The sequence below is a fragment of the Sorex fumeus genome, unplaced genomic scaffold (genome assembly GCF_029834395.1).
Source record: "Sorex fumeus unplaced genomic scaffold, SorFum_2.1 ptg000098l, whole genome shotgun sequence".
Classification (NCBI taxonomy): Eukaryota; Metazoa; Chordata; class Mammalia; order Eulipotyphla; family Soricidae; genus Sorex; species Sorex fumeus.
The window spans coordinates 44,820,189-45,365,906 of record NW_026606155.1 but is presented as its reverse complement, the minus strand read 5'-3'; the positions used below and the strand labels follow the sequence as shown (position 1 = coordinate 45,365,906).

General features: G+C 40.9%; 7 protein-coding genes, 2 non-coding genes and 1 pseudogene across 11 annotated transcripts; 3 read left to right on the top strand and 7 right to left on the bottom strand.

Annotated features, from left to right (window-relative positions):
• Nucleotides 1-3,441: 3,441 nt before the first annotated feature.
• On the bottom strand, nucleotides 3,442-67,073 carry CDKL1 (cyclin dependent kinase like 1). Its single transcript, XM_056134297.1, has 10 exons — nucleotides 66,809-67,073; nucleotides 65,918-66,210; nucleotides 31,110-31,231; nucleotides 18,714-18,786; nucleotides 13,379-13,469; nucleotides 12,395-12,595; nucleotides 11,644-11,726; nucleotides 8,566-8,622; nucleotides 5,754-5,909; nucleotides 3,442-3,571 (listed from the first exon to the last, which is right to left on the bottom strand). Exons 2-10 carry the CDS (start codon nucleotides 66,083-66,085, stop codon nucleotides 3,464-3,466), a joined length of 1,059 nt encoding a protein of 352 aa, XP_055990272.1. The 5' UTR covers nucleotides 66,086-66,210; nucleotides 66,809-67,073; the 3' UTR covers nucleotides 3,442-3,463.
• On the bottom strand, nucleotides 11,380-11,488 carry LOC130042155 (U6 spliceosomal RNA). The gene has a single exon (XR_008795129.1). It is a non-coding gene; the product is annotated as a U6 spliceosomal RNA (small nuclear RNA).
• A 22,825-nt stretch (nucleotides 67,074-89,898) lies between the features above and the next one.
• Nucleotides 89,899-195,982, bottom strand: MAP4K5 (mitogen-activated protein kinase kinase kinase kinase 5). Of its 2 annotated transcripts, none has more exons than XM_056133595.1 (32): nucleotides 195,663-195,982; nucleotides 195,188-195,409; nucleotides 161,928-161,985; nucleotides 153,341-153,431; nucleotides 152,848-152,912; nucleotides 151,373-151,428; nucleotides 148,233-148,280; nucleotides 148,105-148,147; nucleotides 146,603-146,675; nucleotides 141,683-141,814; nucleotides 139,948-140,010; nucleotides 134,135-134,216; nucleotides 131,568-131,684; nucleotides 128,080-128,158; nucleotides 124,515-124,573; nucleotides 123,194-123,261; nucleotides 121,731-121,773; nucleotides 120,894-121,104; nucleotides 120,027-120,124; nucleotides 119,819-119,860; nucleotides 117,599-117,683; nucleotides 113,959-114,038; nucleotides 112,942-113,002; nucleotides 110,985-111,099; nucleotides 110,557-110,615; nucleotides 107,242-107,345; nucleotides 106,044-106,221; nucleotides 102,076-102,144; nucleotides 100,930-101,022; nucleotides 96,775-96,845; nucleotides 94,463-94,518; nucleotides 89,899-91,571 (listed from the first exon to the last, which is right to left on the bottom strand). In XM_056133595.1, exons 2-32 carry the CDS (start codon nucleotides 195,293-195,295, stop codon nucleotides 91,484-91,486), a joined length of 2,595 nt encoding a protein of 864 aa, XP_055989570.1. In that variant the 5' UTR covers nucleotides 195,296-195,409; nucleotides 195,663-195,982; the 3' UTR covers nucleotides 89,899-91,483. The 2 variants fall into 2 exon arrangements, with proteins under 2 accessions (XP_055989570.1, XP_055989571.1); XM_056133596.1 differs by having other exon boundaries at nucleotides 120,951-121,104.
• Nucleotides 195,983-196,095: 113 nt separating this feature from the next.
• On the top strand, nucleotides 196,096-269,754 carry ATL1 (atlastin GTPase 1). Of its 2 annotated transcripts, none has more exons than XM_056133864.1 (15): nucleotides 196,096-196,166; nucleotides 209,400-209,572; nucleotides 230,337-230,584; nucleotides 233,011-233,145; nucleotides 233,997-234,101; nucleotides 234,867-234,917; nucleotides 238,135-238,191; nucleotides 247,899-247,991; nucleotides 251,961-252,099; nucleotides 258,130-258,257; nucleotides 261,780-261,836; nucleotides 262,675-262,746; nucleotides 265,290-265,721; nucleotides 267,291-267,305; nucleotides 268,936-269,754. In XM_056133864.1, exons 2-15 carry the CDS (start codon nucleotides 209,539-209,541, stop codon nucleotides 269,044-269,046), a joined length of 1,677 nt encoding a protein of 558 aa, XP_055989839.1. In that variant the 5' UTR covers nucleotides 196,096-196,166; nucleotides 209,400-209,538; the 3' UTR covers nucleotides 269,047-269,754. The 2 variants fall into 2 exon arrangements, with proteins under 2 accessions (XP_055989839.1, XP_055989840.1); XM_056133865.1 differs by lacking the exon at nucleotides 196,096-196,166 and adding an exon at nucleotides 209,248-209,293.
• On the top strand, nucleotides 223,276-223,730 carry LOC130041597 (40S ribosomal protein S24-like; annotated as a pseudogene).
• Nucleotides 269,755-271,286: 1,532 nt separating the features above from the next.
• SAV1 (salvador family WW domain containing protein 1) lies at nucleotides 271,287-285,953 on the bottom strand. The gene is made up of 5 exons (XM_056133181.1): nucleotides 285,503-285,953; nucleotides 282,453-282,896; nucleotides 275,727-275,997; nucleotides 273,741-273,884; nucleotides 271,287-272,066 (listed from the first exon to the last, which is right to left on the bottom strand). Exons 1-5 carry the CDS (start codon nucleotides 285,594-285,596, stop codon nucleotides 271,865-271,867), a joined length of 1,155 nt encoding a protein of 384 aa, XP_055989156.1. The 5' UTR covers nucleotides 285,597-285,953; the 3' UTR covers nucleotides 271,287-271,864.
• A 16,922-nt stretch (nucleotides 285,954-302,875) lies between these two features.
• Nucleotides 302,876-414,021, bottom strand: NIN (ninein). Its single transcript, XM_056133180.1, has 31 exons — nucleotides 413,885-414,021; nucleotides 413,373-413,423; nucleotides 405,570-405,773; nucleotides 390,911-390,992; nucleotides 376,311-376,480; nucleotides 360,456-360,495; nucleotides 357,471-357,661; nucleotides 351,348-351,494; nucleotides 350,710-350,877; nucleotides 349,771-349,907; nucleotides 348,521-348,661; nucleotides 348,124-348,298; nucleotides 345,237-345,347; nucleotides 344,444-344,533; nucleotides 342,059-342,197; nucleotides 338,633-338,754; nucleotides 337,179-337,684; nucleotides 333,690-335,822; nucleotides 332,308-332,433; nucleotides 332,140-332,209; nucleotides 330,190-330,402; nucleotides 329,418-329,531; nucleotides 327,095-327,217; nucleotides 325,885-325,998; nucleotides 324,602-324,748; nucleotides 321,949-322,128; nucleotides 320,753-320,899; nucleotides 316,703-316,804; nucleotides 311,526-311,726; nucleotides 307,074-307,187; nucleotides 302,876-303,176 (listed from the first exon to the last, which is right to left on the bottom strand). The coding sequence occupies exons 3-31, from the start codon at nucleotides 405,750-405,752 to the stop codon at nucleotides 302,967-302,969; spliced, it is 6,396 nt and encodes a 2,131-aa protein (XP_055989155.1). The 5' UTR covers nucleotides 405,753-405,773; nucleotides 413,373-413,423; nucleotides 413,885-414,021; the 3' UTR covers nucleotides 302,876-302,966.
• On the bottom strand, nucleotides 382,944-383,050 carry LOC130042139 (U6 spliceosomal RNA). Its single transcript, XR_008795114.1, has one exon. It is a non-coding gene; the product is annotated as a U6 spliceosomal RNA (small nuclear RNA).
• Nucleotides 414,022-454,253: 40,232 nt separating the features above from the next.
• Nucleotides 454,254-484,302, top strand: ABHD12B (abhydrolase domain containing 12B). Its single transcript, XM_056133182.1, has 13 exons — nucleotides 454,254-454,339; nucleotides 462,491-462,618; nucleotides 463,610-463,712; nucleotides 465,940-466,059; nucleotides 468,378-468,408; nucleotides 473,198-473,243; nucleotides 473,345-473,474; nucleotides 473,879-473,916; nucleotides 475,579-475,658; nucleotides 481,294-481,376; nucleotides 483,155-483,233; nucleotides 483,945-484,063; nucleotides 484,184-484,302. Exons 1-13 carry the CDS (start codon nucleotides 454,278-454,280, stop codon nucleotides 484,209-484,211), a joined length of 1,047 nt encoding a protein of 348 aa, XP_055989157.1. The 5' UTR covers nucleotides 454,254-454,277; the 3' UTR covers nucleotides 484,212-484,302.
• Nucleotides 484,303-485,788: 1,486 nt separating this feature from the next.
• PYGL (glycogen phosphorylase L) lies at nucleotides 485,789-523,455 on the bottom strand. Its single transcript, XM_056134192.1, has 20 exons — nucleotides 523,054-523,455; nucleotides 517,055-517,156; nucleotides 515,008-515,086; nucleotides 510,615-510,718; nucleotides 505,531-505,662; nucleotides 500,941-501,052; nucleotides 500,052-500,134; nucleotides 499,206-499,349; nucleotides 498,849-498,941; nucleotides 498,024-498,170; nucleotides 497,472-497,635; nucleotides 496,550-496,664; nucleotides 495,694-495,795; nucleotides 495,440-495,587; nucleotides 495,279-495,337; nucleotides 495,035-495,176; nucleotides 492,296-492,503; nucleotides 490,644-490,778; nucleotides 490,133-490,199; nucleotides 485,789-486,136 (listed from the first exon to the last, which is right to left on the bottom strand). Exons 1-20 carry the CDS (start codon nucleotides 523,294-523,296, stop codon nucleotides 485,972-485,974), a joined length of 2,544 nt encoding a protein of 847 aa, XP_055990167.1. The 5' UTR covers nucleotides 523,297-523,455; the 3' UTR covers nucleotides 485,789-485,971.
• Nucleotides 523,456-545,718: the final 22,263 nt, after the last annotated feature.

Sequence of the window (545,718 nt, the reverse complement as noted above, 5' to 3'; positions counted from 1 at the left end):
CCCTATACTCTCTTTCCAGCCTTCTATTGTAATTTAAAAATTATCTATAACACTTTAGTTATTGAAACATGTTACTGTAAATGAGAAATTCATGAAAAATTGAAAGCTCAATCTCAAATTCACTAGTAGAGTTAAAATAGTCAGTGGTAGTTGAGACATCCCAGGATTTGCATGCATTACTCATAATCCTAAATTCCTACATTCTATAACATATTTCCTTTCTCAGAATACTTTCTAATTTATTTTATACACTTAGTCTAGTATTCTGGCTAAATTTTAATTGCTTTATTGATTGTAATAGAATAGAACAATCGTAAAGACCTACACAGCTATACTTTTTTTTTTTTTGCTTAAATTGTAAAAGGTAAAGGTAAAGGCCCTCCCATTGATCGTCGATTTGCTCGAGCGGGCCCAGTAACGTCTCCATTGGAGACTTTGTTGTTACTGTGTCTGGCATATCGAATACTCTCGGTAGCTTGCTGGGCTCTCCGAGAGAAGCAGAGGAATCGAACTCGGGTCGGCCAGGTTGGCCGCGTGTAAGGCGAACTGGTAAGGCGAATGCCCTACCCGAATTGTAAAATGTATATAAAAATTTACAAGTCAATTAGAAATTTATTTTGACTATCAAGTATCTTGGGTACTACTTCCTTTGAGTCAAGAAATGTAAAAAAGAAGTATAAACACAAGATTCAATTTAAATCTCAAGAGCAGTGATAAAGAATAACATACACAAAACAATTTTTTTATTTTTCACTTGCTTGAAATGGCTTTAATTCTGTTATAAGATAATATATCAACTTGGTCAATTTCTGTACATATGATTTATACATTAAACAGTTGAATATAACTTTGTCTGGAAATAATCTTAAATTTTTATGGTGATTTAACATTCAGGTAGAAAAAATGTGTTAGTAATTAAGAAAACAAATAATACATACTGCTTACCAAAATAATTCCCAACATCATTTTAAAAAGTCAGAAAATAGTAAAAATTTAAAAAGACAGTGGTTTAGTACACTGGTGAAACAGTGAAGATTCCATGCTGAAGAAAAGATACAACGAGGGTAAAATTAAGCATAAACATTTACTTACTAGAATTAGAAAAAAATGAGTCCTTCTGTCTTAGGATTGTTTGGCTACTGTGTGATGAGAAAATGGATTCACCAAAATTAGTCTGGAACTACTTTTCTATTCAGAATGGCTTTCTACAAGACTACTGGATGAGGTTGGCAGTTTTAATCATCTGCCTCAATCAGGTGCATTGTTCAGGGTTGAAAAAAAAACCACACAGAATGTAAATTATTCACAGAATCTAGATGTCTTGTCATTTAAATCAATCAATATTGGGGCTACTGTACTTTAACCCTCTGTCAGTTCACTGCATGATTCTACATCAGGAAGCCTGAAGATGGCTGGGATAGCCAAAGTTATTGAATAGAGGCAGTCATTTGGCGAATTACTTTACAGTAAAGGAATGAGGACGGAACGACCATCTCCGAATGTAACAGCTATGTGTACCTAGGTCGAGAGGTCAACATGACAAATGACCTGGCACCCGAGCTGCGCAGGAGGAAGAGAGCGGCTTGGAACGCCTTCAAGAACGTCGAAGAAATAGCTAAGAGGACGAAGAAGAACCTCCGGCTCCGGGCACATCTCTTATTCCACTGTTCTTCCTGCATTAGCATATGCCTCAGAGACCTGGGCCCTACGCAAACAAGATGAGAATGCTATTCAGGTCTCCCAAAGAAGAATAGAAAGAGCTATGCTTGGAATATCACGTTTCACTTAAATGAGAGAACGAATCCGGAGTTCTGACATCTGTCGACGATCAAGAATCAGGGACGCTGTCTCATTTGCCAAGGTGTCGAAAATCAGATGGGCTGGTCACGTAATGAGATTTAAAGACGACCGCTGGACTAGAGCTGTTACTGATTGGATTCCACGGGATGTCAAGAGACCGCGTGGCCGCCCACCTACCAGATGGTCAGACTTCTTCCTCAAGATCATGAACGATCGGTTTGAGGCCCTTCATGTTCCTGGAGCGAACAGATGCCATTGGGCTACACTAGCACGCGACAGGGACAAATGGAGACGTTACTGGCGCCCGCTCAAGCAAATCGACGACTAATGGGAAGTTAAGTGATTAAGTGATTAAAGGAATGAGGTCAGATATTCTCACAAAAGAAAATTAACAGCGATAAAGAGTGCAGAAGCAATCTTCTAAAAGATATAGTAAAATAAGAAAATGAGAAAAGCTAGGAAGCAGCAGCACATTTAAAGAAAAATGGTCTATAAAAAACTGACATGGACATGCAGTTTCCCTGTGTCTGGGAGACAAGGATAAAAAAGTCTGAATAGAAGCTACTACAGACCAATTGGATGCTTCATCTGTATCACTATACAAAGTTAGCAATCCTCAATATCATTTGGACTGCTTTGTTTTTAGTTGTTATATGTTGTTATGATAGCATATATGTATGTATACTTAAACACATAAAGACATGCCTTTCAGGGTGGAAAAAAAGTTTATGGCCTAATCACTTTTACAACCCAAATAATAGTTCACAGGCTGTTTCTTCCAAAACCCAGATCACTGATCACTATGTATAGTCCTGCCTATATGACACGTCTAAGGCTGAGCTGGAGAGAATGAAGCACTAATTATCTTGCAAGCTTTTCAAAAGCAAAGGCTCAGTTCCTGTGATGTCTGTAGGCCTTGTTCCATCCCTTGACACCCCCTGGTCAGTCACCAGGCTTCATGCCATTATTTACAAGGGAGAATTGGATGAACAAGTGTACATGCATGACAATAATGACTGCCTGCTAAAATGTCTTATGACAGTCCATTACTAAAATTAAATACAGAAATACATGTTAAGAAGTACCTATACAGCATTTAATACAGAAGTATATAAATGCTAGTGTTTTATAAGGACCTACATTACTTTAAATATTTGAACTCCTTAATATTCTTGGAATGTTTTAAAATATAAAAATCAAAACAGAAAGTAAGAAGTGGAATTTCAAACATTTGGATTTCAAGAATAAGAATTTTCCCTATGATACTGAGACAATCTATAAAGGGAGAAGATAGGATTAAGAAAACAGACCCAAGGAAATACCTGTCGGCATTTTGTTATTCCTTTTCATATGTTACATATAGTACAACTGGAGCATAAATTTTGCCAGCACAAAATCCACTTGTATTCTACCCATAGATTCAGTTATTTACAACAAAGAATATAAGTGAAAACCTAAGTTTCTCCTTTCTGTTCTAGTTACCCACATCAAATATGAAGACTACATCTGGAATTTCCCACCATATCTTGCCAAGTAGCCTCCTGGTTAGTTGCTTAAGTTCTCTCAATGTTTTTTCAACATTGTGATTGTTTTTAGTCAAACGTATGTTTAATTTTCTTCAAGTTTTTGATCGTCCTTTTTTTCTTATCAGTCTCCAAGCTCCTTAAATGTTTGGAAAGCGATAGTTAAGTTTCTTGGTATTATAGTAGTATTTCTTAGTATCCAAAGCTGGAAGGATACTGCTGTTAGTCAGCTGAGGTAGGTGTTGCAACTGAAAATATAAAACACAGAATTAGGGTCAGAAAATAGTACAGGGTTTTTCCTTACTTTTGGCTGACCCTGGTTCACCCCTGAGTACCACCTATCCCCTGTATACCACCAGGAGTGATCCATGAGCACAGAGCCAGGAATAACTCCTCAAAGTGTGAACCAAAATAAATAAACAAAAAATCACAGACTTATTCATTGCCATAGACTTTTTTCATTATTGATAAAACATCACAAAAGAAATACAGAAGGTTTTGTTTTGTTTTTAGCATAGAAACACCTTTTCTGCTAGGTGTCCAAAATCTGAAAAGAGAACACAATATTTAAGTCTAGTCTTTGCTTTCCTTCAAAAGATTTAACATTAAAAACAAAATGCATATGTTAAAGAAAATATGAAGGCCAGGGGGAAATGAAGATGGAAACAGAGGTTACATAGGACAACGGTGGGGGATTATGGGTACTTTAGTGCGGGTGGGGTGCTGTAACTTTGTATATCAAAATCATAAACATTAATACTCTTGTAATATATAATCTGAACTAAGACAACTTTTAAGTAAAACACTTTTAAAATCTACATGTTAATATTTTTTTGGGGGGAAAAAAAGCATAGCTTCCCAGGAGTTGGCCTGCCGTGGCCTTAGGGATCATTTAAGCTAGTGCCTTGCCTTAGAGCAAAGAATGCTGATCCTTGGGACCAAAGAGATAGTAAGGGGAGGGAGTGAGACATGTACCTTGCATGGAGCTGACCCTGGTATGGTTATATATGGTCCCCAGAGCACAGAGCCAAGAGTAAGTCCTGAGCACTGCTGGGTGTGGCCCAAAGGAGGTAGGGGGAAAGAATACTGATATCCAGGGTACTTAAGTAATTTGTCCACTAAATATGTACATAGCTTGTTCTTTTGATCAGGAAATATTTCCCTCAAAAGCATTTATCTTTTATTTAAAGTAAGATCAAGCTAAGGAAAGAGTATCTTTCCAGTCTGTTTTTCTATGTAGGTCATCTGACAGAATAAAATAGTTATTCTTCCTCCTCCCCCTTTCCTCTCTACATGTTAATATTCCCCTCCTCCTCTTCCTCCTTTTTCTCCTCTCCCTCCTTCTCCTCTTCCCTCCTCCTCCTCCTTTTCCACCTTCTCCTCTCCTCCCCCTTTCCCTCCTCCTCTTTCTCCTCTTCTCCTGTTTTGGGATCATACTTGGCGGTGCCCCAGGGCAATTCCCAGTGCTATGCTAGAGGTTATTCCCCTGTGGAATTCAGAGGACCACGTAGTACTGAGGCTAAAACCTGGGCCTCCCACATGCAAAGTCTGTGCTCCAGCTCTTTGAGCTATCTCCCCAGCCAAAATAAAGCCATTCTTAATTTCACGGTTCTGGTCTATCTTATAGGCCCAGAATTCATGCAGAACTTATTCCTGATAAGCTGTTACCTAAAGGAGGATATTCACTCCTCTAAGTCTCAAATACTCCTAGCTATCATTCATGTTCTGGGCAGTGGAGACTTAAAAGAAGAGAGGAAGGTTAGATAATTTATAGCTTAAGAGGTACTTAGGCAGATCCTGAAGTAACCCAGGAGCAGCTAGCTCATCTTAGCTGAGGTTACAACTTCAGCCCACTTATTACAGCTTTTGATTTATAACATAACATGGAAGACCATCTGGGTACTTTACACCAGCTGTGATTCTTTACAGGTCCCCAGTGTGCATTTTAGACACTTTTTTTTTTTAATTAACTAGGTGTTCTGCAGCTCTCACCAAACACACTCACCACCCTGTTTGCTCTCAATGACTCTGATGATCCCTTTTCTAGATAAACCTGGAATATAAATCAACTGAAGGCAAGAGTGATGACAGTGTAACATGGGATAAATCTGACATGTTTTTCCAAAGCCTAACTATATGCTGCTGGACCCACCCTAGAGTGCCTGGCTGAGAATCTGAGTTCAGACAGGCCCAGATAGCTAAAGCCTCTAGCAGCAGGAAATGACAAAGCAAAGATGACTTTGGGATTCAGGAAGAAGAAGGCAGCGCTCTACGAATGTTCCTGGGGAAACCATCCATATACCATCTAGGGCTGGAATGAGTGTGCTGGAGCTATCGGCACAACTGCCACCTTGAGTATAGATAGAAACTGCATTAGGGTAGGATGAGATTTGACATTACAACTTTAGATGCATCAGTAAGCATTTTTACCCCCGGCAGATGCTTTCGACTTGGTCTCAGTGTCTTTCTCACTGGTTTATCAGGTCCTTTGGCCGAATCTGCTATTGCTCGGATGCTGTCAAAATACGGGTGCAGCAACAACTGTTCACAGGTCAGCCTCTCTGCAGGATTCATATGGAGACAGCCCTGCAAAAACACAATTTCCTCTTCTTATTTCTTTAACGTAGTACTAACTTGCAAGTGTCTTTCCTTTACCCTCTTTGAAAGACTGAGTTGTAGTTGAAAATAGGAAGCAAGGGAATCAGGAAAAACACACCAGTAATGATTTCAGATTCTTTCACAAACATTCCTCAATGGGAAGTCACATAAGGAATCATTTTCAGAAATAGCAAAAAAAAAAAAAAAATGTTTTCTCCACCTTTTTCTTGGCAGTTGGTGTTCTACCCTGAGGGAATCAATAATCAAATCCTACATACTCAAAAATCACAGAAATTATCTATTTTATGAGTTTTGGCCTTGCAGATTAGGTTTTGGGGGTTAGAAAGAAATAGTACAGGGGTTAAAGCACATAGCTTGTAAGCAGTCTACACCAGCTCAATCTCTGGCATGACTTGGACCCCCAAGCATTGTTGGGTACAGCTCTGGAGGCTCCTTGAGCACTGCTGGGTGTGGTAATGGATACCTTGAGCATCAATGCGATAGCCTGGTAATACCAGGCACCACAGGGCCCTTACATCAACCCCTCAGTCTGTTTGTCTGAGAATTTCCAGGAAGAGCCCTTGAGCCTTCTGAGTACCACTTGGGAGATGTCCATCAAAAGTAACAAATACATTTAAAAATTAAAAATAGTTTTTTTTTAAAACTTAGTAATACTACCTACTCATGGTAAAGGTAAAATTCATACAGCAGCAATCTCTTCTAATTTTCATTCTCCCTTCTACGACCAATTAGTCCTTTTTTTTTCTTTTTGGGTCACACCCAGCAATGCACAGGGGTTACTCCTGGCTCTGCACTCAGGAATTACTCCTGGTGGTGCTCAGGAGACCATATGGGATTCTGGGAATCGAACCAGGGTCGAGCTGCATGCAAGGTAGATGCCCTACCCACTGTGCTATCACTCCAGCCCCGGACCAATTAGTCTTTTAAAGGTAAAGGTAAAGGTAAAGGCCCTCCCGTTGATCGTCGATTTGCTCGAGCGGGCCCAGTAACGTCTCCATTGGAGACTTTGTTGTTACTGTGTCTGGCATATCGAATACTCTCGGTAGCTTGCCGGGCTCTCCGAGAGGGGCGGAGGAATCGAACTCGGGTCGGCCATGTTGGCCGCGTGTAAGGCGAATGCCCTACCGCTGTGCTATCGCTCCAGCCCTTTTAAAAATACATATAATCTTCCAGAAAGGATCTATAAATTGAAAGCATATGTGTATGCATGATGGAAGGAAAAGTATAATATTGATGCTTATACATAATTCTTAACTATTTGCCTTGCCATTAAGTGGGCCATAAGATTCTGACTTAGATGCATCATCTTGAACAAATACGTACTCCAAGGAACTGTCTGAGTATTATTACTATATGCACATGAAGTAAGTGAATTATATGCTTTTTGAAATTACTGGAACATTGGCTATAACTTGGAAAAATATATTTTGGGAGGTTTGGGGACCATACTAACAGTGCTCAGAAGTTACACTCAGCAGTGCTCCTGGGATTATAGGTGGTGCCAGTGACCAAACTAGGGTGAGCCATATACAAGGTCAGTATCTTACCCCCTGTAGTATCTAGTCCCTCATGAAAATATTTAAATTAGTATCTAATTTTATATAAAGACTATATGTTAATAAGAATGCACAATAAATCAAGTTTTAAAATTGAAGCCAACTTCAAATGTATTAGGAAATTAGCTATTTTAAAGAATTCTTTCAAAAACAAACAATTTAAAGGATTCTATATCATACAGTCTGGTAATTGCACTCCTCAGCATTTATCCAATTGATATTAAAACAAAATTTTCACAATTTGAGAAGATAATCAGAGCAGTGATATTCACAATAGCCCAAACATGGGATTAACCTAAAGGCCCATTAAAGATGAGTAGATAAAGAAGTGTGGCTTATATATAGAATGAAATGTGATTCTGCCATTTAAAAAGCTGGAATTGGGCCAGGGAGATGGTGCAAGGACCAGAGTATATGCTCTGCTGCAGGAACCCCACCTTTAATCCCCAGCACTTCCTGATCTCCTGAGCACTAGATGTAACCAATTTCCATGGAAATATGAAATTGTACTATTTGGGATGAAATGAATGAAACCTGGAGTGATTATGGCAAGTGAAATAAGAAAGGAAGTGAAAGACAATTACCGGATGCTTTCACTCATCTGTAGAATATAAATAACTACAGCAAATAAGCTGGCAGAAAACAACAAAACTAACTCTAAGATTCAGTGAAAACTATGGCACTGGAACCTTGGTGAAGTGTCCGAAGATTCCTACAAACGCAGAAAGGTACAATGCTAGCACTTACAAGTTCTCTAACGTTGCAAACTAACAAGAAATCAATACAAAAGAAGAGGTCTTCTAACTAAAACTTTTCCTTTAAAAGAATTCTTTTGTAAAACAATCCTCTGAAAATTCTATTTTGAGGAAATTTAGATTTTGAATACAATGTCGTGTTTCTTTAACATGTGTTTTCACTGTACTGAATTATGACCCACTTTAGAGACTGAAAATATGTGAGCTTTTCAAAGAAGAATGCTAAAAGGAATCCTTTTCTGTTTATGGGTTGATACAACACATTCCTATTCTGTTGTGAGCTTCTCGGTCTAAAAGAAACCACAATTTTACCTTTAGAAGTCCCATGGCTGGATAAGAAATACTTGGAAATTTTAATTCAAGTGGTTCCTGTTTTTTTTATTTAAAAAAAAGCGGGGGAAGGGGAGAAAAAGAGAAAGGAGTGTTATTGGCAGCACGTATTTAAGTACAAGAATATGTTTCCTTTGCATGAAAAACGCATCTTTCTGTCATCTTTCTTGCCCTGAACTCTCTGCCCACCCCACCTCCAAATGAACTAAAACAACCTCCCAAAGGTCTGTTTCACAAGCACCCTGTCTCCACCCACAAACTTTATAAAAAATTTTCTTCAAAGTTATTCTTTTTATTTACTCCAGAACTAATGCATGAAACAAGTGACTGAGAAACCAACTTCATCAACCTTTCCTTTTTTTTCCTCTTTTTCCTGCCTCAATATATACAACTTGCTATTCGTCAGAATGATTTTTGGCATTTACATAAAAGGAGCCTCAATTATTGCATTTATTGAAAATCATGTAAAAGAGAGGCTTTAAGAAGATTTTTCCCTTCACCCAGGTGGACAGATGCTTCTTGGCTTTCTGGAGTAAATACTGCTGTCTACTCCCTCAAGAGCTTGCTGTTTCCTGGATAATGGGACTGTTGAAAGAGTCTCCCCAGAAGACATTCATCAATCACCCTGTGGCCAAATAAGGCCATTTTGCTCTAGCCACATGCTGGAGACAATCAGGAATAACAGCCCCCATGAAGTAGGAATGATGCCCAGTGCCTGCCAGACACCCAGGCCCATGAAAGAAATACTGACTTGGAGGCTGACCTAAGCGGGGAGCTGGACTGTGCCTGCCACACGGAGTGACACAGATGAGTGCATTATGTGTGGAAAGATAACAGCGGGTGAGTGGGGGCAGAAGTGACTGGCCAGGTTTATTTCATGAAGCACAGCCCCAAGTGCTCTGGTCATGTTTAGAGCTCTTTGTTCCTTTGAATAGGGAACCAGTCTGCCAAAAGACAAATTCCCAGGAGTACACTTAACTAATCACTGATAAGAGGCCTCCATCTGGGATTTCCCTGGGATCAACAGGGGAAGAAAGGTCCCAACGTGGGTTTGCATTAGCATGTGAGCGTAACCTTCTCATTCCCTGGTTCTCTGTGTTGGGTCACTGACGCAGCATTGTAGACTTGAAGCTCTGCTATCTCAGCAAGGAGCCTGGGCTGAAGCCAGCGGGTTGGCTTGTGACACACAGGACCCATCCTGCCGGCTTAGCCAGTTTCCCAGTCCCAGAAGCCAGTAGGCCTCTCCTCAACAGGGTGACTGACCGGCAGAGGGACAAGGACGCAGATGTTCACCAGTTCAGCCCCCACACTGCTTTTTCCTGTGTTTCTGTCAACAGGAAATCCCCCGCAGGACAACCTCTGGGAAGCCATGGGAAGCTGTCTGCGTTTATGAACTCTGGGTTGTTTCTGAGGCGGCAAGGCAGGCCAGTGAGCAGGAAATCGCGAAGGGATATTTAGTGTGGAGCTGGGAATGTCCAGGTCACAAGGGAGCCTGCTGGGTCACCTCCCATATGTCAGGTGTCATTCCTGCCTCTGTGTCCCAGCACGCTCCCAGCATGACCCACTTTTCCTACTGCTAATACTGGGGGCTGGGACTTCTCTGTGAAGCAGGCCAAGTGGTGGTGGGAACAGACTAGTTAGTTGCCCTTTCTCCGCTGGAAATGGCTGCATCTTCAATCTGGGTGCTAAGTGGCCAGAGGATTCTTTTCCATTTTAAAACACTTTCCTTGGACAGTGGAACTTGCCTTGCTTAATGTGCTCATACTTGGAATTGTCTCTGAGGATAATATTGGCATTCAAGAATATTGCTTTAAAAACATAAAAAAAGCAAACCAATCACCATCACACCCGGCCCCCACCTCCAGTAAGAGAAAGCCACCGTGAATATCTGGGAATATATCCTTGCAGCCTCTTATTTTTCACAGAAGAGCTTTGCATGATTTTTAAGTGGCTGTCATATTGTTTTGTATTAATATATAAAAGTATATGTATTTATTATATATTGAATAGTTGTTATATCACATTATAGTGTCTGTTTTACAACCCTCTTTTTCACTTAGCAATAATGTATAAAATTTTGTGTGTGTGAATTTAATTATTTTTACTGGTCATCTGGTATTTCTAATGTGGGGGTTGGTCATAAATTAATTAGGGGCCAGATAGATAGTACACTTAGTATGGCACTTGCCTTGCATGTGGCTGACCAGGGTCCAATCCCCACATGGTCCCCTTAGGAGTTGCCCTGAGCATAGAGCTGGGAGTAAGTTCTGAGTACTGCTGGCTGGGACCTCCCCCCAGATTATTTTATTAACTCCTTACTAATGGAAGTGGTTTCTCTTAAAGAATGCTAATGAATTCTGATTTACTAATGAATGGTTTCACTGGGGTGGAATCTTGGAAGGGTATTGCACATTCAAAAATTTTCAGTTTTTAAAGAATGAGTATTTCCCACTCTGGCCACAGACAACAAACACCAGAGTGAGGCTTGCCAAGCAAACAGATTACTGTTTTCTCCAGGGACCTGGGGAGTGAGAGCACAGTAGAATAGGGGATTTGGACAAGGCTGGATTTTCCTGGATGAGTCATTATCTAAAAGCTGACTGCTTTTCTCTGTTGAAAACGATGAGGGGCAGGCAAGGCGAAGACAGGCAGCTCTGCATTCCTGACCAATATGCTGGCTAACTCAGCCGTCAGCAGTCTCTGAATTATCCCTGAAGGCAAAGGTCTTGCCAATTCCTTGGCTCTAATTCTCTCTCCCATTGTTTTTTTTATTGCACTTTTTAAAAAAATTATTGAAAAAATACAGAACTCTTCACAAATTTGCGTGTCATCCTTGCGCAGGGGCCATGCTAATCTTCTCTGTATCGTTTTCCAACTTTAGTATATGTGCTGCCAAAGCGAGCACCTCTCCCACTCTTAGGCTGGCTTTTGGTGCAGGGAGGCAATAGAGAGCTAAGGCAGGCAGTGACTACAAAAACCACATCTGCTTGCAACTCACTTAAATGCCCTAAATGCCCTAGAATCTGCCATAAAGTGCCCTTTCCAAAACAGATCACTTACCATATCTTCAGGGTCTGGAATTTTCACCCCACTGAAGTACTGATTCATACTAAATACTTGCTGGTGCCTAGGAATGAGATCTCCTTTGAACAAGAAGAGGGTAGTAAAGTGAGACCAGTTAGCAAGCAAGGATGGTATCTGCACCCACACCTACACAGTTGATGATTTTCTCTTCCAATAAGATGGAGAGGCATGCAGATAAATATCAACAGCATGTGTTGAGATTTATTATAAATAGAACACTGTATAAAGCACAGAAACCGAAAAATGACACGAACCCCAAAGTTCCAGGTAAGAGTGTACTGGCCTAGCCCTTAACTAGCCTACCCAGTAAGCTTCCTATCAGTGGAATCCAAACTTGCTGGGCTGGGTCAACTCAAGAGTATACAAAGAATGAATGATACCAACATTATCAATAAAACAAAACACAAGAGCATTCTTTTCATTGCCAGGTCTTCCTAAAAATGACTGTTAGACTGTTGCATTGATCATTATTCAGAGTTTAACTTGATCCAAACTATGCCTGATGAAAGAATTATATGGGTTTTCTTTCAAGACACACTCTTCATTCTTTTATGAAAAAGTGGATGCAGTTTATGGAATCATTTGAATCAAGGTTTGAGAGCTTCTCTTTTCTGTAACTGTAAAGGATATTGACTGAGACTAGAAATTTGGCTCTGCCCTGCACTAACCATTTTGACATAGAAAAAATGAGCTAGTTTCCCAAAAGCAGGACAAAGATGCCACTTACCCAAGGTTTTCCTAATCAGGTAGAGCTGATCCACATCTGATTTTCCTGGCCACAGAGGCAGACCTGATAGGAGCTCAGCAAATACACAGCCAATTGCCCAAACATCTACAGGAGGGCCATACTGTGTGTCCCCCACCAACAACTCTGGGGAGCGGTACCACCTGGTAGCCACATAATCTGTATAGTAGTCACTTGGTCCGGCTGGCCAATCATGGGACATGAAAGACAAAGAGAGCAGTAACAGGTTGCCATCAACACGAGGTGGGTGGAAACTTAAGAAATTAAACATGAGGGGATGGAGAGATAGTACAGTGGGTAGGGTGCTTGCCTTGCACATGTCCAACCCGGGTTTGATCCCTAGCATCCCATATGGTTCCCCAAACACTGCCAGGAGTAATTTCTGAGTGCAGAGTCAGGAGTAACCACTGAGCATTAATGAGCATAGCCTCAAAACAAAACAAAACAAAAATCAAGCATAGGCTCCATTTGTGGCCCTTATAAAGCAATGGTTCTCAGTCCTGGTTGCCCATTGCAATCATTTAGAATATAGCATTTTCAAAATTATTGAAGCTTTGGTCCCAATATGGTCCCCAAGCCCCCAGAAACCCTGATTGCGAGTCTGGGAGATATCAGTAGGGTTTTTGTAGTTAGAGTTTACAATTTTCCAGATGGTTTTAATCTGTGGCCAAAGTAGAAAAACCACTCTTCTAAAATACTTTTGTGAAGTACTATTTTAGCCAAAAATGACAGAAACCAGGAGTGTAACATTTTTAAATAACTACTTTATGGTGGCATTATTTTTATATAATAAACATTTTGAGCTATTATATATGTCTATATCTTCCAGAGAATAGAGTATTGGGATTCACATTGGAAATCATAAGCTCTAAATATGTATGAACTAGCTTCCTATAGCATCTACAGCCTTCTTCCTATAAAGAATCTTTCCATGTTTTACACTTTACTAAACATGTGAATACTCACTCAAAAGCCGAGCAAATCCAAAGTCACAAAGTTTGATCACTGAATGCTTTGTGATGAGGATATTTTCTGGCTTCACATCTCTGTGTATGCACTAGTCACAAAAAAATCAAAATAAACTTTGTTTATTAAGGAGAGACTCTAATATATGAGATAAATAAAAGACATGACTAGTTAGCAAACCCTTGAGAAACAATTTGAGCACCTCCAGTTAGAACAGAGAAGGGATCACTATGACCATGACAGAAATGATCAAATGATCACTCTGGACAAAAACTGAATACTGAAAGGATGTAAAGGCATATGAATGATAACCTTTCAGCACCTGTATTGTAAACCATAATTCACAAAATGAAATATCTGCCATAGAGGTATGTTGGGGAGGGGTGGCAGAAAGGAAACAAGGGACATTAGAGGTGGAAAATGTGTACTGGTGAAGGGACAGGTGTTGGAACATTGTAGAACTAAAATCCAATCATGAACAACTTGATAAATGTGCTAAATCTCATCAGTTTAGTGAGATTTAAACACAGTTAAATCTCATGGTGATTCAATTAAAAAATAAAATTAAAAAACAAAACAAAACAAAAAAAAACAAATTGAACCCCTCACAGACAATAGGCTGCAGAAGAGCCGACTAAAATAAATCTATCAAACATATCATTGCCTGAATCATCTGAACTTTTAAGGGTGCCTTCCCCAAAGCATCAGTTTTTTAAAAATTTTTATTTATTTATTTATTTTAATTTTTATTAGTGAGACATCATGAGGTACAGCTGTAGACTTACAAATTTTCGTGCTTGGGTTTCAATTATACAATGATCAAATACCCATCCCTCCACCAGTGCCCATTTGTCACCACCATGGATCCCAGTATCCCACCCACCCGCCATCTCCTCCCATCCCACCCTGTCTCTGTGGCAGGACATTCCCTTTTTTCTCTCTCTCTTATTGGGTGTTGTGGTTTGCAAAAGAGGCAGTGGGTGACAAAGCATCAGGTTTTTAAAAGAGAAAATGAAAGTTGGAAAGTTGGGCAGCTAGGTTAAGCAAATAAAAACATAGTCCACACAGTTATATTTGGATTCCAGTAAAGTAAAAGTAAAGGCCCTCCCGTCGATCATCGATTTGCTCGAGTGGGCCCAGTAACGTCTCCATTGGAGACTTTGTTGTTACTGTGTTTGGAATATCGAATACGTCATGGGGAGCTTGCCAGGCTCTGCCATGCGGGCGAGATACTCTCGGTAGCTTGCCGGGCTCTCCGAGAGGGGCGGAGGAATCGAACTCAGGTCGGCCATGTTGGCTGCGTGCAAGGCAAACGCCCTACCGCTGTGCTATCGCTCCAGCCCTTGGATTCCAGATAAATACTTTTTTTTAAGTGCAAGTATGCTATCTAACTAAGTATTATTTATCTGAAATTTTTATTTAAGTAGTACTCCAGAATTTATTATTTAACTAGTACTTTGGAATCCTGGTGAAAGGAAATGCTAAACGCTCTGGATGAGGCCGACAAGTTGTAGAAACTGCAAGTTAGTGCGTAAAACAAACTCAAAAGTCGTTATTGAATGAGAACAGAACACAGTGGGCTGGTAAACAGGACAGGCCCTGGGCCTGCTGAGATAAGCTGGGAAGAGAAGGGCAGTACCTCAAGCTTGCCAAGAGCCTCCCTTCCAGCTCTGACATATGTCCTGACAAGATAAACACCAGTCTGCAGGGCTCACCCTCTGGAATTTGTCGCTAGGTGTCAGCTCCATCTCACACACATCAAGGATTCTGAGCACTGCACCCACCTCATCCTGTACTGGGGACTCAGATCACCTCTGCTTCCAGAACCACTTCTGATTTTGGTTAACAGAGTAATGTCACCAGGAAGAACATTTTAAACACATGGCAGCCCAAATGATAGAACAGAAGGTAAGGCACTTGCCTATGGTCCCCTGCGCCCACCAGAAGACACCTCTGAGGACACAGCCAAGAGTAACCCCTTGAGCACCACGGGAGCGACCCAACCCTGTCCCTGACCCTCCCCCACCCCCAACCCTGCCACAACCAAAGTCTTCTTATGACTGTCTCATTAAATAGCACTGTAGCACTGTCCTCCCGTTGTTCATCGATTTGCTTGAGTGGGCACCAGTAATGTCTCCATTGTGAGACTGTAGTGACAGCACAGTAGGTAGGGCATTCACCTTGCACGTGGCCGACCCGAGTTCGATTTCTCGGTTCCTCTCGGAGAGCCTGACAAGATACCAAGAGTATCCTGCCTACAAGGCAGAGCCTGGCAAGCTCCCCGTGGCGTATTCGATATTCCAAAAACAGTATTAAATTGCAAATTAATAATTTCAAAAAAACCTCTGGTTGATTCAAAATACTGCTCAGTGATCCTAATCATCTTTCCTCACCACCCAAGCGCTTCCTCTGGAGAGGAATTTTGGGTCCACCCAATCTGAATAATGCTCTTTTGGCTAGCAGTCAAAACCTGGTTAGAGGGGGGGTGTCTTGACTTTCTAGAATTTGGAGAGAAGACAAATTAGAATTTGAGAAGGATTCTCCTTGAGCATTGTGACCTTAGTTATTCTCCCCAGAGGACTCTTTCAGAGTGAAAGTGCAGTGTCACTGTTCCCGTGGGTATTTTCCTGAAAAAACAATTTCTGAAATTAAAAAAAAATTACAATCTATTTCTTTCCCAGCAAGATGGTGCTGAGATCTCAATTCTTTTATTTAAAAAAAAAAAGAAGGGGGGCTATACTCAGTGGAACTCTAGGAAGACTCGGGGCCACCCCTGCAATAAAGACCTGATGGTTCTTAAGAGTCTTGGCAATACTGGGGGAGGAATGGCTGGCGTGTGGTCCTGGGCTCTGAGCTTCCAGCCTCCTTATCCATCCTTGGCATGTACTCTATGACTTGCATTGTATCTGTAGCCCAGGGCACACCACTCTTTTAAAAATTAATTCATTTATGTTTGTATATACCATAAATCACTGTATTATATTTTTATATCACAATCAATCAATCACAACCATTCTGTTATTCGTCGATTGCCTCGAGCAGGCCCCAGTAATGTCTCCTTCGTCCTAGCCCTGAGATTTTTTTTAAAAAAGTGCCATATTCAAGGCTCTTTCAGAGTTAGGAGAATGAGACACTTCATTGTTACTGGTATTTGGCATATTGGGTACGCCACGGGGAGTTTGCCAGACTCTGCCGTGTGGGCAGGTAACATTCGGCAGCCTGCCAGTTTGTCCAAAGTAGGAATGAGATGATAAGATGTCACGCGGGACAACATTTTTATATGTTGACCTTATTTAAACACCATGGTTTACAAAGTTGTTCATCATACAGTTGTTTTGGGCATTCAGCGTTTCAACCCCAATCCCATCACCAGTGTGATTTTCCCTTCACCATTATCCCCAGTTTCCCACCTTCCCCTAAGTCTGCTCCCCAGCAGGTACAAAATAATTTATTTTATATTGCTTGTTATAACAAAACGGTAAACAAAATGATCAAAAAACTTGTCCACTGAAGGAAAATTTGTGAAAATGTTTCTGTCACACAGTGGTGTGCTGCACTCTTCGCCAACAGACTTTTAGAATTACATACATGGGCTCCCTGTACTGAGCTGGCAGATGGGCAGAAGTGCTTGAAGCAAAAATGTGCCTCTCTTCTGTCCTGGGAATTCTTTGCGAGTTCCAGCACTCCCTCCTCCCTCCCACCCCTGCGCAGTGATGAGGCCAAATAGTGCTTCTGAGGCTCTCCAGGGAAGTATGGTTTGCAGGAATGCTCTCAGCTCTTCAGCACCTCCATCTTCCCCTCAGGGCCTTAGTTCTGCCTTTCTACTGCCTGGTCCCCAAACCTCTTCTAAAGAAAGTACCAAGCCTTACTCACAGGAAAGACCAATATACACGCTCTATCCTGCCTGACTCAGTTTGACAGAGCGTGTAGCGTTCAGCTTGATGCCGTTATGCTCATGTTCCTCCCTCTGAATACAGAATCTTTCAGAAGAGTACCAGGCAGGAACTCAGCCACATCTGCTAAAGGACCCTCTCCACCCCCTCACCACCCCCCTGCCACGAACCTGCCCCAAAGCTGGGAGGAGGACATGCTGCCCTCAGCTTTCCAATGGGGCTGGAATGAAACTGGAACACTGGCACCCCAGTGAGGGCAGTGGGGGGACGCAGTGTGGAACTGCTGGGAGCAGCAGATTCCCCAGCATGTGTGAGTTTACATCCCTGGGCAGCACCCCACCCCCAGCCCCTGCTCCTCGCCCCAGTTTGTGGCTGGGAGTGTGAGACACTCCCACTGGGCTCCTTAGTTACAGACTTGGCATGCATAGGAATCTACCTATGACACCCGGATTCTCCCCAATTTCAGGCCATAACAGACTTCGGTAAATGAAATTCTAATCTGAAGGCATTTCTATTTAGCATAAACATATGACTCTTATCTTAAAATCATAAAACTGCATCCTCTGTGTAATTTAGAAAGAATAGATTGGAGGTGTTAGAGTGATAATGCAGTGGGTAGGGTGCTTGCCTTGCATGCAGCTGACCTGGGTTCAATCTCTGGTACCCCATATGGTCCCCCAAGCTTAGCCAGGAGGGATCCCTGAGTGCAAAGACAGGAGTAATTAACCCCTGAGTATGTCGGGTGTGCCCCCAAACAAAACCAAAATAAAGTTATATACGAATAGATTGGCATTAAAATTTTTAAACTAGAAGCTGAAGTGATAGTATAGTGTTTGCCTTGTATGCGGCCTACCTGGGTTTGGTCCCTGGCAACCCATATGGTCCCCCTACCATCACTAGGAGTGATTCCGAGTACAGGGGCAGGGTGTGGCTGGGTGTGGCTCAGATACCAAAAAAAAAAAACCCTTTTAAAATTATTGTTACTTTTTTGTAGGTTGGCATTTTTAGTCTCTATTCACCACCCCCACAACCTCCCATCGCACCCCCCAAACACATGCACCACACAAACCAGGCTTAAGAAGATGATTTGGATGTGTGTGTATGTGTGTGTGTATGGGGAGGGGGGCGTTGTTTGTTTGTATTTGGAAGTACTGCTATTCTTTGGCAGGGGACATAACCAGCCCTGTTCCAGGCTTTCTCCTGGCTCTGTATTCGGGAATCACTCCTGGAAGTGCTTGGGGACCATATGGGATGCTGGGGATTGAACCCATGTCATTGGTGTGCAAGGCAAGTGCCTTACCTGCTATGCTATTACTCCAGCCCCAAAAAGATGATTTGGGTGGAAAATTATACCTGCAAAAGTAGGATATAAACTTTGAACACAAGCCCCACCTCAGCTTATGGGAATCTTCTAATTTTTCAAGGGAGATAATAAGACTTACATTGTGTTTATGGCAAAAATTTACAGCTTGCAGTGTCTGCCAAATTATGCTCTTCACGAGATGTTCTGGCACCCTGAGGAAAATAAAGCAACACAAACACATCTTTTAGTGTAACCAACTGATTGCGCTCCAAAAAAGAGGGAAAAGGAAACCAAGACAGACTTAAGCAGTGCAAAGCCTTGGGTAACAGGGTTATCTATCTAGTTCCTCATTCCAGAGCTTTGGGAGTGCAGAGACAATGTGATCCTCACATTGCTGGATTCCAGGGACTGCGAGCCAACAATAGTGCTGACAGCTGACATGTATACATGTACATCTACAGGGAGCGGCCATGAAAACCCACAGGAATTTCCACCAGAATTCATGGTTTCCTACTTCAAGCTCCTGTGACACCACTGGGCCACTTCCTGGTAAAGTTAGTAAATATACTGCACAAAAAGATGCTGTTTATTTCTTCCAGGGTACCCTAAACCAATGGTCTGGAAGCAGACTCAACCTCCCATGTCTGGGCACCTGGTTTCTCAAACTCCTAAGCACCTTTCCTTTTAAGATAATGAAGATTTTACCAAAGAGGTTTACATTGCACACCATGTAACAAAAGTTAATAACCATTAAAAATCTACCAACTGCATCTTGGTTCTTTCCCCCTCTGCTCTACTCTTCTCTGATAACTAGTTGCATCTGCTGACAATTTTTTTCCCTGTTCTCTGAGTCTCTAAACATGAAGATGTTGCTGGGCTTCACACTTCTTTCCTGGCTCTAAACTTACACAGCTGGGGCAACTGGACACCCCCTCCCCCCAGCCCTAGCATGTCCTTTGTGCAAATTAGAAAAAGACTCTTCCTTTCAGACATTAAAAAAATTGAGGGGGGCTGGATCGATAGCACAGCGGGTATGGCGTTTGCCTTGCACACAGCCGACCCGGGTTCAATTCCCAGCACCCCATATGGTTCCCCAGCACTGCCAGGAGTAATACCTGAGTGCAGGGCCAGGAGTAACCCCTGTGCATTGCCAGGTGTGACCCAAAAAGCAAAAAAAATGAGGGAATGCATGAAACAGAAAGACTATATTCAGCTTCAGAGAGTTCACTCACTGGCTGGACTTAAACACTTGCTGTTGTTTTTGTGGGTGTCAGGGAGCAATGCACTTACTGGGTTTTATAATCAAAGGTTCCACAGTGTGGAGATTGTAAGTTGGAACAAGTAAACAAAGGAGAACACTTTTGAGTAGTTATGTTTAATGAAGCCCCCACAAAAGTCACGTTCAGACAGAGTGGGGTTCTCAGGCCACTATTGTCACAGGCCAGATGTTCAGGAAATCCTCTACAGCAGATGGGAGGAGGCCTGAACAGTGGGACAGCGGGCAGGAAATGCGGAGGCCACTTCCCGGAAGAGGAGCTGGGACATTTCTGGACAAGATCTATGACCCTGGGCTTAAAGTAGTTCCTCTGCAAAGTCTTCTCCTTACTCTCCTGGCGTATAGCTATTGAGGCTAGAAAAACTCATGAAGGCTAGAAAGAAGAGCCAGAAAAACACAATCAAGGAGACATTTCAGAGGAAAGAATACATTTCAATAGCACTGTACACTGTAGCACTGTCTTCTCATTGTTCAGCAATTTGCTCTAGCGAACACTAGTAACGTCTCCATTGTGAGACTTGTTGTTACTGTTTTTGGCATATCAAATACACCAAGGGGAGCTTGCCAGGCTCTGCCATGCAGGTGGGATACTCTCGGTAGCTTGCTGGGCTCTCTGAGAGGGACAGAGGAATCGAACCCGGGTCTAATGCATGCAAGGCAAATGCCCTACCCACTGTGTTATCCCTCCAACCCAATATTTTAATAGTTAATAAAATTAATATTTGATTAGCTATTGAATTAATAATATTAATTTTAAATATTAAAAGTAATAATATTAAAATTATTGTTGTTATTATTAATATTATTAGGAGGTTATCTGTGCCAGACAACTTAAATCTCTAAGAATATTTGCCAAAACAAATTGTGCAAAAGAATAATTTTATTAGTTTATGAGAAGGGGGTGGTTCTGGGGTTTGCCCTGCTGTGCTCAGGGCTTACTCCTGACTCTGTGCTCAGGGATGACTCCTCAGAGTGCACAGTATATGGGGTCACCATGGATGGATCTAACCCTGGTTGGTTGTGTGCTCAACAAGATCTTAAACCCCTCTACTATCTATCTCTCAGACCCCCAAAGAAATATTTTATTTTGTTTGGTTTTGGGGGTGCACCTGGCTGTGCTCAGCTCTTACTGCTGACTCTGTGCTCAGGGATCACTCACTCTTTGGCAGATCGACCACATGGGGTACCAGGGATCAAGGCCAGGTCAGCCACTTGCAATGCAAGTAGCCTACCAACTGTACTATCATTCTGGCCCCCATTTTAAGTAAATTACAATAGCACATCATTAAAAAGGCTCTCTCAGGCAGAACACATAGCTATACAATTCCCAAATGTAAAAAACTTAGTATAAACTCCTTAGTTTTGTATTGTCTTGGCTGGAAACTCACTTTACTTCTTTATTATTATATTTCATTTCTGGAATGACTGGGCCTCAGGTACCCTCCTTTTCTTCCTCCCTCCTTCCCCCTCTCTCTCTTTCTCTCTCTCCTTCTCTCTCTTTCTTTCTTTCTCTCTCATTTTTTAAAGCTCATTATTGGTGACAGGTTTTACACTGTTGAAAGGGGAATTAACAAATACAGAAAGGATGAAAAAAGAATCTATTCTGTGGTGTTGCATTGGAATTAGAATTAGATGGGCATGAAGCAGAGAGAGCTCAGTGCTGGAAGGGGTGCTGTTTCACACAGAATGGTCCACAAAGATTCTTTGGCTTCACCAAAAGTTGAAATTAGGGGTCAGGGTGGTGAGAAGAAGCTAGATCTGGACTGTATTCTATAGAGAGCCTTCAGGCCTTTTGAAAAGAGCAGATTCAGATAAGGAAGGAATGACATCAGAGTTTCAGCTTGAGGATCTGGTTCATGGTGGTGCCTTTTACTAAGCAGCATACTGAGAGGTATTTGGGAAAGGAAGAATGAGATAGGATTCCTATTGGATGTCCAGGAGAAGCACACATTTGGAGCATCAGCGTACTGATGGTATTTAGAGCCCTTGGAAGGAATGAATTAAGACGTGCAGACAGGAAGATAAGAGTAAGTCAGCATTCTGAGGTCTGTGACATGCACAGGTCAGAAGGACCAGAAGGAGACAGCAGGAGACTAGGGTTGAATATGAAGCAAACTTAACTCTTAGGGAGTCACAGAAGGAACTGAAGAAAGTGTTCCAAAGGATTCTGGGTTAAAATTGTGTGTGAACAGACCCACTGAATTTCATTCCTTCTCAAAGAAGACTAGAGTTACACAGAGTGTTTGTTTTTATACCTGCAACATCAGGGGAAAATAGTATAACTGAAGCAGGGGAGGGGAAAGTGAAGGACCAATAACACATGCCACAGAATCCTTAAAACACTCAGGAATGAGCAACCAAGATTTCTATGAAAATAGCAAAGTAAGAGGAGTGTGGAAAACCCCTGTCAAAGCTATCAATCCTCAGATTGGCTCCCTCACTGTGTTCCTATAGGAAGCATTCTTCCATGTACCTAGCAGGAAACTGGAATTTTGTTTTCTGAAGAGGATGAAATAAGGACTCTTTGGACACTTTTCCAAAAACAGGAGATTAAATGATGGCATACACACAAACTGTTGAATGCACAAGCTCTTGGTGTCTTCACTAGGAACTGTAAAAGCTGGTAGTCAGACTTCACTCTCCAAGACCAAAAAAAGGCCAATTAAGGAAGTCTGTAAGAATGGAAATGATAGAACATAAGGAGAAATTTTGGAGAACGCATTAATATTCTCAGAGAGAAAAAAAGGAAAGTTACCCCTATGACATAAGAGCCTGATGCAATAATAAAACAAAAGGATAAGTCAAAGTCCAAAATCCAACACCCAAGTAATAGAAGCTCCAGAAAAAGAAAATAGAGGAAACTGAGTATATAAAATCACTAGAAAGTCAAATTTTTTTCCTGAAAATGAGCCCACCAAGTTCCAGCATAACAAAAAAATCAAGGGGGTAAGGGGTGGAGGGTGCAACTGAGACACCGGGACAATGGTGGAGGGAAGGGGACACTTTGGTGAGGGGTATGGTGCTGGAATATTTCATTTATGACACCCTATTAGTAATAGTTTTATAAAGCAGGGTGCCTAAAATAATTGTTAAATTTAAAAGAATCAAGTTCAGGGTTGAAGAAATAATACAGCAGTTAGAGTACAATATATCGCTGACCTAGTTCAATCCTCCGTACTCCATTTGGTCCCCTAAGCTCCATCAGGAGTGATCCCTAAGCTAAGAGAAGTAAGCCCTAAGCACACTGCTGGGTTCTCTCAAAACACAAAGGGTAAAAAATGACATGGTATAGTCCCAACCATTTGCTATTTACATCCCATTTCCTGAGTGTGAGGCTAAGATACCTTCCCCTCTCCTCAAACACACACACACACACACATACACACACACACACACACAAAATCAAGGCCCATAATTTTCACAATTCAAAATAGTATAAACAACTCAACTTATTTTGGGAATCATTTTGTAAAATAGATGCATATCAAATCAGTAAATAGTACACTTAAAGCCAATATAATGCTTTATGTCAGTTACACATCAATTTAAAACACACATACAACACACACACACACACACATTCATACTTATACCCAAAGAAAGAATTAGTCAAGTGTGTGGCTGAACACATTCTTTAAACAGGCATGGACAAGGCCTTATCCATGGCTCCCCTCCCTGCTCCACTTTCTGTCACTCATAAGTTGTTTCTTTTACTTTTTTCCCCTCAGGAAGCCCCTGGAGGAAGGATATACACCACAAAAAAGGGAGTAAAATATGAAAGAAGATTTCACGAGAAAGATAACTGGAGCACTGGGAGAAGAGGGAAGCAATGCAAGCGTCTAGGAGACAGTGCAGAGATGACGATGTGATAGCCACATTCTAGGCACCTCAAGGAACCCATGGAGTTTGGAGTTTGTGACTCAGCAGCCAGGAATGCTGAAGGTTGTCATAAGCCAGCCACCTGCCTTATACTATCTTAAATAAATATGAAGATATTGAACAAACCTAAAAGCTTCCAAAGAGTCTGGGAGACCGGCCAGACAATTCAGGCTGTAATGGCTGCTGCATTTGATGGTGCTTGTTTCTGTAAGTCCTGGGTGTGGCTGAGCTCAGAGTGGGGAAGGGCTGAACAGTGAGAAAGTGGGGGAGGGACCCCACTTTATCTTTTATCACCACCAGGAAGAGACCCCTTTGCATCCAAACTGCTTCCAAGGAATCGCACCGAAGATCAGCCCTGTCTGGGCTCCCCTCCTCCATCCTGAGATCAGGTGGCTGAATGTTACACAAACCCTCACCTTAGTGAATGGTGCTGGGAAGACACAGGGTAGGATCCAGCTCAGCCAGCTTAGCAGGTCTGCAGGAATGTGTCCATTCCTGAAAATGTAAGCTCTGCAGACCTGGAGATGGGGAGCGACGCCAGGAATGGGAAAACTGAACAAGGACAAAGACAGGGTGCTCAGGAAGGCCTTCACTCTCTGGGGAACCAGGGAGTCTTCCTTGGGGTCTTCAGTTCAGTTACCTCCTTGAGAGCTACAATTGCTTCCCTGGAGTCCATGGACTCTCAGCTCAGTAGAGCATTTCTTCAAACCAGAGTAGAACCAAAGCTGCATTCTGCTTTAATTTTCCTTAAGGGCCATACCCAGTGGTGTGTAAGAATCACCAAGGCAGTGTTCAGGAAGGCCCATGTAGCACTGGAGATTGAATTCTCCAGTGGGTTTGCACAAGCTAGTCAGATGCTCTACCATTTGAGCGATAGCCATGTCTCCTGCTACTTAGAGGTGGAGGAGGGACAGACTCCTGAGTCCTCCACCATTGTGACTTCCCATCATTCTGCTGCTGCTTAAGGAACTTCATTTCATCCCCGGAATCATAACATGCTCCCAGTGATTTGACTCTAAGGAGCGGTGAGGGTGATAGCATTAGAAATGTCGGTGGGCTGGGTTTTTGGTGTAACTGTACTATGTCACTATACCATACTATGTTTTTAATCAATTGGAGATGGTTGGGCTCAATTACACATGTAATTAAAGCCAGAGAGAATACAGGAGATTCTGGAAGTAGTGAATCCAATCAGAAAGAATTATGAGGGAATATCAAAGATAAAAGCCAAGGGAAGTTCCAGGAAGACAGTGGGGAGCTAACTGTGCAACACTCACAAGGAAACAAATGGAACCACTGGAACTCACCCAACATGATGATCCCATGAAAGTATATTGAAAATACATAAAAAGAGTGAGGAAAGTTAATGAAAGGATTAAAAATCAGTCAGCAAATTTTAAGAGCAAGGCAAGGATTAATATTCGGGAAGAAAATGGAAAAAAAAACCCAAGTGAGGTAAAATGACCTGCTTTCAGTAAGATTTTCTCAAGCACAATAATGGGCACAGTGAATATCAAAGCAATAAAATTTCAGGGAGGGTGTTACCATGTCCTGTCATGTTCAGAGATCTTTTTTTGGGGGGGAGGGATTTTTGGGTCACACCCATTGATGCACGGGGGTTACTCCTGGCTCATACACTCAGGAATTACTCCTGGCGGTGCGTGGGGGACAATATGGGATTCTCGGAATCAAAACCTGGTCAGCTATGTGCAAGGCAAATGCCCTACCCACTGTGCTGTCACTCCAGCCTCCAGGGCTCTTCTTTCTATGTGCACAGGGGTCACTCCTGGTGGTGCTTGGAGATTGTACCTAGATGAGCTGTGTGCAAGGCAGGCTCTTTACTATCTCCCCAGACCCTGAATTAATAAAATTCTAATGAAATCATTTTGGTGGAGTACAAAGAGGAAAAGGAAAATGTAACATGGTGAGAGCTAAGTCTTCACCTTCACAAAAGGAAGTGTATAGATAATATCTAAAATTGATTAAGAAATAGAACATCAATCTCTTTATATTGCATCATATGGCTAAATTTGATATGCTTTGTGGTGCGCTGTGCCTATTTGTGACTCAAGTGCTTGGGGGAGTCTCCTACATGCAAAATATGAGCTTCAACCCTTTGAGCTATGTCCCTTCACTGATTTGCACATAATTTTGCCCAGGAGCCTTGTACCTAAACTTCCATTATTTTTTTTTCTTTAAATATCTTCTTGCAGTTTTAGTGTCAGGATACAGAGGCCTCAAAATAATTTGGAGCTAATGTCATCAAATTATGAAGGTCTTACTATTAGATAAAGGTATGAAGTATAGGGGGTGAAGTAACAGTACAGTGGATAGGGCAATGACCTTGCACACGGCTGACCTGAGTTTTATCCTTGGTACCCCATATTAACCCTTGAGCCTCTCAAGAGTGATCCCTGATAGCAGAGCAAGTAGTAAGCCCTGAGAACTGCTGGATGTGACCCAAAAGCAAACAAATAAACAAACATATGCAGCCTAGTGACATTTCTTTTGTTTGCTTTGCATATATCTTCCATGATGTGTTGGCTTCACAAAATATTTTGCAAAAGGCAATTTTCTATCTATCCTTTCCATGTTTGGGTGGCAAGCTTCACTATTACCTCAATGTCCTAATAAAATTTAGGTGATAAAACATAAACAATTATGAAAATAAAGAAATGGCTTTAAGCGTTTCTTCAGATACGCAAGTAATAAGAGAAATGGTGAAGAAAGAAACATGGATCTTCCCCCAGCACTCCTAATATAGAGCAGTTCTCTCCACTGTGCTCTTCCAATAACAAGAAGTCAAACAGTCAACATTCATCAAAGCTTTATTTCTATACCAAGGCTACAACAAAGATGGGGAAGGAAGGGCTGACAGGGTCCTATAAAACTATACATCCTTAAGAATTCATCCTAAGAAAATATTTACACAAGGGGTTGTTCACTGTCATTGTTAATCACAGATAAAAACTAAAAACAAAATAAATATTTTACTAGTGGATAACTGGAAAAAGAAGGGGTCTTTCTATGTCTGCACAACGGAATTCTATATAGTCATTACAAAACTATATACGCCTTAGAGAGACAGTACAGCAGGTAGAAGCTTGCCTTGCACACAGCTGACGTATGACCAATCTTTGGAACCCCATATGGTAGTCTGAACACAACTCTGAATGACTCCTGAGTGCAGAGTTAGAAGTAAACACTGAGCACTGCTAGTTGTGCCCATCAAACAACAATAACAATAACAAATATATACTTATATAACAAGATCCTTACACGATACTCTGTTTTATCATGGTAAAATATTGAAGAGAATAGCTAAGATGATGCGTTTGAAGTTTGAAAACACACTACCAAACTTTCATCTAAACAGATTGCCCCAAGATGTGCCAGTAATATCCTCTGACAGTATTAGGTTTGGGAATTTTCAAGTCAAGATACCTCTTTGTAGGGGGAGGCAGTTGTTCCATATCTGGCAATGCTCAAGGAATATTCCTGGCTCTATACCCAGGAATGATCCCTGGAACTGCTGGTGAGGGTGGTGGGTTATATGTGGTGTCAGGGATTCAACCAGGGTCAGCAGTGTACAATGCAAGCACCTTAATTCCTATATTATCTCTCTAGTCCCCAAAGTAACTTTTAAAATAAATATAAACCTTTTATGATTAATCTTATTTTGTGGGGAGGGCACACAAGGCAGTGCTTCGGGTTTACTCAAGACTGCACTCAGGGATTATTGCTGGTGGGCATGAGGGGACCATATAGGATGCCTTTAAACCCAGGCTGGCCACATGCAAGGCCACATGCAAGGCCACTAGACCTCCCCACTATGCTCTCTCTCCATCCTGATTAATCTTTTTGAAATCATATTTTAGGATCCAGGGATGTGATACAAGTAGTAAAGAATGAGTCTGATATGCATGAAGCCTGTGTTTAAAACCTTGATCTCATATCTGAAGAGCAAGAGATTGCTAGGCAAAGTAGAGGAAGTTGGGCAACACAGGCTGAGAAAACAGCAGGTCCTGAAACCCACAATGCTAATGATTCTGTGCGTCATGTTTTATGTGGCTGGCTGGCAGGCAAGGGGAGTGTGAAGAGAGAAAGATCCTGCATCCCATGTGAGGAGCTTAGCAGCAAGCTGTGTGGGCTAGAAAAGGACTTTACATAGGGGAGTGGCATGACTGACTTTGTAATTTAGAAATTTGTTTTTAGAAATAAAATGATCACAAGACATTCTTTGGGGAACAAATGCAAATGCAAGATGGACACACAACCTGATTCTGGACGGGAAATACAACACTAGCACATTTTGAATATTGCCTAATAGATCAAACCTAAAGCTAAAAGAGAATGGAGCCTTCTGACATCTAGGCAATGTAATGACAAATAAGAAATTGCAAACAAGAAACTGCATGTAATGAGAATTATGAAACTGTAATGAGATCTAAGAAAATGTAATGGGGACTGGGAACCTCTGAAACTGACCCCAAGGTTAACTGGGAAAGGAAAGAAGAATTTTCCCTTTGGATGACCCTTATCAGCATGGATAAAGACCCACCAGATGTAAGGGAGAGCACTGGGCCCACCAGATTTATGGGAGCACATGGGAGGTGACACATGAAGGCCACACCAAATGGGCTAGCGATACTGATGCAGACTTTTTGGAGAGCACCTGAAGGCTGGAAAAGATGCCTTTTTTTCCCTTTTGTAGATTATAGCTCTCTTTTAGAGAATAAAAGGAAGACCCTCTCAGCAAACGGGGCTCCAAGTCTCTTTCGACTTGGGGTCCTCAGTGCTGAGCCTCTAATAAACTCACTATCCTCTCATGAGCACTCTCTCTCTCTCTCTCTCTCTCTTGTTCATTTGCAGCTCATGCCAACACAATAGGTACTAAGTCATCAATTCATAAATATTCAGAGCTGAGTTCCCTCAAAATTTACTTGGTTCCAGCCAAACATTTTTACAGGAAAGGATACCTGTAAACAACTTAACAAAGATGGCAATAAGGATGCTTATCCACTTGCTGTGTACATCCTTACAGAATTCTATTTTATAGAGATCATACATTGGAAACAAAATTTCCTATCAACTAAAAAAAATGTGATGTACACATTTACTTCTTAATGACAACAAGCAAAATTATAAAATAGCATTTAGAATAGATAATAGAAAGCTTGGAAGATAGTTCAATGGGATAGAGTTCAAGCTAGATTCAATCTTTGGTACCACATGGACCCCTGAGCACTGCTAGAAGTACTCCCTCAGCACCAGCAGGCGTGGCAAAAAAAAAAAACAAACAAAACCAAACAAACAAAAATGGAAAATTGCTAAATATTCAGTTTAGTAAAAAGTAACCTTTATTTTTAAAACAAATAAAATTCCTTAAACTTCAAAATAATTGGTATGATCTAGCTGAAAATAAATCTTGTTGCAAATGTGTTCTTTTTTTAGTTTTCTCACATTTCTAACATTAGTTAATCTTACATTTGACAAACCATGGCACACTGTCATTTGGACTTGAGATTTTTTTTATTTAACCACATATATATCTATTGGTCTTTCCCTTCTCTAACCCACCACCATATCAAAGTATTTTTTTAATCTCCTGGAACAAAAATAAAGTTCCAGCCAGGAGAGTTAAAAAAAATAATCAGTTTTCAAAATTCTAATCCTGTTTTGTTTTTGTCCTTTTTACTTCTGCTTAAATTATAAACTAAGAAATAACTGTCTCCAAATTGCTTTCAATTCCCCATTAATTAGTGTTCCCCAACAACTCATTCTAAGGTGATTAAATGAAATCTTGCAACATCTCCCCAGTACCACATAACCACAAATAACTCATACCAATAAGTTTAATTGACGTGTCACTTGCAAGCTGTCAAAAGAGCAAACGTCAACATACTGAATCTTTTCTGCCTTGAATACATAACTTATCTGTATCAAGGGCTTACTGAAGAAAGCTGTCTATTCTCTTGGCTCTGACTATATAAATTAACAAGAAAAGCCTGTGTATGGTCACAAACCATGAGCCATTTTAATCCCATTTGCTCGGAGGTCATGGGAGATCATATACAGATACTATCACATGACAGAGCAAACCTTGTGCCCAAGACTTGAAAATATTATCGAGGGCCGCTGGAGTGTGAACATGAGTTAGGGTGGTAGGAGATGCCACTGCCACCATCCACAACACACTTTGCATACGTCCCAAAGTTGGGGTCCTAGGAACAGAGCAAAATATGCAGAGAGCAGAATGTCCTTCCTTTTCAACTTCTCTAGAATCTCTTCTTTCAATGCAATGGTCACTCTTTCAAAAAGCCTTCTTTGACCCACTTTGAATATGTTTCCCAGGGCCTTTGATCAATCTATTCTCTCCTTCGGGAAAGATGGAAAGATTGACTCCAAAGTTAGCAACATCACCAATCGCTGAGCCAAGAAGTCTTCCACTGGAATTTCTATGCAGATTCTACCCACTCTAGAACATCCTCTCTCCTAGAAAGGCTACACAGGTTAAGCAAACGGGCTTGTGCTTTCTAATTCCTATTTTCCCCTTCCAACTCCTTCCATCTCATGCTGCACACGTTCTTCAAAATCCACCTTGTAAGAGATGAATCTTCATCTCAAAGCAGAATGAAACCAACACACAGAAACGTGGGGTGGCAGAGAACAAACAGCACAGTTGAATAGATAGGAGCCAAATTCCAGCCTGATTTCTAAATACTCTAGAAAGGGACTATCTTGAGCCAGGAGAGACATCACTTTATTTTCAAACAAAGACTCTGTCAGCTGAACTTTCTTCTGAGATGCAGCAAGGTGCTACATATACTAGATAGATATGTGATAATATCCGGGGCACTTCAGAGCTTTTCCTAGTCTTCCCGGTTACACATCAACACATGCTTTTTTAACCTCTGCTGACTTCAGTTTGCATTGTTCTGTTACTTGCAGCCAAAGAAGTTCTCACTGTTATAACAAACAAACCTGGGTTGATTTAGATTGTCCTAAATCCTGTTCGTTTTCACCTTAAACTTCCCACGAGCCATTATTTTTCAACTCTTTCTTGTCAGTTACAGAATAACTAATTTTCCTTTTCCTTTTTAGAGACTGAGATGGCTTTCACGCACCTGTGCACCAGAGAAATCCCGCTGAGCCTAAGAATGTGACTGCTGGTTTCTTCATAGGAAATGATTACTCACAACTCTTCCAAAACTTCTGGTCACTGCTATACTGCTGAACCCAGTAGCACAGTTTGCTCTCCAAATACTGACAGATCTCCCCTCCACTGACAGATCCATCACTAATTTCTCCACACAAACCGTGGTGTGTTTTTGTTGTATGTTTCTGGTTTTAGTTGTTATTTAAGGATGGATTACTTACCCTCTCTGGTATCTGTCTAGCTCATGGAGAACCGTGTGGTCACAGTATTCAAACACCAGGTGAAGCTTCCGCTTCCTCCTGAAAACTTCAATAAGGTTGACAAGGTTGGGATGCTTGAGTTGCTGCAAACACAAGAGACAAGGGGATCAAATGTGAGCTGTAAAAAAACACTTTCTCAAATTTTGACCCAGTGGGAAAAAAGAAAAAAAAAGATGTTTGTTCTTTAAGAATATTCCTGTCTTGAAAGAGAGGGATAGACATAGAAAGATAGCATTCATCTGGGGGATATAAAATAATAAAATATGAGATTAATACCCAAGAATAGCTGAGAGCAACACCAGGAGAATTACTCCATAACTTAGAGGCCAGCTGGGTATTCTAGGGGAAAGGACAATTCAGATAGAAAGGGGAACACCAAGTGGAGGGTGTTTGGAGGATCCTCCCAGGAGGGGAGATGCAGGTTGAAAGTAGACTGGACTGAACATGTTCGCCACTCAATGCCTCTTTGGCTGATCACAGCGCCCAGGAGGAGAGAGAGAACAGGGGGGAATGCCCTGCCACAGTGGCAGGGGGGATGGGGGGATGGGAGGATGGGGGGGGAGGGATATTATCCTGGTGGTGGAAAATGGGCACTGGTGGAGGGATGGGTATTTGATCGTGGTATGACCGAGATCCAAGCACAAAAATTTGTAAATCTACAACTGTACCTCATGTCGTTTCACTAATAAAAATAAAATAAAATAAAATAAAAAAATTTAAAAAAAAAAAAGAATATTCCTGTCTTGGACTGCAGGAGACCATATGCAGTATTTCTTACTTTACTTTATACACTACCCGTTAGTTACTTGTAATCAAAAAATAATTATAACCCAGGTGGACCATACCTGGCAGTGCTCAGGGCTTACTCATGGCTCTTTGCTTAGGGAATAACTCTTAGTGGGGGCAGAGCATCATATCGGATGCCAGGGATTGAAGGTGGGTTGGTCATACACAGGGCAAGCTCCCTACCCATTGTACTATCACTCTGGCCAAATTTTAAACTACTAACACCAACCCATCCTTTAAAACTGATCAAGTCTCTTCCTAAGAGACATTGTCTCCTGCCACCCTCTGACTGCCACCACGTATTTCTTGATAAATATGTTTTTTATGTGTTTTATAGTCCCTCTGAAAGATTAATCATCATTGGTCAATTGTTTGTTAATTGTTTAATGCTGTCAACAGATGCAAGAGATCCACCAGACAGACCATCAGAAACATATCATCAGGGTCTGAGTTCCCTTATTTACTCAAAATTACATTAGTGGTATCCCAGTACAGAGCCACACACATGCTAGGCATTCAATAGTTGGTTGTGAAAGACTTGTCAATAAGGTTTCCAAGGCTGATGAACATTCTAAAACAGAACACTGAGTGCTGAGTGAAAAGCCGGAAGGCATGTATCTGAAAAGAGGGCCAGGAACAAAGGTTGGCTTTGGAAGATCAAAACTTGTTCTTATCTTTCTGGCCCCTCTCTCCATAATGCCCCCAGAAACACCACAGTAGTTAAACTGTTCAAGCAGCAAACATTGTTAGGCAATGGTCCAAGGGGTAAAACAGAAAAACCACAGCTTCTTAAGGCATAGTCTCAAAAGTCAGAAATGACTTCTGCTCTTTCTAGTGGTCAAAGCAAATCACAAGACCCACCTAGATCTGACCCTGCTGAAGAGGAAGAGCCAGTCATCCTTGCCAAGGTTCCCACCAACCAAGACCCCACTTCCACCCCCACCTGGATTTAGCTGACTGGGTGAAATAGTCAAGTCACAGAACTGTGGGAAGTAACTAATTTTTCTGTTTTGTTTTAAGCTACACAGATGTGGGACAATTTGTTAATTGATACAAGCAATAAATATAATAGATAATTTTGCAACAGAATCAGCAGATGAAGTGGGAAGGGGGGTAGGAATTTGAAAACTCCAGATGCCCAGGTCCCTGCCTAGAGAGCTTGAGGGGTTTCAGGCAGGTAACAGGTATCTACTTGGGTTTATTTGTTTGTTTGTTTGTAGTCAGTGCTGGGAATCAAACTCAGGCTCTCACACATGCAAGACAAATGCTTGGTCACTGTGCCATATCTCTGGCTCAAGGCATCCATTTTTGCCAATGGAACATTCTACAGAGGTTCAATATGTAGTAAGGTATTAATTGCAGGCAAGTAGAAAATTTACTGATGATAGGAGGTTCAAAGGAAAAAACTGGAAGTTCTTGAACTGCACAATGTAGTGTATTTGTATAAGGAAAATACTGATGAAGATACCACCCCCTCTTTCTCTCTCTCAAACCCTCTATCTACTCAAGTTCCTACTCCAGGCATCACACTCGATAAAACACATATCAAACAGCAATTCCTGTGTAGCCTGTGACTTTCACAGGGGCCAGAGTACAGATGACACTCTGAGACAGAAAACCTCCCAGTTATGGTTTTATACCTAGAATCTGTTAGCCTGAGCTAACATTTTCTAAAGTAGAATAGCATTGAGTCCCCTCTTAAAGAATAGCACTGGCGCAGATGTGTTTCAAGCAGAAAGCCAGCAATTGATTTCAAAGGGATGAAAGGATGGATTTATGACAGAATAAACCTCTGCGGAGGGCAGAGGTTTACTCTCAGGTATTGAAGAAAATCTCTGCCTACAAGTCCAGCATTTGAATCTTAGATGCTTTTCATTTTTCATATTCCCTCTGTTGGCCTCGCATCTCCAGCCAACTCAGCAAAAGTACAAATGAAATAATTCTACCAAACCTAGCACCATCTCTCTGTGTCAAGTCTTCCAACTCATGTCACACCCGCAGCAATTCCCCTGGGGCACTGCTGCCAAGGTAAATCCAAAAGACCTCTTGGTTTCACATCAACTGAGTGCAACCTCATCTCTTACCCATGCCCACCCAAACAGACTGAATCCTCCACTTCCTTTCATTATGGTACAAGCCCATCTGGTCTTCTCTCCTGTTTTTTTTTGGGGGGGGGGAGGGAGTATGGTGGTGAAGGCTTGGGGGCACACCCAGCAATGCTCATGGCTTACTTCTGACTCTATGCACAGGGATCACTCCTATAATTGTTCAGAGAGCTATATGCGCCATCAGGAACAGAACCTGAGTTGGCCACAGGCAAAGCCAGCATCTTTCCCTGCTGTCCTCTCTCTCTAGCTCCACCCACATTCTCTTTGAAGCATCTTCTCCCTGTTGATGTCATACTCTCGCTGGGCCTCCTCTGTCACCTCCTCCAACCTTAGCTTACTTGGCAAGAACCCAAGGAGCTGGTGAAGAGCACTGTCACAGGCACAGAGTGAATCAAGCAGGACTGAAATAAATTACACCCTTCTCTTACTCTAACTCTTTTGAAAGCCTAGAATCTATTAACAGTAGGATACTCAATTCAAATAACACATAGATTCTTTCCAACTGGCTATTACAAATCAAATTATGATAAACTAGACTAGCTGGTGAGGCTTCTCTTTGAATCACTAACATTTTTTGGCCTCAGAGTTCCCTCTGCAAGAGTAAGAAGCTCAGGGTTGCTGTCGCAGCATTTTTACACATAAAGCACAAACGAATGTGCCAGACCCCTACTCATCTCATCAGGAAGGTTAACTGCTAACATTGTGATTTGAGGTTGTGATTTGAGGTTGATTTTGGCAGGAAGATATACACTTGGCAGTACTCAGGGGCCATTCCATTCACTGATTCTCCTGGTGGTGCTCAGGGGACAAGTGGTACTGGGGACTGACCTCAGGGCTCCCACATGTCAAGCATCTTCAGCCCTTTCAGTTACCTCCCTGACCCTGATTCTATTTTTATTAAGGATGATTGTAACTGTTCACTAAATTGCTTATCTTAATGCCCCAGAAGTACTCTAATCATCCTGAGGTTGCTGTGACGAAGCACTAACTGCCCTCACCCATATAGCTCATGGAACCTAGAAGTGAAACCAAGCATTAAGCAAAGAATCAGGTAGTATTAGCATTACTAAAGAGTTAGATACAGAATGCAAGATACAGGGGCAGGGTGAGCTTTGAGTGTCTAAATAGAGATGCCTAACCTGCTTTCCAGAAGGAGAGTGAAATCTTCTGGGGATGAGAGTACTTTCTACCACGTGGAGTCCCACTTTGAGGCATGCGAAGCTTTGGTGTGTGTTGACATGTTATTTTCTGAGAATAAGTCAGCAGCAATACAGAAAGGTATCATTTTGGTTTTTCATTTGTCTTTTTTGTTGACAAAACTTTGTTTTACTTTAAATAGATACTAAAAAGTAGAAAACGAGGGCTGAAAAGATAGTACAACAGGTAGGGCAATTGCCTTGCAAGTGACTGATCAGTATTCAATCCCCAGCAACCCACAGGGTCCCCACAGCTCCACCAGGAGTGATTCCTGAGCACAGAGCTAGGAATAAGCCCTGAGCACAGTGGGGTATGGCCCAAAACAAATAAAAAAGTAGAAAACCTTGATCCGGAGAGACAGGACAACAGGAAGGGCAGTTTCCTTGCACATAGCCAACCCAGATTCAATCCCTCTTTCCAGCTGCTGAGCCCCACCAAGAGTGCTCCCAGAATGCAGAGCTCTGAATGCCACTGGATGTGGCACTCCCTCTCCCCCAAAATAGAAAATCTTAATGCTATGTAGCTTAATATCCACTTAACATTTTTGACTTGTTGAAATATTTTTGATTTTGTTACAGTACAAAATATTGAATTTTACATTTTCAAACACTATTAAGAATTGCTTTTCTCTTCACACTGCCAGTATGTTTCTAATATGTCCACATATCTTAAACAGTCTATCTCTGGCCTGTTCCCCCTGGCGGTTAGGTGATCACCATCCTCCAGAAGCTACTGGACAGTCAGGTTTGGGCCCGCAGTGACGAGACACACAGGGCCTCATTGGAGTGGAGCCGGCCCTTTCCTCCCTGCCCCAACAAGATCCCGAGTCACCACCCACGAATGGCCTCTCTGGCTCCTGATCAGGCTGCTTAACGGCCATGATCCAAGAGACTCTGAAACAAATCTCAGAACCCAACGGCTTTTGGCAGAAATGCGTCCAGTCCCCGCAGTAGATTACCAGAACCGGGTCACCCCAGGGGGAATAGGTTTCATGTCTTGGCCTGTTCCCCCTGGGGGCTCAGTGGCCGCCATCCTCCAGAGGCCACTGGACAGTAGGTTTGGGCCCACAGTGATGAGACACACGGGGCCTCACAGAATGGGAGTGGAACTGGCCCTTTCCTCCCCACCCCAAGGAGACCCCTGGTCACCACCCACGAATGGCCTCTCTGGCTCCTGATGAAGCTGCTTAATGACCGTGATCCCAGAGACTTGGAAACAAATCTCGGAACCCAGCAGTTTTTGGAAGAAATCCCTCCAGATTTAATTGTTAAAATTTTGGAATTCCAAAGGCATGCAACATCATATATTATTCATAATCAGCAATAGAAAACAAATTGTCTACAGTTGCCTTTTCGACAGATCTGAGTGTTGGGGTAAAATCCCAAACAAAAATGGTGGGTCTTATGTTGAAATATTGAATGTGATCAAAGTAGAGAGAGAGCAATATGGAAGTCATCTGCCCGATAGGTGGGGGGAGGATGTGGGATGGGGGATATACTGGGGTTTTTGGTGGTGGAAAATGGGCACTGGTGAAGGGACGGGTGTTTCATCATTGTATGAACGAAACTTAAACTTAAAGCTTTGTAACTGCTCTTACAGTGATTCAATAAATAAATTTATAAAAAGGAAAAAAAGTAAGGTGGAGTTCATGCCCAATTCAATCAGCCTAATCTGGCTGAATAAATAGCAATACTCCTACATTTATAAAAGAAAAAGTCTATCTCTAAAACATCAGGAAGTAGTCTAGTATGACTTTTCAACATAGACATTAATAAGAAAATTTCTTGGGTTTTCCACGGAGGAGGGGGTCTTCCCCAATTTTTCCAGTTTCTGTTTTATTTTATTGGATTTTTCTTTCATTTATAATCACAGGAAACTCCAGAATACTCTGGCTTGGTTTTTCTGAAATATTATTTAACTCTTGGGCAGCTCTAGTGATTGGGTGATCTAGTGATCAGTGCTCTGTCTCAGGTGCTGTTCAGGGCACTGGAGCCATAATAGTAGAGAGGACAGAGGACACAAGCATTAAAGCAAAGTCTCTCAGGTATGAAGGATCGTGCTCTCTCAGAGACACTGTCCCCGATGGTCTGACCTTGAGCAGAGTCCCAGAGCACAAGAAATATGTGAATCACAGGCTAAGAGCAGGAGAGGAGAAGAGAACAAGTGGAGAGAACTGAGACTTCTTGAGGAACTGAAGGACAGTGGCATGAGGTTCAATGCAAGGAGAGGGGTGGTGAGAAGGTAGAGACTGCCAGACCTAGACGGCCATGGGACAAGATTCACACCTTATCCTAAATATGGAGACTACTGGAAGGAATTTTAGCCTGATGTAACAGGATATCATTTGGTTGGGCTGGAGCGATAGCACAGCGGGTAGGGCGTTCGCCTTACAAGCGGCCAACATGGCCGACCCGAGTTCGATTCCTCTGCCCCTCTCGGAGAGCCCGGCAAGCTACCGAGAGTATTTGATATGCCAGACACAGTAACAATAAAGTCTCCGATGGAGACGTTACTGGGCCCGCTCGAGCAAATCGACGATCAACGGGAGGGCCTTTACCTTTACCTTTACCTTTATCATTTGGTTGTTGGTTGTTGTTGTTGTTGGTGGTGGTGGTGGTGGTGTGTGTGTGTGTGTGTTTGTGTGTGTAGAAGGTGGGGGTACACCCTGCTCAGCTCAGAGGCTATTCCTGACACTATTCTCAACAGAGACTCCTGGTGGTGCTCATCCAGTGCCAGAGATTTGAACAAGGGTCTGTCACGTGCAAGGCAAGCACCTGAACCCCTGTTCTATCTCTCCAGTCTTCAGTTGATGTTTATAAGAAAGCTTGTTATGGAGACAGGACATGGGATGGCTTGGGGGAGGCAACATGGAATTGAAAGCAGTGGAAGACCTGATCACTGAGAGGTGAAGGCTGCTCAGATCAGGGTAGGGTGGTGGGAAACAGGTGCTGTGAGGAAACAAGTTATTCAACTAGTCAGATCACAGTGATGGCTGGAGGTGAGGGATGAGGGATTGACGCCATCATTGAGAGGGTGAGCAGGGTGTTTGGGTAGGGGGGAAGTAGGGAGAGAGGGGGAGAGAGAGGAGAGAGAGGAGAGAGAGAGAGAGGAGAGAGAGAGAGAGAGAGACTGTTTTTGTTTGGGCTCGCTGAGTTGGCAGGCACTCTGAAATACCAAAGTGACATTGTCAGGTTGGCTGGCTCATGAGCTGAAGATCAAAGCTGCGCTCTACGCTGTGCAGGGGAAGTCAAGCAGGGTTCTGGGGTACAAGGGTAGGTGTGGGAATAAGCCAGAGTTAAAGGCAATTTCCCAGGAAGAGCTAGTGGGGAGGAGAGAGGCCCCAGAAAGCCAGCATCCTGGTCTGTGGTAAATAGGGAGGAAGCTGAATAGAAAGGGAAGAAGGTCCCCAAAGATAAAGGAGGAAGTGGTTAGTGGCAGAAGATGCTGAATGATCAGGCAGGAGAGATGGACCTGGTAGGGCAAGGGTGGGAAGTTGCGGGAGTGTGTAGGTAATAGGGGCTGGGGGGGGGTGGTATGGGGATGGGGGCATTCTTGGAAGCACTCAGACATTAGGACATCAGGAATGCAAGTGGCAGGACCAGGCCCCAGGTCTGTGAACTCAGCACTCAAATCGCCTGATGCCTCTCTGTACTGTCCTGCCCAATCCTGGCACACACTTGCAGACCCCTCTGCTTCTGATCCCAGTTTGCAATTGCAGCCTAGTGATTTGCAGCATGGGTCCAACACTGCAAATATTTAAGTTCATGGCTCATGGGGTTGGGATGTTTCTACTTCAATACAAAAAAAGGGGCTCTTTAGGGACACACAGAAGAATTAGATGAGAAGAACCAAGCATCAAGATGGATGGACATTCACTGGCTTCTCAGCATGCAGTCCTGAGAGAACTAAGTTACTATAGATATGACAAAGATGTGGCTTAATAATCATTTAATAGTAATTAATAGTATCTTTCTATATGTGAGGCTTCCTATATGTGTGGCTTCACAGCCATAGTCTCAGGTCTTGTCTTATTTCTCAGCACTGTGTGATTTGCACTGGCCCACTCTTGAAGATCTCAGTAAATCTTCCCAGGCCCTTATCACCGTTCTGCAGTTACACCTGCTTGCACTTAGATTCAGTTTCTTGGGTATCAAGTTTATACCATTGCCACTTCTAACTTACTTGGGACTTCTTTTTTCTTTATATGTTTTTGTTCGTCACCTGGTGATGCTCAAGGGTTTCTCCTTGTTCTGCACTCAGGAATCACTCCTGGTGGTACTTGGGAGACCACATGGGTTGCTGAGGATTGAACCCGAGTCAGTTAGTTGTGTGCAAGGCAAACACACTATCTGTTTTTCTAACACTCCAGCCCTTCTCTACATGTTTTACACACTGATGTTTCATGTGACAAAACAAAAACATCTCTTCCTTCTCACTGAACTTTACATGAGTCTGCTTGGTTCAAAGCAGAGCTGAGTTTTCCACATGCCCTTCCGGCAGCTTCCTCCAGCACTTTCTCCTCTGACCACTCCACAGGAAGTTGCCTTTATCATCACTTTGAATTTTTGTTTTTCTTTTAACATGCAATTTGTTTTACTCTTGTATTGTTAATTTTCACATTATTAGTGTTAATAGTGAGATATGTAATTCATGCTTCCATCAAACATGGAAAAATACACAAGCAATAGAAATTGCTACATATTTCAAAGTTTAAAAGTAAATTACATTTACTTATGGAAGTGATTCATTTCTCTCACACTTGCTTGGTCCCTGTAGGTATTGGGTTAGTGGACTCTACTCTCCGGGACTCTCAGTCACGTAATTCAATTGACTGGTTACAGACCACTGCATCTATGCTCTCTCTTATTGCCCCAATGTGAGGGACTCTCTGCTCTCTCTCTGTTCTCTGAGGATTAGTGGAGGAGGGATATTTACCCTTTTAAGTTTAAGAAAAAAAAAATCTCAATGAGAATATCCTGTTTTCCTTTCAAAAACATTCTTATTAACTAGAACAAATAACAAAAGAACAGAGATTAAAATTTGAAAGTGATATTTTTGAATGGACTATTGCTCACCTGGGGTCCCCCAAGGGGGGAGGGGAAATGCATGTTACAGTTTGGGTACAGAGAGGCTCCCCTCAGCACCTGGCAACACTGGAAGAGGGAACATGTCCCACTTTATATCCTTCCTAGGAAGGTGGAGGGACATCATGATCGTACTCCTGTACTGGCCACAGCTGTCTGTCATTTATATCGAGTTCACCTCCCAGAGAGTTTGGGTAAATTCAGGTCAGAGCTGCAGGTATGAAGCCTCAAGAGTCATAGAAAAGCAATTTACCAACAACTGATCTCTCCATTCAGAAACATGCAGTCTTAATGTACAGTGATGAGAAACTGTTATTTTATGATCTTTTCATTAAAAGCATGATTGAAAACTTAAAAAAAAACTTGAAAATGAAGCTACTTAGTCAGATGGATTTTTGTTTGTTTGTTTGTTTTTTGGTCACACCCAGCAGTGCTCAGGGCTTGCTCCTAGCTCTATTCTCAGGGGTCACTCTTGGCAGAGGTCAGAGGACCATATGCAATGCCAGGAATCAAACCCAGGTTGGTCACTTGCAAGGCAAGTACCCTACCCAATGTACTATCTCCCTGACCTTAAACAGACACCTTTTATGGGAGGTGGGGGCAGGAAAGTGGGCACCCTGAGGTGCTCAAAGCTTACTCGTGGCTCTATGCTCAGAGATCACTCTTGGTAATCAAGGGATCACGTGGGGTGCCAGGAATCAAACTTAGGTCGGCCGTGGCAAGGCAAATGCTATACCCTGACCCCCTTATCTATCACTCTGACCGCCCTTCCCCCCAAAAAATATCTTTGCAATAATAGCTTATCAATTAGAACAGAAAAAATTGATGATACCTAACTGCCCCTCCCCACCCTTATAATAATTGGTATAGGGTACTTTCCAAAGATTCCCATGGCAGGACTTATAATGATCTCAGGACTTGAAAACTAGCAAGGTTTAGAGCTTGCCAAAAAAACTAGCAAGGTTTAGAGCTTGCCAAACTAAGTAAGGAACAGAGAACCAAGATTCATACTTCCTCTCATCCTTCCCTTTAGTTGGAATGAATGCTCTCAGATAAATCACAGAACTCAGTGTTGGGTAATTTGGGATAATAGTACTAAGCTTAGCTTTTTGGTGCAGAGATAAAGCTCTAAATATCTTCACCTTTACACACTTATAACTTTGGAATTACAGATATGGCCCTGATTAAAAAAAAGATACTATTAAGAAATTATATAATAAAAAGTTTTATTTTCCTAAAGATAATTTATAGTGAAGTATAAAAGAATATAACATGAAACTGACACCCACGGACAGTAGACACAAGGGCCAGAGATCATTGTTTTTGAAAGGGCTCCTTAGCTGGAAGCCTGCCCCATGAGTGAAGGGGAGAAGGTAGCTGGAACAGAGAAGGGATCACTAAGAAATTGATGGTTGGAGGAATCGGTTGGGATGGGACATGGTGTGCTGAAAGTAGATAATGGACCAAACATGATGACCTCTCAGTGTCTTTATTGCAAACCATAATGCCCCAAAGTAGAGAGAAAATATGGGGAATATTGTCTATCGCGGAGGCAGGGGGAGGATAGAGAAGGGGGGGGTATACTGGGGAGATTGGTGGTGGGAATGTGTGCTGGTGGAGGGATAGGTGTTTGATCATTGTGTGATTGTAACCCAAACATGAAAGCTTGTTAACTATCTCACGGTGATTCAATAACATTTAAGAAAAAAGATAATTTGTAAATACAATGCCACCCCAATTAGAATCCAATAGAAGTTTAGAAGGTAAAATACTCTCTATGTTCACACAGAACTCTTAAAATCACAAAGGGAAAGAGCAGTGGGGGAAAGCTGGTTTAATGTATGGCAAAATTCTCAATAAAGTACTTATAATCATCCTCTCTATCCTCATCAGTAGGCTACATGGCTATTGGCACAGACAGGACCAAGCAGAATCAATATATTGCTCTGAATGAGAGCCAAGTATTTAAGGAAAATTAATATGACAAAGGTCATAATTGAATGTAATTGGAAAAATTGCTTTAGTAATAATGATTTGGGGAGTACTAGCAACCTTCAAGAAAACTCGAGTCATAATTCACTACTTAGTTTTAAAAAGTCAAATATATTAATTTTACATAAAATGTTACAAATATTTGGAAAAAGTAGGAAAACTTCATATAACCTTAGAATGAGACAAAGTATCATAAAAAAGCTATTACAACAGATCCAGAATTTTAAAAAGACAAAATAGGTTTAGCCACATAAAAACTATGCTGATCATGGGCAAGAGTGATAGTACAGTGGGTAGGGCATTTGCCTTGCACGTGACCAACCAGGGATCCTGGGCATTCCTGACCCCTGCCAGGAATGATCTCTGAGCAGCACTACTGGGTGTGGCCCACAAACAAAAAATAGCGTTCATAAAGATGACACAAGTTCTAGAAATGAATGGCTGCACAAAATGTGAATGTGCTTAATGTAATGCCACTAAACTATATACTTTGTAATGGTTAATAAGTGGGTTAGAGATAGTCCAGGGGTTAAGGCACACACTTTGCATGCTGCTGACCATGTTCAATATACTACATGGTCACCCAAGCATTTTCAGGATGCAGCCCTGGAGGCCCCCAATTACTTGTGGGCTGTGGCCTTGGATATCCCCTTAACACCACCAGGGTGGCCCAAGTCTAGCCTGAGCAGAACTACATCCTTGGGCCCTAGTGTGGAACCCTGGGCGAGTTGGCCAAGAATTGTGGGCAGGGTCAGTGGGCCACCTAAGAATGAGAATGGCTTGCTCCTTCCACTCAATGGTTAATACAGTTTTATGTGTGTAAAAATGGATAAAAATGGTTACTTGTTTTTAAAAAAAAGCTACACTGTCAAGAGACAAACAATTTGCAGGAAACTATTTGTTAAAATTGTAAAAAAAATTGTTATAGTTCTAATGGTACTAAGGAATTTAATGTGTTATGGAAAGAAATAAAGACAATCTCATAGAAAATAGGCAGAAACATATAATTTGGTAAAGTATTGACGAGGAAATTAAAATGATCTAAAAGATGCATGAGAAGATACTCTGTTTACATTAGTAGTAAGAGAAAGACAAACTTGAGCAACAATGTGGTGTGACATTTTTCTCTAACAGATAAGCAAACATTTAAAAAATTTGTAACATCCAGTGTTGCCAAGGGTACTGAGATATGCTGCATTAGAGTGCAACTGTTCCCATTTTGTTGTGGAAAGTTACTAGCAATATTATACAACACTCAAAAAACATGGCAAAAGATCTGAGGAGAAACTTCATTGAAGAAGAGATGCAAATGAAAGAGAAGCATGTGGAAAGGTGATCAAGATATTTTATCATTAAGGAATTGCAAATTACAACAGTAGAATGATACCATTACAAGCCTATTGATTGGCTCAAGCCCACTCCTCTTCCCCCAACCCACCCCCCCACCTCTGCCCCGTCCCTCTAGGAAAGCTGACAGACAACACCAAAGGCAGACGTTGACACTGAACTATTTGGCAGAGAACTTCCATTTACTGTTTCTGGGACAGCCTTATTGGAAAACTGGCCATTTCTTACAAAGCTAAACAAACTTTTACCATATAATCCAAGCAATCACACCCACAGGTGTTTGCCCAAATGATCTGATCACATGTCCACACAAGGAACCTGCACATAATATAAAACCTTTAATTTTGAATGCCTCCCAAATTGAAGCAAACGATTTTGTATTGGATAAACAATTATGCTACATCCATAGATGGAACAATATTGATAAAAATAAATTTTATTTACTTTTTAAAAATAGAGGCGGGAGGAAGGGGTGCACACCCAGCAGTGCTCAGGGCTTACTCCTGGCTCTGCACTCTGCACTCTTACTTCTTCTTCTTCTTTTTTTTTTTTTTACTAACCCTGGTGATGATCAGAAGTTATTCTGGGCTTTGCACCCAGGAATCACTCCTGGCAGGCTAGGGAGACCATATGAGATGCCAGGAACTGAACTCAGGTTGGCCGCATGCAAGGTCTTACCCACTGTACTATCTCTCTGGCCCTGATAACAACAATTTTTTTGCTTTCTGCTTTTGGGGTCACACCTGGAGATGCTCAGGAGTTACTCCTGGATCTGCATTCAGGAATCACTCTTGGTGGTGCTCGGGGGACCATATGGGATACTGGGAATTGAACCCGGGTTGACCGTGTGCAAGGCAAATGCCCTACCCACTGTGCTATTGCTCCAGCCCCCAATAAAAACAAATTTTATAAGCTGGAAAATATGAGCTCCTGGGGCCCAGGAAATTGCTCAAAGAGAGGCAGTGCATACTTTGCATGCCAGAGCCTCAAGTTCAATCCTTGGCATAGCCTGGTTCCCCTGAGCACAAATGGAAGGTTCTCAGAGAATGACCCCCCAGAAAGAGCTCTGAAGGCATGAAAAGCCAAATATACAACTTCACCGAATATTGCTCAGTGAATAAAGCCTGCCTTAAGTGATTATATACAGTATACTCTAGATATTCTGTAAGGTATTCTGGAAGGGCATATAAAGAGGTAAAAAGATCAATGGTCACTAGGGTTCAGAGAATATGTGGGAAAGTCAAATAGGTGAAACGCAAAATATTTTTTAGGACAGTGAAACTATTCTCAATGACTATACCGGGGAATTTATGGCAGTATGCATTTGTCAAAGCTCATAGAACTTTATGGCCCAAAGAACCATATGGCACAGTATTCAATATTTTATAAGAGCATTTGGAAGTTGGAAATTGTATGATAAGATGTAGAACATAGCAAAAGATTCTAGCTGTATCACACATGTATCACAAATGTATAAAATAATCTCTCTATTGAATATTTATGGTAAAGAGTGCTGACCTAATTAACTTTGGAGGAAGGAGAGTCTGTAAGACGAAAAGAAAAGGATCTACAGAGGAGCCTTATATTCTTATTGATAAACTTATTTCCCACAGTAGGGAATAACAATTCTGATCATGTTATATTGAAATTAAGTGACTGAACTGATAGTGAGAGTGAGATTTCTCCCTTGAAGAATGTGTATTGATAGATAAGCAAGGAAGAAAGACAATGCAAGCCATGAACTAGTCTATCCGTGGGTGAGAGTTAGAGATATTGGTGTGAACTCACATTTAACTTAGCACAGATACAGATGTTCCACAATTATGTGAATAATTATAGATCTGTGTATATATACAGAGTAGCAGGAGCACGTGCATACACACATACACATACACACACACACATACACACATACACTCGTTACTTTGCTGTAGCTGAGAGGTGTAGAAGCAGTCACAGCCTAGCAACAGGTACATTTAGTGTTCAAGTCAAGGTTTCTAACCCATTCACTAATAAAAAGAACCACCAGGTATCCTTTTATGATAGGGCAGGGAAAATACAAGATGAGGTTCAACTTCATTGTAGTACCAGTATATAAGAAAGTGCTACCAAAAATAAATTCCACAAAAAACTCCATTGATGTGATAATTCAAAGGAACATAAATATCCATGAGTACATACAGATAGAAATTAATGATTGGATATAAAAATAAATAGGGGGGAAATCAATATCCTATATAGAATTTTGATTTATGTAGATATTCTACATTTAAAAAGAGCCCAATTCCCCACTTCTTAAATGAGGAATGTTCTTAATGAATTTCCTTCAAGTGAGTACAGTAGTTCACTTCACTTAATCACTTAATCCCCGTTATTCATCGATTTATTCAAGCGGGTGCCAGTAACGTCTCCATTCATCCCAGTTGCGTGCTAGCGTAGCCCAATGGTATCTGTTTGTTCTAGGAACATGCAGAGCCTCAAACCGATCATTTAGGGTCTTGACGAAGAAGTCTGACCATCTTGTAGGTGGGCGTCCATGTGATCTTTTGATGTCCCATGGAATCCAATCAGTAATGGCTCTAGTCCAGCGGTTGTCTGTAAACCTCATTACATGTCCAGCCCATCTGATTTTTGATGTCTTGGCAAATGAGACAGCGTCCCTGATTCTTGAGCGTTGACGAAGATCAGAACTCCGGATTCTATCTCTCATTTGAGTGAATCGTGATATTCCAAGCATAGTTCTTTCAATTCCTCTTTGAGACACCCGAATAGCGTTCTCGTCCCATTTTCGTAGGGTCCAGGTCTCTGAGGCATATGTTAATGCAGGAAGAACAGTGGAATCAAAGAGATGTGCTCGTAGCTGGAGGTTCTTTGTCCTTTTAGTTATTTCTTCAATGCTCTTGAAGGCATTCCAAGCCGCTCTCTTCCTCCTGCGCAACTCAAGTGCCAGGTCATTCATCATGTTGATTTCTCGACCTAGGTATATATAACTTGCATTCCGAGATGGTGGTTCCGTTGAGAGTGAATGGAGCGTCAGGAACAAGGCTGTTTCTCATAAACATTCTGTTTCTCATAAACATTGTCTTCGTAAGATTCAGCTGTAGTCCGACCTTTCCACATTCACGGTCAAAGTCGTTCAGCATTTGTGCTGCTTGGCTGATGTTTGGTGTTATTAGAACGATGTCATCAGCAAAGCGGAGGTGGTGTAGTTGCCGACCATCTATCTTCACTCCCATGCTTTCCCATTCCAGTCGTCGCATGATGTTCTCAAGGGTGGCACTGAAGAGTTTTGGTAAAATGGTATCACCCTGCCGAACCCCTCTCTTGATGATATGGATGGTTACTTCTTTGTAGAATGGTGAGATCTTGGTAGTGAATCCGCAATAGAGCTCACGAAGGATCCTGATGTATTGAGTTTGTACGCCCTGATTGGCTAGGGCTTCCATGACCGCTTCCGTCTCAACAGAATCAAAGGCCTTCTTTAAATCAATGAACATTAGACAGAGCGGCATCTTGAACTCCCGAGAAACCTCAATGAGCTTAGCAATCGTGTGGATATGGTCGATGGTACTGAATCCTTTTTGGAATCCAGCTTGTTCACATGGTTGTCCTTCATCTAGTGTTCTGCTAATCCTATTCAGGATGACTCGAGTGAATAGTTTGTAGATGACAGACAATAGGCAGATTGGGCGATAGTTGCCAATGTCGTAGATGTCTCCTTTCTTGTATAGTAGTACAGTCCTGCTGGTTTTCCATTGGGATAGAACCTTGCATTCAGACAGGTAGCGTGTGAAGAGCCGAGCCAATGTATTGATGAGTACTGATGGTAAGTTCTTCAGGTGTTCAGGTCTGATCTTGTCTGGGCCAGGTGCTCTTTGTTTCTTTACCGACGAGATGGCATGTTGGTACATGTACAGTAGTTAGAGGTAGAAAAATACTAACTGTAGGAGACAAATCTGCAAACAGTATCTCTCCAGTTGATTAAGTTAGTGTGTTAGTCTGAACACTATATAAAATGTGATGTTCTCTTCTTCCCAAAATTTATAGACCCTATCTCACCAGGAGAGGAAAAAGTATGCACAAAAAAATGGCATTTTACAAAATACCTGACCAGTACTCCTCACAATGGTTATGGTCAGCAAAAACAAATACGGTCAAAAATTGTCCCAACCAATAGAAACCTAGGGACAGTAGATAAGTAAATGTAATGTGGTATCCTAAGTAGAAATCTTGACCAGAAAAGTAAGTGTGAATAAAGTATGAACTTTAGTTAGATATAATGAATATATACTGGTTCATCATTTAAGATAAAGCAAAGTTGCTAATCACAGGCAAAATGGTATAAGGCACACAGGAATTTTCCATTAAATTCTCTCATTTTTTCTGTAAATCCCAAAACTGCTCTAACAAATAAAATTTCTTTCTCTCTCTTCCTCTCTTATGCGGTACATCACTTTGGGGTAATATACTATACAAATCAGAATGCTTGCATAAAAACATGTATAACATACAAGGACATACAGAATTATTTGTGGAAAAAATAATTAGATACAACACAAATGCTCTTTTCATATGCTAAAAAAACAAGGGATGCTCAAAGCAAAAAATATTAAAAACTATGAAGCTATTAAAAAGAATTTAATAGAGGTCTACCTATTGACCTATGATTATGACATATTCTTTTTTCTTTTTTTTTTTCTTTTTTCATTTGGCCACGCCTGGCAGTGCTCAGGGCTTATTTCTGCTCCTGTACCCAGGGGTTACTCCTGGTGGATTCAGGGGACCATATGGGATGCCAGGAATTGAACCCAAGTGAACTGCTGTTGAGCACCCTTTCTGCTGTACTATTGCTCTGGTCCTATGACACATTCCTTTTTTTTTTAATTGAATCACCATAAGAGAGAGCATTACAAAATTGTTCATGATTGCATTCCAGTCATACAGTGTTCCAACATTCATCCCTCCACCAATGTAATTTCCCAGCACCAGTGTCCCCAGTTTCCCTCCTACCTCTTACAGCCACCCCGTACCCCATCATTGTCTATATTATCAATAGAGCGGCACCTCTATTCTCTCACTCTCTTTCTCTTACTCTCTCTCTTTTTAGGCATTATGGTTTGCGATACAGATGCTGAAAGGTTATCATGTATATCCTTTTTTTTTTGCATTATTCTTTTTTTACCTGCTTTCAAGACTTAGTTCTTGTCTAGAGTGATCATTTCCAACTAGTATTGTCATAATGATTCTCCTCTATCTTAACTACCCTCCATCTCCCACACTATTAACCAACCATTGACCAGTCCTCCTGGCCCATTTTCCCAGGCCTTGGGTATTAGCATCATACTGTTTTCTTATATATATTTATTTGTGGGATTGTGTGTCCACTCAAGTAATCGATGATTAATGTGATGACAGTGATGATTTGTGTGATATATATCCCACAAATAAATGCATTCATTTTATATCTGTTCCTTTCCTTCTGACTCATTTTACTCAGCATGATACTCTCCAAGTCTATCCATTTATAGGTAATTTCATGACCTCATTTTTCCTTACGGTAGTGTAGTATTCCATTGTGTAGATGTACCATAGTTCCTTTATCCATATGCCTGTTCTCGGGCATTCAGGTTTTTCCAGCTTCTGGTTCTTGTGAATAGTTCTGCAATGAACACAGAAGTGCAGATGGTGTTTCTGCTGTGTGTCTTTAGACCCTCAGGATATATTCCCAGAAGTGGTATTGCTGGGTCAAATGTGAGATAAATTTCTAGTTTTTTTTGAGGAATGTCCATATTGTTTTCCAAAAAGGTTGGACCAGTCAGCATTCCCCTCAGCAATGAATGAGGGATATGAGACATTCTTGAGTGAAGAAGGCAAGCTACTGAGTCACTGTGGGGAGGGTCACACCTCAAAGTGCTGGGGGAGATCATGTAATGCCAGGACTGAACCTGCGACTGCTGGTTTAATGTGCTCCATTCAGCCCTCAGGCAGTTCCCTGATCAACTACAGAGAAGTTTCACTACAACATAGAAAACAGGACCCTTGATGTGGCAAGTAGCAGAGTAACTGCCCTAGTTAGTTCTCAAGTCTGTCAAGACAGATTCCTTTCTCCACAGCAAAGTGTGACTCCTCCACAATACAGTATTATGTGCAGCCACCCTAAACCAGGAGTATGTACCCCAAATTTTGCAACAAGTACAATAACAAGGAAAGGGAAGAAATTAGTTAATTTAATAATTACAATACAGGGACATCAATGTTCCTGAGTATTTTTAGATATATAAAACTAAATCATTTAAATATATAAAAAAAATCACTGTCACTGTCCTCTCGTTGTTCATCGATTTGCTCCAGCGGGCCCAGTAACATCTCCATTGTGACACTTGTTACTGTGTTTGGTATATCGAATATGTCAAGGGTAGCTTGCCAGGCTTTGCCGTGCAGGCGAGATACTCTCGGTAGCTGGCTGGGTTCTCTGAGAGGGTAGGAGAAATATATTAAAAAAAACTTTATTTTCATATACTCATTGTCTAAATTATTTTTAATTTTTTTAAATTTTTGGGTCACACCCGGCAATGCTCAGGGGTTACTCCTGGCTCTGCACTCAGGAATTACCCCTGGCGGTGTTCAGGAGACCATATGGGATGCTGGGAATCGAACCCGGATCGGCCGTGTGCAAGGCAAACGCCCTACCCACTGTGCTATCACTCCATCCCCATCATTGTCTATATTATTATCAAAACAAACGGAGTCCTACTCTATAATGGTTCTAAACTTGGGATTAAATAATTAACAATGGGGCCTGAGAGATAGTTCAGTGAGTTGGGTGCTTGTCTTGTACACAGCTGTCCTGGGTTCAATCCAGATCCCTGATTGGTCCCTGAGACCTGCTAGGAGTGACCCCTGAGTAGTGATCCAGGAATAAGCCCTGAGCACCACCAGTATGGCCCAAACCTCCCCCACCTGCAATCCCATGAATACAAAACAAAAAACAAAACAGACGACATCTGCTGGGATATGAGCACAGAAGAAATAAAGTAGGTGAGGATGACGTAGGCAAGAGGCTCAATTTAACAATTTAAAACAGGATGACAGAGAAGACCAAACTGAAAAGATGACACATGTAAATAGATCTGACCAGGCTATGCAAGTGTTCAGGAGAATGTTCCAGACAGAGAGAACAATATTTTGAAGGCTCCAGGTGCTTGGTGGAACAGCGGGAAGGTCAGTTTTTGAGTCATCTCTGTATCCAGCTCCTTGTCCTTTCAACCCATTTAGTTTTTTCTTATTTATTGTTTTAGGATTACCCTGGGCTGTGCTCAGGTCTTACTCCTAGTTATGTGCTCAGGGATCACTCCTAGTGGGGTTCTGGGACCAGATATAATATAGGGGACTGAACAGGATCAACCACATTCATAAAAAGGGCCTTAACCATTGTGTTACCTTTCCGGCCCCACACCATTATTTTAATTCAATGATAGCTGCCACAATTAGCTTTGTGCAGAGGAAAGAGTCAGCAGGATCTCTTACTTTTTGGTGTGTATGTTACAACCACAGAGGCAACCAGAAGTAGTTAATGGAGCCAGATGCTCTGAGCAATAGGGGACAACAGAGGTGCCAAATGCACCTCTCCTCTGCTCCCCACTGCCTCCCCGCCCCACACTGGTTTTCCTCTTTTACCCCTTCAGTCCCCGCTCCTGCTTGCTGCCATCAGCCCCCCACCCCCACAATAAACTGCTAATGCATAATCCCTGGCATCAGATTTTCCTTTCTGAGCAAGGCCCAGGCTATGACAGCAGCTTCCTGATGTGGGGGCCTAGCTTCCATATTAGCATGAGCTCCTGCTGCCCAGAAGATGGTCACAGCCTTTGCTCCAGGGCTTGTGGGAGGAAGCCCAGGAGGTGCAGACACAGAGTTTACTAAGATTCCCGTGGAGTTCCTGAAGGAGCTGCAAGGGTGGCTGCTAAAACCACTGCAGAGGCTAATGTGGGCAGTGGAGTGATGAGGATGACACAAAGAGCTGGCTGTCGTTAGCATCTTTAAGTCACTGGAAAAGTACAGGGGACAATGACAGGTGGGTGTGAGCCATCAAATCCTTGTGGGGGGGGGGTTCAGAGGGGTTCAGAGGGCCTCTCTGACAGGGTTCAAATGGACACTGATATGTCTCCTGCAAACATAGGGGGTGAGCTCGGGTCAGCCCAGGACTTCACTTCCAGAGCAGTAAAGCCACAGGGCAGGAGAGACAGAACCAGGGTCAGGTCCTCGCTTTCCTGACTGCTGACCAGGTTCATTACCCAGCACTGTGTATCATTCCCTAACATGCCAGAGGTCATTCCTGAACACAGAGCCAGGACCAGCTCCTGAGCATCCCTGGGTGAGGTCCTTAAGCAAAACAAACTAGAATAGTAAAGCTACAAAGGCCTCTTTGTTCTCCCTATTTTTTTCAAACAGTGTGGTTTGAAATTTTCTGCTTATTTTGGGGCTACACCCAGCTGTGCTGAAGGCTGCCTCCTGGCTCTGTGCTCAGAGGACAGAGGCACTCTCAGAAGATTGGACTTTCAGTCGATAGGATGGAGATGCCAGGACTGTCCCGGCAGAGGTCTGGGAAGTCAGATACAAAGCTTAGGAATCACTCCTGGCGGGGCTTTCATTCTGCCTCATGCAAGGGAGGCACCCTCCCTACTGCACTGTCTCTCCAGCCCCACGCATTCTACTCTTAGGGCCTCAACATCCCAAAGCTAGGCATGGGGGCTCCAGAAAAGCAAAGGACCCAGAGACTCGAGGGTGGGAGCTTTAAGGGGTGATGAGTCTGACATTTTGAAATCCCTCAAGTTCTCTGAACTCTCTGGGTTGGTGAGAACATCTACCCCTTTGCCCAAGGTGAAAGGCTGCTGCACATTCAAAGAACCTGAAAAATGCCTCGAGAAGGCAGGTGCTCTGAGGATTCTGCCCTGCAACTCTCTGTTCCAGGTAGTGCCACTAGGCTGAGAGGCTGAGGTTTGCTGCAGTGCCTGAGTGGGAGTGTGAGGTTCTTGTTCCAAGAGTAAATACACTCCAAGTAATCACAAGACCAGGTGCCCAGGTACCAGCATGGATCTGGAGAGCACTGGACCAAGGCAGTCATGACACACGGGGCCAGGGTCGCACCAATAAGGGGCCACTGGTGCATGACCTGGAACTAACTCCTGACCAGGACAGCCAGATGGTCTTTCCTCTGAGGCATCACGGTCTTTCTCTGATACCACAGACTGTCTCTGGAACTCTATCCCAGAGATCTGGAAAGTAAGATGCAAATATTAATAGATTAGATGTATTATGTAGAGTTGTCCAACCCACTGTGTGAAGTCTGGAGGACACTTTTTCCTGTAGAGCATTAATAGGGATGCAAGGAAGGGGTCACGGCACCTCGGAGGAACTGTAGGGTGGCTGTTCTCTGTAGGCTGTGGGGACAGGTTTCTCCCCGAGGGATGGAGATGCCACCACAGCTCTCTGGTTCTGGTCCCAAGTACTGACTGAGGTGAGTTGCATAGAAGCACCACTATGGAAAGCAAAACCATAATTCCAGTTACCCAGAAATCAATGCTGATGCCCATACAGAAACTCCCCATGAAATCCTTACTAAAGGTAAAAGGTAAAGTAGAAGGACTCCAGAATGGCTATGAGGTGGTTAGCAGACGTTGACGTCAGCTGTCGGAATGGAAAACTGCAGCTCCCTGTTTCCTCATTTGAGTCAGCTTATAGATCAAAGTGCTACTGACTGAGTCACCTTGGTGAAGAATCCGCATGCCTGCCTCCTACAAGCATTCCCAGATCCTTTTCCAAGGAGATGTGTGGCCATTTACCAGAGTGACTTGGAAAAGGGAAATACTTTGGCCTTTCCAGGGTGGTGGCTATAATGTCTGAACCAGCACGGATGGCTGAGGTCCTCAAATGCCATCATGATCCCAGGTGAAATTAATGCGTTCCAATGAATCTATTCTTGATACAGTTCCTCTACTCCAAAAAGGAAAATCAGGGGGCTGGAGTGATAGCACAGCGGGTAGGGTGTTTGCCTTGCACGCAGCCGACCCGGGTTCGATTCCCAGCATCCCATATGGTCCCCCGAGCACCGCCAGGAGTAATTCCTGAGTGCATGAGCCAGGAATGAGCCAGGAATAACCCCTCTGCATCACCAGGTATGACCCAAAAAGCAAAAAAAAAAAAAAAAAAGGAAAATTAGGATGACTTACACTTAACAGCTAACAAATATGGGCTCCATAATTTGTGGAGTATGCACAAATATGAAAGAAAGAGCAAATAAAATCCTAAAATTATTATATACATGATCCAACACAGCTGTGAATAAAACTAGTAAATCAGAGTCAAAAACACATCTCACAAATAATTGCTAAGATCAGAAACACAGAGCCTTATAATAAATGCAGGGGTTGTGGTCTCTATTAGATCCTTATTCAGTTTACCTGGACAAATACTTTGCACTCAATCAAATTGTAGCTCCATTGACTATGTTTGGTCACATGTGATGTCTCTCCTAAAATAGGCATATTCTCCAGTGTCAGCTACTTGAAAGACAAGTGCCTTAACCCTTGTACTATTTCTCTAGTCCCCAGGAGAGATTCGTTTTAGTGGTGGTGGTGGAGGGGGGAGGAATATAGAGATTGAAGCATAAAGGGCAAGGTAGTTTTTTGTGCTTACTTTTTTCCCCTTTACATTCTTCTGTAATTGTAGGGGTTTCCCCCTCTACATAAGCATGCACAGCTATTAGGCAAAGGATTTTAAAGTGATTTATCTATATTGTAAAAGATAAGAGATTTTGAAGTCTATTTCTCAGAGCTAATTAAAATTTCAGCTTTGAGGAGAAGAGAAAAGCTATTTTATCATTTTATTTTGGAGGCTTGGAGGCCACACCCAATGGTGCTCAGGGCTTACTCCTGGCTCTGTGCTCAGGGACCAATCCTGGTGGTGCTGTGGAATCATATGCTATACAGGGGATTGAACTGGCGCTAGCTGCAAGCATCTAAACCCTGGTATTATTAATTTTTACGGCCTGCTGTTTTCATTATCAAAGGAAGCGATATAGATTATTGCCAAGTGAAGCCTAGAGAAAAATATTCTTGTGGTGGTGTTGAGGAATCATTCTTGAGCACTCTCTGGAGAACAGAAAAACTGCTTTGCTCCCACATTTTTTTATAACACCGAGAATCCTGTGGTGGTGCCCTGGCTAATGTTTTATTTGGGAAAGGACTATAGAAGAAAAGAGTGTTATGTGGGTGGGGATTCTGACAAATTTGGCATCCTTGGACTAATAACTAGAAAGGGTAGGAGCTTCCAAGTCTCAGGTTTGCTGCACTGAACACAGAAGGAGCAGAACGTGCTGGCTGGCCCTCTTGCCTGAGGCTAGATCACACTCCCTCTGGACAGCCCCAAAACCCAGCAGTGGCTAAGGATGGGCTCTGTGGATGCCTGATACTGACTAATAAAGTATTTGGAAAGCACTAGGAAAGAAGGAAGAGTGAAAAAACAAGATCAAAGTCAAAGTGAAAATGGACACAACTTACACTGAGTGTAGTGGCAGGCTAATAGTTATAAAGTCAATTATTTGTTTTGGTTTTTATGTATGGTTGATAGCATCAGTTGGTTGAGAAACTCTTACCTTTCAGAGTCTAACAAAAATACAGATGGGGTTCAAAGATTTTCTAACTGGGCAATTTTATCCAACCGTATTTTCACTGAGGTGCTTTTAAAAGTTAATAAGTAAACAAGAAGGTTAATAAGAAACAAGAAAATATGTCCTGTGAAAGCAAATTGGTATCCTAAAACATCAATCTTGCCAAATATACAGATGAATTAAACACTTACAAAAATTAAAGTGAAAGATATAACCTGGCCCATTAAAATTTTTTTTCCATTCCAGGGTTTGGAGAGATAGTAGAATGGATGGGTGCGTGCTTACCTAGTAAACGGCCCACCCAGGTTTGATCCCTGGCACCACATTTAATCCCCAAGCCCTCTACAAATGACCTTGGAGCACAGAGCTAGGAGTAAACCCTGAATACAGCTGGATGTGGTAAAAAACAATAAATAACAACCACAAACTTTTCTATTCCATATCAAAAGTACTACCTTCTACATGATTTGCCTGTTTCATAATAACCATGTAGTTATTACACATACATTTTATTTGTTGGAAATAAAGTAATTTCAGTGGCAAAAAAGCAATAATAAAACATCTTTTAAATCACTGTACATTATTAAATAAATCATTTATTCTGTCTATTCCTGCTCTGGAGTAATTTTATTTTCTAGGGTTTAAGGTGCAGTGGATACTGATGCCAATGGTATGTGCTTAATCTCCTTACAGACAGGGGTCTTTAAGAAGACAGAATGCAGCAAGCTGATTTCTGCATCTTTTGTTCTTGAAGTATTTGCCTGGCAGCTTTATTACTTAGGAGCCCACTACACAGCAGGAATATAATCTCTCTAGATAAATACATAGTTAGCTATGCCAAAAACATCTTCTGATAAACAAAACAGTCTGTTACTATTTGCAGTTAGTATGTTATCTTGTAAAAATAAAATTAACAGGTCTCCACTTGTTGAATAAACGAAGAGAGGATGATAAGGAGGATTTGTTTGGTTTCTATCCTTGTGGGCAGGGAATGCTCGGCTTTGTCTTCCCTGCTATTGACAACCAGTTTCCATAAACTCCCAACATCTATGTAGCAGTAATGAACACTGAAGGGCCTGACTAGCCAAAGTCTAGAGACTGCATGCTTATAATGAAAGCTATATGATACAAAGGTTTAAGAATAAGTAAATAGCCAGACATTGTCTGCAGACATGTTGGTTGAGCTAGAATGGTGATTCAAATTTTTTCCAAATGCTTATTTTTAGTGTCTATGCCAAATAATTTACACGCAAGACAAAATGATCACAAGCTTCATAAAATCCAAAGCAGAAGAATCTAAGTTAAATGTACAGAGGTACGTCAACTATTTCTAAAATCAAGACCAAGCATCTGCATATAAAAAATCATAATGATTAAAATTTCCTAGGTTTAATTTCCTCCCTTAAAAATGTTTAGAGTTTTATACTGAACAAAATGGATAAAAGAGATACAAATGTATTTGTGCAAATTAACTGAAACAATAGTATGGCTTAAAAGTCATCAGTTACTTCTTCAGCATCATCCTATATGAGCCCACAAGTCATTATTATGCCTTGGTGTTATTCTTCATGATTACATTTTAAAAAAATTATTCGTCAGAATTTTAAAGTCTGCTTTTACTGTCACTGAAATAATCCAGGGCTCCTTGGAAAAAGAAAAGTTTGAAAAACTGGGATAGGACGAGACAAGGTCATCTTGTTGTACCACACAATAAAGCGCTCAAGAAATGACAGACTTACATCATGAGCTGGATTCAAAGAGTCGCGAGTGGCCAAACCCATATAAGATGAGAAATATAGAGAAGAATAAAGATCCTCAGCACCCTGGTGCCTGAGTAGCATTGCTACACCTGTGCACCCACCCATCAGGTTCTGCATAGCTAGCCAAGTATTACCCTGAGGGGTCCCGAGGATCTAAAACACAACTGTGGAGGCCATCCCATTTTTTAAAAATGACTTTAATGGTTTGCAACAAGCTGAATAAAAAAATTTACAAGTTCGGGGCTGGAATGATAGCACAGAGGGTAGGGCATTTGCCTTGCATAGGGCCAACTCGGGTTCAATTCCCAGCATCCCATATGGTCTCCTGAGCACTGCCAGGGGCAATTCCTGAGTGCATGAGCCAGGAGTGTGCGTGAGCCAGGAGTAATCTCTGTGCATCACCAGGTGTGACCCAAAAACCAAAAACAAAAAAAATTTTACAAATTCGAGATAGAGAGATACTGCTGTGGGTAGGTTATTTTGTCTTGCATGTGTCCAACCCAGGTTCAATCCCTAGCATCTCCTATGGTTCCTTGAGTGCCATCAGAAGTGATCCCTGAGCTCAAAGCCAGGAGAAAATCCTGAGCACAGCTGGGCCTGGCGCAAACCCACAACCCACAAATCCAAAGAGATACTGAAAAGTGTATTGGTGAAAAATGAAGAATAATTCTAACATAACTGATATGAAGAAGGATAAGTGAGTAAAAGCTATTGGAGGGGCTGGAGCAATAGCACAGTGGGTAGGGCGTTTGCCTTGCATGCGGCCGACACGGGTTCAATTCCCAGCATTCCATGTGGTCCCCTGAGCACTGCCAGGGGTGATTCCTGAACCAGGAGTAACCCCTGTGCATCGCCAGGTATGATCCAAAAAGCAAAAAAAAAAGCTATTGGAAAAAAGGCAGTCAGTGTGTCAGTGTTTTGAAGTATCACATCACAGATTACGTATTAATCATGAAAGAGAAAGTGTTTCTTTATAGTTGGAAATGTGCTAGGTCCATTTTAACCAAGAGATTAGAACTGAGAGAACTGGGTCTGGAGTGATAGTACAATGGGTAGGACACTTGCCTTGCATGTGGCCAACCCAGGTTCAATATCCAGCATTCCATATGGTCTTCCAAGAACCTTCATGAATAATTCCTGATTGCAAAGACAGGAGTAAATTCTGTGCAGTGCAGGGTATGGCCCCCAAACAAAAAGTAAATAAATAAATACAACTGAGAGAATCAACTAAAGCTGGTATCATGTGTTGCCTGATGACAACCAATGTGATGGATCCAACATCACCCACATATCCTTGCTGAAATCATTTCCTGTGTATTAAATCCAATCACATGGAGATAGTCAGAGTATCTATTCAGCAGATAGATTCTGCACATAGTTGGCCTAGACTTCAGATTCTTGACTGTGTAAATCATACTGTAGTTATTTATAGAACTGTAGAAATGTCTTTGTAGTAGGAGATTCATGTGCAGAATTAGGAAACAATTCAGTCAAAAATAATTTTGTATGTGTACGTGTGTGTTTGTAAGACAGAGAGAGTGAGAAACAGAGAGAGAAATGATGCAGAATTTTGGAAATTGATCTATGGACCTAGTTAAGAGTATGTCAATGCAGTATTTCAAATTTCTTTTTTTGTTTTTGTTAAATTTCTATTGTTGTTTTTAGGCTGGAGTGATGGCACAGCGGGTAGGGCATTTGCCTTGCACTTGGTCGACCTGGGTTCGATTCCTCCATCCCTTTCGGGGAGCCAGGCAAGTCACTGAGAGGATCCCACCCACACGGCAGAGCCTGGCAAGTTCACATGGCATATTTGATATGCCAAAAACAGTAACAAGTCTCACAATGGAGACGTTACTGGTGCCCACTTGAGCAACTCGATGAACAATGGGATGACAGTGCTACAGTGCTACAGTTTTTGGGCCTACCTGGTGGTGCTCAGGAACCATATGAGGTGCCAGGGATTGAACCTGGGTCAGCAGAGAGCAACTCAATACCCTACTTGTACTACTGCTTTTTAAAAGAGACTTTTCAAAAAAGACTGAAAATCCAGAATCCCGGCTTGCAGTCTTGAAGCTGAGCAGCAGCCCCCACTATGTGAAAAGTGAGGTTAGCCCTGGTCTCCCCCTCTTCATCCTGCCTACTTTGAGTCTCTTTCACTCATTCATGATTCCTCTGTCATGATAATCAATGTGTGCCCAAAGACTTTGAGTTTGTGATCTGCTTAAGCCACTACAGAGCAACAAAACATAGCTAAAACAATTTGTACAAATAGGTTTCTACTACATTTCAAAAAGCCAATGAACAATTTTTGAAGAGAAGGAACTTAGAAATGATAGCAACAAGTAGCAACAGTATGACCTTTTCAGAGATATCCTAGGATTTCCCGTTGAGAATTTTATTGAGTTCGGAAATAATTTTCAACAAATATTGGAGAAATACCTCTTCAACTAAGCTTAGGAAAGCAGAAGACTTTACAGAGTATGACATTCAGTCCAGAGATACTGTACGGGGATTACGGTGATTTCCTTGCATGTGACCAACCCCAGTTCCAATTCCAAGAATCATATGGTGCCCTGAGAACTGCCAGAGATCTCTCATGAGCACAGAGCCAGGACTAAGCTCTGAGTACTGTCAGTTGTGGCCTCAATTACATACTCTCCTACCAAGTAAGTGAAACTTAAAAGTCTGAGTGCTCTAGATATGCGAGCTCAGGAGCATTTATTTTCCTAACATGCTGGTTGCAGTTAGAGGACTGGGCACCTGGCATAGAGCACAGTGGACTAAGCCGTAATGTTCTGGATAAGAGAGAGCCCCATGGACTGCAGAGATTCTCCAGCAGGCACAGAACTTGCCTTGCATGCAACCAACCAGAATTCAACCTCTGGTACCCTCAGGTGGTTTCTGGAGAACCATCAGGAGTGATCCCAATACAGAGCCAGGAGTAAGCCCTGAGCCCTTCCAGGTGAACCCCGCAGCCACACCTCCCTCAGTCCTTCATCTTTCCTAGCTGCAAATGTGCCCACAATACACTTCTGACCCATAATTCACTATACTCTCATCCCTCAACACCCAGGGATTTTTCTTTTCCTTTTTTCTATATTTTCCTTCAAAGGAGTCTTTTTCTTTTCTTTTCTTTTCTTTTTTTTTAGATTTTTATTAGTGAAACACCATGAGGTACAGTTGTAGATTTACAAATTTTTGTGCTTGGGTTTCAGTTATACAATGATCAAATACCCATCCCTCCTCAAGTGCCCATTCTCCACCACCACTGATCCCAGTATCCCTCCCACCCCCCATCACCCCCATCCCACCCTGCCTCTGTGGCAGGGCATTCCCCTCAAAGGAGTCTTAACATTGTTCCTAAATACCTCCCAGTGAAACTTTAATGTCATATATATTATATATCTGCATATGTACTATGTTTCTATCTATACTCATATAATACAATGTTAAACTTTGTGGAGAAGATATAGTACAGGAATTAGGGCACTGGTCTTGCATGTAGCCAACCCCTCTGTTTGATCCTTTGCTCCCAAGTACTGCCATAAGTGATTTCTGAGTACAGAACCAGGAGTAGCTCCTGATCACCATTGGTTATGCCCTGCCCTCCACCAAAGAAAGGGTTAGAAATTTTTACACTCCTCCCAAGAACTAATTTTTACCTTCTTGAGGGTGGTTATCACTCTCATTAGGAATTCCCATGGTTTATTGTAATGTTCCTAGTAAAATTTTAAGTGATCATTTCCTCCATGCTTGTTCTCATTATCATCACTTTTTTTACCTTCAAAATAACCTACATGATTATTAAATTGGAGTTGAAAAGAACTGCTACTTCCAAGAGAATCTGCATCCAAGTTTCCATGTAAATATGAGTCTAGCAGCTAGAGCAAGGTGAATCCTGAGGGCCAGCCCCTGGGAGTCCTCACTGTGGTGTCTGGCATAATGGATGGTTCCAAAGTGACATGTACACATAAGAATGTAGACATGGGGGAAAGAGCGCTGGGTCTTCATGTCAGCCTATAAACCATGGGAAATTATCAACTATCTGTGAAATGGGCCAATAATTTTGAGTTGTTTAGGCTGATGCCAGGCTGTTCTATACACACTTGGGAACCCATATGACATTTTACCCAAGCCTCAAGTCACTAAATTACAATATGTGATTATTTCTCCTTGGTTGTCTCATTTTACATGTCTTCTGGAGAGACAGTTGTCACAGACAAGGTCTCAGCATGGTGAAAGCCCTTATGTAGGTTTCGTCTATTCTTGGGCCTGCAGTACCATCTTCCATCCTCGTGGGGGCACTGTCCAGTTCTTCACCTCCAGCTCCTCTGGGAGCAGCTGCTCTTTCTACAATTGTCGGCTGGAATTCTTTACTTTCTCTTCCAACAATTTTACCATTTTCATCCTCTGGTCTCCTTAGATTCACTTCTCAACATATCTAAACCAGAATTTTTGATTTTCTCTGCTCAATGTTGGGCCCAGGTCCCTCTCTATAATCAATGATTTCTCTGTACTTCCAGGTACTTGGGCCAAGAACTTTTTAAGTTTCTCTGAATTCCTGCCCCAACCATCTGCTTCCTTTTTGCTCTTTCTCCAGAATCAGTCTAGAATTTGACCACCTGCACCACCACCACTAGCCAAATCTGACCATCTTACACTTGGATCACTCTGACAACCTTCTACCTGGTGTTTCTGCTCACAGAACTTAAGCAACCAGGCCAGAGAGATAGTACAGCAAGTAGCTAGTCATACCATCCCTCAAGCACCTCCAGAAGTAATTCCTGAGCTCAAAGCCAGGAGTAATCCCTGAGCATCACCAAGTGTGCACCCCCACCCCCAATAAGTAACCAGTTGCCCCAAGAATGTAAGTCATGGCAAAGCATCAAAATCCTGCTCAACATCCCAAGGGCTCTGATCTCATTCAAAGTCAATTCCATCATGTTAACTGTGGCTGAAGAGGCCTTAGTATCTGACCTCCTTTCTTCTATAATTTCATTTCACTCTCTCTTCTTCACATACAATGATCTCTTTATTCCTTTAGGACACTCCAGAACATGCCTGCTTTGGGGGCTTTGTTCTTATGATTCCTTCTGTCTGGCACGCCTTTCCATGAAGAGCTAGAGCTTCATGAATCATCCTTCACATTTCCTTCTGTTGTTTTGGTTTTTTTCACAGTAGAATGTGTGTTGAGAAATAATTGCTCTGAGCTCAGGCAATACAGTATAATTTCATTACTGTCATAAAATCATACTTAATTTGGTCCCTAGGTGGAATATGAGCTGATGGAATTGAATTGGAATATGGTTTGTTTCTGTTTTTCTTTTTAAACATAACTTCATTATATATTGAATATATATAATTCAAAGTGAAAATATTAAGAGGTTGATGTCAGTAGGTCATCAGTGAATTATATTTAGTCTGGAAACAGTTTATTAGTACAGATTCTAAATGTGCCACCTCCAATGGCACCAAAAATGCTGTTTGAAAAGCATTTTCATTTTCAGAAAAACTCTTTGCTAAAAATATTAGCAAAATAGGTTTTTTTTTTATAATTGCTGTTGTTGCATTGCAGGGGCGGGGAGAGGGCAGAGGGGATATTTGGCAGTGCTTAGGGTTGGAGCCACACCAGGAGGTGCTGTGGGATCACATCAGGTTCGGGCATGGTTGGAACCTGGGGCCTCCTACATGCCCGGCATGTGCTCAACCAACTGAGTCACATCCTGTTCCCCTCAAATGAGCTTGCTTTTTTAAAATTTATTTTTTTACTGAATCACTGTGAGATACAGTTACAAAGCTTTTGTGATCAGGTTTCAGTCATACAATGTTCCAATACCCATCCCACCACCCAGTGTGCATTTCACACCACCAATATCCTTCATATCCCTCCTGCCATCCCCCCTTCTAGCCTGACTCTATGACAGGCGCTTTTCTTCTCTCTCTCTCTCTCTCTCTCTCTCTCTCTCTCTCTCTCTCTGTGTGTGTGTGTGTGTATCTGTTTCTCTCTGTCTCTTTCTCTGTCTGTCTCTCTCTCTTTCTATCTCTCTTACCTTTTGAGCATTATGGTACAGATACTGAGAGGCCATCATATTTGGTCCTTTACCCACTTTCAGCACACATCTCCCATCCAGAGTGATTCCTTCCAACCACCATCAAATAGACTTCTTGTCATTAATCGTTATCCTCAAAAGCATTTACCAATGGATAGTTTTATCTTCACATATCATACAACTTGGCTTTCAAACCAAGAATGGGAAGCACTAACAATGTGCTTCCATGAAAATTACTATTGACCACTGGAAAATTGACTTCTCTAGTGGTATCTGTGTAGCAAGAAAATGTTAAACTTCTACAAAAACTCCAAAAGCAATGAATAGGAGCTGCTTTTGTGAATGAGGCTGGTGGCATAAACACGCAGGTGCAGACCCCAGCCCTGGTACTACTTTCTGGCCTCTTCATCCAGGCCTTCCATACCTTTTTTACTTTGTTTACCCTCATAGGAGAAGTTAGGGAGCTCCTGTCCATTCACCAGCTTTAGCCCTTATACCTTCAGCCTCAGTTCTCCCAGTTCTTCATTTCTGATCTTAGCAGGGATTCAGAAAATTCCTACTTCTGTGGTAAGTATGCAAGGAACACCCAAGAGCTGAAACCCACCAAATACCCAGAGTTGCACTTGTCCCCCATTCCACAGAACCAACTGTGTTTCACTCAGAGTTTAGTCTCCCACCTACAGCTGCAGCTCAGGGGCAGTCAATGCCCTTGACTGGACCTCACTGGGTTGCTGTTCTCAGGGAACATATTATGTGGGCTTTAAACCCCAAAGAACATCTTCTGCCAACGGCAGCTGGGTGCTCACCATTCCTCAATGCAGGAAGTTCTAAGCCTCCCTCTGTGTGGAGCCCAGTTGCCATTCCCTTTCATTGATCTGTTATCACTAAGAAGGACCTTTGGTCAAGACTAGAGGTTACCGTGTCCCTCAGTATATTTCCACTTAGGTCCCTGTTCCTAGTACAGATGCTCTCCCTGAATGTCCTTGCACTCATTCCAGGACTTCTCAAAGAGTTCAAAGTCTAGCTCAGATGTGCCTCCAAATGCTTTGTTTTCATGATTCAACAAGCATTTTAAGGGTCTTGCCAAGAAGAGAACCTCAAGGTGAATGACACAGTTATCCAGGTGTGAACACGGAGCAGAAATTCACTTTAGTTCCCTCCCAAGAGCTAAGCACCTGAAGACAAGCTGTACAATTTCAAAAATATTGAATTCGGCATATCTGGGGTTCTATAAGTATTTATTGAGTAAGCAGAGAAAACAGGACTTCATTAACATAGCCTTAATCCATGTATTCAACAAATCCTTATAAAATATCCATTATGTGGCAGTACTATTATAGAATTCTGAAAAGTTAGGCCTTGAAAGGCCAAACTATTGATGATCTAGTTCCATCACCTTAAAAAGATCAAATACAACTGTACCTCATGGTGTTTCACTAATAAAAATTTTAAAAAAATAAGTAAAAAGATCAAATCCTTCTATACTTGTACACAGGATTTGAGTAGGTATAGCTTTGAAATCAGGTGCCTATGTACACAGTTCGATCAAATGAGTACATCACTATTTTTATCCAAGAGAGAACATGACTTCTTGATTTAAGGGTAATATCTACCTTTTTTAAGAGCTGAACTACACCTGTAAGCCTGAAAGGTGATCACAGATTAATCTTCACATCGAGAAAAAGAACAGCTTCACTAGAAACAACACTTTCATCCTCTCTCTGTCTCTCTCTCTCCCTCTACTTTTTCTCTTTCTGTATAGAAACACTTTGACATAAAATGATCATTTTTTTGTGAAGGTAGAGCATTTGGAACATTAATGGCAATGCTCAGATTTTATTCCTGTGTGTGCTGGGGATCAAACTGGGTTCAGCTATGTGCAAAGCAAATGCTTTGACTTCTGTGCTATGTTTCTGACCTCAGGAATCACCTTCTTTAGAAAAAACTTGAGAAGGTGAAAAGCACCCATCAGTCCAAGAAAAATGGAGCGAGCCTGTCCCTGGGTATTAAAGGGCAGAGTTGTCCAGATAGAGGGTGCAGACAGGTCCCAGGGAAACACTTCAGGGGTGCTTTGGAAGTGTCTTCTCAGAATAGAGAATGATATGCACATAAAAATCATCCTAAATCTGGGACTGGAACAATAGTACAGTGGGTTAGGCACTTGCCTTGCACATGGCCAACCAGATTCAATTACCAGCATCCTATATGGTTCCCGAGCTCTACCAGGAGTGATCCCGGAGCACAAAGCCAGAAACAATACCTGAGCCCCAAAACAAAACAAAAATCTTACGTGAGAAGGGTTTTCTATTATCTATCCATTTTAACTCTATCCCAAACCTGCCACTTCTCACTCAGAGTCCTTCTCCAGGACAGGACATTATAATGATCAGCTGCAGATGTGAAGATAAGGTGTAGCGAAACCCAGCTTCCCAGCAACTGAAGTCACGTGAATGATTCTCTTAATGAACTGAGAACATCAAAGAAGACATCCTGCAAACGTAAAGATACTGAAGGCTAGCAAACTGGGTTGTATTAAGTTACTCAGCTACCATGGTTGATGGTTCTTAAGGAGCCAAAGGAAGCTACTGGAAGGGGGACAGTGCTACAGACAAATGCCTTTCTCTACAGTTTCTAACTCATTCAATAACGGTGCCCAGACATGCCAGTGTGTATCTCTGAGGCCCAAAGTCAGTGAGGGAAACATGTAACCACATCTCAGGGTATTCATTTAACACAAGAAAACTCCTTAAATGGGAAATTCACTTTAAAGAAGCAATTACCTTGAGCATGCGAATTTCTCGCAGGGCAATTTTCTTTATGACAGGGTCCTCTTCTGATTCCAGAAACCGCTTGATGGCCACAATCTGGCCCGTGTCCCTGTTTCTACATTTGAAAACAACTCCATAAGAGCCTTCGCCAATTTTCCCAATTTTTTCATACTTCTCCATGCCAGAGGAATAAATCTTCTCAGAAGGGATCTTCACATAATTTGAAAAACTGGCCTGGAAACACCGGATGCGACTAGACTAGCCGGCAGGAGAGGCGCCCTCCACCGCAGGGTCTTCACCAAAGTCTAGAACAGAAGGGGCTGGTTGGAGAATTAGGAATGGACCCAAGGGCAGAGCCTCGCCCCTCTGCACAGGCTATTAGGCCACCCAGGGTGACAGCCTAGAGTTGGCAGCCTCGGGGCACCCCATTTCAATAGCCTGCAGGTTAACGTGTAACCAGTCATCCTAAAATGAGCAGGTGGTAAGACAATCCATCATTTTAGTGTTAGGTTCATCCTATCCAAGACACCTGAGCCGGCCGGAGGACGGGAGAGGCTCAGGGCTTCCCCGGTTCTAATTTCGGGTCTCATTTCCGTGAGCAAGAACGCACCACCCGGCTGCCCGCGGGGGGCGGCACGCCGCAGGCGGGAGGGGAGCTCAGGACCCTGGAGGGGCGCACTCCGGCCCCCGACCCCGGTGGGGTGCGCCGCTCTTGAGTGATCTCGGGCGCACCGGCAGCACCTCGCAGCCTCCAGCGCCCACGCCGCCCCGGCCCCGAGCACTTGCGGGGCAGCGTCCAGACGCCACCGCCTCCCACTGCCCCGGGGGCTCGTCCCCGCGCCACGTGCAGGCCCGGCTATGCCCAGGGGCCCAGCCCGCGCTCTTTCCCCGCCCGGGACTCACGGCGCCGCGGGCCCAGGCCTCTGCCCGCTCCGGCCTCGCCGACTCTCGCCCGCCACCCGCTCGCGATCCCTATGGGAACCGGCCCCAGCTTCGCCGGGCCTGGGCGGGGCCGCCGCGCCCCAGCTGCCCTCCCCGACCCGCCGGCCGCGGCCAGGCTGCGGGAAAGGGCCGGGTGCACGGCTCTGCGGCCTCGGAAAAGCTGTTTGACTGCGGGCTCGGGCCCTGCGCGGCTCCCGGGCCGAGGAGGGGGCCTGCAGGGTTGCAAACTCGCGCGGATGGAGGAACACGCAGGCTCCAGAGCACGCCGGCGCGAGCAACGCCCCCCCATCCGCCAACTGGCATTCCATAGCTGGTCCATGTCGCACCTCGTAGCAACTATATAAACGATTATATATCCCTGTACTTCCTGCTATACTGTGGACACCTGCAGGACTGCATCTGTGACCTAATCAGTGCTGTAGTATGCAATGGATGGATGGATGGATGGATGGATGGATGGATGGATGGATGGACAATGGATGGACAATGGATGGATGGATGGATGGATGGATGGATGGATGGATGGATTGGATGGATGGATGGATGGATGGATGGATGGACAAACAGATGGGTAGATAGATGGGCAGATGGGTGGGTGGATGGGTGGATGGAGAGACAGATGGGTACATGGATGGACAAATGAGTGGATGGATGGGTGGATGGATGGATGGATGGATGGGCAGATCAACAATGAGATATGAGAAAGAAAAAGAAGAAAGGAGAGGTAGGACAGTTGAAATGGACAACCCTGATTTTCCTCCCGAGTGTAGGGTGGGAGAGGGCAGGCTACCTCAGCCTTGACATTCATTATAGCCCAGAACTTCTGACCTGGCAGATGCAGGCTCAGCCCACTTTCAGTTCTTTGCCATTGTTCTCATCAACTCCTAGTCACTCAAGGTCAGAGCACAGTGATGTGAAAGTGTGCCCATGGGGAAAACATGAAACAAGGTAATTTCTCCTAAGCTGACCACCTCAATGTTGTCATCTATCCCTTTCCATGGGCTCTGCACGCAGTTGGGTGCTTGCAGTGCCTGAGGAGAGGAAAAGGACACACCGCCTTTGACACTGAAGGATCCCCTACCAGCAGTTTGTCACTACATACACACCTGGAAAGGATTCAGGAAGGAGCTGAGGAAGTCAATAGTGAGAGGGAATGAATAGTGGGGATTTGGAAAAGGTAACATATGTGGCGAGAGAAATAGTACAATGCCCTGGGAGCTTTTGCTGGGTGTTAGCAAACTCAAAGTCAACCCAGGTTCAATATCCAGCACCACATAACAAATGGTCCCCAAATCCATATGGGTAAAGCCAGGAGTAAGCTCTGAACACAGCTGAATTTAGCTAAACAAGGAGAAAAATAAAAGGTACCGTATAGGTGATGTCCAGAATGGGACTTGAGATGGACCCAGCACTTCCCAGAAATTGTTTGCAAATGATAATCAAAGCGTTCTGTCTAGCTTTTCCTTTTTAAAATATCACCACAGAAATGAAATAATACCTTATGTAGGCTCTTGAGGCTAAACTTCTTTCTCTTAATAAGTGCATTTATTATTCATCCATACTGCTAATTTTATCAGTGGTTCGTTTCTTCTTTTTTTTTATTATTCAGTAGTATTCCATTGTGTGGATATACCATAGCTTATTTATTCAGCCCCTGCTGAATACCATTTGAACAGTTTTCAATTATTTTTTTGTTAATTATAAGTCAAGCCACCACAAACATAGTGTGAAGTCTTTTAACTTTTGAAGTCATGGTTTTTCTGTGACCTTCGTTTTAATTTCCCTTGGTAATATACTTGGGAAAAGTACTGCTGGATCATGTGATAAGTGTATGTTATTGAAAAGCCATGGCCAAATGTTTTCCAAAGTGATTTTATCATTTTACCTTTCTGCTAACAATATTCCAATTACTCTCCATCCTTGGCACAATTCATATGTTAATTCTTTTACTCCTAGTTATTTGACATGGTGGATAATGTTTATTTCAGTGTTTTCCTCTTTCTTCCTTCTTTTCTTTCTTTCTTTCTTTCTTTCTTTCTTTCTTTCTTTCTTTCTTTCCCTTTCTTTCTCTCTTTCTTTCTTTCTCTTTATCTCTTTCTGTCTTCCTTTCTCTCTTTCTATCTTAGGGGCTGGCACCCCCAGAGGTGCTTAGGGCTTACTCCTCACTCTGTGATCAGATATTACTCCTAGTGTACTAGGGGGAGCCATAAGTGGTGCAGAGGTTGTACCAGATTGATCACACATAAAGCAAGCACCTTATCAGCCTACTATCTTTCCAGCACATATTTCTTGCTGTTTTAATTTGCATTTCCTAATTACTTACATTGAGTAGGTTTTTGTGTTCTCATTTGTTATCTGGATTTTTCTCACTTAATAGTTCTAGGAGGCTTCTGAAATTCTTTGGTGTTTTCTTTGTGGATTGTCATACTATATTCAGTTAGAGTTCTCCTACATGGATTAATTTGAAAATGTGGAACCAACTTTGCATTCTTAGGTAGATCCAACTTGGTTATGATGTTCTATTATTTTGATTTATTTATGTGCTTGGTTAGTAATTGTTCATTGAAAATTTTTGCTTGATTCCAAGAGACATTAATGTTTATTTTCTTGTGAAACTTTTGAAACTTTGCCAAGCGTTGGTATCAGGGTAATGTTGATTTCATAAATGGATTTGGAAAGTGTTTCCTACTGTTTTAAGGAGACATTTACATTAAATTAATGAAATTTATTCCTTAAATATTTGCCAGAATTTTCCAGTAAAGCCACTTGGTTCTAGAGTTTCCTTTTTTGAAATTTTTTTAAGTTGTATATATCTGTAACAGCATATTAAAGACATTTATTTATTCTCGAGTGATCTTTGCCAACTATGCCCTTCAAAAATTTTCATAACACATCCATAAATTTGAATATCTATGCTAAAACGGTTCATACTCATATTTTTAACCTTTTAATGTTTGTAGGCTATACAGTAGTGTTCTCTGTGCCATTGTTATTTCCCCTCATTATTATCATTGCTGTCTTGGGGGCCACATCCTGTGCAGTTTAGGAGCCTTGCCATGCTGGGGATCAAAGCCTGCCTCTGCCATTGAGCCACATCCCCAGTTCCCAATATGTCATAGGTTTTGATGTTGAGAATTTGTTTCTTTTCCTTCTTTTTTTCTGGCCAGTTCAAGGATGTTTCCTTCTTTTCCCTGGCCAGTTACCAACAACTTAAAAGCAAAATATTTTTTTCTATTATTTTTCTGAGTTTTAATTTCATAATTTTTAAAAAATTTCTTTTTCCCTTCAGCTTGCTTTGCTTTTATTTGTTTTTCTTGTTTTTTTTTTTAAATTTATTTCTTTATTGAATCACCGTGGGAAAGGTTACAAAGCTTTCAGGTTTAGGTCTCAGTCATGCAAATATCAAACACATTTCCCTTTACCAATACTTACTTTTTACCATGAAGAACCCCAATAAAACCCCACCCCCCACCCCTCCCAGTCCCTGTGGGGCAGATGAATTCTACTTAACTCTATCTGCTTTGATTAGATTCATTGTTTCAATAAAAGATTCACCACTATTATTTAGAGTTTACCCCCCCCCAAATCAGACATGTTGAAAAAGCATTGTGAAGTGATTTGCTTTCTACAGCTGGGTTCAAGAATTAAATGTTGGTTTTGGATTTCTGCTATTTTACTTATTGACCCTGGAAGTATTTCTACTGAAAGTCAGATAGTTAAGAAATTGGTTTCTGTGCTCTGGAGTCGTGGCCATGCTGGAGAGCCGCTAGTGGGGGGCAACTGGTGGCCTTGGTAGGGCGTGAAGGGCAGACCGAAACGCCCCCTTCCCATGAGGTTTTAGTCGCCCCCACTCCCCCGGCTCATACCTGCTGTCCACAAGGCTCCCATGCGGCCGCCATCTTTCTTTCCAGAGAGGAGAAGGCGACTGGGGCAACACCCTTTCCCCTCCAGACAGACCTAATGGCCTGGATTAACGCACAGTCCGTTCACTTTTCTGCTCCAAGCTGCCAGGTTCTGCATTAAGTCCTTGTGCTTCTGGGGCTGTGGCCGTGCTGGAGAGCCACTCGCGGGGGGCAACTGGTGACCTCGGTAGGGCGTGAAGGACGGAGCGGAACACCCCCCTTCCCATGAGGTTTTAGTCACCCCCACACCCCCGGCTCATACCTGCTGTCCACAAGGCTCCCATGTGGCCACCATCTTTCTTTCCAGAGGGAGGAGGGCAGAAGGGACCAACACCCTTTCCCCTACGGGCAGACCTGATGGCCTGGATTAACGCATAGTCCTTTCACTTTTCTGCTCCAAGCTGCTGGGTTCTGCATTAAGTCCTTGTGCTTCTGGGGCTGTGGCCGTGCTGGAGAGCCGCTCGCGGGGGGCAACTGGTGACCTCGGTAGGGCGTGAAGGGCGGACCGAAACACCCCCTTTCCCATGAGGTTTTAGTCGCCCCCACTTCCCCGGCTCATACCTGCTGTCCACAAGGCTCCCATGTGGCCGCCATCTTTCTTTACAGAGGGGAGAGGGCAAATGGGGCAACACCCTTTCCCTTCCGGGCAGACATGATGGCCTAGATTAACGCATAGTCCGTTCACTTTTCTGCTCCAAGCTGCTGGGTTATGCATTAAGTCCTTGTGTTTCTGGGGCTGTGGCCGTGCTCCAAAGTTAACTATGATTTTCAGAGAGAAACATTGGGTGGTTTACTTCCCATGGATCACTTTGCGTATAGAGAGACGTTGCGCGGCCGCATAAGCGGCAGCGCGGTTTTGAGGAAAAGTCCTAGTTCCCACTTACTCGAGCTGTGCTTGTAGAGGCTTCTGATCACCGGGGTTCCATCTGGGGGAGGCGAGATGCGGTACCTACCCCATCTGGGACTTCCCGATGATCTCGGCTCTTTTAGGAACCTGTTTTTTTTTTTTCCTTCGTGATCTGTGGATCCCGCCCTCCATGTTGTCCTTCTCTTCCGCTTTTATTTGTTTTTAATAAACTTTTTAACTTCTTGTTTTATTGTTTTACTTTTTTATTGGCTACCTTAAGACTGGCCTGCAAGCTACCCATGACGTTTTCAATATGCCAAACACAGTAACAAGTCTCACAATGTTACTGGGCCCACTCGAGCAAATCGATGAACAACGGGAGGACAGTGATGGTGACTTTTTTTTATTGAATCTGTGAGATAGACCCTTACAAAGCTGTTCATAATTAGATTTAGTCATATAGTATTCCAAACCCCATTCCTCCACCAGTGTACAATTCCCAGCACCAGTATCCCCAGGTTCCCTCCCATCACCCCCCATCCCCAAGCCCACCCTGCCTCTATTGCAGGTACTTTTCTTCTCACTGTCTCTGTCCCTCTCTCTCTCTTAATAGACTTTTTTTTTTAAAAAAAAAGAAATTCAAACACAGACCACCAGTTTTAGATCTTTCTTCTTTCCTAAGATAAGCTTTGTTCTTTAAATATCACTCTAAATACCACTCGTAGTGGGAAGGCTGGTGGGCTGCAGAGAGATGATAGTACAGAGAGGAGGGACTTGCCTTGCATACAACCAATCTGAAATAGGTCCCTCATCCCTGGTACCCCATATAGTCCTCCCAGCTCCACCAGGAATGATCCCTGAAGGCAGAGCCAGGAGTAAGCCCTGATACCACCGACTACCAGGTGTGGTTCAATAATGAGAGAGAGAGAGAGAGAGAGAGAGAGAGAGAGAGCACTCCCAAAATCTTGATGCATTTTATATGAATTTTCATGCAGTTGAAAAATATTTTCTGGAGCTGGAGTGATAGCACAGCAGGTAGGGCATTTGTCTTGCACATGGTCGACCCAGGTTCAATTCCCAGCATCCCATCTGATCCCCTAAGCACTGCCAAGAGTAATTCCTGAGTGCAGAGACAGGAATAACCCCTGAGCAACTGCTGGTGTGACCCAAAAAGCTAAAAAAATATTTTCTAATTTTCCTATAACTTCCTTTTGGCCAGGGATTATTTTGAAGTGTGTCATGCAATTACTAACTTTCTTGGGGATATTTTCCAGATATTTTCCTGTTATAGAGTTCTAATCTAATTCCATTGTTGTCAGAGAAATGCTTTTGTATGATTTAAATGGTTGAAATGCACAGAGCTTTATTTTAGAACCTCAGATACAGTATATGTTGGTGAAAGTTTCCTTTTGACAGTTAAAAAAACCTTTTCTTTTTTTTTTAAATACAGTGAGAGAGTGCATCTGCATTTCTCCAGAATCACCTTGCCTAAAGTTCACATCAGGCCAAAGTTGGTCTGGAAGATTAACTTTATGGACTCCACGAGGTTCAGTGCCCAAGGAGACTGGAACAATGCCAAACTCAGTGGTAGGTAAAGTGGGGAGCAAATACACCAGTTATTTATGCCTAAGTAGGCAGTGAACTGGAAAGCTAGCGTGACTTGCAGCTGTGCAGGTTGTTTGGTTTGGAGGAAGCTGGAGGAAAATAGTCAAGAACTGCTTTGAAAGGCACCAACAGTTGATGTCACCATTTAGCACAAAATGGAGAAGATCCAACTATGGCCTCTCTTTTGTCAGAACTCAGGCTGTCTTTTTTGGTTGGCAGAACTAAACTTTGTTTAGTTATCAAGGAATTATAACTTATGAGAAGCTTATTATACAGATGCTAAGAAATGATATGTGGGTTTTCTTTCTCAAGTCGGTGCAAAGAATGGTGAAAGAACATCACTTGAGAATATGTAATTAGATAATACTTAAGAATCTGTATAGAATATTTGCAGTTAGAAAATATACTTTATTTCAAAAATAAATATTTAAGTTTTGAAATAGTTATTCTAGAGAATACTTCACTATATCCCTGGAATAACAATTCTGTGGCTTTTTAACCAGTTAAGGGAAAAAAAACATTCAATAGAGGAACATATGGTAAGATAAAAAAGGTAGAATTGAGTTTGAAGTTAGAAGACCAGAAATTCTACTTTTTACTGATGTTTGATCTTAGGCCAAATAATTAATATTGCCTGTTATTCCCCCACCTTCCAGTAGCTAGACAGTTACACCCACCAATTGCAATGTAAACTCATCAACGGCCAGTATCCAGAGACTATAACACCAAGCTCCAGGAAGCGCGCGGCCGTGCGACTTCTTATTCTCTAGTTCTCGCTCTCAGAGAACCCGGCAGGCTACTGAGAGTATCATACCAGCACATATGCCTGAATAGGAACACCTGTAAGGTTTATTTGTGTTTTCAGGCTATCAAAAGTATCCCACCCGCACCGCAGAGCCTGGCAAGCTATCCGTGGCGTATTCAATATGCCAAATCCAGTAAGTACAATGGGTCTCATTTCCCTGACCCTGAAGGAGTCACCAATATGGCAGCATTGAGAAGAATATGGAAGGAGAGGCTAAAAAAATCTCAAAGCCAAACTAGGCTGCCAAAACGAAGAAAGACAAAAATGACTGTCTGTACTTTCAATGCATGTATGCTAGCATCAGATGCATCCATTGAGGACCTGATGGTACAAGCGCAAAAGATCAAGTACGACATCATTGGTCTGACCAAGACCAGAAAGTGTCAATCACATCATGCAGTTTTCGACACTGGAGAAGAACTGTTCCTCGGAACATGCGACAAAAGAGGCGTTGGTGGTGTCGGTGTCCTTGTCAACACGAACTTAGCCATGAGCATTGATTCATTTGAATGCCTAACAACCCGAATCAGATTATTACACTTGAATAGATATGGCTCACTGCTGACAGTTTCTATCTTCGTTGTCTACACACTAACATCCAATTATGATGAAGGAGAAATTGAGAAGTTCTACATGGAGCTGGATAAGTTCTATAAAGAAGACCACACCTTCTACAAAATCATTGTTGGTGATTTTAATGCCAAGATAGGACCGCGAAGATCAGCCACATCAGGACCCATGGCCTAGAATAGAACGAACAGGGTGAGAGACTGTCCAAGTTCATCATATCGACCAAGACTATCCATGGTAACTCACAGTTCCAGAAGGCCGAATCTAAACGTTGGACATGGGAGTCTCCCGGTGGACGGTTCCACAACTAAATAGACCACATCATATTCAATCGACGGTTTTGCCTGACTGATGTCACTGTTGTCCCAAAATTCCAAATGGGATCGGACCACCATCTCCTTCATGCAAATTTCTACTTCACAGAGAGGGGGGAAAAGGAATGCAAAGTTTAAGAAGAGAACTCCCAGAACGACTACCAACTGGGAACTCTTTGGCTCTGTTGCGGCAACTGGGAAGATGCCGTCCTTGACAACAGTGATGAGTAATTTGATCGACTGGTTCAGCACCTCCATGATTGTGTGAGGAACGCAGAGAGAGATAACCACAAAAAAAAAAAAGCCCGTCTTAGAAAACTATTGAGCTTACTTGCCAATGTGGCTTGGTGAATGCCTCAGGCAACCACAAGCGAAAGTCTGAGCTCGCAAAGCAGTGCAGAGAAGCGATAAAGGAAGACCTCAAAGAGAGAAGAGCAGCAGTGCTGGTAGATGCGGCAGAAGCTGGGAAAAGCATTTGCAATGCCCACCTGTCCTTCACCAACTACAAGACCAAGATGAATGCCCTCTGATGTCCTGATGGATCTATCACATCTTCCAGAAAGGCAATGGAGAAGATTATTCATGACTTCTACTTAGATCTCTTTGATAGCCACGTGCCAAATTCCGCAGGATGGATATGCCTTTCCCAACGTTCTTCCTTCCAAAATCCAACACACCATCTCGTCGGTAAAGAAACAAAGAGCACCTAGCCCAGACAAGGTCAGACCTGAACACCTGAAGAACCTATCATCAGTACTGATCAATACACTGGCTCGGCTCTTCACATGCTACCTGTCTGAATGCAAGGTTCCATCCCAATGGAAAACCAGCAGGACTGTACTACTGTACAAGAAGAGAGACATCCAGGACATTGGCAACTATCGCCCAATCTGCCTATTGTCTGTCATCTACAAGCTGTTCATTCGAGTCATTCTGAATAGAATTGGCAGAACACTAGATGAAGGACAACCACGTGAGCAAGCCAGGTTCTGCAAAGGATTCATCACCATCGACCATATCCACACGATAAGCAAGCTCATCGAGGTTTCTCGGGAGTTCAAGATGCCGCCCTGTCTAACGTTCATTGATTTAAAGAAGGTCTTTGATTCTGTTGAGACAGAAGCGGTCATTGAAGCCCTAGCCAAACAGGGCATTCAAACCCAACACATCAGGATCCTCCGTGAGTTGTACTATGTATTCAATACCAGGATCTCACCATTCTACAAAGAAGTGATCATCGATGTCAAGAGAGGGGTTCGGCAGGTTGATACTATTTCACCAAAACTCTTCAGTGCCACCCTCGAGAATGTCATGTGATGACTGGAATGGGAAGGAATGGAAGTGAAGATAGATGGTCAGCAACTACACCACCTCCGCTTTGCTGATGACATCGTTCTAATAACACCAAACATTAGCCTAGCGGAACAAATGCTGACCGACTTCGACCATGAGTGTGGAAAGGTTGGATTACAGCAGAATTGAACTAGAGCCATTACCAACTGGATTCCACGTGGCTGCCCACCTATGAGATGGTCAGACTTCTTCGTCAAGACCCTGAATGATTGGTTTGAAACTCTTTGTGTTCCTAGAACGAGCAGATGCCATTGGACTAGCATGGGACATGGACAAATGGAGACATAACTGGTGCCCACTCGAGCAAATGGATAAGTAACGGGATATCAAGTGAACAAGTGATCAAGTCTGTTACAACAACAAAATGACAATAATCATCAATTCATAAGTGAGAAAGGTCCTAAGAGTATCGTTTGCTTCATTGAGTGACTTCTGGATGGAGCCCACATGAAGACTGTCACCAGAGACATGATTAGAGTTTGGATGACTCTGCTCCCTGCCACCCCGCTACAGAGAGGACAGAGGGGCTGGCAATGGAGTTGGCGACTGAACACAGGGTTCCTATATGAGGAACATCTAAAAACTTCCCATAGGACAGTCCTGAGAGCTTTCAGGCCAGAAGGTGCTGTGAGATGGGAGAGTGGGTGTCTGGATGCTCTCCTACTCACCTACACCCATGTGTTGTCCTCTGTATCTCTTCCCTCTGGGTATTCCTTTCTCAGATCCTTTTACAGCAGTTAAGCATAAGCAAATAATCCTCTGTACCCTGTGAGCTGCTTTATTTTTTTTAAAAAATCAAATTACTGTGAGATATACCCTTACAAAGCTCTTCATGATTAGGTTTCAGTCATACAGTTTTCAACACCCATTCTTCACCAGTGCACATTTCCCAGCACCAGTGTCCGCTGGTTCCCTCCCATCACCCCCCTCTCCGAAGTCTGCCTCTGTGGCAAGTCTCTCTCTCTCTCTCTCTTTCTCTCTCTCTCTCTCTCTCTCTCTCTCTCTCTCTCAGCTGCTTTTGCAAATGAATTGAATCCAAAAAAAGGCCAGAAGTCACAGCAACTTCTGACTTATCACCCCTGGACAGAAGACCAGATTGTTACCTATAACCAGAGAATCAGAAGCTTAGAGAACAATAGCTCAGGGCACTGAAAGTGTGTATGTGTTATGGGGGGCTTGGCGGACTGGCTGACTCTACTTTCCAGTAGGGCCCCAGCTGGCATTAGAGAGTTGCTCGATACCTTCCCCCCAATTGCTTCCTGTAAGGAAAAAGGGAGTTGAGTCACCTTGAGTTTAAAATGACATTCTTTGGCTATCCATATATTTGAATGAACTCTGAGAGCTTTGAGTGGACTTGGAAAGGCACTCATTTCCAGAGCATACATGGAAAATAGTTACTAGATACATTTAGAGCACTTAGATTTCACACTCAATATTCACATTCTCTCTCTCTCTCTCTCTCTCTCTCTCTCTCTGTTTCTCTATTTCTCTCTTGTGGACCACACCCAACCATGCTTAGGGGTTACTCCTAGTGGTGCTTGTGGGATCATATGGGATGTCAGGGTTCAAACCCAGATCAGCTGTGTGCAAGGCAGGCATCCTACCTGCTCTACTATCTCTCTGGGTCCCTCACATTATCTTTTATATACCAGTCTTACAGGATTAGCTACGTACTGGTTGGTCTTACCAACTATCTTATTTTCTAGAAGCAGGTACTGGGGTCCAAAGATGCTGGCCAGTGTAGTAGACAGGACACTCTGCCCTCCACTGCACTATGAAAGGTGGGTTTCAAACCCAGCTTCATCTAGCTCCAAAGTTCATACTCTGGCTTTGGTGACTGGAGTTAGACAGCAAACGATCCAAAGAGAGGCCAGGTATAAGGTAAGTTTTTGATCATGTTAAACATGACAAAACCAGGCATATAAACCACTTTCTCCCTTGTTGAGGGAGAGTAAGAACCCTGATGAATCAATGGAAATATTGGAACTCAGGGATGTCATGCTGAGGGTAGTCAGAATGGGTAGATACAGAATGATATCTCTCAAAGGTATTACTGTATCACTGTCATCCCATTGTTCTTCGATTTGCTCGAGTGGGTGCCAGTAATGTCTCTATTCATCCCAGCCCTGAGAGTTTAGCAGCCTCTCCTTACTCATATTTCCCAACATATTAGAGGTTCTTTTGGGGTCAGAGGGAATGAACCCCAATATTATTACTGTTTTTGGCATATCAAATATGTCACAGCTAGCTTGCCAGTCTCTGCCGTGTGAGCGGGATACTCTCCGTAGCTTGCCAGGCTCTCCGAGAGGTGTATAGATATATGTATATATATTCACACTTCCCTCTATGATTTGTTGCCTATTGTCTGAACCCTATCAAATATGGTGAGGTAATTATAGAAAATGGGTAGGGTGTGTCTTATCATGTGTCCAGAAATATGTTCACTCATATGTGAGGCTCGGCCAGAGCATGTGGAAAGCAGCCTGGAGTGTGATGGTGGTTGGATAGTGGAGGTTGGCTGCCGGGGCTGGGTCCCTTGGGGCGGGAAGGGCTCTCACCCGCCCGCTCTGGGGTGCCCTAAGTGAAAACAGCCTGGTGCATATAAATATAAATAATAAAAAGCATCAAAAGTACTGATTCACGCAATTGAGTTGGGGTGGGGGGTGATGACAAGTGAGCCATCCTTGGAGGAAGGGGGTGCGTTTGCTGCTGATTGGCATCATGTTAAAATTGTGTGCATGAAAACCCATCATTAACATTATTTACAAATTACAGAATCTCAATAAAAATCAGAAAAAAAAACTAATAAGATAAAAAAAAAAGAAATATCTTTGGGCCAGGGAAGTAATTCAAAAGACTCAAGCATATGTTCTGCCTGTGGATATTCTGAGTTTGATTCCCAGCACCATGGATTTCCCTGCACTGCTGGGACTGACCCCTTGAACACCAAGCTGGAAGCTGCCTCTGAACCCCATTGTTGAATGGCCCAAAAAACCAAAAAGGGAAATATCTAAAAATCTATGTGTATGACCAGATGGGGAAGGAAGAAAAAATTTGCATTGAATTTGTTCCACTTAAAGTAAGATCTCTAATTGTCTAGATTTTGTTTTAGAAACACTTTCATTTCTTAAGTGGATTAATACTATACATCCTTTCAACTTTCTTTTCTGTTACAGAAATATAATAATGTTTATTCATTAGTGTCTAAATGACTCTGTGCAAATGGAAATGACTCTGGTACTCGATACATTTTCTGTGTCAACCATTGAATTTTTGGAGTGTCTATTGATCAAAAAGATCTAAATAGTTTCATGAGACCATCTTTAAGCTGCAGTCAGGCTAAAGGTTGGATACAGATAATAGTTGTAATCACATGCAGAAATCCTATTACTGAAAATAACTTTCACAGACCCAATAAAATATTAGTAATAAACCCTTGTGAGCAATCAAAAATAAGTTCATAAGCAGGTGGATTCATTAAAAAATATGCATGCAGGGATAGATAGTACAGGGGTAAGGCATTTGCCCTGCATGTGGTTGGGAGAAAAAACAGCTGTGCTGCAAACCATTTGTGAGCACTCTAACAGGTGACTGCATCTCTGACAGGTGACTGCATCTCTGACAGGTGACTGCATCTCTGACAGGTGACTGCATCTCCTAGGTGTTATCTGCAACATTGAAATGAGCTTCTTAATGAGAACAGGATTCGGTGAGTGGTAGATCCACTTAGCTTTTCCCTTCATTAGAAAGCAATATGCCCAATATGCTATTTTCTATCCAGGTGGGAACTTCATTTGATACAAAATGTATTGCATATTCAATAGAGAACATGTGAATTTTGTGTGTTTTTGGGAAAAAGGGCTGGGTCACACCAGGGGATGCCAAGCATCATAGCCCCTATGTTATTTCTTGGATATTGGAGAATGTGTAAATTTATAGATTGACTTGAGGCCTACCAGTCAAGAAAAACACTATTGGTATTCATCACGCAGAGTGCTGCCAATGATCCTAGGGTTTCCTCTAGGGAGCCAGAGTGTGACAGAGTGTGAACTGTACCGAGGCTCCCAAGTGGGTTCTATGCTTGCAGCTGTGTGAAGTTAGGTGAAACAATTTTTATGCTGGTTCTCAGTTGGAAGACACACACACACACACACACACACACTCACACTCACACACTCACATGGTCTTTTATTTTGTTGTTGTTGTGTTTTACCTACCAGAGGTGGCTCAGGGATCACTCCTGATGGAGGTTGGAGATCATATGTGGTGTCAGGGATAGAACCTCCTTATGTGCTCCATCACCACTACCTCTATAATCTTTGTAGCTCCAAATTCTTTAGTTTAGTTTTTTTTTTGATGCTCAGGGCTTACTCCTGGCACTACACTCAGGAATTACTCCTGGTTGTACTCGGGGGACCATATGGGGAGCCAGAGAATGGACCTGGGTCTGCTGCATGCAAGGCAAATGCCCTAGAACTCTGGCCCCAACTCCTTTAGATTTTTTTCTTTTTGGGTAACACCCAGGGATGCACAGGACTTCCTCCTGGCTCTGCACTCATAAATTACCCCTGGTGGTGCTCAGGGGACCATATGGGATGCTGGGAATTGAATATGGGTCAGCAGTGTGCAAGGCAAATGCCCTACCTACTGTACTATTGCTCCAGTCCCCCAACTCCTTTAGTTTTAAGATGGCAGATACAGTTTTGGGGTCACACCTGGTAATGCTCAGCGTTTACTTCTGGCTTTGCTCTCAGGGATCACTCCTTGTTGTGCTCAAGGGACAATATGGGGTACCGGGGATCAAACCCACATGCAAGAGTCAGTTGCATGCAAGGCAAGTGCCTTATCTGCTATACTACCTCTCCAGCCCCTTAGGATGGCAGACTCTGGGTTGAAGTGATAGCACAAAGGCCTGTGTGCAGACTCCGCAAACAGTAGGCCCAAGTTTGAGCTTCAGCACTTCATGGTCCCCATAGCAGAACCAGGAGCTGGGAGTAGCCCACTGGGAGTGCCCCCCAAGCAAAAAGATTTTTGGTTCACTTGCCATTTCAAGAAACAACATAGAAATCTCCTGTAATTATTTTACCCAGATCCCCCAATAAAAAAATCTTACAACATGATAATTAAATAATCAAATGTCACAACAGGAAATTGGCTATTAATAGAGTCAAACTCAAAACAGTTGGTGTCACGAGGAGTCCCTCATGCCGGCCTTCCCTTCACCCCTGATCTGCTCATGAATAAGGTTTCTTTCTCAGTATGTGTTCATTTGGCTTGGGTAAATGCCCAGAATTCGAATGACTGGCTCCTATGTATGTTTAACCCCCTCAGATAAGGCCACATGTTTCTTCACAGTATCACCATTTTACACAGTCCCACCAGCTTGAGGAGTGCTCTAGTTGCTCCATAGCCTGTAACCATGTGTCTATCTTTTTATCTGCCTGTAAAAACTAAAAGTTAATTGGACACTTCAGTGTTCAGTACATTCTTGTTCAAACATCTTCACCATCATGAGAATACAGGCCCCCAGGTTCTAGGTACCAGCCTGAACTCTCTGAGCATCTAACTGCTTCCTGCAGCTCTTCTGTGTTACATTTAATCTGCAGGTCTCACCTTTTCTGCCTTCTAACACCTGTAGCTCTCTCTCTAGTAAAGGCCTAGTGTGGTTTCTTCTTTTTTAACCTACTGTTTTCAAAGATTCACACTGTTTTCCTCATTTTTAGGCATCTGGTAGGTATTGTAACAACTGCATTCTACAGGATTTAGACTGTAAGAGTCAACAAAAGATTTTCTTTTTTCTTTTGGCTTTGTCTCACACCCAGCTCATGCTGGGGCAGGCAGAGGTTGCTCCTGTAATGATGCTTGGGGTGGGAGTGGGGGGTGGGGAAATTCATCAGGGAGCCATGTGGAAATTCATCAGGGCTCCCACATGTGAAACATCTGCTCCAGTTCTCTGAGTCATCTCCCTAGTCCAACAAAAACTTTTCTTAGAGCTATACTTGTTATTCCATTACTGACAATGTTCATTTCTTTGTAGTTTGATGCAATGTATATTAACTGCCTGAACTGTTAGATGCTGGGGATGCAAATCTGTCATTACTCCTGGAGTGGAGACTTTGGAAAAGCTTGGCTTTAGGGCTGGGATGTGGCTTAGTGGTGGAATATTTGCATGTGTGAGACCCTGGGTTCTACTGCTAGCATGAGACAAAAATCCATGTATCCTGGAACTCAGCTTCAAGGAATTTAAGTGGACACTGGTATTTACTGTGGGTTCTGAGACACTGTACAGTATTAGATCTCTGAAAGTTCAGTACCACGTTCATAATTTGTAGGGGGGGATTTCCATGTCCATGGAAGGAGCTCAATGACCCACAAAGATCATATGTCCTTCGGTCATCACCAGATAATCACATGAAGCTACTAGCTCAGAAAACCTTTGACTTGAGAAGGTGACCAGGATGAAGTCATGTACCCACAATTAAAGGCTGTATTTAGATTGTGCTAAATCTGACTTACCAAAACAACTGAGGAAGAACTTGATTGGAGCTCATGATTTAATGAACACTTTATACACACGTGGTGAGTGGTTTACTTTCTTTTTTCTTTTCCTGTTATTTTTTTAAAGACTATCCTAGTAGTTGGTACCTATATAATACTCCATTGACTGCATTTATTTTTATTTTTTCCCTGTGATAAATATTTTTGCATATTTCCCAGTGACAACTTCATGACAGACTTCTACAATGAAATTTGCAGAGTTCATCATACAGTCAAACAGGCTGAGAAGTTTGCCTGATTCTAAGCCATGAACAAGTTTGAAGTCATTTATAAAATCATATTAGTCTATGAACAATATTATATTATTATATATTATTATTATTATATATTATACAGACAGATAATAGTTATATATATTTAATTTTTATTAGTGAAACACCATGACATACAGTTGTGGACATTACAAGTCTTTGTGCTTGGGTTTCAGTTATACAATGATCGAGTACCCATCCCTCCACCAGTGCCCATTCTCCACCACCAATGATCCATGTATCCCTTCCCCCCAGTGCCCCCTCTCCCATAATGCCTCTGTGGCAGAGCATTCCCATTTGTTCTCTCTCTCCTATTGGTTGCTGAGGTTTGCAAAAGAGGCATTGAGTGGCAATGATGTTCAGTCTATAGTCTACTTTCAGCATGCATCTCCCATCCTGGGAGGATCTTCACAACACTCTTTACTTGGTGTTCCCTTCTCTATCAGAGCTGCCCTTTCCCCTAGCATGTGTGGCTGGCCTTTAAGCCATGGACTGAACCTCCTGGTACTTATCTAGACTATTCTTAGATATTAGTCTCATATTCTGTTACTTTATATTCCCCAGATGAATGCAATCTTTCTATGTCTGTCTCTCTCTTTCTGAATCATTTCACTTAGCATGATACTTTCCATGTAGTACCATTTGTATGTAAATTTCATTACTTCATCTTTTCTAACAGCTGCATAGTACTCCATTACATAGATGTACCAAAGTTTCTTTAACCAGCATTGACTGCATTTAACAGCCCAACATCCATCTGTTCTATTAAAAACCCAACATCCCAGAGGTATGGTGCTGCCAGCAGGTCAACCTGTACCTCCAGGGTGAGTGCATCAGCAGCCTGATGGTAGCTTCAGGTTTCCAAATACCCCCAAATTGCTGCTGTGTCTTTGGCCAGACCCCCAACAACTTGGGGCCAAGTTTACCAAGAAATTAAAGGGCCAAAAATTAGGTTTGTGGGAGCCATACCCACAAAATACCTCCAGCTCAGCTATATAAGCCCATTTATTGGCCTTATTTCAGAGACCAATAAATCTCGAAAAAGATCAAAAGACGCAGTCAGGGCATGTAGTGTGGAGGTAGGCGAGAATCCGTAATTGGAATCTCCATGCCCACTTGGATTGGGACTGGGTCTCCTCCCCACAGCTCCCCAATTTTCCAGTAACCTGATAGTCACACCCACAGAATGCCCCCAGAGCCATGCAATCTCATCAATGGCCAAGAACCAGTGACTATAAACTAAAGCTCCCGGAAGAGAGCACCACAGAATCTTCTGACCCCACACCAGGCTGTCCTCACTGGGGCACCTCGGAGGGGGGCAGGTTAAGTCTCCCTCCCCACTCCAAGCAGAGCCCCGGCAGCTGAAAACCTTCAGAACTCAACTGCTACCATGTTCAAGGCCACTCTCTACAGGCTCCGACAGACCTCTCCCAAGAGGGGACAGGCCTCTTTCAAGATGGTATGAATCTCACTGGAGAGTGGACCAGTTGTTTCCCTGGTACATGGGAACCCCTGACTGAGATCTCCAAGCCCACGTGGATTGGGACTGGGCTTCCTCCCCTCAGCTCCCCAGTTTTCCAGTGGCCTGGCAGTCATATCCACAAACCTCGCCTGGCATCATGTAATCTCATCAACGGCCAAGACCCAGAGACTATAAACTAAAGCTCCTGGAAGACGATAACACAGAATTTCCTGGACATTATATTGTCCATAACAAACAATACAAAACAAATTGTGTATCATTGCCTTTTCAGCACGTTTGAGTGGTGGTGAGACTGGTGTTGAAATACCGAATGTAACCAAAGTGGAGAGAGGGTATGGGGGAAATTGTCTGCCATATAGGCAGGGGAAGGGGTGGAACAGGGGTGGGGGAGGGGGAATACTGGGGATTATGGTAGTAGAAAAGGTGCACTGGTGAAGGGATAGGTGTTTGATGATTGTATGACCAAAACTCAAACATGAAAGCTGTGTAACTGTTTCTCACAAGGAATCAAATAAAGGGGTGGGGGGACATAATAATGCAATAATAAAATAAAATTAACATTCTGCATAAAAAAAGTAATGTGGAGTTCATCCCAATTCAATCAGCTTAATTAATGGCTGAATAAATGGCAATACTGCTAGCACTAGCAATATCCTCCCGTTGTTTATGGATTTGCTCGAGCGGTCCCAGTAACGTCTCCATTGTGAGACTTGTTGTTACTGTGTTTGGCATCTCGAATACGTCACAGGTAGCTTGCCAGACTTTGCCATGTGGGTGAGATACTCTCAGTAGCTTGTCGGCTCTCTGAGAGGGGCGGAAGAATCGAACTCGGGTCGGCTAGGTCAGCCGCGTGCAAGGTAAACACCCTACCCGCTATGCTATCACTCCAGCCCAGTGCTGCTACATATAAAAAAAATAAATACCAGTACTGCTGAATAAATAGCAGTACTGCTACATATATTTAAAAAAAAAAAAAGAAAACCCAACATCCTTTCCTCCTTCTGTTGCAGGTGCCTCAGAGGGACTTAGTTCAAGGTATTTTATCCTCCCTGGTCAAGGGGTGAGCAAGCTCAGGCAAACATTCTCTTGCCCAGGAATGTCTGTCTCCTTTGGAAGGGTCTTGCACCAAAGTCTTGGGGAATGGATTCTTCTAAGTGTACAGGGACACCGTGTGGACTCCTAGGCCAGATTATTGTTTTTTAATGAGCTCTGTTCTTTCCCGTTGAAAAATGCATCACAATGAGAGGTTGAGCAAAGAATACAGGACCATTTGCCTCTCCATTTCATTCTTTGCTGATACAATTTCCTCTGCCTGAAATCTTCTTCACTCCCATCTTTCACCATTATTATTACTCTTTTAAGTAAAATTTCCATCTTATTTTCCCCTAAAGGAGTTTTTCTTCAGTTCTTAGGGCCTCTAGATGTTTTACATGAGCTGTGGTGGAGGTCTTGGGGCAGCATGGGAAGGCCTGTGTGGGCATTTGGTTCTTGTAGGTTTCATGAGAACGATTCCTTACTGCCCTGGATGGCACAACAAGCAGTGCAACTTCACTTGCAGAATAAAAGAGTCACGCTAGAAATACACCTCCCAGCAGCGGCTTCCATGATGTTTCAAATGACAAACTTCTTTGCAGTGTCCTAGGGCAAACAGCAGGTGCAGCTGGTGCTGCACATAGCCCTTATTGGCTTGCCCATTGTTCTCTTGTTCATCTTGGAAGCAGAGCTCACTCCCATCTTTTTTGGAGGCCTTCCAAGCAGTGATTGGGGGGGCTGTGGGCTACTCCCAGTGATTCTTGACTAACCATGTTGCTGGGCTGATAGGGGACCTAGGATTGTAGTGGTGCTTGGGCCCAGTGGTGCCTGTCATGTTGCAGGGGGGACGGGGGGGGGGGGGTGCGTGGCAGGCATATCCAGTTGTGTTGGGGAGGGGCATATGGTACCCCATAAAAAGCATGTGCCTTTTCTCTTCACTATTCACCCCAACCTTTGTTTTGTATTTTTCTCTTCAGATTTTGGGTCACACCGGGCAATACTCAGCTTTTACTCTGGAGAGGCTCAGGGGACTTCATGGGGTGCTGGGGACTGAATCCAGGTCTATCACATGTAAGACAAATGCCCTACCTGCTATATTCTTTCCAGCTGCTTTGTTTTCTTTAGGGATATAGTCTACTACTTTATTTTTTTAAAAAAACATTTTTGCTTTCCTGGACTCAATAACTTCTAGTTTGATTTAATCTTCGTTTTTTCTCAACAATGTAATCATTTATTGAACTATGGAACCTTGAATACATTCCATTATTTTTGATTCCTGTCAGAGGCAGTTCACTAGGGGCACAAACTCACACATACACACTTTCAGTTTCCTGCCTCTGGGCTTCTCTGACATTTAAGGTGCACTTGATACTTCAGGAGAATCCCTTGGGAGCAACTCAAACAGGAGTCTAGACAAATGTTACAATCACTTGTCTCCCAGGAGACAACTGTGTTGTGTGTGTGTGTGTGTGTGTGTGTGTGTGTGTGTGTATGTGGGGGAGGGTGATAAGTAGTATCACAAATTTCTTAGATGAGGTAGAAGCAAACTACCCCTATCTGCATGGCGAACTACCCCCATCTGCATGTACTTCCCAAGACCTTTCCTCCTATTCCATCTCAAGTTCTCTATTTTCGGGTCCCTTGCATAAATGATCATACTAATGCACTTTTCTCTGGCTGTTTCAGGAGGAACCTTTAACGTTTTGCCATTTAACCTCTATTATGTTACATTTTTAATTTTGTGAGCCATGTGCTGTGGTGCCTGGGGTGTTGAGGACCTAACCTGGGTTTCCCACAGCTTAGTCCCATGAGCAAAGTCTCTGGCCCTAAATGATTATTAAGGCCTTGACATGTATCAGGAAGTTTCCTGATCTTTCTGAAAGTGTGGTTTCTGGTATGTTCTCTGTGCTTGGTGCAGTGTTGGTTAATCCCATCAGCATCAGGGGAAATTTTCTTCAGATCTTTTTCTCCTGTACCAAATACTATTTTCTCTATCTTTTGTCTTCATTTTGATTGGTATCACTGTCACTGTCCTCCCGATGTTCATCGATTTGCTCGAGTGGGCCCAGTAACATCTCCGTTGTGAGATTTGTTGTTACTGTGTCTGGCATATTGAACACATCACGGGGAGCTTGCCAGGCTCTGCCGTGCGGGCAAGATACTCTCGGAAGCTTGCCAGGCTCTCTGAGAGGGGTGGAGGAATCGAACTCAGGTCGGCCATGTTGGCTGTGTGCAAGGCAAACACCCTACCCGCTGTGCTATCGCTCCAGCCCTTGATTGGTATATGACTGTTATTTTGATGAAATACAACCTCCCTATAGTAATTTCCTACAAAAGAAAAGGACATAGGAGGCAGTTTTTGAGATCATGTACAACAAAAAATGTCTTCATTTTGATCTTTGGTTTAACAGCTTAGATTCAAAATTTTACATTTGAAAATTCTGCCACAATTTTGAATATATTGCTTCTGTTGAAATTTAATGCTATTCAAACTTCTCGGTACTTACCCTACTCTTTTTCTTTGGATTATAGTGAGCTGCAACACAGCTCATTACTTTAGTGCCCATGAAAGTTCATAGTACAGTGGTACAGGGGTTTGCATTTTTCAACCATGTTCTTTTATCTAGAAGCTTATTCAATACTAAAAAATTTCTTGAAAACTCTATTTTATCTGTTTCTCTTTTTTAAGGAACACTTAGCGATCAGATATTAGACCTGTTTCATTTTTTCTCTGGTATTTCTATTTTTCTTTGGTTTTCTGAGATATTCAACTGTTTAAGTCCTCCATCAAATTATTCAGCCACACAACCACATTTTCTAAGAGCTTTCTGTTTTTTGAAAGTGATCTATTAAGTATCATACTCTTGATTCATACCGAATGTAGCCTGCCCACACGGCAGAGTCTGGCAAACTCCCCGTGGCGTACCCAATATGCCAAATACCAGTAACAATGATGGGTCTCATTTTCCTAAACCTGAAACAGCGTTGAATATGGCACTTTTCAAAATCTCAGGGCTAGGATGAAGGAGATGTTACTGGTGCCTGCTCAAGGCAATTGACGAACAACAGGATGATCGAGATCGTGACTCTTGATTTACAGTTGCAACATCCTTTTGAAGGTTCCCCCCCACCCCCCGCCGACCTCCTATTTTCTTCAGCCTGGTTCCATGGTGTATTTTTTTTCTCCTTGATAAAACATTTACAAATATTAGTTCATTTAAGAATAAAAATAACCTAGTTAACTTATCATTTATATTCCCATTTAATTACAACTTTTCTCTGATGCTTGTAGGCCTCTGGGTTGTTTGCTTTTGTTTTTTGGGGGGGAAGGTTATTTCGTTTTTGGGCCATACCCAAAACATGTCCAGTGCTCATGGCTTACTCCTGGCTCTGTGTTCAGAGATCACTCCTGGTGAGCTCAGGGAACCATATGGGGTACCAGGAATTGAACCTGGGTCGACCTCATGCAAGGCAAATGCCTTATCTGCCATATTCTCTCTCTAGCCCGTTGTTTGCTCATTTTTAATAAGCAGGACTAAGAGACACCAAGCTGTTTTTTGTTTTGTTTTTGAGTCACATCCGGTGGTGCTCAGGGCATACTCCTGGCCCTGTGCTCTGAATCAGTCTTGGAGGGTTTGCAGGAACCATATGGGATGTCAAGATTGAACCTGGGTTGAGCATATGCAAGGTAAAGACCCTGCACTCTGTACTAGTACTGTGACCCAAGACTGCAAGCTCAGGAATGAGGACACTAATGGGCATGGCATCTCTGCCTCTCACTGCAGTTGTGCAGCAGGGTGGCTTAGCCAGCACAACTCTGATGCCATTGTCGATGCACTGGCACCGGCCAATTACATTCCTTCAATACCACTGAGAGAGGAAGTTTTGGCTGAAAGGATAGGGAGAGGAAGAAAGGAAGATACTGGTTCTTGCGTCCGTTATGGAAATATTTCCTGCTTTGAATAGGATCTTCTGCCATCTACTGTCCCACTGTCCCTCAGTCCTCTGGCCCCCCTTAATATACCTCAAATTAACAGTCATATGCTTACAGAAGACCTGGAGCAATAGTACAGCGGGTAAGGCGTTTGCTTTGCAAGCGTCCAACATGGCCGACCTGAGTTCGATTCCTCTGCCCCTCTCGGAGAGCCTGGCAAGTTACCGAGTATCTCACCCCACGGCAAAGCATGGCAAGCTACCCGTGATGTATTCGATACATCAAACACAGTGACAATTGTCACAATGGAGAGATTACTGGGCCCGCTTGAGCAAATCGATGAACAACGGGAGGACAGTGACAGTGACAGTGATGCTTACAGAAAAATCTCTGCAGTAACAGATAAAGCATAAATATTAACACCAATATAAATCTAGTTAACCTCAATAATTATAAAAACAAAAAAAGACAAATAATTTATATTTTAATTTTATAACATTTTATTGTTTGCATAGTGAAAAGAACAGAGTCAGAAGACTCATGATCTGGCTCAACCACTAACTTGCCGTAGGAACAGGGTAAGTCTCTTGACCTTGCTATACTGCTATTTCCTCAACTGAAAAATGGAGATGACACCTTTTTCACAGACTTGCTGAAAAAATGGAATGAGACAGTTCTACTTTCTTCCTCATATGTAACTGGTCAGAATAAACCCATAATTTGCTGCTGGTAACCTTTTGTTCTTCATCTCAATTCTGTTTTCAATAAGTGTACTAAGATAACATGTACCACTTTAAATACCATCAATTGCAAAAGAGAAGCCAGCTCGAAACTGATCTTATCCTTATTACTGAAACACTGATTTTTATAATACTTATTTACTAACCCACCAGGAACTCAATTTCAGGTAAAATCCCACCCCCCCAACCCACTCAAAATGCATACCTACATATGTGAAAAATCCAAGAATAAAAGTGTAGCTGCTTAACAGTTTCCCCATTCGCATAGTATAAGTAAAATACATATCATGGGCAGTTAAATACTCCCCACCCCCCACACTAGGGATGATAATATATATGAAGATTAAGTTCTTATGCATATCCCTAATGTAAAAAAAAATCACAGGTGTATTACACTGCTTGTCAAGAATACATACATATATATATATATGGTGGTCACACCTATACACACCCTTTCTAACAATATTTCAACCATCATCAGTCTCTTGTGTATCGTGTCTCTGTGTACATCTCCTAAAACTACCTGCAGCTGAAAACACAAAACCTCTTCTCATGGCAACTCTGCATGATACAGTATTACAAAAAAATACTTGTGTTAAACAAAATTGTATGTACTGAATCTCAAAACTGCCGTTTAACCCCTCAAAGTACTATTCTTAAAAGGTAAACAATTTTTTTATACATCATAAAAAATTTAAGCTGCAAACCCTCCTCTGCCAAAAGTTAGATACATTACACCACTTCAGCAAGAGATTAATAAATAAGGATTAAATATTCTATTTTACAAAAACATACAGAATGGTCAATGTAAAAGCAAAAGGCTTATCTGATAATTTCTTTATCAAATTATGTTCATTAAGAAAAGACTAAAACATGGTATAAAATAAAAACCTGTCACTAAGTTTATCTCTTTGAAGAGAATCACACGAACTGTAATCTAAAAATATCATGGCACCCTTGTTATAAACATTATCTTTTTAAAAAGACTGTTTCCTAGAACTAGAGGACTACTTGTTTCATAGCTTTTATTAAGCAAACTTGATATAACCACCACACAGTGGCAAGAGATAGAATAGCTGTTTCCAGCTACAGAAAATATTGAATTCCACCTTAAAGTACAGATCATTCCCCTAACAATTAATGCAAATCATAGTGTATTTATATACTGAAATATCCTTAAAATATTTTTGCTTTCAATGGAGCATATTCATTTTCCTGACATTTAAGATCAGTTTCTTCTGCTCAGTAGCTATTTTCATGTCCAGCCAAGATATAAAGATTGCTGTGTGCAGTAGGGTTTTCTGTTGGCCTGCTTTCCAAAACCACCACCCTGCAATTAAACCAGAACAAAAGGTTTATTTAAGGACAAAAAAACAGATTGTATACTTCAAAAACTGGCATCAAACCAGGAAGAATATTACTGTCTGCACTCTTTACAGGTTTATCTGAATGCACAGTTATCATCATGTAAGATACAAATTCAACTTTTACATTTTTTAGCTCAGAAAACACAAAATCAAATTGAGAGATGAATATAAAACACAAGCATTTCAGAAATGTCTCACCTAATTCCAACTAAAACTACATTTGTTGTTCATAAATTTCAACAAAAGGTAGATAATAAAATTTCAGAATTAGCACTGTAGCACTATACTCCCATTGTTCATCGATTTGCTCGAGTGGGCCCAATAATGTCTCCATTGAGAGACTTGTTGCTGCTGTGTTTGGCAGATTGAATACATCACGAGTACGTAGTTTGCCAGGCTTTGCTGTGTGGGGGAGATATTCTTGGTAGCTTGCCAGGCTCTTCGAGAGGGGTGGAGGAATCGAACACGGGTCAGCCAGGTTGTCCTCGTGCAAGGCAAATGCCCTACCTGCTGTGCTACCGCTCCAGCCCAAAACTTTAGAATTTATGTTAACAATTTACATTTATGTTACAAGAAGGGTATGAAAGAAAGGTTAGGAATACAAAACAAACTTCTAAAAGACACTCATCTGGGGCTGGAGTGATAGTACAGCGGGTAGGGTATTAGCCTTGCATGCGGCCAACCTGGGTTCGATTCCCAGAATCCTATATTGTCCCCCGAGCACCACCAGGAGTAATTCCTGAGTGCAGAGCCAGGAGTAACCCCCAAGCATTACTGGGTGTGATCCAAAAAGCAAAACACACACACACACACACACACACACACAAAATAAAAGATACTCATCTGAACTACTGGAAAAGAAAAACCTTTAAGAGTATGAAAGGGGGCCCATCTTCCTTGTCCCTCAGAAAAGGCCAGACTTCAATTAAAAAACCAATGGGGAGAAAATCAATGAAGTGACATACTGGATTGAAGTAGTAAAGAAGATAGGTTTATGACAAATGAAAAAAAGTATGTCCATCAGAGAAAAAAAATCTAGGAGAAATGAAAAATTATATACATACTTTACATTTTTCTAATAGATAAAGTAAAGTAAAAGTAAAGTAAAGGCCCTCCCGTTGATCGTCGATTTGCTTGAGCGGGCCCAGTAACATCTCCATTGGAGACTTTGTTGTTACTGTGTTTGGCATATTGAATACTCTCGGTAGCTTGCCGGGCTCTCCGAGAGGGGCGGAGGAATCGAACTGGGGTCGGCCATGTTGGCCGCTTGTAAGGCGAACGCCCTACCGCTGTGCTATCGCTCCAGATATTTTCTACAATGATATATCATTACTTTGTAATAAAAAGGAAAAGAAGTCATCAAAAATATAACTTCCCATAGCCAACTATTATCAATTATGCTGACACACTTAGGTGCCAGGAACAAGCTTAAGCACTGCCCAGTGTGTCACTAAATCCATCCCCTCCCTCCCTCAAAAGGTGCTTAAATCTTAAAAAAAAAAAAAAAAAAGAAAGAAAGAAACAGTCAGTAAGAAGATAACCAGACAAGTGCCCTAAAAAAAGTATGTTTTTAGGGCAAAAATGAGAGAGAATGAATAAACAAAACAGAATGACACAAAGCATATAAAGAAACGTAGGAGAAAAACAAATGCCCAAGGGCAACAGAAACTAAGAACTGGGCTTTAGTAGGAAGCCTAGGTGATGGGGAGGGAAACCCAATGACAAAGACACTCAGGGAAAATGGTGAAGGGAAAAGGTCACTGGTGGAGGGTGCAGTGCTGGAATTTTTTTTTTCTTTTTGGGTCACACCCGGCAATGCACAGGGGTTACTCCTGGAATGTTTTATACATCAAACCCTATCATTACAGTATTCTTAAGCAGAATTCTTCACACTGTCCATGTGTGTCAGTAAAGTGCTATTTACACCAGAATCACTGGATCAATAAAGTAAATAGCAAGTGAAGAGTTATCAACATCAGGACCCCTGGATGATTCAGTTCTTCTGTTAGCCCTTCCTGGAGAGGGAGAGTCTCCTGTTCCAGAGTCCTTTACCAGGTGGTCTTCACATTCTTTCTTTTTTTTTGCAAAACTAGCTATTAAGTTGCCATGTGTTGTGGGTCTAACTTATTCACCAAGGTAGTTGTCATTTTCCAAAATACCCACCCCCTCTTTCCCATAAAATCTCTTTAAAATTGTTATAGTTGTTACTCTACTTCTACCTGTTTTCCTTAATTGTCTAATCTTTAAGCAAATTTTTGTGATTAGACTGAACTTGAAGACTGAAACTTCTTAATTTTTGCTTTAGGATAAATACATACTACTCTAGTCAATTTTCTTGCAGTAACAACCTTTGGAGGGAGAAATACATGGACACTGTACTAGCCGTAGAGATAATAAATACAAGACTTTGGAGATCAAAGGTACTCATCCCCCATCCCCCTTTTTGGGAATTATCCTTCATTTTGTTCACAAAGAAACCAAACACTAGTTCTAATTTGAATTGACCTCAGAAACTGTGGTCAGTTTTATATTTCCTGATATAAAAGCAAGTATCAGGTAGATGAAACCAAAGATCAAAATATGTCATGGTACTAGAGACACAAACACTGATTGTAACACATATTATCTGGCTAAGAATAATGCTCTAGATTCATGGTCTTTGCACTCACAAAAGATTGCTTCATTGACTATTTACAACATTATCCTCTCCCTTAATAAGTATACAGGGAAATTTCTTGATGTGGCTAAGCCCTCTAAGAATTCTGTCAGAAACATAGTAAGAGGCAGACAGCATAATTAAGAATAAAAACATTCAACTCCTTTGATAATTAAACTAAAACAACCAAACTTGTACCTGTCTGATCCTAATAAGCGGAAAACTCTTGTTTCGTCTGAAATCTCCTGGGTAACCTATAAAGAAAATACCTACCATTAACATTTCAGTCCACACATAAGATTTTAATAAAATAATTTAGATAGAGCAGTCATTTAACAGATAGAATTTTTGATAAGTTTGGTTTCTTAAATGAAATAAATTTCAGTTAAGCTGTTTTGTGACAGCCTATTGGTAAAAAATGTTTAGGGAAAGTGAGACTCCTTTCTTAGAACTATCTGGGATCTGTAGTATAACTGCCCTATTACTGAGGACAAAACTAAGACTAAACAGAGAAGCTAAATAATGCACTTATGGAAGTGTTAGGATCAAACTGGAATACAGGTTTGGGACAGCAGCATCTCCTTTCTTTTACATGATAGTGTGTAAACATTTGAGGTGGTGCGTCAAGGTCCCCCTGACTTCAGCAGAACGGTGGTGGGCACTCCAAGTGCCAATGCCCTCTCCCAGTGCAGGCTGTGGTGTTCCTCTGCACTTTTCTTCAAAGCTAAGGAAAGGTCACAGCCACTTGACTATAAGCATGATTCCCCAGTGTGGGCTGGAGGTAACCTTAACCAACAGGGACAGCGGTGGAAATATAAATGCACCAGCTTTCCACTTTCAAAGCAGCCAGTTCTGGAATGTGTTCTTACCTGAGGCGAGAACATATACCAATGTGTTCTTTATTAGATTTTTTTGGTGGTGGTGGGGGGGGGAGTCTTCCCAAACTGTGGAGGAGAGTCAGAGGTGGGTCATGGCAATATTCTGCAGGCTGCAGTGCTCAGTGCCTGGGCCTGGAGATGTGGTGCTGCTTGGGTCCAGTGGTTCTAAGGCACCTGAGCCAGCAGGTGATACCATGGTATGGCAAGGGCCAGGCAGTACTGGGGATGGAATTTTGGGACTCTGCATGCCAAGCAAGCACTCCAGCCCTCATCCCTCCTTATTTTATATTCCTCTCTCCAGCCCATGTTTTCTGGAATCTAGATAAATGGACATGTTCAAAGGTAACTAATTTATACAGTTTTCTCTTAGAAGTATTCTAATAATTCATTCATAAGAGGTAAAAACATTTGTTTATATATTAGTAAAACTGGATAAAACTAAAATAAGTTGGATAAGTCAAACAAAAATGTCAAGTTTTATGACTACACAAATTTCTGAGGCCAGGTGTATAAGAATTCATTGGATAGATATACAAGTGGGCAATGTCTCTGATTGTATTATCCCAATTATTAGTGTTTATTCTTTCAAGTGGGAGTGCAATCTCCCACATGAAATTTCTATTGATTATCTCAGAAGTGTTTGAGACCCTTCCAATCTAGGCTCTGTCACTTAATGAATTACATAATGCTGGGTAAGTTACTTAACCACTCTGTGTCTATAAAAATGGGAATATAAATGATAAGTAATTATTCTGTTATTTTGATTCTTAAATAAGCAATTATTTATCAGATACCCGAAACACAGATGTGGCATGATCTTGAGAAGTTATTTATAATTATATAGCATTATGCCTTAAGCTGTTACAATAATAGTGACAATTTTTTGTTTGATTTTGTTTTTGGTTCATACCCAGTGGTGCTCAGGACTTACTCCTAGATCTACATCAGGAATCATTCCTGGCTGGGATCAGGGGACCATACAGGATGCCAGGGATTGAACTTGGATTGGTCCTGTGCAAGCCATGCGCCCTACCCAATGTACTATTGCTCTGGTCCCACGACTGTCTTGTAAGTAATGAACAAATATTCAATGAGTTCATTACTTAGAGATTTTCCTAGGTTCTATAATCCAACACAAATTTAGAATTTTATATATTAAAATGTTACTTATTTTTAAATTACAGAAAAAGCTTATTAAGTTTAGAAAACTTAAAACATGCTTTAGGAACCATATTTACACATTTAAAAACCAAAGAAGTAAGCTTATATGAATTAATGTTTTATTTATCCATGTGGCCAGTGAATAGAGTAGGGCCAGACAGAAGGCTCTGCATAAGGAAGAACGAGGTTCAGCTGTCCACACATGGTCGCCTGAGCACCGAGCTAGGAGTCACCTCTGCCACTGCTGGATGTGGCTCAAAAGCAAACAAAAATGATACGTACAGATACATAAAATAAACACAAAACTGAGCATTATTTGAAGGGAAAATACTAGCAACTTTGCTCTACCAGATCACAGCATTAAAGGTACTGAACATAGTTTTGTGAATTCTAAGAAAATGATGCAAAAAAAGAACATTTCAATATTTGAAATTTTAGGGGACTAAATGAAAGCAATTTGAAAAAATGTACCTCATCTGATTTGAAGCTTTTACCCTGCATTCCATGTTTCCAGAAAGCCAACACACTGTCTTGAAGACATACTGAAAAAAAGAGAGAAAGAAACTAAAATAAAGCACAGAATGATTCACTATACATTTTCCTCAGTGCTTTTTAATGAATGGCAACATAAGGTTTTTCAAGAACGTAGTGCACTAGTCCACCACCTAGATCTGTGTTTTCCAACCTCCAACCTTTTTACACCTACAGACTGGCACCCTCCTCAGACCAGCAGCTGAAAGCCATACCATTAGTTCCTAACATTGCTGTGGTTTAGCCATACCTTATTTCAAATGTTTAGTCATGTCAAGTTAAAAAAATATATATATCTATATGTGAGTGTGTATGTATGTATGCATAATATATACATACAAATTTATATACTGATATATATGTATACAGTATATACACACATACATATATACTCTATGTTTTGTGTCAGGGACTAAAAATCATATATAATTTTCTGGATAAAAACATTTAAAAATTGTTATATATTTAAAAGTTGACATTAAGTAGGCATCTTTTAGTATACTTTCCTTTTTTATATTATAGAATTATGAAAAAATAAGCCTGACCAGTAAGCACATTTTTGACAATTCTTACAAGAAGGGGTTTCCAAGTTCCAGAACTCACTGCTATGGCACCACAGGTCTCCAGAGTCCTGAAGTTTTGTTTTGGCCCTGAAGTTTTGTCTTGGCCTTGTGGGCCTCACAGCCTAGACAAGAGGTCTTATCTGCACCAACTCTGCCTGCCTTCCTGAGGACTTTGGGTTCAGGACTCTAAATGTCAATGGTTTAAGGAGGTTTGCTCCATGGCTTGGAGGCCAACCACACATGCTAGGGGAAAAGGGAGCTCAGATAGAGAAGGAAGCACCAAATAAAGGATGTTGGGAGGATCCTCCCAGATGGGAGAAGCATGCTGAAAGTAGACTATAGACCAAACGTGATTGCCACTCAATGCCTCTTTTGCAAACCACAACACCCTAAAGGAGAGAGAGAACAAAAGAGAATGCCCTGCCACAGAGACAGGGTGGGATGGGGGAATGGGGGGTGGGAGGGATACTGGGATCCGTGGTGGTGGGAAATGGGCACTGGTGGAGGGATGGGTACTTGATCACTGTATAATTGAAACTCAAGCACAAAAATTTCTAAGTCTACAACTGTACCTCATGGTGTCTCACTAATAAAAATTAAAAAAAAAAACTTCTTAAAAAATTTCAATGGTTTAAATGCACCAAAAAGGGACACAGAGTGGCAAAATGGATTCAGAAACTGAACCCAACATTCTGCTGCCTACAAGAAACACATCTGAACAGTCAAAGCAAACACAGACTCAAAGTCAATAGATGGAAAACAATCCTGCAAGCAAATAACTCCTTCAAAAAAGTTGGGGTGGCCCTACTTGGTCCTATCTGACAACACTGATTCCAGGTTTAAAAAGATCAGAAGGGGCAGCGAAGGATAATGATCCTCCATTTGACCCAGCAACACCACTTCTGGGAATTTATCCTGGAGAGGCAAAAAAGTACAGCAGAAATGACATCTGCACTTGTATGTTCATTGCTGCACTGTTTACAATAGTCAAAATCTGGAAAAAACTGAGTGCCCAAGAATAGATGACTGGTTAAAGAAACTGGTACATTTATACAATGGAAGGAACACTATGCAGCTGTTAGAAAAGATGAAGTCATGAAATTTGCATATAAGTGGATCAACATGGAAAGTATCATGCTAAGTGTAATGAGTGAGAAAGAGTGGGGCAGACATAGAAAGATTGAACTCAATCACCTGTGGAATATAAAGTATCAGAATGGGAGACCAACACCCAAGAATAGTAGAGGTAAGGACCAGAAGGTTTACTCCACAGCTTGGAAGCTGGCCACAAATGCTGGGGGGAAAGGCAGCTCAGATAGAGCAAGGAACACCAAGTAGAGAATGTTTGGAGGACCCGCTCTGGTTGCGAGATGCATGCCAAATGTAGACTATAGATCAAACACAATGGCCACCCAATGCCTCTATTGCAAACTATAACACCCAAACGGAAAGAGAGAGCAAAAGGGAATGTTCTGCCACAAAGGTGGGGTGGGGAGGGGAGGGATGGAGGGGTGGTGGTGGAGGGATACTGGGATCATTAGTGCTGTAAAATAGGCACTGGTGGGCATTGGAAAATGGGCATTGGTGGTGGAAAATGGGGTGGGATCATTGTATGACTGAAACGCAAACATGAAAGTTTGTTAAATATGTAACTGTACTTCACAGTGATTCACTAATAATAAAATAAATAAAAATAAAAAATAAAAATAAAGGGCTGGATGCTGTAGGCCTCCTGTCCTCCGCCATCTCCCAGAGTCCCTGCAGTGAAGCAGTCTTGAAAGGGAGGGAAACCTCTTTAATCTCTCTCTGGTGCCAAGCATGAGTAATACCCACTGGGGTACCAAATAAGGTCACGTGGCAGTTTAAAAGAGTGGACTGTCCCCTCCCACCACCCTCGTAGTGTCAAGGGCAACAGGAATCCCGGGCTCTTCCTGGTAAGGGAGTAGAGTAGTTCAAAGAGCAGAGTGAGGGTGGGAGAAGACAGAACGAAGGTAAGAACATATCTGATCATGGCAGAATTAGCCACATCTCTACAGCAGTAAAAGAGGTATGAGAAAATGGTTGAAATGTTGTTATTATTTTTTGTGTGATGTTGGGATTGAACCCAGCCCAATATATGTGAGGCATATATCAGCCATAATCACTCACATTTATTACTAGAATATTAATTCTATAAAAAAGTTAATGGAAGAATGCTCTGGAAACACAATTTAGCTAAACAGAAATAAATTTATACTAACAAGTCATACAATTTTCACAAATAAAAAGCCCAGTTACTGGCTTTAACTTCAGGAGATGTTTTAAAGGCTCTCTTTACCCAGGAGGTTCCTTGTATTATAGTCCAATATTCAATGGCAAAAAGAGATGATAGCCCAGAAAGAACAAACTTCTGTGTAACAAGTAAAATTCCCTAAAGCACTGTCACACATGAAGACGTGTGCAGGTAACAGTGAGTTTCATTTAAAGAGTACTAAAGATTTGTGTCTGAATCTCTATTTAAATCGTATCTTAGAAATTGGCATGTGATAGTCAGCACATAAAAAAGAAAGGGGTTCCAAATTCCTTTTGTAGTGCTGTGTACAGAAAATTCAGCCTTTCTATTTCATTAAATTACATTTTCTAATCATAGGCAAGTTTTTTTCATGTAAAAGGTTACTCAGAGAAATAAACGTTGTGACAGGGCAAAACTCCAATAGAAAATTATGAAAATGTAAAACATAAACAAAAGTCTATCTAAATAATAACAATTTGTAAAAAGTGTGCATTTATAAATACATGCTTTTATGACCTAGATAAACACTGTCAACTTTGTTTCGGCTAGTTTTGATTTATGGCAGACTCATATCATAAAATTGTTTGAAGTGTTTCTAGTCACACTATATTAAAAGTCTATAACCTCTGGGAAAACACTGTCATATAATCAATGCAGATGTAAACAATAAAATGCTTCTAAAATTACAAAACCAATGAAAATTACAACATAAAACATACATTGACAAGAAAGCAAATAAAATATACTGTTTCCAAAGCTTGTGGGAAACCAGTTATTTATATATAAACGACTTAGAAGTCATAAACACCAATGTAGACAAAACAGAATTTTACATGGCAAAAACTGAGTATATCCAACACTGTTAATCATATCACACAAATATCTTATAGTTTGCAAAGAATTGGGAGAAGTCTAAATCACTTGATGCAGCAAAGAAAACAATGAACAGAAATTTTAAAAATGATTTAAGGTTTTACTTATTCAGGAAACAACAATTAAAGATTTATAAGTAACACCTGTAACTGTTCATTATGGCAATAAAGAGTTGCATATCAGTGAACTAAAATTTAAAATTAAAATTTAACACTAGTTATGTTTTAAGTATGTATCAGGCATGGCAAACGGCTATGTAATTAAGAGAATAGACAGAATATTTATTTAATTATAAAAATGTCTATGAGACAGTTCTAGTCTGGATAATCCTAAATCCTAAACAAAGTAGGTTTCCAAATACATTAAATAAAAAAAGGGAAAACTTACCTACAGATTCAATGCGAAAATCAAAACTAAGCTCAGAGGCCAGTTTCTTACTTGATTTTAGTTTTCCTTGTAGATTTACAATTTTTACAAACTCTTAAAAAAAAGAAAAAATAGAACTGGAAATGAAAATCGGAAAATAAATGTGTATCGGTATTCAAAAAATGAAAAGTAGTCGTAAATAGGAATAATGGACAATTAAAAACACTGGATTTTAGTTTAGTCATCTCTACTACATTAGTTTTATGATCCACTAAGTTAAATAACTTATATAACACTTAAATAACATTGTATTTAATAGAACAGAACAGGAAAAATTAGTAAAATGATTTTTCATTTCATTTGTTTTTAAAAGTAGTCCAGCAATAAGAATAGCTTATTTAGGGGATAATCTGAATGTTGACTCATTTTGATTACATCAGTAAGTGATATTGCAAATGCCCTATAACAGAAAAAATTTTCAATGGGCACCTATGGGCAGACCTAGTTATTAATGCACTGTGTATGATAGACCCTGGGTTCAATCCTGGCATTACACAGTTCTTAAGACCCACAAAGTTGAACTAGGGTCCACAATGTGCAAGGCAAGCACTTTTTCAGTGCTATCTCTCTGGTCCCATTCCTACCTTTCTAGTGCTTACAGCAGGACGTACTTTTACTATAACATCACAACATCTCTCTCTGCATGAAAAGAATCCCAGCTAGCAGATGAAGAAATTAAGTCTACAAGTAATTGAGAGCCTCTGCCATCTTTCTGAAAGTTCATGTTCTATGGCTATAAGTGATCGATGTAGTACAATCTTCTATTGTATCATTTTAATTACAATGAAGTTTTAAAAAATTCTCAGGATAGTTTAATCAAAATTTTGTATAGAATAGTTTTATACAAAAATTTACTACAAGGCAAATTGTAACAATATAATGTTTCCAAGAAGACCACATAAAGTAAAACATAAATTTTTCGCAGAATAAATTACTGGTGAATAGGCTCAATTAACTAAAAAATATTTATAGAAAATTTAGGATTGTCTTTAAATAGAACAGTCAAGGTGGAAAAGTGTAAAATCTTGAATTATTAAGTAAGTTCCACGAGAAAATCTGTTTGTATCAGATAGTATTACACAGGATAAAGTTTAAAATGGTACTTACTATCTAAGCACACTAGAACAGTATCTCTCTCCAATTGCGTTACATGAATGGAATCTAATTGTTGGCTGCCTTCGGGAAGAAAAAAGGTGAACATACTTTAAAACATGCTTTATTTGTTAATTTTTATTATTTTCTTTCTTTTTTATTAGTGAAACACCACGAGGTACAATTATAGACTTACAAATTTTTGTGCTTGGGTTTCAGTTATACAATGATCAAGTACCCATCCTCCACCACCACGGGTCCCAGCATCTCTCCCACCCCCCATCCCCCACATCCCACCCTGCCTCTGTCACAGGGCATTCCCTTTTGTTCTCTCTGTCTCCTTTTGGGTTCTGTGGTTTGCAAGAGAGGCATTGAGTGGCAATCATGTTTGGTCTATAGTCTACTTTCAGCATGCTTCTCCCATTCTGGGAGGATCCTCCCAACACCCTTTATTTGGTGCTCCCTTCTCTTATCTGAGCTCCCTTTTCCCCTAGCATCTGTGGCTGGCCTCCAAGTCACGGAGCAAAATTCCTGGTGCTAATCTCGATCACTCCTGGGTGTTAGTCTCCCATTATGTTACTTTATGTTCCCTAGATGAATGCAATCTTTCTAAAAGAAACATAAATTCTGGCTTCTGCTTGTTTAAAACTAGCTTTCGAAATTCAGCACAGAAGTTATATTTTGAAAATTATGTTATTAAAAATGTTACATAGATCAACATTAAAGCACAAATATAAGTCACCTGCATGATCAATAGATCTAAGAAAAAAATTCAATATTATAACCAATTAACATCTCAGCTGGCTTTAGAAAGGTGGATTACAAGATAAAATTAAGCACAAGGTAAATACAGAGGGGAGATTATGGTGTGTCTGGGGAACCTAAAACCCTACACTGTTCAAGGGTAAACTAGTTTTTATTTTGGTGTGCTGGTAGATCTCCCAAAGCCCATGCATAACGAAGACTCCAAATACACAGAACTGATAAACTGCTGGTTTTTCAGACAACACTAGAAAAAAAAATTTTGTCTCTAAAACTGGTTATGTATTTATGTAACATATATTTACTAAGTATTGATGTGCTAAGTACTACTCTTAGAGATAAAGGTACTCTAATAAAAAGTCAGACTAAGAATAAATGAACCTTGATATAGGAGTTTATTTTAATTTGCAGTAAGTGTTGCCATTTCAAGGCATAGCCTCATGGTCAACAATGAATATGTTGGATAGAAGAAATAGTACAGGAGTACTTGCCTTGCATAAAGCTGAACCCTGTTTAATCCCTGGCACCATATATGTCTGTCAAGCACTACCAGGGGCCACTTCTGACAGTGCCAGGAATAACCCCAGAGCATTGCTGGATAATACCCAACCCATCTTTACCCCAAACAAAAACAATTAACAGTGGATGGGCACTGAACCAACATTCATAAGTAAAAACGAAAGGTTAAGGGCCAGAGAGATGGTATTGCAGGTGGGGCTTTCCTTGCACAGAAATCAGTATTGATCCCTGAGTACAGAGCCAGGAGGAGTAAGTCTTAAGCATTGCCGGGTATGGTCTAAAAACAAAAGAAAAAGAGAACTCCTAATAATAAACACAACTCTTGAGGGTGATCTAAATGATTTTTCCTCAGGAAGTAATTTTGGTTTTAGCTTGATTTTGGTCCACGTACTATTACCTCCTAATATTTCATATCAAAGATAGTTGCAAACACACATTAGAAAACTGCATGGAATGACTTACTGTATACTAGATACTGGGAAGTAACCAGTAATAAAAAGTTGGTTCTATCTGCTCAAACTGATCTTCACTGGAAAATAAAGTGATTTACATACATTCTTTTTAGCAATAACTATGTAACAACAGAGCGGCTGGAGTGATAGCACAGCGGCAGGGTGTTTGCCTTGCACACAGCTGGCCCGGCTGACCCAGGTTCGATTTCTCCGCCCCTCTCGGAGAGCCCAGCAAGCTACTGAGAGTATTTTGCCCACACGGCAAAGCCTGACAAGCTACCTGTGACATATTTGATATGCCAAACACAGTAACAACAAGTCTCACAATGGAGATGTTACTGGGCCCACTGGAGCAAGGTAAAGGTAAAGGTAAAGGTAAAGTCCCTCCTGTTGATCGTCAATTTGCTCGAGCAGGCCCCGTAACGTCTCCATTGGAGACTTTGTTGTTACTGTGTTTGGCATATTGAATACTCTCGGTAGCTTGCCGGGCTCTCCGAGAGGAGCGGAGGAATCGAACTCGGGTTGGCCATGTTGGCTGCGTGCAAGGCAAACGCCCTACCGTTAAGGTCTCCATTTTCAGACTTGTTATTATTACTGTCTTTGGCATATTGAATACATCATGGGTAGCTTGCCAGGCTTTGTGCCGTGCAGGCGAGATACTCTCGGTAGTTTGCCGGGCTCTCCAAGAGGGGCGGAGGAATAGAACTCAGGTGGGCCATATTGGCTGTGTGCAAGGCAAACGCCCTACCTGCTGTGCTATCCTCATTTCAGGTTAACAAGTAATTCTTTGAGTCATTCTTTCTCTGAAAAGTGTGCAGTTAAGCAAGTTTGGAAGTCTGGTATTAATGAACAAAATTCAAAGATATTATAAACCATCATACTTATGATTTATGTAACATAATCTTCACAGGTGGTTAAGAATACAAGGGTAGTCAATAATATAAATAGCTATACTGAAGCTTGCTTTTCTTTTTACTTTATGTATAAAAGGACTTGATAAACCTGGGGTTACAAATGATCACATACAAGCACAACTGTCAGTAAACTGACAAAATAAAGACCTCTTCATTCCACTGAAGTCAATTTTCAAATGAGTTCCTGACTGATTTCTTTTTTCAGTTTTAAAGTTTGAGAATAAACCTTCCAACCATCTTGAGTTTTCACTGAGGTATACTTAATAAAAACCTAGGCTAAGAAATAATTCTCAGAAACTAGATATATTTCCCTTTAAAAGTAAAATTTCTATTCAGGTCTGAAAAGCACTTAAAATTCAATGATTCTAAGAAGTGTGATGGCAAAAACTGATTGAAATAAAAGATAAAATTTTGAGGTTGGAATGATAATTCAGCAGATAGGATGCTTTCCATGCATATGAACAATTTAGGTTCTATTCCTGGCACCCTGAGTCTCTCCAAGATCGATCCCTGAGTGTTTGGTGTGATCCCAAAACCAAAAAAAAAAAAAACAAAAAAAAAACCAAAAACAAAAACAAACCAAAAAAAAAAAACCCCAAAACAGTAAAAATTTCTTTATTTAAAGAAACTAGCGGGTAGGGCGTTTGCCTTGCACGCAGCCAACATGGCCGACCCGAGTTCGATTCCTCCGCCCCTCTCGGAGAGCCCGGCAAGCTACCGAGAGTATTGGATATGCCAGACACAGTAACAACAAAGTCTCCAATGGAGACGTTACTGGGCCCGCTCGAGCAAATCAATGATCAACGGGAGGGCCTTTACTTACTTTACTTACTTACTTAATAAAATTGAAAAGTTACACTGAAAATCTTATTTAGCAAGCCCAAAGACTGTTAATAATAAAATCTTTAAATGTCAGGGAGCTTTATAACGATTCCCTCTTACTTTCTTTTTTTTTTTTTGCTTTTTGGGTCATACCCGGCGATTCACAGGTGTTACTCCTGGCTTTGCACTCCGGAATTACTCCTCGTGGTGCTCGGGGGACCATATGGGATGCTGGGAATCGAACCTGGGTCAGCTGTGAGCAAGGCAAACGTCCTATCTGCTGTACTATTGCTCCAGCCCCCGATTTCCTTTGTTTTTTTTTTTTGGGTAAAACAACTTGGATCAACTTGCTTCAGGAAAACAGAGATCCTAAACTCTCTGTACAAGATTCTCGAGAATGCTTGAGAAACTATGTTCTGCATCTTAATCTAAAAGAGCTCCTGCACACGGAGCCTATTGCTTTCTTTTACATGCAAAAGCATCAATATTTAAACATAAGATAAAAAACACTTACCTGCACCAATTTCTGTAAACCATGAAGATGCAGAGTTCAAATTGATTGTCTCAAACTGAACTACCTGATTTGATTCAGAGCCCTTGCTAATAGCTACACAGACCATAGGGTATTCCTGTTCTGGTATTACCAGCATTTCAAAAACATTCAGAGGACTTGGCAATGGAAAATCAAAGTGCTGTAAAACATAAACAAACATAATCGTAATTTAGGAACAATTACTCCACACTGCTGGTGGATAAATATCATTGGAAAAGCTTTCATTTTCTTGACTGACTTAATTCTAAAAACTGATGACCTCCGAGAAGGTCATGATACTGTTGAGTACTGTATAAAAGTATTTTTTAGGGAACCATTTATTTAATCTTGCATCCGAAAGTTTATATAAGAGATATTTCTTTTCAGGTACTGTGATTTACAATGCTGTTTATGATGGTTTCTCATGTACATAATTTCAACATGACATCCATCACCAGTGAATCCCCCCTCCTTCCCCTCCCAAAGTCCTCAATGATCACCTTCCTTTCAACCCCATCCACCTCGCCAACTCATTTTTGTGGATCAGCTCTCCTGTTGTGCTGTCTTTGGCTCTTTGTTGCTACCTTGTTGTGCATTTTTAAGTCCCACACGAGAGAGCATTCTGTACCTTTCCTCTTCCTTCTGACTTCACTCAGCATATCCTCTACTTCTATCTATGTTGTGGCAAACTGCATGATTTTGTTCTTTCTTAAAGCTGCATAGTATTCCATTCTGTATACACACCCTGACTTCCTGATCCATTTATCTATAGTTAGGAATCTGGGTTGTTTTTTGTATTTTGGCTATAAGTGCCATGATGAACATAAGTGTGCACATATCCTTTTGAATAAAAGGGTTTTTTGGGGGGGGAATGCATGCCAAGAAGTGATTTCATTGAGTAATATGAGAATTCTATTCCTAATTTTTTGAGAGATCTCCATATTGCTTTCCATAGGGGCTGAGCCAGACAGCATTCCCACCAACAGCGGACGAGGGTTCTAAAGAGGAACTCTTAACAAAAAGACCCGAACAAAATAAATACCTATAAAGAGTCACAAAATACCGACTCTAGTAACGGGGTAATATACTTCCACTTAATTTTTAACTTAATTAACTTTACCAACTAATGTTTTCTAAAAAGAAAAAGTGTAAAATCAAAGCAGTATATGTATACATGTACCTTTATCAACATGAATTTCTGCATTGGCTCATACCACTGAAGTAAAACAATTCCAGACTGTAAAGCTCCACAGAGGTATTTATGACCTGTGTAAGGGTTTCTGACTGGAAAGAAATAAAACAGACAAACCCAAAACAATGAATACTTTTAGTAGTCAAACATCAGCTAAAAGGAACAACTGAGGACTGGAGAGAGAGTGTAGCAGGTAAGACACTTGCCTTGCATGCGGCCAAGCCTAGTTCAATTCTGATTCAATCCCCGGCATCCCACATGATCCCCCTAAGCCCCACCAGGAGTGATGCTTGTGCACTGAACCAGGAGTAAACCCTGAGCACCACCAGGCTCATCCGAAACCAAAACCAGACAGCAACAACTAAGTTAGATTCATCTTAAACATTTAGAACCTTTATAAGGGCAATGTTGATAGAAACAATGAACTGCAGTCTACTATTGATACAAAAATCTGGATAAAATAAACTACTTGAGATGAGATGATTATTTAGCTGACAAAGGAAAACTAATTGTTTCTGTTCACTAGGATGATAGGACTGAATAGAAAGTTAAAAAAAAGAATATATCTTTTTCTTTTGGTTCTTCTATTTTTTCTATTAGTCTTATTGTCATAATTTCTTTTGGGGGGATACACACCCAGCAGTACTCAGGGGTTACTCCTGACTCTGCATTCAAGAATTACTCCTGATAAGCTTGGGAAATCATATGGGATGCTGGGGATTGAATCAGGTCTGTCACGTACAAGGCAAACACCCTCCCTGCTATACTGTCATTCTGGCCCTTATTATCTCAGTTTTAAACTATACACATTCACTTCTGCATATCAAGATTCTTAAGCACAAGAAACTGTTAGAAGAGCAATTAGGAACAGATAAATAGTACAGTGGGTAGGGTATATGCCTTGCACACAACCAACCTAGATTCAATCTCCAGCACAATGAGCCCCTTAGCCCACCAGGAATGATCTCTGAATGCAGAGCTATGAGTAAATCCTGAGCACTGCCAGGTATGGCCCTAAAATCAAAGCAAAAGCAAAGAAAAGCAAAGCAAAATAAAGCAAAGCAAAGGCAAATATTTTATTTTTAAATTTTTAAACATTTTATTGTTGAATCATTGTAAGACAAACCCTTAAAAGATGTTCATGATTCGGTTTCAAACAGTAAAAAATCAACATTTTAATACCAAAGCATCTACATTAGTATGCAATCTTAAGAACTTCTATTTATACTTTCTGACAAGAAAGCATAAAAAGCAAAATAAACCAACTGCTTAATTTTGGTAATGTTATAATAGTTATCTGTTCAAGAAAAGAGGAAAATAATTACTTCATAACTTACTGAAGATGTACCTTCCTTGATACAAAAACTCATAGCGGCCTTTCTCCTCAATTGGACTCCTATTAATCTTACAATATACTGATTATAAGAATAATCATAAATGTAGTAGGCTCTAGTTTATGAGCTTGTTATCTAGATTGCAATTTTTATCTTAAGCTTCTAGACCTTTTTGAGTCACAGATCTTGGCTGGGAATCTGATAACAGACATGGATCTCAATCTTTCTAGAAAAAAGTTCAAACATTTGCTTTTAATAAGAGTATACTGTGGAAGCATGTAGCACGAAGACCAATGTTAGACTCACTGATTAAAAAAGAATTAACCGAGATCTAGGATCTGAAACTACTGACCAGGGTTGAGCCTATGTTCTGTTATGAGTCAGTAACAAGTATCTATCTTGTTCAGCTGTTTGAGGGTGAAGTGAGACAGCATAATTGTGTAGTCCTGAATTCAGCCTTGCCCCCAAAGAGGCCTGATCTTTGTCCTCTCCTCTGGGAGAAAATCTCTTGAGCCCAGGATGATAGGAGTGCCTTTGTTACCAGGTAGTCTAACATTATGATTTAGAGTGTGCTGGCAACGCTGGATAGTTTTTGGGTGGGGGTAGTCATGTTAGACAGATCAACAGTGTGACTTTAGGTAGGCTTGCACTAGCTACCCAAAAGAAGGACCATGTACTACAAACCAAGCAATCAAGACGTGATGAATTCCAGAACATGAAATTGGAGTGAGCTTCCCTGATTAGCAGTGCTCTGTGTATCCTGACATGTCACTACCTGAAAAGTCATCCTGCCTATCATGCCATGGACGAGATGATGGAAGCTCAATACTTGCTATTTTTCCTGGACTGTGCCCTATGCCCTTCTTCACTTGACTGATTTTAATATATTCTTCCTCTGTAATAAATCATACCATGAGTAGAACTGCCCTTTCCTCCCTTTTTTGGGGCCATACCCGGCACCATTGGGAGGATAATAGGGTGCCAGAGACCAAACTCAAGGTACCTACATGCAAAGCATGTGCACCAGCCCTATGAGCTAACTCCTCATCCCCTAGACTATAATTGCTTTTAAGTGGTTTAATGAATCCTTTTAGCAAAACTTTAAACCTGAGGAATTTGGGGATCCCTCATACTTGCGATTGGTATCGGAACTGACTGATCCACTCATTTAAACTGTTCCCACTAACGTCATAGCTGGCTAAAGTCCTACAATAATAATATTCATAAAGCATAAAGCAGTAGTAGATAACTAGTCCATAAATGAAAATGTTAAGTAAATGAAAGCTAGAGTATTTGTAGAGCTATAGCCTCAAGGACTATTTTTAAAAAAATCTTGGAACATTTTTACTCTAAGAAAATGAAGGTTACTAGAGCCAGAAAGATGGAAATCATGCGTTGCACGCAGGAGGCCTTGGATCTGATCCCTGACACCACATGGTGCCCTGAGTACGGCCAGGTGTGACCCTTGAGCAAAGATATTACAAAAAAGAAAAAGAAAATTAAGGCTGCTCTTTCCAAACATTTCTCTGTCAAGACCCTCTATATGCTCTACTTCGTTGGTGTCTTAACTCTTTGTATTTAAAAAACAAACAAACAAACCAAAACACCCACTTGGATTCTTTCTACCCAGTCAAACAAAGCTTTTGAGATCATTTACTTGGGGGGAGGTCTTGTAGAATTGGACAATGAATTCACAACCCTTTAAGCTATCTCCTTGGCCTCCTTCAGGTAATTTTAAAAATGCTGAAAGTTGGGGCTGGAGCAATAGCACAGCGGGTAGGGCATTTACCTTGCACGCAGCCGACCTGAGTTTGATTCCCAGCATCCCATATGGTCCCCTGAGCACCGCCAGGAGTAATTCCTGAGTACAGAGCCAGGAATAACCCCTGTGCATTGCCAAGTGTGACCCAAAAAGAAAAAAAATGCTGAAAGTTCTAACTATTTAATCTGATAAATAACAGTTACTCACCTATGCAACATTTGTGGCAGCCCTTTGTATCAGGAATCTTTGTTGTCAAAGCAAACTTTCTGAAAAGATAGGACAATAATAAATGTCCCCAACTGCAGTGATTCCCATACAGTCATCTATGAATTATCTGTACCAGAATCAGTTAAGGATTTTATAAAAATTGTTTTGGATCCTGCCCCCAAATGAGCTGATTTTGCAGGACTGAAGCAGGCCTGGGAATGTGTATTACCAAATTAGTACTGGCAATTCTCATGATCAAACAAGTTAAGGAAACTGTGATCTCTTGCACTCTTAACAAGATTATACTTTAGCAGAAAATGCCCTTTATATTAAGATAAACTATTTTAGTGGCCTAGGAATAATTATTGCTTTAAAAATATTTAGACACTAATTCCTTTCACTCACAGAAGAATAAAAATACTTTGTACCTTGGTAGTATGCGGTCTGGGAACCTATGAGTTTGAATGTGGGCAGCTAATCCTGGTTTTTTGGCTTGTTCAAACAAAGCTATAAGATTATGAGAGTAGAGCTGAAAAGTTTTCCCTGTAAACAAGAAAAATGTTACTTTTACTAGAATTCTTAATTATAGGGAATACAATTTTCAAGCAAAAGAAAACATAATTACCTTCTAAAATGAGGAATCCAGGTATGTTCAAAGAGCCAAGCAAACCAGAAAAACATACAAAAAAACACCCAGTTAATAATATTTTGAGAGATAGTGGATAGAATCATTTAAAATAGAGAACTATGTTTCCTAAAACACAAATCAGGCATATTCTATTAAATGATGTGAGCAATATATAAACCACAATGAAGTTAGCTTGGAAACCATTAAACATCCTTTTACAATGATATACTTAAAACAACGCACAAAAAAAAAAAAAGAATGACCATCACTTGAAATCACACAATCTGCTCTTTGTAAACACATTCGCCAGCTCAATATATAAATTCATGAAGAATCTCAGACCAGTGTTAGCTGGTTACCTACTTTATACACACACTGTAAATTATTAAAGTGATATTTCTTAAGCTAGACCACAAATCACAATAATCAACTGAGACAGATAGTTGATCAGCATTGAGACTTTAAAGCATAAGTAGCTTAAATGCATACTTTATACTGGAAAGCTTGAGAATACAGTAAATAAAATCCAGGTTTGGGATGGAGAGACAGTGACTAAGGTGTTTGCCTTGCAAGCAGCTGACCTGGGCTCAATTCTTAGTACCCCAAATAATCTCCCAAGCCCTGCCACCAGTACTCCCTGAGTGCCACTGGGTGTGCCCCCTCTCCCCCAAAATACAATCTAATATCTGCCCCACCCCTAAGCTAGGATATAATTTTAGCTAGGATATAATCCTCACATATCTAATAGAATACAGAACATAAAAATGCATCAAAAAAATAACTGAAAAATAATCCTGTAACAATTTAACTATCCAAAGTGGAAAAGGGGATGTTATTTTTGATAACTGATACATCAGAAATAATTAAAAGACTTGAAATGATTATCTCGTATTCTACAATCAGAATAAAAAAAACCTTGGAAGACTATGTTCTGAGAAAATGAAGGTTACTAGGGTCAGAAAGACAGAGACCTCGAGGTATCAGACTAAATCTAAACTCTATTTTAAAAAAGGGTTTGGTAGGTAATAATAAACCTATACCATTACCCATCTACTCCTTAACAACAACCAAAAAAGAAAAACACACAAAACTAAAATTAGTGTGTTTATAGACTTCAAAGCATTTGGCCAAGATGGCTAACATGTGGGCCAGAAATCTACCAGCAAACACATGTATTTCGTCTTCACAGTGTATTCAGGATATCCTCTCATTTAGTTCTCACAACAACCTTGTTAGGCTTCTTATTCAAATAATCATCCTCATTTTACGGACATGGAAACAGAGAGGGTTAAGTGACTTGCTCAAGAACACAGAGAAAGGAAGAAGCTAGTATAGCTCCTTCAAATCTTCCCCTGTTACTGTTAATTTTCAATGGAGGCAGCAATTGTAAGAAGGGTGGTGAGGAGGACTAAATGGAAAGGAGGGCTTTGGGCTGACAAGCATAGCAAGTTCTCAAGAGTTTAGTGGCTAGCGAGTACAGGGACTGACCCAGGATTTCTGAGCAGTACCTGGGAGGCTGTTCATTTTCCCCGGCCCCAAGAGTCCCCAAAGATGCTAGGTTTGGAATCAGTATCTTAACTGAAGGCAGGCTTCCTCCTGAACATTCTTTCCATTTTGTTAGTAGAAAAAAAGTCTACTAGTCTCAAGAATGTCATATTATAGATACCCAGAGTAACATTTTAAAGCAGCGCACATTAAACATTATAGTTTTGTGCTTGTCTATAACTTTTTTTATAGTATTTTCCACATATACATACCTGACAATGACATCAAAGTGTTATTGATAACATAAAGCCAAGTACATTTCCGTGGAAACAACTAGAGAAAAAAGAAGATATTTAAAAACCTCCAATTTTCATTCAAAATAACATAATATGAGACTAACACCTAAGGACAGTAGAGACAAAGGCCAGGAAGATTGCTCCACGGCTGGAAGCCTGACTCATGAGCTGCGAGAGAAGGCAGCTGGGATACAGAGGGATCACTAAGTCAACGATAGTTGGAGGTATCGTTCAGGACAGGAGATGTGTGCTGAATAGAGGACCAAACATGATGCCTTCAGTATCTGTATTGCAAACCATAATGTCCCAAAGTAGAGAGAGAGTAAGAGGGAAATTATCTGCCATAGAGGCAGGGGGAGGAGAGGGATGGGGGGTACACTGGGGGCATTGGTGGTGGAAAATGTACACTGGTATAGGGATGGGTGTTCAATCATTATATGACTGAAACTCAAACAGGAAAGCTTTGTAACTGTATCTCACGGTGATTCAATAAAAAAATAATTAATTAAAAACCTACAAGTTTTATTCTCTTACTTTGAATAAAATGGTTATAATTTTCACTCCTTTTAAACTTTTTCAAATTCCACAGTCTGAAACAGTATTGAAAAACCCCTTTCTATCACTTGGCAAATAACCAAAGCTTTTAAGAAGAAAATATTTCTTTTAACATGAACATGTAAAAAATACTATTTCATCCCTTTAAATATTTAAATAGGGGCCAGAGAGACAGTATAGCGGGTAGGGCATTTGCCTTGCATGCTGCCAACCCGAGTTTGATCCCTGGTATCCCATATGGTCCTTGAGTACCCCCTGGACTAATTCCTGAGTGCAGAGCCAGGAGTAACCCTTGAACATCACCAGGCGTGACCCAAAAAAGAAAAAAAAATCCCAAAATATTTCAATAAAAATGTTAAAACAACCAAATTTAAAATTAATATATTTCCTTTCCTCAATTTACCCGAATTAATTTCTTGAATAAAAAAATAAAATTACCTGTTCCATGGTTGCCTCATGTAGTTCATTGAGATTCAAAGTGTAAATACCATCTTCAGTTCCAAAAATAATGTACTGATCTAAAAACAGGCAAGATACACCAGAATTTATTACCATTTCCTGACATCATTTACTGAAGACTCTAAAGAGCTAAACATTGACACACTCATTTTAAAGCTATTTTATATTTTGTATTTGTGCGACACCCAGTTGTGCTCAGAGCTCCTTGGCTCTGCATTCAGGGTTTACTCTTGGCCATGCTTGGGGGATCATATCGGGTGTTGGGATCAAATCTGGGTCAGCTGCATGCAAGTCAGCATCTGACACACTGCAGCACCATCTCTCTGGCTTCAAAAAAAGTTACTTTCTAAAATCAATGTCACCATCTTTGGGGGTGTGGTGGTGAGATAGTAAGCATACCTTGGCTGTGCTCAGGTCTTAGTATTGGGGCTGTACTCAGGAGTAACTCCTGAAAGACTTGGGGGACCATATGAGGTACCAGGGATTAAATCTGGGTTACCCAAGTACAAAACAAATACCTTAGCTATCACAGATAAATTTTTTTTAATTAAACCTTCTTTACCTCTTTCCTCAAGCTCAGCAAAAAAAAAATTATGCATTTTTTGTGGGAAGATTCATAAATCACTCTGCTCAAAAACTGAGTTTAAAAGTTGTCATATTTACATCATTTATGCAAGTCACTTAACACCACAAAAAGCAATGACAGAAAGCTGTATCACAGAATGCAGTCATTTAGAGAACCACGAGTATTACGTCATCTTTTGCTTTTCTGAGCTGTAGCCCAAATTTCATCTTAAAAAACATATTGTTACTAATTCACTGTTTTGTTTTACTTACTATACAATCCTTCAACTTAATTTTCCTATTTAAATTTATTATAGCTGTACATTTTTATACAGTACATCTAATATTCTTTGAACAAGGAAACAAATTTAAATGAAGTACAAATTTAAACCATGACACACTGAAACAATACAAAATCACATTTAACATCTAGACCTTGATTTCTAAATATTATTTTCTGCTAAAAAGCACCAGGGGTTAAAAAATAAAAGCACCAGGGGTTATTGGAGAAAAAACTGATTCCATCTCTAGGAAGGAAAATATAAAGTGAGACTAGAAATCTTACTGTGTATGAAAATAAGTTAAAAAAATAATAAGGCACACATTAAACAGAAAAACACAGAAACTCCCATGATCAAAAATTCTGGGAGTACTTACTGATAAAATATAGTGGCAGTAAATAATTTTTCACTGAAGAGAAAATAAGACATGAAATTCAAACTGGTATTGAGCACATGAAGAAATGGGAATGAAACAGTGAACTGATGTCAGTGGGCTGCCAGTAGATTGTCAATGGATACAACTATCAGAGAATTGCCTATTCCCCCTGGAGGTGGCTGCCATCCTCCAGAGGCCATTGGAAAGTAGGTTTGGGTCCACAGTGACGAGACACTCGGGGCCTCACAGGATGGGGGTGGAGCTGGCTCTTTCCTCCCTGCTCCAAAGAGACCCTGAGTCGCTGCCCACGAACAGCCTCTTTGGCACCTGATCAAGATGCTTAACAGCCATGATCCCAGAGACTCAGAAACAAATCTTGAAACCCAGCAGCTTTTGGCAGAAATGTGTCTGGTTCCCACAGTAGGTTTCTGGTGCCAGGCCACCCCAAGGTGGGAATAGGTTTCGTGCCTTGGCCTGTTCCCCCTGGCGGCCTACTGGTCACCATCCTCCAGAGGCCATTCGACACTCAGATTTGGGCCCACAGTGACGAGACACGTGGGGCCTCATGGAAGGGGGGTGGAACTGGCCATTTCCTCTCTGCTCCAACGAGACTCCGAGTTGCCACCTACAAATGGCCTCTCTGGCTCCTGATGAAGCTGCTTAACGGCCATGATCCCAGACTCAGGAACAAATCTCGGAATTCAGCAGGTTTTGGCAGAAATCCCTCCAGATTTAAGTGTTAAAATTTCAAAATTTCAAAATCACGCAGCCACTACTGTGGCTGCATGACATATGTTATTCATAATCAGAAATAGAAAACAAATTGACTATGGTTGCCTTTTCAGCAGATTTGAGCGTTGGGATAAAATCCCAAATAATAATGGTGGGTCTGGTTGTCGAAAGATTGAACGTAATCAAAGTAGAGAGAGAGTAATGTGGAAATCATCTGCCCCACAGGTGGGGGAGGGTGTGGGATGGGGGATATACTAGGGTGTTTGGTGGTGGAAAATGGGCACTGGTGAAAGGATAGGTGTTTCATCATTGTATGACCCAGATCTAAACCCGAAAGCTTTGTAACAGCTCTCACAGTGATTCAATAAACAAATTTATAAAAAGGGAAAAAAAAAGTAAGTTCAAGTTCATGCCTAATTCAATCAGCCTAGTCAATGCCTGAATAAATAGCAATCACTGTCACTGTCTTCCCGTTGTTCAACGATTTGCTCGAGTGGGCCCAGTAACGTCTCCATTGTGAGACTTCTTGTTACTGTGTCTGGCATATTGAATACTCTCAGTAGCTTGCCAGGCTCTCCAAGAGGGGCGGAGGAATCGAACCCGGCTCAGCTGGGCTGGCTGCGTGCAAGGCAAATGCCCTACCACTGTGCTATCACTCCAGCCCAAATAGCAATACTCTTACATTAAAATAAAAAAAATTTTAAAAACTATCAGAGAAAGTCAAGACGATATTTAATTGATCTCAATGTATCTTCACACAAACTACTATGAGCTCAGAAATAAAAAACTACAAAATGAGAATATTAACTTGTGTGCAGGAAGTTAATGACATTGACATAATCAGCAATACTTGGACAGCTGATCTGTCTCTCCTGATCTAATGCACAGTTATCAGTCCAGTAACATACCTGTAATATTCCTGTAAAAGGACTCATCAAACACATCCAAATTATGGGATGTGCCACAAGCAGCCCCAAAATGTCAAGTTCAAAAAAGACAAAGAAGGTTGCAAAATGGTTCCTGAATTTGGTTAACAAGACAGCCTTTGACTGAATATTGGACTTTTTCAATAGAAGAAAGGAGATGAAACAGGAAAATATTGGGAAAAGTAATACAATTTAAACAAACTGAATTATAAAATATATATTGATAGATTTTCTTTGCAAATGTACTGTGGTTATATAAGAGATGATTCTTTAGCAGGAAAACAAGCTAAAGAAAGTATAAGGAAATGAGGAACAAGATAGTTTGAACTATCAAGAAATTCGGAAAAATATACATCAAGAATAATAAAACAAATGAGACAGAAACATGGATAATTCTAAATATAGAATTTCTTAACCTATTTTCTAATCTTTTTATACATTTTAAATTATATCAAAAATAAAATATAAACACATTTTCTTATTGCTAAAATAATTCTATTATGCTAACAGATGCATTTATAACCTATAATTAGGGGCCTGTGATAAAGCTTGATCCCCAGCACCCCATCTAGTCCCTTAAGTCCACCAGGAGTGATCCCTGAGTGCAGAGCATGCAGGGTGTGGCCCAAATTCCCCCAAAAATGAAAAAACAAAACAATAGTAGCTCACTGATAAGGAGGATCCTTGCTCACAACAAACATTTTATTAAAAATTGCTATTAAAAAATTCAGAAATTTTACCTTTTGTATCAGGATGTATCCAAGATGTTGCACAATTAATTTTCAAAGGACAGCCATCAAAAACTTTGGAAAAACATGCTCCCATCTTATTTATAGTGAAAGAAATATAGAGTTATTTGATTAGGTAATGCTTCATATTTTCTTAAAAAATAGTAAAGATTGCTATGGACTGTTAATCTTACTCTTGGTTGAATTATGCAAATAATTAAATTACTTGTGATTATAAAATATGATATATTTGATATAACTAACCTATTTCATCTCATATTCTTATTTAAAAAATTTTTTAAATTGAATCCCAGTGAGATACAGTTACAAGGTTGTCCATAGCTGGGTTTCAGTTATATAATGTTCCAACACCTATCCCTTCACCATTGTACATTTCCCACCACCAATGTCTCCAGTTTAACCAATTGGTGTTTCCCACCACCAATGTCCCCGTCTAACGCCTATTCTTGTAGTAGTATTTGAGAGCAAAATATCAAATTTATTAAAATATCTATGTATATCAATGGGCTGCAACAATAAGCAGGTAGGGCATTTGCCTTGCATGCAGTCGCCTCAGGTTCAATTCCTCTGTCCCTCTTGGAGAGTCCGACAAGCTACCAAGAGTATCCTGCCCTCACGGAAGAGCCTGGCAAGCTACCCATGGTGTACTCGATATGCCAAAAACAATAACAAGTCTCACAATGGAGACATTACTGGTACCCACTCGAGCAAATCGATGAACAACAGGAGGACAGTGCTACAGTGCATGTATATCAATGATATATTCTGGGAATATTAATGACCAATATTAGTATGAAACAATGGATGACTTTAATAAGTATCACTATGGTGATTATAATACCATAACAGTGAAAACATACAAGATTTTACATTTATCTGATTATATATATTGTTGGATATTAACCCTAAGTGTTTTAGGCCTCATCAGTGAATTGTCCCTTTTCCTTCCTCTCAGAGAAGCTTATAGTGCCCTTGCTCGCATCCCTAATTTAAAGTTTATTTTTGACCTTTTCTTTGTATTTACCTCTTATTGTCACAGTTCCCCAAGTCAGGCTTGATTACCTACAAGCCAAAACTTTTCTGGTAATTCTGAACTTTGTATTTGTAGTGTTTTGTATTTGAAGTGCTTTGTATCTGTACCTGCTTTTTTATTTTCCCTATGGCCTTTTTATATTTTACTATAGAGCAATGTTCTTTGGTTAAATACAGAAAAACCATTAATGCTATGCTCCTAATATCTGGAAAGTTGACTGACTCTAAAATATATCTACTCCTGGGCTTCTATCATAATTACTTGACTCAGGCTTCTATTGCTGTAGTTCCTAACACCCCAAAAAGGAGGTCCTGCTGTAGGAGTGGGATGGACCTTGGGTGAGTGGCAAAGCTATGCTGGCATTGAAATGGGGCAATCTAGAAAGCATAAATGCATGATCTTGACGCAAGCTGTTAATGACTTAAGAGACAGGACCCCCCTGGGGAAGGATAAGTGAACTGTATGACAACATACAACCCTAGGGAAAGATAAAAGCAAAGTAGATGTCCTGGAAGACAGAGTGTCTCCTTGACACTCTCTCCAAAAGAGAATTTCCTTCACTTAATCTCCCAAAAAGAGAATTTCCTACATTTTATCTATGTAAATGATCTATGTAAATCTCCAGATGTCTTACCTATGTAAATGATCAATCACACCTATATCCTTACTCAACCCCCCTCAGATGTTCTGTAAGTATGCTAGCAGCTGTGCATTAAACAGACCATTTTCAACATCAGGCTGTGGTCCCCTGTCTCCGTGTGTTTGTCTCTCTCTCTGCTGGGGAGGCCTGAGTAGGACTGGGGAGATGGTTCTAGGCCACGTCGTCACAGCAGCCCGCAACCCCTGCACATTATTTTCTGAGCTCATCATCATAATCATAATTATAATCATAATGAAATCATAAAGAAATTTCATTATCATAATAAAATTTACTTGATCTTTATAGACTATGCTGAGTACATAATTGTCAATTTGGAAAAAAACAAAACAAAACAAAACAACCTCTTCAAATTGTAACCAATTACAAAGTAATATATATTGAAACATAGCACGCCCAAATGTATTTTAAGATATTTTTCCTGTCTACAGTTCTCTATACTTGGTGGCAAACAAATCATCTACTACTGCTTGCATAGAGATAAACAATGCCAAGTAGTTCTCATAAAAGTATTTCTTACCAGAACTTTTGGGGTAGGTGGAAGGCCATTGATGGCAGGTTTCTGTAAGAAAAATAATTTTGAATACTGTAAGATCTCTTAAGTCTTAAAAACACTTTCACACATTTGGAGATTCAGTTATTTAAATTCCTCAATTAAACAGCCTATGCCCGTGCATGATAAACACAGCATTTGTCGTAATGAACTGCTAAGTGCCTGCTATACCTACAGGGAAGTCTCGCTTGTCCTTTTTTCGTGGTAATTGTGGAGCTTGTGCTGATCCTTCTGTATTTTCACTAATCAGTTTTGAAATACCATCACCATTTCCTAGAGAGAATCACAGTTAAAAGTTTAATGACTAACCAGTATGTTCCTTGAAAAATAGTTCCCCAACTCCCCCAATACCTTTTCCCTCTACATTATTGGGAAACATTCATTACTAACAGAGGAGTCAGGTATCAATGGTCTTTCTATTGTGATGCAGCACTGTATCATTATCAGTGACTTAAATTCATGAAAACAATAACTGATTTTCCATATTGTTAGAAAAGTTAAAGGACCAAGTGCCTTTCGTTTAAAAATGAAACCTCATTTACCTTTAGAGTTCTATTCCTTGAGTTTACAACAAAGGTGTTTCTTTTTCACTCCTATCACACTAAAAAGTAGTTTCAACACAGCTCAGGTTTTCTCCCTTGTCTGTATCCATTAGGTCTTTCAATTCTTCAGACTGCCTGCCATCATTTCAGCAAGTCCAGTAATATTCTGCAAACCTCACCTTCTTATTGCCTCGCCTCATCTCGTTTCAATAGCTCTTGTTTTCTATTACAAAACAGTGCTTCACAAAGATATCCTAACTTTTGCCACAGAACCTGAACATCTGGAGGGCAGAAAAATGCATCCATTTTTCAAAATTCCGTTAATCCAAGATTACATTAGGACTGAATTGGGCTGAATCTATTTTGGCTCATTTCATATGGAATTTAAAAAATCTCCACAAAGCTTTAAACAGGTGAGATTTTATACTAAGGGTGGGGTGGGGAAGGGATATTTAACATAGGAAACAAATTCTTTTCCCTTTCCACTATCATTTATTTACCCAGATCACAGTATCTGGCTGTATGCGCTCCAAGGCTGCTGATACTGCTAGCCATACCAATAGAGGATGCCTCGGCAACTGGAACACAACTCGGGCTACTCTGTCTTCGGAGAACATGGGGAGCTCTGTTCTCTGAATCAGGGCACCGTTTTACAGTTGATGATTTTTCTTCATCAGGAAGGTTGTCTTCAGGATAATTGTTTATCCTTGGCTAGTGACAATAAAAGGCATATAGACTTTAATAATTTTCTATCAAAAATAATAACTCTGTTATCACTAGTCATCCAAGACTTGGGGGAGGAAAATATGCCGTGTTTCTTCTATGAAGTTCAATTCACTGGGAAAAATGAACAAAGTGAACTACAGTTAAGTTATGTTGTGAGCTTGTTGCATGTTTTGTTCTTGTTTTGGGGCCACACCTGATGTGGGCTTACTCTTGGTTATGTGCTCAGGGATCATTCTTGGCAGAGCACGGGGACCCTATGTTGTGTTGGGGATTAAACCCAGTCAATCAATCACATGCAAGGCAAGTGCCTTAACCCCTGTCCTATCTCTTTGGGTCTGCCGTGTGATTTTTTTACATCAGCCTTGAACTTAAAAAAAAAACCAAAAACAATTAGAATCAATGAAATAATGTAAGAGATTTACAAAATATTTCAATAATTAGAAGCACTGAAGATGACTTTTCTTGGTGGTACTAGGAATTGAACCCAAGAATGCATTTGAGAAATGATCTGTCACTGAGCCACTTCATCCAGCTAAAATAAATCTTTAAAAATAATTTAATGTAAATATTATTTAAACAAAGATTTATGCTCAAAATCTTAAACAGCTCACCTTAGGAGGTAGGGGAGGTGGTATTGCACGTTTTGAAGTTGATCTAGTACAGTAAGAAAAAAGGAATTTTGCTGATAAATGATGGTAACATAATACAGAGACACCAGTACATGTGTATTAAAATCTGTTTATATTCAGGTGATGTAAAGCCCCCCAAAAACTATAATACAAAATATTTTTATTTATTAAGCCCTAACATCTTATTCCTAAGATCTGGATTCCACGGGATGTCAAAAGACCACGTGGCCGCCCACCTACAAGATGGTCAGACTTCTTCGTCAAGACCCTGAACGATCGGTTTGAGGCGCTTGGTGTTCCTAGAATAAACAGACGCCACTGGGCTACACTAGCACGCAACAGGGATGAAAGGAGACATTACTGGCGCCCAATCAAGCAAATCGATGAGTAACAGGAAATCAAGTGATCAAGATCTTATTTAGGTTCTATTACTCTGCATTGGTTTGATCATAATAAAAATATTTTATAAAATGAAGATATTGGTTTTATTTGTTCTTTGGGTCACGGCCAGTGGTGCTAAGGACTTGCTCCTGGCTCTGAGCTCAGGGATAAGACCTGGTGGTGCTCAGAGAACCATATGGGGTGCTGGGGATCAAACCCAGGTCAGTAGCACATAAGGCAAACCCTACCAGATATACTATCACTCTGATCCCCAACACAGTTCCTTTCTAGAGGTTGTCACATTTAGCATGTCATAAAAATAAATTTAAATTTAGTAACAAAAATAAATTCTGAATTTTACTGTATTATCCCGTCCTTTGCTATTACTCCAAGTGTGATCCAGAGATCAGCCATAGAGAAAATTGTTAAAATGATTCTCTAAAGCTACTGATACAAAATCTGCATTTTAAGCAAGACGATCCAGGTGGCCCTCCAGGCACATCAACTCACTTATTCCACACATTTATCCACAGTCACAGCAATCAATTAGAAGTTTGCAGGATTTCTTAAGAAAACTATATTCTATAGCAGGTGTTGGTAAACTTTTATATAAAAGGCCTGACAATAAACAGGGCTTTAAAAACTATTCAGTGGTTACAGCTATTCAATTCTCGGGAGCAAGCAAGCAGCCAGAGATAATATATAAACTAACGGGTGTGGCTGTAGGCCAACAAACCTTTATCAAACCTGAATTTCTAAACCTCATATAATTTTCACATGTAATAAAATACTAATTTTTTAAAAATAACTAAAAAATACAAATACCACTCTATTTAGTGGGCAATTTAAAAATATAGGCAATGGGGCTTAGGCCATAGTTTGCAAATCCCAGATCTCTAAGTAGAAACTTGACAATGGGAAAAGATTTCATATCATCTTTAAAAGAATAAAAAAAGAAAAATTATTATATGAAAAATTATTATATAATAAATCAGTGCCTCCTCTTAATGTTGTTCTTACATGAATTGAGTAATATAAAGTTACTTAGCTAGACAACAACTCACTTGCCGGTATTTGCACCATCAACAAAAGGATTCCACTGTAATACATAGTTTGGGTCTGAGAACACACCCTAAGAAGATAAAAAGAAAAGAAAGAGCTTAACATGTCAAACTTACAATAAATACTAACCACTTTATATGGTTCAAGAAAACACTGGATTATAATTTAACTGACTTTTAAACATTAAAAAAAAGTCCTTGGCTAGAATCATTGTCATATGACACATTTTTAGTCAATGACTCATCATTATCAGTTGATTTAAATTTAAGAAATTCCATGAACATATCTCTACACAGCATGATAGTTATTTCCAAAGCAAGAGAACAAAATAACTTTGATTTTTCTGCATCAAAACAGAGAACAAAACATTCTATTAGTAAAATCTCATTAATTTACTTAGAGCTATATTTTTTAGATACTCCTAGCATGAAAAGTGAGGCTTTATTATATAGCAATACATACATACTTGTATTATGTTTATACTTGTTGTATTATAAAGCAAGAAGAGCACTATTTAAGGATGATGCAACTGACTAACAGCAATCATCCTCAAAAACTATAGTTTTACTAAGGTAAAGGTAAGGTAAAGGCCCTCCCGTTGATCATTGATTTGCTCGAGCGGGCCCAGTAACGTCTCCATTGGAGACTTTGTTGTTACTGTGTTTGGCATATCGAATACGCCACGGGGAGCTTGCCAGGCTCTGCCGGGCGGGCGAGATACTCTCGGTAGCTTGCTGGAGGAATCGAACTCGGGTCGGCCATGTTGGCTGCATGCAAGGCAAACGCCCTACTGCTGTGCTATAGCTCCATAAAAATAAAGTAGATGTTAAGTTAGGCTGACTAATTATATCTTACTTTATTCTTTGTCTTTAGGTAAGGAAAGGATTCATTAAATAGCAATCTCAAAATAAAAGCAATTGTTAAAAAATGAACAGGTACACATAACAAATAAGGTTTTTGCTAACTACATTTAAAATTGATAAGGAAAAAAAAATTTTAATAGTAAGGGAATACAAAGATGTAAAGTAAACCTCACAGAAGCAGTAAGCAAAAACCTGACTGCTTAAAGCTAAGTATCAAGTGATATATTTCCGCTAACTTCAAGGAAATTCTTCAAAAGATTCATAAAGGAAAATAGCTATATGTGATGATATACTGTCTTCTATTTAAAACATATCAAAGATTTTTAAAACTTAAACATATAAATAAATTTTTAAAATTAATGCTGAAATGAATATATTACTTTGTTCAAAAATCAAGTAAACCTAATCAAGTTTTCTCAAAATTTTTGGTGCATAATATTATAACAGTCATAATTCCTACCATTTCATCCCGGGCTTCGGTTTCTTTTCTCAAAGGTGGTTCAAATTGTAATTTGTCAACTGCAAAACATATAAAAATATTTATAAATTCTTTATTGAAAGGCTGATCTTGGAACGTAATAAGAAGCATATGAATTGGGTCGGAGGTGGGAACCAAGTAGTGAAGAAAAAATTTCTTATTTTTCCTCCAATAGTACCCATCCTTTATGTTTATTAAACAAAGTAATAGTTTCCTAACATGTTTTATTCACTGGAGTGAAGAAATCAAATATCACTTTTTGCATATGAGATGTTAACAGGACAGAGAGATAGTAGAGTGGGTAAGGCAACTGCTGGAACCATTTGAGTATACCAGTTTCTTTTGTTTTGGTTTTGGGACCACACCCAGCAATGCTGAGTGCTTACTCCTGGCTCTGCACTCAGAAACTACTCCAGGCAGATTCAGAGGACCATAAGGAATTCTGGGGATGGAAGCCGGGTCAGCAAGCAAAACACCCTACCCACTATATCACTGTTCCAACCCCACATCACTGTGATTTTTAATAGGTATTTCACCATGAAACTTCCATGGGTTTTTCATTTTGTCATTTTGTTTTATTTAGCAATTGTGATATGCCTAGGTATATTTTTCTTTGTTTTATTTGGATGTCATTGAGATACTTATGTCAAAAAATTCATAATTTTTGTCAAATTTGGAGTACTTGGGACCACATTTGCTCAAACTGGCTGCCTCAAATTCAATCTTCTCTGGACTTAATAACATATTAGCCCACTTGAAGAATTTCATAGGTTATAATTTTAAATTTCCTACTGAGAATTTTCCATGTTTCACTTGAGTCCACCTTTTCTCTTAAATCTTTAAGCATATTTATAAAACTATATTAAAAACTTTATGAATGCTGACTCAAACTTCAATATTATGTGATCTTATTCTGTTTATAATTTTCAATGGGTTATGTTCTCTATTTTCTTGGCTTTTTTCTTAATCATTAATTATTGTATCTTAGATAATGTGATACAACATGGAATATCTGGATTTTGTCCTCTATTTTTATTAGAGGGTTTTGGGCCACACCTGCAATGCTCAGGGGTCATTCCTGGCTGTGCTCAGAGAACCACATGGGATGCTCAGGATCTGATTTGCGTCGCCTGTGTGCAGGGCAAGTGCCTTATCCATGGTATGATCTCTCCAGTTCCAGTCCTCTATTTTAAAAGAGTACTCATTCAGAGTTAACTACAAGATCTACTTGATCTTCTCAAGGTTTATCTCAGATTTGATTATTTCATCAACGTATTTACCTCTGGATAAAAACTTTCTGGGTAGATATTTTTCCTGGAGATCACCACTATCTTAGCTCATAGCGCTTTGTTGACAACACTTCCTTTTTCTAATATTAACTGCACAATTTTGCTTTGCTTAAGGGCAACTTGATTTTCAACCAAAAATTTAAGTAAACCTCTTGATATATTTTAGGACCCTCTTTTCCATGCAGGCACTATCTAATTGCTCCTATCCCAATTTTTTTGTTTGTTTTTTGGGACACATCTGGTGATGCTCAGGGGTTACTCATGGCTTTGCACTCAGGAATCACTCCTCGTGGTGTTCAAGGAACCATATGGATACTGGAAATTGACCCTCGGTTGGCCACATACCAGGCAAGTACTCTACCTGCTGTGCTCTCTCTCTCAGGTCCCAATTCTACCCTAATTTTAAAAGTGCACTCAAGCAGAAAGCCAGGGTGCTATGAGATTTTACCACCATGTATTTCCCAAATCTGAAGGATTATAGCCCTGTGGTATGCATTACCCATATTCTCGGAACAGAATATGGGTAATGGACTGAACACAAAGTCAGAACTCAAAGGCAAAGTAGATTTCAGTTGCTTTGTATAGTTTGAACATACACTCCCCTTTGGTGTTTTCTTAATCATCTACTTTTTAAATGTTGTTAACCTTCTATTTTTTAAAAGATTTTGGGCCACAACCATGCTTGGGGCTTACTCCTGTTCAGGGATCACTCTTGGGAGGCTCAGGGAAATATCTAGAGCGCTGGGCAAAATAATCAACTACTGCTACACATGACATGCATTACTCTCAGACATAACTTTGAACAAAACAAATCAGGCAAAAAGGATGTGTTTATGTGAACATTAAAATCAAGAAAAATCAATGTTTAATTTTGGCTCATCTTTTCAGCTGTGCAGTGGAGCATTGGAGGACATATTGGAAGACATAATATTGATTACAAAGGAATGAAAGACTCTTGAAATATTCTGATAATGTTCACCACTATCTTGATCTGGATAGAAGTTTTATGAGTGCATTCATTCAAAACTTCATTGTGCAGTATATTACTGTAAGTTACCAGCTCAACCATAATTGAAGCACGTCTAAGAAAATATCTCACTGTGTATTAATTTAAAAAAATCTATTTTCGCCCGCTCCTCTCTGGAAAGAAAGATGGCGGCCGCACGGGAGCCTTGTGGAAAGCGGGTTTGAGCCGGGCTCGGGGAAGCGGCGGGGACCTCATGGGAAGGGGGGCTTTGTGGGCCGTCCCCCACGCCCCACCGAGGTCGCCAGCTGCCCCCCACGAGCGGCTCTCCGGCACGGCCACGGCCCCGGAGGCACAAGGACTTAGCACAGAGAACCAGCTGCTTGGAGCAGAAAAGCAAATGGACTTGTGTTGATCCGCGCCACCAAGCCTGCCCGGAGGGGGAAGGGCGTTGACCGGCCCGCCCGCTCCTCTCTGGAAAGAAAGATGGCGGCCGCACGGGAGCCTTGTGGAAAGCGGGTTTGAGCCGGGCTCGGGGAAGCGGCAGGGACCTCATGGGAAGGGGGGCTTTGTGGGCCGTCCCCCACGCCCCACCGAGGTGGCCAGCTGCCCCCCACGAGCGGCTCTCCGGCACGGCCACGACTCCAGGGCACAGAAATCAATCTCTTAACTAGCTAACTTTTAATAGAAATTCTTCCAGGGTCAATAAGTAAAATAGCAGAAATTCAAAACCGCGCGGCCGCTATCGCGGCCGCGCGACATCATTTTATTCTTAAACCAAGTTGTAGAAAGCAAATCATTTCACAACGCTGTTTCAGCATGTCTGATTGGGGGGGGGGTGGGTCGTAAACTCTAAACAATAATTGTGCATCTTCTATCGAAATAATCTATCTAGTCAAAGTAGATAGAGTATTAACTAGAACTCATCTGCCTCATAAGAATTGGGAGGGGTGGGAGGTGGGGGTCTATTGGGGTTCGGGGTTAAAAATGAGTATTGGTAAAGGGAAATGTGTTCGGTATCTACATGACTGAGACCTAAACCCGAAAGCTCTGTAACTTTTCCCACAGTGATTCAATAAATAAATAAATTATAAAAAAAAAAAAATCTATTTTCTATATCCTCAAGTAATTTAATTATAAACCAGAAAAGCAGCCTCTATTTTAAAGTTATTCTATTATGTTAATGTACCCCTAGTTTGTATTTTATTATTCAAAAAATAAAAATAAAAATAAATGAGTACACCCAGCTCAACCCTCCAAAACTATCAGTAGAGAATGTATACTAAACACATACAATTTATTTCTGAAGCTGTCCTTTCAGCTCTGGCATTCCGGTTTGTAGATCTGATGGTATGACGAATGATTGCATGGGGCTGTAAATATAAGCAAAATAAATATACTTCAAAAATGCCAATGATAGTGTTGACAGGCCAAACTTTATCTTTTTTAAGATTAAACAATCATTATTGACAAACATGACTTCCTAGTAGTAAATTATAAGATAAACACAAAGATAACAATGAACACTACTCTATGTTTATAAAAAAAGGAAGTATAAAAAAGGAAGGGATCCAAAGACAGTCACAAACACATAGTTTATCTTTTAGGAGTTGGTCGAGAAAGATAAAATGCAAATATTTCCAAGGTTAAAAAGTGATAAGTGTCATTAAGATTACTTTCAATATCCAGGAGAATGAGAAATGACTTCCACCTAAAAGTGAAGTTCTTCATGACAGATGATATGATCTGAAGCTTTGAAAGACAAGCGGGCACTGAATGAGTAGCAATGTGCTACACTATTCTATATCACAGAGTATTCATTATTCTAGATAGCAGAAAGGAGCAAAGCAAATGCAAGAAGAAAAGGAAATTGTGATGTATAGGAAACTGAGGCTTATTATTTTTTTGGATACAGTATATATTTAGTAAAGAAATGGAAAAGCTGAAAAGATGAGCCAAGGTATGGAAGGCTCTGAATGTCAGAAAAGGGTCTCAATTTAATTTTCTTGGAAAGGAATTTTGGTGGGCCCTGAGCAATAGAACAGCAGGTAGGATGTCTGCCTTGCACATGGCTGACCTGGGTTCAATCCCCAGCATCCCATATTGTCCTGAGCACTGCCAGGAGTGATTCCTGCGTGCAAAGCCAGTAGTAAGCCCTGAGCATCTCTGGATGTGTCCCCTCCCCCTCCCTCTTCCCCAAAAAGGAATTCTGGCAAAACTTCACAGAAATGATCTGTAAACTGGCTAGTGTGTAAGATTGAGTAAGTGTGTAAGTAATCTGTTAAGTGTGTAAGAGTGTGAAAGGGAGAAATATGGAATGCATGAAACTAAAATCAAGTAACAACTTACTTCTTAGATGTTGTATCTATTCCTGATCCTTTGAAACTATAATAGATAGCTCCGGCCTTATCTGTCAGATTTCTGACTCAGTCTCATTCCCTGAATACTGAGAATGGCTTCTATGTCTGCTACAAGGGTGAGACAGCATCAATCTCATGAATCAACTACCTATACAAAGTTCTCCATTTTAAGGACTGAAAAGCATGGTGATACTATCACTGAACAGAAAGTCAGAACTCAAAGGCAAAGTGGATTTCAGAAGCCCACAAAAAGGGAACATAACCAGTGAAAAACTAGTTGGGGGAAATTTTGTACAAATGTACATCATTTGTACATTTAAGAATAATTTTTAAACTTTTGAGGAATTCAAAACCTATTTAATCACAAGTCTGCAAGTAAAGGATTAAGTAGGAAACAAAGTTATGTATGGTTTATCTAATATTTTCAATTAAAATTCACTGGTTATTAAATGGGCTTCAATTGAGAATATGAAGTATTTTTACTATCAGTGTTCAAAGATTTCTCAAGAGTATTTATACTCAAGTACATACACAGAAAGCACATGTATTAACTGAAGGAGTAGGTTCTGGAGTTAGTTTGCTTATACTCAGATTCTAATCCCATTACTTACTAGTCATGATCTTAGGAAATTTACTTCAATTCTTCTTCCCTTTCTCCCTTTGTGAAATGGGGATATTACCCTATTGCAAAGGACTATTTTGAACACTGAGTTTATATAAAAATTGTTTGGCTTTTTTCTTATTACATAATGCCTATCTAATGAGTTATGGTAGTTATGGTAGTTATGGTACTTAAACTTAGGTTTTAAATTTAAAAACATAGAAAACTTCCTTCAATAAGTAACAATACATAAAGTTGATTTTTAGTCTTAACTTAGAGAGTTTTAAAGAAACACAGAAATAAAGATAAATCTTGAAAGGAGAGGAAGAGATATGGTTTTAAAAATGCAGCATCGTTAGGGGAAAAGGCAGCTCAGATAGAGAAGGGAGCACCAAATAAAGGGTGTTGGGAGGTTCCTCTCAGGATGGGAAATGCATGATGAAAGTAGACTATAGACCGAACAAGACTGCCACTCAATGTCTCTTTTGCAAACCATAGCACTCAAAAGGAGAGAGATAACAAAAGGGAATGCCCTGCCAGAGGTAGGGTGGGATGGGGGGATGGGGGGTGGGAGGGATACTGGGACTGGTGGTGGTGGAGAAAGGGCACTGGTAGGGGGATGGGTATTTGATCATTGTATAGCTGAAACCCAAGCACAAAAATTTGTTAAGTCTTCAAATGTACATCATGGTGTTTCACGAATAAAAATTTAAGAAAAAGAATAAAGTTAAAATTTAAAAATAAATTAAAAAAATAAAAGTAATTACAGCCCAGTTTTAAAAAAATGCAGCATTGTGTTTTATATAAACAGGAATAAGAACCTGTCAGTGAGTAGGAAGACCCTTGTTCCTGATTAACTAGTTAACTAAGTTGTTACTTAATGAACATTGTTAATATAGTGCTATTCAAGATAATTCTATTTTCATAGAAAGCACACAATTATGAGCAACTATGTAATTAGTCTTGAATAAATATTACAAATGATATTTTCTATGAGAACCTTTAAAAATTATTTGTATTCTATTAATGATCTGTATAATAGAGAACTACAAAAAAAGGACCAGTTGAATTTCTAGGGAGTTTTTTGTGGAAAAAAAATATAAGCAACTGTTCTGTGGCTAAACTTATGTTCTTGTAGTGTAAGGCAGCACAATTAAAACCTTCTTATGTAGTCAGAAAGGTCAAACTCTCACTTTAGAAGCTGAGATACAGGAAGAAAGAAAAGTACCTATAATGATAGGAAAACAATCAGTAACAGTTTCACCTCTAGATTTCTAGAAAAAGATTGGGCAGATCTAATACTAATCTTGGTTATCTCTTAAAAAATCTAGGTTAACCAACGAAGAATTCAAATAACAGTTTTTCATTTTGTTTTGTGGCACCCAGAGGTGCTAAGGACTTACTTCTGTACTCATGCCTGGCAGGGCTGGAGAACCACATGGGTTTCTGGGGATTGAACTTGGATTTGTAGTGTGTAAGGCCAGCATCGTACCCACTCAACTATCTCTCTAGCCCCTAGACTAACAGTTTTAAGAACAGTAATCCTAGTTGAAGAACTAGGATTTTTAGAAACATCAACAAGTTATCTTATGTATTTTATACAAGAATTTTTCTCCACACCCACCCCCCCAAATTTTTTAAATTGATTAAAAAAGTAATCAGTTGTCAATTATATGCAGAATAAATATGGTTTAAAGTAGGTCACTAATTTATTAAAGAAGTTGATAAATGTATTCTGAACAAAGTGAATGAATTAGAAAATAAACTCTAATGTCATACAAAACACTGATCTACACATATTAGACATCAACAATTCCTTACCTCAAAGTCATCGTCATCACCTTCAGTGTAATGTGCATGGTTGTCTGGATTGTTCACTTTGTCCAAGAGTTCAACTGCTAAGGCCCTAGAGAGACCTGGTTGCCCTACAAAAGTATGCTAAATAAAACAAAACTTTTGTAAGTATGTTTTCACATCCTTTGACTTTCAGAAAATCTTATTTGTGCTTTTCAATAACTATCAGAAAGTTACTGAAAGGAGAAAGGAGAGGGCATATATGCCTTGTATGCAGTAAGGTTTAATTCAGGTTTGATTCTGGCACCCTTGTGGTCCCCTGAGCCCTGCCAGAAGTAATCCCTGTGCACTTCTGGTGTGTCCCCCAAACAAACAAAAACAACAAAAAAAGGTATACTGAGAGAAAATATAAATGAGAGAATCAGGTAGTAAAATATTAGAAAATCTATATTTACATACTGTAAAATTAAAGAAGCTTTGTGGGATAGATTTGTAATATAATCATTTCTCTATATCAAATTTTCTACACTGTCACACTGTCCTCCCATTGTTTATCAATTTGCTCGAGCAGGTCCAGTAACATCTCCATTTTTTGGGACTTATTACTGTGTTTGGCATATTGAATATGTCATGGGTAGCTTGCCAGGCTTTGCCGTGCGGGCGAAATACTCTCGGTAGCTTGCCGGGCTCTCTGAGAGAGGTGGAGGAATCAAACCCAGCTTGGTCAGGCTGTCTGCATACAAGGCAAATGCCCTACTGCTGTGCTATCACTCCAATAAAATTTTCTAATCTATATTAACTTATAAAGTTAAACTTTTTTCGTTGTATTTCCCTGGGCCACACCCAGCAGTGCTCAGGGCACTATTTGGAGTGATGGGGACTGAAATGGGGCATGCTGCATGCAAGGAAGGTGCCTTAGTCCCTCTTCTCATCCCTGTCACTGTCCTCCCGTTGTTCATCGGTTTGCTCGAGCGGGCCCAGTAACGTCTCCATTGGAGACTTTGTTGTTACTGTGTTTGGCATATCAAATACATCATGGGGAGCTTGCCAGGCTCTGCCGGGGGGGGGGGGGGGGGGAGGCGAGATACTCTCGGTAGCTTGCCGGGCTCTCTGAGAGGGGCAGAGGAGAGGGGCAGAGGAATCGAACTCGGGTCGGCCACGTTGGCTGCGTGCAAGGCAAACGCCCTACCGCTGTGCTATCACTATCTCTTCTCATAAAGCTGTAATATTGATAAAGACATGGGGCCAAAGTGATAGTACAGTGGATAGGGCATTTGCCTTGCATGTGGACAACCTGGGTTCAATCCCTGGTGTCCCTCAGCACCGCCAGGAGTAATTTCTAAGTGCAGAGCCAGGAGAAACCTCTGAATGTCAGTGGGCAACTCAAAAAGCAAAAAAGCAAAAAAAAAAAAGACAATTACAATCATCCATGTTATTACACTGTTGGGCAACAAAAAGTTTATTTCCATAAAATCTGTAAGTCTACAACTGTACCTCATGGTGTCTCACTAATAAAAATTTTTAAAAAATAAAAAACTATAAAAATAAAAAAATTATTTTCATAAACACAGTAAATTTTTTAAAAAGGCAAGTAATCAAATTTGCATATTTACATCAGAAAAAATATATGAACAGATTATAAGCTTTATGATATTTAATTAGCTTGTTTTTGAGGAGGAGGTAGCCATACCTGGTGGTGTTCAGGTGTTACTACTCCTAGCTCTGTGCTCAGGGTATTACACCTGCTACTCTTTTGAGTATTTGTATGTCGTGCTGGGGACTGAACTGAGGTCAGCTGTGTGCAAGACAAGCACCTTAAACTTTGTACTATCTTTTTTGGTTCCAATATTTAGTTTTTGAGATAGCTGAAATTATGCAGGTAGGGCGTTTGCCTTGCACATGGCCGACCCAGGTTAGATTCCTCCTCCCCTCTTGGAGAGCCCGGCAAGCTACTGAGAGTATCTCACCCACACGGCAAAGCCAGGCAAGCTATCCATGATGTATTTGATATGCCAAACACAGTAACTAATGTCACAATGGAGATGTTACCAGACCCGCTCGAGCAAAATCAATGAACAACGGGAGGACAGTGAGAGTGACAGTGATATCCCATCACTGACCTATGACTTGGAGGGTTTGATTCAATAGGTCTGCTATAAACCTAAGAGGCTAATAAAAAGTATTTCACAAATACACACACAATATTCGATATATATTTACAGACAAAATCAATAAAAGCAATCTTAGAGGTCAGCAACATCTTTAAGAGTTTTCTCTAAGACAAGGGCTGGCAAATTGCAGCCCACAGGCAAAATCAGGTATACTGACTCATGTAAATATTTTTCTTGGTAATAAAAGTCAAATCAATTTCTTTGTGTACTGTCTGTTACTGCCTTTGTGCATAAAGGCCAAGCTGAATAGTAACAGCAGACTGTATCACCATGAAGTCTAGATCTCACATTTGATTTTATATGGAAAGTTTGCTGACCCCTTTTTATATTTTTACTCTTAAAAACAAAAATACTATTGTTCTACTGCTATATCTAATTACTGCATGACTGACTACAGACAATTCCATAATTTCAATGACTTACGGTCAGAAGTCTTTCGGCAGTTGGCCTTTTTTTGGGGTTTTTGGTTAGTGCTATTTTGACAAAATTATGGAATGTTGATGACCTTCAAATAAAAAAGACAAGTATAAAATATATCACTATCATTATTTTTTGATGAAAAATTAATTCACAAGCATCCAGAAGGCATGAAATACATGGGTGCCTTCCTCCCCACACTTTAGGCTTTTTATACACATATAAGTTCCCAAACCAAATGCAAAGCAGTGTTTATATCTTGGAAACCATTGGTTTCAGCTCTTATATAAACTACAATTACTTAACAATGAAGCAGCAAAACTTCCAGGAATTGGGGGCCTGGCTCGAGTGGAAAGAGCACAAACCTTGCACGTTCAAGGCTCTGGGTTCAACCCCCAGCCACACAAGAACCCCCACCTGCCAAATACCTGCAGGTCTGAAAAGTACCAACCAAGATGCTTTGTCATTCTCTAGGGTTCATAATCATGTGTTCCAGGAACCACAGAAAATTCAAAATTACCTTTTCCTACTGTCTAATATGTATATGTAGTATATAAATGTTTCACTATAGCAAAAGAGCTAGGTGGCATGGAGGTAGGCTAGGTACTGTAAAAGGTTATATGAACCCTTAAAAGGCCATGGAATTTCTAAGGAATGAGGTGAAAAAAGTCTGGCAAGCTACCCGTGATGTATTCGACATGCTAAACACAGTAACAATTGTCACAATGGAGATGTTACTGGGCCTGCTTGAGCAAATCGATGAACAAACGGTGACAGTGACAGTGAGGTGTAAAAGAGGGAAGAGATTTTAGCAAAGAGTCTTCCTACCACCTAGACTGATTAAGAGGGCAAAGAAAGAAGACATAAATTAGACAAACCATCTTTTGATTATATTTAATGGGAAAGAGATATCTTGTACGATAATCAAGAATCCACTGGAGAAGGGTTTAGAAAAGGATCAAATAGATGGGTCAACCTCAGTTGCTATAAATGACAAATACTACAAAGCCAGTCTCTGCAAAAATAAAAAAAATCAAATTGCTCTAGTGACTTGTAGCAGAGATAACATGGAGTTGGATAGTATCTGAAACTGACAAAGATAATTCAATGGTAAAAACTGCTCTAGAATCTGATTGTGAATTTATCCATTATAACTAATATTTATTCCTGAATGAATATGCAATATTCAGGACCTACCATAAGGTCCTCCAATTTCAGATACTAATGAATTTAGGGTAACAGCATAGGAAGAAAATTGTGGTTTTTCAATACTACCGAAAGCATTGTATAAATTCAATGCAATCCCTATAAGGATACCCATGACATTCTTCAAAGAAATGGAGCAAACACTCTTGAAATTTTTTTATTTATTTATTTATTTATTTATTTATTTATTTATTTTTTAAATTTATTTATTGAATCACTGTGGGAAAGGTTACAAAGCTTTCAGGTTTATGTCTCAGTCATGCAAATATCAAACACATTTCCCTTTACCAATACTTATTTTTTACCATGAAGAACCCCAATAAAACCCCACCCCCCACCCCTCCCCGTCCCTGTGAAGCAGATGAATTCTAGTTAACACTCTATCTGCTTTGATTAGATTCATTGTTTCAATAAAAGATTCACCACTATTATTTAGAGTTTACCCCCCCCCCCCCAAATCAGACATGCTGAAAAAGCATTGTGAAGTGATTTGCTTTCTACGGCTGGGTTCAAGAATTAAATGTTGGTTTTGGATTTCTGCTCTTTTACCTATTGACCCTGGAAGTATTTCTACTGAAAGTCAGATAGTTAAGAAATTGGTTTCTGTGTTCTGGAGTCCTGGCCGTGCTGGAGAGCCGCTCGCGGGGGGCAACCGGTGGCCTCGGTAGGGCGTGAAGGGCGGACCGAAACGCCCCCCTTCCCATGAGGTTTTAGTCGCCCCCACACTCCCGGCTCATACCTGCTGTCCACAAGGCTCCCATGTGGCCGCCATCTTTCTTTCCAGAGAGGAGAGGGCGAATGGGGCAACACCCTTTCCCCTCCGGCAGACTTGATGGCCTGGATCAATGCATAGTCCATTCACTTTTCTGCTCCAAGCTGCTGGGTTCTGCATTAAGCCCTTGTGCTTCTGGGGCTGTGGCCGTGCTGGAGAGCCGCTCGTGGGGGGCAACTGGTGACCTCGGTAGGGCGTGAAGGACGGACCAGAACGCCCCCCCTTCCCATGAGGGCAAACACTCTTGAAATTTATATGGAACAATAAGCCCCCACGAATAGCTAAAGCAATTCTTGGGAAAAAGAAAATGGGAGGAATCAACCTCCCGAACTTCAAACTGTACTACAAAGCAGTAATAATTAAAACAGCATGGTACTGGAACAAAGGCAGAACTGCAGACCAATGGAACAGGGTTGAATACACTGACATCTCTCCTCAATCATATGCTCATCTAATCTTTGATAAAGGTGCAAGTAATGTGAAGTGGAGTAAGGAAAGCCTCTTTAATAAATTGTGTTGGCATCACTGGATGGCTACATGCAAAAAAATAGGCTCAGAACTCTGCCTAACACCATGTACAAAAGTAAGATCAAAATGGATTAAAGACCTCAACATCAGACCAGAAACCATAAGGTACATTGAAGATAAAGTTGGCAAAACCCTCCATGACATTGAAGCTAATGGTATCTTCAAAGATGCCACGCCACTGGCCGAGCAAGTGAAAACAGAGATAGATAAATGGGACTATCTTAAACTAAGAAGCTTCTGCACCTCCAAAGAAACAGTGACCAAAATACAAAGACAGTCTACAGAATGGGAAAGGATATTCACCGAATACACATCTGACAAGGGGTTGATATCCAGGATATACAAAATACTGGTTAAACTCCACAAGAAGAAAACATCCAACCCCATCCAAAAATGGGGCAATGAAATGAACAGAAACTTTCTCAAAGAAGAAATCCGAATGGCAACAAAGCACATGAGAAAATGCTCTACATCATTAATCATCAGGGAGATGCAGATCAAAACCACAATGAGATACCATCTCACACCTCAGAGACTGGCCCAAATTCAAAAGAACAAAAGCAACCGATGCTGGCGTGGATGTGGCGAGAAAGGGACACTCCTTCACTGTTGGTGGGAATGTCCACTGGTTCAGCCCTTCTGGAAAACAGTATGGACGATTCTCAAAAAATTAGAAATTGAGCTCCCATTTGACCCAGCAATACCACTCTTGGGAATATATCCCAGAGAGGCAAAAATGTATAGTCGAAGTGACATCTGCACTTGTTTGTTCATTGCAGCCCTCTTTACAATAGCCAGAAACTGGAAGAAACCTGAATGCCCAAGAACAGATGACTGGTTAAAGAAACTTTGGTACATCTACACAATGGAGTACTATGTAGCTCTTAGAAAAGATGAAGTCATGAAATTTACATACAAGTGGTACAATATGGAAAGTATCATGCTAAGCGAAATGAGTCAGAAAGAGAGGGATAGACATAGAAAGATTGCATTCATCTGGGGGATATAAAGTAACAAAGTATGAGATTAATACCCAAGAATAGCTGAGATCAGCACCAGGAGGATTACTCCATAACTTAGAGGCCAGCCGGGTATCCTAGAGGAAAGGGCTATTCAGATAGAGAAGGGAGCACCAAATAAAGGATGTTTGGAGGATCCTCCCAGGAGGGGAGATGCATGTCGAAAGTAGACTATGGACTGAACATGTTTGCCACTCAATGCCTCTTTTGCAGACCACAACACCCAAAAGGAGAGAGAGAACACAGGGGATTGCCCTGCCACAGAGACGGGGGGATGGGGGGATGGGGGTGGGAGGGATATTATCCATGGTGGTGGAAAATGGGCACTGGTGGAGGGATGGGTATCTGATCATTGTATAATTGAAACCAAAGCACAAAAAATTGTAAATCTACAACTTTAAAAAAAAAAAAATAAAATAAAGGGGAAAAAAAAAATTGTGGTTTTTGTCTATACAAAAGAAAACAAAACACTAGCTAATATTTGGATATGAATTCCCTGGCTTCTATAGTATCTGCCTTTCTCTTCAATCATTATCTGCAGAATGACCTGGTTCCTAGATCATGTAAAGCATAGGAACACTAATAAAACATAACGCAATCACACTTATAAGGTATGGTTTCTTAAAAAAAAAGTATATACAGAATCTGGAGACCAGGGTGGTGGGATCCCCTTCCCACATGTAATCCATGTAATCTAGGTGGGGAATTACTGAATTTAAGAATTTGGAAACTTACATTTACATATTACATAACCTCTTTTAGTATGTGGAAAGATGTTACAGAAAAAATATCAGGTTCTTTTCTTTTTTTGTCTTTTAAAACAATTTCTGACCTCTATTCATCCAATTTAAGATGTCTTGATTAACCTTAAAAAGTCAATCTTGTGCTCCCATTTGACCCAGCAATACCACTCCTGGGAATATATCCCAGAGAGGCAAAAAAAGTATAGCCAAAGTGACATCTGACATCTGCACTGTTTGTTCACTGCAGCACTGTTTACAATAGCCAGAATCTGAGTGCCAAGAACAGATGACTGGTTAAAGAAACTGTGATGCATCTAAAAAATGGAGTACTACGTAGCTGTTAGAAAAGATGAAGTCATGAAATTTACATACAAATGGTACTACACAGAACGTATCAAGCTAAGCGAAATGAGTCACCAAGAATAGCAGAGATAAGTAACAGGAGGTTTATTCCATGGCTTGGAGGCCAGCCACACATGCTGGGGGAAAGGGAAGCTCAGATAGAGAAGGGAGCACCAAATAAAAGGTGTTGGGAGGATCCTCCCAGGATGGGAGAAGTGTGCTGAAAGTAGACTATAGACCGAACAAGATTGCCACTCAATGCCTCTTTTGCAAACCACAGCACCCAAAAGGAGAGAGAGAACAAAAGGGAATGCCCTGCCACAGAGACAGGGTGGGATGGGGGGATGGGAGGTGGGAGGGATACTGGGACTGGTGGTGGTGGAGAATGGACACTAGTGGAAGGATGGGTACTCGATCATTGTATAACTGAAACCCAAGCACAAAAATTTGTAAGTCTACAACTGTATCTCATGGTGTTTCACTAATAAAAATTTTTAAAAAAAGCCAATCTTTTCCATTGCAAGACAGAGAGAAGTATGAAAAAAAAAAGTGATAACATTTTTAAATATTACGGAAAAAATAAAACCAAAAGGGACCGATTCTGATTTTTTTTCTGGCTTTTTTCTCAGGTCACACCTGGCGATGCACAGGGGTTACTCCTGGCTTTGCACTCAGTAATTACTCTTGGCGGTGCTCAGGGGACCATATGGGATGCTGGGTATCAAACCCGGGTCTGCCGTGTGCAAGTCAAACACCCTACCCAACTGTGCTATTGCTCCAGCCCCCAAAAGGGACTGATTTTAATTGTCACAGAAAACATTTTCATGAAACGTTTCATGAAAGTAGGTAAATAATGAAAGTCAAGGAGTACAGGGTAAAAAAGAAAGATGTAAAACCTTATTATTCATTTCAAATCCTTTCCTCACCAAACCTATTACCCAAGTAGCCAAAAAATCTGTTTGATGAGATCAACAGATCATTAAAAAAGAATTGATTTACTAAAAAAAAAAAAGAATCAGTTTGATGAGGTCAACAGATTATAAAGGAACATTGAACTAAAAAAGAGCTTTAGATTCTTGCCATAGTATATCTTCAGAAGAACTATTTAATACTTCTGTGATTTTATTTTATCATCTACAAATAAAGAAAACCAAATCTGTACAACTTTCAATTTTTAAACTCTTATCAACCTACATATTCTTCACTCACCATTTTGTTTTGTCCTTTAGTTTTGGAGGCTGAAAATTACTTTTTGACATTAAGAAGAGAGCCCTGAAAAACAAATTTTCAGTTAAAGAACAAAACCAAAATGATTTTTATCAGTACTTATGCAAATACTAAAGAAAATTTATCACTTAATCACTTAAGTGATCACTTAATTTATATGGAATATAAAAAGCTTAATATATAGCTTAATAATATAAAATTTATATGGAATATAAAAGCTTAATATATCATATATAGCTTAATATATATTGTCTGTGGAGAATTTTTTCTGATTATAGAGAATTTTGTTTTTCCTAAAAATTATTATTATTTTAATTGAATCACCATGAGATACACAGTTACAAAGCATTTCATGATTGGGTTTCAGCCATACAATACCCATTCCTCTACCAGTGTACATTTTCCACTACCAATGTCCAGTTTCCTTCCTGCCATCACCCCAACAACCCCCACCAACCTGTCTCTATGGCAAGTATTTTTCATTTTTCTCTCTATAGAGAATGTTTTTAAACGTAAACTCTTATTCACAAGGCAAAGCTACCAAATGCTATTACATTCACCAAACTGTTAATGTTACATATATAATTAGTATACATCCTAGCATAAACCTTGTAACACAGAGATGATATTATTCTAACACTAAGATGTAAATTTAATCAAAAACAATAAAACTCTACAATTATTCTGGGTATATCAAGCAAATTATCCTGAAATGAATAATCCATAGTTTTTTCTTTTCTCGAATTATTATCTAAATGTAATTTAATATCCCACTAATAGCACAGTGGGTAGGGCATTTGCCTTGCATGTGGCTGACCTGACCGACCCAGGTTCAATTCCTCCGCCCCTCTCAGGGAACCCGGCAAGCAACCAAGAGTTATCTCGCCTGCACGGCAAAGCCTGGCAAGCTATTTGTGAAGTATTTATATGCCAAATACAGAAAAAAGTGTCACAATGGAGATATTACTGGGCGTGCTCGAGCAAATCGATGAACAACAGGAGGACAGTGACAGTATTTTACATAACAAATAATATCTAATTTTCTAAAGGTCTAAATTTGTTGGAATTTTTGTATTTTGTTGACTTTTCAAAATTTCTTAGAATCTGGTGCTTGCTCATAAATAATCTTACTTTTATCTACAGAATTTCTGAGAGTTCCCTATGTAATCTAGTGTATATTGTATTTAAGAATATTTTCCTGTCAATTTTATTTTAAAATTTATACTACTTAATTAATGTTTCTATTTTGTCCCAATTATAAATTTACCTATTGCTTTATTTTTTGCTTTGTTTTTGGGTGACATCAGCAATGCTCAGGGCTTACTTCTGGCTCTGCACTCAGGAATTAATCCTGTCAGAGCTCACATGGGGACCACATGGGATGCCAGAAACCAAACCCAGGTTGGGCGTGTGCAAGGCAAATGCCCTATATGTTGTACTATTACTCTGGCCCCTACCTATTCTTATTCGTTTAAAATTCTATATCCTAAAATAAACAATAAGGAAAATTTGTTTTATGGATAGCTCAAACAATATAAACAATATAAAGAATTTACTACATGTTATCTTACAATAGCAATATTTGAAAATTAAGAGATTTTAGATTAGATTGTACTCTAAATTCCTTTACTATTTTAACATATATGAAAATGATTTGTAATACTTGAGTTATTAGTTTTCCCCAAGTCTTTATCAACAACTGCATAATATTAAACACCTCATTGGATGAAGATCAAACATAGGTGGCTGAAGTTCTCCAAGCTCAATCGCTGTTATCCCTACTGCCCAGATATCACAAAGCTGGTTGTAGCCCCCATTCTTTTCCACTGCTGCAACTTCTGGGGCCATCCTAGAAGAAATCAGTAAATGTAATAACAGTTTTATGATTTAAAAAAATGCAAAATCCATTTTGTTACATTCACCATACTTAAGGGATAGAGGCTGAAAAGCATTTACTATGAAGAAAAAACTTCACAACAAAGACCATAAGACACAATATTCTAAAATTACCTAAAAAATATCTTAAATCTTCTCTGAATACTGATGCTTTAAGGAAAAGCTGCGTTGCCTTTAGATTCTATTTTGTGAATCTTGTTTTACAAAATGGGGAAAAGAAAACAAACATAAAACCTCATGAAGGTGAGAATAAAGTTCTCAAAGAAAGACTTTAAAAATTAGGGGGAAGGCTGGAGAAAAAGTCCAGCAGATAAGGTGTCTGTCTTACATATAGCTGACTTGGCTTTTATCCCTGACAATGCATGTGGTTCACTAAGGTCTACCAGGAGTGATCCCTGAGTATAGAGCTACAAGCAAGCCCTCATCGCAGCTATAATGATGTGGTCCCAAAACCTATTGTGAAAAAACAAACAATGGTGTCTCACTAATAAAAAAAAATTTTTTTAAATCCACGGTGAATAATAGGAGAGAGAGAGTTTGTTGAAATGGCTCAGGGGACTTGCAAGTCTAAGATAAAAAACATCTGAGCCTCAGGGCTACTGCTCCCCAACCCCCACCAACATAAATGTGGTCGTGACTGACAGTGCTGGTGATATAACTAATTCCTGGTCCTGCTATTGTCAAGTGTGTGCAAGATCACCACTAAAGGGTATGACCCCTGATGAGTCATATGTAACCAACATATGTAAGTAACAATGCAGCATAGATAGTACTCCTCATCCTTGCAACATCAAGAGGGAAGGGAAGGTGGGGAAAAAGAAACGAGTTAAAAAAAGAAAAGATAAGGTGAGTAGACAGTCTGAACAAGAGTATAAATAAGTACAAGTATAGGGGGCAGGAAGACAGCAAGGAACCCCTGGGAGTTGACAGGACATTGCCACTCAAATGTATAATCTGTAGATTAGTTACACCATGGCCATAAACTGCGGGCTAATTGTCTAAGAAAATACGTCATCCAAATATATTATTTTTCCCTAATTTACTATTAATTTATTTGATATAAGTATCAGTCTATAATAAATAAAAACTAGAAAAGAATTGGTCCTGGACCACCATTTAGAGGGTCTACAAGTATTCGGGAAATTTCGAACCACAGAGACAGGGACAAGATAATAAATAGGAACCCACTAAAAGATTCCACTTTAAGGGCAAATTAGCAAAATGAATGACAGTTAAAGAGGTGAAACCAGAGTTAAGGGAGTTTGACAACTATTTCAAAACTGCATGGGACAAAACATAAATGACTTTTGTAGTGGTAGAAAGGATAGAAGGGAAGGTGTTCACTAAAGAGATTGATCTGTCAAATGCTAGCTGATAAAGAAGTGAAGCTTTTATCAAACAACTAATAAATATGTATTACTGATGATCAAGTAACTGTTGGAATTACCTATTTGGGAGGCAGTGGTGTATAATAATGGCATCTAAACTTATAAAGCTCAGGGGCTGGAGAGAAAGTATAAGGTTTTAGGTGCATGCTGTGTCTGCAGTCAACACTGGTTTGTGTCTCAGCTCATGGTCCCCATTCCCTCCAGCACCACCAGGTGCAGTCCTGGAGGCCCCAAGCATCACCAGTGTAGCACAGGTAATCCCGGGCATCAAATCCTCAGGCCCTTGCATTGAACTCCTCATCTGGTTGACAAAAGTTGCCAGGAGGGGTCTCCAGGCTTCCTGATACCCATGGAAAGGTCCCCACACCCCAGAAAAAAAAACAAACAAGTTATGAAGCGTTTTAGGGCTATTGCTCAGGGGCACATAGTTTATTTGTTTAATGTTTACAATTTTAAAATTAATATTTATATTGAAGATCCAATATAGGTAGTAAAAGTTGCTTTCATAAGCACTGTGGCTTTCAAAAACATAACAAAATGTTGTTCAACTTAGTTATAGCAAAATGCTAAAATGTCAACATCTAGTGGTAACTGTTATATGTAAGTAATATTACAGTAACAAGTACAGGAGTAAAGAGAAGAAAATGATCATCATACCCTAAGATGACTGAAGGAAAATTTCATAGAGGGAAGCAGCTGAGATGAAACCCAGAGGAAGTATATGGGTTTCATCTCTGTTCACTGGAATCAGTGGAGGCTAACAGAGTGCCATGATGACCATGGCTGATCCATTTTTTGGCTCAGTGGAAAAGAACTATGAGAAGACAGACGTAATGTATGCCATTCTTTAAGAAAGGGCCGGAATTAAGATAGACACAGAAAAAGGGTATACCAAGGAGGCAAGAATAGCTGGTATAGTCGGGGTAAAAATACTGACAATTTGACCACAAAAGTGTTCACAGGAGAGGACAGTCACAAAACAAACTGAGGAAGGAAATGGGCATGCAATGAAGGAAATGCTATATGTAGTCTAACTCACCTACGGTTCAACTTTCTAGTCAATATTATTGGAGCTTTTGTTGTTAAAAGCCGTGTGCTGACTAAAGAGAATTTATGAATATACAAAAAATTATAAGAGAAAACAAGTCAAACATGATCCCAACCAATTACTGCGTCACATATTTTCTCCATATATTTAAAACACATGTCTTTAAAAAAAGGCATTTTATTATAAAGAAATGCTACTCTTAATCTTGTTTTGCGATTAATGTTATATCATGGAATTCACTCACTGAGCTCATATTTTACAATATTTAATACGGTAAACTATTTTTAAAATGTTTGGTTTTGGCTATACCCAGCATTACTCCAAGCTCTGTGTTCAAGGATTAGTCTTAGTGAGATCAGGGGACCAAAAGTGATGCTGAGGAACAAACCTGGGATGGCTGCTAACAAGGCAAGCATTCTATCTGCTGTACTAGTATCTCACTGATCCCTGGTTTTTAAGATTTATTGGCAACTGTTTTCATTAATTAGAATGAATGGCCATGTATCTTTAATCAATACATGTTGCATATGTAATTTCCCTTCAATTTTTCATAATTAAGGGTTAAATTGTTTATTATTTTTTAGGGGGATCACACCAAGCACTGCTCAGGGCTTACTTCTGGCTCTGTACTCAGGCATCATTCCCAGTGGGGGAACCATCTGGAGTGGTGCTAGGGATTAAGTCTTGGCCAGCAACATGCAAGCCAAGTACCCTACCTGCTGTACTACTGCTCTAGCCCCTGGGGCTATTTTTTTAGAGGTGCTACACCCAATGCTCCTGAGATGAGTATGGGCATAGGATATATTGAACACAGGGCCTAAACCACCAGTGTACATTTTTTATTATTAAAGTACTATGATAATGCTCTTCACATAAAATTTGTAGTGCCTCTGATACACTGAGAGGCACTACAAATACACCAAAACTTAAATCCATAAATTAAAGAAATGTTGTTGCAAACTAGACATTATTGCCAAGTATCCTCCAAAAATACTTTATCAATTTCTTTTACTGTATAACTGATAATGCATAACAAATAATAACCCATGATTCCAAAAATTTTCCAACTTAGCATGAAAAGAATGGCATGGTTCATTTAATTTCCATTTTTGGTCATCACTGGGAGACATTCTTTTAATATTTCATGATATTTTTATAATCTGTTTCTAATGAAATATTTAAGAACTTATACATTAAAGATATCAAAGGCTTGCCATATTTTAGCTGATGTTTTTTAATTTTTTACTTTTAATTACTTTTATTTAATCTGGTACACATGTATAACTGGTTGGCCACAGGCAGTTCAAAGCAAACACCTTACCTGCTATGCTATCTCTCCAGACCCTATAATTTTAAATATTTAAGTAGCTTAAAATGTCAGTTTTCTCTTTTAACAATTTTGTTTTTATGCCAAGAAAGGTTTACTCAACTCTTTCTGGTTTTGGGTCATGCCTGGAGGTGATCAGAGCTGACTCCTGGCTCTGGCTCAGGGATCACTCCCAGTGGGGCTTGGAGAACCGTATGTGGTGCTGAGGATTAAGCCTGTGTCAGCTGTGAGCAAGGCAAGTGCCTTACTTGCTGTACTATCTCTGGCCCCAGGGTTACTCAACTCTTAATGTCACTAACAGCTCCTTAGGTTGCAATTTTATATTTAACTATTTCCATAATTTACTTTGGCGTTACATTATAAAAGTAATTTTACATTTTTCATTTACATTTAATTTTACATTTTTACATTGATGCCACATATTAAAGAATACAACTTTTTACATAAACTTTAATGTCATCTTTTATAATATTAAATTATTTTACAAATGAAGGTTTATTACTATGCTTTTGAGCCCATTTCAATATAGTGTCTTGAATAACAAAAGTACTGTTTTAGAAAGATTATTTTGTCAATGACTGGTAAACTAAATCAGAAGTAGGGTGCCTTTTGTAGTACTAGTAGGACTAATTAATTTTTAGAACCAGAAAGTTCAAGATTAAAACTGAAAGTAACACTAGAAAAAAGAATAAGGAAACAACAAGAAAATGTACTAACACCTATTCATCTGAACATCTCATACCGATGACTCCTCTCAATACAACATCCCAGGGACAATCAGAATGATTAGCACTATAACAGAGGAAAAGCCGGGCAATAAATATGAACATCAAAGTTTCCTAACACAGTAAGAACTAAGACTATCAATGCATAAAGCAAAAGTTCAGACTTAAAGGGGAAAAGGTGACCCTGTATCAATGCTGACTACTATGAATGTTGAAGACAGGAAAGGCACAAAATTGAATCACAATGTCTTACCAATAAGGGGTGCCAATGAAAGATTTTCTCTTTGCAATTGTAGCTGTTATTTTTGCAGCAACACCAAAATCAGCTGGTGAAGAAAAAAACACCGAATACTTCATTTTTTTCCCAGTAAAACCACTTCTAAATTTAACCCTTAGGCATGACATTATTAATAATTCTAAGAGCAAACATAGAGAACTAGATAAATGGAACACCCAAATCTCTTCTTTATAACAAACACAATGAAAGAAAATAAGTCACACTTTATCTTGATGAATTTTGGGGAAAAAAGCACAAAAAACCCACCTGAATTCTTTTTTTGTTTTTTTTGGGGGGTAACACCTACCAGTGCTCAGGGTTTACTCTTTGGTAGGCACTCAGGTTTCACTCCTGGCGGGGCTTGGGAGACCATATGGGGAAGCCTGGGATCAAATCCACTGTACTATACTATTACTCTGGCCCCTGGATTCCATTAATTCTAACACAACTAGGCCAGCATTTTGGTGCTATTAAATTTGTCAAACACTATTTTTTTTTGTTTTGGGGCCACAACTGCTGATATTGGATAGCTACTCCTTGACTCAGTGCTTAGGAGTCACTACCTATAGTGTTCAGGGTAGTGATAAGGATTGTACCCGGATCCCCTAAATACAAATCATGTGTTCAGCCTGGTTAGCTATTTCTCTGGCTCTGAAATATGATTTCTTAAAAAGCTCTTGTCCTATGTATTTACTTCTTTCTTTATATAAGGGACATCATCAGTGAGTGTGAGGGTCCCAGAGCCACTCCTGATAATGCTCAGCCTGAAGGTGTGGGCCTGACAGTGTGGATCTTGGGCCTGGCAGTGAGCAAAAGCCACCAGAGCTACACTTACTAGTGCTGCAGCGAGGGCGGGTCATGTGGTAATGGGGATCGAACTCAGGGCTTCGTAGCATGCATGTAATCTATTATTTGAACTATTTCCCCAGCCCAGTACATATTTTTTTGGATTAAAAATGATTCAAAGTGAAATATATATACAATTCACCTGATGCAATGGAATAACCACCATTAAATCACCAATTCCATCAGATTGTACTTTTATTTCTAATTTCAAAACTAAAGTTCCACAAGTATAGTTATCATGTAACAGCCTTTTGTGAAACCCAGTTTGCAATTTTTCTAATACAAATAATTTTATGATTACTACTTCTATGAGGACTGTGGTGATGGCAGAGAGGACTGGAGCACATGCTCTGCATGCAGGAAGCCTAGGCTCAATCTCCAGCACAGCAGGGCACCTGTGTAACCCCTGAGCACTGAGCACTCAGCTGAGTAGCCCTTGCCCTCTGAAAATTCTTCCATTTTTAGGACTAAAACTTTAAGCTGAGTCCCAGGAATAAAATTATTTGACTCAAAAGAGCAACATTATTGTGTATCTTAATATGAATATTAAACTTATAAAATGGTCTAATGCTCACTTAAGACTGAACTTTAATGTTTTCAAAATAGCTTTTAGGAAACTGGAAATAACATACCCAATTTTACATCACCGTGATCTGTCAATAAAATATTTGCACCCTAAAAACAAAAAACCAAATACTATTAAATTAGCATCATAATTTTTCCTATAAAATTATTATTTAAACAATTTAAACAAACTTACTTTGATATCTCTATGCATTTTGCCTTTAGTGTGCAGATAAGCAAGACCCTAAAGTAAAATAAATAAACAAATAAATAAAGTTGACAAAAATTGCAAACTTGACTGCTTTATACTTAAACTCTTACTGAATAAGAAAGAACAGAGTAGTTTTTGGGAGGGTGAAAAAATAACCTAAATGAGTTTCTTTTTATTAACCAATGTTTACTTTTAAGTATCTTATTCATTTTCTGGAAAAAAGAAATAATCACCACCACAATTCAAAATAATGGACATATTGATACCCCTCCAAGTTCCTAAATAAATCATAAGTCGGCTTTGAATTATCTAGTTTTTGATCATTCTTTGGTTCTTGGGTCATAGCCAGTGGCGCTCAGGGCTTACTTACTCCTGGCTCTGTGCTTTCTTCTGGAGTTTCTAGGTATTAAGGTATTATATCTAGGTTTCTGATAAAATTTGTAAACTTTTACATGTGGAATGAATATGCTAAAATTGTTAACATACGGGTGTTCAACTCTCTTCATGTCACGTGTTAAAAGTCTAAGATTTCTCCACTGAGCTATCTTTTTACCTTTGCCAAAAATCAGCAGTCCATACATGTGTGTGTATTTCCTTCTGGTTCTTCTATTCCATTCAACTACTTGTCCACCATATGCCAATATCATTGTGTTTTGATGAGAAAAATTTTATTTGACTTGAGATTGCTATTAGTTCTCAAATCCTGTTCTTTTGAAAGTTATTTTAGTATGTCCAAGTCTGCTGCATTTCCAAAGGAATTCTAGAATTAGCTTAAGGCAAAGCCTGGCAAGCTATCCATGACGTATTCAATATGCCAAACACAGTAACAAGTCTCACGATGGAGACGTTACTGGGCCCGCTCGAGTGAACAACAGGAGGACAGTGACAGTGACAGTTCCTACAGAAACAAAAATTTCAAGTGTATGCTAAACACTTGCTGTCTCTTCAGATGATCATGTGGGATTTTCTCTCTTCTGTTAATGAGTCAACCTGAAATGACTTCTGACTGTTAAATCAACACTACATTCTAGGAAAAACTCTTTTTACTTTATTAACATAAAGCTATTTTATAATATGGAGTACTGAAAAATCCTGCATGCTTTTCACATTTATAGACTGTTATAATATCCCCTCACTCATTTCTAATATTGGTAATTTGTGATTTCTCATTATTTTTTCCTAAGCAAACTGACATAAATTTTATTGATCTTTTCAGAGGATCAGATTTTGGTTTCACTGATTTTATATTTTTTGCCTTTCACCAATTTCCACTCTGATACTTATTATTTTCTTTATTTGTCTGATTTGCTTCTATTATTTATAATTTCTTAAAGTGAAGGCTGAGGATATTGACTTCAGAACTTGCTTTTTTAATACAGGGATCACACAGTAAAATCTTTCTTCCTTCTAACAATACCACTTTCAAAGTATCTCATCTCAAGTGCTGTATTTCCATTTATATCATTCAGAATGCCTTTTAGTTTCTCTTTTGATTTCTTACTTGACGTGTTAAATAGTTAACAGTGCTTTATTTTATTTCCACAGACTGAGATATTCCATAAATATTTCTCTTAAATTAAGAAAATCAATTATCACGGAATATACACGACTTAAATCTTTTTATTTCGTCTTGGGACCACACCTGTCTATGCTCAACGCTTACTCCTGGTGGGCTCAGGGGGAACATGTTGGGTATTGGGATCCAATTCAGATGGGCCGTGTGCAAGGCAAGTGTCTTATCCACTATACGATCTCTCTAATCCCTGATTTAAACATTTTAAAATATACTGAGAATATTTTGTGGCCCAGAATGTGCAACATTTTGGCAAATGTTTAGTGGGCACTAGAAAAGCATGCATATCCTGTTATAGTTGGAGAAAAATGTCAGAAAAAATGGTCTGAGTGTATAATTCTCCATATTCGTATTGGTTTTCTGACTATTTCTTCTGTAGGGATTGTGTGAGGGATGCTGATATATCTGACTATAACTGTATACACTGGTCTCTTTTCCTTTCAGTTCTATTGCTTTGCAAAGGTTTTTGAAACTCTTCTTAGGGGCAACAACACGTGGGTACTCATGCCTTTTGACAAAATTACTTCTTTAATGTAACACTTGCTCTAATGTCTACTTTGTCTGGTATTAGTATTGCTATTATAGCTTTCTTTTGAATAGTTAGTATGACATGTTTTAAAAACTTCATTGTTTGTTATTTTTTGCTTGCGACTCAACCCCAAGGTCTCCGGTTTGCAAGGCAAGTACTCTACTACTGAGTGACATCCCTGACTTTTAAAAAAATTTTGGTCTATCTGTTTCTTCACAAAAGTATGTATTTTATAAGAAAGAGTCTATTTAGGTCTCCTCCAACCCCAACCCGCCCTCACCCAATTCTGGCACTCTCTGTTCCTTTTTTTCAGAAGTTTCTGTTTGGGGACCACACCCACACTTAATTAGTCTCTCTTAATTTAAATGTAGCAAAATTCATGAACAAATCAATAGCTAAGTTCTTGATAAGTAGTCTAGGGGCACTAAAAATAAAATTGGGAGACAAAGAATCATTAGACCTACTGAAGATTCTCAACCTACTTTAAAATATTACAGTTCTCATAGGCTCTGAAAAAACAAATCTTTATATACCAAATTTACCAAAGTTAAAGATATCTACTACCATTTATTTACTATAACATATCAGTTATGCTTTCAGAGAAATTAAAAATATGCTAATTCTCATTTCAATAGAAATGATAAAAGCCCTCATGTCTTGGTGCAAAAATTGGTTGCTTTTACTGCATAAAACTTGAAGGGAAAGAAAGCTAAGACAACTTGATATAATTAAGAAGCCTAGCGACTAACTCAACTTACACTTCTGGCTTTCCTCTGCTTTGTAGCAATTGATGACAAGACTCTATGAAGAGCACCAAACATCAACTTTGTGTAGATCATCCTTTTAAATAAATTTTTGTGACTCATTTATAAAAGAAATAACTAGCCTTACAGTACTTTAACATGAGAGTCTTTACAATAACATAAGAAAAAAAATCACCTGGCTTACTCTTTTACTTTGGAGGAGATCATTTGAACTATGAAAATGGAATTGCCTTTTTAACTATATAAACAAATGCAGTACCTGTAAAGTTTCTCTGCACACATAAGCTATTTGCAATTCGGATAGTGGTCCAGTAACTAGAAAGAAAGTAAAAACTACTGTTATATTTATATATAAAAGATTAAAAATGTCTACTTTAAAAAGCTGTTTTTCCTCTGCATTTAAAAAAGCTTCCACACAAACAACTGGAAGGTGGCTGAACATCTACAATATCCAGAACCTATGCCTACTCCTTTGTGGGTCTCTTTTAAGTCTTCAGTTTTATTCCTGTCTTTTTTCAGAGGAAGGTGGGAAGAAACCTCCCAAACAGTACATTGAGAACTGCTAGTGATACTTGGCTAACTGGGCTGGAGGGTTCAATTCTTGATTAGCCTATGTAATGCTGCTCTGGCCCACTGGTGCCAGAGACAAAATTCAGATGTTTGTTCATGCAAAACATGGGCCCTTGACCACTGAGCTTCCTCTCTGGTCCCACTCCTCTGCCTAGCATCGTCACTGCCCAATAGTAGCACTACTCTACTCTAGTCATTTGTCCCAATTTAACTTTAGAAGCAACTCGTTTCATTAACAACTAAAACTGTTAAAAAATGTTAACAAAGGCACTGTATGTTAATTAAGTATGGAAATACAACATACTCAAAGATATCCTAATATTCAGGTAAATTTAGGTGAACATTTTTGTCACTGGCTGCATTGACCACCCACCACCCCCTCACTGGCATTAACCCCAACCACCCAACACCCCGAATCGGCAGGACTATTTTGGACAGTAAAGATAATTTAATTCTACCACCACCACCACCAACCCTGCCCACTATCATACTTTATACACTCAAGTTAAAAATAAAGGCTTTATTTCTATTTTATTAGTGATTTTAATGAACAATGCATAATTGACCTATCGACTGTCTGTGCTTAATTGATCTATCAACGGTCTTAAGTAAAACTACAGTGCAGTTAAGGTGGCTGCTGCCCAGACACTATGCAATGAATGTCTGGGGATACAAAGACTGTTTCCCCCCAATACTGATGATGCAGTTTGAAAGTGTTGCTTGTTTTAGTAGTCTCTGAAAGTTAAGTAAAGTCAGTTTGTAGATCATGAAAAAAAGGTGGTATATTTCAAAAACCTTCTAAATATATTACCGGATGACTTCTTACAGCAATGTACTTTAAAAAAAAAAAGGTCTGAATGCTGGGAGAGGGCCCTAGACCACCTAGGTGCTGCTTAGGAGGCTTTTCAACCCACCAAAAAGAGGGGAAAAATCTGGACTGTACAAGTACTCTTGGATTTCCCAGTATAGGCTCCAGGATATTTCAATAACTGACATAAATGGGAATTTAGATTTATTTTATTCAGTGTTCCAGTAGTAAAAGCAAAAGAATGTAAAACTAAAAATCAAACATTAATATTACAGGCAAACTGGAAAAAAATTTTAAAATTTAGTAATCATTATAGTCAAAGTCAGTTTTGAAATTTAAAGTTAAATTAATAATACCATGGTAAATATCTTGAAGCGATCCACCACCACAATATTCCATACAAATCCACAGTTTTTCCCGGCTAAGAGGAAAGAGAAAGAATATTATATTAGCTAATATTTTTCCATCACAGATATACTCCAAAGGTTTTCGCTCCTCTATATACAAAGGTTTACAATGGACTGTAGTGCATAACAGAAAATTGTCCTGGTAGTATCTCAACAAGATACGGAAAAGCTGATGAACTTCACTGTTGCTCCTATCATATTAAATGATTTACCATATGCTCAACTTTATAAACTAAAATTCTTGTAATTGCAATATTCAACTAAGATTGCTGGGAAATGTGTAACTCCCTGTGAATATAAACTATTTAATAAAAAATTTCAATAAAATGAGAAATTTTAGGCAATTAAAAAGTGTATACTTAACAGAACTTACATGAAAGAATGAAAGACAGTAAAAATGAGAATATAAAATATGAAGAAGGCAGGTGCATTTTATTTTTACCTGAGATAGCTCCCAAAGTAGGCGACAATATTGCAATGTTTACATTCTTTAACCATAAAGATTTCTTGTTGAATCAAAGAAAAGTCATCTCCTGAAAAACATAACAACAACCTGGTCACCACACTGCACTTGAGTCTCTATGAATGTGGTTAAGCAGGAAGAAAGACTTTCCTAGAGGTCATTGTGTAGGGGGCCACGTATCTCAACAGTACTAGAGGTGGTCAGGTACAGGTCACTCCCTGCAGTTTTCAGTTGGGCAGGAGCCAGGTAGTGCTGGGGGCAGAACTCAGTGTTTCCAACATGCTTAGCAAAAACACTACCCCAATGCCAAGAATTATCCCCCATCCTGGCCTTTATTTTGGTGCTTCCCCTCTGGTGCTTAAGGATAGGTTGGGGAAGGGGCAGTGGGAGCCATTCCCAGTGATGCATGGCTGGTAGTGTGACACGGCCTGGACGTTCAGAGTTTGAGCTAACTTCAGCTTGGCAGTGCTCAAGAACCACTATGCTGGGGGACACTTTGAAGCTGGAGAATCAAACCCTAGATCCCCTTGTGCACTGCTTTGTGGCCTCCTAAAAAATGCACAATAGGTCAGACTACAGGGGTTAAAGTGCTTGCCTTGCCGACCTCAGTTTGATCATTAGCACTACACATGGTTCCTCAAGCAATGCCAGGAAAGATCCCTGAGCCCAGAACCAGAAGCAAGCCCTGGGCACCACTGGGTGTGGCCCAAAAGCCACTCCCAGACACAAAAAAGCACCAAAACTCTGGTCAAGTGTGTGATCCTTGGTAAATATGTGAAGCCACAGGGACCCCCAGCGGAAACTGCAACCAGAGTGTTTGCAAGAACCACAACTGCACAGTGGGGTCCTGATAGCACCTTGGCTCAATCTGTGAATAAAATAACCAGATGTGTGAATCCCATGGCCAAATATGTCTGTGACTGTCACAAAAGGAAAGGGGAAAACAATAAAAGTCAGTGGGATACAGAGCTAACTTAAAATCATATTAGAAAAATATAGATGGCAAAGAGAAAACTCAGAAATTAGCCTTACATGACTATACAAAAAAAATCTTCATACAAGTCAGAGACATGTTTTCCTTATATTTCTAATTTCAATCATGTGCTTCCAACTGACTAGCTATCAATCAGGTTTTCATGACCCTTCCTCAAATTAGATACATTTGTTAAAGTGGCTCACAAAACTCAGGAAACACATTTATTCTCCAGACCACTAATTTATTACACTGTAGCACGGTCCTCCCTTTGTTCATTGATTTGCTTGAGTGGGCCCAGTAACATCTCCGTTGTGAGACTTGCTGATACTGTGTTTGGCATACTGAATACATCACAGGGAGCTTGCCAGGCATTGCTGTGGAGGCGAGATACTATTGGTAGCTCGCTGGGCTCTCTGAGAGGGGTGGAGGAATCGAACCCGGGTTGGCCATATCGGCCACATGCAAGGCAAATGCCTTACCCGCTGTGCTATCAGAAATAATCAAAAGGGAGAAATGCATATAGAAAGGTTTGGGAAAGGGCAGAAAACTTATACAAATCGCCCTGTGTTCAGATTCTGTGCCTTCTTCTGAGTTTTTTTGGAGGCAGCTTCTTCACATGGGAATGACTGATTAACTCACAGGCCAGTAGTGCCTGAACTCAATCTCTGGACCCCTTCATCTACGTGAAGGTCAGGGAACAGGGATGGAGTAAAAGTGAGAGACACTCCAATCTTCTTAATGTAAGCAACTTCCTAGTCTCTGATTCTTTCCAAAAGTTTCGTTCATAGAACAAGAGACCCTTAACTCTCAAGGGCTTTGGGTGCTGTTAGTATGGACTGTTGGATGACGACCAAATATACAAGAAAAATGTAACTGGTTCTCTCAATAGCTAAAAAACATTAATTCTTATAAATCACAAGATCAGAGAATCAACAGCATTATAAAATGAGGTCGTTGTGTAGCTGTTACTGAATGCTGACTTTATGTTAAGCATTGGAAATGTGTTGATATAAATTTAAACAGCCAATGTTCTCTGGGGGGAGGGCTATCAGAAAATAAAACACATATATCAAAAAGTGCAAAGTGGGACTAGAAAGACAGTACAGTGGATACGGCATTTGCCTTGTATGCAGCAAACCCTGGCTCAACCCCCAGCATTTCATGTAGTGTCCTGCACTCCACCAAAAGTAATTCCTGAGTGTAGAGTTAGGCTTAAGCCCTGAGCATCACTGGATGTGCTCCCTCTCCCCAAAAGAAGAACTAAACACAAAGAAGAAAAATTAACCTAAGCTTAGATTAGAAAGTGATGAACCTAAACATTATTTTTCAAAGAATGAGTAGTCAGGAAGAGTTTTTTGTTAAGGGGATACTTGAAAAATCTGTAAAGTCTAGTAAGGTCAAACAAAGTACCTAATAGAACAGAATTCCTGGCAGGAAGAACAGCTGGCATGACACCTTAAAAGCAGGAGTGTGGCTGTCATGTTAGAAAACAGAAAGAAATTCAGTGTTTCTAATTAAGCCAAAAAGGTGAGATCAGAGGAGAGACTGCTTTTTTTAGCCACTAACTTTCTGCCCATTCAATGACTTGGAATTCTTTTCTGAGCAAAATGGCAAGCTTCTGAGAGTCTTTAAACAAGTGAGTACAGGATCTTATTTTCGCTTCAGAAAGACTGCTGTAGCTATTGTGATGAGAACATACTCAGCATGGTGCATGGGGAGAAGGGAGGTTGGAAGTAATATCAAAGACGAATGCAAGGAGATCATGCTCAAGCTGAAGTGACCTAAATGAAGGACACAGCTTAAGAGACAAAATGGAAGGACTCTGGAAATGGAACTTAGTGAAGACAGAAATACTTATTTTAAAAATATTATACAGGTGGGGTCAGGAGATAGTACAGGGGCTACAAGCATCTGCCCAGCATGTGCCATACCCAGATACAATCACCCACACCACATGAACTCCTGATTATCAGTGGGTTTGGCCCTGAGCACTGCCAGGATGGCCCTCGTGATCCCCTGCACCACATCCTTGGGCCCTAATGATTAACTGTCAGCTCAACTGGTTAAGTATGACCAGGAGTGTCCCCCATCCGCTGCATCCCTGAACTAGGAGACCTTACCCACACAAAAAAGTTGCACGGGCGATTTTCATTCACTCTCCTTCCCCTGAGATTGATCTCAATTTTTTTTTAGTAGTCCACTTAAAGTTATTCAAGTTATCAAGCAGTAGATCCTGTTCAGAACTGGAAGCAATCTGTTTCCTAAGCCCAAAATCTACTGTAATTGTTAAGTCCCTAAAATTTATGTGACATTAATGTGACAATATTTTATGGAAGTCTACAAAGTTAATTAATATCATCAAAATATTCTATTCTATTCACACACACATACACACACATTCAAAAAATAAATAAATACATTCTACTGAATTTCTAAAAATGTACCTTAGTAAAGTTTCACAAAAAATACTAGTGGGCCAGAGAGATAACTCAAGGGGCTGGAGACAGGAGAGAGAGTGTACATGCAGAAAGCCCAGATTGAACCACAGCACTGCACATGGTTGTACCCACACCACAAGAATAAGCCCTAAGCACTGAGCCTGAAATAGTTCCTAAGTACAGCTAACATACACACACAGACACACACACACAAATATCTAAGTGACCTTCAAATATCAACTGGTTTATATTTTTATATTTACTATATTATTTCTACTTCATTGTTTTTGTATTTTCATTATTACTACATTAGACTTGTGATGGAACAACCAAGGTACTTGCTAAATTGTAAACAATACCATGATAAGTGCCAGATTTGTGTAATATTAAGAATGTTCTTAATGTTATTCCTTCTCTCTTAATCTTGTTGGATTTTTATGTGAAAAAACAAACACATTTTATTTACTGAAAGAACTATGTGCTAAAAGCCAATATAACAAGTTTGAGAACCTCTGATATAGTATTAAGACTCTTTGCTAATAATTCAACTAAATTTTTTAACTTAAAAATGTGTCAGCCAAAGAGATGGGCGGTTGGTGGGGGGGAGTGGAGGGAATCTGGTGCTACTGATAGTGGGACGCAGACAGTGGCCATGGGACTGGAGTTGGAACACTATCATACTGAAATTCTACTAGCAATAACTTCACAAATCAAGCTGCCTAAATTAAAAAAAAATTAATTCTATTGGAAAACCTAAACTACATCTTATATATATATAAATTATTAAACACAACATTACTAAATTTTGATTCTTATTTTAATCTTCTAATTATTAGTTTCATGGGAGAACATCAGAAACAGTGTCATGGGAAAATATCTGGGCATTCTGCATGCAAATGCTAATTCCAGATGGGCATCAATAATGTAAATCACTTTTTAATGCTTAATGTAACTTTTATGGTTTTTTGGGGGGGAATAACAGGGATACCTAGCAGAGCTCAAGGCTTATTTCTGGTTTTGCATTCTGGGAACACTCCTGAAGAGCTCAGGGGGGCACACACGGTGCCAGGAATCAAACACAGGTCTGCTACGTGCAAGGCAATTGCTCTTCTGGTTGTACTATCTCTTCCTCCCCTTCATGACTATGTTTTAATCCTTAATATCTATCACATTAATATTCCTGAGAAAAGTCAGCCTGTATAAAAAAGTATCACTGTCACTGTCCTCCCATTGTTCACTGTTTTGCTTGAGCGGGCCCAGTAACACTGTGAGACTTGTTGCTGTGTTTGGCATATTGAATATGTCACGGGGAGCTTGCCAGGCTTTGTTATGAAACACTGTCCTCCCGCTGTTCATAGATTTGCTTGAGCGGGCTCAATAACGTCTCAATTTTGAGACTTGTTGTTACTGTGGTTGGTATACTGAATACATCACGGGTAGCTTGCCAGGCTTTGCCATGCGGGTGAGATACTCTAGGTAGCTTGCCGGGTTCCCCGAGGGGGCGGGGGAATGCAACCTGGCTCGGTCAAGGCTGACTGCGCACAAGGCAAATGCCCTACCACTGTGCTATCGCTCCAGTCCATAAAAAAGTATAGAGAATAAAATTAAAAGTACTCATACATAAGTACTATTTATTTAAGCAAAAAAAAAATAGTATTTAGTATTTATTTAGTGGTATTTATTTACTAGTATTTCATTTCATTTCATCATCCTGTTATTCGTCGATTGCCTCGAGCAGGCCCCAGTAACGTCTCTTTCATCCTAGCCCTGAGATTATATTCAAGGCTCTTTAGGAGAATGAGACCCATCATTGTTACTGGTATTTGGCATATTTGGTACGCCACGGGGAGTTTGCCAGACTCTGCCCTGTGGGCAGGCTACATTCAATAGCCTGCAAGTTTGTCCAAAGTAGGAATGAGACAATAAGATGTCATAAAAAAAGATGTCATAAAATCCAGATCCCGGAACCGCGCGGCCGCAAGCGACATCTTATCAGACATCTTACTAGTATTTAGTAGGCAAAATACTACAAAGTACTGTAGTATTTTGCCTACATTGCCCATGACACAATAGCATCCAAAATGCAAAACAAATAAAATTATCTCTGCAGATCTCAAGATCTTCGATGTAGAAAATCCCGAAGGACCACAAAAAAACATTCTAAATAACTGCTGCAAAACTACACAGTACAAAATCAACTCAAATATATCAGCTATGGAGGAGGCGAGGGAGATGCCTCAGACAGAGAGCTTGTGTAAGTGTTCTGTTCGCAGGAGCCCTGGGTTTGAACCCTAGGGACACATGGCACCCCTCACCTCAAATCTGTTATATTACTATACACTAGAAAGCACAGAGTACAAAATTAAGAATGTAATCCTATTTATAATAACATCAAAAATAATAAAATACTTACCTAACAATAGAGATGATTTATAAAATATCTGATGGTCAGGGTCTGAAAAACTTATTAAAATATCTACTACCCAAAGAACTGTAGATTCAACATAATCTCTATTAAAATCCCAATGACACTTTATGACTCTTTTTAAGAAATAGAAAAAATATCACCCTAAATTCACAAGGAATCTTGAGACCCCTAATAGCCAAAATAATTTAAAGGAAATAAAAACAAAGCTGTAGGGCTTCCATTTCCTGATTTAAAACCTATTATAAAGCTACAGTAAACAAAACAGTATGGTACTGGCGTAAGGTGACACAGAGCTATATGAACTAGGAAAGAAGTCTAAATAAATTTACACCTATAGGATGACATGATCTGTGACAAGGGCACTAAAACCAAACAAAATAAAATTTAAAATAATGAGAAAAAAATCCAAATATGTAAGTGAAAAGGAATGAAGTTAGATATGTAGTTTTTACCACCAAAAACAAACAAAACTCAAAATGGACATTAAAGGCTCGATGGCAAAAAACAAAATTATAAAACTTTCGCAGGAAAATACAAAGAAAAAGCTTCAAGACACTGATTTTGGCTATGATTTCTGAGGCCTGACACTAAAAGCACTGGCAGCAAAAGCAGAAACAGAGAAACAGAACCAAACCAGACCCAGAGGTTTTGATTGATTAAAGAAGTTAATCAAGGACTAGGGATGTAGCTCAGTAGAAGAGCATTTGCCCTTCACATGTGAGGCAAGTGTGGGTTCAACCCCCAGAACCATAAATATAAAGAATTTGTTCGAGCAGGCCCAGTAACGTCTCCATTATGAGACTTCTTGTTACTGTGTTTGGCATATTGAATGCTCTCCGTAGCTTGCCAGGCTGTCCGAGAGGGGCGGAGGAATCGAACCTGGCTTGGCCAGGCTGGCTGCGTGCAAGGCAAACACCCTACCGCTGTGCTATCAAAAGATAAAGTTGAAAAAAATGGGAGAAAAAATGAACAAAACACTTCTTCACAGGAGATATATCCAGTGGTGCTCAGAACATACTCTGGGCTCTGCACTCAAGAATCACTCCTTTAGGGACTAGAGGGACCCAAACGAACCATGTGCAAGGCAAGCACCTTAGCGACAGTACTATCTCTCTGGCCCAACACTTTAGAATTTTTATGAGCATTAGGAAAAGCCTCAGAAGCAATCCATTTCAATAAAATTTTAAATACATTTAAATTACCAAAGGCAAATAGATAAATCTACAATAAAAGTTAGGACTACAGAATTATTATTATCTTTAATATCAGTTTATTTTAACTAGGATAAAAAGTTTTAGTGAGTTCACAGCTGGAATTTCATTTATTCTTTTTTCCCAAGAATTGTTTATCTTTTAGCAGATGTAAATTTTTTTCTAATTCATATTGGCAAGTAACTCTCTTCTTATGTCTAAACACAATTCCAAACCAGCTCATCTGTTAAACTAATACAACAAAGTACTGTAATATTATATTGGCTTTGGTGCAATTTTTTAAAAAGTAAGTTTATTCAAGAATTAATTTTAAAAATAAAGCTATTTCCACAATTATTTGAAGTATATGAATTTAATCTTGGGAAAATATATGAATATATTGCATTTTTACATGCCCTTATGTTTGCTCCAAAGAGAAACAATCTATTTTGATACTTCAACTAAAAATGCTATATAAAACTTGGTATGAAAATAAACTAGTTTTAAATGTGAAAAACTAATTCAAATAAAATGAGAACTAATAAATAATATCAGTAACAAATTAAGTATAAAGTATAAAAAATTATTTTCTAAGGACTATTTCTATCTTTGTTATGCACTAAAATCCATAATCACTACTAATTATGAATCAAAATCTATGGATATTAATTCTTTACTAAACTTACTTTTCAAAAATTGCATAAAGCCAATATAATATTACAGTGCTTCTTTGTATTGGTTTAACAGATGAGCTGGTTTAGAATAATATTAAGACATAAAAGATCAATGATGGGAACTGACATTATTTGACTATAAAACTAAATTAAAAACATTATTTAAATGTAAAACTAAGACTAAACACTTTGTACAATTCTTTTTAAAAAATGCATCACACACTATTACACATTCATGACTCAGAATCAAAGAATTCTACGAAAGGGGGAGAAAAAACAAGAGAAACAAAGCAAAAAGTTCTAAAACTAAAAAACCCATGTAAATTAACAAATGTCTGAAACTGGGAGATGAAGAGACAGTCACTTAGAAAATAAAATGGTAACAAGATGTTAACTAGCCTTATTGTGGTGATCATTTCACAATGTGTACAAATAGCCAATCACTATGCTATAAACCCAAAACAAATGTTATTTGTTGATTGCATAGCAATTAAAAACTAATCAATATTCTAATTATGAAATACCTGCAGAAATCAATGAATACTTTTCTAATCAAATTCTCAAAAAAACTTAAAACTGTAGTTCAAATACTTGACTATAATCTTGACAGAAAGTTTATAATGTCACTGCATCTTCCAATTTCGGGACAAGCACGGCTCAAATTTGATTTAATAATAAAGCTATCACATCAAACTCATCTTAACTATCAATCTTCTATGGAATTCAACATAATCACATTGAACAGCTTGTTGACCCAACAACATATGAGGGAGCACTTCAGGAAGGAAGGGAAACAAGGAAGGAGACAAAAATGCTACTAAACCCACAAGTGTTTGGAAATTGATGGCAACAATACATACCAGGCTCCAATTTGATAATTTTTACTGCAGCCAACTCTCCTGTGTGTATATTCCTTGCCTAAAAAAAAAATTAAAAATATTTTAAGTTTGTTAATTATATAAAACTTTCCTGGAACTATGTTCATTAGTATATTAACAAGAAATCAGAAATATTAATAAAATATTTATTAATTTCCGCCTAAAGAAAAATACAGAAAACATACACAAACAAAATTACCTCCAGTCCCACCACTCAAAAATAGCTACTTCTGGGCCCCGAGGATATGGCTAAGTATCAAAGTTCTACCTTGTAGGCCTGAAGGTAAAAGATTAATCCCTAGCATCTCCCCATATGCAGAATAGTAATCTTAGTGACAGTTATCTATAATTTCCAAAGCCACATCAAAGTGTTTTTTCTGTGGTAATAAAAACTGAAGTGTGTGAGTACCACAACCACGAGTGTGAGCACTGCAACTAAATGTGTAACCTCTTTTTTGTTTTGTTTTGTTTTGGGGCCACACCCAGTGGTGCTCAGAGGTTACTCCTAGCTCTGCACGCAGGAATTATTCCTAGTGCTGCTCAGGGGACCATATGGGATGCTGGGAATCAAACCTGTGTTGGCTGCATGCAAGGCAAGTAAGAAGCCTACCAGCTGTACTATATATAGCTCCAGTCCCAAGTGTGCATCATCTTAACACTGCACTAATAACAATAAAGAGGAAGCAAAGAGGTAAAAAAGTAGTTACTGTTTAAAATGTTGCAGTACTTTCTCAAATCTTTTCTTTCCATTTAAATTAGCTTTCTGAATTATAAAAATACCCATAAACATATATTAACATTATAAAGGTCATATACCACAAATACACATCTAAAATTATATTTGACTCTGAAAAAAAAAATGTTTTCCCTCTAGAACAGATACAAGATAAGTATGTTCATTCACCATTATTACTACTAAGAATTACTAAATAGAACAAGTGGCAAAAAATAAAATAAAATGGAATTCTAATTGGAAAAGAAGTGGTGAACCTATTATAATTTACTGATGGCATGATATATATACAGAAATCCACAAAGTTTCCACTAAAAAATATTAGAAACAATAAATCAGTGGCAGGTATAAATACATGATCAATATAAAAAAATTCTGCTGCATGTAAACAGTGTTCATATGTAAACAATGAACTAGAAGAAAAAGTAATCAGAGGACTGGAGAGAGAGTATGTCAGGTTAGGTGCTTGCCCTGGCCTAGCACACGGCCAACTTGGGTTTACTCCCTGGCATCACAAATGGTCCCCTGAATACTGGCAGGAGTGACACCTGAGAAGAGTTAGGAGTAAGCCCCAAGTACCATAGGGTGTGGTCCCCCAAAACCAACAACACCAAAAAGCAAAACAAACAACTCCACTTCATAAAGATTTAGTTCCTTGTAATAACCGAACAAAGGAGGTAAAAGATCCACATAACAAAAACAATAAGACTTTGTTAAAAGATAAAATGGAGACAAAGTAATAGAAATATATGTCATACTTATGAATTGAAAGAATATTGTTAAAATTATCCTATTCAAGGAATGTTTAACACAATCCCTATGAATTCTTCAAGGAAAAGAATAAATACTACTGAAAGTTATACAGAACTATAATAATTGAAAAAAATTATCATCTGTATTTTACTACCCTTGGACAAAGGTTGTGTTAGGTTCAAGGATATAGCTTAGCAGGAGAGCAGTTGCCTTGCATGTATGACGTCCTGGTATCAATCCCCATCACCACCACACTCAAAAATATTTTGTTTGCCTTATAGCTTATTGCAATTCCTAAAATCTTGAAGCATTTAAATCTCTCTTGGATTACAAAACATGATGTTTATATAAATTTACATTTTGCAGTGTTCAGTGTTTCACATGCCAGTGAACCTCAAGTACAGCAAATACGGCAAGAGGTTCCAGAGGAAGTAATAACCAACCTCCTGGGAATCGATTGTTCAGTGGGTTAAAAACTGCTTTTGAAGGCAGATTTTATAATAATGACAGCAATTATATCTGCAGTGCTTATGGTTTGATGACTCTAACTTTCACACCTTTATTATATTTAAATGATTAAATTAATTTTAATACTAACTCAGTAAAGCAAGCAACTTGCCCACAGCCATTCTGGCAGGGCTGAGTCAGAGTAAAGACCTGCACTCCAATGTCAAGGCAACTTTCCAGAATTCCTACAGACAGAAGCTTGTGCAGGGTCTTGCCAACAGGGTAAACCAGAGAAACCAGTGACCATCTGCAGAAGCCTGGGGAATGCAGTGGAACAGCATTTGGAGGTGCAGTTGATGAGCAGCACCCTCCCCTCCAAACAAGGGAGGAGGAGCCTAGAGAGAGAACAGAGACTGAGAGCTCTCCGGGTACAGGCATGGGGTGGGCCAAGAGCCCAGCACTGAGTCCAAGGCCTACCTCTGTGCATGGTGGTTGCAAGGAGCTAGTGTGAGCAAGAGAATGGAGCCCTCACCCCGAGGCAAGTACCAACACCACCACATCCTTAGGGCACAGCAGCAGCTGCAGCTCCTCCCATCTGTTTCTGACAATAGGGGAAGGGCATGTTTCAACATTTGGAGAGAGATGAGACAGCAATCGCATCCCAGACGCTTGAAGCAGGCCAGCAGGGACATACAGAATATAGGTGACTTGGGGGCAGAACAGATCCAATTCACAGGTCACCTGAACTGAGAAGGCAGTGAGGCACAGGTGCTAACGTTAGTACCTTAGAGGGGAACAGGCTCACAAGTCATTCAGAAACGAGAAGGAATCCAGGCACACAGATGAGCTGGGGCACAAGCTCAGGCACCAAGCAGTCTGCAAAGCACACGAGACTGAGACTGTGAGCCCTTAACTTCTGGCCAGGCCTTCCCTATAGAGACGTGTGGGCACTTTGGGGAATTCCTGATGGGAAGCCTAGTCCTCCAGGGCTAACAAATTTGGCTTACAGCCATCCCTGGCCTCACAAGAAGTCCAAATCATCTGGTTGCATTTGTCCATGCCTTTCAAAACTATTGAAAAGGCATTTGTGGTAGCCAGAGATAAGTGGATCTCCAAGGCATCAGCTAATCATGAGAATGGGAACAATGGAATATTACTTGACCCTCCCTCTTAGTACCTCCAGCTTTATCTCCCATGCAGCACAAGGCATAAAGAATAAATGAAGGAATTCATAACTACCATCAAAATGCTGGTAAATAAGAAGAAACATCAAAAAACGTCAACAACAATGAGGGCAAAAGCCCAGAAAGGTCCTCAACAACATCAAAAGGTATGGAGTAAAAATTACTCTCAAAGTTGAATGACATGAGGAAATTAATGCAATCAATAAGTTTGAAGAAACCTTTGCAGAAAAAAATGAAAGAACCTATTCAAACAGAAATGAAGAAGCTCAAGAATACCATAGCAAAACTTAAATGAAAGCAGAATAGAAGAAACAAATACTTGAATCAGTTACTCTCAGGCCCGGGTATATGACATCATCAATAAAGAGGTAACAGAAAAGAGAACTTAAAAACGTAAAGAAAGAGTAGATATATTTGTCATCACTAAAAGGAACAGCCTCTGCATCATAGAAATAACAGACAGGAAAGAGAGAAAGGGGTAAAACTGCCAGTGGAAGAAATTATAGCTGAATATGTCCCCAGTCTGAGGAGAGAGCCAGACACACTGATCCAGGAGGCACAAAGAATTTCAAATAAAATAAAGCCCAACCCCCCCCAAAAAAAACAGAACCACCAAGACACTTTTCAAGATAGTATGAATTGAAGAGAGGGGCCAAAGCAATAGTACAGCAGGTAACAGGAGAGAAGCAAAGACTCACTCACAAGTAAAGAAATCCCAATCAGATTTCCCAAACAAAAACTCTACTAGCAAAAAACTAAAGGGGAACATTCAAAATACTGAACAAAAAGAACCTCCTGTGAAGGGAAAGAACCTCCAACGAGAATCCTCTACCAAATCACTCAGATTTTTGAGGGTGAGATAGAAACATTCTCAGACAAATAACAGCTGAGGACATCTGTTGTCACTAAGCCAAATCTATAAGAAACACTAGATGGTTTTCTATAAAAAGCAAGGAAACCCCAATCAGAAACACAAAGGTACACCGTTGTAAAATGGGGAAGGTGGAAGGGAGTATTTAAGTAGATTCGGTCTGAGTGCCAGATGTACATGCTTTAAACCTGAATAAGGATACGAGTTTAGAACTTCAGATATAAACTGAAGGTAACCTCTAAGTGAAAAATAGAAGAGGCACACAGAAGCAGATCATTACATAAAAGACCATATTCCACATTCTCTGCTGCCTGTCTCACAGCTGTGATGTGTTCTTTTCATTCTCTGTCCTCTGTGGACGCCATTTAAATTAAAGGCGGAGGGCACAACTACCATCAAAATGCTGGTAAATAAGAAGAAACATCAAAAAAAAATCAAATTAAAAAAATCCCAAATTCTCATAGAAATATAGCCAACAAATTCTCTTTGGTCACTAATTTCTCTATGAATTCCCTTATCAAAAGGCACAGAGTGACCAGATGAATTGCACTGTAGCACTGTTCTCTCATTGTTCATCTATTTGTTCAAGCAGGCACCAGTAATGTCTCCATTGTGAGACTTATCGTTACTGTTTTTGGCATATCAAATACGCCACGGGAAGCTCATCAGACGGCCATGCGGGTGGGATACTCTCGGTAGCTTGCTGGGCTCTCTGAGAGGGATGGAGGAACCGAACCCGGGTCAGCCGCATGCAAGGCAAACGTCCTACTCGCTGTGCTGGACTGGACAGGTTAGATGAATTAGGAAACAAACAAAAAAAAACCAAAAAAAAACCCTTCTGCTATTTACGAGAGACACAGGGCTTGAACTCTCATGATAAACATGGGCCAAGACTAAAAGGAAAATAATCAAGAAGGCAAACAGTAAAAATTAAAGATGGCCATACTTGTATCAAACTAAATAGCATTCAAACTAAAGAAGGTAATAAGAGACAGAAACATAACATTCTGATCAAGAGACCAATAGATCAAGAAGTCTAACTCTTTTTAATATATGCACAGCAAAGGAAGGAGCAGCAAAGTTCACAATGCAATTGCTGATAGACTTGAGGAGACACGCTACACAGTAACAAGAAAATAGTGCGAGACTTTACCAGCGCACTAAATCAGGTAGAAAAAATCAGCTAGAAAATAAGAGCCTTAAATGAGGAACAGTAAAAGAGACATTCCTCTCCGGTGCACCTGGAATAGTCTCTAAGATAAACCACATGCTGGAACATAATACAACTGACTGTCCATTAAGTCATGATAATAGAAATCATTATCAAGTCCCTTTTCAAACCATAAAGCCATTAAAGTAGGAAATTAACCATAAAAAAGAAAGCTGGGAAATGTACAAACATTTGGAAACTAAACAAAATACAGCCGAACAACTATTGATTCAAATAGGACATCAAAGAAGAAAACGATTATTCAAAATGAATGAAGACACTGCTATCAGAGCCTATAGGACTCAGTAAAAACAGTACTAAGAAGGACTCTGGAAGCAACACAAGCTTGCATTAACATACAAACCAAATTAATAACTTCAACTCACATCTTAAGAAACCAGATGAACAAAACCAAAAGTAGAAGGAAGAAAATAATAAAAGCAGGAATCAATGATATAGAAATTAAGAAGATAATAAAAGAACTTATGAAACCTGGAGCTGGTTTCTTGAAAAAAAAATCAACAAGATTGACAAAACTCTTAGCTATATTCATGGGGAAAAGAGAGAAAACATCAATAAATTGGATCACAAATTAAGGGAAGACATTACAAAAGTTACTTCAGAAATATAAAAAATTGTAAGAGGTTACTATGAACAAGTCTATGCCACTAAAATGAAGAACCTAGAAGAAATGGAGGAACATTTAGAACCATATAACCTGAGACTGAGCAAGTAGAAAACCTGAACAGAGAAATCATACGAAAATAAATTAAAACAGTAATAACAAATCTCCCCCCAGGGTCCAGAGCAATAGTACAGAGGGTAAGTAAGGCACTTGCTCTGCATCTGGTCAATCTAGGCTCTGGGCAACCTGTATGTCCCCCAAGCCATACCAGGTATGATCCTTGAGTGCAGAGCCAGTAATAACACTGAACACCCCTGGGTATGGCCAAAAAAGAAAAATGAAAAAAAAAAAAATCTCCTCCCAAACAGAAGCTGAGGTCCAGGGGGGATTATTAGTGAGTTCTACCAAATCTTCAAAGATGACATATCACCTATAGTTTTCAAGCTCTTCCAGGAAATCTAAGAAATAAGAATCTTTACTAATGGTTTTTATGAAGCCAATATTACCTTAATTTCACATATTACTTGAAAAGAAAATTATAGAACAATATCCTGATTAACATAAGAGGCAAAGAATTTGAATGAAATCCAAGCATATCAAACTCAACAACATATCCATGCAAGAGGTATATAAAAGTCTTCATCATCACTTATTATAGGGAGAGAAATGCAAGTCAAAATGACAGTGAGATCACATCTCACATCAGTGTGAATGGTATATATTTAAAAAGCAAACAAAAATACAAAACAAAAAAATAGAAATAACATCCAATTGATGGGGATCCTGTGAAAAAGAACCAATATTCTCTATTGGTGGGAATGTTGTTCAGTTTCTTTGGAAAACAATTTTGAGAAGTCTCAAAATATGAAAAATTGAGCTACCTATAATCCAATTATGCTAGCATCTATGACAAGAATGTTGAACCATTAATATGAAAAAATATGACCACCTAAGTTCAGTACAGCATTGTATCTGGAAACAATCCAAATATCCCAGGACAGATGAGTACATTAAAAAAAAAAAAGCAAGGGAATGGATAGCCTCCACTGATAATAAACTCTTACATTTTGATTGCTGAACTGAGGTTACCAAGCCTTATATTTGTGTGGTGGGGAGGGGACTGAGAAGGAAGGTGAAGAACTGAAGGGACTAGAACAGTGGTGGAAGATCTTTAACATTTTGGTTGTGGTGGAAGCACAGTACATCAAGAACATTAATGCTATTGTAGCCACTTTACCTCAAATACGATAATAAAAATCCGTCTTATAAGAGTCAGTAAAGATGATGTAAGACAATTATTTTAAGGGCACACATCAAAATCGAGTAACATCTAGACAAAAATCTAGACATGTCAATCTAGAAATGTCTAAATGTCAATACATTTTCTGGTTTCCCTCTTTTCACTTTCTCCTAACCATTAAAAAAAAAGATCCCTGGAGGGGCTAGAAAGACAATACAAGGGTTAAGATCCTTCACTGGCACATAAATGACCCAAGTTTCATTCCTGCACCCCAAAGGGTTCCTCTAGTACCACCAGGAACGATTTCTGAGCACAAAGCCAGGAGTAAGCTCTGAGCTTAGCTGGGTGCTGTAACACAAAAACTAAACAAGAACAACAAAAATCCCAGAACACAAAACTTTGAAATCTTATAGGAAATAGAAAAATATCTATGAACATAAGGTAGATAAGTATTAGAACGAAATATATATATATATAAAAGATTAGCATTTAAGTATGAAAGTATAGTTCAGAAGAATAGCAGACCAACACCCACAAATACTGACAGTGAACCACTCAAAGTTCTACAAGTTAGATGAGAAGTGCAACGTTTAACTCATATGACAGTGATAGATGCTGACATAGTTCCACAACAAAATACCTTCAGGCTATTCATTACTCCAGTTTTCCAGGAGAGACAGGCATTAGGGTGATGCATTTGCTAAGTCACTGCAAACCAAAGGAAAATGCAAGTCTATACTTCCCAATTACAGATTATCACATAAGTGCCAACAACATAAAAAGATTAAATATCTCTTCTAAGAGTTTGGAACAATTATTTCTGGTTTTAGTCAGATTAGTCAGAAACAAGTGATCCAGTCTACAGTTAGAAAACACCATGCTCATTCTGGTACAGCCTTCTAACCCTGTTCTCTCCCGCCCTCCCCCTTAGCCTAGTTAATTTAGCTGAGAATGCTATGTCGATCTCTTCCTCCAAAAATCTCGCCTGATACTCCAAAATTGAAATGTGTTTTCTCCATAGTTCTAAATATGACTTTTTGAAGGACTATTTCATACTATTTCACTTCATAAATATGCTGAGTAGATAACCAATATTATAGGAATGTATTTATTCTCTTTGCTGAAAGGAATAAAATATTAAAAGCTTCCACAACTAAGAAAGGCTATAAAATGAAAAAACACAATATAAAATGGTCATGCTTATTTTTATGTTTTTACTTTTTGTGATTATGAATAAAGGTATTTGGAATAAATTATTTTGTATAGTAATATAGAGCTGGAGCAATAGCACAGTGGGTAGGGCTTTTGCCTTGCACACAGCCGATGTGGGTTCGATTCCTCCATCCCTCTTGGAGAGCCAGGCAAGCTACTGAGAGTACCCTGCCTGCACGGCTGAGTCTGGGAAGCTACCCGTGGCCTATTCGACATGCCAAAAACAGTAACAAGTCTCACAATGGAGACATTACTGGTGCCCACTAGAACAAATCGATGAACACCGGGAGGACAATGGTACAGTGCTACTACAACATCTAAAAATCTTTCAAATATAAATTATGCCAGCAAACAGTCCTCCTCCCTTCTAATCTCATACAGCGGAGGTAACTACTGTCGAGTTTAAAACAGTAGTTCTCAAAATTTTTCTGATCAAGGATTCTCCTGAACATCGCCTTATCCCTTCCTCTGTGCCCCTCTGTCCTACTGGTTGATCCACTTACTATCATGCTCACTTGTAGCCCCTTGTGGACCACAAGATTCCTGATTAAGAAATGTTGGTTTAAAGTACATTCTTCCTGGGGGCTGGAGAGATAGCACAGCAGGTAGGGCATTTGCCTTGCACGCAGCTGACCTGGGTTCGATTCCCAGCATCCCATATGGTCCCCTGAGCACTGCCAGGAGTAACTCCTGAGTGCAGAGTCAGGAGTAACCCCTGTGCATCATCACAGGATGTGACCCAAAAAGCAAATAAATAAATAAATAAAGTACATCCTCACAGATTTTAGTAAGACCACCTGCAGTCACCTTTATATTAGTTTTTTTTTTGGGGGGGGGGGCGGGGCAGGGCCAGGTATTTAACCTGAGCCTCAAACATGAGCTAATGTGCTCAACCACATATCCAAAGGCCCAAAAGATAGGATACGTGTTAACAAAAAATGGCCTTTTATGTGGTTGCTTTGGCCATGACCCTGGTTTTATCCCAGACACCGTATCTGGTCCCCCTAAGAACTGCTAGGAGGGAACGCTACAGAGCCAGGAGTCAGCCCTGAGCATAGCTGAGTGTGGCAACCCAAAAACATAAACAGGAACACATATTTGGTTTATGCAGTTTACTACAAAGATAAACATATTCTATGACCTAACAATCCACACTCTTAGGCATTTTTCAATTAAGTTAAAAACGTGTGCATATGAATGTTAATAGCAGACTTTATCCATAATTTGCCAAGACTAGACAAAAATTGAAATGTCCATGAACAGACAAACAGAGAAACAAACTGTGAAAATATTATTAATCAGTATTTTTTTTTAAAAAATTAGCCACAGAGATACTGCAAAATCAAAATCTCTTTGCAAGAAAAAAAAAAAAGACTAGAAACATTACAGAGTATTCCAAAAATAATCAAAACTGTATATAGATAAAAAGACTAATGGTCACTGGTCTGGAAGAAGATCAAAGAACAGGTGATTTTTTTTTTTTTTAGGATAGAGAAATGACTCAAACAGTAGATATACTGGTGAAAACCCATAAAATAGTGCACCACAAAGAGTATCTTAACATAACTTAGACCAAATAATGCAGTTCAGTAAGTTATAATGAATGTATTACTGTAATGCAAGATGGTAATAAAATGGGAAGGTGTGGATGAATGTAACTATTTAATATTTGCTCAATTATTCTGTACATTGTCACTGTCACTGTCCTCCCGTTGTTCATCAATTTGCTCGAGCGGGCCCAGTAACGTCTCCATTGGAGACTTTGTTGCACATTATTATTTTTAAATGTCATTTCTTTTTTTTTTTCAGATTGCTACACCTGCATATAGCCCCCAGAGCGCTGCCAGGAATGATCTATGAACACTGAACCAGGAGTAGCCCCTGAGCACCAAGTGTGGCCCAACCTTCCCCACAAAAATAAAAATTTTTAAAGCATTCATCTATTTTTATAATTAGGATAAAATATATTTTGCTCCATTTTATTTTTTGCTTTTTGGGTCATACCCAGCGATGCACGGGGTTCCTCCTGGCTCTGCACTCAGGAATTACTCCTGGAGGTGCTCGGGGACCATATGGGATGCAGGGAATTGAACCTGGGTTGGCCACGTGCAAGGCAAATGCCCTAGCTGCTGTGCTATCTCTCCAGCCCCCTATTTTGCTCCATTTTTGCATACACAAACTGAAGACACAAGAACCAAGACATTAATTTTTATTAAGAGATTCTGAAAGAGAAAGAGATAATTGAAGAAACTGAACAGAGAACCACTTTAAATAAAGAGGGTATTATAAAATCTAGCCACACCAGGGATAAACCAAATTATCTGTAATTAAATAAAAAGAAAATAATGGGGTTGTACAGTTTCCCTTGCTATATAAAAATACAACATTCCTATCTGGAAGGTTTTGTACATTATATTTTGGGTTTGGGAAAATAATTATCATTAATTATGGAAAAAAATGTAAGCCTTCTGAGAACTAAATAAATAACCTACCAAAACATACCAAACAAGTAGTGACAGAAAACTTGACTCTCACTGACAGGATAAATACTTGTGTCAGTCTTCAGTCTGAAGACATTTATATCCTTTCCAAATAAGAACTGATGGGCAAATGCTCATACTCTGTAATTTTCCAGCTGGATTTTTGAAACAGAAAGCAGTACCAGGCTCTTTTATAATGGAAGGCAAAGAGGCTTTTAGAAAAAAAAAACTAAACAGAGACTTTACAGTTTCAATTTACTAAAGAGATCTTTCAGAAATTTAACTATTCAATTTCACGCTATAATCTGAAGAGACATACATAACTGTTTTTTTTTTCGGTTAGAAATACTTGTTGATATCTCTAATAAGTTAAAATGTGATATTTTCAAGAATTTTTGTTTTTAACTTTAAAAGACAATACTTTGAGGAACCTGCATTATGTTCTTCAGAAGAAACTGACTGAAGAACCACAATACCTCCATACAAAAAAAGAATCTAAATACATTTCTGGGGCTGGGGAGATAGCACCATGGGCTGTATTGCATCCTGGGCATGTGTAGGGTTAGCTCCCCAGCACTATATGGCCTCCCAAGTATTGACAGGTGGAGCCTAAATACTACTAGAAAGGCCCCAAAATGAATACATAAATATATTACTGATCCTTCTCATTTCAGAGTGTTAAGTATATACTAATATTCAGACCTAAATGCACCAAATGCTTAAACGCCTAATTACTTCTTTTTTCTTTTTTTCTTTTTGGGTCACACCCGGTGATGCACAGAGGTTATTCCTGGCTCTGCACTCAGAAATTACTCCTGGCGGTGCTCAGGGGACCATATGGGATGCTGGGAATCGAACCCGAGTCAGCCATGTGCAAGGCAAACGCCCAACCCGCTGTGCTATCGCTCCAGCCCCTAATGAGCTATTTTTATTTAGTATAGTTCTTATTTAGACTCATTAGAATTGAAAATTTTAGGTGAAAAATCTACTAATAGTAAAAGGGATAAATGTAACTATGAGATCCATGACAGAGGGAGGGAGGGAGAGGGAGAGAAGGGAGAGACAAAGAGTGAGAAAAGAGGGAAAGAGGAGGGAGAAAGAAGGAAGGGAGAGAAGAAAAGAGGGAAAGGAAGAGAGAATTTACTGGGTCGACTGTGTGAAGGATTATGGCAGAATTTCTGCCATATTTCTAATTAATTACTAATTTCTAATCAATTACTCCAGTCCTCTAGATCAGTGCCTCTTCTGCTTTAGTAGCTCAATGCATTCCCCTACAACTACTCATCATCCTATAAAGCACTCTTTTGCAAACATCCTTAACTTTCTTTTCACTCTTTCTGTCATACTCTAGCACTGTAGCACTGTCCGCCAGTTGTTCATCTAGTTGCTCAAGTGGGCCCAGTAACGTCTCCACTGTGAGACTTGTTGTTACTGTTTTTGGCATATTGAATACATCATGAGGAGCTTGCCAGGCTTTTCCGTGAGGGCAAGATACTCTCAGTAGCTTGCCGGGCTCTCTGAGAGGGACGGAGGAATCGAACCCGGGTCAGCTGGCTTGGCTGTGCGCAAGGCAAACGCCCTACCCACTGTGCTATCGCTCCAACCCCTCTGTCATGCCAGTCTGACAAAATCCCAATCTGGATTTAGGTTTACTCTAATTAAGCCCAACTGACAGAGCCACAAAGTATTGATGCAGGTGCTTGCCTTGCACAAGACCAACCGAGATTTGATCATGGGTCCAGTTACATATATGGTCCTCCAAGCACTTCCTGGAGAAATCCCTGAGCACCTCTGGGTGTGATCCTGCCCTGCAAAATCCAGTATGTACTTTCATACTGGCATCAAATAGCTAAATGTTACTGAAAAAAAAAACCCAGAATCATATTTAATGTCTAATCTTATCTTGAGACCATATTTATATTATTTCAATTACATAATGGTAAATCATAAAATAAATCTCATGCTACTACTACACTAGGTCTGATTTTCCCACTATTCATAAGAATTATTTTTATCCTCTTTTTTTTTCTTTTTGGATCACATTCAGTGATGCATGGGGGTTACTTCTGGTTCTGCACGCAGGAATTACTCCTGGTGGTGCTTCGGGGACCATATGGGATGCTGGGGATCGAACCCGGGTCAGCCATTTCCAAGGCATATGCCCTCCTCGAGGTACTATTGCTCCAGCCCTATCCTCCCTTCTTAAACCTACAGTAATACCTTGGCCTCTTTGGTATTTCCTTATGTAACTTGTAGCACTGTCCTCCCGTTGTTCATCAATTTGCTCGAGCGGGCACCAGTAATGTCTTCACTGTGAGACTTGTTGTTACTGTTTCTGGCATATCGAATATGCCACATATGCCTGGGGAGCTTGCCAGGCTCTGCCATGCTGGCAGGATACTCTCAGTAGCCTGCTGGGCTCTCCAAGAGGGAAGGAGGAATCGAACCTGGGTCGGCAGCATGCAAGGCAAATGCTCGACCTACTGTGCTATTGCTCCAGCCCTTCCTCTGCCCCTCTCGAATATATTTTCAACTTAATGTTTCTGTTTCTTGGTGAAGTAAATAAGGTACTACAGAAATACTGGGGATAGTAAGAAATGAGAGTGGACAAGTAGTAGGTGAGAGCTAAAGAAAGGAGTGGGTGACAATCTTGTTTTGAACCCCAAACAATCTTATTCCAAGAATCCCTTTACTCTCTGATGTTTCTTTAATACAAGATACTTTTTTGTTTAAAATGCCTATTTTCTATAGTCTTTATACTTTTACACTATTATGCACAAATTTACGCTAATCAATTTTAGAACCTAGAAGAGACAAATGAATAATTTATTAAAAACTATAAACATGAACTAACGCAATATTTCCTCAATAGTAAAATTTAAAAACAAAATCCCCTAATATTGGACCCAAATGCACAAAATACATTGAAGATAACAAGGATAAGTAACATTTCATGATACTGGCTTCACTAGAATCTTCAGTGATTCAACTCCATTGGCAAGAAAGATAAAAGCAAAAATAACAAATGGGATTATACCAAACTAAAAAGTACTCAAAAAACTACATACACACACATACACACACACACAAATCTCATTCAAAAATGGAGAGAAGAGTTGCACAGATACTTCAGGGAGGTGGATGTGATTTGAAGAATATGCAGAGTCAGGAGTTAAGAACAGAATCCTAAAAGACACGCAAACTTAAACAGTGAAAATAAATTCAATCGAAGTTATTCTACATACTATCCTATAATTCTACAAATCCTAGTTTGTAAGAACTTTTTGATTCATCTAATTCAAACTTTCTGAAAAGTAATTCTTTCCCCACTTCATTTGGCCAACCTGCTACATTCTTCTTTTAAGATAAAATGTTAGTTACATACAGTTATATAAATATAAGGCACAAAAGACTATCAAGATACACAAAATTTGCTTTTCTTTTTTGGGTGAGTGGGGAGGCCACACCCAACAATGCTCAGAAGTTACTCCTGGTTGTGCTCAGGGGGACCATACGGGATGCCAGAGATCAAACTTGGGCCAGCTCTGTGCGAAGCAAGTGACTTACCCACTTTACTAACTCCACAGACCCACACAATCTACTTTCCTACAATTTCTTCCATGTAATCGGTCCAAGTTTGAGTCTGTAAGATACTATCACCTTTACTCCTCCCCTAACAGATATCAAATTCAGATATCTAAATTCACTGATTCATTCAAAATTCATTAACTATCAATGACTCAAGTTCTAATTTAACTCTCTCAGGTAAAAATCTAAAAGCACCCTTCTATATGTGGGTGAAATATATTAATCTCTTCTTCATATCAGAAAGATTCCAGACCTTTCCTCCACTGCAGTTATTGATTACTTTGACTCCATGGTCAAGGTCTAACATTCAACAAAAATAAAAGCATTTACAAGATAAAATTTATGACAATAAGGCTGGTTTCCTCTAAAACCATGATATCTTCAGATTTTCAAAAGTTGTTTTTCAAGAGTTATATCCTAAAAAGTATGCTTTAGCAAGAAAAAAGAGTTATTTCTAAGATAAATCTTTTTAGAAAAAAAGGAAAGTAAAAACACGATTTTTTATTACACAGTCAATATGTGTTTCAAGGGGGTATGGTGCCGCCAGCAGGTCAATCTGTACCTGTGAGGCGAGTGCATCAGCAGCCTGATAGTGCCTTCAGTTTTCCAGATACCCCAAAATTGCTGCTGTGCCTTTGGTCAGATCCCAAAAACTTGGGGCAAAGTTTACCAAGAAAGTAAACAGCCAAAAATTAGGTATGTGGGAGACACCCACAAACCACCTCGGGCTCAGTTACATAATTGGAGGCATGGCCTCTCTGGTCTCTGATCGAACTGCTTAATGGCCATGATCCCAGAGACTCAGAAACAAATCTCGAAACCCAATGGCTTTTGGCAGAAATGTGTCCGGACTCCACAATAGGTTACTGTCATCGGGCTACCCCAGAGGGGAAAGGGTGCTGTCCCTCCACCTGCTTCCCCTACGCGGCTCGCTGGCTGCCATCCTCCAGAGGCCATCGGACAGTCAGGTTTGAGCCCTCAGTGATAAGTAAGATACTTTGGGCCTCACGGGATGAGGTGGAGCCGGCCCTTTCCTCCCCACCCCAACAAGACCCCAAGTCGTTGCCCACGAACAGCCTTTCCCTTTCCGGCTCCTGATCAAGCTGCTTAATGGCCATGAATCCAAGAGACTCAGAAACAAATCTCGGAACCCAGTAGCTTTTGGCAGAAATGCACCCGGACCCTGCAGTAGGTTACTGTCACCAGGCCACCCCAGGGTTGAAAAGGGTGTTGTCCCTCCACCTGCTCCCCTTAGGTGGCTCAGTGGCCGCCATCCTCCGAAGGCCACAGGACAATCAGATTTGAGCCTTCAGTTATGAGACACATGGGGCCTCACAGGATGGGGATGGAGCCGGCCCTTTCCTCCCTGTCCCAACGAGACCCCGAGTCACTGCCCATGAACAGCCTTTCTGGCTCCTGATCAAGCTGCTTTACGGCTATGATCCCAGAGACTCAGGAACAAATCAAGGAACCCAGAAGATTTTGGCAGAAATCCCTCCAGATTTAAGTGTTAAAATTTCGGAATTTCAAAATCACGCAGCCACTACTGCAGCCATGCAACATCATATGTTATTCATAACCAGCAATAGAAAACAAATTGTCTACTGTTGCCTTTTCAGCAGATTTGAGTTCTGGGGTAAAATCCCAAATAATAATGGTGGATCTGGTGTCAAAATATTGAATGTGATCAAAGTACAGAGGGAGTAATGTGGAAAACATCTGCCCCACAGGTAGGGGGAGAGTGTGAGATGGGGGTATACTGGGGTTTTTGGTGGTGGAGAATGGGCACTGGTGAAGGTATGGGTGTTTCATTGTATGACTGAGACTTAAACCCGAAAGCTTTGTAACTGCTCTCATGGTGATTCAATAAATAAAATTATAAAAAAAATTTAAAAAATTTTAAAAAGTGTGTTTCAAGGAAATTACTTCCAAAGATATTATCGAATTTATGTAAAAAACATGGTTAGGAAGAGCTTACCCCCTACATAAAAATTTTAAGAATTAGTGATTCATTATTTTACAGTCTGATCAAGTCTTACAAAACAATAATTGAAATAGTAGAGTGGCAAGGTGATAGCAAAAAATTACAAATATTTATCCACTCCATTTGTGTTTTAGTGGGACAGACTTCAGATCAATACAGGAAAGTTTTCTACAGCACTTTTAACTGAACCCCTTTCCCCCCAAAATGGAAAGCTCCTAAACATATTATGTCCATTATTCACATATGTTAAGAAAGATCATTTGTGAAGACAGGTACAGAATATATGCATTAAGTGAGGAGATTCCTCCCCCCCCAGCACCCAGATTCCTTCATTTCTGTGGACTTAATATGGAAAAACTGCTTTTCCTGCTGTTACACAGGTCTGGACAAGGCTCCCTCTTGGAGGCAGCCAGTTTCTGTCACTACCAGAAAGATATCAAAACTTGAGAACTGCTGCTTACATGACCACAAATTTGTCCCACGACTTAAATCAGGCACACACTAATGCTAGGGCATATGTGGCTGATAAGTTTCCAATCCTTTCCTGATACAAATGGATTTTATTTGAAGGAAGGTACTTTTTGAAGGATCACTTAAATTAAACTAATTATTTGAAGGTCTTAGTAGTAAAGGACAAGGAAGGAAGGATTTGTATTGAGATTAAAAGAGGTAGGGAAGATAAAAATGCTCAATCACTGTAAGTACAACTTTTCAGGGTAAATAATTGATTAAAATTTACTAAAATCTTAAAATAACTTTGAAAATTTAATCCTAAAAATGTATGTTAAAAATGATTAAGAATATTTGAGAAGAACTTAAGGATACTGATCACTCAGCATTGAATAGAGCTGGAGACAATTTGCTTATTCAACAAATATGGATAAAAAAATCACACAAGGAAATAATATTTAAATATTAAATGTGCATACTTACTGACATGAAAAGTTGTGACATACTACTCAACAAAAAATACATTATCATCAAACATCTGCACAACACATATGCCAACTATATTGCAAATGATCTGACTGCTTATATATAATCAGACTTATTATATGTGCCTCATAATTTCTTAAGAGTTAAAAAGATGTACACAACAATATTTAACTGCTAGGTAAAGGAGATACAGGTAATTTTTCATTTATTCCTGCAGTTTAGTTTTCTAAAACACATCCTATTTTAAATATATTTAAATAACATAAGGGAAATACCTAAACTAAGGCAAGAGAGAGATGAAGAGAGAATGGTAAATCCTACTCACATCTATGTGACTGCAGAAATGTAACAGGAAATCAGTACTGGAAAAAATCTGGTAAGAAACCCAAATACCTGTACCATTTGTTATAATTAGAAGCAAAAGTAGTTTAAATGCACAGGTTGTTAGTAATTTGTTGAAAAATAGGTTTAGTAAAATACAGTGTCATGCTCACATTTTATTCTTTCCCAGTATTTTTATGAAAAAGGTTTAGAACAAAGAGCAAGAAGAGAAGGACATGAAAGAAAGAAGGCACATGTGTAAGAAGTGACAAACTGATTTATAAAACAGAGCCTTTCTGTCCTATTTACTCTAAGTTAGAAGCAAACAGAAGAGGGTAAGGAATATGGCTCAAAAGGTAGAGCACTTGCCCCATACATACAAGGCCCAAGGTGTGATGCGAGACTCGCAGGCCCTGACAGCACTACCATAATGCCAGGCCCAAGCATTGAACCATTTGACACAGAAGGATGAGTATCACTGGCGTGGCTCCAGGCCCTTTGAGCACCACTGGGGGAGCTCCACCCCCCAAAAAAAACAGCAAACGAAATGAGAGAATGCTACAGGAGGCAGCCTGTGCTATTTGCCCAATTATTTGAAATAATTAGTATTTTATTTTAAGTTATGACACCATTACAACATTTAGAATAGGGGGCTCATTCTAGGTAACAATAAATCTATTGTACCAACAAAAAAGGAAGACAAGAGAAGGCAGAGCTGAAGGACAGTATCTATCCAACACCAAGAGAAAGAAGTCTCTCTAGAGATTTGCATTGGAGTGTGAATGAGCTAGGCCATTTCCATAGTAAAGGCAAATCAAACGGGGATCCAATTTCAAAAAGATGAGGACTGGAATAAGGACATGGATGATAAGCTAGTAAAAGTACCCCAGAAAACTGAAGTTGAGCCGTGAAGCTGATATGCATTTTCAAGTCAGTACTCCCAAAATCTCTTATCTCTCAGTGGAGTGACACTGTCAAGTGTCATCAAATCATCTGACCCTAATTTGTATGCAGTTTATTATGTGCAAGTGTTAAGGATTGTGTGTACAGCAATGAATTTAAAGATGCAGTCCTGAGGCAACTTGTTATAGCAAAGACTAGAGATTACAGAGATCTAGATTGAAGTCCTTACATATTGTCACCAACTAAATTGGAGGGCAAATATTGTTAAGTGTCTTCAAGAGCTGGAAATACATCAGTCCCACCTACCTCATATGGTTATTGTGAGAAGAACTATAAACACTGATTATGAAAGTGCTGTGCAAACATTAGTCACTCTTAGTCATTTTAATCCGATTTCATTTTTACAAAAATGTTGGAAGGTAGGGGCTGTTATGACTCATTAAGCCCAAACACCTCCAAGGATAGACTAGGCCATCAGCCTGGATTCTCATCATCTACTTAAAATCTTGTGGGACATTATGACATTTAACAGATAGTATACATCAAACCTAAATTCTTCATGCCCTTTTCAGACAATTATCCACTCTAATTTAAATATTATATCACATAACTGGAAAGAAATAGCCTAGTATGGGGGCTGAAGTGATAATACAGTGGGTAAGGAGCTTGCCTTGCACACAGCCAACCCTGATTTTGATCCCTGGCACCCCATAAGATCCCGAGTAAACCCTGAGTACACAAGGTGTTTCCTCACTCCACCATCTAAAAAAGAAATACCCTATTGTAACAAAATTCAAGCATGTATAAATAATAACACATCAATATATCTAGCTGAAAGAAACTATTCCAATTTATCTGATCTTAGTTTTTTAAATTTTTTATTTTTAATGAATCCCTGTGAGATAGTTATAGACCTACAAATTTTTGTGCTCATGTTTCAGTACCCATCTTTCCACCAGTGCCCGTTCTCCACCACCAGTGTTTCCAATATCCTCCCTCCCTCCCCCCACCTCTGTGTCCCTTTGTACTTTGCTCTCTGCTTTAGCGTGTTCTGATCTGAAATGCAGATATTAAGTGGTGATCATGTCTGGTTAGATAAAGTTTTGAAATTGACAACAAAGCTCTGAAAACAAGTTAACAAATTTTATGTCTCTCTTCCTGTGTATCTGGTTTGAAACCACAATTCAGAATTTAGAAATGAAACTTTTATAAAATTAGAAAGTAAAATTTGAAATAAGCATCTATATTAAATTGTATTTGTCAAAATTTGGAAGGCTGTAGTTAGAGCATACAGTGTGGACCCTCACAAACTACCATGACAGAAGAAGAGGAAGCTGAGTACAACTCAGGGTGCAGCCTCTACCCTGCCAGTGTGGGGCTGTGGGTTTGATCTGCAGCACTGCCCACAAAGTCATGTGGGAGCCCCACAACCACACACTGTGTGATTTCTGACAATGACAAAAGGGAAAGGGGAATAATTTTTTTTTAACTAATGGCTAAATGGCTAATGTAAGTAAAAAGAACTAGATGGATAATACTCCTATGGTTGTCTTATCCACAAGTCAGTCTGAAAATTAAACTGATATGCCCGTGCCAGGGATGGTACTGTTTTGTGTCATCACCAAGATCGAGAGTTTTTTTTTTCTCATTTGGTTTTTGGTCCACACCCATCTGTGTGCAGGGCTTACTCCTGGCTCTGCCTGCACTCAGAGTTCACTCCTAGGTGTGGCACCGAAAACCCCAAAATGAATTTTCAAAAAAAAATTTTACTTTTATTTTTACAGTAACCTTATACATTACTCAATATAGCATCTAACTGAATATTTACTGGTTTAATGAAATTGCAATTTTAAATAAGATATTTGAGGTACAGTCCTTATTTTCTATTGCTAGCCTATTTCCCAACTATTAACTCTCTTATTCCAATATGAAAACAACAGTTGCTCATGTCAGACTGTATGACAATAAAAAAAAAATTAAACATACAGATTGAATGTATCACTATGCCCGCCCAAAAGAGCTGAATGATGTTTTAATACCAAATTATCAGTGAAATAAGCAGCATATACACATCCATATTCTCTGGCATATTCTTATTTGGGGCCATTAGGCAAGACAACAGACTTAGCATTTAAAGAAGTACAGACACCAGAGCAATAGTACAGCAGGTAGAGTGTTTGTCTTGCACAGAGCCAACCTGGTTCAATCACTGGTACGCTAAGGTCCCCAAGTCTGTCAGGAATGATCCCTGAGCACAGAGCCAGGAGTAAACCCTGAGTATTGTCAAGTGTGGCCTCAAAACCAAAATAAGTTTATTAATTAAATAGAATAGAAACGCACAGATGGAGAGAGATATAGAAGAAATGGTTACATATCTTATATTACCAAAATCATGCTGTGACAATGGGAGTAGAAGGGTGGAGTGCTAGGTGAATTTAAAGTTACCAAACTTTAAATCTTGCCTATTGAAAATCCAGGTAGTCAATCAAAACAGATAATGGGATGGCTGGATGGTGAGACATTAGATGAAACAAAGCCCCCCAACCAGGCCCACCCCTCCTCTCACCCCTTCTCTGGATCAAGTAGGGGGTATCAGACAGCCAGAGAGAAGGCAGGATGAGGTAAATCACATGGGGTCTGACAGAGGGCAGAATCAGGCAGGGGTCTTACACCCAGACAGAAAGCAGGAAAGCCAGCACAGGATAAGGACCCACTGGAGTCCAAGGTTCAGCAACAAGATAGGAAAACATACACTGGATAGAGAATGGCATAAGGACAAGACCAGTCATTGTACACTGGAGGTGAGCAGACAGCAAGGGACAGGACCAGGAAGTCGTACATGAAAACAGTGCAGGACAGATATTGTACATGGGTAAAAGGAGAAGCCTGGACATTTGGGGAAGGACCCAGACCCATCTATTTGAACTGTACAACAAACTCTTAACTTTTAAAAAAATATCTGATACATTTTATTGCTGTTCTGATAAGTTAAAACTTATTTTTAATTTACCTTTATTTAAGACACTAGGGCTGGAGTAATAGCACAGTGGTAGGGTGTTTGCTTTGTGCGCAGCTGGCCCGGCCGAGCCGGGTTTGATTCCTCTGGCTCTTGGAGAGCCTGGTAAGACACCAAGAGTATCTTGCCCACATGGCAAAACCTGGCAAGCTACCCATGACGTACTGGATATGCCAAACACAGTAACAACTCTCACAATGGAGATGTTACTGGACCCGCTCGAGCAAATCGATGAACAACTGGAGGACAGTGCACAGACAGTGCTTAAGACACTGATGTCAGTGAATAGCACCAGTCTCACACTTAAATGTGGCTTAATTAACACAAATTACAGTGTGGAGTCAACATGTATACTTACATATATCTCTCTGTATAGATACGCTTGGGATATCTTTTGTATATATTTTTTTATTAATTTTTTTAACTGAATCACCATGAGATAGAAAGTTGTTCATGATTGGGTTACAGCCATAATATTTTAACACCTATCCCTTCACCAATGTACATTTCCCACCACCAATGCACCAATGTTCCTAATTCCCACCCTCCACCCCATGACAAGCATTCTCTCTCTCTCTCTCTCTCCCTCTCCCTCTCCTTCTCCCTCTCCCTCTCTCATGCTAGCACGCACTATCCCTCCCTCCCTCTCTCCCCCCTTTAGCCATTATGACTTGTAATACAAATATTAAAAGATTATTATGCATATCCCTTTATCACTTTCGGCACTCAATTTTTGTCCAGAATGATCATTTCCAGCTATTATTGTCAGAGTGATCAGAGTGATCCTTTTTCCATCCTAACTGCCCTCCGCAAGCTTCCAAATGCAAGCCAGTCCTCCTGGCCCCTATAAGACTAATATCCCAGGACAGAAAAAAACTTTTAACTTCTTAATATACTAAGTTTTCTATGCAAATCTTTCATACAATTCTCAAGGACCCACCAGCTGAGGAAAATCCATTTTCATGCTAAGAATGCTGTTAAAGCAAACAAAATATAAGAATAGGTAACCTACCACAAACTGCTGAACTTAAAATCACAATGACTGGTTACTCATACCAGCTGAAAAAATGCATCATGGCAAGACCATTTTAGTTCTAATTTCTAACCCTAAATATAAAACATAGCTGGAGAGATAAGTTCAAATGATTCATTAAGATAGATATTTAAGAGTTTTTCTGATTACCATTCTGATAACCACTGAGTTGGCTAACTCCAACTTGCTTCCTGTATACCAGAACCTAATTTTCTCATGCAGCTTACAGTGACCCTCTTATATTCCCATTTCACTCATCCTGCCCTGGGAAATCCTAAACGACTTGCCGCTTAATCTGGTTAACTTTTTCTTCTTTCTCTATCCTTAAATCACTAACATGTTATACAATTTATTATTGTTGTTGTTGCATACTAGTTATTTTCTTTTTCCTGATAAGGATTTAAAATCCATGAAGTAAATCAGTTTTTCTACTTTGCTTCCTGATATATCCCAAGGGCCCAGAACTGTAAGAAGTTCTCTCTAAATACTGGGCTCAATGTTAAATACTCCTCCTACCCTGCCATCCCACTGCTCCATCTCATATTCATCAGTGTGCCTCACCCTAATCATACTATTAAGGGGCAACTGAAACTGTAAATCAATGGAAACTAATTCAGGAAGGAAGGAACAAAGACTTTAAGTTTAAAACCTACCAAAACACCTAACAATCCCATCCCGTTTGTTCCTTTATCTTTTTCTAAATTCTCAATTCTTCCTGAATTCTTGGTCTTAATTTCCCTTTTTATAGAATTCCTTTCGTAATCTAAGGAACCGTCCTGGTCGCCTGCAAAAGACAAAAATTCAAACTAGTAATTGAAAGCTAAAATCAATCATTCCAATGGGGGAAAAAGAAAACACAAACACTGGAAGACACTTTCAATGTTGTGCCCCATCCACACCCCCTCCCTGGCTGTGATGTGTTGGGCGCTGTACCACTTTGTTTCTTACCATGCATACCCCAACTCTCACTTCTAAGGAATCCTTTAGACTCCTTATTCACATGATCACGAGCTTGCTCCTAATGGTCAGATAATGTTCCTTCAAAACATTTTACTGAACATGTGCCAAGTTCTAGGCATAATGCTAGACTGGCTCATTCAGTCACCCATTTTCATGTAGTCTGAGTGGTGCAGAAAGCTACACTATCATGAAGTAAAGATACATGATGAAAATTATGGCAAGATTTAGAGCAGATAGATATTCCCTTGTCTAAGGGGCAGAAGAGGCTCCCTAAAAACACAGAATTAAAAAGAAAGATAGATGAACAAAAAGGAGTATTCTAGGAAAAGGAATAAGTGTCTTCAAAATCCTGATAGAAAGAGTTCATATGAAGTGTTCACTACATTACTGGGATAGGGAAGGTGTTAAAAAATGTATTATTCTAAGATTTTATTCCACAGACCAACTTATACAAAATCTCACATTGAATATTTTTGAAGATTAATAAATTTTATTTTAGTCAAATCAAAGGGGTATCAAATTAAGAAGCTTCTGCATCACAAAAGAAACGAAGACTGTAAAAGACACTCCACAGATTGGGATATCTTTTGGGATATCTTCATATTTGCACATAACTCATCTGACAAAAGGTAAATATCTAAAGTACATAAAACATTTGTAAAATTACCAGAAAACTGGGAATAAGGAGACACTTAAAAGAATATGAAAAAATGCTTTCACTCATATCCTCAAAGATATGCAAATCGAAACAATAAGACATCACCTCACACCAGTGAGAGTTGTACACATGAAAAAGAACAGAAACAACCAGTGTTGGCATGAACATAAGGAAAAAGGAATACTAATCTACTACTTGTGTGCATGTCAACTGGTTTAGTCTCTGGGAAACAATAGGAACACTTCTCAAAAAATTAAGACTTAAGCTTCCATATGACCCAGCAATTCCACTTCTCAGCATCAGCCTCAAGGACTCAAACACACCAAGCCCAAAACACATTTGTAATCCAATGCTCATTGTAGCACAATTTACAAAAGCCAAGATCTAGAAACAACCCGAGAATTCAAGAATGGATGCCTGTATTTTAAAAAACAAAACAAAACTGTGATGTATGTACACAATGGGACACCACTCAGCTATAATAACAGATTAATCATGTCATGTACCAGTACATGGATGGAAAAATAGAGTATCATGCTGAGTGAAAACAGCCAGTAGAGGGGCAGATACAGAATAATCTTTCTCATATGTGGGATATAAAATATAATAAGAAGGAACAAAATAAGCCAAGGTAACAGAACCTGGGAACTGGTCTACAGAACTGACCTTACCAAAGCAGGGGGTGTGAAGAGGTTGGAAGGGGATACTGAGTCAGTGGTGGAAGGAAGTGAGCACCATGGTGGAGAGGGTGATGTTGGGATGTTCCATGCATAAAGTCCTATTGGTGCCTCAAAAAAAATTTTTTTAAAAACAGGGTGCAGAGCTAAAGTGCAGAGGGTAGGATACTAGCCTCACATTTGGCTAACCTGGGCTCAATCCCTGGCATCACATATGGTCCCCTGAACTGTGACAGGAAAAACTCTTGAGCACTGCTAGGTGTGGCCCCAGAAAACCAAAACATAAAAAATTTAAAGAACAGATGTGGGAGATGAAGGCCTGAAAACCTTCCTGAGTTTCAACATGTGGTTTTCTTTGCCACTACTCTACCAAGGCACCTTTCCTTCAGGTCTCCTCCAGATTTCTCGGTGACCTCACCTACACTTCACAGGTACCACCCTATCAAGTGATGACTCCCAAACCTGTATCCCCAGTTAAGATGGCTCAATAATGGCTCAGTGTTGCATTTCCTATCATCTATTAGACATATCCACCTATGCAATGCCATATAGCCAAAACAAACACAAGAGTCAGAATCCCTAAATGTGGTATTTTCTCATTCTGTGGATGGCACCAATGCACCCACCAAAGCCAGAAATTGAAAATGGCACTGTTTTCCCCATCATTTACAGCTGTTTGATCTTCTAAATATCTTCGTTTCATATAAGTACCAGTGTGCCAGAGCCATAGTACTGAGGGTAGGGTGTTTGAGTGGAAGGCCAACCTAAGTTCGATCCCTGGCATCTCATATGGTCCCCCAGCACAGCCAGGAGTAAATCCTGAGAGTAGGACCAGGGGTAATCCCTGCATGTTGCCAGGTGTGACCCAAAAAGCCCCCCAAAATAAAGCAAAAATTTCCACATATCCAGTAGCAGTACCTAAACAGAGGTTTGCATATACCCTCAGATCTTTCAGTAATTGTTCTCTGTATTTTCAGTAACTTTATCCTCAATATCCTGACAGATTCTCTTCTCAATTATCTTCTCTTTTTATAGGAAGAAGTCCAAATTCCATAATATGACATACAAGAGCTCCAATATCTGGTTCGTTTCTGCCAGAAAATAGCCTGTGTTGTCCATTGTGACATTTTTGCCAGGTCTGGTCATGCTTAACTTGGAATGCAGATACAGATCCCTCAAAATTCATCATGGTTCTCAAGGTGCCAGGTATTTGCATATACTACTCACATGAAATACCTTTCCCATACTGTCCAACTGGAGGTCAACCCACACCTAAAATTTAGTCAAGGGCAGAAAGATAGTACAGGTGATAAGGAACTTGCCTTGCATGTGCAGCGACCTTGGTGTGCTCCCCAGTACAACAGTCTCCTGAAAACAGTGCTAGGAGTAAGCCTTGATCATAGCCAGATATGGATCAACCCCCCAAAATAAATGAATTTTAAAAGTCTAGTCAACACCGGCTCCTCTGCCAGTCTTACAGGTTCACACTGTGGTTCTCTCTCCTCTCTTCCCTTTCCCAATCACTAATGAAAACAGGCTTATTATGGGGGGTGAGTCATGGGGGGGAGTGGTCAGAGTGCAAAGAGCTAGAACACATGCTTTGCATTAAGGAACCCTAAGTTGACTCTCTGGCCACTCAGGGTCCCTAGAGCATCCAGAAGGAGCAATTCAAGCAACAAGCCAGGGGCAGCCCCCAGCACAGCTGAGTGTAGCCCCAATCCAAACAGAACACAAGAACAAGTGGAAGAGTATTTCTTCCATTTCATTTCTACAGTGGTTCTTATCAAATTAGGACTCTTCTAATGTCTTTTTTCAGACTAAGTAAAGGTAAAGGTAAAGGCCCTCCCGTTGATCATCGATTTGCTCGAGCGGGCCCAGTAACGTCTCCATTGGAGACTTTGTTGTTACTGTGTCTGGCATATCGAATACCCTCGGTAGCTTGCCGGGCTCTCCTAAATTATGTATTTTTTGATAGAGCATTTTCTTTTTCTTGCAAATGCATTTTCACATCTTAACATAGAGCTGGTACTCAATACATTCTTCTTGAACAAATGAATGCTTACAGAAGTGTTGTGATGTATTGAGCTTCATCTCTATGCAATGGGATCCTGGGATATGCTTAAAGTACTCAAAACCATTTCAGAACTGTGACTTCTGGCTTAGGCAAGGAAAGGTAGGTCATAGTGAATGACAAGACCCAGTTCATCAGCATCTAAAGAAACTCATGAAAATGATAAGACCACGTGACAAAGATTTCTATGAGCCTTTATTACCAACAAAATTTTTAACTAAAAACAAATATGTAAATTAGAATAAAGTACCAGATGACATTTTGTTCAATGGATTCTTTTAAAATGGTATTTGGGGACAAGAGGAAAGACTCAATGGCAAAAGTGCTTGGCTCGTAAGTATGAGGCCACAAGTCTCAGTGCTGATCACATGTGCAGAGTAAAGACCTGGCAGCTCTGCTCTCTGTGACCTCCAGTGTCACAACAAAGTGTGTGATACCACTCTGCCTCAAGGCCAGGTATGTACAACTAAATTGTGTGAAACCTCCAGTTGAGCAAAACTGAAAAAATGGCAAGTATTATGCCCAGAGAGATAATACAGCAGTTTAAAGCTCTTGCCTTATATGCAGCTGACCCTACTTTGATTCCTGGCACCATATACAGCTTCCTGAGTCCATCAGGAGTGATCACTGAGCTCTGACTTAGGAGTAAGCCCCAAGCAGTTTCCAAAAAGCACTATAGCACTGTCCTCCCGTTGCTCATCGATTTGCTCGAGCAGGAACCAGTAACGTCTCCACTGTGAGACTTGTTGTTACTGTGTTTGGCATATGGAATACACCATGGGGAGCTTTCCAAGCTTTGCCATGTGGGTGGGATACTCTCGGTAGCTTGCCAGGCTCTCCGAGAGGGGCAGAGAAATCGAACCTGGGTCAGCCGCATGTAACGCAAATGCCCTACCTGGTGTGCTATTGCTCCGGCCCAATAAAGTATATCTCCTAATAAACATAACATATATTATTATTAATTACTCTAAGTATAAAGTAAGTAAATATACTGAGCTAAGTCTTTGTTGACTTAGTACATGGACTACATAGAGCTGAAAATCACTGAGAAGACACAACTGCTCGACAGTTCGAGGTGGGAGATGTGTGCTAAAAGTAGATAAAGGACCAAACATGATAGCCTCTCAGTATCTGTATTGCAAACCATAATACCCAAAAGTAGAAAGAGAGTCTGGAGGAAATTGTCTAACATAGAGACAAGGGATGGGGTGGAATGCAGGTGGCAGGAGGGATAGTGGGGACACTGATGGTGGAGGATGTGCACTGGTGGAGGGATGGATGTTGGGATCATTGTATGAGTGAACCTCGAACATGAAAGCTTTGTAACTGTACCTCATGGAGATTCAATTTTAAAAAAAATGGCCCAAAACAGACACACCACGCTGAAGAGCAGACCTATATGAACAGATGACAGAGAGAGATGGGCACACTTGGGAGGCTGAGGGGAAAAGACAAAAATCCATCAAGTATCATTTTATGTCCACTAGACTGGCAAAAAATAAAGTCTATAACTGTACCTCATGGTGTTTCACTAATAAAAAAAAAAGTCTGGCAATTACAAGTGTCGAGAGCACTTGGCGGGATGGGCTCTTTTTCTATCTGTAGAAACTATTGAAAGCCAGCACAGGTGGTTGTTATAAGCTCCGTGTTATAAACTAAGCATACATCTTTGCTCTCAGCCACCAGCTCGACTCTGAGGCACAACTGCATGGACACCTTGAGGACAAAAATGTACAGGAATGTTCATGAGAATACAATTTACACAAGCAAACAAAACTGTAGTGCCCACAAATAAGAGTGTGGAAAAGAATACACTGTGATACAGCCACTCAAGGCTAATAATAATTCATCCTACAGCTGAATCTATGAGCTATGGGACACACAGCATAGAGGACATTATAATTAACATTATAGTAAAGATAACATAGTAAAACACTAAACCCTACACTGCACAGAAACTCCGCCCCAAGCCATTGCTTTCAGCCCTCTGCCATTCTATGATAGGAACCATCGTACTGAAACCTGTTTCTCAAAGCTGTCTTTGCCTTTTCAAGAGAGCATCGTATGTAATCTTGTAGGGTTTAGTTTCCAAAAAAAAAAAGGGCAAGTGCAAGTACTACAGCCAAGAGTGTGAACTCCAGTGAATATGTGTGTGAACAGGACGCCGATTTCCAATAGCACAACTAAAATATGTGCTAGCACCACAATCAAATGAATTCTACCCCGCACCACAAGAGCAATAGCAGGAAAAAAAAATTAAAGTTAATCATAGGAAAAAAGGATAAATCCTGACCTTCATTATATAAAAGTCATTTTCAAAACCATATTGGTTTAAAATAAATGAAAAGATACAACATAAACCATATTTAATTACTAACAATGTTTATCTCTGATAATTTGTACAACTAATGCCATCCAACAAATACTTATTGAGCATACAGTGACAAAGAAAAAAATCTGTCCCAGTCCTCCTGAAGCTAAATATGTCATACTTTTACAATTAATTGGAAAAAGCAATACAGGTCCGAAAAAAATACACAGGATTTACCCACTCAAAACTAGTATCTCACAAAAAAATAAAAAAAGATTTCTAGAATTTCTCTGGAATCCCCACTGGGGGCAATTTTTATATAAATATTTAGATAAAAGCCACCTAAAGGGCTTTCTTTTGGTTGAGAATTATATTGTGATGTTAAAGCAGTCTCAACCACTGACGACAACGTAGTGAGTCACTAAATCTCAGACGCCCTCTTTTCTGTGGATTGAAAATTAACGTCAATTACAAATAAAATCTACCCAACTGAAAATTTCTCTCACATTCATATTCCATACTTGTCTGGTTTGTGTTTCTTCCCCCCCCCCCCCCCCCACCATTTCCTCTGTCACTCTCAATGATTTACATACTTATCTAAAAGAATCTTTATCTGCCTCTACTTTTAACCAAAGAGCCAAGTTTAGAGAGAATGTTTCCCTCTTAGGGGTTCTCAGGAGAGAGACAGAAACTTCATCAGAGGGGATCTGGGGTTTTGAAGAACATGAAAATAATTCAGAGAATCTCAAAGTTGTAGTCTTTTTAGTGAACTACAGAAACTATCCCTAAATACAGTCTCTGAAAGCTCTAATTCTTTTCAAGTTCCTGTGTCAAAAGACACTCCAAAGGACAAGGATATAGCTGGGGAGTAAAGCATTTGTCTTTTAAGTTTAAGTGTGTGAGGCCCTGGGTTCACTCCCCAGCACCATGAGAAGAAAAGGAAATTCAGGTATTAAAAAAAAAGTAGGGGCAATACCTGAGTAGAACAATGGCTAATTTACCTATTCACTGTACTTAACTTTGGCAGTTAATATCACTGATAAAAATACTTATAACTTCCTAAGACTTCCAACTCATAAAAAAAAATAGTAACAAGTAGCAAAATTACACTGACTGCTCTGAGCTTAAAAACTTACCATTATGTCTATTACATTTTTAAAGCATATTAAAGAGGGACTATACACAGACAAAACTCTTTAGGAGTAAGAGCATTGATACTGGATATGCTAAGAAGTAGCTTTCAGACTAAAATAGTTTTTAATAAAAATACATATACAAGATACAACAAACAATACAGAAGCTCATAGTGATATGATACCAAAAGCATAAGTTCGGAAAACTAGGTGCTAGAATTACTAGTCATCAAAATGTTTCTCATTCATTAAATTTTTAGACACCACTGACTCTGCCAGACAAAAATTTTAGAAGTTGTGCCAGATAAACACTGAAAGCAAAAATAGAGAAAAATATTGCTCTCATGGAGAATGTCAGTGAACTGAGACAGATAATAAACATGACAAAGACCAAGCAAAAATTAAGTAAAGCCTTTTTACGTTAGATGGTAAAAAACACAAAGAAGGAAATAAAATAGGAGAGAAAAAAATGGAGATTTAAAATCAAGGAGCAAAGGGAGCAAGCCATGTGGCAGTCTGAGGAAAGCCCATCTGAGGAGAGGGACTACAAGAACAAAGGCCCAAAACGTGGGAAGATGCTTACTCTGCTTAAGGAAAGGTGAGCGCAGTGTGGTTAGAACAGAATGAAGGAGGAAAAAGTGTAGTATATGTGGTTGGTGAGATCAGGAGGAAGAACTGGGCCTTCCCCGAGGAGCTTAATTTAAGGCTTTCATGAACATGTAGGATAACAACAGGAGGAAATGAGGGTGGGAGGCGATTCTAGGTAATTAGAAGAGAGGAAAACAAAAGACAAGGAACCACAAATGTCTTAAGGATGTTTAAGAATCAAAGACTGTCCTAGTTTACACATCTACCTGTGAGAGAGCCTGAGTAGCCTAGGGGTGCCTGGCAAAGGTGGGATGGGATGAATATTCCATCCTGAATTCTGTTTAATAGCTGAGAGAGAAAGGGAAAGGTCAGGGAAGCATAGTGGGGAATGGCAGGCACTTGCTGCCCCCTTTATATAATATTTGTTTTCCCAACTACTAACAAAACACTATTCCAGATAGATGCTTTAGTTCTAGTATCTACAACAACAACAAAAAATAGTAAAGGTCAGGATTCTGGATGGGAGGGCACACTCAGCAGTGCTCAGGGGATTACTCCTGGCTCATAGCTCTGAGACTGCCTCCGTGCCTCCAGGTGTACTGAGGGGACCCTGTGATCAAGGATCAAAGTCAGACCTGTCCACAAAACTTGTGCTCCAGCCTATTGAAATGTCTCTCCAAAGTTCAAGATTTTTGTAGGGAAAACTCTTTGAAAATTTCTTCAACTAGGGAAGAAAATTGAAATTCAGATCAGTGTTCTTTTAGCATAAATTACACTGGGCTGGTCTAATCCGTTAAATCATAAAATCAAGATGTTTTGATTTTATGGGACTGAAAAGGCAATTTAAACCACTGAAAAGCATTTTCAATGCAAGTACTCCACAAAATGGTTGAACTAAATCTAATTCTACACAAAGATTCCGGGGTTTCTGTTGTAATTATACACTCTCAATTCAAAGGTATTCACAAGGCATGAGCTTACGACCTTCTTGACAATACAATACCCCCTACCTGGAACAGGGCCAAGGAGAAATGATTCAAATGCCTGTTAAACTAATAAAAAGCCTGTCTTTTACAGTTCACCTCAGTAGACTCACACAGCGCAGAGCTGTCATAACACCACCTTGAACTGTTACTATTAATAGGCAGGATATTAAACAAAAGCAGAAAGTAGGAAAAAGAGATCCTTTCCTTCCTTATTACCATCTGCACAAAACAACAGCATCCCCCAGAGGAGTCTGCTAATGAATTATCCATATGACACTAGCCCATTTCAGCAATATGCAAGGGTGCTGCTTGGAAGAATGGAATATATTTATCCAAATTTAATGCAAAGTCGAGGAAAAATAATGAAAAGGCATTTCTCTCACACACCCGCTTCCATTGTATCAACGCTCCCTTTCTGGTATAGAGAAGCGAAAAAGAATGTCAATCTCAAACAATGTCTCCTCAATACTTCAAAAACTTACTGGATTTTGAGAATCAGGTTTGCTTCTCTGCTATTTTTAAAGGTCTGGGATGAAAAGTAACTCACGTGGCTCAAATAATACAAAGGCGCACCAAGAAAAAGACAACAGTAACGAACACTCGGTCCAGATTCTCATTAAATCCCCAAGAGAAGCATTAAAGTAGGAGGGGGGGAAATTAACCAAATACGAATGATGCAACTTCTGCCAGAAAAAGGCACCTTTCCACATCGGATAACACTTATGCACGCCCAGCATTAGATTGCTCACAGCTGAAACGGGGTGACGACTTATTCATCGAGCTTATACCCTTTAAAATAAAAAAGGGAGGAGAAAGAAAGAGAGAAAGAGAGGAGAGGAGAGGAGAAGAGAGGAGAAGAAAGAAAGAAAGAAAGAAAGAAAGAAAGAAAGAAAGAAAGAAAGAAAGAAAGAAAGCAAATGTCGGAGGTGAAGTGGACATGTCCATATCCTCTCCGGTCCAACGCCCTCCACAAAGCATTTTTCCAAGGCTGCGACTCGACCGGCCCGCGTGCAAGCCATAAGGGGGATTCGAACTCCCAGCAGCCAGCAAACGTTACAGCGTCCCCCCAAAGTCCAGCGGCGGCTTGCAAAGCTGCGGTTAGCCCTGTGGGCTGGTCGCGAGGAGAGGAAACGCAGAGAGCTAGCAAGTCCACCGGGGAGGCTCCGAACCTCGTCGCCCTCCCGGAGCCCCGGGTGCGAGGCGGGGTGCGTGGAGGGCGGGCTCGGAGAAGCAACAATACCATGCATCCTCCGCCCTCCCCGGAGACGGGTCCGCCGCCGTGGGGACCAGGCAGCGCACCCACCCACCCGCGCGGGCCTCACCTTATAGACGTCTCCGTAGGTGCCGCTGCCGACCCTCTGAACGAGCTCGTAGTCGTGCTGCGGGTTCCGCCTCAGGATGTCCGCGGCAGGCCGCAGCGGGGCCTCCATCTTCGCTCAGGGCCCGGCCCCCGCCGGCTCTGCCCGCGGCGGCGCCCCGGTTCCCGCTAACGAGGACGCGCCGCGCCGCTTCCCAACATGGAGCCTCCGGCCCCGCCGCTCCGCCTGCACCGAGAGCCCAAGCCACAGGCGGGTCGGCGCCCAGGGCGACCACCCCGCGCCGCCCAGCCCCTCGCCTTCCCTTCCGCCGCGGGCCGCCGCCGAGTGGGCCCGGCGGGGGTCCCACTCCCCGCCCCCTTCTCCTCCTCCTCTTCCTCCTCCTCCTCCTCCTCTTTCCCCACGTCTCCCGGTTCCGGCCGCGGCCCTGCCCCCCTCCCCGGGCCTCCAGCCCCAACTGCTAGCGGGGCCCGGCCGGTACCTGAGCCGAGGCGGCCCCACTCTTTGTTGAGCGCCGCGCCCGGGACCGACTGCCCCGCACCGCGCCTGCGTCCCAGCTCGGCCGGCGCCCGCCCGCCGCTCCAGCCCCTGCGCCGCCGCACGTCCCCTCGCCGGCCGTGCAAGCGCGTAGCCCGCCGCCGCCGCCGCCAGCCGCACCACGTTCCCCACCCGGGGCTGCGTCACCGGGAGACACGTTCCCGGCCAGTGTGGGTCGGCGGCGCCCAGTGGCCCGCCCGAGCGCGCCGGCCGCGAGCCCAGAGTGCCGCCCTGAGGCCAGAGCGGGACACGACACCCTCCCGGCCCGACACGTCCCGGCCCGTCGCGCCCAGCTCGGGTCCCGACGTCTGTGTCTTTCTTGGGGGGGACGGGGGAGGAGGGCGCTGGTTCTGGTGCTCTCGGCTGCCCGCGCCGCACTTGGGGCCTTTCCGGGGCTGGAGGGCACCGGCGGGCTCGATGAGCGCGTCGCGATTCCACGACTCGTCAGGTAAACTCGGGAGGGCAACGGGTAGCGGGAGGAGGGTGGGCGCGAGCCCTGATTGGCACCCGCGGGGAAAAAAAAGGTACGTTAAAGGCTCCGGGTGTCCGCGGGTGGCGGGGCGCCCGGGAAGGAGTTGAGGGGGGTGAGGAGTGCCGCCGGGTCCACTTAAGCCCCGGCACACCCCACTGCACCGGCCTGTTCTGCAGAGCGCTCCCCGGGGGACCAGTTTGACACCACTGCTGCTCACCCGCGCCACCCGTCTCCCACGGAATTTTCCCGGAAGCCGCGATGACTTGTAGGGCCCTCTGCCCCACAAACCACCCGCGGGGGGGCGTCTGACAGCGGACTCTGGGGATCAAGCATGCAGAATCTAAAGCAAGTGGGGTCCCCCACCCACCACCCACCCAGCGGCTTCTACCCGACGTCCTCTAGGCAACAGCACCTCCGTATCTTTCATCAGTGATTTGGAGAGACTCTGCAGCTGACACCCTTCCCCTTCTCCTCCTCCCCAAAAGGAGGGGGAAAGGTTTGCAAAGCACTGTGCAGGATTATAAAGAGGATTGTCAAAATAGGAGGGGGTTTCAGTACTTCCACAATGTTACCAGTACTTCCACAATGTTTCCACACTCCGGGGAAGTAACTTCACAAGCACTTTCACACTATGTTTCGGACTGGTTCTCTAGATGAAAGTTAAACTGACAGATGTATGTACACTGGCAAAGTTTTCCCCAGATCCACGAACAGGTTAGGGCCAGTAAAGTCAGATAACACTCAACTCACTGAATACAGTCGCATCCTAAGGAATTGCAGAGGGTGCCTTGTGACTTTGAATAGCCAACTGAGTTCTATTTTGGGGCCTGAATCAATTGTGTAAAGTAGAAGTTCACACCTAAACAGGACAAGGAATATATGTATTTTCTTGTGCTCCCTGCACAAAGAGGACTATTTAGGGAACATAAATTCAGATTTACATGCTCTTTGGACAATGCCTATGTGTTTGCTGCATCGAAAAATTTGCTGAAGAACAGTTCTTTCTTTCAGAGCTTCTTGGCACTTGTTTTGGTGGGCACATACTTTTGGCTTCGATGACTCAAAATCGTCTCAAATGTTCTATTAGTATCCTCGTACTTGTTTACTGCCATAGATTCTTTTTTCCCTTTGACCCTTATGGGTACTGATCCTTTCTCTAAAAATTTAAAATCTCTAGTCTGAAATGTTTCCTTATTTAGTCATATGGTCTTCTGCCTGCATTAATTTCACAGATTGGGAGGGGGGCAGCATAAAATAATACCAGAACAGAAAATAAAAATAAGTAAGTGTGGAAAGAAGTAGGACTTAAAGACAATTTTGAATCATGCAACAAATTGGCCAGAGAAAAGGATTTTACAGTGCCTGAGATCACAATGAACTAACTGATGAAGAAGTACATCTTTTCCTGACCTTGGGAGAGTTTACCATACGAGCCTTCATAAAGTAGAAATGTTGAATTCCTATATTAAGATGAAGATCAACATCCTTGTGAGAATCCTTCAAGTATTTTATTCTCGAAACAAAGATATGATACTGAGTTGGGCAATAAAAAGTTTAACATCATAGGTTTCGACAGACAAGACCCTGGAGTGCAGGTATTTTATGCCAGTAATTGTAAATCCATATGTTTTGACCATCAACTCAGAGGTGGAGAGCACGGAAAAAGTTGAGATTCTATGTGGTAGCTCAAAAATGTGTCTGCTATAATCATTATTTTACTTGTAGCACAATTGATGCAAAGAGGAAAACATTTGCTTTGTGCTAACTCCAAGAAGAATTAAGGATTTATTTTAACACTGATTGAGTGAACTTAAACAAGATCAGTGAAATTATGACTGGTGAAATAATATACATGATCATTCAAAAATTCAAATCCAGTTTTCATAGAATAAACAGAGTGGATTAATTTTACATCCTAAACAATTACATAGTTCTAATGTAGAAGATCATATAACTTTAAAAAATCATAGCAAGTAAGTTTCTTATAACCTGACAAGTTTTATAATAAGTTATGGATAATAATAATAATGAATATACCCTAAAAGGGTATTTATATTGGCCTTTCACAGCAAGCTAATAATCAAATATTCTATTATTTCTTTGGGATTTGGGTTGCATCCAGTAGTACTTGGGGACTACTCCAGCTCAAATCCAGAGGCTCAAATCCAGGCCTCTGGCATGTAAAACATGCTGGAGCCCCTGAGCTACTCCCAGCCCTTATCACATATGCCTAGTGTCTTCATAATATCTGACATGTTAACATATTCTAACTTTTAACCCTTAGTTACATGACAACCTAGAATGCCTTACTCTATGCTTTGTAATGTTTTCTCTCTCTTTCAAAACTTTTTACTAAAATGCTAACCAATGACCTTAGGTTCAACTTCATACAAATATGAATGAAAAAAATGGGCCATACCCAGCAATACTCAGGGGTTACTCCTAGCTATGAACTCAGGAATTACTCCTAGTGGTGAGACCATATGGGTTGCTGGAATTAGAGCCAGGTTGGTCACTTGCAAGGAAAATGCCCTACCCACTTTACTATCTCTCCAACCCCAAATTTTAAAAAATTTCTATGGAGGGTCACAACTTGCCATCTAAGACAAAATAGCTAATTAAAACCTTCAAAAGTGATAGTTCAGAGCATGATGACAATAATTCTAGTCTATGTAACTTCTAGACATTACCATTGTAATTTCCTAATGAATATGCCAGCATAAATTAGTAGCAAATGATGAAGCACTGTGATTAATTGACGTATAAGCTTAGTAAATATTACTTAAATTATATTTGTAACAATCTCAGTTTACATTTCCATAAATTAAGTGGTTCTATTTCTAATTAGGACTATCTGAGGCAAAACCTATTTTCAAAAATATGGAGAATTTCATTTTGCTCTGGATATGTGTCTTAAAATCAGTAGCAGGTCATGCTGAGAGGAGTTTTAGAAGAGGTGAGGAAGTAGTGCATATTCCCTCTTTTTAAAAAATGAACTATTTTTTTATTATTATCGCTCCAGCTATCGCTGTGTGATAGCACAGCGGGTAGGGCGTTCGCCTTACAAATGGCCAACATGGCCGACCCGAGTTCGATTCCTCCGCCCCTCTCAGAGAGCCCGGCAAGCTACCGAGAGTATTCGATATGCCAGACACAGTAACAACAAAATCTCCAAAGGAGACGTTACTGGGCCCGCTCGAGCAAATCGACGATCAACGGGAGGGCCTTTGCCTTTACCTTTTAAAAAACGAACTTATATTGATCATCTAGATCAATTTTTCTCTTTAACCTTGATCACCACTCAGACTTTAAGGTCTCAGTATTTATTGGTAATAGTATCCCATATTCAATTTACAACTCGGTTGAGAGGTAGCACAATTTGTAGGGCACTTGATTTCCGTGTGGCTAACTTGGGTTTGAGCCCTCCTAGGAGTGATCCCTGAGTGCAGAGCCAGGAATAAGACCAGAACACAGCCTAGGTGTGGCCCAAAAAGCACTCCCACCTCCTCCCCCCAAATTGGTTCCTCCTGAAAACTTTATAGCTAAGAAAAACTTCAAATTACAAGTGATCTTAAGTTGTTCCTTACCAGTTTCCTCACAGCATAAGTACAAAGTTCAGAACTAATGCCTAAAATTTGCTTATACCTCAGGTAAATTAGTATCTTGAGAAACCTGAATCTACAGAAGAGGCCATAGTGCCTCCCAGTGGCCCAATCTTATCACCATTGATCCTATAGCTCTTTTAAGAGCCATGTACGTCCACCTTTCTTTGCCATTTTAAGATGAGGATAATAGAGGTTTTTTGTTTGTTTGTTTTGGCTGTACTTTTAGAAGGCTTCACTGTCTTTTGTTGGTTGCTTAAACCTGGCCTCATTTTTCTTAAAAAAATTTTAAATAATGTAGGACCGGCCTCATTTTTCTCTTCTTCTCATTAGATTTTCTTTCTGATACCTCCTTTTTTTTTATTGGTAAGACCTTTGATCAATAGTTATAGATACTTTTTTTGTAAGAACTCTGATCAGGCTATAAATACTTGGAAGTAGCCTCTGGAAAGACACTTCACTTTCTGGAATGATTTCTTTCTTTGGTGATTGTCTGGATATACTACTTGCCAAGGAAAACGGAAGTATAATAGTTCATCAGGGCCAGGAGTAAGGCCTGAGCACTGCCAGGTGTGGCCCATGAAACAGACAAACAAAAAGTTACTCCAAATACCCAATTCTGACAAACTGTAGTTTGTCAGCAAGTCATTTTTTTCAAGGGAAATTGGAATTTTATGAGAAAAAAAGTTTAGTTTGCAACATGAAGTGCTTTGCTTGGAAACAGTCATCATTCTTCACAGGGTGTGATCAGAAGTGCTGGTGAGTGTTTCCCACTTTATATATACTAACATAACTAACATATTTAACATATACTAACTGAAAAATGTGTATGTGAGAAGTAAGATATAATAGAGTTAATCAATTCATTTCCTCTGCCCCTCTCCGAGAGCCCGGCAAGCTACTGAGAGAATCTTGCCTGCACGGCAAAGCCGGGCAAGCTCCCTGTGACATACTCAGTATGCCAAAAACAGTAACAACAAAACAAAAAAAACGAAACACTGCCCTCCTGTTGTTCATCGATTTGCTTGAGCGGGCCCAGTAATGTCTCCATTTTGAGACTTGTTGTTACTGTGTTTGGCATATTGAATACATCACGGATAGCTTGCCAGGCTTTGCCATGCAGGCGAGATACTCTCAGCAGCTTGCCAGTCTCTCTCAGAGGGGCGGAGGAATCGAACTCGGCTCGACCAGGCCGACTGCGTGCAAGGCAAATGCCCTACTGCTGTGCTATCACTCCAGCCCCAAAACAGTAACAAGTCTCACAATTTGTTGTGAGATGTTACTGGTACCCGCTCGAGCAAATCGATGAACAACAAGAGGACAGTGCTACAGTGCAGTGCTAATAGTTCATAGCATAAGGTCACATTATCAATACTCAAATATGCACCAATAATAACGTGGTGAAGCACTGCATTGGGAAATTATTCTATAGCCCTTTGAAGCTTTTACAGGGATGATGACTAAAATTGTGCTGTCATTTGCGCCTACTGCTTTTGTGAGAATACATAGGGGGAAAGGACAAATAACCTTGGAAGTATTTAAGGCATGGGTAGAAAACCAGAAAGCTTCCTTGACACCTTTGGAGAAACCTATTTTCTGTACTAGTTTTCAGGGAAAATATAGCTAAGGTCAAGGCCCAGGACTGATGATAAAGGTTATAGAGTTACAGTGATAAATTGTGTGGCCTATGGCTGTGGTACTAAACATAATAGCGTTTACGTGATGCAGAAGGACTGCACTCTTTGACACAAGCTGGAGGTATTTGGGAAGATATTATTAAGAGACTGAAAGGAAGAGCTAAATTTCAGCATAGTCCTGATGGAGGAAGATTAGGCCTACTTGTAGAAGTGAAAGTTTATGCACTGATGAAATTACCAAATCCTTGGATCTTACCAATGATCAGGTCAAATCCTTACCTGTGATTTAGTTTTAGTTTGTTGGTTTCGGAAGCTGGTCATCCTTTTAAATTGGTTACTTGAAGCTATTACTCCATGTACTGAGATGCCAGAACTTTCTGGCATACCAGGGAGAGAATTTGATAGTTGTGTTGGATTTGCATTTGTGTCCTGTTTAGTCATGGGGAATAAAGTCTGCCATGGAGGCAGGGGGAGGGCAGGAAAGGGGGATATACTTGGGGGCATTGGTGGTGGGAGATGTGCACTGGTGGAGGGATGGGTGTTTGATCAATGTGTGATTGTAACCCAAACATGAAAGCTTGTAACTATCTCACAATGATTCAATAAAATTTTTTCAAAAATTTATCTATTTCTTATAGACTTTTTTGTTGTCCTATAGATGTTCATAATAATCTCTTATGATCCTCTGTACTTCTGTACTGTATGTTATACATGCTCCTCTGTCGTTTATTATTTCATTGGATTGTTTTTCTCTGTTTTATTGATGGGTCTTGCTCAGTATTTGTTAATTGTTTTTATCTTTTCAAAGGCATCACTCTTCGTTTCTCTGATCCTTTGTAGTATTAAAAAAATCTCTATTTCATTTATTTCTGCTCAAATTATGTACTTCCTTCTTTCCACTGCTTTTTGGCTTTTTCTCTTCTTGTTTTATTAATTGTTTGAGCTCAAGGAAACTCTCCTTATTTGGCAGGGGTTAGGGAGGTGGGGGCAGGATTTGGGCCACACTTGACACTGCTCAGGGACGGTACTCTTGGCTCTGTGCTAAAAGGCCACCCCTGGTAGTGATAGGGGACAATATGACACCATGTGATGCCATTAAGGCCAGCTGCATGTGATCTAATCTACACTAATCTCTAGTCTATACTAATCTCTAGTCTCAAGGGAACATGCACATTTTTTTTAAAAGCCTTATTTTAGCAGGGTTGTGACCTAGTGAGAAAGCACTTGCCGTGTGTGTGTGTGTGTGTGTGTGTGTGTGTGTGTGAGGCCCTGTTTTCAATTCCTGGCACAGATAAAAAGCCTTATTAAAATTTAATTCACATACAATGTAATCCGTTTCAGTGGTATAATTTGATGATTTTTCAATATATTCACAGTTTTGCACAATTGATGTAGCAATTTTTAACATTTTATCAGAAATTCTATATTTTTAGTAACCACTTTCCAGATTTTTCCTCTCCAGCCTTCCTAATCTATGCATCTATTAATCTTTTTAAAGTCCTTAGAGATTTTGTCTATTCTGAATATAGAATTTATATCAATGGAATGTGGTCTTCCTGACTGACTTCTTTCAATTAGCATAATAGTTTTCAAGGTCCATCCACAATATAGTGTTTATCAGTTCTTAATTCTCTTAGGGGCTGGGTTCCCAAGCAGTGCTCAGAAGGCCCTAGGACACCCACTAGTGATTCTCAGCAAAGGCCTGAGGATGTGGTGTTGCTAGAGTTGTGGGATACCAGAAATTACCTGGGCCACACACACAGCATGGGGCCTTCCAGAACTATGCCCAGTAGTGCTTGGCAGTTTTCACAGCTAAATCTGGTACTGCTGGGAGAGCCACTTGGTGCTGGGAGTCAAACCCACTCTGGCACATGTAAGTCAGGTACCCTACCTGCTGCTCTATTCCTGATTCTTTAATCTTTTATCAGTTTTTGCTGGTACATAGCAAACCTCTTCTTGTCTGTCCATTCATCAGTTATTTGGAATTCACTTGTTTCTAGCTCTAGCTCATATAAATAATGCTGCTATGACCCTTCCTGTAAGTTTTTGTGTGAGCACAGATTTACATATTTTCGTGTATTTACATACCAATAGAATTCCTCAGCAACCTTTAACTTTTTGAGTTGCTGCCAAACTGTTTCCCCAAAGTGGTTGCATCATTTTATATTCCCATCAACAGAGTATGAGAGTGTCAATTTCTCTACATCCTCAACAACATTAATTATTGTCTTTTTTAAAATTCTGGTCATCCTAATATATATAATCACTGCAGTGCAAATAAGATTCATTGCAAAAAAAACCTTATTGAGGTCTTTATTTTCATTGTGGTTTTATTTGCATCTTACTTGCGCTGCAGTGACTACACACTTTTATCATTTTTATGTGCTTGTTAACTATTTGTAGGTATTCTATGGATAAATTCTTGTTTAGTTCTTTAGTTGATTAAAAATAAATTGAGTCATTTTTATGTTTACTGCATGATATTGATATCTCAGAATCCAATTCAGTAATATCACAGGGTTTATTCTATTTCCCCCCCTTTCCATAGTATTAGTTTACCTCTAACAGTGAAAAATATGGCTTTCATGCAACATTTATTTGTTTAGTTTTAGTGCATATGTAATTTCAGTATTGCTAATCTATGTGTGCTGTAGGAGAAAAAATTATTAACTTATTAACTCCTATATTCAGTTTTAGTCTTTATAGTAAGGAATCAATACTATTTTATTTAAAAGTTGAGACTACATCAAATTAAAAAGCTTCTGCACAGCAAAAGAAACTCAAACTAATAAAAAGACACCCTACTAAAAGGGTAAATGGGAGAAAATATTTGTACACAATACATCATATAAAGGTCTAATATCCAAAATATATAAAAACAATAAAAAATCCAATGACCCCATCTAAAAAATTGGAAAATGTTGGGGCTGAAGAAGCAATATACCACACAAGGCATTTGCATCGAACTAACCCAGGTTCAATCTCAGGCATCACATATAATCTCTCAAGTTCTTCCAGGCATGATCCCTGAGTGCAGAGGTTGAAGAAAGTCAGCCCCCAACACAGCTTGGAGGGAAAAAAATGGAAGAGGGGATAAACAGATACTTCACTAAAGATGACATACAGATGGCCAATAGACATACTAAAGCATACTCATCGTCACTCATGATTATGGAAATGCAAATCAAAACAACATTGAGATATCTCTTTCCAGTGAGAATGGCACTTATCAAAAAGTTTGCCAGTGTTGACAGGATTGTGGTGAGAAAGGAACCCTCATCCACTGTTGGTGGGAATGTCTGCTGTCTCACCCTTAATTGAAAGTAATTTGGAGATCTTTCCAAAAAATAGAATTCCCATATAACATAGTGATAGCACTTCGTAGTATCTATTCCCCAAACACAAAAATATTAATTTGAATGGTTATATACATACCAGTGTTCACTGCAGTGCTTAGTACATAAGCCAAGATACGTAAACAACCCAAATTCCCAACTATGGATTAATGGATCAAAAAGTTGTGGTATATATACACAGTGGAATACTATCAAACTCTTAAGAACAAAATCCATGCAATTTGGAATTAGAAGATATCATGATGAATGAAATAAGTCAGAAGGAGAGAGATTGATAGAGACTGATCTCTTTCATATATGAGAATCGAAGATTCACAGCAAAGTAGAAACAAAGGGCTAAAGGCAGCACAATTGGAGAACTGATCCACAAAACTGAATTTGTGTTTTGTATGGGGTGTCAAATGAGAGGGTTTGGAGACTTAGGAAAGTGAGGCAGGTACATTGTTGATGGATGTGATGTTTGAATTACGTACATGGGAAACCATCATTAACTACTGTAAATTGCAATACCTCAGCCAATTAAAACCTTTCAAAATACTGTTTTCCAAAGATCCTAATTTATTTCTTCCTATGTTACCCAGTGAGGTAATTTCTATGCCCAGATTGCAGTTAGGTTTGCTTCAATTATTGTTTTTTACTATTTGTCATTCCTTTTGAATTTCTCTTAGATCCTTTGTTTTGTAGAGTGAAACATTACCATGATTTGTTAAGCAAGAACCATATTACAAGGCTAGACTTGGACAAATGTCAGTTCACCTCACTTCCTATGACCCTGTTCTCATTCTCCCTTCATATATACACCATTTACACACAGCTCCTATACATAACCAATATGATTAACATCTGGTTTATTTTTCCTGACCTTATTTTGAACAGACAAGCTGACATATTTACTTGTTAATGGATTTTCGTGCAGGGAGGGTATAGTATTTGGCACTTTCAGTCTCTCCTCTCCATTTAATAGCAAAACCAGTCTGCATCTGTTCATATAAACTGTCCATTGATTTTCACTGTCACTGTCCTCCTGTTGTTCATCGATTTGCTCGAGCGGGCCCAGTAACATTGTGAGACTTGTTACTGTGTTTGGCATATCGAATACGTCTCGAGTAGCTTGCCAGGCTTTGCTGTGCCAGCAAGATACTCTTGGTAGCTTGCCGAGCTCTTCGAGAGGGGCGGAGGAATTGAATTTGGGTTGGCCATGTTGGCTGCATGCAAGGCAAACACCCTACCTGCTGTGCTATTGCTCCAGCCCCATCCACTGATTTTATAATTTATAATATAGTATTCCACTGTACAGATACTATATAGTGAGAACACATAAAACGATTAAAGATAAATAGGACATATTATAATGTAGGATGGCACAAAGAGGTTCCCATTGGCTAAATTTGGGGTAGTTTGATTATTAGAAAAAAAATTGTCAAGTAGGGCTGGTTAAATAATGTAGAGGTGAAGGTGCTTGTCATGCATATGGTGAACCCTGATTCAATCCTGGTACTACATACAGTCCCCTGAGCACTGCCAGGAGTGACCCTTGAGCACACTCAAGACTGATCCCTGTGCTAAGCTAGGAATGGCTAATAATCATGGTAAAGGAATATAACTCATTTTTATTTTTTTAAATTTAGTTTTATTTTTATAAAGTTATTCACAATAATTTATTACATTCAATATTCCAACACCAATCCAGAACCATTATACCTTCCCACCACCCTTATTTTGAATTTTTCCAGCCACCGCAGAAGCCTACCCCAATAGCAGATCCTAAATAATTTATTTTGTATTCCTTATTATGAATAATCTGCTAAAAATGGTCAAAAAAAGTTTCCTTTGAAGAAAGTGTGTGAAAATTGTTGTACCTCACCTGGAGCCATTAAGCTCTTGTATAAGAGATTACTAACATGTTGTTACAGATTGAGCCTTGTGAACTAATTTTTTTTAATCAAGATTGGTTGCCTTCTACTTTACATCTCATCCTCCTCCCGGTGCATCAGGAGTAGTGTATGAGATGTGGTATAGAGTATGAGATGTCACATGGCCACAAGCGCAACTGTGCACTCCTGGAATTCTAAAATTTTAAATAGGGTGATACAGCTGGAACAACTCACTTTAATATCTGTGATTTATAGTGGTGGGAGAGGGAATGCCAGAAGATAAATGTAAAATTTCAAAGATATAAATATTTAAATAAAACTAATAATTTATTCAGACAAATATGCTAAAAACCAGGGGATGAAAAATTCTTAGTCAAACTAGTTAGGCAGTGTCAAGAGTATTATCTCGCACATTAATTATAAAAGAAAAATGATTTTCAAGCAAGTTTTTTTTAATTATGAATAGATACTGAGTTGTATAACGTTTTCCCTTGAGGTTTTGAGTCATACCCCAGTGGTACTTGAAGGCTGTTCCTGGTTCTGAGTTTAGGAATGACCCTATGTTTAGGGGACCATATGTGGTGCTGAATCACCAGGATACAAGGGAAGCACCTTAACTTCTCTGTACTGTTTTTCCAGCCATGTATTACTTTTTTTTCTTTTTGGGTCACACCCGGCGATGCACAAGGGTTACTCCTGGCTCTTCACTCAGGAATTACTTCTGGCGGTGCTCGGGGGATCATATGGGATGTTGGGAATCGAACTTGGAATGGCTGCGTGCAAGGCAAACGCCCTAGCTGCTGTGCTATTGCTCCAGCCCCCATGTATTTTTAATTGAATTTACCTGAAAGGGAGTTTCAGGCTAGAATGCAAGCAGATAATTATAGTAAAGAAATATAAGAAAAGCAGAACGTGCTTTTGTTCTGTGAATTAGGCTTTCAAGTACAGGAATGAGGTCATTTCTGTCTTCCTATATTGTTTTATTAGGGTTTAGGGAATATTACTGTATTGAGTATAACTCCACTGTAATCCATAATGTAGGGCTGGGGAGATAGCTCAGGAGATTGGGATGCATGCTTTGCATTCTGGATTTGATCCCTGGCACCACATGGTTTCCTGAATACTGCTGGAAACCACCCTGGAGAAGTCCCCAAGGTCCACTGGCTATGGGCCCCAAGCAAAAAAGTCTAATTCCATAATGTAAATTTGATTTATAGTGTTTACAGCTATGAAGTCATTAAAATAATTAATTGAAATAAGAAATGCATAAGATTTGCATTTTTCTTTATTTTTCAACATTTTGATTTTGAACTATTAATAGGGAAATAAAGTAAGAAGACTTTAGACAATTATAAATTCAGCTGTAAGATGATCATTCTCTTTGAAGAAACATTAGAAGGCTATAGATATAGATTTGGGAATTATCAGCATAGGCATCCTGTCTGAAGCCATCATAATAAATTACATTGAGGAAACAGTTAAAAGTTGTTTATGATAAAGAATAAACAGGGAGCATAGATCTGGCAGTTAAGAAGCTAGAGTAGGAACAAGAGAGATAGTATAGCAGGTAAAGTGTTTGTCTTGCACAAAGCCATCCAACCCAGGTTTTCTTCCCTGGCACCCCACGTATTTCCCCAAACCTCACTAGGAGCGATCCTTGAGCATAGAGCCAGGATATGTGTGGCACACAGCCATGTGTGGCCCCCAAATAACATCAACAACAAAATGCTAGTGTAATCTAGATATAACTGGTATGGGCAGCAACCTAATGCAAATGGGAGAAATGGGTTTATGGCATCTTGAGGGCCAAATAGCATAAACGGAGTATTTCTAGATACTGAAAACTATGTTGAGATACATGAGAAGAGGAAACAATGAAAAGGAAGGACTAGGGACATTTTTAAGTATTATTTTTTGCCTTCCATTCAAAACTGTTTTCAATTTTGAGGCTTCAAGGTTTACAGACTATCTGGTATGACTCTAGCTCCTATATTTGCCAATCTATATATAGTCTTTATAAATCTACTGGGAAAATTTAGTTACAGATTACAGATATGACCAATCTCCAACTCTCATTTACTTTGATCTTTTTGGGGGGGGGTGGAGGGCTGGAGTAAGGGGTTACTCCTTACTCTGTGCTCAGGGTCATTTCTAGCAGTGCTCAGGGAACCATATAATAATGTCAGGAATAGAACTCAGATCTGCTGCTTGCAAAGCATGCACTCAGCTCCTAGAGCTATCTCTAGGACCCTTTATTTTGATTTGATCTTGATCTAAGCGTTGGTAGGCTAGTTTTAAAAAATAGGTCCCCTCAGTATAACTAAAATTATTCATTGTTTTCCTTTTAAAATGGGGGCAGGGGACTGTGGTAGATAAATGCAGATTATCTTAACTTCTTTGACTCTGTATGTTGTTAGTATGTTTAGACTAATGTCTGACTAGTCTAGAAAGCAGTAATTTGAACATCCAGAGTACTGTAATAGATTGGTTGGTGCATTTCAGTGACTGATGGGGAGGATGAAGTGTGTGTGTGTGTGTGTGTGTGTGTGTGTGTGTGTGTGTGTGTGTGTTTAGCATTGAAAACATTGCAGCACATCGTCTGTCACTGTCTTCACACTCCGGGGATGGGCTGAGGTAGGCAGGGTGTGACGCTGATATTTGTGTGAACTCGGGTTTGTGATGCTGCTGAGCTTGGTTCATCTGCTCTCCCCTCCCTTTCCCTCCCCACTCCTTCCCACAGCGCCACGGCACCTCTTTGGAGTCTGAGCTAACAGCGCCCGGCGCGCGCGGGCACAGAACCTCCCACCGCCGGCAACCTGCGGCCCGGAGCGGAGCGAGAGCAGCGACAGCGCCTCTCCGCCACCAGCCCCGCGACCACCATGGCCGCCCACCGCAGGGACCGAAACAGCTGGGGTGAGTAGCGGCGAGGGCGCTGCCCGCAGCCGGCCAGGGAATAGGCGCTCCCCTTTGGGCTTCTGCAGCCTCCGCCGAGGGCCCAGGGCTGTGAGAGGCCACAGCCCGGCCGCTCCCTGCCTTGCCGGAGCCTCCGGGGCCCTGGACCCCGAAATGCTGGGCTGGAGGGGTGGGGGTGGGGGTTGTAGGGCTGCCGCTGGCCAAGGCCCGAGCCTCTGGCTTGCGTTACCCACCCCCCCACCTCCCATCCACCTCCTCCTAGCATTTGGACAGCACCTCCAGGAGCCTCCGGATTGTGTTTCAGGGTGGGTTTCCCGAGGGAGGTTAGGACGGGCAGGGGTGGGGGCTGCTGCTACCCAGGCGAGAGAGGCGGCGGGTCCGCAGCCCCCACCTCTGCCCCCCCACCCCCAGCTGAGCTGGCCTGGCAGGGCACGGGCTCCGGGCTCCGACCGGGTGGGGCTGGGGGGTTGCTGCGCGCTGAAACAATGAGGTGGAGCAAGCCGGGCACCCTGCAAGCGGACCTCAGAAAAGGGGTGCGAGCGTGGGAGTTCCCTAGCGCCGCAGGCACTCTCTGTAACTGGGGCGCTGGGAGAATAAGGGAAGCAAAGTTGTGCTTTCCAGCCTCCTGCCCCACCCCGACCTGGTCCCCTAATTCGGCCCAGTCATCTGGGAGGCTTTGTTCTTCGGCGTTACCTTTTGGAGATAACGGGGCTCATGATTCAGCACCAGGCCGAAGGGGAGGGGGAAGGAGCCGCGGGGCCCAGTGGGTCCGCGCCGCGAGTGGGTGGGCGGCGCTCACGCACGCGGAGCGGAGCGGGTGCGGCGGGTGCAGCGATGCGGAGATGCCGCCCCGCCCCTCCCCTCCCCTCTATGCTTGCTTCTGCGTGCGCGGTGGGGGCTGCAGGGGCTTCTCTCTCCCATACCGCCTCCACCCTGGGCTTTCAGTTGCTTCCAATCGCAATGCCAGCCTCGCGCTCCGCGGGTCTTGGGAAGTGCAGGGCCCTTTCTCATCTACACCAGAGCTGAGTGCAAGTCACTGTGGCTTGGCGCTAGAGAAACATTTTATTAATTAGATTTGCCTGTTGATGATGATGATGAGGATGAGGAGGAGGAGGAGGAAGAGGAGGAGGAGGAGGAGGAGGAGGAGGAGGAGGAGGAGGAGGAGGATGATGATGATGATGATGATGATGATGATGATGATGATGATGAAAGTTTGCACCTCCTGGGAGCTTGGAACTGCTTGATTTCTGTGCCACTGAGAGATCACTTTTATAACTATCCATCGGACTAAGAAGTATGAATTTCAATTTTAGCTGTTTTGGTTTCCTTTGCTCCATTTCTCCTGGCCTCAGCCTGTTCTGATGACAATAGTTTAATACCTCCTCTCCCCTTCTGCCCTCCTGTGGTGGAGGCAAGTGTGGGGGAGTTCATTGAAGCAGGGAGTTGTGTGGCTAGTTCTGTGGACTGGTTGTGTGGACTGTTCTGTGTTGGAGGATGCCAGGTGTGGCTGCAGGCTGCTGTGTCTTCAGGCTGAAAGGGGAATCTGCTTGCACCCATTCGGAGAGTTGTCAACCCAGACCTGGGATTTAAGATAAATTAATCCCACTTTCTGACCTCACCAAACCTCAAATTTAGGGGTGGTATCTATTGCAGTAACACAGTTTTTTTTGCTTCTTTAGGAGTATGGGTAAACTTTTTCCAGATATCCCTTTCATCCTTTCCTTGTACGTTCAGCTAAAGTGTATGTGGTCAAGTCAGTTTTGACCTTGCTTTATTGTCTCCATCCTGCTAAGAGACAGACATGTGAGAATTTATTGAGGATTGTCCTTTCTGAAACTTTGGGTCATTATTATTCTTCAATATTTCTTTTGGTTATAGAATTTTAAATAGTGGAGACTGTCTATTGGGAATGTGAGTTTCAAATGACATTTGCATAAAAGTCACATTGGGGACTTATTAGCAATGCAGATTTCATATTTCCAAGTGAGAGAGCCTTTTACTCCCCAACTGAGGCCTCATATCTTCCAAGCTTGGGGGCTAACACTAAGCTAAATCCTCAGCTACTCAACAAGAGCTTTTAAATCAGTAGACCTGAAGTGAAGACTAGGAATCTGCCTTTTAAATCAACATTTTAAAAGATTATAATACCGTGATTTAGCAAGTTGTTCACAATACAGTTGTTCCAGGAATCAAATGTTCCAACACTAATCCCACCACCAATGTTTCCAATTTCCCACCCACCACCCCCAATGTAGGCACAAACAAATTACTTCATATTATTTGTTAAAACACAAAGAAATGAAATTCTCAAGACTTAGATTAGTAAAAGTCAATTGTTTTATTGATGATCATTGTTTTATCTTCACAGTGATGTTGCTAAAGTCACTGACAATTTACTGGGCTAATTAGTGCTAGTTGAATCTCTGTTATTATTTAGGCTCATTGAGCTTGGTGATCATATGTAACTTTCCCATCAGATTTGCTGTGATCCTCCTGGACTGACAGTACTAAAATTTGGAGATGTCGTGCAGCCACATAACCTGCTCCAGAGCTATAGAGCCAGAATATTTTGGTGCCTTGGCAATTTGATGAGGTTCAGTTGTGGAACTGGACTGGTTCTGTGTTGGAGGGTATTGGGTGTGGCTGCAGGCTGCTGTGCCTTCAGGCAGAAAAGAGAATCTGCCTGCCCCCATTCCAAGAAGGTCCCAGATCTGGGAAGATTAAATCAGCACTTAAGGTGATTGGGAAGCAGTTAGCCATTAGTTTCAGGCATTAAATGGTACTACTTTCAAAATACTATCTTAGATGTGTGTGTGTGTGTGTGTGTGTGTGTGTTTTAGGCCATGCCCATTGGTACTCAAGAATCACTCCTGGTGGGACTCAGGGAACCATATGGGGTTTTGGGGATTGAACACTGCTTGACCACATGCAAGGTAAGCACCCTACCCATTGTACTATCTCTCCAGGCCTATCTAAGATTATTTGTATTAGAAAAAAACTTATCCCAGATAGTTTATCCAGAAGTCATGAAAATAGTTTAAGTGATAAATAAGGAAACAAAATACTAGAGTCATTATGTGTTCTCAGGAAATTTTCATAGAAAAGAAATAGTGAAATTGTTGAGTTGAACCTTGAAGCCTTACTACTCAAGAGTTTTCTTTGCCATAAATTAACTATGTGTCAAATTACTTAGAAAGTGTAGTTTATGGAATTGAAGGCAGAGAATTTTTGGCAAAAAAATGTTGGTCATTTCTTTCTTGATTCCATTTTATTGCCAGCATCTAATATAATATCTAACATATAAGTAAGGTATACAGTAACAATATAGCTTATATCACTGAGCTAATATTCTATGAGGTATGTACCCTATTTCTCATTTCACACATTAAGAATGTAGAGCATCCACTGCTCATCAACCTGAGTAGTAATTCCTCTCTTCAGTGCTGCACAGAGGAGTGTTCAGGGTAAGAATGAAGAAGAGTGGTGAGTGGTGAAGGGTTCAAGGAAGTATTAGGAGACTAACAAGTGTTATACAGAAGCAAGGCTATTTTACACAACATTAGGGTCTTAAGACATAGAGAAAAGGGGAAAAGTTTTTTTTGTTATTTAAGTTTTGGGGCCACACCCTGTAGTATTCAGAGGCTACTCCCAGTTCTGTGCTTGGGTATTGCTCCTGGCTATCCTTTGAGACCAGGGATACTGGAACTCAAATCTGGGCCTCTGCGAAGCATTCTAGCCCATCCTCCCCTACCCACTCCCAGCCCCAAAAAATGCCATCTTTTTTAAAAAAATGGAGGATATTAGTACAAAATAGACATATATGCAGTATCATTTCTAAGGAACCAGGTTTTCATTTACTCGGGATTTGTGCCAGTATTTTTTAAGTTGGTGCTCAAACCTCACAAATTACCAGCCTAGAAATGCTTAGAGATCATCAGTCTGTTGTCCTATTTTCCCCTGCAGCTTGGATCAGGGAGGGTTTGTTCCTTCCTTAGTTCGCATACCATCAATCAAAATCATCTCCACATTTGAAAGAGATGTGTGTGGTGTGTACATGGGGCAGTGGCTCAGCAATGGAGATTTATTCCACACCCCTCCCCCCCCCCCCCCCCCCCCCCCCCGCCCCCAGAAGTCATGGTTAGGGTGGGACAAGCAAGTATCTCTCTTCCCAGATCAACACTTATTTACCATTCCCTTGGGTAAACTCAACAACTTCTTAGTCTGTGCTACTATGCTATGCCCTGTCTTCTTCGAGTCATGATTTATAATGGCATCTTTTGCTAACCCAAAGCAGCAAGATTCTTTTCTGTCCTCAAATCCAGTGACTGGGATCATGTGACAGCACTGTAATGTCTTTCCAAGGAGACACCTTTCTTAATGGATCAATTGCTGTCTGTTTGGCTCCCCAAATCGATAAAGTATGTTAAAAGTTTGTTTAAAAGAAACAAAATAACAAGCAGAGTTAGCAAATGCTTGTGCTAGGATTCCAACTCAAGCTGTTTGTCTTTAGATCCTGTTACCTTTAGCACTATCTTTTCCAGCTTATTTCTTAATGGATTTTACCTACTGCATTGATAGAATCACAGTTTTTAAGGCACATTCATCTGCATTATTATATTTTATCTTTAGCCTTTTAAGTTAACAGGACATAATATTCCCTGTTCTTTTTTTTTTTTTAATATTCCCTGTTCTGCCAATGAAAACACTGAGTCTCCAGTAGGTCAAATGACTTGATGAAGGTTATATATATATATATATAGTAAGTTAAAGAACTGATATTAGAACTGAGAGTTGTCTTCTAATTTGCTTTCTATGTATGATGTGTAGAATTTTTTAGTGACGTAATAGGACTTGGTATGAAAGTAGTGTTAAAAATAGGCCCTGTGGAAGCCAGAAGTCTCTAATGGGGAAAAAAAAAAAAACTATGATAATGCTTAAAAGAAGTGCACTAACCATATATGACTTAGCTAAATAAATACTTTTTAGACAAATTAGAAAGAGCAGAAAGCAATGTACATTATTCGGAATTGGAAAATATAATATTTCCCAAGAAAAAGACCAGAAATATACCATAGATAGATAGATAGATAGATAGATAGATAGATAGATAGATACACACACGTGTATACATATAGATACGTGTGTGTGTGTGTGTGTGTGTGTGTGTGTATAAGACCCAGCTGTGCTCAGGCAGGGCTTTCTGGCTCTTCAGGGATCACTTTTGACAGACTCAGGCGACCATATGTGATGCCTGGTAGTGAACCCAGGTTGGCTGCATGCAAGGCAAGCACACTACCTGATGTATTAGCTCCCGAGCCTCTGTCAACTTATATTAATAGATATTAAGTAGGCATCCAGAGACCTGTTAGGATACTCCAGGGTCCTTGAAGTTAGAAAGCAGATAAAGTACCTCTGCTGACTTCAAAATTTGTCTTGTTTGGAGTGAGTAAAGCCACTGGGTATTTGTGGACCTTAAACATCAAATTTAGGGTGTCTTCTATCAAATTTAGGAAACAAAGCCTTTAGTCATTTCTTCAGATTATGGATCTTCCACTTTTTCTCTTTTCTTCTTCTGTCACTCCTACATCACGTGTATTGGTCTCTGTTTTATGATGTTTTGTGGATCCCATTAGGTTCTGTCCATTTTTCTTTAATCTTTTTCTTCCTTTTTTTCAGACTCCAATATTTCTGTTTTCATATCTTCAAGTTTAATAATTACTTCCTCTCTTAAAATATTCCTTTAAATTCCTCTAGTGAATTTTTCAATTCAGTTTTTGTATTTTTTTCCTTTTTCTAAGATTCTAGTTATTTTAAGGTTTCCTATCTTTTCATTGATGTTTCTTCTGATACCTTGTTTTCTTGACTTTATACAGATTCTCTTTATATTCTTGAAACATCTTTAAGACAGTTGTTTTATGTTTGTCCAATAAGTCCACCATATAGATTTTCTCTTGAACATTTTTTCCCTTTGCACAGTCCATGCTTTTCTACTTCTGTGTTTGTGTGTTTATGGCTTAGGTTTTTTTAAATTAAAAACTGGACATTTGAGTGTAATTAATTTGGTAACTCTGACAGCGATATTCTACCCTTCTTCAGAGTTTGGTTTTTGTTTTTGTTTTGCTTTGCTTTTATATAAATACATCTATATATAACCTCTTTTTTTCCTGTTGAAAATCCAGCCAGAAGGTTTTCTTTGTTTATGGTCTTCTGAGCCTATATCTTTTCCTGGGTTTATTCAGTAAATTTCTAATTTCTCCTGACTTTGTGTATCTTAATCTTTAATGTGCACTCCCGAAAGGGGAAAAAGAAAAAACCTGAAGGGAAGGAAAATGGTACTTACCCTGTCAGTGTCCTGGAAGTCATTTTAGCCAGAGCAGAGGAGCATTGAACAATGGTGGTGTGGGGGACGGGGCTACAGTAATGCCTTGCATTATTATTGCATTATTATTATTGCATTACAATACATTTGCATCTAATAAGAATAAGTCATCAGTGATAGGAATACTGATTCTTAATTTGGGGAGAACAGGTTCCCAGTTGCCGACCTTGGCTCCTAAGGCGTTTGTAAATTTCTCCAGGAGTACTGGCACTCCTGCCTGCTGTAGGACTGAAGGGTGCTAGATCAATAGCCACTTCTCAGCCAACAACTGAACCATACTGAAATTAACCTACATTTATTTTTCAAGCCTCACCTTTGAAGTTGCAAGCTTTGAATAGACTCCAAAGTTCCAACAGTAATGTCACATAGATTCTTATTCTATAGATGTTATCCAAGTAGATTCCTGGTAGTTTCCACTCTATAGTCTTTTCACTGCCTCTTTCCTATACTTCATTTTGAGCTCTAGAACTATTTGATTTTTTGTTTTATGCATAATGTGAGATAGGTAATGTGATATAGAAATTCTTTTCACTTTTAAAAGTATGGGTAGCCAAATTTTCTAAATTCATTATTGAATAATCTACTCTTCATACATTGATTTCCAAGTTTTACTATCAAATATTATATGTTAATCTATTTCTGCACTCCTACTGCAGGAATATTTCTCTATTCCTGTGTCAGTATGACACTGATTTAATTACTGTAGATTTCATAATGTCTTCATATAAGGTAAAGCAGATTGTTTCATGATGTTCTTCTGTAGGGGTGTTGTAAAGTACTCTTTATTCTTGGTTTCTTGCTCTCATATACAATTATAGAATCAGGCTGGTAAGATCTTTGGAAGGCCAAGTTGAGATTTTTTTAAATTAAAATTGCATTCAATGTGTAGATTAACTATATAAAATTTAGAGGTTTACTATAATAAATATGTCCATAGGCACAGTAAATCTCTTTATTTATTTAGATATCCTTTATTGATAGCTTTCAGTAGTTTGAAAACACTCCTTGAGGAATTTACCTATATATCTTCATGAAATATATTCTTAGATTCCTTGTTTAGTTGCTATAAATATTTTTCATAATATATGAATTATGGAAAATCCACAATCCTGGCTAGCCCCCATGTTATGTTTTTCTGTTCACTGTTACTGATAAATAATAATGCAATCAACTTTTACATATTTATCTTATATCTTACCACCTTAATCAGAATTCTTGTTAATTCTAATAAATTTTTCGTTAATTCTTTAAGATATGCTATGTAAAAATACATCAACTTCAGTAATGACTGCCTTTTCATTTCTTTTTAGTCTTTTAGTCTCTAATTACTTTTAATTCTTTCTTTTGGGGGCAAGATTGGCTTACACAGTGCTGCTCAGGGCTTACTCTTGAATCTGAGTTTAGGGATCATTCCTTACAGTGCTCAGGGAACAATAGGTGGTTTTGGGGATTTGAACCTAGTGAGCCGCATGCAAGGGAAGTGCCTTAACCTCTGTACTACCTCTGGTTCCTAGTTCTTTTCTTTCTTCATCAAATTAAGAACATGTTCTTTTTATACCTAAATAACAATTATTTTAAAATTATCACTGGATGTTGAATTATCCAGTGATAATTAGTGGTTTTCTTGTACTTATATAAATACTATATTATTGCATTTATTAATACATTTAATTATATTTAAAAATCTATTATGAAGCTTTTTTTTTTTTTAGTGAAACGCCATGAGGTACAGTTGTAGATTTACAATTTTTTGTGCTTGGATTTCTATTATACAATGATCAAATACCCATCCCTCCACCAGTGCCCATTTTCCACCACCATGGATAATATCCCTCCCACCCCCATCCCTCCCATCTCACCCTGCCTCTGTGGCAGGGCAATCCCTTGTGTTCTCTCTCTCCTTTTGAGTGTTGTGGTCTGCAAGAGAGGCTTTGAGTGGCAAACATGTTCAGTCCATAGTCTACTTTATGAAGCTATTTTTATGAATAAACTCATGCCTATTATATTATCATTTTTGGAGGGAAGTTTGGCGCACACTTGGCAATACTAAAGATCTTATACTGACTCAGTGCTCAGAGGACACTTATGGCCATATTCAGGGGCCCACATATGGTACCGGGAATAGAACTGGGTTCAGTTGCAATGCAAGTGCCTTAACCATTGTACAACCACTCCTGCTCCTCTATGACCTTTCTTTTAAGAAGTATTTCTGGAGACTGAAGAGATAGTACAACACTACGGCTCTTGCCTTGCACATAGCAGACTTAGACTCAGTCCTAGCACCCCATATGGTCCCCCAAATTAGCATGAATAAGCCCTGAGTATGGCCAAGAATGGTCCTAAAACCTGGACTGTGGATTTTTTGAATAATTTTTTAAAGAAATTTAATGTATGAATTTTCTTCTATTTTAAAGATATCTGCAATCATGATTGTAACTAACTTTCCCTTTGTATGTTTTCTTTGTTTAACTTGATATAAAATTTTATTTATTTTTAAAAATCACCGAAGGATGTTTATTTTTTCTTCTCTTTTCCATTTTCCATGAGATTATTTAAGATTTTTTTTTCCCATTTGGGAAAAGTAGTCTGTAAAACCACCTAGACTTTTTCTTCGTAGTGGGATTTTGATCTATTAATACAACTTCTGTACTTGTTGTTGAATAAGCTTAGCTTTCTATTACTCTTGTTTCCCTTTATTTATCATAAATATTTTATTGGAAAACTAATCTTCAACTTGGAATAGATTTGAGGCCATAAGCAGATCTATTTTTCTTTAAATAGCTAAAACATAGTTTTAAAAGTGTTTAAAAGTGTTTATGGTTCAGCACCAGCAGTACAAGAAACTTAGTCTTTCTGTCTCTCATTTTGCAACAGTGCAAATTATTATTTTTGCAACAATGCAAATTATAATTGCATATTATTGACTATCTATAGCTTATGCTTAGTCACATGTGGTCTGATATAATAGATATTTTTAATTTGTAATATATATTTTAAAATATAAGTAAGTAAAGGCCCTCCCGTTGATCATCGATTTGCTCGAGCGGGTCCAGTAACGTCTCCATTGGAGACTTTGTTGTTGCTGTGTCTGGTATATCGAATACTCTCGGTAGCTTGCCGGGCTCTCCGAGAGGGGCGGAGGAATCGAACTCGGGTCGGCCATGTTGGCTGCGTGTAAGGCAGACGCCCTACCCACAGTAGATTTATTAATTTTCCCTTGACCTCCTATCAAGCTTTGTTTATTGACTCTAGCTATGTTACAAATGTGGACTTGTTACAACTTCCTGATTAATTTAATCTTTTATTTTCATGTGGTGAACCTCGTCATCATTATTAATGCTTTTTGTCCCAAGGTTTGTATTGTGTGCTACAAATACAAATGATTAGTTTGTGGAAATGGTACTGAATAGCTAACTCAAAGATGATTAAAGAACAAGAGAATTCCTTATAAACCACATACTTGAAGACTGTCATTATTTTAAGTGACTATAAGTGCAGGTACGTTTTTCTTTACCAGTAACTACATTCCCATCTGCTTTTTTTTCTTAAAATATGTGAAAATATTATCCCTAATAAGGCATTTTTCTGTAACATAATTCCAGGTGGCTCCATATTTTGCATATCTCTGACATAATTTGTTTAGAGTATTCTCAGTTATTTAGATTGTTTCCCAGTTTGTTGCTATAATAATACTGCAATGAACATGTATGTAGATAAGTACTTATTCCACTCTTAATAATTTATTTCATATAAATTCCTGGAAATAAGTTTCATTAAAGAGTATGCATAATTTAAATGTTTATTAGTGCTTCTGATATGTATATTAATGGTTAATAATATAAACCTCAGTAGTTCTCAGAGGCTACTCCTGGTTCTGTGCTCAAGAGTCACTCCTGGGGGTACACAGGGGTATTCAGGGGAACTATAAGAGGTGCTAGGATAGAAACATGGTAGTTACATGGTAGTAACATTAAACTTGTTTAATTAGCATTTCTTTAGTTATTAAGACTGAAGTTCCCACCCTATGCATATTAACCATAAGTATTATTTTAAAATCAATTACATTTGTGTTTATGTTATATACATAACATGTCCTACACACACACCCCAATACATTTTCATAGTTAATAGTACCATTCTTTTAGAAGTATCTGTTAAGTAGTTTATGTAATTTTTTGTATTCAATAAAATAGGCTCTTAAATGATTTATTCATTTCTTCATGGCTCTGAAGATGCATAAACAAACACTATCCTCCCGTTGTTCATCGATTTGCTCAAGCGGGCCCAGTAACATTTCCATTTTGAGGCTTGTTGTTACTGTGTTTGGCATATCGAATACGTCATGGGGAGCTTGCCAGGCTTTGCCGTGCAGGCAAGATACTCTCGGTAGCTTGCCGGGCTCTCTGAGAGGGGCGGAGGAATTGAACCTGGCTCGGCTGGGCTGGCTGCCTGCAAGACAAACGCCCTACTGCTGTGCTATCGCTCCAGCCCTGTAGATGCATAACCTGTATTATTCCTTTTAACCCTCTTCTTCAAACTTATTGTTAATAGCAGATAGATCTGATCACCTACATGATAGCATATCTGATCATCTACATGAGCTCTCTTAGCTGTAATAATCTTGCCATAACTTATATCTGTTCTTGCTCAAATATTCCCATGACTCTGTAAATCAAAATTTTGGGTCTGTTACCTCAACTTTATTTACTATTTGTTCTTTATTTAATTTTCTATACAGATTCTTTTTTTATTATTCTGAAAGTTATTCTCAATTGTTCGTTCAAATGTTTTCACTGTTATTCTTTTTTTAAGTTCTCTGTTACAAAGAGATATACTAATGACTGTTAGACAAATAGTTTAAGACAAAAGTTTTCTTTTCATCTCAGTTGCCAAGAGATAGTTTCCTAGATGCAATACTTTTTCTCCATAATTGCTCTATATACCTAGTTTAACATTGTGTGAGATTTAATTTCTGTTAGAAAGACGAAACATAAACTTTTAAAAAGTGTATGAAGTTTACATTTTTTGTGTTTGTCTTGGGACCATCCCCAGGGATATTTAGGATTTACTTATGGCTCTGTGCTTAGACAAGAATCACTCTTGTCAGTGCTTAGGGCATATATGTGGCGTCAGGTAACTGAACCTAGGTCAGCCATGTGCAAGACAAGTGCCTTAACTCTTGTGTTACCTCTTCAGCCCTAAGGTTTAAAAATTTAAGAAACTTAGAATACATTTCCACATTTATACACTTTTTTGGGAGAGGGGGAGTTTGACCCACACCTGTCTGTGCCCAGGGCTTATACCTGGCTCTGTGCTCAGGGTTCACTTCTGGCAGTGCTGGGGGACTGTATGTAGTACTGGGGATAAAATACAGGTTTGGTACATGCAAGATAAGCATCCTACACTGTGTGCTATCTCTCCCAACCCTCATAACTTTTAAAAAAAATTATTCCCTTTCATTTAGATTATTTCCCTATCTAAATTCAGTAAGTGGGTGGTCAGCTTCCAGAGATTTTAGAACATCACATTGGATGGAAATGTTCTGGAATCACAGTTCAGTTTATCTCATTTTTTAGCAACTATAGAAGGAACCATGGGGAGTGAAATTAATAACGAAACTGTCAGAGGATGCAAGACTTGAGCTGATCCTGGAAGCAAGTCAGACATTTAGATGGACAGATAGTTTTTGTTGCCTAGGCAACAGATTCCAAAACATAGAATGATTAGGAATAATACTGGTATTCCTAAGAATACTGAGATAGTATACAAAGTCCTTTCAGGAAAAATTTATTGCCAAGAAATGACCTGATATTTCTTTAAGGTTAGGTCAAGTTTAGACAATTTGGTGAAGATCATCATATAATAGAATTCATCCTATATTTGTAAGAAATTATGTGACCCAAGTATGATCCCTGTTAGACAGTATTTCTAACTTCCCAGTTTTATTGAGAAATAGTTGACGTATTTATGTGTAAATTTAACACATACCACGTGATATATAGTGAGATAAGTAGCATCATCAGTCTTCTCAAAAAAAAAAAAGGAAAAGTTGAACTAGTTTCTTCCTCTGATGAGAGTTCTTAAAATTTGCCCTCAACTTTTTTATGTATGAGGAGTGGTATATTAGTTGATTGTATGTGCTTAGCTTTATTTCTGGGCATTCAATTCTATTCCATTGGCCTATTTGTTTTTATGCCAGTTCCATACAATTTTTTTGACTATGGCTTTATAGTACAGCTTTAAATTAAGTGTGACACCTCCTGTTTTATACTTTTGCCTCTTACTTTATGGGGATGTCTTTGGCTATTCATGCAGTATTTTCTATGGTTTCAGAAAAATATTGTGTGTAAAAATGTCATTATAATATCAATAGAGATTACATTGACTATATAATAGATTTTGGTAATATTGACATTTTTACAATATTCTCTCAAATTATTAACACAGCATCACTTTTCATTACTCCACCTTTCTTAGATTCTTTCATCAGTGTCTTACAGTTTTGGTGGGTTTTTATGTTTGGTTTTGACTGTTACAGAATACTCAACTGTGCTCAGGGTTTGCTCCTTACTCTGCACTCAGTAATCACAACTGGCAGGGCTCAAGGGACCCAGACAATCCCAAACACCTAGCCAGGGATGTTCCCTCTTTAATATTTTTGGAAGAATTTTAGAAATATTGTTGCTAATTCTTCTTTAAATGCTTGGTAAAATTCACCAGTGAAGTCATTTTGTCCTAGGCTTTTTCCTCATTAGGAGATATTAAATAATTGATATAATCTCTTAACTCATACCTAATCTGCAAAGATTTTCAATTTCCTTATGATTCAGTGTTGACATTTTATACATTTCTAAGAATTTCTATATTTATTCTACATTGTCCAGTTTGTTGGTATAGAGTTTTGTTTATGACCCTCTGAATTTTTGTGGTATTAGTTAAAATGTCTCATTTTTTATTTATAGTATCATTGATTTGAAACTTTCCTTTCCTCTCCCCATTGGATAGTCTTGCTGATATTTTTTTCAAAACATTTTTTCAAGAACCAACTCTTAGTTTGGCTAATATATTATTTTTCAATTTTCTATTTATTTTTAGTTTAGCCTTTGTTACTTCCTTCCTTCTGCAAGTGTTATGTTCAGGTTTCCCCCTTTCTTTTGAAATTAAATTGCAGAGTTAGATTATTTGGTATCTTCATTCTTTTTTATTATTATTATTTATTTTTTAAAAATTTACTTATTGAATCAGTGTGAGAGCAGTTACAAAGCTTTCAGGTTTAAGACTGGGTCATGCTTCCTCCCTGGCCTCCCGCAGCTTCGCCACCATCATGAACAACACGGTCACCATCCACACCAGGAAGTTCATGACCAACTGACTGCTCCAGCACAAGCAGATGGTCATCAATGTTCCTCACTCTGGGAAGGCCACAGTACCCTAGACAGAAATCCGAGAGAAACTTGCCAAAATGTACAAGACCACACCAGATGTCATTTTCGTGTTTGGCTTCAGAACCCATTTTGGTGGCGGCAAGACAACCAGCTTTGGCATGATTTAGATTCTTTGGATCACGCAAAGAAAAATGAGCCCAAACACAGACTGGCAATGGTCTGTATGAGAAGAAAAAGACCTCACGCAAACAGAGAAAGGAATGCAAGAACAGAATGAAGAAAGTCAGGGGGACCACCAAGGCCAACATTGGCACCAGCAAAAAGTGAGCTGGAGATTGAAGAACAGAAGGAGTAAAGATTCTGCAGAAACTATCTGGTGATTGTGCAGATTTTTTTATGACAAAAAAAAGACTCGGTCATACAATACTGAAACACCTGTCCCTTCACCAGTGCCCATTTCCTACCACAACAATGCCAGTATACCTCCCATCTCACACCTGTACCCTACCTGTGTGGCAGATGATGTCCACATTATTTTTCCTCTACTTTGATTACAGTCTATATTTTGACAACAGGCCCATTATTGTTATTTGAGATTTTTCCCCAACACTTAGATCTGCCGAAAAGACATTAAACACTTCGTTTTCTATTGCTGATTATAGCATACAATTTTGGACTTTTGGAATTTTAATAATTAAATCTGAAGGACTTTCTGCCAAAAGCTTCTGTATTCCGAGATTTGTTTCTGAGTATCTGGGATCATGGCCATTCAGCAACTCTGGTCAGAGACGATACTTTGCATGGTTTCAGCCATCTTGAATTTGCTGATATTTATTTTGTGACTTAATGTATCATTTGTCCTAAAAAAAATGTTCTATGAATGTGTAATTTGCTCTTGTTGGGTAAAATATTCTATATACTATTATATATGTTTGTATGGTTCATTTTCTCTATAGTGTTGCTCAAACTATTTAGACAAGATGGTGTATCCAATGTTGAGAACAGTATTAAAATATCCCATTTTTTCCTGTTAATATCTCCTTTGAGCTGTCAATTTTTGCTTTATATATTTAGGTGCTCTAATAGTGAGTGAATAAATATAATTGAATTTTATGTATGAAATATTATTGTATAATGACCTTATTTGTCACTGTTAATCAACTCAAAGTCTATTTTTTGTGATATAAATGTAGCTCTTTCTGCCTTTTTTAAATTATCATTTGCTTGAATGCCACTATATGTTTTTTTGTCTGTTTGTTTTGTTTTGTTTTGGGGCCACACCTGGCTCTGCACACAGAAATTACTCCTGGTATTGCTCAGGGGACCATATGGGATGCTGGTGATTAAACCTTGGTGGGTCGCCTGCAAGGCAAATGCCCTCCCTGCTGTACTGTCGCTCTGACCCCTTCACTCTATGTGTCTTTAAGCTTAAAATGAGTCTCTTCTAGGCAGCATATTTTTAAATCTTAGTTTGCTTGCTTTCCAGTCAACTTTTTTGTATCTTTTAATTGGAAAATATAACCTAACCTAGACATACCCACTGTTATGTTTAAAGTAAACATTAATAGATAAGGATTTTCTCTTACCATTTTGTTAATTTTTTCTGGTTGTTTGGTATACATTTTCATGTATTTATACCATCCTTAGAAAATTCTGATTTCCATCTGCTTTGTTTCTTGCATGCTTCCTATTCCTTCCCCTTTTGAAGATTTCATAGTGTTCAGGGAATTGAAACCAGGTTTAGTGTAGCAAAGCATATTTAAGAAGATAGAAATCTGGTGCTCAAGAAATTTGGCATGTCTTTAAAATGTATTTTTGGATAATTTTAAAGCAAGGGCATTATTTATTGGCTTAGATATGATATTAGTATAAACAATGAATCAAGCATATAACATTTATTGGTTTTTTCTTTAAGCAGGGAGGACTTACCTGGCTGTGCTCAGGGGTTCTCCTGGATTGCACTCAGGAATCACTCCTGGCAGACTTGGGAAACCATATGGGATACTGGGGGTCCACAGCATGCAAGTCAAGCGCCCTTCCCATTGTACTATCACTCCTACCCCCATATTTACTCTTTTTGTGCTGTTTTTTTCATAATCCTTATTTTTAATTGAATCACCATGAGATACAGTAAAATAGTTTTCATGTTTGAGTTTCTTTCATGTTTGAGTTTCAGTCATACAATGATCGAATATCCATCCCTCCACCAGTGCACATTTTCCACCACCAGTGTCCCCAGTATCCCCCCCCCATCCCAAACCTCCCCCTGCCTCTATGACAGACAATTTTCCCCCATATGCTCTCTCTATTTTTGCACACTATGGTCTGCAGTATAGATACTGAGAGACTATCACATTTGATCCTTTATCTACTTTCAGCACACATCTCCCATCCTGAACGATTCCTCCAACCATCATTGACTTAGTGATACCTTCTCTATTCCAGCTGCCTTTGACCCAAGTTCATGAGGCAGGCTTCCAACTATGGAGCAATATTCCTGGTCCTTGTGTCTACTGTCCTTGGGTATCAGTCTCATATTATGTTTTTTTATATTCCACAAATGAGTGCAGTCATTCTATGTCTGTCCCTCTCTTTCTGACTCATTTCACTTAACATAATACTCTCCTTGACTATCCACTTTATAAGCAAATTTCATTATTTCATCTTTCCTAACAGCTACATAGTATTCCATTGTGTAAATATACCAAAGTTTCTTTAACCAGTTGTCTTTCCTTGGGCACTCGGTTATTTCCAGATTCTGGCTATTGTGATCAGTGCTGCAATGAACATACAGATGCATATGTCATTTCTACTGTGTATTTTTGCACCCTCGGGATATATTCCCAGCAGTGATATTGCGGGGTCATATGGAAGTTCAATTTCTAGTTTTTGAAGGAATGCCCATATTGTTTTCCAAAAAGGCTGGACTTTCTCCTCACGTCCACACCAGCACTGGTTGTTCTTGTTCTTTTGGATGTGTGCCAGTCTCTGTGGTGTGAGATGATATCCCATTGTTGTTTTGATCTGCATCCCCCTGATGATTACCAATGTAGAGCATTTTACAAGTGCCTTTTGGCCATTTGTATTTCTTTTTTGAGGACGCTTCTGTTCATTTCTTCTCCCCATTTTTTGATGGGGCTGGAGGTTTTTTTTCTTATCCAGTTCTGCTAGTGTCTTGTATATCTTGGATATTAACCCCTTATCAGATGGGTAGCATTGTAGCACTGTCCTCCTATTGTTCATCGATTACTCTAGTGGGCCTAGTAGGGTCTCCATTGTGAGAATGTTGTTACTGTGTTTGGCATATCGAATACATCATGGGTAGCTTGCCAGGCTTTGCCGTGTGGGTGAGATACTCTTGGTAGCTTGCTGGGCTCTCCGAGAGGGGTGGAGGAATCGAACCCATGTCACCCTGGTCAGCTGCATTGGCCGTGTGCAAGGCAAACGCCCTACCCGCTGTGCTATTGGGTAAATATTCCCATTCTCATTCCATGAGCGCTTTCTATACTTTGGTCACTGTTTCTTTTGAGGTGCAGAAGCTTCTTAATTTAATGTAGTCCCATTTGTTTATGTTTGTTTCCACTTGCTTGGTCAGTGGTGTTTCATCCTTAAAGATACTTTTAGCTTCGATGTCATGGAAAGTTCTGCCTACATTTTCCTCCATGTACCATACGGATTCAGGTCTGATATTGAGGTCTTTTTTTTTTCTTTTTGGGTCACACCCGGCAATGCTCAGGGGTTACTCCTGGCTCTGCACTCAGGAATAACTCCTGACAGTGTCTGGGGGACCATATGGGATGCTGGGAATTGAACCTGGGTCGACCGAATGCAAGGCAAATGCCCTACCCGCTGTGCTATCACTCCAGCCCCTGATATTTAGGTCTTTAATCCACTTTGATCTGACTTTTGTGCCTGGTGTTAGACAGAGGTCAGAGTTCATTTTTTTTTTTTTTGCAGGTAGCTGTCAAGTTTTCCCAGTTGTTGAAGAGGCTTTCCTTGTTCCACTTCACATTTCTTGCTCCTTTATCAAAGATTAATTGATCATATATTTGAGAGTCTGTGACAGAATATTCAGCTCTGTTCCATTGGTCTGCAGGTCTGTTTCTAGTCCAATACCACGCTATTCTAATTACTACTGCATTGTAGTACAGTTAGAAGTTGGGGAAGGTGATGCCATCCATCTTCTTTTTCCCCAAAAAATATTTACTCAATATGCTGCATTCCAGTACTTTTTCCACAACTATTTTAATTGAATTTGTATAAATATTTCTTAAGCACTTATTGTGTGAACTTCTGTTATAATTTTCCAAGAAATACAGACATGAATAAGACAATCTCTGTGCTCCATATATTTCAGTCTATATTTTCAATTTTGACCTTTTTAATTGTTAGAAACTGGTTTTAGAAGTAATTTTATTGAGTTATAATTTGTATATCATGTAATTCACGCACTTACAATATAACATTTGCATGACTTATTTGTGGTGTTTGGGGCCACACCTGGCACTGCCCAAGGGTTACTCCTGACTCTGTTTAGGGATCACCCTGATAATACACATAAGTGTTGCCTGAGATCAAACTGGGGTTGGCAGCTACTCCATCAAGTGCTATATCCCCTGTATGATCTTTCCAGCCCTTGAATGGCTTTGGATTTGTGAGTTCATCATTATTTTAGAATAATGTTAGCTCCAGAAATAAAAACTTTCATCTCTTTGACTTCATCACATTTCCCCAGTCTTAGGCAGCCATTAACCTGATATCTGTTTCTGTTGATTTGCCTGTTCTCAGTAATTTATTATAGATGGTATCATATATCACAAGATCTTTTGTTACTACTTTTGACACTGTGTTTTCCAGATTCACTCATATTGTAGCACTGATTGGTTTTGCATTTATTTTTGCCAAATACCTTTATAGCAGAATAATATTTTATTGTGTGTGTATACTGTATTTTGTTTCTCCATTAATTAGTTGAAATACATCTGGGGTATAAGTATTATAAATAGTTGCATTTGTAAGTATTAATTATTATAAATCTATTTATTATTTTCGGATAAGCCTTACATTTAGATAAACTGATTATTCCACTTATTCATACTATTCTTGTTCTGCTATTTATACCATTTTTTATATTGTCAAAAGTTTTTTTTTTACCAAAAGGGGATATTATAATTTGCCTAACATGTAATGAGATTTCCTTCTATAATCTGATTATTTTGTCTTATAGTCACAACTCAGATATTTGGCATGTTTTACAGTATGCCAATGTCACATGTAACATGTAATCTTGCTCTACTGTATTGAGGCCATATTTAATTCTTTAAAAACTTTGAACTTAGGGTTTATAGAGATGGTACAGCAGATTTGGCACTTAATTTGCATGCTGCCATCCTGGGTTTGATCCCCAGCATCCCACATGCATATAAATGTTGGACATTGGAGTCTCCCAGTGGACGGTTCCACAACGAAATTGACCACATCATATTCAATCGACAGTTTTGCCTGACCGATGTCGCTGTTGTCCCAAAATTCCAAACGGGATCGGACCGCCATCTCCTTCATGCATAATTCTACTTCACGGAGTGGGGAGAAAGGGCTGCAAAGTTTAAGAAGAGAACTCCCAGAACAACCACCAACTGGGAGCTCTTTGGCATTATTGTGGCAACATGGGAAGATGTTGTTGACAACATTGATGAGGAATACAATCGACTGATTCAGCACCTCCATGATTGTGCGAGGAATGCCGAGAAAGAGAGATAGCCACAAAAAGATGCCTGTCTTCGAAACTCTTGAACTCATTCGCCAATGTGGGATGTCAAAAGATCGCGTGGCCACCCACCTACGAGATGGCCAGACTTCTTCGTCAAGACCCTGAATGATCCGTTTGAGGCTCTTCATGTTCCTAGAACTAGCCCACGCCATTGGGCTACACTAGCATGTGACAGGGATGAATGGAGATGTTACTGGTGCCCGCTCAAGCAAATCGATGAATAATGGAATGTCAAGTGATCCCACATGGTCCCCCAATTCTGCCAGAAGTGATTCCTGAATGCAGAACCAGGAGTAAATCCTGAGCACTTCCAGATGTGTCACAAAAACAAAACAAACAAATGAAAAACTATGACTTTGAACTTAAATAACAAAAAGTTAAGAATTATCTGTCTCATTCATACCTAAATATAGAAAGGTAGGAAAAGATTATTATGCCAAACATCTAAGGAAGTCTTTTTTTCCTCTCATTCAATATATTCAGTCTTTCCCCAAATCCTTTTTTTGATCTATATAAGTCTCACAATGGAGATGTTACTGGTGCCACTTGAGCAAATCGATGAACAACGGGAGAACAGTGCTACAGTGATATTGTCTTACTTGGCCTGATCTATCCCCTAATAACCTTTCCAATCTGTTCTAGCTACACCATTTCATTTTTCATTTCATTTCATCATCCTGTTATTTGTCGATTGCCTCGAGCAGGCCCCAGTAACGTCTCTTTCATCCTAGCCCTGAGATTATATTCAAGGCTATTTAGGAGAATGAGACCCATCATTGTTACTGGTATTTGGCATATTTGGTACACCACGGGGAGTTTGCCAGACTCTGCCCTGTGGGCAGGCTACATTCAATAGCCTGCAAGTTTGTCCAAAGTAGGAATGAGACACCATACTGCCTGCTATTCTTCACATATGTGAAACACAATCTATAGATTTCTCCCACAGTGATACCATAAATTATATATATATATTTTTTTAATTTAAGGTGGGGGTACATTCCAGCAGTTCTCAGGGGCTCGTGATTTGGGGGGTTTAGGGATGCATATGTAGTGCTGGAGATTGTATCTCAGTCAGCTGTAAGCAGGGCAAATGCCTTACCCCTGGACTGTTTCCTCCCAGCCTGCTTGGTGATGTATACCTTGAACTTTTTTTTTTTTTTGTATTATGTATTGGCAGTTTCTTGGTGCTTCAAGGCTACTAACTGAACCGAATGCTGTTTTATTCAACAGGTGGGTTTTCAGAGAAGACATATGAATGGAGTTCAGAAGAAGAGGAGCCAGTGAAAAAGGCAGGACCAGTCCAAGTCCTCGTTGTCAAAGATGACCATTCCTTTGAGTTAGACGAAGCAGCACTAAATCGAATCCTTCTCTCAGAGGCTGTCAGAGATAAGGAGGTGGTTGCTGTATCTGTTGCCGGAGCATTCAGGAAAGGAAAGTCATTTCTGATGGACTTCATGTTGCGATATATGTACAATCTGGTAAGTGAGAGTGCTCTACAAAGTTTCATGCTCTCAGCTGAGGTCACTTATGCTTTTATTTAGTAGTGTCTCATATATCCTATGAATGAAGTGACTTAAATTGTTATGGTGTAACCATTCCAACTTCGCTGCTTTGTGTACCATATTGTATAGGACACTTTTATCTGAACCACCTAGCTACATTTCACATAGAATATACTTTTTTCTTTACTCTCCTTATTAATTCATTAATTAATTAGCTAATTAAAGTTTTGGGGCCTCAGCTGGTGGTACTCAGGTACTCCCAGCAAGGCTTAGGACTGCTGAACTCCATTCTCTTGCATGGGAAGCCTATGTCCCAACCCCCCTAAGCTATCATTCTGTTCATTTTTTTACTCTTTTAAAAATAGATACACCATAACAATGTGATTATAAACTTCACATGTTACATTATTTAAAACGTCAGACAAGTTGTCACAAAATTTTCATTACAACTTCCTCACAACATTTATTATGACATTTTATATCTACTCCCTGGGTTCTATCATTAGTATTAATTAATGTTCTTGCTTTATCACATGGATCTCCAGCTCTTCTTCCTTCATTTCATCCATCGCTATTGTTACATTTTTATTTTTAAATTAATTTCAGAAAAATTTCTGACTCATTTTACTTCCTCAAAATATTTTCAAATGAGTTACTGTGTTTATTATATATCAATATTTATTTTTTGTTGTGTTTATTTGCTTTTTAAAAAATGTATACTTTTGTATAGCTCAATCTTGTCTTTACTATAAAAATTCCATATCTTTTACCATTTCTCACCCATAGCTCACCCTGAAGTAAACAACAGTTTTATCACATTTGATACAATAATGTGTCAAAGAAGTGAAGTTTTGGAGAACTAAGATGAACCAACAGCATAGACAGGAAGTTAAAACCAAAAGATAAGGAGATCATAGAGTTAGATACTAGTGTGAAGCAGTGTTTTTTCCATCATTTTACCCCTAGTAGTTTGATGTAGATATGGGTATAAAGGCAGAATAGACACAATCCAAAGAAACTTTGTGCCATATACCATTATTATTTATACTAAACTGATCTTTTATAGTTAGTTTGTGAATCTCTGAAATTTTACATTAAATTATTTTTCATCATCTGCCATTTGTCTATTCAAAAATGAAAAGAATTATTATTTACAGTTTTGATTTGTTTCATTTCCCTTCCTTTTGTTGTTGTTGAGTGATGAGAGGTCACTCAGTAGATGAAGATTTAGGGGTTGCACACTTATAGTTGCACAGATGCTCACTGAGGCATCAGACACCTATTAGCTGTGCTCTGGAACATTTTTGGATGTAGTGCCTACCTGGATTTTACCCTTGGCTGCACTCCTTGAACATTTTCTTGTTGTTGTGGTGGTGGTGCTCTTTAGAGATTTCACACTTTTTGTGTTGCTAGGAATCTCAAACAACAGAGCTGTAGCTTGTGGGAAAGTGCTGGGAATTGGATTTAAAAAGGCCTCACCAGCTCAGGTATTCAAAGCAGGCTTTTTTGTCATGGAGCTATCCTAGGCCTTTGGAATGTTTATAGTTTTAACTGTTAAACACTGAATAAAATACTCAATAATGCTTGTCTTGTTGATTATATTACATAGCATTTGAGCATATTAAAGTCTACTTCATTTGTTTTGATTTTTTTTTTTATTTATCGGTTTTTGAGCAAGACCCTGTGGTACTCAGGGGTTCCTCCTGGTTCTGCACTGAGGAATTACTGCTGGCAGTGCTTGGTGTACCATATGGGATGCCAGGAATCGAAAATGTGCTGGGAGCATGCAAGTGCCCTACCTGCTGTGCTATTGCTCTGGCTCCAGTTTTATTTATTTTCTATGCCTAATACTGTATATCTTCTTGCTACTTGCTTGCTCCCTTTCCCAAACCAAAGAATTTATATACCACTGTGTGTGTATCTTGGCATAATACACCCTCCCTCTCTCCTTATCTCCCTCCCTCCATCCCTCCCTCCCTCCCTCCCTCCCTTCTCCCCAAGTTTCTTCACCTGAAGAAACACTACATGTTCTAATTCAAATATCACTTGTCTTGTGAACAAGATGCTAATTTTCCTATGCTTATGTTTATTCCTAATACACACCCTTACTTTGATACAAATATCATTATGTCATAATTTTTTGTTTGCATTTTCCTCACTCTATTAATCTGTGAAATTCCTCTGATAAGGAAGATTATTCTCAGGATCTAGCATAAAATGTTGCACATTGTTGCTTCTCTATAATTACCTTTTATGAATTAAGTAATTATGTCATGCTACTAGATGTGCATATATTGTTTCATTTTTAGCTGGAGTTTGAAAGGGATTCAAATCAGAATCATGAGTGGAAAAATTATACCGCATAGCCAGTTCTGTGACATCATGCCTTTTTTAATTTATAGGAATCAGTTGACTGGGTTGGAGACTACAATGAACCACTGACTGGCTTTTCATGGAGAGGTGGTTCTGAACGAGAAACTACTGGAATCCAGATCTGGAGTGAAGTCTTCCTGATCAGTAAACCTGATGGTAAAAAGGTGTGATGCAAATTTCTTAAAGAAAATTGGGTTTTGCTTCACCATTTGTCAGAATCAACAAAACCACTTCTTTTAAAACTAATTTGGCTATGTGCTATGAATATTAAAAAGGAAACAGAGAGGGCTGGAGAGACAGTACGGTGGGTAGGGAGCTTGCTTATCTCACACACAGCCAACCTGGGTTTGAAATCTGGCATCCCATATGGTCCCCTGAGCACCACCAAGAATAATTACTGAGTACAAAACCCAGAGTAACCCCTGAGTGCTGCTGGGCATGGCTACCAAGACAAAAGGGAAATGGAGTATATCATTTCTGATGGAAGTATTCCCTCTTCCTTTTCTAGTGACCTAGGAGACAAAATTGTAAGGATAATATGCAAACACATCAACAAACTTACATTTATACTTTGTTTCAATGTTATTTATTTATTTGCTTTTTGGGTGACACCTGGTGACAAAGACACAGGGGCTACTCCTGGCTCTGCACTCAGGAATTACTCCTGAAGGTGCTCAGGGGATCATATGGGATGCTGGGAATCAAACCCGGATTGGCCATGTGCAAGGCTATCACCCTACCCACTGTGGTATTGCTCTAGCCCTTCAATGTTATTTTTATTACGTTGGATTTCCAGTGAAAATCACTGTAGTATTCGAGATGTTAAATCATATGTTAATTCTTATGTTAATTCCTATCAGGTGTTATGTCATGTTTTTGTGCCATTCATAGCATATGTAAAATATTTCCTCATAAATCATTGGTAATAGTTTCCTTTTGATTATGATGACGTTAACATTGTAGCAATCCTACAGGTCCTATGAAAAAGCAATAATATACTCTATTTGTCTATTAGGTTGCAGTGTTGTTGATGGATACTCAGGGAACCTTTGATAGTCAATCAACTTTGAGAGATTCAGCTACAGTATTTGCTCTTAGCACAATGATCAGCTCAATACAGGTATGGAATAAAACACATCTATTTTGATGGTTATTTATTTTGCTAAAAATATGAACATATGTGTTTCAGCATTTATGTGATAGTGAGACAAAAAGGGAAATGGAAAATTATAAATTTTTTGGCTTAATTAGCATACCAGTTCTTAATTATTATTTTCATAAAAATAGAATTGTTTTTGTTGTTACTTCAGTCTAATTTTTTAATCAATTTTCGAATTACCTATTACAGTCAGGAAAGATTATGTTATCTCTGGGGAGGATGGGAAATATTAGACCACATGTGGCAATGCTCGGGTACTATTCTTGTCTCTGTGCTCTGAGTGGTCCCTGGCAACACTCATGGGATCTTATATGTTGCCAGGGATCTAACTGGCATCAGCAGCATGTAAGGTTGTTGCTTTGCACATGGCCAACCCAGATTTGATTTCAGGCACCCATATGGTCCCCTGACCCCACCAGGAGTGATCCCTGAGCACAGATCCAGGAGTAAGCCCTGAACATCACCAGGTTTGGCCCACCTGCCAACCCCCAACCTCCAACAAAAAACCCCAAGACTTATATATAGAGCAGATAGCTATTATATTTTTGGAACAATTTTATGATCATTATACATTGTCTTTCAAGCTTTCTTCAGGCCTCTTTTAAGATCTTACAATATGAGAGTTTGATTTTGTGGTAATTGATACTTAAAAAAATAAAGGATGACAAAATATGTGTTTAGAATGATGATAATTATTTTAACATTTTTATTTTATTTCCTAATCAGGTATATAATTTATCTCAAAATGTCCAAGAGGATGATCTTCAACACCTCCAGGTAACAATACTTGTTCTTTTTCTATGCCTGATAATATTTGGAGCATATATAATGAAACATTAGAATTTTTCTGGAATAAAATGGTACTCTAAAATAAAATAAAGTGATCTAATAAATAATTATAAAATAAATAAAATAAAGTTGTCTAATGTTATCCATCCTCCCCAAAGATAACATCTTTCCTGACTGTAATAGGTAATTTGAAAATTGATTAAAAAATTTAGACCTTCTACTTGGAAAACTTAACAACTCCTAAAGATTTAGAAATCTAACCAAGTTCCCAGATGTTTTTGTTCCAGCTTTGTATGGTTTTTATTCTTTCCAGTTCAGTTTTCAAATTCCTTCTTTATTAATAGACTTACTTCCTATCAGCCCAACATATGTGAAAATAATGCCAAATTGAGTGGAGCATGAACCTTGTGTTCAAAAATGACCCAAAATGTGAAATCAAAGTTTTTAAAGGTCATGAATTTGGCAATCTTGATGTGATATCAATTATATACCTCTGTGAACCAATTTATACCTAAGAACTATGAGGGATCATCTCATGATAGCTTATAGAATTTAATTTTAGATTTGAATGAGACATCAGTGATATCAAATTTAGCCTTCATATTTATTTATTTTTAGTTTTTAATGTTTTTTTTTAAGAGCGACTCCTGATAGTGCTCGGGGATTACTCTTTGCTCTACACTCAGGAATTACTCCAATAGTGCTCAGGGGAACCATGTGGGGATTGAACCTGGTTCAGTTGCACTACCTGCCAGCACCCTACCCTCTATGCTATTGCTCTAGTCATATAGTCTTTTAAATGAGAAAAGTTTGACTTACAGAAATTAATACTTTGCCTAAGCTTTATGTGGAAAGTAATACAGTAGAAATATATATGTATATATATTCTACATATATGTTCTGTAAATATATTCTACTCTCCAAACAGTATATAAATCTCAAGTAAGTAAAAATTTAGATGTTGGGGCCAGAGAGATAGTATGCTGGGTAGAGTGCTTGCCTTGCATGTGGCCTGGCACCTTATAGGGGTCCCCTGAACTTTCAGGAGTGATCCCTGAGCAAAGATCCAGGAGCAAGCCTTGAGAACTATTGGGTGTTGCTCAAAGACAGACAGGCAGACAGACAGACAGAGAGACAGACAGATAGATGTATATTTCCTAAAATAACTTTTATCTTTGTAACTATCTTTCAATTCATATTCTGCCTGTTTCCACAGCCCAAACCTGTTGTTTCTCAGCAACACTGGGGTAGCCCTAATAGTCTCCAGCACTACAGGGCCTAAGCAGCACAGCATCCTGGGGCACTCACACTGAACCACCAAATGGCTTGGCCAAAAATTGTCGGGTGTGATCCCTGGGCCTTGAGAACTCCTTGGGGCCCCTTCTTCCCCCAGAAATAACAAATTTAGCATAACATAGAATGATAGAGCTTTATGATCTATGAAGTTGGAAATATCATTTGGAGTTCATGTCTATCATTTCTCCCAAATATATTTCTAGTACATCAAACTGACCATTTATGACAATTAGACAACCCACCAAATAATTGTTAGATAGTTCCAAGTTAATGATATGGCTTTGTTAAACATCAGTTTAGGGATTTGTAACAAAAACAAGAAAGGATGACAGATTTTGGACTTGATATTAAGCAATTTTTAAGACTATTTAAAATATTTTTTTGTAAATTACATTTCAGCCTTTCTCTACCATTTTTATTCTTCCTCAAAAAAATTAAGCCATATGAAGCTGGAACCAAAAACCCTGGAAATTTGATTAGATTTCTACTATCATAACTACCATCTATCATAAGCTTATGATTTTCTACTATCATAAACTAAGTTCAGATTGTGATAGATGATTCTTGGGGCTGGAGCAATAGCACAGTGGGTAGGGCATTTGCCTTGCACATGGCTGACCTGGGTTCTATTCCCAGCATCCCATATGGTCCCCCGAGCACTGCCAGGAGTAATTCCTGAGTGCAAGATCCAGGAGTAACCCTGTGCATCAGGTGTGACCCAAAAAGTAAAAATAAATAAATAAATAAATAAATAAAAAACAGATTGTGATAGATGATTCTAATAGTGTCTAAACCCTGGACTAGACGTCTTTAAACATGACATGCTATATTTTTATTTTCTCATGTTAATCATATACCTGGTAGCTGCTTTTGCTTTCCTAGATTCCCATAGCTCCCATAGGAGAGACCAGGTGGTTCTATGGGAGCTACTCCAAAGGGGAAAGGAATGTGAGTCCTTGGTGTCATCATTTTTTTCCCAGCTGAAAATGTCTTGTATTTTTGTGTTGAAGAGACAATTCCAGGGAGCACAGGGGCTGGTTTGACTGAACCCCTCAGCATAGGCCTATCATTGTCACTCTCTTAGATCTGTTTTTTATTCAACACCTTATTTATGGATAACACAGAGACTTATATGGTGTCTCTGCTTTGGGAATAAGAAAAAAAATACGAGAAGGCAGTATATTTGCATCTTCATGGTTCTTTGTTTGTTTTGATTTTGGTTTTTGGACCACACCTTGTGGTGCTCAGGATTTACTCCTGGTTTTACTCCTGGTTTTGTGCTTAGGGATTACCCCTGGTTTAGGGGACCATATTTGGTACCAGGTTTGCCACAGTCTCAGGGATTACTCCCAGCACTATGCTCAGGAATCACTCCTGGCAAAACTTGTGGGACCATATGGAGTAACCAGGAATCAAACCCAGGTCTGTGGCAGGTAAGATGAGCACCTTACCTACTGTACTGTCTCTCTTGCTCCACTTAAAAAATTTCAGATACCTCTATGCCTTCATAATAATTCAGGTGATTGTGCAATTAAAATCCTTGGCCAACAAAATTTGTAAATCTATTCTACATAGTTTATGACTCACTGATCTAATCTATGTAAATTCTGATTTGTGAAAGGTCACTTAATATGCTTCCTCCTTCATGATCTTCCCCCACATAAAATTTATTCTCTATTCTAATTATATAAAGCTGTTAGCTTTAAAATGCTAACTTAATATTTTAAATAAAAATTTAAAAATAATTGTTTATCTAATGCTTAATTTCTTAAAATGATTCCTATAATCTTATATGTTATTATATTGCAGCTAGGGAAAAGTGAATTAAAGATAGCTAAGAAGTAAATCTTTATAGATACTAAAATTTCTCTTTCCGTGTGTGTATGTGTGTGTTTGATTTTCTTTCTAGCTTTTTACTGAGTATGGCAGACTAGCAATGGAGGAAACATTCCTAAAACCATTCCAGGTAAGCAGGGATAAAGTGATGGCAAATTCTTATTGCATTCTTCTGGTGACTGAAATGAGTGTGTTGATAAATTGAAAGGGTCATGTTTGTTTTTATTTTTTTTAACTTAAGAAACACTTTAATTTTTAAAAATTTGATTTTTAAATTAAATTTAATTTTGTAATCACTGTATCACTGTATCACTGTTATCCCGTTGTTCATTTATTTTCTTTAGCAGGCACCAGTGATGTCTCCATTCAAGCTAGCCCTGAGATTTTAGCAAGTGCCACATTGGAGGCTCTTTCAGGGTCAGGGGGGGAATGAGACCCATCATTGTTACTGGGTTTTGGCATATCGAATATGCCATGGGGTGCTTGTCATACTCTGCCATGCAGGCAGGATACCCTCAGTAGCCCTCCAGGTTCTCCAAGAGTGAGAACTAGACAATAAGAGGTCATTCGCCACTGCGCACTTCTGGGAGCTTGGTTTTATAGCCTCTGGGTCTTGGCTGTTGATGGGGGCAGTTAGTGGGTATAATTGTCTAGCTACTGGAAGATGGGGGATCTGGGTGGAGGAGACCCACTCCCGATCCAAGCAGGCTTGGAGGTCTCAGCCCCGGGTCCTGCACACCTGGGTTCCTCTGCCGGTTCCTTCATGCGTGAGACTCGTCTGAGCGTGTGGAGAGTGGTTGACTGTGGCTGGGTCCTGGAGATCTTCAGCTGCCCGGGCTTTGCTCAGGGCTGGGAGGGAAGTTCCACCCACCCACCTCCAAGGAGCCCTGGTGAGGACAGCCAGGCACAGGGGGCAGGAGACTCTGCATTGTTCTCTTCTGGGAGTTTGGTTTTAGTCTCTGGATCTTGACCGTTGATGGGATTACACAGCACTGGGGGCAGTTGGTGGGTGTAATCCTTAGCTACTGGAAGATGGGGGAATCTGGGTGGAGGAGGCCCAGTCCCAATCAGAGCAGGTTTGAAGATCTCAGCCCCAGGTCCCACAGTCTCCTGCCCTGGTGCCTGGCTGTCCTCACCAGGGCCCTTTGGAGGGGGGGGTTGAGCTTCCCTCCCCACCCCGAGCAAAGCCCCAGCAGCTGAAGACCTCTGGAACCAGCCACAGCCATGCGTAAGACCACTCTCCACATGCTCGGACGAGACTCACACATGAATTTTGTTTTAAAATGAAAAAAAAATTATGTACTCATGTTCATGCGAGAATACCTGTTTTTCTTCCTGACCCAAACCTTGAAGTGACCCAAAAACTAGAAGAAAAGTAATAAACTTCTTCAACATTAAAAGCTAAACACAAATAAGTAAATAAAAATCTGGGGCTATATAAAGTAGTCACAAACCATAGCACAAACAGCACCAAAGACAGGATATTGACTATAGGTACATTTTGGGGTTGCCCTGCTCCATTTTTTCCACACACACTGACCTCTGTGGATCATTATCTGCTATATTGCACCTACTCTCAGAAGAATGACAGCCAGCAGCAGCGGCTCGTCTTCTGCGGGGGAGAGCAGGCAATGTTGGGACACTGTCTCTTTGTGGACTGGGTGGTCAGCCACTGTATGTCCAGAGAGCTGCTTTTCCCTTCTGCCTCTCATTAAATTCCAAGAATCAGGATGTTATAACTGAATCAAACAACCCAATAATAGTTCTGAGGAGCCTTTCTGACAACAACAAACATAAATTTTGACAGAGAATTAAAGATTAAAAGTTTGAATGCATGAATATTGCAAAATAGTAAAAGTAATTGAGATCTGAGAGAATATAGAGCTGGGGTAGGTGATTTTTTGGCTAGGTGTTGAAAACCATTCTAAGTGTTATTTCTGTGATGCTTCTAAGAATGAAGAATATTTTCATCTGAAAATAAAGGATGAAAAAAGATATACCAATCATAGACCGAGTAAAAGAAAACTTGGCTGTTTATATTTATTTATTTATTAAGTGAGGGAAGGTTTGGGCCACACCTGGAATGCTCAGAATTTACTTCTGGTCCTCTGAACAGGAATCACTCCTAGAGGTGCTCAAGGGTTCATATATAGTGAAAGTACAGAGTGGAGCTGCCACTCTGTAAGGCAAGAAAAAAATTATAAAGATCTTTATTCATTGTAACATAGATGGGGTAATTGTAACAGGAACTTATAGGCATATTTTGAAATATTTTTCAGCCTCCCAAAGCACAGCGGGTAGGGCGTTTGCCTTGCACGCAGCCAACCTGGCCAACCCAAGTTCGATTCCTCCGCCCCTCTCGGAGAGCCCGGCAAGCTTCCGAGAGTATCTCGCCTGCACAGCAGAGCCTGGCAAGCCACCCGTGATGTATTCGATATGCCAAACACAGTAACAACAAAATCTCCAATGGAGATGTTACTGGGCCCACTCGAGCAAATCGATGAACAACGGGAGGGCCTTTACTTTACTTTACTTTACTTTACCCAAAGCAAATAACCAAAGGTATCTAGAAAACATAAATAGTATATTATAATGCATATTGAATTAAATAGAAAAGTACAACATTTATACAATGACATCATTTATGATTTTGAAAGGGTACCCTGGTCTGGAGAGGCAGTATAGCCTGTAAAGTATTTGCCTTGCACCTGGCTAACCCGGATCAATACCCAGCACTGCGTATGGTGCTCCTAGTCCCTCCAGCTTTGATCCCTGAGAACAGAACCAAGAGTAAGCCCTAAGCACTGCTGTTGTGTCCCTTCTCCCCCGAAAATAATCCCCAAAAGGCACTGTGTAAAATAATATGAACCTGAGTGGATATGATTTGAAGTAGACCACTGAGAAATTGGAATCTGAGAAAATTTTGATAAAGCAAGAAAGGAGCTTTCCAGGTAGAGAGATATTACGGTGGGCAGAGCAGTTGCTTTGCATGTGGCTGACCCGGGTTCCATCCCCAGCACTACAAATGATCCCCAAACCCCAGCTCGAGTTATCCCTGATTGTAGATCCAGGAATAAGCCCTGAGCATTGCCAGGTGTCCCCCCGCCCCCAAGAAAAAAGAATGAAAGAAGCCTTTGCATGGTGTTATGATGGTCTGTTGTGAATGAAGGTATAAATTTCACTTCTGTGTCTAGGGAAGGTAGTAGGCAGAAGAGAATTCAGGTAAAAGAAAACCAATCCTAACTTAGTCTTCTATATTGTGACTTATAATACCAACTATATTGGTTTGGGGTATTGGCTTTTATTTTTTTTTTTTGTAGTCACTTGTCAACTTGATAGTTGAAGTTATGTAGTGTAACTAGGTTCTTTGCTTTGGTTTTTCTATTTTGAGAATTTTTATTCTCAGGCATGATTGGAGAACAATGTAAATTCTAGAGAATAATTTTTTAACGGATGAATCTTTTTTTAAAAGTTTTTATTTGTGAAACACCATGAGGTACAGTTATTGACTTACAAATATTTGTGCTTGGGTTTCAGTTATACAATGATTGAGTACCCATCCCTCCACCAGTGCCCATTCCCTACCTCCAATGCTCCCGGCATCCCTCCCTCCCACCCCAACCCTCCCATCCCACTCCACCACTGTGGCAGGCCATTCCCTTTTGTTCTCTCTCTCATTTTGGGTGCTGTGGTTTGCAAAAGAGGCACTGAGTGGCAATCATGTTTGGTCTATAGTCTATTTTCAGCATGCATCTCTCATCCTGGGAGGATCCTCCTAACACCCTTTACTTGGTGCTCCCCTCTCTATCTGAGCTGCCTTCTCCCCCAGCATGTGCGGCTGGCCTCCAAGCCACAGAGTGAACTTCTACCAAGAAACTCCTAGAAACAATAGTCTTGTACAGTAAGGTCACAGGCTATAAAATCAACGCCCAAAAATCCATGGCCTTCCTATATGCAAATAATGAGAGAGAAGAAAGTAACATGAAAAAAATAATCCCATTCACAATTGTGCCCCAGAAAATCTAATACCTCAGAATCAGCCTAACTAAAGAGGTACAGGATCTCTACAATGAAAATTACAAAACGCTACACCATGAAATAAAAGAGGACATGAGGAAATGGGAAACATATCCCCTGCTCATGGATAGAAAGAACCAACATCGTCAAAATGGCAATACTCCCGAAAGCATTATACACATTCAACGCGATCCCTATAAGGATACCCATGAAATTCTTCAAAGAAATAGATCAAGCACTCCTGAAATTCATATGGAACAACAAACACCCAGGAATAGTTAAAGCAATTCTTGGGAAAAAGACATGGGGAGGCATTACCCTCCCCAAAATCTTTTATAATTGTAGATTCAGTAACGTGTTTACAGCAGTGTTAATGGTGGAGAAGTTTAGTTCTTACCAGCAGATGTCACTGCTTCTTACACTTTGCCAGAAAAGAAACTGGCCCACACTCTAACAATAAATAGAAAGTAAACTTAATGCCTTTGGTAAAAAATTCCCCATGAAATGACAGTCAGCAATAGAAACCCCTTTAAGAGATCATTCTTTGTTGGCAAATTATGACCTTAGGAAATATCCCTGAAAATAGGAAGTTTTGCTTGAGGGACCAGCGAGATAGTACAGAGATTTAGGCACTTGCCCTGCATGCAGCTAACCCCTGTTCAATGCCCAGCACCATATATGATCCCCAAGCTTCATCAGGAGTGACCTATGAACATGGAGCCAGGGTCTGAGCACTGTTGGATGTGGCCCCGACACTGGTTCCCGAAGGAAAAGTTCTAAACATTGGCTGAACAAAGAAAATGAATAGTTCAAAATAATAATTTTGTGCTAAAATTAAAATGAATCCAACAATCTTAAAATAATTATTCTTTGGGGGACCACTCCCTATGGTGCACAAGGCTAATTCCTAGGTTTGTTCTTGGGTTACTTCTTAGCAATGCTTAAGGGACCATATGTAGTGCTGGAGATCAAACCTGGGGGGTCAGCCATATTGGCAAGGACCACTGTACTATCTCTCCCACACCAAATAATTTTTTGATTTTTTTTTGTTTTTGGATCACACCTGGCAATGGCAACCAGAATTGCCCCTGGTACTGCTCAGGGGACCATATGGGATGCCAGGGATCAAACCCAGGTCAGCCGTATCAACGCTAACCCCTATCCACTATACTATCACTCTGGTCCTACCCTCAAATTATTCTTAACTCTGAAACATTTTTTAGTGTCTGCAAATAAAAATAAGGTCTATCTCGGGCAGCAAAAGTGATGACAACTAGACAATGAAATAGTTTGAATTATCAGATTAGTTTGATTCTTTGATTCAAACCAATTTCTATCAGGCTCTAATCAAGCAAACAAAATATCCATTCTTATGTTTAAAGACTACATTGGAAAAAATAATAAAAGCTAAATGAACTCAGAAAGCAACATTGAAGTGTGAATTCAGCCTGCATTTGGTGGATGTTTACAACTGACTTTGGAAAGGAGTGGAAGGGTACCCAGTTTATTGCTGATTTGTATGATATAAATAATTTTACCATGACTGATTTCAAGCTACCAATATGTAAGATGACTTCTAAAATTTTTCACATTTTAACAGCTGTTCCTTACCAGCCTATAAAAGTCAGCTCTAAACAATTTAACACACCGAGGGCATACAGTCCCTATTGACATAAATTAGAATTCTCTGAATGACATTACTTTTGTACTTGTTTTGTTCACTATGAGCACTTGAATCTTAAGCATAATAGTCCAATAGGACTACTCTGTGTTATAAAACAATGTAATTATTATAAAACAATATAATTTTTTTATAATTTTTTTTTTTTGCTTTTTGGGTCACACCTGGTGATGCACAGGGGTTACTCCTGTCTCTGCACTCAGGAATTACCCTTGGCGGTGCTCAGGGGACCATATGGGATGCTGGGAATCGAACCCGGGTCAGCCGCGTGCAAGGCAAACGCCCTACCCGCTGTGCTATCACTCCAGCACCTTATAAAATATTTTTTAAATTATTGCTATATATTTTCTTTTAATTATATGCCTTAATGTCAAAGCACACAGAATAAAACTTCCAACTCTTTGAACAAGGTAGGACTTCAAAGAGTTTGGTGAAAATGGCATGATGCAGTCCCAAACATGGTTACATGCCATGCATACATATTTTACAATTACTAATTTCCAGTTTTGCTCTAAGAATCTGGGTGAAAAAAGCTTGTCAAGTATGTGATTAGGAAGCTTACTTCTACTGTTTCAGTTTGTGTAAGTTGTACCTGACTCCACATGCTGTACATTGGAAGTATTGAATCCTTGGTTTAGAATCCTTGTTACCGTTTTTCTGAATGTTTCCAAATCACTGGACACTATTTGAAGTCCACTTCAAATGAATTTCTTTCACTAGTTGACTGTTTTCCTTTTTTCTTTTCTTATTGAGTCCCTGTGAATTACCAAGGTATTCATGATTGCTGTTTTTCAATGTGAAGCAAAGACTATCTAATGTTCTCTGCTGTTTGCTCATTAATTACTTGCTGTTGCCCTCATCATGGCCCTCTTTCCATTTTTGTGACTCCCCAGCAATCTCTGTTTTTCGTGGGTGTCTCTCATTCATCTGGGCTGTGTGATGGGCAGAGTTCTTACTAATTCTATAAGAGCAAGTATGGTCTCAGATATGCTGAAAACACCTTGCTAGTCTACTGCAGAGTACACTGAGCCTCTCAGTTCAATTATGACTGGTGCCCTTTGCAGCAGTCCAAGAGTTTATACTTAACCATTTCATGACCTCTAAGAAATGAAATATTACTCAACTTACCAGGTAATATTCTTCAAGATTCACTTGAAGCTGTTATTTATTTTTAATTTAATTCACTTTGCAGGGTGCCAGGGATCCAACCCAGTGCCTCATACACGAGCAGCTTCCTTTCTACCACTAAGCTATTTTCCCTGTCCCTGAGGTAGCTTTTTAGATGTCGCTACATTTACCAGTGACATTTCTGAGGAGTGGGTATGTTTATAGGTCAGTCTATAAGCATCTGTTTAATGTATAATACATTTAACTACCAGTCACAGTATTTCTGAGCCCTGGTCTCTTTAAGCAAGATCCCCAAATATATGCAGTTATTCCTGGGTATATGTGAGGCATGGAGCCCGGAGACAGATCAGTAATAAGGCTGGCATTATTCAGGCTCTGTGGTTAAGTGGCTAACAGAGGAAGTGGGTTTCATAAAATCTGCAGCCATGGTGATAGTCAGGGCAAGGGTCTGTTTTGTGTCGTAAGTATCTAAATTAGAATTTCCTGGAGAGCTTATTTGACAATCCACATTTCTGAACTGTACCCCAGTTCCAATGAACCAAATCCCAATTTAGAACCAGAGAATCTGCATTCTCATGATCATTATTAAAGACATGACGTTTGAGAACTGACTTAGCAATTAGACACACCCGGCAGGAGTCACCTCTGACTTGGATAGATTCTGAGGGCAGAGAGATAGCCATTCATATGTATGGTTGGTTAGTAAATTCAAGTTGACCTTTAATAAGAAAGTAAGGATAAACCCTAAAAATTGTTTTTAGCACACACACAAACTTGAATATTCTTAGAAACTTAATTTTATTGCCAATTGTATGGTTTAGGACAACTATTTACATTTGTCCTTCTTGGTGTCAACTATTCCATATTCTAGATTAGTTAATTTATATTATTTTATTTCAAAGCATGGTTTTGTTTTTATTTTTATTTCAGTGGGAGGCATACCTGGCACACTGCTTAGCACTTACTCTTGAAATGCCTATCTACAATACAACTTAGTAAATATTAATATTTAATACTAATATTTTAACATGTAAAATATATTAAAATTAAAATACACATAGATGATGAGTATGAATTCTAAACAGTTACATTCTAATATGAATCTCACAAATACAATGTTGCCTGAAAGAAGTCAGACCAAAACAAGACATGTGTATCATATGATTTAATTTATACATTTATGTATAAATTTAATTTAATTATGGAAACAAGCAGAACTTTCTGCTATAAGAAATCGAGATAGTGGTTCTGAGCAGAGGCAGTGTGTGGGGTTGGGAGCAGGAGTAGGAGCTTATACAATAAAGGCGGCTAGATACCCTGTATTTTTAGTTTTAAATTTCCGTGCTGGTTACATGGTATGTTCAGTTTGTGAAAATCTGTTAAATCATGTACTTTAAGTGCAATGTCCTGCAAGCAGACTGTATTTTAGTAAAATTAAAAAAAATAAAAAACATATGACTCTAAGTTTAATGCCTTCCAAAAAACATTTTTTAACTTCAAGGGAAACTTTTAGAACTTATTAAGATTAAAAATAATTTACTAGGGGCTGGAGTGATAGCACAGTGGGTAGGGCGTTTGCCTTGCACACGGCCGACCCGTGTTCAATTCCCAGCATTTCATATGATGCCAGGAGTAATTTCTGAGTGCAGAGCCAGGAGTAACCCCTATGCATCGCCGGGTGTGACCCCAAAAAGCAAAAAAATATTTACTGGAGGGCCTGGAGCAATAGCACAGAGGAAAGAGCATTTGCCTTGCATGTGGCTGGCCTGGGTTCGATTCCCAGCATCCCATTTGGTCCCCTGAGCACCGCTAGGAGTAATTCCTGAGTGCAGAGCCAGGAGAAACCACTGTGCATTGCCGGGTGTGATCCAAAAAGCAAAATAATAATGATAATAATAATTTACTAGAAATTCAGAAATTTCCTAAATATTATCAATTTCTTTTTAATTGCTTCATTTCAAGTATATTTTAGCTTAAGGAGCGATAGCACAGCGGTAGGGAGTTCGCCTTACAAGCGGCCAACATGGCCGACCCGAGTTCGATTCCTCCGCCCCTCTCAGAGAGCCCAGCAAGCTACCGAGAGTATTCGATATGCCAGACACAGTAACAACAAAGTCTCCAATGGAGACGTTACTGGGCCCGCTTGAGCAAATCAACGATCAACGGGAGGGCCTTTACATTTTAAATGAAACTATCCCATTTTTAAAATAAAATTTGCTTTCTCCCTTTTCTTTTACTTCAGTCCTCCTATATTAGCTTATATACCTAGTCATATGATTGGATGTTTTTCAACAAATCCTAACTATGTTTACACTCAGAAGAAGGGATTTGAGGTATAGTTTAATATCTCTCTCAGAGGTTTTTCCTTTTGCTCTATAGTTCGAATTTACTATGAGAATGTCTATGCATCATTTCTATAAACACATTAAACTAAATTGCTTTTTAAAGGCACGTTTTAGGGGACTTGTTTGTTTGGGGGCCACGCCCTGCAGTGCTTAGGGTTTACACCTGGCTCTGCTCAGGGATCACTCCTGGTACTCTCAGGGGACCATAGGAGAGCAAGTGTTTAAACCCAGATCCGTCTCATGCAAGTCAAGAATCCTACCCATTATACTATCTCTCCAGCCCCTAAAAGGATTGTCTTATTCCTATAGTCCGCCATTGTCATCAAAGAAAGAAGATACCTAAGAATATATTCCATACAGCATCTGAGTACAGTAACCTAGTGCTATTCAGCCAGTTTGAGTGGAACTGTCACTCATGTGAGGAGCTGTGTTTTTCCTGGTCATTTGAGGGCAACTCTCTGTTTACAAAAAGTGAAAACAGTATTATATCACAGAGGAGAGACCATTTGAAGACCTTCAAAGGTTTGATATTTGCTCTTTTAAATTCAGTAATGTAGAATAAAAATCTGTTCAACTAACTATAATATCTTTTCATTGATTTCAGTAAAAAAGAGGGGGCCAACTTAAAAGTTACTTATTAATCATCTCTTCTCCTTGTGTTTTTAGAGTCTGATATTTCTTGTTCGAGACTGGAGTTTCCCTTATGAATTTTCATATGGATCTGAAGGTGGTTCCAAATTCTTAGAAAAACGGCTTAAGGTTTGTTAGACATTTAATTACATGTATTACCAATAACAACCTAGAATTATTTTTATTGAATGATTTGCTGAGCACTTTGCAGCCATATTCATCCTCACAGTATTTTTCATGAACAAAGACTGACATTTAATAAAATGCTTTTCTATAATTTTAAATATCAGTACTGATGATACAAATAATTATTTTTACTGATATATATGTATATGTAATGGTTTATTCTTAAAGTTTAATGCTTTTAGCTTATAATAATATTAATGTATTAGCTTTGCTGTAGTCATATGGTATTACTGCATTCACACACACAACCACATGCTAGTTTTCCTCACCCCTGTCTTTCGAATTCTTCTTGTCTGTCACCTCCCTTTGCTGCTCTTCCTCACTGACACCCCTTTGGTAAAATCAGTTCCATTGTTAGATTCTTAGGGTTTGTTTTCATTGGTCATTGCCTAATCCTTTGCTTTCCTTCTGTTTTCTTTTCTTTTTTAAATATTCTACCTATGAATGAGATCTTTTCATAATTGTCTTTTTTCTTCTGATTTATTTTGCTAATATAACCCCCTCTAATTCCACCCAAATTGTAATTAAATGCAAGACTTTATATTCTCTTAAATATGAGTAGTTTTTTTTTCATATGTACACATACACATACACAGTTTGGAGAAAATGGATCTCTTATGTATGCTTGGTGTAAAGTGTAGTAGTGAAGTCAGTATGAAAACTATCTTGAGGTTCCTCAAAAAATTAAAAATACCACTTAATTCACAGATTTAGCTTCTGGTATTTATCCAAAGAAAGCACATTCATTCAAAAACATATTTCATATTCATTATATAATTTATAATAACTAAGATATAGAAAGGGCTGGAGCTATAGCACAGCAGCAGGGCGTTTGTCTTGCACGCAGCCAACATGGCCGACCCGAGTTCTATTCCTCCGCCCCTCTCGGAGAGCCCGGCAAGCTACCGAGAGTATCTCGCCCTCACGGCAGAGCCTGGCAAGCTCCCCGTGACGTATTCGATATGCCAAACACAGTAACAAGTCTCACAGCGGAGGTGTTACTGGCCCACTCGAGCAAATCAATGAACAACAGGAAGACTGTGACGGTGAAGATATAGAAATATTATGTGTTCACTGGCAGATGAGTAAAGGAACTATGACATACACACAGTGGAATGTCATTTAGCTCTAAAAGAATGAAATTTGTTTTTTCTTTTTGGGTCACACCCAGCGATGCTCAGGGGTTACTCCTGGCTCTGCTGGAGTAATTACTCCCTGGAGGTGCTTGGGGGACCATATGGGATGCTGGGAATCAAACCCGGGTTGGCCGCGTGCAAGGCAAACGCCTTACCCGCTGTATTATCACTCAGCCCCAAAAGAATGAAATTTAGAGGACGGTGTTGTAGCTTAAGCAGTGAGGCATATACTTTGCATGTGGGAACCCAGTTGATTCCTAGCACCACATGTTGCCCAAGCACAACTAGGGGTAGCGCTGGTGACCCTCAAGCACTAGTGGGGTCAGTACTACCAGGAAAGCCTCATCCCCGCAAAAAACAATATCTAGCCCTTTTTGGCAACATATGTTGATCTTGAAGGCATTATGCTAAGTGAAATAAGTCTAAGAAAAATATGATATGATTTCACTTCATAAGTGGAAATCTTAAAAAACAATGACAAGTATCAATAGAGAGCAGGTTGATGGTTGCCATAGGTTGCAGGTGGAGAGGACAGGAGAAATGGGTGAGGGGGCTCAAAAGTAGGAACTTTCAGTTATAAAGTCATAAGATATAATGTATGTCATGGTGACTATATTAATAATGCTGCTTTACATATTTGAAAGCTATGAAAGTATAAGAGCCTAAAAGTTTTTACCACAAGAAAAAGTTTTACTATTTATGGTGGCATGTTAACTAGGCATATTTTTCAGTATATAGAAATATGAAATTTTTTTGTATATGTAAATATGAAATTATTTGTTACATGCCTAACACATTAGCTGTTGACTATATATCTTAAAAGGTAAACTAAATTTAACCAAAATACCTAATTTGAAATTCCTAAAGTCAATCTTAAGACACTCTTCTAATAGTTTAAGAAAATGAAATTAGAACTTTTCATCTTTCTATGTTATGGAAAGCCAATGGGGTATGAGTGTTAACATTTAAAAAAATATTCCCCCACCTAAAATAATGAGAAATCAAGGAACAGAAATGAGGTTTTTTAAGTTTATCAATAATCATGATCACTGAGCTTACCTTTTTTTTGTTTGTTTGTTTTATAGTTACTTTTAGGGTAGTTTGTACTGTCAAATACAAGGAAGACAAGGGCAACTTAGCTTTTAAGTAAACATCCGCCTATTGTGGGTATTTCTGAAATGTAAATGTATGCCTGCTAGGTGACCAGGGACTGTCCTTAACTCCTGAAAAGAAGGAAGGATTGTGATTTATTCTGGTCTCTTGTAAATACTTTGAATTAAAATACAAATTGGTAGGAATCACTTGATCACTTGACATCCCTTACTCATCGATTTGCTTGACCGGGCCCTAGAAATATTTCCATTCGTCCCTGTCATGCGCCAGTGGCACTTGCTCGTTCTAGGAACACGAACAGCCTCAAACCGAGGGTCTTGACGAAGAAGTCTGACCATCTCATAGGTGGGCGGCCACGCAATCTTTTGACGTTCCTTGGAATCCAGTAGGTAATGGCTCTAGTCCCGCGGTCATCTCCTAATCTCATTATGTGTCCAGCCCATCTGATTTTCGATGCCTTGGCAAACGAGACAGCGTCCCTGATTCTTGACCATCGACAGAGGTTGGATCTCCAGATTCTTTCTCTCATTTGAGTAAAACGTGATACTCCAAGCATAGCTCTTTCAATTCCTCTTTGGGAGACCCGAATAGCTTTCTCATCCTGTTTGCATAGGGCCCAGGTCTCTGAGGCATATATTAATGCAAGAAGAACAGTGGAATCAAAGAGATGTGCCCGGAGCCGGAAGTTCTTCATCCTCTTAGCTATTTCTTCAACACTCTTTAAGGCATTCCAAGCCTCTCTCTTCCTCCTGCGCAACTCAGGTGTCAGGTCATTCGTCATGTTGACTTCTCGACCTAGGTACACATAACTGTTGCATTTGAAGATGTTCATCCCATTGAGAGCGAATGGAACATCAGGAATGATACCATTTCTTATAAACATTGTCTTTGTGAGATTTAGCTATAGTCCCACCTTTCCACACTCACGGTCAAAGTCGGCCAGCATTTGTGCCCCTTGGCTGATGTTTGGTGTTATTAGAACGATGTCATCAGCAAAACAGAGGTGGTGTAGTTGCCAACCGTCTATCTTCACTCCCATTCCTTCCCATTCCAGTCGATACATGACGTTCTCGAGGGTGGCACTGAAGAGTTTCGGTGAAATGGTATCATCCTGCTGAACCCGTCTCTTGACATCAACAATCACTTTGTAGAATGATGAGATCCTGGTATTGAATCCACAATACAGCTCACGGAGGATCCTGATGTATTGAGTTTGAATGCCCTGTTTGGCTAGGGCTTCAATGACTGCTTCAGTCTCAACAGAATCAAAGGCCTTCTTTAAATCAATGAACATTAGACAGAGTAGCATCTTGAACTCCCGAGAAACCTCAATGATCGTGGTTATCGTGTGGATATGGTCAATAAATTGGTAAATTGGTAGGAATAAATTAGAAAAATACCACTAATTATTTTTTAAATGGGAAGACATCTGAATTATTATAAGAGTAGATATTTGTTCATTTATAGTCATTTATAATAATTTTGCTATATTTATGTTGTACGTAGTTGTGTTTGCATGTCTAACCCAATTTCTTTTCCTTAATACTAGTCCTAATCATTTGTCATCTTTATTATTGTGATATTAAATAGATAAAATGTAAGATTCCACATAAGGAGTTTGGTATGTGTTGAAATAAATGTAAACCAGAATGATTTCCTGCAGGTCTCAGGGAATCAGCATGAAGAATTACAGAATGTTCGAAAACATATCCATTCTTGTTTCACCAAAATTTCCTGTTTTCTGCTACCTCATCCTGGATTAAAAGTAGCTACCAACCCAAACTTTGATGGAAAACTGAAAGGTTTGTCTGTCTTTTAATGACTGTTTCCAGCATTTAATCTGATTATAAACATGTCTTTTTATCCAGTGGGTTTATTGCTGCTGGTTTACTTTACCCACTGATGTGAGGCTAATAATTAGAAATTTTAGGGGAGAACTGGGAGTTGGAGTGATGCTGGAGGGTTCCATGGTGAACTGTGGGATTCTGTGGGGGCTGATTACAGTGAAGGAAAAAAAATAGGCCAAATCCTGCCTGGGAGGCAGTAACCCTCCCCCTTCCTTTCATGAGGTTCTGTTCATCTCCTGTGCACTGGAATTTCTCCTTAAGGACTTCCTACTTAATTTTGAAATTTTGCATCAAAGGAGAAAATATATTTATGTATGTTTGGATTGTCTATAAAGTTATATAATTAGAGATTTGAAAATATTGCATAGTACTGAATTAAAGTTCTTTAAGACAAGTACTGAACAATTTTCTCTGTAAATTCTTAATATCTTGCTAAAATTTTTAATTCTCTTCTAAATGAATACCAGTTTCTTCTAAAAATCAAAAGCACTGGGGTATTTTTCAAATAGTAAAACCAAATAATATATCTTTTTCTCAAGAGCAAGGACATTCATTTTAAGATTCCGAAGCAGCTCAGCTTGTTAAAGAGAAAAAAAGGAGGATAAGGGGGTCTACAGAAACAGAAGCCAATCCTTCTGGGTAGATAATCACCAGTTATTTAGGTGTTTGCAGTTGTACATTTATTTATTTTTGCAGTTATATGTTTAGATCATGTAGTTAATATAAGGTAGTACAGAGACATTCCTAACCTTTTCACCTGTAATCCTGGCCCAGAATATACCACAGAGTGCAGATGTTGCTTTCTGTGGCCTTTCTTCAGGGTTGATGACCCAGTGACATATAAAGTTTTCAACAGGAATGTTCTTCAAAAAGATGGAAAATTACTTTTATAGGAGGATAATGCACCTGTATCTAAGTTTTGAGAACTGACAGGCTGAAGAACAAAGGTATTGCTTTTTTCCCTGTAGCTATGATGTTCATTCTCAAATATCTAATAACAATTAGTATCCCAAATAGAATCTCAAATTTCTCAACCACCAGCATTGTTTTTAGACATTTTTATTTTGCGTTTGGGTCACACCTGGCTCTGCACAGGGATTACTCCTGGCTCTGCTCTCGGGGATCATTACTGGCAAGACAAGTGCCTTACCCACAGTATTATCACTCCAGTTCCATGTTATTAGACATGTCTTAAGTTATCTTTAAGTAACAGAACAATAGGCATGCATTAAGGTCTGATTCCAAGTTCCTATCATTTCATTGCCATTTATAAATTCTATCCCATTAAAATATTCTAATTTTTGACAGTGTGAAGTTAACTAATAACTTCACTGTGTTTTGAATTAATTATAGGAAGAGAGGTCTCTCACAAGGCCTTTATTTTTTCCTCTGGAGTTGGAGAGCAGTAAACAGACACTGGCAGAGGAGGGCAGGCCTTCAACAGTCCTTTATAAGGAGAGAAAAGTACTCAGGCTTGTTCTATTCCAGTTCTACTTTTTAAATTAACTGACCCCTCTTGGAATAAAAGAACCCAGGGCTAAAAGTTTAAATTCTACAAATGTTAAATCCCACTTTTCAAGACTTACTGCCCATCAAAATTTGCTCACATGTCTGAACATATCCTGATATATTTATTGGTTTAGTTACCTACAAATTTATGAGTCAAGCATGTGACTAGCCAGAGGCAAAAATGAGAAATGAAAGGTAGCTTCAGTCGTCCATCCAAAGTTAGGTATTGATGAAATTTCACAGGAAGGAGTGCTGCATCATCCCTCTTCTGTGCTGAAAGATTCTTTGCCTCCTTGTTTCCTGGGCATTTTAAAAGTCTGCTGTCTACACTATCTTTCCATCCCACCCTGTAGCTATGATTTGGCAATTTCTATACAGGATGTCTTGTCTACAGGCCATGTTGTTCTCTAGAGGACTGGTATCTGAGTGTTGCCTTTGGGAACAAAATGTTTCTGAGGGGTTGGAGAGATAGCTCAGTGGCTGAGCACATGCTTTGAATGCTTTGCATGGTTCGATTCCCAGCACTGCATGGCATGGAGCACTGCCCCTTCCCCCCACCCAGTACAGAGCTGGAACTATTCCCTGAGCACTGCTGGATGTGTCCAAAAATATTTCTGAATAAGACAATTGTGCAGAAACTGTTTTTTGATGATAGTTTCTGATATTCTCTTTCACAAGTTCATTGAAATAATTTTCCAACTGTTATCAATAGTAAATCTTATAATTAGTGTGTGTCCATGATCTCTGTCATTATTTCAATTATCTTACCATTTCCAGTTATTAAAAACACAGTGCTGTGGAATTTTTCCACTCTGGAGAAGCCTGTGTGTTCTAAGTGAATTTCTTTCAATATTTTGCTTCACTGATAAATAAATAGTGCTATGATTACATTGAATTGTTAGTAATTTAATAGCTCCCCATGAAGGAAAGCAAGAGTCTCAGAAGTGCTGAATCACATTTATTTATGCTATATTTAATCAGTTTTTTCAAGTGCCTCCCCAAGCTTAGCAATTCCTCCCCTAGCTTAGTAATTCCCAGCATGCTCAGGGTTTACTCCTAGCTGAATGCTCAGGACTCTGTACTTCCAAAGTAATACCATTTTTAAATTAACAGAAGTTACCCTTGTGAGGTTTCTCTAAGGTCCAAATACAAAGTAACCTCAGGAAGCTCATCACAGATTTTCAGTAGATCCAGTTAGACATCAGAAAACACAGCTAAATGTTATTGAAAGGTAATTATTTTAAAATGTGTTCTGAAGTCTGGAGAGATACTATAGCAGGTAGGGCATTTGCCTTGCACATGGCTAACTTAGGCTCAATCCCCAGCACACCCATTAGACTGCCAGGAATGATCCCTGAGCTCAAAGCCAGGAATAAGCCCTGAGCACTGCTAGGTATGGCCCACTCCCTTCCCCCAAACACATAATAATATAATATAATGATAGTAATAATAATAAAATGTGTGTCAAATGACCTGTTAGGGTCAAGTAATCCTGAGAAAATATTTTCCATGTTTAATTTACACAGCTTTGTGGAATACCTATAATGCATACATTGTGTTCTCAACTATTGTCAGCAGATAACCAATTTGATTTGCTCGAGCGGGCCCAGTAACGTCTCCATTGGAGACTTTGTTGTTACTGTGTCTGGCATATCAAATACTCTTGGTAGCTTGCCGGGCTCTCCGAGAGGGGCGGAGGAATCGAACTCGGGTCGGCCATGTTGGCCGCTTGTAAGGCGAACACCCTACCGCTGTGCTATCGCTCCAGCAGATAACCAATTTGTCTTGGTTGAATTCCTAACAAAGTTATACTTTTGTAATCAAAATTACTGAGGAAATTCTAAAAACAAAGCATCATCATGAATAATCATCCAGCCACACATATACATTGGAGACTTGCAGTTACTATGAAACAGACTGAACTGCAAATTGACCTGATGTTGCTTGCAATAGTTCACCACTTGTATATGTTCTATTTTGTTCTTATTTTCTGAATTCCAATTTGAAATAGCTGGCATTGATCTCAGAAAGAATTAAATTAGAAAGAACAAAGTTAGGCTGTGGCTAAAGCCATTTTCAGAACACAATTTTAATTTTTAGTTTTTCATTGCTGGAGCGATAGCACAGCAGGTAGGGTGTTTGCTTTACATGTGGCCAACCTGGGTTCGATTCCTCTCTCCCTCTCGGAGAGCCTGGCAAGCTACCGAGTATCCCGCCCGCATGGCAGAGCCTGGCAAGCTCCCTGTGGCGTATTCGACAACAGTGACAAGTCTCACAATGGAGACGTTACTGGTGGCCCGCTCTAGCAAATCCATGAACAACAGGAGGACAGTGCTACAGTGCTACAGTGCAGTTTTTCATTGACTTATTGGTTTACAATGTTACAAAACTGCATGTATGTTGCTTTACACCCCTGGATATACTTAATTGTTGGCACTCTTCGAAGTTCCAGTTTCTTCTTCCACCAAGAGTCTTCACTCATTCCTCCCTCTCTCCCACTCCTTCCTTTCACTCTGGAGCCGCCATCACTTACAGATTTTCAAATATTCTACCCGCTGTGCTGTTTCTACAGTACTATAAATTTGGGGAGTATCATTTAAGATTTTTTTCTTTTCGGGGCCTCCCAAGTGGTGCGCAGAGGATGCCCTTCTGGCAATACTCAGTTATCCAGGCCAGTGGTTCAATACTAAGGTCCATGGATGAGGTGCTGCTTAGGCTCTGTAATGCCACTGGGCCTCCAGGGCCATGGCCTCTGAGGCTTGGGAGACTACGTGGTGCCAGGGATTGAACCCATGATGGTCACATGTAATGTCTGCTCCCTCATTCCTGGTCCTGATATCCCACTTTTATAGATATATAAGCATTACCACCCCTAGCCCCAGAGAGACATTTTGTTTCTTACAGAAATTCAAGATGAATTCATGTGTCTTAGATATATAACAATGTTCTATTAATGGTTAAAAAAGAGAAAAAAATCATATATATGAAAATGAAGCTATTAGTATCAGTGAATGCAGATACGTAGCAGGCAACAAAATACAACAGAGGAATGTGAAAACACAATACAAATACCAGTGTGGATTAGCAAATATTAGCTAAAAGCACACGATCACAATAAACTCCTTTGAATAAGTTTATATATAGTACAAAGTAAATTATCAGTAAAAATTGGTGTAACAGGTAACTAAATTTAAATAAATTATGCATAAGAACTCATGAAACAAATCCTCATAAAACACTGGCACAAAATTCCAAAGCTCTATAAAATAAGTCACAAAGTACTAGTATCATCATACTCACCTGAAATATCAAGTATTGAGGTCACATTTCTGGGCTTTCCTTGCTTTATTCTAGCATATATTATGCAGATTCTTCTCTATGCTTGAAGTAATAGTTTAAGATAACAATGTTCCCAAAACTTCTCTGTAGATATATTTTCTTATAACTTTAACAAGTCTATAATGTTGCTTGAAACTAATGCTGTAATATGCATTATGTTAATCAGGTGTTAATACCAAAAGTGACAAGTGAATAATTCAGATTATCTATAGTTCACTATAAAGCCCCTATAGTTCTTGTGTATTATCTTGTATTGCTGTTTTACCATTCTACCAATTTATGTTGGTAGAATCATCACTATCATCTTTTTTAAGTGGAGACACTTTTTTATATGGTGGAACACTAAATGATAATTTTGGGATACATTTTCTGGAGGAAATAAATTTTCTGTAAATGCCTTGCTAATTCCTCATACTTACCAGCCTATTTGTGAGTTGAATTATGAGTCACAAATACTTAAAACACATCACAGTGTATGAAACTGCTGTAAATAGGATTGTAAAATATTTTTGTAACAATTTAACAACATGGAAGCTATTTATAGTTGGAAGACAAGATAAACATCTTTTTGGCATGGGGATGAAAAAGACCAATCAATGTTTGGACACAGTGTAGTAATAGGTTTCAGGAGATGTTTACATCATTTCTCCACCAGGGGCCAAATCACCTTCCAGGGAAGGGGGAGAGGTGGACCCAAACATTCCAAGAGAACCACAAGTAAAATTGTGTAAATGTGGGACTGTGGCACGAATCTAGGTGCCAACCTATAAGACAGGGGATCACATGAAGAATAGGAGTTGTAAGGGGGACACAGTTGCAAAAAGATGGTCAAACATGGCTTAGATCCCGTGATAACTATCACCAGTGAAAAAGTGGAGATGAAAGTACTTTTTTGTTTTATTGGCCTTACTGAGACTGTTCAGGGATCATTCTTGGCTCTGGGATTAGGGGTCACTCATGGAAGTGCTCAGGGCAGTGGCGGAGGGTGGGGGGTACCATATGTGGTGCCAGGATTGAATTAGGGCCAGCTATATGCCTACCCTCTGCTATCATATCTCTCTGGCTTGTGAAACTTATTATGACATGGAAGACTGGGTAGGATTTTTAAAATAATGAACAATTTGCATTTATTTGTAGAAATAGATGATGAATTCATCAAAAACTTGAAAATCCTGATTCCTTGGCTACTTACTCCTGAGGGCCTAGATATTAAAGAAATCAATGGGAACAAAATCACCTGCCGAGGTCTGGTGGAGTACTTCAAGGTATGTATTGTTTTCATTTCTACAGCACTTCTGAGTATTTATATTTGACATGTTTTAGAATATGATTCCTCCTAGAAACAAATAGACATTATAGACTCTTTAATATGGGAAGGGGGTGGGCAAAGATACAAGAAAAGAGTATTTGAAACTTCCAAGAGAAGCGTGCTGTCTAAGACTATATATATATATATATATATATGCATATTTTCTTTTTGGGTCACACCCAGCAATGCACAGGGCTTTCTCCTGGCTCATGCACTCAGGAATTATCCCTGGCGGTGCCAGGGGGACCATATGGGATGCTGGGAATCAAACCCGGGTCGGCCGCGTGCAAGGCAAACACGCTACCAGCTGTGCTATGACTCCAGCCCCTTCTAAGACTATTTTATTTATTTATTTTTTTATGTAGGAGTACTGCTATTTATTCAGCCACTGATCAGCTGATTGAATTGGGCATGAACTCCACCTAACTTTTTTTTTCATAATTTTATTTATTTTTTTTCTTCTTATATTTATTTATTGAATCACTGTGGGAAAAAGTTACAAAGCTTTCAGGTTTAAGTCTCGGTCATACAATGGTCAATCACCTTTCCGTTCACCAGTACTCATTTTTCACCACCAAGAACCCCAATATCCCCCTCCACCCCTCCCAGTGCCTGTGAGGTGGATAATTTCTACTTAACATTTCTCTACATTGATTACATTAATTATTTTGACAAAAGATGCACCATTATTGTTTAAAATTCCACCCCCCCCACAATCAGAATTGCTGAAAAGGCATTGTGAAAAACTTTGCTTGCTATAGCTGAGTATGAGAATCATATAATGATTTTGGATTTCTGCAGAGAGCCAGATAATTATGAGATTGGTTTCTGTGCATCTGGTGTATGGCTGTGCCAGAGAGCCATTCATGGGGAGCAATTCGTGACCTCAGTAGGGCATGAAGGACAAGCCGGTACCATCCCCCTTCCCATGAGACTGCAGTTGCCCTGTCACGCCAGCTCATACCTGGCTTTCCAATAAGCTCTGAGGCGGCAGCCACCCTGCTGCTGGGGTGGGGAAAGGAGGAAGGGTGCAACACCCTTTCCCTCCCGGGGAGGCATGGCACCGTAGTTTAACTCATGGTCCATTCACTTTTCTGCCATAAGCTGCCGAGCTCTGGAGTAAGTCCTTTTGCCTCTGGAGCCATGGCCGTGCCGGAGGGCCACTCATGGGCGGCAACTTGTGACCTCAGTAGGGCGTGAAGGACGAGGTGGTACCATCCCCTTCCCATGAGACTGCAGTTGACTCATACCTGGCTTTCCTATAAGCTTTGAGGTGGCGGCCACCTTGTATGTGGTCCAGATGCATTTTTGCCAAAAGCCGCTGGGTTTCAAGATTTGTTTCTGAGTCTCTGGGATCATGACTGTTAATCAGCTTGATCAGGAGCCAGAGAGGCCATTTGTAGGTGGCGACTCGGGGTCTCTTTGGGATGGGGAAGGGTCGGTTCCACCCCCATCTGATGAGGCCCCGCGTGTCTCGTCACTGCAGGCCCAAACCTGACTGTCCAGTGGCCTCTGGAGGATGGTGGTCACCGGGCCGCCAGGGGGAACAGGCCAAGGCACGAAACTTATTCACACCTGGAGTGGCCCAGTGCCATTAACCTACTGCAGGAACAGGACGCATTTCTGCCAAAAGCCTTTGGGTTCTGAGATTCGTTTCTGAGTCTCTGGGATCATGGCCTTTAAGCAGTTCGATCAGGAACCAGAGAGGCCATGCCTCCAATTATATAGCTGAGCCAGAGGTGGTTTGTGGGTGTCTCCCACATACCTAACTTTAGGCCATTTTCTTTCTTGGTAAACTTTGCCCCAAGTTTTTGGGGTCTGGCCAAAGGCACAGCAGCAATTTTGGGGGATCTGAAAGTCTGATGGTGCCGTCAGGCTACTGATGCTCACAGGTACAGATTGACCTGCTGGCAGCACCATATTCCCTCTAAGATTATTTTTATAGGAAACTTCTTGACAGTAACTTTTGTTCCCTTTTCATCTTGAAGGAAATATACTCAAAATGTGAATGTATCTAAGATTTGGGAACATCTATTTGAAGTCAAGGATTGTTTCCCAGGTCCATACCACATTCTTTTAATTCATGGCCTATTCTGAATTTTGCCTTCATTTTGATGATTTTTTTCCCCCAAAATGGCTATACTCTGCCTTTCTGCTGAAGAAAATTCTTATATATTTCCCATTTTCTACAGTAAGAGCTAATCTGAAGTAGAATTATTTTAAATTTGCATTCCTGTTTATTTTAAGATATACACTGAATACTTTTTATTTAATTATTTTAATTTTGGAGCCCAGGCTGGAGCGATAGCACAGTGGGTAGGGTGTTTGCCTTGCACATGGCCAACCCGGGTTCGATTCCTCTGCCCCTCTCAGAGAGTCGGCAATCTACTGAGAGTATCCCACCCACAGGGCAGAGCCTGGCAAGCTCCCTGTGATGTATTTGATATGCCAAAAACAGTAACAAGAAGTCTCACAATGGAGACGTTACTGGTGCCCACCCGAGCAAATCGATGAACAACGGGAGGACAGTGCTATGGTGGACAGTGCTACAGTTTTGGAGTCACGCCTGGCTGTGCTCAAGGCTTACTCCTGGCTCCGCAGTCAGGGATCACTCCTGATGGGGATCAGGGGACCATATGGGGTACCAGGTATGGGGAACCCAGATTGACTACGAGTAAGGCAGACACGCATCCACTGTACAGCCCCACACTGAATACTTTTTTAAAAAAACAAAACTACATGTACAGAGTCAGTTTGTGACCAGATGCTCTGAGGATTAAAATACTAGCTTTAAAAATGTCATTTTGTTATTTAAATGGTCATGTATTTCCAGTCACGGTCACAGTCCTCCCATTGTTCATCGATTTGCTCGAGTGGGCCCAGTAATGTCTCCATCGTGAGGCTTATTGTTACTGTGTTTGGCATATTGAATACGTCACGGGTAGCTTGCCAGGCTTTGCCGTGCAGGCGAGATACCCTTGGTAGCTTGCTGAGCTATATTTCCAGTATGATTTATATTTATAACTCTCAGTCAAAAGATGATTTGATTTACCTTAAATCTTAATTCTTACACATGTGGAGGAACTTGGAATTATGCAATTCAGGACTCTTACAAAATTTCTTCCACAAAGCATATCAATTCAGGAGGTACGAGTTCCTTAAGAATTTTCCCAAACTGCAAAAGGAAAGTCTAGATCTCAGAGAGATCTGAGAAAGTCTTAAAAGAGGTGACAATTGAGTTTAACCTTTAAGAAGGGTGGGATTGGTAAATGGACATGTGTGAAAAGGATGTTTCAGGAAAAGGGAACCCAAACAAAGAGGGAGGAAGTTAAAATATAAGAAAGAGATAATAGTTACAAGTCCTTGAAGCCTGTCAAGAATGTTTTCATTTAAGTTGACAAGATCTTAGAATACAGTCAACAGAATTAGGGAAATAATTAATAAATTGCTTGAATATGTCTTTCTTTCTTTTTTTTAGGCTTATATAAAGATCTATCAGGGGGAAGAATTGCCACACCCAAAATCCATGTTACAGGTATTTGTTAATTAGGAGGCATAACATTTAAAAATATACTTGTCACTAAAGCTAGGCTTTCCTTTCTTAGCTTTATGCTCTAATCTGGCTGAAGAAATAATCAAATAAAAATAGTAGACATGAAAGATTATTTTTTTTAACAACTACCAGCTTGTGCCTTTATTAAGACATTTTTTACACACACACAAGCAGCCTCACTTGCATGGATATGCAGCACTATATACCAAAGTTTTAATTCTTTGTATTAAATGTGCTTAGAAAATACTTATACTATCATTTAGAGTCATATAGGTAGACTCAAAACAAGTCATACAAATGGACAAGTAACAAGTAGCGAAGCAGATATGTGTTTTAAACAAACATTTTAAAAGGAGAAATTAGCTTTTTCTTGAGTGACCTTTTCCCTTCACCACTGTCTGTGTTCTGAAACTAGATTTTTCTTAGTTTGAAATATCTTAATTTTTCCTTTTTTCCTTATTAGCAGCAGTTCTTAAACTTCAGGCAGCCTTAAAATTAATGTACATAAAAATTACTACATATTATTTCCTATGTACTTATAGATTTTTCTCATTTGGTGAGAGCCTTAAAAGGAAAGAGATACTCCAAATAGAAATTCACTTTATAATCTATGGTTTACTGAGTAAAATTATCTATTGTATGTATTGAAATTTTGATTTTAATAATTTTTTAATGTAGTAGAAATATTTAGCATTTCCAAATTATTTGATGGTCTTGAATTCTTATACATTTCTTGCACATGATGCTTTGAATAATAACTGCTGGTGGAATGCAATAAATATCAACTTCATTTTATATAATATTTTCACTTCATCCAAAGGCCACAGCAGAAGCTAACAATTTAGCAGCAGTGGCAACTGCCAAGGACACATACAACAAAAAAATGGAAGAGGTAAGAATGAAATATTTTAAATAACACCAACAAATTCGACCCGAGTTCGATTCCTCCGCCCCTCTCGGAGAGCCCGGCAAGCTACCGAGAGTATCTCGCCCATACGGCAGAGCCTGGCAAGCTCCCCGTGACGTATTCGATATGCCAAACACAGTAACAACAAAGTCTCCAATGGAGACGTTACTGGGCCTGCTCGAGCAAATCGATGATCAACGGGAGGGCCTTTACTTTACCAACAAATTATTCCATAAGCCTATTCCTTTTCTTCCAAGTTATAGTACAACCACCATCACCACAACCACCCTCTCCCCTACCCCAATCTTAAATTTTATTTATAACAGAAATACTTTTATTTTGTTTTTTAGCCATACCAAGCAGTGCTCAGTGGTTACTCTTGACTCTATGCTCAGGAATTACTCATGGAAGTGCTCTGGGGGTCATACAGGATACCAGGGGTCAAACCAAGGTAGACCAGATGCAAGGCAAGCATACTACCTGCTGTGCTCTCTCTCCAGCTCCCAGAAACATACTTAGTCCTGGCCAGATCCTCTTACCATATATAAGACATAGAGCCTAAAATAACATGTTGCTCTCTCTACTATACATACCTCCCTACTTTACACAACTTCAATACTTATATCTTGAATTAAATACATCTTAGAAAAAAAAAATCACTGACACTTCCAAAGAAAATGTTTTTCATTATCTTACTCTAGAGCCTTATTGCATGTGTAAACACACAAAATAGGGGGCACGGCACCCACAGCGGCGGGGCTCTATCTCTCCCGCCGCCCGCGTTCGGTAGTCTCACCCTTCTCCCACCCTGGAGAGGTCGATGGCGATGGTCAGGCGGAGGAAGGAACGAGGGCCAGGCTGGTAGGTATTAGTCGTAGTTTATTCTGATTCTCTCCTCATCTGTCTCTGCTCCTGTCTCTCTCTGTCTCTCCTGTCTCTGCTTCTGTCTCTGCCCACATGCTACTTCATTCTCCTTCTCCATCCCCCTTCATCCTCCTCTTCCTTCTGATCCTCTCTGAACTTCTTCTTCCTTCTGCCCCCAGCCTGCTCCTACAGTACAGTTAAATCCTCTCTCCATGAGGAATTGGGGGAACAATTACACATAGGTGCGGTCACAATCAATAGGGGTAGAAATCTTAGCCTCAGGGAAGGCCGCTCCTAGGACAGATCCTCTCTCAGCATGAGGACCCACCCTAGAGCATAATCCCATGGGCGTGCCTCTCTTCTCCTTGTCCGACAAGCATATAAGAATACAATATAAATCATTTTGTATGGATACAGTAAGAAATATCTTAAACTTATAGAATTGCTCTCCTAGGGCCATCTCGATCTCAGACTACGGTGCTCAGGCCAGATAGTCTTTCCCACCCCTAGCAGGATCCTAGTCTTGTCGTTACCTTTGGATCATGACAGCATTTGTCTATGATCAAACTCTTAACTTATAGTTAAGAATCGTGGCACTTTGGCCTGGCCCATTTCGCTGCCAGGGTAGCTCACCGCTTGCCCTGGGTCCATTCAGTCCCTCGTCGGGACCCTGCTTTTGGGGTGTTAGGAACTAAGGGCAACTGAGGCTTAAGTCGAGAAAGATGCCCGGGAGTGAATAATATTCAAATCCTAAGTTACAAAGCATAATGTTAACGGTCTTCCTGTATCTATACAAAAAGGATATTACTTTAAGGTAAACTATTCATAAGGCATAAAGAGAGGAGAAAGGCAGTATTTCACTCATATATATAAAATCATAGATTTCTGGGAAACTGATCTTACAGATTAACAAAGTCTGATTAAGGGGAAAGCTGATTAACTGGGTGGGGAGGAGAGCATAGGGAAGACTGTTTACATGTTTACATGTAAACACAATGGAAGTGGAAGTGCCTCTGGAGCACTGTGATGGGTGTAACCAGATTGATGGGTGTAACCAGATAAACCTAAGCTTCTTGTGGAAGGACAAAGCAATGTTACCCAACAATTGCATTTGTTCATTGTTTTAAATTTTATTAGTCAGTCTCTTCTATTAAATTAGAATAATTGAGAATAATTGTTCTGGAGTAATTTGAGTATGTTTGCCTGGAATTTGCATTCATATGATTAATAAACTCAGTTTGTAATCACTGTATATCATGTCTTTTTGTCTAAAGGAACTTGGATTAGCATGAACTTGTTTTCTTCATTTTTTGTTTTGGGTTCACACCTGGTGGAGCTGGAGGAATCAAACTTGGGCATCTTGCATGCAAAGTATTGTGCTCAGACAATTGGACTTTCCTCTGGCCTAGTCGTGGATATTTTCCCCCATATTAAAGAGAAAGTAAAAGTAAAGAATGACTTAATATGTCACTTATAAAGTACAAATCCCAGTTATGTCTAATAGACTTGGAATATGAATTGAAAATCCAAACTTGCAGACTTTGTGGTATTTGTTATTTACACTCTAACATTAAATACCTGCTAATCCGATTAAGTGAAAAATGTTGATAGTTGATAGCCTATTGAATGTTGAATGTTGATAGCCTATTTTTTATCTGACACAGATTTGTGGTGGTGACAAACCATTTCTAGCTCCTAATGACCTGCAGATCAAACATCTGGAGCTTAAGGAAGAATCTGTGAAGTTGTTCCGAGGGGTGAAGAAGATGGGTGGGGAGGAATTTAGCCGGCGTTACCTACAGCAGTTGGAGAGTGAAATAGATGAACTTTACATCCAGTACATCAAGCACAATGATAGCAAAAATATCTTCCATGCAGCTCGTACCCCAGCCACACTCTTTGTTGTCATCTTTATCACATATGTGATTGCTGGTGTGACTGGATTCATTGGCTTGGACATCATAGCTAGCCTATGCAATATGATCATGGGACTCACCCTTATCACCCTGTGCACCTGGGCATACATCCGCTACTCTGGAGAATACCGAGAGCTAGGAGCTGTCATAGACCAGGTGGCTGCAGCCTTGTGGGACCAGGTAAGGACAGTAGCTCTCTTCTATGAACCAGCACAAATTTGAGTGCCTGCTATGTACCAGATGTTATTTTAGTTCTGGGAAATATATATGAATGTGACCAGTACTCTGTCTTCAAGAACTCTAAAATGTATCAACCAATCATAATACAATATGTGAAGTTCCACACAATTGTTTTTTTTGTTTTGTTTTGTTTTTCTTACAACCACAAGGATTAAAATATTTCTACTTTTGCTTTAAGCTGGGTACTTCTTAAGTGTGAGACAATGGCTAGGTACGTAGTTGACTTTAACCCAGCTGTATAAACTACATTACTTTCTACTTACTGCCTATCATTTTAACTAGTATTGACTTTGTTAAGAGCGTATATGTGCCACTAACATGTCATTGTATCACCATCTTTTAGTATAAATTTCTAAAAGCAGTATTAATTACTTTGGATGAGCTTTATTGAGCTAGACTTTTGCGTGAACCAGAAGTCAATCTCAGATCAGTTGCTCATGTTTTAGTTGTCCTTTGTTGAAGTAATTATATGGGCAGGAAGATAATTTATCAGCATTTCTACAATACCAATTTACTATGTCATTCTAGAAGTGTCTTCAATTGCCTCATGAAAATTTAGGGGAATCTTGTGAAGCTACAGTTGAAATTCTTTATAAAAAATTCTGAATGTTTATAGTCTGCAAGCAGTGAATTATAGCTAATGTTTTCCCATCACTACAAGTATACTTAGTTTTGTTGGGTCACTGTCACTGTCACTGTCCTCCCGTTGTTCATCGATTTGCTTGCGCGGGCCCAGTAACGTCTCCATTGTGAGACTTGTTGTTACTGTGTTTGGCATATCGAATACGGCACAGGGAGCTTGCCAGGCTTTGCCGTGAGGGCGAGAAACTCTTGGTAGCTTGTCGGGCTCTCTGAGAGGGGCAGAGGAATTGAACTCGGGTCGGCCGTGTTGGCCACATGCAAGGCAAACACCCTACCCACTGTGCTATCGCTCCAGCCCTTTGTACTTTGAGTTTTTTGCAGGGAGGTGTGGCTCAGAACTGAGGATGCGGAGCTGCTCAGGCCCCATGGTACCCAGAGATCACATTCAGAGCCACACAGTGGTGTACAGAGGCCAAGTGCCAGAACTTGAATTTGAATCCTGGTACATCAATGAACTATTGCCCTAGCTCTTATATGTGCTGTTATAATTGGACTTTAACTGATGAATTTATCATGTTCCTTTGAAGATTGTAGGTGAGATAAACCAATGGTAGCACTGTTCAAAGATAATGAGGTAAAAACTGGATCCTCTGAACTGCTGTCTCAGACAGTCCCTTGAGGTCAAAAGAGTGATCTATTTGAGTTAAAATCCCAAACAATTCTAGCACAATACTGAACTCTGTGAAGAATACAGACTTGAGTTCTTCCTAAGATTCAGATAAAATATATAATCAAACTGAGGAAAATCTTCAGTATTTGCTCTTAAAGCTCACAAATTAATACTATACACAAAGTTGAACATCATAATACTATTAATAAAGAATATATACTTTTCTTTTCTTTTCTTTAAAACTGCCTTTGCCACAGGGAAGTACAAATGAGGTAAGTTAACGTTTTAAAATTAAGAACTATGTATTTGTAGATATGATATGCTTATTTTATAAAGAGTAGATTAGAAAGTCATTGGTGACCAATGGTTCTGTACTTTTGGTAGTTTCGTGAAATTTTACAATGTTTAAAAGTATTTAATGATGTTTTAAAACTATTTAATGTGTTCCAGAACTGATGCATGATTTCAATCATACAAACATAAGAATTACCATGAATATAATGTTTCTTTCATGAATGTCAAAAAAATTAATTCTTCTGTAGTTTTGTTTTGTTTTGGGGAAGGGTCTATATTTGGTGGTGCTCAGGGCTTATTCTAGGTTCTATGCTCAGGGATCACTCACTAAGGACTCAAGGCAAACACCTTATCTGCTGCACTATTGTTCTGGAAAAAATAATCAAATTATTATGCTTTAACATTGTTGCATTTTGCTCTGCTGCACGGTAAAGCAAGTATTTATGGATCTTGAGAAAACATTACTGAATAATGTTTTAAACAGAGCTACAGTCCAATCTTTGAAGAGAAGGAAGTAATTCAATGTGTTAAAATCAAAATATAACCAAGTAGGAAAATAAAATTTTGCACCAATGTGTATTCGTGAAACTGAATATAGTACCGTTAATTCAAACTTAAAATCAAAAGAAAATGGACAGCGGATTACAAAAGACAATTTCATGGTAGTAAACAAAATGAAAATTAAAAAAAATGAAATTTCCTGGTGATCAACTACTATTTAAAAGGAAATGAAGCTGTAAACAGCTTTTAAAAATATTAACTTTGGAAAAATAAATTCACTTTGTGGCCAGAAATACAGCAGGTAAGGTGCTTGCCTTGCATACTCGAGACCTGACTTCGATCCCTGCACCACATATGGTCTCCCAGCTTGCCAAGGAGTGATCCCTAAGTACAATGCCAGGAGTAAGCCCCGAGCACAGCTGGGTGTGATCCCGAAATGAAAGCACAGTATTTTTTTTAAGTCCCTTTTTACAAACTCCAAAATCATCTAAGATAAATTGGGTCATTAAATTATACTTAGAAAGCAATGTATAAAAATACCTGTTTTAAGTTCTGTTAAACAACAGTCAGAGAGGAAGTTTTAATGAAGGCTTTCGATTTCTTAATAAGGCTTTGTAAGCTATAAAATAGTAAGTGGAAAAAGGATACTGGGCATGTTTAAATAAAAGATACCAGTATGGCAGCAGCGGGGGCAACATACATGTTTACCAGTATGACTATATCAGAAAATAATGAGGGAATGAAAGTGGTCTGATTTTGGAAAACCTGTAAGATCACACTTGATAGCAAGTGATTTAGCCATTATAGTGGAAGTTGAGTGTTTTCAATCCACCTCTCCTAGAAAACAGGAGGCTGTGCTTGATGAGGCATGTAACATAAAGGAAACGCAGTCTGAGAGTAGTAAGATTTTCCATGAAGAACAATCCATGAAAGAAGCAATCTACATGCATTGGAGACTTAAAAAACACTTTGGAGTTTGCTAAATTAATCATATTGTTTCCAAATTTTAAGATACTAAATCTTACAGTGCTTGAAACTAGTGACTCTAAAAATAAGAAATTTATATATTTAATGAAAGGTTTATAATCTTTATTCTTACATTTCTAGGCTTTATACAAACTTTACAGTGCAGCAGCAACCCACAGACATCTTTATCATCAAGCTTTTCCTGCACCAAAGTCAGAAGCTGCTGAACAATCAGAAAAGAAGAAAATTTAACCTGAATTTTAAAAATACGGGTGCATGATCAATTGTCAATTAAATACTCCGTTTGTCTCCATGTAAACATTCAAAGTGCTTCTTCCATCAAAACAGTAATACAAGCACCTCTGAAAAATGCAAAATGGTTCTTTTACTTCAGTGTTTAATAAACAGATGTATGTATGCATGGTTATATCATTTTCTTAACATGTAGTTTCCTGGTTTTGTCTTTAAACTGCTGTTATAATTTAAAATATTTGTCTATTTATAATACTATAACGTGTTATGCTTGAAATTTACTAAATTCTACTACTGGGTTATAACTAAACCATGTAGTGATATTACTCCACATTTGGGTATGCTCATTTAATTTCTATAGTATTTTAAAATTATTTTACATTCCCATTTGTTAAAAGCATAGCATCAGAACTCAAAAAGCTTGATCCTTAGTCATTTTTCATATATCAGTTTTTAGTTAACTTTAAATACATGAGTTTTTTAGTTGCTTTATCAAAAACTATATATTGCTTTTTATAACTATATAGAATATAGACCTCTTGATAAAAAAATGCACAAAAATCACTTTGTATATGTATCTGTGTTTCATTGCATTGTATATTTTTTTCATTTGGTACACAAAGAAATGTATTCATAGGTTTATTCTTTTAACATGTGAACTATTAAAATTTACTCTGGTTCCTATGATTAAAAACAAATGCTACTGAATTTGGAAATGTTTGGGAGACTTTTATATGGAATGAGAAAGGTGTGTTTTTATATAAGATGTACCTTTTTTTACTTTTTATAAGGTGCCTTTTTTTAAGGCACCAAGAAGGATGTGTCTTTTTCAACATACATTTTCTTTAATGTTGACACTATTACAAATTTTCCTACTTAAAGAAAAACACTAATACCCTGAGTTACTTTCCAGTTCTTTTCTTCTGGGGAGAAAGGGGTTTGGAGTTAGGTTGGGCCACACCCACTGGCAGTGCTCAGGGAGCATATGTGGTGAAAGAAACTGATCCCCGGTCTTCTGAGTTCAAGGCAAGCACTGTAACTACTATACTACCTCTGGCCCCTCCAGTTCTCTAAAACAAGCCAATCCTATATTTCCATAAACTAACATCACTAATGGAGTTTCACTGGGCTGATCAGAGGGGAAAAAAAGTATGGTTTTTAAGAAGTTAACACTTCCTATTTGGGAGGTCTAATTTCTAACTCCTAAGTGGTAAATAAAGGAGTAACAAGAAATAGTAAGAGAGAAGACTGTGTCAGAGTTCATAAGATACAAAACCCTACATCTTAAAAAACTTTTTCATGTCTTGCAAAACCTATTTCTTACTGATAAAATTCCATTTATTTCCCTTTCACTATATTTAGTCCTTTGCCTATGGACTTCCTGAATGGAAAAAAATATATTAATAGGACTATGCATAAAACACTGATCAAACACAGTTTCCACAAAAATATATTTTAATAAGCTTGTTATATAAAATCAAACATTCAACATTTTCAACATTTTATCAATAATTCAAAATTCACTGATACCTATCTGGGAGTGCTTTGTATTTTGAAAGATTACCTCAGCTAGATATACTTACATATTTACAACACAACTAACCAATTACAATTAACTAAAGAGCCACTTCAACAAATATTTAAATTCACAGAATTATAAAGATTTGTAGGCTAAAAATACCATAAAGTTGTCTATCAAAAATGATGCACTAATTATGAACAATGCATTAACTATTAAACCAAAAGGAAAAATTCTGGGTTTTAAAGTTCTGTGACAAACTTTGAAGAGAACAAATAATATGTAAAATCACTTAATAACTAAGTTTCATAATGAATCCCTGATTGTCAATTTTGGCAATTCTAAAGTCTCTGAATGGCAGCATGTGAAGCTTTTGGAAACTATCTACTTGATTTTCCCCATCAAGGCAATACCACTGAAATGCTGTAAGAACCCTGGATAAAAGTGAGGAAGTGATGTTAGCAATTTTGAGTGCTGCACTCAATTTAGGCCCAAGCCTAAACTTAATAATAAAAAAAGATTACAGGGCCTTCCTCTTTTGCATACCGAAAAAAAAAATACTTTGACATTTTATGTTTTAAACTACACAATGACAATACTTCTGATTCCAAACAGTATTTCACACTAACAAAGCAACCAGGGGCGGGGGGTGGGGGGGTTGTGTGTGTGTGTGTGTGTGTGTGTGTGTGTATGTGTGTGTGTGTGTGTGTCACACCCAGCGATCCTCAGTGGTTATTCCTGGCTCTGCACTCAAGAATCACTCCTGGCGGTTCTTGGGGGACCATATGGGATCCCAGGGATTGGACCTAGGTCAGCTGCATGCAAGGCAAGCACCCTATCTGCTGTACTATCAGTCGAACCCAGCAACTTTCTTTTAAGTTATCTCTCCTTTTTGGGGGGGAATAGTGTTGGAGTCAAACCCAGGATCTCATACATTTAATGTATGTAGTCCACCACTAAGTCACATCCTCTGCCCTCTATGATTGATGAAGGAAGGACTATTTTCAGAGTTTACAATGATCACTTCCTACTTACAATCTGGTTAAAATGACATTTCTTTCTTTATTTTTCCCCATCCAGACTAGTCAAAACCATTTACAGTATCTGAAAGTGTTTGCCATGTTGGCTCTTAGAATGATAAACTCGTATTTTGATCAATTAAAAATATTTTTAACAATAAAAGTAGAATTTTACAATTTCCAAAAATGTAAGCTGCCTTTATTAACCAAAGTATTTGTTTGCAGTATTTTATTTAAAAACAGTAAAGCCCTTATAAAACTTTAATTTTAAAACAGTATCTTAAAAATTCTTGCCATGTTGCTGGGCATACCACTGCTGTCTCTGCTTTCGATTTTCCAATTCTGTGAGGAGAGCCTGTCTGTAGGCTTCATACATTTTAACAATCTGTTCCAGTTCTTTCATGAAAAGCAACTTGAGCATTCCCTGGTAAGTATCCAGGTCAGCCAGCTGGAAGAGTTCCCATTTCAGAATATGGTCGTATCTGTTTTAAAAGACAATCACATATCTGTTCACAACATACATGTGTATTTAAAACAACGAAATGGTCTATTTTTATAGATACTATCATAATCTGGAGTGATAGCATAGCAGTAGGGCGTTTGCCTTGTGCGCAGCCACTCGGCCAAGCCGGGTTCAATTCCTCTGTCCCTCTCGAAGAGGCCGGCAAGCTACCGAGAGTATCTCACCCACATGGCAAAGCCTGGCAAGCTCCCCGTGACTTATTTAATATGCCAAACACATTAACAATTGTCACAATAGAGATGTTACTGGGCCCGCTCCAGCAAATCGATGAACAATAGGAGGACGGCGATAGTGACAAGCTTTATTTAAAATTGCTAAGTTAAATAACTGCTACTTAAATACATTATTTTTTAGCAAAAAAATCGCTATTCATTTTCCTTTAAAATTTTAAAATTTCCAATTATCTTTTCATCTTAAGTTTGTTATTCTAATATCAACACAAGACAATCATGAACACAGATTTCAAAACCGCTATAGTTCTATAATTTCAGAAGAATATATTCTAAGTTTTTACTAAATTCATCCAAAGTTGTCAGGAACTCAAAACATACTTTAGACCATAATATATTATGCTTACAAACAGCAATGGATCACAGTATTGTCGGTGTGAGGGAGTTGGAGGGCAGGAGTGCCACATTCCCCCTCTAGCCATTGCTGACACCTATACAGTACTAAAATTTTGAGTTAGTTTTCTACATCTACATCTACTATAGTCAGAACTCTGACTCTGACTTCCCTTACCCTAAAATTTTAGGACTAAGCTCGGTTACTGCCCACAGTTCAGTCTTTTACCCCTTCCAGACATTCACTAATGTTATGAATTACAATGTTCAGACTCTGTCCTCTTATAGCAGGATTTGGCCTGCCTACAGAACAGTCGCTGGCACAAATATTTTCCCCAATCATTCCTCCCTCCTGCGGTTCCATGAACTATAATCACCAACCTTCAGAAATAAAGATGCATGTATCTATCAGGAAAACTACTTTACGAGCTGGTAAGGTTTTCAGTGATTTGTGGTTGAGTTTTAGGTGAGATTGCTTGACACACTATTCTGCCATTTCTCTATCCCTGCAGGTTCTACTTTAATTTCCCTTCTGCCTATTAATTAATATGCGTTAATCTGAGTGATTACAATACAAATTAATCTTAGTATGCTTTTATTTTCTTGAAAAGTATTCAAAATTCATTCTTTCTGAGCTAGAAAAATTTAACTTTTGGCCCTTTATAGATATAAGCAAAATATTCAGAATATAGGCAGTAAACACTCCAGGAATCTAACTTAAATCTAAGATTTACCTGGTTCCTTTTAGCATAGGTATTCTATTAAGTTACAAGGTAATCTCCCTCTGTAAGAATGCAAAATTCTGAATGTATTCCTAATATAGCACAGTTCTACACAAAAAATAAAAATTCAATGTTTTTAGAACTTTTATTTCTAATTAACAACCTTTACACTTTGTAAGCCATGATATTCTTTCTTCAAATATTACTTAGATGTATTATTAGAGGAAATTAATATTACTAGAAAGTACTATTGGAGGGAAAGTTGAGTGTTGTATGGGTTAGGGACCAAGATTCAATTCTACCCTCTGTTCATCCCTCATCAAAAATGTATGCTTTAAATTCACTTACTTCACCGGGGCTCGAGCGTAAACCTGAAGCCAGTCAGGTATTTCTGCAGTATGATATGGATTTGCAGGTACCAGAAGGGACTGATTTCTTTCAGTTTGCTGTGGTTGGTATGTGACAGGAGGAGGTTGATCATATCGAGGAACACTGAGAAGAACAAACATTCTTAAGAATGAAGGCCCTTAAATTTCAGAAAGAAATTTATTATATATTTTTATCTACTTATTATATGGTATACTAAAGCATTTTTCAAATGTCTCCCACGCCCACTACGTTCCTCCTATCATTTAAAAACACATCATTTTTTTTTTTAAATTTTATTTATTTTTTTGGGGGGGTCACACCCAGCTATGCACAGGAGTTACTCCTGGTTCATGCACTCAGGAATCACTCCTGGCAGTGCTCAGTGGACCATATGGGATGCTGGGAATCGAACCCGGGTTGGCTGAGTGCAAGGCGAACGCCCTCCCCACTGTGTTATTGCTCCAGCCCCCATTTTTCTTTTTAAGATAGGGTAAACATCTACACTTACAAACTAGTAAAATCTAAACCTGAGCTAATTCTATACATAATTTTCAGGGATTTTTGTTGGCAGAAAGTGAAATTTTGGTACAGGTTGTGCAGTAAAAGTGAATACTGTACTTGAAATAGCCACACTAACTCGTTTCCTTTCTACTTTACCATTTTTAGAGAGCCCAAAGGAATTAGAGTTGACAGAACATACTAAAAAGCTTAGAGATTCAATGATAAGTAAAAGATATTGCTTTAAATTAGTTATAACGACCAATTTATATTAAGAGAAGTAAGATAGTAACAAGGTGGTAAAGGAAACAGTTATATAGGAAAATGTTTTTACTAAGAGGGGTGCATTAAACCATTTGAAGGTTAAAGGTTAAATTCTTGGGACAAAAATAATTCATTCCACACATGAAGACAAAACTGGAAGAATCTGCATTGTCATAAGGATAACATGTGTCAAGCACTAGTAACATGTTAGTCTGTGATTAAAAACTTTAAAGATTCATGCCCAAATGACACAAAATTTTATCTTCAGCTCTTCTTTCATAAAAACAATGTGAAATGTTGCACGACTGTCAGGCGGGGAAGATTTGAGACTCAGATATGCTTAGGGGTTTTAGGTTCCATTTGAGTATTTCTGAATCCTTAGTTTTTCTCAGGAAAAACTGATTCACTTCCATAAGTCTCAGTCTCCCTGTTTATAAAACCACTCCATATGGTCCCTGAGCCTACCAGAAGTGATGCCTAAGTACAGAGCCAGGAGTAAGCCTTAAGCACCACCAGGTGTGGTCTTATCCTCCCCACTACAATCAAAAAGATAAGCTAATGCAAGTCAAGGCTTTTATGCAAGATTGGCATAACAAGACACTCAAACAGTAATTAATATTACCTACGTAAGCTTTGGGAAGATACTGTTTGACAATTTCTGAGAGAAGCATATTGTAAAATGCTTTTGCAAACCATAAAAATTTTACAATAGGCCAATGATGAACAGAAAATAAAAAGAATATATTCTTTAGATGTGAATGCCTAAACCATAAAATCTTCTACCACTTAGTAAAGAAAACACTATAATCATAAATTTGGGCAGTTCTAGGGGCTGTGTGTTTGAATTTTCCATTTTTTTATTTGTTCAGCAAACATCTGCTGCCTTTCACTGTATGATGTCTCTGCTTTGGGTGCTGCAGAGAGAAAGGAATATTTACTTATTTCCATTTTTAGGTATCTACAACAAAAATATCATGGAATATTAAAACAATATGGTCAAAAGAATACTGGCCCTTTGTTTTAGACGTTATTTAAAGGAAACACTTTTTTTTAATCCTAAAAGTCATTCATTACTAAATGTAAGTACACAGAAAAAATCATAAACTTTAAAAAATATTAAACTTCAAGATGCCTTTTTCTTTGATAAATCTCAACATTTGGCAATCTCAAAACAAAAAGCTGAAAATAAAGGCAATACTCTACCTGGGAGCACAAGGATGCCTATACTGAGCCTTTTTATTTGTGTGATCTACGTAATAGGTTCCAAATTCTGATGATTCAACTCGTTCCCATCCTGGAGGAAGTCCTTCTCGTTCAAGAGGATGGCTCCAATGAGTTGTATTCGTGTTATGATCTATATAGTATTTTCTCCCTCTCATTGTCCAGTCCACAGACCAACCAGGGGGCAGGGGTAAATCTTCAGAACCATGGTTAGTTAAATTTCCTAAAGATGTAGCAGCAATTCTCCCAATACCTAAGGACAAAGAGGAAGAGTAAAAAAACAAAAACAATTTTTCAGAGACAAAAAAATATGCCATCTGAGAAAGTTACAAAATAAACTACACTTATTAAAATTCTGTAATAATTTATATTACAAATTAGTTTTAAAGATAAAAATAACATTACTATCAATTATAAGGGGAATACTAGTTCCCTTCTTAGAAGTTAGGTATTTTTAAAGTTTGATCATACAATAACAATTAGCAAAGAACACTTAAGTAAATATACTACTGGAGGAAAGTTGAGAAAAAGAAAATTTTACCTCATTCAAGATGTAAGATTTGATAGTTCATCTAAGAGTTAAAATGAAGAACTTGCAGAGCTGGAGAGAGAGCTCAAAGGGCTGGAATGTGAGCTTTGCATGCAGAAGACAGCCCAGGTTCCATCTCTAGCACTGCATGTCCCTGAGCACCAACAGGAGAATGAACAGAACCAGGAATAGCTTTTGAGTAGTGCCAGGTGTGGTCCCCAAACAAAAACCAAACAAAAATGCTCAATATTATAGAGTCATCTGAAAATCACTGTATCACTGTCATCTTGTTGTTCATCAATTGCTTGCGCGGGTGCCAGTAATGACCCCATTCGTCCCAGCCCTGAGATTTTAGCAGCCTCTCCTTACTCGTCTTTACCAACACTGCTGTATTAGAGGCTCTTTCAGGGTCAGGGGAATGAGACCCGTTATTGTTACTGTTTTTGGCCTATCAAACACTCCACAGAGAGCTTGCCAGGCTCTACCATGTGGGCAGGGTACTCTTGGTAGCTCGCTCGGCTCTCAGAGAGGAACGGAGAATGTATATAAGAGAATATAAGCAAGTATGTTAAAACCAAACATGTGTGCTGCTTTGGGTATATCAGTGTGCTAGACTATAAGAGGTTCCCCCCATCTCTGGATCTTGGCCGTTGATGGGAATACATCTGGAAATACTGATTAAAACCCCATCTATGACACTGGGGCCACCTAAAGAAAGTAAGTCTGACTATATTTTGACAAGGGTGTGGAACAACTGAAATTCGCATACATTGCTGGTAGGGATGCAAAATGATCATCTGGAAAAATAGGTTGATAGTACCTTCAAAGTCAAATATAAGCTTTTCATATACACAGAATTTCTATTCCAAAGACTTTAACCTAGAGTGTGAAAACTGATCTTTCAAAAATAAAAACCTATGAAAGGATTTTTAATATTGTGTATAATTGCCAGTGGAGGAAAAAAAAAAAAACCCTTGTCCTTCAACAGAAAAGGTAAGCTGCAATAAGCACCAATAAGCACCAGTGAGCTCTCTGGAATCCACTCCAGAAAAGAAGGGGGCTAGGGGTGGAAAACAACCACCAACTCACATATCCTTAACATGGCTAACTCTTTGAGGTATTATTCTAACTAAAGAGTCAGTCTCAAGTGGCTATTAATAGCATGATTCCAAAGGAAAAACAAAGAGGCAGGAACAAAGGGACAGCAAGAGATTGACTGCAATCTGGTGACAGTGATGGAGAGTAATGGAAGTGAACTGCAAACTGTACTGGCATTATACAGCACTGCATACTAGAACTAAGGGCTATGTACCTTTAAAATGTTAAGTACCATTATTATTTGGAGGGAAAAGAACCTGAGACACTTGTGCAGTACTCAACCCTGAACTCAGCAGTTAGAACAAAGATTTAGTTTGTAAGTCTCTAACTTAGGTTAGATTGAGCTCAGAAGAAGTTGTCTCTGTTACTGTATCATAGGATAAGTGATAGGAGGCCCCAAGTGCCTGGACCTCCATTTCTTTTCTGACCTATGTTGCTTCTTTTTAATCTCTTGAGATCATTCTGTTCCAGCTATACTTGAGGTTTTCCAGCATGGCAACCACTGGTTATTCATTCCAAATCTTCTTTATATCTTTAGTTATCTTCAGATAGCTCCGTGGCTCCACCCTCCCTCCCCTTCCTCAAACCTTTTCTCAAATATGCCCAAATCGTTTTAGACAACCAATGCAAAAGTAATTCAAAGGAGAAAACAAGTCTTCAATAAGTTCTGATAGTGTAAATGGACAACCAATAAGCAAAACAAAACAAACCCTGATTTAAACTCCATATCATAGGGGCTGGAGAGATAGCACAGTGGGTGGGGCGTTTGCCTTGCACGCGGCCGACCCTGGTTCGATTCCCAGCATCCCATATGGTCCCCTGAGTACCGCCAGGAGTAACTCCTGAGTGCAGAGCCAGGAGTAACCCCTGTGCATCGCCAGGTGTGACCCAAAAAGCAAAATAAATAAATAAATAAATAAAAAATAAACTCTGTATCATAGACAAAAGTTAATTCAAGTGGGTCACTAAAACATAAAACATGAAATATGAAACTGTTAGAAAGTATTATATAAAGGAGAAAATCTATATAAGAACAAATGGTTTGCATTCCCCACTCTTCTATCAGATGTTAAGAGGCAATTATAATTTCTTCTAGTTCTGCACAATTTCACAAATTTTAGATTTTCACTTAGTTTGTTTGTTTTATTTTGGGGCCATACCCACCTATGCCCACCGTATGTATGGCCAGGGATTTGAATCAGTGTCTAACAGATGGAGGGCAACTATTGTACTAACTCTCTGACCCCTAACTCAGTATCTTTAGGAGGAAAGGCATAAAGGTAAAGGTAAAATAAAGGTAAAGGCCCTCCCGTTGATCGTCGATTTGCTCGAGTGGGCCCAGTAACGTCTCCATTGGAGACTTTGTTGTTACTGTGTTTGGCATATCGAATACTCTCGGTAGCTTGCCGGGCTCTCCGAGAGGGGCGGAGGAATCGAACTCGGGTCGCCCATGTTGGCCACGTGTAAGGCAAACGCCCTACCCGCTGTGCTATCGCTCCAGCCCGGAGGAAAGGCATATATTTCTAAAATAGATGAGTAGTATATAACAAAGCTAGTCTTACCCAGGCTTCTGTTAAAATACAACAATATTTAACATGCAGCTCAAGCAACTTAAATATTTAAAAAGAAACAAATCAACATATTAAAAACATGCACAGAACAAATTGGAGTCATATTGTGTGAGTAAAGAAGGTACTTAGAACAGACTTCTACAATATGGACATTTCTCAAAAAATTAGCAATTGAGCTTCCATACAACCCAGCTGTTTCACTCTTTGGAATATTCTCCAAGGGCCAAAAGCAAATGCAGAAAAGACATCCATACTCCTAAGTTCATTGCAGCACTACTCATAGCAGTTAAAATCTGGAAACAACCCAAGTGCCCAAGCACTGATGACTGGATAAAGAAACTGTGGTACATATGCAAAATAGAATACTACTTGGTCTCAAGAAAAGATGAAATAATGCAAGTTATTGCTATGTGAATGATTCTAGAGAGTTTCATGTTGAATGAAGTTGGAGGGACAGTGTCAGACACAGAATGATCTCTTTCATATGTAGGATATGAAAAAACTTCATGGGAATAACAAAGGCCCAAAGGCAACAGAAACAAAGCACAGGAAAACTCGTCTTCAGTAGGAAGACCTCGCCACTGGGGCAGGTGTGGGGGTAATACGTTAGGGAAGGAAACACTAGGACAACTGACAACAGCAGAAAGGAGTGACTGCCAAAGAGGCAGACTGCAGGGGTTGGGGATAGAAGGAAACTTAGGACACTGGTGAAGGGAAGTGGACACTGGTGAAGGGATTGGTGTTGGGACATTGTATGTGTGGAAATAATTTTAGAACTCTGAATTCATGTTGTCAATTAGGAAAAGGAAAAAAAAAATCTTTCCCAAATTGTGACTTTAACATGTGGATCATTTCCAACTGAAATCAAACAAAGCCCTACAGGCTCAGTAGAAACTTGTATTCTCTCAATTACCTGAATGCAAGTTAATTAGGGGTCTCAATCAGAATTAGGGTAATCCATCTCACACCTCAGAGACTGGCCCACATTCAAAAGAACAAAAGCAACCGATGCTGGCGCGGATGTGGCGAGAAAGGGACACTCCTTCACTGTTGGTGGGAATGTCGACTAGTTCAGCCCTTTTGGAAAACAGTATGGACGTTTCTCAAAAAATTAGAAATTGAGCTCCCATTTGACCCAGCGATACCACTCCTGGGAATATACCCCAGAGAGGCAAAAATGTGTAGTCGAAGTGACATCTGACTTGTTTGTTCATTGCAGCACTGTTTACAATAGCCAGAAACTGGAAGAAACCTGAGTGCCCAAGAACAGATGACTGGTTAAAGAAACTCTGGTACATCTACACAATGGAGTACTACGTAGCTCTTAGAAAAGATGAAGTCATGAAATTTACATACAAGTGGTACAATATGGAAAGTATCATGCTAAGCAAAATGAGTCAGAAAGAGAGGGATAGACATAGAAAAATTGCATTCATCTGGGGGATATAAAGTAACAAAGTATGAGATTATAATACCCAAGAATAGCTGAAATCAGCACCAGGAGGATTACTCCATAACTTAGAGGCCAGCCAGGTATCCTAGAGGAAAGGGCAGTTCAGATAGAGAAGGGAGCACCAAATAAAGGATGTTTGGAGGATCCTCCCAGGAGGGGAGATGCATGTTGAAAGTAGACTATGGACTGAACATGATTGCCACTCAATGCCTCTTTTGCAGACCACAACACCCAAAAGGAGAGAGAGAACAAAGGGGAATGCCCTGCCACAGAGGCAGGGTGGGAGGGGGGTTGGGGGGAAATGGGCACTGGTGGAGGGATGGGTATTTGATCATTGTATGACCGAAACTCAGGCACAAAGATTTGTAAATCTACAACTGTACCTCATGGTGCTTCACTAATAAAAATAAATAAATAAATAAAAAGGAAAAACAACAACAACAACAAAAAAAAAGAATTAGGGTAATCACCAAAAAAATAAAAAAGCTACTTCTGTCATGAGTCCCACCCTTTCTTCCTCTGCCCGCACCCTACCCCACACCATCCCATCCCCTAGTTCAGGACATTTAGTCCCTTTCCTTTTTCAAGCACCTCATCTTTGTGAACCTCCTTGAAGTATGAACTTTCTCGCCCCTCCCACTACTAATTTATATGATGACTCTGATTATTCAAAAGCTTACAAAGAATGCAGCAGAGTACAATATGGAAAAAAATATTTTTCCCCATCACTAACGTGTATTACTAATCAAATCAACAATAGCAATTTTTAAAGATAACAGTCAACTGATATATTTGCATTGAGTTCTTTGTAAGAGCCATAGCATTTTGGTCCAACAGAGAACTCTTTGGAAATAAGTTTCTAATTATAGCATTATTTTTTGGCTGGAGGTGGGGGGCTCCTACAGTTAGTAGTGTTCAGAGCTTACTCATGCCTCAGTACTTAAGAATCACTCCTGGTGGGCTCAGGAGAACAATGAGATGCTGGGGATTGGACACAGGTTGTTCTGCCTTTCCTCAGGCTGCTTTTAATCAAGTTGAAAGTCCAGTTCAAGACCTTCCACAAATCCTTCTCAAGTATTCCAACCTACATTGGTCACTCTCTTCCAACCCCCGTTACACTGACGGACAATACCACAAAGTATTACAGCTAATTTTTCTGATTACTTTGTATTTATTGGTCTTGTTCTCACAAATAAGAGAACAGAGGTTATCAATGAAGAAGGTCAAGAACAAAATGCCAGATACATAAATGATTACTGCTAAATAAAAAGTGTTCTATAGTCAATGTGCCCAAGCTCCAAACTGTTTTTAAGTTTCCGAAGTTCAGAGTGTTAAAAACTAAGGGTATTTTTTGTTTAGCCTGGCAAAATTTCAAGCCTAAATTTTGCCAAGGGGGGGGAAAATAAAGAAAGTTCAATTTATCTCGTGTAATCCAGTACTTTAAGAATAATTTAGAACATGCATTTTTCTTGTCATCTCCTTATACAAGGATCCTAAAGTCAGCAAATATGGAGAGCAGATTCTTTTAAATTATACTAGTATTTTTGCCCATTTCAAAAGAAATGTTCAACACACAAGTAACCATATGACAACAAGTTTTTTTGACCAACTAGGAAAATACAAGCTATAAAAGCAGTTTTGTTAAGAGTAGACTGTTAAGAAAGACAATGCAATTCTAGCTAAGTAACAATGTCCAAGGCTTTCTACCTTCCCTTTCCCAAGTTCAAGTTCAATTTCTCTGAAACCCTATCCTTTCCAATAAAATCTTAATTTGGATTAAATCTCACTGTAACCATTATATGTTTCCAAAGTCCAAGTGTTAAAACTTGGATAGCCTTAACACCAGCTTTGTATCATGAGCAAATAAATAGACCCAAGAATTTTTTAATTCAGTATAGAAGTAACTGTGTGCAAGCCAGCTTAGCAAGACTGACAAAATGAAAAAATATATCTGAAGTAGTATTTATAATTTCACAAGAAAATCCAGGGGAGACAAACTGTATTAATTAATCTAAATATAAGTGAATTTTAATTTATAAGTGCTATTTATAAGTTACCTGAGGTATGCCTCCCCTGATTCTGTGGCATTCTTTGGAAGAGATCATGGCTGTATTCATAATATCTATAGTCTTCATGTGCATGATCTCCAAGTGGGCGTCTTCTCTGACCATCAAAATAACTATCTGAATAGTAATAGCGGGAACCAGAGTCTCCATTTTCAACTGCAAAATTAACGTCTGTTAAAAATGACTGAGAAGAGCCATATTCCCTAGGGACATCTGTTAGACTCCGAGCAAGATAGGAAGGTGCAGACAATCTGTTGCTTTCTCTTCTCATTATTTCATGAGGTGTTCTCTGAACTGGAGTTCTAAGGAAACTCTGGTTTCTTGAAACTATTCCATCTCCAGAAGTTGAAAAGGCATTAGGGCTTGAATCCAGAAGACAGATATCAGTCCGTCTTGGAATTGTTGGACCATGCCGGATAAATGAAGGCATGAGATCTAAAACAAAACAGAGTAATCATGACACTTTCAAAACCAGTTTATTTACTTCTATTATCCCCAAATGCAAAATTTTATGAGATCAAGAAAATACAATTTAAAGTTTTGGTGTAAGATGTTACTTGGGTATTTTTAAAATGGAGACTGATTAATATCTTCCCACCTAAAGGAATTTATTGGCAGCAATTTTCATATACAACTCGGTCAGAATCAAATGAATACTGCATCTACCATATGGAGACATGTCAGTTAAAACAACTATAAAATACACAGTAATGAACTACTCATGAACAAGTGTTTAAAAATAGGACACAATCTAACAAACAGTTACTAAATACCTTTTTAGTTTAGTTTGCTTTGTGGATTTCATATTCAAAATAGCCAAGAAACCTTCTTTTTGAACAAACAAAATTCAAAATATGAATATGATGTTACTCCTAAGCATGTAACAATGATGTTTAAGTATTTATGCATTTTTGAAATACTGGGATCAAGTCTAGGACCCCATGAATGTAAGGCATGAGCTTTACCAATGAGTCACATCCCCGGCTAAAAGGATTTTAAGGGCTGGGATTGTGGGACAGCAATAAGTACATGTCTCTCATGTTCAAGACCTTGGGTTCAATCACCATATGAAAAAAATTTATTAACAACTTCCTACATTGGTAATTAATAGCACTAGTATAGCAATCGTATGCTAGTAAAACATAGTTATGGAAATTTTAAGAATAAAAGCTTCTCATTACAATGGGACACATACGCTGAATTCTTTTAGGAACTCCACACCTAAAACTGCCTCCTTTGAACACAATTATAACCCAAGACAGAGGATAATAATAGTACAATAGCTTTTAGAATATAGTCCTTTAGATAAAAATGTGAAATATGTAGACATAACTGGTTAAAAAATATTTTTAAAACATTGAGAAAACTGGATCTGGGGTTGTATTAGCTCACTAATATTTGAGGGCACACTTCTGAAGCTTATTCGGAAGCTTGACAGAAATTAACATTTGAATAAATATGGCTTAACACTAGATGAAGCTAAAACATTGCATCAAATGTTATTTGCTTAGAGGTATGGCAAACATATTTCATGATTTTCAATATTTTACTATCTGCTGCTGTGAGCTATAATAAACTGCCAAAAGCCTAAGCACATAAGTAACAGAAAAAGTGTTTTTTGAAAAAAAAAAAAAGTTGTAGGTGCCAAAGAGATACAGGACAGTGGGTAGCACACAGCTGACATGGGTTTAATCCTGGCACAGAAGGTGGTCCCCTCAGAACAGCCAGGTGTGGTCCCAAAAGAGAAACAAAAAGGAAAGGAAGGGTTTAAAGGGACAGAGAGATAGTACAGTGGGTATGGCACTTGCCCCACACAGACCAACCAGGATTCTATCCCAATCAAATTGTATGATGCCCAAAGCACAGCCAGGAATGATCCCTGAACACAAACCCAGTAATAAGCACTGCTGGGCACGCCCCCCGACGCCCCCACCTCCAACACAACCCCCCAAAAGAAAGAAAAGGCTGAAAAAGTTTCAGGTTATTGCTGTACTCATCTGTTCTATTCTTCTATTTAAAAATGTACTGCAAACACAATGATGAATCTTTGCGGATGACTGCGGTTATGATGGGGAAAACATGCTCTCTGCCCCTTGTATGACCTTAAAGCAAATAAATACTAGGAACCTCTATGAACAGTTTTCCCAAACGATACATAAGGCCATGCTTCACTCAAAAGGTTACCACCGGCTTCCATGTAGGAAACTTCTACAAAGGGCCCAACGTGCAATAATGCACACCCAAACATGAGCACCTTGGCCCCAAACATTCTGGAGACAAGCAAAACTTTCGAAGATGCCACCGTGAAACCCAACATTTAAAATCCAATAGAAGCAAAGCTCCGGGAACGAAGGGGGCTGTGGAGCCTGGAAGACAACCTGCTGAAGTTTAAAAAAAATAAAATAGTAACTTTCGGCTGATGATTTCCTCTAATATGCGGTCTGTATGCTGAGTGTTTTTGCGACTCTGGAAGGTGTTATCTGAAGTTCCACTCCGAGTGCGGAGAGCCCGGGAGAAAAAATCCTTACCCAAGGCATCTGCAACAAAGTGCAGCAGCGGAGAGCGACAGCGGAGTGGGCAAACTTACACGGGCGCCTTCCCCACGCACCTACGGGAGCCAAAAAGGCCGCGTCCGGGTCCGATCGCCTCTGCCCAGCAGCAGCTGCGGCAGAGGGGAACCGGCGGGCTACGCGCTTCCTCGAACCTCTTCCAGTAATCAAACAACACCCAGCCGGCAGGGAACAGGGAAGCTGGCGTTTTTTCAAGGTGAGGGGGGGTGGGGGTGGGGTGTTCCGGGCGGAAGGGTGTGCGTGTGCGTGTGCGTGTGTGTGTGTGTGTGTGTGTTTGTCTTCATCCAAGTTTTCTGACCTGCTCAGCTTTCAAAGGGGGGTGGGGTGGGGGGACGACGAGGGGAATGAAACCGTATACACAGACCAGCAGGAACGCAGAGGTGAGGGGGGCGAGGTGGGGTGGGCCGGAGGGGAAGCCCGGGGGGCGCCCGGGCCAGGTGCGGGCGCGCCCCTCCCGACAGCGACACTCACTCCGCAGCAGGGGCGACGTCTCCTTCTTCACGTACTTGCCCTGCACCTCGGCCGGCTTGGACACCTCATTTTTGGTTTTCTTTCGGGACAGCATCCTGGGGCGCCAGGTCCGCCGTGCCCGCCCTGGCCGCGCCGCAGCAGCCTCCTCCCTAGGGTTCCGCGCCCCGCGCCCGCCGTCCCCGCCGCCGCCTCTCCGCAGCCCGGGGTCGCCCGCAGGGACTGCCGCATGTTCGGGGCGCTAAGCGCGCCGGCCGCCGCTCCCTCGCATGCCACGGCCTGACCGGAAGTCCGCCCGCTTCGTCGGCTGGCCCGTGGAGTCCGTGAGGCGAGGCCAGGGACGTCGAGCCAGGGCCATGGTCCGCGGCGGCCGCCTAGTAACCGCTACCGCCGCCGCCGCCGCCGCCGCCGCCGACGTCCCGTAAACTTTCCCCGCGGCCGCTGGGAATTCTGGGAAACTCGACGCAGCGCGAGCGCCGCGGCCCCTCCTCCCGTTCCCCCCTCCCCAGCGCCTGGGCGCGGCTCTCGCGGCTGCTGGGCGCGGGCGCGGTTCGCGCAGCTAACGGGCCGGTGCCCCCCCCCCCCCCCCCCACACACACACACACCGTAGTCCCCGGATTGGGGCGCCGCCTCCGTCTTCACGCCTCGGCCTCTACGGTCTGGAGAGGAATAAGAGCTGAAGCTTGCCAGTCCGGGCGAGGGAGGCACGTTCTCTCCGTGGTGTTACCCCCCCCCCCACCATTCCCACCCCCACCCCTACCCCCACCCCCACCCCCAGGACCTTGAGGGCGCGCCGACGCCCTCTCCACACTCTACTTGTTTGGCTCCTCGCCCTCCAGGGAGCACGGCCCGCTCGGAATTTATTCCTGGGGCTGCGCCTTGGAGGTTCCAAGTCACGCTGAATACGGAGAAAGAATTGCCACTCACCCCCGTCACGGTTGTAAATGGCTCTTTTTATTGGGCCCACGGACCCGTCTAATATGAAGTGGAGATATAAATGTATGCCCAGAGTGCGCCTTCCTGCTGAAGGAAGAAACATAATAAAAGGAAGGAAAACGGCAAAACGGAAATAAATTTGATGTTGGCATCTTAGTTCAACATCATTATGTTGAATGACCACCTAGTTCCTTTTGGAACGAAGTGTTGTGAAGTTAGAATGCTGAAGAGTTTCAGCACTAAAGGTCCACCAACCTGGAATTTTGCAGCTAAGTCAGACCGTGCTTTATAACAGTTAGCAGAGTTGCCAACTGTGCAAGGTAACATTTGGAAGATGCAATGATCTCTCTCTCGAAGTGACCAGATTAAGGCTTAGGTCCTGGAGACGAGTCTTCCTGAGATCAGTGCACCTAAGGAGAGATGTGGAACAGTTAACACTGTCCAACAAGGCAAGGACAAGATTAGGAAGATTGTCACATTTTGTTAGAACAAAAAGCTTTCTCTAGTGTCCATTTCTGCTTGCTGCTCCACTTCCTGGGCACCCATCTCTCATTCATACAGCAGCCCACAGGTATGTCTTCCCTGCTTGGGATACAGTAATAAAGTACACAGGAATCAGCCTTGTATTCACAGTGAGGAGGGGAATATAGGAGGAAAGTGGTGAAACTGCCACCTAGTCTTAATTGCTGTGGTGCAAACAAAACAAGAGAGTTTTAGAGAGCATATTAGCAGGACAGGAAAAGACTGGCAAAGAGATCATGGAGGTGAATAACGAAATGAGGAAAGTGACAGTGGAACTCTCTAAAGGAAGTGCTTTCCAGGCAGAAACCGTGGTGAATGCAAAGGCCCCTCAGGTACCGCAGTTCTAGGCAGATGGAAAATTAAAACTGTCCATGCACCGGGAGCAGAGAGGAATAGTGGGAATGGAGTTCGGAGGGTATAATGGTCAGTGCAGAATCCAAAGCCTTGAAAACATTGTAGGGAATTTCACTTTGAATGGAGGAGTAAGATGATATCATCATGTTTAAGGATCACGTTAGCTGTGAGAGTAGACTGAAGGGGTGCAAGGAACAGTGATAGGAAGCAGTGGCTGGTTTGAAACTGGGTATACAGCAGTGGAGATGAAAAATGGGCAGATTTTAGGTATACTTACAGCACCAACAGAATTTGAATATGGAATGTGAAAGAAATCAAGGATGGTTCTCATGGATTTATTTAGATATGTATGTATGTAAGTCTCAACAGAAAAGAGTGGTACAAAAATCATAAAAAGTAACTTGCCTATTGAGAGCAGTAGTGGAAAATCAGAACACTCCTCCTGGCCATTCTGAGTTAAGGAACAGAACTCCAGGAGAACCCAGATAGGTTCTGTTAGGGTGCGAAGGCAGGAGAGGACAGAAAGAAGGGGACTCTGAAGAAGATCCAGTTTCTGCCAAGTGTGTAACTCAGGTGCTGGAGCGATAGCACAGTGGGTAGGGCATTTGCCTCTCACGTGGCTGACCTGAGTTCGATTCCTCCATCCGTCTCGGAGAGCCTGGCAAGCTACCGAGAGTATCCTGCCCGCACGCACGGTAGAGCCTGGCAAGCTCCCCGTGTTGTATTCTATATGCCAAAAACAGTAACAAGTCTCACAATGGAAAGGTCACTGGTGTCCTCTCAAGCAAATTGATGAATGGGAGGACAGTGCTACAGTGCTACAGTATCTCAGAAGGTGAACAAAAGGACGTCAGGGTCTTGTTAATAAGGCCAGCTTTTTACTCCTGGGTTTTCCCAGAAATGAAAATACATGATAGGGCACCTTTTACATTTTGTGGAGGAAAGAATTTTGAGACTTTGGGGCTGGAGAGGTAGAACAGAAGATGAGGCATTTGCCTGGCACACTGCTGACCTGGGTTCAATCCCCAGCACCGCATAGGTCCCCTGAGCGAGAATTTCAGGAGTGAAACTGAGCACAGAGCTTCCAGAAGTAAACTCTAAGCACAGCTGGGTGTGATCCCAAAATAGGAAATAAAATTCTGAGACTGGAATCTAGGCTAATGATACCCACGTAGAAACAAAACTGGGGAATAATGTTTTCCTCAGATTATATTCCTGGCACGTTAAAATCAGAACTAGAGTTTTCTCTTCTCGTTTTGGATTTTTTTCTGTTATAGCACATTAAGAGTTACACTAATATGAGTCCAGATTCCTCTTAACAGTTGTTTTGAAAACCGTCCATGGTCCCTCCAAGGTACTCCTCTCTTCAGTGCTATTTAAATTCTCTGAATTACAGCAGAGAGAAAGCCTCAATTAGGTGCTCTTTTTAAGAGCTATAATTTGCCTTTTTATCAAGAAGATGCATTCCAGAAACAGCAATCTGCAAGCAACATCAGTAAAAGCAAGGCACAGCAAATATGTCAAACTTTAAATACATAGTCTTAAATCTAGAAGTTTTAAATGTTTTCTAGAAATTCCTGGACTTCTGGGATTTCTTACTAGGAAATCCAGATCTTGCATCTATCAGATATCGAATTTGATAAACTTAACACTGTGTTACATAATAGAGATAATTTTCCTGGTTAAGTAATAATGAATATTTCCTATAAAATATCTTTGAAATCAAATTTTCATGGAGAAAATGAGTGGCCAGGAAATCTTATCAGCAACTGGAAAAACTGATGTCAGACAAATCTATAATACAGAGAAATTTATATCACAATGCTCTTAAAAAAGAATCAAAATGAGTTGGTGGGGGAGGGGCTCTAAACATCACTCATACCTCATACATCATTCATAACAAGAAAAGCTGAATTTTCTTGTTTATTTATTTAAACCTACAACTATTTATTTTAGTCTTTGTTTTGTTTTGTTTTGGGGGCCACACCAGTGGTATTCGGGGCTTACTTCTGGCTTTGTGCTCAGGGATCACTATTTGTGGGGACCAGAAGACCATATTGGGATGCCGGAGATTACGACCACATACAAGGCAAGCACTTTACCCACTGTACTATCTCCCTGATCCCTATTTGTTTCTGTCTTTTTGTTTGTATCTAGGAGTTATCCAATATGCAGGGTACTGAACTCAGGAGAAAAAGTGCAAAGTATTTCTTGTTTATTTTTTAAGACGCACTGTAGCACTGCCCTCCTGTTGTTCATCAATTTACTCGAGGGGGCGCCAGTAACAGTCTCCATCGAGAGACTTGTTACTGTTTTTGGCATATCGAATACACCACGGGGAGCTTGCCAGGCTCTGCCATGTGGGCGGATTACTCTCGGTTGCTTGCTGGGCTCTCCAAGAGAGACAGAGGAATCGAACCCAGGTCGGCCACGTACAAGGCAAATGCCCTACCCGCTGTGCTACTGCTTCAGCCCTTTTTTAAGATGATTTGACATATTTTTGGCGGTGGTTGGGGGCCACAGGGTAACAGCCAGAAGTGCTCAAGGCTTACCCCGGCTGTGTTACTGAGACTATATATATGGTGCTGGGGATTAAACTGGGGTTGGCCACTTGCAAGGCAAATGCCTTACTTCCTGTACTATCTCTCTGGCCCTAATGTTGATTTTTTATTGAAGTAATGAAGTAAAGTATATATGTACATATAAATGGCTTTTCAAGAGGTGAATGTTTTTGTAAGCAGTGCTTAGATCAACAGAGTACTGTCATCACATAACTGTCTCCATCCCATAGTTGATGCTAGCATCAGATGATCCCCCAATTCTATAGTTGTCGTCCTGAAAGCCCCAAGGTACCACTGGGGGACCTCCGTTACCCCTAGCATCATAGAAGCTGAGCAACACTGCATCTTCAGGCCCCTATGTTTTCTCACTAATGAGTATGATTGGCCAAAACTTGCAGGTGGCAACCCAAAGCTTTCTGACTGCTACTTGAAAGACTCCAAGCAAACAAATTTAAAACTTTTGGAATTAGAGAGATCGCTCAAAGACTGAATACATACATTGCATTTCAAAGGCCCAGGTTAGAATCTAGACCATATAGAGGTGGGAAGCTCAGTAAATATTTACTCAGTTCTCATTAATGGGATGTCTAATGTGAAAATACCTGCATCTCTTCTATCCCACGCAGGTGCCTCAAGGATACTCAGAAATAACAACTTTTCCCCTTTTACCTAAATAAGTTGTGCCACTACTTAACTACATAAGTTTTTATTTATTTATTTATTTATTTATTTATTTATTTATTACTGTGACCACTCCTGCTGTGAACATTCTTGCAGAGAACCACTGGAAAGGTAACCTCCAAGTGCCCCATGGAAACTGAGACAAAATATTCCTGCCTTCAATAACTGTTAGCTTCAATAAGCTGTTTCACTAGCTTTCCTCCGCCCCCTCACCCCCCCCCACCCCGTCATATCTGGCCGTGTTCAGGACTTACTCCTGGCTCTGCACTCAGGGTTCACTCCTGGAGGGGCTCAGGAGACCATTTCGGGTGCTGGTCAGGTATGTGCAAGGCAAGGCAAGTACATTACTGGCTATACTTTTGCTCTGGCCCCTTCACTAACCTTTTAACATTACCACCTCCTCTAGAGTGGACCTTCTCTCTACTAGAAGACTATCTTTCTTCTTTCTGCCAAAAATGCCTTATATCCATTTTATATCTTAAGGAAACTTCCTCTGTATCATGTCTTTTAATCTTACAGTTGTTTTTCTTGAACTGATCCTTTTTTTTTTCCTGGAGCAGTAAGCTAAGGTGCAAAGTAATGCTTTATGAGGCACAAGGGAATGTAGAATGTATTTATTTGAATTTTTGTTTTAAACAAATCCTAGTAGTCATTTTTGTTCTTGGAGCCAGAATGCAAAGGATTAATGGGTAAGGGGGGAGGGAGAGGAAATGTTCCATTCCATCTGGAGACTGATAACATAAATTTACACCTTTATGTTACCTCCAAGGACACTGTGCCATTTACAGAGAAAAAATAAAAAAGGGAACATAATCATAATTATTATGTGAATATATGATAAACCCAGAGAACAGACAGTACTAGTGAATTCCAACTAGGAATGAAATGGGAAGGAGGTGATAAGAATAAAATAGAGTAACACAAGACATAAAACACTTATGGATACACAAATACCAAAAAACATATATATGAAAGATTTAGGGTTCACAGTGCCTACTTTGATTAAAGATTTTAGAAAATAAAAGTAAAGTTGAAGTTAGGCATCAATTGAAGTCAAACCTCCATAATTTCCCTCATAGCACTGTATGTTGCTACACATCTATTCTCAGGAATCTTAGGGTTTGATATTACTTATGGTCATGCTGGAGATTAAAATCAGGGCATAATACATCAGTGAGACATGCACACTACCTCTAATAAGCATTCATGACTCTATCTTAGCATTCTTTTTAAGAGAATTTGTATGTCTTTACAACACAAGACTTGATATTTTAACATGGAGCTCCTGAAACAAAATAGCTAATTTGCCACACCACAGAACCTGATCTCTCACATAGATGTCCTAATGGGTTTTAATTTTTTTAAACGTCATTATTAAACATAAATGCAACCAAAGGTTATTAAAATTTTTGGAAAACCCTGCAGCAATTTGGAAGTATGAAATTGTAAACTCAAAATAGAAAAAAGATCCTTAAAATTAATGATTCATAATTACTTTTAAGTAATGGTATTTATTACCATCAACTCAGAGACTTGAGAGAAGATAATACATGCATAAATCTAATTGCTGTGAAAATGATCAACTAGAAAGCAAAAAGAAACTTTTGAAAATCAAAGGGATTGCTAAACAAAATATTCAAAAGAAAATAGAGAAGATAAAGTTGAGCAGATCTACCAGAAAAACCAACAAAAAGACAAGAAATATAATAGGAAAGATTTAAAAATCAAGATAGGCTTATATATACTGAATATTCAACTTAAAAAATAGAGAAATTGGAGAGGTCATCATAAAATACTAATACAAGATATTCTTTAAACTATAAATGAAATTAATTTCCCAACTAAAGAATATACCAACTGTTCCTCAAAATTAATGAAAAGATTTATACTTCAATTTGACTGTGGAATTTCAGCACATCAAGGATAAAGGAAAGCACCTAAAAACTTCCAGTAGAAACAAAGATCAATTATAAAGAAATGAGAATCAGACAAGTGACAAGTCTTTATTATCAAATGCCTACTGGCCCAGCTTTTTGAAAAATAATATGGGCATTCCTCAAAAAACTAGAACTTGAACTTCCATATGACCCAGCAATACTAATTCTTGGAATATACCCCAGGAGTACAAACACACACAGTAGAAACACCATCTGCACTTCTGTGTTCATTGTAGCACTATTCACAATAACCAAGATCTATAGAAACGACCTGAGTGCCCGAGAACAGATGACTGGATAAAGAAACTATGGTACACAATAAAATATTACACAGCTGTTAGGAAAAATGAAGTCATGAAATTCGCTTAAAAATGGACATGGAGAGTATCATGCTGAGTGAAGTGAGTTGGAAGGAGTGGAACATGAGAGTATCGTGCTGAGTGAAATGAATCAGAAGGAGAAGAACAGACATAGAATGATTGGACTCATTTATGGGATATAAAAAAATAGTATAAGGCAAAGGGCCAGGAGTATTGGTCCATGGTTAGAAGCTTGCCTCAACTACTGGAGGGAGAAGATGGGATAGAGAAGGAACCACTCTGACAAAGATAGTTGGAAATGATCACTCTGGATAAGCACTGCCAGCTGAAATTAGGTAAAGGAATAAACATGATGACCTCTCAGTACCTGTATTGCAAACCATAATGCACAAAAGGAGGAGGGGAAGGAGAGAGAGAGCGAGAGAAGAGGGAGGGAGGAGAGAGGGAGAGGGTAATAAAGACTATAGATTCAAGGACAAAACAAAGGCAATGAAACATGAACTTGGGGGGAATATTAGTATTGTGGGCCCTTCTGATTCAGACCTACCTGAGGATAAAATCCAGTATACCAAAATATTAATCAAAATGTAAAACTCAGAATTATAGGAGTTGTTCAAAATGAACTGACAGTGAGCTTAAATATATTCTATTTTATTTTCCAGCACCAGTGATTTGAACCCAGGGCCTCTAAGGCACATACTTAAGCCTGCTTCATTCCTTTTTTTTTAAAAAAAAAATTGAATCACTGTGAGATACACAATTACAAAGCTGCTTATGTTTGGGTTTCAGTCATATAATGTTTCAACACCTATTTGTACATTTGTGTGCAAATGTACAACTACCAGTGTCCATTTCCCACCACCAATGTCCCCACGGACAGCCCTCCCCCTACTCCCACCCCAGCCTGTCTCTTTGGGATTTATTTAGACTCATGTACATTTTTTTTTCAGGTTCTTTTTATTTATTTATTTTTTTTATTAGTGAGACATATGAGGTACAGTTGTAGACTTACAAATTTTTGTGCTTGGGTTTCAATTATACAATGATCAAATGCCCATCCCTCCACCAGTGCCCATTTCCCACCACCAAGGATCCCAGTATCCCTCCCACCCCCCCATCCTCCCCATCCCACCCTGCCTCTGTGGCAGGGCATTCCCTTTTGTTCTCTCTTATTGGGTGTTGTGGTTTGCAAAAGAGGCAATGGGTGACAATAATGTTCAGTCTATATAGACTCATGTTCATTTTTAATACAGGTTTTCCTGCTATCTGAAAATAGACTGTTCCTATTTGTATTACTTGGAAGCTTATCTTGGGAGCCTGATAATGTAATTGTCATTCATTTAATAGAAAAAGTGTTTTAGGCATCCCCAGCCCCTCCAAATAATCTAGGAAATCATGCCAAAATAGGAGTATTCTATTTTCAGACAGCAGGGAAAATCTGTGGGGAAAGTCTAAACAATACGGGAATTAAGATTTTCCACAAAAGAAACCCAGACTTCATCTTGCATTTGCCATGTTAATACATCCTTAAATTTTACTTTAAAGAGCTTAGTATCTTCAAAGACTTCACCCAAATATGCATTCAGTCCAGACAGGTCTGAACAGGACATTAAATATCAAGATCCTTTGCCTTTGGCTGGTGATGCTGTTTACCTCATGCTGATCAGGACTGAAGAATTAGAAATAACAATGCAGACAAAGAGCAGATTCAGTGAAATGAGGAAATGGGAGAATATGTACAGGGCATTGTGATCAGAGAGAAATTTCAAGAGCTTTAAATGATAGCTCTTGAAATAAATTTCCAGGTGTGACTATTAGTCAGCAGTTCGAAGAGGTGGAAGTGGCAGAATTGAGGAAACTAAGGAATGTGAAGGGAACATGTTGGACATGGAATATGGTAAAAATAAACTATTAGTAGTTGAAAATGAAAGGGATGTCTTAGAGATCAGAGGAAAAGAAAGAGGGAATGATAGCTTAAGTATATAAAAATAATAAATTTCTTCTTTATGGTTTGTTTCTCAGAGGCACCTGAATTTCTAAGCCTTCTATTGTGAACCCCTAACAACATAGTAGTATCATACAAAGACTGTATTTCACTGATGTTAAATCCATAGTGCTACCCAACCTCTAGAGAATGAGGTTCAAAATCCCGTAATAGTCTCTGAATTAATAGCATATATAGACTTGCATGCCAGGACCTGATTATTTCATATATGATTAGTTAATAGAACTGAATATCATTTTTGGCAATCAAGACCGTTTTCTTAATTGTTCTATCATTCATTTTCCAGTGACAACTTCGATGAGATTTTGGTTTGAGATTACAATAACTAGGAACACAGGGAAGAGTTTCAGCCTACTTTTTACTGGCTTCATTTTTTTCTCACCTCATAAACACAGACAATACCAATTCAAATTCCAAAACTTTTATTTTAAAGCAATATCAATAATTAATATTTGAGCTGCTATGTGAAATATGGACATCTAAAGCTAGAATCAGTTAAAACACAAATACTGTAGCTTTTGAAATGAATATGGAGAATTCTTTCTTCTAGGATCAAGTCAGTCATTGTTCCCTCGTGTGACTATCTTTAAAACTGAATCCTTATGTACACTTCATTTGGATTAAACTTTTAGAAATCCAAACTCTTAGAAGTTTGGATTAAATTCTTAGAGACTCTCTGACTTTCTGGGTCAGAGTATGACTAGATAATGACACTTTAAAAATATCTGCATCCTAATCCCCAAAACCTGTAAATTTGCTCACCAAGTTAAGGGGTCTCTGTGGACATGATTAAGTTAGGGACTCCCTTAAACCCCACCCAGAGCCAAAGATCAAACCCAGTACACATGTAAGGCAGCATTCTACCATTGATGAGATTGGGCGTGTTCAGGGTGGTATGGCCATAAACAGCATTTTATCTTTGAGCTACAGCTCTGGCCCCAAATTAGGGCTCTTAAGATGGGGACATCATCTTCAATTTTCCAGGCACACAATCCCAGGACTCTTATCAGAATAGAAGTAGGCAACACTGGGGATGGAGCTCAGCAGTTGAATGCTTGTCCTGTATGTGTGGATCCCTGGTTCCATCTCCTGCACCACCAAAATAAAATTAAAAAGGAGAGAGGTACTATGTGGATATAAGAGGTTGTGGTGTCATGTGAAGAAGTAACCTTGAGTCAAGGAATGCTGGTGGCTTCCAGGGGCTAAAAATTGAAAGGATGTTAATTCTCCCTTTAGAACCTCCAGCAGGTACTAGCCTAGCTGACACCTGACTTTTTAGCCTAGTGAGAAAGCGTAACTTCCAGAACCATAAAATATTAAATTTGCATTATTTCATGTCATTAAGTTTGTTAAAGCAACAATAGGGAACTGAAGAGTTTGCCAAGGGTTTAAGGTTTTTTGTTGTTGTTCTTTTTGGTTTTTTTTTTGTTTTTTTTTGCTTTTTTTGCTTTTTGGGTCACACCTGGTGATGCACAGGGGTTAATACTGGTTCTGCACTCAGGAATCACCCCTGGCCCTGCTCAGGGGACCATATGGGATGCTGGGAATTGAACTTAGGTCGGACGCGTGCAAGGCAAACGCCCTACCAGCCAATATTAACAATATAAGCCAATATTAACTATTGCTCCAGGCCCAAGAGTTTAAGTTTTGATTGCTGAATTTTCCATTAGCAATGTATAAATGTCTCTTTTTAATACCCACTTTTAACATCCATGTCCTTTCTCACTTAACTAGTCTGTAAACTTTTCTTTTTGTACCACACCTGCAGTGCTCAGGGTTATTCCTTGCCCTTTACTTGAGTGACCTTAGCAAAACTCAGGGATGAGGAACCAGGGATCAGACAGGGGTTGACCAAATGCCAGGACAGTGCTTTAGCTACTGTTAACCTCTTTGCCTGTCTCTGAAAACTTTTCTAAAGAATATGTTCTCTACCTTTCTTCTCACCTCATACATACAGTGAATTCTAATAGATTTACCAAGTATGTATTAATATTGATGTGCTTCAAAGAGGGAGAAAGAAATAACGTTGATTTTACACACACACACACACACACACACACACACACACACACACACACACACACACACGAGTTTTCTTTCTGTTTTGGGCCCACACTCAGCACTACTCTGGGGCTATTACCAGCTCTGTGCTTAGGAGTGAAGCCTGTCAGTGGTCAGGGGACCAGATGTATAGCTGGTGATTAAACTGAAGTTGCCCAGATGCAAGGAAAGATCCTTAACCCTGGTATTATCTCTGTCCCCTGATTCCTGCCCATTTGATGCCATTTTATGTCTTAGTGTTTTGTGTGGATTTATTTTGTTTGGCATTCTTCGGGCCTCCTGGATGAGTGTGTAAGTCTTCTTCCTCATACTGGGAAAGTCCACCAGTTGTACTTCACCTCTTTTCACCTCTACTTCTGAAATCTATTTGTTGTGCTATTGTCTTGCTATGGTCTCATGCTATTGTCACTATATATATATATATATATATATATATACACAAACATATATGTGTGTATGTATATATATGTATTCTACTTCAATGTCTTCTCTATTGTTTATTTTCTATTTTATTTTTTTTTTTTGTTATTTCCTTTCCTTTACTGACTTTGGGCTATATTTGTGGTCATAGAACAGTCTCTTCAATTTGTCCTCTATATAGTTGTACTGTTTTCTAGCTTGGGCTGGGGCAGGGGGTGGGTGGGGAGAGGGTATCTCTCTTTACTATCTCTCTCTATTAAATAGACTGCAAACAAAACACCAGGAATGTCTGATATTTCAGAGTAAAATGCAGTAAAAAATATTCAGGACTTACTAGAATTAGGCCACAATCTGGGTTCGATACCCGATATCCAAATGGTCCCTGCAGCACATCCAGGAGTGACCCTTGAGTGCAGACCCAGGAGTAATCTCTAGCACCCTGAGTGTAGCCAGAAAAATCAATCCCTCTCCTCCCCAATTTGGCCACAAGTGAAAATTGACACAAGTATTATAAATAAAAACACAGACAAATCTGGCTCATAAATTTTTGTTCTATGGATTGTCGCCACAACTATGCTAAATCCCAGCATCTATAAAATGAATTTAAGAGTAGGTTCTATCTCAAGAAGACAGTAAACTTAGAATGAAAGTTTTGAAAATAAATAAAACAAGGCTTGTGAGGTAGGTCTAATCTGGTCAACATTTTCATGTTACATTTCAGTACTCAGCATATGAACTTAATATGCTTTCAGGTAAACTTTTTTGACTTTACATATATCTCATCATTTAGAGAGCTCAACTAAGAAAACCTGAGCCTCCCATAATGATTATAAAGTGAAATAAAGCCACTTTAGAGCAACCCGGATTCTAAGGAGGACCTCAGCTGAGATTAAGTTAGGATTCTAGAAATAGGGATAAAACACTATGTTGTATAGGACTTTCCAATTGTCTGATGTAGAAATCAATATGCTGGAATAGGAATGTAGTCCCAGTGCACTATATTCAAATAATTTAAGGGAACTTTAGTAATTTTTTTTTGCCAAACATAGTGCTGCTTAATGGCTTACTCCTGGCTTTGCATTCAGAGATCACTCTTAGTGGTGTCTGGGGGACCATCTGTAGTACTGGGATGGAACCTGGGTTGGCTATATGCAAGGTGAGCACCTTACCTGCTTGTTGTACTATCTAACCCAATTATTACATTTTTATAAGGACCACCCCCAGCAGTGCTTGAACCACTCCTCATAATGCTTTGGCAGTACTTGGGAACCACCAGAGGCACATCTGGTGGTGCCTGTGCAGTATGCCCTTAGAGGAACATGCCAGTCATATGCTCTACTATGTAAGCTGCCTCTCTGGCCCTGTTGGGGGAATCATTTATAAAATGCAGAATCTGATCCAATCAGTCTGGAGTGGAAGCCAAGTTTTTGCATATGAATAATGTGTATAGTGCAAAATCTGCATACTTTTTGAATTCTAAAAATCAATGATAAACAGACTGAGGTTGTTTATAAAAGTTCAGGTGTACAGAAAACAAGAGTCCTATTTTGAAAAATTATTTATTTACATTTTTAAGCCAATATTAAAATCTAGGACAGAATGGCTAAGATGAAACATATTAAGTTGTTCATATACACAACATATAGACAACAATCTTTACATGAACAGAATCCTATAGATGGCTTCATGACAGGTTTTCCTTCATTAAAACTAATGTTCCCTTAGAATCAGGCTTTGATGACATCTTCCCATAAGCATAGATTTAACTTATCACTCAAAAATCTAAGAAACAAAATGCTAGCCTGGATTTATTATTAAACAGATAGCCATATGCATAAACTTGATACTACTTATGCCTATAATTGCATATATCTCATTATTTAAACAGTGCTGAAGATGTTCAAATAGATCCAAACATGATATGATGAATAAATCTTAATAGGAATGCTTTGGTTATTAAATTTTTATTTGTTTTTTGGCATTACTTATTTAATTATATCATTCCAATGAGTTATTATAAATAATCCATTCAAAACAAGACTTGTTTAATGTTATTACAAAGTACTTGGCCTTGCTTTGGTTGGAAATACCTTTAATATGTTGACAATAGCAACACATTCCTCTTTCCTTCACTTGGGAAAGAAATCACAAAAATTAAAAATTCATCCCCATATGTTCAATTCCACCATAAAGCCTTATTCATTCTTTTTTTAAAAAAAGTCATCATGATAATAGCTGCCTGTGTATTGATTGGTACATTCTTGAAACACTAGATCTATAAGAATTCCTCTTTCACCATGCAAGTCTCTGTCTTTGTGATACATTTCTGTAAAATATATTAAAATTAAATTTACAGGTAATGTATTTGAAACTTTTGGAAAAATTAACATTTAAAATAGTTCTTAAAATCTGGATTTATTAAATTTTAGAAAAATAAATAAAATATTGTGGTTTGTCTCACTGTCATCCCCTTCTATTTTTTCTCACCTTGTAAGTCTGAACTTAAGAATTTAGGCTTCCAAAAAGCAGAAGAAAGTAAAATAAAAGTAATGTAGATTTTACCATTTATAGTTTTTAAATTTTTCTTATTCATAGTTTTTTTAGTGTAACATATTTATATCACAAAGGCAAACTTGATTTTTTTGCCTGAAATGAAGATCCCATCTTCTAAGAATTAATTTAAATAACTGTTCTTAAGTAATCAAAAGAAAGTTTAAGAGCAATTTTAATAAACACATCTAAATGCCAATAAATACAAAACTTTTGATTTTCAAAAAGTGCTGCTATAAAGTCTGAAAGCAAAATCTAAATATTTTATTTGAGCTGTTTAAATTTACTCTCTTTAAAATGTTTCTCAAACCTATAAGCTGTATTATAAATTGACATGTAAGTTTACAATCTAAACTACAAAAATAAATTGCTGCACAAATATATAGATATCTTAAATCTGAAATTTTCCTATATTGTTTCTTATTTCCAACCTTGTAAGTATAATAAAGCAAGAAATTAAGCACCTGAAATTTAATTTGAGCAGTGTTTCAATTTTAAATAAAGGAAGTCTAAATGTAGTCTAAAACTTTCCAGTCATATTTACATTCATTGTACAACATCTTATATGGACTTAAATACAAACACAAGAAGTAAGCAAAATAACCTATACTTTGTATGACGTAAAAAATTAAAAATACAAAACACGATCACATGCAAAGTCAGCTATTTGAGGCATATGCCTGGTATTCGGTTCTGATGGCAATAACTTTGAGTAACTTGAGGCAATACTTGAGTAGCTTGAAGCGTATCACGAAAGTATACCAGAGATGCTTAGCTTATTTTTAACCATAGTGTAGGCCTATCTACAGTTTTAAGTGAAAGATTCTCAACTAATGCCAATGTCATATGAATAGCTGGGTTTGATAGGAATATTTGCACTGGAGGATAAGGACTAGAGAAAAGAGCGAAAGGGAAAGATTAAAATGATTTTTTTTAACTGGGGGGAAACTAGGGGTATAAAACTGTCCAACAATAAAAGTTCCAGATCATGAACTTTCCCTCCCACAAGTAACATGCATTTGAAAGATTTTTATATTGAGGGTTCCTATGTTGGCCAGTGGGACAAACAGGATGTCCCGAGGAACACTAAATGAACACTAAATTGATGAAATTACTATGTTGAGACTTGACTTTCTGACATTATATGACTTAGATAGTCAGCACCATCCTTTGTTTCCCCAAATCAGCATTTGATTTTGTTGTTCTAATTCCTGTAAATTCATAGGCTTAGATTTCTTGGAAATATTTTTTGATCAGAAAAAAATTACCATTTTCTGACCTAATTACTTTCCCTTGAAACAAACAGGTTGATTGATGTACTTCATTATCATCCTGCACCGAGTAAGCAAGCCCTCCACCAGTTGCTGACGGAAGGAGACTACAAACAGAATATTCATTCATTCCAAGAATGAATGGAAAGAATGAATATTCTTGTAATGAAACAACCTACTTAATCTAAGATGTTTAACTGTCCTGTAAAGTACTGATCTTCAAATTGAATGGAGAATTCTATTTTGCTCTCTTTTACTACTGCAGATGGCATGCTAATATTTATCACAATAATAAATTCCTATGATTAATCTGAGGTATAGAAGAAAAAGGGTAGAAAATTTGACCTACAGTAAACAAAGCTTTTCCATAAGTTAGTAGAGGTTTTTAACTCTTAAATCAAGGCCCCCTTTTTCAGAAGATAAAATGTAATAAAAATATAAAAATAAAAATTCCATAATAACTGTAAATATAAGACAAATAAATAAGGTCACATGGTTTATACATTTTAAACTGTTAAAGAGGCCTTACAGTATTTCAGGAAGACAGTTTAAAGTTTTGTTCCCTGAGTTCTTTGAGGCAATTCCAAATGTCCTTTCATGAACTCCAAGACTTTAGAGATAAAAAAATTCACATGGTTTGCTTATCTAATAGTAGTTGTTAACTTCAAAGTATTCAGTATTTCCCCTTGATTTTAAATGCTTTAAGAACGCGGTTTTATCCATTTCCTAGAAGACAAACTACCAATCAAACTTTTAAAAAAGAATAAAAAGTCTTTCATAAAGTAATAGTTTATCATCGGTTAACCATGCAGTTGAGTAAATCAATTTTGTATCTAGAATATACAAAGAAAGGTAATACTGAATCACACATTAGAAGGCAAAATATGTATTGCATTTTTTCCTGACCTCAGTGATTGAGATTATAACCTCATGAGGCAGAAATCTAACAGCTTAAAGAATTAAATATATTAGAAAGAAAATGATTCTTCAGTATTTTACTGTTTATGATGACAGAAATTTGGTTTAAAAATAAATCTCAACCCACCAATGAGAGAGAGAGAGAGAGAGAGAGAGAGAGAGAGAGAAAGAGAGCGCTCAAAGAGCTAAGCACATGCTTTGCATGCAAGTGGCCTGGGTTCGATCCCATCATATGGTCCTCTGAGTATCAGTGGGTGTGACCCCAAAACTAAAAGCAAATCTAAACCAAACCAACCAAAAATCCAATGAATGACAACTCAAACTTAAGATATCTAGGGCTTGCAGATAAAATGTGTACATAATAGTGATTTTATTTTATATTTATAATAGTGATTTTGAAAATACTCAAAGCTATTTTAGTAGTCTTAAACTATTTTCATATAACTACATTTTTAGAGATTACTATCTTCTTAGAGAATAGTTTTTTCAAAATTCAAAGCTTGGTCATAATTCTAATATGTGAATGTTTGCAACTTCCATAATGGCTGATTTATAAATTTTGTTTGTTTGGGGGTCTTACCCAGAGTAGTTCTTTGGGGGAGACTCCTCGATTTGTGCTCAAGGATCACTCTCAGGCGGCCATGCGGTGTCAGAAACTGAATCCCAGCATCCCCCCTGCAAAGTCAGAACTCAGCCTATTGAGTTCTCTCTCTAGTCCCGTATAAGAAAATTACTGACAATGAATGAAGACTTCAATTTGCTGCTGCAAGTTTTAGATTAGATTTCACTTTACGCCATTAAACATATATATATATATATATATATACACACATATATATACATATATATATCTTAAAGGTTAAGAGAACCTACTGAAATGTACCATACACTTCAGTAAAGTGCATAAATAAGAAAGTATCCTTTGGCTTCACTATGACCTCAGAGGAGGTGTAGAAGTTAGTGGTGCTGGTGTCAGATTCCTGACAATATTACTGAGGTTAGCAATCTTCTCTTCTAGGAGGTAATTTTTCTTCTCTGCAGTTTTCTGTCGCTGTTCAGTCATTTCCAGAGCTTTCAACAACTGGGCATTTTCAACATATAAATCCTTCACCATTGCGTCTGCTTTAGTATTCTTGCAAAGCTAGAAAACAGAACCAGAAACGTCTTGACTCCAAGTCCATGATTCTTTTAAGATCTGACTAAAGGTCAACTAATTACAATGGCATTTGACTCCTACCAATTATGTTTTTTTTAATCAGGGATGGAAGTAGAATAAATCCATGTATCCCACCTATTTCATGTATATTTGTGAAAGTTAGTAATCTAAAGAATCTAAAGTAACCTAAAGAATAGAGTGATGTAAAACATTTCACAATGAGTCTTTTCTACCTAGCGTTAAATACTTTATTTTCTAAAAATATCAAAATAATTTTATAATTTAAATTTCTGAGGTATCAAGTGTGCATTGTATTCATTCTATTCTTAACAATTGATGTTTAAGTTTTTTTCATTCATAACTACAGCCTGATTTATTTGAAATTTGACCAACTTTGTTATAAACAAAGAGAAATCTGGGCAGTTACCTTTTCTTAACTCTACTGCCATTGCAGTAGTTTTTTTTTTTAGATTACCTATTACAATCTTTGTGGTCGAATTTCTAGTCTAGATTGGAGCAGAAAAACTTGTCAGCAGCTTTGGGATAATTTCAATATTCTTCCTAAAATCCTTTCCATTAGTTTCCAATCTCCTTTTCCTTGCTCATTGTACAAGTGATTTCAAGAAAGGCCTCTGAAAGTATAAAGGCTTAAGGGAATAAGGAATAGAGACTAATTTTAATTTAGTAATTTATTGACTAATTAATATTGAAAAGGGTGGTGATAAAAACACACAAACCCAGATGACTGACAAATGTTAACATACGAGACTGCTCTCTACTGAAATAGTTTGCACAGATTTTCTTTCCTCCCTTTCTTCTTTCCACCGAAAAGCATTTTCATATCTCTTTCTTACCTACAAAATGAAATTCAAACCCTAGGGCTCAGCACATACACTCCTCTATTACCTGACTCCGTTTCATTCTCTCTATCTCTCTCTGGCATCTTCTGCTTCTACCAGGACAGTGTGAATTGTTAATGCCCAAAGCGTTAGTAGATATCCATCCCCCATATGCTGTCGTAACTTCCTAGACTAGACTGCCCTTCCCATATTTCTTCACCTGTTCAAAACCTTAAACAAACATCAAGACTCAGTTTAGTAGGCTTTTGGGAATTTTTTAAAAAATCCATGAGTTAAATAAAGTGTGTTCTGTGTGTTCTCTGCCACGGAAAATAAGAGTATACCCCATTTTCCAAATTTCTGAACGTGTAATCTTGCTAAATGCTCGCTACATTGTAGGTGAACTGAAGTCTATATCAGAAGGAATTTTGTTTGTTCACTGCTGTATTTTTAGCGCTTAATTCTAGAACCATATTATTCAATTCAATATTGAATTCAATGATTTAATATTATTGAATAAATGATTAGAGAATTCAATCAATAAATGCTTACTGTATAGGACCTTCTCATTTCATTGTGTGTTAGGAACTTTTCGTTGTTCTATTTCTCAGTATTCTTCAACCATAAGTTCATGAACCAGTGCTGGTCCCCAGGTGTAGAAAAGTTTAAAACCATGGGGGTATGGTGCCGCCAGCAGGTCAGTTTGTACCTATGAGGCGAGTGCATCAGCAGCCTGATGGCACCGTCAGACTTTCAGATACCCTAAAATTGCTGCTGTGCCTTTGGCCAGACCCCAAAAACTTGGGGCAAAGTTTACCAAGAAAGTAAACGACCAAAAGTTAGGTATGTGGGAGGCACACCCACAAAGCACCTCCGGCTCAGCTATATAATTGGAGGCATGGCCTCTCTGGTTCCTGATCGAACTGCTTAATGGCCACGATCCCAGAGACTCAGAAACGAATCTTGGAACCCAAAGGCTTTTGGCAGAAATGCTCCCCTGTTCCTGCAGTAGGTTACTGGCACTGGGCCACTCCAGGTGGGAATAGGTTTCATGCCTTGGCCAGTTCCCCTTGGCGGCCCGGTGACCACCATCCTCCAGAGGCCACTGGACAGTCAGGTTTGGGCCTGCAGTGATGAGACAGGCGGAGCCTCACCAGATGGGGGTAGAACCAGCCCTTTCCTCCCCATACCAGTGAGACCCCGAGTCACTGCCTACAAACAACCTCTCTGGCTCCTGATCAAGCTTCTTAATGGCCATGATCCCAGAGACTCAGAAGCAAATCTCAAAAACCAGCGGCTTTTGGCAGAAATGCATCTGGACCGCATATAAGGTGGCCGCCACCTCAGAGCTTCTTGGAAAGTCAGGTATGAGCCGGCATTGACAGGGCAACTGCAGTCTCATGGGAAGGGGGACAGTACCAGTATGTCCTTCATGCCCTACTGAAGTCACGAGTTGCCCCCCACAAGCGGCTCTTCAGTACAGCCACGGCTCCAGAGGCAAAAGGACTTAATCCAGAGCCCAGCAGCTTGTGGCAGAAAAGTGAATGGACCATGCATTAAACCACGGTGCCATGCCTCCCTGGGAGGGAAGGGGCGTTGCTCCCTTCCACCTCCCCCGCCCCCCTCCGGCAGCAAGGTGGCCACCACCTCAGAGCTTATTGGAAAGCCAGGTATAAGCCGACGTTGACGGGGCAACTGTAGTTTCATGGGAAGGGGTCGGTACCGGCTCGTCCTTTACGCCCTACCAAGGTCACAAGTTGCCCCCCATGAGCAGCTCTCTGGCACAGCCATAACACCAGACACACAGAAATCAATCTCGTAATTATCTGGCTCTTTGCAGAAATTTTCACAATGCCTTTTCAGCAATTTTGATTGTTAGGGGGGGGGGGATTCTAAATAATAATGGCACATCTTTTGCAAAATAATGAATGTAATCAATGTAGAGAATAGTTAAGTGGAAATCATCTGCCTCACAGGCATTGGAGGGGTGGAAGGTGGTGAAAAATGAGTACTGTTGAAGGAAGAGGTGTTTGATCATTGTGTGACCGACCCTTAAACCCGAAGGCTTAGTAACTTTTCCCACAGTGATTCAATAAATAAATATAAGAAGAAAAAATAATAGCTAAATAAAATTATGGGGAAAAAAAGTAAGATGAAGTTCATGCCCAATTTAATCAGCTAATCAGTGGCTGAAAAAATAGCAGTACTCCTACATTAAAAAAAGTTTAAAACCATTGGCTTTGGTTCTATAACTATCAGTCTGTGGACTGGTATGCAGGATAGGTGCCTGTCTTTAGTTTTAAAAAAGCTGAAGAATGATGATATATATTATCTCATTAAGGGCCTCTTTGAGATTATTCTTCTTAGGTTTTTATTTATCCAGAAAACAAAATTTAGCACTTTCCATGCTACCCTCACCCAATTCAGCTCCCAACTCAGTCTGTCTCAATTTCCAAGAAAGCTCTCAAAATTGTCTAGAGTAGTCCTCTATGTACAACTCTTCAGTGCATAAACAAATGCTCTCTAAATCCAGAGATCATACCCACTACCATTGGGTTAGAAAATAAGACTGCTCAGAAGCCCTAGAATTCAGGATTTCAATTCTAGTTCAAAGGACTGCCTTTTAGAGTCTGGTTATAGTTGAACGTTTCTTGTTGCAAGCAGGAAAGCTAAAGTTCCTTTTATTACTTTCGTGTTTTTCTTTTACTAACGTTAATTTTCTCTTTATTTAAAGGAACTTTTTCTGTCTTGCACAGAAAAAAAGTATTTGTAAAACTTGAGTGGTTGAACTGCTTTAGGCCTAAGTGAGTACCTGTTAGCAATTTGTTGACAAACACATACCCAAGAGTTTTGGCAATAGTAATGTGGAATAGAGAACTTAAATTTTGGTAGTGGTATAAGGGAGAGTGAATTTTAAGTTCTTCTATATTTATAACAGAATTTGACCTTATGAAACATCAAATTTAATGTAAGAGAAGAGTGTGAGACTGAAGTTAAAAGTGGAATGTGAGATGGATGGGTAGAGATGACCTGGGAGGCTCACTTGTTCTTTGAGCTGGTTCACTTTCTCCTGAAGAAGCCTCTTCACCAGTTTCAATTTCTGTTCAACTTCTATCATTCTTTCCTCCATGGCAGTTACCAATTGTTCCTGGTTTTCCTGAGGGAAAGGGGCAAAAAAATATATTATTTGAAAATCATACCACACTGAAAGGAAAAAATAAAGTTTATTTTTCCCCCAAGATGCTTAGAGAAAGGATGTTGGCCTTTGTAACAGGAAGGGTGGATTTCTGATGAAATGGGATTCCTGAACACCATGTGGGTGGCTCATATGAGAAAAGTAACCCTATTGTAGAAAGAATCAAAGATAAAAAAAAATCTTACCTGTGTTACCATCTTCCCCTGAGATAAAGAAAAACTCTGAAAACCTTTAAGTTAATACCTGTATGTACTTCTAGTAAAATAAGTATCCAAAGTCGATTTAAAAATGGCGGTCAACCTCCCATCTGTGACTGAGATCTCTCTTGACCTCTCAACATCTAAACAAAAGCTGACTTTATTCAGGATGGACTAACATTTCTCATTGGCTTGCAGTATGTGCCTAATCTCCCTTTGAATTGTCTGACCACTGAGAGAGTGTCAGGGTTTCTTCAGAATGATCAGCCTCTATCAGTCATTCTAGTAATCTTTTTCCCAGTTTGGTCAATGTGAAGCCAAGATCTAGACTGGAGGATGGATTTATCATGGAATGGGTTTAAAATTAAAAACTGTTTTCCTCTGATAGCTCCTAGATAAGCCCAAGCAAGAAGATATTCTAGGCTCCTCCTCTTCTCCTACCACAATGAGAAAGGAATTGGTGGGTTTGGAGAGTACAGTAACCTGAGGGAGATTTTAAGTGAGGCTGATTGTTGTTCCCTGAACCCCCCACCCCCACCCAAAACGTGCAAAGAAGGAGTTTCAGATTTTATAAGGCTCTTCAAGTGTTTAATCAAAAATCAGATATCAATCAGTAACGGTAAGCAGTATAACCTGCCTTCAAAAGCATTCCGAACAGGTGTCCTTGGAAAAGTATACAGATGGGAGTAAAAAGCCATTTGTTTAAATACTAGCTTTTATTCAAACATGAAAGAAAATGCTAAGCCATGGGTCTAATTTGAAGACGAAATTGTAGTTGGAAACTTGTAACCCAAATTTTAAGAAATCAGGCCTTGAGAGCAGCCAGCTTAAAATAAAACTCTATGCTTTTATATAATGAGCTTTTAAAAGTTCAACCATAAAAGTTTCAAAAATGCTTGATTTTCACTTGTCTTTAAGAAGCAAAACAAAAACCCACAACAGATAATTCAAAGAAAGTGGAACGTGGCAAAAGAGTGGAAAAGATGGAAAACAAAGGCAGTCATATATTTAAAATTTGCTTTATTGTTTCATCAAAATTTTTTCCTTTTTCCTGTCAAAAAAGTATCATACATCTTATACAAAATGGTATAAATAGCCCTGATATTCTTCAAATTCCATATATAAAAGTAGTACCTTTTGTTAAAAATAGTTACAGCATATGGAATGAGAAAATATATAGAATATGTCCTTTCAAGAATCTCAAATCCACTCTTTTTAAACGGTATAAACAAACTGATTTTGTAACAAGCTGAATTTTGTGAATTTGATCCACAAAAACCTGTTACTTCTACATAAATAAATAAGAGACATAATACTGCAAAGGGTTAACAACAATAACAATAATAAATAAGGATAATTTAAAAGAGCACTTGGTTCCAAAACATTTCTCAGCTTATGTCTCTGTGTTGGTGCAGTGTGTGTGGGAAGGGTGTGGGGTGGATGTGGGTGTGCATTTATTTGAGTATCTGCCATGGTAAGAAATGCCATCAATAGCAGCCCAGTTTCACAGGTGCCCAATCCTTCTGTAGGAATCTGCATGCACTGCTCGCTGCTCCGGTAGCAAAGCCTAGAGAAAGAAGGCAAGTGGAACACTTCACCCTGAGGTCAAGATTGGATTTTGGGGAAGAATCTAAATTCACACATTTAAAATTTTACACATTCACAAATTACACACATGACCACTACAAATGCAAGCACAGCAAAACTACAAAAGCAAAGCAGAGGTAATCACAACACTACACACACAGAGACAACATGCAGGTTCCAACAATATTTTGTGTTCTCAGCATTAGTGCCAACTTGGTTACTAGAAATAGAAGAGCCTTTAGTCAGCGGCTTGAGAATGAAGGTAAGCAGCAGTCTATCTTGCTGGCTGGCTGAAGGATTATTTTTTTTTAGCTAAAAAGTCGTGTTTGCATTTTCCGTCTTTGGTGGGGGGGAAGAGGGGATATACTGGGGATATTGGTGGTGGGAAATGTGCACTGATGGAGGGATGGGTGTTTGATCTTTGTGTGCTTGTAACTCAAACATGAAAGTTTGTAACTGTAACTCACAGTGATTCAATGAAATAAAATAAAACAAGTGGTGTTTGTTCTGGTCTAATTCTGAAATAACTGTAGTAAAAAAATTACTTAAATTTTTTAACCATTGGTGGGTGGTTTGGGAACAGCATGCTTTGAAAATAATATGTATGAGGAAGCAATGAGTAGGATCTTAGCCTCATCATTTGGTTTTATTTATTTTTTAAAAATCACTTTATTTTATTATTATTATTATTTGCTTTTTGGGTCATACCCAGCAATGCACAGGGGTTACTCCTGGCTCTGCACTCAGGAATTATCCCTGGCGGTGCTCGGGGGACCATATGGGATGCTGGGAATCGAACCCAGGTCAACTGTGTGCAAGGCAAACACTGTGCTATTGCTCCAGGCCCCATTTGATTTTAAGCATATTTAAAAACTTTGAGAATTGAATGCTGTAATGAAGAAGAGTTAAAGCATTTGTCTAGTACCACACCAGCACAGTTTTAATTGAATAATTTTAATATTTAGAAACTGAAGTGGAAAGCCTTTAAAAACATAAAAGCTTTTATAGCATAAAAGACAAAATCTGTGTGTTTTTAGGGCTACACCCAGCTGTGCTCATCCTTGGGAGAAGATGCAGTGCAGGTGAATGAATGGGCAATTCATGCAAAGAATATGCTCTAGCCCTTTGAGACATCTCTCCAATCCAAAAGAGAAAATTTTTAAAGTTTTGTTTGAACAGATGACAAAGGCACATTATGACACAGCTTAGATATATAGTGTAGGAGAAGAAAACTGCTCCGATATATAATAATTTTCAAAGCAACTTGGAGGAAATTAGAGTTGGGAAGTTCCTTTTCAAAAGTCAACTGAGAAGCAAGATATTTAAAATCAGAAGAGCACTCAAACCAGAAAATAATAGGCTTCTATGAACTAGGGAATAGATAGCACAGCAGGTAGGGCATTTGCCTTGCATGCAGCCGACCTGGGTTCGATTCCTCCGTCCCTCTCAGAGAGCACGGCAAGCTACCAAGAGTATCCAGACTGCACGGCAGAACCTGGCAAGCTCCCCATGGCATATTCCATATGCCATAAACAGTAACAAGAAGTCTCACAATGGAGATGTTACTGGTGCCTGCTCGACAAATCGATGAACAACGGAAGGACTGTGCTACAGTGCTACAACTTTGAACAACGGGAGGACTGTGCTACAGTGCTACAACGTTCAATAAACTAAGTGTGCAAGATCAAAGAGTTAAAGAGACTTCTGAAAAAATAAAAGAAAGATCATGAATGAAGCATTAAAAGAAAGAACTACCTGAACTCCTAGTAATAAAATTTGTTCGGTAGTACACTAATAATACTCATTCACTGGGAAGAAGATGTTTATTTTTAAAAAATAACCTTTAAGTGGGATGGGAGGATGGGGAGTGGGAGGGATACTGGGATCCGTGGTGTTGGGAAATGGGCACTGGTGGAGGGATGGGTATTTGATCACTGTATAATTGAAAGCCACTCACAGAAATTTGTAAGTCTACAACTGTACCTCATGATGTCTCACTAATAAAAATAAAATAAAATAAAAATAACCTTTAAATCATCTAGTTAGATTAAGTTAATTGAACTACTTCAGCCAAAGTCACTGACTGCTACTTTGCTAATTGTGAAAAATCCCCACTTGGAATGTCACGGTCCTCAGGACACTCACTGCATGCCTCCAGGAAGCACTGTTAGCAATGCATATCCAAAACTGCATTTGAATTCTGAAATATTTTTTTTGGCATCATCCAGAATGTTAATTTGTGGACTATGCTCAAGTGATCCTAATATTTCATTATGAAGTATGAATATGCAACGGTGACCCAGCGCACTTTCTCAGTTTAGAAGCAAGGGTTCAAAAGCAGCCCTATAAAACCTACAAAAACAGCATTGTGGATCTGTGGGTTTGTAATACAGGCACGGTACAACCCTAAGTGAATGGTTTTGGTTCTTTATCCCCCATCTTTGAACAGATATGTCAAATGAGCAAGTAAAATTAAATCAGATGATCTGGTTTACTACCAGAAAGAGTTTCATACCTGTGGTGTGTTGGTTTCGGAGGTTCTGTTGTCAAGTTCCTCTTGCAGGCACTGATTTATCCTTTCTGCCTGCAACAGCTGATGTTGGAGCTGCAGAAACTGCTCCCTGGGCACCATCGGACAGGCTTGCTGCTGGAGTAGGGGCAGATCCCAAGTATGAGGGGATGGGCTAAGCATCACAGTGGACTTCAGGAGCTGCATCTGGAGAAGACAAAGCCCTGATCAGCACCAGAGCCTTCTATCACAGGACTGCAATTGAGTGTGAGGCAGAGAAGGCCCATGAATGAATACGTGGCCTCTTAGACCTCCAGAGAACTGAAAACAGCACTGAAAACAGTACTGCACATGTGCATAGTAGGAAGTAAACTGCAGAGTCATTTTGCCTCAGAGGTAATATGAGGCTTTCTTAAGAGCTTTCGACTTTAAAATTTTATGTCACTATTCTTAAGTGACTATGGGGTGTGATGTATATATGATACCTGAATTCTACTTCATTTTTTTCTCCTTTTTTCTAGAATGTTGTCTTTTTATTTCTAGGGGGAAAGAGGACTGGGAAAAGAGGGATACACGATTAGGCTTTACTTACCTTTCATAATTCTTAAAGGCAAATGTTCACTGATTACATGTTTTCTAAGTTAGCTATTTTTTGGAAGACTTATCTAAAATTAAAATTATCTTAGTTTGTAGTATTATATTCTTAAATTATATAGTGCAGTAAAATAGGCAATTTTGGCACATATAGGGTGACACAGAGAACATCTGGGAATTAAAATATTTGCTCAAGACAATGAGGAAATGGTATATGTTAACATGCAGACGGAAGTTGGGGAGTGGAGAAGGGGAAGGCGCTGCGCAGCACTGGTGAAGCAAGCCACTTCACATCTGTCGACACTTTCAGCAGACCTGGGGCTCAATGGAGGCATGCAACAAGCGAGGACTAACAAACAACAGGCAGGCTCAGGAGAAGGGAAAATGGGAAAATGGCCCTCCAAGACTCAGCTTGATAAATCCCATCATGAAACTTCAGAGCCACTATCCATTTCCTTACAACCAAATTTCTAAGGTGGGCTACTACCCATTTTGAAATATTTCTAGTGGTAGATCCAGAAAACCACTTTGTTTTCAGGAATAAAGAGAATGGAGAACTCTGACCACACCATCACCCCTTAGGGAGATGATTCTCTTCACACACCAAAGCTTAAAAACCTGAAGAGAGAGAACCTTAATATAAATGTAATGAAGGCATGGTCCACAGCTAAACCAAAACGAAAATGAATACTGGCTCTTACTGTAGTATTTATTAACTTTAAAAATCAGTATAAATGATTGCATGAACAAGTTTAATGAGTTGTCTCATGCTATGGAATTTATTGAAAAGAGAACGTTCTACCTTCACACACTATCTCAGGCAGAGAACTGCACCCTTCTCTGTTAGTTCCAACCACAGAGTTCTAGGTACATGTTAGCCACAAACAAAAGGAAAACAAAAGAAAATTACAGAGTTAAGAAAAAGAGGAAGAAGAGTGTGAGTTATAAAAATAGAACAGAACAGCATAAATTGGGCCTATCAACCATCTGAATATGTTTTTAGTAAGAACTTATAAAGGACTAAATTTCTTTGTATATAAATGTTAGCAAGTATCTTAGCGCTCTAAGCCTGCAACTCACCTACAATAATCTGGCTTGTGAGCTTTCCACCTTTACCTCCACCTACGCCTATTTAATTATTTGGAAGATGCCGGGCCAGTAGAGACTGGAACCACAATGTTCAAAACCCACCTCATCGGAGATCAGAATCTAAACTACAAAACGCTTTTGTTTCTCAACCATCTGAACTTTTGGCTAATAAAGGTACACACAGCAGTCCAGAATGCTACAGATACAGTCTGAAACCCATTTTTTAAAACAACATTCAAAGTGAATTGTTTAAAGAACCCTGCCTCTGATAGTTGGGAAAAAGCCTAGGGTAAAGAAGGGAGTAATACTGCTCCATTTCCAGGTGGGAGAGACAGTAGAGGAGTTAAGGTGTTTGCTTTGTATGTGGCCAACTCCAGGTTGATCCCCAGCATCTCTGTCAGGAGTGATCCCTGAATGCAGAGCCAGGAGTGGCTCAAAAGACATAAATTCTACCCCCAAGTAAGCCCAGAGATGAGATTAGAATCTCCTTGAAAGTTTTTCTTCCATTGGTTGACCCAAACATTTCACAGGCAGGGATACCTCTGCGCCTTCCTACTGGCCCTCACCCAAACCTGATATGAGCCCCTGTCAGAGTAAGAGGAATGCATCTACTCTTTCTCAGGTGACTGAGTGCAGAACAATGGTTTTAAAATCACTGCACACTCCCTGAGGTAAAGATATAACAAACATGTATGATAGATGCAGGGCTGGAACTATGACTCAAACGGATGGAGTACATGCTTGGCTCCATCTCTGGCCCTGCATGTTTCCAGAACACCACTGGGTGTGACTCTGCCCAGTCCAGAACACCAGCCCAAACATGGAAACAATTAAGACTGGGAGTAGCCCCCAGGGTCCCTGAGCACTGCCGGGTGTGGTCTCTATAAAAATCATTTGTATGGCTGTTGGTGTGGGAGCTAGGGATTTATTTCTTAAAGGTTAGAGTTTCTTTTTGAGAGGACGAGAAAGTACTGGAAATCATGACAGTTGTAAAACAGTTAATGCCACTGAGTTGTACACTTCAAAAGTCACCACAGCAAATTTTACTATTTATGTATTTCTCACTATTTAAAATGAAATACTTCAAAAGTCATGGAATTATATACTTAGAAGTAGGTAAATTACATAGCATGCTAATTATATTTCAATAAGAAAACTAAGAATCCAATTTGTATGCTTCCTAACAAAAGTTTCATCAGAATAATGGAGCAGATTTTTTTTTTCAGTATTCCAATTGAAAATTCATCGTTGTCTTTAGTTATTCCATTTCAGTGCCAAGAACATGCAATTTCCCCACCCATTAGCAAATATTTACTACAAGATCAGGGAGAAAAAGAATGAGGGGGAATTGCTTATGGTGTCAAATGAAAGTGGGCCAGGGAAAAAAGGGGGTTTCTGAGGCCAAAGAGAACAGGTGGGGAAAGAAGTGACCTGCTGGCAGAGCACTGAGACAGCATCTCACAGAGATAAAGTATACCCTGTTACTTTTCAGTTTGCTACTAGACACACTGGGTTTAACTTCAGATCTCTTATTCATTAAAGTATGTAATTATTTCATCAGAAAAGCATATTTACATCTAAATACAACCTACAGCTCAAGGCTTTTGAACACTTTCATTATATGCTGTCAGAGGAAGAAAAATGGCCTGGATATTACTATATATAGTCCTACCAATCTTCCTATTAGTACATGAATCAGATCCAAAGCTGGACAGAAACCTCAATGGTCATTTAAATGTCAATGTGATCTGTTTGCTCATACTTCACATTTAGAAGTCCAGCATTTATTCAAAATTAAAGTAACCTTTTCATGGGTCCAGTTTTTTTCTTTATTTTTTTAATTGAATCACCATGAGATACAGCTACAAAGCTTTTATGTTTGAGCCTCAGCCATACAATGATCAAACACCCATTCCTCCACCAGTGCACATTTTCCACCACCAGTGTTCCCAGTATCCCTTGCTCCCCATCCCCCCATCCCAGTCTTCACCCTGCCTCTATGGCAGACCATTTTCCCAATACTCTCTCACTACTTTTGAGCATTATAGTTTGCTTGAATTTTCCCACCACCATTCAAGCCTGACTGTCAGGGGCAGATGGTATTGCTCACTTTGAATATGATGAGAGGTTGCACGGCCACAAAACCAGCTGCGCGATTCTGGAATTCTAAGATTGTAAAAGGCTGGGGTTCAGAGATATCTCTGTAGGGCAAATCTATTTTGGAATTCAATTGCGAGTCCCCAGATCAGAGCTGTTAGTACACTAAGATGGCATCCAGAGGCAGATTGTGGGCATGCATGGGTCCAGTTTCTTAAAAGAAAATATTTAAATATCGCTTTCAAGAGTTTTGTCTTTAAAACATTTGTATAACATAGTACTAAAAGCACAAAAAGGCATCTACAACCCATGCCTCTCTACCTGGTGTAAATGTTATAGCTCACTAACTGTTGGATAAATGAACTATTATTTATCTACACAAATCAACAATTATTTATCAGTCACAATGAAATCTTTATTTATTAAGGCAGATTTGCACACAAATTGTTTTATATCCTATAAGTTCACTCAGTATTCAAACTGTAGATCAGATTGCCAATGGAAAATCCAATACCTAAGCTGATAATTCTGACCTACACATTTTAATATTTCACAGACTCTCTTGCACAGCAGTGCTGTTAGAAATGCAGTGTTGAACAACAATAACATTTGAAAATTAAACTTATACTGAGGCTTCCCAAGCAGTATTCAGAGGGTGGAGTAGCCACCCTTATATTCTCTGACAACCCAGTGGTTAGATCAATGTGACTGCCCAAAGAAGCTGCTCTATCTCACGGTATTTTATATATATATATATATATATATATATATATATATATATATATATATATTCCCTGCATTGATATCTTTTTTTTTCTTTTTTGGGTCACCCAACGATGCACAGGGGTTACTCCTGGCTCATGCACTCAGGAATTACTCTTGGTAGTTGCTTGGGGGGACCATATGGGATGCTGGGAATTGAATCCGGGTCAGCCATGTGCAAGGCAAATGCCCTACCTGCTGTGCTACTGCTCCAGTCCCCTTTACTTTTTTTTTTCTTTTGACTGCACTAATTTCTTAACTGAAAAGGTTGTTTGAGGGGAGCACAGGTGTGAAGCTTAGCAATAGGAGAGGTCTCAGGAAACTGTTAGACCTGCAGTGAGGCAGAAGAGTGATGGGGCTTAGTATTAGGGAGTCTGTGCCACTTGCTGAAATCCAGGTCTTTGCTCTTAGGATAGTCAACACTATTGCTTCTTCTACAAAGCAGTCTGAATTCCTATGACTGTGTAATTATGTAAAACTGTCTTTCAAACTTGAGAGACCAAAGAATTCAATTTGGCAGCAAACTTACATTTTCACTTTCCGTAACGGGAATTCAACACTGTGCTTGTCTCTCCCAACAAATGGCTCATTCACGGATTAAAATGTCCTTCATCGCAAAGGACTTTTGCTTAAAAACTTACCTCCATTAGCTGCTCATCCAGTTTTACTTGTTTCTTTTTCAGGACTTCATTTTCTAAGTGAATTGTTTCTAATTCTTGTTCAAGGGAATTCATCTGGCTGGCCTATTAAAATATGAAAAAATTCCTCTTAAAAGACCAAACAAAAACACCTTGGTGGCTTCACTGTATTTTGACAAACTTTTGCTCATCATAACTCAATGCTTGGAAGAACAGCATGTTCATGCACTGGAGGAAACAAAAGCAATGTAATGCAGTGCACTGCTTACATTTTAGTGTCTAGCTTAATCACCACTCCACATATAGGAAAAATTCCTTAAGGCAGCTGGGTTTCAAGCTTCAATGCCATCTACTGTAACTCCTCACATAAAACAAATTCCTTAAGGCAGCTGGGTTTCAAACTCCAGTGTATTTAGTGTAAGAAATATAATTAACTTGCAACTTACTATATATACCCATACTCATATGTAAATGTATATGCATAAGTACATATCACTGAAAGAACTTTCCAGAAATAATAATTATCCATACGCCCAAGGCATGTACTTGAATTACTTTCTTATTTGTAAAAAATGCTTCATCTACTAAAGAGGCACAGTGTGAAAAAAGCTGTTAGAGCAAAGATACAGAGCAAGAGTATATAAAAACTGATTTATATAACTTTTACCTAAGGTAAAGATGAACCTTTAAGTATTAATTTTTAGTGTTCCCTATATTCTTTATATACAGAAAAAATTCAAAATGCTGCTAAGCAGAAATGTGAAGCTATTCTAGAACACAAGATCTGTGCCACAATCAAAAGTACTAACCACACTCCCTAAGACTGAGGACCGGAGGGGAAAGGGTGTTGCCCCATTCGCCCTCTTCTCTCTGGAAAGAAAGATGGCGGCCGCATGGGAGCCTTGTGGACAGCAAGTATGAGCCGGGGGAGTGGGGGCGACTAAAACCTCTTGTGAAGGGGGGCGTTCCGGTCCGTCCGTCACGCCCTACCGAGGCCACCAGTTGCCCCCCACGAGCGGCTCTCCAGCAGGCCACAGCCCCAGAAGCACAAGGACTTAATGCAGAACCCAGCAGCTTGGAGCAGAAAAGTGAAAGGACTATGCGTTAATCCAGGCAATCATTTCTGCCCAGAGGGGAAAGGGTGTTGCTCCCTTCCGCCCTCCTCCCTCTGGAAAGAAAGATGGCGGCCAAATGGGAGCCTTGTGGACAGCAGGTATGAGCCGGGGTGTGGGGGCGACTAAAACCTCATGGGTCGGGGGGCGTTCCGGTCCGTCCTTCACGCCCTACCGAGGTCACCAGTCGCCCCCCGCGAGCGGCTCTCCAGCACAGCCACAGCCCCAGAAGCACAAGGACTTAATGCAGAACCCGGCAGCTTGGAGCAGAAAAGTGAACGGACTATGCGTTGAACCAGGCCATCAAGTCTGCCGGAGGGGAAAGGGTGTTGCCCCATTCGCCCTCTCCTCTCTGGAAAGAAAGATGGCGGCCACATGGGAGCCTTGTGGACAGCAGGTATGAGCCGGGAGTGTGGGGGCAACTAAAACCTCATGGGAAGGGGGGCGTTTCAGTCTGCCCTTCACGCCCTACCAAGGCCACCAGTTGCCCCCCACTAGCGGCTCTCCAGCACGGCCACGACTCCAGAACACAGAAACCAATTTCTTAACTATCTGACTTTCAGTTGAAATACTTCCAGGGTCAATAGGTAAAATAGCAGAAATCCAAAACCAACATTAATTCTTGAACCCAGCTGTAGAAAGCAAATCACTTCACAATGCTTTTTCAGCATGTCTGATTGGGGGGGGGGTAAACTCTAAATAATAGTGGTGAATCTTTTATTGAAACAATGAATCTAATCAAAGCAGATAGAGTGTTAACTAGAATTCATCTGCCTCACAGGGACGGGGAGGGGTGGGGGGTGGGGTTTTATTGGGGTTCTTCATGGTAAAAAATAAGTATTGGTAAAGGGAAATGTATTTGATATTTGCATGACTGAGACCTAAACCTGAAAGCTTTGTAACCTTTCCCACAGTGATTCAATAAATAAATAAATTAATTAAAAAAAAAAAAGACTGAGGACCAATTCTCTGTCTCTGATTAATGCCCCCTCCAACCCAGGGAACTCTGCCTTCTATAAAAAGAAAGGGACACGTAACAAGGATAAGCAGAATAAAAAACACCTGTGTGTAGCATGGAGCTAAGAGTGGTAAGAATTGTGAATTAAAACTCTCATCTTTCCACTAATTCAAATTCATTGTTACTTTAAAAGCTCTCGTTAGCCTTCTTTGGTGAGCATCCAGATGAAACCTACCGATGAATATACCAACTTCAATATACCTGAATGACATTTCAAACTTTTTTTTTCTGTCAGTGGTCAGGACAACTTTTACAAGCCAAAAAATGGGTAAATTTTTCAATAATAAATACAAGGAGATGTTTACACACCATTCTTTCTTTTTAAATTTTTGGCCTCCCAAGTAGTACCCAGGTGGTCCAAGGGGCCATCAGCCAGGCCCTGAGGTTCAGTGCAAGAGCCTGAGGATGCGATGCTGCTCGGCCATGTGGTGCCGGGGGGTGCCCATTGGTGCTGGGGCATCAAGGGCTGTACCTGTCATGTTCAGGGACATCAGCTGGTGCCAAGAATCAAACCTGGGTCAGGCTATGGCACACCTGCGCTCTAACTGCTGTGCTATCTCCCAGCCCTGATTACTCAGCAGTCTTTTCAGGTTTTCAAGTACATAATTCTCAGAAGAGGAGAAATATCATCAGGAAAATCTAGAATTGTAACTCCAAAGAACAGAATAAAGAAGGCAAACTGAGTTGTACTACAGAGGCTTAACCTCTGGGCTTTCCTTCATCATGTGGCAGTCAGCCTCCAAGATGGTTCCAGCCTCTTGCTAGGGGCACTCCCGCATAGTCCCTTCCCTCATTGGTCTGAGTGATCAACAGAATACAATATAAGTAACTGCAAGCCCTTTTCACAGGTTCTGAAAGGTCCTACAGCTTTTCTCATGAGTCGTTGGGGATCTTTTTCTCTCAGCTTCTCAATTCCTGCTCCACAGAAACTGACAAAACAGTTTATGATTTTTATTATCAATAACAATAGATAAATATCATAGCACAGCAATAGGTAAGAACAGGACATATTAAGAAGTTCTCAATAGTCCAACTATATATATTTTACTCACTTAGAAAGACTTGTGATAGTAACCTAAAGAAGATGGTTTCTATAGGAAAGTTTAAATCAGCTCCTTTTTGAGCATCGCTCATTCAAACTATTAATCAAAATGAACATGATACTCAATGGAGTACTATGTATCTGTTAGAAAGGATGAAGTCATGAAGTTTACATACAATTGATACTACATGGAAAGTATCATGCTAAGCGAAATGAGTCAAAAAGAGAGGGACAGACATAGGAAGATTGCATTCATCTGGGGAACATAAAGTAACAAAATAGGAGACTAACACTCAAGAATAGCTGAGATAAGTACCAGGAGGTTTACTCCATGACTTGGAGGCCAGCCGCACACGCTAGGTGTAAAGTCAGCTCAGATAGAGAAGGGAACACCAAATAAAGGGTGCTGGGAAGATCCTCCCAGGATGGGAGATGCATGCTGAAGGTAGTCGATAGACCAAACAGGATTGCCACTCAATTTCTCTTTTGAAAACCACAGCACCCAAAAGGAGAGAGAGAACAAAAGGGAATGCCCTGCCACAGAGGCAGGGTGGGATGGGAGGGTGGGGGGTGGGAGGGATACTGGGATTAGTGGTGGTGGAGAATGGGCACTGGTGGAGGAATGGGTACTCAATCATTGTATAACTGAAACCCAAGCACAAAAATTTGTAAGTCCACAACTGTACCTCATGGTGTTTCACTAATAAAAATTTAAAAAAAAAAAAGAACATGATACTGTTTTGACCATTTATACAAAAGCATAGAAATGAGGAAGACACAAACTATGCTTTGTAATCCTCTCCTTGGAAGCACTCAAGAGAAGAAATGTGCACTGCAGGGCAGGAATCTCAGAGTGAGAATGTTAAACACATGAGACCCACCTTCCTATTAGCAGCTCCTTCCTTCTGAAACTGCTCACACTCTCTCTTTAAGCTTAGCTTCTCTTGATCTGTGGGTTTCACAGTACTTGATGGATTTAGATGTTTTGGGTGTTTAGGGAGAAGAAGGCTGGATTCCAGTTGACGGATCTATCAAGAACAAATAAACAAGGACATGCTAATGTAATCAATTGTCCAACCACAAAAGTCATGTACAACCAAGATAAACATGTGTTTTTATTTAGAACTTCAGTTTTATTGCATTGAAAAAAAAGGTGTTTATTTTTTTCAGTTAGGTCTGCCAAACTTGAAGCTTACTGTTTTGGATCTCAAAAGATCTCTTCTAGATAACTTAAAAAAATATTTTGGTTGAATATTTTGGTTGAATCTAAAATGCTATGAGGACAAGACTGGGATGAAAGAATCTTTGGTTTAACCTAACTCTGGGAGTCAACAGTATGCTGTGGCTGTGAAGAGAAGATTTAGTCTTAAGAGCTTTTGCCATGACATCTTGTGGGAGTGACTGAGGAGTTTGACTGTGTACCAAACTGTTTCAACCTGAAAAATCAACTCAGGACCATGAGGGCAGGGGCAAGTTCTCTCTGTATAAAATTTCTGATTTTAATATAAAAGGCTTATACAAAAACACCTATTTTATATAAACAAAAGGATAAAATTATATGCAAGTTAAGTGATAAATTATGCATTGTTAAAAACAGGTCTGCCATTGGGGCTGAAGTTAGTACAGGAGGTAGGGCACTTGTCTTGCATGTGGCCAACCCAGGTTTGATCCCCAGCATCTCATACGGTCCCCTGAGTTTCGCCAGGAGTAATTCCTGAGTGCAGATCCAAGAGTAAGCTCTGAACATTGCTAGGTGTGTCTCCAAAACCCAAAGAGGTCTGCTGTAGAAGAACAGTCAAGGAACCTAAAACCATTTTTTCTTTTTTGCTTTTGGGGTCACACTCGGCGATGCACAGGAGTTACCCCTGGCTCTTCACTCAGGAATTACTCCTGGCAGTGCTTGGGGAACCATATGGGATGCTGGGAATCAAACCCGGGTTGGCCACATGCAAGGCAAACGCTCTACCCGCTGTGCTATCACTCCAGCCCCCTAAAACCATTTTAATTGCATCATTTATTTTCAGATCAAACTAAACATCTTCAAACAAATGACAGTATGTGCAACTTTTCAAGTTACCTTCTCCCGGGAGTGTGTAAGTTCTTCTCTGGTGTTCTGCACTACTGTTTGGAGTTTGTCATTCTCTTGCCAAAGCAGCTGTTGTTCCTCATTTATCAGATGATCCAACTTGTCCCAAGATGGTCTTTGCTGCTGATTATGGAACTCTGATGGATGGGTAGCTATTTCTGGGGCCCAGTTCTTAAGAGAAAATTTCAGAGTTAAATCTCAAATATATGCCATCTTTTATTTTCAGTGCAAATTTACCTAAGACAAACTTAAAAAAAATTATTTGCTTTATTGTTTTGGAGATCACACCCAGTGGTACTTAGGGTCTATTCCCATTTATGCGCTCAGGAGTCACTCCTAGCAGTGCTTAGTGGAAAATGTGGTGCTGGGGACTGAACCCAGGTCCCCAGCGTGCAAAGCATGTGCTCAGCCCACAGAGAGAGAGAGAGAGAAAGGTGAGAGAGAGAGAGAGAGAGAAAGAGAGAGAAAACAAATCGATTACAAATGTTTATAAGCTATATATTTGGAGTGTAAGTTTGTAAAATGGCTTAGAAATTTCTTGAATAGTTATTGGCAAAACAGCCTCATTCAATCTAATAGTTAAGATGATTGTAGGGTAAGCCCCAGTTCCATACATAACCCACATTCATACTTCGCATGTTGGATACCTGGGTTTCATCCTTTCCAGTGCATGCTCCCCCAAGCCTGCCAGATGTAGCCCCCAAACAAAAACAAAGAAAAATTGCCGCGTCCTTTTGAAGTTATGCTTTGAACCCAAGTACCTACTATTTTGGTCAACAGAAAACACAAAGAGAATTCTTAAATGCACAGCTAACTTGAAGCTTTTGTAACTTAAACTCTACTTTTATTTTCACATATGCAATCATATCTTTTTTTAGAATGCAAAGCACCTATTCAGTCATGTAATTGAGGCCTGAATTTAGGAATATGCTTTAAGATGCCAAAGGGATACTTTGGATCCTGAAAAAAATTCTCAAAGGTGAAAAAAAAACTAGATAAGAAAGTTGTTTTTAAGTCAAAACAAGAAAAAGGACAAAGTAGAATCTCATTTGAGAATAATAAAAATTCAGAATACTAATAGATGGATTTTATATTTTTAAGAAAATCACAGTTAAAAGTACAGGAACACTTCTCAAAAAATTAAGAATTGACCTTTCAATACAAATCAGCAATACCATCTCTCAGCATCTATGTAAAGGACCAAAATCACTATGGCCAAAAGACATTTGTGTTCCTATGTTTATTGCAGCATTACTCACAATAGCCAGACTCTGGAAGTAATCCAAGTGCCCAAGAACAGGTGACTGGATAAATAAACTGGCATATATATGCAATGGAATACTACTCAGCTATGATAAAAGACAAAATCATTCACTTTGTAGTTATGTAGCTGGATCTAGTATCCTGCTCCTCAAGTCAGTCAGGAGAACAGAAACAACTACAGAATAATAGCCCTCCTAGGTGGGATATAAAGAAACATAGTAAGAAAGTAACACATGGGCAAAGACAACATAATCTGAGAACTGGTCTACAGAAGTGAGTTTACCAAGGGTGGCAGGCAGGTGAGGGCATGGCAGGGACACTGAGACAATAGGGAAAGGAAAACAGACACTCTGGTGAGGGTGCAGCGTTGGAAAACAGCATGCATGAAGCCCGATCATAAATAGTATTATAAATCATGGTGCCTTATAGTAGGACAGAGCAATAGTACATAGTAGGGCATATGCCTTGTAAGCAGCAGACCCAGTTCAATCCCTACAAGAACTTCCCAGAGTAAACCCTGAGGACTGTCAGATGTGGCCCCAAAAACAAAAACAAAAAAGGAACCAAGAGATAAAATAACTGAATTAGCATTAGTATCTACTTTTACAGTAGAACAAAATATTAACATCTGCCTCAAGGCTGATATTTATTAGCATTCTTAATGTATTTGCACATAAAGGAAGCAATATTCTAATATATAAGAAAGGTTTTCTACATTAAAATACTTTGGTTTTATGGAATCAGAGATGTACCTCAGAGTTTCAGAGTTACATGCTTTGTATGGCCAAGGCCTGGGTTCCATGTCAGACACATGAAGACAAAATTTCAGTTTTTATATGACTTTTTACTCTTAAAAAAGTTACCCAGAATGGGGGGTGGGAGGGATACTGGGATCAGTAGTGGTGGATAATGGGAACTGGTGGAGGGATGGGTATTCGATCATTGTATGACTGAAACCCAAGCACAAAAATTTGTAAGTCTACCACTGTACCTTATGGTGTTTCACTAATAAAAATTTTTAAAAAATTACCCATAGTATTGATTTGTTCAATAAAATACCTTATGTCTATGGTTCTATTTCTATGAAGTTCAAGAAGCAGCATTCCTAACCAATAGGGGGAGAAGTGTTTTCCTTGGGCTTATCAACTAAGGGGAGACAAGGACTTGACTTTGGAAATGTTCTGTATTTTGATCCAATGAGAATATTTATGAGGATCCAAAAGGTGGTTTTGCAAACATAATATGCTACTATAAGGAACATTTCTCTATGTAGGTATGTATATGTTCATACATATACATAAAGCTAATCAGGTTATAGACTTAAAATTTACATACTTTGATATACAAAGTTGTATCTTACCTGCAACAAAAGAGAACTTACCTTGTCATCAGCATTCTGAAGTTGCTTATGTAAAGACACCAATTCTTGTTTTAAAGCCTCATTTTCTTGCTGAGTCACTCGAAGATCAGATTTAATACGGGACATTTGCAGGTTTATGTTCTGCAGAGTGTCTTCTAGACTCTGAACCTACGTCATGAGAACAAGCTTATACTGCTATGCAAATCCTCATTGTCTTACTCAAAGCATGTCAATGAATGAGCCAGAAGAAGAGAATTTCAAGACCTTTTCTGTTTCTTTGTATAACAGTGAGCAATTTTCAGGAAGTTAGCACAAACCCAGAGCATTATGAGTGTTTACAAGATGTTAATTTCATTTAAGACAATGGGGAATTATGCCTGGAGCAAGTTGTTACTGATCTCAGCACTAAATAACAGCACAAAATACATTTTGTGGAATTTTGAAGGCTTAAAATAAGAATGTGCATTTGTAGAACCACTCTCTCTCTCTATACACACACACACACACACACACACACACACACACATACTTAAATTAAACAATTTAAATTTACTTGAAAAGTTGTAAAAGAAAATTTGACCGTGATCTTTATGATAGGGTATGACACTGCCTTAGAAATCCTCATTTTTGCATATCGTTCTAAACTTTCACAAAGAGCAGAACTCATACTTGTAAGATATTTTATAATACTGAATTTGGAAGAAAACTGTGGTTTTCTGAGGGTAAGGGTGGCCCCCCAAGTAGTTCTTAAGAGGTCTGAGGCCCCACTTACAATTCTCAACCAACTTCAATACACAGAATGAGTATTCGGTGCTGCTCGGGCCCTGCAGTGCCAGTGCTAGGGAAGACCAGGGCTACCTCAGTGGTGCTCAGGGCCCTCCAGAGCTGCACCTGATGACGCTCAGGGGGCCCATGGGGTGCAGAGGTCAAACCTAGCTCAGGAACATGCCAATTGCTGTACTATCTCCCAGAAATAGGAACTTTGTATTTTTAAGTACTCTACATACAGCATATGTCAAATATTGGTCAACTGAAGGCATTTGAAGACATGTTAGACCACTTCACTTGCAGCATTCTCTCTCCTCCCTGCCCCCCTCCCCTGTTCTCTATAGTTTTGAGGGTCACACCTGGCAATGCTCAGGGGACCTAATTTGTTGCCTGGTTTATCCAGTTTATGTAAAACACTGTTCTACTACTTGAACTACATGATTCCAGCCACTTGGAATATTATTTCCACTGGGATTTCTGTTAGAAGGTATAGGGAAATATTGATGATGCAGATTAGACAGGCATTGCCCACATACCTTTTCCTGTGATGCCACCAGCTGTGTCTTCAAGTTTTCATTCTGATGTTCCCAAGACTTCTGTTCCTGCTTCAGAGCAGTAATCCTGTGCTCTAAAAGTCTTGATTTTGCCAACTGTTTCAGGAAAAGAGGTAAAGTGGTATTTTTACGAACTAATCAAGCCTTGATTTCTATACCTCCATGAGCACTGACAACATCAAGTGCTGTCTATTTACATGGGAGCGTAGGTCTGACTCTCTTCTACCTTTAATTTCGAAGAGATGCTTCTCTTTTGGGATTTCCATTTGTCCTTCTCACTGGCTAATATAAGATATTGGGCTGAAATGCAATTAGAAATCCCAAATATAATGTATAAAGTGCCCATTACAGCAAGCAAGAACAAAAAGCATTGCTTATGGATTTTCTAGGGAAAAATACAATAGGAAAAAAAAATGTCTATGTAAGTAAAACACTAAATATGGTATCACTGTACCACTGTCATCCCATTGATCATCAAATTACTAAAGCAGGCGCCAGTAACGTCTCTATTCTTCCCAGCCCTGAGATTTTATTTTATTTTATTTTTTTATTAGTGAAACACCATGAGGTACAGTTATAGACTTACAAATTTTTGTGCTTGGGTTTCAGTTATACAATGATCAAGTACCCATCCCTACACCAGTGCCCATTTTCCACCACCACGGGTCCCAGTTTCCCTCCCACCCCCCATACTCCCCATCCCACCCTGCCTCTGTGGCAGGGCATTCCCTTTTGTTCTCTCTCTCTCTCTCTCCTTTTGGGTTTTGTGGTTTGCAAGAGAGGCATTGAGTGGCAATCATGTTTGGTCTATAGTCTACTTTCAGCATCCAGCCCTGAGATTTTAGCAGCCTCTTCTTACTCGTCTTTTCCCAACGACTGGAGGCTCTTCCAGCAAATAAATAAATAGCAAATATGGTAGTATTTGCTATTTATACCAGATAAATAGCAGAATGGTGAATATATCAATTGCAAGCAGCATTATGGCATGTTAAAATGAGACCAACTCTATCACTGTATTTGTTAGTATTAAAGCATTTGTTTAGAGTCTAAGATCAGCTAAGCACCTAATTCAGGAGCTTCTGGAGCAATCTGGCTATCACAGGAGGCCCAGCCACCATTGCACATAGAGAAATGCTTGCTACAGGTGCACTCTAGGGGCAGGAGGATGATGACACAACACTAATTTTACTACCTCATCAGCATAGCTGTTTAATTCTTCACTCAGAGCCTCCTTTTCTTTCAGCAGCTGTTTATTGTAGCTTAGAACAGTAGAAATTTTTTGCTGGAAGTCCGAGAGATCAGGACATCTGTGAGGCTGGAAGAGATAAACAGGTCCCACCCATGGCATTACATGGCTGTATTTATAAACAGGACACCTTCCTGGCTGCTGTTTCCCTATCTGTAGGCTTCAAGTAACATGTGAACTCTAGGGGACCGTAGTTAACTTTCACAAAATGTTCCCTGCTAGCTTCTCTCTCTCCTGACTGCTCAAATGCCTGCTCAGAAAGAATCAAGCAAATACACCATAGTTAAATCAGGGCCCAGCTTTCTGATTTAAAGAAACAGTTTCTTACACACTTAACTCTTTGTACCTGTAGTTCTTTGTTATCTTTCACTGTACTTTTACATTTTCATCTCTCAAAATCAAATGATTTTATGGCTGTCTTTCAATATCCCACTTTTAGTTTTATTTTTTACATTTAACATTAGCTTTTTTATTTTTGGATTTTTGGCTTTTTCTAAAAAGGTAGTGCTCAGGGCTTACTCCTAGGTCTGTGCTCAGCAAACATTACTAGTGATACTCAGGGGATCATTTGGGGTGCAGGGGCTGAACCCGGGTTGGCCGCATGCACGGCAATGTTCTTCCTGTTGTGCTATCATTCCAGCTTCTTAACATCGTTTTTTGGGCCACATCTAGTGGTACTTGGAAACTACTCCTGGCTTTGTGCTCAGAGGTCACTCCTAGTGGTGTTCAGAGAACTATGTAGTGTCAGTGATTGAACCCAGGCCTCCTACAAGCAAAGCATGACACGATGGACTTTAAGGGTAAAGTCTTAGTTTCAACTGGCAACAAATCCAGCATGCAGTACAATCCAAAAAAGCCAGAGGGATGTAGAAAAATATATATTAAATTACCCAGGCATTGTTAAAATCTCCTTTGCCCATTATCTTGTCTCTCTTTCCCAGAACCCTTCACAAAACCGGGTACTAGATTGGATGTCTATAAGGTAATTATGTAACGTCTGCCTTTCTTTCTGCTTCTTTTTAGTATAGTAGATAATATAAGTTAAAGTGCTTTTTTCAGGTAATATCATGTCAGACAGATTGGCACATGCTTTTGAGGTCCAGGTTTATGATACCAACAGTGAACCTACACTGTCCCATTTCAGAAGCAGGAACCCAGGTGTCATGAAACAATTTCCTAACACAGACAGAAAGGGTTCAATATTTTTCTACATCACTGTGCCAACACCTCCATAAAAAATATGCATTTCCTTCCCAATTCAACTCCTTTTCTGATAATTAGCTTAGTAGAGTCATGAAGTACACTGTTACCATACTATAGATTTGGGACACATCTCAGCATCTTAAGGTAGGCTGAACAGATACAAGAGAAAAAGTTTATAATTTAAGGATGTCATAATATTAACGTTACCTTCTGGTGAAACAAATAAATAAAATTGAACAAAATTCTTCTGCTGTAAAACAGGATTGTTCAAACTGCCTATATTCAACTGACAAAAAAGTCAGAATCAAGAATAAGAAAATTTTCAGGATAGGACTTGAAGAAAACAACTCCTATCTTCAACTGATTTAAAGTATTCAACTGGCAATTAATCCAGCTGAAGATAAGAAACTCTCTTGGCGGCGGGGGAGGGAGATGAGCTACTGGGGAGCTGGGCCATACCTGGCTATGCTCCTGGCTTGTTAGGCGATCACTCCTGGTGGTGCCCAGGGAACCAACTAGGGTTGGCTGCATGTAATCCTTGTACTATCTTTCTGGCCCCAAGGAAACCCCCTAGTAAGTCTCTGCTTGACACTTTTCTTTGACCAAGTCCTTAGGAGAGACAAAATCACTGATAATACTCTAGAATTTAACTCTCAAGCTAAGATAGATGCTTCATGCCTGCCACGAGAAAAAAACTATAAAAGAGACCAGTTCATAGGTGATTTAGAAATCTCAGTGTGAACTGAGTTATGCAAGTGATAAGCAAAGAGGCACCCTCCTTTTAGATAAACTTACCCTGTCAACTGGCCAAGAAAAAACAGAACACTGCATTTCTTAAACTGAAGTATTGGGATTTCAAGCTACAGTATTTCTATCTACAACATACCCATTACTTAAATAGAACACTGACAGAGTTCCCACAGGAACCCTTCAGTCTTCAATACACAAAGCAATCATTTATTGACAAGACTCTGATGTTAGGTGGCAAGAAACAACAGGCCACCAGAAATATACTGTTCTACGAATCCCCCTTAAACACCCCACTTTGCAAACTGCACAGTCTTACTTGTTTCATTTTCTCCAGTTCATCTTTAAGAAGGAGGTTTTCCTGTTCCACGAGATGGATCTGCATTTTAACTTTAGAAAGTTCTGCCTCCAGAGAAGACACTAAGGTGGAGGACTGGGAGAGAAATTAAAAAGTCAAGTGACAGACACAGTCATTTAGTCTGGAGAAAAGTACTGGGTTCACAAAAAAGGCAGTATTAAGGGAACACTAGTACAAGGTCAATGACACTGTGGGATGACCACTTTTCTCTCGAGTAAACAGAAGTAAAGCCATCATTTAATAAATCCCACGCCCAGTGGTGCCTGATGGTGTTGTGCTTGGACGCATTTGGTGGTAAGGGGCCACAGAGGCAGTGCTGTGTGTGTGTGTGTGTGAGAGAGAGAGAGAGAGAGAGAGTGTGTGTGTGTGTGTTTGTGTGTGTGTGTGTGTGTGTGTGTGTGTGTGTGTGTGTACGTGCACGCGTGATGCTTTGAGTACCGTCAGCAGTGATTCCTGAATACAGAGCGCTGCTGGGGATGACACACTCTGCTCTTGAAAAAACACTTCATCTTTACTCAAGTGTTTTGAGAAATTCCCTTTGCTATACACTGCGTTTCCATTTGTATTTGGCTCTAATTGCTGATTTTTTATTCGACATAGTGATTTTTTTCACATGTCAGCATCACACGGTTTAGAATTACTAAGAATTGGTACAAAGAGGAATTTAATATAAACATTTCTTTCCCCTCCCCAGGATTTCCTGTGTAGCAGCAGTAGGTGGTATAAGCGATACCTGCACCCGACAGTGCTCTAGTTTTTCCAGCTGAGACTTCTCTTGTTCCCATTCCACCAATGGACAGTGTTCAGGCTCATCTGCCTTCTGGCATTGCATTTCCTCCAGACGCTGGTTAAGTTCTTGCAACTCTTTCTGATTCTGAGAGTTCTTTTGGTTAAGCTCTGTATTTTCCAAATCCAACTGTTGGTTCCTGGTTTTTAATTCTGAAATCTAAATAAAATTAAAATCAGTTTTAAAAGCTGGTTACCCTACTTCTGCCAAGAGATAGATTTAGAGACTAATTATTTCTTCATCAACATAGATTAGTTACATACATCTGTGTGCATACATGTCCTTAATTACATTTTATCATTTTACATATTTATCAACTTGTAAGAAGTATGAAGTGATACTCATTCAGTTCAATCCAATGTAATAATTTATACTGAATACACATCCCTTTTTCTATATATATAAAAACCCATATACATTTTAAAGTCATAATAAAAATGTATGTAATTTCATGTATCTGGACAATATTTTTTCCAATGTAGAACAATTTACAGACACATATCTTGCCAAGTCAGTGCTTTAGAAACCACCCCATGCTGTAATTTTCGGGGGGGTTTCAGATATTCTACATACACAAAACATTTCATATTTTAGTTACCCACTCCCAAACTGACAGATAACTTTCTTGCATCCTTCCTATTAATAATAGATTTAAAAAATCCTTTTTTGGGTGCTACAATTTCTTTCCTCAAAATGGTCTTCTGAAATACTTATGTATGATAACATTTTGTATTTAGGATCAAATGTTTAGAAGTATAGTTTCTGTGTTACTATATATACATTGTGCTTCTGATAATCTCTGAGCTAGCTTCCTCACAGTGTTACCAACTTAGTTCTACCATGAATATATTTACCTTCTTTGAATACTAGGTGATATAAATCTTTAATTTTTGCTAATGTGTCAGGTGAAAATAAAAGGATCTCCTTCAATTTAAACTTCCCCAGTCACTAATGAAGGTAATCATCTTTTTTTTACAGGTTGCACTCTTTCTGTGACTTGACCAGATCAGTTATCAACTAGGTTTTGTCATTTATTTGTAAGAATACAAAATACAGTTATATTAACACCTTGTCTCAAGAACTGAAGGTACTTTTACCTAGACTGTCTTTTTTTGCCCTGTTCTCCACACATTCTTAAATGACTTTCATCTGCAGGAAACGTACAGGTCGTGAGATTAAACAAATTGGCCTCGAATGGTACAAGTTACCTGAACAAGTCACAATTATGTAAAAGGAGATACCAATTAACTGGAAGTCTCTATCTGTAAATTCTGCTCTTTGGTTTTCAAGCATAGCAAGGAGAGCAGAGGGAATAACTTTAACAATGCCAGTAACTCCATGAGCAGTGGGTTGGGGATGTCAGAGGATGCACCTCCCCAATGCCACTGAGGAAAATGCTTGGTTAGGCACTCATTCTACAAATAATCTCTGCGCAGTAGAAATCTAATTCCTATTCACAAGAACATTCACATAGTTAGAAAATGACATAAACTAGTTTATATATTTTCATGGAACATTTCATAAGAAAAGGAAAAAAAAAATAAAAAGCATTCAAAAAAGGTGGGATTTGTCCAAACACACAGGGTCTGACTTGAAGGAGTTCCTAATGACCAACACGGGGAGAATTTTATCAACAAAATAAAAAATGACAGTATATATAAAATAAATAAAATAATAATAAAATACAGAATAATAGCAAATAGCTTATAGTGAGGAAAAAAAAACTACCTTAGTGTCAGCACCAGGTTCAACTTTCATTTAGAACCTCAGGATTTAAAATGTTACCATCATTAAATATGTCATTCCAGTAGGATATGTTATAAATTTGTATATTTTGAAAAAAAAAAAAAAGAAAATGTCAGAATCCAGAAACATTAGAATATATTATTTCCTTACCTGTTTCTTTAAAACTTCTGCCATCTTCTGGACTGCATTTTTTTCCTGTTTTATAGTTTCTATCTTCTGCCTATAGGTACAATGAAAATATAAAAAATTAGACTTCATAAGTTAAATACTCACAGTCCTTACAAAAATGCCTTCTAAAAATTTAAGCATATGTCTTACCACATTTGTTCCTGAGATTCATCTACTGTCCCTAATTTCAAGTTAGAATTGCTATCTTCTTCATTTAAAGTAGTAATTTCATTTCTCAAAATAGAATTTTCTTCTTGAAGCTTCTCAGATTCATATCTAAAGTACAGAGATTAAAAAAAAAGTTACAACACAGCAGTCATCTGGCTTCTTTGGAGAAATACTTTCTGGTAACTTCCAATAAAATAAGTATTCCAAGCCAGTTAAAAAGAGAAGTCTAAATTAGTAGTCTTTTAGTATTTGGAAATCAAGCTATGACATATTGACTCGTTTCTTTTGGGAAGTAAGAACTTTACTAAAAATGTTAGGAAGTGTGGTTAAAACACTTAGCATGGGAACAGGAGTCAAGATTCAACACTCATTCTGGTTGCTTATTTTCTCAGTGATGAGCAGATTGCTTTGAGTGGATCATTCATCTCAGTCTCAAATCCTACCTGCTTCAAGGAGACACAAACATATTTTGTTGTGCTGTTTTAACTTTAGTTTTAGGCCCAGGATACATGAAGATAAAATTCACTACATAAATTAAAGGGCCATGCTAATACATGTAACAACTATTTACTCTGTGATTTTTAAAAATCTTGTTAGACTCTGATTTTTGAACTAAAAATGGTCTGAAGGGGAAAAACTATATCCAGAACTAAGTTACTGTGTTTTATATCATTAAAATATTCATGATGCTATTCTAGGCTATTTTATAAGTCTTTTATTGAGCTGAACTTGCTGGAAGACTAATGCTTTCATATCTTATAAAACAGAGCATGCAATGATTTGAATTATTTTTTCTTTATCCTACATGCTCATTAAAATCTGATAGCTCTGCAAAAAATCATGTTCTAAGTTTCCCTATTTAGAGAATGTCAGCATATACTTCCAGTGATATAAATGAAAACTATAAGTCATAGAATATATTTTTCAAATATTAGTGTAAGGAGAGAGTTCTTATCTAACACATGAGTTTATCATCCACAAGACACTCAGACTCAAATAGCATTCATCATCAAAAGGAGAACAATTACATTTAACAGAATAATCTATCCATCCAAGTGAAGTGCAAGAAAAGAGTTAGAGAGAACATACACTGATAGATAATGCACACAGTTAAACAGCCAGCACTGGCCACATGGACAGGGCACCCCAACCAGACGGCACTGACTTCCTATGGCGGGGTGGGATGCTTCCTAGGCAAAGTTACTCTACTTGTTAACATGACACAGAAGCAGAGGAAGTCTAATGCAACTGCTGTCTTCCGCAACACAAACAGGTTAGTTTCTCTAGGCAGAGCGAGGAGCGTAAGTTAGATGTGGTGAGGTGCTCTGTGGAATTCCGTGAAGTTTAGAAGGTACATACATTACCTCAGAAGTTCCACCTTTTGCTGCATCTCACTGCATGTGATTTGCAAGTCGTGCATCATTGCCTTCAATTCTTCCTCCTTTTCTCCTTGAGAAGGGACATCTCTTTGCTTCACTAAAGTAGTAACTCTCTCCCTCAGCATCCTAGTTAGCTCTTGGAGTTTTTTTTTCTCCACTTCTAACTCTGCCAGCATGGCCTGACGCTGGAAATGTTTGTCTTGAAAGTGGAGGAGAACAGGGTATTCCTCTAGCATACTTTGGTTCTGTACTCCAGGCTTTTCTTGAAGGCTCGGGATTGCCCTGTGCAGCCTTGCAGTTTCATAAGCTTTTCCTTTTTCCAGGAGTTGTGTATTCTCCTGCTCCAAAAACTGGTTTTCCTGAAAATGTTCTTCTATCATATGGTGAACCTCTGGCACACACTCTTCTAGTGTATGACTGAGTTTAAGTACCTGGCCATCAGGCTGGACTTCCAGGTCATCTGAACTGGCTGCCGATAGGGAGTGACAATCCCCTCTGGGTCCTGCTTGCTCCTGTAGCTTCTCAATCTTACGCTGAAGTCTCGAAACTAAAACGTGCAGCTCCTCATTTTCATTTCTGACCTCGTCATAACTCTTTTCTAGGCTAAGGAATGTCTCCGCCACTTCTTCCACTTTCTTCAGTTCATCCTGCAACCTGAAAACTTCTGACGTGAGTTCTTTGTTGTTTTCTAGCGTTTCATCGTAGCGTGTTTCGATCTCTCGCAGCTCTTCCTGAAGACAGTCATTTTCTCTGTTCGCATCTTCATAGAGCAATTTGTACCTGGAACAAGTCTCAGGGATTCGCTCAAGAACCTTCAGTTTCCGTTTCAGCACAGAAACATCAAAAAGCAGGTCTTGTTTCTTTTCAGAAGCTCGATCACAATCTGCACGCAAGAGCATCAACTGTTCTTGAAGTTGACAAACCTGATTTTTGAGGTCCCAGGTCTCAGTTCTGGTCTCTTCACTGTTTTCAAGCTCAGAAAAACTCTCCATTGATGCCTCAAATTCTTCTACTTTGACCCCCTGTCTCTGGATGGAGCTTGTCCCCGTGCTCCCTACATCCTGCACCTCATCATCCTGTAGCTCACTTAGGACATGTGATGCAGTCACACCAATTTGCTTCATTCTATTATGCCGTATCAAAGGCTCTGTTTGCTCCATGGAATTTCCAAATAACCCATTTATTGGCTCATCTAAGCAAGACAACATAACTGACCCAGGCTCTAATTTTTGCAGCCTCTGCTGCAGTCTAGAAATTTCAGCAGCCATTTTCACATTTTCTTTCACAGCCTGTTCATGAGCTCTCTGCAAGCTTAAGAGGACGTCCCCATTCTCTTCCAGCAGTTGCTCTCCTTGCTCCAGCAGGGACATAGTTCCACCTCCATCCACCTCCTCTCCTCCTATGGGCTGGCAGCCACTATGAAGTGGGGATAGGGGAGAAGCTGCCTGCTGTAGTTCCTTAATCTGATCCTGAAGCCTGGAGATTTCTGTGCTCAACTCAGCCTTCTCTAGCTCTGCTTTCTCCCGTGCCTTCCTGTGGATGCTCTCCATGGCCAGCAGTTTGGTCATCATTCCCTGCCTCTCCTGATCATGCTCCAATTCCAGCCTTTCCATTTCCAGGTGCTGGAGGGCCGGCTGCTTACAGATACCTGCCTGACACTGCCCGTGGTCCCTCAGCTCTCTTGGAGGGCTACTCTTCAGCTCAAAGATCGGGCTGGAGAGCAGGCTCTGCTGACTTTCAGACACGTTTCTCAGCTCTTGCAGGTCTCTGAGTAGCTGCTGTCTCTCAGCCACCAAGCTATTCAAATGTTCTTTGTATGTTTTCTCAAGCATCTCTTTCTCCTGGGTCAGGACCAGAGATGTGGTTTTCTCCCTTTGGAGAGTCTCTTTAAGCCGTTCCTGGGCTTCTGCACATTCCTGGGTGAGCTCATCCTTCTCAAACTCCCACTGTGCTCTCTCCTCCTGCTGTTGCTCCTGTAGGTCCTTCAGCTCCTGGCGGTAGTGGCCCTCCAGGCTGTGCAGAGCACTCTCGCACTGCTCAGTGACTTTCTGACAATCAGCCTGAAACTGGGCTTCTAGCTCACAGGTTCTTCTAGTACACTCAGTTTCCATTTTTTCCCTAAATGTGGTCAACATACAGCATTACTGAAACTGCCACCAATTCTAGATGCACACAAGAATAATTTTCCTATGCAGAAAAGCAGCAAAGCAAACAATAAAAATGGTTTTCATTTCATTTCTCTGTGACCCATTTATACTAAGAAGGGATCTCATTTCTCAGAATAAAGATAGCCATAATTAAAAGAATTACTCACCTTTCTGAATTCAGAGGGAAATTTCAAAAATCAGGCTCAACAGGACATATATATATACATATATATATATGTATATATATATATATATTTCCCCCCACTTCCTGGTCAAACCAGGGGCTCCTCCCAGCATGGCAATATGGCGCTCAGGAGATTATGCAGCGTGGGGGATCAAGCCTGGTACTCCCACTTACAAAACATGCTTCACTCTAACCCTCTGAACTATCGCCCTGTCCCTGCTCATGGAATGTCCACCAAAAACATTAGATGAGGAAATGTTGATTAAGTTAATCCCTAACTTGGGAAATATGTAAGATTCTTTCATCTTAATCAAATCTACCTGGAAGGATATTAGTCACAGAAACCACTCATATGAAACCACTCATATAAGCTTTTGCTTATTTAATAACGCAGTACCACGCTAATCAGGTTATAAAGCACCAAAGCCCATGTTAAGCTCTTATGACCTGGCATTTCTTTTGAGGTAGGTAAACACAAAGTGGAATTTCCTAACTCTGGGAGGAAATGTCACTCTGCCCAGGATCTAGTTGGTAAACAGACCTTCTCAGAGAATGGCATGACTGAACGACACACTTGGGATAATCTTTTCATCATCTTGAACCTTAAAGATACAAGAAATATTTTCTTCCCTAAAAAAAACCCACAAAACCGTGTGTGTGTGTGTGTGTGTGTGTGTGTGTGTGTGTGTGTGTGTATTGGGAGGCACATCAGCAGTGCTCAGGACTTACTCCTGACTCTGTGCTCAGGGATCATACCTGGTGGGATTCAGAGATCTCTGGCACCAGATTGGCAGCATGCAAGGCAAGTGCCTCACCCTATGTACTCACTTCAACCCCTGAAAAAGTTTTTAATAATGTAGTTAACCCATGTGATTTATGCCTACTGACTGTTCAGATCTGTTCTTATTTATTTATTTTAGTTTTGTGGCCACATCAGGCAGTGCTCAGGGCTTACTCCAGACAATGCTCAGGGAACTCTATGTGGTGCTGGGGAGCAAACCCAGGTTGGCTGCTGCAAGGTAAGTGGTTTTCCCTTATTATATTTCTCTGGCTCAAATCTCTTTTAACTGAGTGAAACTTCTGGAGTCTGGGGGAACAGCAATGCACAATGCTCCTTTACCCACTACCCCTCCGTTTTTTTACCTTCTCTCCTGAAGTTCCCTTTGGTGTTTCTCCGAAAGCTCTTTCCGCAACTCCTCTTTCTCATGAGCGTGCTTCTCTGCCAGGCTTTTCAGCTGCTGCTGATGCTGCTGCTCTAGTTCCTGAGTCAAGTCCCTCACCTTCTCTGCCGTCCAAGTGCCGTTTTGAAGAAGTCCATCCCTCTCTCTGTTAAATTTGTCCTCTGCCTGCTCCAGTCGGGCCTGGAGCTCCTGCTCGTGTTGCAGCCTCAGTGTCTCCTGCAGGTGTGTCTTCTCCTCCTCACACTTCACCTGCAGTTCTTTTTTCTCTGCCTCATGCCTGCAAGCTGTCAAATGTTCTGCCTCCCTGAGCATTGCTGCCTGCCCCTGAAGTTCTGAAATTTCATTTTTAAGGTCACTTATTTGCTTTTCCAATGTGTGTGCTTCGCTCTCATACTTTTGCTTCATGTTCTCCTGCTTTTCTTCACAGCGCACCTTGGCTTCCTCTAGCTGCTTCTCATAGTGGTGTACCTGAAGGCAGAAAGCACAAGCATTACAACTTAAGGTCCCACGAAAGCAATGCAGCTGGGATGTAAGGACTTTTCTCTTACGAAGATACTGTCCTCAGTTCCCTACCCCCTTTATAAATTCAAAACATTTAAAAGAAAAAAGGTTAAATTTTTTACTTGAATTTTATTTAAAATAAAAAATTAAAAAATTTTAATTCGAAAACTCATTAAGCCAGGCATGGTTTGATCTCCTTTCTATCTTGGTTGCATCTTATTAGTTTCTGAACAACTGTATTAAAACTAGCCCTTCTGATAGATGCTTTTGTCTCTCCAAGCAGCCTCTCCAACTTTAAACTTAAGCTCATAATTAAATTAAAATATTTACTGAACATCCATCTCATACACTCTAGGACTAGTAGAGACACAAAGCTGTGTCAGACACAGTCCCTGCCATCAAGGAAAGACCAGTCCAGGCAGGTTATGAGAAGAACAAAGAAGAATAATAAAATAGTAAGACAAGTATTTAAAAGACAGCTGAGCATAACCCAGGGCTTCAGAGGAGGACAGAAATCACATTTGGTGTGGGGAATTCAGGAATGAGTTTAGGTAATAGGTGGCATTTGAGGTAGACTCTGAGGAGTATAGTCTGAGCATAAGAGGACACTGATTGATGAAGAACAGCACATTACCTGGTTTGGCTTATTTTTGTTTTACTTTTATTAAGATTTTTTTTAACAAGTTAGAAACAATATAGTTGCCTTCAAATATCATGCTTGCTAATGCTGAAGATATTACACTGAACAGAAACTCCCCTGAGAGGTAAACTCCTCAAACCGAGTGCTCCTGAGGAAGCAGTTCTGAGTGCTATCACACTATGTTCTGAGATAAAGACTATCATTGCAATGCCCACCTACAAAAGCTTATCAGTGCGCGAAGACTCTCAAAGACCAGGACTGAGAGAGGGACTTACTTTGTCTTCAAGCTCTAGTCTTAGACGACATAAGTCCCTGTGGTGCTGCTCCTTCATCTGTTCGATGACCAGCTCCGCCTCAATGCTCATCGTCACAGGGTTGCATTCTTCAGAACCAAGGCCTGAAAATACATGGGAGCCCCAGAGCCTGTAGCAGGTTCTTTCAAAAACACAACTATGCAGGGACAGACAGTTTAACTAGGGAATTGTTTTCTGCCTCCGTGGCTGTTGATCTACTCAGGAGCAACATTAAGCCAAGAGGTCTATTCTATTTTCAAATATTAGGAGAACACCAAAAAAGAAGGTGAATAAATCCTTTTAAAAATTAATTTTTATTTTTTATTAAAGATTTATTTATTTTGTTTTGTATTGGGGCCACACCTCATGGTACTCAGGGATTACTCCTGGCTCTCCACTCAGAAATTACTCCTGGCAGTACTCAGAGGACCATAGGGGATGCCAGTGATCAAACCCGGTTCAGTCGCATGCAAGGAAAGTACCCTACCCACTGTACTATCTCTGTAGGTCCAAAAAGTGAATAAATTCTTTGATGTCCATGCCATTTGCCACTTGTCATATCCATATTTCAAACAACAGGTGGCGTAGATGTGGAACTTGCTGATAAAGGTAATCTCTTAATGAAAATCTCTTAATGAAATGTTTACATGTGTGGCTGTCTGTGCTGAGGAAGAGTTTGAACTGTTATGCTTATGAAAAAATCAGACATAAATGAGGAAAACTATGTATTTATTGTGCAGAATGCCTTCTGACTGTTCAAATCTGTTTATATTTCTTTATCTTCATTGAAATTCTCACCTCATTCATAAGCTCACCTCTTAAACCATCCAGGATAATGAGATTAAAGGTTAAAAAGAAGGAGGAAAAATATGAATAACTAGGGGCTAAGCTAGCAAAAGACAAAATGATTATGTCTAGTTCTCAGGAGAATTCCCTTTCGTCAGGAGACCTCCTGAATTGCTTTTCCTATGGGGGCATACGAGCAAGTGTTCGGGGCTTACTCCTAGCTTTATACCACATGGCCATAAATGGCTCCTCTTAGAGGAAAATATAGTTTATTCTTAGATGTGATACCAAAAGCACAAGCACCACGATATACAAAATATGTTTTACAGTAGAGTAATCCTATTCTGAAGTAGTTTGGTCAAACCAACCATCTTCTGGCTATGCAGCAAATACTGATTGGCAATTAGCAGGGGAGAAATGTGGCAGGAAATTAAGTTACCAGCACACAGCTGTTGTGTTTTCAGGAATGAACTTCTTGGGGGTCACACTAACCAAAACATCACCAGATGATTGGGTGCTATCATACAAATTTCTTGTAGTATAGGTAAGTATTCACCTTAAATTATCAGTTAAATTGTTTTAAAGAGGGCATGGTTTAGGAATACAAATGTGAGCAGTGTGAAGGGAAAACTCTCATCTCATCCATATGGACTCTGCTCTTAAACTATCCAGGATAATGAAATGAAAGATTAAAAGGAAAGGGGAAAAACATGAATAACGTGGAGGCTAAGCAGCAAAAGACAAAATAATTGTGTCTAGTACTTTGAAGAGTTCTCTTTAGTCAGGGGACCTCCTGAATTGCTTTTCCTATGGGGACACACAAGCAGATGGGGAAAGGGGCATTAAATTTGGACCTGGGGTTGACAGTCTTGTTTAGACCTTTCTCTCATGAAGAGTATCATACCCCCAGCTGTAAAGTGACACCTAGGGTAAAAAAAAAATATCACCCCAAGATGCTTCAGCTTCACAAACCTATGAGGAAAATAAATATCCAAATCACAGGATCAACAACATGGAAATCACGAGACCCCAAACTTTAATAACAAAACATAAAAGATGCCTGTCAAGATGGTGCATGGGGCTGGGGGGGGGGGGGGGTAGAAGAGGGAACATGAGAACACTGGTGGAGTGAAGTTACACCGATGGCAGGAAAGGTGCTGGAACATTGTATGTCAAAACCCCCCAGCAGGGGGCTGGAGCAATAGCACAGCAGGTAGGGCATTTGCCTTGCACGCGGCCAATCCAGGTTCGATTCCCAGCATCCCATAGGGTCCCCTGAGCACTGCCATGGGTAATTCCAGAGTGCAGAGCCAGGAGTAAACCCTGTGAATTGCCAGGCATGGCCCAAAAAAACAAACAAAAAAAAAGCCCAGCTATGAATACCCTTTTATCTCACATTGCTTTCATAAAATAAAACTTGAAGGAAAAAAAAGAAAAAGAAAATGTTTCCATTCTAATAATGAAAATAAAACCATTTTATTAGCTATAGGGAAAAACAGAAAAACTGAGATGCATCATGTTATTGGTTGGGTTCCATCCTTAGTCTCTAGTAAGGCGATATAGATTGAGAGAGAAGAAATGCCTTAACGCCTCTTCTTATCTCCACCTCAACATCTCATTTATTCTAGAATAAAAAGGTGAGGAGAGGGGCTTGAGTGATAGTACAGTCAATAGGGCGTTTGCCTTGCATGCATATGGTCCCATATGGTCCCCCATGTACCACCAGAAGTAATTCCTGAGTTCAGAGCCAGAAGTAAAACCTGTGTGGGTGTGGTCAAAAAAGCAAAAAATTAAAAAAATTTAAAAAAAATTTTAAAAAAAGGTGAGGAGAATAAATAACCCTTAACGGACCAGAAGGTAGGGCACTTGCCTTGCATGTGGCCAACCCTAGTTTGAATCCCTGGTATTACATATAGTCCCCTAGGCACCATTAGGAATGATCCCTGAACACTGCCAGGCGTGGTCCCCAAATCCAAACACAAACAAACGTGTCAACAACTCTTTTGTTCCAGGTGGCAGTGGAGAAAATGATTCATAACAGAAGAACTGATCATGATTCCTTTCTGATACTCACTTTCAGTTTGGGGCAGGAAAGAGGCTACCAAAAGGCTATAATAGGAGCGGACAGTGAATGTAGGAAGTCTCCCAAGCAATTCTGCCTCCACCCTGACGAGTTCAAAATCTTCTTCAGCCATGCCCCTTCATCCTCTCTGCAGTTCTGCAGAGGCAGTGCAGACAACTAGCAGAGCCAGCATCAAAAAAACCAAATCCTGTAGTTTCTGGCAGGTCTATCCTCTGAAACCAAACTAATTAGCCCTTTTAGAAAGGGAGGGTTCAGCAACTGCTCAGTGTCCGAATGCTACCAAGGTCTGCATTCTCATACTTGTGACCAGTTGGTTCTTAAAAAAATAAATTAAATTCCTTGTGGTTTGATTTTTCCACTCCCTAGTTGGTGCATATCAAAATCAGATGGAAATAGTCTCATGAAGACTTTAAGGACAAATTTAAAATGAAAACAGTATTTCAAAGATTAAAAAAAATTTTGGTTGCAAATTTTATATTCAACCATGGCTCTAAAACGAGCAAAGGAGACCCTGAAAAGATGATGTTTGAATGGCTTACCTTGGTCAGGCTCAAGGCAACCACTGTTAATATCAAGTTCTTCTGACAAAGAGTTCTTCAAGGGAAGTCTGAACATTTTGCCTTGTGTACGATATTCTTCCAGCTCAGACTGGAGTTCATCTACTTGATCTTGTAATACCTGAGGTTGGAACCCACAGACGTCTTAGATGTGACACCAAAAGCACAAGCAACAACAGAAAAACTCAATAAATTAGACATCATCAAAGTAAAAAAGTTACTATCTGAAAAGATTCCATCAAGAATGCAAAACAACTTTTTCAGGTGAGGTCACTGGTTTGGTACCCTACACTAGAGAGAAGTAAAATAATAATAATAATAATAAAACCTCACAAACTGGAAAAACTGGCATTTAAAATTATATATCCAATAAGGGACTCATAGCTAAGATGCTATAATAGCTTAAGTAAAAAATTTTTATAACTCATTAATAAAAAGACTGAAAATTTGCTAGAATAGTAAAAATGACTAAAAATACACTAAAAATTGGCAGAGGGAACCAAAGAGATAGTATCAAGTTAAGGGTACAGCACTGGCACTGCATGGTCCCCCAGCATTGTTGGGTGAAGACCATTTGGGAGTGCTCCACCCCCAAGGCCCCCAAAACTGACAAAAACTCTCAGTAGACATTTCTGCAAAGACGATACACTTGTAAGGAAATGAAAAAAATCTCAAGACTGCTAGCCATCAAGAAAAAAAATGTCACAAGCAATTCCTATCTCTGAAGAGGACTGGAATCAAAAGCACAGTTACAACTGTTCGTGAGGATGTGAAAAAATGGGAAATTTCATATTGGTGGGCATGTAAAGTGGTTTAAACCCCTTAAAAAAAGGTTCACAGTTTCTCCAAGGTTAGACATATGGTGAACATATGACACAGAAACTTCATCCCTAGGTACATCACCAAGAGAAATGAAAATGACTGCCCACACAAAGCTTCATATAAATGTTCATGATATAATGGTTAAATATGCACCAACTAATGAGTGGATAAATAAAATGTGCTAAAGTCACATGATGGAATATTATCCAGCAAGGGAAAAAAAGAAGTACTGATATTTGTTGCAACATAAATGAAATAAGAAAACATTAGACTAAGTGAAGGGAGACAGTCACAAATGACCACACATTGCGTGACAATATGACATGAAATAATGTGTGACTCCATGTATATAAAATATCAAAAAGAGGCAAATCTCTTAGAGAATATCTTGAGACAGGAGGTTAGGGAGAGAAATATTTCAGCTACACAGAGTGAGAGTTTCTTCAGGGGGTCGTGAAAATGTCCTACAAATTTATTATAGTGCCTAATTATGTGATATACTAAAAGACAACAGATTGTACTTTAAATGGAGGGAATTGTATGCAAAGCTATTAAGAAATAAATAAGTGGGACATTTAGAAAATTTTTAGAGACTGTTGGCAGATTTCACTGAGAAATCATTAACTTTAAAGACATTTGAGGGGCTGGAGCAACAGCAAATTGGGTAGGGCATTTGCCTTGCATGCGGCCAACCCGGGTTCAATTCCCAGCGTCCCTTATGGTCCCCTGAGCACTGCCAGGGGTAATTCCTGAGTGCAGAGCCAGGAGTAACCCCTGTGTATTGCCGGGAGTTACCCAAAAAGCAAAAAAAAAAAAAAGACATCTGAAGAAAACACCTCTACTTGATTAGTCAAGAACCAAAACTTAATTGTGAATGTGGCAAAAATATTGTATTTCTTTTCTCAAAAAAAAGAAATATTGTATTTCTTTTCCTAAAAAAAGAAATATTGTATTTCTTTTCCTTTAAAAGAAAGGCTATGCAGCAACCTCATAAAAAGAGGAAGGCTTTTCTCATCTGTGTATAATTTTTTCTCTAAAGCATTTTGAACAGTTAAGCTTACCTTGTAAAATACTTTGTGGTTTATGGAAAATCAAAATTGCTGAGTTTAGAGTTATTATTTTTTTAAATCAAAGATTTCTATTATTCATAAGTATGTTTGTGTGTCTCTGGGGAAAAAAACCAACACAACCACAGAACAAAAGCAAACTACATCAGATTACGACTCTGCAATATTCAATTAGGAAAGGTCGATTTCAAAATGCATGCACCAACATGACCGTACATGCTTCCTCTCAGAGGAAAATATAGTTGTTATTCCAAGCACTGGCAATTTCTTATCTGAATAAAGCATGCTTTATTTAGTTTGCTTGACTTCCCAATAGCTCAGAATACCTAAGTAACAATAACTATCATTCGTGCTCAATGCTCACAAGGGCCAGGGTTCTGTTCAAAGCATGGGACATAATCACTCACTGAATTGGAAATGAAGCAGCAGGATGGAAACTAGACACGTCTATCCTCACTAAGTCCTTGCAGTCACTTACCCTGCACTGTTGCTCATATTCATTTCTCATCTGTGTCAGCCTCTCTTCTTGCAGAAAGAATTCAGCACTGCTGGGATCAAGGTCACCAAACTAGAAAAGGAAAAGGCCAAAGCTGTCATTTTCCCCAAGTGCCTCATTTGGCCTATCGCATACCAAAAGCCCTGGTATTCACTCAGTCTCTTGAATATGAAAGGAATGTGGCATTTAAGCACAGACACCACCAACCAGATAATGAGAAGAACTTACTAGAGTGATGTGTTCAACTAAGTCAGGGATGGTTTCTCAGAGCCCCTTACTGTTTATCTCATACCCCACCCAGTAAGTTATATTATTGCAGTAATGGTTCTCTCTTAAGGTACCAAAATACAGGAAATCTTTACTGCCTTGACATTACTGGATTGTTTTTTTTTTTTTTTTAACAAATATGAGGGTTGCAGCAACCCTGCTTCAAGCAAGTAGATGAATATCATTTTTCCAATGACATATGCTCACTTCCTTGTCCCATAAAAATTTAATTAAGCTACGAACACTAAGTTTTTAGACATAATGCCATTAAACACCCAAGAGACTGCACTACAGATATAACTTTTGTATACACTTAGAAATAAATTTCATAAGACTAACTTATTGCGATATTCACTTCACTGCAGCAGTCTGGAACCAAACTAAACCCCAATATCTCTGAATGGTGCCTGTAATTTCTCTAATGGGAATTTGAGTGGAACTGTTTCTGTTCTTTGGAATAAAGTGCACTTTGTGCTACAAATCAGCTAATCAAGTTACAGAGATTTACCTTTTCTGCTAATACATTTTCCAGATTTCGCTGAAGTTTATTTGTCAGATTTTCATACTCTGCCAATTTCTCTGCATTTTCCAGAAGCTCATTTTCTAGGCGGGTGTTTTCCTGAAGACATTTGTAGAAATTAAATGTGGCACCAATTAAAAAGTAAGCAAATGATTGTACATGTTATTCAGTCATTTCTATGGATTGAGAAAACATGCACCTATTAAAAGCTGCAGATTAAATAGGCAAAAGTATTTTAATATTTTTATTGACATTTATCTTATGGGCTGGAGCGACAGCACAGCGGGTAGGGCGTTTGCCTGGCACATGGTCAACCCGGGTTTGATTCCTCCATGCCTCTCGAAGAGCCCACCAAGCTACTGAGAGTATCCGGCCCATACGGCAGTCTGGTAAGCCCCCAATGGCGTATTCGATATATCAAAAACAGTAACAACAAGTCTCACAATGGAGACGTTACTGGTGCCCGCTTGAGCAAATTGATGAACAATGGGAGGACAGTGCTACAGTGCTATCTTAAGCCCAAAGACTATTTCACTTTTCCCCTACAGAATTCTGCAGTCTATTATAGTAGCTGCTAACAAGTTGCCTATGGCTATCAAGCACTTGAACTTTGTTTACTAAAAACTGAGATATGTTACAAGTTTAATATATTCACCAGATTTTGTAGTACAAAAATTGTAAATAACACAATAAAAATATTGCATGTTGATTACATCTCTAATACTATAATACTTTATAGATACAGGATTAAATAAAATACTGCGAAAATTAATTTCACCTGACTACATGGAAAGCATTATGCTAAGCGAAATGAGTCAGAAGGAGAGGGACAGACACAGAAAGATTGCATTCATCTGGGGAATATAAAGTAACAAATTGGGAGACTAACACCCAAGAATAGCCGAGATAAGTACCAAGAGGTTCACTCCATGGCTTAGAGGCCAGCCGCACATGCTGAGGGAGAAGGCAGCTCAGATAGAGAGGGGAGCACCGAGTAAAGGGTGTTGGGAGTACCCTCCCAGGATGAGAGATGCATGCTGAAAATAGACTATAGACTGAACATGATAGTCACTCAATGCATTTTTTGCAACCCACAGCACCCAAAAGGAGAGAGAGAACAAAGGGGAATGCCCTGCCACAGGGGTAGGGTGGTATGGGGGGTTGGGGGGTGGTAGGAATGCTGGGAACATTGGAGGTGGGGAATGGGCACCAGCGGAGGATAGATACTCAATCACTGTATGCCTGAAACCCCAAGCGCAAAGATTTGTGAGTCCACAACTGTACCTCATGGTGTTTCACTGATAAAAATTTTTTTAAAAAATTAATTTTACCTGTTTTTTTTCCTTTTTTTTTTTGGTTGGGGGTGGGGAGTCTTGGGCCATATCTGGCAGAGCTCAGGGTGCAATTATTCTCAACTAGTCACTTGGGGGTTTCTCCTGGTGGTGCCCGGATAACATTGCAGTGCTGGGGATTGAATCTGGGCTTTCTGTATGCACAGCTGAATCCATCAATCTCCCTAGCCCCTCTTCTTTTTTTTTCTTTTTGGGTCACACCTGTCGATGCATAGGGGTTACTCCTGACTCTTCACTCAGGAATTACTCCTGGCGGTGCTCAGGGGACCATATGGGATGCTGGGAATTGAACCCGGGTCGGCCGCGTGCAAGGCAAACGCCCTACCCGCTGTGTGATTGCTCCAGCCCCAGCCCCTCTTCTTAATTTTCAATATGGCGAGTAGAAGAATTCCAAAATTAGGGCCAGAACAATAGTACAGCAAGTAGTACCTGGCATGCAGACAACCGGGGTTCAATTGCCGGCATCCCATATAGTCCTCTGAACCCCACCAGGAGTGATTCCTGAGTTCCTGAATAACCCCTGAGTATCTCTGGGTGTGACCCAAAAAGCCAAAAAAAAAAAAATTCCAAAATTAAATTTTATTTAGTAAAGATATAGTTTGGTTTATATATAATTTACAATTTTATTCTGATTTAAAGATATAAGAGCCATACAAACAGGTTATTATATGATTTATATGGTTTCCATTATTCATGTTTAAATTATTACAATAAAAATTATTTTAATTATTACACAAACTGAAATTCAGTGTTTTTTTGTGATTATAATACTTAAAAGAGTTTTTAACACACACATAAATATATATATATATAAACATATATATATATATTTTTTTAAAGCAGCAACAAGCATAAAGGGCCAGGTAAATTGTAGAGCAGGTAAAGAGCTAGCCTTGTATACAGCCTGCCAGATTCAGTCCTCAGCACCCCATATGGTTGCCCAAGCACGGCTAGGAGTGAGCCCTAAGCAAAGAGACAGGAGTAAGCCCTGAACACCAATGGTGTGGTCCAAAAAATAAAATGAAATAAACCAAACCATAAAACTACACACACATGTATTTGGCATATTTTCTATTCCAATGTTAAAGACTGACTGGAAGAACATTATTTTCAAAGTACATTTTTGCCTGAAGAATATAGAGCTGGTATATTTTTAATTCTAGTTTATACCCTCATATAGCAAAAATAAATAAATATATGATTTTTTTTTAAAAAGTTCCTTTTTCTCAAATGCCATTCTCTAACTCTGTGGGCAGGAGCTGAGGCCATCTGCTGAGAATAAGGGGTTGAAGGCAGGGAAGGGAGAGGGCATCAGCCAGGTGCCAAATAGCCGAGGCCCCTGTGCCACTTCATGATGGTCAAAAAGCACAACACACAGTATTTAACACAGTGGGCAAACCAAATGCCTAGCAACCCCTGAGATTCAGGTCTTGTGATTCAGTCTGTGGGCAGAATGAAGGAATAGCAAACTCTTGCAGAGATGCAGTTTTCCACGTGGTTCCCAGAAGGAACACAGTGATTACCTTTAAAGAGAGGGCCAGGCGGTCCCGGACATAGTTCTCTTCTGTTTTGGCCTTTTCAATTTCCTGCTCAAGTTCTACACGCTGCTTGCCCACCTGTTGCAGGATCTGCTCTCTCTCTTTTTTGAGTTCATTCTTTAAGGCTGCTATGCGTTCTTTGTACTCCTCATCTAGTTTCCTGTGAGGAGGAAAGATGTCCCTTGAGAGTTTTCTATACATCTACCAAAGATGGAAGCATTGAATTACAGAGTTGGACAGCTCTTTTGAGAGAGTATCCAATGATTCCTGCTTTCCTGTAGCCATGTCTACATGTAAATCCTGCCATCCTGGTGTGGCCACATGATCAGGCTGGTCCCCAGCCAGGATGGTGGGAGAGAAGGACCTGGCCCTTTCAGCCTACCTGAGGTTGTATTCATTCCGACGCTCGATGGCTGCGTGATGATCATCCACCTCTGATGCCATTAGAGATTTGAGTTTCTCAGCCTTGTCTAGATCTGACCGTAGCTTCTCTTTTTCTCTGACCATTTGATCAACTCGCTCCCTAAAATAAAATAATAAATCCAGTTAAAGAGAAACTTTTTAAAAAAATGTTCTTGAACCACTGTGAGATAGTTACAAGCTTTCACGTTTGGGTTATAATCACACAATGATCAAACACTCATCCCTCCACCAGTGCACATTCCCCACCACCAATATCCTTGGTATACCCCCCCTTCCAACCTTTCCCCTGCCTTAATGGCAGGCAATATTCCCCATACCCTCTCTCTACTTTTGGGCATTATGGTTTGCAATACAGACACTGAGAGATCATCATGTTTGGTCCATTATTTACTTTCCGCACACATCTCCCATCCCGACAGATTCCTCAAGCCATCATTTTCTGAGTGATCCCTTCTCTATTCCAGCTGCCTTCTTTCTCCCCTTTGCTCATAAGGCAGGCTTCCAGGTATGGAGCAATCTACCTGTCCCGTATATCTACCATCCTTCGGTGTCAGCCACATGTTATGTTTATACTCCACAAATGAGTGCAGTCCTTCTATGTCTGTTCCTCTCTGACTCATTTCACTTAACATGATACTCTCCATATCTATCCATTTATAAGCAAAGTTCATGACTTTATCTTTCCTGACAGCTGCATAGTATTCCATTGTGTATTATTTTTTAAAAGAAGAGAAAATTTTTTAAAGCAACAAAATCTCTAATTCAATTTACTTCAACACAAAACCAAAATCAAGATAATCTGGGCTAGAGTACTCTTCAGTACTCGCGGTAGGGTGCTCTCCTTACATGCATTTAACACAGGTTCAATCCCTGGAATCCCATATGTTCCCCTGGGCACCATCACGAGTAATTTCTGAGTGCAAGGCCAGGAGTAAGCCCTGATCATTGTCAGGTATGGCCCAAAAACAAAAGCAAAAAACAAGCAAAAAAATCAAAACAACCCTTTCAAAACAACAAGACAACACAACTCTCCTCAAAGGCTTATGTGCAGATCTAAGCTCTACTTCATTCTCAGTTTAGGGAAGATTTATGCAGTAGAAAGATGATAGGAGTGAGAGAGAATGAAGATTGATTTTATAGGCATTGCAGGAATGACTTGCTGAACAGGTAGGTGAAGGGATAGAACAAGAGAATATGTGCTCAACTCACAGCAAATGCCTGATCTCAGCCTTAAAGCTGGCTAGAGCTGCCTGGTGGATGCTGTTCTTGGTAACCAAAAGCTCATTTTCAAGAGCCAGAGTTAATTCTGTCAAGTTGACATTTCCATCGAGGCTGAAATCCAAGGCCTAGAAAATAAGTTCAAGATAATCACAAGTCCTATCTTCTGAAAGCTAGAAATGTAAAGGCTTATAAATTCAGAGAACAGAATTTAAAGTCTGGAAACTAGAGGCTTAAGAATAATCTTCAGTCTAGAACATAAACTAAGTTGTATCAAAGAAGAATCATAATACGGTTATTTGCATGTTTTTTTTTTTAAAAAAACTACTCTTTGCCACCATAAACAGAGGGTATAACTTATCTTCACCAACAAAAGGTCAGCTAAGAATAAGTTTCCTGCCAATACTTTTGGACAGCATAGACACTTGATTGATAGCACAGCGGTAGGGCGTTTGCCTTGCGCGCAGCCAGCCGGGCCAAGCCGGGTTCGATTCCTCCACCTGGCAAACTACCGAGAGTATCTCGCCTGTGCGCCAAAGCCTGGCAAGCTACCCATGACGTATTCAATATGCCAAACACAGTAACAACAAGTCTCAAAATGGAGACGTTACTGGGCCCACTCAAGCAAATCGATAAACAACAGGAGGACATACACTTGATTAAAAGTGATTTGAGAAATTGCCCCTTATACTGGGATCCAGTGAAAAGGAAAAAATATATACTAAATTTTTTTGAATAATAAAATAAAATTACAAAATTATTGGCACTGAAAGGGGCACATATTCTACTTCATATCCCACCTTTTGGAGTAATTCTTTTCTTTTGCTTTATGAACCTCCCTTTTCTCGCTTTTCTTTCACTTTTCCTAAATAAAAGCTATTTCACCTGGGAAACAAACCCCTTCCCCAATTTGCTGTTTCTCTGCCATACCTTCAGGATCTCCTGGCTATTCTCAATGCCCTCTTCCTGCCAGGTGTCCAGGATTCTCTCCACTGATGCACAGCCCATGCCATCATCCAGGCAAGAGAAGACCCGAAAGCCAAAGTTACTCGTCATCGCCAGTGGGGTTGTTGTACGTCTCCCACTCTCATCAAAAGACTGGAAGAAGAGAGACATAAGCAAGTGCAGGCATTTTAACAAAACTGCTGGTCAAGATTGAATATGGCCGCTCAGTCTTGGCCACAGTGGGCAGAAAGCATGTTCCTCTAATTTGCACTGCTCGAAAAATAAGCCATACAGTTCTTTTTATCTCCCTTTCCCAAGTGAGTCAAGGGTACAAAGCTTATAAAAAAAAAACAATTACTCTGGTACTGAGTTTCCTGCCATACATGGTCTCTACTTAATACCAGGTTTCTTCTAACCCAGAGCTAACATTAAGAGGCTTAATTAGTGGTGTTCCCACTATGTAATTTATGGTCATTTCTTGAAACCAACTTTTCCTTCCCAATGCTTTAGTTTTTCTTTCTCTGCATCCTTCTTTTCCCTTTAGCATTTTCTGCAGACAACAGATTCTAAGACATTATTCAAACATATTCTCACAAAGAAACTACTTCCTATTTATTTCTTACCTGCATGGAGAGGTGCCTTTTCAATTGTCTATAAGGAGTAGATGCTGACGGTGTAAGGGATTTCCCATTTTTAAACAGACCATAAAAAAAATCTTCTACACTCATTGTACCATCAGGATTAAGATTATTAAAGACTTCTTCGAGCATCTAGAAGAGATTAACAACCATTTTAACTCTTTCACTGAAAATAATGTAGGGCCCAAAATACACTCTGGCCAAAGCAATTGGCATCACTGTTGATCTCCGGACTGCTGAAATACATGTCCTCATTCTCACTTCCCTGAATTCATTTTCCTTCACAGTACAATGTCCCCAGACAAATTTAATAAAAGTCCATTTTCAGCATTTTATAAACTTGTGCAACTTATCCAATGATTTTTCTTTTACTCATATTTTTAGAATAGGTGCTTTTTAATTAGCCTTACAAATGAAGTAATTTCATAAAAATTTACAGATATTATCAATGCTGCAAAAGCTGGACATTATACCATTTTTCTGTGGTGACTGCGACATTTTGCTTATACTGAATTTTAAAAATTGGCATGTGAGAACAACAGAATTGGCCTAGGACAGACTGCAATGATCTAATGAGCATTTGGGTGTGAAACTTTCGATTTGGGATTTAGAACCTTACTTGGAACAACACTGTAAGATGAGTAGTTGCTCTAAGTTTTCAGCAAAGGAAAAATGAAGACTGAATGAAAAGGATTTTTGTTGCTATTATTTTGGGGACCACACCCAGTGGTATTCAGTTCATGGTTCTGTGCTCAGGGATCACACCTGGAGTTGCTCGGGGATCCATATACCGTTCTGGGGATCCAAGTGGGGTCAGCTGTGTGCCAGGCAAGCACCTTACCCCCAACAACAAAGGCTCAAGTGGGCTCAATTTCCCCTCTTTCTTTTTTACGTGATTAAATCCAAAATCACTTTCAGTTGCAAATTTGTTTCTGCCCAGATACAAACTGGGGATCTTTCATATGTTAGACAAACATGATAACCATCATATTATGGGGCTCTGCAGCTGAAAGGATTTTATGAGTGTGCAATAGAGTAATGATCACAAACCCAAACTCCAGAAAAGCAAGGTGATAAAAAGCCTAGCTACATAAACTGTGACCCATAAGAATGCAGGGGAATCACAAAAAAATTTTTAAATGTTTTAAAATGAATCCAGGATTTACTATCAGTAAATTTCATTTGTATACCTAGTTACCCAGGGACATGTAAAAATTTCATGGGGAATATGGTGGAGGATCTGATGTTGGAATCTTTGTATGCATTGACACCCTAGTGTGAACAATATCACGGTGCCTCAAATAAATTAAAACAACTTACTGGGCAAAAGGGATAGTGAGTGGAAAGAGTTTAAGATGCTTTGATATGAAGGAATGAGACAAGACAGCATAGCCTCAGGGGTGGAGAACCTTTTTCCCACCAAAAGCCATCTGGAAAATTGTAACATTTGCAGGTAGATGGCTGTGGGCAGATGACAAAAGCCAAATGTGTGTGTTCCATCGTGCACTATGGCCAGACCCCATTATTTCACAGGCCTTTTATGCTTCCCACCTCTGAAAGTGGTCCGGAAGTAGAACCACTGCAAGCAGTGAAATGAACATAAGTGTGTACTCTGTCAAAAGAGGCTAGCCACTTCCCACCGTGACAAAACAAATGCCAATCTTCTGATGTTTAGAAAAATCTCCAGATTTTAAAAAGTAAAATGTTTTGAAATTTTGGGCAGGCAAAGCAAAACAGCCCTTGAATATTACTTGCCAATGAGATGAGAGCGACAGCCGCCCAACCTATCTATGGCTGTCCTTGTTTCTGCAAAGAGAAGTATCACCATAAAACAGTGCATCTGATTCCCCTTCATGGGAATGGCCACAAGAAACAGTGATCTCATTTTCTTTATCTCTAAAATGAGGGGCTGACTAAATTCAAAATTGCTTTCAGTTGTAAAGTTCTGGAACTCCAAATTCTATGCCGATGAGATAATTTTGAACTCTTAACTCCACTGGTCTAGAGTGCTGATTTTTTTTTAAAGGAAATATACTAAGTGAAAACAATATTCAATAGGCACCCTCATTTGAGAGGAAAAATAACTAAATGGGCTATTTCTTTTCCAGAGTTGTGGAAACTCCACCACTAAAGAAAATGCAACTTGCCTCAAAAGGCTACAGAACTGTTTTCAGATAATAATCCAAGTTTGTGTAATATTACTTAACACAAACAACCAAAAGTTCTACATAGTACACTGAATTGTAATTTAGGAGGGTGAATTAAATTTTATGACTCAAAAGTCACCACTGAAAAATAAATCACTGAGCCATTAAAAATGTAATTGAAGGGTATATTACAGTCACATATAAAAGAGAAAGGGGGAAAATACTTTTTGAAAGACACACTAAGTGGAAACTATGATGAAATAACTCTTTCTGACTTAGGAAAATAATAACACTTATCTCCTAGGCAAAAAAAGCATGTCTTCAAATATAGAGGTGGGAGAGACTGTACAGGGTAAGGGGCTTGCCTTCTGCCCTGCTCCTCCAAATCAAATACCTTTAAAATAAAAGCTTTCCAAGGCTACAACTCTAAATCTAAACTCTAAGGTGTTTAAGATCATTGTTTTACATTCTCTGAACATCTTCAAATGTTTTGTTTTGTCTTTTGGCCATATCCAGCATTGCTCATTGGTGAATGAGCTCAAGAGTTTTCAAAGACAGGCATCTTTTTGTGGCTATCTCTCACTCGGCATTCCTCGCCCAATCATGGAGGTGCTGAACCAGTCGATCGTATTCCTCATCAATGTTGTCAACAACGGCATCTTTCAGTGTTGCCGCAGTAGTGCCAAAGAGCTCCCAGTTGGTGGTCATTCTGGGAGTTCTCTTTTTAACCTCAGCAGCCCTTTCTCCCAGTTCTTTGAAGTAGAATTTTGCACGAAGGAGATGGTGGTCCGATCCCATCTGGAATTTTGGGACAACAGTGACATCGGTCAGGCAAAACCGTTGACTGAATATTATGTGGTTAATTACGTTGTGGAACCGTCCACCGGGAGACTAACATGTCCAACGTTTAGATTCGGCCTTCTGAAACTGTGAGTTACTATGGATGGTCTTGGTCGACATGATGAACTCAGACAGTCTCTCACCCTGTTCGTTCCATTGTAAGCCATAGGTCCCAATGTGGAGTTCTTCGGCTGATCTTCTCAGTCCTATCTTGGCATTAAAATCACTGACAATGATCTTGTAAAAGATGTATATAACTTCTTTATAGAACTTCTCCAGCTCCATGTAGAACTTCTCAATTTCCCCTTCATCGTAATTGGATGTTGGTGCATAGACAATGAAGATAGAAAGTGCCGGCAGTGAGCCACATCTATTCAAATGTAATCGTCCAATTCGGGTTATCTTGAGCTCATTTGCCAATGTGGCTTGGCGCAAACCTCAGGCAATCGCAAGCAACTGTCTGAGCTCGCAAAGCAGTGCAGAGAAGCGATAAAGGAAGACTTCAAAGAGAGAAGAGCAGCAGTGCTGGCAGATGCAGCAGAAGCTGGGAAAAGCATTCGCAATGCCTGCCTGTCCTTCGCCAACTATAAGATCAAGATGACTGCCCACCGCCATCCTGATGGATCACATCTTCCAGAAGGGCAATGGAGAAGATTATCCATGACTTCTACTTGGATTTCTTCAATAGCTACATCCACCTGCCCACATACCAAATTCTACGGAATGGATCTGTCGTTCCCAACGTTCTCTCTTCCAAAATCCGACATGCCATTTTCTTGGTAAAGAAGAGAACAGCACCAGGCCCAGACAAGGTCAGACCTGAACACCTTGAAGAACCTGCCACTAGTACTCATCAATACACTGGCTCTGCTCTTCACACACTACCTGTCTGAATGCAAGATTCTGTCCTGATGGAAAACCAGCAGGACTGTACTACTATACAAGAAGGGAGACATCCATGGCATTAGCAACTACTGCCCAATCAGCCTGTTGTCTGTCATCTACAAGTTGTCCACTCAGGTCATCCTGAATAGGATTGGCAGAACACTAGATGAAGGACAACCATGCGAGCAAGCTGGTTTCCAAAAAGGAATCAGCACAATCGACCACATTCACACAATAACTAAGCTCATTGAGGTTTCTCAGGAGTTCAAGATGCCTCTCTAACGTTCATCGATTTAAAGAAGGCCTTTGATTCTGTTGAGATGGAAGCGGTCATCGAACCACTAGACAAACAGGGCATTCAAACTCAATACATCAGGATTCTCCATGAGTTGTATTACAGATTCACTACCAGGATCTTACCCTTCTACAAAGAAGTGATCATCCATGTTAAGAGAGGAGTTCGGCAGGGTGATACCATTGCACTGAAACTCTTCAGTATCACCCTCGAGAATGTCAGGTGAGGACTGGAATGGGAAGGAATGGGAGTGAAAATAGATGGTCAAGAACTATACCACCTCCGCTTCACTGATGGCATCATTCTAATAACATCAAACATAAGCCAAGCGGCACAAATGCTGGCCTTCGACCGTGAGTGTGGAAAGGTCAGATTACAGCTGAATCTCACCAAGACAATGTTTATGAGAAAGGGTCTTGTTCCTGACATTCCATTCTCTCTCAACAGAACGACCATCTCCGAATGCAACAGTTATGCGTATCTTGGTGGAGAAGTCAACATGATGAAGACCTGGCACCTGAGTTGCGTAAGAGGAAGAGAGCAGCTTGGACCGCCTTCAAGAGCATCAAAGAAATAGCTAAGAGGACGAAGAACCTCCAGCTCCGGGCACATCTCTTCGATTCCACTGTTTTTCCTGCATTAACATACGCCTCAGAGACCTGGGCCCTAAGAAAACAGGATGAGAACACTATTTGGGTCTCCCAAAGAGGAATCAAAAGAGCTATGCTTGGAGTATCATGCTTTACTCAAATGAGAGAAAGAATTCAGAATTCCAACCTCCATCGATGATCAAGAATCAGGGATGCTATCTCATTTGCCAAGCGTCGAAAATCAGATAGGCTGGACACGTAATGAGATTTGGAGATGATTGCTCAACTAGAGTCATTACTGACTGGATTCCACGGGACATCAAAAGATTGCGGGGCCGCCCACCTACGAGATGTTCAGACTTCTTCGTCAAGACCCTGAACAATCAGTTTGAGGCTCTTCATGTTCCTCGAACGAGGAACTGGGCTACACTAGCATGCGACAGGGATGAATGGAGTCGTTACTGGCACCCACTCAAGTAAATCGATGAGTAATAGGATGTCAATTGATCAAGTGATCCAGCATTGCTCATCAATCACTCCTGGCAGTGTCTCAGGGAACCATTTGAGCTGCTGGGGACTGGACCAAGGTTGTCTGTGTATAAGGCAAATGCCCTACTTGCTGTAATTTTTACTCTGGTTCTGAAAATCTTGAAATTACATTCATAAGCTGGATGTTTAATGACCATTCATTTGTGTGCCCTGTTCCCCCCGCTTACTTTTTCAGAAAATCTGAAGCTCAGACATTTAGCAAGCAAGTCTTTGGAGGTGCCCTCAAGGCTCTTCTGTCTTCAAAACTACCAACCTACCTACCTCTTCTCACTTAACTCAGGACCAGAGATTGTGAACCAAAATCTGTCTCTATGCCAATATGCAGTATAAAAGTTTTCTCAGACTGTCTTCTGCAAAACTATCTTCTATGTTATTACTCAATGTACTGAAAAACCAAAGAATGGCACAGTGTTCTTCTCTCCCAACATTTAAACTCACTCAGCCTTCAAAATATTCCCCTGACTCCAGTCCACTGAACTCTTTCCTAACACTCCCTTCAAACCTCAGCCACATTCTTCTCTCCAAATTTACCTAACCTCATGGCTGCACAGGGCAGCATCTGAGAGTTTCAAGTGGGGTAAGGGCCTCTGAGTATGTCAGTTATCATAAGGCTGATCCTTCTCACAACACAACATGAGCTCGTCAAAGACAGAAACTTCTTAGCTGACTTCCCTGGTAAAAAGGAAGAATGAAGTTTCTATAGTATACTGAAAGAATACAAGAGAAAGTGACCCCTAGCCTGTGGCCAGTTCAATTTTACCATTATTGCCATTCCTAAATAAAAATATGTTGCCAAGTTTACCTCGCCATCAATATTCTGCAATCCATACTGCTCACAGATAGAGACCAGCTTCTTTCGGTTCAAGTGACCATCCCGGGTGATGCCCAAATCTTCACAAACTTCCTGTAGCTTCTCTTCAATCCAGTCTTGGGAAGGGGAAGACCCACTCTGTGAGGCATTCAAGTCATCTGGGTTCCAAAATCTTAATTGGCCTAGGAGTAAAAATAGGGGGAAAAAGTATGTACTATGCTATTCCCAAAGGAATTGCAAAGAGGGAAACTATTCTTTAAAATATACTTTCTGAGGGGGCTGGAGTGATGGTATAGTGGGAAGGGTGTTTGCCTTGCACATGGCCAAGCTGGGTTTAATACCCAGCATCCCATATATCCCCTGAGCACCACCAGAAGTGACTCCTGAGCGCAGAGCCAGGAGCGACCCCTGATCATTTCCTCATTGCCAGCTGTAACACAAAAGCAAAACAAAAAAAACAAAAGGGAATTCACTTTTGAAAATAAATACATTAAGAAAAAGATTATAAATTTTGATGCCATTTTTGGTTTCAGCCTGAAATTCAAATGAAATGGAACAATTGATTCTGAGGCTGCAACTAGAACAAATAAGCATGTTTTCATTCATTGGCAGAAATACTGCTGTAGGAATGAACGATCCCCTATGTGGTCACGCCAAAAGCTCTTGGCTTATTTTATTCCAAGTGAAAACGTGCCCAGACATAGGTGTGATCGGAAGAGAAGGTTGGTTGAGAGCCATTCCAAAGACTTTAAACTTCCTATCTTGAATATAGTTACCAGATTTTATCCCTGCTCTCTTCCTAGTTTAAGAACTAGAGCTACTTTAATGAAGAAGAAAAGAATTTCATTATAAATATCATAATATAATTGTTAATGTATCAAGCTTTCCATATCTGTATACAATCTCTTTCCATATCTGTATACAATCTGGCCTGTATAAAAAAAATCTAAACAATCTAACTTGAAAGAAATTATTGCAACTCCCTAATTATCTATTAATTTCTACTTGAAAACTTGGGGATCTATTTGAAAATTCTGACTACTATGCAAAATATATAACTGCTTATTTGTTTTATGTTAAAAGTTGCTATCCTGGGGGCAGATCATTAATACAGTGGGTACAGCATGTGCCTTGTACATGGCCAGTCCTAGTTTGATCCCTGGCACCCCACATGGATGGTCCCCTGAACACCACCAGGAGTGATCACTGAACACAGAGTCAGGAGTTAACCTTGATCAGCACTGGGTTTGGCCCAAACTCTCCCCTAAAAGTTCCCACCTCTTGTTAAATTTTTCACTTACATGTCAGAGATGACTAACAGATTTTGTAAAGTCATTACTTAAATTTGAGATCATTACTGGTACCATTTGGTATGCCTGGAGGAACCTTTGAGGGTTGAGAAGAGAATTCAGTGCTAGTCCTTCTATGTTTCAGAAGAAACGAAGTCCAATACTGCTGTCATTTCAAGTTGGAGGTAAAGAGTACTGAATTAAGAATACAGCTAGCCAGGGTCAACTGAGGAACAGATGGCAGGTCTGTCTGCTGAACCACAGTGCCATCTGCTGGCCAAACATTAACATGTCTTCACACTTCATAAATACTAGGGAAGCTTGTCAAGGGATGCCTTTAAATAAGTCACCATTTAGTTTAGGACTATTTACAGACTAATGTCCACAAACAGAATTCTACATTTCAGTTGTCATCTCTTCAATTAATTAAATATTAAATTCAAGTATAAAAGGCCCTCCCGTTGATCGTCGATTTGCTCGAGCGGGCCCAGTAACGTCTCCACTGGAGACTTTGTTGTTACTGTGTCTGGCATATCGAATACTCTCGGTAGCTTGCCGGGCTCTCCGAGAGGGGCGGAGGAATCGAACTCGGGTCGGCCATGTTGGCCGTTTGTAAGGCGAACGCTATCGCACAGCGGGTAGGGTGTTCGCCTTACAAGCGGCCAACATGGCCGACCCGAGTTCGATTCCTCCGCCCCTCTCGGAGAGCCCGGCAAGCTACCGAGAGTATTCGATATGCCAGACACAGTAACAACAAAGTCTCCAGTGGAGACGTTACTGGGCCCGCTCGAGCAAAATTCAAGTATGTGAACTAAAAATTGGAAATTTTTTCTGGGGGGTGGGTACACACCTGGCCATGCTCTGGGCTTAACTCTGAGTTCATTCAGGGACCACTCCTGGTGATGCTGAGGACCATGTGGGGTACTGAGGATTAAACCAGATTGGCCATGTGTAAGGCAATACCCTACCCACTGCACTATTTCTCTGGCCCAAAGAATGTTTTTCGTTTGTGTTATTGTTAAGGTACTTTTTAAAAAAAAATTTTTTTTTATTAAAACACTGTGATTTACAAAGTTGTTCACAACACAGTTGTCTCAGTCATATAGTGTTTCAACATCACTGGTGTGACATTCCCTCCACCAATATCCCCAGCCTCCCTCCCAACCCCAACCACTCCCTTCGTCACATAACAAATTTTTTTTATGTTGCTTACTTCAACAAAACTTAAGGAAGTGGTAAGTAGAATGTTCAAAAAATAAATCAGGGAAAGTCCTTTCACCTATATAAATAAGGAAACTGAAACCATTTAATACAATATAGTAAAATGCCTATTTTCATTTACATAAGTTTTCAACTCTGGAATCTAAAATATACTGCATTAAATTTTATTTTATATTTGGATCTCATTATGGTAATAATCTTACCTGTCATTAGTAAGATTAATAGTCTTGCCTGTCATTAATAAACTTTAAACAAAACATTCCGTGCTGATATATTTTGGAGTTAACATGAAATGCATAAAGCCTGCATATGTAAAATATTATTCCTCTCCCTACACATTATATAAACACTGTGGTTTACAAGGTTATTTCCTAGTTGGCCTCCAGAATTCTAGGCTTTTAGGAAAATGCTAAGAAACACAGGAAGGGGTGTCCTAGGTAGGCTCCAATATACAGTGAGTTCTTACCTTCAGCTTCATACTCCTCACTGCGTTGAGTCTTCCAGTGCTACAGAAAGCAGAAGAGAAGATTTAGTATGCTTTAGAATTTATTGTCATTGTCAAGACCAGACCCTGGTACTGAAATTACCATTTGAGTCATAGGATTTAGCTCCCTCCACTGTTTTATCTTCCCCATTAACCAGCCAATAAAGAGGGGGTCTGCTAAGAAATCCCTTGCAAGATCCAGCAGGATTTCACCATGGATCTATCTTTCACAGTTGTGTGGTCGCTTATTAAACAATGACACCAGCCACAATCAATAAAAACCAAGCCAATGCAAATATCCAGGATCAAGCAACCAACAATATTTGTATGCACACATTTACTTGTTCTCTGGTGCAGTGTTCATGGGTCACTCCTGGCAGTGCTCAGGAGACCAGATGGTGCCAGGGAGCAAACCTGGACCTTCACCATGTGCACTGTCCCTTTGAGCTATCTCCTGGGTCCTATAAACTTGTTCTTTAATGTTTATTAGATGGTAAATATGCTCTCTTTGGAATACCACTATGAATAAGACACATAAAGTACTTCTCTCAAGAAGCTTATATGCTAATGAAGACATAAAAGGGAAAAAAATAACCAAAAGGACAAAAACGAACATTTAAGTACATGATAGTGGGCAATTATGTGTTATGATGGGGAGACTGAGGATGCTGTTAAAATACCTACATTAAATCCTTCAGACTTGGGTGATCAGGATAGACTGTTTGGAAGGAGCTATTGCCTAATTATGCCCCAAAGCATGAGCTGGAGAATGCCAAGTGAAAAGAAGGAAGTGGTTTTGATGAGCCAACGCACAAGAGTCAGAATGATCTCGGGTTTATGGTAGCAAAGTGAGGAGATGCAACCCAAGACAGGAAACCTATTCTTAGAAATATACTTTCTGTAAGTAAATAGTATGAAAAGAAGACTATAAATCTTGATCCCACTTCAGGTTTGAGCTTACAATTCAAATGAAATGCAACAACTGGTTGTGAGTTTGCAACTAGACAAAGAAGCATGTTTTTTTCCCCACTATTAGGAATACTGCTGGAGAGCTCAAGTTCAACAAAATGTGCATTACTAGCAAATGACAGAAAGAGCAGTGATATTAACGCAAATTGGACTTTTATGAATAAGTGTTATCCAAAGTCACAGCATACAATTGAGGTTTAGGTGTTACAGAAGTAATCAGTAAAAGGCATAAGTCAGGAGCTATCTTTTTTGTGCTTGACTGGTCAAGCACATATGAATTTCAAGCAATGGCAACAAGTAGGTCCTGGTTACCAGCACTTTGCTAAAACCTTTCCTTGGGAGGTATCAGCTTCAGGAAATCCTGTTGAGGAAAGGCAAATCCCCCTCTTCATCCCTGGCTGCTCCCCTAGCAAAGATCCATCTTGATAAATAAAGCTCCCTTTGACAACAAATAAGCAGGCCTGTCTCTGTGCACACTATAACTATACAAGCTGAACTGATTCCTTAGACTCCTGAAATAAATTCAGCAGGAAATAAGTCTACTTAATTCCTGGCTTCAGACAGGACTTTTTCTCGGCAGATGGTGCCCACCTAAAGTTCTGAAACATCATCTTTGAGTAGCCTATTCGACAGAAGAGATGTGAAGCTCTTATTTCAGTAAACTTAAGCACATCAACTTCATTCCTTTCCTTGCTCACTTATGCCAGATGTCTTCTCTTAACAGTAAGACTGTCATCCATCAGGACTCCGTGTGTTTATATACACATACCAACATGTTTACAATATTGCTAATGATAAAATTTCATGTGTATAATGTCCCCACACACCCTCCACCAGAATGTCCCCAACCCTCCATTGTCACAGGATCCCCTCCCAACCACTCTCTGTCCTGGGCCCCTGGTAAACCCAGCTCTGTTGACCAATTCTTGGGTCCTATTGTCTCTGATCATTTGTTATTTCCATGCTGTTATATCCCACATATGAGAGAGATCATTCTCTCCCTGCTCTCTGGCTGATGTCACTCAGCATGATACCCTCTACTTCCATCCAAGCAGGTGGTAAACTGGGATGATTCATTTTTTTCTTACAGTGAAGTATTTCACTGAATATGTATACCATGGTACCATATTTTATGTTCAAAGAAGACAGCACTAGTTCAGAGTTCACCAAACTTCCAATGCTGAGGTGGGGTTGGTTATTCTGCCATAAAGAAATCATCCAAAGGCCCAAACTCAAAATGTATAAATTCACAACAACTATTCAGATAATAAGTGACAGTGCTAGTATGTACGGTATCTATGGAAACTGCCTTCAGCCAGGGTGACTTTTGCTTGTCTGTAATAACCATTTCACCCTTCGCATCTCTACATAAAGCTGCAGTTCGTGCCTGGAAAATGTCTGGGACTTAGTACTGTGGGAGGGAGCAGTAAACTGCCCTTTGTGAATATTCTTACACAACTGCTACTGGGCAGAATTCAACTGTTTCTATATTAAACATTTTTTTAATCATTTGTTGTTCTTTTAGAAAGCCTCCCAGGCAGTGATCAGGAAGACATAGACACCCTCTGAGTGGTTCTGTCAGTCAGGCTGAAATTAATTCAGCAGGAAATAAGTCGACCCAAGGATGAAACATTGCAGAGCTGGGGTTAACTGGGTGACACCCAGAGTGCTCAAGGGTAAATGGTCCCCTGAGCTCCACCAGGAATGATTCCTGAGTGCAGAGTCAGGAGTGATCCCAAGCATTACAGGTGTGACCTAAAAACTAAAAAAGAAAAAAAAGAAAAAAAAGAAAGAAAGAAATTTAAGCAATAAAGTCCCCGTGGGGCTGGAATGATAGCACAGCAGTAGGGCGTTTGCCTTGCCCCAGCCGAGCCAGGTTCGGTTCCTCCGCCCCTCTCGGAGAGCCTGGCAAGCTACTGAGAGTATCTCGCCTGCATGGCAAAGCCTGGCAAGCTACCTGTGATGTATTCAATATGCCAAACACAGTAACAACAAGTCTCAAAATGAAGATGTTCCTGGGCCTGCTCGAACAAATCAATGAACAATGGGAGGACAGTGCTACAGTGCAGTGCTAAAGTCCCAGTAATAAAAGTGTACTGCTTGTTACTCCTTCCTCATTTATTTCATCTAATAAAGAAAATTACTTACATGCCTATAGTATGGTACCAAAGTTGGGAAAACTTTGACATGTAAGTTGGAAATACCCCAAAATTATATGACCTAAAATAAAACAGGTTTTTATGATCTAAGAAGCACTGGTCAAAATAAAACCTGCCAAACCATGAGCAGGGGAAAATATTTTTTCCAGGGGGCACGTTTTGACAGCACATACTGCAGAAAATATGGCAAGAGGTCTCATCTCACTGGATCCAGACACAAAAGAAGCCACTCCGACACACAGCTGGAAAAGTGGAGATGACATTTCCATAGTTCTTGGTTACAATCCCTACAGCAGCAAGGAATGCAATTCAGTTTTTGGAGCTGTAACGAATAAACTATTCTTTTATATGTAGACATGCACACACACATATACATATATATTGCATATTTATTAAACGGTTAGTTATGACGCTGAGATGGAGCTCAGCAGTAGAGCACTTGCTTTGCATGAGTGAAGCCCCGGGTTCAGTCCCAGCGCTTCAAAGCACTTAATTCACAGACACATATAGGCCATATAAGTTGTATTACTCTTCTAAATTATTCCTGATTAATAATTGTGCTATTGTTCTTACATATGGTCACTTCTCAATTCATTTCAATGTGCTGAGGAGTTAGTTCAGAGGACCAAGAGCCTCTAATAGTTTTAAAACCACTTCAATCTACAGATCTGTGTATAGATTAGATTCACATTTCCAAGTGGCACCATCTGCAGTCCTCTTTCTCACATCTTACCCCCAAGTAAGACCGAATATGGTGTGCATAGGTTGGGGAACCAGCCTATCTGGCTCGGAGTCCTGGACACCTACTGAATTGCGTGTGGACTAGTTTCTTAGCCTCTTTTGCCTCAGTGTTTCCATTAACAATGGAAATAAAAGACATACTTCATGGATCTGGGACAGATGTGTACATATGTTCACGGCACATAATTAGTACTACAAAAATTTTATGTTTTATTTTTGGTTTAGGGCCACACTTGGCAGTGCTCAGGGGCTACTCCCAGATCTGTGCTTTAGGGGTTGCTCTTGACAGTTCTTGGGGAGCATAGGTTGCTGGAGATCTAACCTGGGCCTCCAGGATAACTAGCCTTTTTTTTTTCGCTTTCTTATATTTATTTATTGAATCGCTGTGGGAAAAGTTACAAAGCTTTCAAGATTAAGACTTGGTCATACAATGATCAAATACCTTTACCTTCAACAGTACTTATTTTTCACCCCCAAGAACCCCAATATACCCCCTCCCACCCCTCCCAATGCCTGTGAGGCAGATGATTTCTACTTAACTCTCAGCGCTAGCCTTTTTTGCTCTCTTCCTGGTCCCCAAGTCTTACCATTTTTAATTGGACATATGTCTATGCAGTACATTTTGAACTTATATTTGCAATGTTTTTCCTAAGCACATTTGAACTAGAAGCACTGATTTGGGTATGCCCAGAGAGATATCAGTTATTTTTATTGATCTGAAGGAAAATGCCACGGCTCCAGCACATATGCAAAGTACACAGAAGCAATTTACATAAGCAGCAACACAAACACACAGGGAGAAGTGTTGTCTTGACAGCAATCAAAGAAGTCTAAATTAAGACCAAATAATCATTTTGTTCCCATTAAATTAGCCGAGTATTTAAGACTTGACTCTTATTATAATTAAGGTTAGGATTTTAAATAGGCCTGTCTATCTAATACTAGTAGCAATATAAACAAATATTAGTAAAGAAAATGGATTTATGTATCAGAAGCCATAAAACCTTTATATTCTTGCAACCAATAATTTCATGGGGTAATAAAATCAAAGAAAAAAAACCACATGCATCTACCTTACAGCACTTTTTTGTAAGAGTAAATTAACAATTTAAATATTCAACAAAGGGACATAAAGAATAATGACACACAGTAACATAGTCATTAAAAATATAATTATCAAACCAAGGAGGAACATGAAAAACAGCTTATGAAATGTTAAATGAAAGACCATAACAAAAATGTTATCTACACAATCGTTACCGCTGGCAAAATTAGTTACACAATTAGACAAAGACGGGAAGGAAATGGAGATAATAAAAAAAGATACATTTGGTAGAGGGAATATGGAAGGCTTTTATTTTCGCCCCTATGAACACTGTTTCTCCAATATAAATAGAACATAAATAGGAGTAACTTTGCTATTCCTTTGGCTCTGGGCTCTGAAATTCTCATGAGGGGGATTGTTGATGGGGAGTGGGGTGGGGTGGGGTGAATTCATTCCCTTTGAAGTCTTCAGTGTCCTTGCGCTTGACCCCGGTCAGCCCCAGAGGCTGGCGGGAAGCTCAGGTGCAGATCCCCAGGGAAGGTGCTGAGCCACAGCCCCTGGACCTAGCTGAGAATAGGAGAATCAGGGGCACATCTCTCAGTGCTCCTCTGAAGACTGGGACCCCAACATCCAAGAAAGGCTGGACCCCGTGGCCACAGAACAGGGGCTAGAGCCCATGAACCCAAAGGGTTGGTGACTTAAAGCATTTCACACAAACTCTTAAGGCACAGTTAAGGGAGTGAGAGGAGGTAACTTGTTTTAAAATTTCGAGGGATAACCATTTTTCAAGCCTTCCTCCCACAGCCCCTTCTAGGATAAAACAGACCTGGTGGGGGGCAGCCCAGATTGAAAAAGAACCAGTTTATGCCAATGGCTCCGTTCTCACGCCAAGGTGAGTGCAACTGGAGCTGGTGCTGCCCTGATCCAGGTAGGCTTCTCCCTAGTCTCCACCAAGGGGCTGTTCCTTTAATATGAGGGAGGCACACGGTGGCTGAATATCTGTGATGAAACTGAAATTTAAGATTCAATTCATTCACAGCCCATTGATTTTCATTCTTACTGCCTGGAGCCAGCAGTTCCAATTAAAAAGCACGGGGAGAGAAGGGAAGGCAGGTTAGGAGATTGGGGGAAGGGGGAGGCAGGTTAGATCATGGGGCTGCTGGAAAAACACCAATAAAGGAGGCAGCATTCTGGAACCAGGCTGGGTAACTGCCGATGGTTTATGTTGCTCCCAAAGACCTGGCATGCGGCCTCTAACACACAGACCGGCTGTGAGCACTGAGAGGGAGTTTTTAGGGAGAGCTTTAGAAGAGTGGGAGAGAGAGGGAGTGACAACTGCTGGGATGTGTTTCCAAACCAATGCATAAAAAAGGTTTTTTTAGGGGCTAGGAGTATGAACTTTTCCAGTTGCCATTGGCAAAAGGTTTGATTTGCAACAATTCTTCAGTATAAAAAGTGGGAAATTGGGCTTGAAGTATAGCAGGGGGGGCACCTGCCTTGCACGTGGCCAATCTGGGTTCGAGTCATGGCACTATGTATGGTCCCCTGAGCACCACCATTAGTGACTCGAACTCAGAGCCAGGAGTAAGCACAGAGCACCACTGAGTGGGGGAGGGGGTGTTTAATTTTTTCCCTAGAAATCATATGTAGACTCTCAATGGAGAAAGGACGGAAAGTAACAAATATCTGAACCTTCTAGGGGCAACTGCCACATCTGGAGGCAAAACAAATAGTGGCATATGAGTACAAGGGCTGGGTGGAGGTCTGACTGAGTTAGCCTGGCTCCCCCTTTTTTGTACTCTTACTTCGGCTGCAAAGCGGGGTTACATGTGCCTGGAATTTTAGAAGCCAGAACAAAGATGGGGCTAGGGGCTGGAGTCTAGAGTCAGCTCCCTAAGTTCAGTTTTAGCCTTCCTAGCACTTGCTGGCTATACAACCTCAAGTAAGTGACTTAACACCCTATGTGCCTCAGTTTCCTCAGGGGAAAGTGAGCAAGCACCGGAAAAGGGCCTGCTTCAGTCTAGTCAGTAAATAAGTTATCACAGCTGTGATTCCTCCTACCTGGGAGGAATCAGGACAAAAGCAGAGGAAAGCAGACAGACCAGTTTGGGGGGAAAAATAAAAAACCCTCGAAGAAAGTCTGTAGAGATATTCACTTTGAGCACAGTTGGTTGCGATGAAGCCATCCATTTTGCATTTATCTCTGGAACAGAGGCTCCCTGGCAGCCCTGCCCCGGAGGACAGTGACCCCTGGGCCAGCACAGCAGGCAGGGGCTGCCCTGTGCTCCCACATTACCATATGGAGACAGTGGCCTACATCTCCACTGTGGGGAGAGTGGGGGAAAGGGTCAGCGGGGCCCTGGTTCCCAAACAGCTGCAACAGAAAGCAGCCCCCACTGCCTGGACAGACAAAGGCAGCCCGTGTCAGGCTGGCCTTTGTGGGCAGCTTTCGGGCTGTCCCACAGCTGGACCCAGGCATCCCCCGCATGGGCGATGCTGCTTTGAGGAATGCTTTCTTTGCAGGGACACCTGCTTTGCCGGACTGTGGAGCAGATGGCTCGAGCCTCTTGGATCCCTGGCTCCCGGCACTGCAGCAAGGCCAGCATCTGTAGCCGGCAGGTTGGGAGCAGCCCCTACCCACCATCTGCTCCAGCACAGACCTCTGGGCCCTGCAGAATGTACGGCTAATTAAAACGATTATGGAGGCACACCCATGCCATTCTTTCACAGCAGAGGTGGCTGAGCTGTTTTGTTTTGGTGCTTCCACCCCCCCCTCCCCATTTCTGAAAAGGAAAAGCTGGGCTAGCTCAGAAAGAAGCAGCAGCAACTTTACATGAACAGAAAAGATCCCCAAGCAGAGGGAGCTATAGGGGCCCCTCACAGGAATGGAACACTCCCTAAAAGAAAAATCCATTTAAGAGAATATTTACTGTTGAAACTTTCAAATTCATAAAAGCACAGCACCTAGGGACAGGGAAATAAGCTCATGGCTTAGTATGTGCAGGGCCGTGAGGCCAGAGTGATGCTGTATGACCAACACACTTAACCCACTTCAGACTGAGAGGGTGGCCCTGTAGACGACCCCCACCCCCAGCACTTTGGGGCCCAAGCGTTACCCAGAGTGGTACATATAAAAGCAAACGAACAGAAGTAGAGCAATAGTTCAGTGGTTGTGTTCATGCATAGCATGCAAAAGGCCTGGGTTGGACAGGGCTTCCCCGAATACAGCTGGGAGTGACCCCAAGCACTGCTGAGTATGGCCCCCAAACCAAAACAAACAAAAATTACTGACGGCATATTTAACTATAAGTCTTAAATATTTATCAGGCCTACCCATGGGCCAGGTACCAGAAGCTCCGTGCACCCAGCAGGGCTGGCTATGGCTTCTGCAAAGTCGCTTCCTGGGACTTGGGCTTTTTTCCCGCTTTCCTGCCTTTGAAAGCAAAGCTGGCAGTGGTGGCCTGACAGCCCAGCTCTCTATTATGAACCCAGGGACAAATTGCTCAGTTGCAGGGCTGCCAAGATGAGAATGCAAATCAGTTCCTTTATCTTTAAAAGCAATTAAAAACTATAAATGAGTGCTGGGGAGAACAGGAATTAGTTGTGTATGATTTCTAAATGCACACACATTTTAGATGAGTCCTCCTACATTGCCAACAGCAATCAGGACTGCCAATGTGTGTGAAAAAATGCTGAATTTCAAACAGTTTGAGCCTTTAAGCCTCTTCTATAAGTTGGGGACTGATTTCAGTTCTGTGAAAGGATTTAAGGATTTAAAGTCCTTAAAAGAAAGGGATATAATAATAATAATAATAATAATAATAATAATAATAATAATACATCTGCTCAGGGTGCTCCGTTCATCTGAGCTTCTCTGGGCAGAAAACAGATGGTGCTTTTGTACCTGGCAAATACTTAATGGTATAGTTGGGGAAAGTTAAATATCATTAAAATTAACTTCTTGCTTTTTTTTTTTCTTACTGGCTTCTGGTTATTTTCTAGCTAGAAACAAACGTTAGAAATTTCTGACTGACCTGGAAGGAGGTGGGAGTGCCAAGAGAATTCCTGCTAGGTTCAAGTCAGGAAGATGTATCAGAGGAGCAAAGCCTGAAAGCCTAAAATCTGAGCTAGAACAAAAGACATCTTATTAGATGCCCTTTGAAAGGGTTTCTTCACATCTCTTTCAAGGGATCTGATGCACCTTGATCGACTGTTTCAAGCCGGGAAAGAGTTAGATGATCTAATCCGACTTAAGAAATATAAAAGGAAACAGGGATAGTAGTAATACAAAAAAACCACCCTGTTGACTTTATATGGTCTGACAGAAATAAACAGTAATGATAATGAAACTGTTAACTTTATCTAACTTTATCAAAGATTAGAGTGAAAAATGTAAATAGGAGCAATAAGAAAATAGGTACATTTCCATGGTGAAAGCTCTTAGAAGAACTTCTGTTGGTTATTAAGAAGTTTGCTCTGGAATTGGGCTGGAGCGATAGCACAGTGGGCAGGGCATTTGCCTTGCATGCAGCCGACCCGGGTTCGATTCCTCTGTCCCTCTCGGAGAGCCCAGCAAGCTACCGAGAGTATCTCACCCGCAGAGCAAAGCCTAGCAAGCTACCTGTGACGTATCTGATATGCCAAACACAGTAACAAGAAGTCTCACAATGGAGCCGTTACTGGGCCTGCTAGAGAAAATCGATGAACAACGGGAAGACAGTGCGACAGTGCTCTGGAATTAAATATTTACTCTATACAATGTAAATGAATCATTCATGAAGCTCAGCCGCAAAGTTATGCATATATGAAATGCAGAACAAGGGACTCTAAGTCAGCTTCACACTTCTTGAAGTTTGATTTTATGAAGGGTAGTAAATCAGTTTGGGAATTGTTGCATTTTAAACTTTTGAAACCACTACCATGCCCAGCCTCCTCCCCCTTCTCTCCTTCAGCACCAACACAAAGACTCAGTTTACTTGTGCATTTGTGGGGGAAGTTAACAATTGGCTTCAATTTTTCTCTTGGGTTCTCACTAAACCGAAGGGTTTCAGCTTACAGGACCATTGTCTACAGTTGAAGCAATAATTGTTCAAAGCCTCTTGCTCTTGATAAGACTCTTATGAGACCTGATTTATTCCCTGTAGAGGAAAAGAGTTAACAAGCTTTCCCCTGTTTTCAACGAGGGCAGAAAGTAAAATGGCCCTGGCCCAATTGTATTAATTGTCCAACCTTTCCTTCCAGGTCTGAGTAAACACAGGCTAGCATTGAGAATGAGCTTTGTCCTCCCCCTACCCCAACGCACCTGCATAAAATTCAAGGTCAGCTCAGTAGCCATCATATATAGATATATAAAAGAGGGCACTACTCATTTGACACTCAAAACTCTCGTTTCTTAATGAATAACGCAAAACCAACAAACAGAACCTTCTCGTTAATCACACCTTCAGTCAGAATCAAGAATGTACCTTTTGTCAGTCTGGATTCATGCAGAATCAAGTGTCCAGTTGAGGAGCATTCAGTGAAAAGATTCCCATGAACAAAGAAAAATCCCATTTTCCTTTCAATATCATCTGAGTTGAGAGGTCAGTCTCCCAACGGGGCTATTTGCCAGATAAACACTAAATTGAAAGGTAAATGCACATTTTAGCCTCATGGGGGACCTGGCCTCTCACTTTCTGTGAATTAGCACATCTTGTCTGTTACAGCATTGGTTTCCATGAGATTCATAACTACACCTTTTAGAATTGAAAATTTAGCAAGAGTACAATCGATTTTTTTCTACAGAATGGCTGGGTGGCCTTACAAATCAAACTTGGTAGCGGAGGCATGGCATAGCCAGGCCACACACTGACTGTTTCAGCACTAAAGAGCAAACTGCAGGCATAAAACTGGGATGAAAGATAAGAGGACCATGACAGTTACAATTTAAGTGATGTGTTGGGGCTGGAGTAGTGGTAATACAGCCGGGAGGGCGTTTGCCTTGCATGCTCCAACCCAGATTCAATCCTCGTTATCCTATATGGTCTCCCCAGCACTGCTGGTAGTAATTCCTGAGTGCAGAGCCAGGAGTAATCCCTGTGCATCGCCAGGTGTGACCTCCCCCCCAAAAAAAAATGTTGGACACAAGGGGAAACACCTAACAAAGCATACATTCACATGCTCGGAGGGCGGTGAGCTTTGTTATCACAGTCCCACACGGTGTCCTCACCTGAGACAATACACCACCGGGCACGCCATGAAGGGGTGTGAGAGGAGGTCCAAAGTCACCAATAAAGCATGAAGCTTCACACAAGCTTAGAATTTGTGGTGAGCCAGGTGTAAGCCCTAAGCAGCGCTAGTGAGGCCCCTAAACCAACAACAACAATAAACAAAGTAAGTGGAGTTGCTGAGAAGCAATCTCTGAGACGGCATCCCTCTCACGCGAGCACGTAGGAGTGTTTTCTTGAGGGAGGGGGAGGTAGGGTAAGGCCGGGGCAAGGAAAACTACAGAGAAAAACCTACACTCCAGATTAAACACACAGGAGAAATTCTCGTGCATAAGAATGCAGAGAAAATGGGTGAACCACTCACTTGGTTCTAGAGCCCAGCAATGAATTTCAGTATGCAGAACCTACCCTGCACCTTACTATGGACTAACCCTTGGAGAAAACAGGGATGATGTAGGGTGTATTATTTTATTGCTTCTGGTGGCTGCTCAGGAATGAATTCCTGGATGGGAGAGAGCCACCCAGAGATCAGTGTTCATAGGTGCTCATGACATCATTCCACTGCCTGTCTATCCTGTCCTCAGATAAAAGGAAATAATAATCTCCTTTATCTTAGAGCTAAAATTAGTCTCTGTGGGTAAGCAACAGATTTCTCTTCCACTTAACTCTAACAACCAGTTATGTTCTTTTGTCCTCGTGAAAAATCTCCAAAGTTGGGTCAAGAGATAGTACAGTGGTTTGGGTGCATGCTAGGCTGTTGACCTAGGTTCAAGTGCCAGCACCAGGTCCCAGCATGCATCACTGAGTGTAGCTGTGGAGGCCTCTAACTTGGCTGGGGTGGTCCAGGCCCAAACACCCTCAGGCCCGTGAACTGAGCCACTGGCCCTGGTTGGCTGAGAATTGCTGGCTGGGCAATTCTTAGCACTGCCTCCTGAGGGTCCCCCCAACACTCCACCCAATACACACAAAGAAAAACAGTCAATAAAAATCTGTCCAGAGTTCCTTTAGGAGCAGGTCTGAAAACAGGAGAAAGCTCTTGAAAGGAAGTTAGGGAGCCACCTTCCCTCACAGGTGTCAAAGGAAACTCAGTGCCAGCAAGCACTATTGGAGGGACCAGGATGGGACCTGGACAACCTGAACGTTTCTCCATCCTGCTTCCTCCAATACTGCCAAATGGCACTGAGCTGAAGTAGGAGCCCTCAAAAGACAAATACACCCAAGGAATAAGTTTTTAACCCAAGGGTGGGAGACACAAGGGCCTCAGGCAATCAAAGTGGAGACAAAAGCAGACTACAGTCCAGAGAGATAAGAGAGAGGATCAGTAGAACCCACAGTGCCCACTTGGGGACCACTCTGGTGATGTTTACAGTTTCTGTAGCAGGGATAAGCACGTCGGGAACAAGGCTAAGCTGCTGGAGCTAACAAGTTTGAACCAGAGTCCACTCGGGAAGCCAGCCAGGAAGCAGGAGCACTGGCTGTCACTGCCATATGCAACAGGGTGGTACCTCTAGGAAACCCTGTCACAGGCTGTCCCCATCACAGCAGAAACAGACAGGGACTCACAACCACAGTGTGTGCTCAAAGCCAGGACAGGCCCTATTAAGGAAAAGGGGACACTCAGAGTCATCAGGGGAGGAAACTGACAGGCTCAATTTTACTTACAAAACACCCATTTCAGGTAAGGATGCATTACAGGAACTCTGGTTTAAGTCCAATGTCAGCAAAGAAAGAAAAAGCTCAAGGGGGTAAGGAAGGTAGCTCAGGGGGCTGGAGCATGTGCTTGGCCTACATAAGGCCCCAATTTTCATCCCTGGCACTGCATGGGCACCCAAAGAGCACTGGGAGGAGTCCTGGTAGCTCCAGAGCACTGCGTCCCAGCAGCGCCTCGCCTCCCAGTGTCCGACTCCAGCACTGAACTATCTGGCCCAGCTGACCAAGTATCACCAGAGGTGGTGTTGGGGTACCATACACCAGCGCTGCTTGAGAGACAGCCCCCTCAAAGGAAAAGAGCATGAAAGGTGTCCTCTGGTGCTCCTGTAAACTTCTGGGGGTGGGACAGAACAAGCTCTAGAAGTGGAATCAGGAGGAACAGAGAATAGACCAGGAGAAACACGTTTCTCTGGGCCATTCTATTGAGTGTGGGTGCCAACACAAAGGCTTTCTTCTGGGGAGCGCGTCAAAAGGTCACACTTTCAGTGGTTTCTGGAGGAATTAGGGGAGCTGGAGACAGGGGAAGCATGAGTCTACTAATACAGTCCTTCAAGGTTTCAAAAAAAGCAAGAATTTGCCCATACTCAGGTCTTTATACAGTCATGAAAGAAGTTTTGCTTCTCAAGCAGCAAATCTCACTGGAAGTCAGCATCTTGGCTGAAACAGGATTAACCGAACAGGTTGCCAGCAACTAAGTTGACTCTGCCCAGGAACTTTCTGGGGACTCCCACATAGTAACTAGAAAAAACACTCATAAAAATATAACTAATTGGGCTGGAAAGAGATGAAGAGGTTTAAGGTCTTGCATGGGGCCAACCCAGGTTCATTTCTTGGCACCACATAGTCCCCAAGCACCACTGGGTATAGCCCCGGAGACCCCATGTACTACAGTGGTGGCCTGGGGGAATCCCAGAATCTCAGGGCCCGCCAGGAGTAACCCCTGAGCATTGCTGGGTGTGACCCAAAATCCAAAAAAAAAAAAAAAGCCACATCACATCCTTGGGCCTCTGCACTCAACCCACTAGTATGATTGGCAAAGAATAGCTGGGAGGACCTCCCCCCCCCCCGCAATACACACACACACACACACACACACACACATTATTGCACCAAATAGCAATAATGCCTCAGGTACTGAAAACAGTGGGAGAAAAGGAGATAACAGACAAATAGTCTTAAATACACACCATATTATAGGGACAATGAAACAGTCTTTATAAAGGCTGATGCCCTCCCATTAGGAGACAAATGTCAGGAGCACCGCAATAACTAAAGCAGAAATAGTAGCTGCCGCTTTGAAACTATATGTTAAGAATGCCGTGCCTGTGAGTATGTGTCTTTCACTCAGGAAGGGGGCCTCACTGAACCCTCGGAGGGACCCAAGAAAGCTTTGGCAGCCTAACTGGAATGATGATGGCACACAAGCTCAGTAGGGCTGCTGGGCCCGGAGCTGGGACATTCATTCTGGGCTGTGTTTCCTGTGTTCAGCTGTCACTTCTCACCCATACCTCACTGCGACCATTTCTGTGGTTTTTCTCTCTCTAGCATCATGCTGCTTGGCTTCCTTTCTCCTCGCTTACACTCCTGCTAATGCTTCTTCCCTTCTGGTATTCGGACAGGCGTGGCGTGCTCTCAGAAAGCAATGCAAACTCCTCCTGCTCAGCAGATGCACTTCTGAACTGCAGGACTTACAGTGAGTACTTGCATCCCTCCCCTCCCCTTTGTGTTTGGGGGAGTTCTAAACAGTCCAGGGAGTTTCCATGCTGGGGATTTGTAGGTGCAAGTGTTTTAGAGGTTTCAATAAGTTGAACATGAATGACAGAAACTCTCACACGTCTGCCCACATGCCATGTCCCCCCCTTTGACCAACCCACAGTTTTAAGAAAGGTGACACGTGTTGTCTCTTTTTCATTTCATGTTGTTACTCAGAGAAATGATCCCCATCTGAGGTGGGATCTGGAAGATATATTCAGCACTGGCTCAGCATGGCCTTTTCAGTCATGTTCTATAAATGGAGTGCTGGTAAATGAGCCATAAAGAGTAAGGAAAATGTTATAAGTTCCTCTTTATGGTCATGTTATGGCAAAGTGAAATGAAGAGTGGGGGTTGGAGGCAGGCAAATCTTCTGAAGTGGGGAGAGGCATGAAGCCTGGTGGGGAAGGGCCACCACGCAGACCTCACAGTGACTGTGCAGTAGAACTGCTTTGTCCCACCACAGAAGATAAGATCCTGGCTTTCAAAATGCTTTCCTCAAAACTTCTACTTCCTACCTGTTTGGGATTCTAGTTTATAGGTTCCTTGTTTTGTTTTGTTTTGTTTTGTTTGGGGGCCATACCCAGCGGTCCTCAGGGTTAATTCCTGGTTCTGTGCTCAGGGATCACTTCTGGTGGGGCTTGGGGAACCATATGTGGTGCAGGAGATTGAATCCAAGACAGCCATGTGCAAACAAGAGCCCTACCTGCTGTACTATCACTTTGTTAGTTGTTGTGGGTGAGAGGTGGGGACGGGGCACAGAGGGGTGCTTGGTTAACTGTAAAATTTTATTATTATACTATTGTGATTTTGTGGTTTTGGGGCCACACCTGGGGGACCACCCAAACCCAGGCCTCCAGTAGGTACAACATGTACTCCAGCCCTTTGAGTTTACCTCCCTAGGCCTTGGTTGGCTTTTCATATAACTAAAAAGACAGTCTGAGTAGGAGAGAGATATTCCCAAGAAATACTAGCAGTTGTAGGCTGCAGAAAATAGAAAAATAACTGGATAATGCACTCAAATTTAAATCTGTATAGACATAAAACAAGCACATAAGTGTTCCACTTGCCAAACTCTGGAATGGAAATGAAAACATTCAAGCAAGACAAGAATTCACTGTCTACAGCCTGAAGGTATAGATGTGAGAGAGGAGCTGGCAGCAAGGAGATGCCCTGCTCTCCAGCGTGCCCCTAGCGACAGGGTATCCTGGCAGCTGCATCTCTGGTCCCGAGGGATGTGTTTGCCCAGTCCTACCTCACTGTGGTCACCGGCGGGGATGTGCGAAGGCTGCGCTTCTTCATCGAGTGGCTCAATGACTGTCACCTCAGCAAACTCGTCCACGGACTCTTGAAACTCAGGTAAAGACCTACGGCCGTAACGCTTCCCACCTCGGACATATTTGGGCTGAGCTTCCAGGGAACAGTCTGAGTAAGGAGACAAGAATTGAGGCCACATTACATGACAATCTCAGTCCGGCACTGACAGTCACCGCCGTGGGACACAGCAGCTTATATTAGCCCTGGAATAAACCACCGTACGGCAGCTGTGGTGGATGTGGGCGTCCGTGACCCACTGGGTCAGAGGCAGAGCAGCTTCTAATTCTGGATGAGTCACAGCACCCACGTCTAACTGCCTCTGATTGGAGAGATACCACAAGGGGTTTGACTTTAAAGTATAGAAGTTAAGTTCAGGGCAATGCAAAGGGTCCTATTTGTGCTTCTGTTTCTTAAGCTGGTTTTCTGCAGAGAAAGGGAAGGGGACAGGGAGGGATTATACTAACAAAGAGCTATGCTGGTGAGGAACTCTTGAAACATGGTGATAAAATGAACATCGCATCAGCACTGGAGAGTGAGTATTGCAACCAATTAGTCTGAAACACATCCCTCACTGGCTCCTTTGTTAACCACCCCACTTTCTGATCCAGCAGACAAGCTGGATGACAGAACAAAGGCACTGACACAGTGGATCCTAATCAATTAATGACAGCTCATGGCTTCTATGAAACCCTGCCATCAAGATCTCATTATGAAATGAAAAGCTGTGGAATAAAACCACAAGTGCAGAACTCCATTAAGAAAACTGATGTCTGATAGTTCTCCATAAAAAAGGACTACTAGGCCAAAGGGAGAGCTGTCTCCTGACTTTCCAGAAGAAAGTGGGCACTCAGACACCTTCTCACATTTGACAGCCCACCACCACTGCTTTCACACCACCAGCCACCATCACCAGCACCACTACTACACACTAGCCTTTTTCTACGTTATGGAGCGTTCTAGCAGGAAAATAAATACTTCACTCATGCAAATGTCATCTTAGCTACAGATACCATAGCACGCTGCAAAGAATTAAGAGAATAAAATATTCCTGGGGCTGGAGTGATAGTACAGCAGGTAGGGCATTTGCCTTGCACACGGCTGACCTGGGTTCGATTCCCAGCATCCCATATGGTCCCCCAAGCCCTGCCAGGAGTAATTTCTGGGTGCAAAGCCAGGAGTAACCCCTGAGCATCGCTGGGGATAACCCAAAAAGAAAAAAAAATATTTTATTAAAAATACACACACAAAAAAATAACCCAAAACCCCCTGGGCTGGAGAGATAGCACAATAGGCTAAGTACATGCTTTGCATGCAGGAGTAAGTCCCCAGAATTGCGTGGTCCCCTGAATACCACCAGGAGCAACCCCCAAATACAGACAGCCCCTGAGCACCACCAGGTGTGGCCCCTAAACCACAAACAAAACCAAACCTGCAATGTTTTGATTTTGGCTCTGGCATTCATGAAAACTGTCTCTGTGGAGATGACAGAGACTATGTGCTCTGTCTGAATGTGGCAGTCTAGTCAAGGTCTGTCTGACATGCAGGATAACAGGGGGGGCATGCTCCCAAGAGTGTTCAGAGGGTCCTTTCCAGTGGCTCTGTGCAGGCTGGATGGTTCAGGTCTCTGTCCTGACAATGAGATGCTGCTCAGGCCCAGTGCTTCTGAGGACCAACCAACTACACCCAGAGTCCTAAGGAGACCGTGTGTACCAAGTATTAAACCTGAAGTCTCCACATGACAAACATGTACTCAAGCCCTTTGAGCTATCTCCCAGGACCAAACATGTAGGGTTTTAGGTGAGGTATGTAAAAATATCAAAATAAGAGTGGTTGAATAGGTAAGAAATAAATCTACATAGGGGGTCTGCCATTAATTTATCATTTCCCTACTAGGCCAGTGAACCCTTTAATTAATTCTGCCTGCTTTTGCCCTGGGTCCCAGGCCCTTCTTCTGGGATAAGCTTAGATTTCACAAATGTGACCAGAAACATTCGGAACATGCTCAGCAAAGCTCAGAGTGAAGTATTTATGTCTGCTCTATCATTCCAGCGATATTTATATACAGCCTTTTCAAAGTTCCAGCCAAGACGTTTTATTAGATCCTATGATTCTCTTACAGGAAGTGTTTTAGACATACAAAATGTATACTGAACATCACATGCATATTTGAAAGTACCTTTTATCAGAAGACAGTGTGTCAGCTTGTAAGTGTTGAGGAGCGGCCCAGACACCCGAGCTCCTTGGTGGCAGCTGACACCCACAGATGCTAGTCAGATAAGAGGCAATGCAGAACCATCCTTAATTTATTAGACTTCAACTTTAGTGACAGACAATAAGATACACTATTAGTGAGGAGGAGGACTTGGGAAAGATAAAAGGAAAACCTTATAATGTCAGCAAATGAAACAAGGGCTCTGCCAAGGGTATAAACAACATCTGGGGTTGGAAGATCTTCACACAGCCTGCACTTCTGCAAAGGAAAAAATACAGAGGAACAAAGCAAACATCTCACAACACCACCACCAGAACCTACTGTGACTGAGTCCCAAATCCACTTGTATTAAAAGTTTTCTCTGGTTATTGGCCACTGAATATGCCACATAAGGTACAACTCTTTTTTAAGCCATGCAAGTAACATATTATGAATGTTAGGGACCCTATTTATTTTGGGTTTATTTACTTTTGGATATATTTCTGCATTGCCTATTAACTTTCTACTTTCTACTATTCTATTTTATCATAATAAATCTACTTTAAATTGACTATTCTTTCATAATAACCAACATTGGGCAAATTGTAAAAATTATATTACCAAGTTAGATTCCAAAGAGATCTGCCAAAATGTGTATTTTTGGAATACAGAAATTAGCACAACTAAGGAAGCAGGGCATATTGAAATTTTCTCATAATGAGTTTCCCAAACCATCCATTTACCCAATAAAGAACCAGAGTAATCATTATCAATTAAAAAGAGTTGCATTTTAAACCTAAATACACAGCTATTGCTCTCATATTTAGAGCAGTGGGCTCATTATACTTACAAAATAAGGGAAGAAAGAAGGAAAAGTGATAAGGCCCAGAAAGAACAGTCTCGGCCAACAATGATTAACATGTTCAGTCATCATTGTGTCAAGCCTGAGAATCTTAGGATTTTCCTTACAATCTTAACCAGAACTCAGGAAGTCAACAGCAGTAGTCCACCAATGGGATGCCTTGGTAGAGATTTTAGGATGCCCTCACACCTGAATTAAAGAATATTTACTCTTCTTTACCAGACTAAGTGAAGACTTACAGAGCTACAGCTCTGAGGAAGAGCTTCTTTTCTTTATGAGTACATCCAGATGTAACATATGCTTCAGAAACATTTCCTGTCATTCTGGAACAACTAATGCCCGATAACAAGGGCCACCTACTTTATTATGAATGAAATGATCTGTATCTGCCTTCCTTTGAGATACATGTATGTAGCTGCCTGCATCATAAGCTACAAGGAAGGATGCAAAATTCCAGTGAATCAAGTATAAACAATTATGACTGTGTCTTTAAGAGTTTTAGCCCCTCAAAGTGAGATTTATGATTCTACCAGGATAGCTAAATTTCGAATCACTTTCTCTGCTTTCCTCATTTTCCACATCCCTTATTCGCCATCACCATTCCAAAGTTACAGTGGACTTTGAAGGAAAGCAGATCAAGCTGGAGAGAGTTCAGGACCCCATCCTTGGATGGCTTTTAGAAGATGCAGAAATCACAGAAACATGGCTGGCCTTGATTATACAGTCCAGGTTTCACTCCACACACCTGGTAAATAGGGTTCAACAGAGGCTCTATGATTCAGTTCCCTAATACTACAGAAGTTAAGACAGAAGTAACTAATAGTATCCAGAAAATAGGGGGATTCAAAAGAGGGGGAAATTTTTCTTCCCAACCTTAAAAATCAAATATAATCTAGATGTGCAGACACCACATGGTTTATTCCATATCTCATCTGTCCCAAAAAGAGAAGCCATCAGAGCTCAGAATGAACCATACTTCAAGTATACAACTTATTAGCAGAAGGAGGTTTTATACTAGGAAGAAATTTGAAATATAATGACAGTGGGAGTAACCATTCTGAGTTAAGTCAGAGGCAAGATTGTTTGGAGAAAGTGGGAGTGACGTCCCAGGCCAGGGGTGGGGGTGGGGAAGTGGAAAACTGGAGTTGCAGGAGTCAGTGGGAATTGGCTGAATGAACTCACCCACCCCAGTCCCTTCCAGATCCACTAAGCCAGCGAGTACAACACCACCAATGTTCATCCACAGCAAAGCAAAGAGGATGACTCACAAGCTAATAGAAACAGCTATCCAAAGGCCTGAACACTAACTACCTTCTTGGCAAAAATTCCAACTTAGGACTTGGGCTAAGACACCATCCACAGGACATACACAGTAGATTAAAGGAGTGATGCTATTTCACAATTTCCAATTTCACCACAGGTTCAATTTTCCACTCCCCCCCATCCCCACTCCCACCCCTGACCTGTTCAGCTGGCCTGGGAGATCACTCCCAGAGACCCCAACTTCTCCGAACAGTTTCAGGCTCTCCATACTACCATTCCATCCATTTCCAGGACTTCTGAAATCCACATAAGAAAGGGTACAACATGTGCATGTCTCAGGGTCTCCTTGAAAAAGGCAGTTATGCAACAAACAGGAAGCACCTGTCACTCATCTCCACCTCTCACTGCTTCGGTACTCAGGAAATCAATCCAATATTGCCACAAAGTGGGGGGAGGGGGGAGGAAGAGAGAGAAAGAGAGAGAAAGAGAGAATACCAAACCTGATCATGAACAGCTTTGTAACTGTGTATCTCATAGTGACTCATTAAAAATAAAAAAAGAATGCTATGCTGAATTTAACATTAAAAAAAATCCAAGGAGAGACACGGGGAGGATTGTGAGTACATGTATGTGTGTTGCTGATGTGCTGATAACCTCCTGGGGAGGCAGGGAGTGCGGGGCGGGGGGCAGGGGAGAACAGATAATGCTGTAAAGCTTTTTCTTCTTTCATAATTCTTCACATATATATGTATGTATGCATATATATGTGTTTGTGTGTATACACATACACAGAGAAAGAAACAGAGTGATGGAGGAAGATGGAAAGAGAAAAGAGAACAAAAATAGATTGAGACCAAGAGGCACAAAAAGATGTTTGGTGTATAGGGGGGCAACTGACAGGCAGAGACCTGGGGGTCAAAGGAGAAGGTGGAGGGCAACAGGAGACAGGCAGAGCAGAGCGGGGCACCATTAAGGAGAGACGAGGAGGGTGAGAAGAGTTAGCATGGTGGGAAGAAGACAGAGGTGAGAAGAGAAGAAGAAAGTCCCAGAGAAAGGGCACAACATTTAAAACTTAGAAAAAGAACACAAAGAGTACCAGAAAAAAAATGGCTCAATGGCTTAAAGTACATGGCCAGCAATTGCAAGGCCCTGGATCAAATCCTGGTGCTATGGGCAATCCTGACAGCTCTGCTGAAGGGTGTCCCTGGGGAGCAAGGCTCAGGCAACAAGCAGGGCAAGTCAGGGGCCAAGAGTGGGATTCTGGTATAGCTGACTGCTCCACTGCTCAGGAATCCCCAGCAAGGGAATATTTTGAAAAGACACGGTAAGTTTTCGCACATTATTCATTCTCCCTTGTCTCCCTGGGAGGTCATTGGTGAGCCCTGCTGTCACCTCTGCTTCTGGGTGCACCAGCCCTTTCCAAGACATCCTCAAAGCTTTCACAAATCCTCCTCCATAGCAAGAGTCTGGGCAGGCTCCACCCACCACGGAAACAGAGCTAGTTAGGGGTGGAGAACCACCACCAGAGACAGGCCCTTGGCAGCCCACACCTGACCAGCCACACTTCTACACAAATAAAGCACACTCCCCCAGCCCCTGGTCTACCCCTCCACCCCCTCGCCCCTCCACCCCTGCCCCCAGCCTTCCCACCACATAGTCAACTGCAGGGGTCCTCAGTGCCTGCTGTGCTCCCTAGCTGGCTCCCTGCCAACCTGGAGAGCTCACTCTCTCCCTATACTACAAAGCGCATTCTGTACCTCAGTTCCAGCCTCCTCATGGACCCACCATGGGACAAATCTGTCAGCTACTGCCCATGTATATAAATCCTTAGCAGCCTGGTGTTTATGGCTCTGGTGACCTTGAGCCCCAGTTATTGCCATGACAAGACAAACAGGTACTCTCAAACCCCTAGTTCCCACTCAGGATGGCATAAATGCATGCCTCTGGCCAATGCCCAGACTTTGGGGAGCACCAGTTAGAATGGAGAGATGGATGAATTTCCTGACAAAGAGGGATGGAGACGTAGCCAGGAAAGGATTCCAAGTGCAACAGAGCTATGTAAGTTCCCAAAAGAAGACTTTAAAGTCTTGATAATGCTCACTAAAATGAGTATATCCATGAAAGAGAACATCAAACAAAATAAAATGAAGGAAAAATCCAAATAGAAACTAAAGGACACAAAGTCTGAGACTCCTTTTTTTTCTTTTCTTTTTTATTTTGTGCTGTGCTTCTCTTTCAATTATACAATGATCAAAAAAAATATGAAATGCTTCACGAATTTGCGTGTCATCCTTGCACAGAGGCCATGCTAATCTTCTCTGTATTGTTCCAATTTTAGTATATGTGCTGCCAAAATGAGCACTGTGCTTCTCTTTCAAATGTGAGGTTGTCAGTTTGATCCTGGGCACAGCCCAACATGCAAAGTGCAGTCCTGATGTCACTGCTGTTTGTGATACCTAACACCATATAAAATACGTGATCTCTGGCACACTGCAACAAAGTACATCCTGGTACTGCAACTAAAGTATTTGTCACTCAGAACCATAAGCATGTGAGCACTGCCATGAAGGTGTGTGAGAGCACAATTAAAAAGTGTGTGAGAGCAACACACAAAAGGAGAGAGAGAACACAGGGGATTGCCCTGCCACAGAGACAGGCGGGATGGGGGATGGGGGTGGGAGGGATATTATCCATGGTGGTGGAAAATGGGCACTGGTGGAGGGATGGGTATCTGATCATTGTATAATTGAAACCAAAGCACAAAAAATTGTAAATCTACAACTGTAAAAAAAAATAAAAATAAGATATTTTAACTTAAAAAAAAAAGTGTGTGAGAGTACAAGTGAAGTGTACAACTCTCAGTGATATTACTGCACCACAATGTATGGCCCCTGGCAAGTATCACAACTAAACAAAAAGGTCACGGTCACGGTCACAGTCCTCCCGTTATTCATCTATTTGCTCGAGGGGGCCCAGTAACATCTCCACCGTGAGACTTGTTGTTACTGTGTTTGGCATATTGAGCTTGCCAGGCTTTGCCGTGAGGGCGAGATACTCTCGGTAGCTTGCCGGGCTCTCCGAGAGGGGCGGAGGAATCGAACTTGGGTCGGCCATGTTGGCCGCTTGCAAGGCAAGGCAAACAAAAAGCAAGAAAATAAATAAAATACCATCAAAAGAAGGAAGATTTTTTGAAAATCAATTAAGACTTATATCAAACAGCAACAAGAGTTTCGTACTGCATTACAGGGATTTCAGAAGGAGGAGACAGAAAAAGGGACAGAATTCTTCATTGAAGAAATAATAGCCGAACTTTCCCAAGACGAGAAAGTAGTTCAAAGTGTTTCAAACAAAATAAACCCAAAGAGATGTACACTAATAGACAATATAATTAAAATAGAAAAAATTAAAGATAGACAATTCTAAAGCTACAAAAGAAAAAGAGTCATATAAAGAGGACTCTTACAAAATTATCAGCAGATTTTTTCCACAGAAATTCTATAGGCCAGAAGGTATGGCATGATGTACATATGAAGGGCTGAAAGGAAAAGAATTCCAGCCAAGAATATTCTACCCATCCAAGTTATCATTGTCAAATTTGAAAAGAAATAAAGAGCTTTTCAGACAACACTCAAAGAAATCCATCACTATTAAACCAGCCTTCCAAGAAACATTTATAGAAAAGAAACTACTTGGAAGTAGTAAGCTACCTATGAGACAAAAATAGGGAAAGAAGGAGAGCAATAATCAGGTTAATTAGGTCTCGTTTCTTTTTTTTTTTTTTTTTTTTTTATTAGTGAAGCACCATGAGGTACAGTTGTAGATTTACAAATCTTTGTGCCTGAGTTTCGGTCATACAATGATCAAATACCCATCCCTCCACCAGTGCCCATAGGTCTCGTTTCAAGTTTATATGCTTACTGAATCTACAGCAGAGCCTAGCAAGCTACCCGTGACTTATTTGATATGTCAAAAACAGTAACAATAACAGGTCTCATTCCCCTGACCCTGAAAGAGCCTCCAATATGGCAGCATTGGGAAAGATGAGTAAGGAAAGGCTACTAAAATCTCTGGGCTGGAACAAATGGAGATGTTACTGGTGCTTGCTCAAGTAAATCAATGAACAATGGGATGACAGTGATACAGTGATACTGAATCTTGCCTTTTTTTTAAAACGTCCATTCTGTTTAGAGAATTTTAAATTTCAAGTATTGTTTTTCAGTTCTAAAGTTATATTTGGTTCTCTTAAAGTTGATTTCATTTGCTGAGATTAGTTTATATTCATTTAGTTTTAGCATTTTCCCATTCCATCACAGAATGTAGTTATATAATAGATGCTTGATTATTATTATTATTTGGCTCAATTCAATATATGGCCCAGATCAGGGCTGGCCTACATTGATATTCCTTTTTGTTAAGAATGGGTCATACTGTCCTAATTCTTCCTTTGTTGAATAATTTTGGCTGTAGCCCAGATATTTCATATGCTCTGAGTCTATGGATTCCATTTTATTCCTCTGGAGAAAAAACAGAGTAGAGAGATATTACCTGCTTGATTTCAATGGTGACATTCAAAGTATTGTTTTATAAATGTAATTTTTATTGAAATTTAAGATTTTTATCCTTTTATTTATAGTTCTTTTTCATAAAAAATAAGAATCTCAAAGTATCTTCCTTGTTCATGTCAATCTCCTCAGTAGGAAGGCCTAGATTATAACATGTGGTTATAACATCTGCTCCATGGTTCTATGATGTACCATTTAGTGAAAACTCAGCTTCAAAGATCATAGAAAAGCTAAGCAGAATATATAATCTTTCTTTACATATATTATGCTTAGTCATTTTTTAATAAGACCTATTTGTTAATGTAAAAGTAGGGTTAGTATCATAGTGGACTAAATTGCTTGCTTTAAAAATCCAAAAAGTTATTCTGGACTACAAATAAATAAAACACTAAACAAATAGACTAATTTATAAAATATAACTTTATTTAATAAATTTTGTTATATTTGTGTGCAAGAAAATATGACTTATGTTTTTATTCCATTATAAAGTTCACTGACAGAATATAAGACAATCAATCATTTGGGATTTTAGGGATATTTACTAAATAACCTAAATACTAGAATTATCTGTCTGAGAAGACTTTCATAACAAATATTTGTTATTGGAAAAAATAATTTGCACCCATAACCAGGCTTAATCTTATTTTTATAATGATCTGGCAATCCCAAAACTAAAAGGTTTTCCTTACCAACCAGATGAAACAAAGAGAAGATATTTAATATTAACCATATCAGGGAATCAAGGGGCTTTCTGCATTTTGCTAACATTTACTAGAGAACAGAAATCTAATGCAAGATGCATCAAATGAGGCCCAAATCTCTGGAGAGTGGATCCAGACAGCATGCTGATGCCGTGGAGCTTAGAGCCAGAGAAGCCATTTCCATTACAAACATCCTATAATCCAAAGCTGTAGCGTGTGGAATGCATAACGAGTAATTAAGTTGTTAGCTCCTCTCTGAATCCAAAAAAGGACTTTTTAAAAAATAGTGTTGTACGTGTAGACATGTGAAAGTTAGGTTACTGGCAATACTAAATTTATAAAGGATTCCCTATATGACCAATCCATTTTTCTGCTTTGTTTGAATTTCGGGAGGTTTTTTGTTGTTGTTCATTGTATTGCTGTTATTCCTTTTTAGGGAAAAATTTTCCTTCAAGTCTTAGAATCATACATATCAAAATAAGAAGATGCTGAAAACAATCCATACCCACTAATTTAAAAGTAAAGAAACTACCCTGAAAATGTGCACAGCAATCATATTAGGAGAGAGCACAACTAAATCTTGAAGCCATCAGGTATATATAATTTCTAGCACAACCACTTTTATCCCAGGTAACAAAGGATCACTGAGGTAATAAAATATAAGGTCACCTAAGGGGAGAAACAGAGACAGTATTTGGTAACTTCCTTCTACCATACCATTCTAGTTTTTTTGAACATTATAGCCTGGTAGAGCATCTGGTACTGATTAAAGGTAAAGGCCCTCCCGTTGATCGTCGATTTGCTCGAGCGGGCCCAGTAACGTCTCCATTGGAGACTTTGTTGTTACTGTGTCTGGCATATCGAATACTCTCGGTAGCTTGCCGGGCTCTCCGAGAGGAGCGGAGGAATCGAACTCGGTTCGGCCATATTGGCCGCTTGTAAGGCGAACGCCCTACCCGCTGTGTATGTAGGGTATAAAAATTTTTGATGCTACAAAATATAATTCACAACCTCATCCAGTTTCAATAGCTTTGTGCAAAAAGTCTTCTAAAGTCTCTCTCTCTCATTGATTAAAAGTATTCTTCTCTTAATGTCTAGCAGGTCCACTGATTTCAAAAGGCAATACAAAGATCCCCAAGCACGGCCCCTTACAACGAAGGAAGAACTTACTACCAAATAGCAAAATACTGCTGAGGACAGGCAGCCCTGCCAGTAATAATCAGGTGAAACCAGCTCTTAACTCCTTTCTGCCTCTGGCCACTTGTCAGACTCTTTTCGGCCAAGCTGCATTGACTGGGTCTGTCCTCTGCTCATCCATCCAAGGCTAATATCCTTAACCAAGTCTCCTGAAGTCACTCTCCTGCTGTCACTATCTGAAACTTCAAAGAATCCATGTCCCTCTTCACTTCTCATGCTGCTTCTCTCTCTAATCCCACAGTGATAAGGTCTGTGACTTCAGGTCGCATTTCTCAACCAAGGGCCATGGGTTCCCAGGATATCCCATAAATGGAGGGGGCGCATGGCATGAGACTTGGGGGCCACCCTTGTAGGAGAGGGAAGACCACAGAAAGGAAGCAAAGTCAGCAGGGGGCTGACAGTTGGGAAAAGGTTAAGAAACACTGAATGGATACAGTCATTTTTCTCCAGGGGAAGGAGGGATTTGAGTCCTGAGCCTTCTTCTTCCTTTCTTTCAGGTTTTTTTGGGTTTGGTTTGGGGGCCACTTCTGGTGGTGCTCAGGACTTACTCCTGGCTCCGTGCTCAGAGATCCCTCCTGGCAGGGCTCGGGGGAGACTAATCTGGGGACAGGTATGGGCAAAGCAGGCAATCTGACCCCAGTGCTATCTCCCACCCCCTTGAGCCTTCTCTCTCTCTCTGTCTTTTGCTGACAAACCAGAGAGCATGTGGTGGCGGAGTCATGGCTTAGCATCTGAGTGGCAGATGCTCCCTGAAGGGACCAGGGAGAGAAGAGCCAAAGACAGACAACAGCAGGGCTGCTCAGGAACAAAGCAGGGAACATGGGAGAGAGACAACTCTCTGCCATCTCGAGAGGTGAGATACTCTCAGGTGCAGACGCCAGAGTCCAGCCCGGAGAGCCAAATGTCAGGAGGTGGCATCGAGTCTAAGGAAAGCCTCTCAAGCACTTTGCTGCTTCATTACACTAATTTGGGGCTGCTTTGGAGCAAAGGTTAAAGGTTTATTGCAGTCTATTGAAAGGAGAGCACACAGTGAAGCCATAAAACATCCCTTCTGTGGGCTCTCCTGGTGGGCTCATCCAAATGAGGGTCTCAGCCTACACAGCTGTGAGGTTCACATATAACCTGCCATCTGGAGGGCAGATTCATCCACAGCCCTTCCGAGCTCCACCAGTCACTGTCCGCCTCATCCCACTTAAAGCCCAACATGGCACAACTCTAGGGGCCACCTCCACATTTGTGGTCATCAGAAGTTGCATATTTATGAAGACAATTCTGGCGACACTACAGATTTTGAGGGAAGAGCAGCAGAAGGTCATGTGGCCTAGTGGCAGGATTTCCCATTCCAATTTCATATACACACAATTCTTGTATGATGCATGACATAAATAATATAAACACATGTGAAAAAGATGGAACTTACACCTGGGACACTTCTGCTCATAGTCACTATAGTGATATCATTGTAGCTCTCTCTATTCGGGAGCCTGAGGTCTTGCATGATTAACAGCAAGATGACAAACAATCTTAGAGATTGAAAGGTGAAAGTACAATAAGATGTGAAACTCCATAGAAATGAAAACTCGCCTCTTAGTTCTGATCACCTACAGGAAGTCTGTGAAGCGAGGTGAGTAGTAGGACAGTGGGTAGGGAGCTTGCCTTGCTTTGCATGCATCCAAGTCTGGTTCAATCCATGGCATCACACCAGCTCTTCCAAGCCCACCAAGAGTGATCCCTAAGTGCAGAGCTAGACATAAATCCTGAACACAGCTGGATGTGGCTTCCCACAACAAAATAAAATAAAAGTCTATGAAGAGAGACCACCTCAAATATACAGTCACTCTCTTCTCAGGCTCTCGGGGGTTCTTGGGAACTCTGACAATTCCCAGAGTTGATGATAATCTCCCTATAGGTAGTCACCCTTAGCCAAAAGGGACATACTGAGTCAATAATCCAAAACACCACTAAATGCCATGTTCTATGTCACAGGACATAGATCTGGAGCATTCTGGGAGAACCAAGAAGAATTAGATCATGGGTAAAAATAAGAAATGACTTCCCATATGGGCTTTATCTAAGTAGGTTTCACTGAAAACAAAATGTAGATGATCACTCCTCAGGCTCTAAAGTGAACTATGTTGTATTCCCCCTTAATATTTCTTTCCCTTAACTGAGGTTTCAAGATTTTCAACACTGTTAATGATACATTCACATACACTGTCTCAACACCATACCTACCACCATTAATGTCATTTTTAAGTCAAATTTGTGAGCAATTTACAACAGTTTCATACTATTAGTGAACAATCATATCACGGTCACGGTCCTCCCGTTGTTCAATTTGCTCGAGCAGGCCCAGTAACGTCTCCAATCGTGAGACTTATTGTTACTGTGTTTGGCGAATACGTCACGGGTAGCTTGCCAGGCTCTCCCGTGCAGGCAAGATACTCTCGGTAGCTTGCCGGGCTCTCCGAGAGGGGCGGAGGAATCGAACTCAGGTCGGCCACATTGGCTGCGTGCAAGGCAAACGCCTTACCACTGTGCTATCGCTCCAGCCCGAACGTATGGGTTAGAAAAATTTATACAATCTGTAACTACCACCACAATCAGGATATAAAAACAGATTTTCATCACCACCAAAATTCCCTTTTGGCCTTGATAGTCGATCTCTAGCTCTTGTCCCTGACAATCACTGATTTCTGGTAAAACTAGACTGAACTATAATTCAATTTCAACACAGAACTGACCCTAAACATTTACATATTTAATTGATTGTGAGACATAAAGCCTGCCATATATATAGATTTGAACACTTTGAAACAAGGATATTTGTATTTTACCATTATAATCAAGAACAACTTATTCCCCTTAAAGTATTCAAAATAATGATGTATCTTACAACCTATGGTGTCCTGTAAAAACTTGAAATAGCAAGCCCTTTTTACGAAACAGTCATTGAAAACTTATTACATGTTAAGCATTTTGTCAATCACAGCAAATACAAAAATGAACAACTCCATCCTCAAGAATTATCATTTTAGAGAGGAAGAGAAACAAATAGAACAAAACATGATCGTGAATCATGACAATAGCAGAAGATTATCCATTTTTCCAGAACTAAATACAATAATCTTCAAATTGGCTGCCCTTCATCCTTTAGGTACAATCTCCCCTAATTCTTATCCTTACACACACACATTTTGGGCCTGGGCGACAGCACAGCGGGTAGGGTGTTTGCCTTGCACGCGACCGACTTGACCAACCTGAGTTCGATTTCCCCGCCCCTCTGAGAGCCCGGCAAGCGACCAAGAGTATCTCACCCGCATGGCAAAGCCTGGCAAGCTACCCATGACGTATTCGATATGCCAAACACAGTAACAAGTCTCAAAATGGAGAGGTTACTGGGCCCGCTTGAGCAAATCGGTGAACAACGGGAGAACAGTGCTACAGTGCTACACACACACAGGAATTAAGATCGGAGGAAGGATCGTTCAACATCGCTCGGCTCCATTTGCAAGTGAGTTATTGCTGCACGATCTGACATTGCCTAGAAACAATCTAATTACTTCTTCCATAATATGCCTTTGTGGTATGGAAGTCTCATCTTCATGTTCAACAGCAGCTGCAAGGTCTTTATGATGATATCAAAAGGCAAGTCACTGAAAAAGCAGATGCCCGAACTCTCTTATACATGCTCCGAGGGTCCCTCCCCATTCTTCCTTGAACAACTTTCAAAGGGAAATGTGGAGAAGTTAGTGCCCTTACCTGGTTCTTGAAAGTGTTCTTCATTTGACAGAGTTCTAGATAAGATAAGTATTAATGCTTCTTTAAATTGGTCAAAGTGCACCTAAAAAAAATTAAAAATACATTGTAAATGATTTTCAACATCCTTAAAGTGAATCCACTTACGAGTTATCAGAACTACCTAATAGCATCTTAAGAGTCTTAAAGGGAAACTCAATCTACTTTTGTTCCCTTTTTTATTCATTTCTCTAAAGAGCTAAAGAGAAAATGAGATGGACATTTTTGTGGGATCCCCCCCTTTCCCTAATATAAGCACTAATAATAAATATTTATGTTTATTCAACCTTGAGGGGGAAACTACAGAGCTAGCCTCTGAAATTTCTGATAAAGAGGGTGGGGTGTGTGTGTGTGTTTGTGTGTGTCTGTATATTTTTGTGTGTGTATTTTGGGGGATAGAATTCTGAGTCTCACACATGCAAGGCATATGCTCTCCACTGAGAAACATCCCAGCCTAAAAACAGATTTTTAAAAAAAACTTCAGTTTTTTTTTTTAATTCTTCTTAACAAGACCAAAGGAGAAAGATGTTAGATCAGATATTAAGAAAAGGTTTCTAGGTAAATGATCCATTGTGACAATGCCCTGAAGAAACTTTCTTCTCTTAATATATTCCGGAAGAGAATAAGCTATCTTTTGAGGATGACTTGAAAACAGTCTTGCCTGGGGCAGATATATAATATTTATCTCCTAAAGCCCCAGTGACTTTAAAAACAAGCAAAAATCAATAGCAAACACAAGGGGTAAAAAAATCTTGGAAAGCCTTTTCCTGAATTCCTGAAAATACAATTATCTAGACTAAAGCAGGAAAAATCCCAAGTTTTATTTAAGCAGGTATTCCATTAGAACTGGAATAGCACCATGGTTAAAAGGATAAAATAGTCTTTCTTTTTTAATAGTGAAGTATATTTTTCTATGATGTAAATTTATGTGATGTCACCATGAGGCAAAAGGGAGAAAAAGAATATTTATTCTCATAATTATGGTTTGATCATGTGGTACTGATTTATACACAAGCCCATATGCAAATGCAAAATAAGTAAATCTGTAGTTTGCCTGCCATAACTCTCTCTAGATGACATTACAAAAGGCTGCCTAGAAATTTAACTATAGGTGATGAATAAAACCACATGCAAATTAAATTTAAAAAGCCGCAAATCTCAGCAGCAATCTAAACAACAGAGAATACAAATCATATATTGTTTTCTCTGTGCAAATAAACACAGGAGAGGAATTCATCGAGATTCCTGCTGTTAAGCTGTTTGTGGTTATCATTTGCAATGCTCCCAAATTATGTATGATTTTTCTACTGTCTTCATTTTAATTGCTTCAGATTATTATCCAAAAGCATGCTCCTTCAGACCTTTTGGTTTGGGGGCCACACCCAGTTCGCCTAGAAATCACTCTTGGCGATTGATACTCAAGGATCACTCCTGGCAGTGCTCTGGGGACAATATGTGGTGCCAAGAATCCAATCTGAGTCAATCCTAAGCAAGACAAGTGCCTTAACTCCTGTACTATCTCTCTAGCCCTCTAGATCACATAAACTTTTGTTTGGTTGTTTGTCTGGGGTCATACCCAGCAGCGCTCAAAGTTTGCTCCTGGCTCTGTGCTCAAGATCATTCCTGCTGAGGCTTAGAGGACCATATGAGGTATAGGGATGGAAGCCAAGTCAACTGCATGCAAGGCCCTACCTGAGTCCACAAACATCATATACCCACCCTCTCCCCACAGAGGGGCACTGGTAGGCAGCACTGACTTCCTCCCAGACCCATGCCTGCCTCTCAGGGTGGGAGTGCAGAGATTAGGAGGACAGGCTCCGCCCTGGGGTCACTGGGTCTAGCCTCAGACCCAGGCTCAGATATACAGTTCCTGCTGTGCACATACTCGATTACAACATGACCTCTACTTTGCTCTGCTCTAGAAGTGGGGCAGGGTAATGGCTAATGTTTGTTATTCATTCAACAAATATTTCCTGAATGGTTGCTAGGTGCCAGGATAGCCTGAGAGATTGAGCTGCAGGCTTCTATGGAGCTCTTATGCTCAGGAAACGTCACCTCGAGTCAGGCAGATAGATGGCAGGTAGTTTATGGTGCCACGACTCCCTCCTGGTGGCATTAGGGAGACAAAATAAGAATTATTCATATCCTAGAACAACCAGGAACTTAGGCACACAAGAAGGCTGTGTATACCAACATGATAATTAAGGCCCCCCTTCAAGCGGGGAGGTTGTCTCACCACTTTTCAGAGGAACAAACCATAAATCTGAGCAAAGCCACTGGCCACAAGAGTAGCTGAGGACACCAAGTGGGAGTGGAAAGGAATGAAGTAGGGCCCAGGAGCCACCTCTCTCTCAAAAGCTGAGAGAAATGAACCCAGCGCTCTGGGTACGGGTACCCCAAACTCTGGGCTTCTCCTCTCTGGGACCTAATGGAGGCAGGTGATGTGAATGAAACCCGACTCTCTCCATCACATTTATGAGCTAATCCAGGCTCCCTTTCAACAGTGGGAAGCGTATGTGAGACTTTCTCTCACATAAGCTGGGTGGGTGGGCTTTCACTGCCTGGGCTTGAGGTTTCACTATGTAAGCATGAAAGAATATATTACTGGCATAGTTGAGTAAGGGGCATGTGGGCCCTCTAGGGATAGGGCTTATCTTCCTCTATCTCATTCCTCCTTAAAAAAAAAAAAAAGACAAAGAGATTTCTATGCTGGAAGCTAATTCTAGACCAGAGCATCATAAACTTTTCCTACTTGCAACTGCTTTTCACCTGAGAAATACAAAAGAGGAGAGTACAGGCAGAAACATCACAGATTAAGGATCTAGATGGTTTTAAATTACTTTCCAGTAGTATACCTTTGCTGCCAATTTTTTTGTGACACCCCCCACAACACACACACACACATTCAATGAGCTGACCCCATAAAGGATGGTGATACACAGTTTCAGAAATTCAGTCTAGACAAGTCATCAGATTTTGCCCAGACCATCTCCACCAGCTTTTGAGGCAGTGCAGACCTCATTTATATGGAGAAGGATTATCACATAGCCTCAGTGCTCCAGAGTACATCACTCTGACAGGAAATGAATGAGTGGTGCTCAAAGCTATTTATTCTCACTCTACCTGATTCATTACAAGCTTAATTATCTATACTGATTCCCAACTCATTATAGGTTAGAAAGTATAAAGAAAAGACAGGACTTTCCAAGTACAAGAAATAACTACTGATACATGGGGTTGAGAAAAGATATGAACTATTCTCCCTAAAAAAAATAAAGTATAAATAAGCTTAAAAATGAGTTTTGGGAGTTTTGGGAGTCTAGAGAAAGAGTACACAGGTAAAGCCCTTTATGCAGACCACTCTGCTTTGATTTCCACTCATGTGGTCACCGAGTACTGCCAGTGCAGCCCTAACGGGCCCTGAGTACTACTGGAGTGACCTCAGTATCCCCAGCATGGCAGGGCGCAGGCAGCACCACATTCTCAGGCCCTTGCATTCAACCCCCCAGTCTGCTGGCCAAGAATCATGCATGGGTCTCCTGAGCCTCCTGGGAACCCCTTAAAGAGTTTTGAAAACTCCAGAAACTAATTTAATAACATATACACTAAAAAACTGAATGAACTAGCATTATTTACTGTTTGGGCAAGCATCAGTGTGCCACAAATAAATCGTGAAAATATCGTTCATAACAAAGAAGAATAAGTGATAGATCAAAAAGATGCTAAATGAACAAGGACAGCCATATGGTGACCGATATATGATTTGATACGGTGGAATGGGGAGGAAAGAGTTCAGTTTCTGAGCTGGTGCAAGGTAAGTCTGGAAAGTGCTCTGAGTGAGACAAAGCCAATCAATAGGGTCTCTGGTAAATGACCAGCCCCTCCCTGGCAAGTAGAGGGGAGAGCAGTGGCGGTTCTTATGCTATTTCATTTTCCAAGATATTCACAGATGGGCTTCAAGATTTCTAAAATGAGCTTAAGCTTGCTAAGTCACATTTTAGAAGCAAAAGGTCTACAGAATATTCTGATGATAAACTCGGAGGGTTTGTTGGTTTGTTTTGTTTTGAACCATCAAACAAAGACTATTTCTTTCCTACCCCACAAAAACCTCTGAAAATCCACAGAAATCTGCCAAGCTGATTAAGACTATTGGAGCAGCTTTGTCTTACATGGATTTTTATGGAACAAAGCAAGCGAGTAGATAATTTCCAACGAAAACAAACCTTTGACTCTATCCACAGAACTGAGGCTTTCAAATAGCAGGGTACAGGGGTGGGGGGCAAGGGGTAGAGGGGAATCAGAAGGATCTGATGGCCTGGAGGGGCAGATTTTAGCACTCCAGAGCTGTGCAAGATGGGGTGACAGTGCACCCCTACAACACAGACATGCATACTCCCATAAGTCACTGTTACCACAATAAAAATAAAATAATAAAAGAACCTTTCTTTTAAATAAAAAAGATCTTTGTTTTTCTACTCGCACAGGCAGAAACAGAGACATGAAACCCTCAGCTTTCAAGAGCAGTAAATTTCACGTCTTGGAAGAAGCTAGTTGCTAACAGAGGCAGGTGACTGCTATTTTTCATCAATGCTCATGAATACTGATGTGGCAGAAAAGCCCCTTAGGGCCCAACCCCAACCAAAATGTTAATAAATGCCCTCTATTGTGGAGAAACATGCATCAGTGGACTCACTAAGTTTAGCAACTGGAATTCTTAAGTACATTTTTCTCCTCCAAGGGACTTTCACTATTGTATTATGTTAAAATTTAGAAATCCTCACAAAAATATAATGCAATTAATTCTCACAAGGTAATAAGCTCCCAAGTTGTATATACCCCGGCTGGAACCTCCTCATTTGAATGATAATTGCTGCCATTCATTTTGCAAGCATTCCTGTATCTCATATGCCTCAAAGGGCAGTTTGATGCAATGGGAAAATTACACGACTGACTAAAAACACACATGACATTTAAACTAAATTAACAGAAAGACTAGTAAAGTGCTGTTTTTGGTCACATGTCAACCCTGCATAGTAGAAATTTACCTCACCACTTTTCTTCTCCAAATTTTGTATGAATGTTCTTTTAGAAACACGAATCTTTTCGATGCAAAGAATTTAAGTCTCACAGAAGAAACAAAAGATGTTTCACACCATTAGGATCCAGCAAACAGGAAGCAGAATCTGGAACCCGGTGTTGCATAAAGTTATCAATGCAGGGAGTTTCCATATGTGTGCAGCAGTACTTCCAACAGACCCAAAAAGAGAGCTCAAGCTAGTGTTCAACAAAGTGAGCTTCTTAGAGAAGACAAAGGCCCATGCAGCTATAATCACCCTGAGGAGGTCTGTACCTATTAATACAAAGGAAAGTCAATAAAAAAGCATATTTTAGTGTCAGTGACATGGGTACAGAAACAAGCACTATCAGAAAGCAAACGTACAGAAGAATGCCAATTACAGTATCATTTAAAGAGAAGTGACAGGGGCTGGAGCTATAGCACAGTGGGTAAGGTGTTTGCCTTGCACACGGCCGACCCAGGTTCGATTCCCAGCATCCCATATGGTCCCCCGAGCACCACCACCAACCCCTGTGCATTGCCGGGTGTGACCCAAAAAGCCAATAAATAAATAAATAAACAGAAGTGACAAAGAAATACTGACCACAATGAGAGATATGGTTACAAAATCTTTTACTTGGGGGGATGCTCCCTAATTGTGCTTGGAGGCCTGGGGCTGGTACTGGCAATACTCAGCATGAATCTGATGGTTTGGTGTGCAGGCCCAGTGGTGCCAGAGGGAATGAGAACCACATCTGGGCATCATGTGGCACATGCAAGGCATGCCCTCCAGCCCTTTGAACTACGCTGGTCAAAGCGATAAACAACTACTCCGGTCAAAGCGATAAATACTCTACATGTCTCAGTGTGACTCCATCAATGGCAATGGCTCACTAAGTAGTGACTTACTGCAGAAAAGTGGAGGAGATAAAAGACCATTTTCTTTTAACTTCTAAGTCTTTTTTCTTTCTTTTTTTTTTTTGTTTGGGACCACACTTGCTGGCAGTGCTCAGGGATCACTCTTAGCAGGGCTTGGGCAACCATAGGGGATCAAACCCAAGTTGGCTCTCTGCAAAGCAAGCTTCTTCTTACTATCCACACTCACCCCCATTAAAAAAAATGATCTATAAAACGCAAAGTAATTGTACAACACTGAATTGCAAGACTGAGCCAAGGAGCCCCGCTGACAGGTAGAAATAGAGACAAACCACCGCCACATGAGGTTTTTTAGGAAACACATTCTCTACACAAATGGGTGTTTCAGAAAATCATTAGCGGCGTGCCCATGTTCGTATTAAAGATTCACGCTGGGTGTACATAGGGGATGGAAGAGAGGAACATACAGAGATATGCAGAACATGGTGAGCTAATTATGGTTCTGATGCAATCCAAGTCAGCCCCCACCATAATCTTGTAAGAAAGGTATTACTTTCCATTAAGCAGAGGAAGATATTGAGGCTTAGAGTCTGAGGACAGCAATGGCCATATAGCCAAAAGTAGCAAGGATTCATTCATACAGAATCCTGGTCTGACTTCAGGTCTGCTCTATTAGAACACTCTCTTGATGTGGAGGTGTTGAAGGAGGCGAGAGAGAATGAGATTCCTTTTTACCTACTTGAAGTGTGAGAACTAAGGATATACATGTTTTAATACAGAGACTGGGAAGTCTGAACACCCATTCCAGAGATGCTTTGAACTAATTCCCTCACCTTGGACAAGTCACTATTCTGATTCTAGGTTGTTCAGTCACATACATGTATGCTATAGGCTTAAGACTGTGATGGAGTCACAGTGCTTCCTCCTGTCCAACTGAAACCGCCTTATCTCACACAGTACCAGTATATCCTTGAAGTGCGATAGGTGAAGGTCAGAGAGTAATGAGAGTGAGTTTGGCTGAAGGGACTGCCTGGTCTCCAGGGCTGCCTTGAACTCTAGCAAAGGGAAAACTGTGACCATCAATGATGCCTTCATTAACCTCAAATACATGCTGTACATATCTCAGTGTGACTCCATCAATGGCAAGTACAATGACACAGCCAAGGCTATGAATGGGGCAGAAAGCCTGTCTTCATCTTTAGGGAGTGAGATCTCTCCAACACTGAGTAGGGAGTTGCAGGTGCTAAACTTTGGGAGAGTTCACTGTTGTCTTTACAACCCAGGAGAAGACTGGGACTCACGTGGAGTCAAAGAGTCACTGTCACCACCTTTTCTACTGATGTCCCTTGTGTGTTATGGGCATGAACATGAGAAGTAGGACAGCTCCCTCCATACTGTCAGCAATGTCCTCTGTGCTCCCAACTGCTCAGTCTCTCTGGCCAGGGTCATCCAAAATAACTCTGATAATGTATGTAGAGGGTCTCGTAACCCGCCATCACTGCCACCTAGAAACTGTGCATGGTCCCTCTGGGAAGCTGTGGGTGATGGTCAAGGGGCAACTCAAACATCATCTCTGCAGTCACTGGTGCCACTATGGGCAAGCATCCCAGAGCTGAACTGGAAGCTGGCATGGTCTTCCTGTCCTTATACCCAGTGTAAGCCATGGGTATAAGGATATGAGAAAATGTCTGCTGCCTGGAGAAAATGCCACTGATGATGATGACTTCAAGAAGACAGTGACGTTGGCATCATTGGTTATTTTTTAACTGCATTTTAAGTTTTATTATAAAAAAATGCACACACAAAAAATGGTCCAAGGCATTAATTGGTTCTTCTTGCATTCAGCTCTCAGTCTAGAGCTATGACTGTCTCTACAAGTTCCTTCCATCATATCACAGTCCTCCTTTGTCCTGCTGGGCACTGTTATTTTTGACCTCTTTTATGCGTCTGTGCTGACTATGCCTTCAAAGTTTATTCCAAATGCTTCTATTCCTCAGTTGCCCTTGGGGTGAAGCCTACGTGGACCTTTGAATTCTTATGAAGGTGCAGCAGTGTTTATTTGAGATGCCCCATGTTTTGGGGGGGTTGTGTTTTACAGGGGGCACAGTCGGTGGTATCCAAGGGCTACTCCTGGCTCTATATTCAGGGGTCACTCCCAGAGATGCCTGGGGGACCATCTGGTCCCAGGGGTCAAGCCTTCCCCTGCCTCCCCTGCAAGTGAAGTATGAGTTCAGCCCACACGCTCTCTCCAGCCCTCATGTTCTTTTTGAAATTTATCAGGAGCTTTAAGCTATGTCATCTTAATGTCATCTCTTTGTGTGGATTAAACTTAAGAAGACCATTGGCTCTGCCAATTACATCTTTCACAGCTCTTTAGATTTCAAGAGCCAAAGTTACTTTTGCAATGAGTCTGACAAAGTGCTAACACAAATCAGAGCAAGTCTTATAGTTTTTAATCCTGTGTTCCTTCCTATACACAGGAACTACAGACCCTTAGAAGTTCAAGACAACTCCAAGTGAGACTGTTGTAAAGAGTGGGAGTGATAGGCTACTTCATAGCACAAGATGAGTGTAAGGATCAGAACAAGTCCCTCACCATTTCAGGTTAAAATCGAATGGCCAAATAATAAGGACAACAAAGGTTTAGATATTTAACAGAGGCAATGAGAAATATTCCCACCATTCCCTCCAACACCTTCAAAAAGCCTCGGATCATTAGTATAAAATGGAAGCATGAGCCTGGGTAGTTATTAAGCACCATTTGATGATGAAGAGTAATTTCTGCATGCAGAGAACAAGTCTGGATAATCACTACCGGGAATTATTTCTGAATTTCTAATGGACTTTTTAAATGGTTAAAATGGGGTGAAAGAAACCCTGAAAAGCTTAATGAATTGAAAACAAACAAGCAAGTCTGCCGTAAGAAACTGATCATGACTGTTATAAAAGAACCCAAAGCACCTGAAAATGGAAAGTAGAAAAGCTAAACTGAAATACATGTATTTGTAGAGCTGTCAAATTTTAGAACTAAAAATTTCAAAGAGCCTTTGATGGCCCAAATCCAGACATCTGTGGGACATTTTGGAAACCTGTGGTGAGTTCTGCATAGTGTGGCCTGTTCTGATTCTAAATAGTGTCAGGGGCATACATTACTTCATCATCCACAGTCATATTAAAGAATATAGCAAGAAAACGCTTCAGAAACTTGGCCGGGGGTAATTTTTCCTCAAGTTGACATATTCCACTTAAAAACAAAAGGAAAACATTATTTTAAAAACTGGGTTTAACTAAAAGCTTCAATAAAAACAAGATATATTATCATTTCTGAATTTTTATATAGAAGCTTGTAGAAACACTTCATTTAAAACATAACAGAGACCACAGCACCAGAGATCCCTCAGGGCCCCATACCAGGCCAATTTCGCTAGGGCACCCCAGATGGAGTAGGTGCAGTCTCCCCACCTACTCCAGATGGATTTCCAGCATCCAAGAGCTTCCACAAGCAAGGCCCAGGTATGCGGGTACCAGGACTAAATCTCCAGGCCGCATGGCAGCAGAGGCTCCAGGCTGTTCCTCCCCTGCTCTCTGCCCACTCCAAGGCCTACCTCTCACCCCCACAAGCTTCCGGGGGGTGCCATCTTGATGCACCAACGGCCCTGGTCCAGAGACACCCAACTGAATCTCCAAATGGATTAGTGCCCTACAGAGATGTCTCTGGAACCCAACTACCTACAATCTAGGATCTTGGAAGCATGTGGCCACAAAGCGGCCATGCAAACTCTCATGATATTCAAAATGAGCAATGGAAAATAAATTATCTAGAATCTGCCCCTGGCAGGCAGGCTTGAATGGTGCTGGGAAAATTCGGGCAAAACAAAATGCCCAAAAGTAGAGACAGAGTATTGTGGAAATTGTCTGCCATAGAGGCAGGGTAAAGACTGGGATGGGGAAGGGGAGGATACTGGGGACATTGGTGGTGGAAAATGTGCACTGGTGGAGGATGGACGTTCGATCATTGTATGGCTGAATCTCATACACGAAAGTTTTGTAAGTGTATCTCATGGTGATTTAAAAACAATAATAATATAAAATAAAACATAACAGAGGTTAGTCAGACTTGCTCTGGCTCATCCTCATTCCATCCCCAGCACCACACAGATCCACTGAGCATCTCCAGGAGGGAATGAATCCTTAGCACAGAGCCAGGAGCAGTCCTACTAGGTATGGCCCCAAAATAAAAAAACAATAACATGACATGAAAGAAGCAAGAAGTACCCTTAATTATTTTTTTTTATTAGTGAAACACCATGAGGTACAGTTATAGACTTACAAATTTTTGTGCTTGGGTTTCAGTTATACAATGATCAAGTACTTATCCCTCCACCAGCGCCCATCCTCCACCACCGCGGGTCCCAGCATCCCTCTCACCCCCCATCCCACCCTGCCTCTGTGGCAGGGCATTCCCTTTTGTTCTCTCTCTCTCCTTTTGGATCCTGTGGTTTGCAAGACAGGCATTGAGTGGCAATCATGTTTGGTCTATAGTCTACTTTCAGCATGCTTCTCCCATCCTGAGTACCCTTAATTATTAACTGCCTGGATAAAAAATTGGTTTAATTAAAAAATCAATTGGCTATTTGTATTACTTACTTCCAGTGCTACAAACTGGGTTGTTACCTGACAAGTTCTTCAGTATACAGGACTTCTCTGTCATGGTAAGGGTCCAAGCCCCCGATTGGTACTTAACCAAAACAAAGATATAGATGGAGCTCTTTCGATAACCTAGCAGGGAACACAAACTGCTGATTTCCTCTCAACTCAAACCAACAGTTTTTGATGTTAAAGCATTTTAAATACTTCTATAGTAACTACCATGATCAAGATTTAAGTTATACTACAAGATCACACATATTAATTGAAACATGATTTGGGTGTTAGGGTTATTTTATTAGTAAAATGCAAGAAAATAGCAAGTTGATTTAAATTAATTTAACAATTATTAAAAGAAGCATCGGGCATATTAAAAACACACATATACTTAAAGTGAGCCAATGAGATAGTACAGGGGTTAAGACTCCTATCTTGAACGTAGCTGAGCCTGGTTCAATCCCCAGTACCACATGGTTCCTGAGAACCACCAAGTGCAGCCATGAAAGCATGAGGCATCACTAGGGTGACCCAGATAATTCTTGGCACCACAGGCCTAAGCAACACCACATCCTCAGGCTCTCCCACTGATCCTACTGCTGACCCAATGAGTCAAGAAACACCACTGGGGGGGTGGCGGTTGAGGGGGGAGGGAGTAGTATAGTGAGTAGGGCACTTGCCTTGCATGTGGCTTACCCAGCTTTGATCTCTGGGACCCCATATGGTCCCCCTATGCCATCAGGAATGATCCCTGAGTGTAGAGCCAAGAGCAAGCCCTGCGTATCGCTGGGTATATCCCAAAAACTAAAAATGAGGTAAAAAAAAAAAAGAAGCATGGTTTGGGTGCCCCCATGCTCCACTAAGCAAAAGATCGCAGTTACTGAAGATGAATTCAAAAATTAAAAGATAATATATTGTTTTGCTTCTTCCTCCCTCCACCCCACAAACTGCCAGGAGGGATTGAGGGCAAGGTCTCATACACAGGACATGTACTCTACTACCTAGTCGCATCCCAGGTCCTCATCTTGTTTATTTTCCAAGAAAAAATTATTTAAATTGGGCAAATCCCAGTAAAGGGGAACATGGATATTTTATTTTACTTAAAAATTATACTGGGGGGATGGAGCGATAGCACAGTGAGTAGGGAGTTTGCCTTGCACACAGCCAACCTGGTTCTGATTCCCAGCATCCCATATGGTCCCCCAAGCACTGCCAGGAGTAATTCCTGAGTGCACGAGCAAGGAATAACCCCGGTGCATCACTGGGTGTGACCCAAAAAGTGGAAAAAAAAAAAGAAAATTATACTGGAGGGGTGGGGTGGGAGGGAAACTTGTGACATTGGTGGTGGGAAATGTACACTGGTGAAGGGATGGGTGTTGGAAACATTATATGACTGAAACCCAATCACAAACAACTTTGTAACTATCTCACTGTGATTCAATTTAAAAAATTAATTAAAACTTAAAAAAATAAAAATTATACTCTTAGGGGATAAGGACAGGGAGGCTGAACACTGGGACAATGGTAAGGTGAATGGGCAATCTGGGGGAGGATGTGGTGTTGGAATAGGCAGTGCATAAAGACTTATCATCAGTACTGTAAACCACGGGTGCCTCAAATTAAAAAATGTAACACTGAAAAAAACTATACTCCTTAAGTTTTCAAAGATAGGAGCTGGAGAGATAGTACAATGGGTAAGGTGTTTGCTTCTATGTACCCAACCTGAGTTCAATCCCTGGCATCCCATATGGTCCCCCGAGCACCGCCAGCAGTAATTGCTGAGTGCAGAGCCAGAAGTGACATCTGAGCATCACTGGGTGTGACCCAAAAACTTAAAAAAAATTTTTTAAGATAAAATTTAAAAATAAACATTTAGGAAGTTTATGTATCCAAGTACAAATTTATTGGAAACCTTTAGTTTGTAATAAACAAAATAAGTTGTACCCATATTTCACAACTAGTAATATGCCTCAGACAGAGAGTAATACATTTAGATTTACTACACTACTATTTGCACAATTTAATTAAATCAAATGCTAATTCTTATAAGGCTTTCCATAAATATCACGTAAAAAGAAGATGACTGGCATTAAAACAACTTATAATTTTATAACCTGTGATCCCTACTCAGCATATTAAGAAAATGACAATGCTTAGAGTTCTCCAGTGAATTCCACAAATTTTTTTCTTCTAATTTAAAATTACAGGCCATACAGAATATCTTAAGAGCATATGGCCAGGTTTATGTGATCATCTATGGAGACTAATTCCATTTCATAAAAAATGCAAATTTAACAGTAATGCACTAATTCATGCCAACTCTGCTCTGAAGACAATCACCAGGGACCACCCAATGAAATCAATATGCACACATCTATTTAACTTTTATCACAAGCTCACTAAGTAAATATCACACTATAGACCACTTAGGTATTTATTATTCACAGGCAAATAGCAAACGAACAAAGCTAGCTGGTAGTGTCAAGTCGTTAACAAATCAATCAATGCTCCTGTTTGATTCTGCCAAATGAGGCTAAAGGTGTGCAACATCTGGAGGAAACTGTTAATCTTCCACCAAGGAATATGCTGTTTACAGCAGAGGGCACCAGATTCAGGCAGACTCGAAGACAAGATCTCAAAGAAAAGTTGAGATGTGTCAACTCAAAGTTGTATGTGTCTTTCCAGGCTTTAATAAGCAGTAAAACTGATCACTCCTCGATACTATTACTTAGGGTCCAAAAGGCTGAGATCCTCAATGACTTGAGTGGAAACACAACTCTTCATGGATTCTCACAACATCCAAGATTGAGGCAGAACCAGATAACCAGGTAGTGCATTAGAGAATGAATGGGAAATGATTAAATCTTCAAAGGACTCATTTCTACTGCTTTTAAAGCAAGATTTCTAGCAGTTATAAGGGATCAGTTAATCTCCCCAAAGTAACTAAGAATTGTTCCAGTGTGGGGAAACAATTCGCAATTTTTCCTTGAAGGGTGAGCCCTACTGAACACCATGTTCAAGCACCTAAGACTATCACCCTTCAAACATTAATTTCAGATGATAGCTCCTCCAATCTGTCTCATCCCAGTGAGCAGACAGTTCTACTTACACGATCAGGGTCACTTACATGAATGGTAAAAGACAGTGAAAATGAAATTAAGAAAAGGAACTTCAGTCACTGAGAAAAAGTTGAGCTTCACAAGTACTTCCTCAATTCACACCACATGATAAAAACCGCTCTCTACAAAGTATCAGTAGTTAGGGCAAATGGAACTCAAAACACATCACTTTTTCCTCTTGCTCTTCTCCAAAACCAACAGCAAGAATGAACTCAAAAACATACATGTGCCACTTTCCAGTGTGAGAACTGAGAGCAGAATCAGGTTGGAGCAATCACACATCCTTCCCAACAACAAAAGACAGAAAACGGCATGGATGGCTTCTAACTTTGGATTCATCTTTGACTTACTCTCTGGGTAGAACATGGATTTGTTATGAACTACAGAGGCTGACATGGGCACGCATGTCTGGCTGTGCAGAGTCTGAAATGAACCTGCACTGGATTTATTTACCCTCTGTCCAACTTTTCTGTGGATGATATAATAACCACCTCATACCAGAAAACACTGATACAAGAAACCACTTTATCAGGTATAAGTTACAGCAGCAATCTGCTCATTCCACAAATGGTGCTTTTCTTATTGCATTTCTTCAGAGAAACCCCAGTCCCCTCCATGGAGGAGGATAACTGTGGAAACTACAGAATGGCCACAAAAAAGCAGAGAGGGAGCATATCCTCTCTACTCTGCCTCACTGAGTGCTTACAGCACGCCCTAATATCACCAGCAAGAAAGAAAGGAACCCTCCCTGGTCACCTGAGCAGGCAGCTCTGCTAAGGAGAAATCCCTAGACATTGTCCCAGTCACTAGGATACCGTGTAAGGAAACACACAGCTCTCAGAAACAAGTTGCAACACCTGTGGTCTACCCCACCCTCAGCACCCCAATCCACTCCCCACCAGCTATCATGCCCATCCCCAGGACTTACCCTGCCCAACAGGTTGTCCTGAAGCAGTGTCTCTTGCAGCACTGGTGCCACCTCCTCCAAACTCAACATGTGGCAGAGGTCAGTGAGTTCCTCCTGTCCCAGGGACCCAGTGCCCGTTGTGTCAAAACTGTCAAACAGCTCCTTGAGTCGGGCCTCATGCTGGTCCTGCTCCACCTCATCCATCCCATAGCCCACAGCGCTCACCTGTGCAGGGGACAGAGATAAAGATCAGTCATGGGAGCATTCAGGATTCTACCACCACTAGCCCCAGCCCCCTGGGAATGCTCTATGGGTCTTGGGGCTCAGGAATCAGTTCACAGAAAAGGTAAAATGGCACAGCCCACAGTTGTCAAACCTACAAAACCAGAGCTCTCCAGGCTCCACTGTCCTCACCAATGTACACACACACACACACACACACACACACACCGAAAGATGGGCAGTGCTCTTCCAATGCAAGTTGTACAACATTTATCCCTATAAGCTACTCTAAACAGGTCTCCCAGAGGACAAAAGGCCACTTCTGATATGCACTAATGGTTAGTGAACTCCTGACTGGTCCAGAGGGGGGCATCTGCAAGGCATGGTGGGGACTATCATTTCTGTTGGTTCCACTTTCACATACCCCATCACAGTCGAAAGAATACAGTAAAAGTCTGAATAAATGTCTGACATAAAACCGCCTCCCCAATGACAAGGCTAAATATCTTTTACATGATGTCCCCCCAAAACAACTCAATTAACCTCACTGGTACAGCTCCATGAGGTGTGCCAGTAATATTCCCCAAAGCTCACTTTAGTCCCAGGGAGCTCTAGGTGATGCTTAGTTGCCTAGATAAAGGAAAAACACGACTTGAATCGTTCAGATGGTGAGACTGTCTGGATCAAATAGATCCACAGGGAACCTCCAGAGCCAGAACCTTTTACTCTGAGCCACCCTGAGGTGTCTCTTTCTTTTCTCCACCCAGACCTTGTATTTTTCCACTTTCTCTGAAATCAGCAAAAATAGAAAGTCATATGTCTCCAAATCACTTGGGTTGAAAAAAATGTACATCTAGAAATTCCAGAAACCTCACACTTAAAACATAAGATATGTTTTGTGGGGTTTGTAGGTTCTGGCTTAGACCTAAGGTTAAAGTGCTGGGTTTTCCATGGAACAGGAGAGGTGTGCACTGCTGAGAGGCACCTTCTTCCTGACGCAATGGAAGCCCAACTCACTGTTATACCCTTGAGACAGTGACCTCAGCCACCTGAAACAAGGCCCCTTGACTCTAAAGGCAGCACCTAAAAAATAAAACATGTATCTGGCCAATACATTTTTATTGTGATTGAAAGCGCATCACGTGAAATCTCCCCAAGTAGCAAAACAAAGTATACAGAGCAACACTGTCCACTGATTGTGCAGTGCACTGCACATCCTCTACCATTTTTTTCCATCTTGCATTACTGGGTTGTTACACCCCCTGCACAGCACTCCCTTACTCCTCCAGAACCATCATTCTACTGTTTTAAAGTAGCACCTTTCCAAGTGCTGGATCAGAAATCTCTGACTTACAGGAGTAAGCTATGAGCACAACGTGGTGTGGCCCAAAACCTACTAAATAAAGAGAAATCTCTCTGGATTATAGGTGATGTCCGAAGAACCAATTACCAGAGGAGTCACTCAAGTTCAAAGGCCGAATGCAGCCAACTGAGAAGAACCTGGGGGCTTCCATAAACCAACGGGTGCTGGTCAAGCTGTGTGGCTGCCTTTCCACAGATAACCGTTCAGAACATTTCAGTGCACTACTGTTCAAAACAAACCCAGACTCTGCCATGCCTGTCCTCAGGGTGTCCACAGACTAGGTCCCCTCAAAAGATGGAACCAAACAGCTGGGCCACATCACTCAGTTTTTTCCGAGGTGACACTCATCTAGTCCCAGTGCTTTCCTAGAATGGTCTCCTCCTAATTATCAGTTTTTCTAACATGGAGGTGCTGTTAGCTCTGGCTTCCTTCCCAGGGTTGGTATGCTGGGTTAACTAATCACCATGCAAATGTTTTCCAAATTAAGTTGAGAGTGTTACATAAACATCAAAGCATCAGAAAAGAAACACCAAAGTGGCAAAGAAAGCCACGAAAGTTAGGCATTTAGACAAGGTCAAGTTTGGCTAGTGAGACTCACTTGGAGTCCAGCGGTTAATCATCAACTAAGATCTGCAGAGAACCTCCAGGATGCTCTGGGGTTTTCAGGGTTGCCATAGCTCTCAGGCTTGCTCTGAGCTTTACTGTCCCTTGGGCTGTCATCTGATCAACTTCCAGAAAGTCAGGCTATTCTGTTTTTGCTTGGCTTGACATGTGTTTGAAACTCGAAAGTGAAAGAATCTTAACGTGTTCTGTCTTACAATTCTTCTTGAGGGGTGGGGCTTTGTCCATCTAAGGCCATCAAACAGGATCCTAAAATCCAGGGCTTTTTGAAAAGTACTCATGCCCTGTTCTTTGTGAATTCCTTGGAGTTTCACTATATCAAAAACTTGCTTCATTTTATACCAGTTTTCCTTTTAAAAAAAACATATAGCTTTATTTCCCCTTCCTGTCTCCCAAGCACTGTGCTTAAGGAAACACTCTTTTGAGCAAAGTGGAAAAAACTTCTCAGAAACAAATGATCCTATAGAACATCCAGGAGATATAGTGACAAGTTACTAGCATTCCTCTGGCACAGAATGCACTTCTACTCATAGATATCAGTCCTCAAAAGTTTATCAGAAATTTCACAAAAAAGAGTTCTTACAAAAAATCCACTTGACAGAACCGTCATTTTAGGCAAAGTCCTCAAATTCTATTTCTTTGCTATCCATCCCACAAAAAAATGACCTTTACATCAGGAACTCAATAAATATGATGAACTGACTTAATGCAACCTTCCATGAGTGGAAGGTTACAAAACTGAGCACATAGCGGCTTTAAAATACCAATTTCTTCTGCACACACACACACACACACACAAACACACACACACACACACACACACACACACATCCCTCTTTGTCCCTATCCAAGCTTCTTTCAAAGGCGCTTTCAATCTTAGACATAGCCAAGCAGAGGGTGAAAGTCAACACTCATAGCCAAACTGTAAAACTACCAATAGTTTGAATTCAAGGAGCTAGTAAGTTAACCCAAGGATTCACAAAAGTCAAAAGCTTAGCAGTTTTTGTTCTTTGCTAATGTGACTTTGGAAGAGTGTATATGTACCAAGACAATTTCCAAAGTCATTGAGCTTATAGAACGAGAATAATAATACCTATCTAGGAGGGGTGCTTTCAGGATTAAATATGGCAAGCAAGTGAAAGTGGCTAATCCCAGAGCAAACCACCAAGAAATGGTCTACAATTTACTAAGCACACAGTGGTAGTTTATAGTTTATACAACCAATCACCTATATATCTCACTTCAGAGCGACAAAGCAGGAACAGAGAAAAAATACCCTAACAGGGGTGTGCATTATCTTATTACTAAATTGTGACAACAACTGTTGATCAGCTCTTTAAAGGTAAATTACTGGTAAATTAATGTCAAAAGAAAAAATGCAGTTGGAAGTTAAAAAAAAAACTTTAAAAAAATGCCTGAGTTTCAATGATAAATCTATCCTGTGTGAAGTACTTCACATATATAATCTCATTTGATTCTGCTTCTTTAAGCTAGATCTTATTCTCGCTTAAGGTACAAAACCTTGCTCCCTGCTTGTATTTGGCAGAGAGTTCCCCCAGAATGCTGGAGTGAAAGTTGGGCTTTAAATGATACATTCTCCTTCAAATTGCAAAGAATGATTCCTGGTTCCTAAAGTCTGCCCCAAACCTACGCCTCTACTTAGCACCTACCTTCTCAATGAAATAAATGGTCAGAAGTCTTTACAACATCTTTGGACACACAGGTACAAAATGGGCAATACTCCAGAGTACTAACTGGCAATGGTTAAATGAGAGGCTAGTGCATAGAGTCATCAATCAAAACACCAACTACCCAGTAACCACTCATCACAAGAACTATTCTGAGCATCTTCCTTCCAAATAACTCACAATAAAGCTGTCAGAACACACAGACCCCAAAGGGGCTGGCGATTACAGATTTGTGCTGTGCTTCACTCTGTAGTGCAATAGTGGCTGATGAAATTCCAGTGCCAGCAGGCTCTAGGGAGAGCAGAGGGGGTGCAGCTGGAGTAATGAAGACTGTCACACAAGGCCCGCATGCAGCAGATACGTGAACTTGTGAACTTTCTAGCGTCTGAGGTAGAGAAAGGAGCCTGCAAGAATGGCTCCCCATCCAAAGGAAGTGTCTGTTCTGGGCCAGAGGGAGTGAAAGGGGACAAAATCTGGCAAAGGAAAATCAAATAATAAATATACACAATGCCAGAGCCCCCAGCCCGGGCCTTTTATCTCCCGTCCAGATGGCCCAGCAGCTGAGCAGCTCCACCAATGTCTGCTTGCCCCTCTTGGCACCCTGCTTTCCTCCTGTATCATAATAGATACTCTGCGATCAATGTTCACACAGAGCTGTTGGGGGGTCCACGGATCAGGCAATGACCACCAAGGAACTAATTTTGTTACTTTATAACTAAAGAGAAGAACTGGACAGACTCGGCTTTTCTCATTCATGCCTTTTGCTTTCATCATTTGGCAAGTCACAGCCTTGCAATATCAATGATCAAATTAAAATGTTTATTTTTTTCATTCTTTTCTGCAAACTCATTGCTGTAAAGATTTTTTCAGGCTTACCATTTGGGGCTAATTTCATTATGAAGTAAATTTATGTCAAGGAAAAAATTCAAGTTTAGCAAGAGCATAATAAACTGTCCGATGTAACATGTCTCTGTATTTCTGCTAAAAACAGCTGCTCAGCAGACTTATCCGAAGGCCTCTTCTCTTCTCAGACAACATCCCACTTCTAGCTATATACCAAAGCCAACAATAGTTCTGTTCTTGTACCACCAAGTAACCACGGCTTACATGCAAATGCAAAGGAAAGTCACATTAAAGAAATCTGAAAGAAAATAACAAACCTTGCTAACTACTCCATACAAACTTAATACAATTATCATCCTTCCCAAAACATGAATAAGCATTTGTATTTTACTATCCTAAATGAAGCAAGAAACCCAAGTTTTTGTTAAAGCTGACAGCTAAGTACACTGCCCAGTCAAGTAGTTAACTCGGGATGGCTGGAAGAATGAAATAATCAGCTCAGCACACTGTGGATTCAATAACCTATAATCAGTTACTAAGCAAAATTACAGAAGTAGAAAACAGAACTACATATTTGTTGCTTTCTTAAAAGAAACTGCTGACAACCACTTTTACTTCTTGAGCCATGTTTACTCAAATTAATTTAGAATACCTGCAGCTAAGAGTATAGTTTCCTGGGACAGACACAGAAGGCTACTCTGTTCACATCTGTAAACATTATTTTCTCAACTTTGTATTTTATTAAGTAAGAATTAGAATATAAATGCTTTGTAAAATCCTTAAGTAAATGACTAATTGTAAAAAGAAATTGCAATAAGAAGCAACCTAATTTCAAAGTTGCTTGTTTGTTGATTTCATAATACTTTTTAAAAATTATTTATAAATATGATAAAACTATCTTCCTGAAGGCTTCAGAAAATCTCTCAATAAGCCCCTGCAAACAGATGTACATTCAATAGCCAGATTTCAAGCCACATAATTTATTGGCTTACAAATGAATTGGCATTCATAAAAATAAATCTCCTGAAAAGACTTTAGGCCATTTGAACCCCTCTAAAACATTTCAGCTAAATGTGCCAACCCATTATCAATGTAAAACAGATAAAGTGTATTATCATTATCAACATAAAATGAAAATCTTAAAATTGGTGAAGTGTTAGTTTAGAAAGTCATTTGCAATGACATTTAAAACAATCTTCTGGAGCAACATTTGACTTATGATAAGAATACTGCCTATTAAATAAAGATGGGCTGCTCTGAACTCATTGGAGCCCCATTCCTCCCTCCCCCCCACTGTGACAGTTAACATCTTTTGATATTAAGGGCCATTACATATCTAAAATCTTTTTTAAACAGAAAGAAAAAAGAAACCCGTGCCATTTTGAGTAAGTGCCTATTAAAATGACTGATCTTTGACATTTTAATGTAGAAATCAGGCTTTGATGGCTTCCTTTTTGTTACCCCCTGTAAAGCTTTCTCTTGCCTTGACATTATCTTTGCTGATGGCCCACTCCATCTGGCACATCCCAGAGTCCTACCCTTTATCTGTGCTCTGGTTCAGAATGTTTTCATCTAAAGCAGCACCAGAGATCCGGTGAAAATAAACAAATCCTCGCCCAACTTCCCTGCAGTTCACCTCAGCTCCCTGAGGATGCTGACATACAGCTGAGGAGATCAAAGGAAACCAGATTCACAGCCTGCAAGGTGAGGGTGACACATGGCCTGGGAGTTTTCAAGCCTCCTCTATGGAAGAGCAAGATGTCCCCATATCCCAAGTCAGACACCAACATGGTAACCATGAGAGAAGACAAGATAAAATTCAGCTGACATCGAAAATGAAAACACATTTCTTTGCAGGTTGTCAAGCCGCTGGAAACAAGTAAGACAGACATTTATGTCAACAGGTTTAAGGGAGCCCAAGGGAGAAATCTTATATTCCATCTAGGGAGTTGATTCCATGTGCCACAATGGACCTGATCAAGATTCTAACGATAAAAAGCTACCAAGTCTGTGACAAAAGGCAACTCTGCAATTGGCTTTGGTTTCTCACACATTCAGGAATTAAGGTGCATAGAAAGCCCATCTCAAATAAGCAAGCAAAAGACCTCAACAGTTAACCTGTTCAGAAAACTCTCCCCAACTCCTGTTTTATTTTTCCAAACAGTAATCAGAAGTCAGGATTTCTTCCCCTTTTCCCCCCCTTGTTTGCTTGTTTTTATTTTTTGGCTGCACGGAGCTGCGCTGAAGGATCACTCCTGGAATGGCACAGGGGGCTGTATGCGATGTCAGGATGGAACCAGATCACCCTGTGTGCAAACCAAGGGCCCTACCCTCAGTACTATATCTCTCAGGAGCCCAGCCTTTGTTTTATTTCTACTTTAACTGTAGCACTGTCCTCCCGTTGTTCATCAATTTGCTTGAGCGGGCACCAGTAACATCTCACAACAAATTGTGAGACTTGTTGTTACTGTTTTTGGCATATTGAATACATCACGGGGAGCTTGCCAGGCTTTGTCGGCGAGATACTCTTGGTAGAGTCTGACATTACTGGGGAAACGCCTCTACCCCCATCTCTATCTTCCCTCAACTTGGCTGAAAGAGCTCTCCTTAGGAAAGCACAACAGTTCTATGCGTTGACGGGTGGCTGGTTTGAAGGCTACAGAAGCCCCTAAAGGGGCTTGGAACCTTCTCCTGCAACACTCCACACTTTGATCCCGCTCTAGGAATTACCCTCCTGTCATTTACTCTACACACACACACACACACACACACACACACACACACACACACACACACCACCCCTCTTTACAGCTTCCCAACTTGGCAACTGAACAACCAACACCCTGTCCGCCCCCTCGGGGATGCAAGTCCGCTAGGAACCCGCCCGCGACAGCGGTTGCAGCCCGAGGCTGCGAGCGGGCAGCAGGCGGAGTGGCCTGCTTTGGAGCTGGGAGGCGCGGCCGGGTCAGTGGCGCGCGCGGCCCACGTCCCTGGCAATCTGGGGTGAAGAGGCGTCCCCGTTCGGAGCACCCGCGCACGCCCCGCCGCCGCACACGACCCCCACCCGGGTCCCCCGCCCCCGCCTACCTTCAGTCGGCGTCTGGGTGCCGCGCCGGCCCGCCGGCCGCCTCCGGCGCTCTGCAAGGCGAAGGGGTGCGCTTTGTTAGGGCGCGGCGAGCGCCTCGGTACTTTGCAGCCCGCGCCGCGATTCTGGGCGCGCGTCCTTCAAAAGGACGCGACGGGAGAGCCGCGCGAGCGTCATTTCCATATGTAAGGGGCTCGCGCCGAGCCCGGCGCGGCTTCCCGGCCGCCTCCCCGCCCCCAGCTCCGCCCGCGCCGCCCCCTCCCCGCGGGCTCCGGCGGGAGCATCCTCCGGGCCCCGCACCCCCCATCCCGCCCGCGCGCCTCGCCCTCGGGGACACAGCGCCCACCCGGGTCCGGAGCCGCGACTTAAATTGGAAAAAGCCGACAAACCGGCCGCCCGTCCGTCCGGGTGCGGGGTTCCGCCCCGGGCCCCGCCGACGGCGCGGGGACCCCCGCGGGAGGCCTCGGAGCGAGGTGGGGGTGGGGGGCGCCGGCTGCCGCTGGCCCCGGCTTACCGCGTCCCGGGGTTCAGGGGCCCGGCGCCGCGACGGGACCCATGACCGCGGCTGCACGCAGGCTGGGTGGGCGGCGGGAGCGGCAGCTGCAGCGCGGTGCGGGCGCGCTCAGGTCCCCGCTCGGCCGCCGCCACCCCTTGCTCGCGGCGCCCGGGGAGGAACCAGGCCCGCGCGGGGAGGAGGAGCCAGCGCGGCGGCGGCAGCGGCCCGGGCGCGGCTCCTCCTCCTCCTCCTCCTCCTCCTCCTCCGCGGCCACGCCACAGGCTTAGCCGAGGGAGGAGCCCCCGCGGGGTTCGTTCTCTGCACCCCAACCCATCTCCCCGGTTCTTCGACGGGGATGGTCCCGCGGGCCCCTTGGGTAACCTGACCGGGAGGCGGCGATAACGAAAACGGAGAGGACAGGACCCGCGGGGCGCAGGGCCCCGCGACCCCCCGCGCGCCTCGCTCCCCTTTCCACGCGCACCCGCATCTCCTCGGCACCCCGACAGTCCGCGCCTGGTCCCGGGAAAATGAAGATGCGGGCTCTCTGGCCTCTGTGCACCCCAGATCTCTCAGTCCTTGGGCACCCGCAGTTGCCCACCTAGTCCTCGAAAGTGCCCACACTAGTGTTTTGCGGGTAGGTGAGACCCCCGGGACATCAGCCACACAACACCTAAACCTCCTGCAGTTGGTTATTACTGGGCTAACTAGCGTGGTGCTCGTTGCTCTTCCTCCGACGCCACGGGATTCCACCCTCCCACTGCGGCCCTCACCCCCTGCCCCAAGTCTTCACGGTTCAGAGTTCCCGTTCTTCTAACCTGGTGGTAAGCAGGAACTCTACGTCCCAGTTCAAAAGAGGCGATAAATGTATCGCCCTTGAAGAAGGAACCTCCTGATTATGATGACCCCTTTGTCCGCTTAATTCGGCAAGAAACCGGAGAACCGCTCCTGACCCCGGAGAAAATGGGATTGATTGGGAACTTCACTTAATAAGATGTTGCTCTAAATTTTCACCCCAGCTGCAGACACCACTGCATTGTGCGGAAGAGGAAGCTGGGCCTTAGCCCTCTGGGAGCCTGCCCTGACCACACAGCTAATGCTAAACAGAGCTGCGATTCAAAAAAAATTTCTGTCCCACACTTGGGACAGAAATTGCAGAGAAACAAATGAAAGCAGGTGAAATGGGTAGCATTTGAAGAAAGCCCTAGGATGATTTTCATGTGGATTTCCTGGCTGTGGTATTGTGCTACAATTATGCAAGAGTTACCTTTGGGGGAAATTGATTGGGTAACAGGTCTGTAAGAAATATCTCTAAACTCCTTCCATTCTTTCTTCCTTCCTTTTTTTTTGGGGGGGGGTGGGGGCAGGAGGGAAGAAGGGGGGAGGTGGGGGAGATGGGCAGAGGAGACCCGTGTTTTGGGTTACCATACTCTGGGATCACTCCTGTTAGTGGTGACCAAAAGTGATGCCAGGGTTTGAACCAGGGTCTGCCATGTGTATTGTCTCTCCAATCCCTGAATTGTTACAGTTTCTATGACTCAACACTTATTTCAAAATAAAGATTATTCTTTGAAAATCAGTCTCTTTTTTTTGTTGTTGTTTTTGCTTTTTTGGGTCATACCCGGCGATGCTCAGGGGTTACTCCTGGCTCATGGACTCAGGAATTGCTTCTGGCGGTGCTCCGGGGACCATATGGGATGCTGGGAATCGAACCTGTGTTGGCCATGTTGGCTGCGTGCAAGGCAAACACCCTACCCGCTGTGCTATTGCTCCAGCCCCAAAAATCAGTCTTATTTTAGAACTTGAACTTTTTTACAATGTACACCTAGAGAATAAGAAAGAGCAGGAGATGGGGCCCATGATGAGGCACCAGTGCTAGAGTATCCCCCTGGCCCACCCAGTATGTGTAAGGCCCTGAGTCAATCCTTGCACCCACTCCACACAAGCCTGTGGGAGCTTCTTGCCCCTAGCACCAACTGCACCCACACCCCCAGGAGTGGCTGCGATAACAATGAAAATAACATGAAGATGATTGGGGTGACAGTTCAATGGGTGGAGAGCATGCCTTGTATGCAGAAGGCCCAGGCTGACACTGCATATGATACCCCAAACCTCCTGAGGAACATCCCTGAGCCCCACTGGCTGCGATCCCCAAACAAACAAAACATAAAAATTAAAACAGAGGAGCAGTTCATGGTCCCCTCTTCCTGATTAACACTCTTGGGTAAGTGCACGTGGACACACATGCTATGAGGTCCATGCGTCAGTCCAGAAACAGTTACAGCACACAGACACTTGTATTATGTGTTCAAAGAATAGCTAACCTATTCTCAGAACACTTACATAGGTTTCATCTTATAAATAAGAGACCAGGGAACTAAAACAGTTTGGGGAGATAAAAATGAAGCTTTTTTTTTTTCCTCTGCTGTGGGAGCCTCGTCCTACTTACGCCTCTCTAAGTTTTCCTTTTAACCTGCAAGTATCGTTAAGGATCAGCCTGCTTATTAGGTTAAAGTGGAGATTCTCGGGGGCTGAGAATGTTGGCGGTGGCATTCACTCTCCATGGAAATAGACCAGAATTGGCAAGAGTTATATAATTTGAAAAATACAGGATTTTCTGTCTTGAGAGCAGAGAAGGAGTAGTGTTAATTCTGGGTTAGTAAAGGGATTAGAACTAGAAATTAAATACAACCTCCAGCCACAGCTATAAAAGAGAGGAAAGAATAGAGCTTGGCCACTTTGTGATATACCTTTGCAGAAGCAATCCAACCCAGGCAGATAATGTAACACAATGTGCTTGCAATTTAGGTTGCACAGAGGGCAAGGTTAATCTTCCTCCAGACTAATCACTGGAAGAAAGTGGTGGTAAATTTAGGGTCTGGCAATAAAATGAAAGAGACAAAGACAGAGAGAGAAGGCCTTGCACATTTCTTTGAGTCAATAGCCATCTGTTTTTTCCTGGTCGGAGAAAGTCTCTAGCTCCTGCCAAACTCAGTTTACCCTCCTCCAAAGTCACAGTGGCTATATGTTATTTCTTAGTCTAGAAAAGTCAGGAATATTGATAATTCATGCCAGAACTCTCAACTTCTTCGGAAAGTCTTTATTAAATACATTTCCGGTTTCTTTGACCATTTGAGCAAAATAAAATGGTTTTCAGTTAAGTTATAGAGCTGTATCTGGAAGGGCCAATGATGATAGCTGTTCATCAAGGGTCATCATATCTAGGGACTCTCATGGTGAAAGGCACCATCATTAGATCCCCAAGGTGTGAAAGGGAGGCGGGGGGGGGGGGGTGGAAGGGGGAGAGACATGGGTTCCAGGCAAGCAAGTCAAAAACTCAAATTCTCAAAGACAAGATGCTAGTTGGTAGTAAGAGCCCAGTACAACTTAGCACCAATGAACATCTTGTCACTCTAAGTTGGTAGTAAGATTCTGGGGAAAAAAAGAGAAACACGCTGGGAATGGATGGTAGAAAGATAGGAGGCAAACTGTCACCTCTGTCCCTGAAGGATTGGAAATTAGAATTCTTCCATTTTTCCTGCTGGAAATAAGGGGCATGGGGATTGGCAGATTCAATTTGTGAATTAATTTGCAGGGATACCTCCTAAAGCAGTGCTCTGAGGGTCTTAGAGCCATTTAGCAATTCTTGATCAACCAGATCAAACCGTTCATTGTGGAGTCAGAGGATATGGAGCTACAGTGCTGGGAACCACCAGAGCTACACCCCATAATGCTCAAGGGACCACAAGGTGCTTAAGATCTAACTGGCCTGGCCCCTGTAAGGCATAGATTTTAACCCCTATATTATCTCTCCCTCCCCCCTGGCCCCTTAATTAATTTTCTTAAATAATCATTGGACATTTGATCTGTGACACTGCCCTGGATGTAATAAGCAGCTCTAAAGATATATAAGCTTTGCTTTTTGACCTTGAGGAATGTACCATCCTCCCCTGCAGGAGTAAAAGAAGGCACACATGGGGGGAGTAAGGACCTATGTGAGGTGGATGGGAGATGGGATGCTTGGGTGCATCTCCAATGGGGGACACACGCATGTGATGTGGTGGAGAAGAGAACGATGGTTTTTCAAAATTGAAGCTTTTGGGGCTGGAGCAATAGCACAGTGGGTAGGGCATTTGCCTTGCACATGGCCCACCCAGGTTTGATTCCTAGAATACCATGTGGTCCCCTAAGTACTGCCAGGAGTAATTCCTGAGTGCATGAGCCAGGAGTAACCCCTGTGCATTGCTGGGTGTGACCCAAAAAGAAAAAAAATCGAAGCTTTCATCAAGCTCTTTTGTTCAGACTCTGGCTCTTTCCTGACAAAGCAGGTTTTCCTGAATCTCTGCAAATCATCCTCATCAAGCTGGCCAGCCAAGCCTCATAGGCTCCCCTATGTACCTACCTCTGCTCAGCTTCGGGTGTAGTTCCTCAGGATGGATGCACCTCAGAACACATCTCTGTTTGCTGTTCTTTAATTGACCCACCCAACTCAGGGCTCGGGAGTTACTTCCAGCCATGCTTAGGGGCTCCTAATGCAAAACCTGCATTCCACCCCATTGAGCTCTCTCTTCCATTCTGAAACTCTCCTTATGATAGGTGAGACGTGACTATTTACAAATACTCACACTGAGAAGAGATGTTGTCTGTGTTTGTGGAGAGGCAGAAGGGGTGCTGGGTATCTTCATTAGGAACTATTTTCTTTTATGTGGCTACAATCTGGGAATATTCCAGTGTTCTAAAGACTTGTACTACAGCTTCATTCAATGGACTGGAAAGTGAAATTCTACCTTTGGAAGCATTGGCCTTTCTTTCCCTCATAGTCACTTATCCTCATGTGTCTTTGAGTGGAATATGATGTGTCATTTCTCCCAGCCAAGACTACTTGAAATGTTTTTAAATCTGGTGCATACACAAAAGAAATGGGAACCCAGAAACATTTTTAAAAAGTTCTTTCCTATAAAAATAGAATGTGGGTCACATGTGAATTCACACATTTCCAGAAGTCACATGAAATAAAAGTAAAGGCAAACAAATGAAATGAATTTCTTCATATTTATTAGCCCAGTAGACCCTTTAAAATGTGATTCACCATATAGCCCATATAAAAAGTATTCCTGGGTTGATTTGCATTTGTGTTTGTAGTAAGTCTTAGTGTGTGTTTGCTGCACATCTTCACTCGACAGCCACAGATGCTGGGGCTGCTCTGTCAGAAGCAAGAAGGGATTCTAGAGTCACAGAGCTCTGTCTCATTATGAGACCCTGGGCTCCCGGGTTGGTGCCTTGCTCAGTTTGTCACCATGAGTGGAGCATATCCCAGGGCTAGGCCCTGCCACCTTCCACACTTGCCTCCTCTGCAGCTGAAACAGCTCCTCCAGCATGAAATGCTGGGTTAAAAGTAACATTTAAGGGGCTGGAGCAATAGCACAACGAGTAGGACGTTTGCCTTGCACGCAGCGATTCAATTCCTAGGTTCGATTCCCAGCATCCCATAAGGTCCCCCGAGCACCACCAGGAGTAATTCCTGAGTGCATGAACAAGGAGTAACTCCTGTGCATCGCCGGGTGTGACCCAAATAGAAAAAAAAAAAAAAAAAAAAAAAAAAGGAACATTTAAGATAACCATCCTCTAAAATCTTTGGCTCCTAAAGAATAAAAGAAGATATTTAAGGGCCAGAGAGATGGTATAGGGGTTAAAGCATTTGCCTTGCAATTGGCTGACCCCAGTTTTCTCCCTGGCACTGAGCCTCACCAGGAGTGAGCCCCAAATGCTGAGCCAGGATTCAGCTCTGAATACTGTTGGTGTGATCCAACCCCTTCCCTCCCCCATATTTTCCAGGAGAAAAGAACCAATTCCATGTGTTTTATTTATTTTCCATGCCATAGATACTCTGGATATTTCAGATTCTGTGTTGCGGGGTGAGCTCTGGCCATGCTCAGGGGATCAGATGTGGTGCTGGGGGTTAAACCAAGCTCAGCTGCATATAAGGCAAGCATCTTCATCCATGTACTCTGGGCCAGAAATTCTCTGGCCCAAAACATGCTATTTTAATACTTAGAAAGGACTACCATGTAGCCAGGTGTTAGCATAGTTTGGACTACCATGTAGCCAGTATGTTAGCATAGTTTGCTACTCAGTTGTGTCCACATCCACAGGAAGAAAGAGGTGGAGGAAGAAAAAGTGAAAGGAGAAGAAGAGAGGGAAGGAGGTACAGGGAACAGGGAGGGAGGGAGAGGGGAAGGGACACCAGAAGGGCTGAAGGTCAAGAACACAGGCTGGACCATGCCCTCCTCCCAGTACGGAAGGGAATAGCACCTCCATTCCCCGGCCTGCATGCCACCCACAACTGCTCCTACCAGCATCACGAGGAGCCATGTTGTTTCCCATGATGAATCTTAAAGATTCTAAAAAAAAAAAAAAAGCGACCTTTAGTTGTCCCCTCTGCTGATTCAGCAGCACTTTATAGTCTGAGTCAAACCCAAGCTGAATGCACAGAGAAATGATCATGTCAAAAACAGAAAATGAGAACAACAGAAAAGAGCACTGCACCCAATAATGAGGACATTTGGGAATGCACTGAACAGAAACTGTCTCTGTAACTGGGTGGACAAGAAAGCAATTAGATATGTCATTACAAAAACTGACATAAATCTTAAATCTGCATTTTGCTTTCAACTGGGAGAGAATAGGTATGGGTTCTTGCAAGATAAAATTTAGACCCCTCTGCACCAAAACACCCAGAGTAAGTGTCGAATCTTAGGCAATATGTTCTGTGAGTCCTATTTTAATCTACATAAAATTTTGTCTCAGAGGCTGAGGTCTGAGGATAAATGCTGAGATGCTCAGATGCTGTAATGAGACTTTTAAAAATGTATTTTGTCTGTCCTTTGCTTTTTGAGGTTTTCTACCTCACAAAAGTCACTCTCTTTCTAAATCCCCCAAAACACAAATAGGACAGAAGGAAACAAGAGCAGCAGAAAGAAATGAGTGTCTCTTTTTTTTTAATGCGATGCAACTTTTTTTGCATATTACTACCAATTTTATTTTATTTTATTTTAATTTTTATTAGTGAAACACCATAAGGTACAGTTGTAGACTTACAAATTTTTGTGCTTGGGTTTCAGTTATACAATGATCAAGTACCCATCCCTCCACCAGTGCCCATTCTCCACCATCACTGATCCCAGTATCCCTCCCACTCCCCATCCCCCTTATCCCACCTTGCCTCTGTGGCAGGGCATTTCCTTTTGTTCTCTCTCTCCTTTTGGGTGCTGTGGTTTGCAAAAAGGCATTTGTGTCTGTCATAGGTCAGTGTGAAGACTAAGAGACCCAATGTGTGTCTGTCCCTTAGATGCTCTTTCTGTTCTCTAAATAACTAACTTAAGTTACTCCTCCCTATCCATCTGAGCTTTTGATGGAGAAATTGAGAATTTCTCAATTTCTCAATTGAGCACCCCTTGCTCTAGAAATAACTCTATTAGCCGAAATTGCCTTGAATTTTTCCATTGCCCAGATTTTTGTTTCAGTTCATGAGACCAGACCCTGAGATGAAGATTTGCATGCAAGAGTTTTTATTAAAGACAGGTTCCCAGGAGAAGCCTGTAAGTGGGTGTGGTCATGGAGGAGAGAGAAAGGGATGGCCTCAGAGAAACAAGCCAAAGGTACAATTTCAGGCTGAGTACCAATCTCAGCCTAAACTTGGGCGGCACGCTCAAGCTCCAGCTTGATTTGTCCTTGCTTGAGAAGGGGAGCTAAGTTTTTAACTTCCTGTACCCACAAGTCAGGACCTCGGGCAGCCAAGCAAAGAACCACCAATTTACGTTTCTCACAACATACATTGCAATTGGAAAGTACTCAGGGAGGAGAGACACCTTAGTTATTAATTGGCTTAACAAGGGTGTAGCAGTGTAAAGGAAAAAGATTCACCCCCGCAGGCACCAAAAAAATAGCTTATTGCATATACCAAGGGAATAGACCTTTGAACAAACACTGCACATAGTCAACAGTGGACAACTTTAATCAGGTCCTAACATTGCTAAAAATAAAATCAGGACCAAAAATCTTCTTAAAAAGAGAGGGAGTTTTAGCCACCAGCTTCAGGTAGTAGTTTTATGGTATGTGCGCATGTGGTTGTGGGGGGTAGAGGGTGGTGGTGGGGAGCTGTATCAACACTTGCCATTTTCCTCTGCAGCTTCTAACACTTGGAAATTTGTCATAGAAGCTTTTCTCATCTGCAGTTCAAACACTTTTTTAGCAGGAATTTAGCTGAAGTTGAAATCACCATCTGGCATCTCATATTGAACCAGGTTCTATGTGTGCCAAGAACTTCTCTTGGCAATGACGTTGAGTGTGATCTTTTGAAAATGTTTCTTGGGTTGGCAGTCTTGACTGAGCAGTGCGTGCAGCCTGTAGCCTGTCTCGGAATTTAGGAAGGGATGCTGATCAAGTTGATGGCCTAGGGTGAAGATTGTGGGGTGAAAAGTTGAGACTTTGGTTTTGAGTACCCCTCAGGTGGAGGCTGAGGTTGGGACTTAAACTATACTGTTGGTTGGTTTTCCTGTGGATGTTCCTCAATGTAATTAATGAAAATGATTTAAGCACTTACCAGATGTTTGTGCTCTCAGGGTCTGAGTATTATATGCAGGGGTTTTGACTCAGCATCTATCCAATAGCTGGGGAGAGGTGCAGGGGGGAGGGGGCATGTAGCAGACTCATCTAATGAGCACAGTTGACACTACTTTCTGCTTATAGTTCTTTGTTCTTCTGCATTAGCTCAGATATAATTAAGGCTTCCCGTGGCTTACACCTTTGGCCCTAACCCAGTGGCTGTTCCTGGGCTAAAGTAACTATGCAATGAGCAGGAAGTACTTGGAATCATGGCCCTAGGTGTAAGAGTACAGAGCATCTTTGTTTTACAGAGGAACAAGAATTGGTGTCCAGGTTTTCCCCAGACAAACAAGTCCCTCTGGGACTTTGCTTAAACTCCTTTGGGAGCGGAGAGGGTTCACACCCAGTAGTGTTCAGAACTTCCTCCTGGCTCTGCTCAGGAAATCATATGGGGTGCAAGGGATCAAAATTGGGTTGGCCCTTGCAAGGCAAGTTCCCTCCCTCCTACTGCTCTGGCTCCTTAGCTTAAACTCTTAATCTTGATTATTTTCATTTTCTTTCCTCTCTTGTTCACTTGCCAATTTCTTCTCGGAGCACTTTTGCCCACCCAATCCCCCAATAAAACTTCACTACACATCCTGCTCTGAAAATTAGCTTCTGGGAAGCTGATCTAAGACAAGGACCATAGTAAGGACATATATGAAATGCTATCAAAGCAGCAAAGAAGTGTTTAACGCTACTCAGACATCAGGAAAATTTCCACAAATGAGAGGTATTTGAACTAGGCATTAAAAGGCAATTTGGATTTTATCATACAGAAGGACTTGAAGAATGTCCTGACAATTTGGGCTTTTTAAAAATTGACAATGAGCCAGTTTCTGAACAGAGAAGAAATATAAACCTTGTCTCTTCTAGAAAATAGTTGAATAGACACACAAAGGATTTGTTGGAGAGATAAGTTGATGTTGGAGAGTAAGTGATAAATAATGGATGCCAGTTCGGGGTGTGTCATCATTCCAGACAAGACGGATGAAGAACTTGGGATACTAGGTGTGAGAACAAAGAGGAAAAGAGAAATACAGAGATTAAACTCTTGGATTGGGTAACTAAATGAATGTAGATGAGAGAAATGGAATGACCAAAAGTGCCTAATATTGAGGCTGTAAAGATAGTACAGCAGGGAAGGCTGCCTTGCATACTATTCACCAGAGTTCGATCCCTAATACCCAGTATGGTCCCCTGAGCCCACCAGGAGAAATCCCTGTGCAGAGGGCCAGGAATAAGCCCTGAGCACCACTGGATGTGACTCCAAACCCTGTCCCAAAGGGTAAATGAGGAGCCAGAGGTTATAGCATTACATTATGAGATTGCTATTTAAAAAAAGTGACTGAGAAATTAGATTAGATCAGACAGTGTATACAATCAGCCATAAAAGTGAGCCCAAGAAGAGTCAGATGGGGAGAAATCTATTTTATCTATTTTCAGACATGTTGAAATGGAAAAAGACAGGGGAAAAAATTCTTAATAACCCAAATATCTCTGAATGAAATCTAAAAGAAACCTGAGAATAAAGAACAAACAAATAAACAAATAAAAACGGGGGGGGGCATGGAGAGGATAGTCAGAGACTCATGAAACTCTAATTTAAGTTTAGCTCAAAGATAATTTTTTAAAACTAGCTCTCAGAATAGAAATCAAAACAACATCAACAACAGAATCATGGACATCCTTTAGGAATAAGAACACTTAAAATCTACTTACGAAGTAAGTGCAGTATTTTCGTTTCTTGTGATTTCACTTTCCCAATGAAAACTAGCATGGAGCATCTATATGGTCTAAATATTGGGTTTTGTGTACTTAATTTGTATGGTTGTGGTGGCAATTCTTAAAAGCAAGGTCCTATGACAATGGTGCTGAATGGAAGGAAGAAAATAGTGCTTTTAGTGTTCACTAACTATTATCTGTCTAATGTAGCACACAGCTAGTGGAGGGACTGCTGAAGTTATAGTTCCATTAACTCACTGTGACTGTTTCCCATACTTAATTATTGCTATTCACTTACGTATGGCCTTGCAATGGTTTTTTAAAAATAAATCAATATGTCCATGTGGAACTGGCCGCCTTCATTGCCTTGACATTTCAAACAGCCACAATTAGAGGAAAAAAAATTCAAACCCAAATGATTAAAAATGTTTCATTTTGAAAAAATAACACTTTATATTAGAAACATGGTTTCAAACACCAAATGGATTCTAAGGCTCTATAATGATGTTGCAACAACTCTTCTCTTGGGAAACTCTTTATAGTCAGAAAGACTATATCATAGGTAAGAGTAGAAACATTTTTTATCCTGGTAAGGAGTAGGTTTCAGAAACCAAATTACGTTATCCCTGAAAATTAAATAGAGGAACAGAAGGTAGGAAATAAGGCATTCAGGGGAAAGAGGGTTTTTAATTGTATTTATTCATTCAATCTCCCTCCTTTTTTCTGGGGGGGGGGGGCGCAATATATGATGGCAGTGCTCAGGACTTGCTCCTGACTCTGCTCAGGGATTACTCCCAGTGTTGCTTGGGGGACGATAAGGGGTGCAAGGGATCAAATCCTGGTCCATTGCATGCAAGGCAAGTACCCTAATTGTTGTACTATCATTCTGGCCCTCAATCTTTCTCCCCTATCTCTTTTCTTTCTCCCATGCTGTCTCTCTGCTTCCCTCACCAACTTTCAGGATTAGTGAAGATCTACCATGTGTTAGGAATTGCACTAAGAGAGATACTGTTACTGATCTAGTGAGACATACATGCGGTCTACTTTCAGAGGAATTAATTACGTCATATTAGATTTCTGATTCTGCACATAAATAAAAGTTTATAAATAAATAAAAATCATTTTTCTTCACTTCCATTCGCGGTCACTTTCATACTGCATTTTAAAGTATATCAGATTTACCCAATTTTTTGCAAATGTGCTAAGCACAACCCACCTTGCAAATCTGACATTTAAATCCAGCTCTCACTTTACAGTGGTGTACATTTGACCTGATGATTTAATCTTTTGACACTATACCAATTTGTCAGAGAAACAAAACACATGCCTCACAGACAGTTTTATTATTATTATTAATTTCTATTTTTATTGGGGCTTTATGATTTTCTGTACTATTAATGAGAGACTTTCATGCATGCAATGTTTAAACCACACCCACCACTAGAATATCAGATTCACTCCAAAAATAGGTCAGTTATATTGTAAGGTTTAATTTGTTTAGGACTGGAGATAGTGACTAGAAAAGCTTGTACACCCATTCCTGACCTGTGTTAAGGCAACGACAATCTATTTTCTTCTGCTTGGAGTCGTCACTGGCTGGAAACCACCTTCCCAAGGTACTTCCTGCTCAGTGCATAAGGTGTCCCCCAAGCATGACTGGGTATAGCCCAGTCACTGAAGGGGTGGCTCTTAAGGTCCTCCAGGACTGTTGTGGTGCCCCAGGTAACCCTAGCACTACAGAGCTGTATCTTGGGCCCTCACATTGAACCACTGCCTCAGTTACCCAAGAATCCCTGGGAGGGTCCCCGTCCTCCTTTCCAAAACAGAATTGATTCTTTTGAAGTTGGAATGGGTTCTGGCATACTGGGAGGCAGTATTTAATGTTATCCCTTATTATTTGTGACATGCACATGAATAGACTATCTTTAACAAACAACCATATCTTTGAAAGTGCTTCCAGTCTTACAGGTGGAGACAGACAGGAACACGGATAAAGGCAATAAAATATGGTAGTGAAATGATGGAAAAAAGACTGGTTAGGCTGTGGGAGGGAGGTTGTGTCACAAAGAAGGGAGTGGTGAACTTTTTGAGCCAACTCTTTTGAGACGGATGTAATATCAATCCAAAGTAGTATCTTATTTCCCTGACCCTTAGGTAAATGATCCTTCCCTATTAAATGCCTGTTTTGCTTGCTTTATTTGCCCATAGTTATTCCACTGTGAATAATTGTGTAAGCAAAATGAAGGCTTTTCATGAAGGGACATCGTGGTCCTTCTTTATTTACACCCTGAATAAGGGAGCTTACCATAATTGGCAAAACTGGTTCCATTTTCCTGGTGTCTTAGATTTAATGGCATGTTTGTCACAGAAATCAGAGTAATTTGTGCAAAGAGAAAATGAACCTGTTCTCATTCCAGGAGGTGATCTTCCATGTGACTTAATTCTGATCAAATTATCCCAAGTTCAGCTAGGGGTTCTGGGAAGATTTCTTAATAATAAGAGGCTAGTGAATGGCAACTCACTTTCTCTGGATGTTAGGGTATGCATAGGATGGTTGGTATTGCTTCAGCCATCTTGTGATCACATAGGGAGTTATTCTAGCATCCTAAGGGCAGCAAAGTGGGAAGATGGAAATAAAGTGAGCTCCTGAAAGCCTTCAGGAGCTGCTGGATTTACCACGTCCAGACCTCTTATTGAGAACATAACCCCTTTATTGTTTCAGCTACTTTTAGGTGAGTTTTCTTCTAAATTTTCAGTTTGTTGCTTTAATGGCTTGTTCCCAATGACTCTTTAATGGCTCTTCTTTTTTGCAGGGAGATTGTACATGTCCTTTTTTTTTTTTTTAAGGCTAGGCAAGGTCTAGCAACTTGGTCATTTCCAAGCAGAATCTTCCAGAGCCCATAAGTTACTTGCCATGCTCTCTCCTCAGCACTTGTGATTGAAAGATAGAGCAGATGCCAGAGTGGTCCCTCAATGGCAGCAATAAGTGGGCCATTTTCTGTCACTTCCAGGGTGGACGTATGGTATGAACAAGGAAAAAAACATCATTTTCAGCTGCTGAAATCTGTTGCTATTATCAACATAGTCTAATCTGACTGATTAGCCTCTTAAAAGCTGTAGCCACTGAAAACAATGGAGTGAAGGTGACAAGACGCAGAGCCTTAGCTCCACGAATAAACAGTTTCTGAAATGAACAAGTTTCCCTCTGTGCACACCATCTACTTCCTGGTCAGTGAGATGTACCTTGGGATGGTTAGTAACTTAATCCGAATAATGCTCTTTAAAAATGTCTTCCTTTCAATGCATTATTCAGAGTAAAATAATCACAACTTACTAAGTGTCTCTTTATCTCCGACACCTCAACACTTCTCCCCACTATTTTTTTGGGGGGGTGGGTCCTGACCTTGCTATGCCCTCCCTTAACAACCTATCTTCCTGGACAGCTACTTTGTGTTTTCAAGTAATTAATGACTAAATAATCAGATAGTGATATTTTTTTTTCTTTTTCACAACCATGAAGCGAGGGTGCTATGTCAGGGAAGAGGCAAGAAAACGATGATGCTGTGAGTTCGCCCCGTGCCATTCTCAGAACTTGGTACATAGTGATTCACTTCATTTCCTCTCTGAGGCAGGTGCTATCCCCATCATCTCTTCTTTACAGAAGAGGAAACAGAGGCACTCAGAGGTTGAGAGTCTTGGTCCAATAGGAAGCAAGTAACATGTGGGAAAACTCAGACTCAATTGCAGGCTATGTGGTGCCAGAGTCATGTTCTAGGAGAGAGAGAAAGAGAGAGAGAGAGAGAGAGAGAGAGAGAGAGAGAGAGAGAGAGAGAGAATAGGAGTGAGGGAGCAAGAGGGGGTAGTCAAGGGGAGGAGAGGAGAGGTGATAAGAAAGGGGAGGGAAGGGAAGGGGAGAGGAGAGGAGAGGGGAGGGGAGAAGAAGGGAGGGGAGAAGAGGGGAGGGGAGAAGAGGGGAGGAAAGGAAGGGGGAGAGGGGAGGAGGTGAAGAAAGTGAAGGGGGTGGGGGAAAGGGAGGAGAGGGAGAATGTGTGTAGTTGGGGTTTCTCTGCTACATAAGCACACCAAGCTCGTTCCTGTATGAGCTGTTCCCTGTGAAACACACCAACTCCCCAGCACTTCGCACAGTGGGTGCCTTCCCCTCCTCTGGTTGTCATGCAAACATCACCTCCTCTGATTTCCTGGCTGCCTGTCCCCTGCCCCTCCTCACCCTCTCTTGGCTGCCCTTTATGCTATTAGCAGATTTCCTTCCCTGCCTGCTATGGTCTGAAACAGTCTTGTTTGTTCCTGTGTTTGTTGGTGAGGCTGTTGGCAGTTTCCCTGTTAGACTGAACAGTTTTGTTCACCTCATTAGGGGCTGCATCCTCAGCACCCAAAATTAAGAAATAAGTAATTCACATTTAATTTCCATCAGTAATACAGTTCAAACAATTTACTTAACTGCCCCAGTGGGAAAAGAAAGACTAATTTTATTTACATTTAATTAAATATTGATGTAGTCTTTGGATTGTGGCAATGGTACAGTGATATTTGAACATAATTTGGTGAGGTTAATCTACTCCTAGAGAATGTCAAATAACATATAGTTGGGAATACATTAGTATTATAGAGAAAATGAAAATCTAGGAGCTAAAATTCATAGGTTTCTATTTTAAATATTAAGAAAATACAAAACTTAAATACTATAATAATGTAAAATATATGCTACAATGTTTCCATTTAAAAGATTATGATAAATAAGGGTAAAGAATATAATGTTATAACAGTTAACTCTATTTTCTTTGAATTATTTAATCATAATGAATACTTGAGTTCATTGAAATATTAACATTATACCTGAGTTTAATGGGTCCTGGTTGTACTAAGACTGTCTTCTTTGTGAATTTAGCATTTTTACACTTAAGACGTTCCATGGCAACCCCCCTGGGGAACAATAATCTTCTCTCCACATGTAACTAACTATATTTGGTCACGTCTGCTAATTGTATAAAGAGCCCTTTCTGAGAAGTAAATATTAATGCTGTCTGGGTTTGAAATAAGAACCTTGGGGCACCTCTGTGTCTTTTTTTTTCCATTTTTAGACACCACTGTACATGCTTTAACACTCAGATGGAAGTGTTTTCTGAAGAAGCTGGTGAAGAATTGGAAAAGATTTTATTTTTAATATCCCAGATTGCAGCTTCTGCATTGGGTTGGTTTTGTCATCACATGTGCTCCATCTGTCTGAGAGATATGGAAAAATGGAAAGGGCAAAATTGTTTCCCTAGTTCTAGAAAATGTCTGAAAAATGACTCCACACGTAGGCTCCATCATCGATTCCTCATTTTACAGTGGTCAGAGCCTATCATTTGCCTTCAGAAGCACGGAGAGAGGAATTGCTTCGCCCTGGTTGGAAAGTCCACAAGGGCAAAAGCTTTTCTTGCAATCTTTACTTTAAAGGGCTTCTATGAAGCTTGCTATTAGGGGTTAATAAAACATAGCATTAGTACTTTTACTATGAATTTTATTATATATTTTTATTTGCTGCCAAACAGTTGGTCTGGGGTGTTGTTTCTCTTTTTTAATATGTCATACTGGATAAAAAATCTGAAAAACAAAACCTCCTTTGCAATCTTGCACTGGATAGTGAAGAAGTAGAAATCTTACTCCCACCCTGGACATTACAATCTCAAGCTTCTATACTCTCTTTGGGGGTAACTGGCAAATACCAGTAATTTTTTTGTTTCCCTGAAAACCAGCATTTATAGTTGTAATTAAAACACTTCATGGGCTCAGTGTCTGGGATTCCTGAGTGCTTTTGCCGCCCCATCTCTGTTTAATGTTATGTGTATGTATTTATGGAGTCTCTGGGAGTCATGGAATGTAAATTTCTAGAGACTCTTCCATGATATATGTGGCACTGAAGAAAATATGGATTTTCTTTAGCATCTGAAGGGGCTCTTTAATTTGGAGCTATAATGGAACATTTCTGCCATACATAGAAAAACTAACAGAATAAAAACTACAGCAAGCATCACTCATAGCTCCAACTTTACAAATTGAAATATTGTATTTGGATGTTGATGCCGAGGAAGATTATTTAGAATTATTGTAAATCAAATTTTTCAATTATAACTGGTCTTAGAGAAGGCAATATTTAAATACCATATGATATTGAAGGTGAAATTTGCAGTTAATAAATCCTGGCTCCAGCCTTTCAGTGTATACATTGTTTGCTTAAGTCACACAATAGCGATTTTTCTCTTGACTCATGACTCATCAGAGTGATATTCACTTACCATCAATATCTCCTATCCTGTTACAAGACCTTGTCATCACCTAGAACTGCTTCACCTCTGAAATCTTAAACTGAAATTTCACTCTGTCTTTGGTCTTCTTTCCTTATTCCCTGACACCTTCATGCTGCCCACCTCAGTCTTCTCATTAAAGAAGGCAGCAATGAGCGCCCCCACCCCCCCCATCTCCTCAAAAGCCCAGAGCTCTTAGTGTCAGGACACTTGGAGTGCAAACAAATCATCTTTCAGAGTCTCCCTCCTGCTTTAACCTTGCTGGCACAGTAGAGCAGCAAATCCTCTATCTGTCATGGATGCACCCTCACATTGGTCCTTTGGTCTAGAGCCTTATTGGAGAAAATCACATGATCACACTGTACTAATACAAATCACACTGTACCAATTTGAATTTCAACTCTCACACTGTCCTAATATAAAATTTAACACTCAACTGGACCTTTATGATTCTCTGATGTTCTTTGCCCATTCCTATTTGGTACCCTATTCTATCTGATTTGAAACATCACAAATACTTAGGGCAAAACTGATTTTTCCATATATATATATGCACTGTAGCATTGTCATCCCATTGTTCAGCGATTTGCTCAAGCAGGCACCAGTAATGTCTCTATTGTGAGACTTGTTGCTGTTTTTGGCATATCAAATATACCACGGGGAGCTTGCCAGGCTTTGCCGTGTGGGTGGAATACTCTTGGTAACTTGCCGGGCATTCCAAGAGTGAAGGAGGAATTGAGGAATCGATGAATCGAACCCAGGTCGGCCACGTGCAAGGCAAAAGCCGTACCCGCTGTGCTATCGCTCCAGTATATTCCAATATATTCCTTTCATGTGGATTTTGTGTTAGCCAAACCTTTTCCATTTTGTGTATACCTTTCCTCTTAATTTAATTTAATTTGATTTTTGGTTTCACCCTGTGATCCATTAGTGTGTAGGGATCATACCTGCAGTGCTTAGGGGACCTTATGCAGTGCCAGAATTTGAACCATTGTCACAGCTGAAACTACCGGCAAGGCCTTTACCTCTGTACTATCTCTCTGGTCCTTAATTTCTTTTTCTTTTGCAGTTTTCTAAATAGTTTACTTCTTGGAATCAAGAATTTGAGGAGTAATAACAAGTAGATGATTGTAAAATAGTGTCTACATACTACTATGTGCCAAGTGTTGTACTGGGAGCCGAGGTGCACAGCCATGAGCAAGAACAACAACTCTGCCCTCAGAAAGTTTGTTTTTTGGTAGGAAGAAATAGATAAGAGACAGATATCACTATCACTGTCACTGTCCTCCCGTTGTTCATCAATTTGCTCTAGTGGGCCCAGTAGCGTCTCCATTGTGACAATTGTTACTGTGTTTGGCATATCGAATACACCACGGGGAGCTTGCCAGGCTTTACCATGTGGGCGAGGTACTCTCAGTAGCTTGCCGGCTCTCTGAGAGGGGTGGAGGAATCGAACTCGGGTTGGCCATGTTGGCTGCTTGTAAGGCAAACGCCCTACCCACTGTGCTATCACTCCAGCCCCAGAGACAGATAATTAACATAATTAACGTTCCATGTTGGAAAATAATAAGGACTGCAGAGTCCTTGGAGAGGTAACAGATAGGTGGTAGGTGGTGCTGTGGAGTAACCTCCAGGGACTAGGGGCAAGTATGGGTCAGATGGCCTGAGACTTGCACTAACTACATGTGTGTCTCTAAGCAAGATACATTACTGCTCTGTGGCTCAATTTGCCCCCTGGAGCGATACCACAGTGGTAGGGCGTTTCCCTTGCATTCGGACAGCCTGGCTGAGCAAATCGATGATCAACGGGAAGACAGTGCTTAATAAGAACACGAAGTTTTCATAGTACCAACAACATGGTGCTGGCTGGAGGGTTCTGGTTAGGGCTCTCCCTGACTACCTTTGACTTTTCCAAAGGCTTTCTGACACCTGTGCTTCCTACCTAGAGAAAATATTGTTTAAATTATTTTATGTTAGTTTTTGGGTTTTGAGCCACACTCAGCCATGTTCAGGACTCACTCCTGGTTCTGCACTTAGGGATTGCTCCTGGCAGGCTCAGGAAAACATACGAAAATGAAACTGGGTTAGTTGCACGGAACTCAAGGGCCCTACATGCTGTACTATCACTCTGACCCCCTGAAAAATACCTTGAAAACAACTCCTTTGCCCCTTATTTCACTAGAAACACATCCTTGCAGTTGTTAGCAGCTGTCCCCTAGAGTCCCTAGTGACTCTCAACATCTGCTCAGTTCCATCTGATCTTGCCTCTTTGCTGGGTGTGATAGAGTGGGCACATTTCTCCCGATTCTCTTCTTCTAGGCTCCGCTGGCTCTTCCCACTGCCCTCTGACCCCTGATCTTGGTCTCTTCTGCTCCCAGCTGCCTGTGGCAGTTCCTTTCAGCTCCGGCCCAAAGGCTCCAGGTGCTTCTCCCTCTGAATTCTCATTCATGCTTTCTCCATCTGCTCTTTCTATCTGCAGTGTTTCCACCTTTCCTCAGGACAGCTGCAGCTGCCTGCACTCTGCCCTCTTCCAGCATCTTCACGAACATAGAGGTACCCTCAATCAGTCAAGCTTCTCCTCTCCCTGGGCTCTGTCCACCAGGAGAGAGGTTTCAATGAACCCCTCATACAGGACTCAAGTTTCCTCCTTCGCTGCTGCTCCCTCCCTGCACACTCCTTGCCGCCCACCTGATGGTTGCACTTATTTTATTATTTTACCTTTTAAGTCAGGTGCTTCTAAGCTTTGTTTGTTTCTTTAACCCTCTTGACAATATGATGGAGATTTGGGGTAGCATCTCTGGTCTCTGGAAAACGCTTTTTTTTTGAGCCATACCTGGTGGGGCTCAGGGCTTACTCCTGGCTCTGAGCTCAAGATCACTCCTGACAGCGGAACTCTGGGAACCATACAGGATTCCAGGGAACCAACCTGGTTGACTGCCTGTAAGGCAAGTGTGGTACCTGCTCTGGCTCCTGAAAAACACTTTTAAATGCATAATGTTAAAAGCAAAGAATCACAAAGGAAACCTTTATTTTGATTTTTCTATTACGTCACACTCAGAGGTTCTAGGGGGTGGGGTTGGGAAGCTTCTAGCAAGGTGCTCAAAGGATATCCCTAGGGATAACACTAAGGGTATCCCCTAGTGATAGTTGGGGAACCACATAGTGTCAAGGATAGAACCTGGGGCTTTTGCAAGCAAAGCATATGTTCTAGCTCTCTGAACCATCACCTTGACTAACAAATCAATTTTTCAAATAAGATTACCCAAAGTATAAAGTGTTAATGTAGTTACATGTGTCACAATGTACAGGATATTAAATATGCAGGTCCTGTGTCAGATCTAATCATTTATTGTTGTTATTATTATGGGGTCACACATAACAGGGCTGGCTTGCAGAAAGCATTTGGTCCCAAGGATCATCTCCAGGGACTCCAACATACAAGGCATGTGCTCTGCTAATGGAGCCCCATACTGGGTCCCTCACTGGCAACAGATATAATGAATACAACTGCCAAGTGGGGTGACACATCTCTGGTCTCTCTGAGTGACCAAACCATGGATATTGCTAATGCTCCTGCCGTTCTTGTGTAACACTAATAATGAAGACAGGTTGCATCGGCCATGTGGAAGGCAACTTTACAGACCCAGAGTTCTCTGCATGAGGCACTGATCTTTCTTTTCCTTTTCTTTCCTCTAGCCACTGATCCGCTTCAGATCCCAATGTCTACACAGCATCCCCAGAGGTTTCTGTGCTGACTTGGCCCCTTCTAGACTGCATCTACTACAGTGATCCCAATAAACCCAGGCTCTCACCTTGCCCATCCCCTCAGCATCAAGTCTCTCTGCATAGGACAGGGGACGCTGACTCCTCAGCTCAGTTGAGCTCAGATTCATCCAACCTCATTACCTCCCTCCCCCCAGCTCTTTGCCATCTTCTTCATTTCGACACATGCTGACTGCAATAGCCACCCTATTGCTGGCCTCCCATCCTCATCAGCCCCACTTCCTGAGATACAGATATACCCTAGCCTTAGTCGCCAACCCTTTCAAACCCTTCAGAAGAAATGGTAGGCTCCTTAGGTTCCATCTACCTTTTTTCTACCTTTTTTTAAAAAAATTCTGGCAAGCTACCTAGAGTATCTCGCCTGCATGGCAAAGCCTGGCAAGCTACCTGTGATATATTCCATATGCCAAAAACAGTAACAACAAAGTCTCACATTGGAGAAGTTACTGGGCCCACTCCAGCAAATCTATGAACAATGGGGTGGACAGTGCTACAGTGTTACAGTGCTTTTTTTTTTTAATCCCATCTTCTGCACCCTTGTTCTGGCTGCCCTTCCTTTCCGCAGCCACCTCAACTGCAGGCTGAGCAAGAGCTGTGTAGCAAGAATGCAGCAGCTCAGAGCTGCACTCCACCACTTCCTGACCGAGTGGCCTTGGAGAGTCTCAGCCTCTGTGCCCTGCAGCTTAGCTTTCAAAAGGAAGAAGAGTAGTTGCCTTCAGGCCAGGGACATTTGAGTGCAAGAGTCCCTCCGAAAGGCTCAGAACGGAGTTAAGGAGAAGAGGAACTACAACAGACTGTCTTCTACCAGGAAAGGTCTTTCCTTCTCAATTTAGCCCACAGACCTTCTAAGACTTGTTTCTGGCACCTGGGTGGTAGTACTTTGGGTAGGGTATTTGCCCGGCTTCAATCCTTAGCACCTCATATGATTCCCTGAACCCCACCAGGAGGGATCCATAAGCACAGGGCCAAAGGTAAGCTCTGAGCACCACCGAATGTGGTGGCCTCCCCCATCCCTACCCCTACCTCCCACCCCCACCTTCCAAAAAAATACTTAGTTTGGGCATCTCCTGAGAGAAATTTCCTGGAAGGACAGGACTGAGCCCACTCAGGATTCTGGCCCCAAGTCATTTCACCAAAAGTTCGCTCATCACTTAGCTGTGACCCATGTATGCATTTGGCTTTTCTGACTGAGGCTCCATCCAGGAGTTGCTCAGAGTGGGTGCCTGGCAATGTCTGTGGGATGAATGATGTAAAGAGAAAAAAAATAAATGAACAAAATGTTAAAGAGGGCCAATCTCATCCACTCTCCTGACAATTAGCTTTCCTACTATTACATAATATGTGGCCTTATATTGCTCCCCCCCATGGTCCCCATACTGAGTACATTCCCAGACAATTACAGGGTCTGAAAGCATCAAGTTTCTGAAAAAGGGAGGGGAAAAGTAGTGTATGAATGTGTGTGTGAATCTGTGAGTGTGAGCAGGTGGGTGTGAGTTTGAGAGTGTGAGTGTATGTGTGTGGATCTGAGTGTGTGTGTGTGTGTGTGTGTGTGCGTGCGCACACACACAGGATATACAACAGTGAAGAATAGGATGCTGAGCAGAGGAAGGAAACCCTTAGTCCATTCCTCAGGAAACAGGTCTCCAAGGACACCAGAGCCTTTGAATTCTCTTTGAACAAAAGGAACTACAATGATCCAGCAAGAATTTAAACACCTTTCCAGGAACAGTAGAGAAAAATCTGCTGTGTGGGATGCTGGATGAGGGCATACCGTCCCTGATTTTAATTACACCGACCTCATTTCTTCCTTTTGAAATAATTCTTCTCTGGGGAAAATAAATTTAGCAATACAGAAGGGTCACGGATAAAACCCCCAACTCTCACTTCCTGTAGGTAATCTATCTCAAAGCAGAGTCTATGATCTGCCATGGCAGCCACAGCCCAGGGACTCCAACCAGGCTCAAAAGTGTGAAAGCTTGGATGGGGCTCAGCAGTAAGGCCTGACACGAGTGAGACCTGGGTTCTACTCTCCACCCCCTCCCAACTGAAGAAACATCAAATTATGCCCAGATCTGTGCAGAGAGACAAACTAGATGAAAATACTATAAGAAACATGTTTTCAAAAAATGGACAAAAATTATTCAAAATATAATACAGGGGCTGGAGCGATAGTACAGCAGGTAGGGCATTTGCTTTGCACGTGGCCGACCCGGGTTTGATTCCCAGCATCCCATATGGTCCCCCAAGCACTGCCAGGAGTAATTCTTGAGTGCAGAGCCAGGAGTAACCCCTGTGCAATGCCGGGTATGACCCAAAAAGCAAAATAAAGCAAACCAAAAATATAATACAGAAAATGTGTGCTTCCTGAAAGCCCTGCAGTGGTGGAGGGTGGGTGACCAGGGCTGTGACTCCAGGCTCTGCTCTTGGGGTCCCCATACTCAGGGAGCAGAATTGAGCAACCAGGGTTTCACAGTCTCACGTGGCTGCCTCTACTGTGGCTAGTCCCTATGTTTTCTCTGATGGGTCAATCCTGGTGGAACTGTGGGATGAGGGCACTTGGTGTCTGGGATTGGTCATAGGGGTCTATACTTGAGGTCTCTCCCATCTGTATCCCTGACCTGGTATCCTGAATCAGACTCATACTAGACAACATGCTGGTCTTCATCTGGGCAGGGGACTAAGGTCTCTCTTGGGAGAAATGATAGTGTGGCCCCCACCAAGCTGTGCTGTGCTCCTGCCCAGCTGCCCTTGTGTCTCCCTGAAGAAGGAACAAGAGGTATCCATGGGTCAAAGGGAGCAACGGCTATCTCAGAACCTCCTGGGGTGGTGTCACAGAGGAGGGACAGCATGAATGCTTGAGCCTCTTTGCTTATTCCCGTCTCAGAAGGGCAACTGGCCAGTTGGGATTAATAAGTGCATCCTTGGCCTCTTTGAACATGGATGTCTTGTGCCCCTTATAGCTGGCATCGCTGTGACAGCCTCAACATGGAGGCAGATTGTGTTTAGGGGCTTAACTCATGAGAACATTCTCTGACTTGTATTATAGGCAGAGGTGAGGCCAGGTATGAAAGGGCGGGCAGGAGGTTTTACAGAGAGACTTTAGTGTGCTATCGCGGCATCTTCTGATTTCCTCACATCAGTTGAGCATCTCTTCTATGCATAAGAGGAATTTAGGGCTTTGTTTAATGGATAAAAATTGAAACAAAGAAATGGAAAAGGTTGAACCAGAGAGATAATAGAAGGTAAAGTGCTTACCTTGCAGACAGTTCACCCTGTTCAACCCCAGGAATCACATACAGTCTCCCAAGCACCACTAAAGGTGACTCCTGAGCAGAGAGTCAGGAATTACCCCTGAGCACTGTTGGTTGGTTTAGCTAACTTCCCACCTGAGAATCTCACTACAAAAAAACAGTTAAACTCTTTGGGCAGCTTGTTGCTTTTCATTGCTACTGCAGGTCTGGGAAACAGCGTTCTCTGATTGTACACACACACACACACACACACACACACAAACACACACACACACATCCCTTAATACTTAATAGATACCAGCAACAGGATAAAGGAGAGGGTTGCTTACAACCTCCTGAGTTGAGTTTTCTTTCTCTCTGTCCAGAAGGAGAATCAATTGCCTCAGACATTATTCTGGTAACAACTGTGTCCTCACAAACCCAGAGGGCACAGTACAGTAAATATGGTGTTGGCTTTGCATTTAATCCACCCTAGTTTGATCCCTGGCATGGCATGTGGTCCCCTAAGCCCCACCCGAGGTGATTCCTGACCTCAGAGCCAGGAGTAAGCCCTGAACATCACGGAGTGTGGCCCAATCCACAACACCCCCAAATAAATTATGTCTTCAGACACTGCAGTGAATAAGCAAAAATCAGAAGCAGAAGAAGCAAGGGCAAGAACACTGTGGAAGGTCACAGTGTTGCTGGCCTGCTATAAATGAGGAAACAGGTTTCAAAAACTGAAACTAGGCCAGTGGCACTGCAAAGAAGACCCCGGTTCCATGGATTCCCTAGCATGCAAACCAACCACTGAGGCCAGAATCTTGTTCCTTTGACTTCCAGTTCAGGTCCTTCCCATGATGTCTTACTGCATTCCACACTGGTCGGAAATCTAACACTTTGCAAGATTTGTGACTTTCTCTTTGGACCCCCCCCCCCCCCCCCCTTGAATGATGAACTTTCTTGGTTAGAGGTTTGTGTGCTATTTTAGGAAGTTTAAAACTGTGTTGGATTTTATCAGATGGCTTAAAAGTCCTCAAAGCATTTGGGTAGCCCTTCGTTTTTACCAATTCTCTTATAGTTAGGAAGTTTCATGGCTACTCTGAAGTCAGGAGGCTGGAGTTTTCATAGATGGGGCCCATGTTTGCTGGGGATTGAGGGAGTGGGAATTAAAAGCATGAAGGGCCCATAAAGAGGTTCCTGGAACACTGAGTCAGGCACTTGGCCCCCTTCCCCTTCCTGTGTGTTGGATTCTCATTTCCATCAAGTGGAAAGTGAAGGGGAAGTGAAGTGGAGAAATAAGCAGTTTATTATTTTTAAAAATAAAAAAGTATAAAAATAAAAAGGGCTGGAGCAATAGCACAATGGGGAGGGATACTGGGATCCGTGGTGGTGGGAAATGGGCACTGGTGGAGGGATGGGTATTTGATCATTGGATAATTGAAACCCAAGCACAAAATTTGTAAATCTACAACTGTACCTCATGGTGTCTCACTGATAAAAATTTTAAAAAAAAAGCACAATGGGTAGGGCATTTGCCTTGCACGCAGCCAACATGGCCCACCGAAGTTCGATTCCTCCGCTCCTCTCCGAGAGCCGGGCAAGCTACTAAGAGTATCTCACCCTTCGTCAACGATATGCCAAACAAGTAACAAGTCTCACAATGTTACTGGGCCCGCTGGAGCAAATCGATGAACAACGGGAGGACAGTGACAGTGACAAAAATATACTTTACACATATACATGTGAAGTATTAAAAAAAATAAATAAACTATGATTTGACAGCCCCGCGTGTGAAATCGTAGTAGAAATCTGATAGAAACGTAAAGAGGCATGTGATAGAAATTCTTAAAAAACTAGATTTGTGTACTTTAAAATCAACCCATGGAAAGAGGAGAAAATATTTTGGGAATCTTAGGAGAAATGGAAATTGCTGGATCAAGGTTAGGAAAAAGTTGTTTAAGTAATTCTACTTTTCCTCAGATCCTCTTGGTTCCAATACATTTGTAGACAAAACTGGGGGGAGGAAAAAAAAACAATAAATGAAAACCCCGCGATGGGAGCCGGGGGATGGGATGCGATTAAGCTCCACGCGGCTGCGCGTTGCTGCGAGAGCACGATGGCTGCCCGGGGTCGCTGGAGGAATCTCCGCCCCCTCCCCCGTCCTCGTCCCCCTCTCCCTGCGCCCTTTCCCCCGCTCCCCTCCCCCCATTAAAGCTGTCATCCTTCTTCCAAAGCGTCACTGCCTAACAAAGGTCGAAGGAAGCTCAGCAGTTGGAGACTAGGGCTTTGCATGGAGCCTGAGCAGCAGCTGTGCGAGGGGAAAGCCCCGGCCAGGGCAGCCCCGCTGAGTCTAAAAATAAAACCAGCGGTGACCGCGCTACAAAAAACTTGTTCTGCAGCCGGAGGGGCCGGACCCGTTCGGGGGTCACGTGGCCGGACCCCCCTCTCCGCCCCCGCTCTCCCGGTGTCATTCCCTGAGCCCTCTCTAGGGACCAGCCTGCCCTCAGCAAGCACCTCCTTGTCTTGTCTCCCCCCTGCTCACCACTTTTGCTTCGAGTCTGCCCCCGGCACCTTTTAGGAGGTGGGGGGACTGTGGCCCCTTGATTTGCAGCATCTTCTGTCGCGGTGAATGCAAAGCCGGTCCCAGTGTCTCCGCGGCTCTGGTTCAGATGCACAGGGCTGGGAGGAATCCGGCGAGGGCGGAAGAGAACATGTCACCGAACTCCCCGTTTTGTCGGAGCCCCCTGGGCAGCAGCTGGCTGGAAGAGGGTCCAGGGCTCTTGCCCAGAGCCTTTGCTTTCGGTACCCGGGGCTGGAACACCGCGGCCCGCTTTTCAGTTTCACCTCGGGCCGCTTGGCAAATAAGTGTCTCGGTTTTAAGCATCAGAAGCCTAAGCGCATGGGAAAAGAACAGCATTAAGAGAAAACGCAGAAACATTGGCAAAATACGGTCCCTAAGCACTAATGGGAAGGGGGGAACACATGCTAGAAGGGTAAATTCTTCTAATATTTAATTACAAAGTTTAAAAGTGTTGCTGTCTTGGCTGAAATGATTTTAAACTGAGCTAAGCGCCATCTCAGGATCTCCTATCCAAACTTTTTGGCCCAAGGAGTGTCACCATTGTTTATCCTCCTCACCGGTTCACTGCTGCCCCCACGTGTCTGATTTGAAAACTACAGCCAGCTACTTGTCAATTTTCCCCTTTGCAAATGGTAGAAAATCTCCACTAGTCTATTAGCGTCTGGACATTTAATGATACAGAGTTAAAGCAATGTTTTAGTATTTTAGTGAGAGCTGTATAACTAAGATGACTTTTAATTAGTCCATTATTTTAGAGGCATCGTTAAATAGATTTTCTCTTTTGCAAGTCATTGCTTTTGCCTAAGGGTTAATTTTAAGTCTTAGACGGAGTGGTTATGATTATACTTGCCATTTAAGTCCGACTAATGATACTCCCTTCCAGAAAAACCACCTGAATTATTCATTTATGTACATAGAGTTATTTTTTAAGTAAAATTCCTATACTCAAGATGGATGAAAGTTTACACAAAGAATACTGATGGAAGATACACTGATACACTTTCAAACAAATACACAGCAAAGTACAATCTCCTTGAACTCACCCGGTACCTTTATCCTCAGGAACAGATTGGATCTTCATTCTGACAGGGGAATCAGGCTGCCTCTGTGGATTTCTATCAAGTACTATTTCTTCTGCTTCTTGCTCATCCATGCAATAGCAATCTGGATACTTTCTTGCTTCATAGAAAATTGGGTTCCACACAGAAAATAATATTGTCCTAGATCACGATCACAATCATCCTGTTATTTGTCGATTGCCTCGAGCAGGCCCCGGTAACGCCTCCTCCATCCTAGCCCTGAGATTTTAAAAAGTGCCATATTCAAGGTTCTTTCAGGGTTAGAAGAATGAGACCCATAATTGTTACTGGTATTTGGCATATTGGGTACACCACGGGGGGTTTGCCAGACTCTGCCGTGCCGGCAGGTTACATTTGTAGCCTGCCAGGTTGTCCAAAGCAAGAATGAGATAATAAGATGTCGCTTCTGGGAGCTGGGTTTTATAGTCTCTGGGTCTTGGCCGTTGATGGGATTACATGGCGCCAGGGGGCCAGTTGGTGGGTGTGATCCCTACCTACTGCAGGATGAAGGATCTAGGTGGAGGATGCTCAGCCCTGATCTGAGCAGGCTTGGAGATCTCAGCCCCGGGACCTGCATGCCTTTGTTCCTCTGCCGGTACCTTCATGTGTGTGGAGAGTGGTCTCAGCATGGTTGTGGCTGGTTCTAGAGGTCTTCGGCTGCTGGAGCTCTCCTCAGGGTGAGGAGGGAAACTCAACCCCATGCAAGGGGCCCCGGCAGGACAGCCAGGCGTGGGGGCAGGAGACTCTAGATGTCCTAGATGGAATTTGAAAAGTGTCTCCCATTCTGATTAGACCAAGGACTTGCATATTTAAGCAGAAAGGTTATAGAAGTCCCTTCAATATTATCACCATGGCAGAAATGACTACTTGCTCATAATTATTACAGAATCTTTCTTTTTCTTCCTTTTATGGAAGGGGGCCTTCTAAGCAATGCCCAGGGGATCTGGAGCCATTGCCAGTGACACTTGGCCAATTCGGTCAAAATGTTCAATGCTCAGGCAGGTGGTATGATGATGCTTGGGTCCAGTGGTTTTGTGGCCACCCTGATGATACTTGGGTACTTGGGATCAAACCCAGGGACTTAGGTATATAAGGCACTAATACAGCTCTTTGAGCTATCTCCCCAGCGCCCGGATCCATCCTTCCTTCCTTCCTTCCTTCCTTCCTTCCTTCCTTCCTTCCTTCCTTCCAACCAAAGTTTCACCCTGGATTTCTAGAAACATTTCAGATTTGCAACTGAGAACTGAGCTATAGGAACTCTAGTATCCTCAGTAGAAGGAGCTTTGGGATGAATGATTGAATGTAGGGCTGAGGGTTCATTTACATTCAACCCAGTGTGGACTGTGTGTTTATTTGAAGTGCTTCTTGGAGTTGTTGATAAAGCTGCCTATTAAAGTGCTTTTATTATTAAAATTTCTGCCTGTATTTTACATGAATTGAAGGTCTGTGATTTACAATACCATTAATGATGATTTCTCATGCACATCATTCCAAATTCCTCTTAAAAGAATCAATTGGGGGTATGGTGCCACCAGCAGATCAATCTGTACCTGTGAGGCGAGTGCATCAGCAGCCCGATGGCAACGTCAGACTTTCAGATACCCCAAAATTGCTGCTGTGCCTTTGGCCAGACCCCAAAAACTTGGGGCAAAGTTTACCAAGAAAGTAAACAGCCAAAAGTTAGGTATGTGGGAGACATACCCACAAACCACCTCCGGCTCAGCTATGTAATTGGAGGCATGGCCTCTCTGGTTCCTAATTGAACTGCTTAATGGCCATGATCCCAGAGATTCAGAAACGAATCTTGGAACCCAAAGGCTTTTGGCAGAAATGCGTCCTATTCCTGCAGTAGGTTACTGGGGCTGGGCCACTCCAGGTGGGAATAGGTTTCATGCCTTGGCCTGTTCCCCCTGGCGGCCCAGTGACCGTCATCCTCCAGAGGCTGCTGGACACTCAGGTTTGGGCCTGCAGTGACAAGACACACGGGGCCTCACTAGGTGGGGATGGAACTGGCCCTTCCTCCCCATGCCAACAAGACCCCGAGTTGCCACCTACAAACGGCCTCTCTGGCTCCTGACCAAGCTGCTTAATGGCCATGATCCCAGAGACTCAGAAATAAATCTCGAAACCCAGCGGCTTTTGGCAGAAATGCATCTGGACCGCATACAATGTGGCTGCCGCCACAGAACTTATAGGAAAGCCAGGTATGAGCCGGTGGTGATAGGGCAACTGCAGTCTTATGGGAAGGGGGATGGTACCGGCTCATCCTTCATGCTCTACCGAGGTCACAAGTTGCCACCCACAAGTGCCTCTCCGGCACGACAATGGCTCCAGAGGCAAAAGGACTTAACCCAGAGCCCGGCAGCTTGTGTCAGAAAAGCGAATGGACCATGCGTTAAGCTATGGTGCCATGCCTCCCCAGGAGGGAAAGGGTGTTGCTCCCTTCCTCCATTCCCCCCCCCCCCCCCGAACCCCGCAGCAAGGTGATTGCCTCCTCAGAGCTTATTGGAAAGCCAGGTATGAGCTGGCGTGATGGGGCAACTGCAGTCTCATGGGAAGTGGAACGGTACCAGCTCATCCTTCACGCCCTACTGAGGTCACGAGTTGCCTCCCATGAGCGGCTCTCTGGCACAGCCATAACACCAGATGCACAGAAATCTCTTAATTATCTGACTCTTTGCAGAAATCCAAAATCGCGGCTGCGTGATATTATATGATTCTCATAACAAGCTATAGAAAACAAGTATTTCACAATGCCTTTTCAGCAATTCTGATTGTTGGGGGGGGGGGAAATTCTAAACAATAATGGTGCTTCTTTTGTCAAAATAATGAATGTAATCAATGTAGAGAAGAGTTAAGTAGAAATCATCTGCCTCACAGGCATTGGGAGGGTTGGGAGGGGGGTATATTGGGGTTCTTGGTGATGAAAAATGAGTGCTGGTGAAGGGAAGGATGTTTGATCATTGTATGACTGAGACAAACCTGAAAGTTTAGTAACTTTTCCCATAGTGATTCAATAAATAAATAAAAATAAATAAATATAAGAAGAAAAATAAATAAATAAATAAAATTATGAAAAAAAATCATTTCTCCAAATTTTCAAGTTGTAGGCTCATTCTAAGAATAGAAACTTGGTGGAGAGAGCTGAATGAGTCCGGTTTGAATGAATGATTTAGCAATTTTAGAAGAGGCTAAAAGTACCCCCTTTTAGCTACGAAGTCTGCAGGTTCCACACTTCAGCCTGGAGGAGGAAGGGGTCCCTTTCTCTAAGTGCCCTAGGGGAGAGCAGCAAATGGGCCCATGCCTTCCCGTAGCCTATGCCTGGGTCTCTGCCCTGATGTCTGCCTGATCCACCCTCCTTGCCACCATCCAGGTTACTTTGGAGCTGCTTTGTTGGATGCTGCTCAGAGCCTAGTGGAAGCTACTTAAAGCTACAGAATATATATTCTTAAATTTAATCAATTGGAGTGATAGCATAGTGGTAGGGCGTTTGCCTTGCACGCAGCCAACATGGCCGACCCGAGTTTGATTCCTCCGCCCCTCTCGGAGAGCCCGGCAAGCTACTGAGAGTATCTCGCCCGCTCGGCAGATCCTGGCAAGCTTCCCGTGACGTTTTCGATATGCCAGACACAGTAACAACAAAGTCTCCAATGGAGACGTTACTGGGCCCGCTCGAGCAAATCGATGATCAACGGGAGGGCCTTTACTTTACTCTTATTTTGCTCTAAGATCAGAGGATACGATCATCGTTCTAAAAGACAAGCAATGATATGGAGTATACATTCATTATGATTAAGTGTACCTGTAACAGAAAAATCCCTAATATCGGTGGGCTAAAGAAAATGAAACTTTATTTTTTCCATATATTCAGGAATTTGAGTGGCAATTAGCTCTGGGCTGCAAAGGCATTCCTTGGGCTTCTCTGTTGCACCTGGAATAGCTTAAAGACATCTCATGGCACAAGATGGAGATGGAGAAGGAACCATCAAATTTGTGCTACAGATCACTGGAAAGAAAAAGGAATGTTAGTTTAGGGACAATTTCAGGACTGGAGAGACAGCTCAAAGGGCTGAAGTCCTTGCTTTGCATGTGGAAACCCAGGTTTGTCCCCAGCACTACATAATTGGGAGTGATCGCAGAGCACTGTTCTGGGAGAAATCCTGGAGTACTCTGGGTTAGTCCCCAAACCAAACCCAATCCAAATAGACTCTATCATGGGGTCATATAAGTCACTTCCCTCATGTCACTTGATCATAAGTCTTTGTGAGGACCCTTGGAGAAGAGGTCTCTGTTGGAGACAGATGTTGCCCAGGTCTTGTGTAATGGAACTGGGGTCATTAGAAAGCTTATCAGTGGGGGATACAGGAAGGACAATGGGACAATGGTAGAGGGGGTTTTGGGATGTTTTATACATAAAACTCTACCAATAATGGTTTTGTGAACCATGATGACAAAAAAATACTAAAAATAAAAATGAATGTCAGTGCTTCCTTCTCTCAGTGTGACAAGGAATGTGTGAGAGAGATGGGGTTGGGGGTTCTCTTCCCTGTTCTGGCTGCTTTCAAAGAGGAGATGAACTCTTAGTTGGCAATTTTCTCTTACTGCTTTGCAAACCTCTGCTTTGCAGAGCCTGGCAAGCTACCCGTGGCATATTCAATATGCCAAAAACAGTAACAATAATGGGTCTCATTTCCCTGATCCTGAAAGAGCCTCTAATATGGCAGAGTTGGGAAGGACTAGAGGAGAGGCTGTTAAACTTCTCAGGGCTGGGATGAATGGAGACGTTACTGGTGCCTGCTTGAGCAAGTGGGATGGCAGTGACAGTGCAGTGCTACAGTGCTTTGCAAACCTAGACCTGGGTTTCTCAGATCAAGGGTTTCCCAGCACTGGGAGATGGTATGCTGAACAATTTTGAAGCAGAGGACTAGAGCGTCCAACATTCTCTAGCTTTGCGCTGAGCCAGTGGAGAACCTTGTTGTGTTCCCCCAAACTCCATGCCTCATTTTTCCCCCCGCAAAGTCAGAAAAAGAAACTCAGGTTTTGTTGCCTTTGGGCATTTGTTATACCCACATTTTGTTTCTTTCTATCTCACATATGAGGGAGATCATTCTGTGTCTGTCTCTCTCTTTCTGACGAACTTCACTCAGCATGGCACTATCTAGATTCATCCATGTAGCAGCAAATTGCATGATTTCATCTTTTCTTATAGCCATGTAGTATTCCACTGTGCATATGTATCTAGTTTCTTTATCTAGTCATCTATTCTCTGACACTTGGATTGCTTCCAGATTTTGGCTATTGTGAAAAGTGCTGCAATGAGCATAGGGGCGCAGATGTCTTTTCTGAATAGAGTTTCTGTGGCATCCATTTTTAACGACTTTCCATTGGCAGAGAAATAGAAGAGAAAGGTTCACAGCCTCTTTGGTACATAAGTACCAATTTATTCCTATTTATTAGCAATTAAATTCTACATCAATCTATGAGGCAGGATGCTGCTGATTGTCTTTAGAAAAGAATGCTTGCTCCTGTGTCTAGGATCCTGATGAAGACAGTATCAGATGTGTTCATTAATAAGTTATATCAATACTATGCCTTTGAAGAGTGTGGATCTTTTTTAAGATCAAAGAAAGAGCATTCAAATATATGATCTCCTTTCACACTACATATTATTATTTTAAAGCACCTCTCTAGGGGCAGGTTATTCTGTGTGTGCAAAGTCAGGAAGGGTGAGTCTAATGAAGACACGCCTCAGGCGACCCAGCATGGCAGGGTCCCGGCATGTCCTCTCAGGCCTTTCCCTGTTTGCTGACAAACTAAAGGGAGACAGAAGAACATGAAATAATTTCAAACTCTACTGGGAGTACACTTACTCTCACAAATGAGGAAAACCAGGGAGGCTGCTCTAGGGGATACTGTTGCAAATTCTGTCCAGAGAGAAGCAGATAAATTCAATGACCTCAAGACCAGAAGGTGGCCACACTGGAGGCCATCTCCTCTTGGACCAAGCTCATAGTAGTTTACAGTTTTGCAGTGACTCTTCCTGCCGTCAACAATTTCTCCAAGTGTGTATCTTCATTTTCAGGAAGATCATTTTTAAATGTTCTCACCCAGTCTTTTCTCCCTCCTTTCTTTCTTTCTTTCTTTCTTTCTTTCTTTCTTTCTTTCTTTCTTTCTCTCTCTCTCTCTCTCTCTTCTTTCTTTCTTTCTTTCTTTTAAAATTTTGGCCACACTTGGAAGTGCTTAGGACTATTCCATGCTCTGTGCTCAAGTATGACTATTGGTAGTAACTGCAGGACCATGCAGTGCTGGGAATTGATCCCAGGCTTTCTACAGGCAAAGCACTGAGCTCTCTCTCTCTCTCTCAGCTCCTTCTTGCCTAATCTTTTCTCTTTTCCTAGTTGACTTCCTCTGGGGTAAAAACCCATTTTATTTATTTTATTGTTTACTCAAAGGCTAGTCTGTGGACAAGAAAGGGACCTTATTCTGAATTGTTAGAGGGCCATTCACACATACACCCCTCAAGTTCAAGTCAAGAGAAAAATTCCCTGAGGCTGAGACTGCCTCTCTGTCTGTGTTGTGTAATAAGCAACCGCCATATTTCCATTTCCCTAAAATGCAGGTTTATGTCACCTCCCCTTGATGGGACAGATTGCTTCAGAAGCTCCTACATGCAATCCAGTGAGGCGACAGGACACCGTAGGTGGTGGTAAATTCGTCCACCCTGATTACTCACGAAGCAGAAATTACTAACTGGTGATTCACTATTTTAATTCTTCTACTTCCGAGGGTACATTGAAAGACCAGAAATCTAGCTAACCAGTTGGTTTCCCCACCTTGATGTCACAGCCATGCCCCTGGGGTCACTTTGACACCTCTCTTTCTTTCTTTCTTTCTTTCTTTCTTTCTTTCTTTCTTTCTTTCTTTCTTCCTTTGGGGTCACATCTGGCCGTGTACAGGGGTTACTTCAGGCTCTGCATTCAGGAATTACTCCTGGCAGTGCTGAGGGATCATATCGGATGTTGGGAATCAAACCCAGGTTGGCCTCGTGCAAGGCAAATGCCCTATCTGCTGTATATAGCTCCAGCCCGACACCTGTTTATTTCTTGCTGGACTCCAGATGCCTTGGAGAATTAGTCTCTTCTTAAGTCTTTTGAGAAGTGTGACCTGTGTCATGCCTTGCACACAGTGGGGTTCTCACTGCATAAGGAATGGTGCACTGGTTCCCTAGCAGCCATCCCTCTCAGTTACAGTTTGCTCTATGTAAACTGAGGTATTGGCAAATGATGGATCATCTGAATATCCTCTCCTTGGATATATCTATTTTAAATTTGCTCCCATATGCATGACTGTTTCTAAGCAACAGAACTATATTTCCCTGCGCTCCTTCTCTGACCTCTCCACCCCACAAAGATATTTCTCCCTGAGCCTGCAGCATTTTGTTATCTCAAGTCACATATATTTATTTATTATCTGGTACTCTCAGGTTGCTACTTAGCTTTTCATAAATGTAGGTCCTATCCTTATGATTAGAGTATGAACTTCCCAAGTGAGTTAATATCTAAAAATACATAAACATTATGCTATTAAAAACCCTCATAATCCTATCTAGAGGGAATTCTGGGCTTATAGAAAGGAGAAGAATCAAGGATGACTTCTATATTTGTGGTTTTGGGAAATCGTGCTTGATGCTGTCATTCATCAAGACAGAGAATTCTGCACACAGAACAGGTATGGAGGTGGACAAAGAGGAGAGCAATTTTCTGTGGTACCACATACTCAGAAGGTTCTCAAAGAAACATTAGTGAAGTTGCAATTTTGAGATCCTGGAGGTCAAAAGAATATATTTTGTCCAAATTTTCCTAAATGATTGGACATAGTTTTAGAATAACTGGTATTACATGAGAGAAGCAGAGTGAGGAGGGCAGCCTATTCTACAGAGAAACTAAGTTGTGAGGAATGGCTGGAAATTTGGAAAGGAACATCCGGAGAGGTAGGAGAAAGCTTTAAGCCTGGGTTTGATCCTGGCTCAGTCCTTCCACAGAGATAGGGAAAATAGAGCCAACCTCTTGCCATAGAAGCAGAGAGCCCAAGAGACAAATTTTGGAATGTGCAGAGATCTTTGGAAGAAAGAAGCACTCACACACTTCCAATGTCAACTCTATCATTGCTCTTTTTGCTGAGTGCTAGGCAAGCATCTTACCTTTGTATGATCTCTGACCTTTTATTTTGCTAAGTGGATCCCCATATGCACACACTCAAGTTCAAACAGCCAACGAGAATTCATCATCCATTCTCATAACTACAATGAATCAGACTTTAAATTTGATCTGTAATAGCCAAGAAAATACAATAGCTTAGCAACATAGAAAAATAAATATTTTGTATGAGGGAATTACCTCATTCATTCCTTATCATCTGGGTAAGATATCATCGTCTATCCACTCACTCCTTAACATTCTTTTTAATGTTTTATTTTTAATGATAGCTTAAGTTTTTTTTTTTTAGAAATTCCTAAATGTGTAGGAAAGTTTTAAAATGAATGAAAGAAGAGGCCAGAGAGATAAGGCCAATCAAGGTTTGATCCCTGACACTTCTGTGGTCCCATGAGCTCAGCCAGGTGTGACCCCTGAGCACAGAACAAGGAGTAAGACCTGAGCACTGTTGGATGTGGCTTCAAAACATAACAATGAGAAAAAAGGTGAACTAAGGAGAATGTAAGGTGGTAGTTGACACAGAGCTCATGTTCTGGGATAATGCAGCAAGTTAATTCCTCTGTAAATCATCTGAGAAGTTCCTCAGAAAAGCAAACACAGGGATTTGGAGAGTGGCTGAGTGACTAAAAGCCTTGCAAGCATGTGGCCATGATTTCTATCTCTGGTCCTCGATGGCCAGGGTCCCCCAGCTCCATCACATGTGTGATCCAGGCACAGTCACATATGTGCTAGCACAGCCACTAAAGATATGTAACCACTGCAGCCAGGAGTGTGACCTCACAAGTTCCCAAACTTGCACTCACTGTGTGACTCCCAATAAGTGTCACATCCAAATGTGTGGACCTCACAGCCACCCATGTATAACACTGGTCACTGTAGCACCTACAAAGAGGTAACCCACCAAATGCACAATTTCTATCTAACTCAGGAATTGAATCTTGGGTCTATGTTCGAAAGAAATGGAAACAGAGGTTGATACAGAAATAGAGGTTGACACAGATATTTATAGCAGCATGATTCACAATAGCCAGAATATAATGTCCAGCAATGGATGAATGGATGAACAGAATGTTCATATTCATTAGATGGAATATTTAACCAGTCACAAAAGTAATGAAGTTTTGATTCATACTCCACAGGATAAACATAGGAAATACTACTCTGGGGTAGCTGTGCACCAAAACCATTAAAAGTTAACACTACTGCAACCATGTTCCTTAATTATAATAAAAGTATGATGTTAAAAGAAAGAGACATGTGATTCCATTTATATGAAAGAACCACACTGGCCCCTTCCTTAGAGTCAGAGAGTGGCTACATTTTTCTCTAATGATGAAATAATTTTTAAGGTAAATATTGGTGATATCTGCACCACCCTGAGGTTAGAGTAAAAGTACTAGATGTATCTTTGCTAAGGATAAATTTAATGCTGTGTAGGTCATGTTTCAATAGTGGAAAAAATGTAGGACTATAGAAATAAAACAAGAGTTAAGGCACTTGCGTTGCATGCACCTAAGTGTAGTTTAGCTCCCATCACCACACATTCCTGAGTACCACCAAGAATGATCCTTGAGCACAGCACCAAGAGTAGACTTTGCTGGGTGTGGCCCCCCAAAAGAAAAAAAAAAAGAAACAGGAAGTACAAATAAATTCTTTTCATGATAAAGCATTCCTATATAATAGAAGGTCTGAAGGTGGTGTTTCGTATTTCTTCATTCTGCAGATGTTACTTACCAGTCATTGGCCTTTGCAGCTGTGGGCACCTGAGTAAGACACTGTGGGCCTTCGGTGTCATTTCTTTTATCCAGAATCATTTTGGGTGATAATATTATCTTTAATAAGACTTCTTTTCTCTTTTTCTTTTAAAAAGGTAAATAATGACCAACTATTACATTTGTCTTGAGTTTTTATATCATCACACATGATGGATCTGTTTGGATAGTGTAGGTGCATATTTGTTAGGCTTTTATTCCCCCTGAACATCATGTTTGTTGAGATATCATTTACTCTCAGTCTAATTCACCCTTGAAGGATTCCAATTCTATGAATGTTTTTGAAATCTCACTGTCTGTATCACAGCATCATTGATATATAAATGATTCCCATATGTGTTTTCTACCTGAAGTGTTCTCTGGCCTACCTTTAAAGTAACTTCTTCTCCTAATGTCCTGCACCCATGCCCTGACACTTCTTCCATCTAATTTGGGCTCTGTGAGCACTCAGTTCCTGTTTTGCATTCTCATGATTCCTCCCTCCCCCACTTCTCCAAGAAAAATCTTTCTAGGAAGGACTCTCTTTTGTATCCCTATATTGGTATCTGGCATCTAAAGATACTTAATCAATAAGAACTGAATAAATGACTAAATTGCTTGGCCTTTAGATTCTCCAAAATTATATTAGTCTCCTCTCTGATTTATAGGCTATTGATCATGAGAGAATATTTTTCTTAGAGTTTGAATTTGCACAGTCTTTTAGAAAAATGAGGTCTGTTGATTTTCAGCTTTGGAGATTTTGCTAAACACTCTGGATTTCTAGATTTCGAACTACAGTTTTGCTTAACCAGCATGCGGGCCTCTACCCTATTGATCTGAATAAATAGGTGAAAACAATAAAATAAAAAGACTGATCACAACCACTGTCCTGCCACACTCCCTCACATATCTAATTCTGTCACTTCCCATGAGATGTGACCCAGAGTCTCATCTAGAGCTCCCAAGAACAAGTTTTAGGACATTTCAGACTCACCCTAAGAATAGCTACAAGACTGAATCCTGACATCTGTTTGAGTCGGACCTAAACTTTTCTTATCATTCAGGGCATGACTCCATGAAAACTTACCAGAAACTGATTCTTTGGTGACCCTTAGATTCTCTTTCCATCCTGATATGATCCTCTTCTGCCTGATGTGAATCAAAAAGTGGACATTTCCAGGGACACATGAATGAACAAAACTTCTGCTAGCCTCACCTATTATATGAGATGGCCCTGTCTTCAAAGAGTATTTGAAAGGTGTGAGTCCTCCAGACTGCCTACCTTGTGCCAGAATGGAACTGTGTGTACTTTCTTTGGGCTGAGATCCTTTGGTGTGCTCTCTGCCCGACTAGCTAATCGCCAGCTTCTCAGGTACCACGGAAGCCCACATTAGCTCTGAGTAAGCCACTTTTAACTCTGCATCCAAATAAAACTTCATTGCTTTATATATATATATAGAGAGAGAGAGTATGGGGAATATTGTCTTCCATGGAGGCAGTGGGAGGGTGGGAAAGGTGGGGGTACACTGGGAATATTGTTGGTGGGGAATGTTCACTGGTGGAAGGATGGGTGTTTGATCATTGTGTGTTGTAACTCAAACATGAAAGCTTGTGACTATATCTCATGGTGAATCAATAAAACTAAAAAAAAAAACTCATTGCTTTTTCCTTCCATTAGCTCAATACCTTGCTTCCTTTGTGCCTTAGAGCAGATGTGTTTGAGGACAGTTCCTGCAAGTGTCACAGCCTTCAAAGTGTGAGCTCTGATATAGCGGTGAGGTTCAGTCACGACTGCTAAGAACCCAAACAAACCAGGAAAAAGATAACTGAATGGGTCAGTGAACATGCTTTGCAAGTAGGAGGCCAAGATTCCATCCCAGGCCAACACAGCCCCCCACCATGCTGGGTGTGGCCTCTAAATCAAAACAACCTAACTGAACCCAAATAAGAAACACTAAAAAGATGGCAATTAGGCAGTGTTGTGGGGGGGAGGTGTGAGGGGGGAAGGTGGGGGAGTCCAAACCTGGCAGTGATCAGTGGCTACACAGCTCGGTGCTGGGAGACGGGTTACATTTCTGCAGTGCCAGAATTCAATCAAGGCCTGCATATGCCCAGGGTCACTGACCAAAGGTATGAATTTTTTTTTTCTTTTTGGGTCACACCCGGCCATGCACAGGGGTTACGTCTGGCTCATGCACTCAGGAATTACTCCTGGCAGTGGTGGGGAGACCATATGGGATGCTGGGAATTGAACCCGGGTCGCTTGCATGCAAGGCAAAAGTCCTACCCGCTGTGTTATTGCTAGAGCTCCAAAGGTATTAATTTCGGATGTGTTTTTGACCCCTTAGACAGACTAGCTGTTACTAAACTAAAGGGGATCTAAAAACACCACTTTCTGGTATAATTACAGATGGAGTGTAAACCCGGGACCTGGACATGGGTACGCTTCAGAAAAAGAGAAAAATGGAAGGAAGAAAAATAGCAGGGGTCAAAGTATAGGGAAACAGTTTCATGGTGATCTTCTAGAGGTAAACTATCTTGGTTCTTTCTCACCTTGGTAAAAAATATATGTTATAACTTCAGGACCGAGATTACACACACACACACACACACACACACACACACACGGTCTCCAACCAATACCCGGTTTTCACGCAAATGAGCAAGATTGCACAAGCAAACGAGCAAGACTGAGCAGTTTACGAAACTTAAAAACTCAAGGACAGAACTCGAAGATTTAGACAATTATAACAACTTGTATTTGAAATTGAAAAAATCTCAGTAAAAAAGGATCACAATAAAATGAATTAGGAATTTAAAATTAAATAGAACGTAAAACGGTTCCGGCTAGGTCTGTGTGTGTTTGGGGTGTTTGGGGAGGTGGGTGGCGGAGATGGGCACACCCTGAGCGGCCAGAACCCCCTCCCCAGGTCGGCTTTTCCGGGCTCCAGTCCAGGCTGCGGCCCCGCCCACGCCGGCCGCGGGCACAGCGGGTCCGCCCCGCGCGGGGGAGGAGGCCCGGCGCACCTTTGACTCCACCCACAGCTCCACCGCGGTGGCCGCGGTGGTTCGGCGGTTCGGGTCGCGGTGCGGGGCGCGGGATGGAGGCGGACTCGGAGAACAGTGTGGCCGCCTGGTGGGACATGGTGGTGAGGAACCTGAGGTGAGTGCTAGGGGATGGGTGCGGGAGGAGTGATGTGGAAAGCCTTGGCATGAGGACTCCAGGCTTGGGGAGGTCCTGGGGCCCTTCTGGAAAGCCTGGCCTTGGCCTTATCCCTTAGCCTGGTGAAGTAACCTTGCGAATTTGATTTTCCAGGAACTTTTGTAGCCCTTTGGGGCTTCCAAAATAGAAGCCAAGATGAGCTGCTCTGATCATTTGGTTTAGCAGCTGCTTAGCCAAGTTGTCACGAATACATCCAAAATTAACATCTCCGGGGTGGGTGACCCTGGGCACATGCGAGACTTTGACTGAATCCTGGCAGGAATCCAACCCACCTTCCTAGCCCTGAGCCTGACCCTGTGTGTAGACTCTGGGCACTGCCAGGTGTGCTTACCACCTTCCTGCCACACACACCATCACTGCCCAATTGCCATCATGTTGGTGTTTCTTGTTTTGGGTTGGGGGGGGGGGGCGATCACACCCAGCCATGGTTAGGAGACCATGTAGACCAAGCCTCTTGTATCAAAGCATGCACCCCAGCCTGTTGAGTTGCCTCTCTGTCGAGGTTTGTTTGGGTTCTTAGCCATCTATGACTGATGTAAAACATAGGAATAGTGGTGATATTAGGGATCTGTGTGGTAATCTTGGCCATCTTCCTCTGAGTCTGTGCCTGTGGCACTCACTGCTTGCAGAGAACACGCCTCACCATGTGAGAGACGCCCGCTGGGTGCTGAAATTAGAAGCTGGAATTGCCTGTGCCGGGTTTGTGAATTGTTTAAATCTGACAGGTCTGGGTCAGGGTATTTTTAAAAAAGAATTTTCCTCCACCCATCTTTAGCTTAAGCAGTAGTCAGTCATTTTGGAAGAGGTGAGGAGTGGGTAGTGTTGAATCACCCCTGGAGGTGTTCAGAACTTACTCCTAGTTTTGTGCTCAGGAATCACTCTTGGTTTTGTGTTCAGAGATCATTCCTGGCGGCGCTAAGGAACCAAAGATGGTACTGGAGACCAGACTGAGATCTACTGCATGCTACCTTACTATCTCTGAGGCCCTTACATCCTAAACCAAAGGGATCAGCTAGCAATGTATACACTGCCAGCCCTCTTTGCATGCACTCCAGTTATGGTTGGAGGTTCCTGACCCAGGAGAGTCAGGTATCCTATTTGTTTTGATGGCAGGAAGGTATTCACATTCTTGTTTTCTATGTGTCTTCTTGTGTTTAATTTTTACTCATTACATAATATCCAAGAATCACTTTCTGACACAAGAGAAGGACCGTCTGAGTGGTGAAGCTAAGTGCAGTCTTCTCTCTTCTGTGTCTTCTCTATAGCTCAGTGTCCTGGGCCAAGCAGGCCAAGAGAAGCTCCCGTCCACCAGCCAGGGCAGCTTCACAGCACCTTCTGAGTGAGTCTGGACCCATTCAGAACATCTTGATTGGCAGCACCTCTCACATTTGAGATTCTGGGACCCTTTCCTCCCTGACACAGTGGTTCTGGGAGAGCTGGCTGCACCCCTTTCTTTCATGCTCTATGTAGAGTCAATGGCAGGTTATTTAACACTGATTTGGTGGTGAAAGCATTTAATGGGCAGAGAATCAAAGCAGCACTGGGGAGCTTCAGAGAACCATCCACATCATTCATTTGGAGAGAAATATAGGGAGTTTGGAGCCCTCTCTCACTTGACTTGCTAAGAAATAATGTCTCTAAGAGATGTTACATGAGAGGATAAAATGTATTTCTTCATCTGAGAAGAAACTTGTGAGTCTTGTTTTTTGTTGTTGCTAGTTTCTGTTTTAGTATCATACCTGGTGGTCCTCAGGGACTGCTCTGGTCCGGTCTGGGTGCTTGAGTGTCACTCCTGGCAGTACTCAGGGGACCATGTGGCATGAGGCATTGAATCCAAACTTCCTACGTCCAGAACTTGTGCTCCCATCCTTTGCACTATTGCTCTGGTCCCTTAATCTGGCTTATAACATGCAGAGGCCAAGGCATAGTTGGATCCAGGATACTTTAGATCAAAAAGAAATACACGGAGAGCTTGCTGTGTACCTGGAACTTACCAAATTGTGTTGTGAAGGTAAAGGAGAATGTTTTGCTATATGACTTTTCAGAGATTAGTTTTTTTCTGCATTGGGAATCTACTTATTGTGAAAAATTTCATCTCAGGGAGCTGTTAAAGACAAATGATACTAAAACAGTATATAGCTTCTTGCAACTGGCTTACTTGTGAAAATGGAAGCTGTGCCCAGTGGTGGAGATAACAGGGTAGTTTGGGCTTCCTTTCTCCCAAGTTCACCCCTATTTGACATTTCTAGATGTTGTATAGAAATTATCAGTAGGCAGGTTGATAAAGTTGTTCATTCTTTCTTCAGTATTGTTAGAAACCTATTGGGCCCCAGTGTAGGCCCTGAGCATAACACAGGAAATAAAAGTCAGTGAAATCAAACCAGAACAAAAGCCCTGCCCATATGGAACTGCCATAAATTTATTTTCAGCTATAATTTTTTTTTAAAAAAAGAGAGAATGAAGCTTTTCACCAAAACTAATAATATGCATCATTACTTTCTTCCCATGTGAAAGAAATACCCTTTACCTGCCACTTCTCAACCTGTTTCTCAAGAAATGTTTATGGGGTCCAGCATTGCAAACAGAGTTGAATGTCAGTGAAGTATTTTATGGCAGGTGGAAGACGGGATAAGCAGTGGGGACACAATCAGAGAAAGATTTAGAGTCAAACTGAGGCTTGACTCTCATTAGTGGGTGGCGGAGAAGGAGAGGAAAGGTCATCAAGGGAAGATCTGTCTAGAATGACTTTGACAAAGAAGGGACTCTCTAGGAGTTTGAGGGAAGCGGAAGATTTATTTGGGAGGAGAGAAGGGAGGAGAACACAAATGTAACATGGTAATTGGTGCTACGGGCTTGCTGGCTGGATGAATGGAGATGTGGAAGATGAATACATAGCATAACTTTTCTGTTTGCTTTTTAAAGTCATGCCCAGCAGTGCTCAAGAATGACTCCTGATTCTGTGCTTGAATGTAGATCCTGGTATGGTGCTCAGGCCATGGGACCATACGGGTGCCAGGAATCCATCCCAGAATTCTCACATAATAAGCATGGGCTACAGTCCCCTGAGATAGCGCTCTGGTTCATGGGTAGCCTGGCTTCATACGTGTAATAGTTGTCAGAGGTGGCCAGATGGGTCTTCCCAAAGCTGGTACCTGCTAGCATGGAGATAACTTGCAGGGGTGATTCTCCCTGGAGCAGAGCAGGCTTCATGGTGAGGCCTCCGGTTCAGATCTGAGTCTCCTGCAGGATGCTCTGCAGCTAAAGCCACAGCTGATCAAAGGACAGGCAAGTGAAGAGTGGAGGATCCAGGGGGTGTTTGATGTGGCTGGCTGTTGGCGGGGAGGGGTTTGAAGCAGCAGCCTCTGCTCAAATAAGATCTCTCAGCCACGGGTGACTTTTGATCCCTTGCTGATGTGGGGGAAGCTAGATTGACAACCCCCACCTTCAAAGAAGCTGATGTGCATTATTGATGCCGAGGGGCCTGGGTACCCTGCTCTCTCCCTGCAGCTTCTTACAAAAATGCCTTGAGCAATCAGAGAGAAGGGTCCTGTATGAATTATTCTTTAAAAACAGAAATGTGTTTCCCGTGACCACCTCTGCTTCCCAGGCACCCTGCTACCTTCAAAAGGGAACTTAGCGGGAGACTAACAGACAGGGTAGTTGAGTTCAAAGAGTCGGAGAGAAGCAGGTGGGAGCCTGTAAGCATGGAAGGACTGGAAGCGAGCCCGAGATTTCAGACGGTGTCAGATCTGCGCGTTGTGACTTGATCTGCGACTCAAAGTGATGGCTCTGTATTTTCATTTCTCTTTTCTGAAACCAGAATAACAATGTCATCTCCATCCTACCACCTTCACGGAGTTGATTTTCAAGTCACGAAAGAATCATTTTCATTTCATTCTTGCTGATTTTCAGAGCAGGCAATTGCCCATTTCAGATGTCTTTGAGGAGCTCAGCCCAAGTATCATCCTTGCAAAATGGCTGGAAACTCATCAGAGGTGATCTCCCTTTGTGCCTTTTCCGAACTAGCTGCTCTCATTTTAGAAATATGACACTTAAAGGAAAATGAACTTTTTCAAGGTTTTTCTTTGCTTCCTCAGAAGGTTCCTGAGCTATAGGAACAGAAAGGAGAACATGTGAGAGGGACTTTGAGAAGGAGCAAGGGTGTGGGAAGGGAGCCTAAAACAACTTTGTCTAGGAGCTGACTCTGGCTGGAAGCCAGCATGCTTGTCTACATGCAGAGATGGCCAGTGTAACACACCAGGACTGTGGCAGTCCATGAAAGATGAGGTGCTTTGGGACCAGGCAGGCCTGGGCACACGTGTAGGATAACATTGGTTTGTCCTTTCTGCCTTGCCGCAGGGAGCTTAGGTTTATTGGGTTTCTCCCATCACAGTGCTCCCATTCTTCTGTTTTTATTTGTAACCTCTTTCTTTGTGCTCTGTTAAATTGTAAGTATTGCCTTTTCTTTTCTCCTTAAGTTCTTTGCATAGTTAATTCAGAGCAATGTCTTTTTTGTATGAACACAAGAAGACAGTTAATGCTATGCTTTTGTAACTGGGGAGTTAATTGACTCTGAACTATAATTCAGTCCTGGGCATCTGTTCTCTCAACTTAAGCCTCAGTTGCTCATACTTCCTAGCACCCCAAAAAGCAGGGGCCCGACAGGGGCTAGATGGACCCAGAGCAAGCAGTGAGCTACCCTGGAATCGAAATGGGCCTGACCAAAGTGCCATAATGCTTAACTATAAGTTAAGAACATGGTCATGGACAAATTATGTCATGATCTAAAAGTAATAACTAGATTTGGACCCTGATAGGGTTAGGAATGATTAATCTGGCCTGAGCACTGTAGTCTGAGTCTGTGGCGAGAGTTCCCCCGGAGAGCCACCATACAAGCTCAATGTAGCTCTTACTGTGTCCATACGAAATAACTAATATTAAGAAGTAGAATTAAGATGTTAATATGTTAATTAAGTTATTGGACTAAGGAAAGGAGAAAAATATTTTTTGTTTTTTAATTTTTTTTTATTAGTGAAACACCATGAGGTACAGTTATAGACTTACAGATTTTTGTGCTTGGGTTTCAGTTATACAATGATCAACTACTCATCCCTCCACCAGCGCCCATCCTCCACCACCACGGGTCCCAGCATCCCTCCCACCCTCCATCCCCCCATCCCACCCTGCTTCTGTGGCAGGGCATTCCCTTTTGTTCTCTCTGGAGAGAACTCCTTTTGGGTCCTGTGGTTTGCAAGAGAGGCATTGAGTGGCAATCATGTTTGGTCTATAGTCTACTTTCAGCATGCTTCTCCCACCCTGGGAGGATCCTCCCAACACCCTTTATTTGGTGCTCTCTTCTCTATCTGAGCTTCCTTTTCCCCTAGCACGTGTGGCTGGCCTCCAAATCATGGAGCAAAATTCCTGAGGAAAGGAGAAAAATATCTTAAGTGATATTTTGCCCGTGAGGTTTTCTTATATTGATTTTGTTATCACAAGGTGTGTGGGGGCTACCCCCTATGTGGGGAGTTGGAGAGAGAGAGAGAGAGAGAGAGAGAGAGAGAGAGAGAGAGAGAGAGACCTGGGCAGCAAGGTGGTTCGGAAAGACTAGCAAGGGGGATAGAAGGAGAAGAATGTAGGGGAAGAATTCAGGAGCAGGCGCATGGAGAGATGAGGGACATAGCTATTAGAGGGAGCACAGAGAGATGAGTGGGAGAAACAGGAATAGATGGGAATGAGGGGCAGTGTGAGACTAGAATGGGGAGCTTAGTGAGACTGGAACAGATGCGTGGGGAGAAAGGAATAAATGGCAACTGATCATTAACCAGCTTGGCCCTCACTTCCTCCTTTGTCCTCCCATGCATCGGCCGTCCCGCGTCCTGGGGTGGGCGAGTGACCTGAGTCCACCGAATGTGGGTGTTAAGAGGGAGAGCCGCTGGGGCTTTCCATAGCTGCCTGGAGATTACATACACATGTGACTTCGATGGTCTTGAAAAGTTTATTAAACTTTTTTGGGGGGTGGGGGTTAACAAATGGTGCTTTAGAGGTCCAGGGACCCCTCCCAGCTATTTAGCCAGCTATGCTAGCTGTTCAGATCTAGGACCTGAGGATGTGGGCCTGCCCTGTGGTGCTGGGGGTAATCCATGCTACGGAGTTGGGGGAAATGTCCTAAAGCTGTACCTGGGGGCAGGGCTGCACTCCAGGGCTGCACCCTGCGATGTTTGGGGGACCAGCAGTGCCAGGGATCAAACTAAGATGTAGACACATGCAAGGAATGTTCCTCAAATCCTGTATTGTCTTTCTGAACCCAGATACTTAATTTTCAATCTCATATCCTCACACCAAAGTAATTCAAATTCTCTTCTAAAATGCTTCTGGTTTAGCACAGAAATAGGACCAGGAGATTAGCTGATCAAAAAATGCTTTCCAGTGGGTGGAATGATAGTACAGCAGGTAGGGCACTTGCTTTGAACATGGCTGAACCAGGTTCCATCCCTGGTACCTCATATGGTCTCATGAGTACTGCCAGGAGTAATTCCTGAGTATTGAGCCAAGAGTATGACCTGAGCATCACCAGGTATGGCCCAGAAGCAAAAACAAAAGCAACAACAAAAAACTTCCCATCCAGTCCTCATCCTCATGATTTGGTTTATATCCAGCAGTTCTCACATCAACTCCTTACAGTAAGAAAAGGAATTGGGCTGTGTGTGTGTAATGTGTGTGTGTGGGGAAGGGGGATTTGTGTTGGACTGCACCTGTGACTCTCAGGGTTTACTCCTAACTCTGAGCTCAGGAATCATTCCTGATGGGGCTCAGAGGACCATGTGTAGTGTCAGAGATCAAACTTAGGTCATCAATTACATGCAACGCAGGCACCCTACCCATTGTACTATCTTTCTAGACCCAGGGAGGGATTTTAAAATTAAATTAGATTTTTTAAAAAAATTGGGGCTATACCTAGCCATGCTCTGGGCATACTTCTGATTCAGTGCTCAGGGATTGCTCAGGGGAACATGCAGTGCTGTGGATAGACTTCAGTCCCCTGACACTCAAAACATAACCATAACCCTTTGCGCTATTTCTCCAGCCCCATGTATTTGATCTTATTTGATATTTTGGTTTTTGTTTTAAATAAATGATGTGGACAAAACTCAGAAGCAGGAAATGGTGACACTCACCTCTTACATCCTGTTTTCTCAAAAGTTAGACACCTCAGCTCTCATGGGCAATGTGACTGGTATGACTGATCCCACAGGAACAAATCCTTTCTTGTCTGCTGATGCTTCTGGTGGGATGATTTGGATCAAGAGGAATCAGTAAGTTATGCACTGACTGTCATGTCCCATGTTCAAGCCCAGACCTGTTGTTGCTGACCTCCAGGTTCTCCTCTTCCTTGATTAGCCCCTCATGGTCTCTCTCCTCTGGGGTTGGCATCAGAGGGAGGTTCTTATTTCCGTAGTTCATTTCTTGCTGAGACTCAGCCAGAGGAGTGGGGATCTGGTGAAAAAGGCTCATTGTGATAGACAAGTGATGGAGAAGCAATAGTGCTGGCTTTGGCTTGCTGATGGCTTGTGGAACCAGCTTGGCTGTCAGTGAGGCTACTTGATGGGAACAAGCCTGGTGCCTCTATGGGCTCCCTCTTCCTCTGACCTCTTAGTCCTACTGCTCACTAGCTGGTTGGTTTGGGGTTCCTGCCTTAGTGCTGCTCTCACCAACTCTCCCTGAGTATCCAGTCTTGAATGTGCCCTAGTTACATATCTTTCTTTAAAGGATTCTGTTGACAGGCCAGAGATAGTACAGGAATTAGGGCACTTGCTTTGCATGCATACAACTCTGATTTGATATGGGACATTGCTTATGGTCCCTTGAGTGTTGCCTGGAGTGATCCCTAAGCACCAAGACAGAAGTAAGTCCTGAGCATTACTCATGTGGCCTCTAAACAAACAAACAAAATAACAAGGGATTTTGTTGAAATAAAAGTTACTTATAATTTTTAGGTCTTTGAAAGTTTAATTGGACATTAAGAGCAAAAATACACCAAGTTAAAACTTGGACTGCTTGTGAATACCATGTTTACTTCATAATATCTTGCAGATCTTGCCCACACTCCTGTTCAGCACTTGGAAGAAAAATTGCTTGTCTATACAACGACTTTACCAGTAAATCATTAAAAGACCGTATTTTCCCTCCTCTCATGGAAATGCTAATTTTTTTTAACTTTTGTAAGTATTCTTCTTCATGAGTTTGTCTGTATATAGAGTTATAATATATATATATATATATAAACAATATATATACAAATAATGAATTTCTCACCCTCAAAGCTGTGAAAATGATACATCTGCTTTAAAAGTGTGGCTGTAGTTACATGGTCTGAAATCTAGTTAATATTGACTTGGGGTGTAGCATGAATTTTGACAAACATCTGGGGACAAAGAAACATGGTCTTGTGGGTAAGATTTTAATTGAGAGCCTCACTTTTCAAATTAGCTGTTAATATGAATATCTCACTATCCACTATATCCTGTCCCTTTTCCTTTTTCTTCTTGCATATGGGTGGGGGGTGAGGGTGGGAAGAACCTGGTGAGAGGCTGTATTTAGCACAGTTTTGCTTATGGAGACTGCATTAGTCAATATTTTCCGCAGTCATGACATGCAATAACCTTCTTTCTACAAGCCACCATCTTTATACAGACCATGTACTCTTCATGGCTTCTGGCTAATGCTTGGGTGCTACTCAGTAAAAAACACAATGCTTAACTTCAGTAGAAAAACACTGACAACTCTCTTCTAAATACTCTTACCTTCTCAGAGGAACTTTCTCTGCATTTAGCTAGAGACAAGGAGAAGGATAGTTAAACTCTGCTCTGAGCTCCCACATTGGTGCTGTTTTAAAATCTACCTTTAGGGACTAGAGGAATAGTACAGAGATTAAGGTGCTTGTGCCATGCATGAGGCCAAACCTAATTTGATCCCTGGTATTCTTGAACACTACCAGGAGTGGTCCTTGAGCAAAGAGCCAGGATTAAGTCCTGCTACTGCTCCTCCTTTCTCCAAAAAAGAACCTACCTTTAGATCTAGATGGGGGCCAAGACTTCTAGGAATATATATATGTATATGCATATATATGAATAAATATAAATATACGATTTTGTGTGTGATTAAAAACAAATTGATTTTGTTTTTAATTTACTAATGATTTCTACTTTCCAGTCAAAGCACCATTTCTTGTGGATTTAAAAAAACCAGAGTTAATCATTCCTCACACAGTGAACTTCTATATCAAGTGTCGGCCCAAGGTGATTCTGGGAATCTGGTGAGTGCAATGCTGGGAGGGGTTCCTTTGCTGGTGGTGTGCTTTTTCCTGTCTGGGGGCTAGTGTGAGTAGGGCTGTTACTTGCCTTTGGAGAGGAGGATATTCCTTATAGGCACCTGGAAACTGGTTCAGACACCTTCTTTCATGATGGAGAATGAAATCTTTTAGGCTTTGCTCTGTGCTTTGGGTCCCTTCGCTTTATCTGGGGAACTGGACTGGCCCTTCACCTACCTCTTTCTCTACTACCCATGTCCTGCCCCTGGCCAGCCCCACCACTCACCTTGCCTTCCATATCTTGCCTACATACATATGCTTGCTTTGTGAGCCTTCCTTCTTCCTCTCTGATCTTTCCATTTCTTCCCCCTCCTTTTTTTTTTTCAGTGTTGGTGATTGAACCTCACACATGCTTGGGATAACCTGTACCACAAAGCTACATTCTCTATTCTCCTCTGTTCCCTTTTCTCATTAGCTCCCTGCATAGTTATCTTGGGGGTCTGAATTTTATAATTTCAGAGAAACCTTTTCTCACACCCGCTGTATTAAGCACATGATTAGACAATCTGTGCTGCCTTCCGAGCATTTATTCCCACCGTAATGAATGCTGACGTGCTGATTTGTCTCATGTTTTGTAGGAGTGAGACTGGATAGGTTTCCATTAGCACAGTGCTTGGTGAATGAAAAGTGCTGGAAACATCCTTGTCATAGGAAACTGGGATTATTCTCACCCCATATCTCTATTTTCTGTTTGGGTTCTGCTATTTCTTTGGCTGCCAGAGTACTGATGTATATTTTATCTCTCTGACTTTAAATGTGTTCATAGTATGTTTAGGGATGAATGGAGACTCATGTAATGTCTTCCTAGCCTGTAAGGGCTACTTCAGCTAACAATGTTGGAATTTGGTGACATTTTCTTTTCTCTTTCTTTTTCTCTTTCTTTTTCTCCTGGCTCATGCACTCAGGAATTACTCCTGGAGGTGCTAGGGGAACCATATGGGATGCTGGGTCGGCCGCGTGTAAGGCAAATGCCCTACCTGCTATGCTATCGCTCCAGCCCTCAATTGGTGACATTTTTATTCTTTGCTCTTGCTGCATGTGTCCTTGGTTAGTGAGTTACCTTCTCTTGCTTGTTGTAGGCTTGACTTGCTGAGAGTGGAGCTTGCCTTCTCAGGGCAGAGCCCTGCACTTTGGTGTCAGGCTTTCTGCTCCTGCCCTTTTATAATCAAGAGGATTCCAGGCTTCTTACCCCATAGCCAATTCTCCAAATTCCCTGTGACATGGTAGGGAATTTAGAGTCTGTATTATCAGTGTTCACTGCTAGAACCTGGGAGTACAGACAGGTGCCTAAAAAAAATCACAAGGTCACTGGGCTTAGAGACAGCATAGTGTGTACAGCGCTTCTCTTGCATGGGCTGACCCTAGCTCAGTCCTCAGCACCCCATATGGTCTCTTGATCACCGGAATAATCCCTAAACATAGAGCCAGAAGTAACCCTTGAGGACCACTGGGTGTGCCCTTACCCCTTTCCACAATCACCAAACTACAAGTCACTGGGTTTCTTGACTAGAGTAGCATAGGCTTCATGTTTAAGTTTTTTCTCCTGGAGATTAAAATTTTCCTGGCAATTCCTCCCAACTTATCTCTTCATTAAAACCAACATCAGGTAGAAAATATCCACCACCACCTTTTCACTTGTTTCCACCTAGTGGGCTGCATTTTAAATCAGTCACATCTAAAGATTGCTCTTTGTAGAGCAAGAGGTGCATGAGTCAGGTGTCAAAGAGGGTGTCTCTGTCGGGGGAAGGTGAGGTAGGGCAGTGGTGGTCTTCATTATAAAAGATTTGATATATTTGAATTTTACCATGTATATACTTTCAGAGGAGAAGATAGATACATTTTACATATACATATATTATATAGAATAAATGCACAAATACATCATTGTAATAAATATATACCATATAGAATAAATACATAACACTATAACGATGTATTATGATATTTATAATTCATACGCTTTACACAGAAAGCATGTATTTTCTATTTATAAAGTGATATATTTTGTAAGAATGATACCAGTTTGTTAGAATGATGTTCAATAGAATAAGACGAGATGTTAAATATGTACTGTGTACGTGCTCACCTCGGGCTGATGTGAGAAGAGATTCGAGTGATGGTGGGAACAGAGTTCTCCAAGTGCGTGTTTACTCAAGCCTCCCCTGTTCTGCAGGCACACAGTTCCCAGCTGCCGTGGGGAAGATGCGAAGGGCAAGGACCGTTGCTGGTACGAAATGGCCCTCCAGGACGGCAACCCCATCATTGTTTACCTTCACGGCAGTGCGGAACACAGGTCAGTGTCCTTGCTGGACTCTCTCGGGCAGAGTGTACAGCCCATTAGATGCACAGGCCGGCTCAGTACTCAGCTCGGCACTTGTGTCTCCACCTACTCTTTCCCCCTTTGTTCAAACAGAAGGATGTTTGGCAACAAACTCTACCCTCTGTGTAGGCCACTAGGGGCCTAAACTGAGATGGAGATTTTTTTCCAGATTTGGACATTGATTTCAAAGACCACAGTGGGTATGAACTACTGGCTCCCGGTGCTGGAAAGAGACAGATGGAGGGAAAAGGAAGGTCCCTATCTGGTCTCTTCATGAACCTGGGCAAACATTGCTTAGTTTAGTGTGAATCTTATGACCTGAAGGCAGAGACTTCCTCAGAGAGAGCACCCTGAATTTGGACCCTGCACAGGGCCTGTCTTATGCTAATAGAACTGGACTCCTCAGCCCACACTATTGTCCTGAGCTTGTTTGTTGATAAGGAACACCTTCCTTGTCTGGCTGTCCTTTGATGTGCTGCTAGCAGCGCCTTCAGAGAGGTCTGTGGTATGAGTTGTGTCATGCCCGTGAGTGACTGTGCCCATAGCTGGGGGTGGGTGTGTGGGTGGGTGGTGCTGACACCATGCACCTTTCTCTATCTCTCAGGAACCCTTCCAACTCAGTGCCCTGCCCTCACTCCCTCACCCTGTGTCTTTTCCTCGCTGCCTTTTCCCCTTTACAGAACAGCCTTCTCTAACTACAGAGGCTTTTTCTGAGCAGAGTTGCATTTCACATTGTCCAGCGTTCTCCACATTGTTCTCATTGTGCATGTTAGGCTTGGTGTGAGATCTCTCACAGAAGGATGGTGTCCCTCTGAACCTGCAAATGCTGTTAACCCAGTTGAATCAATTCAGTTTGCTCTGTGATCCCAACTCTGACTCCAGGGTTGACTTCTGCTTCTTTCTGTCCCCTGCATGGAAATATCAGCTCAGCATTGAGCCCAAAGCTGTTGATTCTAGATGCCCCTAGAGATCCTTGAATCCTCTTCTTAAAAATTGTGCTTAAAATTTGAAGTGTTCAATGCCTTTTCAGCAGGTCTGATTTGGGGGTGTAAACTCTAAATAACAATGGTGCATCTTTTGTCGGGGCTGGAGCAATAGCACAGTGGTAGGGCATTTGCCTTGCACGCAGCCAACATGGCCGACCCGAGTTCGATTCCTCCGCCCCTCTCGGAGAGCCCGGCAAGCTACCGAGAGTATCTCGCCCGCACGGCAGAGCCTGGCAAGATCCCCGTGACGTATTCAATATGCCAAACACAGTAACAACAAGTCTTATATGGAGAAGTTACTGGGCCAGCTTGAGCAAATCGATGAACAACGGGAGGACTGTGACCGTGATCTTTTGTCGCAACAGTGAATCTAATCAAAGTAGATAGAGTGTTAACTAGAGTTCATCTCACAGGCATTGGGAGTGTTTGGGAGGGGGGGTATATTGGGGTTCTTGGTGGTGAAAAGTAAGTACTGGTGAAGGGAAATATGTTTGATGATTGCATGACCGAGACTTAAACCTGAAAACTTTGTAACTTTTCCCACAGTGATTCAATAAATAAATAAAAATAAAATAAAATTAAAAAATAAACCTAAAAAAATCGAAGCGTTCATACGTCTTCCCCCTGTGACGTTGGTCTATAGCTTTAATCACAGAGGACTCCAGGTTTAAGAAACTGCACTCCCAAACAAAATTCAAATGATTTTTAAAGAATTCCATGCCTTGGGAATCATCTTGGGCTCTCTTGGACTGTGTGAGTGTGTGTGTGTGTGTGTGTGTGTGTGTGTGTGTGTGTGTGTGATACAGAGCAAACAAGACGCTTATTTTGCAGAAATCTGTCTTTTGGTCCTCAGGACTGAGACTCCCATTTGACCCTCTTTTCATGGAGGTCAGAGCCAGGCAATTATGGTGAACATAATTGTTGAATCCTTTGTTCAGAAAATACACTTTTCTGGAATATTTTTCTTGAACTTTGAAAAGCATTCTTAGAAGTAAGTTTTGTTGGGAGAAGGGAAGGGAGATGGATTTTGAGTTCTTGACTTGGCACCTATACTGAAAGCATGAAGAGTGCTCTCTGCACATTCGGGTGCGTTGGAGGACAGCTGCCCACTAGATCATTCTCCCAACACAGCCAAGCAGTTCTGGCACTAGAACCAGAGTCCTTTCTCCCAGCTGTTTGTTTCTCCAAGCTGAGAAGAAAGGCATGAGATTAGATGCCAGAGGCTTGGCAGTGATTTTTATTGAACTTTTCATCATAATGTCTAATGCTTGCTCTCCCTCTTTTTCTTTTTTTAAATCTTTATAGGGCAGCACCACACAGAATTAAGCTGGTAAAGGTATGTCTGAGGGGGCCTCAAAATTACTGTTTTGAGTTCCTCTTCCACTCTGGGGCTCTGTTAACTCAAAGATAGTTGTCTAATGAACATTCTATGAAGCATTTGTGAGATCTGGGGTTCACTATAGGACTATACTGTCTGCACAGACATGGGGGATCTGTGCACATCCCTGAGGTCCCCCAAAAACTTCCATGAGTGTATTAACAGTGTCTTCAGAGTTAAAGACGCTTTTATTTACTTCTTCTGAGGACTGGAGGATGGGTGGGCTGAGAGTAGATGAAGGGCAAGTATTACTCTGGACAAAACCATTCTGAGATAGAAGAGAATGCCCTAGAATGATAACGCTAAGTAAGACACCTTTTATACAGAACAAAGGAAGTGGCTCATGCCTTGGTGCCAGCACCATTGGAGATTTGGCAGAGATGGATGGCAGCCACATGTTATGCTTCTTACTCACCAGTCACGTGATTTCAGCTTGTGGGGGCAGCCCCTGCAGTTCCAACTGTGAGGAAGATGGCAGATGAGGCATTCGGTCTTATCTGACTCAGCTGTTTATCTCGTCCCACGCTCATTAGGTAACCAAAGCGCAGGTGACTAGGCTGCTTGTCCAATTAGTAACTACAGACCTATCTCTCTTTCCATAAGTCAGCTCCTACCTGGGAGCTCTTTCCTGATTTGATGACATCATAGATCCAGGATTCACCCTGTCTAATATACCCAGACCTTTATCTTCCCTCTTCATTCAGACAGGCAGCCCCTCCGCTTGCTTCTCCTCTTCTCCCCTCATACCTGCCTTTGCAAGAACAGCAGAGCCCAGTCATGAGGAATTGCAGTGGGCAGGTGCTGCTTTGCCTGTATCATTCCCCTTACCCAAATTTGCTTTATACCCCAAGCCCCTCTTTCAGTGATTCCCCTCTTTCAGTGGGGACATAGTAAAGCTGAGGTCTGTGGGAACATGAAGTTTTTGCCCCTTCCACTCTTGGCCAACTAGAATATCTTTTCCACAATGTGCTCTGGAAGAAGAGTGAAGCAGCTGTGAAAACAGCCAGAGTTCTTATCATGGTAGTTGGGATGGATGAGGAGGGATGCTTGGACCTCTTCCCATCTCTGAAAATTCTGTAGAATTGGTCATTTTCTTTCATCAGGACCAAACTTCTTTTGCTTTGGATTTTCTTCTTTGTATAAATGATTTCTTAAAAACATTTTTTTGTTTTGTTTTGGGGCCACCGTTTGGTGACCCTTTGGCGTTACCCGTGGAGATAATCTCAGTGATTGATCCTGGTCAGTGAACCATGTGAGTCCAGGGCTCCTGCACACAAAGCATTGACAGTATCACTTTGAGCAATCTCCTCTGCTTGTGGCTCAGTTTCTTAATCTGTAAAGCAGGAGGGCTAGAGAGATAGAAAAAGTACTTGCTGTGCATGCAGTCAACCCATGTTGGTCCCTTGTATCGCATATGCTAGGAGTAGTCTCTGAGCACAAAGCCAGGAGTAAACCCTTAGCACTGCTGGATGTGGTCCCCAAATAAACAAAACTAAAACCAAAATTAATAGGAATAAGGAATGATACTTTATATAACTATAATGAGGATGAAATAGTTTTAAAAAGTGCTTTCATAGCAACTTTTTGTTCTTTTTTGTTTTATTTTTTAGTCACATCCAATGATGTTCAGGAGTTGCTCCTGGCTCTGCCCTCAGGAATTACTCTTGGAGGTGCTCAGGGGACCACATGGTATGCTGGGGAACAAAGCTAGGTCATCCACGTACAAGGGAAAAATGCCTTACCACCGAGTCCTACATTCTCATATTCTTTCCTTGTTTACCTACTCAGGGCTTCGCAGGGGTCTTCTATAATGGAAAGATCGCTTTATTTCTGAATCTCTTTAATTGATAGAGGTTAATCAATCTACTAATATCAGTAGCTGACTGATGTTCATTTTTCACTTGTTAATATGTCTTTCTGTTATTTGCTTCCCACTACTCTAGATGTGACTCTAGATGTGTAGAGTTCTTATTCTCAAAGGAATTCTTTTTTTTTTTTATTTTTTTCCCCCTTTATTTTATTTTATTTTTTTAAAGTTGTAGATTTACAATTTTTTGTGCTTTGGTTTCAATTATACAATGATCAGATACCCATCCCTCCACCAGTGCCCATTTTCCACCACCATGGATAATATCCCTCCCACCCCCATCCCCCCACCCCCCCTGTCTCTGTGGCAGGGCAATCCCCTGTGTTCTCTCTCTCCTTTTGGGTGTTGTGGTCTGCAAAAGAGGCATTGAGTGGCAAACATGTTCAGTCCATAGTCTACTTTCGACATGCATCTCCCCTCCTGGGAGGATCCTCCAAACATACTTTATTTGGTGCTCCCTTATCTATCTGAACTGCCCTTTCCTCTAGGATACCTGGCTGGCCTCTAAGTTATGGAGTAATCCTCCTGGTGCTGATCTCAGCTATTCTTGGGTATTAATCTCATACTTTGTTACTTTATATCCCCCAGATGAATGCAATCTTTCTATGTCTATCCCTCTCTTTCTGACTCATTTCGCTTAGCATGATACTTTCCATATTGTACCACTTGTATGTAAATTTCATGACTTCATCTTTTCTAACAGCTACATAGTACTCCATTGTGTAGATGTACCAAAGTTTCTTTAACCAGTCATCTGTTCTTGGGCATTCAGGTTTCTTCCAGTTTCTGGCTATTGTAAAGAGCGCTGCAATGAACAAACAAGTGCAGATGTCACTTCGACTATACATTTTTGCCTCTCTGGGATATATTCCCAGGAGTGGTATTGCTGGGTCAAATGGGAGCTCAATTTCTAATTTTTTGAGAATCGTCCATACTGTTTTCCAGAAGGGCTGAACCAGTGGACATTCCCACCAACAGTGAAGGAGTGTCCCTTTCTCGCCACATCCACGCCAGCATCGGTTGCTTTTGTTCTTTTGGATGTGGGCCAGTCTCTGAGGTGTGAGATGGTATCTCATTGTGGTTTTGATCTGCATCTCCCTGATGATTAATGATGTAGAGCATTTTCTCATGTGCTTTTTTGCCATTCGGATTTCTTCTTTGAGAAAGTTTCTGTTCATTTCATTGCCCCATTTTTGGATGGGGTTGGATGTTTTATTCTTGTGGAGTTTAACCAGTATTCTGTATATCCTGGATATCAACCCCTTGTCAGATGTGTATTCGGTGAATATCCTTTCCCATTCTGTAGACTGTCTTTGTATTTTGGTCACTGTTTCTTTGGAGGTGCAGAAGCTTCTTAGTTTAAGATAGTCCCATTTATCTATCTCTGTTTTCACTTGCTCGGCCAGTGGCGTGGCATCTTTGAAGATACCATTAGCTTCAATGTCATGGAGGGTTTTGCCAACTTTATTTTCAATGTACCTTATGGTTTCTGGTCTGATGTTGAGGTCTTTAATCCATTTTGATCTTACTTTTGTACATGGTGTTAGGCAGAGTTCTGAGCCTATTTTTTTGCAGGTAGCCGTCCAGTGATGCCAACACAATTTATTAAAGAGGCTTTCCTTACTCCACTTCACATTACTTGCACCTTTATCAAAGATTAGATGAGCATATGATTGAGGAGAGATGTCAGTGTATTCAACCCTGTTCCATTGGTCTGCAGTTCTGCCTTTGTTCCAGTACCATGCTGTTTTAATTATTACTGCTTTGTAGTACAGTTTGAAGTTCGGGAGGTTGATTCCTCCCATTTTCTTTTTCCCAAGAACTGCTTTAGCTATTCGTGGGGGCTTATTGTTCCATATAAATTTCAAGAGTGTTTGCTCCATTTCTTTGAAGAATGTCATGGGTATCCTTATAGGGATTGCATTGAATTTATACAATGCTTTCGGTAGTATTGCCATTTTGACAATGTTAAGTCTCCCGACCCATGAGCAGGGGATATCTTTCCATTTCCTCATGTCCTCTTTTATTTCCTGAAGTAGCGTTTTGTAGTTTTCTTTGTACAGGTCCTTTACTTCCTTAGTTAAGCTGATTCCTAGGTACTTGATTTTCTGGGGCACAATTGTGAATGGGATTGTTTTTTTCATGTTGCTTTCTTCTCTCTCACTGTTTGCGTATAGGAAAGCCATGGACTTTTGGGTATTGATTTTATAACCTGCAACTTTACTATACGAGTCTATTGTTTCTAGGAGTTTTTTGGTGGAAGTTATTGGGTTCTCTAAGTAGAGTATCATATCATCTGCGAATAGTGAGAGCTTGATTTCTTCCTTTCCTACCTGAATGCCCTTAATATCTTTTTCCTGCCTAATCGCTATTGCAAGTACTTCCAGTACTATATTGAACAGCAGTGGAGAGAGTGGGCATCCCTGTCTCGTCCCTGATCTTAGAGGGAAGGCTCTCAGTTTTTCCCCATTCTCAAAGGAATTCTTAAGAAAGATATTTACTGTGTAATTAGATGCTTTCATATGTCATTGCATCTAACAAGAGAATCCTGAATTCTCCAAGAATCGTGAAAGTAGATATGGTTGCTTCTCACTTTTGAGAATAATATTTCCATATTTGACCAGCAAGTAACTTGCTCAAGGCCTCCCAGCTGGTTAGGTGACAGATTCAGGGTCTTAGCTGGTTGAATGTTTATTTTCCCCCTTTCCAATTTAGTCTCATCATTTTAGACTTTTCAAGTCTGAAATTAGACATCAGACTTCATGAAGGTCTTTTCTCTGCCTGTTAAGCCATTACTTCTAGGGTCTATGGTGGTGTGAGGAAGTGTGAAAAATTTTTTGGTATCTCTCCTAACTAAAGTGGTGACCATTCCCTTCTCAGGTGCTGAGTGATGGTGGTTTTCATGTTTTGTCTGTTGACTACAGAGGTATGTGTTACAACAGTGCACGAAGATTTTTCAAGAAGTGCGGAACTTCTGGTGGCCCCTTATTCTGACAGTTAGTGATCCTCTGTTTGCTTCACTGTTAGGGTTTGGGGACTCTACAGGTAAACCCACAGAGGAGGGGCTGACAGAAGATGCCATTTGTGTCTATGAGTGGACTAAAGCAAGATGCGGTGCCACTCCTGTGTGTCTCTGGGGGCACTCTCTGGGGACAGGGTAAGTGAGGTTGGGAAATGGGTATGTAGGTGGATCTTGGGGGTTTAGTGTCACTTAAAGGCAGCTGTGGACAGTGGCAGGAGCACTGAGCTCAGAGAGAGGAAGTGCTTCATTCACTGTCTCCACATGTGACTGGGGACCTTGGCGTCTCGATGTGCCTGTCTCTCCATCCACTGTTATCTATGGCATGGTGGCTCTCTGGCTATCTGTGAGATTTCCCATTCCAGAATTCTCCTGAGAGTTGCAAAGAAAAACAATTCCTTAACTTAGGACCAGTGCATTGTTTCTCTATGCAGTTTTTAATCAGAGAGTCCAGAACTGTAATCATTTGCTCCTGTTACTAAATAATGTTCGTTTTGTAATTAACTGCTTCATTTCATACTCATATTTTCATTGCGTTACAGAGTTGCAATAAATGCTGCAAGAGTGTTCGAAGAGAAAGGTACCTTATCTTTGCTTTAGTAGAATTTGAAGTAGAATTTCTTGGCTTAAGGCAGGAAAGTAAAAAATCTAGAGATTTGTGCATACTTTGAACACAGCACTACTAAAGTGTCCCCAACTTTAGACAGTTTCTGATAATGCAGCCAACTTTCTATTTTTATACTTGTTATAAAACAGCAGCTGCTTTTCAAGATCATGAAGTTGAAAAGAAATACCAAGGAAATAGTTAAAAGTATCTCCAAGAGACCCTGATTGTGAAGGGATAATAAACGTTATTATAGAGTAATTTGGGTTACATGAGAAGAAAATAATACATTATGAAACAGGAGGCAAGATTTCCTTCTGCTATTCTCCTTAAATGATATTTATGTCAGTGTTTCTCAAAATGTTTGGAAAATTGCCTAGATGAGAATCTCCTGGATGAAGGGAGTGGGGGAGGTGCACGTTAACGAAACCGCCTTCTGGAGACTAAATATTTTTATGGATCAGAATCTTTGTGACAGGACCCAGTGATTTTGATGTGCTTGAAAAGTTTATAATCCTTTGTATTGTAGCCTAAATTTTATTTGGAAATGGCAGGTCAGGCTGTTATGTACACATTGCACATTTTAAAGATAAATACTGGCTAGATTCAGTCTTAATTACTTAATGGAAATGAATTGAACACTATTTTAATGCTCCTCTAGATTCTTGCACACCTCCTCCAGAGTGTGAACAATTCTGCAACAATTTAACTAATATGTACTTCACTTCTGGGAAACGCAATCACCATAGAACAGGCTGGAGTGATAGCACAGCTGCAGGCGTTTGCCTTGCAGGCAGCCAACATGGCCGACCCGAGTTCGATTCCTCCGCCCCTCTCGGAGAGCCCGGCAAGCTACCGAGAGTATCTCGCCCGCACAGCAGAGCCTGGCAAGCTCCCCGTGACGTATTTGATATGCCAAACACAGCAACAACAAAGTCTCCGATGGAGATGTTACTGGGCCTGCTAGAGCAAATCGACGAACAATGGGAGGGCCTTTATTTTATAGAACAGCTCAGTTCCATTTACATCTCCAGTTTATGTGCTATCTCGTGTTTCAGTTTTCTCTGTATCACATATTCCATAAAATATTAATATCATATCACAAAGCCAATATTTAGATTTATGCTTTTATTTGCTATTTATGACTTTTAGCATTTCTGTGGACTTCCATATGGGAATTTTGTTCTGTCTATTGATGAATAATTTTCCTACTTTTGGTCTGAAAATATCTTAATTTCATCTTTAGTTTTGAAGACATTTTTATTGGATCTGAGGTTTTAGGTTGCTAATTTTATTTCAACTCTTTGAAGATCCATCCACTTTGTTCTAATGTCTTCTGTCTTGTTTCTGTTGCCAGTATTACTGTTGCTTTGAAGATAACACTTTTCTTCTGACTTTTTGGGACAGATTTTCTTTTTATCCTTGTTTTCTAGCATTTTAACTGTGTGGGTTCTTAGAATGTCCTTCTTAGCACTAGCTGCTCCAATGTATCTTGTGTGGGGTTTAGGACTTTTAATAAACATCAGACTTGATTTTTTAAATTCATGTTATTTATATGCAAGTCCTCAAGGACTCTTTATTTCAGGATGGTTGTTTTTAAACAGGAAAGGGGAGTTATTCCTTTCTCTTATTTTCAAGGATGCCCAGTTGATGCTATCGTCTTGGAAGCTCCATTTACCAACATGTGGGTCACAACTATTAATTATCCTTTGTTAAAGGTGAGTCTCTGAGTCACCTTCCCAACATGGCATCATGTGAGCCATTTCAACATGCTAAAGTTTATTATCCATGCTATTTTTATTACCTATTTTTATATTTGTAAGTTATGAACCAGTTGTTATTCAGGGGAACCACCATAGCTCTGATTTGATAGTCCTTTTATTTCCTTCTAATAGATTCAGTGACTTATTAAGAATTAGTTTTTCCCCCCATTAACCAAACATCTTATTTTTTATAATCTTAGATGGACTCAGATACTGATACTATAATTTATTTCTCAGGTGTAAACCAGTGTTTCTTAGACTGGCGGACACTCTCACGCAGTGGGGTTCTGGAACTTACAACCCAGGGTACAGTTGTGAGTAGTTGCTCTGTGGATCCTTTTTTCTTGCAAATAGACTATAGCCAGTACAGGAACCTCTGGCAAACCTCTCATACATCAGTTCTGGGGACTCCCAGGGCCATATCTGACAGTGCTGAGGGGCCATAAGGTGCCAGGATTGAACTCAGGGCCTTGTGCATGCCAGGCATGCTTTATGTCACTTGAGTTACCACCCGCCCCCAGACCTGTTTTTAAAACAGCAATAAAATTCTCCACATCTCTCAGTTACTGATTTAAAAATTTTATTTCTCCCACCCCTTTGTTGTGGTAGGAGGTGACACACTTTGTGGTGCTTGCACAGTTGGTTGTGGTACATAGGAGACCACATACTTTGTTGTGCTTCTGTGGACCCCAAAGAGCAGAACTGCTGGGGTTGTATTTGAGCAAATACCAGGTGATAGGGATGGAAGTTGTGACCTCATTGGCCTCAGGCTTGCAAGGCCAGCATTTTTGCCACACAGGGCCTTGGGCTAATTACTTCTCATGCCTGAACTACTTCTTTTTTAAGATGGGGGTGCTAATGGTTGTGAAATTAAATGGCTTAATATATGCAAAACATGAACTATGTATATTATCAGCAGAGTGAAATAACTGCTCAGTATGGTTGGATAAGAAGCTACCTGTACTGGGGTCTAGAGAGAAAGCTTTTGGGTTAAGCACATGCTTTGAATTCAGGAGGGCCTGGCCCCATTTTGTACTGTTTGCTCCCCCCCCCCCCCCCCCCGCCACCCTGCCCCAGCACTTTGGGATCAACCCCCAAGCACAGAGACGGGTACCTTCCCAACACCAATGGAATGGTCCAAACCAAACCAAATCAAAGCAGAAGCTATGCTACCTAGCTGGGGAGAATAGAAATACACGGAGAATTTAAAATAATGACAATGTTTCTCACATGTCATTCTGGAATCAATTTCATTAGAATAGGGTAGAAGGCATGATATGATGGGAGAAAAGTAAGGGTTACGGAACTAGATGGATTTGGGTTCATACTTGACCTTTGCCTCCAACCAATAATGTTTTCGCATTTTTAAAAAATAATAACAAAATCGATACTGCCTAGTGCATGGATTGTGATGAAGGTTCTAGCACTGTCTTAGCACTGTCCTCCCGTTGTTCATCGATTTGCTCGAGCAGGCACCAGTAGTGTCTCCATTGTAAGACTGGTTGTTGCTGTTTTTGGCATATCGAATATGTCACAGGGAGCTTGCCAGGCCCTGCTGTGCTGGCGGGATACTCTGGGTAGCTTGCTGGGCTCTTCAAGAAGGACTGAGGAATCAAACCCTGGTCGGCCACATGCAAAGCAAATGCCTTACCTGCTGTGCTATTAAGTGAAATAATCCATGCAAAGTACTCAGTTGCTAATAGGCACTCATTTAATGCTTGATCCCCTTTCCTCTTTCTGATACTGTCACTGTCACTGTCACTGTCCTCCCGTTGTTCATCTATTTGCTCGAGCGGGCCCAGTAACGTCTCCATTGGAGACTTTGTTGTTACAGAACAAATAAATGTCAGTGTTAGGGGAACACTCAGAACTATAATTTTTGGGTGAATAAAATTCAGGAGAGAGGTATTCCACAGAGGTGTGGTCAGTAACTCTTAGAGGCTGATGCACCCCAGCTCCTTTCTTTCTTCTTCAGGTCGCGGGTTGCCTCCAAGTGAGTTTTAAGGGTCTGGGGCTATTCCCAGTGGTACTTGATAATCTGGGTTGGACAATTCAATGGTCAGGCCCAGTGAGGCAGTGCTACTTGGGCCACGAGGAAACCCTGGAGGTACTCAGGGTGGCCTGTGTTACCAAGGTTTAAACTCATGCACCTGACCCTTGAACTGTCCATCCTTCTCCCTCTCCCCTCCCCCAAACACATACACCAAGATCCTTCTTTTTTTTCTTTTTGGGTCACACCTGGCGATGCACAGGAGTTACTCCTGGTTCATACACTCATGTATTACTCCTGGGGGTGCTCAGGGGACCATATGGGATGCTGGGAATCGAACCCAGGTTGGCTGTGTGCAAGGGAAATGCCCTACCCACTGTGCTATCACTCCAGCCCCCAAGCTCCTTTCTTAAAGGTGAGTGAAAACAGGAAATGCTGGAGGTCATCAGTGCCAAGAATGAGACCATCACTTGAACCACATCTGGTCCTTTTACATCCTCTGCGCAACTCTGGCATCCTTGTCTCATTCAGAGCAGAGGGAAAAGAAGGTTAGAGACCTGCAGGGTTGTCCTACACCCTCTAAGAGGAAATGGGTCTCACTCCTACATCTGCTAACTCCAGGCAGACAGACTTGTAGGCAGGCAGCTTTAGGAATGCAAGAGTGTGACCAGCTGTGGATGAACTTTCGGTCAAGTCTGAAGTCTTGATTTTTTGGTTGTTTTTCAAGTAAATAATGTGGTTCTCCCAATACTTTGTAACATCAGTCTTTATGTGACTGGTATTTGGGGATATTTACCTGCTGGTATTCCAGACCAGAGAAGAAGCAGGGAGACATTAATTAGGACCCAGCACAGTGGTCGGGGTGGAGAGGAATGGGAGGACCTTAAAGTCTCTAGGTCTTTGTCTGGTAAGCCCTGAAGATTGACTTGAGTAGGTGGATGGGGGCTGCTTCCCTCTTACTCTTTAGGAATATAAGATGAACTGCTAAAGGGCTTCTCTTGTTGGAATATCCTCAGAGGAGGCTGATTTTAGAAGTGGTGACGTCAGAAAAGAAAGGAAAAAGAAAACCAAATAAAAAATCTTGCCTATAGATGGCAAGAGGAGAGAAAAGAAAGGAAAGGAAAGGAAAGCAGTATTGGTGTGTCCCCCCCCCCCCCCCCCTGCTGCACCCAAATGCCAGGCATTTGCTGTGAGGCCCAATGAGAAATCGATCCAGGTTTGAGCTTCCTGAAACTCTCAGTTTTAACAGTACTGTGACATGTTGTCTTCTGATTCTATTTTCCTGACCTTTCTTTACAATGCCACAAATTAATTTTAAAAAATCAGGGGAAATATTTTCTTGCGCTTTATTTTAGAAAGGCTGTGTTTTAGAGGCTTTGTTTTAGAAAGTTGTTCTTTCTTAGTATTATAGTTCCTAATGGGTGACTATAACCTATGACCTAGCCCTGGGTGGAAGCCCCTTTTATTGGTTTTGTTTTGACTTGTTTTGGGGCCGACCTGGTAGTGCTCAGGACTTACTGCTGATTCTGCACCCCTGGAGCGGCTAAGGGTACTAAATGTGGTGCCAGGGATTGAACCCCATTCTGGTGTGTGCAAGGCAAGTGTCTAGCCTTGCGGTACCATCTCTCTAGCCCTATGGCCATTAACTTTTATTTCTCCATACTCATTAAGAAGTCTCAACCTAAGAATAATCTTAAAATTGCTTTTTCAATAAATAGAAACCTTCCCTTCCTCACCCCCCCCCCCCCCCCCCGTATGTGGCTCCATTTTTCCTCTTCAGTTTTCATTTCCTTCCTTTGGCAACATCTCATTTGGAACACTGCATCTCCCTCCCCCATTTTCAGCAGCAACAACAGAGAAATCTAATATTTTGTCTTTTCTCTTTGTAGAATGAGACCAGTTGTAATTACTGGTTTCATTCAGAATAAAATCTGAATGAAAGTATTGTCACACTACATTGAACAATAATAAGTTGAATAAAATAGCTTAAAGTGTACATCAGAGATATCAGTACAATAATTCAACTTAGATTCTACATTTAGTAATTCATGTTCATGCTTAGTCAATGTTATTGCATTGGTAACAGCTTCTGTGAATAGTATAGGGAATAAGAAAGTTGTGGTCCATCCTTTTAGGATATTTTCAGGCTTGCAGGAGAGAGAGAAGAAAGGAATACAAGTTTCAGTAGTGTGAGGTGCTGTGAAGTCTAATAAAATAACGTGAAAGGGGTTGGCCGGATGGACGGGTTTGATCGCTGGATATGGAAGCCTTTCTGAGAAGTTGCTGTGCTGAGACTTGTATGACCAGAAACCAGCTGTCCTGAGAGTACATTGAGGTCTCTGGCTGAGGGAGCAGCAGGGCAGGAGCCCGGGGATGGGTCAAGCCTGATATGTTCCAGGAACAGAAGGCGGCGGGTTCTGACATGTCTGGACAGTGGCTAAGTAATAACGAGGTGAGGCTGGAGATAGAGAGCTGCTAGATTCTTTGGGACCTCAAAGGCAACGTGACCTTAAGGTCTTATTCACATGTCCATGAAGAATGTGAAGCAAAAAAGTGATATGATGGGAGTTGTACCAGTGGGAAGATAGGACAGCCAGAGAACCAGAGCCACTTAGATTAGCAGAATCTGAGCAGGAGAGGAAGGGTGAGCTAGGCTGACTGACTGATCATGCTAATAGAAATGAGTGGATCTGGAATGTCATTTGGGGGTTGAGTTAAAAATGCTGACACTGGAGGTGGGTGTGGTGTTGGAACTCTGTATGCCTGAAACTTTTAATATTAACAGTAAATCATGGTGTAAAACTGAAAAAATTGACCCCCTTTCAAAAAGATGTAAAGACATTGTATCATTTCTTTTAAGGAAATGTATGTTTTTAAGATATATAAACTAATTTCCCTATTGTCTTAATGAAAATATGGTAAATACTCATTTAGCTAGAATTTAGTTACTGGAATTTGCCATTAGAGGAATTCAGCTTGTTTAGAATGATAACTTATTTTTAAGGCTTATGATCAATGAGCCTTATGATCACTGATAAAACCTAAATGCCTTTCAAAGAATTACAATCTTAGTCATGCTGTACAGAATACATAATGTTCAGATCCTATAAAAGCAATTATACATATTTATCAGAATATTTTGTTTGTTTTTGGGTGACACTCAGCAGTGCTTGGGATTTACTCTGGGCTCTGCACTTAGAGATCCTCACTCTAGCCCTCATTAGAATTTTTGAATGATCAAAATATTCTGCTTCCAAAATAATCTAAGTAAGTAGTTAATTTTGTTCACTTTAGAAACAACTTTTGAATTATACATATCTCTAATCCTTTTCAACTATAGGAAAGGAGTAAAAACAGAATGTTAACAATGATCATCTGTGGATGATGAGATTGTATTTAATTTGTTTCTTCTTTGTTCCTTTTTGTATTTTCCAAATTCCTCATCATGGCACAGATTACGTTAAAAAAATCATAAAAGTTTTGATCCAAAATTTTTAGTTAGGTTACTACATTCTATATGACTGCAGCTCATAGTGGAAAACTATAAAAATTACTTAGCTGTCGTTTAAGCTTTAATATTTTTTTCATTGTTAAAAACAGATATACCGGAATCTTCCAGGATTCTTACGCATGCTTATGGATGCTCTGAGAAAAGATAAAATATCCTTTGCTAATGATGAAAAGTAAGTTAATGGTGAAAAGATGTCCATGATCATTTTATCTCTGGAATTCTGGTGGGTAACATGGAACATATTAGATGGGTAGGTAAGTCAGTTGTCCTTAGATGCATACTAAGATTTGGGGTGAGGTAACTATGCGTTATTAGTATTTGACAATTTCCTGTTTAATTCAGTGACTTCACTAATTGAATACTTTTTCTGAAGTCATAAAATCAGTTGTAGATTTGGGGCCTATCAGGGCTTTTAAAGTTCCTCTAAGTCTATCTCAACATTCTTGGAGAAATCCCTGAATTTTAGGCTTTCCCCCCATTTAATACAAACCTATCAGCATCCTTTAGCCACCTCACCCAGTAGCAAGTCTATGACTAGACTTGGCAAGTGTGCCTCTCACTAATGACTTCTCTTGCAGGAGAACCAGTATTTTATTATAATTATAGTTGAGGTAAAATGTTTATAATAGCGATAATGTTTATGATCTTGATGTACATTTATTGCACCTTCCCAATCCACAAAGTGCCCAATACCCTTCACCAATGTCCTTATGTTACTTCTAGCTCACTTCTTCATTCCCCACCCACTGCCCTCCTACTTAGCAATTTCAGTTTTGTAATCCAAGGATGGGAACTTATCTATTTCCTTGTTTTATTTTCTATGTAATACAAATAAGTGAGATCATTCAGTATTTGTCCTTCTTACTCTAATTTCTAATATCTTCTTCCTCTTTATATTATATACATATATGTATATATTGTATATACATATATGTATATATTGTATATATATGTATATATAGATATCTGTAAATATCACTGTATCACTGTCATCCTGTTGATCATCGAATTACTCGAGCGGGAGCCAGTAACATCTCTATTCCTCCCAGCCCTGAGATTTTAGCAGACTCTTCTTACTTGTCTTTTCCAATGATTGGAGGCTCTTTCAGGGTCAGGGGAATGAGTCCTGTTGTCATTAATGTATTTGGCATATCGAATACGCCATGGGGAGCTTGCCAGGCTCTGCCCGTGCAGGTGGGATACTCTCGGTAGCTTGCCGGGCTCTCTGAGAGGCATATATTTATATATTTCTCTCTATTATTAGTAGATATAGTATATAGTTATATGTATATATAGTATATATAGTTATAAATATATCTCACAGATTTCTATACATATATGCTCAGGGATCATTCCTGGAGGTGTTTGAGGAACTGTATGTGATGCTGGGGATCAAACTAGGATCAATTGTGCGCAAGGCAAGAGTCTTACCCCTGTGACTATCTCTTTGACCCTGATGTCACTGCCCTCATGAATGACCAACTAAGAGGCTGACCAAAAAGCAATCAATCCTGTTAGTTGCATGTTGAACAGTTTTGGACACGAGCTCTCTTTGGTCATGTAATATAGTTCTTGTTTGGATCTTTGAATTATTTTATTTAAATTAATTAAAATATGCAGATAGGATGAAACTAAATGAGATGAAGAAAATGGTAAGTTTTTAACTTTGTATAAATTCAGTGTTTGTGTTTTTATTTTTAAAAAATGTAAGAGAAACAAAGTAATTAAAAATCCAATAAAACTGTACAAGTATATAGAAGAGAAAAAAATTTTGCCCCAAGAAGATAAAGTTACTACATGAAATTTATTACTTATGAAGCTGGTATTCCTGAGCATTAAGATGTTTCTGAATTTTGGGCAAACTCCATGATTTGCTGAAGCTTTCACTGAAAGTGGAAAATTTCAATGTGCAATTCTTGAGCAGCATGTTTTTCTCCCACCTGTTCCTAGTGTGAAATTCCTGTCCTCTCCCCTTCTTATCCTACACTGTGAGGATGACAAGACGGTGCCTTTGGAGTTTGGAAAAAAGGTAAAACTAAGAGCTTGGTTCCAGCTAAAACATGCTAGATGTAGCTCCACTATTTTCTCACACTACAATAGTGTGTCTGACATGATAAGGGAATCCATAAGAGCCAGCCATGCCACTGATGTATGCAGTGAGCATTGGTATTCTTTGCTACTTACGTCAAAGGAGTATTAATGATTGAGCCTGGTCCCTCACCTTAAGTCTGTGGGTGTGCAGTGTAGACAGGCTCTTAGGCTGCCAGGCAACCTTCTAGGTAGTCTCTTCAATAGTGGCTCTGTGAACAGGCATGTGCTTTCTTGTCTTTTAAATGCAGGGAGGGTTCAGAGCAATTACTTGTCCCCTTACAACAGAGAGTGGGCAGGGGAATGAGGGGTCCCTAGCACTGTTCTATATTAACTGTGTACAGGTAGACCACTGGATGTGGAAAGTTCCTTTATCTCTGACTTACTAGGATTCACTCCTCAAGTTGGTTTATTCTGTCCTCTTCTAGAAAGTTAGATTAAAAAACAACAGCTCTGATGGTCAGTTTTTTTTTTTTGTCACCCCTGGTGGAACTCAGAAATCTCTTCTAGCAGGACTCATGGGATCATATACAGTGCCTGGGACTGAACCCCAGTTGGTGCATGCAATGCATGCAAGATAAGCACCTTACCTGCTGTACTATCTCTCTGGCCCTTGATGGTCCACTTTTGAATCTGTGACATTTTCTTACAGCTTTATGAAATTGCACACAGTGCATACAGGAACAAAGAAAGGGTTGAGATGGTCATCTTCCCTCCTGGCTTTCAACACAACTCCCTTTACAAAAGCCCTGCCCTGTTACAGACTGTGAGGTAAGAGGGGTTGAGGCGAATGTGATGATTTTTGCTAGAAAGGTAACTAGTTCTGCTCTGGTTTGCTTAGATCATTAGATGCAGAGTGCAGATAAATTAATCTAGTTTCTTTTTCTGCAGAGATTTCCTGAGCAGGCAGTGGGCATGAAGTCTGAGAACAACAGAGATCTTCAAGGAAGACTTAGTGTTGGATAATATTGGGTTGTCCTTGTTCCTCCCACAGGGAGCTTAGGTTTATTGAGTTACTCCCACAGCAGTGCTCCTGAGGCACACCCAATTCCATCAATCACTAATAACCCTATATTGCTTTTCTCTTTCCTTTACGTCAGTAGCATGGTTTAGCAATGTCCATTTGTATAGACACAGGAAGACAGTTGATGCTATGTTTTTGTAACATGGGAGTTAATTGACTCAAATAATATTTACTCCTGGACATCTGTTATATTTACCTGACTTAAGTCTCAGTTGCCCTTACTTCTTAACACCCCCAAAAGAAGGGTCCCAGTGAAAGGACTGAATGAACTCAGGGCAAGCTGTAAGCTACCCTGGCATCGAAAGGGGACAAGCTAAGCACTATAAATATAATAAGACAATTGTCATGGAACAAACTCTGTCATCACCCAAAAAGAAGTAACTGAATTAGGACCCTGTTGGAGTTAGGACAGAGTAACCTGGCCTGAGGATTGTAGTCTGGGATACAAAGGGAGATGTCCCCAGGAAGAGCCAACTTTAAGCTTAATCTATCTCTTACTGTGTTCATACAAAATGACTAGATATATTATAAGAAGTAAATTTGCTATGATTGTTTACATGAATTACTAGCTGAGGAAAGGAGAAAGCCTGGATAGAATTCCGCCCTTGAGCCAATCTCCTAGTAATCTGGATTGCTGAACCCTCAGATGAGATTTTGTCCTTGAGTTAATCTCCTAGAATTTCTCCTGAAGGAGTGACTCTACCTCTGTTTGTTGTTATGACAATGTTCAATCCCACCTATGTGTACCCCCATCCTTCATGATTTCTATATAACTATGCTGTCAGGGGAAAGAGGAAAATATAACTGTGATAAGGACCATGAGGATGAGGATGAGGGAATGATGATGACAGGGACTACCACCAAAACTACAACTATGAGTGTGCTGTAAGAGAGAGATCAGACTACGCTGGGGAGGAGAGTGAAATAAAGGACTACTGATCAGCCTGGGGCCCAGTTCCCATTTCTCCGTTCCCTGGTCCTTTATCCGTCCATGCCATGGGCTGGTTAGAGAAACGGTTCTTGGCCACAACTCGTCTCACAACTTGGTGCAAATACCTCCTGTCATGTGTATTTTTCGTATAAAACTGAACTGGGCAGCTGATTGAGCTGAAGTCATTGACATTTCTATAAACCATCTGTTGTTAGAGTAATGGAAAGCACAGATTCTGGATGATCTAGTTTATGTGCTTATCATAGTCTACCTGTGAACTGCTTAAATCTCATTCCTGGAGAATCAGCATTTGGATTGCACCTGAAAATATGTAGTTACCAAACATCTAATGGGTACTTATGGATAAGGTAGTCTTTGGTTTGTACTTAGCTGTGTGAGGTACACCGTTGGAGTTAAATCACTTGTATTTTAATAAATTTAAATCGTATTACCATCTTCCAGGCAGTTTTCTAGATGTCACTGGGGGAAAGTCCTAGCAGGCTATACAATCTGATATAAATATAAAGTTTTGGTATTCATGTTGTTTTTGGAGATTGATAACTTTATTTTTTCCCAATACAATCAAACACTTGCCCTTCCAATTCCTAGAGATATTTCATTATATTATTAGGTAACAAAAAAAAATCAAAAAAGGTCATAAAAACGTTCAGTTCAGGGAGAAGCTTTTTTCCATCCTGGAGACACTTCTTAACTTACGTTCCATTTACTTGTTCACACCATTGCTAGCTTCGTTGGCTAGAGATATCTTTAGATCTGAAGGCTCCATATTCCAGATGTCCTGAGCATATTCTTTAATTGTCCGGTCACTGGAGAACTTCCCTGAGGCAGCTATGTTTTTGAGTACCATTGTGTTCCAGGCCTTTGAATTCTGTAACAACACATGCATGTATGGCTGAAAGACTGTGTCTCCATCAGACTATGAAAAAAATCATCATATTTTATGCTCAAGCCCATTTCATGGAGCAAGTGGCAGCAAATTCAGAGCAGCAAATTGCATTGAACCATAAACTTATTGGTTCCACAGCAGAGCAATAGATAGAGTAGATATCATTTTCTCCTAAAGAATATTTCACTTGGGTCTAAAGTGACTCAGAACATTATTTAAAAATAAAGTGTGTACAATCTCTCAGTCATAGTACTTCTAGTAAAATTTCAGTAATTAAAAAAGAAATATTTTGTCCATCTGAGATTCTGCACTCCATGATAAAAGCTCACTCGGACGCTGGAGCCAAAAGCTGATGATGTTCTTAAATTGACAGTTGTCAATGCTAAACTATTTCCAAGGTAGTGTTAGTCAAGTATGTCTCAACACTAGCATGATTTAAAAAGGGATTCTGCAGCTGAATTAAAAAGGACTCAATACTTACTTTGTACCTAAGTTAAAGTCCTAACAAATTGGATTTGTACCATCCTCCCATTTTGTTCTTGGAAAATTAAATTCTACATGTGTAAGTCTGCCTAAATAGGTAGATTGAACTTATATCAAAATGTCCGCAGCAGTTTGTAAAAAAAAATTTAGTCCTTTTTCAAAGTAAAAATAAATAAATAAATAAAGTGTGTGTCTCACACATGTGTGATGCCCTGGGTTTGATACCTCTTCCAAAAAGAAAAAGCATCCTTCTTATATGATGACAAAAATAATTTTTTTCTTCTCAGAGAAACCATGGGTATAAATTCCCTATTTAGAAATTTATGCCTTGGTTACAATGTGTTGGCATGTAAGTAATATTTTCACACTTATTTCTATTTTTGGGCCATACCTGGCATTGATTAGGGGATATGCAGAAACTGGAATGTCATGATTTTGTAAGAAACTTAAAAGTTGATTGGAAATACCAAAAAATTCTTTAAAGGTCACTGAGAATGCACTATAAGCATTATGAATGACTAGCATTGTCATCATTCCTTGCAAAAAAAGAATCTGATATCATTTTCTTTTGGGGACTTTGGAAACTTATTAAAATAAGAGGTAAATGGAAGATTCCTCTCATTATTTAAATGTGGATCATAAAAAGACTTCTCAGAAATGTGAATATACAATCTAAGCATGAACAATGTAATTATTGTTAAGACTGAAAACTGCAATTTGTTCTACTGAACAGGATTAAACCAAAGGCTGGTTTAAATAGGCGTCTTTGGATCTGGGTCCTAATTCTAACAGAACAGGCCCAGTGTGCAAAGCTGACATGTTCCCTATTTATGTGTTCCTTTTTTAAAAATCCTATTTTATTCTTTGCTTCTATATAAAATCAGGCACTCAGAGCAAGAAAAGCCAGGGGCTGGGGTGGGGTAGGCGGGGTTACTTCCCTCTGAGTTTTTGGGGCTGAATGAGGAGCTCTCATCAATGTTGAGGAAGTAGGTAGAGAATTACTCAGTTCAAGGCTAGTGCTGGCCCTCCTTGCTGTGGCATTAACTTGAATTTACTCTGGTCTAGACAGTTTGTGGTAGGGGTTGCCTGACTATTAGTCTACTAAATGATTCAGAACTAAAGAAGCATGGGCTTTGAATGATCCCATTTCTGAAATTGGAAGGGGACCCTTGGAAGACTATAGGGATGACCCTGACACCTTAGAGTCAAAGGGAAAGAAAAGAAACAACTGAGAGTAAGGCTATTTGCTTTGGAAGTAGTTAACTGATGAGCCTGAATGGTAGGAGGTGGAGATTCTTAAAACCTTTGCTGTTTTGTGCTCTAATGGCTTTCTAGATGGGATACTATGTAGACAAGGGCAATGTGTTGAAGGTTCAAGGACACTGACCTTAAATTCATCCTGGAGTCTGGCACAGAGCCAGCCACTGCTTCTAGTCCTCTGTGCTATCTGTGATTTATTCCAAGTCCTTCCTATCTGAGATGGTAATTCCTTCCACATAGTCACTAAATGACATTGTTAGTGAAAGGGCTGAGATCTTTGCTAAAGATGTACCACTGAATGAGAGCAGTTACTCATGTGGCTCTAGATTTTTAGTTATTCATTTTTGTAAAGTGTTTCTTTTATTTATTTTTCTTTTAAAAATTATTTTATTTTTATAAAGTTTTCACAATAATTTGCACAGTGGTAGGGCGTTTGTCTTGTGCACTGCTGGCCCAGCCAACCCAGATTCAATTCCTGCCCCCCTCTCGGAGAGCCCAGCAAGCTACTGAGAGTATCTCGCCCACAGGCAAAGCCTGGAAAGCTACCCATGAGTATTGGATATGTGAAACACAGTAACAACAAGTCTCACAATGGAGATGTTACTGGGCCCACTCGAGCAAATTGATGAGCAGTGGGAGGAGAGTGACAGTGAATATTTCAATACCAATTCCATCACCATTATACCAACCCACCACCATTTTTCAAATGTTTCCACCCAGATTCCAAACCCTGCTCCCAAAGCAGGACCTAAATAATTTATATTGTATTGCTTGCTATGAATAATCCACTAAAAAGGCACCAGAATTTTTTTCTTAAGGGAGAGTGTGTGAAAATTGCTGTATTTCACCCTGGAGCCAATAAGACCTGTATAAGAGATAACATGTTAACATGTTGTTTAAGATTGAGCCTTGTCTGCTTATATATATATATATATATATATATATATACACACACATATACGTATTTATGTATTTTTTCTCGTCCTGAGATGGGTTGTTTTCTACTTTACACCCATCAAATGTGGTGTGCTACTCTTGGTACATACTAGTGGTGTGGAGTATGAGATGTTATTTATTTATTTATAATGGAATCACTATATATTACAAAGTTGCAAAATTATTTGTGTTTGAGTTTCAGGTGTACAATGTTCCAACACCATTCCCTTCACTAGTATATACTACCCTCAACCAGTGTCCCTTGTTTCTCTCCTGCCCCCAGTCTGCCTCCGTGGCAGACTCTGTGGCAGGCACAGAGTCTTTACTGTCTGCAGCTACCTTAGTATTCCCTTCTCTAACTTAGCACCTTCCCTTGCCCACCCTCCACCATCCCCTGTGTTAATCTTTCTGCTGAAGACCGACTCTTTTGCTCTTCTTCTTGCCTATTGCTTTTGGGAATCTGACATTCCCCTAGGAAGTTTCTGTCAAGTGTTTCTTGTTCCTTATCTTTCTTGATCTATTTTTTCCTTTCCATAAAAATCAAATACAGAACTTCCTACAATCCTATACATTTACATTTCATTCCTATGATCTTACTCCATGGGCAGTTGAGGAGAGATTCTTATTTTTCAATTTGCAAAGAATAGGGATCAGTTTTTATCTCTAAAACTTAAGGCTCAGCCTTAGAATTGTTGTCAAATCCTGAGGGGAATCCCAAACTGGGTCAGAATCTCTGAGAAGATTCCCACACTGGAATCTAGACTCTGACACAGCAGCCTACATAGTCCTGATGTCCACTCTTAAGATGCTGGGATTAAACAGACTCTTGGAGGAGAGAGAAGACAAGGTCTTGACTTGATCTTGTGGGAACCCTGCCACCCCACATGGAGCCTGCCCTGGAGACTGCCCAGGGTTCTCTGTCAAAGAAATGAGTGGGTAGAAGGAGTGTTTCATTTGCCTTTATACTCTTAGCTTCCAGACCAGATCATGCTTGTTATATGGTAGATGTTCAATATATCAATAAATAGGAGTTTTACTCTCTCTCTCTCTCTCTCTCTCTCTCTGTTTGTGTTTGTGTGTGTATGTGTGTTTAACCTGGATAATAAAAAATTTACTTCTACTTGATATGCCAAATCCTCTGTGCAAACTTGGAAACAAACAAGTTTTAACCCAGAGAGTTGCCACACATCTCTCTTTTGTTCTTTAGTGAGACCCTGTTATTGAGGTTTAACTGGAAAAAAACAAAATTTCAATTCACTACAATAAATTGGTTTCCATCCTATATTGATGATTACTCACCATGTAGAGCTGGCTGACTTTTTCTTGACACTTGACATACGATTCATAATCTGCAAAGACCTTAAACCTAGATTTTGATTGAAAAGAAAGAGCCAAAAAGATTCATTAACAGATGTGTGCTAAGATTCCATTCAAAATTCTCTTCTGCTTAATGTCAGGGAATGGCTCGTTTACCAAATTCTGATTTCTAGACACAATAACTTTAACCACCCCTCAGCTTTTCTTTCCCTGAGGAAGAATGTCATCTTATGATGAATCTGAAGGTGGGCACACAAGTAGGAGGTTAAAAGGAATGTCTGATTTGTGGGTATTATTCTTAAACTATCTTAGTATGGCTGATATAGAACATTGGGTTTTCTTTTCAAGTGTTGCTTGTTAAGACAGTGGTGTTCACTGACTTTTCCAGAAAAAGCTGAGTGTACACATCTCAGATGCAAAAGAGGGTGGAAAATGTACATTTTCATCTCTGTTTTATGGCCCAAATGGCAACATCTTTAAGACAGGAACTCACCTGTCATGATAAAATAGCATGGAGATTAAGTCTTTGAAGAGGTCTGGTTGCTTAGGAGAAAAGAAACCATTATCTATTTGATCCACAGCCAACTTCAGCTCTGGGAGTGACTCATAATATTCTTTTGCCTTATACCTGGGGTGGGGGGGAGATGGAAGGATAAGGGAAAGTTCTGTTAGTATTTGTGATTAACAATACACTGTAATAGCTATGAGAATGCATCCAGAAATACTTAGACTTATGGTAAGTCACCGTAGAGGTCAAGTAGCAATTGACTAAATCCTAGCATTTCCCCCACTAAGTTTGATTACTTCCTTATAACAGAAGAGACCAAGAAAAAGTAGGGAATAAATTCTAGTTGCAGAGCAATAGTGCAATCTAGTAGATACAGTAAGATTCATTTCAAAGCAAACTTTTTGGCCCCAAATTAGTACTGCTCTAGGTAGAACACTTTTTATAGATCTGCAGATTTCCTAGAGTTGTTGCTACTGAGTGAAATTGTTTCTCAAGTCAGTAGTATATTAGTTACCCTCCAAATGTAGGAATCTTCAAAATACTTTTAAGCAGTGCTCTTTCTTGATTAAATTCAATTTAACAAAACTTCCTAGCTGGAATTATGTGCATAAAATTTCATTACTAAGGTTTTGTAAACCATAGAACTTTAAATTTTTTAAAAAGAAAATAGGAAAAAAAATCATACATCTTTGATGCAAAGCAAAAACTAAACAAAAGCTCCCAAACCCCAAGACCAAAACAGACCTTTCTAGGTAGCAAGTGAAACAACTATTCCAAAGTGCTTCTCCATATTCACTGCTACCCTGTACTACTCTATTACATTTTAGTCCATCACGTGGAGATTTGGGGGTGGGGGTGGAGGAAAAGGCAGGAGGGATTGGGCCACACCTGCGCTCAGGGTTTATTTCTGGCTGTCTGCTCAGGAATCATTCTTGGTTATGCTTAGGGCTATATGCAGGGCTAGGAATAGAACAGGGGTTAGCTGTGTGCAAGGCAGCACCTGAACCCCTGCACTACCTCTCTGGTCCTCTGCTATCTTATAGGAAGGAACACTAGATGGTTTAATCCATTGATGGTTTAACACATTTCTCACTATCTGGCAGCAGCATTAACAGTGCCCTGCTTTGTGGGATGATGCTGAATTAAAATGTAATAGGAAATTTTGGCAACAGTAACCATTTATGTTGCTACTTTCGCTGCCTATTATTTGACTGAGTGGATGAATTAATTTATTGTATTCTTATTTCCCAAGTGTGAGCCACTGTTGGAACACACCAGCATCAGTATTTTAAATTACAGACAAACATTTCAGCTCAAAGTGGGTCCGTTTTTTGATTAACATGAGAAATGCAGATGGGAAAGTGAAAGGCTCATGAAGTCTAGTTCTGCAGTGGTGGAGACCACATGAACCTTGCCCCAAGGTGCTTGTACATTCTTTCACTTGTGGATTTAATGAACCTAATCTGTGGCCAGGAGGCTCCTTTACTCCTGTGAGATGTTTGGCTGCCTCTGTTTATGTGAGCCAGCCTTAGTGGGAGACCTGGGTGGACAGTTAGTCCTCTGAGCTCATGTACTTTGGGGGTGGTTATGGGACATGGAGACAGGATGTGTCTGTACAAAAGGAGCTGCTCTCTCACCCTTCCTTGTCTAAAGCAGCCACATCATCAACTCTCATGCCAAAGATGAACAGATTCTCTTCCCCAGCTTCCTCTGCCATTTCCACGTTGGCGCCATCCATTGTTCCAATGGTCAGGGCCCCATTCAGCATGAACTTCATATTGCCTGTCCCCGAGGCTTCGGTGCCTGCGGTGGAAATCTGCTCCGACAGATCTGTGGCTGGAATGACTGCAAGCGAGACATATGAGCATGAGGGACTTGGGCCTCCCAGATCTGCTTGAATTTGGCAAGCAGCCTTGGCCTGGTCATTAAAGCAAATATTCCCAGGGGTCAGAAGGACTGACCTCCTCCTCCCCTTGACTCTGACCCTCTTGACCATGCTGGATGTGCACTCCGGCAGCTTATGGCCACAATGCTAAAGGACAGTGTGCTTAGAATACTCTTCCTTGCTCTACAAACATGATAAGATAGCTCCTCCTGGGGATAGTATGGTAGCTCAGGTGCTAGGCAATAGTGGGCTGGATTCTAGGCACCACATGGTTCCCCAAGTAATATCCAAGAGCAGCCCTGCTGAGCCCCTCCCCACCATCACTACCTCCTCCAGCCCAGCTCGTTGTCGCCCTGGAGGACCCTGGCACTGCTGGGTGGCCTGAAGATTTAGGCACCCAAGGGCTCACTCTCAGCTGGTTGACTGAGAATCATCAGTAAAGTCCCAGACCTGAGCATTGCTTGGATGCTTGGATGGAGGTGGGAGATCCCCTCACTACAAAACACAAAAACTCTATTCCCTGTCTGCTATTAACACTAATGCTGCAATTTCTCTCCTTCTTTACCATCAATTTTTGTTATTTATTTATTTATTTATTTTTACTTTATATCTTTATAGAATTTTGAATCTTATTTTCTTTTCCTAGTTTTGGTTTTTGGGCCAAAAATGGTCAGAAATCACTCCTGGCAGGGCTCAGGGGGTGGAATCTAAGTCAGCCACCTGCAAGGCAAGAACCCGAACCTGTACTATGCTCTGGCCCTGAAAACTCTTTTTCTTGATCTTTAAAACTCAGTTGCCCCTATCCTCTCTTTTGCGATCTGAGGGAACTGTGCATTCCTTCCGGTATTTCCTTCACCAATTTCTCCACAGGATGGATATGTGTGCCTGGGGATAGACAGAATCTGCCTTATTTACACACAAAGTAGACTGCCCTGGATAGGGCTGAGAGGCTTTGACAGCTTCCTGTGGGAAAGCGGCTCAGAGAATTAGAGATGTTTTATCTGCACCCACCAAGGCCTAGCACCTTATCTTTGTGCAGACACTTCTCAAACCATCAGGGGACCCCAAAACAGAGTAGCTCAGAAAAGATCTTCTCACAGTTTGGGAAAGGGTGAATGCACAGTTGGATTTTGCATATGGATGGTGCTTTGTGGGCTGGTGCTGTCAATAAGCTAAGGTCCCAGTGGACAAGAAAGGCAGCTGGCTTCTTGCCTGGCTGGCTGTCCCCACGTGGGGACTCCGTGCTCCATACCCAAGTGGTCATCTCAGGCACATGTAAGCCTCATGCCCTGGCAGTTTGACATGGGTTGCCACACAACAAATGACAGCCCTTTCTTCCCATGAGATGACTGGAAGAACAGCTGGTGCTTGATTGCAACATGGGGATCAGGAACCCCAGAGTCTGTTTTTCTTTTCAAAGGACAGTCTGTGGGTGTCAAAACTCTAGCACCACCTCCCCTAGCACCTATCCACTGATTGAGGGGGTAGGGTGGGGGAAGATGTGCTGGATGATAAAATCCTGAATCCGGTGACAGCAATCTCATCATCACTTGGGTCACTCTGAAAACTTTTGGCTTGGGGAAGAGGCTGGGCCCTGGAATCGCTGTCACTGGGTGATATCTAATTTACACTTTCTGAGAAATCTGCAAACTGTTTTCCATGAAGTTTGAACCAGACAGTCCCCCTAACACAAAATGACAGTTCCTTTCCACCACCTTCCCCACCAGCACTGATTGTTTACACACTAAAATTAAGTCTGCCTGTTTTAATTACAAAATGTGACCAGTAGAAATTTTTAAAAAACCACATAAAAGAATACATCTGCAAAAAAAATGAGATGCAATTATGAAATATTTCCAGCCACATTAAAACAAATAAAAATATTCTATTTGAAAATAATTTTGCAAATAAATCAAGCTCTGAGGTGCCTGAGGGTGGCATGGACCCCCTAGATTCTTAGCTCCTTAAGGTCAACCCCGTTTTTCCAATGTAAATAATTCACTGTCACTGTCCTCCTGTTGTTCATCGATTTGCTCGAGCAGGCCCAGTAATGTCTCCATTGTGACAATTGTTACTGTGTTTGGCATAGCGAATACAACACGGGCAGCTTGCCAGGCTTCGCCGCGCAGGCGAGATACTCTCGGTAGCTTGCCGGGCTCTCCGAGAGGGGCAGAGGAATCAAACTCGGGTCAGCCATGTTGGCCGCTTGTAAGGCAAACACCCTACACACTGTGCTATCGCTCCAGCCCTGTAAACAATTATTCCCTAGAATTTATCTTGGCCTGCATGGTTTACAATGAGAGGACTACTTTTTAAATGGTTTTTGTTTGTTTTGTCACAGCCCGCAGTGCTCAGGGGTTATCCTTGGCTCTATGCTTGAGTGGGAGATGGTCACTCCTGGCAGTGTTCAGAGGACACTAGGATTGAACCCTGGGCACCCAATAGGCAGACCATGCACATTTGCCTTTTGTGCTATCTCTCTGTCTATTACCTTTTTCAGCAAGAGACACTCTGTAGTTCTCCAAGAAGATGACCTTCAGCTTGCTGCCAATGACAGGGTCGTTGTTCACCACATCAGCCACTGAGGTGATCAGCTTTATGATCATTTTGGCCATGTGATAGCCTGGGGCAGCCTTGGGGCAGAAAGGCAGATATGCTGACTGACTGCAGTGGCGACAAGCCAGAGACAAAAAGAGAAATCAGAGTCCCCTAGTCCACCAACAGAATCAACTTACTTTGCCACCGATAATAACTGTTCTGGGCACAAACAACTTCTTAGGTTCTTTCTTAATGCCTGGAAAAGATGGAGACGGGGATCAGATGGAGGATGGTGGGTGGGTGGGATGCTGCTGTTCCCTCCAGGGGGGGCCAGTTGGGGGCTCTGGGGCTGACTCACGGTTGTACATGGTGATTACGTGCAGGCAGTTCAAGAGCTGCCGCTTGTACTCATGGATCCTCTTCACGTGCACGTCGAACATGGAGGATGGGTTGATCTTCACCTTGTACTCCTTCTCCAGGTACTGAGAAAACTTCAGCTTGTTCTCCTGTGGAGAAACCACCCAGTGCCTGAGTCTTCCTGAGCAGCCCTGGGGGCCTGTAAGTGGGTTGCGGCTTCTACAGCCCTCATGGCAAGCACCTGGGGAGGCTCACCTGCTTCACATTGGCCACCTCCCGGAGGAAGACATCATCGTTCAGGAAATCATGCAGCTTCATTAGCTGGCTCAAGTCTTTCACGTAGTCTTCCCCAATTTTCTATCCATTCAGAGGGAGAAATGACTTTAACTCAGGGATGGCAAGAAAACCTAACTGAATAGTTTCTGTCTGGGCTCACATTTCCCCCCTCCCCCATACACACACACACACACACACACACACACACACACACACCTACCCTAAATAGCTTTGCTGCCAGAGGAGGTTAGTCAAGCTGTGAGGGAGGAAACTTTGAGTGGGGGGGTGGCAGGGAGAGGGTCCAAGCAGTGCTAGGGGTCTCAGGTTTGCCTAGAGTGGTATTTGGGTGCTATACAGTGATGCTAGCAATGGAATCCAGGGTCTAGAGCATGTGCGCCAGGTCTTTGAAACATCTCCTCCATTTCCCCAAACAGATTTGCTAGTACTTTAAAGATGGTTCTGTAGTATTGTTACAAGGCAGGAAAATTGAAAGGTTGACCAAGAATCCAGGATCTACTACTCAAAGAATCTTAGCTCGCCTTGTTCATTAAATAGGGGAGTTTCTTCCATTGGTCTCTCCTGGGGGCGTACTGTTTGCCAGGATCAGCTCCATAATGTGGGGTCACTTATTCAAAAGTTAGGGGTTTCAAGATGGAAAGAGTGGAATGTTCAATCCAGCGGGGAGCCTGGTGGTGGGGCTACATATGTCACACTCGATGAAACTCCAATGAAAAAGATTATTTGCAGATCAGAAGCACACTTGTAAGCATCCATTCAGTCAGGCCTCCTTTCCCTCTCCCCGCCCCCCCCCCTTCCCACACACACACACACAAACCTCTGCTATCAGCTCTGCAAGTCCTGGGTTGCAGAGTAAGAGCCAGCGCCTCGGAGTGATTCCATTGGTTTTATTCTGAAACTTTTTTGGCTCTAGCTCACTGAAGTCCTTGAATCTGGAGAGAGAAAAGACACATCACTGCATCCGACTGCTAGGTCAGGTTCCTGCATGCTGGATAAAGCTCAGAGTTGTGTCCAAGAAGCCTAGTGGAAGGACTGGAGCGAGAGTACAGCAGATAAGGTGCCTGCCTTGCATGTGACCAGTCCTGGTTTGAGGCCAGCACCACATACAGACCCTTGAGTAAGCCAGGAGTGTGTTTCCTTGCCCTGCCTCGCTGTCCCGCCAGCCCCCCCCCCGCCCCCCCGCCCCTGCCAAATAACCATTGACAGAAGTGCTAGACTTAGGAAGCTTAAGATGGAGAAAAGGGTGAGAGCAGCAAGCATGGCCATTCTAAATAGAAAAATCACTTGTAACTCAAACTGATTAAAACTCTGGTGCTCTGGAGCACCTCTCAGCTCAGTGTTCAGGGGTCCATCCTGGTGGTGGTGTCCATCCTAATGGAGATCATATGGTATGGGGAAGGCCTCCTGCAGATCAGACACAAGCTCTTGCCTGTGGAGTTAACTTTATGGTCCTTCTAGGAAAATACTTTTTGTTGCTGTTGTTTTGTCCATGCCTGGCAGTGCTTGGGGTTTATTCCTAGCTCTGTGAACAAAAACCACAACTGGGAGGCTCAGGGGACCCTATGTGGTGCAGGGGATTAAACCAATATCGGCTGCATGACAGGTGAGTGTTTTACCCTCTGTGTTATTGCTCTGTACCAGAAAATACTTTTGAACATTTTAATAAGGGTTTTTCTTACCCCCAGATGCATCACTCATTAGTGGAGTGAGGTGAGACCCACAGTCCCGGGCAGACTCACACTTGCGTCTTGATGATATCTGAGTGAATCTTTGCCACACCATTCACAGCATGGGAGCCCACGATGCAGAGATGCGCCATGTTGATCCTTTTGCCTCCATCTTCTTCTACCAGAGACATCCTTCTCAGCCGGTCAACATCTTTAGGGAAGAGGGCTGCAATTCTCTAGCCAAAGGGAGAGAAATGACTTGTGGGTGACTCAGGTGTCAAGCAACATGGGGGTAACATGCATCACATTTCCCAGGCAGGCTACTCCTTTATGGAGTGAATAGATTTACCCAGAGATAAATCATTTTAGTATTTTCAAGAACTGGCTTATTCTCAGGGATCCCTCTTGACAAGAATCAGGGGACCACATGCTGTGCCAGGGATTAAACTGGGATTGACCACATGCAAGGCAAATACCTTAAACCCTATATTAGCTCTCTGGGCTGGTAACTTTCATACTTTTGATATATCAATGATTAAAAGACTTTTGGGTTTCAAGTTTCTTAAGCAGAAACATTTTACAGCTTTGTTCTCAAAAGAGTTTGAATTTCTCAAAATGACTTACATCCAAATGCTTCTGATTGATTTCGTAAATGATCTGCAAATGCCGAGGCAGCAGCTTCTCCAGCAGCTCCACAGGCCAGCGCTCCAGGGCTTCGGGGAGCACTGTGTGGTTGGTGTATGCAAAGGTCTTCTGGGTGATCTCCCAGGCCTGAGGGGGAAGGAGAGTTGGGCAGTGTCTGCAAGAAGAGCTGCCTGCAGGGGTACTGCCACAGTACACTAAGACACACCCTCAACTCCCATTTGCCTGTTCAGGCCAATTAATCTGCAGCAGGACAATTATAAGTATATGGTCCAGAAGTATATGGAAGCTAGAAGTACATGGGAACATTGTTTTGGAACAGAAACAACAGCTATTTGTGACAGTATCTGATAAAACCCACAGCATGCTAGCAGATCACCATCATCACCATCATGCCTTAATTTATTAAGCAAACAGAATGTGAGGAGTAAAGATTTAACACAGAGAATGTTTAAAACAGGAACTTTCAAGCAGTAGTGTCACTTTCTGTGAGCTGTATTCTGAGGTTGGAGTTTAATTTGGAGTCCTTTTAAGCACAAATAGCAGCAAACACACTGGCTTTAGTATTGTCAGTGATCTGCAGTCCCGTCTGGAATGCGGTTGTTCATTTCTGAGTCTCCCATTCTGTAAGGCTGGAAAATGTCAGCTGCAGTGCAGAATCTACCTTTTATGGTTGGAAGCTAGCAACAGCCACTTATTTATTTTTTTTTAAAAAAGTGTGTAAAAGGAGCTTTTTGGGGGGGGGGAACCATCTCAACCACAGTTAGTTTGAAGAGCTGAAGAAAAAAGAAGGTGAATCATTCAAACCTTGGACCAGGGAAGCTTCTCAATATCTACAAACACCCTCATCAGCTCTGGGATGGCAAGGGCAGGATGAGTGTCATTGAGCTGGATGGCGACCTGTGTGGGAACAGATACGAAGTGAAGGGGCCAGGTGGGCGTGGGTGCTGCCTTGTCTGCAAACCTGCCAGGGCAAAGCACCAAACACAGGGCCTGCCTTGCCTTACACAGAGTGCTCTGTGCATCCCGGCATAGCCTTCTAAGCATCAAGACAGCAAGACAGGTACATTGGATAGAAATTCTGATTCCCCTCCCATCTCTGCCCCCCCCCCCCCCGCCCGCAAACTGTGCCTGCCTAGGTGCAGGGAGGGATGGGATACTTGCCTGGTCAGGAAAGGCATCAAAGGCAGTTGCAGCACTGGTGGCAGAGCCAAGCTTGGCAGATTTGAAACGTCGGATGACGTCTTGCAAGGTAGCAGCCACCACAAAATACTCCTGCTTCAATCGTAGTTCCTTCCCTTCAAAAAACTTTGGGCCAGAGAGACTTGGGTGAGGACGACTCACTCTGCTAAGTATGACCAACATGGGACTGGTGATTTCAGGGCTAATTCCCACCAGCTATTGAGTGGAAAACACCAAGCTTTGAGAGACAGCAAGGACTCCTCAAAAGAAGCATTTTAAAAATGTTCCCCTGTCTGGAGATGTGGCTTGGTGTTAAAGAACAAATATTGTATGCATGAGACCTGGGTTTGATACCTGGACTGAAAACAATTTTGCTTTGTCTTCACCAAACACCAAACACCTTCCTGAAGCTCCATTAAAATGGGAGTAAAGGGATTGACAAATGGAAACATGGAGAGAGAATGAAGGGAATGAGAGAGACACAAGCAACAATGCTTTAGAAACTCAAAAAGCCTAAGTGGTAGCTGAACCAGAAGCTTCAGGAAATCAGAATTCTGACTTGAGAGTGAAGAAGCCAAACCGCTACGCAATTTAGGCACCAAAGGTCCCCAAGGCTTAGGAGCTGGCAGCACCAATGCCTTTGGGAGCAGGGCTGAGGGTGGGGTGAAAGGTTAGTGAGGAGCTTGTCTGCAAAGCAACTGAACTCAGACCTCATCTCCAGTTCCCTCCGCTGAGCAATTTCCTTTGCCAATTCAGGCAGAAGCTAAGTAGGTGCTTTAGCAATAAGCTCCTTCTGTTTCCACTGAGAAAGCAAGCTTGATCACTCACATTATCATTGGGATAGAGCACGCGGGAGATGTTCTCAGCCAGATTCCGGTCCAGCACAGCCTGAATGTAGTCTCCAACATTAACTGAGGACAATATTAGAAAAATGAATGATGAGACAATCGAGCCACCTGTATTGGAAGCTGCCTGCGCTTGCTGATGTTTGCTGACTGCCAGATGGGTCGAATTCATAGGAACCTAAAAGAATCTCAGCAAGCCTTGCTGCTGTGATATGAGAGACAAGCGAGGGCTCCTCAAAAGAAGCGTTTTAAAAATGTTTCCCTGTCTGGAGATGTGGCTTGGTGTTAAAGTACAAATCTTGTATGCATGAGACCTGGGTTTGATCCCTGGCCCGAAAACAATTTTGCTTTGTTTTCCATACTTACTCTGGAGCGATAGCACAGCGGGTAAGGCGGTCGCCTTACAAGCGGCCAACATGGCCGACCCGAGTTCAATTCTTCCGCCCCTCTCGGAGAGCCCGGCAAGCTACCGAGAGTATTCGATATGCCAGACACAGTAACAACAAAAGTCTCCAATGGAGACGTTACTGGGCCCGCTCGAGCAAATCGACGATCAACGGGAGGGCCTTTACCTTACCTTACCTTCCATACTTACTCTTTAAGTGGATTAGTCATTGAGGTGTTTAGATCAGAAACCCAAGTTTTGTTTTGAGTTTTTAGTAGATGAAAACACTGGGCAGATGAAAACTCAGGGAACCATGTGGTCCCGGGGATCAAACCCAGAGCTCTTGCACGCAAAGCATATTCTCTAGCCTTCTGATCTATCTCCCCCACTCTGAAATGCGGGGCTCTTTTTCTCCAGATCAAATGATTTAATTACTGGGTAAAGCGATTAAACACAGCAAACAAACAAGAGCATCTGTTGTACTCACAGTCTCTGAGGTTAAAATCATTTGGGGCCCGAGCCGACCAGAGGCGCATGGTGTTGACAGTGTTATTCATGTACCCAGGCACCGGGGTGTCATAGGGCAGAGCCAGGACCACCTGTGGGGTTAAACAGAAACAGCTGCTCATTGTTGCCAAGGTGTGACAGCACAGGTTCACTGGAGCTGGTAGACAGCGGCTGGAATTCTGTTCCTGACACGATCACCAACCCAGTTCCTATGAGTCAAGGCTGAAAATACCTGGACTGAAGGTGAAATTAGAGGCCTCATGGAATCTCTTTCCACTGAAACAATATGGATAACCCGAACCTTCTAGACCAATGAAACACACTGTCATTTTTACTTTCCTCTGTGGCTTGATCTGGATGTAGATCTTTCCTACTTCACATGTTGCCACTGTTTTAAAAATAAGGTAAAGGTAAAGGCCCTCCCGTTGATCGTCGATTTGCTCGAGCGGGCCCAGTAACGTCTCCATTGGAGACTTTGTTGTTACTGTGTCTGGCATATCGAATACTCTCGGTAGCTTGCCGGGCTCTCCGAGAGGGGCGGAGGAATCGAACTCGGGTCGGCCATGTTGGCCGCTTGTAAGGCGAACGCCCTACCCGCTGTGCTAAGTGTGAAATGTGGCTCTTGACCCATTAAAAAATAGAAATTGGGTAAGGCTTTGCGTAGATTATTCAATGATCTCATTTTAGTCATAATCAGAACCAGTGTAACAGGAAATGGATGATGATAGAATACTGCTAGACGTTTTAAATGCTCTGCTAGAGTTTTCAAAAAATTGCATGCAGAAGCGTTTCTTTAGTTGAAAACTAGCTGAGGCAGGTCTGAAAGGAGAGCTCTGGAAAGTCAAACTTAACCCTGTGATAGTCATTGCAGTAAAGACAGAAAGATAAACTGTGTTTCCTGTGAACTTAACATTTATGGAGGGAAAGACTTATTTATAGTCCATTCCTCACTGGAGTCAAATTCCAAGGAAAGGAAATAATTTATTGATGTGGAGGATCTATAGCTCATTTTGAACCAACTCCTTTTGAGTAGGAGAAGTGAGGATGAGAGAGAAGCGGCATGAACAAGGTCATAGTAACTATGAGAGTTGAGATCTAAACACAAGTCATTTTTTTCCCCTTTATATTGTTTTATTTTTTTTAAGTTGTAGATTTACAATTTTTGTGCTTTGGTTTCAATTATACAATGATCAGATACCCATCCCTCCACCAGTGCCCATTTTCCACCACCATGGATAATATCCCCCTCACCCCCATCCTCCCATCCCCCCGTCTCTGTGGCAGGGCAATCCCCTGTGTTCTCTCTCTCCTTTTGGGTGTTGTGGTCTGCAAAAGAGGCATTGAGTGGCAAACATGTTCAGTCCATAGTCTACTTTCGACATGCATCTCCCCTCCTGGGAGGATCCTCCAAACATCCTTTATTTGGTGCTCCCTTCTCTATCTGAGCTGCCCTTTCCTCTAGGATACCCGGCTGGCCTCTAAGTTATGGAGTAATCCTCCTGGTGCTGATCTCAGCTATTCTTGGGTATTAATCTCATACTTTGTTACTTTATATCCCCCAGATGAATGCAATCTTTCTATGTCTATCCCTCTCTTTCTGACTCATTTCGCTTAGCATGATACTTTCCATATTGTACCACTTGTATGTAAATTTCATGACTTCATCTTTTCTAACAGCTACATAGTACTCCATTGTAAACACAAGTCATTTTAAAAAAATTGGACTGCTGAATTGTGAAGGAAGAATTAAATTGATTGTATCAATCAATCAATCACATCTATTCATGTATGCTCTTATGAACACTGTGACTACAGAGGAACTAATCACTGAGATTTATTTAGAAATCTTTCATTAGAAACTATAGTAGGTCTCTGGAGACTTTTAATGCAAGTGGTGATCAGTCTGAAAGAGTCATTTACAAAATGAGATTGAGTGTGGGGGTCAAACACGATCTGACCCTTCCAGAGCAAATGCCTCTTTAGAACCTTGGGCAGGAGCTGCGATCTCAGAGTTCAGGATTAGATTGTGCCTGCTTTCTTTAAGGCATTTCCTTTGTAGGGGAAGAGGCAGGACTTCTCTTGAGCAGTGATTATTCTCAGGTCCCATCATCCTGACCATCTGCTCAGAAATTCACTGTAGTCTGAGGTCTGAGGCGTGTCCCAAGAACCTCACTTCTTTCCTTTTCTCTCTTCACTTGTGTCACTCTTATGTCGTGTATAGGACTTCTCTCCCTCTCCTTCTCCCTGTGATCGTTCATGCACCTTTCCCCAATATACATCAGTGTGCATCCAATTCTCTCTGCTGTCTTGTAAAGGTGGAAGAATGAAATGAACAGTGGGCTTCACAGAAGCCTTCCACATGCACACTGCATGTCTGACCTCATGTTCTTTGACCTCTGGAGCTGACTCACGGGATGGTTTCAATCCATAAGTTTCTGCACAACCTGGGTCAGCTCATCTGCCCTCCAACCTTGTCTTTCTGGACACAGAAAAAAACTCTCTTTAATTGAATTTTTCAATGGAGTATAAAAAAAAGGTCTCTAGTGTGCTTTGTAAATACACTGTATACCGTAATACACTGTAAATACACTGTATCCACATATACCTCTGGGCAGAGAAGTGGTGAGTCTTAGGTCCCATCGGCCTGACCACCTGGGGCTGACTGTGTACACTGACAGGGTTAAACAAATCACAAGTCAAGATAGAGTTTTAGATGTCAACATCTATACCAAATACTTGCTAGCTTAATGCCAAATATATGTGTCATTTTGGGGAGGTATCTGTGATTAGTTTATTTCAACTCTCCTAATCATATTTATATCAATTGCAACTTAGATTGTGGCCTACTATTTAATTAATATTAAGTAGTATACATGCAATGAAAATTCCTCCCCACTGTACTATTTCTGTAGTTCCCTTCTATTGCATTTCTTAACCCTGATTTTGATATGCAAGAACATCATATACTTGCTCTTAAACATTTCTTTAAGCTTTCAATGCAAGGCCAAGAATATATATATATATATATATATATATATATATATATATATATATTTGTCAGCTTAAGACCCTATTTATGAAACCAATATCTCAAATGGAGGCTCCAGTGACTGGGTATTACAATTCAGAAATTAATAATGACTATTTGTCAGGAAGTTTGAAAAACCCAAACCACCACTGGGGACACTGAAAAGTGAACTCCTCTTCAGTGATAGAGAAATATTCAAATCAGGTGGCACCAGGAAAAAGATATGCCCAGGAAATTAAATACACTTGAATCAGCACTTCCTCTAGAAGTGATCTGGCCCAGAATGAGAGTACATTTTGTGATAATTTGCACTGTTTTCCTTAACTTTGACCGAGTAACAACCCTGGCAGTCTTTTCAATAAGAACTTCAGTTTCTAAATATTTACTGTGTAATTTATAAGTATGTAAATACTATATAGTATTGGGGAGAGGAATGATATTTCATTTTTATATTATTTTTACTTTATTTGGAAAGGGTGCTCCCAAGCAGTGCTCAGGAAGCTGCAGTTAGAATAGCCATTTCCAGTCAAATGGGTCAGTGCAAGACGTCAATGGTTCCACAGTGCCAGGGATACTCCGGCTACCCAGGAGTGCTGGGCACCTTCAGGACTACACCCACCCAGTGATGGTTGAGAACCACAGAGTGTCACTGTCACTGTCACTGTCTTCCCATTGTTCATCGATTTTGCTTGAGTGGGCCCAGTAACATTGTGAGACTTGTTACTGTGTTTGGCATATCGAATATGTCACAGGTAGCTTGCCAGGCTTGGCCGTGCGAGCGAGATACTCTCGGTAGCTTGCCAGGCTCTCCGAGAGGGGAGGAAGAATCAAACTCGGGTCGGCCATGTGCAAGATAAATGCCTTACCCGCTGTGCTATCACTCCAGAGTGTGACAGGAATAAAAAGGTGGGGGCATGCTAGGCATATGCCTTAATTGCAATTTCTAGGTGCAATTAAGGCATATGCCTAACATGCCCCCACAAAATGACATTTCAATGTATTTGATTTTGAAACTAACAACTTCATAGAAATTTGGAGTCCTAAGTATGCTAGGAACTGATGAGTCACTGTGAAGCTGATTGCAAAATGGTGAAGTGGCTTGACTTTGGTGAAATAACTTCTCTCTTGGTCTCAGAAACCTAGTCTCCACAATAAGTCATTTGCACTAAGATGACTACATATTTATTTATAAAAATATAAAAATACCCTATTAGGGGCCAGAATGATAATATAGTGGGTGGGGCATTTGCCTTGCACATGGCTGACCTGGGTTCAGTCCCAGGTAATCTGAGTTCAATCCCCAGCACCCTGAAGTTCCCTGTACCCACCATGTGTGATCGCTGGGTACAGAGCCAGGAGTAAACCCTGAGCACGGCCAGGTGAGATCCCCCAAACAAAACCAAAACTAAAATACACTCTATTATTCAAAGCACAACACAGTGTCCTCAGATACACACTAGACTATTGGTATCCATTCTGCTGCTACAATTTGCTGCTGCACAAATTTGTTGGTACAAAATGCTGGGAAAAGGCATTGCAAACCTGGGTGTCAAGCCACTTGGCCCCAGCCTCGGTGTGTTCCACTCTTCCATAGAAGTGCACTGGCAGCGTGAACTCAGGACGGGCCTTCTCCCAGGGGTTCCCGTGCCTGAGCCAATCATCTGCCTCTTCTACCTGCAAGAGAGACAGGATTCAGAATTTACCTTTAGGGTATTTGGACATAGTGGTTTGATTATATTGAATTAAATATATTTTTAATTGAATTGACTCAAGGATATGGTTGTTGCAAGAAGGAGTGTTAACTGTGTCAATCTCAATTTATACTTCACTATCATATATATGTATCTTACTATTATACTATATATATTACTCAGTTTATCTCTTATTATCTTATATATACCTGTAAATATCTGGGTATATATATAATATATGTATATCCTAAGTCAGCAATCATATTTGCTAATATGGATTTCTTACATAGGTGTTATTGCATTTACTCAGAAGAAGGAACTGTGGAAGGAAGTATAAGAAAGAACTATGATTTCACCCTTCTAAAGGATATGAGGAAAATGTAACTTGCTAAAAGTTACACAGCTAATAAAACAGCACAAATAAGATTTGTGTGCTTTACATTCTGGGGGAGAAGGCAGCTCAGATAGAGAGGGGAACACCAAGTAAAGGGTGATGGGAGGATCTCCCAGGATGAGAGATGCATGCTGAAAGTAGACTATAGACCAAATATAAAGGCCACTCAATGCCTCTTTTGCAAACCACAGCACCCAAAAGGAGAGAGAGAACAAAAGGGAATGCCCTGCCACAGGGGTGGGGTGGGATGGGAGTTTGAGCAGGGGAGGGTGGGAGGGATGCTGGGAGCATTTAAGATGGGGAATGGGCACTGGTGGAGGGATGGATTCTCAATCATTGTATAACTGAAACCCAAGCACAAAAATTTGTACGTCTACAACTGTATCTCATGGTGTTTCACTAATAAAAATTAAAAAAAAAGATTTGTGTGCTCTAGAGCCTACAAATGTAGATAAATCTTTAGCATCAATAAATGTAGTTGTCTAGCCCAAGCTAAAGACAGGAGCCCCTTAGGGATGTTGATCCTTGGCTGCTTGCACCTGACAGGTCTTTTATGATGGTTTCATTCCAGATTCTTGTGTCTGAAATACTCCTGAATAGGTTAAGCTACTCCTAGAAAATTAAAAAAGGATTTTATTCAGTATAAGTCTAGAACAGCTTTGCAATAAAAACTTTATTGCATTAAAAGTTTTTAATCTTTGTTTAATAGCACAGCGGGTAGGGCATTCGCCTTACACGCTGCCAACATGGCCGACCCAAGTTCGATTCCTCCGCCCCTCTCAGAGAGCCTGGCAAGCTACCGAGAGTATTCGATATGCCAGACACAGTAACAACAAAGTCTCCAATGGAGACGTTACTGGGCCCGCTCGAGCAAATCTTTGTTTAAATAATATGTAATTTTGCTCCGATATCAAGCATAAACTGTGTTCATTTGAAAATACCACATAACAGGAGGTAAGGAATTTTGTTGAGAATTTAAAAGTTTCCTATATATCTATTAGTTTTTAATAAGGCATTTTTGGAAGTAAACTAGTTTTTAGAAAACATTTGCTTAAATGGATGTGAGAATGTGAAGGCGGGGTGGGGTGGATTCAAAAGAGAAAACAAGCTTCTCCAGAGGGAAAAGCCGAAAGGATACATCTTAAGTTGAAATGCAGGCCTATCTCCAGAGGAGAGAATGAGTATTTAACAAAATATTCTTATAGAGTTTTAAAAGAATTATAGTTTGTATTTGGGGTTTCAAAATGGATTTCTCTTTGCAACAAACTACCAGACAAATATGCCAAAAGAATATATCAGGGGGATATATTTCTTTTTTTTTTTCTGTGAAGTCAGTTTTTTTTTGTTTCTTTCTTTTTTTTTTTTTTTACAGTTGTAGATTTACAATTTTTTGTGCTTGGGTTTCGATTATACAATGATCAGATACCTATCCCTCCACCAGTGCCCATTTTCCACCATCATGGATAATATCCCCCCACACCCATCCCCCCATCCCCCCCGCCTCTGTGGAGGGGGATATATTTCTAAAGTAAAGATAAAGTAAAGTGAAGTAAAGGCCCTCCCGTTGATCATCGATTTGCTCGAGCGGGCCCAGTAACGTCTCCATTGGAGACTTTGTTGTTACTGTGTCCGGCATATCGAATACTCTCGGTAGCTTGCCGGGCTCTCCAAGAGGGGCAGAGGAATCGAACTCGGGTCGGCCATGTTGGCTGCGTGCAAGGCAGACGCCCTACCCACTGTGCTATCGCTCCAGCCAAAGTAAAGATACTATTGGTAAAATCTTAAAGATTACATAAACATTAAAACATAGGATCATGTTCTGACAAGAAGGCAGAGGCAAGCATGTACTTTACTTTATGTTTAGTTTTTGTTGTTTTGGGGTCACAGTCAGTTGTGCTCAGGACTTATTCTTGGCTCTGTGCTCAGAGATTACTCTTGGCATTGTTCAGGGAACCAAATACAGTGCTGGAGATTGAGCCCAGGTTGGCCTTGTGCAAGTCAAGTGCTTTACCTTCTGTAAGACTCCTAAAGTCTTGACTCATTTTGTCTATGAGATTAGGATACCATTATCATTTTACTATTAGATTCCTTACTCCTCTCCCACCCTGAAAACATAGCTTTAGTTTAAGAACTTATAAATAATGACACAATGCTGAATGCTTCGTGATTCTTGAAATTTGAAATCAATGCCCGCCCAAGGCACAGAATGGAGAGAAACAAACACAGCTATGACCTATTGAGATATTGACATTATATTAATGTCAACAAACAAGCAAATAAATAGACATTAATTTATTCAAAAATTGATCTATCAAGAAAGTCAGGAAGCCTCCCATGTGTAGAACGATGATGGATAAAAGAGGGACTCATAGAAACATCATCTTTTTGTTTTTGTTTCTTTGGGTCACACCCAGCAGTGCTTAGGGATCACTCCTGACTTAGTGCACAGAAATCGCTCTTGGAGGGGCTCTGAGGACCATGTGTGGTGCTGGGGATGGAACGCAGGTCAGCTGCATGCAGGGCAAGAGCCCCACTTGCTGTACTGTCGCTTCAGTCCAAGAAACATCTTTTGGGTAGAAGATCTAAGAGTGACAAAATGCCTCAGACAAAAGGATGAATCAGATGCTACATTAAATCTGGATATGGCTGGATGGAGATGTGAGCTAACTTGTAAAACGCATTTTGTTAAAGTGCAGAGTTCCAAGTGGTGGGTCAGAAAATCTTCATTTGAAACACCTCTCCAGAGGCTCAGTCAGTATTGACATAATGATGCAAAGCAACTACAATTCAGAATTTAAATCTAGATTTCTGCTCATTCAGTCAGGAGAACACATGTACACAAAATTAATGCTATTTTTCAGTCAACAAGAAGCTAGTTAAATTAGACGTGATTAGCATGTATTCGGTAGGGCGTTTGCCTTGTGTGTGGCCAGCCCTGCAGAGCCAGGTTAGATTCCTCCGCCCCTCTCTGAGAGCTCGGAAAGGTACCGAGAGTATCTCACAATGGAGATGTTAGCAAATCCATGAACAACAGGAGGACAGTGCTACAGGACAGAGCTACGGTGCTAGCTTGTGTTACGAATAGTAAAGCACTTTTAACAAGAAAGAAATTTAAAGTCACAAAACTACAACTAGAAATGATAAAGATATGCAAAAGCATCCTGATTTAAAAACTTTGCATGCAGACATTAGGTGAGGTGGGCTTGGGGCTTGGGGTGTGAGTTTCCTCTTTGGGGTTTGGAATGCAAACATGTCCAAATATGTGTTTTTTTCTTTTTTGGTTTTTGGGTCATACCTGGTGGTACTCAGGGATTAGGCAATCATATGTGGTGCCATACCCCTATACTATCTCTGTGCCTCACTCCCCCGCCCCCCGCAAAAAAAACCCCTTTTATTACTTCCACAATGCTTCCTTCTAGGTTTTACTTTATTGAAGAAGATGCACAGCACTGCTAAGTTTGTCTCTTAGTAAGTTCCCGATATCCTCCCTCAGAGACTTTCTTGCTTCTTGGCACATTCTCTCATCATACCACATCTTTTGAGTTCCTTGTCCTAGAGAGTCTTCAAATTCTGAGTGAAGGTGGCAGTGGCCCTGGATATTTCTTATTCTTTCTCTCTCAGGAATGAGTCCCATCCTAAGTCCAACCCTTAGCATGCTTCCCTCACACTGACTCCTGGAAATGAGGGAGGAGTGCAGAAGACTCAGTCTTTGTGAAAATCAAATCCAGAATCTCTTCATTAATTGTATGTATGATGGGAAGACTGGGAGAGGAAAGTCTAATTCACACTTAACATCAGGGCAAAATCCATGCTAGGATGAAGTGCAGACTCAAAGAGTTCCCAAAATTAAAGAGACACCAATAAATCTGATGTGGTTATGTAAAAAGTAAAATGACAACCATTAGAGTATATGGTTTATATGTGCATGCAAATTTCCATGGAACACTCTAATTCTACCTAGTAAATATATTTGCTAGGGCAGTTAATATGATTGCCTGCTTTCATATTATTAAAATTGAAAATATTTAGGTTATTTCTTTTCAACCACATTTCTACTAAGGAGGAGAACCCTGAGTATAAAGAAGATTGCTAAATGTGGACCTGGAAAGCGGGGGCCACAGAACCACATTCGTCAGCATTGTGATCTGAATGAGTCAGTTTCCTTACCAACAAAATGGTGACAGGCTTTCTACTCTCAAGGGTTATGGGGAGAGCACGAATCAAATGTGATGCCCCTCCACTCTGCATGCTGCTAATAAGAATGATGTCACCTATTCAGGCAGTCAGTGTTAATATTTTCAGAGTGCCTTGTGCTCAAGATGCTGTGGATGTGGCCTGAATGAATGAATAACTTCGGAAGACTCTCTGTTCATTGAGAATGTACATCTCATTGAGGGGAGATTAGTAGGATCTACTGATGTCAAATGACAAAAAAATTAGTAAAGCTCCATGTGTGGTGTTTATAAATGACAAACACTATGAAGAAGCATTATGAAATAGGAGTTGAATGACAAAATTTTTTAAAAAAATGATCCACATACTTGCCATCCATCTCGGATCTTCTGATTGAAAATTCCATATTCGTACCGAATGCCATATCCATAGGCTGCAAGTCCCAGGGTTGCCATGGAATCCAGGAAGCAGGCTAAGTTATATGGAGATACACCACAGGCAAAGTCATTAAGGTTAGTCAGAATTTCAAGCTTCTCTCTAAAAAATTATGACTGCCAAGAAGCATTTTTTTGAACCACACCTTTTTTAAAAGCACTCAGTGGGTGTTAACTTTTTAAATATCAACTTTTTCCATTTAAATGATTAACACTAAAATACAAGACATATAAAGAAGAAATCAAACATAATTTATTACCTCACCAGCTATAAAGAACCACTGTGTGCAAGCTGGCACTTGAGAACAGATAAAGAAGCTGACCTATTTGAGAAATGTTTATTACTGCCCTTTCTAAGGGAGCTCTGGTCCAGGTCGCTGTATGAAGACAGCCCGCAGGAGAGTACAACTTATATGTGACCACTTGAGTGTCTCACTGGGCATCTCCTATAGACTATTTCTGCTAAAAGAATTCCTGTGTTGTTCAACTAGGTGGAGGCCGGATACTGTCAGGGGCTGAACTCGGAAGTGAATCATGTTTGATTAGGCCAATCATGGGAACTCTATTTCCTTCATCAGTGACTGGTGTTGTCATGGACATGCAATGACATTCAGTTTAATGAGAGATGCAATAAGTTTTGGGTGCAGAGGCCTTTGGGATAAGAGATATGGGCCAGGGATACAATATGGGTCAATGTGGCAGAGCAAGTGCAAGGTCATGAATTTGATTCCCAGCAAAACATTAACTACCATCATCAAGAGTAGGCCTGTTGCCTCCCAAGCACTGGCAAGAACTACCCAGTTTGAACCTGAAACTGGCCAGCCTACACAGGTTGAGCATTGCCAGGAGTGGCCACTGTGGTCCCCCTTCCCACTGCTTGCTCCCCTGGTTACTGTAAAAAAAATATATGTCCTTGGGGCTGGAGCGATAGCCCAGTGGGTAGGGTGTCTACCTTGCTCACAACCAACTTGGGTTCGATTCCCAGCATCCCATATGGTACCCTGAGCACCGCCAGGAGTAATTCCTGAGTGCATGAGCCAGGAATAACCTCTGCATCGTCAGGTGTGACCCAAAAACAACAACAACAACAACAACAATAACAACAAAAATGTCCTTGCTGCTGTCCTATTTTTCTCAGACAGAAAAGCCAAAATAAAACAGAGCTAGAACCTGAATACTTGGGCTGCTGAATAATCCAATCTTGGAAAGGCCCAACCTCTGCATTTGTTGTTCTGTGGTAGCTTGTGTAAGTCCTTGAGGGTTCATGGGCTTTTGCTAGGTTTTCTGCTACATGTAGCCAAGAGAATCAATGCAAGAGCACCTGATCCAAAGCAACCAATCCCCAGGCTGGGGAGGGATCTAACGTGTAGCTGGTATAAACTTAAGGGTCACACTAATCACATTGTCCTCCTCAGGAATTTGAACTGAGGAGCAAATAGAGATTAAGGAAATGTGCAAGAGGTTCTGAAAGGAAAAAAGAACATGAAAACTTTAGAGTAAGCAGAAAGGTGGGAGTTAGGTTCATCGTAGACCCCTGAAACATATCTGCAAAGGCCAAGTCCAGGCTTCCAATGGACTGGACTATCACTATAGTCTTCCAGGCCCCATGCCATGGGTTTTGTTCTAGCTCCTGTGTAGAGGTGACTATTTATTTTGTCTGGGTCCTGATAAAATTATTATAGATGTTTTTTATTAGGTGCCTCTCCATTAGTGCTCAGAGGCTCAGAGCCACTCCCAACAATACTGAGTGTGGACCTGATGGCTCAGAGCGCAGGCCCGGCAATGGAGTGTGCTCAGGTGAAGTTTTCCGGGGACAAAACTCATGAACACCAGGCACATGCTCCACCCCTGGCCCTCAAATTATTTCTAGAGCCTGCCCAGAACAGGATGTTAATGTTATCTGTCAGGTAAGAGATGAGGTTATTGAGTGAGAATCATTCAGCTCTATTCACACTTCACTCTTTAACTTAGCACCCAAGGTTGTGGTCATTAATGTTGGCATATGAGGGCTAAAGGAGACAACAAATATGGCAGTTCTGGGCTTTACCTAAGGGAGCTGGCTATTGTTCTGAGATGTGCATATCACAGATTTGTTTGACTTTCTTTTACACAGCAAGAATCAAATAATCTGATATTTCACTTCACCAGCTAACAAATACCTGAAGACAGTGTTTTTCTTTGACTAGTGGCCATGTTAAAGCACATTGACACTAAGGATCAAATAATGTGAAACACGTGAAAAAGGGTATCTAGTAACTTGGAAATCCTTGTAAAGTTGATTTTAGAACTGTTTCTGGAAGAGAAGAAACACTTTTCATAGAGTACCACCTGGGCTGGAATGATAGCACAAGCTTGCACGTGGCTGACCCAGGTTTGATTCCTCTGTCCCTCTTGGAGAGCCCAGCAAGCTACCGAGAGTATCCTACCCACACAGCAGAGCCCGGCAAACTACCCATGGCATATTTGATATGCAAAAAAACAGTAACAACAAGTCTCACTTGGTGTTCCTGGAGCGAGCAGATGTCATTGGCTACACTAGCACGAGACAGGGACAAATGGAGACATTACTGGTGCCCACTAAAGCACATCGATGAACAATTAGACGACAGTGCTACAGTGCTACAATGTACCACCTGATAAATATATATATGTGAGTACATTTTTATTATGGTATTTAAATTTTGCAAGTAAGACACAATACCTTGCCCTTCTAAAAAAATGCAAAAACATTAGAGACAGGGTTAATATCTCCTTCTATGGCCATCCCCAATTCTGTACATTTCTCTAGGGAAGATCACCAAGGGGAGTAGTAGTATCCCACATTCCAGACATTTTTGTGGGTTTATTTATGTACATACAGAAAATATTGATTTTGGGGGCCTCCCAAGCAATGCTCATGAGCCCAGAGACCACTCCCAGCAATATTTGGCCAACTGGGTGGGACTGTCCAGTGTCCAGGCCAGTGATGCGATGCTGCTCCAGCCCAGCAGTTCTGGGGGCCACAAGGAATACACCTAGTAGTACTGGGAGTCGTGGGGGAAACATGTGTTTCCAGGGGTCTGACTTGGTGCCTCCTATCAGCCTTTTGAGCTATCTTTCCAACCTTCATAAAATATAATAATTTTTGAAATATGTGTAAATAGTATCATATTGAATGTTTTTTTTTTGTTGTTACTGTTATTGGTCTTTGGTTTGGTTTTTTGGCCACACCCTCTGGCGCTCAGGGCTTACTTCTGGCTCTGCACTCAGGGCTTGGAAGACTGTACTGCTATCTCTATCTCTCTGGACCCTGAATGTATTTTTAATGTAACTTGTTTCTTAATATTTGTTTTTTGTTTCCCTGTGGAAGGTTACTTAGAGAAGTACAGATGGATCAATTTTATTCTTTCCAGCTGCTACACATTATTCTATAGTATGGATATTCCACAACCTATTTACTTAGTCTCTTATCAATGAACAGCAGAACATTATTTTGCCTCTATAATTAATACTGCAACAATTATTTTTCCCTCACATGCTTCCTTATACACATGTTTAAGTGTTGCCTTGAGGGTCTCTATCAGGAAGTAGAACTGCTTGGTCACAAAGATGCATATTTCTAGTTTAATGAAATTTGTATTATATATATATTTGGATTACTCTTGGATTTTTGGATTTTTTTTATTATATTTTGGATTATTCACGCCCAGCAGTACTCAGGCTTACTACTGCTTTTACACTCAGAGATCACTCTTGGAGGTGCCAAGGACTGAACTTGGGTTGGCTGTGTGCAAGGCCAGCACCTTATCCACTACTGTCTCCAACTATTATTATGTTTTTAGTGCTTTCCTCTATATTTACTAAAAAGTAATTTCCTAGATAAGGCAAAGAACTCAGATTGCATCCAAACAATAATAGCTATTAATGAACAAAATCATACCTATAATAAATACATGTGTATCACTACCTCAAACCTATCACAAAGCAAGTTGTCAAGTGCACCAGGTAAGACAATGGTCAACTAACTCATGTTACACCACACAGCACACATTGAGCAGCTCTAAACAAACAGCAGTGAAGAGAAAGGGCCACTGCGGAAACCTTAAGTACACAGGAAGGATCTGCTTAAGTGGGCTTTAAGCAATGCTTCTCTTGTTCAAGTTCCTTTTTTTTTTATTCTTTCTTCAGAACTGATCAAGCCACAATGCAAACTCAAAACCAAGTTATAATCAGGTCACACACAGCACTCTGACTGGCAAGTTCATCTGGATTTTCTAGGCATGGTGTGTGTGGAATCTGAGAAGGCATCCTTGGTGAGGGAATGGAGCACGCTCACAATGCCACTTACCAGCAAGCCTCCCAAGACCACCATTGCCAAGCCCAGCGTCTTCTTCAATTTCTTCTAACTCTTCGATGTCCAGTCCAAGCTGGTGATGAAAGAAAATAACATTCAATAGGGATACCTATGTGGCCACTTAGGGGAACACGGGTACTTCCTGAAGCTCTGGCCCCAGTTTTATTTGGGTACTGGATCCTATCAGCCTCTCTGCAGTTTGGTTCTGCTTCCATTGTCCATTACAGAGGCTAGTGACTACAGACTGTAGGAGATGGCACAGCTGAAACTTGGAAAAGGACGTGGGCTCCAAATGTCCATTATAGACTTTTACGTCTTAGTTATAGGATCCTGGGCAAGCTACTAAATATCTTCATATCTCATCTCTTGCACTTAAATAATAAAGCATAACTGTATGTACATCACTTAAGGTTGCTTTGTGGTAAAAGAGATTATATAAACAAAGCTATTAGAATTATTCCTGGTCAGACATTCCTTAGGAAGTGTTAGTTATTACCATTTTAAACATTATTTTTATGCTGTTGTGGCAAAACCTCAGAAATTGTTTAGTCCCAAGTGAACACTAACTGGGCTGAAAGATTTTAAAAATTACAAAAAGTGTACGGTCAGACTTTCTGGGATGGACTAAAGTTCATCTTTTTTTTTATGAACAGAACATATTTACTCAGAAGGGTCAATGGTTACTAACCCCTAATCAGTTAGTGAGTCACTGCCCATGAGACTTGCAGCCAGATAGCAGGAATGAACAGGGACACCTTAGCCCTGGGCTTGCTGGATAGGGTTAAAATTCTCCACTTCTCCGACATAGGAAAGAACACAGGAGCACAGGTGGAGAATGGCATCTGTGATCATGGGGTTGAACGAGATTTGTTTCCAGCCAGCTCCCCTGTCACCCCAGCACAGCATCAACTCAGGTCAGCATTCTGCAGCCTGAAGCTCACTTTGTTTTTTTACAAAGAGGAAGTTGATGACCAGATAAATGAAATGGCCTGTCCTATGTTGACCAGATAATAATCTAGTCCATACTTGGTTAACAATGGTCAGTTGCGAAATGACTCCTGTATGATATGAGAGTGATGCAATCTATGAAATCATATATCATTAAAGATGGAAGCATATTTTACATATTTGAAAACATATGCATAACTGTGTTTGAAGCTGACGGCCCAATTTCTATGAAATCACTTATTTGGATCTCTACTTTAGACCAATAGATGCTTTCTCATACAAGTCTGGAGAACTAAATCTTCTAGGACTTCAACAATGAACTAGTTCTGTACACAATTTTCAGATTTGCTCCCTGTGACTTGTCTTTACTGGGGTCCTTGTGCAAATCAACTGCTAACGCTAATATTTACTATTAAAAAAATTAAAAGTCTGGAAATAAACTCTGAACAAGTATTCCTGGATCTCTTTAATCTACCTCATTAATTGATAATCCAGAGCATAGCAATTTTCAGCTGATATTGGGGGAAATAGGAGAGTAGAGAGAAGTGGCAGTGGTTTTCCCATAGAAAACAAAAAGTTAGCTTCTGTCAAGGAAACAAGTTCTCAGTGACAAGCAGCTGGCAACAATCCCACACTAAGAAAGGTGAGCAGGGAGGATAGTGTCCTATTTAGAATATGTCTTTGCAAATACCCATTTGTCTTTCTTTGGAATGAAAATACCTAAAGTTTATGGGAAGAAATAGTTAAATATGTTAAATAGTATTTATTATGTTAAATAGTTAAATAGTATGTATGTAAATAGCTAAATATGTTAAGAAATAGTTAAATATGTTCTTAAAAACAAATATACAGAGACAGATTTCTCATTCAAGGAGGAAATGTTTTTATTTCTCTTTAAGCAATAAAGATCATAGAATGATGGAATTTTAAAAGTTTATTATCTTTACAAATAGAACTTATACAAATTTATACAAATAGAACTCAAACTTGGATGACTTGGAAAAAGGAGACAGAAGCCCCAAGTAAACGTTGTGATTCTGATTGAACTGGAAATGTAAGAGGTGAGAATGAGAGAGCAACAGAAACAATGTACCTGGTAAATGGCCTCATCACAGGCATTCTGTAGGCCAAGGTTGATCATGGTGTTCTGTAATGCTCGACCCATGTAAAATTCCAAAGAGAGGTAATAAACCCTCTGAAACAAGGAAAGAAGAAGTCAGGCCAAATCTGAATCCAATTTTACTTAGCACAAAAACACAAGGTCACCAACACAAAGCATGCAAGTGGGCTTACTTTAACACAAGTTCCAATGTGATTCTTATAGAAGTATCAATGGCTAAATAAAAGTACTACTGACAACTGGCACTAGGACAACCATTTTATACCATATTTTGGGGGAAGCGGAGTTTATTTTAGCTCCAGGGGAGGTGGGGTGGTGGTATGGGGGATAAGGGAGAAGCATTCATCCATCCAATTAGAGTTAATATTTTGTTTTTCACTTCCTGCTTATAAATTTCATAAATCAGGTATATGATTTGGACAAAGTCAGAGTGTCATAGCTCATAATTCTTTTGTAAAATGTTACAGAATGTTGTGGTGGCTGTGACCCTCTCATGTCCGTCAATAAGTACAAGGACCCACTTTCTTAGAATATTCTTAATGACTAGAAATTATTCCTCCTGACTCATAATATTACAATTGTGTTAGAGTTAAAATTATTCTAGCAAATTTTTGAATTAGCAATAACAAAAGGCTATGTGAAATTTACAGGTGAATGGGAAATTCTCTGTCAACTTAAAAACTGTGTTCCTTGGACGCAGTAAAAGCCAGGTAAACACAAGAGTTGAAATGAGCAGTGCAAAGATCAGGTTGCCTAAAACTTTTAAAAAGACAAGTACTGTTAACTAAAAAATTAAAATAAAAATAAACCAAAACCCAGGATCAGTGAGTAATGTTATTATTTCCTTTCACAATATCTTAGCTTCCTTACCAGCTCTTGCTCCCTCCCATGAACACGAAACAATTAAAATCTCTAAATGCTCAAAATAAACTCAAGTTTTAGGGAATCTCCTATTTCTCAAAGGAAAAGAAGAAATCAAAAAGAATTTGATAAGGGGCTCGAGCGATAGTACAGCAAGTAGGGCGTCTGCTTGCATGTGGCCGACCTGGGTTCAATTCCCAGCATCCCATATAGTGCCCTGAGCACCGCCAGGAGTAATTCCTGAGTGCAAAGCCAGGAATAACCCCTGTGTATCATCAGGTGTTACCCAAAAAGCCAAAAAAAATTGATTAAGTCTAAAATATAATAATTAACATAGTTTAATACATTAAATATATATAAGACTAACTATTAGATATATAAATATACTTGAAATATATGAAAATGTTTATTGAGAAATTTTAGTATTTTTATAAAACAATGATTTTTAAGTTTTCACACAGCGCGTCAACATCTGTATCTTAGTGGGTTACTGAGCACTATTTTCCAAAACACCTCATTATGACTTTGATTCAAATAATTTAGATACTTATTGATTTACTGGGCCATATCCAGCAGTGTCCAAGACTTAAATCTGTTGTGAAGTGAAGGTCTGAGCTCAGGGATCACTCCTGGTCAGTGCTAGTGGTGGAGTGGGAGGATCATATATCATACCTGATCGAATAGCTTAAATATCTAGAGGCTATTGTTAGGGCCCTCATCAGTTTATCAGCTACTTTGTGTGAGTTGGAAAAAAATCTCCTTCAAGAGGCAGATACACGTCAAAGAGATGCATGATGCTCCTCAAACCCTTGGCGGGCCCCTGTAAGAAGGATGCAATATTACAGGAAGGAGAAGCTCAAGTCACAAACACCCATTTGTATAATATCAGGGCCATTTTTTTCATTCTTTTCTATGTATATTTTTAGGATCTCTGTAATATGGACAGTACACACTGATTTTTTACTTTTTAGTGATCTATAAGAAGCTTGGTTGCAATAACAGCATATATAGATATACATATGTGCACGCAGCATATGTGTAGATAGACACACAGTTCTTGCTGCTGTGAAGAATTGCTTACACTCAGGAATAATGACTTTATCTGTTAAATGTGTTGACCATCTATTTAGTGATTCCAAATTACCATCGACTTAAGACATTTTAGGGCATTTCAAAGTTGTTAAGAAACGCTGTTGCTCAGAATTAAGCAATACAGAATACCGGTCACATGACAGACTTTATAAGAACAGGCGTTTAAGGCAATTTCCTATTTTTTCATAAATAACCTTTTAAAAAAATGTGTGGGAACTTTACTTATATTGGGAGGATAGAGAAAGACCTTGATCAATCGCCCTACCTATTCTTTTAGTAGTCTCTGAGAAAAAAAATTCAAGCATTTTTAATGCACTTTATAAATTATATATGGGCTGGAGCGATAGCACAGCGGTAGGGCATTTGCTTTACAAATGGCCAACATGACCGACCCGAGTTCGATTCCTCCGCCCCTCTCGGAGAGCCCGGCAAGCTACCGAGAGTATTCGATATGCCAGACACAGTAACAACAAAGTCTCCAATGGAGACGTTACTGGGCCCGCTCGAGCAAATCGATGATCAACGGGAGGGCCTTTACTTTACTTTACTTATAAATTATATGTACAAACAACTAATATTTCCTTCAAAAGTGAACATCTTTAAAGACTTAAAATAGAGATTTTAAAAAAACAATGTTTAGAAGATAATTGTAGCACTACTCAAGGACAAAGTAGCACTGTAGCACAGTAGCACTGTCCTCCCTTGTTCATCGGGCCCAGTAACATCTCCATTGTGAGACTTGTTGTTACTGTGTTTGGCATACACACCGACTTGGGCGATCCGGGTTCAATTCCTTCACCCCTCTCAGAGAGCCTGGAAGCTACTGAGAGTATCTCGCCCACATGGCAAAGGAAAATGCGTGGCAACCTCCTGCAAGAGGTGGTTCTTACAGGACAGGCGGGAGAAGAGCTCAGTGACTGTAGGGGAAGAACTCCCAGGGCAAGCACAGAGGGATGGACAGACCAGCACCTTGGTTTTGAGGGACAATAAGGCAAATAACAGGAGATGAGATGGGAAGGACTGGTTTACTTGGGCTAAGGAGGGCCTGCAGAGCCTGAAAACTGTTATTATTGGCAGCAAAGGGGCATATAAAAACAAAGCATAGTTGGCTGAAAACTCTAGGCCTCCAGGACAGCAGAGAAAGAAAATTTGTACTGGAGGTCACATAAAACAACAAGGAGTATTGGCAAGTTCATGGCATGCCCCGGAGCATTTATTTTGCTGGCCAAATTAAGCATGTCTACTAGTTGTCTGTGGCAGGAAGCAGGTAATAACTAAGCAATGTATTCAGAGACCAGGAGTTCACTGAGGCCAAGAGGCGAGAATGGTGGCAAGTGGGTAATTTGGAGGAAAACTGCAGAGGCTGGAGTGATAGCACAGCGGGTAGGGCATTTGCCTTGCACGCAGCTGACCCAGGTTCAATTCCCAGCATCCCATATGGTCACCCGAGCACTGCCAGGAGTAATTCCTGAGTGCAGAGTCAGGAGTATCCCCTATACATCGCCAGGTGTGACCCAAAAAGCAAAACAAAACAAAACAAAACAACAACAACAACAACAACAAACCCAAAAAACCCTGCAGAAACCAGCAGAAGGTGACAACCTGTTGAATGGGGAACACAGGAGGAAGGTGAGGCAAATTTTGCTCTGGGTAACTGTCATGCCATTGATTTCGCAGCAACTGGAGAAGGCAGGCTTGGGAGAGAATGATTTGAATTTGAGGTAAAAGGGAGAGGTCTAGATGCACTCATAAAGCACTGAGAAGAGTGGGAACGGAGTTTGAGAAAGACTTCAGATGGAGATCCAGACTAGGAATTCATTGGCAGTTTTACTAGAGTGCTGGGGTGGAGGGGCCCGGAAGTGGGAGAGAAGCTTAAACACTCTGCTGGTTCTGCAGTCTTCCCAGAATGTCAAGGTCAGAGTATCTGGTTTATTTACTCAAGTATTCAAGGAGAAATGGTGGGCCCAGCAAAGGTACATGCTAGGGACCCAAGAAAATCACTACAGACCTGACAAACCACCAGAGGGAAAAACACGAAAAACCATGGTGCTAAAGTGTTAGAGGGGGAGAATGGCTGGGAATGGGGGTGTGGTTCTAAAATATGGCTCTATATCTCTTTCTCCAACTCAAAAGTTTAAAAATTAAAATTTTATGTCAGGGGCAATCTGGTGTGCTTAGTAGCTTCCGCTCTGGACAAATGAAGATTCAGTAAATACGCAGAGGCACAGAGTGTTCTCTAAGGCCAAATAGTTGTTACTTTGAGCCTGACACATTGCAGATAAGGAGCTTGCCTTGCATGTGCTCTACGTGACCTGCCAGATTTGATCCCCAGCACCACTTATGGTCCTCTGAGCCTTTCTAGGTATGATTCCTGAGTGCAGAGCCAGAGTGTGGCCCAACCCCCACGCTGAGAAAAAAATAGCTGCTCCCTTTCTTGGAGCCCTAGGCCATGGCATTACTCTCCATGGAAAAGCTTTGTTGACGCTGCAGTTTTTCACTATGAGAAGTGGGTTTTTTTTTTTTTTTTTTTGCGTTCTGGGTGTCTGCACTATTCTCTGCGTTGTTCCATATTAAGAAAGCTTCTTGTAGCATGCATCTCCCATCCTGGATGGATCTTCCCAGCACCCTTTATTTGGTGCTCCCTTCTCTATCTGAGCTGCCTTTACCCCTAGAGTGTGCGGCTGGCCTTGAAGCCATGGAGTGAACCTCCTGAAAGTAGACTATAGACTGAACATGATTGCCATCCAATGCCTCTTCTGCAAACCACAGCACCCAAAAGGAGAGAGAGAACAAAAGGGAGTGCCCTGCCAGAGAGGCAGGGTGGTATGGGGGTAGGGGGTGTGTGGGAGGGATACTGGGATTGGTGGGGGTGGAGAATGGGCACTGGTGGTGGGATGGGTACTCGATCATTGTATAAGTGAAACCCAAGCACAAAAACTTGTAAGTCTACAACTGTATCTCATGGTGTTTCACTAAAAAAAAAAAAAAAAAAAAAAAAAAAAAAAGCTTCTTGCATTTACACGCCACCTCCGTGATCTCCAACAACCCGCCTTTCCAGTTTCCTCTCCCAAGAGAGGCTCCTACCCTCCTCCAGCCAGGGGGCCTCTCCCCCTAAACCCTCACCCAGAGCACAACACACTCCCTCTGCCAGGGCCTCTCAGTCCTCCTCCCCACCCCACTTTCCCACACCTGCAAAGCGCTGACAGCTTTTCTCTGTTTGCCCCAAGAACCCTGGGGCACTCTCTCCCAGGCGCTCTGCTGAGGGGCTGGGTCAGATGGTGGAAGCACAGCTTTCCTCTGCAGCAACCTGGGGGTATGGCTGAGTGTCCAGCACCTACTGGGGCTTATGGGCCTCCAATTCTGCAAGCCTGGAGCTGGTCCAACTAGGAGCCACTCAGGTTCCCCCACCCCAGCCCCCCACTCCTCTGTGAAGCTCCAGAGTACCACCAAGTTCTTTCCTGCACCATCCCCTCCATCCCCTCCACTCTGTGACTTCCATACTATCTGCAGATCTGCATATGCCAGGTTACACCCAGGCTGGACTTTTCGTGTTCCTTCCTTAGTGTCCAGGCGCCTAGGGCGCTGGTGGAGCAAGTACACAGCAAGAGGAGGCCACCCCCCCACCCCCCCGCCTGCCCCATTAAAGGCCAGCGGAGCCCTGCTGCTTACAAGAACCTGAAAGGAGTCTCTTGCGGACACGGGCAAGGGAGACAGGGTGGTCCCGGAGCACCAGCCTGCACTGAAGTTTAGGGCTGGGTGTCAGGGAACAGGCATGGCTCACCCGCCCTCTAGGCACGTTTCTGTCTCCCTGGACTTGATAGGGGTGCGCTTCCCCACTATTTCCCACTAGACACTAGAGCCGGGACAGGAGGGCCCTCCTTGGCCCGGCCGCCTCCGTCGCCGCCGCCCCCCGACGGGTGAGGACCCTTGGAGGGGGGTCCCCTGAAAGCGCGGCTGGAGGGCGGCCCGGGGGTTCTCGGGGACGCACAGAGAGATGCCGTCGCGCCCGGGCCGGGTACCTTGGGGCACTTTTCGTAGTAATGCTGCTGCGTGCGGATCCAGCGCCCCACCAGGTGGTCGCGCACCGTGTGCGCCAGCGCGAAGTAGTAGTCGCGGGGGGTGGCCACGTTGCGGTCCTTGACCAAAGTGAAGTGCAGGTGCCGGTTGAACCCCTTTTTCAGCTCGGCCACGTTCTCCACTCCCACGATGCCGCGGATGCTGATCTGCCGCCGCTTCTCCTGGTCGGTCACGGGCTTGGCCATGTCGGCTGGCGGGACGGGGCCGACGGGCAAGCGGGACGAGCGAGCGGGACGAACGCGCACGGACCGGACGGAGCGACGGACGAGCGCGCGGGACGCACGGACGGGACGAGCTGCACGGGCCGAACAGCCTGCCCGAAGGACCTGGCTGCAGGACGGGGCGGAGCCGCGCCCCGAGTCCTGGCCTTCGGAGGAAAGTTGGGGCTCCGCCCTCCCCTGCCTCCACCCCCCCAAGCACGGCGCCACCCCCTCTACCGCTCTCGGCTCACGGGACCGCGGGGGCCCGGCGGGTGGGAGCGGCCGCGGGACGCAGCGGGGCGGGCGGGTGGAGGTGGGGTTCGGCACGTAGACACTCAGAGGCTCCTTTCCGGGGCCGCAAGATCGGCGCAAGCAGGATTTGTCTTCCTCCGCACTCTCGATTCTGGGGGGGCACGAAGGATGTCCGGGTGTGGACAGGTGCTGATAGGAAACCTAGGCTTCGCGACGGCTTGTGGGGGCTTTCTCTGCTATCCCCAGGCGTCTTGCAAAAGGTTAGAAAGTTTTGACTTGTCCCCCTCACCTTGTCAGTCCTTGGCTGTGCCTAATCTTGGACCCAGACCTCAAAATAAAACCTAGGACTCTTCCTTTGCATTTATTTATTTAGTTAGTTTTCTAAGCCACACCCGGAGGTGCCCCGGGACTTACTCCTGGCTCTGTGCTTAGGGATCACCCCTGGCAGGATTTTGAAGGACCATATGGGGTCCTAGGGATTGAACCCTGGTCAGCCGCAACAAGGCAAGCACCCTGACCCGCTGTATCCATTGCTCCCACCCTCCTTTAGATTTTGAGGACTCGGGGATTTGGGCTCCTTAAACCCTAGGCTCACCAAGTTCAGAGCACCCTATTAGGTCAGGAAGATCTGAGTTGGCTCTTCAGAGGGATTAAGTGTGTGGGGGAGGGACTTTCACTTGGGGCCTCAGGTCTGAAGGAGCTTCTATTTTAAAATGTGGAGGGGCTGTGTAGAGAAGGGTCTGTGTGTGGGAAAGGGGAGCGCTGCTTACAGAGCTAGTTGCCTTGTTTACAGGGAACAAAGCAGCCTGTGTTCATCTGCAGTACAGGATGATCTTTGTACAGCTCACCTCCAGGTTTGGGGGCATTTATTTGAATGTGTGTGTGTAAACATTGGCAAAGGCAAACATGATATTTTAGGAAGTCAGAGGCCTTTTCTTCTTTAGCAAAGTAGCACTAATGTATTATTTTAGAATCAGTCCATTGTCAGAATTGAGTTTTCCCAAAAAAATCACAGCACAGCTGGTTAATAGACTACTTTGAATAAGAAGCAAAAGAAGTGTATTTGGAGTTGTTGCATTGGTGCCAGAGGATTATTGGACTCTAGTGAAATACAGCCTTCACCTTACATGGAAGTACAATTATCAGAGTTCTGAACAATATCTAACTTTTCATTCTCTCAACATCAGGCCCTGTTCTTTGGGCCAGAGTTGAGATTGACATATGCGGGCCCTGCGATACTGATGTGCCCATATGGAAGTAGTGATGGGAGACAGTAAGGGAGGGTTTGAGAACCTGAATGAAGACAGAAATATCCAGATTTAGAGGCAGAGGGGAGCCACTCCAGAATGATATTAAAAATAACCAATTCTATGAGTTGCAGAGCTAATAGAAAGGGTAAGGTGTTTGCCTTGCATGTAGCTAACATAGTCTGATCTCTGGCACTGCAACTGGCTCTCTGACCTCTGCTAGGAGAAATCTCTAAGCACAAGGTCAAGAAAACATTTGAGAAGAGGCTGAGAAGGAAATTCCCTTGATGAATCAGAAAAAAAATGTGCTTTAAAAAAAGAAAATCAGCTTCAAAAGCTTTGTGCTTTGCATGCAGGAGATCTGGGTTCCAATCTCTGGCAATATATGGTCCCCTCAGTACCACCTGTAGTGACACCCAAGCACCACAAAGTGTGGCCCACTGCTGGCACCGCTCTTCCTCACCCCAGGTAATGCATAGCACCCTGGACACAACTAGGAGTGACCCCTCTGGGTATAGTTCCTGAGCACTGCAGGATGTGGCCCCCAAACCAAAACAAAATCAACTTTGCATACCACTAGGACCATCACTGCATAAGCCATTTCACCTGCTGATGTGAAACAGTCCCATCAGTTTGACAGCTTGATGGAAGAAAGGGCGGAGCAGTGGCATGAGGGGAAGCAAGGGCTGAGTAAACCTTATTCCCTCAAGCCACGATAAGCAAATTAAAAGCTAGACATTTGGGTGGGGAGTGAGGAATTAGAGAGTCCAAAGGAAGACATGGGAGACACCAAAGCCGAATGGACTGTTTCTTCGTTTTGGCTAAAATAGTTTGAAATTGGTGGACTTTAGTCCCTCTGTCGACTTAGATATATTAAATTATTGTTGAAAACCCAAGATATTGAACTAATAAACAGACCAAGTGCTTGATTCAGTGTCCAACTGGGAGCCCTCACCCCTGAGTTGAGTATCACACAAAGGGAAAAAAATTGAAGCCCATTCAGATTGTTGAAACTGTAGAAGATGGGTGGGTGGGAGTGCAAACCCATGCGAAAGATCCTATCGATCAGTGGACTTCCCCCTGAATTCACTGGCCTGTGATAGTGTGAAAAGGTTAAGGAATGCTGACTTTGACCTCTAGGATGTTCCAGAAGGGGCACTGAGGAAATCATGTAAATGGGGAGCCACTGCAAGTAGGGGGCCAACTGGTAAGATGGGGAATCACAGGAAGGTAAGAAGATGGAAAAGAACCACAGCTGGAGAAAGTCTGAGAAAAACTGCTTTAGATGATTTGAAAATGCTCCGTAGATCCAGTCTTAAATGACACAGCCTCATGTTGTCATACAGTCTATCTGTTTGCAAATCTGTTTGGGTCTTTCTGGAACACCTCTGTTATTTAGTATGTCCTTAACATGGATTTATCTGTATCTTTTTTTTTTTAAAGGGATGCAGCATACCTGGAAGTGCTTATGTTCTGCACTCAGGGGTCACTCCTTGCAGGGCTCTGGAGACTGTATGGGGTGCTGAGGATCAAACTTGCATTAGCTGCATGTAAGGCAAGAGCCATACCCACTAGACTCTCATTCTGGCCCAGATTTATCTGTGCGTTTTAACAGAAAATCATTCCAGACTCTGCAGCTTCAGCTGTTGTAGCTCAATAAAATTTAATAGCAGCTTTTCCATTTATGGCAGATGGTACTTTGCTAGCTAACATTCTGATGAACATTCTTTACATTTTGAATTTGAAGTGCTACAAATATTTGCATAGAGAAAGAACTGAACTAAGTTGCTCACATGTGCTTGTGCAAGCATATCTTGTCTCACTCCTGCTTCCCTTGGGCTGTGATGATGCAACTGTACTTTGTGAATCACTGAGTACGCACGCTGCCCAGGCCTCCCAGGGCTAGTGTAAGCTGTCAGAACAGAGCCCTGGCAAATGCCTTCACCTTGGCCTTCAGAGGAGCAGATGCCAAGGCAGGATCAATCATGCCAGCAGTTGATTAGTGTGCGAGCATCAGATTGTATGATGCAAGTCTGACCCTCATGGAAGGAAGGGGGTATAATGGAGGGATCCCCCACCCGGACCCCATGACACCAATTCCCAACAGGATCCTGTAAGGCCACTGGGAGAGGAGTCCCCTCCCTTTTAGTCAGTGGGGAAGTAGGGCTAGGGAAGGAAGGGAGTGCAAGCCTCCCTGCTCAGTTCTTTCTGCAGTTGGAAGGAAGTTCTGTTACCTCCATAAGATTAGGTCAACACAGGGAGGGTATAGACAAAGTTACTCAAAGGAGGGTTTATTGTGTTAGCATCCCACCTTCAGATTTTTCAGCACTGCACCCAGCATTTTCCAGGGTCTCTGGCCATGTTTTGAATGTGCTCTCCCTTCATGTGATCCCTTCCTGTGAGGCAAGCTTTATTCTTCCCTTTTTAGAAAGGAAGAAACTGAGGCTGAGAGAAGTAGTTAAGATAGTTTGATTTTTTTGTTTGTGTGTTTGATTTTTTTCTGTTAAGATCACTTGTTCAAGGACCGGAATTGTAGCATTTGAGGCCTTTGGGACATCTCCAAACTCTACAATACTACCATCCCAGTAGGAGCACCCGGGATTCAATGGGGAATGCAACATAGAAGCCAAATACGCTTGATTAACAAAAGCATTAACACAGAAGTCTCAACTAGCAACAGCAGCTTAGTAAAACCTCAGACAAGGACTTAGTGGTCCCAATATGAGATACAACAATTTTCTCTCTCTCTCTCTCTCTCTCTCTCTCTCTCTCTCTCTCTCTCTCTCTCACACACACACACACACACACACACACACACACACACACACACACACACGTGCTTGATCGCATGCTTTGAGTTGGATCCACCCACCTACCGGGCCCCAGCACTGTCAGGAGTGGCCTCCAAACAAAGAAAGAATCACTTAACAAGCCAGTGACTGGAGAGGTTTTCAGATCTGGGCCTGGTTTTTACTCCTCTGACAGGGGGTTGGGGACCTATGAAGTAAACCTGAATTCTGCCTGCCCCTCAGCTGATTCATGTTCCCAAACCACAAACCAAACGTGGTTTGTTTTGGACTGTTCTCTGGCCTTTTGACCTATTTCATGTCAGGTCTGAAACCCAGGGAAATGCCAGAGGTCAAAAGAAGCCCCATAGCAGGCCATTTGCTCTCTGGAGATGGGCAGAGTGGAAACTGTGCAGAGTCTGAGGTGCAGTCTGAAATCCATTTCACTCAGTGTATGGAATGTCCCAATCTGCCAAGCAAGGTGATTTCCTACACTCGGCTATGTTAAATGCTTAGTGTGATAACTGAGGGCTGAGCTTCTTGGACACCACTCAGTGCCCTTAGAAGCTTCAGACAGAACAGCTGGCCAGGCTGCCATCTCTAGCAGTAATTGACTGTGACTGTGACCATTCACTTTTATCTGAGTAAATTGGACCTGTCTTTTAATTTTTTTTTAACTAAAGTCTTTTTATTGCTTGAGGAACTGTGATTACAATACTGTTAATGATGACTATCCATGTACATGGTTATAATCCCATCACCAGTGTGACCACCTCCCTTCCCCCAGGTCCACATTGCCTCTCCCTCACCATACAAACTCTATTTTTATAATTTCATTTTCCCTTTTTAATTGAATAACCGTGAGATACACAGTTACAAACTTGTTCATAATTGGCTTTCAGTTATGCAATGTTCCAACATCTGTCCCTTCACCAGTGTGCATTTCCAACCATCAATGTCCCAATTTCCCTCCGCACTCCCTATGACAGCCTACATCTATCAAAGACACTTTTCTTCTCTCTCTCTCTCTCTCTCTCTCTTTCTCTCTCTCTCTCACACACACACACACACACATTTTAAGCATTGTGGTTTGTAGTACTGTTACTGAAAAGTTATCATGTATATCACTTTACCTCTTTTCAGCACTCAGTTCTTGACTAGAGTGATCATTTCCAACGACCATTGTCATAGTGGACCTTTCTCTGTCCTAAGTGCCCTCCCCTGCCCCACCTTCCACAAGCTTCCTACTATCCATGAACTAGTCCTCCTTGTTCTCTTTCTACTGTCCTGGGGTATTAGTCTCATTCTATTTTTTTTTACATCCTGCAAATGAGTGCAATCATTCTCTCTCTCTCTCTCTCTCTCTCTCTCTCTCTCTCTCTCTCTGTATAAGCAAATTTTATGACTTCATTTTTCCTAGTGGCTGCACTTTGGTATTATTATAAACTCAAGATTCAACATTCAGAAAATACTATCAGTTTGTTATGAGGAGAAACAAGATTAACCATGAGAAAAATGTTGGAAACAGATATGAATGAATCCTGGCTGAGAACTACTGGGGGTCCAGCACCTTATGATGTGAATGAGGTGACTAGAAACACCCCTAGCCACCTTGTGCCAAGCCCTCTCTTGACGCGAACCCCAACAGAGCCCACATTTTCATTTTATGCAATGAATTGCAAGCCCCTATCAAACACACAGGCTTCTATACAGCATTACTGGCTCTTTGCATGTTGTTTCCATCAAGAGTAAACCTAAGGGATACCTAACAACAGGTCTTCAAATGGCAAACACTCAAGTTCCTGAACTGTTTATTTTCCTATCTCTAATGCACTCATCAGCTCAGATAGTTAATGGTAACTCCTATTAGTTTTAAAACATGTTGCAGAGAAAAAAATTTTTTCTTTTACTTATATCCTCAAGCATAGAACCTGGGAGTTGTGACAATAGGTTGAAATCTGACTTCACACAAAAACACAGTGATTTTCTTTTGTTTTGCATTAGGTGAGTTATGGTTCTGAAGCACACCACATCCCAACATCCTAGTTTCTGGCAACTATGTCCCACACTGTATACTTAAGCAAAAGCCATGTTCTTAGTGTGATGGTGACCATTGTACTCTTTGACTGAGGTCTTACTGCTACGACTATAAGGCTCCTTAATGGAAATGATCTTGCTGGGAGAATATGAAATTACTAGTCAACCTGGAGAGTCAACAAAGCAATTTATGAATGATAGATGACTGTATAATGAGCTTACCATAAGTGGTATGAAAACACTGACCACTGTCTCTGTTTGACCCAGAACTTCTCAATTTGGTTAAGATATCACAGTCATGTGAAAATACAAGATAGAATCTGCTCAAGGGTCAAGCTGTGCTGATTGTAAGTACCATATAAATTCACAGAACAGAGAGTCTTGCCTTTGTCTTGAAATCAGATGATAACTGGAAAGTTCTGTTTTCTCCTTCACCCTCTTAAGTGATATCATTTCAGCCATTGAATCATAATACACTTCCAGCTCAAGATGAAAACATTATGTTTCCTGCCACTCTTAATTTCCAGGGTAAACTAGTCTTTTCTGTATTTTGAGAAGAAATGCAGTGTGAGAACTGCAGAGACAGGCTGATACCAGCAGGGGGAAGAATTTATCACTGGGACTCCACATCTCTGGCTTTCTAGCAATTCAAGGAAGGATGTGATTGTTATTTTAATTCCTTCTTTATTTCTTCTTTTTTTGTCTCAGATATCTACGCAATAACTCTAAAATTTTCCTATATTCTCAATGAGATAACTAGAAAAGGATTATTTTTATTACTCTAGCCCAATTGGTCCCCTGAGCAAAGCTAGGAATAATTCTGAATAAATACTGAAACTTTTCTCTTTTTTCCCCACTGATACAAAATGTGATGCTTTAATCATTAAAAATATTTTTTTTATATTTTATTTAATTTTTAAATTTTTATTAGTGAGACACCATGAGGAGCTTAATACTGTGTCTCTCATTGGGTATGTAAAATTTATTTGTAAATTCTGCAGAGCCAGAAGTAACCCCATAACTCCTGAGCATCTCTGGGTGTGACTCATAAACTAAGAAAAAAAAATTAGGATGTAGATACATTGATAACTGAAGACGGTCACGGTCACGGTCCTCCCGTTGTTCATCGATTTGCTCGATCGGGCCCAGTAACGTCTCCATTGTCACACTTGTTACTGTGTTTGGCATATCAATACTTCACAGGGAGCTTACCAGGCTTTGCCGTGCGGGTGAGATACTCTCGGTAGCTTGCCAGGCTCTCTGAGAGGAGCGGAGGAATCGAACTCGGGTTGGCCATATTGGCTGTGTGCAAGGCAAATGCCCTACCCACTGTGCTATCGCTCCAGCCCATCTGAAGACATTATTTATTTATTTATTTATTTATTGGTCACACCCAGCAATTCACAGGGGGTTACTCCTGACTCTGCACTTAAAAATTATTCCTGGTGGTGCTCAGGGGACCATAGCAGATGCTGAGAATCAAATCCGGGTTGGCCTCACACAAGGCAAACACCCTACCAGCTGTGCTATCGCTTTAGCCCCAATTCTTGTATAGAGTACAGGATAAGCCTTTTATAAAAAGCATGAGCTGGGCCATGGTGATAGCTCAGTAGGTAGGGGGTTTACCTTACATACGGCTGACAAGAGTTTGATTGCTGGCATTAGATAAGGTTCCCTGAGTTCCACCAGGAATGATCCCTGAGTACAGTGCAAGGAGTAAGGCCTATGAACTGCCAGGTGTGGCCTCCAAAAGAAAAGAAAACAAACAAAAACCCACGAGTTCTTTACATCCTTATGCTAAATTTAGGCAATGACATTGGCTGTGCTAATGAGACTGCCCTGTCAACAGTGGTTCATAGGATTATACTTACAGAATAGGGGGATCTCCCCTGGGGTCTCAAACCTGTGCTTTCAAACCTGTCTGGGCATGTCTGTGAACTGGTGAGACAGGTCTGAGTGACAGAAGTCCATGAACCCAGAGGAGGTGGTGTTATCTGAGAAAGAAATCAGGCCACATACAGAGGCTGGCGAGAGGAGTCGATGGGCATGCCTAGAAAGTGGAGGGTTGAGAAGTTTCTTGGGTGAGAACTCACCCAAGAGTGGAAGGAGTTTGGTGATTAGCTGCACCAGAAAGACTCTGGAGCAGTATGTGTGACTGAAGCATGGTAGCTGTGTTTCAATTCTGTTCCTGGGATCCAGTTTCCTGGAAGCATTGGAACTCAGAGGCTGTCATCCACATGGAAAGCCTTTTTTTTTTTTTTTTTTTTTTTTGCTGAACTTAAAAAAAAATGAGATTTAAAGATGATCGCTGGACTAGAGCTGTTACCGACTGGATTCCACGGGATGTCAAAAGACCGCATGGCCGCTCACCTACCAGATGGTCAGACTTCTTCATCAAGATCATGAACGATTGGTTTGAGGCTTTTCATGTTCCTAGAGCGAACAGACGCCATTGGGCCACACTAGCACGCGACAGGGACAAATGGAGACGTTACTGGCGCCCGCTCAGAGCAAATCTATGATTAACGGGAAGTCAAGTGATCAAGTGATCAAGTGAACTTAAAAAAAAAAAAGATCCCGGAGAGACCGTTTTTTACTCCAACGTGAACAGGTGAGTCATTCTCTTGTTCCTCTCCCTCTCTGCCTTGCTCAGAGGAGGGTCTGGAGGAACTGTGGGCTCACCGGGTAGGGAATGTGCCGGTTGAAATGAGAGCACGTAGAGACACCTTCTGGACATTCTCAGAAATGCAGGACTTGGTGAGCAGAGATTGGAGGTTCAGTGAGGCAGATGGGAGCCAGAACCAGTATCTTTGCTTTGGAATTAATGAGGTGCCCTGACTCAGAAGCGCCTAAGAACTGGAGGAACAGACGTTGCATATATCCCGTTAGGTCGGGTCTTAAAGATACTGAACCTTTTCTAAAAGTAGCTTAATAATTGTGTCTCTCTTTGGGTATGTAACTTATTTGTAAACCTTTTTATGGATAATACTTTTATAACAGTAAAATATATTTACAGGCACATGTATAAGCTAAAGTTTTAATGACATTTTTGGAAATGCATCCTTGAATAACTCGAGAAATTTCCACCCAGACTGACTAAATAACATTATAACCATCCTGGAAACCTTTCTTTCTCATGTCTCTTTCTGGCCACCCTTCATCCTAAGAATAGTCAGTACCCTGATTTTTTGAAGATTACACTTTCCTGTTTTAAACGTCATATGTGTGGAATTATACAGTACATCTCTGTTTTGTCTGACATATTTTGCTAAGCCTTATGTTTGTAAGTTTTATTTATGTTCTTGCCAAATTTTGTGTTTTCATGGTATTTCAGTTTATCAATATAGTGTATTTAATTTATCAATTTGGGCTGTACTCAGTTTTCAGTATTATGAAGATATCAGCACTTTGTTACTTTGTACATAGCTGTTTTTGCTGGGATGCAATCAGATAGCTTAAATATTTGCATTAGTGACAGTTTTTCTTCCTGCTGTGAAGAATATAATTTGACAGTGTATAGATAATTCTAAATAAAAGGATTGTAGCAATGAAAATTGAAGTAATTGAAGAGGAGGCTAGAGAGAAAGAATTGGCATTGTTTAAAGTAGCTCATTACTAATAATTTGTGTATTTATCAATGTTGGATCCTAATTAGTGTCAGGGTAAAAGATTGCATTCTTATGACAAATTTTAAAATCTTGTAGCACTACCTAGAATATTTCTAGGTTGCCTTTTCCTGTAAGTAAAGTTTTATTATTAACCTCAGAACAACAGTCTGAGTTTATTAAAATAAAATAAAGTTTGTCTCTTGGAGCAGTTGATCACAGCCCTCACAGATTGCGCATCTTCCCTGAAATTGACCAGCCCTGAAATTGACCAGCCTCTGTGAGTTTCTTTCTTTCTTTTTTTTTTTTCACTTCCTCAATGCACAAAATCTGTTTTAAGAACCGAGCATCTTGTCTCATGAGTTTCAATCTCTGAAACCTGAATGGAAGTGAATAGCAATAGATTTCCGTCCAGAGGGACAAATGATTCTTGGGCCTTAGCCACTTTCTGCGGCATACATTGCCTGGATGCTAAGTCTACCACAGATGTCCTTGCGATCCAAGTTATCTTCTAGTTCCTGCTCAGGATAACAGATTCTGCATCTATAAGGCTATCATTTAGATTTGTGGAAAACATGTTTTTTAAAAAAATTTTCTAGTTTTAAAAACTAGATTGGACTCCATTGTCTGAGGATTACTGAGCCTCTCAGAAAGCTTAACTTGGCCGAAATCTAAGGTACTGCGGGTCCCTGTGGGTGAAAGCTACATGCTTTCTTGGAATTGGGATAGGCTGCTGCCTGTACTTCAGGACGCCCCAGCCGGCAAACCCATGAACCATCTCTGCTGCCGTGTTAAGTCAGTGGTAAAAAATTTAACTTCAGCCAGACTGACTTGTTAAATACTCCGGATTTTCTGGAGTGTGCAACTATATTCGCAACCACACAGCATCTCCAAACTCTACAACACTGACAATCCAGCAGTAGCACACTGGATTGGATGAAATGTAGAAGCCAATCAATCTCGACTAACAAAAACATTAATACAGAAGCTTAACTGATCACAACATTTTAGTAATCCCTCAAGGACTTAATATCTGCATGGTGAGATGCAACAATTTTCTTCTAAGGAAATATTTTTCTATCATTCTGTTAGCCATTTACGGGTATCAAGCAATATAAAATAAATTATTGTGGGCCTGCCACAGGGGGCAGGCTTGATGGGTGGTTGGAAAAATGGAGACAATGGTGAATGGAAGATGACTGTGCTGGTGGGATTGGTTTTGGAATATTGAATGCCTGTAACAAATCATCATGAACAACTTTGTAAACCACGGTGTTTAGATAATGTGTGTTTGTGTGTGTGTGTGTGGAGTATGAGTTTATCTTAGAAAATGTAGGAAGCATGTAAAAGTATGACAGATAAAAATTGCATGTCATCATCCTTTGTTAATATTTTGAAATTGTTTCCTCTTTTAAAATGATTCATTTATTTAATAATAAAATGGTTTTATTTTTAACAGTTTTTGTGAACTGGTTATGCACAGATGAAAAAAACAAGGGCTGGGGAGGTAGCACAACAGGCTGAATGAATGCATCATATGCAGGAGATCTGGATTTGAGCCCCAGCAATGCATCATCCCCCAGCACCACCAGCGCAAACCTTCAGCTGGAAATGGCCCCTGAGCATTGCCAGGTATGTTCCTAAAGAAAAAAAAGCAGATGGCAAAACTGAATAGAATTAGAACTCTTTCACTTTGTTATACATGCTCCAAGACTTGACTTTCCACAACAGATTTCAGAACAAGCACAAGCACAGAAGGGAGAGGTCTGGGGTTATGATGTCTGGGTCACAGGCCATGGGCAGGTGTTCACAAAAGTCTGTTTGAAAGGTTTCCCCTTGAGTGGCAACTGGGGGCCTGGTTTCCTACCCCCCACAACTTTTCCCTAATTGATAAAGGGGGCTACTGGGCCCCTTTATGAACAATATGGTTCATGTTGAACACCTGCTTTCCTTCCAAAGGCTAGCACTTTAACATGTACTATGCAGGACTCCTTACATGCCAGTGTCCATTAAAAACCTTGGGTGCTAAATCTAAGGAACTTTACTGATAGAAAACACTTCGTGTGTTGCATACATTGTTACTGGAGGAATAAAGTACTGCTGTGTCACTCACAGTGCTCAAGGACTCTCAGGACCAAACCCAATGGTGATTGGCGACCTCCAGGGCTGCACCTAGTGATGCTCCGAGAACCATGTGGTACTGAGGATCAAACCATATCAGCCATTTCCGGGTATGCACTTGATTCCATGTATTCCTTCTCCAGCTTTCATTTCTATTTTAGTTTTACTGTATTCATTGCAGCATTATTCATAGTAGCTGAGCTATGGAAATACTGAAATGTCTACTTACAAGTGAATAGCTAGAGAAAAATATGCTCTAGACATATCATGGAAGATTATTCATCCCTAAAAATGAAGCATATTTTTCAACATGTGACAACATCGATGATTTTGAGGGCCACAAATGCTAAATTGAAGTAAACTAGTTACCAGAGATCAAGAATTGCCTGGCTCTGCTAATATGAGGTATCTAAAGGAGCCGAGGACAGGGAAACAAACTATCTGAGTTCGTTTGCCAGGATATGGGAAGCTTCATTTAACACTACCTTCAGACCTTATCTGACCTCAGTCAAAAAAGGTCTCTGCTCACCACTCCGAATGGAGAGGGAGAGAGGAGAAGTGTGACCACTGAGCAATCGCACTTGTGCTCGGTTTGCCCACGTGCCTTGCACTCACAGCATGTTCTGTTCTAACCAGACTTAAAACTTGAAAATATTATAAACTTGGTTTTTTGATCCATAAAATATTCATAATTTTTAAATTGCAGTTTTAATTTGCTCCAGGTCTCAACTTTGCATACAAAGGAGAAAGGTGAGCAGTGCCCTGGGGGTGTGCATAGATTGGTGTGACTTTGAGATTTGGAAAGGAAAGTAGAAGGTTCATAGTGAAGGCCCTGGAACTGACACGTGGGGGTTCAACTTTCAGCACTGTCACTTGCCAATGGATTACAAAAGACTTTGTTTACTTTAATGTCTTTCTTATTTGGGGAGTAAGGAGAGAGTTTGGGCCACACAAGCAGTGCTCAGGGCTTATGTCTGGCTCTGTACACAAGGATGACTCCTGACTGGTGCTCAGAGAGCTATATATGTGGTGCCAGGGATCAGACTGGGGTTGGCCACATGCAAGACAAGCACCTAAACCTCTGTACTATCTCTTGGGCCCCAATTTCTTCATCTTGAAAATGGAGCATAACAACTGGACTCACATACTGGGAGGAAAGGCAGCTCAGTTAGAGAAGGGATCACCAAGTAAATGGTGCTAGGAGGATCTGCTTGGGATGGTAGATGCACCCTGAAAACAGACTATAGACCGAACATGATGGCCACTTAATACCTCTATTGCAAACCACAATACCCAAAAGGAGAGAGTGAGAAAAAGGGAATTCCCTGCCACAGAGACGGGTGGGGGAGGGGTGGGGTGGGGGTGGTGGGAGGGATGCTGGGACCATTGGTGATGGAAAATGGGCACTGGTGGAGGGATGGATACTCGACCACTGTATGACTGAAATGCAAGCATGGAAATTTGTAAGTCTGTAATTGTACCTCATGGTGATTCACACTAATTAAAAAATAATTAAAAACATAACAATAATGCCCATCTCATAGAGCTGTTAAGTATATTAAATGAGTTAACAAATAAGTAATACTTAGAATAGTAGCTGATAAACCACCAGCAGTAAAGATATAATAGTTATTTTTTTCCTTGTTCTAAGAAACAGTAGCATGAGCTATGTTCCAGGAATGTAAACTTTCACAAGTTAATCAAGGTGACCCCCCCCTGCCCTGAAAATTCCTTGCACATCCATTGTGTGAATATGCTTATAATGAGGATTTAATTTCCACTGCAATGCAATGGTCACTTGAGTTTGAGCAAGAGGATTCTGTGAAATGAGGTGTTTTGTCAGATACACAACATGCTTTCAACAGAATCCCTCATGTTCACCCATGTGTGTGTTAAATAAAGCCTTCAGTTGATGGCCTACTTAGTCTGCTTGAGGACAATTAATTAGCTAAGCTCGTCACTGATAAGTGGTTGTCCTAAACTGAGAACCTGATTTTTGTGATTGAGTGTCAATGTTGAGATATATTTTCACATCAACAGATCCCAAAGAATGAAACAAAGAATTCCAGTTCAGTTTTGGGTGGCTGAGAGGTGGCATTTCTTGTCTTCATGGCTTGAAACAGTTTTATTATTTTATTATTTATTGGCTCTAACCCCAGTTTCAACTGAGTTATGGAAAATATTATTTCTAGAACTAACTCAGTGGTGAGCATTGGTATTCTGGAAATAATTCTCCCACTGCTGTTTTTCCTCTGCAGTGGCTGAAATTGAACCTCCTTGCTTCCTGCCATTTCCCAGTCATTTTCTATCAAGAAAAATAAAGAGCAGTAAAGAAAAGATCACCTCTCTGAAAAGAAAAGCACAGGCATTGAAAGCATTCATTAATTCAAACCATCCCATCAGGAAAAATCTGTCAGTGGGCTTTGCTTACTTGGCTACTGGTACCTGCTCCCTCTTCGACAGGTGTAGTGACTTAATTTGTGAGGTCCTGCTCTCCCTGAGCTAAGAGGACCAATACATTCAAACCCTATCTGATCTCAGTGAAAAAGTCTCTGCTCACTCCGAATGGAGAGGGAGAGAGGAGCGGCGTGACCACTGAGCAATTGCACTTGAGCTTGGTTTGCCCATATGCCTTGTACTCACAGCATGTTCTGTTCTAACCGGACATAAAACTTGAACAAATCTGTTCACACACCCCCCATCAGATCTTGAGCAGGTGGGCAACAGGAGGAGAAAGAGTGGGAGTTTTTGGTGTGGCTCTGAGAGGCTCAGAGGAGACCAGCTGTTCAACCCTCCACATTCAGAGCTGTCATGCTTCCCTTCTTTCTGAGTCTTCCCAAACTGTGTGTCCAAGAAGAAACAATTTGGCTATAACATAATCAAGAAAACTTTTAGTTCAGATTAGGGATAGTAAAGTGTGGAACATAAAAAAAGAGAAACTAATCTTTGCACCTGAAAGATTAGAATAGAGAGTACTTTTTTTGAGGGGGGCACACCTGGTGATACTCAGGGGTTATTCCTGGTTCTATACTTAGAAATCCCTCCTGTAAGTGCTCAAGGGACCAAGTGGAATGTTGAGGATTGAACCCGGATTGACCATATGCAAGGAAGTACCTTACTAGTTGTTCTATCTCTCTGGCCCCATTATTGTTATTTTTAGTGTAATGCCAAGAAGATCAGACTATTAAAAAAATCTCATATTAGGCCCAGGATATGGCTCAGTGGGGTGGAGCACATACCTGACATGTGTGAGGCCTGAGTTAGAGCCCTGGAATTTCATGGTCCCCTGAGTACGGCTGGGTGTATCCTTGGTGACCTCCCTATATTGGTCTGGGTTGGTCCCCAAGGCCCTAGCCTTGCCAGGTTGGAGTACTGAACTGTGAGACCAGTGCTCTGGTCGAAGTATTGCTGGGTGGCCCTGGAGTCCCTGAGCATTGCTGGGTATAGCCCCTATTAGAATCATATTGGATCAGACCCATTATATGGAAGAAGAATGGTCCCTACTTTTCTCCTTTTATGATCTATGAAAGTTACTACTAGGAATGTGCCATCAAGATGATAACTGTAGTGATGCTAAAGATTTGTAAGAGGCTTGTGGATAAAACCTGACACCTTAGTCATTAAAGATTTTTTTCAAAGCACTGTATCTGGTGTGAATTTCATCCAAACCTCCTTGTCACAAAGCCTACCTCCTGTCCTTATTCTCTTGTGTCCTTTGGTATCCAGATTGCCCCTGACTTGGCTCTCAGATATCCGATTCATTGAGATTCTTTACCCATCTAAGCATGATGCTCAGGTTCTTTTTAACACCAAGGATAAATGTCCTTGCCACTGGATGATCAACAATTAACTTATCATTTGTGTACATATTGTATATAGGCAATGGCTACCTGACATTTTCATTCATGGATGGTCTAAGTTGAAATTTTGCAAACATAAAATAAGATCATGTCATGGAGTCTCACTGGACTCCAGAAGTTCCTAAGATTTCTTTCTTTCTGATCGATATGTGTGATTTCTTTTTTCCATGCAGGCCTATCGAGTCTGGTTGCATCACCCTCTAAGCAGTTAATGTTTATGTATTCTACAAAGCCTACTGTAGTGTCAATCAGTTCTTGAGATGTCCCCATTAACCTTCATCTGTTCATCATTTGAAACCTATTCAACCAGTAAGACAGAAGACGCTATTTCCTCACATCTAACAGATACATTATCCAGCAGGCAATTAGGAAAATATACTGAGTAGAGCAATCTCCTTACAGATCACATGCAGAAATAAACATTACAGAAAGAGCAATTAGGATCCTCATTTACCTTAGATTATTGCTTGTTATAAACCCATTAATTTCTAGGTAGAAAATACAGACCAGAAACAATGCAGAATAGTTTGTATTTGATGTCTTATTTTCTACCTAAGATAGTTTGCTAAAAACTGCATAAAAATAGTACAAAACATTCAGTTAATCTGTAGTACTAGAAGAGGGGATTAGATAAAGAGAGGCACAGTTAATCAAAGGAGGGAGCATTGTCCTCCCATTGTTCATCAATTCACTCGAGCGGGCACCAGTAACACTTCCATTGTGAGACTTCTTGTTACTGTTTTTGGCATATCAATATGTCACGGGTAGTTAGCCCGGCTTTTCCGTGAGGGCAAGATACTCTCTGGGCAGAGATAATAGAGGAAGATTTAAATGTAAATAAAAATTGGAAAGCACTGTTAATAGATGCTTAAGTTTATTGTATAAATAAATTTATAGTGACTTAAGTCTCTTTTTGAAAGATCAGATAAATGTTTGCATTCTCTTCTGGTTTATTAAAGTTTGGATCATTTTTTGCTAAACACCTTGATTTATGGAATGTAACATGATTAAGAATATCGCTTCCAGATAGTGCACCAATTTTTAAAAAGCATTTTTCAATGTTTTTGAATAGCTTTCCCATGTTTTCCTTGTGAGTTCATATTCAGCTGTATCAAAAAATCTCCATTTCAGAGTTACTACCTACCCATTTTGATGTCTGTGACTCTGAAACAGATTATGTCGCACAAGTCAAGTTACTGATTTATTTTTTCCTCAGAATTCCCCTATCTGCTTTCTTCAATGGATTTTATGAAAAAGTCATCATATTTCATCAAATTCTGAAATATATTTTCTCAAGAAGATGATGGTACTAATATTAACACTTGAGATATTAGAAATAATAAAACAAAACAACAAAGTGATAAAACTGAAAATACTGTGTGCACTATAAAAACTGAACATAAAGGAATGCTGCCAAATTCATCACAGCTTTTATTATGGGTCAGGGACTATCTAACTGACATACATGATTTGATTTAACCCTCAAAACAATACATATGGCTGGGGAGGTGTTTGGTCATATGCAGCAGTGCTCAGGGGCCATTCCTTGCTCTGTGCTCAGGAGTGACCCTTGTTGGTGCTCAGGAAACCATATGTGGTGCCAGAGGTTGAACCAGGGTTACCTGGGGAAGTGTTGCTCATAAGGCAACAAGTGCCTCACCTCCTGACCTGTCTCTCTGGCCCAAATATTATACTTTTATGTGGAAACTGGGTGAGTTTTCAGTTCTGGCCCTAGGGAGTTATGGGCTGGAATTCAGACTATCATGGTTCACAGATCTCAGACTTGGCTGATAATGCAGAGGGAAAGATCATTTGACTGTCAATACTTGTATCATCTTTCATTTTTCATCTCCATTGCACTATTGCCTTTATCTTGCTTGATGGTTCTTTTGTGGTACAGAACATATATCAGAGATTTCATCTCGATTTGAGAACACTGGTTCATGCCTACATGAAATTTCTCTCATCAAGTTGGTTTATTTAACTTTGTGGTTACTTTAATCATGTACGTTTAAATTTATGACCACTCATCAAAAGATATGACTGGTGAGTTTGTTAGAGTTTAATATTCTGCCATGCTTATTCATGAAATAATGATCTTCATTAATTATTAGAGAATTTTAGAATAAATACTGGAGGGAGAAGGCAAAATACCAACCAAATAGTGAATGCTTTTTAGATTTTATAGTGTCTGATTTTGATCTGATTTCTAGGAAAAAAAAAACCAAGAAAACAAAATCTGCATGAATGTTGAGGGAACGGAAGAATTATTTTGAGGAATTTTTCAGTGGCAGGTTTTCTGCCCTCAGTCACTATGGACACTTAGGAAAGGCAGTAGTTAAGGTACCCAGGGAAAAGGCCAAGAAAAAAGTATAAAGATGTCTTCCCCTGGGGGAGAGGAAGCAAACTAAAATCTTTCCATTGACTAAGAAACTAGAGAGGGTGGAAAGAAAGGGTGAATTCAGGTCCTTGATAGTCTGGGTCTTAGATTTTTCTGTGAAGGAAGTAGAGATGTGGAGAGGGAGGCTAGCCTGGCGACTCCCCATTATGTCCTGTGCCCTGAAATGAGCAGTTGTGACTTTTAGTGGAATTGCTGTCCCATGCCTTCTTCCCCACTCTCTCAGTCTTCCTCTGCATACCTTTTCTTATCAGTGGGGCAGATAATCTAAAGAACATATACTTATGTTTCTGTGAATTTCACTTGGTGCTTCCTTTTTCTGATTTGTTTTTTATTTTGGGCCACACCCAACCATGCTCAGGGCTTATTCCTGGCTCTGTGCTAAGATATGACTTCAGGGGACAATATGTGGTGTCAGAGATTGGTCCAGTGTTGACAGTGAGCAAGGCAACCACCCTTCCTGCTCTTCTATCACTACCTCTAGATGCTTCCACTGTTCACTTACACAATACCTCACATTCTACAAAAATCTGGTTCTTCAGGTTAATATGAGATTCAGGTAGTTTTAGTCACGTGGGACATATTTTATCATGTGCAAAATTCCCAAAACACCAGTCTCAAAGAAATAGGAGGCACAAATATTTGACTTTATCTAGGTTTCTTTCTTAATTTTTTTTCCTTTTGGGTCACTACCAGCAACACACAGGGGTAACTCCTGGCTCTGCACTCAGGAATTACTCCTGGCGGTGCTCAGGGGACCATATGGGATGCTGGGAATCGAACCTGGGTTGGCCACATGCAAGGCAAACGCACCACGCTCTGTGCTATTGCTCCAGCTCCTATTTAGGTTTCTTTAACAAACTCATATAATTATAGAATAGATTTTGTTTTTGTTTAATGGCTGGAATTTTCTTGATTTATAATCAGAAATCCCAAGTCAACCCTAACTTTCTTTCATTCTTTCTTTCTTTCTATTTCTTCATTCTTATTTATTTATTTATTTATTTTTCTGTCCTGGGCACTGAATCCTGGGCCTCACATGTAGAAGGCAAGTTTTTCTTTTTAAACTTTTCATTTAATCACTGTGAGATAGACCCTTACAACGCTCTTCATAATTGGATTTCAGTCATACAATATTCTAACACCCACCCCTCCACCAGTGTACATTTCTCAGTACCAGTGTCCCCAGGTTCCCTCCCATAACCCCCAACCCTCCACCCTCTGCCTGCCTCTATGGCAGGCAAGAAGGCAAGTTTTTGATGGCTGATATATCACCAGTCTCACAAGCCCACGCCTCCCATTTTTTTTTAACCACTGCACTGGATGGATGGGTGAAAGATTAATGCACACATTATAGGGCAGAGAACAAGAGTCTTATTTTCAGAAAATAGGATGATTTCTTGCAAATCACTTCACCATTCCTATGAGGAAATACCAAGAATCAGAGTTTCATTAACTTTAGTGTAGAAGAGTGAAAAATAGCTCAAGCATGCTGCCAGGCAGTGAACAGAAGAACAGAAAGCCAAAGGAGATATGGGGTCAATAGAGGAGGAAGAAGAAAGGGTGAGGAGAGGAAGTGCCTGAAACCAGGACAGTTGCAGAGCAGAAAGCAGGACCTTTAAATATAAAGCAGGACGGTTTTCTTTAAATATAAAGCAAAGGCTATTGACTGAAAAAGGCAAATAACCTTCTTTTTATGGCTTACTTCATTTAATATGTTTTCCAGTTCCATCCATGTAGCCACAAATTGTATGATTTCATCATTCCTCACAACTACATAGTATTCCATTGTGTATATATACCATGTCATCATGATCCATTGATCTATTATTGGTCATCTAGGTTGATTCCAAATTTTAGTTATTGTACTGAGTTCTGTAGTGAATATGGTGTGCATATGTAATTTTGAATGAATGATTTTCTCTCGTGGCTACAGATACCCAGGTTATGTTCCTGGCTATATTCCACTCAAAAGTGGAATTGCTGGGTCATGTGGGAGCTCAATTCTGAGTTTATTGATACCTTTCATACTGTTTTCCATAGGGGTTGGACCAAAAAATATTCCCACTAGCAGTGAATGAGGGCTCCTTTTCCACCACATCTCCACCAACTGAGATTGCTCCCAGTATTTTGAATATTTGCCATTTTTACTGGTTTAAGATGATATCTCATTGTTGTCTTGATCTGTATTTCCCTAATAATAAGTGATGATGAGCATTTTTTCGTGTAAGGCTGAATAAGAAGGATAAACATAGGATGATATCACTGGTATGCAGTATTCAGAATAATTAGATGAGGAAATGCAGTGTTTTAGAAGGGATACACCCACATCAATCTTGGCTTTAGAGTATATGGAGGAGACAGAAAGGAAGAGTAGATGGGAGGAGGATAAGAGACAGAGAAGAAGCAATGGGGACCAGGTCAGGGGATTAAGGTACAAAGGTGGTGTTAAGGAATGATAGAGCCAAATATCCAAACCATGGAGTCAACAACACTAGTATCAAGAGACCTAAACTTTAACTACAGAAACTAAGAAATATGTCTAGCAAGAGGGCAGGCTGGAGTGGGGGCAGGAAGGATATGAGAGGGAACCTGGGAACATTGACACTTGTGGTGGGATTGGTACTACAATATCATATGTCTCAAATTCAGCTATAACTTTGTAAATCACAGTGTTTTAATAAAAAAGTTCAAAGAGAATGTGTAAGGGATTAATCATGTAATTATTTAAAGACAGTTTTGTTTTGTAGTCATTTTGAGACAGGACAAAGGAACCAGGTATGGAATTGGTGAGACTTTGCAGAACTAGTGTGTGAAGTTTGGAGGAGCAAGTTTGTTCTTGATATCTGGAGGCTGACCTCGAATAGCACCAAATCATGCCTGTTTCATGCAGTGTTAAAAACAGGGAGGTAAGTACCATGGGAGACAGTGCAGGGGAGGATGTTTGGGGGAGATTGGGATTTTAAGCTTTGAGGTGCTTTCTAGCACCAAGTGCTGAAGAAATTGTGTTTTGAACACGTGGAAGTGTCAGTCCCCAACGAGCAAAAAGCAAGACACTCTAAAGAGACAGATGATGTGCTCTCATAAAAATCATTTATTGGCACACCAGAAATATCAGTTTTTTTCTAGTATAGTAGCTATATGCATCTATCATTGCAATTAAGTGTAAGCTATGTGTTACAAGTCACTGGAAATCTAATTAGCTGGATGAGGTTACAAGAATAACTATGAGTCTACAGCGGCCCAGCCATCGACTCTCATGGGAGGGTAAATCAAATATTAAACGAGTGTTGCCCTGCAACAGTTTCCCTGTAGCCAAGAAAAACCCGGACAGACATACACAGGATAGCACCCCTTCAATAAATTAGGTACATTAAACTAGAAAAACACTGTAGCCGATGGGGGAGAACTGAAATTATTATTCACTATTTACATCTATTACATTTCATCTGAATTATAACTGGTTTATTTTTCTCATCCTTCTTTGCCCTTTTTATTTGTTGTGTTTCCCCAACTGGTGAATTTCTTAGCTCATCAGCAACTATAAAGACAACTATGTTGAACCTTTTTCTAGGTCCTACCTTTTCTAAAACTTCATGTCAAACTAAGCATCTGAAGAGAAACTTATATAAGTCTATCTCTATATAGAAGTAATAAGTATGATTATTCTGCTATCAGGTTAGCAATGACATACAAGTTCAGTTTTTCCCAAACATTGAATTATTCCCGGAAGTTAGGTAGTGGATGGCAGCAGGACTGATGGAGTGTTCATTTATCATGGGCCCAGAGAGGAGACGTGAAAACAAACACATTTGTCCTGAGAACATGAATGCTTGTGGACTGCACCTGAAGATCCCTCAGGAATGAGAAGGGATCTTCTTTCCCTGGCCAGTGTTTCCCCCATTCCCCACCACATCCATTTTTAAGGCTTAGTATCACTGCAGCATTATTAAATAAGAATGCTGACATCAATACTACCAAAGGAGGGCTCGGTGGTGAATAGCAGCAGGTACCATAATTAAAATAGCACGGTGGAAAGGCATTGAGTAGATACATTTCTAGCAATGTGGCTAGAACATGTGGATTTTTAGCATCCTGCAA

What these genes read in the sequence shown, in the direction of transcription:
- MAP4K5 (XM_056133595.1), bottom strand. Translation starts at nt 195,295, where the DNA reads ATGGAGGCCCCGCTGCGGCCTGCCGCGGACATCCTGAGGCGGAACCCG. An exon ending in GTTTACAGAAATTGGTGCAG is followed by an intron (nt 102,145 to 106,043) that starts GTAAGTGTTTTT and finishes TTCTTCCCGAAG; the next exon opens with GCAGCCAACAATTAGATTCC. An exon ending in CGCTTATTAGGATCAGACAG is followed by an intron (nt 91,572 to 94,462) that starts GTACAAGTTTGG and finishes GTTTAATTGCAG; the next exon opens with GGTGGTGGTTTTGGAAAGCA.
- PYGL (XM_056134192.1), bottom strand. Translation starts at nt 523,296, where the DNA reads ATGGCCAAGCCCGTGACCGACCAGGAGAAGCGGCGGCAGATCAGCATC. An exon ending in AGAAGCTTCCCTGGTCCAAG is followed by an intron (nt 498,171 to 498,848) that starts GTTTGAATGATT and finishes CTTCCCCCTCAG; the next exon opens with GCCTGGGAGATCACCCAGAA. An exon ending in AAGTCAGCCAGCTCTACATG is followed by an intron (nt 486,137 to 490,132) that starts GTGAGTAATCAT and finishes GTGTTGTTACAG; the next exon opens with AATTCAAAGGCCTGGAACAC.
- NIN (XM_056133180.1), bottom strand. Translation starts at nt 405,752, where the DNA reads ATGGATGAGGTGGAGCAGGACCAGCATGAGGCCCGACTCAAGGAGCTG. An exon ending in CCGCCGGTGACCACAGTGAG is followed by an intron (nt 360,496 to 376,310) that starts GTAGGACTGGGC and finishes TGCTTTCTGTAG; the next exon opens with CACTGGAAGACTCAACGCAG. An exon ending in CAGAAGTTTTAAAGAAACAG is followed by an intron (nt 330,403 to 332,139) that starts GTAAGGAAATAA and finishes AATTTTATTTAG; the next exon opens with ATTTCAGAATTAAAAACCAG.
- ATL1 (XM_056133864.1), top strand. Translation starts at nt 209,539, where the DNA reads ATGGCCGCCCACCGCAGGGACCGAAACAGCTGGG. An exon ending in CTTTGATGGAAAACTGAAAG is followed by an intron (nt 252,100 to 258,129) that starts GTTTGTCTGTCT and finishes ATTTATTTGTAG; the next exon opens with AAATAGATGATGAATTCATC. An exon ending in GTCTGGTGGAGTACTTCAAG is followed by an intron (nt 258,258 to 261,779) that starts GTATGTATTGTT and finishes TCTTTTTTTTAG; the next exon opens with GCTTATATAAAGATCTATCA.
- CDKL1 (XM_056134297.1), bottom strand. Translation starts at nt 66,085, where the DNA reads ATGGAGAAGTATGAAAAAATTGGGAAAATTGGCGAAGGCTCTTATGGA. An exon ending in GAGAAATTCGCATGCTCAAG is followed by an intron (nt 31,232 to 65,917) that starts GTAATTGCTTCT and finishes TTGTGTTTGCAG; the next exon opens with CAACTCAAGCATCCCAACCT. An exon ending in CAGCCATGGGACTTCTAAAG is followed by an intron (nt 5,910 to 8,565) that starts GTAAAATTGTGG and finishes GTGTTTTTGCAG; the next exon opens with GGCTGTCTCCATATGAATCC.
- SAV1 (XM_056133181.1), bottom strand. Translation starts at nt 285,596, where the DNA reads ATGCTGTCCCGAAAGAAAACCAAAAATGAGGTGTCCAAGCCGGCCGAG. An exon ending in GACGTCGCCCCTGCTGCGGA is followed by an intron (nt 282,897 to 285,502) that starts GTGAGTGTCGCT and finishes GTTTTGTTTTAG; the next exon opens with ATCTCATGCCTTCATTTATC. An exon ending in AGGCATCCTTGTGCTCCCAG is followed by an intron (nt 273,885 to 275,726) that starts GTAGAGTATTGC and finishes TGTTCTTCTCAG; the next exon opens with TGTTCCTCGATATGATCAAC.
- ABHD12B (XM_056133182.1), top strand. Translation starts at nt 454,278, where the DNA reads ATGGAGGCGGACTCGGAGAACAGTGTGGCCGCCTGGTGGGACATGGTG. An exon ending in CACGGCAGTGCGGAACACAG is followed by an intron (nt 466,060 to 468,377) that starts GTCAGTGTCCTT and finishes AAATCTTTATAG; the next exon opens with GGCAGCACCACACAGAATTA. An exon ending in AAGAGTGTTCGAAGAGAAAG is followed by an intron (nt 473,917 to 475,578) that starts GTACCTTATCTT and finishes CTTATTTTCAAG; the next exon opens with GATGCCCAGTTGATGCTATC.